Here is a 543,509-nt window from a genome sequence, read left to right as displayed (position 1 = left end):
TGGTCTGCGCTGTCTCCGGGACCCGTGTGTGTCCCAGCAGACAGCGCGGCGGGACAGGAAACAGCATAGACTCCCGTGGGAGTCTATGCCCGGAAGTGGGTGCAAATACCTGTCTTAGACAGGTATCTGCACCCCCCTCCCATCTGAAAGGTGCCAACTGTGACACCGGAGGGGGGGAGGGTTCCGATGAGCGGAAGTTCCACTTTAGGGTGGAACCCCGCTTTAATGTCAGACCGTCTGCTGCAATATCACAGTTCCGCAAAGTTGCTGATCGCCGTCATTACTAGTATATAAAAAAAAAAAATTCCAGTATATATATATATATATATATATATAGGAGGGTTCCGATGAGCTGAAGTTCTTAAAGAGGAAGTAAACCCTGATGGGTTTACTTCCTCTTTGATTCCCTGCAAAGGTAAAGCATAATGGACTACTATGCATCGCATAGTAGTCCATTATGTGTCACTTACATGACACAGGAGCCAGCGAAGTCACCGCTATCCCCTTGTGTACGGAGCATCCATCTTCTTGGTGGGTCTCGCTGCTCCGGCGCTGTCATTCATTGGAGCCGCAACGACGTCACTCCAACGCATACGCATGGGAGCCGCCACTCGCTGCATATCGCCTAACTTCGGCGCGCTCAGCGTATGCGCCGTAGACAGCGGTGTCTGTCTTTCGGCAAATATCTCCTAAACCGTGTAGGTTTAGGAGATATTTCTTGGACCTACAGGTAAGCCTTAATCTAGGCTTACCTGTAGGTCAAAGTGGTTTGTAAGGGTTTACAACCACTTTAAGGGGTCTATTTATAAAACATTCGCCCAGCCATAATGAAATATCACCCTTTTTTTGCTTAATATATTTATTTCCTATGATTGTCTGTGCCATCTAGTGGCCATAATGTTGTACTTTCCTGACTGAGGAATTTCATGAAAATACCACATTATGGCCACTAGATGGAGCTGACAACCCTTAAAAAAAAAAAAAATAACTTACTAGGAAAAATAATTTGTTACAGCTGGGCTAATGCTTGTGCATTCATCTGGGATTTTATATTATTTTTTTTAATTAGACCCCTGAATGTTTTATGCTGTAATTGGTTTGCTGTTAGCAGTTTTCCAGCAGGGATCCTGATTGAACTTCCTGACATACAGCTTCCAGATGGCACTCTAAAGACATGGCATCGCAAGTAAAAAAAAAATGCCCCTGAAATAAACTTTACAATAAAGACTCGCTCTTCCTTCAAAGGAAACTTCTCATGAGAAATGACATCAGATTCCATCGGCTGACCTCCTGCACATTCCGGTTGCCTGGTTGTCCCAGACCTTGAGCCTATGTCCTCATCCCCTAAATATTTTTGAATGTTAATGAAAGAACTTTGTCTTGCTTTCATTGTCCCCGTATTAGACATATACAGTGCCTTGAAAAAATGGAAAATTCCTATTAAAATACTTACCGTAATTTTCCTTTCCTGATGGACTCCATGGCAGCAACGTGTGGGTTAAGTCCCGCCTCCACTACCCATAGGACACTACTCCCATAAATCTTTGCTCCCTGCCCCTGGCCGTGTTCGGTAACTAGCCTACTCCAGCCATTTGGGAGGGAACTCCTGCTGCCATGGAGTCCATCAGGAAAGGAAAATTACGGTAAGTATTTTAATAGGAATTTTCCATTTTCCTGACAGACTCCATGGCAGCAACGTGTGGGAAATAACTCACCAAACACACCCGGGTGGGCAAAAATGCTGAACAAAAGATTTATTTAACACTGTCGGCCGACAGGACTTTCAAACCAAAATCAACAGAGGATAAAGACGCTGGCTCAACACAATAGTGAGACATGAAAGTATGAATAGAAGACCAGGAGGCCGCTCTGCAGATTACATCAGGTGCAACGTGGCGCGAAGCCGCCCATGAGGTTGAGAGACTTCTGGTAGAGTGTGCTGTAACCGCCTCAGGAGGAGCCAAGCCCTTCTCTCTATAAGCCCATTGAATTGCCTGAAGCAGCGATGGATCTAACGGAGGTCTTGGTGCCTCTACTTTTCCCGTTAAATAGTACGAAGAGGAAGTCAGATTGATGAAAAGAAGCTGTAATATCCAGATATTGTTTTAGAGTAACTCCCAAATCGAGTGGATGTGGATCTTGACTTCCAGCAGAATTGAAGGTAGGAAGAGTGATTTCCTGGTTTTCATGGAAAACAGAGGTCACCTTGGGATTTGTCCCCAACATCGGAATTAGGACCACCCTATCTGGAAAGAAGGTGAGAAAAGGTTCCTTTGTACCTAGAGACTGAATTTCGGAGATTCTCTTCGCCGAAGTTATGGCTACCAGAAAAGAGGTTTTAAGGGTTAATTCTCTGATTGAGAGCGTTCTGTCAAGTTGAGAGAAGAAATCTAGAACCAATGGAAGGTCCCATTTGGGGAATCTAGGCTTCCTTTGTGGCCTAAGCCTGACTGCTCCTTTGAAGAATTGTTGGACCAAGGGATGATTGGCCCATGCGACTCCAGAAAAAGCTGAAATTGCTGAAACCTGGACCCGGAGAGAACTAACCGAAAGGGAGATATCCAATCCTGATTGCAAGAAGCTTAAGACGTCCCGGACTGTCAGGGTATTACAGGAACTGGACCTTGAAGACAAGTGATCTGCAAACTTCGCCCAAATTCTCTCATATACCCGGTTAGTACTGCTTCTTCGAGCACTAAGAAGAGTGGGAATGACTTCTTCAGGACAGCCTAAAGCCTTCAACCGTCCCCTTTCATAAACCAAGCCTTTAGGCGCAGGTGATCCGGGCAAGGATGTAATCTCGACCCTTGGGACAGAAGGTCTGGCCTGGATGGTAAAGGAATTGGATCCCTGACACTGAGGAGCATCAGAAGCGGAAACCAGGGTCTGTTGGGCCAATAGGGAATTATGGCTATCACTTCTGCTGACTCTGACCTGAGTCTCCTCAGGAACTGATGAATAATAGGAGTTGGGGGAAAGGCATAGGCCTTGTGGAACCACCATTTCTCTGTCAAGGCATCCACCCCGTAGGCTTGAGGATCCCTGTACCTTGAATAATACTTCTCCAGTTTTTTGTTGCAAGGGGAGGCAAACAGGTCGACTTCTGGGGAGAGCCCCATTGTCAGGATCCAGTTGAACACTTCCTCGTGGAGAGACCACTCGTTGTTGTCCAGAAGTATCCGGGAAAGAAAGTCTGCCTGAACGTTCTGAATCCCTGGGACATAAGATGCTGTCAGATCCTTCAGGTTCCTCTGAGCCCAGGTCATGATCGGTTCCACCTCCTGGAGAAGGGATAGACTTCGGGTACCCCCTTGCCTTCTTATGTACGCCACTGCTGTGGTATTGTCTAGCCTGAGTGAGACCGAGGCTCCTGAAATCAGATGCCGAAAGGCTAGCAGAGCTTGAAAGGCTGCCCTTAACTCCAGGATGTTCGACACCGTCCCTCTGGAGGGGAGAATCCAGGTGCCCTGAGCCACTTCCGCCAGACAGTGGGCGCCCCAACCCCTGTTGCTGGCATCTGTTGTTATGGTGACCCATGAGATGGGGAGAATGGAATGGCAGTTGCAGAGATTTTCCCGTTGGAGCCACCACAGAAGGGAATTCCTCATGGATAAGGTGATCCGAATCAGCTGGGTTTTGTTGCCTGACCATTGATGAAGGAAACCCTTCTGAAAGGGCCTCATCCTCCACTGTGACCACCTCACCATCGGGATTGTCGCTACCATAGTGCCTATAATTTTCAGGCACTGGAGAGCCTGGAGATGAGAGGCAGAGAGGGCTGGACGGATTCTGTCCCTGACCACTGACAACTTCTCTTCTGGTAATGAGATGGTGCCTCTGACAGTGTTGAATAGGGCCCCTAAGAACACCAGCCGCTGAGATGGGACCAGCTGGCTCTTCTCCAAGTTCAAGATCCACCCGAATTCCTGTAGGGTGGAGATGACCTGCTTTCTGTGTACTAGAAGTTGATCCTTGTCTTGAGCCAACAACAGAAGGTCGTCTAGGTAGTGATGTAGACGAATCCCTTTGGTTCTCAGAAGAGCTACCACTGCCAACAATACTTTTGAAAATACACGAGGAGAAGTTGATAGCCCGAAGGGAAGGCAAGTAAATTGAAAATGGCTTTCGCCCACGGAGAAGCGGAGATACTGCTGGTAATTTTCTGCAACTGGGACATGAAAATAGGCGTCCCTGAGGTCTATGGAGACCATCCAGTCCCCTGCTTGGACAGATTGTTGAATTGTGGATAAAGACTCCATCTTGAATTTTTCTTTTTGATAAAACTGTTCAAGTGGGTTAGATCTATGACCGGCCTCCAGGCCCCGCTCTTTTTCCGGACCATAAACAAAGGAGAGTAGATTCCCATGCCTCGCTGAATGACTGGAACATGGATAATGGCGCCTTGAGCCAACAAAGATTCCACGTAGGCTAGAAGAATTAGCCTTTTTTCGTCTGAGGCCGGGAGAGAGGTGGGGACCCATCTGAGTCTGGGAGATTCCTTGAAGGTCCAAACATGACCTGAGGAGACGGTCTTGACGGTCCAGAAGTCTTGGATCGAGGCCGCCCAGACATGGCGAAAGTGGAAAAGACGAGCCCCCACCTGCCCTGTCTGAGCGGGCCCAACCTCAAAAGGATTTAGTTGGTTCCCTCTCTCCCTTCAAATCACTTTTTGTAGATTTTTTAAAAGAGGATTGTCTTGATTTCCAGGACCTGGAAAATTCACGGCCTGGTCTGTAACTGCGAGCTTCCCTGGCTCGTTCCTGGTACTGTCTCTTTGGAAAAGACCTTCTCTGGGCTTGCAAACGCCGGTCCTGGGGGAGGAACCCCGACTTCCCACCAGTGGCTCGGGTAATAGCCTCATCCAACTTATTGCCGAAAAGGGAGGACCCTTCAAAGGGGATGCGGCACCATACTTGTTTTGAGGCTGGGTCTGCCAGCCAGGGGCGGAGCCAAAGAGCCCGTTTAGCCGTAACAGAAGAAAGCATCACCCGAGCCACCAGGCGTATAATGTCGATAGAGGCCTCCCCAAGAAAGGCGGAGGCCAGCCTAAGCTCTTGGATAGGCGAGCTCTTAGCTGTATCTTCAGAGATATTTCTAAGTGTCTCATCTACACTATCTGTCCATATCTCCATTGCTTTGGACATAGTGGCCAGAGCTAGCGCTGGCTTACAGGCCATTCCTGCTGTGAGATACACTCTCTTCAAATCAGCATCAATTCGTCTGTCCAGAACGTCCTTAAAAGACACGGTATCCTCTAAGGGAAGAGTGACATGTTTCACCAGCCGCATGACTGCTGCGTCTACCAATGGCGCTGACTCCAAATGCTTCACCTCTTCTTCATTGAAAGGATAGAGTTTCGAAGCCTTTGATAGCATGGAATTTTTCTTCTCCACCTTGCCCCATTCATCTGTGATAATCTCACCTAGCTCAGAGATAAAAGGAAAATTAATCCGTTCCTTCTTTAATTGCTTAAAGAATTTTCTTTGTTTGGAAGGAGCAGCCACAGAATCTTCCCCGTTCAGTGTCTCTTTAACAGCTCTGACCAGAGGAGGCAGTAGAGCGAAATCAAAGCCCACACAGGGATCACTTTCATCAGAGTCACTGTCAGATATGGCAGCTGAGGGGTGGCTATGCGCAGAGGATTCCCAAGTATCCTGCAGCTGAGTCTCCCTTCCTGGAGAAAGTGGCGGCTCTGCCGGGGGAACATAGGACTGGCCCTCAATATTTCTGAGGGACTCCTTAACAACTTTTTCCACCAGGGTTTTAAGTTGTTGATCCGCGTCACCCCTTTCATTGGAAGCCTTGGCGTAGCAAGGGTCGCATAAAGATTTTCCTGCCGGTACAAGAGCTCTGCACCCCCAACAGGCACTAGCTGAGTGACTAGATTGAGTCCTCGAGGAGTGCGATCTTTCTTCACTACGGTGTCCTGATCTTGAGGAGGAACCATAATGTTTAGATTTGGAAGAGGAGTGCCGGTGATGCGACTTGGAGGAGTCGCTCCCTCTATGAGAGCTGCGATGCTGTTCTGACCTGGAAGGGCTGAAAAAGGAACAAGACAAGAAACCACAAGAGACAAGACATCAGGACAGAGCTAACAGATAAATACCCCTCCCCCACCAGACCTTCAGGTGATCATTAGAAATACCTTTTATGAGAGGGCTGGCGGTAAGGAATCCATGTCCTCAGCGATATCCATACGCGCTGAAAAGATGACAAGGGATCAGTGCAAGGGACAGGGAAGGGATAGCCTCCCTATCCCAGAATGCCACTTACCAGTGGATGCAACACAGAGGCAGGGGGAAGTCACCGCAACAGCCCGCAAGCATTCCCAAAGCTTGCAGACAAATTCCACATTTAAATAGCCCGCCCCTGTGATGTCACCGCCGTGCCTGTGGGCATGCGCGAAACAGCGGCAATTTGCTGCTATCGCGCATGCGCGAAACCAAGCCTCGATCTCAACCGCGTTCGCGCATGCGCAGTACGGCCGAAAATGCAAACCCGGAAGTAGAACGGCGGCTGGAACGCGGAAGAATCAGCCGCCATGCCTGCACATACAAACAAACAGAAACAAACGAAGACAGATAATAAGATACAAAAACTGCTGCCATAAAGAACTTTTAGAACCTCTCACCACTCCCACCACGATCGATCACTCGGCCGAAGATAAGGTAAGATGACACCGGACTTTCCAGGGGGCAAAACAGGTCACCTGCTAATAGCTGGCTATCCGACCAATGCGCAGCCTGCCTGCCAGTGGCCAGGACATGGGCTTCTTCACAGCGCCTCTTCCACTGCCCACTCCATACCCTGCTAATAGCTAGGGCTTAGCGGAGTAATGCGACTTTCCAGACCCAGAGTCGCAGACCGGCCGACCTCGATCGTGGGGATGATAAATCTTCAGGTAGGAAGACCACTTCTGGGTCCTTCGGAGGAGGACAAAAAAAGAACACGGCCAGGGGCAGGGAGCAAAGATTTATGGGAGTAGTGTCCTATGGGTAGTGGAGGCGGGACTTAACCCACACGTTGCTGCCATGGAGTCTGTCAGGAAAGTATTCATTCCTTGACATTTTCCACATTTTGTCCTGTTACAACCAAAAAACGTAAATATATTTTATTGTGATTTTACGTGATAAACCAACACAAAGTGAACTTCCTTTTTCTCGGCTCGTCGTACGTCTTGTACGTCACCGCGTTCTCACGTTCGGAAATTGTTGGCCGACATTTGTGTGACCGTGTGTATGCAAGACAAGTTTGAGCCAACATCCTTCAGAAAAAAATCCACGGTTCTGTTGGCGGAAAGTCCGATCGTGTGAACGTGGTATAAGAAATAAAAAAAATAAGAAATAGATAAAAAATTCCATAGTAGGTAAGGTTGAATAAAGACAATAGTCCATCCAGTTTGAGCCTGTGTAGGTGTGTCAGTGTCGATATCATTTCCCATATCCCTGTATATTCTGTTCACTAATGCCGCGTACACATGGTCGGAATTCCGGCCAGAAAAAGACCAATGAGAGCTTTTCATCGGAAAATGCGACCGTGTGTATGCTCCATCGGAATTTAGCTGTCCGAATTTCCGCCAGCCAAAAATTGATAGCATGTTCTCAATTTTCCCGACGTAAAAACTTTCTATCTGTATTTCCGATTGTGTGTATGCAATTCCGACACTCCAAAAATCACGCGTGCTAAGATTCAACTACGAAACAGAAGCTATTGGCTGCTGACTATTGAACTTCCTCTTTCTAGTCACGTCGTACGTGTTGTACGTCACCGCGTTATAAATGATCGGAATTTGGTGTGACCGTGTGTAGGCAAGACAGCTTGAGCCGAATTCCGTCAGAATTCCATCAGGAAAACCATCAGAGCTTTTTCCGAGGAGAATTCCGATCGCGTGTTTCGCGGCATAAGATGCACGTCCAAGAGCCTTTCAAAAATATCGAAACTTCTCCCTGACACCACCAGTTGACATCCTTGTCGCCCTTACAGTGAAAACCCCCCCTGCACAGCTAAGGGTTTAAACTGCTTCTCCTTCGATTTCTTTCACAATATTTTTATTATTTAACCACTTCAGCCACGGAAGATTTTACCCCCTTCCTGACCAGAGCACTTTTTGTGATTCGGCACTGCGTCGCTTTAACTGACAATTGTGCGGTCGTGCGACATTGCACCCAAACAAAATTGACATCCTTTTTTCCCACAAATAGAGCTTTCTTTTGGTGGTATTTGATCACCTCTGCGGTTTTTATTTTTTGCACTATAAACAAAAAAAAGAGCAGATTTTGAAAAATAAGCAATATTTTTTTACTTTTTCAATAATAAATATCCCCCCAAAAAATATATAAAAAAACGGATGGCTTTCTCAGTTTAGACCGATATGTATTCTTCTACATATTTTTGGTAAAAAAAATTGCAATAAGCGTATATTGATTGGTTTGCGCAAAAGTTATGTCTACAAAATAGGGGATAGATTTATGGCATTTTTATTATTAATTTTTTTATTAGTAATGGCGGCGATCTGCGATTTTTATCGTGACTGCGACATTATGGTGGACACATCAGACACTATTTTGGGACCATTGCCATTTATACAGCGATCAGTGCTATAAAAATTTACTGATTACTGTGTAAATGACACTTGCAGGGAAGGAGTTAAACACTAGGGGCCGATCAAGGGGTTAAGTGTGTCCTAAGGAGTGATTCTAACTGGGGGGCGGGTGGATGGGCTCACTACAACATGACAGCGATCACTGCTCCCGATTACAGGGAGCAGTAGATCTCTGTCATGTTGCTAGGCAGAACAGGGAAATGCTTTGTTTATATAGGCATCTCCCCGTTCTGCTGCTCTCTGAAATGATCGCGGGACACCGAGTCCGCGGGACACACGGGCACGGTCATGGAGTATGCGGCGGGCACGTGCGTGCCCCATGTCTTAAAGGGTATGTATAGATAAGCGGCGCCCATTTGCGCAGCCATGCTATTGTGCCGACGGACATCGTCGCACATTGGTCGGCAAATGGTTAATTGAGACAAACTCACAAAACAGTGAACAGTTGCCAAGGCCAACAGCTGAGAGTGGTATAAGAATGGCAACATATATACCACAAACCAATATGTCTCTAACATGGTATAAACAGTAACAACAAAAAGAAACAAAAAATACCAGGTGAGAGTGCCTTGATAGTATTGCCTGCGAATAGGGTAATAGCGAATCATGCGGGCACTCAATAATTGCAGCTTAAGGAATGCACTAAGCCAAACCGTGGGTAGCCACGCCCACACGTCCTGCGCATGTGTGATCGCAATTTAAACCTACATACAGAGGTTTTTTTTTTATCTGCTAGCGGTTCTTTTTGTTTTAAACGCTGTTTGCTCGTTTTAAACGCTATTTGTCCATTGTAGACTCGGTAGAGTCCTTTTACAGCATCTGAGTACTATGCTATAATAATTTTGTTTGTAATAATATACTACACGATTCGGAGCACTTTTTTATTTTGCATGAACTTTTCCACTGACAATGTTTGGGAAGTTTGCCGTGACTGACCACCTGAGCTGCAGAGTCTGCTGATAGGAGACACAAGGGAGATCGGGGAAATCTTTGATATCTGGACATCTGTAGTGGTGGGGATCTGGGATCCAATCTGTGCTGCTTGACCTCCCCTAAATAGGGGGGGTCGCTGGTGATCCGGTAAGCCCCCATCTTATTAGTGGCGATTAGAGGTGACAGGTTCCACGTGGTCAAGCACAATATATTTAATAAAGTCACATTATTTATTTGATGGTCTCTGTTACATCTATGGACATTTATGTATAATTCATGGACTTACATTTTTTTATTTTATTTTTTCACCAATTTTCAATTGTACACTTATATGTCACAAAATGTTGTTTATTTATTGACACCAGTTTTGCACTTTTAATTTGTGAGACTATTTAATTATTATTTATAGAATAAGCGGCTGCACTTTTATTCTAAAAGGAAAGATCAGTGATGGCTGCCACTATACCTTTCTTATAGATTTACTTTATGGGGATAGTGGGTTTCATAGAAGCCTTGCCAAAAAAGGCTAACACATACCTCCCAACTTTTTGAGATGGGAGCGAGGGACACCTAGGCATTGGACACACACCCTGCCACGCCCTCTTAAAGGAGAATTATACAAAAAAAATAGTTAAAGCGGGGTTCCACCCTAAAGTGTAACTTCTGCTCATCGAAACCCTCTAAGACAGGTATTTGCATCCACTTCCGGGCATAGACTCCCACGGGAGTCTATGCTGTTTCCTGTCTCGGCACGCTGTCTGCTGGGACACACACGGGTCCCAGAGACAGCGCGGACCACTCCCATTGCGCTGCGTGACTCGCGCATGCGCAGTAGGGAACCGGAAAGTGAAGCTTCACTTCCTGATTGCCTCACCGAGAATGGCGGTGGCAGCAGCCGAGAGCTGAGCGATCGATCGGTCTCTGCTGCCGACATCGCTGGACCCCGGGACAGGTGAGTGTCCATTTATTAAAAGTCAGCAGCTGTAGTATTTGTAGCTGCTGGCTTTTAATAATTTTTTTGTAGGTGGAATCCCTCTTTAACCACACAAGTGCTTTATTTTTACTACTACTATTCCTTTATATTATTTTTTGAAGTTTACAAATGCAGTCATTTAGTAATTGGATGAAAGGTTTAGCATTGGGAAACACTTTTTGAAAGATAGAAAGTGCATTTTATATACAACTATATAGATCAGAGCAAAATGAGGGACAAGTGATGAGGAAAGAGGGACAGAGGGACATTGCTCCAAATCAGGGACAGTCCCTCGAAATCAGGGACAGTTGAGAGCTATGCTAACATTGTGTCTAGGGAAGCTGTACTAAACATGAGATAGCCCTACAGAAACAGTGTTCTGGATTAACCAATGTGTGTTGTTGTGGTGGAGTGGGAATAGTTGGGTGTCTGATTCTCAAGGGTGGGGAATTATTTAAATTATCAATGACAGTATTAGTGACCATAGGTCTTAAGGGCTCCGCTCTACACCGCCCGGGACTGGCCAACTTTTTTTTGTATACAAAGCATAAATGATTGTGCGCATAACCTGAGTGGCTAAAAGACCATACTAATGATGTAGGTGAAAATAACCTGTAAACAAAGTGATATTCGCCACATATAACAAATGACAAATGAACATGTGAGGCCTGAATGATATATAATAAAGTGCATCCACTGCAATCCAATATATAAGGTGCAAATCAGTCAATAAAGTGCAGGCGAAAATATAAAGTGCTAAAAAAGTATATATAAAATAATATGCAAAGTGGTTGGAGGGAAGCTTCAGAATAACAATGATGTTTTTTATTATAAATTATGTCAGCAGACTGCAGTTCCTCTTTAATGTTTGCTTTTGGGTTTAATTTTGCTTTAAATAAAAAAAAAAAAAAAAAAAAAAATTGAGATCCCAATATTAATTCACATTATCAAGTCTCTCCCCTATTATAATATCTAGTAGTGAATTCTGTGCTGTCCGCTGCTGCCATCTTGTGGTCGCATTACACAATGCAGCCATTCTCCCCCTTCAGTTCCCTGAGCGAACGCAGCGCTGTCAGACGCCGCCACCTGCCGGCCACTCTCGGAACTTCCCCCTATACAGATTTTAACGAGGAAGCCGGAAGTCGGCTGGAACGCAAAAGCCAGGAAGTAATGGGTGGAACGGATGTGATGCAAGGAGACTTCCGGTCCAGCCAGAAGCAATAGAAAGCCGAGTGGAAACGTGGGCAGGAGTCGGCCTCTGGCTGGTGAGGACATTGTTGGGGACCTGTTGCTGGGTTTTGGGGGGTTCTCAGGTGGTTTGGGGGGTGTGTAAAGGTGGGGGGGGGAGGTGACCTCGCCATGGCTGTGCCAAGCTTGGCATGCCGCGGAGCACTGTTTATGTTTCGGGGCATGGGAAAGCGGGGGCGTTGCGTCACAGAATGCGGAGGCACTCCACAACACTTGACCTGGGCTCCAAGACAAGATTAGCCTGTGGCACACTGATGTTTAGGGGGGGCGGGATTGTCTTCTTCCTGTACGGCATCCTGGTGCCATCTCTTCCCCAGATAAGTGAAAAAAATGTGTCTCGTCAGACCAGGCCACCTTCTTCCATCACTCCGCGGTCCGGTTCTGATGCTCATGTGTCCATTGTAGGAGCTTTTGGTTGTGGATATGGGTCAGCATGGGCATCCTGGCTACACAGCCCCATACACAGCAAACCGCAGTGCCCACTTTTCTGCTTTTAACAAACCAACTTCAGGGACAACATGTTCACTTGCTGCGTAATGTATCCCACTAACTTTTTCATGTCATGCCATAACACTTGTAACGAGAGACGTGTTATCCACTTTATCAGGCAGTGGCCATAAAGTTATGGCTGATCGGTGTGGTCAGGTTTGTATGGGGTGTATCATTCCAGCTGACTCTTGATTTCGATGCCAACGGCCTGGCGTTCTGGGAGCACCATCGCTTGAAAAATATACATATAGAGGTAGAGGATTCGTAGCTCCACCCACCATGATGTTTCGGGTGGAGTAGGGATAAGCTCAGGCGTGTGTAAGTGCCGGGTGGGGCATGCCTCGGCTCCGTCCAGCGACGGCTTCCTGGTGGGATAGCTCAGGTGGGTTTGGACTACGATCTGCACATCTCTGAGCTCATCCCTGGTCCACAGGCCATGTCGCCAGCTTCTGCCTTCCCCTCGTCTCCATCCTCTTCCTTCTGTGACCCTCCAGCATTTTATGCTCAGTCGCTGATCTGGGTCACTAGGCACAGGTTCCCTTCTGTAACTACTCTACCTTTATCCACCACCTACCCACCTGACAATGATCAGGACTGATTAGGGGTCTCCAAACTTTCTAAACAAAGGGCCAGTTTACTGTTAGCCTATAGGGGGCCGGACTGTGGCATTAAATATTGCCTCATTTTTGGTATTATGGGGAGAAATAGTTGGTGTCAGTGGGAGGAATAGTGCCCCATCACTGGTATCGGTGGGAGGAATAGTGCCCCATCACTGGTATCGGTGGGAGGAATAGTGCCCCATCACTGGTATCGGTGGGAGGAATAGTGCCCCATCACTGGTATCGGTGGGAGGAATAGTGCCCCATCACTGGTGTCGGCGGGAGGAATAGTGCCCCATCGTTGGTGTCGGCGGGAGGAATAGTGCCCCATCGTTGGTGTCGGCGGGAGGAATAGTACCCCATCGTTGGTGTCGGCGGGAGGAATAGTGCCCCATCGTTGGTGTCGGCGGGAGGAATAGTGCCCCATCGTTGGTGTCGGCGGGAGGAATAGTGCCCCATCGTTGGTGTCGGCGGGAGGAATAGTGCCCCATCGTTGGTGTCGGCGGGAGGAATAGTGCCCCATCGTTGGTGTCGGCGGGAGGAATAGTGCCCCATCGTTGGTGTCGGCGGGAGGAATAGTGCCCCATCGTTGGTGTCGGCGGGAGGAATAGTGCCCCATCGTTGGTGTCGGCGGGAGGAATAGTGCCCCATCGTTGGTGTCGGCGGGAGGAATAGTGCCCCATCGTTGGTGTCGGCGGGAGGAATAGTGCCCCATCGTTGGTGTCGGCGGGAGGAATAGTGCCCCATCGTTGGTGTCGGCGGGAGGAATAGTGCCCCATCGTTGGTGTCGGCGGGAGGAATAGTGCCCCATCGTTGGTGTCGGCGGGAGGAATAGTGCCCCATCGTTGGTGTCGGCGGGAGGAATAGTGCCCCATCGTTGGTGTCGGCGGGAGGAATAGTGCCCCATCGTTGGTGTCGGCGGGAGGAATAGTGCCCCATCGTTGGTGTCGGCGGGAGGAATAGTGCCCCATCGTTGGTGTCGGCGGGAGGAATAGTGCCCCATCGTTGGTGTCGGCGGGAGGAATAGTGCCCCATCGTTGGTGTCGGCGGGAGGAATAGTGCCCCATCGTTGGTGTCGGCGGGAGGAATAGTGCCCCATCGTTGGTGTCGGCGGGAGGAATAGTGCCCCATCGTTGGTGTCGGCGGGAGGAATAGTGCCCCATCGTTGGTGTCGGCGGGAGGAATAGTGCCCCATCGTTGGTGTCGGCGGGAGGAATAGTGCCTCATTGTTGGTGTCAGTGGAAGGAATAGTGCTCCATCATTGGTGTCAGTGGGAAGAATAGTGCCTCATCATTGGTGTCAGTGGGAAGAATAGTGCCCCATCATTGGTGTCAGTGGGAGGAATAGTGCTCCATCATTGGTGTCAGTGGGAGGAATAGTGCCCCATCATTGGTGTCAGTGGGAAGAATAGTGCCCCATCATTGGTGTCAGTGGGAGGAATAGTGCCCCATCATTGGTGTCAGTGGGAAGAATAGTGCCCCATCATTGGTGTCAGTGGGAGGAATAGTGCCCCATCATTGGTGTCAGTGGGAGGAATAGTGCCCCATCATTGGTGTCAGTGGGAGGAATAGTGCCCCATCATTTGTGTCAACAGATGGAATAGTGCCCCATCATTGGTATCGGTGGAAGCAATAGTGCCCCATCGTTGGTGTCAGTGGAAGCAATAGTGCCCCATCGTTGGTGTCAGTGGAAGCAATAGTGCCCCATCGTTGGTGTCAGTGGAAGCAATAGTGCCCCATCGTTGGTGTCAGTGGAAGCAATAGTGCCCCATCATTGGTGTCAGTGGGAGGAATAATGTAATGTCCTATCATTGGTGTCAGTGGGAGGAATAATGTAATGTCCTATCATTGGTGTCAGTGGGAGGAATAATGTAATGTCCTATCATTGGTGTCAGTGGGAGGAATAGTGCCCCGTTGTTGGTGTCAGTGCATGGAAAAGTGTCTCAAGGGCCAGATAAAGTTAAGAAAAGGTCTGCAGTTTGGAGACCATTCAGCCAGATTATTGGCTGTTCAAGCTTGGGCACTATATCCTGGAACATTTGTCACATGTTTGCTCGCTCCCAGAAGCCCCGGAGATACTGGCAAGAATGTCAAAGGTTAGTACCATCAGTTGGGTTTGTTGGTCTTCCAACAAGAGAACCTCTTGTAAGGGTAAACGGAACCTACACTGTGTTTTCTCTATACAGTATAAAGAAAAAACAAACTGCTCGGATATGTGAAGGTTTCCAAAAGCAGCAACTCAAGTGTGAGATAGACGCATTAAATAAACAAAAAAAAAAAAAAATGGAGCTGCGCTAAACATATACTTAGTACATCAAATAAAAATCCAAAGAATGTCCTAATGTGAAAAAATCCATCCAGGTAATTAATCAAAAACGCTACACCTGCATGACGGTGAAAAATATAAAATGAAAACAATATTAAATAAAGTCCAATTGTGATAAAAAAAAAAAGGTGACCTCCACCGTAACAAGAATGCCGGCTTACCAGCTTGCATGGACCTCTTATAGAAAGAGGTCAATAGCACTTGCAGCTTCTACCCAGCCAGGGGCTTCTTCCATCCAGAGAAGGTATAAGGTTGGTAAATCCCACCACACACGAGATATGCAGAGCATAGGATCAGCAAGCGAGCGTAACTCAGTCAAGGCTGTGGCCCTCCTTGGAACCCATACAGCATAAAGTTCGACCGCGGGATATCGCACAGATTGGAGTTCCCCAAATATCAAACTCGTCATAGTGTAAAAACACATGGCACTTGAATTGTAGCTTAAAAAAATTGCACTTACATTTGAAAAGCATAAAACCGTATATATAAATGAATAGCCGACTGTCCTTCCAGAATCGCAGAAGTGTGGTGACGTCAGCACGTCACCCATCGTCTGGGCGGAGGATGGGAGCTGCCTCACTTTGCCAGTTAAAAGGGGGTTATTGCTTGTTGGGGTGGTCCTAGCAACTAATTACCCACTTATCAGGATAGGTTGGGAATCTCCTGCCCTCCGCCCAGACCCGCCGCACCGGCTGCCCTCCGCCCAGACCCGCCGCACCGGCTGCCCTCCGCCCAGACCCGCCGCACCGGCTGCCCTCCGCCCAGACCCGCCGCACCGGCTGCCCTCCGGCCAGACCTGCCGCACCGGCTGCTCTCTGCCCAGACCGGCTGCCCTCCACCCTGCCGCACGTAAAGTGGGCACTGGTTCTGTTTCTGTGATGTAAAAGGGGGTGGTGTGATCTAAGGAGGGTGGGGGTTGATGACACTGATGTAAGGTGGGAACTGTGATGTTAGGGGTGTGGTGGGAGCTGTGATGTGAAGGATCATAGCACAGATATGTGATTCAGACCTCTGCTGGAAGGGCATTATACTGTCCACACCCCCGTGAATTTTAATTCAATACCCCTGGTATAGAGCAAAGTGGCATGATGTGTGGTCTCTTTGTTGTGTGGTAGTTTAAATTTTTGGTCAAGAAGGGCCTGGTGTTTGCCTGCTCCGTCATCTGGCATGGAGAACTAATGCCCTGTACACACGGTCGGACTTTCCGACGGAAAATGTGCAATCAGATCTTGTTGCAGGAAAATCCGACCGTGTGTGGGCTCCGTCTGACTATTTCCGACACACAAAGTTTGAGAGCAGGATCTAAAATTTTCCGACAACAAAATCAGATTTTTTGAAATTCCGATCGTGTGTAGACAATTCCGACGGGCAAAATGCCACGTATGCTCAGAATAAATTACGAGACAAAAGCTATTGGCTACTGGCCCGTTTATAGTCCCATCATACGTGTTGTAGGTCACCGCGATCTGAACGATCGGCTTTTCTGACAACTTTGTGCGACCGTGTGTATGCAAGACAAGTTTGGGCCAAAATCCGTCGGAAAAAATCAGACGGATTTTGTCGTTGTAATGTCCGACCGTGTGTACAGGGCATAAGGGGAGCCTTTAAATGGTTCACCGATGAGGCAGGAAGCTTTGATGGCCTCAGAGGGTCACATATTGGTGGGTGGAGTTTCTGCTCGGGTAGCCTTTACTTTAGCTAACAGTTGACATTTTAATTGGCCCCACATGTGTTTTACCAATAACATTGTAAACTCAGACTGAAAGTTCCATATCACTGAGCTGCTGACAGGAGAGCTGAGCGGTGGTGGGAATTCTGGGACATTATCCAGTAACAGACAAGGGATGTGTCTGGATGGTGACTGTATCATTGTGTGTGTCATGTTCCTATAAGGTGTCAGGATGTCACTGTCTATTTCTCCATGGAGGAGTGGGAGTATATAGAAGGACACAAGGATGTCATGATGGAGGATTACTAGAAAGACAAAGTCATTCATGACTTCCTTGTTCTGAGTTTGGGGAAAAACGTCTCCATGGAGTAAATGGGAGGAGAAGGTCCAGTAATCTAATTATTAAACTGACTGCAATATAATTTATTTATTTTTTATTTTTTTACCAGGTCCACCAGAAAAATCACACAATGGATTACACAACTGTCCAAATTAAGGAAGAATCATTCTCCGATGAAGAACATTTCCCTGTCGAAATCAAGGAGGAGTCACTCTCAAGTGATGAAGAACATCACCTAGACTCTGTTCCTACAACCCTAATCTATGATATCAAAGATGAGCCGCTATCAAATGATGAAGAACAAAATCCGGACTCTGTTCCTCCAGCTCTCCGCTCTCATATCAAAGAGGATGCACTCTCGAGTGATGAAGAACATCACCCCGACTCTGTTCCTCCAGCTCTTCGCTCTCATATCAAAGAGGATGCACTGTTGAGTGATGAAAAACACCACCTGGACTCTGTTCCTCGCACTCGCAGATCTTGTATCAAAGAGGATGCATTCTCAAGTGGTGACGAACGTCATCCAAAGTCTGACCCTTCCGGGCCCATCTGTCGTATCAAAGAGGAACCTCTCTCTGATGAAGATATCAAAGACTTTCCTGTATCTGAGGAATACACCCAGCATTTCTCTATCATTGTGAAAGAGGAGTCGAGCGAGAAGGATGTTCTCAGTGAAGAAGAGCAGACACCGGAACAACTGGAAGGCAAACCGTTCCGTTGCTCTGAGTGTGGAAAGTGTTTCATAGATCACTCGATGCTTGTCAGCCATCAGCAAATCCATCAGCGAGTCCACACTGGGGAGAAACCCTATGCCTGCTCAGAATGTGGGAAGTGTTTTACTGCCCGAGCGACGGTGAAAGTTCACCAGCGTCTTCACACGGGAGAGAAGCCCTATACGTGCTCCGAATGTGAGAAGGCCTTTACATTTAAAAGCGTCCGAGATGCGCACTTTAGGACGCACACCGGCGACAAACCTTTCCCCTGTCCCGATTGCGGGAAAAGATTTACCGTCCGATCGATGCTTAATATGCACCGAAAAGTCCATGAGGAGAACGGGCTGTATTCGTGTTCCGAATGCGGGAAAAGCTTCACCAGGAATTCCACGCTTAAAGCCCACGAGGTTGTCCACACAGGGTCCAAGAATCACACCTGCCCAGAGTGCAAGAAATGCTTCAGCTCAGAGTCATCGCTCAAGCAGCACAAGAAAGTCCATGCTGGGCTGAAACCGTATGCCTGCCCCCAATGTGGCAGATGCTTTAGTCTGAAAACTAGTCTGGTGACGCACCAGAGGATTCACTCTGGAGAGAAGCCGTATACTTGTACCGAGTGTGGAAAGAGCTTCAGCCACAGCTCCAGCCTGGTGACGCATAAGAGGATCCACAGCGGGGAAAGACCGTACGTTTGCTCGGAGTGCGGCAAAGGCTTCGCCAGTCTCTCTGAACGCGTTGTGCATGAGAGAACGCACACCGGGGTGAAGCCCTATTCCTGCCCCGAATGTGGGAAGAGTTTTGTCAGCATTTCAGAATGTAACCGCCACCGGAAGATCCACGCAGACCAAAAGCCCTTCACTTGTTCCTATTGCGACAAGCCTTTCATCCGAAAACCCGATTTTGTCAAGCACCTTCGGATTCACACGGGAGAGAAACCGTTTGGCTGCTCTGACTGTGGCAAGTTTTTCCGTAGCGTCCCAGAACTCACAAAGCACCAGCGGTATCACACTGGAGATAAGCCATATCCATGCAAAGACTGCGGGAAATGGTTCTTCACTAGGGCGCATCAGGTCAAACATGAGAAGATTCATATCAGGGAGCAACAAGGCCAATGACCCCCATCGGTGCTGCGGGCCCAAACTATGGATTTCAGATAGTCGGAAATAGATGACTATAGATAAGTTAATAAATTTGAAGTCTGCTAGGTATTGGACTGTTCTAATAGATTTCAACCAGGACTAGAGTCTTCCTAGCCTGACTTCCAAGACCCTCCTCACTTCAGGAGAATTATGACTGCCCTTTCTATGCAAATTAGGTGCCATTATATACATAAGGGGATTTCAACAATAACCCTTTCGTTGGGGGAAAAAAAAAATGTTTTTCCTTATTCAAGTGATTGGCAAATACATTTTCTGGAGTCCATAGAACCAATTTTCATGGATCCAATCGGTGGAAATTAATTTCAACAAAACCTAGTTTTCATATATCCAACCAGTAGAAATGAATTCCCAATGTCAATAGAACCTGTTTTCATGGATCCAACCAGTGGAAATGATTTCAATACGTCAATATAACCAGCCTTCAAAGATACAACCAGTGGAAATGAATTCCCAATGTGAATAGAACCAGTTTTTATAGATCCAACCAGTGGAATGAATTCCTGACATCAACAGAACAAGTTTGCATAGGTCCAACCACCATAAATTATTCCTGATATTCATGGAAACTGCGTACATCCAACCGCCAGAAATTATTCTTGATGTCCATAGAACAAGTTTTCATAGATCCAACCACCAGATATTAATCATGAGGTCAATAGAACCAGTTTGCACAGATCCAACCAATGGAAATGAATTCCAGACATCAGTAGAACCAGTTTGCACAGATCCAACCAATGGAAATGAATTCCAGACATCAGTAGAACCAGTTTGCACAGATCCAACCAATGGAAATGAATTCCAGACATCAGTAGAACCAGTTTGCACAGATCCAACCAATGGAAATGAATTCCAGACATCAGTAGAACCAGTTTGCACAGATCCAACCAATGGAAATGAATTCCAGACATCAGTAGAACCAGTTTGCACAGATCCAACCAATGGAAATGAATTCCAGACGTCAGTAGGACCAGTTTGCACAGATCCAACCAATGGAATTAATCATGAAGGGGCTGAAGTATTATATCTACTGAAGGTCAGGCCTTCTTAATTAAACAGAACCATTATAGATGACCAGTTATTGTATTCGCAGCCTTTTTTGAATATATTTTTGGATAGAGCAGTGAAGGGTGACTACTCGGCCATCAACAAAAAAGCATCACGGACATAATTATAGAACCGAGCAGTTTCCTCTACGGTGCTGAATAGGAAGGCGTGACTACCTCCTGCTGTAAATTGGAGGGTAGTCACCAAACTGGCAAAGGCCAATAAATGAAAACGAATCAAGATGAGCGTTACCAGTCTGTCAGTGTTTTCTGTTGGAGTTTATAATAAATGGTTATTTTTTTGCTCACTGAAGCTCATTCTCATACTGGAGGGTTGAAGTAAATTGGGTGGAATAATTTGATTACTTACGGAATTTAAATTTTTATTGTATTCGCTAAAATGGCGCCAACTTGTGGCACAGAGAACAATGCTTCTTATGCTTATACATATAAGCTCATTATTAGGACCCTGTTCTATGAAGGATTGGAGAGGGGAGGAGGCGAGTCTGTCAATTTTTTGTAGACGAGGTAGAAGGCATGCTTGATAGACAGAGACGTCACACTTCAGGCTTTTATATAACGTATTTATTGGCCTTTGCAGTTCACAGGGTACAAATGGAGCCAACGCGCTTGTGTTGGCCGCCACCTTCATGGCTGAGGTGGCGGATGAATTACCCACTTGCCAACGTCACTGGACTTCAAGTGGTTATTCTGGGATGATGCTTGCAGGCATCACCCCGGTACAGTTTTATAGGACTGTTGGTTCTCTTGTAAAAGCAATCCTAACAGCTTACTAGCCACTGGATTGCTTTTACAAGCAGCGGGAGGGGAGGTCAACCATCTTCCATGGCTTTATCAGGATCTCCCGTTGCACTGGGGATCCCCGATCGACCAACCGGCGCTTCCGCTGGCTGATCACAGAGCCCAGCAAAGACTGGATCGGCTTTGTTGGGCTCAATTATATAGTAGCCTGGAAGTGATGATGTCACTTCTGGGTTACCCGGACATCAACGACGAATCCTCTGTCACAGGCGCCATTTTTGAAAATGAATAGCATTTGATCACACCGATCTTGATGTGATAAAATGCTTTGTAGTTCAGAAGAGGGATTTGGGGTCTTATTGACCCTGAATCTCTCCAGAAAGAGCACTTGTCACTGCCTATTGCTGTCACAAGGGATGTTTACATTACTTGTGACATCACTAAAAGTGTTTAAAAAAAATTATAATAATTCAAGAGACAGCGAAAAAAAAAAAAAGTAAGTGCCCACGCGTGCGGTATCACCGCGAACGTCAGATCATGGGCAGTCATTTTCGCACCAGGCCTCCTGTGATAGTAAAATTTACCTCGTTTTGATGCCGTTGCAAGAGTGTGTGCAATTTTAAAGCATGGCATGTTTTGTATCTAGCGAATTTATCGGCGTATAACAGGCACCCCAAGTTTAGGAGGGAATTTTAAGAGAAAAAAAATGTACATTTAAATGCCTGTCAATGCAGCCTTATCAGTGTCCGGCTGCAGCCTTGTCCATCATTGCAGAATAATCAGTGTCCATCTGCAGCCTTGCCCAGTCTGATTGCAGGCTGGTTGTTTCAAATTGGCACCGCCAAGATACACAGAGACGGATGTCCTGTGTATCTCGGGTCCTCTCAGCTCCTCCCGCTGTCCCGCCCCTTGGCCCGGCTCCCATGATGGGCATAACACAGGTCCAGTTGTGGGACTGGGCGTGACCGTTAGAGGAGCAAAGCCCAGCTGAGTAAACTCGGCTATGTGTATATTGGCGGCGTGTAAACCCCCCTCACAATCGGCTGATTTTAAGGGGGAAAAAGTGCGTTATACAGTACGCCGATAAATACGGTATTTACTCTGCACAACATCATAATTTACAAAAAAAAATGGGTCATGTATTGTTTTTCTGCTTTAAAATTAAAAAATATATTTTTTTCCAAAAACCTGTGCAAATACTCAAATCACTGTGTGACATAAAGAATTGCAAAAACCCACCAATTTATTCTCTAAAGCCTCTACTCCGGAGCTCTTCTGATGCTTGCTCTGTTCCATTTTCTGCAGACTTGCAAAGCTCCGGTAACAATTCCTCTCCAGTTCCAGGCCAGTTGTTAATTCATCCGCCATATCAGCTTTGATGGGGGGGGGGGGGGGGGTGCTTTTCCCCTGAACCGCGTTGGCTCCATTTGTACCCCGTGAGACTTCAATAAAAGGTTGTATAAAAGCCTGAAGTGTGATGTCCCCTGCATATCGAGCGTGCCTCCTACCTCCTCTACATTTACCTTGCAGAACAATTTCAAGTCGCTACCAGACAGACAGAAGCCGAGTCGTTTCCCCCCCCCCCCCCATCAGGACTACTTTTCCCTTCACCCTCATCTACCTGTGGGATCCTGTTAAAGAGCACTATATTGTGGATCACCTCCAGAGATACCAGACTCTTCATATTGGTCCAGCGTTGTCTTATAAACACTTATTTCCTTCAAAAATGAAATTTTGGAATCCTGAAGGTGGGACTAAGGCCTGAGTGGGGATCGGTGATCTCTATATAGTGCCAGACAACTGTGCAGCTATTGTTCTGTTAAACAAGCTAGGGCGGTGTTACTTTAAGCCAGGGGTAAACATCAGCGCTGCAGCTGATGTGGAACTACATGTCCCATGAGGCATTGCCAGAATTCAGACAGCCACAGGCATGACTTCAGGGGTAGAGGAATGATGGGAATTTTTAGTTTCACTACAGCTGCTAAGGTTGCCTACCCCTAGAATAAACTTGCAGGTACTGCTGTCTTGTAGCGATAAGCACAGTGTTTCCCTTTTATTGAATTCAAACCCTGATGAAGGGAGGTGCTTTCCCCTGAAATGTGTTGGTTCCATTTGTACATCTAATGTGCATTCAGAAGATGATGAAAGCCATCCTGGCTTAAAGATGTCCAGCAACTAGTTTGTGACTGTCCCTTTCCAACCCCTTTCAATTCTTTTCAATCCTTGAGCATCACAGGTGGGCATTACCTAGAGCGGTCTCCATGCATTTGCAGCCTGCCTAGGAACAGCCCCCCCCCCCCCTTTCAGACTTGACACCCCCCCCCCCATTAAGGTACTTTGATTATTGCATAACACCTCCCAAACAGCCAGCCCCCTACCTGTATCAGGGCTGAGGGATCTTGAGAGGAGTACTCTCGAGCATTTTCCAATGGCTCCAGCATTGCTCTGGTTTTGTCTTACTGGAGGCTGCCATTTTGTTGAAGCCCAGAGAAGACATGTTTTCAGGAAGTTATGTACAGCACCCTGTCGGCCCCTCCCACCAGCCATGGTTGGCCAGTCACTAAGTCTAAAATAGTATGCAATGAAAATGAGAAGGTTTACGTTATTAGCATGTAGATGAGGGGGGACCATGGAAGACAAAATATGAGCAGCGTAAACTTCAGCTTTAATTGTAAAGTCCACTCAATTGAGTGGGGTGAATACCATCGGGGGCGAGATTGTGGCTGGCATGCCCAGTAACTAAATTTTTTAAATAAGGTGGCCAAGACGAGTCTAATTTTTGTAGAAGACAGAAGCAGCTTGCAATAGTGTTTTGGGAGAGGGAGAACATTCAATTGCTTGGCTCTGCTCCAACCTACATCTAATATTGCAATGGTGGGACGTTGTAGAGGCATCCAAAATGCTATTACCAATGGAGAGCTGTAGCACGTTGTAAATTAAGTGCTTAACACTTCTTAAAGGGAACGTCCGCTTTCATGGAAGGCTACCTACACATGGAGGTGGCCATTGGTGACTTTTCCCTCTGAAACTGTTAAAGCTGAACTTTTGATCTATAACAGTCTGATAACAATTGTATTTTATTTATTTTTTTAACACATACATTCCACGTTATTATTTATGCTACCAAACTTGGTGTGTGTTTCAAATTGCCTCCAGCATTGCTCCTGTTTTTTTTTTGCTTGCTGGAGACCATTTTGTTGAAGCCCAGAGGAGTCGCTTCTCTATCGAAAGTGCTCACACCTGTCCTTGGTCTCAAAAACTAGTTGTCACTTTTCTTCAGTTAAAATATGTACATTTCCAGCCTTGAATGCATATCTTGGCTCAGTTAGAGAGGAAGACCGAGAGAAGCTTTACGGTGTTGAAGTTTACATGCTGCTGAGGGAGAAAGAGAAAGACTATCAGAGATAAGATAAGACCCTTGCCTTGTAAGTTTAAATCTTCTATGTCTCCCTGGCAGCAGAGTTTGTCCTGCCACTCCTCCTGCTTTTCTCTCCCCCCTCCACACGGTCTCTTTATTCCTGTTGCTTTCTTCTCCCTTCAGCAATAGTAAATCCTATATGTCACTTTCTGCAATAAAAATGTAGAAATTTCCAGCCTTCATTGTATGTCTTGAGAGGAAGGCTGACAGAAGCTTTACAGTGTTTGAACTTCACAGATGAGGGAAAAAGGAGAAAATATCAATGTGATAAGACATTATTATTGTAAGTTAAAAGGGTTCCACAACCCTAGAGCTATAAACCCTTACCCAAGATCACTGCTCCTCCATAACTGCACCCAAACCCCAGCCAGTGGAGCACTCTACAGACTACCAACCTGCCATCTCCAGTTCAGAATGTTTTCACAATGTCTTAGCTATGGGTTTGCATGCCACCAGGAAGCCGGTTTCTGCATTGAGGTATCCTCAACCAGCAGTCACCATCCAGACCCATGTCTTGTCTGTTACTGGCTTATGATCCATATCTCCTAACACCACTCGCCTGTACTGTCAGCAGCTCAATCATCTTGTTGGTGACCCAAGTTTTCCTGTTAAAGCTTTTTTTTTTTCTCATGTAAGAGTGTAAGGAGCCATGATGAAGCTTAGGTTGTACTCACCTCTTTGCTGGCCGTTGTCTCCTACCTTTCCATTGTTCTAGAGCTACAGACTCCGTTAGTGTTGAATGTCATTGTCTCCCATTGCACACCTTTGTTACATCCTGTGATTCCTGCATCACTACTGTGTCTTCTAGTAATGCATAGGTCTGAAGATGGAACCAAGGCACGTTAAGGGAGACACAGGCTTCTGACAATTCCAGATGAGTCCAATGCCAAAGAGTATGATGGAGGCCACATAACTGGAATGGAGGGGACGTATGGGAAAACAAGCCAATCCAAGAGGTTGGTATACCTCTTCTCTTGCAGGGTTACCTTTTACTCTGACAGGGTCAGCCAATTTATAATATCTACATTTAAACTGGACCCGGAGTTCACTTATACTTATAGGAGGGTCCATAAGTCACCAGTACTTATGGGCAGAGTACAGGCTTACTTTATTTTACTATCACATATATTTATATGATAGGCTAATACTATGTCACAATGTAAAAATGCAGTTGGAACACAGTTTGCCTTGCAAGGATCCACTAATCAGAGGTGAGGCTGGATCACAGAGTCATAAATCGCACTGTTGTCACCTAAGGTTCCCACCCATATAGGGGGAGGAGCTCAAGGATATGGGTCTTGTAGAAAGGAAACAAGCATGTTGGTTTTCTAATGCTTGGCAAGTTCCACTCCAAGGTCCTTTTGTAGAGGTTTGGGTGGAATGCAGCCTCCAACCCTAGGTCCACGCTTTGTTGGGATTGACTGGGGCTCGGGGCTTGGCAAGTTCTGGTCCCTGAGTTCTGTAGCCCAGAGACTATGGAGTTTTAGGTGAGATGTAGCCTCCAATCCTAGGTCCACCTTTTGTTTGGCAACCAGCACCCACTGATTGTGCAGCTGCTGTGCACAGACCTTTTGGCTTTGAAAGTGACTGGGGCTCAGGGCTTGGCAAGGCCTGGGTCCTGGAACCCAGAGACTTTGTAGAGTTTTGGATGGGATGCAGTCTTCAACCGTAGGTCCACCTTTTGTCGACAACCAACACCCACTGTTTGTGCAGAAGTTCTTTTGGTTTTGGAAGGACTGGGGCTTCTGGTCCTACCCAAGAGCCGGTGCAACTGGGCATTGCAAGCCTGTGCAGGCTTTTTTTTTTTAACATACAAGGGCCTAGGTCTGAGGAATGTGCAGTGGTCCTGCAAGTGGAAGCCAGGAGGCCAAATCTGTTTCTTTCGAGAAGCAAGATTCTAAACCACCCCTGCGAGGATAACTGCTATGTGTTTTGAGATGATGTTGGGGATGGAGGTGTCCAAAATGCTCTTAGCATTTACATTCTCATGTGGACACCAGAGGGTATGCTAGGAACTCCTCCGTGTCAGCACAATGCAGCTCATAAACCTGACAACTAAAAGGGAGTAAAGGGCTGCCCTAAATGGACATCGCTGGACAATAAGAGGACCTGTCCTGTGGTTAAGCTAAATATATGTAATCTACATTATAAATCACACATCACAACTTTTTAATGGTGGAACTAAGGGTTGCCAAGTTTAGCAATGGGCCACTGGAGACCATCCCTTGGAATCACTGCTTTATGCCAACCATTTGCTTCAGGCAGCCCATAGAATAGTAACCCTCTCCAAATTTATTTTGTAGTCCTCTGAGCACCTCCATCATACCCAGCCTGGCCCCCTGTGTCTGAATGCACCAGTCTGAATTAAACTCAAAGGTTGAACTGGATGGACTGGTGTCTTCTATTCAACCTTACTAACTATGTAACTCATCTACTTCGTTAGAAGAGCTGAAGGAAATCCTCCTGCCTTATCAGCTCATAAATCAGCAGATCCCACCCAGGATAGGCTGACTGGTTTGAGTCCAAGGAGTAAGACCATGTCCCTCAGGCTAAGGAAGATTACAAGTAGTATCGGCCAGGCAATATTAAGGAGGCCCTTCATGGAGAGAACATTTCCCAAACTCCAAATATCTCTAAGTAATGGGGTGGAGAGGAGTTTTGAATGTCTCTACCCAACTATGTGTGTCCCAGGTTCTCCTCCACCAGGGATGGTGGGAGCCCCTCATAATGGACACAGCTTGTGTACAGACCCGGGAACTCAGCAGAGATGGTGGGAACCCCTCATAATGGGCACAGTAGGTATACAGACCTGGTAACTCAGCACGGGGATGGTGGGAACCCCTCATAATGGGCAAAGCAGGTGTATAGACCTGGGAACTCGGCACAAGGTTCGTGGGAACCCCTCATAATGGGCACATGAGGTATACACACCTGGTAACTCAGCATGGGGATGATGGTAACCCCTCATAAAGGGCACAGCAGGCATTCAAACCCGGAAATTCAGCACAAGGATGGTGGGGACCCCTCATAATGGGAGCAGCAGGTGTACAAACCCGGGAACTCAGCACAGGGATGGTGGGAACCCCTCATAATGGGCACAGCAGGTGTGCAAATCTGGGAACTCAGCAGAGGGATGGTGGGAACCCCTCATAATGGGCACAGAAGGTGTACAGACCCGGAAACTCAGCACAGGGAGACCGAAAAGATTTTACCAGTTGGGTGCCCATGATAGGTTCAGCGCCCTCAAACAGAATGTGCAGCATGCATACAGAGTTAGCAATATTATAATTGTAAATGATCACTACATACAAGGCCTAGAAAATATTGATCCATTCTTATTGTCAATAGGCTGATCACATTCTTGATCATCGTGAATGTAAAATGATTCCACTAAAAGTCTCCCATAGGCTACCAAGGTCTGGATCACACGAGCAGCCCAAGCAGGAGAACCTGTCAGCCAGCAAAGCCAGCTCAGACATGTAGCAGTTCACAAACCCCATGAAGTGATGTCTCCTGGAAACCAGTGTCCACCATGATCTAGTGATTGCGTGCGCTACCTTTATTACCTGACTTCAATCCTAGCTGTAGAGTCATGGATATAAATAAAAGGCACAAAAAATGGCGGCTTTCGCTCTCACTTCCTGTTGTGTCGCCATAACAAAAAGAGATGGAAATCCAAATGGTTATAGCCGTCATCAGAACAGGAAGTGAAGGGAAATATCCCAGTGGGGAAACCTGTTGGTATGTCTCCTCCCTTTGGCGACATATCCTTTTACTTCCTGTTGTGTCTCCAGGACAAGAAGTAAAAGCCTAATCTCTGCAATAGGATCCAGACAGGCCAAAAAAATAAAAACCTGACCGGATTCTAACCCTACTCTGCTTTTCAAAACCCAAATACTTTGTGGCGGGATTTCAGGAAAATGAGAAGCCTGCTCTATCTAGTGTCCCCTCCTTATTACCGATAGTAGAACCTTCTGCTGTCCTCTACAGATAGAACAAAGAACTGTTCATGTACATCATCGCTCGTATTGAGTATGGATAGTCATGTCGCAGTTCTGGTTTTCACCGCCAGGTGGCACTGCAGCCAGAGTTGAGCTAGAAATAGAAGCATGAAGTATGTAGGCTTTGTGTTAAGGGTTATAAGATGTGTGAGTGCTCAGGTGGCGGCTGAAATTAGTCCGGTGGCTGAATCCTTTCCCACATATGGAGCAGCAATATGGAGTCTCTCCTGTGTGGGTCCTCTCATGAAGGATGAATTCGTACTTCCTCAGGAACCATTTTCCGCACTGGGGACAACAGTGAGGTTTCTCCCCCGTGTGAATCTTCTTGTGAAGGCCGAGTTCATAGTTGCGGCTGAAACGTTTCCCGCACTCTGTGCATTCGTACGGCTTCTCCCCCGTGTGAGTCCTCTCATGTTTCACCAGCTCAGACTTGGCCACGAAGCCCTTCCCACACTCACCGCAGGTGTACGGCCGCTCCCCTGTGTGGATCCGCTCGTGTTTGATCATGGCCGACTTATGGGCGAAGCTCCTTTTGCAGATGGGACAGGCGAAGGGCTTCTCCCCCGTGTGGATCCTCTTGTGACGGTCCATGTTCTGTTTGGTGCCGAAGCTTTTGCCGCACTCGTCGCAGGAGTAGGGCTTGTCGCCCGTGTGGACCCGCTGGTGGATAACGAGGTGGGAGTTGTTGGAGAAGCAGCGCCCGCACTGCAGGCAGGAGTAAGGCTTGTCCCCGGTGTGGACCCTCTGGTGACGTACAAGGTGGGAGCTGTTGGCGAAGCTCCTCCCACAGTCGGGACAGGAATACGGCTTGTCACCAGTGTGGACACGTTGGTGTCGGACCAGGTGCGAGTTGTTTGCGAAGGATTTCCCACACTCGGAGCAAGAATAGCGCTTGTCGACCGGGTGCGTGGTCTGGTGCATCAAAACCTGGGCGTTGTCTGTGAAGCATGTCCCACATGTGGTGTACGGGTAGAGTCCTCCTGCAATATAGACCATTTCTTGCGCAGAGAGGTCCTGGTTACATATGTAGCACTTACTGTGGTCAGGCAAGCCACTTTTTCCTGGCCATGTTTGGGACTGCTCTTCGGTTGGTAGGTGCTCTTCATCACCTGAATCTGGTTCCTCCTTAACAATAACAGATATGGGTTCCCCATTTGAGAGGTTCTCTTCATCAGATGAAGAGGGCTCCTCCTTAATATGACCAGATGTTGAGCGGTGAGTGGGTAGAGCTAGTCCTTCCTCATTACACAAGGTTGACTCCTTAACACCAAGAGACGTCTGATGCCCACGATGTAAGTCCGTGTCTTCTACTTGTACAGCCATTTCCCCTTTAACATTAGCAGATGCAGTTTGAACACAATCCACTGCTTTGGAGAAGTCAACGGGTCTACATAGTGAGTTCTTCTCTGGAGAGTGGGCCGTATCAAGTTCCTCCGCTGAGCAGGATTTGGCAGAGGTGGGGTGGATAGTTCTGAGGTCTTTCAGAAGGTCCAGTGATGGTGCATTGGGATGGGTGACTCTTCCTAGGGAATCTGGTGGAGATAAAGAGAGGGTGGTGAGAAGATGGACACATGGGGATTGATATGAATGTTTATATTGGGGACAAGTGACATCGCTATATAAGAGAGAGAAGTGCAGGACAGAAAAATGTGTTTAGTTTCAAAATTGTTTGTTAAAGAGGAACTGCAGTCTGCTCACATCATTTATAATAAAAACATCTTTGCCATTCTGAAGCTTCCCTCTGACCACTTTGCATATTATTTTATATATACTGTGATTCTGTACTTGCCAAATATGCTGCAGAAATCTCCCTCCGCTGATTCTGGCTGCAACCATTTTAACTGTGGGCAGCTGAAGCTGCTGCCTGTTCACTTCCTGGATTAACACAGAGGCACACCTCCAGCCCTGCAGCTCTCATTGGTCCTCTTATGACTCATCCTCCCTCCCTTCCTGGTAAACGCTCACCAGAGTTAGAGAGAGAGCTGTGCATGTTATCATATGCCCAGGCTAATGACCAGACAAGAAGCAAGGAGTGGGCTGTGTAAGGTATTTACTGGCAGAAAGAAAATGTTTTACTATCCAAAGTTAAAACAACAAGAAGGGCAGAAGATTTACTAGATGGACAGTTGAAAAAAATGACTGAACGTCAGGTAAAGTGGTTGTAAACCTCAGACATTAAATATGAAGAAAGCAAATCCCTCCTATAGTGTGTACTTGTCTCAGTCCAGAGCACTAACTGTCATTTATGTCTGCTGCATATTTTCTCTACTATCAGCATGGGTTACTTTTGACAAGTTTTCCTGACACCAAGAGAAAAATGGTGACAGGGGAGGGATCTCCAGCAGATTGACAGCCTCAGCTCTGTTCCTGTGTGAAAAAGGGGCGGGGGGTGTCACTTCCCTCCAATCAGCTGTCAGAGCTCTCTTCACTAAGCTCTGTACAGTGTAACTTCAGTTCTCTGTCCCCTTTTTTCTGAACTCTCAGAAAAACGTTATAATTCTGCCCTTTGTACGGATGTAAAGAAGAGAAGACTGCAGATAAACAGGTATAATGTATGTAGTAGGATATGTTTAATCTCTGTGTATCACCTGAGGCCAGTCACTTCACTGGGTATATGTACGGGTTTACAACCACTTTAATAATTTTGTTTTGTCATATTGGTTATGTTCGAATGATTCGTTTTAATGAATTTGTTTTGTATATTCGTTATTTTATAATCAAATCATTAATATATTTAAAATGGAAACATATTGCAATAAATGCAGTAAGGTATAAACATGAAATAAAATTATGATTCTGACATAGGCCGCTTTATAGCATAGAATAGAAAACAAAGGAATAGAATAAAATAGAAAATAAAGGAATAGGAAAGAACAAAATGAAGCAGAATAGAATTGTATTATATCTTATTCTATTCAATTTTCGATTCTGTTTTATTCTATCCTTTTCTATAAAGCAGCCTAATTAGGAATCATCATCTTATTTCACTTTTATATCTTACTGTAATTATTGCAATAGCAGGGCCCTCTGATTCCTTCTGTATTGCATAGTATTTTCTGGGGTTGGAGACCAAATTAGGTAGAATTTTTCCAGGGTTGGAGACCATATTAGGTAGAACGTTTCTGGGGTTGGATACCATATTAGGTAGCCCCTTTCTGGGGTTGAATGCCAAGTTAGGTGGAACTTTCCGGGGTTGGAGACCATATTAGGTAGCACTTTTCTGGGGTTGGAGACCATATTAGGTAAAACTTTTCCGGGGATTGGAGACCATATTAGGTAGAACTTTTCCGGGGTTGGAGACCATATTAGGTAGAACTTTTCCGGGGTTGGATACCATATTAGGTAGAACTTTTCCGGGGTTGGATACCATATTAGGTAGCCCCTTTATGTGGTTGAATACCAAGTTAGGTAGAACTTTCTGGGGTTGGAGACCATATTAGGTAGAACTTTTCTGGGGTTGGAGACCATATTAGGTAGAACTTTTCTGGGGTTGGATACCATATTAGGTAGCCCCTTTATGTGGTTGAATACCAAGTTAGGTAGAACTTTCCGGGGTTGGAGACCATATTAGGTAGAACTTTTCCGGGGTTGTATACCATATTAGGTAGCCCCCAGTGTTGCTGGTCATGGAACTCTGCAAGCACCTTCAAAATGTAAGTTCGACCAGCTACAGCTCAATCAACCCCTAGCAACCTCTGGAGGAACCCTGGTCTCCAAGCCTGGAAAATTTCTACCTAATATGGTCTCCAACCCCGGAAAAGTTCTACCTAATATGGTCTCCAACCTTAGAAAGGTTCCACTGAATATGGTCTGAAACACTTTGCCATCCCTGTTCAACATAGGGAATCGCTGGTAAAGACATCTGGAAATTTTAAATTTCTTGATATTGCTGGGTTTCTTTAATGGTGGGTGGTTTAAACGACTCTTACCTGCAGACTTAAGGGCCTTCCAGTTCTCCATTACAAAATCTTTCTTATGGTCCTTATGTTCTTCTCCATGCCTTTGTGCCTGCAATACAACAAAGACAGTGTCCCCTTCAAAAAAAACTTGACGCACACACCATGATAGTCACCATCCAGAAACGTTACTGGATAATGTCCCAGAATTCCCGGCACCGCTCACCTCTCCTGCCAGCAGCTCAATGATCTTCTGGATGACTTCTAGAATCTTCTTGTCATTATTTCTTTCCAATGCAAGACAGTGAGGTGGAGGCTCCATAATGAGACCTTGGCTTCTGTTCCCTCCTTCTGGGACAAGGGCGAGGAAGTTGGGTGCCATATTTGTCTCCAATGACTTCTTGGTGATGATATAATTCTACAGAAACAAGACACAGAACAAGGTGTAAGGTTTTGGATAGAGTGGAGAGGGGTTAGAACATTTCTCATATTTTTATTGCTGTCTGTGCCCTGTCGGGAAGATTTGTCCTCATGTCACGTCATGTGACCTCCTAGAATCCTCCTCACCTCTCCAGTCAGGTCTGTGTTTTATTAATAGAGATAAGAGTGATGTCATGTGACCTCCTAGAATCCTCCTCACCTCTCCGGTCAGGTCAGTGTTTTATTAATAGAGATAAGAGTGATGTCATGTGACCTCCCAGAATCCCCCTCACCTCTCCGGTCAGGTCTGTGTTTTATTAATAGAGATAAGAGTGATGTCATGTGACCTCCCAGAATCCCCCTCACCTCTCCAGTCAGGTCTGTGTTTTATTAATAGAGATAAGAGTGATGTCATGTGACCTCCTAGAATCCTCCTCACCTCCCCGGTCAGGTCTGTGTTTTATTATTATAGATAAGAGTGATGTCATGTGACCTCCTAGAATCCTCCTCACCTCTCCGGTCAGGTCTGTGTTTTATTAATAGAGATAAGAGTGATGTCATGTGACCTCCCAGAATCCTCCTCACCTCTCCGGTCAGGTCTGTGTTTTATTAATAGAGATAAGAGTGATGTCATGTGACCTCCTAGAATCCTCCTCACCTCTCCAGTCAGCAGGTAGATGATCTCCAGGGTGAGGTTCAATATCTTCTGGGTTTTGTGGTTCTCTCCCTCAGCCATTCTTGGTGGTACAACCTGACGTCCTATAGAGCAACGTCTCTACTGTAGATTAAAATAAACAAGCAGATGAGAAGACTTCCAGTAGCTTTCACTTTCAGACTTGCCTGGAACTAATGAATAAGGAAGATAACGAACGGGTAATACCTGGTTCCTCACTAAGTATGATATTCATTTTTGAATGGCTTTTCTCTTGGAGGATCTGCTTAGTTTGCAGGATCTTCAGGTGATGAGATCTACCCATCCCCCTACTCGGTTTAATAATAGCTTTCGCTTTCAGGCTTCATACTGCAGGTTCATTCTAAGCCTGCTCCACACAGCTTATAAAAATACCAGCAAGCGAAATACAGTAAGTCTGTTTACATGAGAATTCTCATGCTCTTCATATAGCTCTGAGCCTTTGACATGTACCGCAGTGCTGTACAGAGAGTGGTGAGCCAACCTCTGAACCAGAGGAGCTTGCACTCTTATGTCCCCCCACAGTCACACACTTATTATTATACATTTATATCGCTCTGACATATACCATGGTGCTGTACAGAGAACACTGAGCCAATCACATCAGTCTCTGTACCAGAGGAGCTTACACTCTAATGTCCCCCCCACACTATTATTATTATACATTTATATAGCTCTGACATATACTGCAGCGCTGTACAGAGAGTGGTGAGCTAACCTTTGTACCACAGTCCCCACACACTATTACTAAGACATCTAATATACAAATACACATAAATATAGAGAGAAATGCACTGAAATCGGGTTTTTAGGCTCCTAAAATAATAATAATAAAATGTCACCAATAATAAATAGCAGACAATGTATGATGAGGTCACAGTGTGTCTCATTACCTTCTGTCCCTCTCCCTTCTAACAGTACAAAAACTGACCCTGCTCGGCATTCCACTGCTTCTGCCTGCATAGGATGCTCTTCCTTTCTGCGTTCCACCAGACTTCCTCTTGTTGCGTTCCAGGACACTTCCGGCTTCTTTATCCGCAGTCGTCTAGTACTCTCTCAGGTCCCATTTAACCTCCCAGCCACGGGAATGTTTGTGTTTATTGCATTCAGAGGAGGGCAAAGGAAAAAGAAGCAAGAGGGAGATGATTTTTTTTTAATGCCTGGCAGAAGGGTAAACTGCGCGGATAGTGAGTGTAGCATGCAATTATTATAAATGGACACTAGGTGGCGCTCGCCATCAGTGTAAATCATAACGGAACGCACACAGAAGCAGATGAAGTGCATAACCCGGAAGTGGTTTGGAACGCAAAGGCAGAAAGTGTAAAGGGGGACAGATATGGAAGGGGGCAAGCTATTTCCGGTTTTACAGAGAAAGCTTTCTTTTTTGGGCTTGCTGTTGTTGAAGATGTGCAGCTAATTCTCTCTGGGTTCATATTTACATATATTAATCTCTATAGAGAACACAAACACTAAATATATTGTTTCATATTAACATTATGTCACATGATTGTAATATTAGATATTTGAAGCGTATTGATCCTCATCGGATGTGTAATGGTTTTATGTGTTTCATTGTTAGGTGTTGTTCCTAATATTGGTCTTCTGTATCCTGGATAAAGGAGTATCCCTCAAAATGTCATCCCGCCAAAGTCCTCCCTACATCGGACACCAGATCCCCTAATGATGGAGATTGATCCAAGTCACCTGACTAAGAGGATATTGGACCTCACCCTGGAGATCATCTACCTGCTGACCGGAGAGGTGAGGAGGATTCTGGGAGGTCACATGACATCACTCTTATCTCTATTAATAAAACACAGACCTGACCGGAGAGGTGAGGAGGATTCTGGGAGGTCACATAACATCACTCTTATCTCCATTAACCACTTAAAGTGGTTGTAAACCCTTACAAACTACTTTGGCCTACAGGTAAGCCTAGATTAAGGCTTATCTGTAAGTCCAAGAAATATCTCCTAAACCTACACGGTTTAGGAGATATTTACAAAAAGACAGGCACCGCTGTCTACGGCGCATGCGCCGTAGACAGCGGGGCGCAGGCGCACTAACGCCGTTAGCAGTATGGCACTGCTAACGGCGATATGCCGTTAGTGGCGGCTCCCGTGCGCATGCGTGGGAGTGACGTCATCACTGCTCCGGCACTGTGAGTGGCCGGAGCAGCGATACCCGGAAGAAGATGGACACTCCGTGCTACAGGGGACAGCGGTGGCATCGCTGGCTCCTGTGTCAGGTAAGTGACACATAATGGGCCAGTATGCGATGTATAGTAGCCCATTATGCTGTACCGTTGCAGGGAGATAAAGAAGAAGTAAACCCATCAGGGTTTACATCCTCTTTAACCACTTGACCACTGGGCACTTAAACACCCTTAATAACCAGACCAATTTTCAGCTTTCGGTGCTCTCGCTATTTGAATGACAATTACTCAGTCATGCAACACTGGACCTATATGAAATTTTTGTCCTTTTTTTTCACACAAATAGAGCTTTCTTTTGGTGGTATTTAATCACCGCTGGGTTTTTTATTTTTTGTGCTATAAAAGAAAAAATACCGAAAATCCTGTAAAAAAATGAATTTTTCTTTGTTTCTGTTAGAAAATTTAGCAGATTAGTAATTTTTTCTTCATAAATTTTGGCCAAAATTTATACTACTACATATCTTTGGTAAAAATAAGTACAAATTGGTGGATATTATTTGGTCTTTGTGAAAGTTATAGAGTCCACAAGCTATGGTGCCAATATCTGAAAATTGATCACACCTGAAGTACTGACGGCCTATTTCAATTCTTGAGACCCTAACATGCCAGAAAAGTACAAATACCCCCCAAATGACCCCTTTTTGGAAAGAAGACATTCCAATGTATTTAGTAAGAGGCATGATGAGTTTTTTGAAGTTGTCATTTTTTCCCACAATTCTTTGCAAAATCAAGATTTTTTTAACTTTTTTTTTTTTTCCACAAAATTGTCATATTATCAGGTTGTTTCTCACACACAGCATATGCATACCACAAATTACACCCCAAAACACATTCTGCTATTACTCCCGAGTACGGCGATACCACATGTGTGAGACTTTTACACAGCGTGGCCACATACAGAGGCCCAACATGCAGGGAGCGCCATCAGGTGTTCTGGAGCTCCCAGGACAATTCTGACATTTCTCTCCTACATGTAAAAATCATCATTTATTTGCTAGAAAATTACATAGAATCCCAAAACATTATATATTTTTTTTTAGCAAACACCCTGGAGAATACAATGGTGGTCTTTGCAACTTTTTATCTTGCACGGTATTTGCGCAGTAATTTTTCGAATACTTTTTTTTGGAAAAAAAACAGTTTTGTGCTTGAAAAAAAAAAAACACAGTAAAGTTAGCCCAATTTTTGCATAATGTGAAAGATGAAGTTACACCGAGTAAATCGATACCTAATATGTCACTCTTCAAAATTGCACACGCTCGTGGAATGGTGCCAAACGTCGCTACTTAAAAATCCCCATAGGCGACGATTTAAATTTTTTTTACTGGTTATATGTTTTGAGTTACCGAGAAGGTCTAGGGCTAGAATTATTGCTCTCGCTCTAACGTTCGCAGCGATACCTCACATGTGTGGTTTGAACACCGTTTTCATATGTGGGCGGGACTTACGTATGCGTTCGCTTCTGCATGCGAGCACATGGGGACAGGGGCGCTTTAAAAAAAACATTTTTTTTTATTGTTAATTTTACTTTATTTATTTTAGTTTGACATTTTTTCCCCCAAAAATAATTTTTTTGATCACTTTTATTCCTATTACAAGGAATGTAAACATACCTTGTAATAGGAATATGGCATGACAGGTCCTCTTTACAGTGAGATGTGGGGTCAATAAGACCCCACATCTCACCTCTAAGCTAGGAAGCCTGAAAAAAAAAAAAGATTCTGGCTTTGATCGTATTAGCATTTCGGTAGAAGCACCAGAGGGCGGCGGGAGGGGGGGGGGGATGTCTATGGATGGGTATTGCAGGGTATCACCGACTATGGCTGGGTATCTCAGAGTATGGCTGGGTATCTCAGAGTATGGCGTTGCAGAGTATTGCGTTGCAGAGCATTGCAGGGTGTTGGCGGGTGTTGCAGAGCATTGCAGAGTGTTGCAGGGTATTGGCGGGTGTTGCAGAGCATTGCAGAGTGTTGCAGGGTATTGGTGTTGCAGGGTATTGCAGAGTGTTGCAGAGCATTGCAGAGTGTTGCAGAGCATTGCAGAGTGTTGCAGAGCATTGCAGAGTGTTGCAGAGCATTGCAGAGTGTTGCAGAGTGTTGCAGAGTGTTGCGGAGTGTTGCAGGGTGTTGCAGAGTGTTGCAGGGTATTGCAGAGTGTTGCAGGGTATTGCAGAGTGTTGCAGGGTATTGCAGAGTGTTGCAGGGTATTGCAGAGTGTTGCAGAGTATTGCAGAGTATTGCAGAGTATTGCAGGGTATTGCAGAGTGTTGCAGGGTATTGCAGAGTGTTGGCAGGGAATTGAGGGGTTAATTTTTGGTGAGCAGCGATGTGGGCACTGCAGATGCAGCCCACATCGCTGCTGACACCGATCTCTTCCCCCTCCGCTGTACCGATCGGTACAGAGAGGGGGAGGGATGAACCGGCGTCATAACATGACGCCGGTTTGTTTACAAGTGATCACTCCGTCATTTGACGGAGCGATCACGTGGTAAACGGCCGCGATGAGCGGCCGTTTACCGTGATTCGTGATGCGCCGGGTCCACTGGACCCAGCGGTCACGGATGCTCTCGTGTGCGTGCCCCAGGGGGCATGCGAGAGCAGAATTCTGGGAGGCCGTTAATTAACGGCCTCTCAGAGTTAAACAACCGCCCTGAAGCCGTTAATCGGCAATGGGCGGTTGTTAAGTGGTTAAGGACCTGGTCTATTTTTCTATTTTTCAGACTCAGTGTTTACAAGTTAGAACCCCCAAACATATATATATATATAAAATATATCACTTTTTTTCCAGACAACCTAGAGAATAAAATGGCGGTTGTTGCAATACTTTATGTCACACCGTATTTGCACAGCGGTCTAACAAGCGCACTTTTTTTTTGAAAAAATCATTTTTTTTTTTATTTAAAAATAAGATAACAGTAAAGTTAGCCCAATTAATTTTTTTCTATTGTCAAAGATAATGTTACGGCGAGTAAATTGATACTCAACATGCCAGGCTTCAAAATTGCGCCCGCTCGTGGAATGCCGACAAACTTTTATCCTTAAAAATCTCCATAAGCGACGTTTAAAGATTTCTACAGGTTACCAGCTTAAGCTACACAGGAGATCCAGGGCTAGAATTATTGCTCTCGCTCTAATGACCTTCTTATATATTTTACTTTTTATTTTGACACTGTCCTTTAAAAAAAAAAAATTTGAGTCACATTTTAATTTTTAAAGTAAAAATACACTTTTTATATATTTTTTTAAAGGACAGTGTCAAAATAAAAAATAAAATAAGAAGGAAAAAAAAAATACCGGAGAGGTGAGGAGGATTCTGGGAGGTCACATGACATCACTCTTATCTCTATTAATAAAACACAGACCTGACCGGAGAGGTGAGGAGGATTCTGGGAGGTCACATCTTGACAGCTCAACATCTCCATGCCGGTTCAAGTTTCTTTTTAAAAATATTTCTAAATTCTTGTTCGTTTATGTTGCACAGAATTATGAACCCGTCAAGAAGGCGTCTAGCGAATGTTCTTTTGGAGGATGGAGCAGGAGCCAGATCCCAACCACAGAGCCACCACCTCCCTCCCCGACAACAGACACAAGCAATGGCAAGAAGATCCTAGAAGTCGCCCAGAAGATGATGGAGCTGCTGACAGGAGAGGTGAGCGGTGCCGGGAATTCTGGGACATTATCCAGTAACAGACAAGGGATGTGTCTGGATGGTGACTTGTATCATTGTGTGTGTCAGGTTCCTATAAGGTGTCAGGATGTCACTGTCTATTTCTCCATGGAGGAGTGGGAGTATTTAGAAGGCCACAAGGATCTCTACAAGGACGTCATGATGGAGAATCAGCCACCCCTCATATTTCCGGGTAAGAAGATATGGGATCACAGTTCTATGTTGTATAAGGTGTCAGGTTCCTATAAGGTGTCAGGATGTCACTGTCTATTTCTCCATGGAGGAGTGGGAGTATTTAGAAGGACACAAGGATCTCTACAAGGATGTTATTATGGCGAGCCAGCCGCCACTCACATCATTGAGTTAGAAGATAAGGCATCACAGTTCTCAGTTGTATGAGGCTTGTTTAATAGCAAATGCCCCAAGGAACCAATGAGAAATTTGTCTCAATAAAAGGCATTTTCATATTCTTTAATCTCTCCTTCCCGTGCAATAGAACTTTTCACAGCTAAACACACAGCTTCATTGACCTCCTACTCCATTGCTCAGCATAGGACCAATCAATAAGCACAATCACTGTAGACAACAATGAAAGTTCCCCACTCAGAATTTTATCTTTGTGTTTTTATGTTTATATCTGTTCCCGTGTTTCCATCATCTCACCAATATGTTTTCTTTCAGCTTTATCATCTGTAGGATCCGACTCTCTTATTTCTCCATCACCGAACTGTATGAATGAAGATAACAACATTCATATCAATCCCTTCCCTGCCAAATGTTCCCCATCAGAGGAGCAGAACATGGAGACATCATGTGAGGAGGAAGAACATGTTCCATACTCTGATATATCTACCCTGACAAACATCGTACAAGACATGTCAATTCCCATCATAGAGGAGCACCTCTTGTGTGAGGAACACCTCCCTATCCCTGATATCTCCACCCCCACGTGTCATACACCTTCAGCCAAGAAGCAAGCCCTCACAGCTGAAGAACTGCACCCCAACTCCGACATTTTCACACCTGTCCATCATAGGCAGTCACCAACTTCTCCCATTAAGGAGGGGTCGCTGCCAGCTGAAAAACCTCCTTCACATTCAAACATCGCTTCAGCAGCAGACCACATCCAATACATATCCATTCAGATTATGGAGGAACAGCTCCCGTCTGGTGAAATGGAACATCTTCAGCACATCTCCACAGCCACCCATTATAAACAATCTGCATCTACTGATCTTAAAGAGGATTCCCTCTCGGCTGAAGAACATGTCCCCCACCCTGACATGTCTTTATCCACTGTTCTTACTCAATCTACACCAACTGATAAAGGGTTCCTTTTGTCAGAACATGTTCCACACTCTGATATTTCCACACCTGCAGAACAAATACAATATGTATCTATTCAGATTATCGAGGGACCTCTTTCCTGTGAAGTAGAACACTTCCCACATCCTGAGATCTCCATGCTAACACAATCTACCCCTAGTGAAATTAAGGATGAGCCTCCCTCAGCTGTAGAACATCTTCCACACATCTTAACAGCTACTCATCATGTGCCATCTACAACCACTGATGTTAAGGAGGAAGTCCCCTTAGCTGTTGAACATCTCCCACACATTTTAATGGCTACTCGTCATGTGTCATCTACAACCACTGATGTTAAGGAGGAGGTCCCCTCAGCTGTAGAACATCTTCCACACATTTTAACAGCTACTCATCGTGTGCCATTTACAACCACTGATGTTAAGGAGGAAGTCCTTTCAGTTGTAGAACATCGTCAACACATCTTATTGGCTACTCATCAAATGCCACCTACAACCACTGATGTTAAGGAGGAAGTGCTCTCAGCTGTAGAACATCTCCCCCATCCTAGAATTTCTACATCCACATATTGTACACACTCAAAACCTCCTCATGTTAAGGAGCAAAGCCTCTCAGCTCCAGAACATTTTCCCCACCAGGACAGTTTAACACCAACATATCATATGCATTCCACACCTCCTCACGTTAAGGATGAACACCTTTCAACTGAGGAACATCTCAACACACATGCGTGTCCTACCCATTCTTCATGTACTCAGGTTAAAGAGGAACCCTTCTCATGTGAAGGGAACCAGCCCTCAAGCTGTGATATCAAGCCAACAGGATCTATCCAAAATACATCTACCCCTATTAAAGAAGACTCAAACACATGCAAAAAAGGAAGTTTTATGAGCACAACAGAACCTTCCTGCACTGAATGTAGCCAGCGTTCTCCTAGCTTTAGTCATCCCCCACCCATAATGCACACAAAACAAAGACCTTTTGTTTGTGGCAAATGTGGACGATGTTATTCCATCATCTCGAACCTGGAGTTGCACATGAGAACGCACACTGGAGACAAGCTGTACAAGTGCTGGGAGTGTGGAGAGACTTTTGGCGAGGCTTCGCTGCTTGCAGTCCACCACCAACGACACGCCGCGGAGAAGGAGCACGCCAACGCCAGATCTATGAAAGACCATGCGGAGAATGAGCCTTCCTCAAGCACTCATGGCGGGAACGACCTCCCCAAAGAACAGACGTTCATCTGCGGTAAATGTGGGGGGCAGTTTTCCTCAAAGTCCAACCTGAATTTACACGCCAAACTTCACATTGCGGTGAAGCCCTTTTGCTGCCCCGAATGCGGCAAAGGTTTCACCAGGAAGTGTGCTCTTAACAAGCACTGGAAGTACCATATGGGGGACCAGCCATCCGCTTGCCTGGAATGCGGGAGATTTTTTAACCGGCAGGCAGATCTTACTAGACACATGACGGTACACACAAGGCGAAAGCACTATTGCTGCTCAAAGTGCGGGAAGTGCTTTCGGAGGAAGACGGCCCTTCTGAAACACCGACAAATTCACTCTAAACTGCCAGAGGAGGAGGACTCCAGGCCTACCGGTGGTGAGAAAGACAGCGATGACATATCACATGAGACTCTATGAACTATATCCGTAACAACCTCTTTGAAAATACCTGTAACCACTTCTCGCCCATAGGATGTCATGCCATCTTGGAATTTTAGTGGTTGTATCCGGTATCTTTTTTTTAGCCAGCGATTCACTGCCATAAAAGCCATCCTAGTGGCCGATTAGCCGCTGGATTTCTTTTACAGGCAGTGGGAGGGGATGCCCCCCCCCCACCCCTCTGAGCTCTTCCATGCAATCGAATGGTATCCGATCTGGTGGTGCTGCCGGAGTACCATAGAGGTGGACAGGGACCGAATGGTGCCTGGCCATCTCTATGGTCCTGGGAGGCCGGAAGCGATGTCATGACTTCTGGTTCTGGCAGATGTAAACACTGCAATCTTTTTTTCTGGAAAGCAGAGGTGAATTTTTTTTATCTCATGCTTTACAGAGTAGAGGAAAAATCTGGGGTCTTGTAGACCTCAGATTTCTCCATAAAAGGGACCTGTTATGTCTTACAAGTGGTAAAAAAAAAGATAGAAGGGGGACAGTGTAAACAAATAAATAAATCATATAAAAAAAAAAAATTTTTTTTTTTAAAGTTCCCTCATGCTTGAGCGCAGTGGTGAACACATACGTAGGTCACACCTGCATATGTAAACTGTGTTTGCACCAGACATGTGAAGGATCGCCACGAACGTTATAGCGAGAGTGATAATTCCTCTTCTGTAACCCTAAACTGGTAACCTGTAAAAACAATTTAAAGCATCGCCTATGGAGATTTTTTACCTACCGTAGTTTGGTGCCATTCCATGAGCGTGCGCAAGTTTAAAGCCTGACACGTTAGGTACCTATTTACTCGGGGTAACATGATCTTTTATATTTTACCCAAAAACTGGGTTATATATTGTTTGTTTTTTTGGCATTAAAATTTGTTAAAGTGTATTTTTTCCCCAAAAAATTGCGTTTGAAAAAAATCGTTGTGTACATGCTGTGTGCCATAAAAAAATTGCAACACCCACCATTTTATTCTCTAGGGGCCTCTGCTTAAAAAAATATATATATATAATGTTTCTAAGTAATTTTCTAGCAAAAAAAAAAAAATATATGATTTTTACACGTAAGAGAGAAATGTCAGAATCTAGGCTGGAAGTGGTTAAACAGTGCGGTGACCTTGTGGTAACCATTTCTGTGATTATGGTGAGGACCAAGCCTTCAATCCAAACAACAGTACCCGACAATCGCCAACACACCGTGGAATTTACCATTTTCTTTGCACGATCCAAATGTGAAGTGAAAAACATGAAATTACATTTCAGACTTCAATGTTCTTTGCAAAGTGGCCACCAAAAGCTCAAAGCACGGAAAACTTGTCTATCATAGACAAGGTGCTTTAAAAAGAGAAAGTACAGTGTATTTCCAGCAATCGATCATTTTGACCTATTATGTTCTGTAGTGTGCTGTACATGTATTTTTGTTCTTCCATATTTTTTTGGTATTGTATTAAATCTAGAAATGTGCAGATTAGCCACTAGAGGGAGCTCTGAGTGTGACTCACTTATTCAACCTCCTTACTTTACAGCGGTCGGGATAAGACCCCGGCCGCACACAGGCAGTGCATTGTTTTCAATGGAGTTTGTTCAATCCCTGGCTATACTGTGTAGCTTCGGATTCAGAGGGCAACACACAGTAACACCCCTCTTTGAAATATAAGCCAGCCCCCGCCCCCCCCACCATTATTATCCCCCCAGCCCATATCACCACTAACAACAGTAACAATCCAGCCCCTCCTGCAATTTTAGCCAGGCCCCCCTTTCCACCCACTGCATCTGCACATACCACCATCCTGGTTCTGCCACTACCACCACCCAATATAACTGAATTACCCCCCCCCCCCCAGTCTCAGCTATCCTCACCAACACCTCCTCCTGTAATCTCAGCCCCCCCCCCCCCTGCACACCCCCAACCCTCCCCATCCACTACGATCACCATCCCACCCAATATGCCTACTACACCCGCCCCACAATATTACTCACCCATCCCTTCTCCTGTAATCTCAGCCAGAATCCCCCCCACCGCCACGGCACACCCCCAACCCTCCCCATCCACTACTATCGCCATCCCACCCACTATGCATACACCCGCCCCACAATATGAACCACCATCCCTCCTCCTGTAGTCTCAGCCAGAATCCCCCCCCCCCCACCGCCACGGCACACCCCCAACCCTCCCCACCCACTACTATCACCATCCCACCCACTATGCCTACACCCGCCCCACAATATGAACCACCATCCCTCCTCCTGTAGTCTCAGCCAGAATCCCCCCCCCCCCCCCAGCGCCACGGCACACCCCCAACCCTCCCCATCCAATACTATCACCATACCACCCACTATGCATACACCCGCCCCACAATATTAATCACCAATCCATTCTGTAATCTCAGCCAGAATCCCCCCACTACCACTGTACACCCCCAACCCTCCCATCCACTACTATGACCACCCCACCCACTATGCCTACACCCTGCCCCACAATATGAACCACCAACCATCCTCCTGTAATCTCAGTATTACAGGATCTGAGTCTCTGTACCAGAGGAGCTTACACTCTAATGTTCCCTCCACAGTCACACACTATTATTATACATTTATATAGCTCTGACTTATACCACATTGCTGTACAGAGAACATTGAGCTTGTCACATCAGTCTCTGTACCAGAGGAGCTTACACTTTAATGTCCTTGCATACTATTATTATTATACATTTATATAGCTCTGACATATACCGAAGCTCTGTACACTGAGCCTTCATATCTGTTTCTGTACCAGAGAAGCTTACACTCTAAGGTTCTAATGCCCCCCCCCCACAGTCACACACTATTATTATACATTTATATAGCTCTGACATATACCACAGCCCTGCACAGGGAACACTGAGCCAAACTCTATCAGAGGAGCTTACACACTATTATCATTATACCTTTCTATAGCTGACATATACCGCACTGCTGCACAGAGAACACTGAGCCTTCACATCAGTCTCTGTACCAGAGGAGCTTACATTCTAATGTCACCCACCCACCACAGTCACACACTATTATTATTATACATTTATATAGCTCTAACATATACCACAGCGTTGTATGGGGAACACTGAGCCAATCTCATTCAGAGGAGCTTACACTCTAATGTCCTCCCACACTCCCACACTATTATTATACCTCTCTATAGCTCTGATATATACCGCAGTGCTGTACAGAGAACCTGTCACATCAGTCTTTGTACCAGAGGAACTTACACTCTAATGTTCTTATAACAGTCACACAAGCCCACATGCATACTGTGGGGCCATTTTGGAGCCAAGCCCCCCACTGGCACATGTTTGTATTAAATCATAAGACCCTACAGACCCCACAAAGGTAAGACCGCTGCTGGGAAGTGAACTTTGGAGATCCTAGGACAATAAGACTGCACCATGCTCTCCTATATAAAAATAGTGACAGTAATTTTATTATGTACATTTAGAGAATGGTGATGCCAATGGTCCAAGCAATCAACCTTGAGGAGGCCTACAAATATAACTTTTGGGGCGGATTGACCCTTTCAACAAAGAATGTTTCTGATCTGCAGCATGATGCAGATTACTTCCCCGTCCCTACTACAGAACACGGGGAGCCAGTCCATGACTTTGTAAATGCACAGCAAGGGCGCATTTGCTAAAATAACACATTCCACACTCCGAGCAAGAGTACGGTTTTCCACCAGGCTGCCTCCTCTGGTGCCTAGCCAGGTCGGAGTTGTACCGGTAGCATTTGCCGCAGTCCGGGCACGAATACGGCTTGTCTCCGGTGTGAAACTTCTGGTGCCGGATGAGGTTTGAGCTGCTGATGAAGCTTTTGCCACACTCAGAGCAGGAATAAGGCTTCTCTCCCGTGTGAACCCTTCTGTGCGTAACAAGATGCGAGCTGCAGGTGAAGGATTTTCCACACTCCGAACATGAATATGGCTTCTCTCCCGTATGAGTCCTTTGGTGTAGAATGAGGTGAGACTTACTAATAAAGCATTTCCCGCACTCGTGGCAAGAAAATGGCTTCTCTCCTGTGTGAATGCGCTGGTGATGGACTAATGCAGACTTCCAGGAGGATGATTTTCCGCACTCTGAGCAGAAGAAGGTTTTATCCTTCTGGAGAATCATCAGACGCTTGCTGAGATTCGTCTGTGGGTCAGCAAGGTTTCTGGAGTACCCAGCTGTAGCTAAATCGTCGCCTACACCGACACTATAATGAGTATATGGTTCCTCACCAGGTTTGGCTTGATGTGAGTGTTCCAGGCTTGGTGAGACATTAAAATTGTTCCCAAGGGCAGTCAAATTTTTACCTACATTTTCCAACATAATTGATTCAGCTGACATTTCTGGAGATGTGACCTGTAAGTGATTGGTGGATGTGTCTGGGTGTGGTAGATCTCCTTCTTCTTCCTCCTCCTCCTCCTCCTCCTTAATGACGAAAGATATGTATTGACTGTCATCTGCAAGGCTATGAAGACCAAGCTTTCCTGGATGCCTGTCTTCATGTGAGCATGCATCAATTTGAGATTTATGTTGTGTAGGTGGTCTTGGTTTGGAGACCTCCAAGTGGAGAAGATCTTTACTAGATGTATGTTGTGTACGTAGTCTAGGTTTGAAGACCTCCAAGTGGAGAAGATCTGCAGCAGATGCATGTTGTGTACGTGATCTTGGTTTGGAGACCTCCAAATGGAGAAGATCTTCACTAGATGTATGTTGTGTACGTGATTTTGGTTTGGAGACCTCCAAATGGACAAAATCTTCACTAGATCGATTTTGTGTATATGGTCTAGGTTTGGAGTCCTCCAAGTGGACAAGATCTTCTTCTCTAGATGTATGTGGTCTAGGTTTGGAGTCCTCCAAGTGGACAAGATCTTCTTCTCTAGATGTATGTGGTCTAGGTTTGGAGTCCTCCATGTTGACAAGATCTTCTTCTCTAGATGTATGTGATCTAGGTTTGGAGACCGCCAAGTGAAGAAGATCTTCTTCTCTAGATGTATGTGGTCTAGGTTTGGAGACCTCCAAATGGGAAAGATCTTCTTCTCTAGATGTATGTGGTCCAGGTTTGGAGAGCTCCAAGTGGAGAAGATCTTCACTAGATGTATATTGTGTATGTGGTTTTCCTTTGGAGACCTCCAAGTGGAGAAGATCTTCTTCATTTGAGTACTTCTGAACTAATGTGGAGATGTCAGGGTCTGGTAGATGAGCCCCTGCAGATAAATCATGCCTAAAGGACATATGGTCATCATCGCCATTGAAATTGGATGCCATCTTAGTGCAATTGGGTGGATCATCATGAGTCACATCTGGTAAAGAAAAAAAAAAAAAAAGACATGTTCATTAGGTTTTTGGATTTTGCCCCTATAGAAATACCAGTACTCAAAGCTAAGGAGAACACAAAGAGGAAGAGAGGGCAATATAATATGTACCAGGACCTACTTCCTACCCAATACAGAGAGGGAGCAATATAGTTAAACACATGGACATGGTCCTTTCATGCCAAAAAAAGAAAAGTCAACATGAAGATTTGACAGTAAAGACCTAGTTCTTAGAGTTGTACCCATAATATGAGATGAGCAGCCGGTAAACCTCAACTTACCACGCAACCGTATAGACGGAGATTCTTCAAGGTTTGTGTAGTCATATAGAGTTGTTTTTCCCAAATACTTCCACACCTGCAGAAAGGGAAGAGTTCTCAGTGACGCCAACACCTTTTTGTTCTTTATAGGTCACTGTAGTCATTCTACTAAGTCTGTGGGTATTGACCCTAAGTTGTAGGTATTTATTTAAAGGTTGAGTTAAAAAAAAAAAAAACTTCAACTTCCAGCCACTTAAAATATTCTCCAGTGGTGGGATGTCTGTACCAGGTCTTACTTTACCTTTTATGGCGAAGATTGAATCAGAAGGCCTAACCCCAAGATGACAAGAGCACCCAAAGCTCTAAAGTGAACCAGGATGGAGCCATCATGAATGGTTCCCACCTTGGCGAGTTCCAACTACTTTTGTTGCATTCTCTAAAATTCAGATTGCATTGGTGGGAGCCCCTCGCTATGGGTAGTCCCAGAGACTCAAGTGCCAAGTGTCAGCAACCCACCACTGAAATTTTTGCCTAATATAAGAAACGGTTTGGTGGTGGTTGGAAGGACCTTTTAGCTTCACCAAGGACAAATACGGGGCCCAACACTAAATTGTGATCAGTAACCCTTCTTAATCTGACAATAGGCTGTCCTTCTGAGAACCTGGACTGGGCCAGGTACAGAAGGTGACTCAAACATAGATCTATTGACAGGAAATGACGAGAGACTTGTAGATTAGCTGTACATTGTTCAAGCAGCACTCACCTCCCCAGTCAGTATGTGAATGACCTGGTTGGTGAGTTCCAGAATTTTCTTGTCATTCTTCTCCTGTTTCATAACAAGAGGTGAAGGATTCAAAGTATGGCTCCAGCTCTTGTTCAATACCTCAGGGACACGGGAAGTGACACCAACATCAGATGTCTTCTTCATTACTTCATAGTCCTGAAAGTTGAAAGGAAAAGGAATACATTTTTCCATCAAGAAAACAAGAGCCAGTATGGCATTTCCAGAATCCTCCTCACCTCTCCGGTCAGGTCTGTGTTTTATTATTATAGATAAGAGTGATGTCATGTGACCCCCCCAGAATCCTCCTCACCTCTGCGGTCGGGTCTGTGTTTTATTAATAGAGATAAGAGTGATGTCATGTGACCTCCCAGAATCCTCCTCACCTCTCCGGTCAGGTCTGTGTTTTATTAATAGAGATAACAGTGATGTCATGTGACCTCCCAGAATCCTCCTCACCTCTCCGGTCAGCAGGTAGATGGTCTCCAGGGTAAGATTTAGTATTATCTGGGTGACGTTAGGCTTGTCCTTCTTCATTCTTGGGGCATCCATTAAATAATGAAGTTTCGGCAACCTGAAACTGGCAAGCACAAGATTTTTATTGCACAAATAAAAAAAAAAAGTCTAAACGACAATATACAGGTCACAATTAATGACTTGTAAAAGTGTTTAATGTTATGCAAACTTTCGATTTTGAAAAACTGTGTGGCTTTGACCAAAGTTAAATAATGCCCTTGTTATAGGCGTAGGCCATTTCTGTACCTCGTGAATCATGACTGGAAAACTCCCAGGACGTTGCTAAGGTCGTTGCCAAGCGAAGCCTAGCTATTACTGTTCCCCTCCACCACCACAGGAGGGAGCTCTTTCTGTGATTCAGTCCCCCTCACATGCGTTTTCTCTCCCCTGATGCAGAGCTCTGAGCTCAGCGTTGGAAAGCTCACTCCTGTGGATGTGAGCAGTAATGACTAGGAGCGTCTTAGTAACGTCCTAGTAACAAGGAAGGACAGGATGATGCCATCTCTGGGAGTATTCCAGTCAGGCTTTATGAGGTACCTAAAAGTCCTACCCAAGGAGATTATTCAACTTTAGAGCTGCACAATTTGTTTTAATCTTCAGACACCCCTTATCTGCATAGGCAGTTTTTTGCTGAACTAACCCTTTAAAGAGCCTAAGGAACCTACGACGTTCAAGACTTGGGCCGGTGCTGTCACCACACCTACGCTCCGCCTCGTGTCCAACTATAGCAGGGATCTCCAAACTTCCTAAACAAAGGGCAAGTTTACTGTTCTTCAGACTTTAGTGGGGGCCGGACTGTGGCTATTGGGAGTAGAATGTCCTGGCATCAGTAGGAGTACACAATGGGCATCGCTGGTATCAGCGGGAGGAACCGTGCACCATCGTTGATATCATTGGGCCCCATGGTTGGTGTCACTGGGAGGAATTTGGTCCCATTGTTGATGTCACTGGGAGGAACTGTGCCCCATCGTTGATGTCATTGGGCCCCATTGTTGGTGTCACTGGGAGGAATCGTGGCCCGATTGTTGGTGCCAATGTGAGGAATCGTGGCCTGTTGGTGTCACTGGGGGAAATATAACCCCAATTGTTGGAGGAATTTAGCCCTATTGTTGATGTCACTGGAAAGAATTGTGCCCCATACTTGATGTCATTGGGCCCCATTGTTGGGGTCACTGTGAGGAATCGTGGCCCCATTGTTGGTGTTACTGTGAGGAATCGTGGCCCCATTGTTGGTGTCACTGGGAGGAATCGTGGCTTTGTTTTAGGTGTCATTGGGAGAAACCGTGGCCCATCGTTAATGTCACAGTGTGGAACCATGCCCCATCGTTGGTGACACTGGGAGGAACCGTGCCCCATTGTTGGTGTCACTGGGAGGAATTGCGGGCCGTTCTTGGTGTCACTGGGTGGAATCGTGGCCCCATTGTTAGTGTCACTAGGAGGAAATTGGCCCTATAGTTGATGTCACTGGGAGGAATCGTTGCCCCATGATTGATGTCATTAGGAGGAATCGTGGCCCCATTGTTGGTGTCACTGGGAGGAATCGTGGCCCCATTGTTGACGTCACTGGGAGCAATCGTGGGCCCCATTTATGGTGTCACTGGGAGGAATCGTGGCCCCATTAATGGGGTCACTGGGGGGAATCATGGCCCCATTGTTGGTGTCACTAGGAGGAAATTGGCCCTATCGTTGATGTCACTGGGAGGAATTGTTGCCCCATGATTGATGTCTTTAGGAGGAACCGTGGCCCCATTGTTGGTGTCACTGGGAGGAATCGTGGCCCCATTGTTGACGTCACTGGGAGCATTTGTGGCCCCATTTATGGTGTCACTGGAAGGAATCGCGGCCCCATTAATGGTGTCACTGGGGGGAATCATGGCCACATTGTTGGTGTCACCGGGAGGAATCCTGACCCCATTGTTGGCGTCACTGGGGGGAATCATGGCCCCATTGTTGGTGTCACTGGGGGGAATCATGGCCCCATTGTTGGCGTCACTGGGGGGAATCCTGACCCCATTGTTGGCGTCACTGGGGGGAATCATGGCCCCATTGTTGGTGTCACTTGGGGGAATCATGGCTCCATTAATGGTGTCACTGGGGGGGAATCGTGGCCCCATAGTTGGTGTCACTGGGGGGAATTTGGACCCATTGTTGGTGTCACTGGGGGGAATTTGGCCCCATTGTTGGTGTCAGTGGGAGGAATTTGTCTCCATTGTTGGTGTCAGTGGATGGTAGGGTTTAACACTTTAGTAGTCAACAGTACATTTTGTTTTTGTTTTAGCATACAATATAGGATTGTAACAGATCTGGGACACCTTTGGGGGTTTCAAAAAGAATACTAAAGGGGGGTGCATAGTACCCCTCACCCTCCTGTCAGGCCCTGTTCTGAGCCACAGGTGGACTGAAACCCGGACACATGATTCGAGACTCGGACATTTTCAGGGTGAATCCCAGACAGGTGGCAACCCTGGATGGCAAGTGCCAGATAAAAGCAAGCAAAGTGCCGCATCTGGCCCCGGGTCCACAGTTTGAGGACCACTTACCTATAGCCTAACACGAATCAACATCAGCTGACCATGCAGCTAAAAAAAATGCATCAGTAAATCTGACACCGCCATTTTCTGCATGAAAAAGCGGCGATGTTACAGATAGTGGCCACCATGGCGCGCTCAGAGCGAGGAAGACCTCTGTTTTCATGCCGATTGAGTTTATGAATCAGCCTCACATCTGTACATAACAATACATATAATAATAATGGCATTAATAACAGCAGCACTTAAAATTACCTCTCCCACACTCACTCCAGCATCACAAACCCTTCAAATCAGCTCAGGTCCAGACACACAGAGGATTAGGGAGCTCTGAGAAAGTGTTGTGGACTACGACAAAATGGCTGCCGTTTTGGTATACCATTAGTCACACACCGCAAAATACCACAACATCGACTGCAAAGTAGAGAGAAAGGTGCTGATTATCTATTGAAAAAAATGTGAGCGATGCTTTGACACCGAACATCCTGTCAGTGAAAAGACTGGACTACAAGAAAATGGCTGCCATTTTGCTAAACCTTTAACTCACCCACCTCAAAATACCATAAAATAGACGACGCATTAAAGAGAAAAGTGCTGCTTGCCTATTGAAATGATTTAGACTTTAGATTTAGAATGTTTGGACGCCGAATACCCTTTTCAGGGAAGCGACCGGACTACAACAAAATGGCGGCCGCTCTTCGAAATTGCGGACACTTTCATTCTAGTACTGCTTGACTCTTGAAATGACTTCCGCGATGTCTTGACACCGAATATTCAGGAATCTGGCTGGACTACAACAAATGGCTGTCACTTTGCTACACCGTTCACTCACCCACCTCAAAATATAATTAACAACTCATTAAAGAGAAAAGTGCTACTTACCTGTTTAAATGATTTCGGCGATGTTTGGAAAACCGGATACCCCTTCAATAAAGCGACTCGGACTACAACAAAATGGCAGCCGCTCTTCCAAATTGCGGACACTTTAATTTTAACCTGTTGCGGGAGGCTCAGTTATGTTTTCTCTCACGTGCTAGTGTAATAAAAAAAATTATGTTTTGTGAGAGAAGTGGAGGACGTAGTTGTAAGCGACTCAAAAAGTGAGTTGATCTACAACAAAATGGCCGCGGCTTTCTTCACTCAGATTGTGACCCCGGAAGGGCTTCTGAGCCGTGTGTGACTTCCGGTCGTGCTGTTTAACGCTGCTGGTGAGTTTGCTGGTGTGAATTGGGGTATTTTGTCTGGCTGGGAGGGCATATAGGGTTGCACTGTGCTCCTGGCTGGGCCTAGTCAGATGGAGCCGTTGCCCATAGCAACCATGCAGTGACACTGGAGGAGAGAGAGCTCACCAGTTGCTATGGGTAACATCTCTGTGTCACAATGACTGAGCGTCGCGTTGCCAGAGCAGGTGGAATTTTTTTTTGGCATGACGCTTAGCAGTGCTTTTTGCATATGAGCCCAATGGATGCGTCAAGAAACGAGGGGGCCTGAACTGAATTGATTGGCTTCCTATATCCAGAGTCTTCTGGTTTGTGGACGCAGATTCCACCTACCAGGGATGGCGTGGGGCATTAGCATGGTTGGGCGGGGCTAAGGATAACTGTAGGACGATCAAAACTGGTCGGTAGATTGAATTTTGAGTTGGGCTTGTTTATGTTTGTAGTCTTTCCCTTTTATCTCGTTGACCAGCATCTCGTCCCTTCGTATTTCAGGTGGCCACCATGTCAGAAGATGCTCTTGGCGGGACCTCGGAGGTCAGCAGTCCCTGGCCGTCCTCTACCCCCAGCATCCCCTCCACCAAGTTCGAGCTGGACAGGGAGACAGAGCTGCGGCTGGAGGTGGAAGGCTCGGCCCCCGTGCAGGTGGAACTGGTGTCGGGCCTCGCCGAGGTGTTCGGCACAGAGCTGGTGAAGAATAAGAAGTACACATTCCCACCGGGGAGCCGAGCCGCCGTCTTCACCTGGCACGGGTGCACCGTTCAGCTGTTCGGGAGCTCGGACATGGCTTACGTCTCCAAGGATACCCCCATGCTGCTCTACCTCAACACCCACGTGGCACTGGAGCAGATGAGGGTGCAAGCGGAGCGGGAAGGAGAGCGCGGTCCCCGGGTGCTGGTTGCCGGGCCATCTGACGTGGGTAAATCTACGCTTTGCCGTCTACTCTTAAACTACGCTGTGAGGATCGGCCGGCGCCCAGCCATGGTGGAGCTAGATGTCGGGCAGGGTTCGGTGTCAGTCCCTGGGACAGTCGGGGCTCTGTGTGTGGAACGTCCAGCTGATGTGGAGGAAGGATTCTCGACTCAGGCTCCGCTTATTTATCACTTTGGCTCCACTACGCCGGGGACTAACATCAAGCTCTACAACAAGGTGAGGAAGCACTTTTTATAACTCCTTCATTGATTGCCTGGTAATAAATTGGCTGCTCTGGGCTCTTCCTTATCACGGCTCTTAGGTTGCTGTAGATTTAGAGTCCACCAACGATGTTATGGTGGTCAGACCTCGGGGTCCATACACAGGACAGTTATGTTGGCTGAGATAGAATCAGTTCCTGGGATGGATGGTAAATATCTATGGTGGCCATGCTTGGTCAGATTTAGAAAGATTTGAATGCTCAGTGGTTAAAAAATGGCTTCATGTGTGGGTTGATGCTGGTGGCTTCACCACTGGTTGGTGAAACCTTTCTACTCGAGACCCCAAGCTCTGCCATTAGAAGATGTCGTTTGGTGGTATTTGCTGGAGGTGGACAGTTGGGTGTTCAGGAAGTTAACTCCTCATAAATGTCCTTGCTGAGGGAAATCAAATGGCTCCATTTTGGGTCAATGCTGGTGGCTTCATTACTGGTAGGTCATTTTTGCTTTCAAGATCCCAGCTCTGCTATTAGAAGACGCAATTTGGTGGTGGCATCTGCAAGATCTAGGCAGTAGGGCAGTGATGGTGAACCTTGGCACTCCAGATGTTTTGGAATACATTTCCCATGATGCTCAACTACACTGCAGAGTGCATGAGCATCATGGGAAATGTAGTTCCAAAACATCTGGGGTGCCATGGTTCGTCATCACTGCAGTAGAGTGTCCAGGAGATCTAGATAAAAAATAAAAAATAAAAAAAAAAAGCACTTGAATCCACTCGCTGGTCTAACGAAAAGATCAAAAGGTTAATCCGTCAATATGACGGGCTTCCTCGCATTGGGGCAGAATAAATGTGCATGAACAGAAAAGAAGAGAGATGAGACCATAGCGGGCTCACGACTGCTCACAACGGGAAAAGAAAACAACAAAGTAGTATATTTTGATCATCAAAAGTTAAACTTTATTGAAAAAAATGCACAGACATCTAAAAAAAATCGCACAGGTGTGTCACATACCTACACCTGTGAGATCCTTTCCTTCACAGTACCACATAATCAAGTAAAACATGAAGCTGTAGAGAAAAACGAAACAAACAAAACAATGTTGTATACTAAAAACAATACAATACGCTTCTGTCAACTATATAAACCCCCCACTTCCTTGTGACCCCGATATCGCACTCTTATAAAAATTAACTAAACCGGGTATAGGGCATAGCCATACTTTCTCATAATATCCTAATTGACCGCACCAGACCCATAATATGGAATATATTTATAGTTCATAGAGATCCAGCAGAAGGGAAAATATATGTTCACTTCCCTGTATTCACGTGTCAAAAATCTTATTTTGCAAGTCTATAGCTGGTATAGCAAGTGTGAAGCAAAAAGGCAGTCCAATAGATGGAGAGTATATAGTCTGCTGATGCATAAATGAACAAGCAGTTCCCAAACACTTCTACAGAGTATAACAGTGTAATACCCCTCAAACAATATAGACAGTGAGGGATCTATCTTGCATGGTATAAGTCCATGAGTCTTGTCCTATCTGAAGACACACACGTCAGCCGCCAACTGGCTATATGGTCATATAGATGAATAGAGGCTTTTAGTGTACCAGTTACATACCGCTCATGTCACTCAGCTGTCCGTCAGATCACCACGATCATGCCATCAGGAAGGGTCCAAGGGGAATTAATCCACAGTATAAAGGATGGTCACCATAGTGCAAGCAGACAGACTACAAGCGGAGCGGTTACCAGGCAGATAATCGATAGACAGCGTTGGTCAGCGTTAGGGAGCAAGCACTCTTAGCACATCCGGGTCATCAATGGTCTCCAAAGGGATAAGTCCACACAGGCATCCAGCAGAGGGAGCTCTAAGTGAAACATTCACCAGTGTAGTTGTATCAAGAGATAAAAAGTCTATGCAATAACCCAAAATGTACATAAAAGTGTAGAGTCACTCGGGGAGTGTAGTGGGGGGGGGGGGGGGGGGGCGGGGTAACAGCATTTATCCCTGCACATTGTCCAGATGAAGTGCCTGTACATAGGCACAAAACGCCACGACCTAGCGTCATAACGCTGCTGTCAGCCCCCCACTACACTCCCCAAGTGACTCTACACTTTGATGGCCGTTTTGGCTGACGAGAAGGGCCGAAGGCGGCTGAAAGCCGCCCAGAGGCTCCAAAATGTGGAGGATCGGCGTATAACACACACCCTCGATTTTCTCCTGATTTTTAGGGGAAAAAAAGTGCGTGTTATACACTGATAAATACGGTAGTTGACAGCAGGGTATTGTATTGTTTTTTTGTATACAACGTTGTTTTGTTGGTTTCCTTTTTCTCTACAGCTTCCTGTTTTACTTGATTATGTGGTACTGTGAAGGAAAGGATCTCACAGGTGTAGGTATGTGACACACCTGTGTGATTTCTTTTTTAAATGTCTGTGCATTTTTTTCAATAAAGTTTAACTTTTGATGATCAAAATATACTACTTTGTTGCTTTCTTTTCCCGTTGTGAGCAGTCGTGAGCCCGCTATGGTCTCATCTCTTTTTTTTTTTTTTTTTTTTTTCTGTTCAGGAGGAGACCTCGTCATAGATGTCCTTGCTGAGAGGAATACAATGGCTCTATTTGTGGGTAGATGCTGGTGGCTTCTCCAGTTGTTAGTGAAGTCTTTAAACTGAAGATCCCAAGCTCTGCCATTAGAAGATGCCATTTGGTTGTGGCATTTGCAGGAGCTTGGCAGTAGGTTTTCAGGAAGAGACTTCATCACAGATGCCCTTGATGGATCCAAAGCTAGGTATAGATATCAGTCTGGTTCCACAATGTCCTAAAGATGTTTTAAAACTGTAATTTGAGTACTTACCTACACAGTCCAAAGAACTTAAAGCGGAGGTCCACCCTAAAGTGGACCTTCCGCTCATTGGAACCCCCCCCCCCCCCCCCCTCCGGCGCCACAATTGGCACCTTTCAGGGGGGAGGGGGGTGCAGGTACCTGTACAGTACAGGTATCTGCACCCACTTCCGGCGTAGATTCTGCAGAAGGTACGCCCCTTGCCGCAGAATCTACGCCCCTTTCCGAAGGTCCCCCGCTGCCTGCTAGGAAACGCACGGATCCCAGAGACAGCGGGGACCATCCTTATTGCGCAGCGCGAGTCGCGCATGCGCAGTAGGGAACCGGGAAATAAAGCCGAAAGGCTCCACTTCCTGATTCCCATACCCAAGATGGAGGCGGCAGCACCCGAGAGACGATCGAGAGATCGGCTTCGGGTGCCGACATCGCGGGCGCGCTGGGCGGGTAAGTGTCATTATTTTAAAAGTCAGCAGCTGCAGTACCGTATTTGCCGGCGTATAAGACGACCTTTTACACTTAAAAAAACTGAGCAAAAAGGAGGGGTCGTCTTATACGCCGGGTCCGCTGCTGGGATGCCTTCTGGCTGTCCGGTAATACTGTATGTAGCTTCGGCTACATACAGTATATACCACTGAACCAATCCCAGTGAGCGATGTATTCAAATGAATACAGAGCCTGCTCGGATTGGAGCAGCAATCTCTGCCAATCCGAGCAGGCTACACACAGTAGCCTGCTCCGATTGGCTTTGAGAGTGAGGCGCGGGCTGATGATGTAACAGCCTCCGCCAATCCCAGCAGGCTTTGTATTCATTAATAGAATACATTGCTCGCCGTGATTGGCTCCAGCACCAGAAGGAAGAAGGAAATGGCTCCAGCAAGAACGAAGAAGAAGAGGGATATGAAGCGTCGGAAGCCTCGGAATCGGGGGTCGTCTTAAACGGTGAGTACGGGCAAAACATTTTAACTGTGCAGGTTTTTAGGGGGTCGTCTTATATGCCGGGTCGTCTTATACGCCGGCAAATACGGTATTTGTAGCTGCTGGCTTTTAAAAAAAAAAAAAAAAACGGCGGACTCCTGCTTTAATATCACATCCCAAGGTGGTATCCAATCAGGTAGGCCCTTCTACCACATTGGTAAGTCAAATGAAATTATTGGTAGGTTTAAAGAAAATTGTACCATGTATGGGCAGTTTTCGATGGGATAGGTGGTTACATGTCTATGCAAAACTGTAGTATAAGTTCTCAGTGCACTTTCCATAGATCTGTTCTTTCTGCTCAATGTGTTTATCATGTATTTGACTTCTGACCGCCATTTTGCTTCTCCTTCCACAGCTGACCTCCCGCCTGGCTCAGGTCTTCAACCTGCGATGTGACTCCAATCGTCGAGCTGCAGTCAGCGGCTGCATCATTAATACTTGCGGTTGGGTCAAAGGCGGTGGCTATCAAGCCATAATACACGCTGCTTCGGCTTTTGAAGTGGATGTCGTGATCGTGCTGGACCAAGAACGTCTGTACAACGACCTCCACCGAGACCTCCCGCACTTTGTCCATACAATTCTGCTCCCTAAATCTGGCGGAGCTTCAGAGAGGTCCAAGGAGTGCCGGAGGGAGTCTAGAGATCAGCGGGTGCGGGAGTACTTCTATGGCCCTCGGGGTTCTCTTTACCCTCACGCCTTTGAGGTGAAGTTCTCCGAGGTTAAGGTCTACAAAGTTGGAGCTCCCTCAATCCCTGATTCTTGCCTTCCCCTGGGCATGTCGCAGGAGGATAATCAGCTGAAACTGGTGCCTGTGACACCGGGCAGAGACATGGCTCACCACCTGCTAAGTGTGGTGCCCCTCGAAGGTGGACTACCAGATGAAAGCATCGAGGAGAAAAATGTGGCAGGGTTCATCGTCAGTACTGGTGTGGACATTGAAAGGCAAACTCTGACGGTACTTTCCCCGGCACCCCGACCTCTGCCCAAGTGTGTCCTTCTCATTATGGACATCAGATTCATGGATCTTAAATAAGCTTCAGAAAAGACACATTTCTTCAGTTGACTTTTCAAAAAGAAATCTTGAGTTGCTTACAATTTTAAGAAGCCATATTTTTATCTTTGCCTTTTTCACAGCGCAGAAAATTGCTCTGTAGGGCTTGTTTAGTTGGCCATTCTGTTCCCCCCCCCCCCCACCCCTAGACTTTTAAAGATTTATAAAATAAGTGGGGATAGATAGACCCCAAAAATAGCAACTAAATGGCTTGAAGCGCCACGTTACGAGTCATTAATCCAGATATAGATTTGATTCCACTGTAGGATCAAGTAGATGAAAGTTCCAACGCGTTTCGAGGGTCAATACCCATCCTCTTCATCAGAGTTTAACCAAATGCTGTGATAATCTACAGTGCTCATCAGCAACTGGTTAAAGCACGGCCACTTTATTTTGTTAAATCCTGTTGAAGGGGGTGAGTTTTGCCCCCCCGAAACGCGTTGGCATATTCATGTAAGTATTCTACCTGATCCTGCATTGGAATATATTTACATCTAGACTAATAAACTGTGGTGTGGCGTTTCAATGTCAGAAGCTTTTAGTTCCATTGCAAACCAAGGAAACTGGAGATCTTTTGGTATGTAGGACCTTTCATCAAAGAATCAAGACACCCAATGAAAGCAACACTATTAGAAAGAAATGCCAATTTAAATAATTTGAGGATTCCAGTCCTTTGCGTTCCTCCAAGTTTCAGGCTTGTGTAAGGTTTATTGGGTTTATCAGAGAGAGGGCGTGGTGGATATCGTTTTCCTTGTTCCTCCCTCATCAAAATGCTAATAAAATGTTTTTTTTTAATATTTCAGTTTCCTTTATTTTAGATCCAGCGATCTCATTGTTGGGTCTCTGTGCTTCTCTGTGCAATGCAGGCAGATTATGGTGGGTGGGAGATAGCATTACAGCACCCTACATCCGTACTCCTCTCAAGCTCAGCCTTGATGCAAGCAGTGGGCTGGCTCTTTGGAGGAGTTATGCAAATATAAAATCACCTTTATATGTGGGTGTTAGTGGGGAAGATCCCATCAATCCACCATCTAATAGAGAGGAAGACATGTTTGAAGGCCACTCTGTGTGGCCACCATGGTTCCTACCTTAGGCACAGTGGAGAAATTAGGGTAAAAGCTCAGGGACAGGCGGTGGATTATTCACGGGACCACCAGGTAAAGATAAAGGGAAAGAAAACGAATGTGGCTGCGATAGATCGTTTTTTGTTTTTGTTTTGGGGTTTGGTTGGAATTGGTCGTGTGGTGGAGACATGTTGAGTCTGAGTCACACTTTTACCCGTATCTTCAAAAAAAAAAATCTGTGAATCTAGACTTAAAGCGGGAGTCCACCGGGACTCCGCGGTTTTTTTTTTTTTAAAGCCAGCAGCTACAAATACTGCAGCTGCTGACTTTTAAAATAGTGACACTTACCTGTCCAGCGCACCCGCAATGTCGGCACCCGAAGCCGATCTCTAGATCGACACTCGAGTGCTGCCGCCGCCATCTTGGGTATAGGAATCAGGAAATGGAGCCTTTCGGCTTCATTTCCCGGTTCCCTACTGCGCATGCGCGAGCCGCGCTGCGCAATGAGGACGGTCCCCGCTGCCTCTGGGATCTGTGTGTTTCCCAGCAGGCAGCGGGGCACTTGCGGGAAGGGGCGGGCACTTGCGGAAAGGGGCGTAAGTTACGCCCCTTTCCGCAGAGAGCTATCCCGGAAGTGGGTGCAGTTACCTGGATTATCCAGGTAACTGCACCCCCCTCCCCCCTGAAAGGTGCCGATTGTGGCACTGGAGGGGGGGAGGGTTCCGATGAGCGGAAGGTCCACTTTAGGGTGGACCTCCGCTTTAAATGCACAGGGGTTCTGTTCCATTCTTCCCAGCCCAATAGGTATGTAGTAGCGCTGGACAAATAGAAATGAGGATTGGTTGTAATGTAAATCCAGAAGCGTGGGTGTTCTCCTCGAAGAAGCCATAGGAAAAGGGTGGTGGGTAGACCTGATTCAGGCGTCTGATCGCAATGGAGGAATGGCTCTTTGGAAGATCAAATCCTGCATATGCAGTTGGTAGCTTCTTGTAAATTCCATCATCTCGCTTGAAAGTTAATTTAAAGTAGGGGGTAGTCAACCATTCAGATTATGAGATCTACCTGGACTACACTGATAAATGCAAAGGTGCGGGGGGGTTCTACACACAGTGCTCTTTAGAAATACAAACTACCAAGCTCCCAATAAAAAGACAGCATCACAGTAGCGCCCTCTGTCCCCTTCACATCACCCTCCCAATGCTGTGTCCTCTGCGCGCATCGCTGTGTCCTCTGTCAGCTTCACATCACCCTCCCCCCCCACTGTAGTGTCCTATACCCCCTCCCCAATGCTGTGTCCCCTCTGCCCCCTTCCTCCCCCTAGTAGTAGTGTTCTGTACACCCCCAACACAGTATACTCTGCCCCTCCTTCACATTAACCCCCCCCCCCCCCCCAAGTGTCCTCTTCACATCACGCCCTCACCCTGTAGTGTGCTGTATCCTCTGCCCCTTTCATATCATGCCCCCCCCATATACACACAGCGCTGTGTAGGTAGCACTTACCTGCCAGCGTGTGTTCATCAGAGCGGAGATCTGAAGACAACATTGTGCTGGGTGGGAGGTGGGAGCAGACTAAGTTCATAACAGTAAGAACTGGTGATTGGTTCCTAGTACTGCCTGGCAAACACTCAGTAAGCAGCTCCTGCCCTCCGCTCTGCAGTTAACAGGAGAGCAGTGGAGGTAAAGCCATGGTCACAATCCACCTGTAGCCCCCCCACGATTGAGATTGACAGCTTGCCCAACCCCCCGCCCGGATTGAAATGTTTATTGAACGAGAACGGTGGATACAGCCATCACATTTTGGGATATGAGTGCCCCCTCTTACAGAAAGGTTTGAGTTAAAGTCAAAGTAGAGATTGCCGAGTAGCTTTGATTGGGGTTATAAGGTGGGTGAGCATCAGGATCCAGTCAGTTGCCCTCACTGTGGTCAGGTTACGCTGATACGATCTCGCTTCTTAAAATATAACTAAAACAAACTTTTTTTTAGTTTTGGCTACAGCTCAAGGTAGCCCCTAACAGCCCCCAGAGCAGGGGTGTCAAACTCAATTTCATCCTGGGCCACATTAGGATAATGATTGCCTCAAAGGGTGCTAAGTTCAGGAGTGCGCCACGTGCAGAGTTCAGGAGTGCGCCACGTGCCATATTCAGGAGTGCACCCCATATAGAGTGCAGGGTTTAGGGGTATGCCCGCATCTACCCCCCCCCCCCCCCCCCCAAAAAAAAGCTCCACATCTCACCTACCCTGCCTGGCTCTAGTACCTCCCAGAAGTGTAGGTGGCTTGGCCTCTCTCTCACATGCAGGGAGATCCTTGGTCGGCATCTGTCCCTGCCCATGAGTGCAGGCCAGGTTTGCAAGATAACTGAAATACATCACAGGTGATATCATTTGCTGCTCAGTGATTGCAGTATTCTAGTCTGCATCTCCCCAAGGTAATACTTAAAATCTGGTCTGTTAGTGGGTCCTGAGGACAGGAGTTGAGAACCACTGCTCTAGAGCAGTGGTTCTCAAGTACCCCCAACAGGCCATGTTTGCGGGTTTTTCTTTATCTTGCAACAGTTGCTTTAAATCAGAGTCAATGGCTGGGTATTTTGGACAGCTATTTTATCTAAGAGATATTCCCAAAACATGGCCTGTTGGGGGTACTTGAGGACAGGGTTGAGAACCACTGCTCTAGAGGAACCCTGCCTACTTGTTCCAAGTCTGCAACCTACTGATAAACTGTTTTCATATTTCTATTCTCAGGGGTTCCCCTCAAAAGTGCAATTGGGTTCTTTAAAATTAATCAGTTGACTTTAAACTGGATGTTGAGTTGGTCACCAACAAAGCAAGACAACATTGTTTCTCTATCCACGTTTGATAGGTCCTCAGTTCGTGTTGTGTTTTGCCACCAGATTGCCCAAACGTTCAAGATCTCTTAACAGCCTTGTGTCTTTTACTGCATCAGTGAAGTGTCTTTCCCGGAGGATTCGTTTGCTAAGCACTTGACTGCCTTGTGTTCTCTTCTTCCCCTCTGAAACACAATAACCTTTAGAGAATTGGCAAAAGTGGCACTGCACATCTTTAGGACTAAGGGCCACCACCAGAGTTCACGTCGTTTAGTAGAAGCCCAAAAACCGGTGGAGGTGGGATAAAAACCAGAGCCTTACCTGACTTGTGACTACCGCACAACATGATTGAAGAATACTTATGCCGCGTACACACGACCAGACTTTTTGACAGCAAAGGTCAGACGGAACGAGTCTGTCGGACAATTCGATGGTGTGTGGGCTCCATCGGACCTTTGCTTGCCAAATATCCAGCGGACTTTAGAAATAGAACATGTTTTAAATTTTCCCGCCGGACCGAGAAGTCCGTTCGTGTGTATGCGGGTCCGACGGACAAAAACCGACGCTAGGGCGGCTATGAACTTCCTTATTCTAGTCCGGTCGTACGTCATCACGTTCGAATCCATCGGACTTTTGTGTGATTGTGTGTGGCCAAGTCCGTTCATTCGGAACCGTTGGACCTAGTCCTTGGAAAAGTCCGGTCGTGTGTACGCGGCATTAGACATCAACAATATGGTGTTTGAAAAACCTCAGGTACCCACAATGGTAAGAGGTTCAAGTTTAGGAATCATTGCAACATATTTTTTTTAAGAGATATCCATTCTGAAAATACCTCATCTCTGGAGTTTGTATACAATCTGTTACTGAGGCCAAGCTCAAAACCATAGCACCTCAGTACAGAATCTTCAGGAACCTGGAAGAACAAGCACTGGGTTAGCCAGGGCAAAAGAAGACATGGGACGTGTGACCTGTAGATATTGATAAGCATGACTAAAAGTTACCCTATGGCCACTTTAAAGCTCAAATTATCCTTCCTGTTACTGTAATGCAGTCAGGTGTCATGCTGTATACAAGCCTTTCTCAACAGTCTAGCTGAGAAGAATATATTTTAGGTCTTGGAAAACACCTGCAAAAATAATTTCTTCGGTGGATGCAGGAACCATCAAAATGGAGGTCAATGGAGCCCCCCTTCCTCCCTCTCCCTGACCCTCACCTCCCAACTCTACCCCCCCACTAATTCTGAGTCTTCCCCCTTTTCCTTCTTTCGGGACTTACCCCCCCCCTTTTTTTATTCTTCTCTCGGCAAGACACTAACCTAATGAGGTCTGGAGGGGGCCCCTCCGACACTGGGGAGGCCAGACTCCCCCCAACAGATGGAAGGTGAGCTGGTGCTCCCCAGGGGATGGGCTGTAATCCAAGGCCCATGATATAGAGCAGTGATGGCGAACCTCGGCACCCCAGATGTTTTGGAACTACATTTCCCATGATGCTCCTGCACTCTGCAGTGTAGTTGAACATCATGGGAAATGTAGTTCCAAAACATCTGGGGTGCCAAGGTTCACCATCACTGATATAGAGCATACATAGGGCCATAGGATATGGTATGAGGACTACAGTGGAATAACCACAGTAAGAAAAGCTCTATACACCACAAACACTAGAACAAATAAGGTACAGTCCGTATCAGTACAGGTTTATTGATTTTGATAACATGAGAGATGGACTCCTAGTACATTTTATATATATATATGCATGTATATATGTACTTTGGCAACTGTGTAATGCTCAATGTAAAGTCGAGTTCTTTGTTATTGTTTTATGAAAATCTTAATAAAAAACAATTGAAACTAAAAAGGGAGGCCAATCAGTCACAGCTCAAAGAAGCTCTACTAACCTCTAGAGCAGCCATTCTCAACCAGGGTTCTATGGAGCCCTAGAGTCCCTTTAGAGCAGGGGTCCCCAAACTTTCTAAACAAAGGGCCACTTTACTATCCTCTAAAATTTAGGGGCCCTGACTGTGGCAAGTGGGAGACGAAAGTGCCCCGGCGTCAGTGGGAGGAATAGTGCCCAATCATTGGTGTCAGTGGGTATAATAGTGCCCCATTGTTGGTGTCAGTGGGAGGAATAGTGCCCAATCATTGGTGTCCATGGCAGGAATAGTGCCCCATTGTTGGTGTCAGTGGGAGGAATAGTGCCCAATCATTGGTGTCAGTGGGTAGAATAGTGCACCATTGTTGGTGCCAGTGGGAGGAATAGTGCCCAATCATTGGTGTCAGTGGCAGGAATAGTGCCCCATTGTCTGTGTCAGTGGCAGGAAGTATGCCCCACTGTTGCTGACAGGGGGGATAATGCCCATGGGCTAGAGTAAAGCAAGCAAAGGGATCGCAGTTTGGAGACCACTGCTCTAGAGTTTCATGGAATCCTAGGGTTCCTCCAAAAGTTGGAGGGGGTTCATTCCTGTGGTTATTTGACCTTCCATATGGTCCATTGCCACCAGTAGCATGACACCAATGATCTTTTCAGCTCACTGTAATGCCGTGTAAACTCGGTCAGACTTTCCAATGGGAAATGTTCGATGTGAGCTTGTCGGAAAGTCTGACCGTGTGTATGCTCCATCGAACATTTGCTGACGGAATTTCTGCACACAAATGTTTGAGAGCAGGTTCTCAAATTTTCCACCAACAAAACTTGTTGTCGGAAAGTTCGATTGTGTGTACACAAGTCCACCACATGCTCTGAATCAAGCAGAAGAGCCGCACTGGCTATTGAACTTCCTTTTTCTTGGCTTGTCATATGTCTTGTACATCACCGTGTTCTCACATTCGGAATTTTTGGCCAACGTTTGTGTGACCGTGTGTATGCAAAACAAGTTTGAGCCAACATCCTTCGGAAAAAAATCCACGGTTTTGTTGGTGGAAAGCCCGATTGTGTGTACGCGGCATAAGGGTAGCAATCTAGCCAGCACTGTAAGAAGTTACTCCCTCAACTGACTGGTAAGGGTCATTTTCCCTATGACCCTTAACAGACTAATCTTAGTAGGGAATCCCTGACACCTGGAAATTGTTTTAAAGGTCCCTCTTGGGTAAACAGATTAAGAATGGCTGCTCTAGATTTGGAAGAATTGAAGATGGCCAATTGCCTAATCAATCATTTTAAAAACACCGGTTCCTTTTAGTAAAAGCCACACAGAGTAATTGTTAAATCTGTCCATTTATTCTGATTTACATACTTAAGCTAGAAGCCATTTAAGTCGCTTACATCAGCTAAATCACAAATTCAGCCATAAAGAAGAGCCTGTAGTGAAGAAGTCCTGAAAGGCGCACATTGCTGCAAATCCATTAATGGAAAAGTATGTGTCAGTCTGAGCTCCGACCAGGCCACGCCACCAACGTGTTTCGCTCTGCCCTGGAGCTTAATCATAGGGAAGAGTCTGCCTGAAAAGCCTTCCCTCCAACAGGCTGCTCAGTCATTTTCTGCTTGGCAGTAACTTGCTGATGTCTGCCAAGGTAGGCAGGACTAATGAAAACTTTTCCACACTTGGCACAAGAATATGGCTTCTCTCCTGCATGGTTTCTCTGCTGTACCCTGCATTTAGTCTTAGATGTAAAAAGGATTCCCACATTCTTTGGGATTTTCAGTTCTTTAATATTTGAAGAGGTGGTGATTTTCAATGAACAATTTTCTGCATTCCATACAGACTTAGCGTTTGTCTTTGGTAATGCGTTTTATGGTGTTCGGTGAGGGAAGACTTGTGCACAAAGGCCTTCCCGCAATCCGTACAAGAATAGGGCCTCTCTCCCTGGTGGATCCTCTGATGGAAGATGAGGTACGAGCTGGTTGAGTAGCTTTTCTTGGACTCAACACAACAATAAGGCTTATGCCCAGTATGAGTTGTATGGTGCTTTTCCAGGTCGTTGAAGATTTGGAAACATTTTCCGCACTCAGAACAAACATGTGGTCGTTCCCCGCTGTGGGTTTCATGGTGTCTTATTAGCTGAGATTGATAGGCGAAGCATGCCCTGCACTCGGTGCGGGAATGTGGCCGGACACCCTGGTGGATCTTCTGATGTTGGATAAGCGCAGAGTTGCAGATGAAGCATTTCCCACACTCAGAGCATGGAAATGGTTTCTCACCGGTGTGAATCCTCCTGTGAATGACAAGGTCTGCATTACTGGTGAACCATTTTCCACACTTATCGCATCGGTGAAGTTTGTTGCCCCGTGTGCATCTGTTTGTGTTTTCGTTCCCCCGGAAACACTTTTCGCAGGCAGAACAGGCATAAGGGCGTTCCTTAGCGTGGATCTTTTTTGTGTTTGCTCAGGTCTGAGGGTTGGGTTCATAATGCTTTTCTCTGGACTGATTTCTTTGATGGGCAGGGGTGGAGTTACTGTTTGAGCATTTTCTCTTCCGTCAATAAAAGAGTTTGAGTTTTCTTCAGCAGGGACTTTCTGGTGGTTGGGGAGGGGAGAATTTTTGAGACATGACCCAGAGCAGGACAGTTCTTTTGCCAAATGGGTGCTCAGGTGGCCTTCAAGTTTTGACCGACCTCTAAAGCTTTTCCAGCACAGGACAAACACTTGCTGCCACTCCACCATGACCTTGCTGGTGATCCAAGTTCTGGGTAAAATGTGCCCCACAATTAGAACAAACTAACTTTTTTGATGACACCAGATGGATTTCTAAATGCTTATTGGTTTCTGGAAAATCTTTTAACTGAGCCTGTTACCATGTTAATATCTGAAATCTCATTGTCAGTGGGAGCTACATCTTTGCATGTATGGGGTTCCACCTTTATATAAGTAACTGGAAATTCTGTGCAGTGTTTGGGTGCGGAGATGTTAGAGCATGGAAGATGTTCATCAGATGAGAGGGATTCTTCCTTAATAAGAGTAGTTACAAATTCTGTACATTATTGGGATTTGGACATGTTAGATTGTGGATGATGTTCTTCAGTCGAGCAGAGCTCCATTATAATTTGAGTAGTTGGAATTTTAGATTGTGGAAGATGTTCTTCAGTCGAGAGGATCTCCATTTTAATTTGAGTAGTTGAAATTTGCGCATGACCTGTAGGTGTGGTTATGTTATAATATGGATAATGTTCTTTAGCCAAGTTGGGTTCCACTTTAATATGAGTAGCTGTACTTTGTGCTTGACCTGTAGGTGTGGCCGTGTTAGAATGTGGATGATGTTCTTCAGCCAAGAAAGGTTTCATTTTAATACAAGTACCGTATTTATCGGCGTATAACACGCACTTTTTTCCCCTTAAATTCAGGGGAAAATCGCGGGTGCGTGTTATACGCCGATACTCCGCGATTTCCACACAATTTTTTGGGCTCTGGGCGGCTGTCAGCCGCCCAGAGCCCTTCTCGCGGCTTTTGGCCTCTCTCGTACCTTCTCGGACCTTCCGAGAGCGGCCGAAAGCTGCCGAGGTCCGAGAGCGTCCGAAAGCCTCCGAGAGCGTCCGAAAGCCTCAGAGAGCGGCCGAAAGCCTCCGAGAAGGTCCGAGAGCGGCCGAAAGCCGCCAAGAACTTCTGGGTGCCGCCGAGATACACGGGACATCTCGGCAGCGCCATTTTTAAAAACATAAGCGGCCAATCTGCATGTCAAGGCTGCAATGAGGACAGGCTGCATGACAAGATGGACACTGATAAGGCTGCATTGATGGGCATTTAAATGTAATTTTTTTTTTACCTTAAATTTCCCTCCTAAAAGTTTTTTCCACAAAATTCCCTCCTAAGCTTGGGGTGCGTGTTATACGCCAGCACGTGTTATATGCCGATAAATACGGTAGTTGGACTTTGTGCATGACCTGTAGGTGTTGTGATGTCTGAATATGCTGAATATGGATGACGCTCTTCAGCCAAGAAGGGTTCCACTATAATATGAGTAGCTGGACTTTGTGCATGCTTTGTAGGTGTGGCGATGTCAGAATATGAATGATGTTCTTCAGCCAAGAGGGGCTCAATTTTAATATTAGCTAGGCTTTGTACATGACCTGTAGGTGTAGCCATGTCAGAATGTGGATGAAGTTCTTCAGCCAAGATGGGTTCCATTTTAATATGAATGGTTGGACTTTGCTCATGACCTGTAGGTGTGGTTATGTTAGAACCTGGATGATGTTCTTCAGCCAAGCAGGGCTCCATTTTAATATGAGTAGTTGGACTTGCAGGTATGTCCATGTTAGAATGTGGATGATGTCCTTCAGTCAAGAGGGATTCCACTATAATATGAGTAGCTGGACTTTGTGGATGACCTGTAGGTGTTGTGATATCTGAATATGGATGATAGTCTTCAGTCAAGAGGGATTCTGCCTTAATATGAGTATCTGCACATTGTACATGACATTCAGGTGTGGAGATGTCAGGGTGGGGAGAATATTCTTCATTTGAGATGTTTTCCTTTCGGGTAGGAGTAGCTGGAAGCTGTGTATGACATCTTGATGTAGAGATGTAGGCAGGGCTCATAAAACTCTTCCCTAACTCAGCACAAAAATACAGTTTCTCTCCCGCATGGTTTCTCTGGTGTGCCAAGAGTTTGGGGCTGGTAGCGAAGGATTTCTCGCACTCCTGGCATGGGTAAAGTTTCTCTTTGCTATGTACCTTACGATGCTTGATGAGATGGTGATTTTCCTTAAAGCATTTTCCACAATCTGTACAGCAAAAGCGCTTGTCTCTGGTGTGGGTTTTATGGTGTTTGGCGAGGAAGGACTTGTGTGCAAAGGACTTCCCGCACTCTCTGCAAGAATAGGTCCTCTCTCCCTGGTGGATCTTCTGGTGGACAATGAGATACGAGCTGGTTGAGTAGCTTTTACCACACTCCGCACAAGAATATGGCTTATGTCCTGTGTGAGTTCTGTGGTGCTTTTCCAGGTCAGCGAGGAGCTGGAAACATTTTCCGCACTCGGAACAAACGTGCGGTCGTTCCCCGGTGTGTGTTTGACGGTGTCTGATTAGCTGTGATGGATAGGCAAAGCATGCCCCACACTCGGTGCAGGAATGTGGCCGGAGGGCATGATGGATCTTCTGATGCTGAAAAAGCGCCGAGCTGCTGATGAAGCATTTCGTGCACTCGAAGCAAGGAAATGGTTTCTCACCCGTGTGGATCCTCCTGTGAATGACAAGGTCTGCTTTGCTGGCAAAGCATTTACCACACTCCTCACAATTGTGAGGCTTGAGGCCCAGGTGAATCTGCTTATGTTTTCGGCATCCCACTGTGGTCCGGAAACACTTCCCACAGGTAGAGCAGGCATATGGGCGCTCAATAGAGTGGATCTTTTTGTGTTTCCTGAGATTTGAGGCTCGGGTGAAGGACCTTACACAGATGGGACAAGAATAAAGCTTTTCTTCAGACAGACTTCTCTCCTGGGTTATGGTGGTGTTACTCTTTGAGCATTTTCCTCCTTCATTACAAAAACTTTGGTTTACTTCAGTAACTTTCTGGTGGTGAATGAGGTCAGAGTTTTGGAGAACTGGCTTAGAGACGGGCAATTCTTTTTTGATATGAGTTTTCATGTGCCCTGCAAGTTTTAACTGTCCGCCAGAGATTTTCGAGCATGGAGGACAAACATGTGTTTGTCCTCCACCTGGAGGTTTCTGGTGATTCTGGAGCTCCATGTTCTGGGTAAAAACTCCCCCACATTCAGAACAAACTAACTCTTTTGGTGACTGCAGGTAGGATTCAGAAATGTTGGATCGTGGGTAATGTTCTTCAGTCAAGAGAGGTTCCACTTTAATATGAATAGCTTGACTTTGCACATGAGCTGTAGGTTTGGGGATGCCAGAATTTTGGTGATGTTCTTCAGCCACAAGGGGTTCCGCCTTAATCTGAGTAACGGTACATTGTGCATGATGTTCAGGAATGGAGATGTCAGGATGGGGAAGATATTCATCAGCTGAGGTGGTTTCCTTTGGAATACAAGAAGCTGGATGGTGTGTATAATATATTGGTGTGCTGTTGTCAGTGTGTGGAAGACGTTCAGCTGAGATGGATTCCTCTTTGACATGAGTAGCTGAACACTGTGCACAATTTGTTGGTATGAAGATGACAGAGTATGGGAGATATTCTTCAGGTAATGGGGTTTCTTCTTTGATTTGAGTAGTTAAACATCTTACTGGGCATGTAAATGTGGAGATATCAGGGTCGGGGAGATCTTCTACAGCTGAGGGGAGTTCCTCTATGATATGAGTAGTTGAACATCGTAGAGATATTTCTTAGCTGGGAGGGGGTCCTCTATAATATGAGTAGCTGGACACTGTGCACAATTTATTGGCATGGAGATGACAGAGTTTAGAAGATGTTCTTCAGTTGAGGGGGTTTCTTCTTTGATATGAGTAGCTGCACATCCTACATGACATGAAGATGTGGCGATGTCAGGGCTGAGAAGATGTCCTTCAGGTGAGAGGGGTTCCTTTATAATAGAACCATTCTTATATTTTTTTTCTTCATCCATTGTTAAATCTGTTGGAAAAAAGACGTTCTTAGTATTTGAAACAATTAGATCCTTCTTATTCTAGAAATTAAAGTATACCATCTCTCCAGAAACCCTACCTGGTGATGTGACGAGGGTCCGGTTTTTCATCATAACATGCATGTAGAGGTCCGTGTGTCCTTCTAAATGTTCCCACTCTTCCATGGCGAACATCCTGAGACCTGTGCAAAAAAGCATCTGTGAACTCCGAAAAGACCTGCATTTCTAAATCAATTGGTCCTAATAGTTGATAAAATTTTTATGAAATCATAACAAAAAATAATGATGACGTACAACGTTTTATGCTACTGTGCCATTGCTGAACAAATTGTTTAGAGTAGTGGTTCTCAACCACAAGGCAGTGGGCTACTGCCGGGCTGCAGCATTCCCTCTCCCAGGCATCCAGCCAGCTGCAGATCCATTAACCTCCTACAGTGCCTCCCAACTAACCTAGTACACAACCTTTCATAGTGGCCCCTGAGAACCCTCACCCTCCCCCACTGCCCCAACCTCCAACATTGTCCCACAGCATCCTACAGTGATCCCCTGGATGTTCTACAACACTTCTATGACAATGTCTGTGGACCAATGGGTTGAGCTTTTGCTTAGCCATGCAATGCTTTGAAGAGAAAAGAAAGGGGGGGAGGGGGAGAAGAAAAGAGATGGGTCTCTCCGGGGATCCAGCGTCAACTTATTCGTACTATATGATTTAGTAATTTGAAACCTGTAAGTAAACAAGCAAGGGGGCCATATTTGAAACTGGAATGGTTTATCTCGTAAGACACTCACAATTTTTCATTCAACATAATCCACGTTAAGTTTTCGTTTTACTATGGCAATATCTATGATGTGGCTTTTCCATGCTGTCGCTATCCTGATTTTGGCTGCTAGAAATATAAAGTAGATCAAGACCTGAGTGGTACGGAGTGTCGTGGAACATTTTCAACAGGCTTATTTAGTAGGGTGATGCACGCATCTTTAGCGATGTTGACCATTGTGACTGAAAAAATAAATGAATGAACCCTCATCCAAAAGTGACGTACCTTGGGACATGACCCCCACACATGTAATGGTGAACCTATCTGACCACAACCCCTGAAGCAGGTAGACGAGGTGTCTGGGTACATTTTTGACAGGTGCTCCGGCACTAAATACCATCTGGCATGGACTTTGTAACTTGCCTCAGTCAAGGCAACATTAAGGATCCCTTTATGGATTTGCGTACTCCGTTCTCAGGGGTTACGGACAGATCCCTCTCCCGTGCCACCTTGTAAGATAATCTAGCAGTGGAGTCAGCCAACAGTTTGTGTAGCATAGAGACGCCGCCACGCATAGCAGCATCCTGTACGCATCTGTTTTCGAACATTGTTCAGACTCCTAAGTCAGAGCCCTCCTTCCGTAATGGGTTGACAAAGTGGAAGCTCTCCGTGAGGGGCATCTCCAGACTGCCCGTGAAATAGGAGGGGGGTGTATGCCCCTATGATCAAAATAGTCGCCTATACGGTACGATCCCTTGTTCAACCACCAGCCAAACCTTTCAGGTTGCATCCCTGGTGGGAACAGGGGATTGCCAAAAAGAGGAACTACCGGGATATGTGTGGAATGTAAAGGCCACCTCCTACAGCTAGTGGTTCACTAGCTGTAGGAGAGCGTGGGGCACAGTATAGCTTTACGATGTTTTGGTGGAATCCAAAGGACAAGATCTATTGTAAGTGGAGAGCACGCCTGGGCCGCTATAGAAACCCAATGTGGTCTATAATGTTGGCTATGAAGCTGGCACAGTTGGGCAAGCTGCGCAGCCACATAGTATTTCCTGAAATCAGGCATTCCTAGTCCGCCCCGAATCCTTAGAGGCATACATTGTGGCCCGAGCTATCCTGGAACCCTTGGTTCCCCAAATGTAAAGAAAGGTTATGGATTGAATCTGTCGCGTGGCATGAAGGGAGATGGCTTTCAACGTTGACTAGTATTAACAAAAGATCAGGACGTAGGCCACACAGAGGCATGCATGTAGAGGTCTGGGTATATCACTTTAGGAAAAGTATTGAATCCAGAGAAGCCCACTCAGTGGCTCGGGTTAAACGCACTCTCACGCCGGGTTGGGAGATGACCTCATGTCTACCGGCAGCGTCTGGCAAATCTTAGATAGAGGCGGGAGAAACTACCAAAAAAAAACTTGCCCCATCGCCATTTTCCCACTATAGTAGGACAGTGTCTCTCCTCCCGCTCTAGAACATAAATACTACCCAACTATTCCAGTATATGGCCAACGCTGAGCCAAAACACATTGTAAGACCATGGAATCTGGTGGATCTGTATACAGGGCGGCGGTATATGTCAGAGCTATAGAAATGTATAATAATAATAGTATATTTTGTACTTAATTTTCGTTTCATTTTTTCATTTGTATCTTTGTACAGTTTTTAAGTTTTTTTTTTGATTTGTATATCCCCTGATGAAGCTAATGCGAAACATGTCGGGTTAACATACGAAAAAGCAACTTCTGTTGAAGCTGAATATTCACCTAACAACCACCTCTAATATGAATTGTTGATTACTAGTGAACAAAGTGGCCCTGTTGTGTTTTAACTATAGTCTCATTAAAATGAATATATATATTTTTAACCACTTCAATACTGGGCACTTAAACACCTTCCTGCCCAGACCAATTTTGAGCTTTCAGCGCTGTCGCACTTTGAATGACAATTGCGCTGTCATGCTACACTGTACCCAAACAAAATTTTTTTATTTTTTTCCCCACAAATAGAGCTTTCTTTTGGTGGTATTTGATCACCTCTACGGTTTTTATTTTTTGCTAAACAAATAAAAAAAGACCGAAAATTTGGGAAAAAAAATGTTTTTTTTTGTTTCAGTTTCAAAACTTTGTAAATAAGTAAGTTTTCTCCTTCACTGATGGGCACTGATGGGGCTGCACTGATAAGGTGGCACTGATGAGCTGGCACCAATGAAGTGGCACTGATGAGGTGGCATTGATGGGCACTGATATGTGGCACTGATAGGCGACACTGATAGGTGGCACAAATTGGCACGGATAGGCGGCATGAATGGGCATGGATAGGCGGCACAGATGGGCATGGATGGGCACTGATAGTTGGCATGGATGGGCACTGATAGATGGCACAGATGGGCACTGATAGGTGGCACAGATGGGCACTGATAGGTGGCATGGATGGGCACTGATAGACGACATTGTATTGTATGGTTTTGTGCTGATGGATGCCAATCAGTGCCAAACAATAATGCATGGCAATCAGTGATGCCCATTGTGGGCACTAATTGGCATCCATTGTGGCACTGACTGGCATCCCTGGTGGTCTATGGTGGCATACCTGGTGCTGGGCATCCCTGGTGGTCTGGTGGCGTCCCTGGTGGTCCAGTGTGGGCATCCTTGGGGGGGCTGTGCTGATAATTGATCAGCACAGACCCCCCCTGTCAGAGGAGCAGCCGATCGGCTCTCCTCTACTCGCGTCTGACAGACACGAGTGAGGAAAAGCCGATCACCGGCTCTTCCTATTTACACTGTGATCAGCCGTGATTGGACACGGCTGATCACGTGGTAAAGAGAGACTCTTTACCGAGATCGTAGTTGCGGGGGCGCGCAGCGGCTCAAAATCCTGAGGACGGTCTATGACGTCCAGTCAGGATTTTGAAACCACCTTGCAGCCGTCATTTGCCTATGGGCGGGCGGCAAGTGGTTAAATTATTGTTTTTCATTATTATTTGTAAGCACCGTAAAAATCCCCTTTCCTCTCTTCACTTCAATAATTAACTATTTGGGATGAGGTGCCAATCATTTGGGTGTTCCACCCTGAGCCGGACATACTTTACATAAGTATAATAATAATAGTGTGTGACTATGGGGGGGGGGGACATTAGAGTGTAAGCTCCTCTGGTACAGACACTGATCTACAGTGCCTTGCGAAAGTATTCGGCCCCCTTGAACTTTTCAACCTTTTGCCACATTTCAGGCTTCAATCATTAAAGATATAAAATTTTTATTTTTTGTGAAGAATCACCAACAAGTGGGACACAATTGTGAAGTGGAATGAAATCTATTGGATAATTTAAACTTTTTTAGCAAATAAAAAACTGAAAAGTGGTGCGTGCAAAATTATTCGGCCCCTTTACTTTCAGTGCAGCAAACTCACTCCAGAAGTTCAGCGGGGATCTCTGAATGATCCAATGTTGTCCTAAATGACTGATGGTGATAAATAGAATCCACCTGTGTGTAATCAAGTCTCTGTATAAATGCACCTGCTCTGTGATAGTCTCAGGGTTCTGTTGAAAGCGCAGAGAGCATCATGAAGACCAAGGAACACACCAGGCAGGTCCGTAATACTGTTGTGGAGAAGTTTAAAGCCGGATTTGGATACAAAAAGAATTCCCGAGCTTTAAACATCCCAAGGAGCACTGTGCAAGCGATCATTTTGAAATGGAAGGAGTATCAGACCACTGCAAATCTACCAAGACCTGGCCGTCCCTCTAAACTTTCAGCTCAGACAAGGAGAAGACTGATCAGAGATGCAGCCAAGAGGCCCATGATCACTCTGGATGAACTGCAGAGAACTACAGCTGAGGTGGGAGAGTCTGTCCATAGGACAACAATCAGTCGTACACTGCACAAATCTGGCCTTTATGGAAGAGTGGCAAGAAGAAAGCCATTTCTCAAAGATATCCATAAAAAGTCTCGTCTAAAGTTTGCCACAAGCCACCTGGGAGACACACCAAACATGTGGAAGAAGGTGCTCTGGTCAGATGAAACCAAAATCCAACTTTTTGCCCACAATGCAAAACAATATGTTTGGCGTAAAAGCAACACAGCTCATCACCCTCAACACACCATCCCCACTGTCAAACATGGTGGTGGCAGCATCATGGTTTGGGTCTGCTTTTCTTCAGCAGGGACAGGGAAGATGGTTAAAATTGAGGGGAAGATGGATGCAGCCAAATACAGGACCATTCTGGATGAAAACCTGTTGGAGTCTGCAAAAGACCTGAAACTGGGACGGAGATTTATTTTCCAACAAGACAATGATCCCAAACATACAGCAAAATCTACAAAGGAATGGTTCACAAATAAACGTATCCAGGTGTTAGAATGGCCAAGTCAAAGTCCAGACCTGAATCCAATCGAGAATCTGTGGAAAGAGCTGAAAACTGCTGTTCACAAACGCTCTCCATCCAACCTCACTGAGCTCGAGCTGTTTTGCAAGGAAGAATGGGCAAGAATTTCTCTCGATGTGCAAAACTGATAGAGACATACCCCAAGCGACTTGCAGCTGTAATCGCAGCAAAAGGTGGCTCTACAAAGTATTAACGCAAGGGGGCCGAATAATTTTGCACGCCCCACTTTTTCAATTTTTTATTAGTTAAAAAAGTTTCAAAAATCCAATAGATTTCGTTCCACTTCACAATTGTGTCCCACTTGTTGGTGATTCTTCACAAAAAATAAAAATTTAATATCTTTATGTTTGAAGCCTGAAATGTGGCAAAAGGTTGAAAAGTTCAAGGGGGCCGAATACTTTCGCAAGGCACTGTAACTGGCTCAGTGTTCTCTGTACAGCACTGCGGTATGTGTCAGAGCTATATAAATGTCAAATAATAGTGTGTGACTGTGGGGGGGACATTAGAGTGTAAGCTCCTCTGGCTTAGAGACTGACTCAGTGTTCTCTGTACAGCACTGCGGTATATGTCAGAGCTATATAAATGTATAATAATAGCGTGTGACTGTGGGGGGAGGGAGGACATTAGAGTGTAAGCTCCTCTGGTACAGAGACTGATGTGACGGCTCAGTGTTCTCTGTACACCACTGCGGTATACGTCAGAGCTATATAAATAGATACAATTCAATCCAAATGAATAATGTTATAGATCATCTACCTGAATACAGTTCAGCTGTGATGTCTCCTCTTGCCTCATATTAGGTTCCTGATTTTGGTTCAGGAATGATGTGCGATCCCTTTAAACTCTTAGTAGGAGGGGCATTTACTTACAGGACAACATTGCAAACCATCATATCCCCCCAGAAAGCAATTGCTTTTTAGGAAAGGGTTCTTACTGGCCATTATTTTTAAAGTGGCTTATGCATGATGGGGTTTGTAGTTTGCAGTTGCACATCCAATAGTACAAGGATACGGGAATAAACTACAATTCCCAGAATGCCTGCTCCCTGCCTTCCTGTCTGCATCCCAGCTGATTTCACCACCAGGTGGCCAGAGTGAGAAGTGCAAGGACTGACATAGAAATCTCATTCTGCAGAGAAGCAGTGCCATCTTGTGGTCATTTGGAAGAATGCATTTGCTGGTTTATGAAACCACCACCCAGGTGTAAATTATTATTATTATACAGGATTTATACAGCGCCAACAATTTGCGCAGCGCTTTAGAACATGAGGTCAGACAGTACAGTCACAATATATTTTAATACAGGAGGAATCAGAGGGCTCTGCTCGTTAGAGCTTACAATCTATTTTACAAAAGAAAAGAAATGAATACATACTCTGAATAAAAACATAGTAATTATATAATAATAATAAAATGATGAAACTATATTGTTATTATAACAATTTGAGTATAGTATTCTAATTATGATATTTATATGCTGGTAGTATTCTAATTATATTAATATAAGAGAAATTGAATATTTAAATTTCCATCAGTTTCAGTTTTAAGGATCATTTTTGAGGGTTGCATCGCCGCGTGTGCATTGTGTTACCACTACGCACATTACATGCATTTGAATGCAATTCGTTTTCAATGGCACCCCAACTCGCTAAAAGCAACCCATTCATTTGGGGGCACAGTAAAACCACGGCTCAGAATTTTAATTTTTTGTTGTAAGTAGACCCCTCATTGACTTTATCTCGCATACATAGGTGCTGGATCTCTCTTCGTGAATGTAAAGAGCAGATGTCATAAACAAATGATGGTCGGGCACCATTGAAGTACAAAGATCTTCACTTCAGGGCAGATGTCACAATGGAGAACAATGGACCTCCATCCCCCCTAATACAGATGTGCAAAACATTGATAGACAAAGCTGGTCAATTTTATTTTTTTATACAAAAATATCAATGTATACAGGTACTTTAAAGAATAAGTATACTTTCAGAGAAAGCACACTTACCCTGCCTACCTACCCCTCCCCAGCTGGATCTATTAGCCCCTACACTACATAGTTGATGGTAGATCTAACAGAGATTGTACAATAAGATTGTATAGTGTGTGGTGAGCTTTACAGACTTCCATGGACACCCTTCCTGTGTTTTCAATACTACAGCTCTGCTCCACATAGGTTGTTATGTGATCACTCAGCTCCTGCACACTCTGCCAAATTGACAATGTATGCAAGATGAAGGTATTGTACAATCAGATTGTAGGGATGTATGGAGAGCTTTACAGACTTACAGAGACACACTTTCCCTGTTTCAATACTACAGCTCTTCTGTAGATCCTCATAGCCTTCTATAGGACAACAGAGGTCCATGAAGCTTGCCCACTTTTTGCATTTTAACACGCTGGTGGAGAATAGGTGGTGCAAGAGTTGCAATGTCAATGAAAATGGAGTCTACTTTACATGAGCCATCCTTACAAGCTGGGGTGTCGGATTTAGAAAGGACGTGTTGGGACTTAAAGACCAAGTGGGTTCTTCTACCCCTCATGGCCTCCAGAATAGAGATTCCCCTCCCGTCATCAAAATCCCCAACGCTGCTTCCCCCCATTGTCAATCTTACACAACCATTCCAAATTATTTTTTACAAGGAGAACAAGACCTCTGCACATGGCAGAAGGGAACATAGATCAGATACAACGCACATGTAACGTGGAATGACCCTTTCACCTAGGGAGAAGGCTAGGTTCACCTTTTCAGGCACAATTTCACTTTTCATAATCAATAGAAGCCTTTTCTAATCTCTTTTCTGCCCAAGACATCCCAATGTGCTGATCTCTCACTTACCAAGTCCATGGCAGCTTTTAATGTCCACCTTTGTTTGAAAGTTTAAAAAAAAGCTTTCTTCTTTCATCACTTCCTGTAGATCATGTGACATTCCAGGAAGCTTCATATCCCATCATTCACTGCCTTACTGCATCAAAGAATAGGGAGTGTTTTACCACTCTGGACCACACCTCCCTTATTACTATACCACCTTGTGTTTTATTTCCTTTAAAGGTGGCCATATATTGTACAATCTTCTTTAGATTTACCAAAACTATATATTAGGACTAAACTATCTATCCAATCACTCTGTATTCAATCAGGCAGGCCTTTGCATTACACAGTTGATGGTAGACCCAAGGAGATTGTACAAATCAGAATGAATAGTGTATGGTGAGCTTTACAGACTTCCGGGCACACTTCCCCTGTTTTTAATACTACAGCTCTGCTCCACATAGGTTGTTATGTGATCACTCAGCTCCTGCACACTCTGCCAAATTAACTATGTATGCAAGAAGAAGGTTTTGTGCAACAAGAATGTATAGGGTATGGTGAGCTTTACAGATTTCCAGGGACACACTTTCCCTGTTTTCAATACTACAGCTCTACTTCACATAGGTTGTTATGTGATCACTCAGCTCCTGCATACTCTGCCAAGTGAATGATGTATGTAAGAAGAAGAAGGTATTCTACAATCAGAATGTATAGTGTATGGTGAGGTTTACAGACTTCCAGGGATACACTTTCTCTGTTTTCAATACTACAGCTCTGCTCCATGTAGGCTGTTATGTGATCACTCAGCTCCTATACACTGTGCCAAATGAACAAGAAGAAGGTAAGGTACAAAATAATTGATGGCTTTCTATTTAGTGAGAACAGAGCTCGGTGATAATTATTGCATTGAAGAACATGAAACTGTAGAGGTGGATGGGAGCAATCTCCTGAGGGGGACGGGGGTGTAAGGGGGTGTGTTAATTAAGTCAGCTGGTGAAATACTTCCTTCTTACTGTTTTTCTGTCCCAAATACCAGGATGGATAATGGAAGCGTTTTCTATAGGAGACTGAGGTAAGGACTACCCTAGAATATGGGGAAAGTGCTTTATTTCTGTAACAGAGGTACATTAATGATATATCGGTACATAGGGAACCTGAAAAAAATGAAAGGTCCTCTTTTTGTGAAAAGGCCACCTCCACCGCCCATTGAGAACGTTCAACAAGTCTCCATCCTCGGAGGTCACACTGACGCACTAGCAATTTGGTCTAAACTATGATACTTCATGTGAGACATCAATGTCTTCCTCGATCCGTAGAACTTGCCACACTCCGAGCAGGGGTAGTGTTTACCAGCCACATGGGTCTTTTGATGGATGGCAAAGGCAGAGCTCCAGATGACACATTTACCACAGTCCGGTCAGGTCTAGGGTTTTTTCCCCAAGTGGATCCGACGGTGTATAACCAGCGTGGGCTTCTTGCTGAAGCATTTGCCACACTCCGGGCAGGGATAGGGCCGTTCCCCGGTGTGACTGCGCTGGTGAGCCACCAGATACTGGCTGCTGCTAAAGGATTTCTCACACACGGGGCAGGTGAAGGGTTTCTCTCCCGTGTGGGATCTCTGGTGGGCCACCAGTGACTGGCTCTGCCGGAAACATTTACCACATATAGGGCAAGCAAATGGCTTCTCACCACTGTGAATCCTCAGGTGCCTGACCAGCGTTGACTTGACGGAGAAGCTCTGCTTACATTCAGCGCAAGAGAATGGCTTTTCCCCCCGATGGGACCTCTGGTGGACCCGGAGATTGCACTTCTTTGAAAAAAACTTTCCACATTCCAGACATTCGCTGCCTTTCGAGTCCAAGTCAGAAGCCTGGTAGCGTATGAGCTTTTCCATTGAACTGAAGGACTTCTCACATTCTGGGAAACCCAACTTTTCAACTGCCTCCTGTGTCACCTCATTATCAGAGTCCGAGAGACCACTGCCTTCACCCTCACAGCATTCCTCCTTCACGGTGACAGATAAATATTCTATGTGCATGGGAGAGGAAGGTCTGGCAAGATCGTTTTCTTCACTTGAGATGGACTCCTCTTTAATTTGGGTAGAGTTGCATTGTGTCTGCCGTGTAAGACTGGCTGTGGGAACGTCGGTGCCACCCGCTTCTCGTTTATTAGAGTTGGATTTCTCCTTGGAAATGATAGATGTGGTGGCATCACATGAGTTTGGTTCTTGCTGTATTCGTGTTTGGCTTGTAAGAACTGCTGTATTTACCAGAGAATTTGAGATGTTACATCCGAAAGAAGACCTGTGGACTTCCGGCCTAGGTGTCTGAAAGACAAATGTGGATCACACATTAAGGAGGAAGTGGGGACATGTCCAAAACTACACATGTGAATGTCCTGCCTAACATGTAGGCTGTGTCCACAGTACTCCTCAACAAAGACAAATTCTGGACTTCGTAGGTTAAAAAAAAAAAAAAAACAGTTGACCAAGTGTAGGGATATTTTCAGACCTGCCTAATATGATTTCATATAAATGTAAGTACTATATCTTAGAGTTCCCTAGGGCTCCATGGATCCTTAATTGAGAACAGCTGGGGACATTATTCCCATTGACCACCAATGTAAGGGACATTATTCCCATTGACCACTAATGTAAGGGACATTATTCCCATTGACCACTAATGTAAGGAATATTCTTCCCACTGACTGCCAAAGTAAGGGGATATTCTTCCCGCTGACCAAAGTAAGGAGACATTCTTACCGCTGACCACCAAGTAAGGGGGTATTCTTCCCACTGGTCACCAATGTAAGGGACATTCTTCCCACTGACCACCAAAGTAAGGGACATTCTTCCCACTGACCACCAAAGTAAGGGACATACTCTTAGCCTATCGATGTCAGGAGTGTTCCTTATTCCTCTATGTATTCTTAAGCCTCAACTTGCTGTCCACACAAATGTTCTTGTGAGCTGTAGATATAGTAATTATTGGCAGAGGTAAGACCTGAAGGTTATTTCAAGGGTTCCTTTGTGTCAAAAAACTTGAGAAAGGCTAATATATAGGAATAAGATAGAGATGGTCTGACAGTCCTTCTGGAGAGAGGCCGGCTGGGAGTCTCTTTGAACGTCAGGGTTACAGTGCGTGAGGACAGCTGGATGATGAAGGTTTAGGACAAAGAAGTAAGATGGGCAGGGATGCACTTCCTGAACAGACACACTGCGGGTCTCCACCAAGTCTCATTGACCTGGTAAGGCGTGTTTGCGCACGCTTGAAATATCGTTCCAAGATGGCCATGTGGGAGCAGAGGGCCAAGGAAGAACTTTGGGCTGGAGGACAACACTTGGCTCCATGGACTAGTATGGACTAGCCCATGGACACTTCCAATCAGCTTCTCAGAACACCACTGCCAGTGGAAACTCCCCAACGGCCTGACCTTCTACTACAGCCAAGCTAAACTGCTATAAAAGTGAAAACATGGCTTATAAACAAGAGGGCACAAGACTACAAAGCCGGGATCTTACCAGTGGTGGGAGTGGCAGGTTGTCTTCTCTCTCTACTGATGTTACACATGGACCTTCAAGCTCTTCTTGATAATCCTGCATTAAAAAAAAAAAAAAAAAAAGAGTCACCATCCAGACACATCCCTGGTCTGTTACTGGATAATGTCCCAGAATTCCCGGCACCGCTCACCTCTCCTGTCAGCAGATCAATGATCTTGTTGGTCAGTTGTAGAATCTTCTTGTCATTAATTCTTTCATGGAAAGCCCGTGGACAACTTCTGGGTGTCCCATGCTCTATAGATGTCTTTGTTACCAATTCATATTCCTAAACAGAAATAATCATTTTTGAATACAAAGAAAAGTAAACCCGCTGTAGCTGAGATGATTGATGTCATGTGACTTCCCAGAATCCTCCTCACCTCTCCGGTCAGGTCTGTGTTTTATTAATAGAGATAAGAGTGATGTCATGTGACCTCCCAGAATCCTCCTCACCTCTCCGGTCAGGTCTGTGTTTTATTAATAGAGATAAGAGTGATGTCATGTGACCTCCCAGAATCCTCCTCACCTCTCCAGCCAACAGGTAGATGATCTCCAGGGTGATGTTTAATATCCTCTCAGTCATAGTGATCCAGTTCTTCATCCTCAGTTCCGGGTCTGTACCCGGCGTGGATTGATAGGAAGAATCTCAGATTCGGGACTCTAGAAGAACAGCTGAAAGAGACAAGGTGGGGTCCATGTCAGGGCTGAAGGTGAACTAGCTGTGTGGTTGCTGAAGGACCACAATACAAAATCTTCCCAACTGCACCTTGTTCATGAAATCCAAATATCCTTTTTTTTTTATTATTATTATTTCAGGAATTCTAAAATGTAAAAGTTCGGAACTGAATCTAAGACCACCCACGTACAGAGGTGTGCACCACAATGTCTTCCTCATAGTTGTGGCCAAATGGTTTCTGGTTCCTTCCTCAATGCCTACCTGCTGGATCCATTAAGCATCTCATGCATTGGCCAGAGGGTCTCTGGTGTTGCTGTAGGTAGGGTATGGTTGCCACCTCATCCCTTTAAACCCGAACACATATTAATTACATGGGTTCTGTGGCTGATTAAGGTGGTAATTAAGCTCACTTGGTGCCTTATCTGCATTTAATTCGCCTCAGAACCCATGTAATTCAAAGGTGTTCGGGTTTAAAGGGATGAGGTGGCAACTCTAAGGTAGGGTCCTGCTGACTTGTGTTGGACCCTCGTGACAACCTGACACCTCAACAATGTTTAGGATGCATAAGAAAACCCTTTAAGGCCATTTTGATTGCTTTTGGTAGCGGAAGAGAGGGGCAGCTCAAGTAGTGAAGTTGTTGGGTGTAGGTCAATTGACCATGCATGATTAAGGGGTCATAGAGGTGGGACTGGGAACAGGAGGAGGTCAGAGGTCAGGAACCCCATGGTAAGTGTCGGTGGTCATTCATCAGCAGTGTGCTGGTCCAAAAGATGACTGTTAGGGGCAGCAGAGGGTTTTCAGTGCCACGGCACAGGGTGGGGATTGGGTTACCGCCTAGCTGGTAAAAAAAAAAAAAAAAGACTTGTTCCCAATGTTTGTAATAGTTAATCCTGTTTTTTGTCCTCAGAAGAAGTGACAACCCTAAAGATGAGGGACTTGTGTGTTTACTGCTCATTGTGAAGCTACACAAGCTAATACAATTATATATATAGGATGAAAGACAGCGTGTTCAGGTCTCTCCCCACAGGCAGGGTCAGAATACCGGGGAAAAGCTTTAATTGTACAATACAAGTTACATCCTACCATCATCCACTCTCTATTGTCCATTCTGCGTTCCAGCGCACTACCGCCTTCTGCGTTCCACGTCTCTTTCTGGCGCCTTCCTGTCCAGCCACCCACAGGATGCTTGTCAGGCAGAGCCAGGCTGGAACGCACGGGGGAAGGAAATGCTTTATTAGCAACTTCCGGTCAGGACAGACAGCGGAGGACGCTGCAGGAGAGGAGGGTGGTGTGTGTGTATGTGAAGGGCTGATAGCGGGTGAGTGGGGTGGAATTTCCCCCTCTGGGTGCTACTGTTATGGGTGGAGCTGACTGGGGCCTTAACTACAGGTTCCTTTTGTTAGCGGAGTGTGTGAGGGGGACTGAGGACTCCTCACAAGTCTATAGAGGGGGCGAAGTACAGCGGAGCGGCCAGTGGAGGCCGCTGTACACTAGTCAATACAGTGGGCCGTCAGCAGGGGGCGCTGAAACTCAGCCATTATTATTATTATTATTATTTTTAACAGGGACATTATAATCGTAAAATTATTATTTTATTTACTTTTAGCATTGGTATAATTTTAATTATTTTATTAATTCATTTTATTTTATTCACTTTTAGCATTGGTATAATGATAATTATTTTATTAATTTTATTTTATTCACTTTTAGCATTGGTATAATGTTTTTTATATATATATATATATATATATATTTTTTTTTTTTTGCATAATAATATCACTTAAGATATACAATTTAATTGGTGCGGTCACTATAGTCAATAAAAAGAAAATAATGACATTTTTTAAAATGAGATATATATATATATATATATATATATATATATATATATCTATATCTCATTTTAAAAAATGTCATTATTTTCTTTTTATTGACTATAGTGACCGCACCAATTAAATTGTATATCTTAAGTGATATTATTATGCAAAATAAAATATATATATATATATATATATATATATTTTTTTAATTACTATTATTAGTTTTGGTATTTTTAGCGTTATTATAACAGTTAGTATTGATTAGAATTTATGTTATTTTTTTGTATTGTTATTGTAGTTACGATTTTTTTTTTTTTTTTGTATCAAGGTTTTTTATTAAAGTTTAGAGTTACAAGATCGGACATTTTTGGGTAGCACACAGTAGTACAAAATAAAACAGTCAACATAGAGTGGCATGATTCTGGCTTAAATAAGTTAATTAATAAAATAATCGTTAATTAAACGATTTTCTCGCTTAGTATAAAGATCACGATTCTCGTGGTGTAACATCATCTTTCACATTATACAAACAAATTGGGCTAACTTGACTGTTGTTTCGACATATTAGAATACCTCAACGATTGTGTATCAATAAATATTTTTGTTTATCTGTGAAATGATAATTACTATTTTTTGGTCAATGAATATTGCCTATAAAGTCCCATTGTTGAGGTATTCTAATATGTCGATATATCAAGGAATGATGGCAATGACATGCTATTCCATGTGAGTCTATGTAACTTTACTGTTGTTTTTTTTTTTTTATTCGTAGAAGAGTATTTTTTTCCCCCAAAAGTTACGTTTGAAAGACCGCTGTGCAAATACCGTGTGACATAAAATATTGCAACAACCTCCATTTTATTCTCTAGGGCGGGGGCCTCACCCCTCCAGCTGTGGTGAAACCACAAGTCCCATGAGACATTGCAAGACCCCGACAATCACAGGCATGACTCCTAGAGGCAGAGGCATGATGGGATGTGTAGTTTCACCACAGCTGGAGGGCCAAGGTTGCCTAACCCTGCTCAAGGGTCTCTGCTATGCAAAAAAATAAAAAATATAAGCAGTACATGATAAAATAATTTTTTTTCCTAATAATATAATTATATATCGGTGCACCCCTAGTGAAATGGCTACAGGTTCTCTTGGAAAAAAATAATTTTGTGAGGTTAGTAATGAAGAGCAGGTGTTAAATGTGGTGGGTGTGCTGTGAAACAGTAATTGGTGGTGGGGGGGTGGTATTAAAAATCTTGTGTATATGATAAAGTTTCATCCATTCTTTGATCCTAGGCCGAGCTGTGATGTCACAGAGCTGCTCAGAAGGATACAAGGATGTTATGATGGAGAATCCGCTCCAGTCTCCAGGTAAGAGGAGTGGGCATGGTGGTCTGGGTTCTATATAAAGGAGATGATGTGGCCCAGGTCCGGGATGAAGGAGATGATGGGGCCTGGGTCTGGGATAAAGGAGATGATGTGGACCGGGTGAGGGATGAAGTAAATGATGGGGCCTGGGTCCGGGATGAAGGAGATGATGAGGCCCGGGATGGGATGAAGGAGATGATGAGGCCCGGGTGAGGGATGAAGGAGATGATGTGGCCCGGGATGGGATGAAGGAGATGATGTGGCCCGGTATGGGATGAAGGAGATGATGAGGCCCGGGATGGGATGAAGGAGATGATGAGGCCCGGGATGGGATGAAGGAGATGATGAGGCCCGGGTGAGGGATGAAGGAGATGATGTGGCCCGGGATGGGATGAAGGAGATGATGTGGCCCGGTATGGGATGAAGGAGATGATGAGGCCCGGGATGGGATGAAGGAGATGATGAGGCCCGGGATGGGATGAAGGAGATGATGAGGCCCGGGTGAGGGATGAAGGAGATGATGTGGCCCGGGATGGGATGAAGGAGATGATGTGGCCCGGTATGGGATGAAGGAGATGATGAGGCCCGGGATGGGATGAAGGAGATGATGTGGCCCGGGTGAGGGATGAAGGAGATGATGTGGCCCGGGTGAGGGATGAAGGAGATGATGTGGCCCAGGTCCGGGATGAAGGAGATGATGGGGCCTGGGTCTGGGATAAAGGAGATGATGTTGCCCGGGATGAAGGAGATGATGTGGCCCATGTGAGAGATGAAGTAAATGATAGGGCCCGGGTCCGGGATGAAGGAGATGATGTGGCCCAGGTCCGGGATGAAGGAGATGATGTGGCCCGGGATGGGATGAAGGAGATGATGTGGCACGGGATTAAGGAGATGATGTGGCCCGGCATGAAGTAAATGATGTGGCCCTGGATGGGATGAAGGAGATGAATGGGTCCAACAACCAGTGACTGATCAAGTCGATCCAGCACACAGTCTCTGATGCTAGCAAAGGTGGACCGATTGGCACCTTGAGCGGCCATTTGCCAGATCCATAGGGAGGTCATTAGCCCTATGTAAGTTCCAACATAGATCTAATATAGGGCTTTCTCCTATTTGGAGCTTCAGAGGGTTGGCGGTGGGGGGAGGTTATATCGCTGTTATGTGATCATTTACATTTTCAGGGTTGTATTCAAGATGTGCAAAGAGAGATCACACAAATGCTTGTAGGTATAACATGCAAGCAACATGATCTTTGACCAAGGACTCGGTCTGTTCCTTTGGTATGAAGTCAACTAAGGTAACCAGGCTTTGGAGGCTTTTTAAGATCTTGTGAGACAACTTTAATAAGGAAATCTAAATTTCCCCATCAGGGGAGGTGATCTTTTAAACCTGTAACTATCCTTGTGTTAACCCTTTATGTAATACTCGTCAGCAGAAGTGTGACTATTGTATGATATTCTGGTTTTTGTCTCCATCCTCTCACCATCTTGGCTTTTCTCCCAACAGATCTGTTGTGTGGAAAACCCAACTCTAATGATCCTCCGTCACCGGATTGTAAAAATGAAGACGAGAATGTTATTATAAGCCCCACATGTGACAGAATTCCCACACCAGACAGGACAGAGACCTTGTGTGAAGATGTCCCTGTTAGGACTTTACCCTCCGATCATCCTACGGACCGCCATACTGCAGAAGATGATGAGGAAAAGTCAAGTCCTGTTAAGGAGGAAGAAGATCCCCTGTTTCCTGACCCTTCATCACATCCTGCAGAGGCTACTACTACCTGCATTAAAGAAGAACCTGCCTGGTGTCAAGGAGAACATTTCCCACACAATGACCTTGATACAACCACCAATTCACAATGTGTGGGCAATAATGGTAAAGCGGAACCTCTGGGACCTAAAGAAGAAGAAGATGATGTCACACAAATGGACGTTTCTCCACCCTTGTCTTTAAAGTCTATTAAGGAGGAACCATTCTGGGCTGAAGGTAAAGAGCTTCTTTCCCTCCCTGAGGCTTCTATGCCGATGGATCCACTGCAGGATTCACCTTCTGATCTTAAGGAGGAGTCAGACTTGAGTGAGGAAGAAACGCTCAGTGAAAATGATGAAGAGTCCAAATATACTCCGGATACGGAAGAGCAGCTGTATAGCGGTGAGCAGTATATGAACTCCGGGGATGGTGCATACATTTGCTCAGAGTGCGGCCTGTCTTTTTCCAACGTCTCAGAATTTGATGACCACCACCAGGCCACCCACCCCGAAGAGCAGCCTCATTTCTGCTCAGAGTGCGGGAAGAGCTTCACCAGCAAAGCCAACCTCCTCAAACACCAGACCATCCACAGTGGAGAGGAGCTGTTCACCTGCGGCGAGTGCGGGCGACGCTTCCCCGACAGTGACCAGCTTGCCAAACACGAGCTGACTCACACAGGGAGCAAGCCGTACGCCTGCGCCGAGTGAGGGAAATGCTTCTCTTACCAGCGCGGCCTAATGAGGCACCGCAAGATCCACACAGGCGTGAAGCCTTATTCCTGCACAGAATGCGGCAAGTCCTTCATCACCAGGGCAGAACTCGTAATCCACCAGCGTAGTCACACAGGGGAGAAGCCATATCCGTGCTCGGAGTGTGGAAGGTGCTTCTCCCAGTTTGCCAACCTCTCCCAGCATCTAAAGCGCCACACAGGTCAGCGGCCGTTCGTGTGCCACAAGTGTGGGAAATCCTTTACCCAGAACGCACACCTGCTCAGTCACCAAAAGACTCACGGCCCAGAGAAACCATACCCTTGCCACGAGTGCGGGAAGGGTTTCACCACCAAGACGTATTTGGTGGAGCACCAACGCAGCCACAGGGGTGAGAACCCATATTGCGAGATCTGCAGAAAGTACTTTGTTAGCACCTACTACCTCGCCGTCCATCGGCGCATTCACACAGGCGAGAAGCCGTTCATGTGCTCGATCTGCCTAAAGGGCTGTTACACCAAGGCCAACCTGGAGGCCCACCAGCGGATCCACACCAGGGAGAGACGCTTCACCTGCCGGACTTGCGGAATCTACTATGAGTCAAAATTTAAATTGGTCCACCACCAGAAGAGCCACAAAGTCCCTCCACCTCCTCCGTCACCACCACTGGCCGCATCTTTGATATCATCCTCCTCGTTGCCAACAGCATCATTGTCACCATCATCTCCGGGACCTTTGTCATCTTTAGCGAATTGTGACTATGTAAAGCGCACCATAGTATGATCCCAAGTGAAGGACTGAGCTTGGCACAGGTACACATTGGATGTCCTCCTTGAGAGGACCTACTTTTGACCTACCTTGTGGGAGCATGCTAGTTATTATTGTCTTTTCTAGAGGCAACATGCTAACTATAAGGAAAGCCTTGAGATAAATGCAAGTGTTGCTCCTAAGAGAGCAGCCGCTTACCTTAACTATCAGGGTGGGGGCCCAAACTGTCCTTCACTTCAGTTATGTGTTTGAAGTTGGCCTGGTTGGAAAAAGCCTGATAACCAACCAGTAAGAAGGCAGATGTCCAAGTTGAAGCTCCCATTTACCTCAGTGTTGTACCCGAAGCACCCAGTGATCGACTGGTGGCTGTCGCAACGTTTGGTTCTCCAAAAGCAAGGGACTTGATGACCAGCCCAACTTCAGCACTTTCACTATCAGCAGGCTGATTAGTGTAGGTGAGAACTGCAGTGGGCAACTTGCAGAGGATCGGGTGGTAACCCAGACATGACCAATGGTTGTGATGGTAGTACACAACCAACTGAACTTTGGGAAACAGCTCGGCCTAAAGGGTAGACTTCCTCAGGGAACAGACTTCCTCAGGGAACTATGTCTAGTAAAGTCACCAAGTCGCACTCTTAACAACTTTTTCTCTCGGCATCCTGAGTCCTTAGGTTAATAAAGAACTCAGCCTGGGAAATGGCCACATTCTATAATCCTCTTACCACTTTGGACACTATATGACCCTTTCTGTGAAAGGAGAAAATGCATTAAGCCTCTAATCATTAGATACATGTGTACAGATTTGAATGTTTTACAAAAATGTGTGGATGTTCCCTTTTCAAATAAAAAAGTCACCTCCCATGATGCACTGGGAGATTTCCCTATGTTTTTAGCATGATATAATGGAAACAATGGGGGACAGATACCAGGCATGTAACGGTATGATTGCTTATAAGAATAATTGTTGACATTGACGTAAGCTTCTATATTTTTATGCATTCTGCCTTTTAAGGCTTGGTTCACGCCTACAGGTGGCACTGAGCATGCAAATGTTTCCCATGTGTAGGGCAGCCCATACATTTCAATGGAACAGCAAAAACGGAGGGTGCACCAGCCCTGTGCAATACCTTTTTTATAAAACCTTTTGTTGAAGAAATAAAATGACATAGGGTACTTAGCACATCAATGTCCCACGTCATCTTGTCTACTGCTCCAATCCCAACATGGGCAAGACACTTCAAATGTTTAACCACTTGCCGACCGGGCCATAGCCAAAAGATGGCTACAGCGTGGTCGGGTTTTTCTGGGAGGGCGTCGGTGGATGTCATGACATGATGCCGGTTCATCCCTCCCCTCTTTGTACCGCTCGGTACAGTGCGAGGGGAGAGGGGGAGAGATTGCAGCAGCAATGTGGGCTGGATGCGTAGTGCCCGCAGCACTGCTCTGTGACAATACTCTGCCCATACTCTGCCCATACTGTGCAATACTCTGCGACACTGTGCAATGCTTTGCAACGCTGCAATAGTCTGCAATAAATTTTAACAGAAACAAAGAATTTTAGTTTTTTTTTACCGAATTTTCAGTCTTTTTTTGATTTATAGCGCAAAAAATAAAAAACCCAGTGCTGATTAAATACCACCAAAAGAAAGCTCTATTTGTGTGAAATAAAGGACACAAATTTCATATGGCTACAGTGTTGCATGACTGAGTAATTGTCATTCAAAGTGTGAGAGCACAGAAGGCTGAAAATTGGTCTGGATAGGAAGGGGGTTTAAGTGCCCAGTGGTTAAATGTGAAATCTCTGCGCTGGTCTAAATGATGAAACAGCTGCTACTCGAGACCAGGAATAAAGTCAAAATAATGTATTAATAAATAAGAAATGCTATTTCCTGTGTTTAAACCATATAAAATGTGACTATATAATTAATAAAGTGATCATTGTGCATAAGATAATACTTGATGCAAATATGCTTCATTATAATGAAAATTAATAAAAGTGACTGATGCATAAGCCACAATATTAAAACAGTGCTCAAAAAAGTTCAAAATGAACAAACATTCAATAAACTTATTATAAATAATAAGCGCCTTTTGTGACTCCTATTTGTAATACACAAAGTTCATATAGTGAATAGATGCAGTATATGTGGTAATCTCATTCAGGCAAGCTTCTGCATATGTCTCCTTTGCTTTGAATCACTGAACTTTGCAAGATGTCTGATATGTTCTGCTTGAAAACAATCACATATGTTTGAAGATATGATGGAGTCTCATAAGGTTAAAGTTGACCTCTTACCAGATATGGTGGACCCCTATTACAGAGACCATACTCGCTGTAGGAGTATATTCGCCTGTCTGGATATCACCCTCTTGGTTGTCCTGCTTCCATGCAACTCACAGACTTGAACTCGATTCAAAGACCAAGGGATTGGATTGCTTTCATGGGTGTTCAGCATATTAACTGGCTTAGAAATCTCAAGTGTATTGATATCGGATCTTTATATCCATAACAATGTAAAGGAACTCCAAATTTTCAGGAAATTATATAGATAAGGAAAGAAAAAGCCTCATAGTGTAAAACGGCATGGATTAAAATAGTTACACTTACAACAAGGCAGAAATTTCAGGCATGAAAAAATTGTATCTGGCGGTGATATCATTCATCTAACAAGCTGTCTGCCATTACAGGGAACTGACGCGTTTCCACAAAAATTTAATCTACTGGGGATTCCCAGTAGATGACAAATGTCCCAGTAGACAACATTTTTGTGGAAATGTGTTGGATTGGAGAAAGCAAGAGGGTGATATCCAGACAGGCAAATATACTCCTACAGTGAGTTTGATCTCTGTAATAGGGGTCCACCATATCTGGTAAGAGGCCAACTTTTTACCTTTTATGAGACATCATATCTTCAAACATATGTGATTGTTTTGAAGCGGAACATAGACATCTTGCAATGCTCAATGATTGAAAGCAGAGGAGACATATGCAGGAGATTATCTGAATGAGATTCCACATATGCTGCATCCATTCACTATATAAACTTTGTGTGTTACAAATAAGAATCACAAAAGGCACTTATTTATAATAAGTTTATTAAATGTTTAAAAATGTTGAGTACTGTTTTTATAGTGTGGCTTATGCATCAGTCACTTTATTCATTTTCATTATATTGAAGCATATTTGCATCAAGTATTATCTTCTGCACAATGATCATTTCATAAATTGTACATTGTCACATTGTATATGGTTTAACACAGGAAATAGCGCTCCATATCTATTAAGACACTTCAAATAGCTGCCGCATTATCGAGGGTAGTAACCTTGAGTATCCTCAGAGCCCTACTTTCGCAATGCATCAACATTTGAAGTGTCTTCATCATGTTGGGATAGGAGCAATAAGTAAGTAAGGTAATGTGCGAGGCTGATGCCTCCTCTGTTTTTATTGTTCTTTTTGGACTCCTCACAATTCTATAGGGGGCTGCAAGGTCTTGCTTAGAGTCAAGTTTCTGAAGAGCTAAGGTTCACCACAGTCGGAACAGCTATCTCGAGTACAGGAGGTTCATATTGTTTGCACATACATTTCATTGGGCTCCCTACACATGAGAAACACAGAAAAGCAGTTCCCAAGGCTTGGTTCACAATTACAGGGGCGACTGTATGCGTTTTCAGTTGGTTCCCTTGCTTCACGTGTAGAGCAGTCTATTGATTTTAAAAACACAAAAAAGATACCCCTGACCCTATTTTTAAAAAACGCACCAAACCCCAGGCACCAGGCAGTTTGGAGCATGCAAAATCACACGTTTACAGATGTGTGTATGTGTGTGTGTATGTGTGAGGGGGTGCAGTTAAGGCTCTGTTCACACCCACAGGTGCGACTGAGATTCACAAGTCTCATGTAGTACCACCTATTCATTTTAATTGGTTGTCCTTTGCGTGAGAAGAAGCCCGTAACCCTTTTCCAAAAAATGTGCCACACTGAACCTGTGATATGATGCGGTTTGACGCACGTTTGCAGATGTGTGGGGATTCCATTACCAATAATGGCATCGCAGTGCGTCTGCTAAAGGGCAGTGCGTGTCAGGAAAGCACGCTATTTTGCTTGCGTTCCCGAAATGCATAGATATGAACCTAGCCGGAATCGGGGCTTGGCCCCTCTTTTCTGCCTGTGACAGCTTCTACCTTCCCATGGAATGGCTATTGTCAGGCAGCACAGTGATGTTGCGTCACATCCGTGCAGACTCTTAAAATGTTCATTTTGCCTAATGAGAGAAGGGACTTCCACAGACCCCACTGTTGTAATTAAAATGGTATTTCTATATACCTGAAAAAGACCAGCGAGGTATAATTACGGCAATTACCACACTTACGAAATCCGCTTAGCACTGCAGCACTAAGGAGACAGCATTTTGCTGAAGACAAGAAGAGATGAGTCAAAGTTGGTGTTCAGAGCTTGTCTGGTTTAATTCTGGGCGGATCCACAATTTATATGCGCTATTATTAGCCAATCATTGCATAGAACATGGGGGTGGTTAATACAGAGGTGTACATTACATATCATTAATTATGTCATCTGCTTTCATGAGTCACAGTCATGAGTCCTGTGGCCCACACATATTGAGACACAAGTTCTTTATTTAGACAATACAGAATAAAACTGCTTATGCAAGCTATATTTTCTTATATGTATGCTTTATAGGAAAACCGCTACAGTCTGTAAATACAGAGTTTAAACTAACAGGTTAACCCAAGTTAATCTTATATGAACTTATAAAGATGGAGTCACTCCGGTTCAGCCATATCACAACACCCACTGTGTCTGCATTCCCGACACCAGTGGACACTTCAAGAGCCTGTACAGGCCTTAAGGGAACATAGAGTGCTTAGGTTTATTGTGTCCTGGTTGGAATTGTGCTTTTGGGGCAGATGGTGAGTAACCAATTAAAACTTTGCCGCGCATGACGGAAGGAGAATGGAATCTGATTGGTTGAGAAAGCTGTTGCCGTTTGCTCCTTTCCTCATCAACCAACTGATTGTTCCAGGTGAATCCATGTGAATGAGCGGCCATCACAGGTCTGAGCGGTTTTGGGAGAAACATCCACACTGGTCACTTTTTTTTATTTTTTTACTTCTCTTTTTTTTTTTTTTTCTGGTAACATTATTCTAAAATAAAATCTCGTTTCATTGCAAGATATTTGAACTTTATTATATAACTCTGACATATGCCGCAGCGCTGTACAGACAACACTGAGCCAGTCACATCAGTCTCTGTACCAGAGGAGCTTACTCTCTAATGTCCCGGCCACAGTCACACACTATTATTATTATACATTTATATAGCTCTGACATATACCGCAGTGCTGTACAGAGTTTACATCATAGTCCCAGCCCAGTGCAATCTCTGCTTTGTTCACATTCAGACAATCTGTGTCTGCTTTAACACGGAAGGCATTTCCTCCACTGCAGTGCATTCATGTAATCATTGGAGATCACAGAGCGCACATTCATAGGCTTAGCTACACACCTCGGTAAACCAGAACTGAGAACAAGAAAGGCATTCGGGGCTTCGCTACACGTATACAGGAGACGCCTTCTCCCAGCATTCTTTACTCCCATGCCGAGCTATCAGCACCACTGCTATCTGACACTGCCAGTTGTGTGAGATAGTGGACCCCCCCCGGGCGCTGTGGTTCGTCCCACTAGATTCCTGAAGCGACATTTTTGCTGGTGGAAGGAACAACAGCACCCAGAGGGTGCTTTTTTTTTTGATTGAAAATGTACGCCTCATTTTGCATTAAAATATACAAAAAACAAATACTACAACAGGGTACATTCCACTCTGTACTGCGACACAGCGCATGAATACACTACATAAAAATGCAGTTCCAAGCATACAAATAAATTAGATTCATCCTGCGGTAATTATGCCTAACGTGTTTTGCAGAGTAATAAATACCCCGAAACCTCACGTCATGCATGACGCCGCATTACCTCGAAAGCATGTTACTAGTAAATCGTATAACGTTTCAGTCAAATTGCATTTCGACAGGCAACAGGTGTGATAGGGGATGGGGGGAGGAGGAAAAAGAGTTCACAGGCCTGAATCTTTATTGAACTGCCAAGGATACACGGGGGGGGGGGGAGTGTGTGATTGCAGTCTGTGGCACAAAATCTTTAAGTTCGGGTTCCAAGGCCCTTAAAAGGGCCCTGCACAAAGGGGCACTCCCAGAAAACGTGCAAAGCAGTTTCCTCCTGGATGATACAAAAAAGGGCAGTGCCTGTACTGCACAGGTTTCTGGCATGCATGAATGTCCTGAGCGGCAACCCCCCCCCCCTTGGATTGCCATTCATGCTGGATATTTGTCCCTGTTGGTGAGTCTCTTTTTTTTTTTTTCTCATTTCTCCAGACCACTTTGCAAGTGGCTGAAGGGAAGCCTGGAACACTCTCAGCAATTTCCGATGCCCTAATCAACCTGTGGATAGTTTTTGGCTTCCAAAAGTCGGGCTTACCTCCATGCAGCTCCAGCTCCTTGAAAAACTTATATATAAGTAATAATATATATAATTATTAGTTTGTTTTTTTCGTAATTTTTCTTTTTTTTTTTTTAAACCTAAACATAAAAAACGTTGAGGTGTTCAGTTAGCAAAATAACCACAAGATGGTAGCAGTGAACTCTATTTCACCGTCCCTACTCTGTGGTTCCCAGCCATTCCTTCTAACTTTGACAGCAGTCTGTGGAATGCAAACAGGAAGCGCTTTGAAACACAGAAGACGGAACTCGCTGGGTAATGCAGGAACTGGATGCTGCTGGGCATTGTGGGCCGTGTAGTTGGCGGATAATTCTCCTCTGGTCATTTGAGAACCAAATGGACTCCACTTCCCAGAATCCCTTTTCAACTTTAGGACCAGGCAGTAGTAGATGATTCCAGAGAGCTACTGCAGATGGAGGCAGAAGAAGGGGGCTGAAGCTGGGAAGGAGACTGTAAACCTTGTGTGTTGATTTATTATCGCTCCGAGGAGGAGGGGGGAGACGGCAGTGATGATCTGATTGGCAGAAACAAAAAGGTAATCTCCGTTATTTAACGTATGTGTGAGAAGATGGCATTGCGGCAAATTTGCTGCATTCCGTATTCATCCAGTCGCTTCCCTCTCAGATGTAACATTTCCTAATTGTTAGGTGATGTTTTTTTATTTCTCCTCTATACAATGCTGTGAGATCAGAGAATAATAAATATAAAAAAAGATATTTCTCTGTACAGCGTCCCAGTGATTGAACCAAGAATGAAGAAGGGCAGAAGTCACAAGAGGGACAGGATCTTACAACTTACCCTGGAGATCATCTACCTGCTGACCGGAGAGGTGAGGAGGATTCTGGGAGGTCACATGACATCACTCTTATCTCTATTAATAAAACACAGACCTGACCAGAGAAGTGAGGAGGATTCTGGGAGGTCACATGACATCACTCTTATCTCTATTAATAAAACACAGACCTGACCAGAGAAGTGAGGAGGATTCTGGGAGGTCACATGACATCACTCTTATCTCTATTAATAAAACACAGACCTGACCAGAGAAGTGAGGAGGATTCTGGGAGGTCACATGACATCACTCTCATCTCTATTTACCACTTCAGCCCGGAAGATTTTACCCCCTTCCTGTCCAGAACACTTTTTACAATTTGGCACTGCGTCGCTTTAACTGGCTTTTACTACTAATGGAGGTGATCTGCAATTTTCATCGGGACTGCGACATTATGGCGGACAGATCGGACACTTTTGACACCTTTTTAGGACCATTCACAATTATACAGCGATCAGTGCTATAAAAATGCACTAAATACTGTGTAAATGTCACTGGCAGGAATGGGGTAAACACTAGGGGGGCGATCAAGGGGTTAACTGTGTGTTCTCTAAGCATATTCTAACTGTGTGGGGATGAGAGTGACTAGGAGAGGAGACGTATCGTTTTTCCTACTTAGTAGGAACAATCGATATGGCTCCTCTCCTCTGACAGCACAGGGATTTGTGTGTTTACACACACAAATCCCTGTGCTAGCACTCGTGCATGCGATTGCGCCCGCCGGCCATGCGCATTGGGTCCCCCGCCGTGCAGTGGGCACACACGCTTGCATTCTGGTGGCCGAAAAAGGGTAAGACGTACCCATGTGGGCTTTCGCCCAGGAGAGCCATTTTGCCGCAGTATATCTGCGCGAGACGGTCGGGAACTGGTTAATGAAACACAGACCTGACCGGAGAGGTGAGGAGGATTATGGGAGGTCACATGACATCACTCTTATCTCTATTAATAAAACACGAAGCTGACCGGAGAGGTGAGGAGGATTCTGGGAGGTCACATGACATCACTCTTATCTCTGTTTATAAAACACAGACCTGGCAAAGGATTGTAAGAAAGAAACATTATTACTGTAAGTGCCCGTTCACACAAGGGCGACACGACTTGCAGCGTGACTCACAGACACGACCTGCACACGACTTCAGCAGCGACTTGCAAAACGACTACTGTATAGAAGTCAATGCAAGTCGTCTGAAGTCGCCCCAAAAATAGTACAGGAACCTTTTTCTAAGTCGGAGCGACTTGAGTCGCTCCTATTAGAACGGTTCCATAGTACAGAACGGAGCGCGACTTCTCAGGCGGCTAAGTCGCCTGTCAAGTCGCGGTAGTGTGAACGGGCACTAATTCTTTGTAAAGTGCACTCATTTTCTACTTAGGATTATGGGCCTATGAAGAAGCCCGGTGACCATGTGGAATCCACCAACTGTTGTATATCAGGAGGATGGAGCAGGACTCACAGCCCAATCACAGATCCCCCACCTCCCGCCCTTAGACCCGGGAGAAGCCACAGCAAGAAGATTCTAGAAGTCACCCAGAAGATCATTGATCTGCTGACAGGAGAGGTGAGCGGTGCCGGGAATTCTGGGACATTATCCAGTAACAGACAAGGGATGTGTCTGGATCATTGATTCTCAACCTGGGTTCCGTGGAACCCTAGGGTTCCTCCCAGAGGTTGCTAGGGGTTCCTTTAGCATTGGGCAATTTCTGCCTCTCAGATAAGTTCCCACTCACACCATTGATCTTTTTAACTATCTGTAAGGAGGTAATTCTTCCCAATGACCACAAGCGTAAGGACCATTCTTCTCACTGACAATCACACTAATGTATCGTGAATTGTAGATTTACATTTTTTAGCAGGGGTTCCCCGAAACCAGAGAACTATTTCAAGGGTTCCTCTGTGTTGAAAAGGTTGAGAAAGGCTGGTCTGGATGGTGACTGTATCATTGTGTGTGTCAGGTTCCTATAAGGTGTCAGGATGTCACTGTCTATTTCTCCATGGAGGAGTGGGAGTATTTAGAAGGACACAAGGATCTCTACAAGGACGTCATGATGGAGGAGCAACCACCCCTCACATCACCGGGTAAGGATAGTTTTATTTTTTTGTTTTTCTTTATGGGGAGGGAGATGAGATTTGTTGACTTTTTAACACAATCCCTTTATTTTTAGGTGATCTTCACAATGAGTTGGCTGAAGATGTTCATCTGATGATTGTTAAGGAAGAAAATCTCTCATCTGAGGAACACCTGTCCAGCTCTTACGTCTCCCCACCTACGGACTCTCCGTCATATGTATTTACTGTTATTAAGAAGGAGCCCCCCTCAACTGAAGAAGATCTCCACCAACCTGATGTCTTCATACCCAACCTTCATATCCAACTTTCATCTGCTCCTACTAAGGAGATCCCCCTCTCGGCTGACAAACATCCCCCATGCTTGGAAAGCTGTCAGAGCCAGAAGGTTTCTATGGCCATTGAAGAACCTTCCTCTGGATCTGGTCAACGCATAGCCGAGAACGCCCCTTCCACCAAAACTCCCAATGAGGATAAACTCTACGGTTGCTGCGGTTGTGGAAAGAGCTTTGAGACCAATGCCGAGCTCATCAAACACCGTAAAATCCACACTGGACAGAAGCCGTATTCCTGTTCGGAGTGCGGCAAATGTTTTCTCTACAACTCGCAGCTCGTCACCCACCAGCGCATTCACACGGGTGAGCGTCCGTTCCCCTGTTCCGTGTGCGGGAAGTCCTTCATCAAGAATGCCCACCTGGTCACCCACCAAAGATCTCACACGGGCGAGAAGCCTTTTAGATGCCCCGAGTGCGGGAAATGCTTTGTCACCAACGCCGTCCTGCGGGCCCACCTGAGGGTCCACAGTGGCGACAAGCCCTTCTACTGCTCCGAGTGCGGGAAGTGTTTTGTCTCAAAGTCCCGCCTCACCAAACACCGGAAGTACCATAGCCGGGTGAAGCCATTCTCCTGCTCCGAATGCGGGAAGGCCTTCTTGAAAAACTCTGACCTCACCCGGCACCTCAGGATCCACACGGGGGAAAGGCCTTACTGTTGCTCTGATTGCGGGAAACGTTTCATCCAAAGGTCGAACCTCCTCTTGCATCAGCGGACTCACACGGGGCAGAGGCCTTATTCCTGTGAACAGTGCGGGAGAGGTTTCCACTGTAAGACCTCCCTAGTCAAACACCAGAGCAATCACACTGAGAAACAACTCTCTTCACCCAACACGTCCCTTTCCTCCGGAGGGCCAGTGCCTGCAATGAGAAAAGAATAATGTTGTATGGGAGGATAATTTCGGAAGCTGTTGGTCCTGATTCATCAGGTTGCACTTAAGGAATGCTCAAATAGTATACAGTAGGGTATCATAAGAGGCCTCAGACCATAATAGGAAGCTGCACCCTGCTGTTCTATAAGAATAAACACAACTTTATTGTTCCACCACTGTTGAAGACACTCCACCCTGCTGATGTAACTGACACATTTCGCTTAATCATATAGCATGGGAGGCCTCTTTAGAATACCTTAAGTGTGTTTGATGTTTCCTTAAGCCAACTGCAAAACATATATATATCTATATACAGTATGTTGCGGTTTTCAAGTGGTTTACCGGTATTATGGCTGAAGCTATCATCCATAATCCCAATATCATTTTTTTCAGCCAGCAGCTAACATTCCAAATGCCTCATGAGCTGCTAAAACACTTTCAGAAGTAGCAGTAGGTGACCTTCCCCAACCCCCCTGTTCGCTGTTGTTTCTCATGCTTAGCTATTCTGCTGGCTCACGAGAAACGATCGAATGGTGCGCCCGTCTGGTCAAAGAGGCGAACAGAGACCAGATCATCTTTGATTGCCTCTATGGCCTTGGAGGACCAGAGCGACATCATGACGTCACTTCCGGTTCAGGGAGGAAGTGCACAATTTTTTTTTTATCTCAATCAAAAGATCAGAATATATATTTTTTTTGATCTTTTGCTTTTAAGGCTCCATTCACACTTGTGCGACTCTAAAGTCGGGGCAACTTTTGGAGTGCAACTTGGATGTGATTTGCTGTCCCTCTGCAAACTTGGACCCACCGTTGCATAAAAAACATTCAGGTATGAACTTCATGCAACTTTTGAAGGTTTACATTGAAGTCTTTGGCCCTCAAATTTCATGAAAGTTGAACCAAAGTAGTACGTGAAAACGTGGGGTACGACTTGTCATGTGATGTCCAAAGTCGCATGACCAGTTGCACAAGGGTGTCAGGCAATTTGAGGGCAATAGGCTTCAATGTTAACCCTCAAAAGTTGCGTGAAAGTCATACCTAAATGTTATACATGCAACAGTGGGTCCGACTTTGCAGAGGGACAAGCTACATCCAAGACTCGCCCATCCAAAGTTGCACTCCAAACTCGCTCGACTTTGGAGCCGCACAAGTGTGAATGGAGCCTAAAGGTAAAAGAAGAGGTTTGGGGACTTTTTGACCTCAGATCTCTCCATAAAGAGGACCTGTCATCCTTATTTCTATTACAATGAATGTTTATATTCCTTTTCATAGGAATAAAAGTGCGCAACAAATAATAATTAAAGGGACAGTGTAAAAAAATAAAATAAAAGAAATAACAAAAAAAAAATGTAACGCACACCCGTCCCTCCCACGCAGAAGCAAACGCATATGTAAACAGTGATCGCACCACACATGTGAGGTATCGCTGCAAACGTTAGAGCGAGAGCAATAATTCTAGCACTAGACCTCCTCTTTAACTCTAACTCTAAATTTGTAACCTGTAAAGGCGTTTAAAACGTTGCCTATGGAGATTGCTAAGTAGCGTAGTTTGTCGCAATTCCACGAGCGTGCGCAATTTTAACACGTGACATGTTAGGTATCTATTTACTGGGCGTAACATCATATTTTATAGCTCACCAAAATATTGCAATATATATATATATATATATTTTTTTTTTTTTTTTATTCATTAAAATATATTTTTTCCCAAAAAATTGTGTTTGAAAAATCGCTGCGCAATTACCGTGTGACATAAAAAATTTCAACGATCACCATTTTATTTCCTAGGGTCTTTGCTTAAAAAATAAAATAAAAAATAATAAATATTATATATATATATATATATATATATATAAAATAATGTTTGGGGGTTATAAGTAATTTTCTAGCAAACAATACTGATTTAAACTTGTAAACAAAAAGGGCCAGTAAAGGCCTGGTCTTCAAGTGGTTAAAAGCGATTGATGAATTGGGTCCAATAAATTGGGATTTGATCAGCTTGATTGAACATGTTGCACTTAAGGAATGCTCAAATGACATACGGTAACAGGAGAGGCCTCATACCATAATAGGAAGCCGCATCCTGTTCTTCTGTTAGGATAAATACATTATTGTTCCTGCTCTGTTAAGGACACGTCACCCAGCTGCTACTGACGCATTTCACTTAATCATGTAGCATGAGAGGCCTCTTCAGCATTCCCTAAGTGTGTTTGAAGGCTCCTTAAAAGCTATTGATGAATCAGGGTCAATACAGTAAATGGGAATTTTTTTTTAGCTTGATTCATCAAGCTGCACATAAGGAATGCTCAAATGACATATGGAAACATGAGAGACCTCATACCATAATAGGAAGCCGTAACCTGTTGTTCCGTTAGGATAAACGCAACTTTATTGCTCCACCGCTGTTAAGGACACTTCACTCTGCTGATGCACTGACGCATTTCGCGTAATCATATAGCATGGGAAGCCTCTTTAGAATACCTTAAGTGTGTTTGAAGGTTTCCTAAAAACGATTGATGAATCCAGGTCAATAAATAGTATTTTATCAGCTTGCACTTAAGGAATGCTCAAATGACATATGGTAACATAAGAGGCCTTATACCATTATAGGAAGCTGCACCCTGCTGTTCTGTAAGGATAAACACAACATTATTCTTCCACCACTGTTCAGGACACTCCGCTCTGCTGATGCCACCGACGCATTTTGCCTAACCATGTAGCATGAGAGGCTTCTTTAGCATACCCTACGTGTGTTTGAAGGTTCCTTTAAATGCTTTTGATGAACCATGGCCATTGAAAGGGATGTTATCAGCCTGTAGTAGGTATCATGTTATATACTGTATATTATTGTGTTCAACTTTTATAAATCTTTTTTATTCTGTTAAGTTTTTTACTCAATATACACAAGAGGCGACCATATTTATCCATTACTTTTTCATACATTTACTGATCCCTCCATTGTACAGTGAGCATGCCTAGGCTGAACCGAGAGCAGAATTCCACTAAAAGCTTTGGAAGGTTCAAAACCGCCCCACTTCAGACTTGCATGGAGTCGGAGGTGCAGTACTTTCTCCAGGTGGTTTCACGCAAACCCAACCACAGAAAGAGCCACGTTTCTGCTGTTTTTTTTATTTTTTAACTGAACAAACCTTATTACTTAATCACAACTCCAGACTGTAGAACATTGCCATTGGCTAGACCTTATCCTTCTCCCTGACGCGTTTCGCCCTGACAGGGGCTTAGTCGTCTTCATCTGGCTTTGTGATCTCGTACTACTAGCAATAATGTTTGTTCAAAAAATAAATAAACAGAAGTGTGGCCTTTTTTTCTTGTTAAATATTCTTCTTAGGAAAAAGAAGCCATGTACAGTCACAATTCCATACAGGTTAGCAAAATGTCTGCACTTACACTCATAGAACACATTTTTTTTCCATTTAAGATTAACACGTGGGACAAATCTCCTTGTGGCTTATTGAAAAAGAGGAACCGCCCAAAAAAAATCTCAAAGGTAGGGAGAGTCCAAAAGCTTCAAGGCATAAAAAGTGGAGTGTAGCCAGTATCAGGGCACTATTCCTCCTACTGACACCAATGACAGGACACTGTTCTTTCATGACACCAATAACGATGCACTGTTCCTTCATTTACACCAATGTCACCAATGTCGGGGCACTATTCCTCCTACTGACACCAATGACGGGGCACTATTCCTCCTACTGACACCAATGAAGGGGCACTGTTCTTTCATGACACCAATGACAGGGCACTATTCCTCCTGACACCAGTGATGGGGTGGCACTGTTCCTTCATTGACACCAATGATGGGACACTATTCCTCCCACTGACACCAATGACGGGGCACTATTCCTCCCACTGACACCAATGACGGGGCAGTGTTCCTTCATTGACACCAATCATGGGGCACTATTCCTGCCACTTACACCAATGACAGCACACTGTTCTTTCACTGACACCATTTACAAGGCAGTGTTCCTTCATTGACACCAATGACAAGGAACTATTCCTCCCACTGACACCAATGACAGGGCACTGTTCCTTCACTGATACCAATGATGGAGCACTGTTCCTTCATTGACACCAATGATGGGGCACTATTCCTCCCACTGACACCAATGACAGCACACTGTTCTTTCATTGACACCAATGACGAGGAACTATTCCTCCCACTGACACCAATGATGGGGCACTATTCCGCCTACTGACACCAATGATGGGGCGCTATTCCTCCCACTGACACCAATAATGGGGCACTATTCCTCCCACTGACACCAATAATAGGGCACTATTCCTCCCACTGACACCAATAATGGGGCACTGTTCCTTCCACTGACACCAACAACAGCACACTGTTCTTTCATTGACACCAATGATGAGGAACTATTCCTCCCACTGTCATCAATGACAGGGCACTGTTCCTTCATTGACACCAATAATGGGGCACTATTCCTCCCACTGACACCAATAATGGGGCACTGTTCCTTCCACTGACAACAATGATGGGGCACTATTTCTCCCAATAACACCAACGATGATGCACCATTCCTTTTACTGACTCCAATGATGGGGCACCATGCCTCCCTTTGATTCCAGTGATGGGTCACTATTCCTCCCAGTGATACCAAAGATGGGTTACTATTCCTCTCTGTAATAACAATGATGGGGCATTGTTTAATCCCACTGATGCCGGTACATTTTCTATTCCCACTGGCCACAGTCCGGCCCCCCTAAACTCTGAAGGACAGTAAACTGGTCCTTTGTTTAGAAAGTTTGGAGACCGCGGAATAGAGAATGAAATATGAAGGAGGAAAATAAGAGAGGAGGGTTGAGGTCTCCCAAAGTCTGGTCAGACTTCAAAATGGTTCTGGGTCTAGGCTAGTCCACCGTAACAAGCCTTATTCACGGTCCTAGCAATGTTTGGTTCAAAGTTTCGAGGGAGAAAATTGTCAACCCCAGGCCAAGATCTATGGGTGTTTGGGTATTCGGTCCAGTAGGGTGGCCTCAATGTAGTTGTGGAGCATGGCTTGTGTCCCTCTCTGCTTCACCTCGATAAGGCACAGACTAGGGGTCCTCCAAGCTTTGGCAATGGGTAGTTGTGACGGATAAAAGAAGTTTGAAGAAGCATGGCTTTTTTTAATTTATTTTTTTGCTTGGATTTGAATAGCTCAAGGGAGGAACAGACCCAAAAGAAGTGTTCGTCCGCAGCTGGTGGAGGAGCCATGAGACCACCTTGGGAGGAAGACTTTTAGATGTGTTTATTGTGGCTCATTCTGTCATTGACTTTATCACGGCTGCTGGTCAACAAGAGTGCCTGAGGTGTACCCATAGCTAGGGCCGGGACAAAGGGTGGGCAGAAGGGACAGCTGCCCTGAGGGATGGGAGCGCCCCAAGTTCCTTCTACTATAAGGCTGATAGGAGTAGTGACTGCCCCATAGTAAAAGAATGTAATGGTGGCAATGGTGGGGCTGCAGAAAGGGTGCAGTAGCATCGGGATTTGCATTATGAGAGGTGGGTGGAGGCAGGGCAGCTGATAGAAATCATGGGGCCCCATACAGCCTACCTGATGGGGCCCCCTTCAGCTCCACCCTGGCCCCGCCCCTGGTCCCTCCTTCAGCCCCACCCCTGGCCCCACCCATTGCCCCTCCCCAGAGTATTGGCAGGGTATTTATTGCAGAGTATTGGCAGGGTAAGTATTGCAGGGTATTGGCAGGGTAAATATTGCAGAGTATTGGCAGGGTAAGTATTGCAGAGTATTGGCAGGGTATGTATTGCAGAGTATTGGCAGAGTATGTATTGCAGAGGATTGGCAGGGTATGTATTGCAGAGTATTGGCAGGGTAAGTATTGGCAGGGTAAGTATTGCAGGGTATTGGCAGGGTAAGTATTGCAGAGTATTGGCAGGGTAAGTATTGCAGAGTATTGGTGGAGTATGTATTGCAGAGTATTGGCGGGGTAAGTATTGCAAAGTATTGGCGGGGTAAGTATTGCAGAGTATTGGCAGGGTAAGTATTGCAGAGTATTGGCAGGGTATTGGCAGGGTAAGTATTGCAGAGTATTGGTGGAGTATGTATTGCAGAGTATTGGCGGGGTAAGTATTGCAAAGTATTGGCGGGGTATGTATTGCACAGTATTGGCGGGGTAAGTATTGCAGAGTATTGGCAGGGTAAGTATTGCAAATTATTGGCAGGGTATTGGCAGGGTAAGTATTGCAGAGTATTGGCGGGGTATTTATTGCAGAGTATTGGCAGGGTAAGTATTGCAGAGTATTGGCAGGGTATGTATTGCAGAGTATTGGCAGGGTATGTATTGCAGAGTATTGGCAGGGTATTGGCAGGGTATGTATTGCAGAGTATTGGCAGGGTATTGGCAGGGTATGTATTGCAGATGTTGAACTTCAAGCCCCCCCCTGCCCCCCCCCAAGCAAGCATACACCTCACCTGTGTAATTGTCCACAATATCTCGATCGCCCGGCCCCTGCTCTCTCTGCTCGCCTCTCACTCTGCTACTTCTTGTCACGCGGAGAGAGAGAGAGGCCCTGGGTGAAGGGATGCCCGGGCTTACAGGGGCACTTTGTTGGCTTCAGCACACCCTGGTATTTTATGGTGCCCTCTCTCTTCATTGAATCTACTCATTCAGAACATTAAAAGCTACTAAAGTACTAATGGGCACACTTTAAATCTCGCTATGGAGAATGAGCTTGCCTTTGGTAGGTTAGGATGGGATGTTTTGGCGGGGAGGGGTTGTTCCTGCCTCTGGACCAAAGCTGCTGGAGTCATGAGAACTTGATGGACATCCTTTTTTTTTTTCCAGCCTTATTAACCAGAAAAAATATGGAATATGGAGCAGCAAAGAGGTAAAACTTGTGAACCTGATGGAATTATGGCTGAGCTTTCCATCTAGCTTAACCTGCCTATTCTTTTTTACATGATCATTGGGCACAGCTATGGACAGTTTACATTTATGTGTATTAGATGAAGATGTCTCCAAAACGTTCAAACAAACTGGCTTTACTTTGAAAGTAATTTATATTAAAGCTGAAATGTAATGTACGAATATAATACCAACCCCCCCCCCCATACAATTTTCAATCAAATCGTTTTGTTTCCCAGAAATATCTCCTCACTGGGTCTGGTCTTTGTTCAGGGTTTGGTGGGAGGGACAGACAGGCTTCTGTAAATGTCACAGCGTTCTATAAAGGAACACATTCCTGACATCCCTTTAGATGTGCATGCTCCTCCCTGCTGCCCACTGGGTGCTGCAGGCTTTAGTCTTTTGACGCTTGAGTATGAAGGTCTAAAGGGATGCCGGGTATGTGTTCTTTTCTATAAAGCTGGGGAACAAAATGACTGATGGCAGAGAAAACCAATAGCTGTAAGAGGTGGCCCAAAAACAGAACACATTCCCAACATCCCTTTAGATGTGTATGCTCCTCCCTGCTGACCATTGGGTGCTGCAGACCTTAAAGTGATTGTAAAGGTTCTTTTTTTTTTTAATAACAAACATGTTATACTTACCTCCTCTATACAAGGGTTTTGCACAGAGCAGCCCTGATTCTCCTTTTCCCCAGCGTCGATCCTGGCTCCTCCTCCTCGAGTGCCCCCCCACAGAGAGTCGCATTCCATGGGGGCACTCATGCGGGCGTGCTCCTGAGTCCTGCTGCTGTGTTCATTGACACAGACAGCAGGACTAGGCCCACCCCTCCAGCTTCTGCATCAGTTGATTTGATTGACAGCAGTGGGAGCCAATGGCTCCTGCTGCTATCAATCTGTCCAGTGAGGAGCAGAGACAGCGGCTGGAGCTGCTGGGCTCATTCTCGTCGCTGGCAAGATCGGGTTCAGGTAAGTAAAAGGGGGGCTCGGGGGGGGGGCAGCTGCAGCACAGAAGGTTTATAGAAGCTTAATAGAATGCATTAAGGTGAGAAAAACATCAATGGTTTCAACCCCTATAGCTGTGCAGTGTGCTGCTCAGTTTCCAGAGTTTCTAGAGTATGCGCTTCTTAAGGGATACCGGGGATGTGTTCCTTCCTAAAATGCTCAGCAATAAAACGACTGATGGCAGAGAAAACCAATAGCGGTAAGATTATTATTATTATTTAATATTACTATTCATATTAATTTTTATTATTATAATTCTCATCATCATAATTATTAGTAGTATTGTTAGTTTTATTATTATTATTATTATTATTAATAATAATAGTACAGTATAAGTAGTAGCAACAATAATTAAACTGTTTTATTAATATTATTATTTGGATTATTAATAAAATTAACAACAATATCAATACTACTACAAATAATAATATAATAATAATATACCACCTATATATTATTATATCATAGCTCCTGACTGTCCCTGATTTGGAACAAAGTCCCTCTGTCCTCCTTATTTGTCTCGCATTTTGGTCCGATCTCTATGGTTATACATAAAATGCACTTTTTAATCAAAAAGTTTTTTCCCAGCGCTAAACCTTTCATCCAATTTCTAAATCGCTGCATTTGGGAATTTTAAAAGCCAATATAAAGGAATAGTAGTGGCAAAAAAGTACTAGTGGGTTTAATAGGGGCGGACTGATGATTCGGGCACTCGGGCACTGCCCGAGGGCCCCATGCCACCAAGGGGCCCCATCAGGGTTGCCAGCCACAATAAAACCAGGGACAGTTTGTAAAAAGATGTGTTTTTTAAAAAAAAATCCCAAGATTATAGCTGCCCCACCTCTCCAGTACCTTTTCAGTGTGTGTATGTGTATTCTGTGTGTGTATATTGTGTGTCTGTGTGTATACTGTATGTGTGTGTATACTGTGTGGCCCCATAATCTATTGCCTGGGGCCCCATTACCTCCTATTGCCCAAGGGCCCCATAATCTTCTCCTATTGCCCGGGGGCCCCATAATCTCCTATTGTCCGGGGGCCCCATGAGTTGTCAGTCCGCCCCTTTATTTTTTTTTGGTTTAATTCTCCTTTCAGGAGGGGTGGCAGGGTGTGTGTTCTATACCTAACTTTTACTAATTAATTTTTTTACTAAATAATTTTACTGATAGGTGTCCCTCGTTCCCATCTCAAAAAGTTGGGAGGTACGTGATATATATATATATATATATATATATATATATATATACAGTGAGGACGGAAAGTATTCAGACCCCCTTAAATTTTTCACTCTTTGTTATATTGCAGCCATTTGCTAAAATAATTTAAGGTCATTTTTTTCCTCATTAATGTACACACAACACCCCATCTTGACAGAAAAACACAGAACTGTTGACATTTTTTCAGATTTATTAAAAAAGAAAAATGGAATTACGTACGGTAATGTCCTTTTCCAGGAGTCTTTCAGGACAGCCACCTTTGAGAGACACTGGCTCCTCCCCTCTTAGGAAACACCGCCTTCATTTTCATGATTTAAGCCTCCTCCTCCCTTCGTTCCTCAGTTCTTCCAGAGTACCTCCGGCCAACTGGGGAGACACAAGAACACGTCAAATAAACAAACTTTTAAGTCTTACCTGACGGCCTCATGTAATGAGTTCCCGATGATCTGCAAAAAACTTGGATGGGAACCGGTGCTGTCCTGAAAGACTCCTGGAAAAGGACATTACCGTACGTAATTCCATTTTTCCCCAATCGTCTTTCAGGACAGCCACCTTTGAGAGGATAAGCGAGTACCCTGTCTTAGGGTGGGACCTACTGCTTGCAGCACCTTGTGACCAAAGGGCTTGGTCTTTGGCTGAGAGAAGATCCAATCTATAGCACTTCACGAACGTAGAAAACTTGAACCACGTTGCGGCTCTACAGATCTGTTCAGGAGACACACCAGCCCACATTGTCTGCGGAGCTGCCGCCCGCTGTCCTGGCTGAGTGTGCTTTAATTCTAACTGGAGGCTTTAATACCCCAACCGCGCAAGTCTGCCCAATGGCTGACCTTAATCATCTGGTTAGCGTACGTCTAAAGGCTTTGGAACCCTTCCTAGCCCCTGGAAGTAACACCAAAGGTAAATCAGACTTCCTGAACTGGCTTTGTGTAACCAAAATAATGAAGGACACGTCCAATAAGATGTGTTCCTGTTCGCTCACTGGTTTTGAACGAAAAATAGGCAGCATAATCTCTCGGACTCTCTGAGGATTAGAGACTACCATTAGGTAAAAAGGCCAGAATGGTCTTAAAAACTGAATGGTCTGGAAAGGGAGTGCCTTAACAGAAAGGGTTTCGAGTTTACTCACTTTCCTTGCCACAGTGATCGCCACAAAAAACACAGTTTTGAGAGTGATCAACCATAACCAGCCAGATTCCAATTGCTGAAAAAGGTTCCTTTGTGGGAACCTGTAAAACTAATGAGTGACCCCGACTGGGAAGGGGGCGACCAAAGGCTTGGTCTTTGCCTACTTAAGGCTCTAAGAACCTTACTATACCAAGGTCTGATGTTAGATGCCCTTCCAGGAATACGCTAAAAGCGAAAACCTGACTCTTCAATGTTTATGGGGCTAAACCTTTATCTGCCCCTGACTGCAGGAACTCTAGAACGGCTACGAGGCTGTGCACATTGAAGGAGTTCTCTGAGCATCAGCTGTTGAACCGTCTCCATACCTTCAAGAAAATGGTCTGAGTTTCTATTTACCTGCAATTCAGAAGAGTGGCTATTAAACAGTCTGAGACCTCTTTGCCCTTCAGCAATTCCTTCTCAGTAGCCAAGCTGCAAGAATCCACCTGGGGACCGCAGACTGGACCCTGGGTGAAGGGACACTCCTAGACCGGGAAAACCCGGGGGGGGGGGGGGGGGTTCCACTGACAGGCCCTTCAGAATGGAGAACCACGGCCTCCTGGTCCCAAGAGGTGCGATTAGAAAATAGGTAGTAATCTCCACCTGAAAACTTCCCTGACCCTGCAGGAATCAGAACGGGAGGGGAGAAAGCATAGCACTTAGAGAAACCCTAACTCTGTGCTTTAGTGTGTCTGCTCCCGACCTCCCATCTCTCCTGTTCATGGAACAGGAGATGGCTTCCTTTGCGTTTTCCCTTGAGAAAAAGAGAGGTCTATCCAAGGAATCCCCCAACTCTGGGTGATCCATTCGAAGAACCTCCTGCTTGAGAACCTGGTTGCTCTGAGGAAATCTAATATCAGGATTTGCTCTCCTTTCAAACAGATCACTGAAAAGACAGGATTTTAATATTCGGCCCATCTGAGGATGGCCTTCGCTAGGACCCATAAGGATCCGCTCCAGGAGTCCCCGTCCTGTCGACGCAAGCCACTGCCAAGGGATTGTTTCCATGACTCTTACATGAAGTCTCCAGAGAACTCTGAGAGGTCCTGAGAACCAGATCTACTGTTCTCAACTCCCTCCAATTTGAGGATCTCTTAGATTCCTTCCTCTCCCAGGTACCCTGTACCAAACAGGAGTCTAGGTGTGTACCCCAACCTAAGCCGTTCGTATCGGTTGTAACCACCCTGGATACTGGGAAACTCCATTCTAGGTCTTGTAACAAACGTGCTCCCTTTCCCAAAGGGACCTCTTTACCTGAGTTGGAACCAAAGAGTCCCAAGACCCCTGACTGTGGTCCCAAAGCTTCAAGATGAATAGTTTACAGAGGACGGTAACATGACCCCGTCCACTGAACTGCTAGGAGCGTGGCTGTCAGTAAACTCAACCTGCCTAACTGAGTTTTTGACGGTTGCCCTGGAGAAACAACAGTGCTCTGTCTATCTTCTGGATCTTCTCCAAGGAGGGAAGACCTTTTGTTCTGTTGAGCCCAGCACCTACCCCAGGAAGGTGACCCCCTGGTAAGGAATTTAAGTTGGGTTTCTCTAGGTTCAGAGGCCAACCCAGGCTCACTAACAGGTCTTTTGTTACCTGTTGATCCCAAATCGACTGCGTCAGAGAAGGTACAAACCGGAGAAGATCTTCAGGACACACGATCACCGAGACTCCCCTGAGACGCAGGAATGCCAGAACCTCTACCATCACTTTGGTGAAGATAGGAGGAGGAAAGGGATAGCCCAAAAGGGAAGTGCTTTGAACTGAATGTGTAGCACCCCTACAGAAGTTATCACTGCCAGCCTAAGGAAACGCTGGTGGTTCTCTGCAATGGGAATATGCAGGTATGCATCCATACTATCCATGCCCTGAAACAGTTTTGGTGGAAGAGGTGCCCTCACCCAGTGACCAAAACCAACGAAAGCCATCTGTAGGTGACTAAGACACACAGACGTTTCAGGTTCAGGATGAGCCTGAACTTTTTTCCCAAAGGCTTGTGAACCACAAAAATGTGAGAATAGGAGCCCTTTCTATATATCCTGCTGGGACCTGTATTACCACTTCCTGTTCCTCTAACTCCTGAAGAGGAAAGAAGGGCACATTTTGGCAGCTCAGTGACAAGGAGTCTCAAAAGAGGAGAGCTCTGAAAACTCCAAACGGTAACCTCTTACGATGATCCCCAACACAAACTGATTGGAGGTGATCATCTCCCACTGGGGGAAGAAGGCCCCTTTTTTACTGCTCCCCATATTTCTTCTTAAGGGGAAAGGCCTTTTTCTTATCAGCCGTGCGATCTAGCACTGCTTCAAGACCTGGCCCAAACAGCAGTAAACAGTAGCAGTAACAGCAGTCTCCTGTAAAAAGGATTCCAGAGCTTTGCTTTGGACGCCTTGTCCCCCTGCCATGTCTTCAGCCTTAAGGCCCTCCAGGCTGAGTTGGCCAGAGCCGAGGACCTTGCATACATTCGCATGGATTGAGCCGAAGCACCCGCAGTGTATGCTGACTCCTTAAGCACCATGGGAGAGGAGGATAGAAAAGTCTCCTCTGCCGTCATTGCTTCATGCATTAATCTGGATAAGCCAACACTTCATATTACGAGCCACCACTGTGGCTTCTATGTCAGGCTTAAAGATTTTCTTATGATAAATCCCAGGCATCCTTCAGAAGTGAATCCATCCAACAGCAGGTTTCCTGTAAAAAAGGATTACACAGAGCTTTTGCCTTGGACGCCTTGACCCCCTGCCATGTCTTCAGCCTTGAGGCCCTCCAGGCTGAGTTGGTCAGAGCCGAAGATCTTGCATACATTCGCCTGGATTGAATCGAAGCAGCGTATGCCAACACCTTAAGCAGTATGGGAAAGGAGGATAGACTTCAGAAGTGAGTCCATCATTTCAAACATAGGGTCTGAAAGTATTCCCATGTCCCTGAGGACAGGTCAGTATGCCTGGACGTCTGAAGAAAGGTAGTCTCTAACCTGGGAGATTCTATTCCAGACAAGAGCTTCCTCTTCCGCCCAAGAAAAAACCTTTGCTTTAAAGCACCAGAAAAGAAAGGTTTTCCTTCGGGACCCCGCCATCCTGATGGCATCGATCAAGACATCATGAACCGGGAACACCCGCTTCCCCCAGGTCCTAGTACATCTGATCGTGGGGTGACAATGCCTTCTTCCTAAAGTGGTATGAATAGCTCTCAAGAGCTTATCCACTTCATCCAGGGGGAAGTTTATATCGAGGGGTTCTTTTGGGTTCCCCACCCAAGCCCTCACCTTTATCAGATTCCCTTGGGAGTCTGAGACGGCACTGTCAACTTCTTCCTCAACTTCCTCTCTGGAACCCTCTAGACTCTCCCTTAACCTGCAGGAGGAACATCCATCGGGTTAGGTGGAACACTCTGCTGTGCTGGTGAAAGAGTGCTCTGGAGCTGAGGCCACTGTAACCTTCACAGAAGCCGCCAGATATGCACCGTGTTCTGCTGCCTGTTTCCTGATGGCGCTCAAACAGGGACCTGAACCCTCTGAGGCCACTGGAACCTTAGGTTAAAGGTCTGACTGAGCTATCCGGTGCTTCAATACACTCTTTACCAAGTGCCTTTGAACCAGGGATTCCCCCAAAGAGGCTCTATATGAAGGACGCTCCCTCCTAGAACCAAGGGGAGACTTGCTCATGTCCTTCAGAGACCTAGAGATAAAAGAGCAGCATAAAATCCTAAAAAAACAAACACCAGCACTACTTAAGAGGACCACCGGGAGTGCCCTCCCCTAGGATCAATCTCCATCTGGATCCCAGACGCACTGCCCTTCCCCCCGACCACCTAGGGGGAAAAAACACCAGTGGAGCTACTGGTTGTAAGGTAAGGGAACCCCTCGCCAGGGCTTTTACCTTTGAGTGGCTGGTGCCGTTACTCCTGGAGCTCCCGAAGCCACTGCTCTGGACATTCTCCTGTTGAGGAAGAGTGGTACGAACGTGCCTCCAACAGCTACCTGTGCAACTGTAGAAAGAGAGGCTGCACCAGCCGAACGCTAGGTTCCCCTCCACGTGCCGCGTCCGGAACCGGAAGACGCGGATCCAACGAAGAGGTCCGCCCCCACAGGAATTGACGTCGCCCGCCAACCGGTCCGGCCTCTGGCTCCCAGCCGACTGGATACACAGGGGGGCCTTGGACGTCCTCGTTGCAGCGCCCCATTGGGCGAAACGCAGGGATGAACCTCCCCAAAAACTTCCTGCTTTCCCCAAGCGAAGATTGGAGTGCGTATAGAGAAAAAGGTCAGTCAAAAGTTCAGCTTCCCCAGCCGACCGGACTGCCTGTTCCGTTAAAACACCCGCGGGTGAACGGACGGACGACCCTGTAAAACTTCCTGCTTTCCCCAAGCGAAGTTTAGGGTGTATAGACAGTACGAACGCTTCAGCTCCCCGCTGATCCGACTGTCAAGGGCCGACCGATAGACGGTCGGGTAACCGAGTGGGGCCGGGGCTCCGCTCGGATAGCTTCAGTCTCACCAACCGAATTCAGCTAAGGTTCCTTAGCGATGTCTCCCCACCGGAGGAAACACCATAACTGAGGAACGAAGGGAGGAGGAGGCTTAAATCATGAAAATGAAGGCGGTGTTTCCTAAGAGGGGAGGAGCCAGTGTCTCTCAAAGGTGGCTGTCCTGAAAGACGATTGGGGAAAAACTGTCACATGCTCTTAAGTATTCAGACCCTTTGCTGTGACACTCATATTTAAACCGTTTTTTTTTTTTTTAAAAGCCAGCAGCTACAAATACTGCAGCTGCTGACTTTTAAAATAGTGACACTTACCCGCCCAGCGCGCCCGCGATGTCGGCACCCGAAGCCGATCTCTCGATCGTCTCTCGGGTGCTGCCGCCGCCATCTTGGCTATGGGTATCAGGAAGTGGAGCCTTTTGGCTTCATTTCCCGGTTTCCCCATTTCCAGCGGAGTCGCGCTGCGCTATAAGGACGGTCCCCGCTGTCTCTGGGATCCGTGTGTTTCCCAGCAGGCAGCGGGGCATTTTCGGAAAGGGGCGTAGATTCTGCGGAAAGGGGCGTACCTTCTGCAGAATCTACGCCGGAAGTGGGTGCAGATACCTGTACTGTACAGGTACCTGCACCCCCCTCCCCCCTGAAAGGTGCCAATTGTGGCGCCGGAGGGGGGGGGGATTCCAATGAGCGGAAGGTCCACTTTAGGGTGGACCTCCGCTTTAACTCAGGTGCTGTCCATTTCTTCTGATCATCCTTAAGATGGTTCTACACCTTCATTTGAGTCCAGCTGTGTTTGATTATACTGATTGGACTTGATTAGGAAAGCCACACGCCTGTCTATATTAAGACCTTACAGCTCACAGTGCATGTCAGAGCAAATGAGAATCATGAGGTCAATGGAACTGCCTGAAGAGCTCAGAGACAGAATTGTGTCAAGGCACAGATCTGGTCAAGGTTACAAACAAATTTCTGCTGCACTTGAGCTTCATAAGAGCGCAGTGACCTCCATAAACCTTAAATGGAAGACGTTTGGGACGACCAGAACCCTTCCTAGAGCTGGCCGTCCGGCCAAACTGAGCTATCAGGGGAGAAGAGCCTTGGTGAGAGAGGTAAAGAAGAACCCAAAGATCGTTGTGGCTGAGCTCCAGAGATGCAGTCGGGAGATGGGAGAAAAGTGTAGAAAGTCACTGAAGCCCTCCACCAGTTGGGGCTTTATGGCAGAGTGGCCTAATGGAAGCCTCTCCTCAGTGCAAGACACATGAAAGCCCGCATGGAGTTTGCTAAAAAAAACACCTGAAGGACTCCAAGATGGTGAGAAATAAGATTCTTTGGTCTGATGAGACCAAGATAGAACTTTTTGGTCTTAATTCTAAGCAGTATGTGTGGAGAAAACCAGGCGCTGCTCATCACCTGTCCAATACAGTCCCAACAGTGAAGCATGGTGGTGGCAGCATCATGCTGTGTGGGTGTTTTTTAGCTGCAGGGACAGGATGACTGGTTGCAATCGAGGGAAAGATGAATGCGGCCAAGTACAGGTATATCCTGGACAACAACCTTCTCCAGAGTGCTCAGGACCTCAGACTGGGCCGAAGGTTTACCTTCCAACAAGACAATGACCTTAAGGAAGGAGTGGCTTCACAACAACTCTGTGACTGTTCTTCAAGGGCCCAGCCAGAGCCCTGACTTAAACCCAATTGAGCATCTCTGGAGAGACCTAAAAATGGCCGTCCACCAACATTTACCATCCAACCTGACAGAACTGGAGAGGACCTGTAAGAAGGAATGGCAGAGGATTCCCAAATCCAGGTGTGAAAAACTTGATGCATCTTTCCCAAAAAGACTCATGGCTGTATTCGATCAAAAGGGCGCTTCTACTAAATATAAGGGAATACTTATTAAGGTTACCAAAGATGTACTAAGTCAAAGGTCTAAGATAATATGCTTAGGCGTGCATTTCAATAGGTTCAGAATTAAGATGCAAGATGTTGACATATCAGGAAGCATCTGTCTGTGGTAAGGGGCACAGGGATAGATAGGACTGGTTACGCAAGAATATGGTCAGTCAGCAGATGCTGAAAAGGCAAAATAACTATCAGAAGATTGTATTTAACCTTTGACTTACATAATGTCATGAGTTTAAGAAAATTGTTGATGTATGTATGAATTACCCTATTGGCCCCCCCCACAGGGCGTGCTTTGTAAATTACCACATAAAAGACGGTCCACTTTCCATTAAACTCTGTAATCAGTTACCACGTACCCACGAGCGAGTATGTGTATTTGGTTATCCGCCGGCGTTTGGGACCTCCATTAAGCCACTCCAGCCTAGGCTATCCAGGGGAATCTAGAAGACGAACACCTTACAGTTTTGGTACCAGAAGTGGGGTTTGCACAGGTAAGTCATATTTACACCTTTTACCTCTTTTTATGGTAATTGGCGTTTATGCTTGACCTGTCCAAACAACCATTATAAGAAATGTAATTGTATATATATATAAACTGTGCCTTCGCAACGGACTAGGCTGGTCCCTTGGGGGGTGAAAAGGGTTCGCAGGTATTGAGGAGTCTGACTAGGTTGGTCCGACTATAAACTAAGAGAGATATTTATGATTATATTCTAACACGGGAGGTATCATATACGCCCGTGACATAAGGATTGGCTAAATGGACGCCCACTTTGAGAAGTTTTAAAGTGCACTATAAATAATGAAATGCATCATGATGTGATTGTAAAGTTTTAAAGCTGAAATCTTAAACCATAAAAATATGTCTGTTTCTCTTTAGGTGCAAGCGTAAGTATATAGAGTATTAACGTTGTATAAGATATAATTATATAGAGTGGATATCTGTTTGAATAAACCCAAATGTTGTTAAATGAATACAGAGTATTAAGAACCAGATTGTAGTGAGGTAGCACCCGCCTGTTCACACTGCACGCTAGGTTTATTTTTTCTTAGCATTTATGAAAGGTAGATTCTTTTGACCACTAGACCTACAGGCTTCTCTTGCAGACTTGGTGTAAGAGGGGTATATCCCGCCACTAGGAAAGATTTACCCTTCATCATATATTAAGGGTAAATCTTCATAGTTTTATATAAGTCCATCTGCCCCAAAAAAGATCAGGGATCCTACTCCCAGACCAGAGACCGGATTGTTGGACAAACCGGGTGTTATCACCTGTGTCCTACCACTAGACACACACTGCCCAGACTACTAGATGGGGAATTCTGCAGCAACCCAAGCCATGTCCACCCCATCACCCTATGAATTTGTCAGTAATATGATCCCTGGCCCCCAGGTAGAACCATTTTGGACACAAGTCCGAGAAAGGTGTCAGCAATTGGGGATACATGACCCAGGGCCATATGGTCCTTGTACTGAGGAAGACTGGCAGGAAGTAAGTAAAATATGCCAAATCCACAAAAATTCGTACCCTCCAGGGAAGTGGGAAAATATTCAATATATAAAAGATTGTTACCATGCATGGGATAAATGTCTACACAAATATAAAAAGAAGCATATTAATAAAACTACAAAGCTTACTCCAAATATAGGACCCAGTGCTATGGCTGAAGCCCCTGCACCCCCTTCACCTCCCCCTCCCCCGCCTCAATGTCCACCCCCACCTTATGTTATGGTAAAAAACGAGGATGGGACGCCAGGTCCATACCTTCAACTATATCCTTCACTGGATCCTGTAGTCCTAGCCGCCATAGCACACACCACAGCAACACCACAACAAGTGGCCCAATGGGAACAAGTAAGTAGGGGCAGAGAGGAAGAGGGGAGACAGGAAGAAGTTACAGGACAAGAAGAGGTGGGTAGTCCCGAAAAGCAGGAATTAGAGGCAAAGATAAAAGAGTTTGAAGAGAGGAAAAAGGAGGAAGAAGAGAGAATAGGGAAAAGGAGAACTGAGTTAGAAACACTTATGGAAGACCTAAAACAAAAAGAAATAGCCCTCGATGAGGCAGAAAAGGCAGAAGTGGATAGGAAAATAGTGTTAGAAAAGAGCGTCACGGAGCTGCAGCAGCAGGCTGTAAGCGCAGGACGACATGACAGATGCTTTGGATGCACTGTCGCCTGTGTTAAGAAAATAGGGTCCTGCCGCTTTAAGAGTTGCGGTGGGCGGAGCCAAAAACGTTAGGAATCACGAGGCAGAGAGGAAGACAGGGCCAGTGTAGAGCGGAGGAGGAAGAGATTCCCACCCACCCTCCCCTTTTTTTTTTTTTGGTGACGGGTCTTTTTTGGGAAAAGCGGGTTTGGGATTGGCAGTGTCCTGGGGGGTAGTTGAGAAGGTTAAGTGGTACAGGTGGAGAATAGGTGGTACCCATCCATGGTGATGGGGGTGGTTGGATTGGTACTTCACGGTTACATGGGGTTAACCGGAAGAGTAAAAACGGGTAGGTCACTGCATTGGTTGGTATAGCCTCCGAGACAGGGGATTCCGTCTGGAGGTCAAGAGGTTAAAAGGTAATGTGCAGTGACCAGTAGGGTCGATTATATATGACCCAGGATACAGTTTACTGGAATGTTTACAAGTTATGGTTATTTATTGAAAGTTATATTTGTTATTTATATTTATATATCTATTTTGGTTAAATAAATCAAGGCCTGTTGGCCCTTTACTCCAAACTCAGTCTGGTCTGGTTAATGGGGGAGTTGGGTTTGGAGAGTTGGGATATGTGGAGAGGGTTAAATAAGTATGCAGAAGTAGGTCAGACAATACAGATGTCATGTATCAGAAAGACTTGGAAAAAAGGGAGAAGGAATTCCAGGAGGGAAAAGAGAGAGAGGAACATAGGATGGAGGACTTACAAAAGGAACTAGAAAAGTTAAGAAGGCAATTAGGGAAGAAGGAGGAAATGTTAAAAGAAGCGCAGGATAGGATTATAGCACTGCCCCCCACCACTACAAGAAGCCATACAAAAGAGACACCTATTCCCAAAACTGAGGAGTCAGGTCCAATTAGTAAAACAGGGACATTATCCATAGAAGAGGAAACTGAGAAAGAAGCAGTAGGGGCTTCATTCAAAGCACCTTTGATGACCATGGGGAACACCGAGGTGCATATACCATTACCTTTGGGTACACTCTCCAAAATAAAAGAACTATGTCCCAATCCCAAGAAGTATCCACGAGATGCAGGTACCTTTCTGGCAAAATATAGTGCAGGCACAGGGCTTGACAAAGATGACATAAAAAGTATTCTTAGCATTGTAGACCCAGACAGCCCAGAAGTAGCCCCTGTAAACGACCTATGGACAACCCATATCCAGACCGATAAGGATTGGATATCCTTTTGGAAAGGCATGGGAGGTCATTGGTCCAAATTATACAAAGGACCATCTGCACTCCAAGAACTGATCCTAGCCAAGCAGGGACCTAAAGAGAAATTCTATGATTACTGTACCAGAGTATACTCCCTATGGAAAGCTGTAGATGGGGCCACACCACAATTATTTACCACTACCATCATGTCGGGAGGCGATCCCAAAGTGACGCAATTGCTCAAATTCACAAACCCCAAATGGGCGGAGCAAGCACCAGATGAATTCATGAAGGACGCCAGGTCCAGAGAGACTTCAGGGGTCTTTGAACAAAAAGGGGGAATTTTCCCCTCCTTGACACAAACACAAACCCTAGTCACACCTGAAACCTCATCCTCACCACCGCACCTCATGACCATGCAGCCCTACCCACCTGACCAAGGATGTTTCAATTGTGGGGAACAGGGACATTGGAAATCACAGTGCCCATATAGACAGAGGGTGAGCTATCCAAGGGGCAGGGGAAGGGGGTACAACGCTGCTAATCGCCCCCCCCCTCACACTACAAGGTACCCCCAATACCCGCCACCTCCCCAAACACCATCTCAAAACCATGCGCTTACACAGCCACCCTACACCCCAACCTCTAACAGACCTCCCCCTCGAATCCCCATGCAGTGGCCGTCTACCCGACAAACACACCCCCAATAGGGATGCCTAGAGTATGTCCCTTCCCTCAGTCTGGTGTGCCACAACCTATCATGGAAGAGTCTACCACAAGTTATATTACGCGTAGACAACCACATAGTGTGTTTCCTGCTTGATTCAGGTGCCACTTTTAGCTCATTAAATGATGAGAGGTATGACACACCACTGTGTACTGAGGGACACTCTATTGGAATAAATGGGACATCGGTTACTCATTCCGTCACCCCGCCTTTACCAGTCTCTACCCCGGATGGACTAGAGCTATGTATGCAGAGTTTCGCTGTCCTGACTTCCTGTCCAGTATCCCTAATGGGCAGAGATTTATTATCCCAGTTAAACATTACCATTAAGTTTGACAAAGACGGCTCCCTCACTGCAAGTTCCCCTCTTTGTGACTTACACAGCCCAAAAAGACATGCACACAGGAGTTTCTTTCTGATGATACCTTCCTCCCTTGACCATCACACAATTTGGGCAGAAAACAAAGGTAGTGTGGGCTTTATTAATTGCACACCATATGCACCCCAAATGCGATCAGATGCGGGGATACAATATCAAAAACAGTATCCCCTACCCCCAGAGAAAGTCAAAGGCATCTCCCCTCAAATTAATGATTACATATCAAAAGGTATCCTGAAACCAATCATCAGTCCCTGGAACACGCCCATTTACCCCGTAAAAAAGGCCAGTGGGGAGTGGAGACTTGTACAAGACCTAAGGGCAGTTAACAAACAAGTGATTCCACTTCCACCCCTAGTCTCAGACATCACTTTTATCTTCTCATGTATACCGGCACATTCTCTATGCTACACAGTGATTGATTTAGCAAATGCCTTCTTTAGCATTCCCATTGCGGAAGAGGCCCAGCCTATGTTTGCCTTCTCCTGGACGGAGGGCCAGTTGACGGGTCAGTTAACCTGGACACGCCTGCCTCAGGGGTATGTTGATAGTCCTGCTGCCTTCTCTATGGTACTCAATGAGACTGTCAAGTCTTGGACGCCTGAGCGAGGGTCGGTGCTAATACAGTATGTGGACGACTTGCTCTTGTGCAGTCGCACTGCTGAAGATTGTGCGGTCGATTCCACATCTCTGTTGAACCATCTAGCCCACATCGGGCATTTAGCATCCAGAAAGAAGATACAGTGGTGTATGCCACAAGTGGAATACTTGGGGTGCATACTAAAAAGGGGGACAAGGATGGTCTCACCCAAACGCGCCGCAGCCCTACAAGCTCTGAGCCCCCCAAAAGACAAGGCAGCCCTGCTCTCATTCTTGGGCGCTGTGGTATATTGCCGCCAGTGGATCCCCGACTGTTCTCATTATGATGGCATACTAAGAGAGGCCACCGCCTCAACAGCCCCTAGGCAGGTTGATTGGACAGAGGAACGGCTTAAAGCCTTCCAGGCCCTATTGAACAGTTTGTCATGTGCACCCGCCCTGGGGTTGGTAGACTATGGTAAAGCTTTTCAACTATACTGTGTAGTCTCGGGGACCTCTTTTGCCACGGTTTTGACACAACAGCATGGAACAGGCTACCGCCCTGTCTCCTACCTATCTAAAAAACTCCCCCTTCAGGTTCAAGGCATGCCATCATGCCTTCAGAATTTAGCCGCTTGTGCTATGGCCGTACAAGATGCCAACAAGATGGTCTTGGGACACCCGATGACGCTTTACACCACACATTCTGTCACCCACCTCATACAGAACATGAACACCCAACACATGACCTCACAAAGACTCAGTGGATATGAGATTTCCCTCATGAACACAGACAATCTGTCTCTCAAATATGTTCCCGCCAACAACCCTGCCGTCCGTCTCTTGCACTCCATGTTACGCCTACCACAAGACCCAGACCAGTTTCATGACTGTATAACACAAGTGGAGTCTATCACATCACCAAGACCAGACCTCACCGACGTACCGATTACCAATGCAGACAATGTTTTTGTGGACGGTAGTTGCTCCCGTCCCTCCGATTCCACCTTCCAAACAGGATATGCAATAGTCCAGTTGCCAAACAAGGTATTAGAAGCCAAACCACTGCCCCCCTCTTCGGCTCAGGTGGCTGAACTAGAAGCCCTCACCAGGGCCTGCATTTTATTTACAGATAAGAAGGTGAACATTTACACTGAGGCCGCGTACACACGGGCGGACTGTTCGCCCAACCTTGTCCGCTGAACAGTGTTTGGGCGGACAGTCCGCCCGTGTGTGGGCTTTCAGCGGACAGTTTCAGCGGACAGTTGGACGGACAAAGTCTTTCGGAAATTCCGAAAAACTGTCCGCTGAAACTGTGTTTGAGCGAACAGTCCGCCCGTGTGTAGGCTACTTTCGAAATGAGCAAACTGTTCCCGCTCGGAAAGTCCGCCCATTTCGAGCGCGTGTACAGGTAGGCGGGACCCGCGAAGGAGACGTCGCGGGCTCCGCCGCCTGGAATGGGCTTAAAGGGGAACCCCAACGCCGAAAAAAATCGGCGTGGGGGTTCCCCCAAAGTCCACACCAGACCCTTGTCCGAGCACGCTACCCGGCCGGCCAGGAAAGGGGGGCGAGCGAGCGCGCCCCCCCTCCTGAGCCGTACCAGGCCGCGTGCCCTCAACATGGGGGGTGCCTTGGGGAAGGGGGGGCCGCACGGCCCCCCCACCCCAAAGCACCTTGTCCCCATGTTGATGAGGACAAGGGCCTCTTCCCGACAACCCTGGCCGTTGGTTGTCGGGGTCTGCGGGCGGGGGGCTTATCGGAATCCGGGAGCCCCCTTTAAGAAGGGGGCCCCCGGATACCGGCCCCCCACCCTATGTGAATGAGTATGGGGTACAATGTACCCCTACCCATTCACCTGTGAAATAAAGTACAAAAAAAAACACAACACAGGGAAAAAATATTTTATTGCACAGCTCCGGGGGTCTTCTCGCCGGACTCCTCCGCTATCTGTGTGTAGCTCTTTTGCTAGCGGAGGAGTCCGGCTTTCTTCCTCCCCGCCGCCGGCCTCTTCTCCCGACTTCGGGGGTCTTGTCCCCCTCTTCGGTTCTTCTGCCGGGCCACCGCGCCTTCTTGTAGCTCTTTTGCAGGCGGTGGCCCGGTCTTCTGTCGCCGCTGCCTTCCGTTCTTCTGTCGCCGCCTTCGGTTCTTCTGCCGGGCCACCGCGCCTTCTTGTAGCTCTTTTACAGGCGGTGGCCCGGTCTTCTGTCGCCGCTGTCGTCGCCGTCGCCGCCGCCGCCGCCTTCCGTTCTTGTTCTTCTTCTTGTTCTTCTTCTTCTTCTCCTGGAGATGTTGACTCGACGCTCTCTCCGGCCGGAATGCCAGGGACACGCTCCGCTGCCACTTATATAGTGACAATGGGGCGGTGTCACATGGTATATGTCACATGGGTTGGTCACATGGGTTGATGTCACATGGGGACTATGACATCGTAAGGGGGCGGGGTCACCATGTGACCAACCCATGTGACATATACCATGTGACACCGCCCCATTGTCACTATATAAGTGGCAGCGGAGCGTGTCCCTGGCATTCCGGCCGGAGAGCTCGTCGAGTCAACATCTCCAGGAGAAGAAGAAGAAGAACAAGAAGAAGAACAAGAATGGAAGGCGGCGGCGGCGGCGGCGGCGACGGTGACGACAGCGTCGACAGAAGACCGGGCCACCGCCTGTAAAAGAGCTACAAGAAGGCGCGGTGGCCCGGCAGAAGAACCGAAGGCGGCGACAGAAGAACGGAAGGCAGCGGCGACAGAAGACCGGGCCACCGCCTGCAAAAGAGCTACAAGAAGGCGCGGTGGCCCGGCAGAAGAACCGAAGAGGGGGACAAGACCCCCGAAGTCGGGAGAAGAGGCCGGCGGCGGGGAGGAAGAAAGCCGGACTCCTCCGCTAGCAAAAGAGCTACACACAGATAGCGGAGGAGTCCGGCGAGAAGACCCCCGGAGCTGTGCAATAAAATATTTTTTCCCTGTGTTGTGTTTTTTTTTGTACTTTATTTCACAGGTGAATGGGTAGGGGTACATTGTACCCCATACTCATTCACATAGGGTGGGGGGCCGGTATCCGGGGGCCCCTTCTTAAAGGGGGCTCCCGGATTCCGATAAGCCCCCCGCCCGCAGACCCCGACAACCAACGGCCAGGGTTGTCGGGAAGAGGCCCTTGTCCTCATCAACATGGGGACAAGGTGCTTTGGGGTGGGGGGGCCGCGCGGCCCCCCCTTCCCCAAGGCACCCCCCATGTTGAGGGCACGCGGCCTGGTACGGCTCAGGAGGGGGGGCGCGCTCGCTCGCCCCCCTTTCCTGGCCGGCCGGGTAGCGTGCTCGGACAAGGGTCTGGTGTGGACTTTGGGGGAACCCCCACGCCGATTTTTTTCGGCGTTGGGGTTCCCCTTTAAGCCCATTCCAGGCGGCGGAGCCCGCGACGTCTCCTTCGCGGGCCCCGCCTACCTGTACACGCGCTCGAAATGGGCGGATTTGCCTCCTCCTTACGTGGGCGAGTCCGTTCATTTCAAAAGTTGAGCGAACTGTTTGGCAAGTTCGCTGAAACAGTCCGCTCGTGTGTGGGCAAGTCCGCTCATGCAAATTTTGAGCGGACTGTTTGCCGAAACTGTTTGACGAACAAGGTTGGGCAAACAGTCCGCGCGTGTGTACGCGGCCTGACAGTAGATATGCATTTGGGGTGGTGCATGACTTCGGAGTAATATGGGCTAAAAGAGGTTTTAAAACAGCGGATAATAAACCTATTTCCAATGCTACCCAGATTCAGGCACTTCTTCGGGCTATTTTGCTCCCAAAAGAGGTGGCAATAATTAAAGTAAAAGCACATTCTTCAGATAATAGCAGACTTTCCAAGGGAAATGCCTTAGCTGACCGAGAAGCGAAAAAGGCAGCCCAGTCCTCCACTAGGGTGACCACATTTTCAAACTGCCATTCAGGGACACCCCCCCCCCCCCATTCTTGCCCAAAAAAAGATGTTTTTTGATACCTGCCAGTGCCCTCCTCCTTCAGTTATACAACAAACACAGGGAATGCAGTTAACCCCTTTATCACCCCCCCTCCCCCCTAGTGTTAACCCCTTCCCTGCCAGTGACATTTTTACAGTCATATGTGCCTTTTCATAGCACTAATCGCTGTATAAATGACAATGGTCCCAAAAATGTGTCAAGTGTCCGATCTGTCCGCCATAATGTCGCAGTCCCGATAAAAAAATTTTTTTTTAAATTGCTGATCGCCGCCATTTCTAGTAAAAAATTTTTTAAAAAATATATAAAAATGCTATAAATCTATCCCCTATTTTGTATATGCTAATGCTTTGGCGCAAACCAATCAATATACGCTTATTGCGTTTTTTGTTTTTTTTTCAAAAAAATTTGATTATGTATAAATCTATATAAAACTTTCAGATATTCAGATGGAAACTTCATCAATAATATCTCATCCTAATTTGGGAACAGGAAGAATTATGTTCTGCCTATGACAGAAACTATTTTAAGTCTTTTAAGGCTTTTAAGAAGGCTTTTAGTGATATTGTCCTTGTAATAGAACACATGTACATAAGACAAACATGCCCACGCTAAAGTGCAGTTATTATTTGATGTGGAGCATCTGCAGGTTTTAATAATTTAATAGTGACTAAAGAATAAGGGGAAGTGTAAAGAGAAACAGGTCGTATTTGCCAACAAGTTGCTGTATCACATTATAGAGCTGGTCATGATATTTGCTGCCAGCCTGCAACAACAAACACATACCTGGAAGTTTTGCTGGCAGCTCGGAGTTGGGTCGTGGCCCTCGTGGGCGGGAGAAGGCTCAGGAGGAGAACTGGAGAAGTCGGGCTGCTGGCTGGCAATGTGCTGCTTGCAGGCAGTGGCTGGGGAAGTAGGCTGGATCCTGCCTTACAACAGTGCCGCTACAAGTCAGGAGACTCAGGAGGAAGAGATCCGAGATACTGGGGGCTGCTCTCTCTCTCTCCCTGCTGCTGCGGCCGGAGGCGGAGATGGAGAGGAGGGGGATAGAGTGGACTCAGAGGCGCGCTGCTTAGCCATAGGGTAACTGCCCACGTGTCAGCCGACGTCACTGGTTGCTAGACGCGGGGCGGCCCTAGCAACCATACAGTCCAGCAAATGTTTATCAAGGTGGCAGACTGGCTGTGTGTTTTTTTTTTTTTATTCCGGGAGCCCGGGACACTGTATTGTCCCGGAATGAAGGTGCCCGGGACACGGGACAAAAACATTAATTAAGGGACAATCCGGGACACGTGGGCACCCTATCCTCCACCCAGGAGCCCACCCCCACGTCCATGTACTTTAAGGATCATTTCACCTGTCCTAACTTTAAATCTGTAGTGGCACAAATGCAATCATTAGCCACTGAGGAAGATGTCTTGTATTGGGTGAAGGCTGGCTTGACCAAAGACCCAGAGGGTCTGTGGTCAAAAGAGGGGAAGATATTGGGAATACCTGAGGCAAGCAGTATTCTAATTCTCTCCTACCTTCATGGTCCAGGACACATAGGTGCCGTCCCTTTAGCCACTATGTACACCAAATCTTTCTGCACAAACGCCTTGAACAAACAAGTCAAACTCCTGGCCACAAGTTGCCTTACCTGTGCTCAAAACAATGTGCAGGGCAAACGGCATGGCCTACATGGTCATCTACCCCCACCAATAGGTCCCCTTACAGATTTACAAGTAGACTTCACACACATGCCAAAACAAAAGGGGAGCCTAAAATTCCTGTGCGTTGTCGTAGATAAATTTTCAGGCTGGGTTGAAGCCACTCCCTGTGCAGGTGAGACAGCCAATATAGCAGCAAAATGCTTGCTGAATAACTGGATTTGTAGGTTTGGCATACCAACATCTATTTGGTCAGATAGGGGACCTGCATTCAGCTCCTCAGTTACCCAGGCTGTGGCTAAATTGTTAGGGCTGCAATGGAAACTACACATCCCCTATCACCCTCAAAGCGCAGGGGTAGTGGAAAGAATGAATAGAAATATAAAGGATAAATTGAAAAAGGCCACAGGGGGCACAATGAAGGGATGGCTTGATCACCTCCCTTCTGTGCTATTCCAGATTAGAACGGCACCCCACGCCAGAACGAAACTTTCACCTTTTGAAATTTTGATGGGAGTCCCCGCAAACATAGAATTACCCCCATTAGACCAAGACACTGATATTGACATTTATTCCCAACAGGAAATGTACGTGAAAAACCTGGTAAGTATGCTTCATGAAACGAACGAACAAGTTTCTGTCACCTTCTCTCCTATCTCCACAGAGCCAACACACCCCTTCATCCCAGGAGATCAAGTGCTAGTCAAGCAACTGGCCCACAAAAAGAGGATCGGACCAATCTACTCTGGACCTTGGAAGGTTGAAAAGGTGTCCAGAACTGCGGTCCTGACTGACCAAGGAAACACCTGGATCCACGCCAGCAGGCTGAAAAAGTGCCCATCGCTTCCCACAACCCCCGACCCCCAACTATTAAAGAAGAACCCGACCCACCCGAACAGCTACCGGAACTGCAAGAGATTCAGGAAGGCATTGGACAATTAACCCTTGAAACCCTACACGATAGCGAGGAAGAAGGACAAGCATAAGAACTTATAGAAATGTTTTTACCTTCAGTGTCAGGGAAGGCTGTATGCCTTTGGGGTAGTCTGGTACTACTTGTATTCCTGCCCACATGGTTTATAGCCAACTGTATATATCATCCAGAAGACTTAGGTCTATTAAAAGGGATATGTGGACCACCTAAGATGAATAATACCCCCGGCCAAAGACATAGTAGAAGTATTGTACCCGTTAATGAGTCACCTAAGGGACTGACTGACAAGATGTTACTACTAAAATTCAAATATAGCTATGCTCAAAAATCCGGTTTTGAGAAATGCTGGATTTGCAGCAAGCTACATCCCAGTACAGCTAGAATCCCTCTCATGGCAGTCCCCTTGAATTTTACCCCCCTCCTTAATGGAACACCCCCTATTGTCCTAACGAATGTTACTAGGACCCTTTCAAATAAAACCCTCACTTTCCAAATTATAGGTAGAAGCCACTTCCCAGACTGGTGTTTCCGACTGGGAAACACCACAGATGGAGCCGAGGTTTGCAAACAAGCAAAACTTAACATTTCAATGACATCGCTTAACAGTCCTTCTTTCTTCCATACTTCAGATCCCACCCTAAATGCCACCTTTTTAGACTTTCTTAGCTCCAGTACTAAGTCTACAATACACCAATTAATATCAATTCTGGTGCTCTCTGGCCTTTCTGATACTCTTAGGAACGTGTTCCATAAACGGCCCCTAGCTCTAGGAAATACCATATATATATGCTGCGGCAAACTCTGTCACCCCTGGATCCCAACCAAACCCCAGGGGTGGTGTTACCTTGCAGCCCTGGTTCCTATCATGGGGGTATTAGGGGATAACAAGGGAAGTCACCTCCTTGAAGCTAGCATGCATCCTAGATATCCCCTTAGACACCGTAATAAACGAGAATTGTTTTTAGAAAAAGATATGGCCTGGGCATGGTTCCCTTCCTGGACAGGGTGGGGAATTGACCTAATGAAAAGATTAAATAATTACACTGGCATAATTGATGAGATTCTGGAGGAAAATTCTGATGACATAACCAAACTAAATCTAGAAACTAGGGCAATTAGGAAGCAACTAGAACTACATGAGTTGGCTATAGAAAGTATGAGTGCAGCCCTTACTGGCCTCTGTGAGACTACTGAGGATTATGAGTGCTGTACCTGGATTCATAATACCAGCATCGAAGTCCCAGACTATTATGACGTTATTGCCCAACACAGGGAAGAGGTAAATAAACTACAGAAAGAGGCAAGAAACATAGGAAAAAACTGGGATCCATTCTCGAGCAGTTTTAGTTTTGGGGGATTAATATCTTGGCTCCGAAATACTGCCATGACAATTGCCACTGTGATCCTCTTCATTCTATTTTTATATGCCTGTTATAAGATAATCAAATGTTTATGTAAAAAGGGAAACACGGCCGCTCCGGAGGATCTGAAACTCACTTCCATTGTTAAAGGTCCAACGGTATGGTATAAAAACCAAGAGCACAAGGGTTCGGAGTATGAAGCCTGTGCTATTAAATTAGAAAAGGAATGATCATTATGTAAATCACAGAATGATCAAAGGGAGGATTATAAGGGAATACTTATTAAGGTTACCAAAGATGTACTAAGTCAAAGGTCTAAGATAATATGCTTAGGCGTGCATTTCAATAGGTTCAGAATTAAGATGCAAGATGTTGACATATCAGGAAGCATCTGTCTGTGGTAAGGGGCACAGGGATAGATAGGACTGGTTACGCAAGAATATGGTCAGTCAGCAGATGCTGAAAAGGCAAAATAACTATCAGAAGATTGTATTTAACCTTTGACTTACATAATGTCATGAGTTTAAGAAAATTGTTGATGTATGTATGAATTACCCTATTGCCCCCCCCCCACAGGGCGTGCTTTGTAAATTACCACATAAAAGACGGTCCACTTTCCATTAAACTCTGTAATCAGTTACCACGTACCCACGAGCGAGTATGTGTATTTGGTTATCCGCCGGCGTTTGGGACCTCCATTAAGCCACTCCAGCCTAGGCTATCCAGGGGAATCTAGAAGACGAACACCTTACACTAAATACTGAGCAAAGGGTCTGAATACTTAGGACCATGTGATATTTCAGTTTTTCTTTTCTAATAAATCTGCAAAAATGTCAAAAATTCTGTGTTTTTCTGTCATATGGGGTGCTGTGAGTAGGGTTGCCACCTGTCCGGGATTCACCCGGACAGTTCGGGTTTGGAATCATGCATCCAGGTTTCACACTGCCTGAAACCCGGACACATTATTCAGACCGGACTATGACTTCCAGATACATCTGGATGAGAGGTGCTGACTGCCAAGGGGTGAGTGAGCTCACCATCCATCCCTGTCTGTGACTGAAGTCTCTCTCCTTCTCTCTCCTGCCTCTGAGTGAGTACACTAAGGTAAATTCAGGGTTCTCAGATCACCCCTTACATCAGAGTTCCCAGGCCACAGTATTCCCAGTTACATCAGAGTTCTCTCCACACATCAGAGTTCTCAGTGTTCTCCCTTAAATAAGGGTTCCTAGAGTATCCCTTATGTCAGAGTCCCCAGTGTTCTTCCTTACATCAGAGTCTGCAGAGTCTCCCTTTACAGTGAAAGGGAACTCTGCGAATTCAGATGTAAAAGGGGAACTCTGTGGACTGTGATGTAAAGGGGGACTCTTGTTATTAACTTCATATGATTAGAATTGTTATTTAATAGCAAAATATGTGTATAGTTTATACTATAAAAAATTGCTGTGTGCCGCTAAAGTGTTCGGGTTTGACGTGAAGAAAAGGTGGCAACCCTAACTGTGAGTACATTAATGAGGAAAAAAATGAACTTAAATTATTTTAGAGTGAAAAATTAAGGGGGTCTGAATATTTTCCGTCCCCACTGTATATATATATATATATATATATATATATATCATAAAATTAACATTGTTGTTGCTATCATAATTATTACACCTGCATTTAGAAAAACCGCCACTAGATGGCAGCGCTCCTCTACAGCATGAATCATTATAGAACTACAAACACTAAAAAGTTGCATTTTTTAGACTGTCCACACGAGGGCAGACATAGAGATCAAAGCTTATCTGGAAGTTCGACTCTCCTTTTGGAACGCAAATACCGGACGCACTTTGGAACGCACAGTGCAGATGTCACCTATCAGAGCCCTCACACAGGGGGGGGGGGGGCTCAGCAATGCACTGTGGGTGTTGTAGTCTTTTCAATACCCTTCCCTGGGTTAAACTTCCACTTCCTAGGATGCAGCTGGACCTGTGAGGGTAATATGGCTAGGCAGTAGTAGATGATGCCAGAGGACTGATGTTAGGATGGAAGAAACAAATGTAGAGAAATGTCAGTTGTAGTCTAGGGGGAGGAGGGGAGCTCATCTCACCAGCAGGGTATGTGTTCTATCATATATCTATTATATTCTGTGTAGTATTTTATTACATTGCTATATATTTATTAAATAGATTGTCTATATAAGAGAGTGTCTTCCTGCGCGTCCGTAGATGTCAGCCCCCCCCCCCCCCCCAGGAACCTGGGTCATGTGGGTTCATTTTTTTCCACTACCCTTGCCAAATTCCCAGATCAAGACCGCTAAGGACTATGTAATGCATGGACTGAAGTTTGTATTTTTTTTTATATATTTTTAGTGGATCCAAAATATTGAATGGCAATAAATGTATAGAAGAGTCTTCTATAGGTCAAGAGAATTTCCGGGACAGCGATGAAGAAGGAGCCAAGTCACATGACTGAAAAGATACTGAACCTCACCCTGGAGATCATCTACCTGCTGACCGGAGAGGTGAGGAGGATTCTGGGAGGTCACATGACATCACTCTTATCTCTATTAATAAAACACAGACCTGACCGGAGAGGTGAGGAGGATTCTGGGACTATAGTTGCCAACATTGTAAAAACATTTATAGGGACACTTTTTGGCCTGTGGGCGGGGTCTTATGATTAGGGGATGGGGCATTCGTTTAACATACAGGGGGGAAATAAAAACGCAGCATGCTGCGGCGAGAAGTCGGTGTAGTTTAAGCTATTGGGCGTGATTTAAAGGAGCGTGACTCAAAAGGGGTGTGGTTAGAGTCTGATATGAACGAGGGATGGAGGGGAGAAACAAAGGGAGAAAGAGCAAAAGAAAGAGGGATGGAGGTACAGCAGGCCCAGATCCTACAACACAATAGCAATATATGTTATGTATTTATTTTATTTTTTTAAGTTTAACAGCAGATAAACATACTCCAAACACCTGTTGGCACTTCAATCATCCCTGAACCATGGTTGTTATGATGACAGGATGATTTCTATTATTACATTGTAATATAAAAAGAAATAGTTAAACTCACCATAATGTAGAATCAGTGGAAACCCAGAGTGTGTCACTTGCCAAGTCACCTGTTATCAGGAGTCTCCAGCGGAGTCCCTCCATGCATCAGGCATTCCCAGCAGAGTCCCTCCTTATATCAGGCATTCCCAGCAGAGTCCCTCCTTACACCAGGCAATCCCAGTGGAGTCCCTCCTTACATCAGGTGTCCCCAGTGGAGTCCCTTCTCTCATCAGGTATCCCCCAGTCAGAGCCCCCCTCTCATCAGGTATCCCCCCAGCAGTGGAGACTGTCTCTGCCGCCATTACAGAAAACCAAATCGAATAGGCAGAGTCAGTGGAACAAAATAGGCAAAGCCGGCTGGGTGGCTGCCAATAGAAGTTAAGCTGCAGCACCGCCCACCCCACCTCTTCCCACATCAGGTCACAGACAGACCGGGAGCAGGGCGGGAGGTGGGTGGTGCAGCAGCTCAATTTCTGTTGGCGGCCCCTTGTTTGTTCTAGTCTTCAAGAAAATGGCGGCCGGTGGAGACAGTGTCTCCGCTGGCCTCTAGCGGTGGCAGCGGTGGCAAAAAAAAAAAAAACATTGGGAAAACAAAGGATTTCCCAGGAGTTGTGAAAAACGGTCTAAATCCCGGGGATGTCCCGGGAAATTCGGGACAGTTGGTAAGTATGCATGACACCACTCTTATCTCTTTTAATAAAACACAGACCTGACCGGAGAGGTGAGGAGGATTCTGGGAGGTCACATGACATCACTTTTTCCGTTCCAACAGATAATGAACAAGTCTGGAGATAATATAACAATCACAGTGCCTCCAACTCACTTCCTAATACCCGAGAGAAGGAATAAGGAGAAAATTCTAGAAGTCACCCAGAAGATCATTGATCTGCTGACAGGAGAGGTGAGCGGTGCTGGGAATTCTGGGACATTATCCAGTAACAGACAAGGGATGTGTCTGGATGGTGACTGTATCATTGTGTGTGTCAGGTTCCTATAAGGTGTCAGGATGTCACTGTCTATTTCTCCATGGAGGAGTGGGAGTATTTAGAAGGACACAAGGATCTCTACAAGGACGTCATGATCGAGGACCAGCCGCCTCTCACATTACCAGGTAAGAAGAGACTTTTTATCTTTTATTGCTGGAAAGGTAACAGTTGACTTTGTCCCATCACCAATAATGAACCCTCAATTATATAACACGCATGACCAAGGCATCCCTTGGACCCTTTAGTGCCTCTTCTTTTTATGATTGGTTTCATCCCATTCCACCATCTCACCACCGTGTATCTCTCTCTCTTCAACAGATTTACTATTTAGAGAGTCCCACGTCCTAATTTTTCCATCAAAGGACTGTTTAAGTGAAGATACCATCATCAAAATCAATCACTCAACTACAAAAGCCTCACCACAAGAACAAACCAAGTCCCATACTCTGGAGAACATCACTGACACACCAACTTCATGTCAAGATGAAGAAGATCTCCCGCGCTTCGATGATTCTGCACATAACACACAATATCCCTCTACTCAGATTAGAGAGGAAACCTTCTTGGCTGAAGAAGACTTTACGGCCACCAGCCATTCAGTGACCCAATATAATAACTTTGATCATGAAGTGGCTTCTGATGCTTTCCAAAGCTTTGAGAGGTTTGAACATCAATTCTCTGATTCTGATCTTGAAGACCATTTTACAGTACAGAAACCAGTTTCTCATAGTGCCTATGGTAGGCCACCAGTTGGTAGACACCAGAAACCCCCCCCTGGAAGAAAGACCTGTACCTGTTTGCAGTGTGGGAAATGCTTTCTCAATACCTCAGAATTGGCTGTCCATCATAGGGCTCACACTGTAGAGAAGCCATATGCCTGCATGCAGTGCAAGAAGACCTTCAGCAGGAAGTCAAACCTTGCCATCCACGTCAGGACACACACCGGGGAAAAGCCCTTTTCCTGTGCTGTGTGTGGCAAATGCTTCAGCAGCAGCTCTGACTGCATCGTCCACCAGAGAATCCACACGGGGGAGAAGCCTTACCCCTGCTTCCAGTGCGGCCGATCCTTCGTCAGCAGCTCCCATCGCATTTCACATCAGCGCACCCACACTGGGGAGAAACCACATTCGTGTTCCCTCTGCGGAAAGTGCTTCCGAAACCGTTCTGACCTCCATATCCACGAGAGGACCCACACTGGGGAAAGGCCATTTTCTTGCCCCGAGTGCGGGAAGGGCTTTGTGTGTAAGTCGTCTCTTGTACGGCACCAGAACCAAAAGTTGCATCACGTTGAGCTTCAGGGCATTGACGGGACCTGATTTTATTTCAGACACGTTTGTAAGAAGCGTTTTATTTAGTTGGGCTTTTCACAACATCGTCTGAAGCTCTTCAATATTTACTGTCTTAGAAAGTCTTAAGGAGAACATCAGTGTTGGACTAACAAGGACACTTTGCATTGCAGTGGAATCCAAGTTTTCCTACATCCAGACAGTTGCACGTCGCCATCATGTGAGAGATGACTACACACCCCTTCGAAAGCACTGGGATGACTTTAGTGCTGTTGCACTTTCCAGCTCATTAACCTGCATTCTCCATTGGCTGGTCTCCATCAATAATAAAAGATACATTTGCCTTGATGTTGTTACTATTATCTGAAACTGTTGAGAGGGATACATTTCCATCCATCTGGGCTATTTGCCAAAGGTCATTTTCAGCCGTGTTAACAAAATACCTAAAGGTAACGTTGTAGAGCCAAATCCGTAGCTATCTGATGAGTTGTGGTCCAGTTGGCTAAGCCATAGTGGTTAGTGAAATGGCTTCTGATACTTTCCAAATAATCAATCTCCAGAAACGACTCTTTACCAATGCACGTTCAATCCACTGCAGTTTTTGGTCACTTGCGTAGGTCTTCTGTCCATGTTGGGACCCTGTTTATGTTGGTTGACCGTTTTAGAATTACCATCTGCTCCCATGATGCCTCCAAGTCCCCTGACCCACCCAAATAAAGATGGTATACCATAGAGTGATCAGGAAGGGGAGATGCCAGGGACTAACCATGACACTTGTGCTGTGAAACCCATGGTGTTGAGGGATAATCCAAATTTGGAGCCCACTGCACCTGCAGATCAACACCAAGGCATGGCTCACATGTTGTCTACAGAAGGACCTGGGAGGTGGGATGTTCAGGTGGAAGCAGCCAGCTAGTGACTCTGCCTGAACACTTATCTCTCTCCTTTTTCAAAGGTCACCTGAGCAATGCCATGCCATTAGGGCAGTAATTGGAGGGAGCCCAGATTGAGGAAGATTTTATACATTGAATGTACATATTCATAAACCTAATTTAGTGCTACCCCCCGCAGGAGCTGCTGGATATCTTGATTTCCTCTATTCCCACACAGCCAGGTAACACACATTTCCAACACAAGAAATCAGTCCATGGGCTTGTTTTATTGGGAAAACAACTTGGATAGGGTATAGGGATTATAGGATGCCCAACTTGACTTGAAGAAACATCAGATGAGAACAAACATCCTTCTTTATGTACACAAAAATGAAGATCCTGAACTGTACGCCCTTCGTCGCAGTTTCTGTGGATCAGTGACAAAGTTCTTTACGAACCAGGAGCTCTCAGTCCCTTTTAGGGAAATAGCACAAAGTTGAAACTGTATACAGCAATATATCTCTTCAGCAGAACCTCACTCTGTTCTGACACTTGCAGATACTACCAGCCCACCTGGCTGCTCGACTACCAACCCACCTGGCAGCCCTGAAGAACAACCCAGGACAATGGATCAGGATTTAGCACAACGCTGTCCCTGGAAAGTGTGCAACGTCTGGCATTCTTTCCCCTTCTATGCCTCTGGGTGTGCTGAGGTACTCACACTGTCCTTTGCTCCCCTGTGCACTGGGTAAGACTCCTGTTCAGGCCTCCATCTGTTTAGATCTTGCCATGCCAGTTCGGATGTTCAAAGGTAATGGAGATTCCTCTCTTATGCCGCGTACACACGAGCGGACTTTTCAACGTCCAAAGTCCGACGGACTGAGTCCGTCAGACTATTCGATCGTGTGTGGGCTGCAACGGACTTTTGACTCGCCAAAGTCCGAAGGACTTTAGAATATGGAACATGCTTCAAATTTTCCCGACGGAACTCCGCCGGACCCGGGTCCCTTCGAAAACTCCGCTCGTGTGTATGCTATTCCGACGGACTAAAACCGACGCTAGGGCAGCTATTGGCTACTGGCTATGAACTTCCGTATTCGAATCCAGTCGTACGTCATCACGTTCGAATCCGTCGGAGTTTAGTGTGATTGTGTGTGGCCAAGTCCGCTCCGCCGAAAAGTCCGTCAGAACTCCGTCGGAACTCCGGCAGAACTCCGACGGAACTCCTTCGGAAGTCTGTCGGACATAAGTCCTCTCGTGTGTACGGGGCTTTAGGCTTCCTCTCCTTCATTTTCTCAGCTCCCAGCCTGGAGGACAAGCCCCCAGGGTCCCCTCCCAGGCCACAGGACAGCAACCTTTAGCACTCCATCTTCCACCCAACTCCCCTACTGGCATTGCTCCACCACATTTAAGGGCTGACCCGGCCACGCTGCCAGGCCCTCTGCCTGGGGATTGTCCAAATTCCCTTAAGTATGCAGATCAAAACCTCCTGGCCTCCGCCCACTGACTTCCAGCATTTTCTCCAAGGTTCTAGATCCAGGGGGAGGTAACAAAGACCTGCCCTGTAGAGCCATCCAGCCTGACCTGAAGTAACCCGACCTAATTACAGACTCTCACAGTTATCATGAGTCATACAAATAAATGTACCTACACAAAGTGCACACTAGAGGGTGCTACACATATGTGGTATTTATTAGAATAACATAAGGGAGACACAAACTACTGCAGGGAATTATCCCCATTGTGGGAGGGATAGAGACACAAAATCCTGCAGAAAATCTCATCATTGTGGGAGGGGCAGAGACAATAATTACTACAGGGAATTTCATTATTGTGGGAGGGGCAGAAAGACTAACTACTGGTGGGGAAGCTCATCATTGTGGAAGGGGCAGAGACACAAACTACTTCAGGGAAATATCACTATAGTGGGAAGGGCAGAGACACTAACTACTGGGGGAAGATCTCACCTCTGTGGGAGGGGCAGAGCAGAGACACAAACTACTGCAGGCGAATTTTACCATTGTGGGAAGGGCAGAGACACTAATTGCTGGGGGGGAAACCTCACCATTGTGGGAGGGACAGAGAAACAAACTACTGCAGAAAATCTCACCATTGTGGGAGGGGCAGAGACACAAACTACTGCAGGGGAATTTTACCATTGTGGGAGGGGCAGAGACACAAACTACTGCAGGGGAATTTTACCATTGTGGGACAGAGACACTAACTGCTGGCGGATCTCACTATTGTGGGAGGGGCTGTGACACAAGGAAATCTCACCATTGTGGGAGGGGCAGAGGCACTAACTACTGTGGGGAGAGCTTACCATTGTGGGAGGAGCAGAGACACAAACCACTGAAAAGAAAAGTCACCTTTGTGGGAGGGGGAGAGACACAAACTACTGTTTTTGTAATCCCAGATCAAGGTCCGAAAGCTTCAGAGAGTCTTGGGTGGGATGAAGCCTTCAGTCTTGTGCCCAGGTCTTACTGGAGACCTGCAGGCTGTGTGAGTGTGCTGGTGTGCACACTCATAAGTGAGGCATGGCCTAAGCTCTGAACTCCCATTTGGAGACAGGTGTGTTCTCCCATTGGGAGACATGCGTACTCTCATCAGGAGAGGTGCTCTACTCAGAAGACAACACTCCATGTTGGAGGAGAGATTCCATACCTATAGGTAAGGTTGCCACCTCATCCCTTTAAACCCGAACACATATGAATTCCACAGGTTCTGTGGCTGATTAAGGTGGTAATTAAACTCACTTAAATTAGCCTCAGAACCTGTGTGTTCGGGTTTAAAGGGATAAGTGGCAACCCTACCTATAGGACTGGGAGAGTTGAAGTTGCTAAGTGAGTCCAGGAGACTGGGAGAGCCGGGACAACTTGGCAGATCCAGGGGACTGAAAGAATCTGGAGGTCCCAGAGGAGTGAAGGAGACTGGGGGTACCAGGATATCCCCCTAGTGAAAGGCCAGGACTGGGCCCATGCAGCAGGGGGCTGTAACTACAGCCTGGGTGAGTCAGGAGAACCCAGAAAGCTGGGTGAGATCAGGGTTTGATGAACCAGTAAAAAGAGCAGCAGTGCTGCTGAAGAGGGAGCCGGGTGGCTCTGCATTTTTGTTACCAGTTTCATAACTCCCGACTTTTTGAAATGGGAACAAGGGACGCCTATTAGCAAAATTACATAGGCATAGGACACACCCTTGCCACGCCCCCTTAAAGGAGCATTGTATAAAAAAAAGAAAGATTAATTAAACCCATACGTGATTTTTACCCCTTCTGTTCCTTTTGGAATTTCCAAATGCATTAATTTGGTAATCAGATGAAAAGTTTAGTACTGGGAAACACTTTTTGATATATAAGTAGTGCATTTTATATACACCTATATAGATCAGACCAAAATGGGGGACAAATGAGGAGGAAAGAGGGACAGAGGGACATTGCTCCAAATCAGGGACAGTCCCGCGAAAATGGGACAGTTGGGAGATCTGCGGTTTTGCTATGTGAAACTGAACCCCCTGTGTGGGAAATCCTGATTTAAAGGACTTTGCGTCATATTTGTTTTAATAAAAATAGGCTGGCAAGCCCTAAACCACAGTTCAGACTGCCATGGACTCCCTAAAAACGCATCTACCACTGAGCTGAACTCCCCAATATCACACTATATACAGCAACACTTCAGCTGCACTACAAATCCCAGCATGCTTTGATCACCACAAAAACTCCAGGCTGTCAATTTGCCTCCATCCCACATCCCCCGTATAGAACCTCTGCCACCCCTTCCATTTCTCTCCTTCATGAATTGATTGTGTTTGCCAGCAATCCCTACTTAACAATAAAGTTTATTGAAAAATAAAAGCAACCAAAGCCAAGTGGAACGCACAACCAGGAAGTCATGGATATCTTTATTGACAACTTCCTTTTCAGACACACAATGGAAAACCAATTAGGATGTAAAGGAGGGGGATATAGGAGCTGGTAAGAGGGATAGTATGTTTATGTCTGTTGTAGGTATGTGATAATTGCATATCATAATGTAGAATATATTATATATAGATATAATATATCTATATCTAAATAAATATTTTTTTTATGTATGAAATATACATTCACATTATGTTAATATATATATATATATATATATATATATATATATATATTTATACACATACAGTATATTTCATATAATAATATATATTTTCCACGTCAATGCATGTATATAGTTACATAGTCGCGTCCATGCCGTATGGTGACCCAGATGGGACATTTGGTGGAGCAGAATGTACAACAGCCCAATGGTTTCTCTGCAGATCTTCCTGAACTTTAATGACAACCATGGAATTACTCATTGGCTGACTTTACACATTGCTATCATGTCCTGTACTGTGGAACTGTGCAAGATCGGTCTTATTAGCGCGTGATCAATCCCCACTTTCTTTTATTTGCAGGTTGGCTGTGAGGTTACGGGATAGGTGACCATCCGGAAACATATATGGGATGAGCTGGAACCAGAGTCACATGACCAAGGGGATAGTGGATCTTGCCCTGGAGATCATTTACCTGTTGACTGGAGAGGTGAGGAGGATTCTGGGAGGTCACATGACATCACTCTTATCTCTATTAATAAAATGCAGACCTGACCGGAGAGGTGAGGAGGATTCGGGGAGGTCACATGACATCACTCTTATCTCTAGTAATAAAACACAGACCTGACCGGAGAGGTGAGGAGGATTCTGGGAGGTCACATGACATCACTCTTATCTCTATTAATAAAACACAGACCTGACCGGAGAGGTAAGGAGGATTCGGGGAGGTCACATGACATCACTCTTATCTCTATTAATAAAACACAGACCTGACCGGAGAGGTGAGGAGGATTCTGGGAGGTCAGGTGACTTCACTCTTATCTCTATTAATAAAACACAGACCTGACCGGAGAGGTGAGGAGGATTCTGGGAGGTCACATCTGTAGGAACATTCCTAATGTTTGTCTTTATCTAGGTATATGTACCTGAATCGAAGCAGAGTGCCCATGTTACACCCAGTAGCCTTGACCATGTATCCAAAGGATGGTGCAAGAGCCTCAGCCCCATTATGGGTACTCCACCTCCCTCTCTGACATCTGAGGGAAACAATGAGAAGAAGATCCTAGAAGTTGCCCAGAAGATCACTGAGCTGCTGACGGGAGAGGTGAGCGGTGCCGGAAATTCTGGGACATTATCCAGTAACAGACAAGGGATGTGTCTGGATGGTGACTGTATCATTGTGTGTGTCAGGTTCCTATAAGGTGTCAGGATGTCACTGTCTATTTCTCCATGGAGGAGTGGGAGTATTTAGAAGGACACAAGGATCTCTACAAGGACGTCATGATGGAGAATCAGCCGCCCCTCACATCACTGGGTAAGAGGAGACTTTATTGTAAAGGAGAGAGCAGTACGGAGGGTCCACCTAGATCCCCCATCATCTGATAAACACATAGAAACAATGTATTCAGTCAGTGTGTGTGTTTCCTACAGATGGATCCAGTAATGGGAACCGACCAGAGAGATATCCCCGTCTTCTGTATTCCTGGGATTCCACACAGGAAGGTCACACCATCCCTCATCCTCATCAGGTAGATGGGGCTAATTGTCCCATTATTGTATCTCATAAAAACCTCTATGGACATTACAGAAAAATTAATGCTTTGTGTTTATCCAGAATGGAGCCTTGCTTGATATTAAAGTTAAAGTTAAAGAAGAGGAGGAGCCATATGTGTGTAGTAATGAGCCATGGATGGAGGAGGAAATTCCTCCAGAGATCAACACAGGTGAGGAATAAACCCTATTCATACAATACATCTTAGACATACCATAATATATTGCCACACTTTCATGTCACAGGTATCAGTGCCATCAGGTGGGTTGCAATGCACTGCTGAAAAATACAGACATGCTGCATTTTTGCGAAACAATCCAAAGCTCTAGATGAAGGACGGCTACAGCGCGGCTCTTCAGTTCTGGGATGATGTCCACCCACGTGTGCACCTCCTGCGTGCCCCCTGGGGAACGCTTTGTGACCACTGTGTCCTCTGGACACAGGTGATCACAGATCATGGTAAAGGGCCAACCACAGCGGCCCTTTACTATGTGATCGGCTGCGTCCAATTAAAGTTGGCCATATGTAAATAGACTTGCCGGTTATCATAATTAATTTCCTCACATGCTGTCTCTGTGTGAGGAAAGGAGAGCCGATAACCGGCAAGTCTGACAGGGCAGAGCGGGTACACTGTTTACACAAATAATCAAGGCAGCCCCCTCAGTGAAGCTTATCTGTGCCCATTAGTGCCACTTTATCAGTGCCGCCTCATCAGTACCAACTCATCAGCGCCCATCAGTGCAGCCTCATCAGTATTGCTTCATCAGTGCACATCGGTGTCGCCTCATCGGTGCACATCAGGGCCACCTCATCAATGCACATCAGTGCAGCCTCATCAGTGGACATCAGGGCCACCCCATCAATGCACATCAGTGCAGCCTCATCAATATCACCTCATCATAGCCCATCAGTGCAGCATCATCAGTGAAAATAAGTGCTGCCTCATCAGTGCCACCTATCAGAGGACATCAGTACCGCCTCATCAGTGCACATCAGGGCCACCTCATCAGTACCGCCTACCAGTGCTGCCTCATCAGGGACACTTTATCAATGCACATCAGTGCAGCCTCATCAATGGACATCAGGGCCACCTCATCAATGCACATCAGTATCAGTGCTGCCTCATCAGGGCCACTTCATCAATGCCCATCGGTGCAGCCTCATCAATATTGCCTCATCATAGCCCATCAGTGCTTCCTGATCAGTGCAAATCGGTGCCACCTCATCAGTGCCGCCTATCAGTGCACATCAGTGTCGCCTCATCAGGGCCACCTCATCAGTGCATATCAGTGTAGCCTCATCAGGGCCACCTCATTAATGCACATCAGTGCAGCCTCATCAGTGCACATCAGGGCCAACTCATCAATGCACATCAGCACCACCTCATCAGTGCACATTAGGGAAGAATTAAATTTACTTATTTGCAAAATTTTATAACAGAAACTAAGGAAAACATTTTTTTTTTTTAAATATTTTTTTGTATTTTTTGTTTGTTTAGCAAAATATAAAAAACCCCAGTGATGTTGATTAAATACCACCAAAAGAAAGCTCTATCTCTCATATGGGTACAGTGGTGCCTGACCGTGTCAATTGTCATTCAAAGTGCAGCAGCACTGAAAGGTAAAATTTGACCTGGGCAGGAAGGGGGCGACAGTGCCCGGTATGAAGTGCTTGCATGCTGCACAAGGTCCCTGACAGCCGAGCTTAGCAATAGAGAACGATGACCTTTCTAGTATCAAAGAGTTCCGAAAAAATAAAAATATGGAAGTGTACACATTACTGTAAAGTGATTTCTTATCCAGCAGATGGACAGGGCAGCCGATCATTTCCGCGGCGTAAAATAGAAGACATCATTGAGACATCTGTGGGAGAGGACACCACTGCTCCTCATCTTCATCTAGATCTTCACGTTGCTAATCTGCCAGCTGGTCCCGCCACACACAAAAGGCATCTTCCTACCCAGTCAGTAATTATTACCCATAATACACCTGACTCAGGGGGTGAAGTGTGCCTCAATTCAGTTGACTCTTGTTCCCAAAATCGGAGCCTTAGTTTAAGTGAGACCTCCGGCTCCGAGTGCAGGAAAAGTTTCTCGAACCAAGCTTTCCTCCTGGCCCATCGCAGGTCCCACACTGGCGAGAAGCCGTACGTGTGTTCCTACTGTGGGAAGGGCTTTGCGCACAAGTCCGACTTTAACAAACACCAACGCATCCACACAGGGGAGAAGCCATACTCCTGCTCGGAGTGCGGGAAGAGCTTCACCCAGAAGTCCAACCACATGCGGCATCAAAAGGTCCACCTAGCGGAGAAGCCGTATTCCTGCGCGCACTGCGGCAAGGACTTCTCGCAGAAGTCCAATTTCCAGAGGCACGTCCAGAGTCACTCGGAGGAGAAGAGCTATTCCTGCCGAGAGTGCGGAAAACATTTCACCCTGAAGGCTTATCTCCTTCAGCACCAGACGGTCCACAGCGGACAGAAGCCGTATTGCTGTACGGAGTGCGGGAAGTACTTCGCTCACCAGTCCAGTTTTTACCGGCATCACAAGAACCACACGGGGGACAAACCTTACGCCTGCCGAGAGTGCGGAGACCGATTCACCCAGAGCTCCAGCTTGGCCAGACATCAGCAGCGCCACCTACAGTTACTCCACTGAAAGAGCAGAACCTCCATATCTGTGGATGAACGTGACTTTATCCAATGTGTAAATTATTATTACTACACGGGATTTATATTGCTCCAACAGTTTGCGCAGCACTTTACAACATGAATCCCAATAAATATCAATTTTTTTTTACTAATCTCATCTCTTCACTCTCTTATTAGTTTATTTTTTTTGTAATATTTTTATGCACTCATATAGCTGGACATTGAGCCACATCATTCTCTGCACAAGAACAGCTTACACTCTAATGTCCACCACAGTCCTACACTATTATTATATATTTATATAGGTCTGACATCTTCTGCAGTCTTGTACAGAGAGCACTCCACCAGGTGATGAGGTACCCATTGTGAGTGTTTCCCACCATCCCTGTGCTAAGTATTCATGTCTGTACACCTGCTGTACCCATTATGAGGGGTTCCCACCATCCCTGTGCCCAGCTCCTGGGTCTTTACACCCGCTGTTCCCATCATGGGGGGTTCCCATCATCCCTGTGCCAAGTTCCCAGGTCTGTACACCCGCTGTGCCCATTATGAGATGTTCCCACCATCCTTGTGCGGAGTTACTGGGTCTGTACACCTACTGTGCCCATTATGAGGGGTTCCCACCATCCTTGTGCGGAATTACTGGGTCTGTACACCTACTGTGCCCATTATGAGGGGTTCTCACCACCCCTGTGCTGAGTTCCCAGGTCTGTACACCTGCTGTGCTCATTATGAGGGGCTCCCACCATCCCTGTGCCCAGTTCTCAGGTCTGTACACCTGCTGTGCCCATTATGAGGGGTTTTCACCATCCCTGTGATGAGTTCCCAGGTCTGTACACCTGCTGTGCCCATTATGAGGGGTTTTCACCATCCTTTGCTGAATTCCCAGGTCTGTATACCAGCTGTGTCCATTATGAGGGGTTCCCACCATCCCTGTGCTGAGTTCCCAGGTCTGTACACAACCGCTGTGCCCATTATGAGAGGTTCCCACCATTGCTGTGCCAAGTTCCCAGGTCTGTACACCTGCTGTGCCTATTATGAGGGGTTCCCACCATCCCTGTGCGGAGTTACTGGGTCTGTACACCTACTGTGCCCATTATGAGGGGTTCATACCACCCCTGTGCTGATTTCCTGGGTCTGTACACCTGCTATGCCCATTATGAGGGGTTCCCACCATCTCTGTGCCCAGTTCACAGGTCTGTACACCTGCTGTGCCCATTATGAGGGGTTCCCACCATCTCTGTGCCCAGTTCTCAGGTCTGTACACCTGCTGTGCCCAGTATGAGTTTGGTGTCCATGCTCTCCCATACTTGGAAGTACAGGATGATTTCTATAGATTGGCAGCGGGAATTGACACAGCAGTAAAATAGCGCTAAAAGTAATCTCAGTCGCCACAGCGGCTCACACTGCAAGGCAGGGCAATTTGAAGTTTTTTTTATAAAAAGACAGATTTGCTGTAAGAATAAAAATAAATAAAAATGAGGAAATAAGACACGATATTGAACATATCCCAGGCATTATGCATGCCCTGAGTGGAGCCAATGACCACTCATCAAATGGATCATATAATCATGTCTGGCAAACACAGGACTGCATTTTGTACAGGCGGAACCATGCAGCTGCTTAGCCGGGGAAGGACTTAGTTATCATACATACACCATCCGCTCGGTGAAACGAAAACTTTTTTTACATTTTGAAAAGAGGGTTATAACCCTTTAGATTTTTTTTTTCACCATCTGTGTCCCATTATGGAGATTTCCTTTCACTTCCTGTCCTATAGCCAAGCAGGAAGTGAGAGGAAAACCATGCAAATTAAGGGAATCCCTTAAGGGCACCTCCCCCGGGTCACCAGAACTAGTGTCCCCATTGGAAGATTTCACCTCTATTACTTTACTGGGGACAACCAAAGATGTGGGATTTCCTTTTACTTTCACTTTCAATAATAATAGTAAACAGGACAAATAGAGAGGGGGAAATCTCCCTAAAGGGGACACAGACATCAATAAAAACCGACAGGGGTTCTAATGCCTCTCCAATCTGTCAAAAAATGTAAAAAAAATGTTTTGCCTTTTAGTTTTTTTTTCTAATATTTATTTTAACCAGAAAGTTTTACTTTAATGCTGAAAATTCGATTAAAAAAAACAAAAAACTTTGCAAAAGAAAAAAGATAACATGTAGAAAAGGTTGTTCATAGTTTACTTATTAAATTCATGTATAGCTTGAATAATAATAATACTATTATTAACAATAATACAATAAATACGATCAACAGGGGTGGACTTACAACTCATGTGGCCCCTGGGATATAGGAGATTATGGGGCCCCTGGGCAATAGGAGATTATGGGGCCACACAGTATACACACACACAGTATACAATCACACAGTATACACAGACATGTTTCTATTGGCTGAGAAGGTACTGGAGAGGTGGGGCAGCTATAATCTCGGGATTTTTAGCCCAAAAGGTTGTCGGTAAGGGACATTTCAGAGACAGATGTAAAAAAAAAACACAGATTTTTATATACTGTCCCTGGTTTTACTGAGGCTGGCAACCCTGATGGGGCCCCCTAGTGGCCCGGGGCCCTCGGGCAGTGCCCGAGTGGCCAAATGGTCAGTCCGCCCCTGATGATCAATAATAATGATATAAAAGGATTACTTCTTCCCGCTGATATAATGCAGCACAGTTCTCAGTGTGACCACTAGAGGGAGTGCGAGTCCCCCCAGAGTGATCCCTGCTGTGTACAATGCATTTCTCCCTCTGGTTGAGACGCAGCACCCAAATTTGGCCACAAGATGTCAGTATATATATATATATATATACTGTATAGAAATAGCTGTGAACTTTATTGACAACATCCGATGTGGACAACAGTGGAGAGATGGCAGCTTGTAGTGGATATGGGATCAGGGGAGGTAAGGATGAGATCATCTATCATTATATGATTGTCTGGGAGAAATCCTGGAGACATCTGTAAAGGGCAGGCACACACACACACACACATATATATATATATATATATATATATATATATATATATATATATATATATATTTCTTTTTTAATATGCTGTACACATTGGATGCCAGGGGCACCACCAAGACATTACTGGTCTCTGGTCCAATCATATGCACTCAAGTGCAAACTGGGAACCATTTATAGGTGGTCACACAATATGAGGTCTCCTTGTAGACCCAGACGAGTCATCCCCTCTAGTCTACATCTATAACCGTACCGACTCTGAGGACCACTGGACAACCTACCACCACCACTGAATGACACAGCCTACATTGGGTGTTTTTGGACCAAGCCTCCTTGTATATTGGTGAACAGTTGGGGCAACGGATGAAGTTTCTGTTCTTCTTCATCATTAATGTCATGAACACTCACCTTATATCCCCATATACTTTGAGTTGATGAGCACATTGAAACCATTTCCCTTTTAGATTCTGTTATGTTAGGTTTGCGAAAAACACCTGACTTTGTTCTGTGTCTAGACCACCAGAAGATTGAGGAGCAGCGAAGTCACATGATGGAGATACTGGACCTCACCCTGGAGATCATCTACCTGCTGACCGGAGAGGTGGGGAGGATTCTGGGAGGTCACATGACATCACTCTGATCTCTATTAATAAAACACAGACCTGACTGGAGAGGAGGATTCTGGGAGGGTAGTATGATGTATGTTTTTTTTTTTTTTTTTTTTAGTATTATGGACCGATAAGAAAGCCCAATGATCCACCATTTTCCTCACTGATACTGGAGAGAAGCAATGACAAGAAGATCCTAGAAGTCATCCAGAAGATCATTGGTCTGCTGACAGGAGAGGTGAGCGGTGCCGGGAATTCTGGGACATTATCCAGTAACGGACAAGGGATGTGTCTGGATGGTGACTGTATCATTGTGTGTGTCAGGATGTCGGTATTAAATTCCCGATGGAGGGGAGGGAGCACGTAGAAGAACACGATAATCTCTACAAGGACGTCATGATGGAGAATCAGCCGCCCCTCACATCACCGGGTAAGAGGAGACTTTATTGTAAAGGAGAGAGCAGTACGGAGGCTCCACCTAGATCCCCCATCATCTGATAAACACATAGAAACAATGTATTCAGTCAGTGTGTGTGTTTCCTACAGATGGATCCAGTAATGGGAACCCACCAGAGAGATGTCCCCGTCCTCTGTATTCCCGGGATTCCACACAGGAAGATCACACCATCCCCCACCATCATCAGGTAGGTAGAAGTGATCGGCCTTATTTCATATCAGATTTCCAAGGTCTAAACTCGTTCAGCCTATGATTCGTTCTATTTTTTTTTGTCTAAAGAATAAAATGGCAACTAATTTTGAAGTAGAAGCGATGAATGAAGAGACATATGTGAGGGATGATGAGCCGTGTAAGAAGGAAGAAGTTTCTCCAGAGATCAGCACAGGTGAGGAATAAACACTAAATCCAGAGAAGAGTCTCAAATTCTCCTTGTTTGGTCTCTACTACAATCTCTTCTGCTCCTCCCTCCTCTGTCAATAGAAAGTAATGAGGAGACAGCTGGTGCCCAGTTCAGTAGTTTACTAGTTGAGTTCTTTGGAGAGATTCGATCCTAGAGATTGCAGGAAAATGACTTGGGGATAAAGAATTGTATCCTTGTCAAGTAAAACCGGCAACCCGGATTGCTCTTTCAAAATGAATCCTTTATTAGCTACATATATAAAGACACAATGCTTTAGATCTAACGCGTTTCGGCCACACGTTGCGTATGAGGAAGGCTGTGTAGCCGAAACGCGTTAGCACCTACAGAATTGTGTTTTTATATATGACGCCAATAAAGGATTCATTTTGATGGAGCACCCCAAGTTGCCGGCTTTACCTGACAAGAATACAATGCTTTATCCCTAAGAAATAATCTCTAGGATATCAGGGAGTGTGTTGGAAGATAAGGGGGTAAGATAATCACTCATAATTTCACTAATACTACTCAAAGCACTGTCTCTGTCATCACCTGAGTGGGTGCTCACCTGTCCAGGATCCATTCCTCCCATACCAGTCCACATACCATCATAGGAAGCTGCTGGAACTATTTTATTTCTCCAACACAATTGAGGACACTCCACCCACCTCGTAAACTGACACATTTCGCCCACTGCTTGGCCCTAAAGGGATTCTAATGCTTATATTTTTTTAAAATAACAAACATGTTATACTCACCCCTGCCCTGCAATGGTTTTGCACAGAGCAGCCCAGATCCTCCTTTTCTCAGCTCCCCCACCAGCTCTTCGGGCTCCTCCCCCTGCCAAGTGCCCACATAGCAAGCCCCTTTATATGGGGCAATCGTACATGCTTGCTCCTGCTCCCGACTCGCTGACTGTGATGGACAGCAGCGGGAGCCAATGGCTTCCACTGCTGTGTCTGAACCAATGAGGATGGAGAGAGCCTCTGCTCTTCTGCACATCGCTGGATCGAGATTGGGCGTGGATAAGTATAAGGGGGGCCTGGAGGGGGGGGAAGCTGCAGCCTGAAGGTTTTTTTTTTTTACCATAATGCAGAGACTGCATTAAGTTAAAAAAAACCTCGTACCTTAACAACCACTTTAATTATAAAGCTCTAGGATTATTTCCCAGCAGGGAGTGAAACGTATCAGTTGGTGGAAAATTAGTAAATGATGGACTGAAAAAAATATTTTTTTGATCAAATAGATTTTTATTGACATTTTATTAAGTTTTGCAAAAGCAAACAACACACACACACACCAAAACAAGGAAAAAGCAGTAAATGTACATTAAAAAACCTGTAGCGTACACTCCTATCGCCACCATCCTATCACGAGCAGCATACACAAAGGAAATAACAGTAGTTTATTAAGTATGTACATTCACATAAAAGATAAGATTGCACAGGTCTTTATTGGCTTGCAATCCCAGTAGTAAATAAATCGCCACTCACTCCCATCTATATCTGAGAAAGTACCCCAGGATGACGTCCTCTCTGACGAAACACATAGGGAGGATTTACGCGCTGACGTCACTGGGTTCTCGCAAGTCCAGATACACGAGGCTGCTACTATTAGCCGGCCGGCTTGAATTTTTATGTAAGATTACATTCCTAGATGTACTGTAAGTGGAATACATTTTTAAACCAATAAACATTGAAGATTTTACACCTTGGAGGCCTTATCTCTTTTTTGGGCTTACGTGTGATCAAATCCATTTTGGGTGGCGGAATCCTGACAGCGCGATCCCCCTGAACGGTCAAAGGCCCTGGCTGGGTATATAGCCACAAGGGCAAAAGACCTCCCGTAACAGGAGGTCATGAGGAGCCATTTTATGAGGCGGAGGCACACATTTTCGGTGAAAGTCACAAGGGACACATTGGATTTCACATCACTTTATGGTCTTCTTTTCTGTCTTTTCTTTTTATGTGCTTTATGAACACAGATCCCTTTATATTTTCATAATTATTTAATTAGCGCAATTTATTTTTGATCTATATCTGAAAATTGTTTAGTACCAGCGTATAAAGCCAGGGATTACATCCACGTATGATTGAATGTTTGACCAAGCCAGTGATGAACACAAATGATAATACGATAGAACTGAAAATACAATGGAACTTTATAGCATTATTGAAATTGTTTGTAGTTATGAGTTGTAATTAAAAGACCAATCATTTGAAAATTAGAAGATGGTGGATCATGGCAGGTTTTTGAATGGTACCACGAATGAGGATACCTCAATAGTAAGTATAAATTCTCCTTTATCTCCAGCAGTTGGATGGGAGACCAGCGAATCTTCACACTCATTTCTAAGATGTAAAGCAGAAGACGAAGACGTGTCCAAACCTTCGGTAGAAATCGGTGTTGACCCAACTCTCCACCTTGAGAGACGTCTCAGTTCATCTCTGGATTGTAACTCAGAAGATGAGAACATTACATTCGGCTCTTCAGAAGATCCCAATTTTCATCCAGGACACCCCAGTGACCATCTGTCAACGATTCCTCTTACGTGTGGTGGGCGTCCTATTAAAAACAGGGGTATGTTCGGCTCTTTGGAAGACAGACCTCCTATTCCCAATCTTCATCAAAGTCTCCCCAGTGCCCATCTGCCACCAACTGCTCCTACGTGTGGTGGAAGTCCTCTTAAGAACAGGGATACATTTGGCTCTTCAGAAGACAGGCCTCCTAATCCCAATCTTCATCAAGGACTCCCTAGTGTCCATCTGCCACCAACTGGTGGTGGACGTTCTCTTAAAAACAGGGTTACGTTTAGCTCTACAGAAGACAAACCTAATTCCAATCTTCATCAAGGACTCCCTAGTGCCCATCTGTCATTGGAGCCCCCTATGCATCCTCTTAAGAACACAGATACATTTGGCTCTCCAGTAGACACATCTCCTAATCCCAATCTTCATCCAGGACTCCCCAGTGCCCAACTGTCACTGAGCCCCCCTATACGTGGCGTGGGTCCTCTTGAAAACATGGATACATTTAGCTCTTCAGAAGGCACACCTCCTAATCCAAATCTTCATCCAAGACTCCCCAGTGCCCATCTGCCACAGGATCCCCCTATATGTGGCGGGCGTCCTCTTGAGACAGTCACAGACGCTCAAGCCATTGATGCTCTGTTCGTTTGTTCAGGATGTGTTAAATGGTTTCTGTTAAAGTTACCTCCTGAAGAGTATCAGACCATCAACTCCAACAAGATTCCGTTCCTCTGTCCAGATTGCGGCAAGCGTGTCACACAAGACCGGGGTCTCCATAGGCATCGGAAAGCAGACAAGGAGACCTACGAGTGTTCGGAGTGCGGAAAAAAATTTGGCTTCAACTCTGAACTCATCAGACATCGGCTCACCCACACGGGAGAGAAGCCATACCAGTGTGTCGAGTGCGGGAAAAGGTTTCGTCAGAGCGGTTCTCTCCGCGAACACCAGAAGATGCACTATGGGGACAAACCGTTCTCCTGTTCTGAGTGCGGAAGTTGTTTCACCCGCAAAGTATTTCTCCTCAACCATCAGCGCACTCACACGGGCGAGAAACCGTTTTCCTGTTCCGAGTGTGGGAGATGTTTTGCGCAGGAGGCGGTCCTTATTCGACATCAGGTGGTCCATACAGGGGTTAAGCCGTTTACCTGTGTGGACTGCGGCAAGAGCTTTGCCCATAGGTCCAGTTTCATGACACACCGAAGGATCCACACCGGCTTTGAGCCCTACCCCTGTTCCGAGTGCGGAAAACGCTTCAAGCAGAAGTCCTACCTGGTTGACCATTTTAGGCTTCATACCGGAGAGAAGCCGTACGGCTGTGCAGAGTGCGGGGAGCGTTTTACCCGGAGGCTATTCCTGCGGAAACACGAGCAGGTCCACACAGGGATGATGTGGTTTCCCTGTCTTGACTGTGGCAAAAGGTTCAAAGAGAAAAGGCTTCTCAATAGACACCAAAAGATTCACTCCACAGACAAACTATGTTCTGCTCCACCGGAGTCCCAAAACTCAGGACTCACCGGACACTGGAGAACTCATGATGTTCAGGAGCCATCTTCAGGTCCCGAGAAAGGGGACCCTTTTACAGTAAAATGAATTGCAACACCTGTGACCTTGGGTGAAGGGTTCTTAAGAGAGATGGACATTTTATTTATAAAGAGTTAAAGAAAAAGAATTGTATTGATGACCATTGTTCTAAATTTGCTGTAGGCCCTTGAAGAGTTCTGAACGGCATCCTGTGACTTCCACTTAACCCCTAGCTTTTTTCTTACTATTTAAATTACTTCTTTCTGTAGTAAATCCAAGCCAGCAATTTGGTGTAGTCTGTAAAATCCAAATCTTTATTGGCTACATACTGAAACAAGTTAACGCGTTTCGACTGTGATAGCCTTTCCGTGTCTGTACTATGAGAAAGCCCATCACAGCCAAAACGTGTTAGATTCTTACCAGTGTGTTTCAGTATAATAAGGACTCAGATTTTAAAACACACACCGAGTTGCCGGCTTGAATTTACTATGGACCTGATCGTCGGAGAGCGGGAGCACTATAGCCAGAGCATCGGTCTTCAGCGATCAGTTGAGCTTGGGGATTCGTTTACCTGCCCCTGACTTTCTATAAGGTGTGAGACGCCACTCAAGACTGAACCTGGTGCTCATAGAATCTATCGATTTTGTTGCCTCAGCCAGTGCTGCTCCAGCCACGCCCCTTGACGTGTTTCACCCCATCCACCGGGGCTTGGTCTCAGAGGTTTCTTTTCTAGTTTGACTGCTTTTCTCACTAGAAAGTAGTACTACTTTAAGAGGCGTCCAGCCTTTATTGGCACCTTTTAGTCAACCAAGGTGCACCAGAGGGTCACTGGGGTGGTCCAAAAGTTAATTGATAGGATGGGAGCGCCACAAGGACTTGAATGAGGCTTATAAGAAGTTCTCTTTAACCACAAAAACAGTACAATGCATTTCCGGGGGGCTTTCTCAGGGTTTGGCTACTGACAATAGGTTTAAAGAGAGACTGGACAATAATTGCGAATCAAATAGATAATGAGGCCGTGTTTTGGGCTGCCAGGCTGACTGCCAGAAAAATTCAGAGTATTGTCCAGAATCTCTTTACATTTTCTGCCGGTGTTCAAGCCCTGAGGAAAGGAGAGTTTTGAGCCCCTGAAATGTGTTGATTGATTTAATAGATTTTTACTGGACTCATTCAAGTTCTTGTAGCCCTCTCATCCTTTTAATGCTTTTTTGATTACTCCAGGGACCCTCTGATGGAGAGCTGCCTCTAAATGTTGTGATTTTTTTTTTTTTCTCAAAGTAGTACTAAAGGCGTTCTTTGATTAGATGAGGTGGGGAGGTGACATTACAGTCTTGACCTAGTCCAGTCAGAAAATGCCTTGCATTCACTGTGAAAAATGCAAGGCAATCTCTGAATGGCACTTGTGAGCAACTCCCTGTGTTCATTATGCAGCAGGGCAGCCACCAGACCCCCGAAGACAGTGGCGATCACAGTAGTAGCGGTGCCTACTTGGATCCTGCAGGTATGCCACGTACATACCGACATTGGACCTTGGTGGACCACTGTAATTACAATGGAATTCAGATTTAGGGTAAAACATTCTCCAGTTCATTTACCTACCCGTTGTCTTTGTCACCACTGCTCAGTCCTCACGAACTGCGATTTTCCCCCTGAACTTCCTTGTTTTAAAGGAGGTGTGGGTGTAGGATAGCCATAGGCTTCTACAGCTGACTCCCGGCGCTGGTAGAAGGGAGCAGAGGCATGGCTTGGCAGGCACTGTGTGTTTCAATGGACAAACACAGCCCTGGCCAGGGTGTCTCCTTTGCAGATGGGTAGGCAAGAGTCTCCTTTGCCGATGGCTAGGCAGAGGAGGCAACCACAGGGAGATGGGGCAGCCATTTAGGGACCATCCAGGCAACCAAAAAAGGTGGGTTTTCAAGGAAGCAAACTATATAAGTATAGTATTCCAGACTTCCTGAACTAAATTTTTTATTTGTATAATTTTGCTTAAAGTGGTTGTAAACCCTTACACACCACTTTTACCTTTACCTTTAGGTACTGGAAATATCTTATAAACCTGCACGGTTTAGGAGATATTTACCATATACGCTTGCGCCGACATAATCGGCGCATGCGCGCTAAAGAAAGTGCCGATGTCATCGGCACATGTGCGGGAGTGACGTCACACGACTCCGGCCAGTCACAGAGCCGGAGTCCAAGGCCCCGGAAGGAAGAGGGGTAAAGATGTATACGACCACCAGCATGGGCATCGCGGGCTTCGTTTGCAGGCAAGTGGCACATAATGGGCTAGTATGCAATGCGTACTAACCCATTTATGCTTTTACTTTGCAGGGAACATAAGAGGAAGTATAACCCATCAGGGTTTACTTCCTCTTTTACCCCTTCACATATATGCAGACTGGGCTTTTTTCCGTGGGGCCGCATATATGCCTACCTGTCTTTGTGCAGGGAGCGCGCCGCATAGCACGCTCCCAGCACAGAGACCAGTGTCTCAGCGGCAGCCCCCCCCCGGGTCCCATACTAATGATCGGGACCCAGATCTCCCACTTCCGGGTCACCTGATCGCTGTGATAGCTCCTGATTGTCTATCACACTTATCAGTCGCTGTGAAGCTCATTCCTGTGTTTCTCTCTCTATGAATGAAGGGGAGAGATACATTGTATTTCTCTTTCCTTGCAGAGGGAAAAAAAAAGGTGTGTGTAAAAAAATAAAATAAATAAAAATAATAATAAAAAATACTTGGATCAAAGTTTGATCTAGGTCAATGTCAGGGTTAGTGTTTGGGTCAAGTAAGGGTCAACGGTCAGGGTCAGTATATTTTCGGCAGGGTTTTTCTTTTATTTATTTTTTATTAGTATTAGTGTCAGTGTGTTTTAGGTAGGATAAAAAAAATGCAAAACGTGCACTATTGTTTTGGAGCTGTACTAAGGGTACAAACATCAACTAACATTCACATATGTGGTATTGTTGGGATCGTCCAGAGCAGGAGAATTTATTTTGGGTTGTTCTTTGGTGGTAGGTTATGATAGTATTAAGAAATATACAGCTAAAAACATATTTTTTTTTACTATTTTGGGCCCGTTTTTTTTGAGAATTAAAAAACAAAACAAAAAAAACTGAATATCTATTGCTCTTTAGCACTAAATTAAATTGCCCAATTTGTCCTGAAAAAAATATAGGTATAGGTATAATCTACCTGGATGCACAAAGAAGTTGTGATGATATGTACGGTTTTTACTAACACATGTCAAAGTTTCAAAATTGTGCTTAGGCATTTACATTTGTTTTACCCTTAGGTGTGAAGGGGTAATATGGAGTCTAGTGCTCCACCAGCACAGTATAAGGACAATGGTAAGGGTAGAAAAGAATAGGGGCACTAGAAGTTTAGGTATATCCATTGGTTGGTGGTTTCGTGGGTGATATAGTTTACAAGCAGTGAGCTACTTTGCTGGCAAAGGCTGCACTGCTTCGAAGAGCCCACAGATTTCCTAAAAAAACAGAAGGATTCTGCTCCCTTTTGCTTTGTATTGTTCCCCCCTGAATAAGCAGTGTAAGTTGCCACTTATTGCAGTTCTTGGCCTACATGGATTTGGAAAGCTTGTATGTTTTGTGCTTTAGCGCAGAACATCAGAATCGGGACTGACTACGATTGAGCTCCGAAAAGGACAAAACGCATCTGAGGGGCTCTCTACAGGTGGAGAACAGGAGCTGAAGCCATCTTTTACCCATCTCATTCACATTTATGCAACGTGGACTTGGGTGTCTGTGTGCAGACGGCCACCATTTTGTTGAAGAGGACTTGCTCGTAGTTTTGTGTTGGCAATTTCCAAAGTCCGTGATAAGGTGTATGGTGGAAGTCTTGCCGGTGCTTAACCCTTGCCGTATTGTGATCTGGTGGTACATTGTGCCTTAATTTTTTTGTGTATTGGATCTATCAGGCTCCCTGTTCGACCTGAAGATCATCCAGGCAGATACCCAACCTGTTGAAAGAGTTCGGAATCATCTGCCGAGTGTGACAGTGATAGCTAATATCTTATGTGACATTAATCCACCTTTCACCTTTCCCACTATAAACAGAACCTTCACCTACAATTAGTAGAGAGAACTGGTCATTTTTCTGGCTGACAACATCCAGTCAAGGACCAGGTATTTTTTAACCTGTAGGATTAGCCAAATCCATATTTGATATTTAAATGTGGACCTGTGTTGTGTTTGGTGATATAGACAGAATAAAATGAAGTAGTTGTACTTATCAAAGCTCTAGGCTTAGTTCCCAGCCGGAGGCGGAACGCATCAGTTGGCAGAAAATTTGTAAATACAATGAAGTATATGTACTTTTAAGTATTTTTCTTCATAATGGGTGGAGTAAGACACAGTTCATTCCCTTGTGGAACTTTGCTGCTGCCCGTTATTCTGCCGCAGAAATCTCTCTTTCCACTAATGATGCAGCTATTCCAGACTTGGTGCAGATTTTCAGCTAAACTTCTTTTGTCACAGGACGAACACAAGCAAGAGGAAGATATGCCTAAATTAGCAAAATGAGCTCAGCTTGGAAGCTTTGGGATGAAGGAAGTGTGTGCAAAAGTAAAGCCCTGGTTGGCTGTCTGGGTCCCTCCCTAACACCATCTCTGGGTGCAAGAGGACTGCTAATCGAACTCTGCAGAGCACCCATGTCCCTACTGTATGTGCTGACATCATCTTCTTTTGGATCCTTAAAAGACCCTGCCACCCATAGGATGTGACATAGATGTGACCCTGCCACCAATAGGATGTGACAGACACCTGAAGAAGTACCTCAGCTCATGTGAAACACAGGAGAGAGAAGACTCTGGAGTGTCTTTTTCAAGCCAATGATCGGTTAGAGGAGAGTGAGAGGAAGCGAGAGGGGTTCAAGTTTCCTGGTGATGGGCTTTAAAAAACATCTCCACCCAAATTTACTTTATTCATATTGATTGGGACAGGGAGTGAACCCATCAGGTTTGTCTAATTGGCCACCCTATCTGCCATTGATACTTTTTTTTCCCTACCATCCTCTTTACCAACAGGAACCCAGAGAAGAAGCCATATGCAAGCTCCAGGTCAGTCTGGTTAGAGCTTACACAAGGCAAAGACCCCCCCCCCCCTTTCTTTATCCCCATGTGACAGCAGTCAGGCCTGGCAATCTGATCAGGGTAAAATATAAACTCATACCCAATTTGGTGAACAGGGCACAGAGAAGGTGGGCAGACTATTAAGCGAAAACAAAATGGGAAAAGTACAAGTTGGTTTTAAAGCCAAACTCAAGTTGGTCATACCATTTTAGTAGTATGTGGTTATCCCCCCCCCCCCCATATTGCCAGGATAGCAAGGGTTGGATGCTCATTTTGTGTAGGGTAGGTTAGGTTTACTGTAGAAGAACATTTACCTTGTCCCTCTCCCAGCAGCCCATGCTCTCCTTTGCTTCTGGTATGTGGGCAAAACTTTGACGTCCTCACCTACAAGGCTGGTCCTGATGACGTCAGAGAGGAGTTGGCTACATGACCAGTGAAGAGGAGCAGCTTGATGGGACTGGTCATACAGCAGAAACACGGGGTGGGGGTGCTAAAAATTAGACAGCTCAGTGTCCATCACACACATGGAAGCATGGGGACACTCCATATTTAATGTTTTTAAATACAAAATAGATTTTGTTTAAGTTATTGTGAACAGGTCTTATCTGGTCATGTCCCCTGAAAATGTCACAATATTTGAATGTCGTAATGAGGGGTTTGGTCCCTTTAAAATGTGTAATAATAGGAGGGTCTGGTCACTTTAAGCTATAAGTAATATGTATGTTATTTGATCAAGTAATAAATATTAAAAAAAGTGTACCCATGTTGGTTAATAACTTAGTAGAAGTAGTAAAGAGACGATATAAAATAGATATTACGAGTGTAACAGTTTAATGTGATTGTTAGAGATTAGACTGATCCTTTTGACAGATCCAGGGTTATCAGCGAAACATCTAGAGAGGGTTGAGAGAGATGTCATGAGACTTGTGTGATTGGTAGAGATTAAACCAATTCCCTTGACAGACCCACGGTTATCAGCGACACAGGTTCAGCAGAGAAGGGTGGGATGTCGTGAGACACGTGTGATTGGTAGAGATTAAACCGATTCCCTTGACAGACCCACGGTTATCAGCGACACATCCAGAGATGGGTGGGATGACGTGAGACTTGTGTGATTGGTAGAGATTAAACTGATTCCCTTGCCAGATCCACAGTTATCAGGGACACGTCCAGAGAGGGGTGGGATGTCATGAGACTCGTGTGATTGGTAGAGATTAAACCGATTCCCTTGACAGACCCACGGTTATCAGCGACACATCCAGAGATGGGTGGGATGACGTGAGACTTGTGTGATTGGTAGAGATTAAACTGATTCCCTTGCCAGATCCACAGTTATCAGGGACACGTCCAGAGAGGGGTGGGATGTCATGAGACTCGTGTGATTGGTAGAGATTAAACCGATTCCCTTGACAGATCCACGGTTATCAGGGACACGTCCAGAGAGGGGTGGGATGTCATGAGACTCGTGTGATTGGTAGAGATTAAACCGATTCCCTTGACAGATCCACAGTCATCAGCGACACATCCAGAGATGGGTGGGATGACGTGAGACTTGTGTGATTGGTAGAGATTAAACTGATTCCCTTGCCAGATCCACAGTTATCAGGGACACGTCCAGAGAGGGGTGGGATGTCATGAGACTCGTGTGATTGGTAGAGATTAAACCGATTCCCTTGACAGACCCACGGTTATCAGCGACACATCCAGAGATGGGTGGGATGACGTGAGACTTGTGTGATTGGTAGAGATTAAACTGATTCCCTTGCCAGATCCACAGTTATCAGGGACACGTCCAGAGAGGGGTGGGATGTCATGAGACTCGTGTGATTGGTAGAGATTAAACCGATTCCCTTGACAGATCCACGGTTATCAGGGACACGTCTAGAGAGGGGTGGGATGTCATGAGACTCGTGTGATTGGTAGAGATTAAACCGATTCCCTTGACAGATCCACAGTCATCAGCGACACATCCAGAGATGGGTGGGATGACGTGAGACTTGTGTGATTGGTAGAGATTAAACTGATTCCCTTGCCAGATCCACAGTTATCAGGGACACGTCCAGAGAGGGGTGGGATGTCATGAGACTCGTGTGATTGGTAGAGATTAAACCGATTCCCTTGACAGATCCACGGTTATCAGCGACACATCCAGAGATGGGTGGGATGACGTGAGACTTGTGTGATTGGTAGAGATTAAACTGATTCCCTTGACAGACCCGCGGTTATCAGGGACACGTCCAGAGAGGGGTGGGATGTCATGAGACTCGTGTGATTGGTAGAGATTAAACCGATTCCCTTGCCAGATCCACGGTTATCAGGAACACATCCAGAGAGGGGTGGGATGTCGTGAGACTTGTGTGATTGGTAGAGAGTAAACCGATTTCCCTTGAAAGATCCTTGGTTATCAGTTTGAGATAAAAGTAGAGTCAACGCGTTTCGGTGAAATTACCTCCCTCTTCTTCAGGGCTGTATTTCTTGAAGAGTGGTTACATTTTGAGAGGGTTAAATTCGATCAACGGCTCTGCAGTAGCCAGCCTTGTGGAGCAGAGACAAGCTGTCTCTAATTGTCTACATTTATCTCCAATAAATAACTACAAAATTCATCAAGTGAGACCTTTCTCTTTTTGGACATCGGTGCTCCTCCCCAATCACCCAAAGTGTTCACTGTGGCAATGCCTCCACTGTTGTTATTTAGAAAGGTAGCAGCCCTAGACCCCAACGGAGTCTATCACTTACCACCTACAATTGGGATACTACCCTTTGGAAGCAATTCACTCTACACCTGCCACACAGTAACTTGCCACTAGGCAGGATTGAGCGACACCAGTCCAGCGCTGCGACACATCTGAAGAATCATGAGACCCATGTGATTGGTAGTGATTAGACCGATTCCCTTGACATATCCAGGGTAAACCACAAAACATCCAAAGAGGGGTGGAATGTCATGAGACTTGTGTGATTGGTCGAAAATAAAACGATCCCCTTTGACAGACCCATGGTTATCAAGTGACACATTTGGAGTGGTGGGAGATCATGAAACCCATGTGATTGGTAGAGATCAGACTGTTTCCCTTGACAGATCCAGGGTTATCAGCGACACATCCAGAGAGGGGTGGGATGTCATGAGAGCCATGTAATTGGTAGAGATTAGGCTAATTCCTTTGACAGATCCGGGGTTATCGAAACATCCAGAACGGCATGGGATGTTGTAGTGATTAAACCAATCCCCTTGACTGACCCATGGTTATCAGTGACACATTCTGACAGCAGTGTGATATCATCAGACCCATGTGATTGGTAGAGATCAGACCAATTTCCTTGACAGATCCAGGGTTATCAGCGACAGATCCAGAGAGGAGTGGGATGTTGTGAGAGCCAGGTGATTGTCAGAGATTAAACCAATCCCCTTGGCAGATCATCGAAACGTCCAGAGAGGTATGGGATGTTGTGAGACCCATGCGATTGGTAGAGATTAGGCTAATTCCTTTGACAGATCCAGGGTTATTATTGAAATGTCCAGAGGGGTATGGGATGTTTTGAGACCCATGTGATTGGTAGAGATTAAACCAATGCCCTTGACAGATCCAGGGTTATCGAAACGTTCAGAGAAGTATGGGATGTTGTGAGACCCATGTGATTGGTAGAGATTAAACCGATCTCCTTTACAGATCAAGGGTTATCATTGAAACGTCCAGAGAGGTATGGGATGTTATGAGACCTATGTGATTGGAAGAGATTAGGCTAATTCCTTTGACAGATCCAGGGTTATCATCGAAACGTCCAGAGGGGTATGGGATGTTGTGAGACCCATGTGATTGGTAGAGATTAAACCGATCCCCTTGACAGATCAAGGGTTATCATCGAAACGTCCAGAGAAGTATGGTAGGTTGTGAGACTCGTGATTGGTAGAGATTAAACCGATCCCCTTGACAGAACTAGGGTTATCATCGAAACGTCCAGAGAGGTATGGGATGTTGTGATACCCATGTGATTGGTAGAGATTAAACCAATCCCCTTGGCAGATCCAGGGTTATCGAAACGTTCAGAGAAGTATGGGATGTTGTGAGACCCATGTGATTGATAGAGATTAAACCGATCCCCTTGACAGACCCATGGTTATCAGTGACACATCTGGAAAGTGGTTGAAAATCATGAGACCGATTCCATTGACAGGTCCAGGGTAAACAGCAAAACATCCAAAGAGGGTTGTGATGTCATAGGACCCATGTTATTGACTTTGAACCACAAGGGTACATTTGTTACTCATAGATCCCTCTTGAGAGATTTGAACTCCCTAGTTTGCTACAGTAACCTGCTGGGAACTGGTGAGAGAACAAAACTTTGTGTGCAGGACCTGGACAAGGAGGTACCTATATGGAGAGAGAGATGCCACACTTTGCATGTACAGACCCAGGAGAAGGACACTACAACCACCAGATCAGAGGTCTCATGCATGGGACCGAGGTCAGGTAAGGACACAAGAACATACCTTTTAAAGGTCCAACAGCACAAAATGATTAAAATGGATCAACCACAGATAAAGGAGTCTTTTGCCGTATACAGCAGGAAATGCAGTTTGCTAACATAATTATTGGTCAAGCCAGTGTTTTATTGCCTATTATGCCCTGTACACACAACCGGTTTTCCCATCGGAATTAACTGAAGGTTTTTCCGTCAGAATTTTCAATGTAAAAAGTCCGATGGGGCATACACACGATCGGAATATACGATGAAAAGCTCCCGTCCCTTTTTCTGTCGGAAGTTCCGACCGTGTGTACGCGGCATTAGTCAGATGTTGATATAATAATTAGAGCAGCGAAACCCGGTCGGCACTTGCGGCGCGTCCTATGAATATTGCTCGCGATTGGTTCCTGAGGCGGAGAGGAAACATACCAATTGTTAAATGTTTATATACAATATAGAAACCTAATAAAATAATAATATAACTTTTTGGTTCATAAAAAAAACAAAAAACAGATTACACTTTAACACTTTTGCTGCTCTTGCAGCGGCTGTAAGGTTATGAAAACCCTTCTATACTCTGGTAACAATGCCACCCGTCTGGCTCCTCCACCTTTATGTTGCCAGGTAAGTAGCATTTTTTAGAGGTGCTCTGCGATATATTTTCCTTAGGACAGGTGCCCTTAAAATGTTTGTGCTATAGAACACCTTCCACATCAGGGGCAGTCTGCGGGCGGCTGGCTTTATCCCCCTATGAACTCTCTGCTGGTGTATGTCAGCGATATATAATGTATAATAGTGTGTGACTGTGGGGGGGGGGGGGCATTCGAGCGTAAGCTCCTGTGGTACAGAGACTGATGTGACTGGTTCAGTGATCTCTGTAGAGCGCTGCGGTATATGTCAGAACTACTGTATATAAATGTATACTAATACTTTATTCAGGTGGTTGGGACATTAGAGCGTAAGCTCCTGTGCTTCAGAGATTGGCTCGGTGTTCTCTGTACAGCAGTAATAGTGTGAGAGGATAGTGAGGTCTGAGGTCAGTCTCTGTGGTAACTCTGATCCCACTCTGTGATTGGTTCCTGTAGAGGGAGTGCAACCAATCGCAGTGGAGAGGTCTGAGGTGATTCTCTGTGGAGAGCAGAATCTGCCCGGTGAGTGTGTTCCTACCCCTATGATTGGTTGGTGGAGAGGGAGTGCAGCCAATGGCAGTGGAGGAGGTATGAGGCGGGAAGTGTGAGGTGATGGGTCTCCTCAGCTCTTCTCTGACTGAATTCTCCAGTTGTGACAGAAAATACATCACAGGGACTATGGAGGACACAACTCGGACTCACTCAGGGTAATTATAGAAAAATGTCTGCTTACATCTCCTCTTCTACAAGCTCCCCTCTACTATCTCCCCATCTCCTCTCTGTGCGACTCCACTTCCTGTCTGTGTGACCCCACTTCCTGTCTGTGTGACCCCACTTCCTGTCTGTGTGACCCCACCTCCTGTCTGTGCGACCCCACCTCCTGTCTGTGTGACTCCACTTCCTGTCTGTATGACCCCCACACTTCCTGTCTGTGCGACCTCACTTCCTGTCTGTGCGATCCCCACTTCCTGTCTGTGTGACACCACCTCCTGTCTGTGTGACTCAGTTTCCTGTCTGTGTGACCCCGCCTCCTGTCTGTGGGACCCCACTTCCTGTCTGTGCGACCCCCACTTCCTGTCTGTGTGACCCCCACTTCCTGTCTGTGGGACCCCACTTCCTGTCTGTGGGACCCCACTTCCTGTCTGTGTGACCCCCCACTTCCTTTCTGTGTGACTCCACTTCCTGTCTGTGCGACTCCACTTCCTGTCTGAGTGACCCCCACCTCTTGTCTGTGGGACCCAACTTCCTGTCTGTGCGACCCCCACTTACTGTCTGTGCGACCCCACTTACTGTCTGTGCGACCCCACTTCCTGTCTGTGCGTCCCCCACTTGCTGTCTGTGCGATCCCCACTTCCTGTCTGTGTGACACCACTTCCTGTCTTTGCAACCCCACTTCCTGTCTGTGTGACCCCACTTCTTGTCTGTGCGACCCCACCTCCTGTCTGTGTATCCCAACTTCCTGTCTGTGTGACCCCCACCTCCTGTTTGTGCGACCCCCCACCTCCTGTTTGTGTGACCCCCCCACTTCCTGTCTGTGTGATTCCCTACCTCCTGTCTGTGTGACCCCCACTTCCTGTCTGTGCAACCCCAATTCCTGTCTGTGTGACCCCCACTTCTTGTCTGTGCGACCCCACCTCCTGTCTGTGTAACCCCACTTCCTGTCTGTGTGACCCCACCTCCTATGGGTGTGACCCCCCACTTCCTGTCTGAGTGACCCCACCTCTTGTCTGTGGGACCCCACTTCCTGTCTGTGCAACCCCACTTCCTGTCTTTGCAACCCCACTTCTTGTCTGTGCGACCCCACCTCCTGTCTGTGTATACCAACTTCCTGTCTGTGCGACCCCCCCCACTTCCTGTCTGTGTGATCCCTACCTCCTGTCTGTGTGACCCCCCCACTTCTTGTCTGTGCGACCCCACCTCCTGTCTGTGTAAGCCCACTTCCTGTTTGTGTGACCCCGCCTCCTATGGGTGCGACCCCCCCCCACTTCCTGTCTGTGCGAGCCCAGTTCTCAAATTTTGTGTGACAGAAATTCCGATGGAAAATGTCCGATGGAGCCTACACACGGTCGGAAATTTCCAACTACAAGCTCCCATTGAACATTTTCCGGCGGAAAATCTGACCGTGTGTACGGGGCATAAGTCTGTAGGTATAAATATTGAGTTGGCCCACCCTTTGCAGCTATAACAGCTTCACCTCTTCTGGGAAGGCCGTCCACAAGGTTTAGGAGTGTGTCTATGGGAATGTTTGACCATTCTTCCAGAAGAGCATTTGTGAGGTCAGACACTGATGTTGGATGAGAAGGCCTGGCTCGCAGTCTCCGCACTAATTCATCCCAAAGGTGTTCTGTTGGGTCGAGGTCAGGACTCTGTGCAGGCCAGTCAAGTTCCTCCACCCCAAACTCGCTCTTCCATGTCTTTATGGACCTTGCTTTGTGCACTGGCGTGCAGTCATGTTGGAACAGGAAGGAGTCATCCCCAAACTGTTCCCACAAAGTTGGGAGCATGAAATTGTCCAAAACTGTCCAGTATGCTGACGCCTTAAGAGTTCCCTTCACTGGAAGTAAGGGGCCAAGCCCAACCCCTGAAGAACAACCCCCACACCATCACCCCCCCCCCCCCCCTCCCCCCGCAAAATTATTTCGACCAGTGCACAAAGCAAGGTCCATAAAGACATGGATGAGTGAGTTTGGGGTGGAGGAACTTGACTGGCCTGCACAGAGTCCTGACCTCAACCTTTGGGATGAATTAGAGTGGAGACTGCGAGCCAGGCCTTCTCGTCCAACATCAGTGCCTGACTTCACAAATGCGCTTCTGGAAGAATGATCCAACATTCCCATAGACACACTCCTAAACCTTGTGGACGGCCTTCCCAGAAGAGTTGAATCTGTTATAGCTGCAAAAGTTAGACTAACTCAATATTGAACCCTACGGACTAAGATTGGGATGCCATTAAAGGTCAGGTGCGTGTAAAAGCAGGCGTCCCAATACTTTTGGTAATAGTGTACATTGTGGTCCTCCATATTTCATTGACTTCCCCTCCAAATGACAAACTGAGAACACAGGATCCACTAATTGTTCTTTATAAGGCAAATTAGAATTACATTTAACTGAATGAGGGATCCAACCCGAGAAGCCGGGCTTATTCTGGAGAACAGATTGAAAAACAATGTGATAAAATGCCTTGGCTGGACCTTCTCAGAGGGACCTTGGTGAGCAGAACCTCTCTGGGGTCAGGAAAGTGACGATCAGTCCTGGGAATGGAGAAAGAGCCCCCTGATTTCCTGAAGCCCTCTCGGTCTGATCCTCTCCGGTGTGCGAAGGTGGGATTCAGGCTTCTTCATTAGCAAATGTCGGACCTACAGAACATTTGTGGGTCTGCAGGTCTGGGATTCATGTGGGTGAGGCAGTAGCAAGTTTTAGAAGCGTCTGTCCACCCAAAATTGTTACCGGCCAGGTCTGGCGATCCTCCATTGGTTCCTTATAGCTCTGGAGGACCTCATGAAGACAGGCCTCGGTATGTATTAATAAAATGATATTTTATCTTTAAAATCTCGTCTCGTTATTTAGCCGTATTTAGTTACTGGAAAGATCACATGTGCCGTATCCAAGTGCTCAAAATGAAAGAGAAACTGAGCTTTGGAAGATGTGCCAAAAAATGCAGACAGAGGGCAAAGGACTAGCGTTGCCTGTGTGGTCCCCTTGCAGCCGATCTTTGTGCATTGCTGACTTACCATACCTTATTCTGCGAGGTCTCTGTATGGAGGCGACCATCTTGGTAGAGGCGGGGCTTTTCTTCCTCACATCAGCGCCTCCAGCAGAGAACAGTGGGCAGCACAGTGGTGACATCAGAAAATTTCACTCAACATCTCCTGAGCCGAGCAGTCAGAGGCAGCGGTGCCTTAGCCCTTGCACACACGGTCGGACATTCCGACGGAAAATGTCCGATCGGACCGCGTTGTCGGATAATCCGCCGGTGTGTGGCCTTCATCTGACTTTTTCCGTCGGAATGTCCGACCAACAAAGTTTGAGAGCTGGATATAAAAATTTTCCGACAACATGATCCGATCGGACTTTGACGTTTGTAGAGAATTCCAATCGGACAAAGTGCCGCGCATGCTCAGATCGAATTCCTAGACCAAAGCTATTGGCTACTAGCCTGAACGTAGTCCCATCGTAACTAAATAACGTCGTCATGTTCCCGAACGATCGGATTTTCCGACAACTTTGTCCGACCGTGTGTCTGCAACACCAGTGTGAAAGGGGTCTAATAAACGCAATACTGGGATAATGGCGCAAGAGCACTGAAGCTCAGAAACATGTAGCTACGCCACCCAATTGGGCCACTTCGATATGTGACGTCAGCTCCAGTCCGGTGTTTGCGTTCCATCCTGGTTTTGTCTTCCTGGTGATCAGCACTTCCTGCTTCCATCTCTATACCTGGCCGGCGGCTGTCCCTCCGATGTCCTGGCATAGAGTTAGCTGCAAGCCCATACAGAAACCGCTGTTCTTCCACTATGTCGGATGAGATGCTCTCTTTTATATAAAATTTTGCTAGTTGCCCTTTGTCTTTTACACAATAGAGCTCTGCCACACTTATGCCCTGTACACACGATTGGATTTTCCCACAACAAATGTCGGATGCGAGTTGTCGGTGGAAAGTCCCACCGTGTGTACGCTCCATCGAACGTTTGTTGTTGTCGTACTTTCCACCAACAAATGTTGGCTAGCAGGTTCTCAAATTTTCCGCCAACAAATGTTTCCGATCGTGTGTACACCAGTCCGTCGGACAAAAGTTCACGCATGCTCAGAATCAAGTACGAGCCGGAGATATAACGAGCGTTCATAATGGAGAGATTACGTACGTCTTGTACGTCACTACGTTCGTAAACAAAAATCTGTGGTTTTGTTGTCGGAAAATCCGATCGTGTGTACGGGGCATTCGTTTGCGATTTCAGCTGTTTCTTTACACTGTTTAAAAAAAATATCGAACCGCTTATCTACTGCGGATCACAACAATGTTTTTCAAAAACTGTTACGCGTTTCACGAGCTCAAAGATCTCTGACCTTTAAATTGAAGGGGTATAGGGGCACCAATAAAGCCATCAATCAGATCATTTGGTGGATGGGGGATTATGGTGTGGGGGGTTGTTTTTCAGGGGTTGGGTTTGGCCCCTTAGTTCCAGTGAAGGGACCTCTTAAGACATCAGCATAACAAGACATTTTAGACAATTTCATGCTCCCAACTTTGTGGGAACAGTTTGAGGTTAGCCCTTCCTGTTCCAAAATGACTGCCCACCAGTGTACAAAGCAAGGTCCATAAAGACATGGATGAGCGAGTTTGGGGTGAAGGAACTTGACTGGCCTGCACAGAGTCCTGACCTCAGCCCGATAGGTTCCCAGTCATGTTCGAACAGGAAGGGGCCATCCCCAAACTGTTCCCACAAAGTTGGGAGTATGAAATTGTCTTGGTATGATGACGCCTCAATGGAACTAAGGGCCCAAGCCCAAACTCTGAAAAACAACCCCACACCATAACCCCCTCCACCAAATGATTTGGACCAGTACTCAAAGCAAGGTCCATAAAGACATGGATGAGCGAGTTTTGGGTGGAGGAACTTGGCTGACCTGCACAGAGTCCTGACCTCAACCCAATAGAACACCTTTGGGATGAATAAAGGCCTGGCTCGCACTCTCCTTTCTCTCGTCCAACATCAGTGCCTGACCTCACAAATGCACTTCTGGAAGAATGGTCAAACATTCCCATAGACACACTACAAACCTTGTGGACGGCCTTCCCAGAAGAGTTGAAGCTGTTATATCATATTGAACCCTACAGACTAAGACTGGGATGCCATTAAAGTTAATTTGTGTGTAAAGGCAGGCGTCCCAGTACTTTCGATAATATAGTGTATTTTATTGATTATTTGGAATAACAACATAGTAACACCTCAAGAATCCCTTATATTTATTAGTTTGGCTCTTACCAAGACAGAATGTAGTGTCCAGATATGCAAAGTGGGGACTCCACGCCTTCTGTATTTTTATTTTTGACAACAAAAAGGTTACAAAATTTCAGGGTACCGATTCGTCACAATTAATATTTCTAGAAACGATCAAAAGGAGCCTCAATGTATTCCAGTTAGACAGTTTTAATCGCATATCAAACAGTCTAGGGCAGTGATGGCCAAACCTCGGCACCCCAGATGTTTTGGAACAACATTTCCCACGATTCTCATGTAGTGTAGTTGAGCATCATGGGACATGAAGTTCCAAAACATCTGGGGTGCCAAGGTTCGGCAGCACTGGTATAGGGGGATTAAAAATCCAGCACAGAAACGTTGGCGCGTTTCAGCCAAACGCGTCAGTTTTCTGTGCTGGAGCTTACTCCCCCTATACCAGTGATGGCCAAACCTTGGCACCCCAGATGTTTTGGAACTACCATTTCCATGATGCTCATGCACTCTGCAGTGTAGTTGAGCATCATGGGAAATGAAGCTACAAAACATCTGCCAAGGTTCACCATCATTGGTATAGGGGGGATTAAAAGTCCAGCACAAAAAGCTGACGCGTTTCAGCAAAACCTGTCAACTTTTCTGTGCTGGATTTTTAATCCCCCCTATACCAGTGATGGCCGAACCTTGGCACCCCAGATGTTTTGGAACTACCATTCCCATGATGCTCATGCACTCTACGGTGTAGTTGAGCATCATGGGAAATGAAGCTACAAAACATCTGGGGTGCCAAGGTTCACCATCATTGGTATAGGGGGGATTAAAAGTCCAGCACAGAAACGTTGACGTGTTTCAGCAAAACGCGTCAACTTTTCTGTGCTGGAGCTTACTCCCCCTATACCAGTGATGGCTGAACCTTGGCACCCCAGATGTTTTGGAACTACCATTCCCATGGTGCTCATGCACTCTGCAGTGTAGTTGAGCATCATGGGAATGGTAGATCCAAAACATCTGGGGTGCCAAGGTTCACCATCACTGCCCTCTACCGTTTGATCTTCACTAAAGATTGTGTAACTGCAATGCACCGAGGTGGTGGCTCCTTTGATCACACCTACAGAACTGGCTTGCAGAGGCTATGACAGGGTCACTGGTGTGAAGATGAACCTCACAGGATCACATTTCCAGGTTTGCAGAGCCGTCTCCTCTTTTGGAATATTTCTAGATGTTTCCTATAACGTAGAACCCTTTACCTTTTGCATTCATATCTACTGAAAAGTTCACTTGCCCGGTGTAGGGTCTTTGGGGCACCCATGGCAAAATATGACCACTGCCCACACCTATTGCCAGGTTTCCTCACAATCTCATCCAGCACATGAAGATATTTTATCCCTATGAAACACTTTCCGCACACCCAGCATGAAAAGGGTGCTTCACGGTGTGTCTTTTTTGGTGTGCAAGAAGGTATCCCTTGCTGGCAAAACATTTCCCGCACTCGGGACAGGAAAAAGGGCGCTCGCCTGTATGGGTCCTCTGGTGTGTAAGAAAGTGTCCTTTCTCGGTGTAGCTTTTTCCACACAACGAACACGAAAAAGGACGCACGTTCGTGTGACTTCTCTGGTGTTTAAGTAGGTGACCCCTCCGCGTAAAACTCTTCTCACACTCGGAGCACGCGAAAGGACGTTCCCCCGTGTGGTTTCTCTGGTGTAGAAGCAGGTACGCTTTGTCGATGAAACATTTCCCGCACTCCGCACAGGAAAAGGGGCGCTCGCCCTTGTGACGCATCTCATGGCGAAGAAGGTTAATTTTCTGAGTGAAGCTCCTCCTGCACACAGAACACGAGAAGGGACGCTCGCCCGTGTGGGTTCTCTGGTGTGTAATAAGGTGTCCGTTTGAGCTGAAACATTTCCCGCACTCCGAACAACAGAAGGGCATTTCGCCAGAGTGCCGCTTGAGATGGGTGATGAAGTTCTCTTTTTGGGAAAAGCATCGGCCGCACTGGGAACACGAAAAGGGCTTCTCACCGGTGTGGACTCTCTGGTGCTTAACCAGACCCGATACTGTGGTGAAGGACATCTCGCACTCGGAACACGGAAACGGCTTTTCATTGGCGTGATATTTCTGGTGCCTAACAAGATGTGATTTGGCTGCGAACGATTTCCCGCACTCGTTACAGGAGAAGGGCTTCTCTCCGCTGTGAGACCTCTGGTGCGCCACAAACTGCGATTTTTCCATAAACGATTTTTCGCACTGGGGACACGAGAAGGGCTTCTCCCTGGTGTGATATTTCTGGTGTTTTTTTAGCTGCGACTTTGCCGTGAAGGATTTATCGCACTCGGTGCAGGAGAAGATCTCCTCGCCGGTGTGGGTTCTCTGGTGTAGGCGAAGTTCACACTTTGTTTTCAAAGATTTCCCGCACTCCGAACATGAGTAGGGCCACCTTCTGTGGTGAAGTGGTGGAGGTGTGACCTGTGCCGATTCGTGAGTAGAAGTCTTTCCACCTTCTGAATATAGAATATCACGGGTGTGCGACCTCTGATGTTCAACCAGATGGGACTTCTCACTAAAACAGTTCTCACATTCAGGACAAGGAAATGGGTTCTTATCTGGAGGTATACTGGTATCTGAATCATCAGAAGAAGATTCCTCAAGATTAGAGGGATCTGGTGATCTATCTGCACTGCAGTCTCGGGGTTGTATATTTGTTGCTGTGGGGTTCACTCTCTGAGAATATTCTGAGACCCCGTCCTCTTCCATTTTATAATCCAGAGAGGACATTGGAATTTCTTCAGAGGTATTCAGAACATCATGTCCATCTGTTGGAAAGATATTTTTTCATTTATTATTAAAAGCAAAAGAATAGCTAAAACGTAACCAATTGACCTCCTATAGATTTACCCCCCCCTTCATGACCAGGCCATTTTTTGCAATACGGGAGGCACTGCGTTACTTTAACCACTTAAGGACCGCCCGACGTACATATACTGCGGCAGGGCGACCCTTAAGCGTGAAATCACGTACCTGCATTCCTGTGGCGCGTGCGCCGTCGGAGCCCTGCTCCCGCTGTGATTGGACACAGCGGGAGCCAATCAGCGGGTCCGGCAGACCCAATGCCTGCCGGAAACCCAGCAATCGTTCAGAAAGAGGCAGAACGGCAGTCTGCCTATGTAAACAAGGCAGATCGCTGTTCTCCTAGTAAGAAAGAAAGAGATCTTGTGTTTCTGCTAAGCAGTAACATGGATCTCTCTTTTTCTTCAGTTAAACCATCCCCCACATAGTAAAGCTGGCCATACACCTATAGATTACCTGCAGATTTTCTATGGATAGATGGAAAAAGTGCAACAGATTTCTCCATGTTCGCTAAACTGTGTGGATGGAGGAATCTCCCACTTTTTCCATCTAACCATAGAAAATCTGCAGATAATCTATAGGTGTATGGCCAGCTTAAGGAAGCACTCCCAGGGAATACACTTAACCCCTTCCCTGCCAGTGTCATTAGTAAAGCGACAGTGCTTTTTTTTTTTCTTTTTTTTTTAGCACTGATCACTGAATTATGCCGCGTTACACAGGGCCGGAATTTCCGATGGAAACAGTCCGATGGGAGCTTTGATTTTCATCGGATTTTACGACCGCGTGTATGCCCATCGGTCCTTTTCTGTTGGCATTTCCGGTCTTTAGATTGAGAGCCTGTTCTTAATTTTTCAGACAGAAAACCTTTCTATCGGATTTATCGATCATGCGTATGCAATTCCGACGCATGCTCGGAAACAATTCGACGCATGCTCAGAAGCATTAAACTTCCCTTTAATAGTGCCGTTGAACGTGTTGTATGTCGCAGTGATATTGACCGTCGGAATTTGGTGTGACCGTGTGTAGGCAATTTGAGCGAAATACTGACAGAATTCCGACGGGAAAACCATCAGAGCTTTTTCCGACGAGAATTCCGATCGCGTGTACATGACATTAGTGTCACTGGTTCCCATAAAGTGTCAGATTTGTCCTCCACAATGTCGCAGTTCTGCTAAAAATCGCTGATCCCCGCCATGACTAGTAAAAGAAATAAAAAATAATCTATCCTATAGTTTGTAGACGCAATAAGGCTACTTTCACACTGGGGTGGGAGGGAGTTGTCGGTAAAGCGCTGCTAAAAATAGTGTCGCTTTACCGTCGTTTACAAGCTATTCGCCCGCTAGCGGGGCGCTTTTAACTCCCACTAACAGCCAGAAAAAAGGGTTAAAACCGCCGGCAAAGCTGCCCCATTGATTTCAATGGGCACAGGAGCTTTAGGAGCGCGCATACACAGCTCCTACAGCACTGCAAAGATGCGGCTTGCAGGACTTTTTTTTACCGTCCTGCAAGCGCACCTTTCCACTGAAGAGATAGGAGAGGCTCTTTACTGGCGCTATTTTTAATGCTGTAGCGTCTGTAACGGGCCAGTGTGAAAGTAGCCTGAGCCCCCCTACACACGGTCAGAGATTCCGACAACCAAATCCGTCTGAGTTATTCCGACAGATTAATTCCGGAAGAGGTCCGGAAGTGATGTTGCATACACACGGTCGGACTAAGTTGTCGGAAAATCCGATTGTACATAACGTGATGACGTTATTTCGTTAGGACGGGACTACGTTCAGGCTAGTAGCCAATAGCTTTGGTCTAGGAATTTGATCTGAGCATGCATGGCACTTTGTCCATCGGAGTAGGCTACACATGATCGGAGTATGTCCGATAGGAGCATTTTGTTGGAAAATTTTACCGGCAAGTTGGAAAAGTTGGTCCGTCGGATATTCCGATGGAAACAGTCCGATGGAGACCACACACAGTCGGAATATCCGACAAAACGGTCCAATAGGAAACATTCCGACAGAATCTCCGACCCTGTGTACAAGGGCTTACTGTTGAGCAAACCAATCAATATACACTTATTGGTATTTTTTTTTACCAAAAATATGTAGAAGAATACATATTGCCCTAAATTGATGAAAAGGTTTGATTTTTTTACATTTTTATTTTTATTGGATATGTTTTTTTTTTATATCAGAAAGTAAAAAAACGGAAAATTGTATACTCACCTTTCCGTAATTTTCCTTTCCTGACGCATCCCATGGCAGCACACACAATGGGTTGTGACTCCGCCTCCACAACCTGATAGGACTGGTTAGCTATAAGATTTGAAGAGGAGTCCACCGTTGCATTCTCAGTAACTATCACCTTAGAGGGGTGGGATCCTGTGTGCTGCCATGGGATGCGTCAGGAAAGGAAAATTACGGAAAGGTGAGTATACAATTTTCCGTTTCCCTGACGCATCATGGCAGCACACACAATGGGAAATAACTCGCTAAATGGGAGGGTGCCTTTCAGAAGTTTTTATTTACTCAAGTACAAGGTATGGATGAATTTGATTGAATAATTGATCTCCCGAACTCAACCGTAGTTAGTTGAGTCGGGTCTATTCTGTAGTGCGACATGAATGTGGTTTTTGATGCCCAAGTTGCTGCCTTGCATATAGTCTCTGGTGATACTCTACAGTACGCTGCCCATGAGGCCATCATCGCCCTCGTTGAATGCGTTTTCAGGTTTTTCGGTATTGAAAGATGTTGAACTAGATATGCTTTCTTGATAATTTTAATTAACCATGAAGCTATTGTCCTTGAAGAAGCCGCTTGACCTTTTTTGGCGCCATGCGGAATGACCAGGAGGTTTTCTGACTCTCTAAATGGAGCGGTGACTTCCAGATAGGTAGAGATTGCAGACTTCACGTCAAGAGGATGCGGATTTCCGTCTGTGTTGAGAAAAACAGGAAGATTGATCTCCGGATTGAAGTGGAAGCTAGATGCTACCTTCGGCACGAACCGGTCCGAAGGTTTGAGTACGACCCTGTCTGGGTAAAAAAACTAGGTGTGGTTCTTTGATTAATAGAGCTTGCAGCTCGGAGACCCTCTTGGCCGATGTGATTGCAACTAGAAATGATAGTTTTAGTGTCAAGTCCCATAGGGATATTGATCCCGCCGGCGTGAAAGGTTCTTTTGTTAAAGCTTCCAGAACGATCGACAGATCCCAGGTCGGAAAAGTTGGTTTTCTGGGAGGCCTTATTTTTAGGCATTCCTTCTGAAACTGAATGATGAGGGGATTTAAAGCCTATTTGATTCCTGTCATTGCAGGTATGGCAGAGACGTGAACTTTTAAGGTGCTTGACCTTAATCCTTTCTCTAGGCCTAGTTGTAGGAATTCTAACACCTGAGAGACTGATGGAGAGGGAAGGGTTCCAGGACTGCTGTTGGGCTATTGTGGAAAATTCTTCCCAAATCTTATTGTATATGTTGTTTGTCGATTTCTTCCTTGCTTGTTGTAAGGTAGATATTACTCTTAATGAACAACCCTGTTCTAGCAACCTTTCCCTTTCAGTTTCCAAGCCATCAGGTGTAATCGCTCTGGTGACGGGTGTAGGAATTGCCCTTGCGAGAGCAGGTCTGGGAACAGCGGAAGTGGGAGAGGCTCCTCTGTGTTCAATTGCAGGATGGTCGGAAACCATGGTCTTCTAGACTCTAAGGGCAACACTGCTATTACTGTGGAAGACAAACTCCTCAGTCTGGCCAGAAATCTGGCTAAACCGGGGCACCGGAGGGAATATGTAACCTAGGCGAAATACCCAAGGATGGTGAAGACAGTCGATCCCCGTTGCTGGATAGGCTGTCCTTGCTAAGAAGCGAGTGCATTTGCGGTTCGCTGGAGTTGCTGCCAGATCTATATCGGAAACGCCCCATTTGCGTGTCAGAAGAGTAAAGGCCTTGTGACTGAAAGACCACTCGTTGTTTGATATAAACATTCGACTTAGGTCGTCCGCGAGTTGGTTGTGAATCGCGGGTACATATACTGTCCTCAAAACCGTCAGGTGAACTTGAGCCCGCTCGATTATAGGTCGAACTTCCCGCATTAGGACTTTGCTTCTGGTGCCCCCTTGCCTGTGGACATAATTCACAGCCGCTGTATTGTCCATGCGTAGTAGGACACTCTTCCCTGAAAGAAGGGGACTGAAAGTTAGGAGTGCTTGCCATGCGGCTCTGAGCTCCAGAACGTTTGAGACTATCCCTTGTGGACAGAAGGGCCAGCGGCCCTGTGCTCCCCGGTCTAGATGATACGCTCCCCACCCAAGATGACTGGCGTCTGACGTTACTATTTCTGGGAGTGGGTGAACGATAGGACGACGGCGTGCTAAATTGCTGGTTTGAGTCCACCATCGTACTGATTCCTTGACTGCCCTGGTGATCGATATTTGTTGTGACATTGATACCCCATTCCATTGTTTTAGGAACAAATTCTGGAGTATCCTCGAATTCCATTGGGACCACTGAACCATTAGAAAGGTTAATGACATTGAGCCCAGAACGCTTAAGCACTTTCTTGCAGACAGGTAGTCTGCTGACAGTAGCCTTTTTACTTTGCGGATGAGTGGATAAAGTTTTTCCTGGGGAAGCCCTACTGTGATGGATCTGGTGTCTAATTCGGCTCCTAGGAAGACCATCTTCTGTGCTGGGACCAGGCTGCCCTTCCTCCAATTCACTATCCACCCGAATTGCTGGAGTGTGGAAATCAGGATTGAACGATGTTGTAGAAGTGTTTCTCGACTGTCTGCTAGAAGAAGAATATCGTCGAGATAGTGTAGGACCCTTAGTCCCCTCTCTCTCAATAGTGCTATGACTGGAAGTAAAACCTTTGTGAAGGTCCTGGGTGCCGTCGATATCCCGAATGGGAGGCTTTGAATTGAAAGTGTTGCTTGTCTATCGCGAAGCGCAGGTATTTTTGAAAGGTTTGATGCACTGGAATGTGTAGATAAGCGTCGGACAAATCGACTGAGAGCATCCAGTCTTGCTCTCCTACTGTTAGTAATATTGATTGGAGGCTCTCCATCCTGAATGATTCGACTAGAATCATTTGGTTCAACCTTTTCAAGTCCAACACAGGCCTCAGGTCTCCTGTTTTCTTTAACACTAAGAAAAAGAGGGGAGTAAAGACCTTCTCCCCTCTGCTCCTGTGGAACTTCTATGATTGCTTGCTTTTGGAGCAACTGCCTGATGTATTTGACTAAAAGCTTCCTTTTTCGACGCGAAAATGGTAGTTTGGTAGGCCTGTAGTTTTTTTTTTTTTTTTGGTGGTTTTTGCTTGAACTTCCACCTGTGACCTTGCTGAATGGTGGATATCGTTCAGGGATCTTTTATTCTGTCTATCCATACTTGGGCAAATAACCTCAGCCTCGCACCTACTATTGCGGGCTGGGCATGCATGGCATCAAAAAGATTTTTTGTTGGTCTCCCGGAATGGTTGTCTTTGATTTTTGGACTCTCACAAAAGAGAGTTGTGTGTTTCGCCAATACCGTTTGAATTCTTTCCCGGGTCTATAAGATCTTACGTCCCGGTACCTTTCGGGCAAGTGTCGTCTGAAGGACGGATTTATCTGTTGTTTGGGTCTTCTGTCCGACGGTTTTAGACCCGATTTTCCTCCCGTGACGTTTGATATTACGGGATCTAATTTTAAACCGAAAAGGTTAGTGCCATCGTAAGGGATCTTACACCAGCTGGATTTGGAAGTTGCATCAGCAACCCAAGGTTTCAGCCAGAGCGCCCTCCTGGAAGTTACTGAGGCCAGCATCACTCTTGCTGAAGATCGTATAACGTCCACCGCCGCCTCTGCTACAAAATCGCCCGCTAGGCTGAGTTCCTGCAGCGCTGAAATAATCTTGTCTTCTATTGGTAGGGTTACATGGCGTGCTAAACGCATCAGTAAGGAGTTTACCACAGGAGCGGAGATAAGAGGGTTCACTGCTGGCTCTTTTAGGGGATAGAGCTTTGCTAATCTGTTATTCAAACCGGATTTTTTTTTTTTTGGCCTTTGCCATTCATCTTTTATGAGCTCCTCTAGCTCTTCAATAAAGGGAAGGACCTCCGGGTCCTTTTTCAGATTAGGGAAATATTTTCCTAACTTAGGAGGGGCGTCTTTCTCTTCTTCCCAACCGATCGCCTCCTTAACTGTTTTTCGCAAAGGGTTTATCAATGCAAAATCGAAAATTGTAGGGGCCAAGGGTTCCTCTTCCTCCGGGGAGTCGTCTGGATCCTGAGGGGTGTGTGAAGTTGAGGCTGAGTTAGATGATCTGATTGGATCGTATGCTGTCACCTGCAAAATCGTTTCTTTAACCGAGTCTCTTATGATATTGGAAGCTTCTCTTGCGTCAGCTTCTTTGTCTCGAGTTGCTTCCTCCAGACAGATTTGGCAAACAAGCTTACTAGGTAATGCTTGCGCTCCACAGACCCAGCAGGTATTAACCGCAGGATGGGTATGGTGCTATGACTGGAAGTAAAACCTTGACCGACTACGCCGAGAGTGCGAGTGTCTTGAGGGGAAACGTTCCTTTCGTTTAGAATAGGATGACCCCGATGACCTGCCAGAGCTACCAAAATGAAAGGTATTAATGGCAGTGCTCTCTTTTTCTCCTCTTCACTACTTACCAATCCATACGTCCCCTTACCTTGTAGTTCTTGGATGGTCTACTAAGGCAGCGGTCTCCATAGGGAAGGATAGAGTACACCTGTGACCAGAGGTTTTCAGTGTAAAAGCTCATGCAGAGTATAGGCAGAAGGTGCTGACACAGAAATTAATGGTACGCAACATAAAGATGATAGAAAAAACACTTACCAGAGATCAAGGAGGACTTGTCTTGCAAGGTAGCAGGCTGTGTGCAGAGACCAGGATGACAGGTGGTGTAGAAACACAAGCAGCACATCAAAAATGAAAAAGGCAGTTTTTAAATAGACCGCCGTCGCCGGAGGAGTGACGTCACCGCCGCGCATGCGCACTGGCCGGCCGCGCCGCCCCGCGCCATCTTGGATGCTGGCAAATGCAGAGGGCAGGGGGAAATGTCACTTCCTGAGCGCCGAGCGTCCAAACACGGCCGCCATGTTGGAAAGGGTATACCGCTGTGGAACTACAGGGCTCAGCATGCCCAGAGAAAGTAAAGAAGGAAAAAGAAAAGGGAAAAAAGAGAAAAACGAAAATGAGACAAAGGATAAAGGTATGCCTGGGGAAGTAAGTGGGAGAGCAGTAGCTAGAACAAAATAGGTAGAGGGAGACCGCTGCATACATTAAAACCTCTTTTTTTTTACTTACTTGATTTTTTGCCCCTGAGACCACCAGAGTGGGGCCCCCTGCGTTATAGCTCATTTAGAGACCGTACGGACAGGAGCTTCCAGGTAGGAGAGGCTGAACCTAGCTGGGGTAGTGCGGTAAGGGGCTCCATTGCTAACCGATCGAATAGGTGATGTCCCATTCAGGTGAGGAAAAAAGGAGAATGCAACGGTGGACTCCTCTTCAAATCTTATAGCTAACCAGTCCTATCAGGTTGTGGAGGCGGAGTCACAACCCATTGTGTGTGCTGCCATGATGCGTCAGGAAATATAGTTTTTTTTTTTTTTCAAAATTGTAGGTCTTTTTTTGTTTATAGCGCCAAAAAATGAAAACTGCAGAGGTTATCAAATACCATCAATAGAAAGCTCTATTTGTGGGAGAAAAAGGACATCAATTTTTGTTGGGTACGGCGTCACACGACCACGCAATTGTCAGTTAAATCAACGCAGCACCCCCTATTGCAAAAAATGGTCTGGACAGGAAGGGGGTAAAACCTTCCGGCGGTTAAGTGGTTAACTGACAATTGCGCAGTCAGCGATGTAACCCAAAAACTGACGTTAAGCAAAGATCCCGACAAACGAGACGTGCCATGTCTGCCTTCCTGTTGTTCCTTGGTCGGGATTTTTGGTTGGCTCTGATTCCCTCAGGTGGAGAACAAGAGCTGAAGCCATCCTTTACTCGACATTTATGCAATAGGAAGTCAGTGTCTGTGTGCAGACAGCTACCATTTTGTTGAGGTCTATTAGAGCCGAAGGCCTGGTTTGCAACTATGCAGGTTGCATATTCCAGGTGCATTTTGCGTTTTTCAATACACGTTTTTGATCCACTGAAGTCTATGGAACCAAAAACCAGAAAAAAGTCCCTGACCCTTTCCATAAAACACACAGATGTGAAGGTGACCCATTGGAAACAATGTTAAAAGGGCTGTAGTGCGTTTCATGCAAAACGGAAAACGCACAGAAAAAAATGCATAGGTGCGAACCAGGCCTAAAAGAAGATTCTGTCTTGCACCAGTCTATTCACATGCCAATCCGACCGATCCAGGTTTGAAGGGCATTCCAGCAGTATTATTTTTATTTTGTTTTGGGCTACACTGGAAGTGTCCTTGTTACACTTTCTGTGAGATTAATTTTTTATGTAAATTACTATCCCCATCATCCCCCATGTAGTGAAGATGAATACAGGCAGACATGTTTGAAGTCTACTGTTGGTGGCAACCATGGCTCCCCCCCCCCCCTCCAGGCCCCACCATGTTTTACAGACAGGGGGGTCACCTATCTTGGCCTAGTGTTCAATGCTTTTAGAGAATTCCAGCAAGCAACTGTGTGAAATACAATGTCTTGTATTTAGTATTTATTTTTTACCTGTGCAGCTATCCTGAGAAGGTTCCTCTTCTTTAATTTTAACGGCCACCCCAACCTCCTCTGTGGACTGCCAGTCTTCACCCACCGGCATCTCCACTCCTTCATCTTTATTCTCAACTTTCACATCAGTCAGTTTATCCTAATCCAAAAGGATGATGTAAAATTACTAACCAGTAAATTGAAATTACACGAAAGAACGTTCAGGAATTTTGGATTTCAGTTGAGCCAAAGACCCCCCAAATTACACCTACCTGATGATGGTGAGGGATGGTGTGATGTTTCTGAGTGTAATCCTGGGAATACAGAGGACGGGGACATCTCTCTGGTGGGTTCCCATTACTGGATCCATCTGTAGGAAACACACACACTGACTGAATACATTGTTTCTATGTGTTTATCAGATGATGGGGGATCTAGGTGGACCCTCCGTACTGCTCTCTTCTTTAGGCTGGGTTCACACTGCTGCGATGCGAACTGCTGGGAGCGTCAGTGAAAAGTTAATGACACCCCCAGATCAGTTCGCATATCGCAGTGCGATCTGCAAACTCGGACAGGAATCGGATCGCATGGTGTGAACACCCATGCGATCCGATTCTGCTGCGGACCAAAAAAAGGGTCCTGTGCGAGTTTGGGCCGGATGCGATGCAAATTCAGCCATACTATCTGTATGGCTGAACTCGCATCACACAGAGATCGGATGTGATTTGCACTGCAGTGCGAATCACATCCGACCTCGTCACCACAGCAGTGTGAACCCAGCCTTACAATAAAGTCTCCTCTTACCCGGTGATGTGAGGGGCGGCTGATCCTCCATTATGATGTCCTTGTAGAGATCCTTGTGTCCTTCTAAATACTCCCACTCCTCCATGGAGAAATAGACAGTGACATCCTGACACCTTATAGGAACCTGACACACACAATGATACAGTCACCATCCAGACACATCCCTTGTCTGTTACTGGATAATGTCCCAGAATTCCCTGCACCGCTCACCTCTCCTGTCAGCAACTCCATCATCTTCTGGATGACTTTTAAGATCTTCTCCCCATTTTGTCCATTAGAAATTGAATGCAGCGGAAGAAGTATAATAGGACTTTGATTTTTCCACCATCCATGGGACATGCTGTGACTTGACTCTGAAGAGGTCTTCCTCACTACTGCACACTCCTGTACAATACAGAAATTATCATCAAAGGTTTAGAAGACCTCTGTTCTCTTATGATATGTGTTTTATTAATAGAAATAAATGATGTCTTTAAAACATCCAGAATCGTCCTTACCTCTCCAGTCAGCAGGTAGATTACCTCTAGGATGAGGTTGAGTATTAACTCATTTAAATTACATTTATGTTCTCCAGTTTGTACATGACTGAGGGGCGTCTGATTTTCCATCATGATGTCCTTGTAGAGATCCTTGTGTCCTTCTATATACTCCCACTCCTCCATGGAGAAATAGACAGTGACATCCTGACACCTTATAGGAACCTGACACACACAATGATACAGTCACCATCCAGACACATCCCTTGTCTGTTACTGGATAATGTCCCAGAATTCCCACCACCGCTCACCTCTCCTGTCAGCAGCTCAATGACCCTATTGATGGCTTCTAGGATCTTCTTGCAGATATATTTCTTAGTTGTCAGGGAGGGAAGTGAAGACAATAAAGTGGAGAAAGGCTCATGGATAGGTGTTAATTGCTCACCAGATGTCTTATTCAATATCTCACAATTCTGCGTTAAAACAGAAAGTAACAATTATCACTGTATATTTTCCCAGAATCCTCCTCACCTCTCCAGTCAGGTCTGCGTTTTATTAATAGAGATAAGTGATGTCATGTGACCTCCCAGAATCCTCCTCACCTCTCCGGTCAACAGGTAGGTGATCTCCAGGGTGAGCTGTAATATCCTCTCAGAACTGTGATGGTCTTTGTTCATCCACATTGATGTGGCCATGTCATCTTTTTAGAATACTTCTTTATGTAGATGGGAATGAACTAAGAATCTAGACTTTAGTAGTATGAATAATGTCTTAGGCCCCTTTCACACTGACGTCCCGTTCAGGCCCGCCTGTCAGTTTTTCAGGCGGACCTGAACGGGTGCTCCATAGAGCTCTATGGAGCGTCGGATGTCAGCGGTGACATGTCCGCTGACATCCGACCCGCTCCGATCCGAAAAAGTGTAACGGAGGAAAAACCTATTTTTCCATCCGTCTGCGGATCGGGTGACGACGGGCACTGCGGTCCGTCGTCATCCGATCTCCCATAGGGGAGAGCGGCGCTGTGACAGGTCTGTCCCTGCGCAGTGTGCAGAGACGGACCTGTCATCTCCCTGCTCAGCGGGGATCGACGGAGTGATCCCCGCTGAGCAAACGGATATCCACGGGGCGGATCAGAACTGATCCGCCCCGTGTGAAAGGACCCTTAGTAGTGTTCCTCCATTGTTCCGACATCGTAGTCTTCTTTCTGAACTATATTAGTGGGCTTATTTATCAATGTAACGGAAAGATAAACACATATTCCCTATTTATATAAGTTGGATAAATGGTTCTATATTTAGGATGTATCTGGTCTATAAACCAGAGGCTCTGGATGGACAGTTAGATAAATGGCTCTATATTTAGGATTTATCCGGTCTATAAACCAGGGGCTCTGGATGGACAGTTGGATAAATGGCTCTATATTTAGGATGTATCTGATATATAAACCAGAGTGGTTATGGAGGTCACAGTGACTATGGAGGAAGAGGACATGATATAGAGTTGGAGTATAAATACAAAATGATTATTACCTCCTCTGCTGCCAGTTCCAGCAATGTCTCTTTTATACTCCCTCCCAACTAATTTTTCACCCGGAACTTCCTGTCTGTACCTCGCATCACTTCCTGTTTTTAAGGCTCATCCTTTCAGCTCTTGCATTTTACTCAGTAGGAGCGAGATGTCCACCTTGTGGAGCATGTAAGATCCACAGCCTTCTTTTTCCCTACAGTGGGAAAGAGTTAAATTGGTTGTAAAGTCTCCAGGTTTTTCACCTTAAAGCGGGAGTCCGCCGGGAGTTCGCTGTTTTTTTTTTTTTTTTTTTTTTTTTAAAGCCAGCAGCTACAAATACTGCAGCTGCTGACTTTTAAAATAGTGACACTTACCCACCCAGCGCGCCCGCGATGTCGGCACCCGAAGCCGATCTCTCGATCGTCTCTCGGGTGCTGCCGCCTTTCGGCTTCATTTCCCGGTTCCCTACTGCGCATGCGCGAGTCGCACTGCGCAATAAGGATGGTCCCCGCTGTCTCTGGGATCCGTGTGTTTCCTAGCAGGTAGCGGGGGACTTTTGGAAAGGGGCGTAGATTCTGCGGAAAGGGGCGTACCTTCTGCAGAATCTACGCTGGAAGTGGGTGCAGATACCTGTACTGTACAGGTACCTGCACCCCCCTCCCCCCTGAAAGGTGCCAATTGTGGCACCGGAGGGGGGGGGGAGGATTCAAATGAGCGGAAGGTCCACTTTAGGGTGGACCCCCGCTTTAATGCAATAGACAGCAGCATTGTCAGTCTGGGGAGAGGGTAGTGCAAGTCTAGCAGATTTAGATGGACTTGACTAACAAATTAAAGTCCAGTCTCACTTTTTAATAAGTCAGGACTGTTTTTTGTTTATAACTTTTGGGAATAAATGAAAGCTGATCACGGTAAGCGCCTCTGTCAATGGTAAATGATTTGTCTCAGCTCTCTGCCATTTTTATTGCATATAATATATATGTTTTAAAGCACACCTGTCACCCACACACACCCCAATGTAGGGTGTGCACTTGTATGTAAGCTTCAATTGCACCCAGGGCTTTTCTTCTCACAGAATAGGTGCAGAAACTCCCCTTTCAGAGTTACCCATTGTCTCTGTCCCTACCCACCTCCAAGTACTGTCCCTTGGTTCCACCCACTATCCACCTCCGAGCACTGTCCCTTGGTTCCATCCCCTACCCACCTCCGAGCACTGTCCCTTGGTTCCATCCCCTACCCACCTCCGAGCACTGTCCCTTGGTTCCATCAACTACCCACCTCCGAGCACTGTCCCTTGGTTCCATCAACTACCCACCTCCGAGCACTGTCCCTTGGTTCCATCAACTACCCACCTCCGAGCACTGTCCCTTGGTTCCATCCCCTACCTCCCCCCCTGAGCACTGTCCCTTGGTTCCACCCACTCCCCACCTCCGAGCACTGTCCCTTGGTTCCACCCACTCCCCACCTCCGAGTACTGTCCCTTGGTTCCATCCCCTACCCACCTCTGAGTACTGTCCCTTGGTTCCATCCCCTACCCACCTCCGAGCACTGTCCCTTGGTTCCACCCACTCCCCACCTCCGAGCACTGTTCCTTGGTTCCATCCCCTACCCACCTCCAAGCACTATCCCTTGGTTCCACCCACTATCCACCTCCGAGCACTGTCCCTTGGTTACACCCACTATCCACCTCCAAGCAGTGTCCCTTGGTTCCACCCAATATCCACCTACGAGGACTGTCCCTTGGTTCCACTGCCGAGCACTGTCCCTTGGTTCCACCCCCTACCCACCTCTGAGCACTGTCCCCTGGTTCCACCCCCCTACCCACCTTCCAGTGCCGCCCCTTTTAGAGAATACAGAACCAAGTAACATTTGTGGTACTAAGTAACTTTTATGGGACTTGTTAATGATAACAAGTAAAGCAGCAAAATAGACCCCCCCCCCGCAGACAACAATAGACCCCCAAGCAACAATGGATCACCCGCAACAAAATACCCCCCTCCCCAAGCAACAATAGACCCCCCAGGATCCACAGATCTCCCCACAGGCAACATCAATTGACCCTCCAGCAGCCAACTGCAATAGATTGCTCCCTTAACAGTAGTTAGTATGGTTGAATAAAGACACCAGTCCATCCAGTTGAACCTGAGCGAGTGTGGGTGCGTGTCTACAATTATCCCTATTTATTTAAGGTACCCTTATAGCGCCGTCAATTTAGGCAGTGCTCCATACATACATTGCACACTCACATCGGTCCCTACCCTCAAGGAGCCCACAATCCAAGGTCCCCATTCATATACTAGGGCCAATTTTGGACAGAAGCCAATTAACCTACCGGCATGTCTTTGGAGTGTGGGAGGAAACCGGAGTACCTGAAAGCAAACCCACGCAGGCACAGGGGGAACATGCAAACTCCAGACAGGTAGTGTCGTGGTTAGGATTTGAACCAGCGACCCTTTTTAGAGTGCTACCACTACACCACTGTGCCAGTGACAACCGACTCCTCCAGCAACATAAGACCAACCCCAGCAACAATAGATTCCTTCCAGAGACAACAGGTCCCCCAGCAACAAAATACCCAAGATTAATAGACTCCCAGCAGCAACAACAGATCTCCTCCCCACAGCGAACACCAATAGACCCTCCAGCAGCCAGCTACAGATGACCTCTCCCTCAACAGTAGATCCCTCCCAGTGACAGCAACCCCCCCCCCCCAGCAACAATAGACCTCCCCCCTGCAAAAATAGATCCCTTCCAAAGACAACAGGTCCCTCAGCAGCAATAATAGACCTCCCCAGCAACAATACCCCCTGCAAAAAAATACATCCCCTCCAGCAACAAATAGATCCCCCCACAACCAGCATCAATAGACACTGTAGCACAACCCAGCACACTTTGCAATTACATGCATTCAGTGCTGGAGGTGCCGGACCTGTGTTCCAGCAAAAAAAAAAAAAAAAAGCCCGGATTGCACCACACACACACACACACATGAGGAATCATCGTGAATGTCGGAGCGAGAGCAATAATTCTAGGGCCATAATGCGCCAAAACGGACCCGATCTCACTAAGGGAGTCTTGAACATCTAATACAAAGCAAGGTTGTTTAACTCTATGACATCCATCAAACACCAATGTCGTAGTTTTGAATGAAATAATTGTGGATTGACTTTCTCAATTACAGACAGAGAACACATACGGGAAAGTAATTGGGTTTTATTGGGGTAAAGGGACCATAGGAACACAAAAATACAAGGCAATCAACTGATTTGTTGAAATCGGCTGAGAAGCAACAACTCCTCCAGGAGGACACATCTTGTTGCAGGAACGTCACAGGAATACAATATGGCCGTCTCAAGCTTTTCTTGTCCACCAGAATTTCTCTGCGGTTTGGCGAATAGGCTGGTAAACATGGGTCCAGCCAATGGAAAGTCAGCGACAGCCCTTAATGGAGTCCATAGAAATTCTACACCTCCCTCGGCCTTGTAGTGTGTAAGGGTGTGATTTGTGCGGCTTTGGTCAAAGGGTGGAGAAGTAGCGTAGTTGAAGCCTTCCATGTTTATATGGGATTGGCACGGGGATGTTCAGATGACTTTTGTAAAGGGTCAGTCCACCCAGAAGTGAAGTTATAGGTGGGGCACAGAGGGCCTCTACTGGCATCTTCTAGAAATTGTGGAGTAGAATAAAGAATGGGTATGTTACTATTCTTTTGGATTTCTGTTGCTTTATATGTTCTCTATATGTTGTTGGCTTTCATTAAAATTATAGATGGTCTCTAAATTCAGTCCTGATGTTTAGTTCCAGCGGGAGGAAGGTCCATATATCATGACAAACCTGTAGTAGAAGAATGGATGGCCTCAGCATTAAATCTCAGCCAAGCTGTGCCTCCAACGCGTTTTGCTCTGCTTAAAGTGGTTCTAAAGCCTACACATTTTTGTTTAGTCATCAGCAACCCCCCCTCACCAAGCCATGAGCTGCCAGTGCTGTCAAAGCCAGTGACAAGGGAGCCGGGGGGTGGGGCCGAGTCCCGCTGTCTGTGTCAATAGAAGCAGCAGCAGGGTTTGGGGGTGAGCATGCAAGAGTGCCCTCATGGGAAGCAGCTTCCCACGTGGGCACGGGACAGAGGACATTAGAAAGACTACCATTTTATTCTCTAGGTTCTCTGCAAAAAATTAAAAAAAAAACAAAAAAAAAAAACAAAAAAAAAAACCACACACTAAAATGCAATAATAAAAAAAAAAAAAAAAAAAAAAAAAAAAAAAAAAGCTATGGAGCTATGGGTGGAAGACGGGTGCAATGGTATGGAGACAGGTGGGGGCCATCTTCCCCCTCAATCGTCTCCATACGAAGCCAGGGAGAGGACCCGAACACCTCCGCCACTACTGAGGGCTCCAGAGAGCGGCGGGAGAGGGGAGGGCCCTCTCCCGCCGTCGATAAAAGCGATCTTGCGGCGAATCCGCTGTAGATACCACTTTTATCTGAAACCGGACCGCCCGCTGAAGAAGAGAATACCAGGGTTATGGAAGCTAGCTGCTGCCATAACAACGATATCCCTTCTCAAAGTGCCGACGTATATCGGCGTGCGCCGGTCCGGAAGTGGTTAATAGATAAAATCTGGCTGGACAATGTGCCTTGTATTTTCTAAGAGGTGGACTGACCTTTTAACAGTTCATCATCTTGGTCACACAACCGTGCTACGGACAGAACAATTCAGTCACGGTATGTTCGTGTTTACTTCTGAAAATGAAAAAGAAGACCCACTCTGGTGACTTTGCTGGTGCGCCAGAAGGTATTTTATCCTCATGAAACACTTCCCGCACTCTGAACACGAAAAAGGACGCTTGACCGCATGTCTCCTTTGGTGTACAAGAAGGTATCTTTTCTCGGCAAAACATTTCCCGCACTCTGGACAGGAAAAAGGGCGCTCGCCGGTGTGAGTCCTCTGATGTGTGAGAAGGTGTACCTTCTGAGTGAAGCTTTTTTCACACAATGAACATGAATAAGGACGCTCACTCGTGTGGCTTCTCTGGTGTGTAAGAAGATAACCCTTCCGCGTAAAACACTTCCCACACTCTGAGCACGCAAACGGACGCTCGCCTGTGTGGTTTCTCTGGTGTACAATCAGATATCCTTTCTCAGTGAAACATTTGCCGCACTCGGAGCAGGAAAAGGGGCGCTCGCCTTTGTGACTTCTCTGGTGTCTCAGAAGGTTCACTTCCTGAGTGAAGCTTCTCCCGCACTCTGGGCATGAGAAGGGACGCTCGCCCGTGTGGCTTCTCTGGTGTGTAAGTAAGCGTCCGTTTGAAGTGAAACACTTCCCGCACTCGGAGCATGAAAAGGGCATTTCACCGGTATGGCGTTTCAGGTGAGTAATGAGGTTTCCCTTTTGTGAGAAACATTTACCGCACTGGGAACATGAAAAGGGCTTCTCACCGGTGTGGACTCTCTGGTGCTTGACGAGGTCAGATATTGTTGTGAAGGACAATGAGCACTCCGAACATGGAAAGGGTTTTAGACCGGTGTGAACTTTCTGGTGCTTAACAAGATGCGATTTGGTTGCGAATGGTTTCCCACACTCGTTACAGGAGAAGGGCTTCTCCCCGCTGTGAGATCTCTGGTGCGCCACAAACTGCGATTTTTCCATAAATGACTTTTTGCACTGGGGACACGAGAAGGGCTTCTCCCTGGTGTGATATTTCTGGTGTTTTTTGAGTTGCGACTTTGCCGTGAAGGATTTATCGCATTCGGTGCAGGAGAAGATCTCCTCGCCGGTGTGGGTTCTCTGGTGTACGCGAAGTTCACATTTTGTTTTCAGAGATTTCCCGCACTCTGAACAGGAGTAGGGCCACCCTGTTGTAGGATGTCCTTCATGTGGAAACAACTGAGACTGATCTGCTGGGCTGTTCTCGACTTCTGAATATAGAAATGAATCTTCGGATTTATGCGTCCGCTGATGTAAAGCGAGATGCGACTTCTTACCAAAACATTTATCACAATGAGAGCAGGAAAATTGATTCTCGTCTCTTGTAGCCGTATCTGAAAGATCGGAGGAAGATTCCTCGGGATTGGATGGAAATGGGGATCGATCTACACCGAGAAATCTCTGATGAACATCTGGGTTCAAAAAATTAGATTTATCAGGAGATTCGTCTTGATTTGGAAGATCCATTGATGTATCTGCACAATAATGTCCGGGATGTATATTTTGGTGAACGGGGCTGTCTCCTGGAGAAATTTGTAAGTCGCTATTTTCTTCCGCTTTAAAAACTGGAGAGGATATTAAATGTCCCTCAGAAGAGTTCAGAAGATCGCGTCCGCCTGTAGGAAAGAACATTTATGTCAATATTAAAAATCACATTAAAATGTTCCATGTTTTATAGTCAGGAGCCATGAATGGTGGTCATGCATTCAATTATCAAATGGTCACCGATATAGGAATACAAAATTAGATAAGATATACAGTAATACTTCGGATTGTGAGTAACGCGGTGTACGAGCGTTTCTCAATACGAGCTATTATTTAATTTTTTTTTTTAATCCTGACTCGATTTGCGAGCGTTGTCTCACAAGACGAGCAGGATTCAAGCCTCTGGCGTCTGCAGTACCGCATGTGGCCAGAGGTGTGGGGGGGGGGGGGGGTCGTGGGTGACGCTCAGACACTTGGTCCCCGAGTGTCTTTGAGCTTCTTAGTGTTTCCGACACCCCTGCACCTCTGGCCACATGCGGTACTGCATACACCAGCAGTGGCACGGGAACACATTATCTGAGTTTCCATTGATTCCTATGGGGAAACTCTTTGATATACGAGTGCTTTAGAACGAATTATGCTCTTAATCCAAGGTACTACTGTGCAATGTATTGCATTCAAAATCTGGGAAAAAAAAAAAAAAAAAAGAGAAGTGGATGGCAATCCAGGTTCCCTCGCACTGGGAGGGTGGCGGTATGAAGAGCCCATCCTGCCTTAGCATATACACAAAGAAAAATCCCAGCATCACACACCAGAAAGAGCCCAGGTGTCAGACAAGTTAAAAAAATAAAAAAAAAAAGAGAGGGGGGGGGGGGGGGAGCAGCTTCAGCCCAACTCCAACTAGGCTACGCCCCAATGTGCTTTGCCTCACACACAAGGCCTATTATACAGGATTTATATAGCACCAAAAAAAAAAATTAAGGCAGACATTACAGTTACATTGGTACAAGAGAAATCTGAGGGCCCTGCTCATTAGAGCTTAGACGTAGGGCGAAACGCGTCGGTGGTGGCATGGCCTGTTTGGAGCTGAGCTATAGGATGTGTTCTCTTACTCGTCTGACACCTGGAATCTTTCTGGTGTGCAGCAATGGAATTTTTATTGTTTAATGCGTTGCAACCAAAGCAACTCTTGCACACAGGTCCAAAGGGTAGGTACACTGATGCAGTGTTATGGTCGGTAATGAAGTGAACCTTTCCCTGCCTCATGATCCACCCCTCATATTCAAAGTGATGCAAGGAAGCAATGGCAAGTCATAGCTGCTTTTTCTGCCATGTTGGTTCCCCCCCCCCCTCCCCAAACCTCTGCTTGTGTCCATCCTAGGTGCTTGTATGTGATGTCACATACAAAGGCCTGGGATGGTTGCAAAATGTGGATTGGCATTCTGCGTTACTTACTGCTGACCTCTGCACTTTGTGTGTCATACTACCGACCTCTCAACTCAGCATTACCCCTTCACTCTGTGTTACACACACTACTGATCTATGAAATTTGCATTACTTACTACTGACCCTATTACACGGTTTTACGGACTACTGATCTCCAAGTTACATGCTACTGACCACTGAACGCTGCATTACTTACTCCTGACCCCTGCACTGTCCTAACCAAAATGTACATTGCTTTGACAGGCCAATCCTAGCCCTAGCCCAGCCAGAATTCATACCAGCCAGCCAGGTCATAACTCAGTCCAGAAGTCAATGGAGCCAACCAGGCCAGAATTCCCACCCGGCCAGCTGGGCAAGAACTCAACCCAACTGAGCCCAGCTAGCCAGGCTTGAACTTAACTCAACCAGCCCAGAACTCAGCCCAGCCAAGACAACACTCAGCCCAGATCCACGTCTAGCAAAATCATAAATAAAAGTGAATGCCGAGTTTCTTGCTGAAGCTAAAAAGGTAAGATAAGTTTCTATATTATACAGCGACATTTGTATTATTATATTTTAAGTTTTTTTTAAAACCTGCCTTATTTTTTTTTTAATGTGGCCGTGCTAGAGTAAAATAAAAATAAAACCATATATACTTGTTTTGATATTTAGGGAAAATTCCTCCTCTTTAAATTGGTACCATCATTCCAACCATCCCTGTAGACAGCTGATCACCCCTCACATACATTTCTTCTTCCGCTTTAAATCTCGACATTCATATCAATAATTTCTTCACCCTAAACCAAACCCTAAACCAACAGAACGATATCAAACACAACAAAAAATGTAGACAAAAATTAATTGAGACTACATAGAAGAAGAATACAGAGTTTTTGAATATTGTTAAGCTCTGGATCCTCAATGCCTTGTATTTAGTATTTATTTCTTACCTGTGCCGATATCCTGAGAAGGTTCCTCTTTAATTTTAACGGCCACCTCACCCACCTCTGTGGACTGCCAGCCTTCACCCACCGATGTCTCCTCTCCTTCATCTTTATTCTCAACTTTCACATCAGTCAGTTTATCCTAATCCAAAAGGATGATGTAAAATTACTAACCAGCAAATGGAAACTACACGAAAGAACGTTCTTTAGGAATTTTGGATTTCAGTTGAGCCAAAAGACTCCCCCAAATTACACCTACCTGATGATGGTGAGGGATGGTGTGATCTTCCTGTGTGGAATCCCGGGAATACAGAGGACGGGGACATCTCTCTGATGGGTTCCCATTACTGGATTCATCTGTAGGAAACACACACACTGACTGAATACATTGTTTCTATGCATATATGGGGTAAAGGAAACACAATTTTTAGAGAAAAATGTGATAATGTATTCAACTATTGAAAATGTTTTTTATTTATAGCAAAAGAATAATTAATTTTCTCTGCAGTCAGGAGGAATCTGTGGGTTTACTACACACGGGTTTCACAGAGTTTTGCATACAATATCTCATTTGTTGGGAACATGCTGTTATATTGAAAAATGGAGATGGACCTTTCATATGGTGTACAGCATCCTCAATATATGTTCCCAACAAATGAGAATGGAGATGGACCTTTCATATGGTGTACAGTATCTCCTCCTCATTTGTTGGGAACATGACGTTATATTGAGGAATAGAGATGGACCTTTCATATGGTGTACAGTATCTCCTCCTCATTTGTTGGGAACACAACGTTATATTGAGGAATGGAGATGGACCTTTCATATGGTGTACAGTATCTCCTCCTCATTTGTTGGGAACACAACGTTATATTGAGGAATGGAGATGGACCTTTCATATGGTGTACAGTATCTCCTCCTCATTTGTTGGGAACATGACGTTATATTGAGGAATGGAGATGGACCTTTCATATGATGTACAGTATCTCCTCCTCATTTGTTGGGAACATGACGTTATATTGAGGAATGGAGATGGACATTTCATATGGTGTACAGTATCTCCTCATTTGTTGGGATTACTAGGACTTGCATAAAAGTAATACATTAATCTGGTGAGTACTAATGACAAGATTATGTACCATATGGTGTACAGTATCTTCACCACATTTGTTTGGCAGATTAGGTACATAGATGATATTCTTATAGACAGCAATGGACAATTCTTCTATGTGGATTTTTTTGATTACAAGATAGAACGCTATGTGAGATTGAGGAGAACTAGAAAGGTAAATTTACGATGTAAAATACCAAACAATTCAAAGGGATTGTACACAATTTGTAGATAGGGTTTCTTCTGGGCAGGCTGTTCTCGCTTCAACAGGAGGTTGATATTTGCTAAACATCCATTTCAATTGTGCTGCCTAATTTAAACTCACAGAAATACAATGATACTATAAAATGTTCTTGTATTAAATGTTAATTTTTTACCTGTCTTCATACATAATAAAGATTTCCCTTGTTTGGATACCATTACCATCACCATTTCTTCCTCTTCCTCCACTTTAATTTCAAATGTCCCATTTATCGACTCTTTGTCCTACACCAACAGAGCAATAGAAAACAACATGTTTAAAAATCTGATTGTAAAAAATAAAAAAAAACTGAGAAGAAGAATGGAGTAAAAAGTTTAGAATAACTTCTGAGGTTTAGCTTTTCGAACCCACCTACCTGATGAGGATGAGGGATGGTGTGATCTTCCTGTGTGGAATCCCGGGAATACAGAGGACGGGGACATCTCTCTGGTGGGTTCCCATTACTGGATCCATCTGTAGGAAACACACACACTGACTGAATACATTGTTTCTATGTGTTTATCAGATGATGGGGGATCTAGGTGGACCTTCCGTACTGCTCTCTCCTTTACAATAAAGTCTCCTCTTACCCGGTGATGTGAGGGGCGGCTGATCCTCCATCATGGCGTCCTTGTAGAGATCCTTGTGTCCTTCTAAATACTCCCACTCCTCCATGGAGAAATAGAGAGTGACATCCTGACACCTTATAGGAACCTGACACACACAATGATACAGTCACCATCCAGACACATCCCTTGTCTGTTATTGGATAATGTCCCAGAATTCCCACCACCGCTCACCTCTCCTGTCAGCAGATCAATCATCTTCTGGGTGACTTCAAGGATCTGCTTCTCGTGTTCATCTTTAGAATTTAAGTGAGGAGGAGGTAGGATAGGGGAACTTTGGCTTTTGGACAATCTTGGGGGCACACTGTGATTTGTCTTCTCTCTCTTCTGCTCAAAAGAGGTCTTCTTCACTACTGCACACTCCTGTATAATAGACCAAATATTATATTGTCAGAATACTTCATTTCTCCTACCTTTGTATTAAATAATAGAGACAAGAGTGATGTCACACGATCTCCCAGAATTCTCCTCACCTCTCCAGTCAGCAGGTAGATGACTTCAATAGTATGGTTTAGTATTTTATTTAGGTTGCATTGCTTTTCTGCAGTGTTTTCCTGACTTAAGGTCTCCATATCCTCCTTCATGACGTCCTTGTAAAGATCCTTGTGTCCTTCTAAATACTCCCACTCCTCCATGGAGAAATAGACAGTGACATCCTGACACCTTATAGGAACCTGACACACACAATGATACAGTCACCATCCAGACACATCCCTTGTCTGTTACTGGATAATGTCCCAGAATTCCCGGCACCGCTCACCTCTCCTGTCAGCAGCTCAATGATCTTCTGAGTGACTTCTAAAATCTTCTGGTTGATAAATCTTTTATTTGTCATGGGGTGAAGTGGAGGTCCATGTGGAAGGATAATGGATGTTAATCCCTCACAAGATGTCTTCCACACCACTTCATAATCCTGAGGAAGAAGGGACAAAACAGTTATAACTGCTTACAATCCCAGAATCCTCCTCAGAATCTCCTTTATTATCGTATGTGTGCATTAACAAGGAAAATATTGAATGCCATGTGACCTCCCAGAATCCTCCTCACCTCTCCGGTCAGGTCTGTGTTTTATTAATAGAGATAAGAGCGATGTCACGTGACCTCCCAGAATCCTCCTCACCTCTCCGGTCAGGTCTGAGTTTTATTAATAGAGATAAGAGCGATGTCACGTGACCTCCCAGAATCCTCCTCACCTCTCCGGTCAGGTCTGAGTTTTATTAATAGAGATAAGAGTGATGTCACGTGACCTCCCAGAATCCTCCTCACCTCTCCGGTCAGCAGGTAAACGATCTCCAGGGTGAGGTTTAATATCCGCCCAGTCATGTGAATCCGGTCTTCATTCATCCTCATTGAGGCGGTCATGTGATCTAACAGAGATAACATTTTAACTAGTAATTGAGAGACCTCTTACTCAGAGGAGGGTCATCTATAGCCCACACCCCTTGCTATCATTTTACTCATTTGTGTTTTTTAAAGCGGAGGTCCACCCTAAAGTGGACCTTCCGCTCATCGGAACCTTCCCCCCCTCCGGCGCCACAATTGGCACCTTTCAGGGGGGAGGGGGGGTGCAGATACCTGTACAGTACAGGTATTCTGCACCCACTTCCGGGATAGCTCTCTGCGGAAAGGGGCGTAGATTACGCCCCTTTCCGCAAGTGCCCCGCTGCCTGCTGGGAAACACACAGATCCCAGAGGCAGCGGGGACCGTCCTTATTGCGCAGCGCGGCTCGCGCATGCGCAGTAGGGAATCGGGAAATTAAGCCGAAAGGCTCCACTTCCTGATTCCCATACCCAAGATGGCGGCGGCAGCACCCGAGATACGATCTACAGATCGGCTTCGGGTGCCGACATCGCGGGCGCGCTGGACAGGTAAGTGTCACTATTTTAAAAGTCAGCAGCTGCAGTATTTGTAGCTGCTGGCTTTTAAAAAAAAATAAAAATAAATTTAAAAAAACGCGGAGTCCCGGTGGACTCCCGCTTTAAGAGAAAATATAGGAGGCAATAGGTTCCAAACCCAAATGCAAATCAATGACCAAAAAAACAAAATTACAACACGCAGCTCTTAAAGCGGGAGTCCGCCGGGACTCCGTGTTTTTTTTTTTTTTTTTAAAAGCCAGCAGCTACAAATACTGCAGCTGCTGACTTTTAAAATAGTGACACTTACCTGTCCAGCGCGCCCGCGATGTTGGCACCCGTCTCTAGATCGTCTGTCGGGTCCTGCCGCCGCCATCTTGGGTATGGGAATCAGGAAATGGAGCCTTTCGGCTTCATTTCCCGGTTCCCTACTGCGCATGCGCGAGTCGCGCTGTGCAATAAGGACGGTCCCCGCTGCCTCTGGGATCTGTGTGTTTCCCAGCAGGCAGCGGGGCACTTGCAGAAAGGGGCGGGCACTTGCAGAAAGGGGCGTAATCTACACCCCTTTCCGCAAAGAGCTATCCCGGAAGTGGGTGCAGAATACCTGTACTGTATAGGTACCTGCACCCCCCTCCCCCCTGAAAGGTGCCAATTGTGGCACCGGAGGGGGGGAGGGTTCCGATGAGCGGAAGGTCCACTTTAGGGTGGACCTCCGCTTTAATTGTAGTTCAATTGTAAAAAAAAAAAAAAAAAAAATACTAAAAACGTGAAAAGAAACTGTGCTCTTAGATCATAAAATACATATTATAAATCACCATAGAGAACAAATAAATCTTCATTTGAATTATAAAAGCATACATAAAAATTGTGAAGTCCGTGTATAAATCCCACATGTGAATAAAGTCCTCAGTGAGTATAGGAAAGGTTCCTCTCCACCTGCATGCAGACACACAATGCACTCACCAGACTTAATGGACCCTTATTACAGGGAGTCAAATTAGGCATATGGGAAAATCCAAGATGTCGTACATAAGGTCGCAGAAACGAATCCAAACCACTGCTACCATCCATTCAGTAGAATATTATGGACATAAGAGAGACGGGGCTGTGCATGGTATATGCACTCACTGGCCACTTTATTATTAGGTACACCTGTTCAATTGCTTGATAACACAAATTGCTAATCAGCCAATCACATGGCAGCAACTCAATGCATTTAGGCATCTAGACGTGGTGAGGAGGACTGGCTGAAGTTCAAACTGAGTACCAGAATAGGAATTTAAGTGACTTTGAATGTGGCACGGTTGTTGGTGCCTAATGGGCTTTTCACACACAATCTTTCGGGTTTACAGAGAATGGCCAGAAAAAGAGAAAATATCCAGTGAGCGGCAGTTGTGTGGAGGAAAATGCCTGGTTGACGTCTGAGGTCAAAGGAGAATGGGCAGACTGGTTCCAGATGACGGAAAGGCAACAGTAACTCAAATAACCCCTCGTTACAACCAAGGTATGCAGAATACCCTCTCTGAACGCACAACACATCCAACCTTGAAGCAGATGGGCTATAGCGTAGAAGACCACACTGAGTGCAACTCTTGTCAGCTAATAAGAGGAAACTGAAGTTACAATTGGCACAGGATAACCAAAATTGGATGATAGAAGATTGGAAAAACGTTGCCTGGTCTGATGAGCCTTGATTTCAGCTGCAACATTCAGATGGTGGGGTCAGAATTCGGTGTAAACAACATGAAAGCATGGATCCGTCCTGCCTTGTATCACCGGTTCGCACTGGTGGTGGTGGCGTAATGGTGCGGGGGATATTCTCTTGGCACACTTTGGGCCCCTTAGTACCAATTGAGCATCGTCTAAACACCACGACCTACCTGAGTATTGTTGCTGACCATGTCCATCCCTTTATGAATACAGTGTCCCTATCTTCTGATGGCTCCTTCCAGCAGGATAATGCACCATGTCACAAAGCTACAATCATCTCACCACCGGACAATGAGGTCACTGTACTCCAATGGCCTCCACACTCACCAGATCTCATCCAGTAGAGCACCTTTGGAATGTGGTGGAAAGGGAGATTGGCATCATAGATGTGCAGCCGACAAATCTGCATCAACTGCGTGATGCTATCATGTCACTATGGACCAAAATCTCTGAGGAACGTTTCCAACACCTTGTTGAATCTATGCCACGAAGAATGAAGGCAAAAGGGGGTCCAACCCGGTACTAGCAAGGTGGACCTAAGAACGTGGCCGGTTAGTGTATAATACTATCACCACTTGGCTTTAATGTCAATAGGCACTACAAAACCGGGCTCCTTTTTTTTAAATCGTGGTGCCATGTTTGATCAGGAGTCTCCTGCGCTCGGCTTTGAGGACATGATTTGGGGATCGGGAACGACCCGGCCTGTAGATCATCGGAGTGAAAAGGGCAGAGTTTGGCTAGAGATGAGTTCGGAGGATGCCCAAACTCATCTCCACTCTGGATGTACAGTTCAATTGAGTGCTGTACATTTAGTTTTATATTATTATAGTAACATATATTTATGCACATTTCTATAGCATCAGCTACTCGAGAAAAAGAACAGACATGACGGGGGGTTACTGGGTGTAAATATAAAATAATATCTTATTACCTCCTCTGCTGCCAGTTCCAGCAATGTCTCCTCTCTACTTCCTCCCAACAAACCTCTGACCTGGAACTTCCTATTTATTCTCCTATCACTTCCTGTTTTTCCTGTGTGTTTTTTTTTTTTTACACTCAACAGCTTCCTGTCTGTGTGTTCCATTCAGAATGGGCGAGATCACCACCTTGTGGAAAGTATAAGAACTACAGCCTTCATAAAGAGACCCTGGCACCGGTTCATTCATTTTAAAGCGGAGTTCCACCCAAAAATGGATCTTCCGCTGATCAGATTCCTCCCCCTCCCCCTCCGGTGTCACATTTAGCAACTTTCAGGGGGGAGCAGATACCTCTCTAATCCAGGTATTTTCTCCCACTTCTGGGCGTAGATTGCCCCAGGCTACACGGTGATCTACACCATTACGCCATGTAAGCCCCTTTCCCCCCCGCTGTCTTTTGGGAGACACACAGGTCCCAAAAGACAGCAGGGACCAGTGAGGACGTGTAGCGCAAATTGTGAATGCACAGTAACATAGTTGCCAACTGTCCCGAATTTCCCGGGATTAGGACATTTGTCCCGATTTAATTTTGTCCCGGGAAATTCGGTTTGTCCCGTTTTTTCGCTGCCGCCGGCCGCTAGAGGTCCACAGCCAGCGGAGACAATGCCACCATTTTAAAGAAGACCAGAAGCTGGTCTTCAATAAAGCTCAGATGCTGCGTCGCAGTTCAAAGTCATTCCGCGCGGCAACGACGGCATGCCACGTCTGGAGGACAGGAGATGTGGGGGCCGGTCTGTGTATGTGGGGGCCGGTCTGTGTATGTGGGGGCCGGTCTGTGTATGTGGGGGCCAGTCTGTGTATGTGGGGGCCAGTCTGTGGATGTCGGGGGCCGGTCTGTGGATGTCGGGGGGGGGCGGTCTGTGGATGTCAGGGGGGCAAAACTATCTACAAACTATGACATATTTTTATTAAAAAAAACATTTTGTATCTTTTATTTTATTTTTTTACTAGTAATGATGGCGGCTAGTGACTTATAGTGGGACCGCGATATAGCAGCAGACAAATCAGACACCTAAATTACACTTTTTGGGGACCAGTAACACTAATAAAGTGATCACTGCTAAAAAAAAATGTACTGTCACTGTACTAACGACACTGGCCAGGAAGGGGTTAACATCAGGGGCGATCAAAGGGTTAAATGTGTGCCTAGGCTGTGTTTACTCACAGTGGGGGAGGTGCTTTAACTAGGGGGAAGGCAAAGATCCATGTTCCGGTTTAGCAGAGACACAGGATCCATGCCTTCCTACTGACAGAATGGCAGTCTGCCTTGTTTACATAGGCAGATCGTCGTTCTGCCTGTGCCCTGTGTAATCGGCGGGCGCCGGCGGACATCGAGTCCATGGTGCCCCCCACTGTATATAATCACAGCAGGAGCGGGGCGGTGACGGCGCACACACGCCCCAGACCAGAAAGTGTCAGAATACATACTAAGTACATTATCTGGCGCAGAGTTGCCGCCCTGCCGCAGTAAATGTACGGCGGGCGGTCCGCAAGCAGTTAACAAAAATCTTGCCGTAGGATTCTATGTGCATTTATTGTATTCATGTTATGAACATGGAATGCCTCTCTTGTCTATATATCCAAGAGTCCTGACACTGCACTTGATTTGTTAAAGTTGAACTCCGTGATGAGTAAATGTCAAAATATAGTCCAGGCAGCCTGTAGTGGGTGGAGCCTGCTGGGCCCCTCCCACAGCTCTGCTCTCTGCACAGACTATATACAGCACAGTGATGATGTCACTGCTCCTTTTACAATGTAATATCTGGGTTTGTTCAGTGCCAGGATATCCAATCTCATTAAAAACACTTTGAAGGAATAAAGGGTAAATCCGTTCAAAACTGAAATTTTAATTCTAGTGGGAATCTGCTGGGATAAGGCTCCTGCTTTATTATATCTTTCTCTTTCTGTATTGTAGAGTCTCACTCCTCTTGCTGTAGTATTCCTCAGCGTTCTCGGGCCTCCATGCATTATCCAACTTTATGAAATAAATTAAACATCCAGCAGGTAAAGAGGGAATGCCTTGTTATGGTGGAAACTGTGCAGAACCAGCAACTCCAACAGAACCACTGACATATAATAAACACACCGTTGGGTGTCTTTCCTAGTTCCTCCCTCCCTCCTTAACAGGCTAATGACATTTAAAAAAAAAAAAAAAAAGTTTCATACTTAATTTTTGACCCAGTCATGTCATCACTGGGTCTCTGCGCTTCTCTATGAAATGCAGGCAGATCATGGCAGGTGGGAGGGGCTGGCAGGGTGCTGTACATAGCTTCCTGAAAACCCTACAGTCCTCTGCCTCAGTACTCCCCCCAAGAGCCTTCAGTTTTAAAGAGGCGTTCCCATTATAAAAAATAAATAAAATAAAAGTCAGCAGATACAATTGAAGCTCCTCACGCCCTCCATTCGGCAGTGCCGCCATTGTAACTGTGGGCAACCAGCTGTGGCTTTACAGCCAGGCACCAACTGCGCATGCGCGAGCGGCGCCGCGCGCAGTGAGTGGCCGCGCAATCATCTGGGACCAGATGATTGACAAGAGGGAGGGGGCAGAGCTGAGCCCTTTCTGTGCCGAAAGTGACTTTAGGAGCCCAGGCACTGAAGGAGGCAGACTATGAAGGACCCCCTAGCAACAGCCATTTAGAGGTGAGTAAAAAAAAAAAATTTTTCCAAAAGTTTTTTTTTTTTTTTTAGGCACATTAATTTTTATTTTTTTCGGTGGAACACCACTTTAATGCGAACAGTGGGAGGAGTTATGCAAATTACAAAATGGCTTCATGGGTGGGTGTCAGTCTTGAGGAGTGGGTGTTCCTAGGCAGGCTGAATTTGCATGGTAACGCCATGGGAAACCAGTAAACGAACCAGAAAGACATCTTTAGCAGTCACTTTCCGGTTCATGTGTATATATTTTGGAAGTGTCTGGTGCAGACTTCAAATCTGGTGTGCAACCTGGAGCAATAGGAAGGTAAGTGGAGTGTGGACTGGAGTGGAGCAACAAGCAGGCTGTACACTTGGTGTTAAACATAGGAATGCTATAGGTGAATGGGCACAGGAGAGAGAACTGAGAGGCAGAGCTGGGGCACAAGAGAAGTAAAAACTAGATTTGGTGTGCAGAGTGGGATCGATATAGCAGGAGGTGAGTGGGGACTTGAGAGAGGGCAAGCCAGAGGAGCAGCAGAGCTGGGGGTTACTAGTGAGTGGGGGATCAGCAAAGCTTGGGGAACGGCTGAGTGGGGGGATCAGCAGAGCTGGGGGTTACTACTGAGAGGGGCATCAGCAGAGCATACTAATAAGCTTGGGATCTTCTGAAGGAGGGTACTAATGAACTGGGGATCTGCAGAACAAGGGTACCAATAAGCTGGGGATCTGCAGACTGAGGGTACCAATGAGCTGGGGATCTGCTGACCAAGGGTACCAATGAGTTGGGGGATCTGCTGAACAAGGATACCATTGAGCTGGGCATCTGCTGAAGGAGGATACCAATGAGCTGGGGATCTGCTGAACGAGGATACCAATGAGCTGGGGGTCTGCTGAACGAGGATACCAATGAGCTGGGGATCTGCTGAGTGAGGATACCAATGAGCTGGGGATCTGCTGGCCAAGTATACCAATGAGCTGGGCATCTGCTGAATGAGGATACCAATGAGCTGGGGATCTACTGACCAAGGATACCAATGAGATGGGGATCTGTTGACCAAGGATACCAATGAGCTGGGGATCTACTGACCAAGGATACCAATGAGTTGGGGATCTGCTGACTGAGGATACCAATGAGCTGGGGATCTTCTGACTGAGGATACCAATGAGCTGGGCATCTGCTGAACGAAGATACCATTGAGCTGGGGATCTGCTGAACGAGGTTACCAATGAGCTGGGGATCTGCTGAACGAGGATACCAATGAGCTGGGGATCTACTGACCAAGGATACCAATGAGATGGGAATCTGTTGACCAAGGATACCAATGAGCTGGGGATCTACTGACCAAGGCTACCAATGAGCTGGGGATCTACTGACCAAGGCTACCAATGAGCTGGGGATCTACTGACTAAGGCTACCAATGAGCTGGGGATCTACTGACCAAGGCTACCAATGAGCTGGGGATCTACTGACCAAGGCTACCAATGAGCTGGGGATCTACTGACCAAGGATACCAATGAGATGAGAATCTGTTGACCAAGGATACCAATGAGCTGGGGATCTTCTCAGGTTTTCGCGTGATGGACCTCATGGGGCCTTACCTCTGTGGTTTTGACAAAGCAATTCTATAGTGTGAAACGCGTCAACCTACCACCATTTCCCCTACCTGTACCCATCCAGTTGCTTTTAATATTTATGCTTCAATAAAGACTTTATACTTTACTTTCTGTGTGGTTCTGCTGCCGATCCAAAGAGTCTCTGTTCCAGGTATGCCATCTGTTGACTACATGTACTCCACCAACGTGGTCTGCATTGTGTGAATCCTATGACGCTCCCCAGGCAGAATTCTTTTGTTTTCTTCAGATCCAGCACTGGACTAGGCTCTGATGTACCTCCTCCTACCCGTTCCAGACATACGCTTTCGAACATATCTGTCTACATGCCCCGGTTTCCCCGGGCCTTATCTCCACCCTCTATGCAGGTTTGAATGGTCAATCATCTCTCACCTCACTCTCCTATATGTCCCAATGGGAATGGGATTTGGGACATGGGATCGATCCGAGGGACTGGAGCAAGGCCTGGTCTTCTGTAGCTACCGTAAATGTTCCTTTAATGCTGCCATCTTGGAGGCAGCATACAAAGTGCTGATGCGGGAGTATTGGGTTCCAGCACGTATTGCCCATTCCAACTCGACCTATAGTCGAAGCATAGTGTAAATGAGCCTTTAGGGTCAAAGGTTGAAGAAGCAGCACCTTTGGGACCTTGCAAGTCTAGTGTCACCTGAGCATGTCAGTAAGAAATTTAGATATTCTTTATGTATATTTTAAAACGGTTATCATACACTATATATGTACAGTGTGTAGGAAGAACACATTATGAAGGCCCACGAAGCAGAACCAATTCAAACATTCATATGGAAAAAAAAATTCCTAGCACACCTTTTACGGGATTGTTTATAAAAAGAATGTGCAGAGATTTTCGTCCCCTGATACTGCATGCACATTTGTTCTCTGTAAAGGGGGGGCAAAATCGAATGTTATGTAGCACCCTCCTAGATAGGTGTTAGGAAAGATAAAATAGGATTTTTATAAAAGCTTACCAGTAAAATCCTTTTCTTTTGAGGTACATCACGGGACACAGAGACTCAGTAATTACTGGTGGGTTATAGGGTATCACTATTTATTGGACACTGGCACATCCTAGACAGGAAGTTCAATCCCCCATATAACCCCTCTTCCCACTGGAGGTACCTCAGTTTTGTAGCAAAGCAATATAAGTGTATTAGAAGAGGGGAGGGACCGCTGTGTCCCGTGATGTACCTCAAAAGAAAAGGATTTTACAGGTAAGCTGTTATAAAAATCCTATTTTCTTTCTCGTACATCACGGGACACAGAGACTCAGTAATTACTGGTGGGATGTCCCAGAGCAATGCTATCTGAGGGGAGGGGAACCACACAACATAGGGTGTACTCAGACCCGAGGACCCTGTACTGCTGGCTGCAGCACACTACACCCAAAGGCGAAGTCCTCATGCCTTCTGACATCCACCTGATAAAATTTGGTGAATGTGTGGACTGATGACCAGGTTGCGGCCTTGCAGATTTGAGCCATGGAGGCCTGGTGATGCACCGCCCACGAAGCACTAATAGCCCTAGTGGAGTGCGCCTTGATCTGAAAAGGCGGAATCTTTTGCTTCAAACCATAAGCTTGAACAATTACTTGTCGAATCCATTTAGCAATGGTAGATTTTGATGCTGCCTGTCCTCTCTTAGGACCCTCTGGCAACACAAACAAAACATCCATTTTGTGAACCTGAGCCGTCGCTTCCAGATAGGCTTTGACTGCTCTCACTACATCCAAAGAATGTAATGACTTCTCTTCCGTAGAACAGAGATTTGGAAAAAAGGAAGGCAGAACAATATCTTGGTTTAGATGAAAACCTGAGACCACCTTCGGTAGAAAACTAGGATGAGGGCTTAACACCACTCTATCCTTGTGCATTATCAGATACGGTTCTTTACAAGAGAGGGCCGCTAATTCTGATACTCTTCTGGCAGAAGAAATGGCCACCAAAAAAATTAATTTCCTTGTCAACAGAACTAAGGGAATCTGATGTATCGGTTCAAAAGGCTGCTTCTGTAAAGCTGACAGAACCAAATTCAAATCCCAGGGGTTCAGATGCGCCCTAACTGGAGGATTAAGTCGTGTTACCCCTTGTATAAAGCTTCGGACCAAAGAGTGTGAAGCAAGTGGACGTTGAAACAGAACCGATAAGGCAGAGACTTGGCCCTTGATGGTACTCAAAGCCAGTTTCATCTCTAACCCATTTTGCAGAAATTCAAGGATTCTGCCTATGACATATTTTCTGGGGTGCCAACCGCTGGATTCACACCAGGAGACATATGCTTTCCAGACTCTATGATAAATCATTCTGGAAGCTGGCTTTCTTGCATTAATCAAGGTAGATATCACAGGGCCCGAAAGCCCACAATTCTTCAGAATGTGGGTTTCAATAGCCAAACCGTTAAATTTAGTGTTTGTAAGGTAGGAAGGAATACCGGTCCCTGGGATAGCAGGTCTGGACGGAACGGTAGGGTCCAAGGAGAGCCTACCGCCATCTTCACTATTTCTGCATACCAAGCTCTTCTGGGCCATGCTGGGGCCACCAGAAGCACCGACTTCTTTTCCTGCCTGATCCTGCAAAGCAGTCTTGGCAGTAGCAGAATAGGAGGGAACGCATAAATCAGAGAGAACTGATGCCATGGAGTAACCAACGCATCTGTCCCGCATACAAGAGGATCCCTCATTCTTGACACAAAGTTGTCGAACTTGTTGTTGAACCTGGACGCAAAGAGATCTATATCCGGAACCCCCCATCTCTGGCAAAAGACATCGAGGTGGAGAGACCAATCCCCTGGCACTAACTGCTGGTGGCTCAAGTAGTCCGCCTGCCAGTTCTCTACTCCCGGAATGAAGACTGCCGATATGCATGGCACATGTCTTTCTGCCCAGATTAAGATCTGGTTTACTTCTTCCTGAGCTGCACAACTCTTGGTGCCCCCTTGGTGATTGATATTAGCCACTGCTGTGGCATTGTCGGACTGGATCCTGACAGGGCAACCCTGCAACCTGAGTGTCTGGGCTTTTAGGGCACATGGATCTCCAGAATATTGATGGGTAAGGCCCTCTCAGTCCTGGACCATTTCCCTTGGACAGTCGACTATTCCAGGACTGCCCCCCCCCCCCACCCTAAAGACTGGCATCTGTTGTTACCACTATCCAGGTAACTGAAAAAAAGGATTTTCCTTTCCGCAGTTTTTTGGGTATCAACCACCAGCTGAGGCTCCGACTCGAATGAAGCCACCATCTTCCCCAACAACCTCATACAAAGATGAATAGAAGGACCGTTCTTTGCCATGACTACCTGAATCAGTTCTCTTATAGCACTGATCTTTGCTTGGAGTAGGAATACCCTCTGCTGGGCTGTATCTATAACCAGACCCAAATACTCTAGTCTTCTTACTGGTTTTAAAGAAGACTTTTCTAAGTTGAGGACCCAACCTAGGCGTTCCAGGTAGTTGATTGTGGTAATCAAATTTTGTTCCAGGCGGGCTACCGACCGGTCTATCAAGAGCAAGTCGCCTAGGTATGCTATTATCGTTATACCTTGGGCCCTTAATCTGGCCAGAGGAGGGGCCAAGATCTTTGTAAACACCCGAGGTGCAGTAGCTAGCCCGAAAGGCAGAGCTACGAACTGAAAGTGGCGTTTTCTACTTTGAAACGCAGGAACTTTTGATGAGCAGGGAAAATAGGTACATGCAGGTACGCATCCTTGATGTCTATTGACGCCAGAAGTTCTCCTCCTCGTAGGATGGAGACTACCGATTGGATCCATTTCATGCGAAAGGACCATATCTCTCTCTAGAAATCGGTTTAGATCTTTGAGATCTAGAATGGGTCTGACATCTCCGTTTGGCTTCGGTACCGTGAAAAGTTTTGAATAAAACCCCATTCCCTGCTCTTGCATGGGAACTACCATGATAACTTTTTGCGACAATAGTCGCTCCAACGCTAGAAGGAGAGACTTCTTTTTCTCTGGGTCTCTGGGTACATTTGATCTGAGGAAACGAGGAGAAGGGAATTCTCGGAATTCTAGTTTGTAACATAGAGTTATTGTGGAGACCTCCCATTTGTCCCAAAATTCCTCCTGCCAGAGCCCTGAGAACTTTAGTAGTCTTCCCCCCACTCGACCAACACCTAAGACACTGGCGAAAAAACGGAGGTACCTCTAGTGGGAGGAGGGGTTATATGGGGGATTGAACTTCCTGTCTAGGGTGTGCCAGTGTCCAATCACCTAGTGATACCCTATAACCCACGTGATGTACGAGAAAGAAGTTTAGTTACTAGCTCACGGTAATCAGCGTAGCTGCACGTGATTATTTTGATCTGGTCTGTTTCACTTACTGCAGGGTTGACTGCGCCTCCCTGTAATTCTGGAGGATAGTGGGCTGGGAGAGTCAAATTAGCAGCTGAACATTTATGCAGCCCTAACCAATCCCTGGGAAGTATACCCAGATGGTGGCTGGGAGGGAACATAAATAGCCTGGGGCTTGGAACAGGAGGCTTTGCGTCCTAGAGGAGGAGATCCCAACCTGGAGGGCTGCTGCGGGGGCCTATTCTGCTGAAATTCGCTGGAGATGAATGAGGGACTTTTTTTTAGGGGATCTGGTCTGAAGAATTCACTGGAGAGGTGTCTGGAAGATATTGGAAGGAGGCGGCCAAGGACATTAGTGAGTATAGACTGTGTGCTGCTACTATCCCTCTTGTACTATAGTCAGCGTTATTTACAGTGGTTATAAACATGAAATATGAACAAAGTATATCTCTGAATAGTGTGCACTTGTCTCAATTTAGAGCGCTAAGTGTAATTTCTGTTGGCTGCCTCCTTCCTCTGCTATCAGCATGAGTTACTTCTGACAAGTTTTCCTGACACCGAGAGAAAAAAGGTGGCAGGGGAGGGATCTCCAGCTGATTGACAGCCTCAGTTCTGCTCCTGTTAGCTGTGTGAAGGGGTTATGTACCTTCCCTCCAATCAACTCTTAGAGCTCTCTTCACTGAGCTCTGCAGACATAAAGACATGGATGAGCGAGTTTGGGGTGGAGGAACTTGACTGGCCTGCACAGAGTCCTGACCTCAACCCGGTAGAACACCTTTGGGATGAATTAGAGCGGAGACTGCGAACCAGACCTTCTCGTCCAACATCAGTTCACTGACCTCACAAATGTGCTTCTGGGAGAATGGTCAAACATTCGCATAGACACACTCCTAAACCTTGTGGACAGCCTTCCCCAAAGAGGTGAATCTGTTATAGCTGCAAAAGGTGGACCAACTCAATATTGAACCCTACGGACTAAGACCGGGGTGCCATTAAAGTTTATGTGCGTGTAAAGGCAGGCGTCCCAATACTTTCAGTGATATAGTGTATATGTGCCAGCTTGTACCAATGTAACAATGCTCAATGCCCAGTTGATGCCCCTTCAAGATGGAAAACACTGAAGTAGACACCACTACTCCAGTGATCTCCACATGCTTCTTGGTCTGGTGTTGTGTGGCGGTACTTTTTTCAAGTATTTGATACCGATTACTGATATTTTTTTGTTTATGACATGACAGTGGCACTAATATGCAGCAGTGCCAGTAGTTTTTAATTTTTTTTGTTATTTATTTTTATTTTTTTACAATGCTTTCTTTTTTGGGGGAGGGAGAGTGGATGGCGTCAGTGTTTTTTTTCTTGATTTTTTTTTTACAATTTAACTTTTAAATATTTATTACATTTTTATTTTATTAATATTATTTTTATTAGCCCTTTTGGGGGGGGGGGGGCCTTTGGTGAGATATCAGGGGTTTAAATAGACCCCTGACATCTCCCTTTTGAGACAAGGAAAGGGACTAAGGACACAGATTCCCCAGTCCCTTTCTCAGCATCCTCAGCTGCACTGAAAATGAATGGACAGGAGACAACGGGTCCTCTCCATTTATAAAACTGAAACATCGTAAACAGAGTTTACGATACTGAGTTATGAATGGACAGTCAGTGATCACTGACTCTGTTCATTCAGAAAAGGAAGGAGCTGGTAAATGACAGATTTATTGGCTCCTTCCTCCGCTCTCCATCCTGACAGATCTGGGACAGTGGGGGGACCGGAGGAGGAGCCGGAGAGCCAGGGAGGACACAGAGGGGGACCCGGAGGACAATACAGATCATTACCCGGAGGAGGCCACATGGGACACAGGGAGCACAGAGGGGGACCTGGAGGACACAGGGGACAGTCGGTGCTGCGGTGGGGGGGGGGGGGCAGTTACAAGAACTGATCTCCTTGAGAGCTGCGGGAGGGAGAGGAGAAGAAGCGGCTGTCAGAAAATCTATACGGGGAGAAGGGTGCTTATAACTGCCCCCCACCGATCATCTCTGAGGCTGTCCAGGTATCGGATTATGCATCAGAGCATTTGGAAGGGTACAAGTACTCATGCAAATGCTCGGTATTGGTATCAGTGCAACCCTACTTATGACTTTTCAAAAGGATGGACTAACCCTTTAAAAACTGTTCACTTTAGTTACAAAATTGTGCATGGCCATAACAATTCAGCTTATAAAAGCCACCACAGAATATATCTACATTTCTCTTTAAAATGATTTACTTCACACCAGAGAAATATATATATATATATAAAAAAAAAACTGCTCTCTTGATTGACTTTTCTACTGTGCAAAAGGATATTTTATCCATTTCTAACACTTCCCGCAATCTCATCATGAAAAGGATGCTTGACCACATGTAGTCTTTGGTGTCTAAGAAGGTTTCTTTTATCGGCAAAACATTTCCCGCACTCCAGACAGGAAAAAGGACGTTCACCTGTGTGGGTCCTCTGGTGTGTAATAAGGTGTACTTTCTCTGTGAACCTTTTCCCACACATTGAACACGAATAAGGGCGTTCACCTGTGTGACTTCTCTGGTGTTTAAGCAGGCGTCCCTTCCGTGTGAAACACTTCTTACATTCTGAGCATGCAAAAGGACGTTCCCCCGTGTGGATTCGCTGGTGTATGAGCAAGTATGCTTTGTCGATGAAACATTTCCCGCACTCTGGACAGGAAAAAGGACGCTCGCCTTTGTGACTTCTCTGATGTCTAAGGAGGTTCACTTCCTGAGTGAAGCTTCTCCCACAGTCTTGGCATGAGAAAGGACGTTCGCCTGTGTGGGTTCTCTGGTGCGTAAGAAGGTGTCCACTTGAAGTGAAACACTTCCCGCACTCTGAGCATGAAAAGGGCATTTCGCCGGTGTGCCTTTTCAAATGGGTAATGAGGTGTCCTTTCTGTGAGAAACATTTCCCGCACTGAGGACATGAAAAGGGCTTCTCACCGGTGTGGATCCTCTGGTGTTTAACAAGACCTGATATTGTTGTGAAGGACAACGGGCACTCCGAACATGAAAAAGGCTTTTCTCCAGTGTGAACTTTTTGATGTCTAACGAGGTAGGACTTGGTTGCAAACGGTTTTCCGCACTCGTTGCAGATAAAGGGCTTCTCTCCGCTGTGGGATCTCTGGTGCGCCACAAACTGCGATTTTTCCATAAATGATTTTTTGCACTGGGGACACGAGAAGGGCTTCTCCCTGGTGTGATATTTCTGGTGTTTTTTGAGTTGCGACTCTGCCGTGAATAATTTCTCGCACTCGCTGCAGGAGAAGATCTCCTCGCCGGTGTGGATTCTCTGGTGAACACGAAGTTCACATTTTGTTTTCAAGGATTTCCCGCACTCCGAACATGAGTAGGGCCACCCTCTGTCCTGATGTGGTTCAGGTATGACCTGTGCTGATTCGTGAGTAGAAGTCTTTTCACCTTCTGAATATAGAAATGGACCCTGGTGGGTGTGCGACCTCTGATGTACAAGAAGATTGGACTTCTCACTAAAACAACATTTAGTACAAGGAAATGCATTCTTCTCTCCAGCTGTACCTGTATCTGGATTATTGGAAGAGTCATTATCAAGATTAGAAGGATGTTGTAATCTAACTGCACTTAGATGGATATTTGGGGTAGCACTGTGTGATCTTTCAGGAGATTCCTTGAGATTTGAGGGATCCATTGATCTGTCTGCACAGTAATGTATGTGATACATGCTTGGAGTTATAGGGGCTACTCCTGGAGAAAACTGTGCAATGTTATCATTTTGGACTTTATGGTCTGGAGGGAATATTAGATGTTCCTCTGAGAAATTCAAAATACGGCCATCTGTGGAAAATAATAAATTAAATCAAAATCTATTATTTTTCCATGTCTAACAGTCATGGGTCATGTAGATCGGTCTAGTCGTCAACACTTTTATAGAACTTGGACAAGGAAAAGGGAGCAATCGTCACACTGATATAAATAGTACAATGCGACAAAACCAATCATGGCACACAGCATTGGTGTGTGTACACTAATAACATTTGTATTGGTGACAAGTGGATCTACCTGCCTCTCATTTGTTGAGAACATGACATTACGTTGAGGAATGGAGATGGACCTTTCATACTGTAAGGTGTACAGTATCTCCTCCTCATTTGTTGGGAACATGACGTTATATTGAGGAATGGAGATGGACCTTTTATATGATGTACAGTATCTTCTCCTCATTTGTTGGAAACGCAATGTTATATTAAGGAATATATTGAGGAATTGAGATGGACCTTTGACATGGTGTACAGTATCTCCACCTCATTTGTTGGGAACATGACGTTATATGGATGGATGGAGATGGACCTTTCACATGGTGTATAGTATCTCCTCCTCATTTGTTGGGAACATGACGTTATATTGAGGAATGGAGATGGACCTTTCATATGGTGTACAGTATCTCCTCCTCATTTGTTGGGAACATGATGTTATATTGAGGAATGGAGATGGACCTTTCATATGGTGTACAGTATCTCCACCTCATTTGTTGGGAACACAATGTTATATTAAGGAATATATTGAGGAATTGAGATGGACCTTTGACATGGTGTACAGTATCTCCACCTCATTTGTTGGGAACATGACGTTATAGTGAGGAATGGAGATGGACCTTTTATATGATGTACAGTATCTCCTCCTCATTTGTTGGGAACACAATGTTATATTGAGGAATGGAGATGGACCTTTCATATGGTGTACAGTATCTCCTCCTCATTTGTTGGGAACATGACATTATATTGATGAATGGAGATGGACCTTTCATATGGTGTACAGTATCTCCTGCACTCTTAGCCCTTGTACACACGGTCGGACATTCTGACAACTAAATCCGTTGGATTTTGTCCTATGGATTTTGTCCGAAACTGTTGCATACACACGGTCAGACAAAGTTGTCTGAAAATCCGATCGTTCAGAACGTGATGACGTTATTTCATTACGACGGGACTACGTTCAGGCTAGTAGCCAATAGCTTTGGTCTAGGAATTTGATCTGAGCATGCATGGTACTTTGTCCGATTGGAATTCTCTACACACAATCGGACAAAGTCCGATCGGATCACGTTGTCGGAAAGTTTTATAGCCCAGCTGGAAAACTTGGTCCGTCGGATATTCCGACGGAAACAGTCCGATGGAGCCCACACGCGGTCGGATTATCCGACAACACGGTCCTATCGGACATTGTCCATCGGAATATCCGACCGTGTGTACAAGGGCTTAGAGAACATGAAGCATACTGATCACTAAGTTGATAAAACCATTAATAGTTTTCTACTGCAAGACAGCTGACTCTGTGTCGATTGTATGGTAGATACTCACAAACACAGAAAACCTCACTATAGAAAGGCAACATACCAAAAACTTCTACTGCAACTGACTATATGCACCATTATTTGCCCAGAGTGCAAAGTTTTGGAAATGTTATCAGCCACTTGCCAAAAATATATTTGTATATCCGTATCAACAAAAAGTATACTGTAAATAAATGGCCAAGTGTGAGTTGCATTCAGTGTTAATGGCTCACCTGTGTGGATATCGAGAGAAGATTCCTTCCCTTTAACTGTCAGGATGATTTCATCCTCTCCAGCAGACAGATGATGACCCCTCACATATGCCTCTTCTTCCTCTTTAATGTCGATAATTTCTTCATCCTAAAGCAACAGAAAGATAAATGGAAAGGCCAGTATGGTGGCCTGTAATTATGGGTGGAGCCCGGTGGAGTATATAACCAGCCCGTTCGCCTGGCTCCCTTGTCGGTTCCGGTGCGCGATATCTGATACGTCAGAAATCAAGGGCCGACTATCCACGTGACTTTACAGTGAGCCGGGTTCGTGAGTTCCTACGTTTTCGTCCGCCTCGTGTCGACAAAGCCTTGTCGTTCGTCAGCGTCCGTCTGGTTGCCGTCTGAGTCGCTATACTCTAATCGAAATTTTCCGTTGTCGTACAACACGTCTGGGCCGGCTGTCGCAGGTAGGGCTTCGGCACCCTTTTCGTTTCATGTGTTATTAAGTCACGTAAACTAGATTCCTGAACTCACGAACCACTCACTCTAAATTACACGAACGTCTTAACTGCGACACTTGTATTCGATACCTCATGTCACTACCCCTTCCTTCGAAGAAGTCGTTGTCACCTTTTCGGTACATGTCGTTCGTGCCAACAGGCACTTCGTTTCGTAGCACGTCATTGCTAAACCGAACGACTCATTTCATTGTGTTCGAACCGATCGAACCGTTTCGAAATCGCAGCTGTCTGCTTGTCACGCTGAATTGAGCAGTCCGGGCAATGTCAATCTCAGGTTGTTCAAACCAAAAAAAAAAAAAAAAATCATTTCATACCGTTTGTACTATGTCCGTCATGTCATTTCTTTTCATGTCAATCATTTCAGTCATTTCAATCATGTCAGTCGGTTATGTCGGATCATTTCATTTCTGCCATTTCTAACCATGTTATCATTTCTGTCACTTATTACGCTCCAATCCGAATCCCATCGCATTCCTTATGCATCGATTCGTTCTGGTGCGCCCAGCTGCACGCCTCATTTCAGTACCCCCCCCTTGCCTGAGCTCCACGTGGCAGGGTCCCCCCCCCCCCTGCCTGAGCTCCACGCGGCGGGGTCCCCTCCCCCCCCCTGCCTGAGCTCCACGTGGCGGGGTTCACCCCCCGCCTGAGCTCCACGTGGCGGGGTCCCCCCCCCCCCTGCCTGAGCTCCACGTGACGGGGTCACCCCCCGCCTGAGCTCCACGTGGCACGCCCCCCCCCCCTGCCTGAGCTCCACGTGGCGGGCTCCGCCTGAGCTCCACGCGGCAGGCCCCCCCCCCCTGCCTGAGCTCCACGTGGCGGGGTTCACCCCCCGCCTGAGCTCCACGTGGCAGGCCCCCCCCCCCTGCCTGAGCTCCACGTGGCGGGCTCCACCTCCGCCTGAGCTCCACGTGGCAGGCCCCCCCCCCCCCCCCTGCCTGAGCTCCACGTGGCGGGGTTCACCCCCCGCCTGAGCTCCACGTGGCAGGCCCCCCCCCCCCCCTGCCTGAGCTCCACGTGGCGAGGTCCACCTCCGCTTGAGCCCCACGTTCTATGTGCAATTTGCATTGGAAACAAAAAAAATGGGGAAAGGGAAGGAAAAGGAAATTTTTCATCTGCGACGCAACCAAGTCACGTCTCTGTCGCCATATGCACGTTATTCTAAATTCGGTTGTCTGCTCGTTTCATTTATGTAGCTCGTTTCAGTTATGTCTTTCATCACATTTTCCAGTCTTACCTCCACGATTTAGCTAGACATCTCTCTGCAGGTATAGGAGTCTCATACAAACTTACCTTCATCTCCTCAGATCAGTCGAGTTTTCAGTAGGTCCAACCTGCACCGGGTCGGACGGTGCCTCCTTAGGTAAGAGAATCTTCTGGGAGGGAGACGCTCACAAGCGGTAGTATCCTTCTCTTTAAAAAAAAAAAAAAAAAAATGTGTTTGCTCAGGAGTCTCCTACGAGTCTTGTAATCCATGTCACCCTCTTAGGTTCCGTATAGGAGAAAAACCCAGACCCAAGGATTAATAGACTCACCAAGCCTGGATTTTGCCACCATGTCCCAGGCTGGCAGCGAGGACTACACGGCTCCGTTGTCTCCGTCTCTCGTCTCAGAGAGCGGCAGCCAAAGGTCCTTCTGAACATGGACCATTCCCAGGCTGACAGCCGAGTTGAGGCGTAGGGGTGTACCCTTCCCAGCTACAGTCAGAAAGGCCGAGCTTTTCGGGCTCCTCTTTCCTCCCCCAGCCGCGGTTGAGGATAGTGCCCAGCAGGCCTCCCTGGGCTCTATCGCTGCTTCCATCACGCAGCTTCACACGCTGGTGTCATCCCTGACGACCTCAATGTCAGAGGTTCAGAGTCGGGTGGCTCTCCTCGAGACCCGCCCAGTCGTTTCTCCTCCTATACCAGCTTCACAAGCAGTGGAGAACACCAGCGCAGGTACCCCCGGGTGTACACCAGTAGTGTACCCTTCTCATTTAATATCAGCCAACATCAGGAAGGACATCCTAGAGGGCAAGGACGTCAATCTGGCTTCACTCCTGATATCCATTCATGAGCTGGCAGAAAACAAAGCTTACACTTGGGGGGACGTGTCGGTGGTCCTCAAAGCCAAAGACCCCAGGCTGGACAGGAAGCTTTCGGTCACCGAGTTCACCTTGGCCTTCGGCATGCTGAGGGATGTCATCTGCTCGGCCTCCCCCGGCAGGAGGGAGGAACTGGATCGTTACCTCCACGTGGTAGTTGACCTGGGGTATAAATACGGCGGTTTTTCATTTTATGACTATCACCGCTCCTTCCCCGCTAAGGCGGCCGCCAGGCTCTCCCAATTTCAGATACCTACGGATTGGAGTGTCTTGGACACCGAGTTGTTCTGCCGACACTTCGCAGGGCTGCGGTCTCCCCTTTGTGCCATTTGCCAGTCGGCTACTCACACCGCAACTTGGTGTGCCAGCTCAGTGGCAACCCCGCCCGTAGACGGTCCATCGACCTCAGGTACTGCCCAGGCCCTACCGGCGCCGGTACGCTTGCCGAAGACGGATAAACTGGGGCGCCCGGTCAAGACCTTGGGAGGCGCAGCCATCTGTAACAACTTCAACAGCGGGTCGTGTAATTTCAGCCAGTGCAGGCTGCTTCATGTATGCTCACGATGTCATAGAGCTCATCCCAGGCTCATGTGCGAGGTCAAGCAGGCTAGAAAATCTTGACTAAGCCGGGTCAACGTGTCGTGGCTCAGTGTCTACCTCGCCAATCATCCCACCCCCTCACTTGCCACCTACCTAGTTCAGGGCTTTACTCAGGGCTTTCATACAGGACTTATCTCTCTCCCTCACCTTACACACGAGTGCCAGAACCTGCGGTCAGCAGCCACGGACGTACAAGCCATCGACCAGCTATTACGGGCAGAGCTAGACCGGGATTTCATCATAGGCCCTTTCACGAAGCCCCCATTTAACACCTGGCGAGTCAGCCCTATTGGGCTTGTCAAGGGCAAATTCTCCAATAAACTTAGGTTGGTCTACGATTTGTCAGCGCCTTATTCTTCCTCTGTCCCCAGTCTTAATTCCCTTATCCCCTCTGAGGAGTTCTCCCTTAAATACGCATCCGTAGATACGGCCATCCAGGCCATTCTCAAGTCAGGCACAGGAACATGGCTCTCCAAGGCCGACATCTCGGACGCCTTCAAGCTCCTTCCTATCCATCCATCTCTCTGGTGCTGGCATGGCATCAAATGGAGGGAGCTCTACTATTTTGCCACTAAGCTAACCTTCGGGTCCAAGAGTAGCCCCTGGCTCTTCGACTCGTTTGCGCAGGCTCTCGCATGGATCTTGCTGCACGTAGCCCAGTGCCAGGGAGTCATACACTATTTGGATGACTTCCTGCTGGTCGAGTCACCTGGCTCCCTTCCAGGGGATCTGGATAAACTAAGGGTGGTCTTCAATAACCTTAACGTCCCTATTGCTGAGCACAAGGTGGAGGGCCCTGCGCAGGCAATCACCTTCCTCGGGGTCAGCTTAAACACCAGCACTATGCAGGCCAGCCTCCCCCCGGATAAACTAAGCCGCATCAGGTCGGTCATGAGGGACTTCACCCGCACCAGAACTTGCACCAAGAGGCAGCTACAGTCCCTTCTCGGTATGCTTAATTTTGCTATGCGCATCATCCCTCAAGGTCGCGCATTCGTATCGCGCCTGTTAGTCCTTCTGTCCCATTCACAAGACCCGGAGCACGTCCTCAGCCTGGACCCCGCAGCTATAGCAGATCTTGCCATGTGGGAGGAATTCCTGACGTCCTGGAATGGCGTGTCCCTGTTCATTCCCTCCGTGTCCTCCTCGTCACCGCAGGTCGTGACCGACGCAGCGGCCTCCACGGGTTTTGCGGCAATTTTTGGCCACCTCTGGCTCGCAGCCCCTTGGCCTCCTCAGATACTGGCAATTCCGGGCTTCACCGAGACGTCCTCCCTATTCGAGTTGTACCCCATCGTAGCCGCTGCCCACACGTGGGGCCGCAGTTGGTCCGGTCAAACAGTGACCTTTTCAACGGACAATCTCGCCACTGCGGAAATCATTAACAAAGGCAGGTCTAAGTCTCTGGAGATTATGTCCTTCCTGCGGCGACTGGTCCAGCTCTCGTTATTGTTTCAATTTAATGTTCATTGTGCCTTTATCCCCGGTAAATGTAATCGGGCAGCGGACGCCCTCTCCCGCTTTAACTTAGTTTCCTTTTTTGATCAGGTGCCCGGAGCCGGACCAACGTCAGCAGCTATCCCGGACTGGTCTCAACTGACCCTGGATTAACCCCTCACCTAGTAGCCGCAACTCAACTCATCAATCACTCCCTCGCAGACAATACCCGCAAGGCCTACCAAACAGCCTGGAGGGCCTTTAACCGTTTCTTAACATCTCACTCCACAGAGACCTCCCGGGTCAAGCAAGTCCTGGCCTTCATTGCCCATTGCCACTCGGACTTGGCGTTATCCTTTAACACGATCCGGCTATACCTGGCCGGGGTACAACATTTTACGTCCCTCCAGGACCCTGCCGAACCCTCCTTGTTCACTTTTCACGCCATTCGGGCCGTCATGCGCGGCATCCAGAAACGCCAGCCTACGGCCTCCCCCAAACGCCTGCCTATCACAGGAGACGTTTTCAGAAACATGTCTGATATTCTGGCCACTGCACCTTTCGGACTCCACACTAGTATCATTATACAAGCAGCCATACACCTGGCCTTCTACGGCTTCTTACGGCCAGGCGAGTTTACCTCCAGTAGCCCCTCAGCTCGCACGCTATGCAAGCACCACCTGGTCAGGCACGGAGACCATTTCATCCTACATATAGCAGTATCCAAGACGCAGCAGCTTGGCCCAGGTACAGACATACATTTTTATAAAACTAACAACCGCTGGTGCCCGGTCGCCATTCTCACCCGCTTGTTGACCCTTCTGGCCGATCAACCAGGAACTGGCCCGCTTCTGCCATTCCACGGTAAGCCACTGAACGCAGCCCAGTTCATGGAGCATGTCAGGATACTCCTGGGCATCCTTCACCTCAATCCGGCTCACTACTCCGGACATTCATTTCGGATCGGAGCGGCTTCAACTGCCTCCCGCCAAGGGGTCCCGGTCCACGTTATCAAAAAGTTGGGTAGATGGAAGTCCACCTGTTTCGCCCGTTACATACCCAATCCGCAAGTAGAGATGGCCCAGGCCTTTGTCAAGCTCACCCAGTAACAAACTCGAATCAATAAAGGCATTCCCTACCTGTATGTTTTTGCCCCCTTATTTTGGTATACCCTACGTTAGGCCAGGGCACACTTTCAGGTCCGGTTCAAGTAAGCGAGTTTGTGTTAACCTTGTTTGTCATCCTTATCCGTATCGGTCAGAGGGCTCTGGGCCATAAATGGAAAGGCCAGTATGGTGGCCTGTAATTATGGGTGGAGCCCGGTGGAGTATATAACCAGCCCGTTCGCCTGGCTCCCTTGTCGGTTCCGGTGCGCGATACCCACCCACCCATCCCCTGTCAGGGCATTTCTCAAGCATTATACTCCTCGGGCGAGTACTCATTTCACTCCATTTCATTTTCATTTCATTTAATTACTCATTTCTCTATCAAGGGTATGCCCCCTTATTTTGGTATACCCTACGTTAGGCCAGGGCACACTTTCAGGTCCGGTTCAAGTAAGCGAGTTTGTGTTAACCTTGTTTGTCATCCTTATCCGTATCGGTCAGAGGGCTCTGGGCCATAAACAACATAGTGAAAATGTATTGATTTTGAGGCCTCATACAGAGATATATTCCTGAATGGCCCATCACATTTAGCTTCATGATTTAGAGGCATTAGTAAAGGAGCAGAATCCCACATTTCTGGCCCTGTAGACCTTTAAAATGCAGCACCTGAAAAGCACATGTAAGCACATGTTTTTCAAGCGTGTTTCTGGTGCTCCTATTAAAGTATATAGGGCCAACAGTACATAACTCAGAAGCTCATGCAGGTTTTCCAGATTTACCACATCATGAGGGATGGTGTGATCTTCCTGTATAGAATCCCAGGGATACAGAGAACATTGACATCTCTCTGGTGGATTCCCATTACTGGATCCATCTGTAGGAAACACACACACTGACTGAATACATTGTTTCTATGTGTTTATCAGATGATGGGGGATCTAGGTGGAGCCTCCGTACTGCTCTCTCCTTTACAATAAAGTCTCCTCTTACCCGGTGATGTGAGGGGCGGCCGATCCTCCATCATGACGTCCTTGTAGAGATCCTTGTGTCCTTCTAAATACTCCCACTCCTCCATGGAGAAATAGACAGTGACATCCTGACACCTTATAGGAACCTGACACACACAATGATACAGTCACCATCCAGACACATCCCTTGTCTGTTACTGGATAATGTCCCAGAATTCCCGGCACCGCTCACCTCTCCTGTCAGAAGCTCACCCATCTTGTTGGAGACTTCTAGAATCTTCTGCTTATGTTCATCTTTAGAATTTGAGTGGGGAGGGGGTAGGATAAGGGGACTTTGGCTTTTGCACAATCTTGAGAATAAATTGTGATTTGCCTTCTTTCTGTTCTGCTCAAAAGATGTCCTCTTCACTACTGCACACTGCTGTACAATACAAAAATTATTATTAAAAGGTCAGAGTTCCTCATCCCTCCCATCATATGTGATTAATTAACATAGATGAGCGATGTGTTTATGCACTCCCAGAATCATCTTTACCTCTCCAGTCAACAGGTTGATAACCTCTAGCGTGTGGTTCAACATAACCTCACTCAAGGGATATGGCTTTTTTATAATGTGTCCATGACTGAAGGTCCTCGGATTCTCCATCATGATGTCCTTGTAGAGATCCTTGTGTCCTTCTAAATAGTGATGGCCGAACGGTTCGCCCGGCGGTCGTTTCGCGGCGAATTTCCGACTTTCGCCGTCCGCGGGTTCGAACGCCTTTTTCCGTCGTTCGCCCCGGCGGACTTACGTGTTTAATGTATACAAGAACTTTAACCTTTCGTGACACGTTTATCATGTGTTACAGGACAACCAATTGAGACATGACAGCTCATGGACACTTGGACATTCCCCCTAACCTATAAATACACCCGATCCGGTGGCCATTTTACATTCTTTCTTCTGTCACTGTAGGGAAAGGATCCTGTGTGGAGTAGGGACAGAGAAAACGCTAGCTATTTGGTACACAAAAGTTCTTTTCAGGACTGGTATAGGTGTTAGGTCAGCAGCCTGAGTTTCTTTTGTCAGTTTAGATAAAGGGACAGAGCGCTGTATGCTGCTATTTTAGGGACAGCTCAGCCAGATTAGTCTTTCTTCATCATCATCATCATCATCATCATTAGCTGTTACTATCAGGTCCACAAAAGAGCTGTTCCAGCTAATCGTTCCAGCCTACTCTTTTTTGCCAATTTGTATAGGGACAGGCAGGAAGCAGTGTGTCAGGCAGTGAGGATAATTTTAAAGACTTGCTGTTACTATTAGTTCCACAAAGGTTCTTTTCAGGACTGGTATCAGTGGTACGGTAATAGGCTTGTACACGTATAATATTCTTTCTTCCAAATATAGAAAGAATATTATACTTGACTGCTGCCCTTCTGCTGCAGTCTGCTAATCATTCACAACTCACTTGTTCCACAAAAGTTCTTATAAGGACTGGTAACTTGGTCTGTCTAGGGTGCTACGGTACATAGGCTTGGGTGCGGTACAGTCTGCTGTTCTGTAAGGACCGCTATCGGTCCACAATAGATAGGGTTGCCGTGCACTACTGCTGACCGCTGCCCTATACTGCAGCAGTCCTTCAGCGGTATAGGGACTGACGCACAGTCTGCTAAACACTAATACACAACCTGCTTGGTCCACAAAAGTTCTTATAAGGACTGGTAACTTGGTATAGGGTGCTACGGTACATAGGCCTGAGTGCGTTACAGTCTGCTGTTCTGTAAGGACCGCTATCGGTCCACAATACATAGGGTTGACGTGCACTACTGCTGACCGCTGCCCTATACTGCAGCAGTCCTTCAGCGGTATAGGGACTGACGCACAGTCTGCTAAACACTAACACACAACCTGCTTGGTCCACAAAAGTTCTTATAAGGACTGGTAACTTGGTATAGGGTGCTACGGTACATAGGCCTGAGTGCAGTACAGTCTGCTGTTCTGTAAGGACCGCTATCGGTCCACAATACATAGGGTTGCCGTGCACTACTGCTGACCGCTGCCCTATACTGCAGCAGTCCTTCAGCGGTATAGGGACTGACGCACAGTCTGCTAAACACTAACACACAACCTGCTTGGTCCACAAAAGTTCTTATAAGGACTGGTAACTTGGTATAGGGTGCTACGGTACATAGGCCTGAGTGCAGTACAGTCTGCTGTTCTGTAAGGACCGCTATCGGTCCACAATACATAGGGTTGCCGTGCACTACTGCTGACCGCTGCCCTATACTGCAGCAGTCCTTCAGCGGTATAGGGACTGACGCACAGTCTGCTAAACACTAACACACAACCTGCTTGGTCCACAAAAGTTCTTATAAGGACTGGTAACTTGGTATAGGGTGCTACGGTACATAGGCCTGAGTGCAGTACAGTCTGCTGTTCTGTAAGGACCGCTATCGGTCCACAATACATAGGGTTGACGTGCACTACTGCTGACCGCTGCCCTATACTGCAGCAGTCCTTCATTGGTATAGGGACTGACGTACAGTCTGCTAATCACTAACACACAACCTGCTTGGTCCACAAAAGTTCTTATAAGGACTGGTAACTTGGTATAGGGTGCTACGGTACATAGGCCTGAGTGCAGTACAGTCTGCTGTTCTGTAAGGACCGCTATCGGTCCACAATACATAGGGTTGACGTGCACTACTGCTGACCGCTGCCCTATACTGCAGCAGTCCTTCATTGGTATAGGGACTGACGTACAGTCTGCTAATCACTAACACACAACCTGCTTGGTCCACAAAAGTTCTTATAAGGACTGGTAACTTGGTATAGGGTGCTACGGTACATAGGCCTGAGTGCAGTACAGTCTGCTGTTCTGTAAGGACCGCTATCGGTCCACAATACATAGGGTTGCCGTGCACTACTGCTGACCGCTGCCCTATACTGCAGCAGTCCTTCATTGGTATAGGGACTGACGTACAGTCTGCTAATCACTAACACACAACCTGCTTGGTCCACAAAAGTTTTTATAAGGACTGGTAACTTGGTATAGGGTGCTACGGTACATAGGCCTGAGTGCAGTACAGTCTGCTGTTCTGTAAGGACCGCTATCGGTCCACAATACATAGGGTTGACGTGCACTACTGCTGACCGCTGCCCTATACTGCAGCAGTCCTTCAGCGGTATAGGGACTGACGCACAGTCTGCTAATCACTAACACACAACCTGCTTGGTCCACAAAAGTTCTTATAAGGACTGGTAACTTGGTATAGGGTGCTACGGTACATAGGCCTGAGTGCGTTACAGTCTGCTGTTCTGTAAGGACCGCTATCGGTCCACAATACATAGGGTTGCCGTGCACTACTGCTGACCGCTGCCCTATACTGCAGCAGTCCTTCAGCGGTATAGGGACTGACGCACAGTCTGCTAAACACTAACACACAACCTGCTTGGTCCACAAAAGTTTTTATAAGGACTGGTAACTTGGTATAGGGTGCTACGGTACATAGGCCTGAGTGCAGTACAGTCTGCTGTTCTGTAAGGACCGCTATCGGTCCACAATACATAGGGTTGCCGTGCACTACTGCTGACCGCTGCCCTATACTGCAGCAGTCCTTCATTGGTATAGGGACTGACGTACAGTCTGCTAATCACTAACACACAACCTGCTTGGTCCACAAAAGTTCTTATAAGGACTGGTAACTTGGTATAGGGTGCTACGGTACATAGGCCTGAGTGCGTTACAGTCTGCTGTTCTGTAAGGACCGCTATCGGTCCACAATACATAGGGTTGCCGTGCACTACTGCTGACCGCTGCCCTATACTGCAGCAGTCCTTCATTGGTATAGGGACTGACGTACAGTCTGCTAATCACTAACACACAACCTGCTTGGTCCACAAAAGTTCTTATAAGGACTGGTAACTTGGTATAGGGTGCTACGGTACATAGGCCTGAGTGCGTTACAGTCTGCTGTTCTGTAAGGACCGCTATCGGTCCACAATACATAGGGTTGCCGTGCACTACTGCTGACCGCTGCCCTATACTGCAGCAGTCCTTCATTGGTATAGGGACTGACGTACAGTCTGCTAATCACTAACACACAACCTGCTTGGTCCACAAAAGTTCTTATAAGGACTGGTAACTTGGTATAGGGTGCTACGGTACATAGGCCTGAGTGCGTTACAGTCTGCTGTTCTGTAAGGACCGCTATCGGTCCACAATACATAGGGTTGCCGTGCACTACTGCTGACCGCTGCCCTATACTGCAGCAGTCCTTCATTGGTATAGGGACTGACGTACAGTCTGCTAATCACTAACACACAACCTGCTTGTTCCACAAAAGTTCTTATAAGGACTGGTAACTTGGTATAGGGTGCTACGGTACATAGGCTTGAGTGCGGTACAGTCTGCTGTTCTGTAAGGACCGCTATCGGTCCACAATAGATAGGGTTGACGTGCACCACTGCTGACCGCTGCCCTATACTGCAGCAGTCCTTCAGCGGTATAGGGACTGACGTACAGTCTGCTAAACACTAATACACAACCTGCTTGGTCCACAAAAGTTCTTATAAGGACTGGTAACTTGGTATAGGGTGCTACGGTACATAGGCTTGAGTGCGGTACAGTCTGCTGTTCTGTAAGGACCGCTATAGGTCCACAATAGATAGGGTTGACGTGCACCACTGCTGACCGCTCACCTATACTGCAGCAGTCCTTCAGCGGTATAGGGACTAAGAGTTTTGTCACAGGGTCATTTAAAAAATGACATGCAGAGGAAGAGGCAGGCCCTTCCGCAGGGGTGGTAGGGGTAGGGCAGGAGCAACAGGCTTGAGCCAAAGTGGGAAGTTGCAGAAGGTGCGTTCAATTACTTTAAAGGATGCACCAGACTTGGTTGAGTGGCTCGCTCAGCCTTACTCTTCTGCACCCTCCTCATCCTCTCGATCTGCACCCTCTTCTTCACTCTCTGCTATGTGCACCCCCAAAGACACTACCACCAACAACACGACCACCACCACCACCACCACATACCTTCCGCTTGAGTCACTGGAATTATTTTCCGATCCATATCAAGAGGACATTTCTGATGCGCAGCCACTCTTGGTATTGGATCAGGAAGAGGAGGTAGCAACAAGCGCTACTCAGCAGTCTGACGCCAGTACCCAGATCAGCCCAAGGAGGAGGTTGGTCCCCGGTGTTGCTGCCTACTCCGAGATCTCTACTTATAGCGGTGGGGAAGGTGACGTTGATGATGACGTGTCTAGTGATGTCACGTGGGTGCCCACAAGAGAGGAAGAGGAGGGGAGTTCAGAGGGAGATATGGACCAGCAGATAGGGAGGAGAAGCAGCAATGACTTACATTGCACAGCAGGGACAAAGCAGACTGCAAATGTATCAGGAGCGAGTCATCGACCATGTACGGTCACATCTGGCGCTCCCAGGACACCGGCACATGGCTCCGCAGTGTGGGCTTTTTTTAACGTGTCCGCTGCTGACAATAGCGTTGCCATCTGCAATCTTTGCAGTCAACGCGTTAGTCGCGGTAAGCCCAATACTCACCTAGGGACGACCGCCTTAAGAAGGCACATGAGCAGCCATCACCGAGCCCAGTGGGAGCAACGGAACACACAAAGCCACACTGCAGGCTCTCACCGTCCAGCCTCGTCTTCTACTTCTCCTTCTCCTCTCTCCTCACAATTGTCCTCCACTCCACCTTCCATCACGCCAAGCTCACATTTTTCTGCAAAAAGGCAGGCTTCCGTGGGCCTAATGTTTGAGCGTAAAAAAATGATGACGCCGGATAACCCTCTTGCCCAACGGTTGGCGGCTGGCTTGTCAGAACTCATAGCCCGCCAACTACTGCCATATAAACTGGTGGACTCGGAGGCCTTTCGCAAATTTGTGGCCATTGGAACACCACAATGGAAGGTCCCAGGAAGGAAGTATTTCTCAGAGAAGGGCATCCCAGAGCTATATGGCCATGTTCAGCGGCAAGTGAATGTATCTCTGGCACACAGTGTCGGTGCCAAGATACATCTGACCACAGACACGTGGTCTAGCAAACACGGGCAGGGAAGGTATATCAGTTTTACTGCCCACTGGGTGAACCTTCTGACGGCCGTCAAGCATGTAACCCGTGGCACCCGTGTAGATTTGGTTTTACCGCCACGGATTGCATGCAGGCCTGACTCTTCTTCTCCTCCTCCTACTCCATCCTCCTCCCTCTCCTCCTCAGCTGCCTCCTCCTTTTCCGCTGCTAGCGTCTCTTCCACTGCACCGCCCAAGCTCCCCAGAACCTATTCCACATGCCAGGTGAGACGTTGCCATGCCGTGCTGCGTCTGTTGTGCCTGGAAGCAAAGAGCCACACTGGCCCGGCACTCCTTTCAGCTTTGCGTTCACAGGCAGATGAGTGGCTAACACCGCTCAATTTGACAGTTGGTAAAGTGGTGTGTGACAACGGTGCCAATCTGCTTAGCGCATTGAAACAGGGCAAAATCACGCACGTGCCGTGCATGGCACACGTCTTAAACTTGGTCGTGCAGCGATTCCTTGTCAAATACCCTGGGGTCCAGGACATCTTGCGGCAGGCAAGGAAAATCTCGGCCCATTTCAGAAGATCTTACACGGCCATGGCTCGCCTTGCTGACATTCAGCGGCGACACCATCTGCCGGTCAGACGTCTTATTTGCGATTGCCCGACGCGATGGAACTCAACCTTCTATATGCTTGATAGGCTGCTCCAGCAGAAACGTGCAGTTAACGTCTACCTGTATGAACTCTGCGAAAGAAACGGTTCTGGGGAGCTGGGTTTTTTTTCACCGCGCCAGTGGCTGCTCATGCGCGACACATGCAGACTTCTGCGGCCATTTGAGGAGATCACCAAACTGGTCAGTCGCAGCCATGGCGCCATCAGTGACATGGTACCTTATGCCTTCTTTCTGGAGCGTGCATTGCGTCGTGTCATTGATCAGGCTGTGGAGGAGCAGGAGCGGGAAGATGAGGAAGTCGCAATGCTGGATGAATTCCCAGGGGGGGCTACTCTATCTGAGACAAGTCAACAACAGGAGTCTGATGAGGAGTCAGAGGAGGATGGTGCCGGGGCGGATGAGCAGGAGCAAGAAGAGCATGCTTTAAACCTTTCTGGGATCCCTGTTGTGCGAGGATGGGGAGAGGAGAATGAAGAGGACGACATTATCCTGGATGATGAGCAGGAGCCAGGCCACCACACCGCTTCCACTTTAGTGCAAATGGGGGCCTTCATGCTCCAGTGTTTTAATAGGGACCCCCGTATAAAAAGCATGAGGGTCAAGGACCAGTACTGGGTGGCAACGTACTTAGACCCCCGGTACAAACACAAAATGGCGGAAATGTTACCGCCGTCGCAGAGGGCTGTCAGAATGCAGCACTTCCAGGCCTTGCTTCGAGAAATGCTGCATTCTGCTTTTGCGTGCGCTGGCAGAGGAGCAATTCCCACTCCCAGAGAAGGATTTGCGGGTACCAATCCAACAGCGCCTGCAAGAAGAGGCCGGTTTGAAGATGTGTTGGTGACTTCGGATATGAGGTCATTCTTTCAGCCGACCCATCGACAGGTGTCATCCGGATCCAGCATCAGGGAACGCCTAGACCGTCAGGTGTCCGACTACATTGGGTTAACGGCCGATGTGGACGCTCTGAGGAGTGATGAACCCCTAGACTACTGGGTGGGCAGGCTTGACCTCTGGCCAGAGCTTGCCCAATTTGCAATCGAACTGTTGGCTTGCCCCTCATCCAGTGTCCTGTCCGAAAGGACGTTCAGCGCAGCAGGGGGGATTGTGACCGATAAGCGTACTCGCCTAGCTCACCACAGTGTTAACTACCTCACATTTCTAAAAATGAATGAGGCATGGATCTCGGAGGAATTCAACACATGTGATCAGTAGACCATGTATATGTCTATAAACAATTTTTGGAATCAAGCACACAGACCTTCTTAATTCATTTGGCTCACTTCCCTGACCCAAAAAAGCACACCGTACTATATGCCCCTACCCTCCTCTTTGAAGAGGTTGAGCGGTGTCATATTTCTACTGGGGCTGCTTATTATGAGGGGTTCCCACCATCCCTGTGCTGTGCTGACTTCCTCCTGGGTGTTCTTATTATGAGGGGCTCCCACCATCCCTGTGCTGTGCTGACTTCCTCCTGGGGGTTCTTATTATGAGGGGATCACACCATCCCTGTGCTGTGCTGACTTCCTCCTGGGGCTGCTTACGGTGCTGCTGTCAGCGCTGTATGTCACGGAGCTGCTGTCAGCGCTGTATGTCACGGAGCTGCTGTCAGCGCTGTATGTCACGGAGCTGCTGTCAGCGCTGTATGTCACGGAGCTGCTGTCAGCGCTGTATGTCACGGAGCTGCTGTCAGCGCTGTATGTCACGGAGCTGCTGTCAGCGCTGTATGTCACGGAGCTGCTGTCAGCGCTGTATGTCACGGTGCTGCTGTCAGCGCTGTATGTCACGGAGCTGCTGTCAGCGCTGTATGTCACGGAGCTGCTGTCAGTGCTGTATGTCACGGAGCTGCTGTCAGCGCTGTATGTCACGGAGCTGCTGTCAGCGCTGTATGTCACGGAGCTGCTGTCAGCGCTGTATGTCACGGTGCTGCTGTCAGCGCTGTATGTCACGGAGCTGCTGTCAGCGCTGTATGTCACGGAGCTGCTGTCAGTGCTGTATGTCACGGAGCTGCTGTCAGCGCTGTATGTCACGGAGCTGCTGTCAGCGCTGTATGTCACGGAGCTGCTGTCAGCGCTGTATGTCACGGTGCTGCTGTCAGCGCTGTATGTCACGGAGCTGCTGTCAGCGCTGTATGTCACGGAGCTGCTGTCAGCGCTGTATGTCACGGAGCTGCTGTCAGCGCTGTATGTCACGGAGCTGCTGTCAGCGCTGTATGTCACGGAGCTGCTGTCAGCGCTGTATGTCACGGTGCTGATGTCAGTGCTCTGTATTACGGTGCTGCTGTCAGTGCTCTGTATCTCCTGCACCCTCTTGTTTGCCTACCCTGGTCCCTGACCTTCCCTCTCCTCCATTGCCTTCATTAGCTCCATAGTCCTGAATTGTCAGAACAATTTCCCAAATAAAAAAAAAATGCTTGTAGTTATCGATCCCAAATTCACCTCATACATGTATTATGCTATTGTCCAGGTGGTGGGACTACGTGCTACCCCCTAATAATTACCCCGTGGCCGCAAATTCGACCTAAAGGTTTGCGAAATTCGCCTCCCATTGAAGTCAATGGAGCCCGCGGCGAACGGTCGTTTTCGCGAACGTTTGTGCCCGTTCGCGTTTCGCGTTCGCGAAACGTCCCGTCGGAAGTTCGTCCATCACTACTTCTAAATACTCCCACTCCTCCATGGAGAAATAGACAGTGACATCCTGACACCTTATAGGAACCTGACACACACAATGATACAGTCACCATCCAGACACATCCCTTGTCTGTTACTGGATAATGTCCCAGAATTCCCGGCACCGCTCACCTCTCCTGTCAGAAGATCAATCATCTTCTGGATGACCTCAAGGATCTTCTTGTCATTGCTCTCAGAAGTTGCCAAAGGAGATGAAGGTAATGGGAAAGGGAAAGGCCCAAGTGGACAGATGATGGGTATTAATTCACCACCAAATGTTTTCCTCACTACTTCATAATCCTGTGTACAAAGAGATAGTAACAATTATTACTGTACAGTCAGGTTTGTATTTATAGTGATAAAAGTGATGGCTGACCCTCCCAGAATCCTCCTCCCCTCTTTGGTCAGGTCTGTGTTTTAATAACCACTTGACCACTGGGCACTTAAACCCCCTTCCTATCCAGACCAATTTTCAGCTTTCGGTGCTCTCACACTTTGACAATTTCTCAGTCATGCAACACTGCACCCTTATGAAATGTATGTCCTTTTTTTCACACAAATACAGCTTTCTTTTGGTGGTATTTAATCAACGCTAGTTTTTTTATTTTTTGCGCTATGAATCAAAAAATACTGAAAATTTGTTTTAAAAAAAACAAAACAAACATTGCTTCTGTTAAAATTTATTGCAGAGTATTGGCAGAGCATTACATAGTTTTGCATAGTACTGCCACAAAATGGGCACTGAGCAGCACTGTGGGCTGGATCTGTAGTGCCCACAGCGTTGCAAACGATCTCTCCCCTCTCCTCTCGCACTGTACCGATCGGTACAGAGAGGGGAGGGAGGAACCGGCGTCATGACATGATGCCGGTTTGTTTACAAGGGATTGCTCCGCCATTTGATGGAGCAATCACGTGGTAAACGGCCGCTATTAGCGGCCGTTTACTGGGATGCGCCGGGTCACAGAAGTTCCCATGTGCACACCCCATGGGGCACGCGGGAGCGCGATTCTGTGAGGATGTCCCATGGACGTCCACCCAGAATAAGCCATCTTTTGCTATGGCCCAGTCGGCATGTGGTTAATAGTAAGGATGAGCTCAGGCATGTTTGCATGTTCCACGTGCAGAACCCGCCAGGAAGTCAGCGCAGCGCTGCGCTAATCACAGGCAGTGAGACATTGCCCTGATGTGCAGCTGCAGAGACAATTTCTCACTACCTGTGAATAGCGCAGCGCTGTGCCAACTTCCTGGCAGGTTCTGCACGTGGAGCAATGCGAACACACCTGAGCTCATCCTTAGTTAATAGAGTGATGTCATGTGACCTCCCAGAATCCTACTCACCTCTCAGGTCAGGTCTGTGTTTTATTAATAGAGATAAGACACAATATTTAGACCAGACTATGGCTTCACATGCAGGGTTGCGGGCTGCAGTCGGGTAAGCTGAGAGTGCCTGTTACACTTTTTCACATTGCGCAAAGCCAGCACTAACAATCCCCCCCCCCCTGCACACAGAGACGGGAGAGGAGAGAGGGCTCGATCTGCTCCTCTTCCTCTTGCCCCTACCCCTTTGTGTCTGCCCACACTCCAATCCCCAGTGCTGTGCCTCAGAAAAGGAAAGTTGGGGCTGGGAATTTGAATTCCAGTAGCCTCAGATACATCTGGATGAGAGGTGATGACTGCCAAGGGGTGAGTGAGCTCACCATCCATCCCTGTCTGTGACTGAAGTCCCCCCCCCCCCTTCTCTCTCCTGCCTCTGAGTGAGTACACTAAGGTAAATCAGGGTTCTCAGAGCACCCCTTACATCAGAGTCTGCTCCGTACATCAGAGTTCCAGCTTAGATCAGGGTTCCCAGAACATCCCTTATGTTAGAGTCCCCATAGTTCTCCCTTACATCAGAGACACCCCCTCATGCAGTTTTAGGGGAACTCTGTGGACTCTGATTTAAAGGGGAACTCTTGTGCTTAATTTGATTAGAAATGTTATTTAATTGCAAAATATATGTATAGTTTATATTAAAAAAAAAGATTGCTGTGCGCCGCTAAAGTGTTCGGGTTAGACTTGAAGAAAAGGTGGCAACCATAGGGGGTAGCTGTGCTGTGATTGGTGTGTAGGATCTCACATGACAGGACAACCAGTAAGTTAGAAATAGAAAAATAAAGCACTATTGTAAAATAAATAGAGTCGTTTCTAATCCTACTACTGTTAACAGCAAGCAAGCTTGAAATAACTGTATGCCAGTTTAATAAATGGCTATAAACCAGAGGCTGGATAAATGTTTCTATATTTAGGATGTATCCGGTCTATAAACCAGAGGCTCTGGATGGACAGTTGGATAAATGGTTCTATATTTAGGATGTATCCGGTCTACCTCCTCTGCTGCCAGTTTCTACAATGTCTCCCCTCTACTTTCTCCATACTCACCTCTCACCTGGAACTTCCTGTCTGGAAATTACATCACTTCCTGTCTGTCTGTTTCAATCACAGTAAGTAAGTTCAACACCTTGTGGAGAGTATAAAAACTGCATCCTAGATTTTTCATCATCGAGAGCTGATTTGCGGAGGATAACGGTTATGTTATATACGACATCAATCATGTCTTTGTTATATGTTTATAAAAGTGCTATTAGATTGAATAAATAAAATATTCTTGCTTACAGAAAACAAGCACAATTACAGAATTTACACTCGTGCCAACTCTTTGCCAAAAATTCAATAAAAAAAGGGGGTATATATGTATTTTTTTCCTCTCTCGCTTCTTTTATTTCTCTCTGTTGCCATGCAGTCCCCCTTGCACTGCTTGGTTCTTCCGCCAGCATGAGCCTAACACCACATAACCAAGACCACCACAATACCAGGTAAGGGCCAACTTTGGGTAAGTAAGAAGATGCGGGAAAAAGAGTGCGTTCTGCCCCCGACAAGCGTGTCTTCCTGTCTATTGCAGTCCCAGCTGCTCACACTCTAGGCCAGTGATGGGGAACCTTGGCACTCCAGATGTTTTTGAACTACATTTCCCATGATGCTTATGCACTCTGCAGTGTAGTTGAGCATCATGGGAAATGTAGTTCCAAAACATCTGGGGTGCCAAGGTTCGCCATCACTGCTCTAGGCCCTCTGGATCGTCAGGATTTTTTCCAGGGCAGAAAGTGACTCCTCCAGTCCTGGCAGACCCCAGTACAAAGGGCGCAAAAGTACGCTTAAGAGAATGCACACAGCTTCTCCGGGGGCTCAGCGCCCGAAAGGCAAATGTTGGTCATGTGAAGATGACCTTATGATTGGAAAGTTGCTTTGCAGCAACTGCTTCAGGCAGCTTGCCAGAGACCAGGAGTATGAGAGTGAGCAGGTGTCAACCTTGCTCAAGAAAGTAGTCCTCAACTCCCTGGCAGAATTTTCCAGTCGTTTCAGATAACCAAAGACAAAAGTGAACCGTGTGGGCTCTGCACCAGGTCTAAACCAAGCCATTCAACCCTCTCTAACTAGAGGGGTACCAGGCACTTCAGGGGTGACTCCAGCCCAGTAGATTAGGCAGGCTGAGTCCCCAGACCCAGTATTACAGCCAACCTTCCAGGCAGAGGGAGAAGATATCGCCTCCTCCTCAGCAGAGGATGCTGAAGGTTCGGGATCGCCTGTTAAAATTCCGAGATCGGGATATGGTACTTCAAGAGACAAGGAAGGTAGGTGAGCTCCAATATGACAACTCACGACTCATGCTATTCCCGGATTACTCTGTCAAAACCCAGAGGCACCGCAGAACCTTTGACCACGTCAAGGCACAGGTTCGTTCCAAGAACATTAAATATAGTATGTTGTTTCCTGCCCGCCTTCGGGTGGTGGACGGAGAATTTGCATGCTACTTTACCTCGCCGGAGGAGGCCTCCCAGTGGCTGGATACCCTGCCTAGACCCCGGTAATTGTATTCCCATTGTTCCTTGTTTATTTCCCCGCTGATGTAGCGGCCTGTCTCCTATCTGCTTCCCCCCGGTGTGGCTGGCGGTGACCCCCCGGCTGTCTCACTCTGCAAAAAATGCCCCCCTGATATCCGAGTCCCAGCCTGACTCTCATACTCCCCATAGCCACTACCCCGTACAATGTCTGTTTGCCGTGAGACACCTTATGGATGGCCATTGTTGGTGAGGGCCGGGGTCGTGGCCGGCACCACTGCTGAAGATCCCCGGCCGGTCAAGCTCTGCTCTGCTCCCTGCTGGCTCTCCGCCCTCTCTCATGCCGGGACTGTATGCACATGGACCACAGTTTTGGAGTCTCCAAAATTGCCATCTGTCTGTGCTGGAGTACTGATAGTTCCTCCCTCGCCATGCGGCCTGACACTGATGAACTTCATCTCGCCCAAACTACATGGCGATGTTCCCCCTGTTGGCTCGCTGGAGCTCTTGCCCTCCTCCTTTAGCTGCTGGGGACTGCCGCCTTAAACTGTTAGGCTTTACTATGCCGGCTGAACTTTTCATGAGATATGGTGATGGCATGAAGGGTTGATGCAAGCTGGGGGGAGGGAGTCTCACAGAGCGGCTATTTACTAGGAGATGGCCTGCTGTGGGTGTTGGGGGGGGCAAAGAGAAGTTGTTCATGTTCGCCAAGTTGTGCCTTTCAAGTATGTGCCCTTAGCCTGTGCTAAGCGACCTCATTTAACGTTACATAATATACTGGTTTCTGTTTTTTACATTCAGGTTGGGGGCAGCTGCCTGAGGCTTGCACTGACTATATAAACACTGCCTTAGCACCCCCAGCCCCCCGCCTGGGTCGCCTTCTTTTTTTCTCCTTGTCCCCATAGGAGATATACCTAAAGTGCTCTGGTTGAGCTAAGTTCTGGTTAAGGGAATGGCCACTCCGATTTCCCCAACGTTTGTGCAGGGTGGGGGGGTTGTGGGTTTTTTTCTTAAGGTTTTAGCTTGTTTATGTCACAATGTTTTTGTCGCAGTCGTTTTCTCTGGCAGTCCGACTGCATACAGCTCAAGAGTCTATTATGAGTCTGCCAGGCCCTCTGTAAGGATGTATTCATGGTAGATCTGGCGTGCCTCTCCTCGGGTCCACTCTTGGTATACTCCCCTGGCGTTTCAAAATTGCAATTCTCCCTATGGCCCACATGAGGTTGCTCTCTTGGAACGTCTGGGGACTTAATGATAAAGTGAAGCTCTCCTTAGTTTTAGCATATCTTAAAATGTATGGTCCACATGTGTGTATTTTACAGGAAAGCAGGATGCTAAGCTTGAAGAAGCCCTGAGGTGGCCACTATTATCATGCCACACACTCGAGTTTTGCCCAGGGAGTTAGTGTATTGATTCATAAATCCCTAACGTATGAGTTACTGGATGTTAAGGTGGACCCGGAGGGGAGGTACGTACTACTACATGTCCTTATAGATACCATTGGAATGATAATTCTTGGTCTTTATATACCGCCACCGGCCTCAGTTCCCCTTTTAAAACTCTTAATGCCTCTCCTCTCTACATACTCCACTGATAACCTTATCATTGCTGGCGATTTCAACATGGTTCCGAACCCATCTCTAGACAGGCTATCCCAAGGGGCCGGTGTGGACTCTCCTCTGTCGAAATGGGCGTCCCTTTTACGGCCTGACCTATGTCTGGTAGTGGAGACACCAGACAGACAGGGCCTTCACCTACCACTCTACCTCTCACCATGCTATGTCATGCATAGATCTGATCTTTGTCAGTGGAGGGATGCTCTCCCGTGTCCGGGAGGTTGCTAATCTACCAAGGGGAATATCGGATCTTTCCCCTATGCTGTGTAGTTTTCAAACCCAAATGCCCCCATTCGGAGCGATTATGGCGGCTATCTCGCTATTGGATCTCAGATCCCATAGTAGAGGCCGAGATCTCCACACACATAAATGACTTCTGGCTGACAAATATAGGCACTGCTGCAGTTAATGTTACATGGGATGCATTTAAGACCTATATAAGGGGTTCATACCAATCCTCCATCTCTAAAGTCAGGCAGAACGCATCCAACATACTAGCAGAGGCAGAGGCCGCAGCTCAGAATCTGGAGTCCTAGTACGTGCTATCTCAAAATCCAATCACCTATTTGGATATGCAGGCTGCATCTGAGGAGGTGATGCTCCTTAGGGTGTCCAAAGCAAAAAAGAACCAACTAGCACAGTCGCAGCGCATTTTTGAGCAGGGGGGCAAGACCAGGCGGCTCCTGGCATGGTTAGCCAGGGAGCAGATCCATTGCCCGTATTTATGATGCTGATGGTGCATTGCTGGTTGACCCCCGGTCATAAATGCCCAAATTGCCTACTCCAAGGAGGACTACCATAGTGAAGAATTAAACTCCTTTCTAGACCAGATCAATTTCCCCACCCTCTCTGACACAGCACGTGAATGCCTGGATGGCTTCATAACTGAGGAGGAAGTCCAGCAGGCTATGGGTGACCTCCAGGCAGGGAAGACCCTGGGTGTGGATGGGATCCCCCCGGAATTCTACAAGCAGTACGGAGAGCAACTGACACCTAGGCTTCATAAGATGATAGTCAAGACACTGAAGGAAGGGAAACTCCCAGCCTCTATGGCAGAGGTGGTTATAGTTGTTATACTAAAACCAGGTAAGAACCCCGGGCTGTGTTCCGCCTATTGACCTGCTCAATGACGACGCCAAGATTCTTACTAAGATCTTGGTGAGGAGATTGAATGAAGTCATCCTTACCATGGTCCATAAGGACCAAAACGGATTCATGCTGGGTAAGGGCACAGTTATAAACCTGAGGAGGTTGTACAGGGTTCTGACAAATACCTTACCTCCTCTGATGCAGTGGCCTACCTAGATGCTGAAAAAGCATTTGATTCGGTTGAGTGGGTCTATTTACGGGAGGTCCTGCTATCTGTAAGGGGATAAGTCTTCCCAATGACCACAAGTGTAAGGACCATTCTTCCCACTGACCATCACACTAATGTATCATGAGTTATATAGATTTTACATTTTTAGCAGGGGTTCCCCTGAGCCTGAAGAATTATTTCAAGGGTTCCTCAGTGTTGATAAGGTTGGGAAAGGCTGGCCTAGACACTTCTGCAGGCTCTTGGTTATTCTCAAAATGGCAGGCGGACATACCAGCTCTTGCTGGATGAAGATTGGGCGGAGGGTGTTCAGCAATACCTTCCCCTCATGGTCTCCGCGAGGGATAGGTTCACCCAGCTTAGATTCATTCATCGTGCTTACTATCCACCGGAGCGCCTGGCTAAGATGTACCCTGATATGAGCGCCCTATGCCCTAAATGTGCCTCAGAGACGGGATCTTTCTTCCATGTCATATGGTCCTGTCAACATATTCAAACTTTCTGGAGGAGGGTGGTGGCCAATATCAACTCTATAAGTAAACTAAAGCCCCGTACACACGAGCGGACTTTTCAACATCCAAAGTCCGACGGACTGATTCCGTCAGACTATTCGATCGTGTGTGGGCTGCAACGGACTTTTGACTCGCCAAAGTCCGAAGGACTTTAGAATATGGAACATGCTTCAAATTTTTCCGAAGGAACTCCGCCGGACCCGGTCCCTTCGAAAAATTCGCTCGTGTGTATGCTATTCCGACGGACTAAAACTGACGCTAGGGCAGCTATTGGCTACTGGCTATGAACTTCCTTATTCGAATCCAGTCGTACGTCATCACGTTCGAATCCGTCGGAGTTTAGTGTGATTGTGTGTGGCCAAGTCCGCTCAGTCGAAAAGTCCGTCAGAACTCCGTCGGAACTCCGGCAGAACTCCGACGGAACTCCTTCGGAAGTCTGTCGGACATAAGTCCTCTCATGTGTACGGGGCTTTAGAGTTCCCTGTGACCCGTTACCATTGCTACTATGTATTGTGGACACACTAGAGGCAACACAGGCTAAAAAAACTGTTTGTATTCTACACAGCATTCTACGCAAGGAAAGCGATCCTCCTAAAATGGAATGCTTCCTCTCCTCCAACGGTACAACAATGGAGAGCCCTATCGGATGCAGCCCTACCACTCTATAAATTAACTTATCTAGGACGTAACTGCACCAAGAAATATGAAAAAAAAATCTGGGCGGCGTGGACTAAGGAGAGGAGGCTTACTCTGGCTTGAGGATTAGGGATTTGAGGATTAGGGACATGGTGGGACTGGTGCGAGATTGAATGAGACCTTTCTACCACCTAACCCGCCCCCCCCCCCCCCCCCAAAGTCTGCATCACAATTGGAACATGGTAAATACATGGGTCCTCGCCTGTTTGGATCCTCATCCCCTTTGACACTCAATACAGTCCATGTCAGGATCAGAGCCATAATTGCAGATCTACCAGCCCAACAAGGGATCTGCCCCCCCATTCCATCACATGCCCTATATAAGATATGCTTCACTAATAAACTCTACCTGCTGTACTACTTGTGATTTATGGAACTTCGTTTCCCCCTTGTACACGACATCCTAGTGCAATCTACTTCTAGGTTAGAATGGATCTACTCTTCTGTTGACGGTTATTACTCTGTTGCATCGATATTCATGTCATAGATAACGACTGTCGAGAATGTACAGCTGTTTTGTACGGGTTTTATTCAAAACGAATAAACTTTATGTTAAAAAAAAAAGGTAGAGAGTGCTACAATTGCTTAAACACTTGACCTCCGGAAGATTTACCTCCTTCATGACCGGGCCATTTTTTTTTTTCTGTTTTCGATACGGCACTGTGTTATTTTAACCGACAATTACCTGGTCGTTTTTACCCACAAATAGAGCTTTCTTTTGGTGGTATTTGATCACCTCTGCTTTTTTTTTTTTTCTTTCTATGCTTTAACCACTTCCGGCCTATAGCAAAATGATGGCCGGGCGGTAGTTCAGTTATCCTGACTGGGCGTCATATGACGTCCTTCAGGATAACAGCCGCCGCGTGCCCGCGGTGGCGCTTATCGAGGCGATCGGTGGTGCGGTGTGTCTGTCTGACAATCTCGCTACACCTCCGGCTGAGGCTCTTTACCACGCGATCAGCCGTGTCCAATCACGGCTGATCACGATGTAAACAGGAAAAGCAGTTGATCGGCTTTTCCTGCCTTGCGTCTGACAGACGTGAGTAGAGGAGAGCCGATCGGCGACTCTCCTGTCAGTGGGGGGGTCTGCGCCGATTGTTCATCAGTGCAGCCCCCCCCCTCGGATGCCCACACTAGACCACCAGGGAAGCCACCTGGACCACCAGGGAAGGGGGCAACATGTGGATGGTCAGGTATGTACCCTATGGCCATCCACATGTGCAAATAAATGGCCAATCAGTGCAGACAAATGGGCACTGACTGGCACCATCATGTAACAAATGTGAAAATTTGTAAATCAGTGATGCCCAGCAATGCCACCCATTAGTGTCCAGCAGTGCCACCTATCAGTGCGCATCAGTGCCCACCTATCAGTGTCACCCATAAGTACCCATCAGTGCCGCCTATGAGTGCCCATCAATGCCGCATACCAGTGCCACCTATCAGTGCCACCTCATTGGTGCCCATCAGTGCCCGTCAGTGCAGCCATATCAGTGCCTGTCCTTGAAGAAGAAAACATACTAAATGTACCAGAAACAAAGAAAAACTTGCTTTTTTTTTTTTCAAAATTTTCGGTCTTTTTTTATTTGTTGGGCAAAAAATAAAAATCGCAGAGGTGATCAAATACCACCAAAATAAAGCTCTATTTTTGGGAACAAAATTATAAAAAGTTTGTTTGGGTACAGTGTTGTATGAGCGTGCAATTGTCATTCGAAGTTGTAAGGATTAAGGTATACAAAATGGTTGACCTTATGTCATACTAAATACTTGTATTTTTTTATCCTTCTCTGTAAAATAAGGATTCGTCATCTATTGTCACGTACTCATCAAGAAGAGGCCGCATCAGCCCTAAAAAGCAGTCTACGCCCAGAAGATTGTCTTATCAGCTGATAACACTCGGAGAATTGTCTTTCCTTTGCAAAAATGTTGTTTTTTTTACATTTGCTGATGTTTGCCCTTTTCTGTCTATAAAAGATGTAATAAACAAGCCTCAGAGCCACAGTCAGTCAGAGACAGTCAGAGTTAACGACGGACTTCTGAGCAGAAATACTGAATAATATCTCTGTGTCTCTTTGCTTGGATAAGAACTCTAACTAACAATTGGGAAACGGTAACATAACCTGACAAATAGGTGACTTGTTGAGGTCACACCTAACATTTCTGGCGCCGCGAATAGGGACTCGCTGAAGAAACTACAAGAGGCGAACGAACATAAGGACGGAACGAAATGGTCGGGCACATCAAAGAACCACAGACAAATCCTGCGCAGGTAAGAAAAGCTTTATTTTCTTATAAACTCTGTGCTTCTTAGATTTGTGCCCACCTGATCTGTCTGAATTGTTCTTCAGGTAAACACCAACCTCTGTAGTAAGCGGGTCTTGAACTTAATATTTTGGCTTATGTTACCGTTGTTTCTTGTCTGTCTACTTGTCATCTGTCTGTTGTGAATGAGATAAGCCCTGTTTGTATGGTGTGAATTGAAACATATATCATCCCAATGGGTAACGGAATGCGCCCTTAACTCGTAAGAGTACTTTGGGGGTCCGACACTTAAGTTTGATATACGCTTTTTGATTCATGAGCCTAAAAACGGGTTGAAAGTATAAGTCCTGACTGCCTCAATAAAGCAGGAATAAGAAACGAATGCTGAGAGATTCCATGGTAATGGGAAGGGAAATAAGGTCTCCACAAAGTCCCGGAGACCTAGTCATATGTGTTTGGCCACCAAAAGGGAATGCTTGTATATGTTGTAGCCGTCAGTCTGGTCATAATATTTGTCAGTTGGCTAGCATATAAGGTAATTCGATTTCAGAAATCTCATCTAGGAGAGGTTTTTAGTATTTTGGCACCCTAGGAGGAGAAGGCAACGAGACACTTAGTAAGTGATCCAAACGCCACCTAGGCAGGACTGTCAAAATGGGCCAGACACATGGTAAACCCCAGGAGGAATCTCAGAAATGTTATGCTGTTAAAGACATAATTACAATGTTGTATGGGAAGGATAAGGCACAGGGCACAAATAGGATTCTCAAGAAATTGGGGATGGATGGAGAAAATGGATTAAGTGTAGAAGGTTGGGAAGAAATAAAGAAAGACAGACAGGGAGAGATATTGCAGAACAGATGGGTATCACAAATACAATGTTTAATTAAGGTTTCCAACAGGGCTGAAGAGGAGGGATGGGAGTATTGTCAGGAAAAGGGTGGATGGGATATGAAGGTCCGACACAAAAGTCTTCCTTCTGCTCCCGGCGATAGGGTAAATACGGGAGGTACTCCACCTCCTTATAACACCACCACACCAGGTAATGAAAGACCAAAACTTTATCCTTCCTTAAGAGGAAGAGGATGGGTATGCCGAGTATGCGGTATCCAGAACCCAGACTGGGCACAGGAATGTGTGCATTGCGGCGCTCAAAGACCAGAGCCCGTAGCTCCAGTCCATAGTCGGACTAGGGTAATACAAGTAAATAATCCAAATGCGGGTCAAGCAGGACAGCCACCTACAGTGACCCGACAAGTCGTTCTGAGGACATGGACACCTTGGTCGGCTGACACTCTTATGGCATTAATACAGAATGCTCCTGATCCCGTAGCAAAACCTGCCGCATTCTGTAGATTCGTGACACAATTACTAGACACACATGGAGCAACTTGGCAAGATGGGGAAGATATATGTAGACATAAAATGACACTAACGATGTTTAATCAATTTATGAATGAAATTGCTCCACATAGACCACAAGGGGATCCTACCACAGATCCACCAGGAGTACATCCTCGTCATATAGACTCTAGACCCCTGTTTATTGCTCAGTTACGAGAATTTTGCCAAGGGAAACAGCAGGAAAGGGGTTCGACAGCGCCCATAAAACAGGCCCCAGGTCAGACTGTTACAGAATTTTACCTCAACATGGAAAGCATGATGGCTGACGAAGGTCTAGATTTAGCCTTACCCGTCACCATTAGGGCTTTCAATCGACAGTTTATGGAAGGACTAGTACCCCAAATAGGTGACAAACTGAAAGCATGTACTCCCGAATGGAGAGCCATACGGGACAGAGGAACATTGTTGCAGAAAGCACAAGGCATAGAGGCTGATTTAGCAGAAACTAAACCCAGAAGGACACCGGGAGTTAACACTGTTGCCCGGGTCAATGAAGGAGGGAATTCCTCCCGTAAACCTCTTACCTGTTATTACTGCAACAAGGTGGGACATATAAAAAGAGACTGTAGGAAAAGGATAAAAGACGAACAGGAAGGAAACACGGACAGAGACACGAGGGACTACAGACAGAGGCGTACCAATGATAGGGACGATCCGACCGCATGACTTGCCCCAGTCCTAGCTGAATCAGAGAACAAAATGCTCCACATGTTGATGAAGGTGGAAGGTAAACATATTCCTTGTTTGGTTGACACAGGAGCGTCACGCAGTCTGTTGTCTGATTCAGTAGTCCCTCCACACATGACGTCCTGTGACACCATACCCATAAGTGGTTATGACGGTCTTTTGTCCGATGCCCCACTGACTGACTAAACCTTAAAAAGTAAAAATAGGGGGAATGGCTACCGCCTGACACTTGTGTATTGTTGCAATATGTAGATGACCTATTGTTATGTTGTCCGGATAACGATACTTGTTTAAAAGCCACTCTATCATTGTTACAATTCCTGGCTGAAAAAGGGTGCAAGGTGAATAGAACTAAGTTACAGGTATGTCAGAAAAAGGTTGTCTTTTTGGGCCACTGTATATCCCAGGGTACTCGACATCTCACTGAAGACCGAGTCCAGGCCATAAGACAAATGAATATCCCACGCAACTTTAAGCAACTTCGTATGTTTCTGGGAATGGTATCATATTGTAGACAATGGATACCACATGCCAGTTCTCTGATGCAGCCATTATATGATTGCTTGAAAATAGTACCCTATGTACTCACAGAAGCAGGTCATGAATCTTTTAGCACCTTAAAAAGGTTACTAATTTCGGCACCTGCGATCGGGATCCCTGATTATACCAAAACATTTCATTTGTACATTGCTGAAATCACGGGACACGCAACAGGGGTGTTGACACAACAACACATCAAACAAAGGCCGGTAGCATACTTCTCGGCGGCTCTCGATCCTGTCTCTAGAGGATCACCGTCCTGTGTACGAGCAGTTGCAGCAGTGTCAATTATCATTGACAAATCCTCAGAAATTGTCTTAGACAATCCTGTAGTGGTACATACCACACATGACATACACGCCATCTTGTCACAGGTCCAACCAAAACACATATCAATGGCAAGGCAGCTGCGTCTACAATGCACTTTGCTCCTACCCCCCAATGTTACCTTTCAGCGATGCACTTCTTTTAACTTAGCACAGCTTTTACCATTACAGACAGATTTGACAGGGGGGAGTAATGATGATAATGGTGTAGATACAGCACAAGATACTCAGGATTCTGACACACTTTCATTTCAGGACATAACATCTGATGAACACGATTGTTTCCAACTTATGGAACAAGAAACCACGGGGTTCCCACATGTCACAGACATACCCATTGCAAATGCAGAACACACACTGTACATAGATGGTAGTAGATTTGCCGATGACAAAGGTAAATATCACACAGGTTATGCTGTGGTAACGGACACACAGGTAATTGAGGCAAAGTCACTACCAGCACACATGTCGGCACAAGAAGCGGAACTAACCGCTCTAGAGAAAGCCCTAGAACACTTGGAGGGACAAGAAGGGAACATTTACACTGATTCCGCATACGCCTACGGTGTGGCACATGATTATGGCCACATATGGAAAGCTAGAGGTTACCTTACAGCAGCAGGCACACCTGTTAAACATGGTGAAGGAATCAAAAGAGTCCTGAACAATCTTCAAAAGGTTATAAGAGTAGCCATCATGAAGATAGCGGCACACACGAGCGCAAAAACAACTGAGGCAAAAGGAAACGCATTTGCAGATTTAACTGCAAAGAAGGCAGCTCTAGGGGAAGTAAGCCCTGAGACCTTAGCCACGGTACAGGTGAGTATGCCCGAAACCACATGGCAGCAGCTAATGGAACTACAGGAACAAGCAGGGGCTATTGAGAAGGACCGTTGGGTTAAGGAGGGAGCTGCACCAGGCCTTGACAATGTATGGAGAGAAGGAGACAAAATATGTCTACCCGCTTCTCTATACCCCGCAATGGCAGCGGCTGTCCACTTACCCACTCATGTCAGCTCCAATTCTATGTATAGGATTGTAAGCCAAGGATGGCTAGCCCCTGGATTCAGTAGTACTGCAAGGAACTACTGTGCTGCATGCCAAATCTGTCTGATTAATAACCCAGGACAGAGAGTGAAAACCCCACGTAAACATCAGGTCCGGGCCCAATATCCCTTTCAGAGACTGCAGATTGACTACATACAAATGCCTAAGAGCGGCCCCTTTGAATTTGTTCTCGTGTGCATCTGCCTATTTTCAGGCTGGCCCGAAAGTTATCCTGTGAAATCAGCTACGGCAAAAGCCACCGCCAAGAAACTGATTACTGAGCTGATACCTAGGTTTGGTCTCCCAGAAACAATAGAATCAGATAGGGGGACACATTTCACGGGAGAAATAATGCAAAATGTGATGGCAATGTTAGGGGTTCAACAAAGTTTTCATACTCCTTACCACCCACAGAGTTCAGGATCAGTAGAAAGAGTAAATGGTACAATCAAGCTGAAAATACAAAAAGCTATGCAGGAGTTGAACAAACCATGGCCTGAGTGCCTAGCTTTAGCTTTGTTCTCTATTAGGTACACCCCAACAGGAAAAACAGGGTTATCCCCATATGAAATACTGTTTGGAAGTGCACCTAGATTAGGTTTATATTTTCCTCAAAGTATGCAATTACAATGTGATAGTTTAACTACGTATGTAATACAGTTGCAACAGCGTCTGACTAAAATCCACAAGAGTGTGTATTCTTCTCTTCCAGACCCTAATTCTGTCACAGGTACACACGATCTACAACCAGGAGACTATGTGTATGTAAAGAAACATACCAGAAAGACACTGGAACCAAGGTTTGAAGGTCCTTTCCAGGTGCTATTGATTACAGCAACCTCAGTGAAATTGGAAGGGAAACCTACCTGGATCCACGCTTCTCATTGTAAAAAGGAGCCAGTTGGCAAATGACAACATGTATCTTTTTATTGTTTCAGTAATTCTGGCTAATAGTTTGGTTACCTCACAGAATAAAATATACAAGGATGAAGGATTTTCTAAAAAAATGTTATTACTGAAGTTTAAATATGCTTATGCCCAGAAGTCAGGATATGAGAAATGTTGGATTTGTAGCAAATTACACCCCAGCACAGCAAGTATACCACTGATGGCAGTTCCTATAAACTATACTGATCTTGCTAACAGTAGCATTAACATAATTAGAACAAATACCAGTAAGACAGTAATGTTTAAGTCGAATGGTCTCGCCTTTTTCCCTGATTGGTGTTTCAACTTAGGGAACACAACGGGAGGAAATGGAGAATGCCAAGACAGCAAGTTTAATTTGTCCATTGTTGTATTAAATGGAAGATTCTATCCCAGTAATTCCAGCACACACCAGACATTATCTGACTTCCTCACTAACATTGTGGATAATAATGTTAGGTGGTTAGTATCCAACTTATCCCTCTATGGATACACCTCTCGTTATAGAAATGATATCAGTTCAAGATCAGTAGCACTGGGAAATAATATATACATCTGTTGTGAGGATAAATGTTATACTTGGATACCTAGAAGAGCTCAGGGATGGTGCTACCTCGCAAGTTTAGTACCAGTAATGGGAGTAGTAGGTGATGAACGAGGTGATCACCTATTAGAAGCTAGCATGCACCCTAGATATCCCCTCAGGTATCGTAGTAAAAGAGAAATATTCCTGAAGAAGGACATGGCATGGGCTTGGTTCCCGTCCTGGACAGGATGGGGTATAGACTTAATGAAAAGACTAAATAACTATACAGGAATTATTAATGATGTTTTGGAGAAAAACTCTGATGACATTACTAAGTTAAATCTGGAGACCAGAGCCATCAGACAACAATTAGAATTACATGAATTAGCAATTGAAAGTATGAGTGCAGCACTGACAGGACTCTGTGAAACTACTGAGGACTATAAGTGCTGTACTTGGATACATAACACCAGCATTGAGGTACCTGACTATTATGACATCATTGCACAACACCGTACGGAAGTAAAGAATTTACAAGAGAAGGCCCGAAATATTGGTCGCGACTGGGATCCGTTTGGTGGAACTTTTAGTTTCTCAGGGTTATTCTCTTGGGTTAAGAAGGCAGCAATGACAATTATAGTGGTGCTCTTATTCGTATTTTTCTTTTATGCATGCTTTAAGTTGTTTATGTGCTTTTGCAAGAAAGCCAAGGTAAATGATGCGGAAAAGATGGAACTTTTGTGAAGATAGGTAGATTTAGTTTCTTGACATCACCCATCTGTCAGAAAAGCCACTCTTCCTGAATTTTAGATGTTGGTACTGTCCAGGGGGATGGGTGTATACCCCTCTGACAACTCGCGGTCAGGGAGAGTACTCTGGATATAGGCCGACTAGAACTTGTTCAGGTGGACCCAGGGCAAGAGGGAGGGGTGATGTCAAAGGGGGAAATGTAAGGATTAAGGGGTGTCTAAACAAAATGGTTGACCGTATGTCTTACTAAATACATGTATTTTTCTATCCTTCTCTGTAAAATAAGGATTCGTCATCTATTGTCACGTACTCATCAAGAAGAGGCCGCATCAGCCCTAAAAAGCAGTCTACGCCCAGAAGATTGTCTTATCAGCTGATAACACCCGGAGAATTGTCTTTACTTTGAAAATGTTGTTTTTTTACATTTGCTGATGTTTGCCCTTTTCTGTCTATAAAAGATGTAATAAAGAAGCCTCAGAGCCAGAGTCAGTCAGAGACAGTCAGAGTTAACGACGGACTTCTGAGCAGAAATACTGAATAATATCTCCGTGTCTCTTTGCTTGGATAAGAACTCTAACTAACAATTGGGAAACGGTAACATAACCTGACAAATAGGTGACTTGTTGAGGTCACACCTAACAAAGTGCAACAGCGCTGAAAGCTGAAAATTGGCCTGGGCAGGAAGGTGTCTAAGTGCCCCGGTATTGAAGTGGTTAAAGCGGAGGTCCACCCTAAAATGGACCTCCGCTCATCGGAACCCCCCCCCCTCCGGCGCCACAATCGGCACCTTTCAGGGGGGAGGGGGGTGCAGTTACCTGGATAATCCAGGTAACTGCACCCACTTCCGGGCTAGCTCTCTGCGGAACGGGGCGTACGTTACGCCCCGTTCCGCAAGCGCCCGCCCCCTTCAGCAAGTGCCCCGCTGCCTGCTGGGAAACACACAGCTCCCAGAGGCAGCGGGGACCGTCCGGATTGCGCCGCGCGGCTCGCGCATGCGCAGTAGGGAACCGGGAAATGAAGCCGAAAGGCTCCATTTCCTGATTCCCATACCCAAGATGGCGGCGGGACCCGGCAGCCGAGCGAGCGATCGGCTTCGGGTGCCGACATCGCGGGCGCGCTGGACAGGTAAGTGTCACTATTTAAAAGTCAGCAGCTGCAGTATTTGTAGCTGCTGGCTTTTAAAAAAAAAAAAAAAAAAACGCGGAGTCCCGGTGGACTCCCGCTTTAAACAAAAAAAAAAGACCAACTATTAAAAAAAAAATATATATATATATATATATATATATATATATATATATATATATATATATATATATATATATATATATATATATATATATATATATATATATATATATATATATATATTTTACTTTCTGCTAGAAAACATATGTAATAAAAATTTGAAAAAATAAAATAAAAAATAATTTCTTCATCAATTTAGACCAATATGTATTTTGCTACATATTTTTGGTAAAAAAAAAAAAAGACCCCCAATAAGCGTATATTGATTGGTTTGTGCAAAAGTTCTAGCGTCTATGGGATATTATATATATTTTTCTTTTACAAAGTTTTTTATTGATTGAAAAATAATTACAGGAGAAAAGTGCAATAGTGCGATGGAGAATCCCAACAAAAGGGATGTAATATACATTCCACAGTAATTCATCAGTGCAATGACAACATAAATAATTGTATATATTGGTAGAACAACAAATATATTGATATATATTTTTCTTTTACTAGTAATGGCGGCGATCAGCGACTTATAGCGGGACTGCGATATTGCAGCGGACATTGTGACACTAAGGCCGCGTACACACGGGCAGACTGTCTGTCCAACTTAGTCCGCTGAAACGTGTTTCAGCGGACAATCCGCTCGTGTGTGGGCTTCAGCGGACTTTTTCAGCGGACAGTCTGGCGGACTAAGTATTTCGGAATTTCCGTAATATTGTCCGTCCAACTTTGGTTTCAGCGGACAGTCCGCTCGTCAGTATGCTAGTTGGACGGACTAAGTATGGCGCATGCTCAGAAAGGATTTACACGGCGAAAGGTTGCATTGCTGTGTATTGGACTTCCGATTTCTAGTCCCGTCGTACGTGCTGTACACGTCATCGCGCAAGCTTTCAACGGACTGTCTGTTCATCGTGTGTGGTCAAGTCCGTTCATTCGAAAGTAGGACGGACTGTCCGTCGGATTGTCTGACGGACTAAGTTGGCCATACAGTCCGCCCGTGTGTACGCGGCCTAACTGATACTTTTCAGGGACCAGTGACACCAATACAGTGAGCAGTGATAAAAAAAATATATATGCACTGTCACTGTACTAATGACACAGGCTGGGAAGGGGTTAACAGGGGTGATTAAAGGGTTAAATGTGTGTCTAGCTGGTAATTTAGTGTACTGTGTGAGGTGCTTTTACTAAGGAGAAAGCATAGATCCTTGCCCCTAATTTGCACGCGCCCTGGAAGAGCCGGATCGCGTATAACTACAGTACGTGATCCGGCGCACCGCTGCCGCCCTGTAGGAGTAAAACTGTCATAGGGCAGTCAGCAAGTGGTTAATGTTCAATATTTGTGGAGGGAAACTACCTTTTGAATTTTTTTTTATTTTTTCTTCACATAGTATCCTTTTCTTATTGTTTCTAATAAAATTCAAGTGAAAGAAAATGGATAAAAACACAAAAAACTGGAAAAAAAAACAACAACCTTTATTTCATTTGTAATGATCTTCATCGCGCTTTGTAATAGAAACATCATTTTAGTGTCATAATAAAAAGGGAAAAAAAACGATAGAATAAAATGCGTACCTTTTATCTAATGGAAAACATGTTTAAAAACTACTTCTAATCAAACTGTAAAATAATTTTTATTTTTTTTTCCATTTTATTAAATCTTTTGTCTATTAAATTGGATATACAGCAGTGCCTTGGATTAGGAGCATAATCTGTGCCAGAAGAATGCTTGTAATCCAAAACACTCAAAGCGAGTATCCCCATAGGAATCAATGAAAAATCTGATAATTGGGTGCATAGCCACTGCTTGTCTATGCAGTACCGCATGTGGCCAGAGGTGGGGGGGGGCGCTGTAGACACTCGGAAACACTTGGAGAAGCTCGGAGACAACTCAGAGAAGCTAGGAGATGCTTGGAGACACTCAGAGAAGTTCAGATACCACTCTGAGTGCCCCTGAGAAGCTCAGAGACCACTGGGCAATGCTCGGAGACCACTCAGAGAAGCTCAGAGACCACTCGGAGAACCTCGGACACCACTCGGAGAAGCTAGGAGACGCTCAGAGACCATTCCGAGAAGCTCAGAGGCCACTAAGACGCTCAGAGAAGCTCAGATACCACTCAGAGAAGCTTGGACACCACTCAGAGAAGCTAGGAGACACTCAGAAAAGCTCAGAGACCACTCAGAGAACCTCGGACACCACTCCGAGAAGCTCAGAGACCACTAGGACGCTCAGAGACCACTAGGACGCTCAGAGACCACTCGGAGAACCTCGGACACCACTCGGAGAAGCTCGGAGACCACTCGGAGAAGCTCAGAGACCACTTGGAGAAGCTTGGACACCACTCAGAGAAGCTAGGAGACTCTCGGAGAAGCTCAGAGACCACTCGGAGAACCTCGGACACCACTCGGAGAAGCTAGGAGACGCTCAGAGAAGCTCGGAGACCACACGGAGAAGCTCGGAGACCACGCGGAGAAGCTCGGAGACCACTCGGAGAAGCTCAGAGGCCACTAAGACGCTCAGAGAAGCTCAGAGACCACTCAGAGAAGCTAGGAGACTCTCGGAGAAGTTCAGAGACCACTTGGAGAACCTCGGACACCACTCGGAGAAGCTCAGAGACCACTCGGAGAAGCTCTGGGCCCACTCAGAGAAGGTAGGAGACGCTCTGAGACCACACAGAGATGCTCGGAGAAGCTGGGAGACCACTCAGAGACACTCGGAGGCACTCCGAGCATCACCGGCGCCCCCGCACCTCTGGCCAAATGCGGTACTGCACACCCCAGGGGCTTGAACCCTGCTCGTCTTGGCAGACAATGTTCACTAAACTGAGTCAGGATTTAAAAAAAAAATTGCGTAAACACTCATAAGCGTTATCCAATCCGAGGTTTTACTGTAAAAACATTTTTGGAAGACAATATTGCCAAATGCAAGCCTTGTGTGTACCCCAAAAAAAGGATATACAGTATGTATTACACTTAAGTAATGACCATTATCACCGAACAATAAGGCTCCGTTCACACCTGAGCGATCTGAATCTCGGGCAGAATCGGCCCGCGATTCGGAATTGCGGCAAATTCGAGGGAGACACTTGTGCGATGTCATTACTTCTTAACGGCACCCCAATTGCGGCACAATAAATCGTGCCGCAAATCGCAAGGAGCGGGGAGTTTCTTTTGAGCGGCAGCATCGGTATTTGCATGAATGCAGTGCGATTTATAGAGCGCCAAAATCATGCCTCACACAAGCCTCCCGCGATTTGCCACGATTTAGAACGACAGGCTGAATCGCAGCAATTCTACCCGCGATTGGGATCGCTCAGGTGCGAACGGAGCCTTAGTCCAAAGCCTTGGCTCATGAGGGGTGAACTGCTTAAGGTGTTGGTCCAGCTAAAAGTTTTGTCAGATTTTACAGCTGTCTGGTGCCCCTCGTTAGACATCCAATAACTCCTTGTCTCTAACGTCTGGTACAGGGGCCCACCCGACAAATGAAGCTCCCATATTGGAGACAGAAGATCTCACTCACTCGCGGGCAGAGGAGCCCCAGCCAGGGGTCAAGAGACAGAAGGGCCAAATCAGGGCGCATCACAAGTGCAGGTTAATAGCTGGGCTACTAGCAGGGCGCTCCCCATTCCAACCGCAGGACCCCAGGTCCAATCTTCACTCATCACAGAAGTCCACGCAGCAAAGCCCTTCAAGGCCTCAACTCCCCAGTCTGGCAATCACTAAACCTGTATTGCACCCTACTGGTCCGCAAGGCAAATATACACTATATTGTCAAAAGTATTGGGACACCTGCCTTTACATGGGCATAGTGACATCCCAGTCTTAGTCCGTAGGGTTCAATATTGAGTTGGCCCCGCCCTTTGCAGCTATAACAGCTTCAACTCTTCTGGGAAGGCCGTCCACAAGGTTTAGGAGTGTGTCTATGGGCATGTCTGACCATTCTTCCAGAAGCGCATTTGTGAAGTCAGGCACTGATGTTGGATGAGAAGGTCTGGCTCGCAGTCTCCGCTCCAATTCATCCTAAAGGGGTTCTATCGGGTTGAGGTCAGGACTTTGTGCAGGCCAGTCAAGTTCCTCCACCCCAAACTCACTCATCCATGTCTTTCTGGGCCTTGCTTTTTGCACTGCTCCAGATCGTTTGGTGGAGGAGGGGGGATTATGGTGTGGGGGTTGTCTTTCAGGGGTTGGGTTTGGCCCCTTAGTTCCAGTGAAGGGACCTCTTAAGGTGTCAGCATACCAAGACATTTTGGACAATTTCATGCTCCCAACTTTGTGGGAAAAGTTTGGGGGACGGCCCCTTCCTGTTCCAACATGACTGCGTACCAGTGCACAAAGCAAGGTCCATAAAGACATGGATGAGCGAGTTTGGGGTGGAGGAACTTGACTGGCCTGCACAGAGTCCTGAACTTGCTCATCCGTGTCTTTACTGCACTGGTGCGCAGTCATGTTGGAACAGGAAGGGGCCATCCCCAAACTGTTCCCACGAAGTTGGGAGCCATGAAATTGTCCAAAATGTCTTGGTATGCTGACGCCCTAAGAGTTCCCACAGAAAAACATTTCCCGCACTCTAAACATGAATAAGGACACACACTGGAGTGAATTTTCTGGCGAGTTTGAAGGTTTGATTTTTGAGTGAAACTTTTCCTGCACTCTGAACAAGATTAAGGACGCTCATCCATGTGAACTCTCTGGTGCTTATGAAGGTTTGTTTTTTGAGTGAAACATTTCCCGCACTGTGTGCACGGATAAGGACGCTCTCCAGTGTGAAGTCTCTGGTGTACAAGCAGGCTTACTTTATGAGTGAAACATTTCCCGCACTCTGAACATGAATAGGGACGTTCTCCGGTGTGAATTCTCTGGTGCTCATCAAGGCTTGCTTTTTTAGTGAAACATTTCCCGCACTCTGAACATGAATAAGGACGCACACCCGTGTGAATTTTCTGGTGAGTCCGAAGGTTTGATTTCTGAATGAAACTTTTCCCGCACTCTGAACATGAATAAAGACGCTCCCCCGTGTGAATTTTCTGGTGCATAAGAAGGCTTCTTTTTACATGAAAACCCTTCCCGCACTCAAAACATGTATAAGGAACCTCACTTGAGTGAAGTCTCTGGTGTATATGAAGGTCTCCTTTCTTAATAAAACCTTTCCCGCACTCTGAACATGAATAAAGAAGCTCACCTGTGTGAAGTCTCTGGTGTACACAAAGGTATGCTTTGTTAGTATAACATTTCCCGCACTCTGAACATGAATAAGGGCGCTCACCTGTGTGAACTCTCTGGTGCGTACGAAGGCTTGATTTTTGAGTGAAACATTTCCCACACTGTGTGCACGGATAAGGACGCTCTCCAGTGTGATGTCTCTGGTGTGCAAGCAGGCTTACTTTATGACTGAAACATTTCCCGCACTCTGAGCACGAATAGGGACGCTCTCCGGTGTGAAGTCTCTGGTGTGAAAGTAAGTTTGCTTTATAAGTGAAACTTTTCCCGCACTCTGAGCATGAATAAAGACGCTCTTCTGTGTGAATTTTCTGGTGTTTATTAAGTTCTCCTTTCATATTGAAACATTTCCCACACGCCAAACATGAATAAGGATGCTCACCCGTGTGACTTTTCTGGTGCGCAAGAAGCTGTCCTTTCACAGTGAAAGATTTCCCGCACTCTGAACATGAATAAGGACGCTCACCTGTGTGACTTCTCTGGTGTATAAGAAGGTCTGTTTTCACAACGTAACTTTTCCCACACTCTGAACACGAATGAGGACGCTCCCCTGTGTGAGTTTTCTCATGTCTAAGAAAGTTTGCTTTCACAATGAAACATTTCCCGCACGCAGAACATGAATAAGGGCGCTCCCCTGTGTGAGTTTTCTGGTGTGCATGAAGGGTTGCTGCTTGAGTGAAACATTTGCCGCACTCTGAACATGAATAAGGACGCTCACCTGTGTGAATTCTCTGGTGCGCTTGAAGGCTTGCTTTTTTGGTGAAACATTTCCCGCACTCTGAACATGAATAAGGGTGCTCCCCTGTGTGTGTTTTCTGGTGCGTATGAAGGGCTTCCTTTTTAGTGAAAGATTTCCCACACTCGGAACATGAATAAGGACGCTCAGCTGTATGAATTCCCTGGTGCGCTTGAAGGCTTGCTTTTTTAGTGAAACATTTCCCGCACTCTGAACATGAATAAGGACGCTCACCTGTGTGACTTCTCTGGTGTATAAGAAGGTCTCTCTTCGCAGTGTAACTTTTTCCGCACTCTGAACACGAATGAGGACGCTCCCCTGTGTGAGTTCTCTGATGTCTACGAAAGTGTACTTTCAAAGTGAAACATTTCCCGCACTCAGAACATGAATAAGGGCGCTCCCCTGTGTGAGTTTTCTGGTGGGTATGAAGGTTTGATTTTTCGGTGAAACATTTCCCGCACTCTAAACATGAATAAGGGCGCTCACTTGTGTGGATTTTTTGGTGCGTAAGAAGCTCTTTTTTTACAATAAAACCTTTCCCGCACTCTGAACATGAATAAGGACCCTCGCCCGTGTGAAGCTTCTGGTGTCTATGAAGGCTTTCTTCTCCAGTGAAACATTCTCCACATTGGGAACATGAATAAGGACCCTCACCCGTGTGACCTCTCTGCCGTCTACGACGTTCTCCTGAATGGAGATGAAGGTCTGATGTACCAGGATGTGATCGCTCAGGAGGTTCCTCAGGATGAGAGGAGTCCATGCCGGCCTCCAAGCCATATGATCTGTGGAGTACAGTCTGAGGAAGAGGATCTACTCCCGGAGAACATTGTCCAATGTCTTGACTTTCAGCATCACAATCTGGAGATAAAACAGGATCTCCCTCCGAAGAATTCCTGATACGACATTCATCTGTTAGATTAAAAGAAAAGAAAAAAGTCGTTTTCACATTTTGCAGCCACCAGTCTCAAATGAAAATACACCACATTACCGAAAGTATCGGGACGCCTGCCTTGACGCGCACATGAACTGTAATGGCATCCCAGTCTTAGTCCTTAGGGTTCAACATTGGGTTGGCCCACCGTTTGCAGCTATAACAGGTTCAACTCTTCTGGGAACAAGGTTTAGGTGTGTTTTTTGGGGGGAATTATTGACCATTCTTCCGGGAAGAGCATTTGTGAGGTCAGGCACTGATGTTGGATGCGAAGTCCTGGCTCACGTTCTCCGCTCTAATTCATCCCAAAGGTGTTCTATGGGGTAGAGGCGAAGACTCTGTGCAGGTCAGTCAAGTTCCTCCACCACACACTCGCACTCATCCATGTCTTTATGGACCTTGTTTTTTGCACTGGTCCAAATCATTTGGTGGAGGGGGGGGGGGGGATTATGGTGTTTGGTGAACTTGGCCCCTTGGTATGCTGATGTCTTAGGAGTTACCTTCACTGCAACTAAGGGGCCAAGTTCAACCCCTAAAAAACAACCCCACACCATAATCCCCCCCCCCTCCACCAAATGATTTGGACCAGTGCACAAAGCAAGACATGGGTGAGCAAGTTCAGGACTCTGTGCAGGCCAGTCAAGTTCCTCCACCCCAAACTCGCTCATCCATGTCTTTATGGACCTTGCTTTGTGCACTGGTGTGCAGGCATGTTGGAACAGAAAGGGGCCATCCCCAAACTGTTCCTACAAAGTTGGGAGCATGAAATTGTCCAATCAAATGACATTTTCAATGACGAAACGCGCCTGGGAGGTATGTGCTGACGTCACCACGCCGTTGAGGAGGACGGGAGTCTAGTTTTTTGCAGGCCGCCTTCATTTTGTTTTTAAGAATATCGTGTGTTTTGTAAGTGCATTCTTCTGTTTTATAATAAATTGGTTTTGATGGTATTACGCTATGGTCTGTTATTCCTCTCTTTTGGGTTGATACTTACCAAACGTACGGGAGATACGGGGATTGTTACTGCTGGAATTTTGGACTAATCATCATTTGGTTTGCCTGTATATCCGGTGGAGGATTTACCCAACTGTGGGAATATCTGCATTTGTGGGTCTGTCGTCTGGTAAGGAGGCCCTCTATGTGGTGTTGGTGCACTTGGATTCATTATATTTTATACATCACTGGGTGTTTTTATCTTTTACGTCTACACTTAATTCACATTGTAAGTGCAATTATGTGGTGTTGTATTTGTTTATAAACTTGACAATATTACGCTATGTTATACAATATTTTTTTGTCTGGGTTAATTGGTTTGTAGAGCCAAAGCTTATCCAGGATTTTAAAGCGGTAGTCTGCCGGGACTCCGCGTTTTTTTTTTTTTAAAAGCCAGCAGCTACAAATACTGCAGCTGCTGACTTTTAAAATAGTGACACTTACCTGTCCAGCGCGCCCGCGATGTCGGCACCCGAAACCGATCTCTAGATCGTCACTCGGGTGCTGCCGCCGCCATCTTGGGTATGGGAATCAGGAAATGGAGCCTTTCGGCTTCATTTCCCGGTTCCCTACTGCGCATGCGCGAGTCGCGCTGCGCAATAAGGACGGTCCCCGCTGCCTCTGGGATCTGTGTGTTTCCCAGCAGGCAGCGGGGCACTTGCGGAAGGGGGCGGGCACTTGCGGAAAGGGGCGTAATCTACGCCCCTTTACGCAGAGAGCATCCCGGAAGTGGGTGCAGTTACCTGGATTATCCAGGTAACTGCACCCCCCTCCCCCCTGAAAGGTGCCAATTGTGGCGCCGGAGGGGGGGAGGATTCCGATGAGCGGAAGGTCCATTTTAGGGTGGACCTCCGCTTTAAGCCTGCAAGGACTTCATTGTTGTTACATCCTTTTGCATTCCAAGGCCCAGGCTGGGTTAAAGCCGTCTGCTTGCTTGGCTTACATTCTGCTAAGCATGAATTCCTTAAGGTGGACGTGCATTCGTTGTGAAATTCACTGGTGGTTTTTTTCGTTTGGAAGTTTTTATAGAAATAACGACCACTGTGGATTTTTTTTTTTTTTTTAGCGCAGCTTCTCTCCTGTATACGTTTTTTGTGTATATCCCACAATAAGCTGAGCTGCTGCTCACTTGTCATATATCATTTTTCCAAAGAGCAGCTTTTTCCTTTTTTCCTCCTCCCCTCCCTGCCTGCCTGTCGGCTCCTGTGTCAGGGTTTCCCCAGCCCCCCCCCCCCCCCCCCAGTTGCTGCTGTAATAACATGTCTTACTTTAACCACTTAAGCCCCGGAACAATTTGCAGCCAAAGGACCAAGCCAGTTTTTGCAATTCGGCACTGCTTCGCTTTAACTGACAATTGCGCGGTCGTGCGACGTGGCTCCCGAACAAAATTGACGTCCTTTTTTTGCCACAAATAGAGCTTTCTCTTGGTGGTATTTGATCACCGTTTTTTTTTTTTTTGCGATATAAACAAAAATAGAGCGACAATTTCCTCAGTTTAGGCCGATACGTATTCTTCTACTTATTTTTGTTTAAAAAAAAAAAAGAAATCGCAATTAGCGATTATTGATTGGTTTGCGCAAAAGTTATAGCGTTTACAAAATAGGGGATAGTTTTATAGCATTTTTATAAATTTTTTTTTTACTAATAATGGTGGCGATCAGCGATTTTTTTTTTTTATTATGACTGTGACATTATGGTGGACACATCGGACATTTTTGGGACCAATGTCATTTATACAGCAATCAGTGCTATTTAAATTCACAGATTCCTGTGTAAATGACACTGGCAGTGAAGGAGTTAACCACTAGGGGGCAGTGTAGGGGTTATGTATGACTTTGTGTTTTTTTTATTGTAGGGGGCGTGGCCTGGCATGTGACGTCACTGATCGTCTTTCCCTATATCAGGGACCAGACGATCGGTGACAGCCACAGTAGGAAGCACGGGGAGAGGTTTGTTTACACAGATCTCTTCTCGTTCTTCAGCTCTGTGACCCGATCGTGGGACACCAGCGGCGATCGGGTCCGCTGGTCCCGCGGCCATGGTCACGGAGCTCAGGACCAGGTCGAGAGCGCGCCAACAGCGGCACGCTCCTGACCCACGGCTGGCCACTTAAAGAGCAACGTACAGGTACGTGATTGTGCCCAGCCGTGCCATTCTGCCGACGTGCATCGGCGTGAGGTGGTCCTTAAGTGGTTAAATAACATGCTCTCTCATAAGGATATGTTCTTGTGTGTGTGTGTGTGTGTGTGTGTGTGTGTGTGTGTGTGTGTGTGTGTGTGTGTTGTATTAAGGTATATACAGCTTTTTTTTTTTTTATTGTGAGCGCTGATTAGCGGTCACACAACCCACCGGCTTTCTCCTACTCCCTTCCAGACTGGCGTCAGCGGTGGTATCTCAGCCTCGCCCGCTGGAGCTGTCAGATGAGGAGAGGATAGAGGCAGCGCATCACATGACTGCTGATCATCGCTCACAAATAAGGTATATAAAGCTTTTCTTTTTTTTTTTTTCATACAACACACACACAGGGGGACATAACACCGAGCGGATTATGTCAAGACATGTAGGTTAACAAACCCTTTACCCTTTAATGTTTGTAGCAGCGGTGTTCATTTTGACCTCAAATTTCGATTTAGTTTTAGTCAAAGTCTTCTGAGTGTTAGTTGTATTTTAGTCAACTAAAATCTCCAGTATATTTTAGTAGACTAAAATCATTCTAAAATGGAAACACATTCTGCATCTGTATTGCACCTCTCCTTTACAATAAAGTCTCCTCTTACCCGGTGATGTGAGGGGCGGCTGATTGTCCATCATGACATCCTTGTAGAGATCCTTGTGTCCTTCTATATACTCCCACTCCTCCATGGAGAAATAGACAGTGACATCCTGACACCTTATAGGAACCTGACACACACAATGATACAGTCACCATCCAGACACATCCCTTGTCTGTTACTGGATAATGTCCCAGAATTCCCACCACCGCTCACCTCTCCTGTCAGCAGCTCCATCATCTTCTGGGTGACTTCTAGGATCTTCTTGTCATTGAGTCTCTCCAGTATCAGTGAGGGAAATTGTGGATCATCAGGCTTTCTTATTGGTCCATAATACTAAATAAAATAAAAATCATACTTCATATTACCCTCCCAGAATCCTCCTCACCTCTCCGGTCAGGTCTATTTTTTTTATTAATAGAGATAAGAATGATGTCATGTGACCTCCTAGAATCCTCCTCACCTCTCCAGTCAGCAGGTAGATGATCTCCAAGGTGTGGTTCAGTAGCATATCATTCAAACTTAATTTGTTTCTTCCTATTATTACATTATTGAACATATGCTGATCCTCCATCATGACGTCCTTGTAGAGATCCTTGTGTCCTTCTATATACTCCCACTCCTCCATGGAGAAATAGACAGTGACATCCTGACACCTTATAGGAACCTGACACACACAATGATACAGTCACCATCCAGACACATCCCTTGTCTGTTACTGGATAATGTCCCAGAATTCTCGGCACCGCTCACCTCTCCTGTCAGCAGCTCCATCATCTTCTTGGCAACTTCTAGAACCTTCTTGCTCTCGTCACTCCCGGGAGTCAGGGACACAGATGAAGAGACAGTGATGTGTTTCTGGCTCCTTCTCAGTCCTGACACACGGTGATGTTCCATGGAGGTCACATACTCACCAGATGTCATTTTCACTGCTGTATAATCCTATTGAGAGATATTATGAGAAATGGAAATGCTTACTAAAATAAAGCAGAACTAAACCCTCCTTTTGTTTTCAGCAAGGAAAACTGCCATTTGGGGCTCTGTTTGATCTTCAACTGCCATGATGCTGCACATATGATCAGTTAGGACAGTGTTTCTCAACACCAGTCCTCAAGGCGCCCCAACAGGTCATGTTTTCAGGATTTCCCTCAGATGAAAGGGCTGTGGTAATTACTAAGGCAGTGAAACTGATCAAATCACCTGTGCAAAATAATGGAGAGCTTGAAAACGTCACCTGTTGGGGCGCCTTGAGGACTGGAGTTGAGAAACACTGAGTTAAGACACCGGACATTTGATGGTTTGACAGTTTAGTTGAGGGCACAAGCAATGTGACCGTTAGCATTCCTTAAAGTGGAACTAAACCCTCCTCTCCTTTTCAGCCCAGGAAGCTGCCATCTTGGCATCTGATGTGCAGTTGCCGTGGTTCTGCACATGTGATCAATTACGACTCCAGCCATTGGATGGTTTAACAGTTTGGTTGAGAGCACAAGCAAATGTGAAAGTTAGGCCGCGTACACACGGGCGGACTGTTCGCCCAACCTTGTTCGGCAAACAGTTTCATCAAACAGTCCGCTCAAAATTTGCATGAGCGGACTTGCCCACACACGAGCGGACTGTTTGACGAACAAGGTTGGGCAAACAGTTCGCTCAACTTTTGAAATGAACGGACTCGCCCACGTAAGGCGGAGGCAAATCCGCCCATTTCGAGCGCGTGTACAGGTAGGCGGGCCCGCGAAGGAGACGTCGCGGGCTCCGCCGCCTGGAATGGGCTTAAAGGGGAACCCCAACGCCGAAAAAAATCGGCGTGGGGGTTCCCCCCAAGTCCACACCAGACCCTTGTCCGAGCACGCTACCCGGCCGGCCAGGAAAGGGGGGCGAGCGAGCGCGCCCCCCCTCCTGAGCCGTACCAGGCCGCGTGCCCTCAACATGGGGGGTGCCTTGGGGAAGGGGGGGCCGCGCGGCCCCCCCACCCCAAAGCACCTTGTCCCCATGTTGATGAGGACAAGGGCCTCTTCCCGACAACTCTGGCCGTTGGTTGTCGGGGTCTGCGGGCGGGGGGCTTATCGGAATCCGGGAGCCCCCTTTAAGAAGGGGGCCCCCGGATACCGGCCCCCCACCCTATGTGAATGAGTATGGGGTACAATGTACCCCTACCCATTCACCTGTGAACTAAAGTACAATAAAAAACACAACACAGAGAAAAAATATTTTATTGCACAGCTCCGGGGGTCTTCTCGCCGGACTCCTCCGCTATGTGTGTGTAGCTCTTTTGCTAGCGGAGGAGTCCGGCTTTCTTCCTCCCCGCCGCCGGCCTCTTCTCCCGACTTCGGGGGTCTTGTCCCCCTCTTCGGTTCTTCTGCCGGGCCACCGCGCCTGGTCCGGTGGCCCGGTCTTCTGTCGCCGTCTTCCGTTCTTCTGTCGCCGCCTTCGGTTCTTCTGCCGGGCCACCGCGCCTTCTTGTAGCTCTTTTACAGGCGGTGGCCCGGTCTTCTGTCGCCGCTGTCGTCGCCGCCGCCGCCGCCGCCTTCCGTTCTTGTTCTTCTTCTTGTTCTTCTTCTTCTCCTGGAGATGTTGACTCGACGAGCTCTCCGGCCGGAATGCCAGAGCCGCGCTGTGCGGTCACTTATATAGTGACAATGGGGCGGTGTCACATGGTATATGTCACATGGGTTGGTCACATGGTGACCCCGCCCCCTTACGATGTCATAGTCCCCATGTGACATCAACCCATGTGACCAACCCATGTGACATATACCATGTGACACCGCCCCATTGTCACTATATAAGTGGCAGCGGAGCGTGTCCCTGGCATTCCGGCCGGAGAGCTCGTCGAGTCAACATCTCCAGGAGAAGAAGAAGAACAAGAAGAAGAACAAGAACGGAAGGCGGCGGCGGCGGCGACGACAGCGGCGACAGAAGACCGGGCCACCGCCTGTAAAAGAGCTACAAGAAGGCGCGGTGGCCCGGCAGAAGAACCGAAGGCGGCGACAGAAGAACGGAAGACGGCGACAGAAGACCGGGCCACCGGACCAGGCGCGGTGGCCCGGCAGAAGAACCGAAGAGGGGGACAAGACCCCCGAAGTCGGGAGAAGAGGCCGGCGGCGGGGAGGAAGAAAGCCGGACTCCTCCGCTAGCAAAAGAGCTACACACACATAGCGGAGGAGTCCGGCGAGAAGACCCCCGAAGACGGAAGACCCCCGGCTGTGCAATAAAATATTTTTTCTCTGTGTTGTGTTTTTTATTGTACTTTCGTTCACAGGTGAATGGGTAGGGGTACATTGTACCCCATACTCATTCACATAGGGTGGGGGGGCCGGTATCCGGGGGCCCCCTTCTTAAAGGGGGCTCCCGGATTCCGATAAGCCCCCCGCCCGCAGACCCCGACAACCAACGGCCAGGGTTGTCGGGAAGAGGCCCTTGTCCTCATCAACATGGGGACAAGGTGCTTTGGGGTGGGGGGGCCGCGCGGCCCCCCCTTCCCCAAGGCACCCCCCATGTTGAGGGCACGCGGCCTGGTACGGCTCAGGAGGGGGGGCGCGCTCGCTCGCCCCCCTTTCCTGGCCGGCCGGGTAGCGTGCTCGGGCAAGGGTCTGGTGTGGACTTGGGGGGAACCCCCACGCCGATTTTTTTCGGCGTTGGGGTTCCCCTTTAAGCCCATTCCAGGCGGCGGAGCCCGCGACGTCTCCTTCGCGGGCCCCGCCTACCTGTACACGCGCTCGAAATGGGCGGACTTTCCGAGCGGGAACAGTCCGCTCATTTCGAAAGTACAGCGGACAGGCCCACACACGGGCGGACTGTTCGCTCAAACACAGTTTCAGCGGACAGTTTTTCGGAATTTCCGAAAGACTTTGTCCGTCCAACTGTCCGCTGAAACTGTCCGCTGAAAGCCCACACACGAGCGGACTGTCCGCCCAAACACTGTTCAGCGGACAAGGTTGGGCGAACAGTCCGCCCGTGTGTACGCGGCCTTACATTCCCGGCATGTGCCAGGAATGTAACTGTTTTTTGAAACGGTTAAATGGATGGGTTTAGTTCCTCTTTTAGGCCCGGTTCACACTGGTTACGCTCCAACTGTGGGAGTACATGTCGCATGACGTGTACAAATCAATGGGTCCCTTTGAGAGCCTTCTTAACTGGTTCGACCCAAGTTTTTCCGACATTAAAAAAGGTTCCTGCACCATTTTTGTCCAACTTTGGTCCATTTTCAGCCAAATCAATATCATTGAAGTCGGATCCTCGTCCTAACCCATCCGACTTGTGACAACCGACATGGTGATTACAGCAGCAGGAAAAGGAATTTATGTCACACTGGGATTGTTTTGATTTTTCACAGGACAAGTCGGGCTATCTCAAAGTCGGGGCAAAATCGTATACTGTCCATTCAAGTCGGATGGAAGTGGGGCCATTGTAGGACCGATGTCACTGGGCAAAGTAGGATGACAGTCATACAACAGTTGTATTCTACCTGTGTGAACCCAGCCTAAGCCCTTGTACACACGGTCGGACATTCTGCCAACCAAATCCGTTGGATTTTGTCCGACGGATTTTGTCCAACGGATTGTGTCCGAAACTGTTGCTTACACGCGGTCGGACCAAGTTGTCGGAAAATCCGATCGTTCAGAACGTGATGACGTTATTTCGTTACGACGGGACTACGTTCACGCTAGTAGCCAATAGCTTTGGTGTAGGAATTTGATCTGAGCATGCGTGGCACTTTGTCCGATCGAAATTCTCTACCACATGATCGGAGTATGTCCGATCGGAGCATTTTGTCGGAAAATATTTCCAGCAAGTTGGAAAATTGGGTCCGACGGATATTCGGACGGAAACAGTCCGATGCAGACCACACACAGTCGGATTATCCGAAACACGGTCCGATAGAACACATTCCGTCGGAATCTCCGACCGTGTGTACAAGGGCTAAGACTGTGACAAACCCAGAATCTCCGCCCTTCATCAGATCACATTATCTTTTATTCATGACGACTTTATTTTATAAGTTGAAAAAAACGATTGTGTAAGAACCCCACACTTCCTCACCTCTCTGGTCAGCAGGTAGGTGATCTTCTGGGTGAGGTCTAATATCCTCCCAGTCATGTGACCTTGGTCTTTGTCCATCTTCACTGATGTGGTCATATACAGGACTCTTCTCTCTATAGAGAAGGACAATAAACTGATTATCTGATCTGTACCTGGATGGATAGTGTCTAGATAGCATACTGACCCCATATCTATGCTATAAACCAGCAGTAGGGATGAGCAAACTGAGCCGGGTTCAGTTCCCAGGAGGTTTAGTGAACTCAGCAGAAAATTCAAGAGCCCTAAGCTTAGTGTCAAATCCTATTAAAGTGTAAAAAAAAAAAAAAAAAAAAAAGCGCCACATTATTGTGAAGTGAAAGGAAAATGATAAATGGTTTTCAAAATGTTTTACAAATAAATCTGTGAAAAGTGTGGTGTGTATTTGTATGGCGCCCCCCTGAGTCAATACTTTGTAGAACCGCCTTTCTCTGCAATTACAGCCTCAAGTCTTTTTGGCGATGTCTCTACCAGCTTTGGTACATCTAGAGAGGGACATTTTTGCACATTTTTCTTTGCAGAATAGCTCAAGCTCTGTCAGATTGGATGGAGAGCGTCTGTAAACAACAATTTTCAAATCTTACCACAGATTCTCAATTGGATCTAGGTCTGGACTTTGACTGGGCCATTCTTGTAGCTCTGGCTGTATGTTTCGGGTCGTTGTCCTGCTAGAAGGTGAACCTCTACCCCAGTCTCAAGTCTTTTGCAGACTCCAATAGGTTTTCTTCTAAGATTGCCCTGTATTTGGCTCCATCGATCTTCCCATCAACTCTGACCAGCTTCCCTGTCCCTGCTGAAGAAAAGCATCCCCACAACATGATGCTGCCACCACCATGTTTCACAGTGGGGGTGGTGTGTTCAGGGCGTTGTGCAGTGTTAGTTTTCCACCACACACAGCGTTTTTCTTTAAGACCAAAAAGTTCAATTTTGGTCTCATCTGACCAGAGCACCTTCTTCCACATGTTTGCTGTGTCCCCCACATGGCTTCTCGCAAACTGCAATCAGGACTTCTTATGGCTTTCTTTCAACAATGGATTTCTTCTTCTCACACTTCCATAAAGACCAGATTTGTGGAGAGCACGACTAATAGCTGTCCTGTGGACAGATTCTCCCACCTGAGCTGTGGATCTCTGCAGCTCCTCCAGAGTTACCATGGACCTCTTGGCTGCTTCTCTGATGAATGCTCTCCTTGCCCCGTCGGTCAGTTTAGGTCAGGGGTGTCCAAACTTTTTTCAAAGAGGGCCAGATTCGATGAAGTGAACATGTGTGAGGGCCGACCATTTTGCCTGACATTCTTTGAACCATTAAAATTCGGTCATTCGAGCACTCATACCTGGCCCAACAAAAATTCTTGTGCCTTTGTCGCGCTCGTTTGCCCGACACACAGACGCATGCTCTGTTCTTTAGGGGTACCGTTAAGTCTTAATGGTACCCCACACATTGGAAACATGGGGTGCTTTTGGTGCAGCGCAATTAAAAAAAAAAAAAAGCTCTGGGACTTCTTTCCCTGCATTTTTGTGGGTATGGAAGCCCATTGAAATGCATGGGCTGCCCTACACACAGCATGCAGCCATGCAGATGTGAGCCAAGGGCTTATTGGAGGGGCAGTAAAACTACATGGTTGAGCTGTTTTTACCACCCCCAACTTCTCCCCCTTTAGCTGCAGAGGGAGCAGCTGGGGGTGTACACATGCTGTGGCTGCAGCTGGAGGTATGCTCAGGGTGAATGGGCCTGCACTGCAACTACCCCGCAAATGTGTGGACTGCACAGTTGCGGTATAGTGATGCTACATTTACGGGCTTAAAACAGGTGGTGAGGAGGCAACATAATGCCTCTTTACCACCTTTCAAATGCCTCTAAAAAGCGATCTGTATATGGATTGCTTTTCAGAGGAGCAGCAATCCTGGCTGCTATCACACACACAAGCACCACAAAAGCAGTTCTGATGGTACAAGAATGGGGGGGGGTCTGGATTAAAAGTAACACACATGCATACACATACACACAGACATACACACATACAGACACATGCATATACTTACATACATACAGACACATGCACACACACACATACAGACACATGCACACACGTACATACATACATACATACATACAGGCACATACATACATACATACAGACATACACGCACATACATACAGACATACATACACACACACACACACACACACATACATGCACACAGATACATACAGACACACATACATGCACACACATACAGACAGACATACACGCACATACATACAGACACACATGCACATACGCATACATACAGACATACATGGAAACACACACACATGCAATCATACATGCACAGACACACACACGCACACACACACACACACACACACACAGACACACATGCACATACAGACACACATACACAGACAGACATGCACACACACACACATATAGACACACATGCACACACATACATACAGACATGCACACACATGCACAGACACACATACATACAGACACACATACATACAGATACACATGCACACACACACATACATACATACATACAGACACACATGCACACACATGCATACAGACAGACATGCACACACACACATACAGACAGACATGCACACACACATACAGACACACATGCACACATACAGACACACATGCACACACATACATACAGACATGCACACACATGCACAGACACACATACATACAGACACACATACATACAGATACACATGCACACACACACATACATACATACATACAGACACACATGCACACACATGCATACAGACAGACATGCACACACACACATACAGACAGACATGCACACACACATACAGACACACATGCACACATACAGACACACATGCACATACATACAGACACACATGCACATACATACAGACACACATGCACATACATACAGACACACATGCACACATATACATACAGACACACATGCACACATACAGACACACATGCACACACATACATACATACAGACACACATGCACACACATACATACATACAGACACACATGCACACACACACACATACACATAAATGAAGCCTTTTTAAAACGAATCTAGCTTGTAGTACAGTTCCTTTCCATTCCATTTCCTCATTCAGCCGGGTACTGCACTGTAGGGGGAAGCAGAGAGCACAGCACACTCCTCTGCACTTTACTTTCACTTTTGAAGCCGACTGAGCTTCACACAGTGCCGGGGATCGGCTCATTTGACAGCCCTGATCCCGCAGCACACCAGGCGGGCCGTTCAAAACCGGACTGCGGGCCGCGATTGGCCCGCGGGCCGGACTTTGGACATGCCTGGTTTAGGTGGACGGTCATGTCTTGGTAGGTTTGCAGTTGTGCCATACTCTTGATGGATTGAACAGAGCTCCCTGAGATGTTCAAAGCTTGGGACATTTTTTTATAACCTAACCCTGCTTTAAACTTCTCTACAACTTCATCCCTGACCTGTCTGATGTGTTCCTTGGCCTTCATGATGCTGTTTGTTCACTAAGGTTCTCTAACAAATCTCCAAGGGCTTCACAGAACAGCTGTACTTATAATGAGATTAAATTACACACAGGTGGATTCTATTTACTAACTAGGTGACTTCTGAAGGCAATTGGTTCCACTAGATTTTAGTTAGGGGTATCAGAGTAGAGGGGGGCTGAATACAAATACACGCCACACTTTTCACATATTTGTAAAGCATTTTGAAAAACATTCATCATTTTTCTTCCACTTCTCAATTATGTGCCACTTTGTGTTGGTCTATCACATAAAAATAAATTTACATTTTTGGTTGTAACATGACAAAATATGGAAAATTTCAAGGAGTATGAATACTTTTTCAAGGCACTGTACATCATTTAGCAAAGAGAGGCTCTTTTTTGAGGTTTAAAGGGCAATTCGAAAATATACTTGGGGATGCGTTAAAGCTGCAGGTGGTGTTACAGATCAGTACGATGTATTCCTTCAACCACTTGACCACTGGAAAAAAGTTTTACCCCCTTCGTGACCTGGGCATATTTTGCTATTCAGCACTGCACTACTTTAACTGGCAATTGCACAGTCATACAACACTGTACCCAAATGCTTTCTTTTGGTGATATTTGATCACCACTGGATTTTTATTAACGAAAAAAAAACAGAAAAAAAATAAATATTAAAAAAATATATAAAATAATAAAAACAAATCCAATAAAAAAAAGGAAAAAAAAAAATCAAATTTCTTTATAAATTTGATCCAAAATTGAATCTGCAAAGTTATAGTGTCTACAAACTATGTTATATATACTGCAATTTTTATTTATATATACTGATAATGGCAGTGATTAGCGACTTATAGAGGGGCTGTGATAGTGTGGGGGACAATCTGACACTAACTGACTGATAGTAATACAGTGATCAGTGATAATACTATACACTGTCACTGTACTAATGGCTGGGAAGGGGTTTATCATCTGGAGGTAATCAAGGGGTTAAAGTGGAGCTCCACCCAAAAGCGGAAGCTCCGTTCCCATCCTCCCCCCCCCCCCCCATCCCCCTCCACTGCCACATTTGGCATTTTTGTTGGGGAGGGGAGAGAAGCAGATACCTGGTTTTGACAGGTATCTGCTCCCAATTCCTGGTAAGATCACCACATGGCAATCTACGTCGTGTCTGGCCCCTCCTCCTCCCGCTGCCTTCTGGGACCTTTGTGTGTCCCAGAAGATGACGAGACCGTTCAGAAGGCGCAGTGCGACTTGCACATGCGCAGTAGGAAACCGTCTGTGAAGCCTTAAGGCTTCCCTCAAGGTTTCTCTTACTCGCAATGTTGGAGCCTGCACCCGGAGCCGAAGGACGGATTGGCTTGGGATGCCAACATCGCAGAATCCCTGGACAGGTAAGTGTCATTATATTAAATGTCAGCAGCTACAGTATTTGTAGCTGCTGATTTAATTTTTTTTTTTTTTTTTTACAGGAGGGAACTCCACTTTAAGTGTGTGCCTAACGAGTGTTAACGTGTTTAACGTTTGCTGCCTGTTACTAAATATTTGTTTGTTCCTTCTCCTTGCTATGCACTGTATTCACCCCACACATCAGGTCCCATGTGATTTGCTTTACTAAAATTTTCATTGTGTTTTGCAATTTAAAACAACAAAAAAGGTATAAAAGCAATGCACAAAGGGGTACAATAAAATGCAGGATTACAGCACTAAACAAAAAGACAAGAGACCAAGCCCAAACAGTCACATAACAATACTTGGTTTTCGCCAAACAGGGGGAAGGTCAGAAAGTACACAAATTCAAAACCGTGGAGGCACATAACGTCGATCAGTAGGAAAAAGTGTTGCCTGTGTAGTTGTACTCTCTGGGGGAGGGGAAAGGAGAGAGACAGGAGGAAGGGAAGGGGAATGGGGAAGGATGAAGGGGGGATGAAGGGGGAACAGATGGGCAAAGGTAAGGCGGAAGGGGAGGGGAGGGAAGGCGGGAGGACAGGCCGGAAGGGGGCGGGAGGGCAGGGAAGGCCGGAAGAGGGCAGGGAGGGCCGGTGTCTTGTCATATAATGTCCTCCATCCGATAGTGTCCGCTGCGTACTGCGCATGCGCAGTACACAGCAACACAGATTCCGAAAATTGCCGAGGATGAACGGCGCCTGCGCCGTGAGTCCAGGTTCTATCCCCACTATCCAAGTGGACATAGAGTAGGAATAAAAAAGAGCCGAGCGCAGCGAGGCCGAGCCCGAAGCGTGGCGAGCGAAGCTCGCCCGCGAGGGGCCCTCTAATATTCACAACCCTATGTCCTCTTGGATGGTGGGGCTACCACCTCCACTCACGGCGCAGGCGGCGTTCAGCTTCGGAGATTTTCCGAAGCTTCGTCTGCTCCGTACTGCGCATGCGCAGTACGGGGCGGACACTATACGGCAGAACACCGGGGCGGGAGGGCCGGAAGGGGGCGGGAGGGCAAGGGGGTGCCGGAAGGGGATGAGAGTGCAGGGAAAGCACTCCTACTCTCAATACAAGGGCACTGTAAACTAGAAGAGAAAAGGGCAAGCAAAAAAAAAAAAACACCCACCAAAAAGACGGTGGAAGGAGTGAAGGAGAAGAGAGAAGAAGAGGATCAGAAAGAGAGATAGAGACAGGGGAGCTTTCCTGGGGAAAAAGGAAGGAATGAAAAAGTATCCCATGCGGTATAATCTATCGTACTGCCCCATATCAGGTTGCTCCAAAAATCATATTGACTGCGGAGGGTGAACCAAATCCATGTGGTCGTTGTAACTTATCTAAGGGTCCCCAACTTTCAGGAGCTTGGAGTGGGGGGACTAAGAGGCTGAGCTAGGTGCCGATCCAGGCATGTGGCTGGATCCCGACCATGTGGTCATGATCTTTCCCGAACCTGCCTCTGTGACGTCAGCTGACAGCAGGCTTCAGCCCGCTGTCTGATGAAAATGGGTCACAGGAGTGCAGAACAAACTGCACTCCCGTGATCCACAGGAGAAGTGCAGCCTAACAAGCTTTGGCTATACTTCTCCTTTAAGGTGACTGACAGGACCGATTGAATCAGACAGTAAACCTAAGTCTTAAGTCTTTTGGGTAGGACCACCAGACATGGAGAAGGGTGCCTCAAAAATATAAAGGGAGAGGCGGGGGGGGGGGGGGGGGGCAAACTGCGGGAAAAATGCTCATTGTTGGTGGTCTTATGGGATCAGGGACAGATCTGGGGCATGTATAAACCAGCAGTTGTGCAAATGGCTCTATGTCCAGACTGTATGGGGGGGGTTCAGAGTGTAAATATAAAATAATATCTTATTAACTCCTTTTCTTTGAGTTCCAGCAATGTCTTCTCTCTACTTCCCTCCAAATAAACTCATTGATTGAAATCTAAATAATTTCCTGTGTGTACCTTAAATAACTTCCTCTCAGTACCTTACATCACTTCCTGTTTGTATCTTATATCACTTGCTGTTTGGATCTTATATCACTTCCTCTTGGTACTTTACATCACTTCCTGTTTGTATCCGATATCACTTCCTCTCAATACCCTACATTTCTTGCTGTCTCTATGCCCAGCGTTTAAAGAGGAAGTAAAGGCACTTAAAAAAAAAAAAAATGCAACCTGCAAGGCAAAGGCATAATGAGCTAATATGCATAGCATACTAGCTCATTATGAATAACTTACCTGAGATCGAAGCCCCCGAAGCGGTCCTCCTCCTTTATCTTCACCGCTGCCATGAGTGACTGCCATGAGTGACTTCCGGGTCTCGCTGCTCCGGCGCTGTGATTCGCCGGAGCCGCGATGACGTCACTCCCACGCATGCGCACGGGAGCCGACACGAGCGGCATATTGCCGTGATCTGCGGCATGCTCAGTGCACCGCTGTCTACGGCGCATGTGTCATAGACCTGTCTTTTTGTAAATATCTCCTAAACCGTGTAGGTTTAGAAGATATTTCTTGGACCTACAGGTAAGCCTCAATCTAGGCTTACCTGTAGGTCAAAGTGGTTTGTAAGGGTTTACAACCACTTTAATTCTGTAAGTGAGGTCACCACCTTGGGGTGAAAATAGAAACTGCAGCCTTCCTTTTTTTTTCCTATACATTTCACATTCTTCCATTATGTTCTATATACTCCAATCAGCTATAACTTTATGAATGCTATGAGGTTAAGTGAATAACATTGATTATCTCGTTGAGATGGCATCTAAAAGTGGGTTGGATATATTTTTGTAAACATGTTGTCCCTGAAGCTGATGTGCTGAAATAATAAAAAAAGGATATTGCAGTTGATTGTGTATGGGGCTGTGTAGTCACAGTGCGGTCAGGGTGCCCCATGCTGATCTGTGTCTACAGCTAAAAGCACCTACAATGGGCACGTGAGCATCAGAACTGGACCACAGAGCAATGGAAGAAGGTGGCCTGGTCAGATGGATCTAGGGTGACCACATTTCCAAACTGCCATTCAGGGACACCCCCCCCCCCGCACCCACGCCCGCCCCCAAAAAAGATGTTTTTTGATACTTTTTTTGCCAAATTCTTTGTAAAAAGTACAAAATATTTCTTTTTTTCAAAATTGTCACTCCTTTTTTTTGTTTATAGCGTAAAAAATAAAAACCGCAGAGGCAATCAAATACCACTAAAAGAAAGCTTTATTTGTGGGGAAAAAAGGATGTCGCATGTAAAATAGCGCCTGCATAGCGCCTGTAAAGAGCTGTTCCTGTCTCTCCAGTGTGAAAGCCGGAGGGCTTTCACACTGGAGCGGTACGCTTGCAGGATGTTAAAAAACTCATGTATACACCACTCCTGCCCATTGATCTGAATGATAAAAACAGCGCCATTTAACCGCCGGCGCCCGCAACGCCCCACTGTCAAAGGGCTCTATATATATATATATATATATATATATATATATATATATATATATATATATATACACACACACATAACGACAATGACATTTTATTGTTCCAAAAAGTATCTAGAAGGAATAGTACAATACAGTATCTAGAAGGAACATTGTTAAAAGCAATACATGATTGCAAGAATGCATGTTCTCATAAAATACTGAGTACACTAACCTGGAACTTTGGCTGGCGGCTTGGAGTCGGGTCATGGCCCTCGTGGGCGGGAGGAGGCTTAGGAGAAGAACTGGAGAAGTTGGGCTGCTGGCAATGTGCATGTGCTGTAGGCAACGGCTATGGGAGTAGTCGGCCCCGGGGATTGGCACTGGGCAGTGGGCACAGGCTGCATCCTGACTTACCAGCAGTGCCACAACCAGTCAGGAGACTCAGGAGGAGGAGATACAGAATGAAGAAGCACTGGTGACTGTGGCTGCTCTCTCTCTCCCTGCTGCTGTGGCCGGATGCGGAGAAGCGAAGGAGAGGATACGCCGGTGGGTGGACTCGGAGGTGCACTGCTCAGCGCAAGACAGCTGTGGGTAAGGCCTCGCTCACTCACTCAGCCGTAGGGTGCCCTTGTGTCAGCCGACGTCACTGGTTGCTAGATGCGAGGCGGGGCGGCCCTAGCAACCAGTTCGGCAAATCAGCAATATGTTTATCAGGACAGGGTGGCGGACTGGCCGCTGGCGGTGTGTTTTTTTTTTTTTTATTCCGGGACACTGTATTGTCCCGGAATGAAGGTGCCCGGGACACGGGACAAAAATATGAATTAAGGGACAATCCCGGGCAATCCGGGACACGTGGGCACCCTAGATGGATCATGTTTTCTTTTATATAATGTGGATGGCCGGGGGGTGAAACGTACCTGTGAGAGAGATGGCACCAGGAAGCAGTATGGTAATAAGACAAGCCAGCGGTGGCAGTGTGATACTTTGGACAATGTTCTTCTGGGAAACCTTGGCTACTGCGGTTCATGTGGATGATACTTTGACACGTACCGCCTACTTAAACATTGTTGATATCCAAAGACACACCCTTCATGGAAATGGTATTCCCTGATGCCAGCGGCCTCTTGCAGCAGGATAATGCGTCCAGCCACACTGCAATAATGGTTCAAGAATGGTTTGAGGAACACCGCAGCGAGTTTGACTTGACCTCCAAATTCTCCAGATCTCAGTCCAATTGAGCATCTGTGGGATATGCTGGAAAAACAAGTCCAATCCATGGAGGCCTCACCTCCCCACCTACAGGACTTAAAATATCTGCTACTGACGGCTTGGTGCCAGATACCACAACATACCTTCAGAGATCTGATGGAGGCCACACCTCAACTGGTCAGGGCTGTTTTGGCGCAGGTAAGTATAACATGTTTGTTATTTTAAAAAAAGGAGACTTTACAATCACTTTAAGAATAAACCTACATACCCTATCTTGTTTGTAACCCGAGGACTGCCTGTATAATTTACACCTCTTTAATCGCTTGGCAACACAAATTGTTAATCAGCCAATCACATGGCAGAAACTCAATGCATTTAGGCATCTAGACATGGGGGAAGACGACTTGCTGACTTTCAAACCAAGCATCAGAATGGGGATTTAAGTGACTTTGTGTCATGGTTGTTGGGCTGGTCTGAGTATTTAAAAAACTGATGATCTACTGGGATTTTCACACACAACCATCTCTCAGGTTTTATAGAGAATGGTACAAAAAAAGAGAAAATATCCAGTGAGCAGCTGTTGTGTGGAGGAAAATACCTTGTTGTTGTCAGAGGAGAATGGGCAGACTAGTTGGAGATGATAGAAAGGCAACAGTAACTGAAATAAGCACTCATTACACCCAAGGTATGCAGAATATCATCTCTGAAAGCACAACACATCCAACCTGCCTGGTCTGGCGAGTCTTGATTTCAGCTGCAAAATTCAGATGGTGGGGTCAGAATTTGGTGTAAACAACATGAGAGCATGGATTCATCCTGCCTTGTATCAGTAGTTCAGGCTGGTGGTGTAATGGTGTGGGGGATATTGTCTTGGCACACTTTGGGCCCCTTAGTTGAGCATCGTTTAAATGCCACGGCCTACCTGAGTATTGTTGCTGACCATGTCCATCCCTTTATGACTACAGTGTCCCCATCTTCTGATGGCTACTTCCAGCAGGATAATGCACAATGTCACAAAGCTCCAATCATCTCACCACTGGACAATGAGGTCACTGTACTCCAATGGCCTCCACATATGAGAACATATGATACTCACTGTCATCTACGGTAGTGTAGGGGTGTGCAGAGGTCCAGAGTAGCAAAGCATAAAATAGGAAGCCATGTTGTTAACGGCTAAATGGAAGAACAGAGCCGGCACTGTCACAATTAACAGGTAAAACTTCTGATTTGTCCTAAAGCTACTGGAATGCATGCCAGCCGAGACTAGGAAGTATGGCCATGCTGTGCTTTCCAGACGACGACCCCATGACTCACTGACGTCACTTCCGGTGATACGGGATGACGTCAAATCCGGTCGCTGGACTAGGAAGTGGAAATCTCAGCCGTGGGGACCCGTGAACATCACTACCGGGCTCCCAACTGGCATGGGAACATCCGAGAACCATCCAGCTGGTGTTACGGTGTGACAAGCGGGCTGTGGTGCGGCACATCCACAGAGAGCCGCAGCGGCTCTCAACTTGACGAGCCGCCTGACACTGCAGTCAGTGGAATGCAATTGCCATCCCCCAGAGACCACACAGGTTAATGTGGACAAAGGACAAAGAATAGATATGGGGAAAATAATATAAATATATATATATTTTTTGAATTTCACTGGTGGTATCTGTGACGAACGTGGGTGTCAGATCCCTGCCCTCCTCGCTAACTGGCGACGAAGGACCGGCCAACCTCACACCCCGCTGTCACTTACGTAACAATGCCACACTCAGCTGCGCCCAACACAAAGATTTTCCAGCTTGCGGGACCACAATCTAGGCGCAGGCAGCCTGAGCGCGATTGTCACTGGGCTAATTACACAGTTAACCCTTTAACTACCACCACCCCCATTTTAAAAGACAGAGCCGGGGGGACTCGTAATTTTAGCAATACCAATTATAATTTTAGAATAAGCGCCTGCAACACACACTGCCACCACAGACAGGTCTGCTCAGTGCCTTACTCTACCACAGTAGCGCCCTTTTAAGAGACAGGTTCGTTTATAGTTTGCATCAAGAGCTTTAAAGACAAAGTTAACACTTTTCTACATAAGGGTTTATTATGAAAAGGTCAAGGTTGGTGCGAATAAAATATTTACAGAAAAAGGATGTTTCAAAAAATAAGGACAATATACAGCCACAAAGAAATAATTTAGAATTGGGAAGGAAAAATACTTGCAATTAATGTCCGAAGGTTGATCAGAGTTCGATCGATGAGCAAAGGTAATCGGTTCTCAAACCTGGCAGATCTTCCTGCTTGGATGGTAAAAGGAGAACTGACCATTGCCTTGGCCTCTCCTATTTTCTGTCAAATCAAAGGGGGTGTTGACAGCGACCAGTGACCAATCGTCTGGTCATTTTGTTTAGGGGTTGGTTGCTGGGAGGTGTCTACACTCATGACCCTGTCCCAGGTACACTTTGTGATACATATCAATATCTCTGCCTCTCTACTGTTTATAGACTGCAGATATCCATTTTAGTGATCAGCATGATATTTGCTTCAAAACAAGTCCACACATGACAGGTTTCCCATTTCAGGGTTACCTAGGAGGAGTAACGGGTTCCAGTGGCTTCCCATATGACCTGACCTAGGGGTGTCTGGACTTGAAATGTTAGAAATTATCTGAGGAAACTAAATATGTCCATATTATGGCTGTGCTATGATTGCTTTGGAAGTTATGAAACATTCTAAAGGTTTAGAACTATGCTAATCTGTCTGCACTCTATGTGGTTTGAGGTATTTACGACAGGTATCTGTTCATTCTCTGAATGGAGAGGGTGACAGTTTTATGACAGGCCTGAATATACTGCCAGGCAACAAGAGCCTTGTTTATTGACCTAGCCTGGTTCTGCTTTCTCTGCTGAGATAACCTTTCTTTCCTTTTGAAATTTTAAAAGCTTTGGATTCCAAAGACAGGGAGGAGGAAGGAGGGAGTTCAGATTCTTCTGTAATGTTACAAGGTTAGCCAAGCTGTCATGGCTGCGTTCCAAACAACATGGCAACTAGTTACAACATTTCCTGTCCCGGACGTGATATCGTTACAGTATCTACCTGTACTCCAAATTTATGTCTGAAAAAGAGGGGACATCCCTCGAAACGCATCAGTTTTTGGACTGTTCCGTCCACAACTGTTACTGACCAGTTAACCATGCTGGACGAGCACCTGGTGGATTTTACAGTTTTCCTGATTTTAATCTTTGTGAGTAAGTTTCATACGCTTTTTTAACAATTGTCGCAAAAGGTAATGCACAAAGCTGGTGTGCCCTCTGTCTTTTTTTTCTTTTTAGGAGAGAATCTGCCCACAGGACAACTATTAGTCGTGCACTCCACAAATCTGGCCTTTATGGAAGAATGACAAAAAGAAAGCCATTGTTGAAAGAAAGCCATAAGAAGTCCCATTTGCAGTTTGCGAGAAGCCATGTGGGGGACACAGCAAACATGTGGAACAGATGAGACCAAAATTGAACTTTTTGGCCTAAAACTAAAACACATGTGTTGCAGAAAACTAACACTGCACATTGCCCTGAACACACCATCCCCACTGTGAAACATGGTGGTGGCAGCATCATGTTGTGGTGGTGCTTTTCCTCAGCAGGGACAGGGAAGCTGGTCAAAGTTTATGGGAAGATGGATGGAGCCAAATACAATCTTAGAAGAAAACCTGTTATGCCCTGTAAACACGGTCGGACATTCCGACAACAAAATCCTTCTGATTTTTTCAGACGGATTTTGGCCTAAACTTGTGTTGCATACACACAGCCGCACAAAGTTGTCGGAAAATCTGTTCTGAACGAGGTGACGTCAAACACATACGTCGGGACTATAAGCGGGCCAGTAGCCAATAGCTTCCGTCTCTTGGTTTATTCTGAGCATGCGTGGCACTTTGTCCATCGGAATTTTCTACACACGATCGGAATTTATGCGATCAGATTTTGTTGTCGGAAAATTTTAGATCCTGCTCTCAAACTTTGTGCGTCTGAAAAATCTGACTGAAAAAGTCAGTTGGAGCCCACACACAGTCGGATTTTCCAACATGATCCGATCGCACATTTTCTATCGGAAAGTCCAACTGTGTGTACAGGGCATTTGAGTCTGCAAAAGACTTGAGACTGGGGCGGATGGTTCACCTTCCAGCAGGACAATGACCCTAAACATACAGCCAGAGATACAATGGAATGGTTTACATCAAAGCATATTCATGTGTTAGAATGGCCCAGTCACAGTCCAGACCTAAATCCCATTGAGAATCTGTGGCAAGGCTTGAAAATTACTGTTCACAGACGCTCTCCATTCAATCTGACAGAGCTTGAGCTATTTTGCAAAGAAGAATGGGCAAAAATTTCACTCTCTAGATGTGCAAAGCTGGTAGAGACATCCCCAAAAAGACTTGCAGCTGTAATTGCAGTGAAAGGGGGTTCTACAAAGTATTGACTCAGGGGGGGCTGAATACAAATGTACACCACACTTTTCACATATATATTTGTAAATAATTTTGGAAACCATTTATCGTTTTCTTTCCACTTCACAATTATGTGCCACTTTGGAGTAAGAGAAGGAATAAAAATAGGAATAAGAATACATGGAAGGGAGAGGAAAAGAGGGGGAGGAACAAAGAAAAAAAAATGGAATAGAAGAAGATAAAAAGGGAAAGAAAGAAGAACAAAGAGAAAGAGTGGTACATTTATCAAGGGGTCATGGCACTAGAAAGGTTAAGAACCACTAGTGTAGAGTATCTTCTCCTCATTTGTTGGGAACACGACGTTATATTGATGAATGGAGATGGACCTTTCATATGGTGTACAGTATCTCCTCCTCATTTGTTGGGAACATGACGTTATATTGAGGAATGGAGATGGACCTTTCATATGTTGTACAGTATCTCCTCCTCATTTGTTGGGAACATGATGTTATATTGAGGAATGGAGATGGACCTTTCATATGGTGTACAGTATCTCCTCCTCATTTGTTGGGAACATGACGTTATATTGAGGAATGGAGATGGACCTTTCATATGGTGTACAGTATCTCCACCTCATTTGTTGGTAACATGACGTTATATTGAAGAATGGAGATGGACCTTTCACATAGAGTACAGTATCTCCTCCTCATTTGTTGGGAACATGATGTTATATTGAGGAATGGAGATGGACCTTTCATATGGTGTACAGTATCTCCTCCTCATTTGTTGGGAACATGACGTTATATTGAGGAATGGAGATGGACCTTTCATATGGTGTACAGTATCTCCACCTCATTTGTTGGTAACATGACGTTATATTGAAGAATGGAGATGGACCTTTCACATAGAGTACAGTATCTCCTCCTCATTTGTTGGGAACATGATGTTATATTGAGGAATGGAGATGGACATTTCATATGGTGTACAGTATCTCCACCTCATTCATTTGGAACCTACTTTTTAGACTTAGAAGTAAAATGAAAATTGTTGCTGTATTTAATTTTTATTACTTACTTGTGCTGACATAATGAGAAAATTCTTCCTGTTTACTTTCCATAATCATTTCCTCCTCCTCCATGGACCGCTGAGCCCCACTCACAAGCGCCTCTTCTTCTTCTTTAATCTCAGCTTTGATGCCTTTTAGTTCTTTATCCTAAACTCCAGAGATGATAGAATACATTTTGTAAAAATAGAACAAGAGATTACATAGAAGAATGTCCTTTTTATAGTTTAGAATATATTTTTAAGTCTGCATGTTCAGTCCATCTACCTGATGATGGTGGGGGATGGTGTGATCTTCCTGTGTGGAATCCCAGGAATACAGAGGAGGGGGACATCTCTCTGGTGGGTTCCCATTACTGGATCCATCTGTAGGAAACACACACACTGACTGAATACATTGTTTCTATGTGTTTATCAGATGATGGGGGATCTAGGTGGACCCTCCGTACTGCTCTCTCCTTTACAATAGAGTTTCCTCTTACTTGGTGATGTGAGGGACAGCTGATTCTCCATCATGACGTCCTTGTAGAGATTATCTTCCCTGATGATGTAAGCTTTGATGTATTTTATGTCTTCATCCTAAACTCCAGAGATGATGGAATACATATGTAAAAGGGAACAAGAAGTTACAGAGAACAATGTTTTTTCGTATCTTAGAAATACATTTGTGTTCTAGTTGCTAAGCCCTATCTACCTGATGATGGTGAGGGGTGGTGTGATCTTCCTGTGTGGAATCCTGGGAATACAAAGGATGGGGAAATCACTGATTCTCCATCATGGCGTCCTTGTAGAGATCCTTGTGTCCTTCTAAATACTCCCACTCCTCCACGGAAAAATAGAAAATGATCTCCTGACACACACAATGATACAGTCATCATCCAGACACATCCCTTGTCTGTTACTGGATAATGTCCCAGAATTCCCAACAACGCTCACCTCTCCTGTCAGCAGCTCAATGATCTTCAGGGTGACTTATAGACTCTTCTTGGCACTGGTTACCTCTGTTGTCAGGCAGCGAGGTGGAGGCACTGTGATGGGGGATCTCCTGTGAAGACAGCCACTGGGTGTTATGGCTCACCAGATCTTTTCTTTACTGCGTTAGAAGTCTGTGTAAACACAGAAAGTAACAACTGTCACTTCTGACCTCTCATGATCCCCACCTCCTGTTAAGTCTGTGTTTTTATAACAGTGGTAACAGTAAAGTCGTAAGATCCTCCCAGAATATTTAGGATGTACAGTGACTTGAAAAAGTATCCATACTCCTTGAAATTTTCCACATTTTGTCATGTTACAACCAAAAAGGTAAATGTGTTTTATTGGGAATTTATGTGATAGACCAACACAAAGTGGCACATAATTGTGAAGTGGAAAGAAAATGATGTTTTAGAAAATTATTTACAAATAAATTTGAAAAGTGTGGGGGGCATTTGTATGGCGCCCCCCCTGAGTTGATACTTTGTAGAACCACCTTTCACTGCAATTACAGCTGTAAGTTTTTTGGGGATGTCTCTACCAGCTTTGCACATCTAGACAGTGACATTTTTGCCCATTCTTCTGTACAAAATAGCTCAAGCTCTGTCAGATTGGACGGAGAACGTCTGTGAACAGCAATTTTCAAGCCTTGCCACAGATTCTCAATTGGATTTAGGTCTGAACTTTGACTGGGCCATTCTAACACATGAATATGCTTTGATGTAAACCATTCCATCGTAGCTCTGGCTGTATGTTTAGGGTCGGTTTTCTGCTGGAAGGTGAACCTCTGCCCCAGTCTCAAGTCTTTTGCAGACTCTAAAGCCCCGTACACATGATTGGACTTTCCGACGGGAAATTTTGAATGTGAGCTTGTTGGCGGTAAGTCTGACCATGTGTATGCTCCATCGGACAATTGTTGTAGGACTTTCCGACAACAAATGTTGGCTAGCATGTTCTCAAATTTTCCACCAACAAATGTTTGTTGTCAAACTTTCCGATCGTGTGTACACAATTCTGTCACACAAAAGTTAAAAGTACAAGCATGCTTGGAATCAAGAACGAGCTGGAAGCATTTGGTCTTGTAAATCTAGCATTTGTAATGGAGATATCACATTCGTGATGTGGCAAATTTTGAAATCCCTCAATGCAGCACATTCTCTTCTTCTTTATAATGGTTTAATAATGAAGCTGCTTTGCTGGTGATATTCCCAAAGTTCTGACATTTTTTTTCTATATTTCTATTTTTTTTTTCTAGTGATCTCCAGAATAATATTTTTTTTCTAGTGATCTCCAGAAGAATATATATATATATATATATATATATATATATATGTTTTCTTCTAGTGATCTCCAGAATAATATATACATTTTTTTTGTGTATGTCAAGTTACCACAACACCATTATTACCTTTTTTTAACCTCAAAAATACAACTATGTTCATGTCCCTTTGACATTGTATTTTTAAAATGTACCTGCCTACTCACAAACGGTCCTTTTTGAAGTAAAACACATAGCCAGGTATTTGTCAAATCAAAAATGTTTAATTCAATAGGGAGCACAAGGTCATATCAAAATAAAGAGGAAGGTAATGATGGAGAAACAGTTGGAATTGGTGAAGCCTTTGTACCCCCCAGGGCAGACATCAATTATTTGACTGTCGAAATTGATAACCTGAGGAGTCCATTCAATAGAGAGCACAATACGGTCCAGGACTCCGAGAGATCGGGAGCAACAGCAGATGACATATGGGTGGTCTTCCAACAGCCTGCATATTTTGCTAGACCACACCGAACCCAGGCAATTATTCTCAACACTTACTTCCACACAAATGAAGAAAATTAAATAAAAAACGCATTGTCTGCACACAAATGCTGCTGTGTTGGGTGGGGTGGCTGTGATGTTGGTGGAGGTGGTGGAGGAGCATGGTCCAACTCGCAGAGGTGCGTTTTACGGGTGAGTTCACCCCTCGTCCCCTTGTTTAGGGCCTGAAGAACTATTTCCTCGCACAAAGTGCGCTGGTCCTCCTCCATCTGTTTTAATTTATTGCCTGTCAGGCATCCAAACGCCTCCTGGCCATCAGGGGCAGTGCTAATTGCAGCTGTAGCTTTGCGTAGAAAAGCAGCCGTGGCATCGTCCAGGTTGATGGACATCTTGGCCCTTTTTGAAGGAGGGCAGAGGGGAGGAACCTGCGATTCTGTCAGGCTGCTTGCCATGGCCTCCTCCTGTGTATGAAAATGGTACATAGTTTTAGGTTTTTAGTCAATCACACACAATTTTGAGCTCATGACTGCTGCAAATTGAATGTTAACAAATAGAAAAGACTATCATTCTGACCCCAGCATTTTTCATTCTTGTCAATCATTTTCGGCCACTACTGTCTATTGATATGTAAACCACTTTGTTAAATCAGAAGTTTGGGATCAATAACATCTATTTAACATCATTCAATTTTTGACAAGAAATATGTTCAACAATGCTATACCTGGGTCAAGCTGGGCTCCTCCACATATTCTTCCTGGGTGGAAGGCCCAGGTTGGACCTCAGGAGCCTCAGCTGATGTTGAAGGAAGTGTTGAGAGCGATGGCCTGGGTTCCGTCTGGTCAGACCTAAAACGCAGGATCTTGTAGTACCACAGCCTGGAGACTTATACGTCATCTGCTGATGCTCCGGATCTCTGGGAATCCTGGACTTTCTTGCGCTCCCTATTATAGCTCCTCAAGCTACCAATTTTGGCCTTCAAATAGGTGATGTCTGCCGTGGGATACAAAGGCTTCACTAATTCCAACAGTTCCTCCATCGCTGCCTTCCTCTTTATCTTGTTTGAATATTCCCTGCATTTTACTTGCCAGAGACATGGCAGGTCCCTGTATTTTTCTATAAACTCTGGCAGGAAATCTGGGGCCATAAATTTATCAACCATTTTATCAGCAAGACACAACACAAGACAAACCCTAATGTCAGGCTAAACTTTCATGCCGCTTACACACGGTCGGAAATGCCACCAGCAAAAGTCCGCTGTGAGCTTTTGGTCGGAAAATGCGACCGTGTGTATGCTCCATCAGACTTTTACTGGTGGCATTTCTGCCAGCAAAAGATTGAGAGCAGGTTCTCAATTTTTACGACGGAAAAAGTTTCTATAGGAAAATCCCTCTGTATGCAATTCCGACGCGCAAAAGAACGCACATGCCCAGAGTTCTGACAAACGTATTTCTTAATTATTTCTTGTGATCTCCTGAATGATCTTTTTTGTTTTTAAAGCCAGATCTCCATAATAATGTTTAGAATTGTTTTTTTATAGTCCTTTTTTTTATTTTATTTTTTTTTTTTTAATCGAGATCTCATTTAAATTGTTTTCTAGTGATCTCCATACTTTTTCTTTTTTTTTGTATGTGTCAAGTTTCCACAACACCATTATTATCTTGTATTTTTAAGCACAAGGAGGTTGGTGTCCCTTGTTAATTTGACATTGTATTTTGGAAATGTACCTGCCTACTCACAAAACCAAACTGTCCTATTTGAATAAAAACACATAGGCAAGTATTTTCATAACAAAAAAATCTCCATTTATTCTGGCTCATAACAACAAAATAAAGAGGGAAGGCAACGCTGGAGAAACTGCTTCAATTTGTGAAGCCTTTGGCCCCCAGGGCAGACATCAATTTTGTAAATGTAGCACTGACTCCCGAAGGAGCTGCTGATTTTATTGGGCTTACCGTTACCTTCTTGACCTTGTGTATGTCTAGGGGTTTCCTGAGGCTGATGGCCCAAGAATTGCAGAGACTGATATCAGATCCACTTGAGGGATTTTTTTTTTGCAAAAAAGGAAATAGACAACACAGTCTCTCGATGAGGGTTAGAGGATTTCAGGTAGGAAGTTCAGGTACTCTTGGAACTTAGTGAAAACAGGTAGCCTCTCACTATAACAATCCAGAGAACAGACATTCAACTGGATCCTCACCCTTATCGGATAGACCTCCTCTCGCTAGGCCTAGGAGCCCATATAGTGCTCAGATAAAGCGAAGTCTCTGTCATAGACTTGCACATGGAACGGTTGAACAAAGTCTCTGCCACAGACTTCTTGTAGAACACTTGTAGTAAAGTCTCTGCCGCAGACTTGTTGTAGAACACTTGTAGTAACCGAAAGATGTAGACCAATTTAGAAAGCTCTCATATGGTACCAGTATCTTGCAGCCGGCCCGGCAATACTGTACGAGTGAAGATTCACTTGGGGTCTTTCAACTAAGCCTGCAGGCTCTTTCTGAGAAGCCAGCCTTCAGCGTGGCCTTCTCCCGAAGAGTCCTCCCCTGGTTGCTTCTTCAGTTGCTGGGCCTCTCCACCGATGAGATGGCACCAGACCACCTCCGAATCCTCCCCCCAGTTACTTGGCCTCGGGCTAGCCAGCCCAGAGGCTCAGAATTGGATGGATCCGCACCCCAGGTCATGAGAGCCCTGGGGGCTGGTCAGGAGGACCAGGACCAAACAGACAGAAAGCACTTCCGGACCGGAACCCTGAAGCACGTGATGTCAGTATCTTAAGTACCCTCTCCCAGAATGCACAGCAGGAAGACACGCCCACTGAGTTGGTTCTCAGAAAAATGGCACTCAATGCACCCAGCTGAACTGTATTCTCACACCTGCCAGAGATGGTACTGAGACCATAATTTTGTATAATTAAACCCAAAACCAAACAGCGGTTCCAGGAATGTTAAATGGAGAAAAACACACCTGTGTGCTCTTCAGGAGCTGGCGCTACATAAAGAAAAATTGGTAGCTTGAGAAGTCCATATAGAAGGGAGCATAATCTGGTCCAGGACTCCCAGAGATCATGAACAGCAGCAGATGACATATGTATCCAGACTGTGGTACTACAACAGGCTGCGTCTTCTGTCAGTGGATAATCGTCTAATGTCAAAAAAAAGAGATTGAAAGAGAAATAGCACCTGAATTAAATTTTTTTTTTAGAATGATGCAGCTAGAAGCCTTTATTAGATCTAAATCAAATACATATGCAAAAGTGAGAGCATTGACTGCGTTTGAGGAGACATCTTTGAAGGGAGAGTCAATGAGACACTCGTCTTATTTTTACACTATATTGAAAGGAGTAGAAATGTCTCAGGAACTTACCTTTCTTCAAGCATGGGATATAGATCTAGAGACATCATTCTCCCAAGAACAGAAGGGTAGGATTTTGCTATTTAATCAAAAGGCATCAGTAGCGAGTAAATATCGGGAGGGGGGGTTACTGTACAAAATTCTCACCAGATGGTATAGAACACCGAGTGTACTACATCGGATTTACCCCCAAGAGTCGGATGTTTGTTGGAGATGTCACAAAGCAGAAGGTACAATTCTACATATTTTTTGGGAATGTACAAGAATTAGAGAGTTTTGGGAAATGGTAGCTGAAAATATTAAAACAATAACAGGAATTGCCCTTAGAGATACGCCGGCAACTTTTTTGCTGCTGGATATCCCTATATCAGTGGAAAAATTCAAAAACTCGCTGCTGAGACATCTTTTAACGGCAGCTAGGGCATGTATCCCTGTTCTGTGGAAAAAAAGACAATTCTCCAACTAGGGCACAATGGCTCGCTAGAGTTGCAGATAACCAACAAATGGAAAATCTTACTTTGGCAATGAAAGATCAAGATGAGAGATACTAGACAACATGGGCCCCGTACTTGGCTTACAGGGAAAGATTAGAATGACATATAAAAAAATAAAATAAAAATCTGTCAATGTGACCGAGGCGTCTGGCTGATGGGAGAGGAGATGGGAGATGGGAGAGGAGAGGGGAGAGGGGAGAGGGGAGAGGTGGTGGGGGGGTTATAATTTTTTTTTATTTTTTTTAACCCTCCCTTGGTCCTATATTTTTTTACATTTTTTTGGGGTTAGGGAGGGGGATGATAATTTTTGTTAGGAGAATGGATTAGTAGAAAAAGGGAAAACATGAGGAATTTTAGAGCCAATACAAGATATATAGTTGGATAGAACTACTTAAGATATATTAAGAAGAGATTGTGTGATTGTAATGAATTGTATTGTGAAACCTATGTAAAAAGAAAGAATTTATAAAAAAAGACCAGACTGAAGCCAGGCAATCACTTTCTTGTCTTCCTTGGAGGCTGTGGCTCTGGAGGTGGACTTGTGGCAGGAGGAGGAGGATGGCCGAGCGCACATAAGTGGTCATTTGGCCCCTCAACCCCTATGATTGGCCTCAAAAATATTTTTTTTTGCAGTTGACGCATTGGCCATCCTCCATTTTCTGCATATTTGCCGCTATATAGTAGCCATAGGCCTCTACACCTCTGGGGGGGGGGGGGGGGGGGGGACTTTTCAGGGCCGCATTAGCCTCCTTAATGAGGGAAAGTGCTGCCTCCTCCATGTTACTCCCCTTCCTGGCCCTTTTGGGTGGGTGGAAGGCAGTGGGGAGGGACCCGAGATTGGGTGAGGCTCCTACTAGGCCTGGCCACCTCCTGGCTGAGGTGCCACAATCCCGAGCCTCGTCCTGGCTGAGGTCTTCCTGTGTATGAAAAAGGGACCTAGTTTTAGTTTTTGGTTCATCAATCACACACAATTTTCAACTCATGACTGTTGCAAATTGAATGTTAATAAATAGAAAAGACTATCATTCTGACCCCAGCATTTTTCATTCTTGTCACAATCATTTTTGGCCTCTACTGTCTATTGATATGTGAAACACTTTTTGTTAAATCATTCATTTGTTATCAATAATAACATCTAGTTAACAACAATAATTTGCGGACAATAAATATGTTTAAAAATGCTATACCTGGCTCCAGCTGGGATCCTCAACTTCATCCTGGATGGAAGGCCCAGGTTGGTCCTCAGAAGCCTCAGCTGGGGATGAGGGAAGGGTGGATAGATGGGGGGCCAGAAGGGGAGAAAGTGATTCCCTGGCTTCAATCTGGTCTTCTAGAAACCGCATCCTGTTGTAGTACCACAGACTGGGTACATACACCTCCTCTGCTGTTGCTCCTGATCTCATGGAAGCATGGATCTTACTAAGCTCCTTCCTATACGTTCTTCTCAAGCTATCAATTTTCCTCTCCACAAAGTCGATGTCTGCCTCGGGGACCAGCGTCTTCACAAATTGCAGCAGTTTCTCCAGCGATGCCTTCCTAGCTGGTTTGTTTCTATATAAAGGGTTTTTTACCTCCCACAGATTTCGCATATCCCTGTATTTGTCGATGAATTGGCCCATGAATTCCGGGTCTTTGAATTGTTTCATATTTTCTGCAAGACAAAACACAAGACAAAAACACTAATATCAGGCTAAACTCTCCTAATCTTATCCCAATATAGGCCTCAATCTCTAATCCATATAGGCCATTGATGTCCCAAGCTCAAATGTTACCTTCGTTATCATGATCAGTACTTCCTCCACTCACAGATCGTACATGCGACACACGCGTGTTAGCTCTATATACACTGAGCATGCGTGAAACTCCGCCTGAGTCACCCACCCCTGACATTCTTTCGAGAAACTTCCCCACCCCTTCTCTTTCGGCGCAGTGGGAGATGAAATGGCAGAGACACAGCAGGTGCATAACAGCAGTAACGGGGAGGAAAGCCCGGAGCAAGAAACGTCCCAATCCCGCAAGAGATTTAAGGCCTCAAATATGTCCTTTGTAGAGATGGTGGACATCCTGAATAGGGCCATCTATGACGGGAAATATTACCTAAACCCAAATATAAGGGGGCGTGGCTACAGCATGCACGAGTGAGGACGTGCTTCCCTGGAGCTCCGTGAGACCCACTCTTCTTACAGCCTAAACGGCAGCATACACGGGGGGACCAACACACAGAAAGATGCTCCCAAAGCGCAAGACATCACCACAGTTGCAACGGACCCCTCGACGTTGGTCAGAGTCCCTGGATAACTTCTTCTCTGGGACCCGCAAAGGAATGGCAAGTACAGCTAAGATGGCGCCTGGTGGCCACGCTGCTAGGGCTGCCCCATCAGCTCCCCACACATGCCTCTGCTGTCCCGGCCTCTCCCTTCCTCTCCCTCCAGCTCAAATAGCTCAGAAAAGCCCACTAATGGAGGTGATGCCGGAAGGAATAGAGACATTCGTTCCCACATTCTCTTCCTCCCTACTAAGGCTGCTAAGGCTGATCTGGAGACGTTTGTCCACAGAGTGGAGAAGGCTATAAGACAGGACATTAAGGCCTTATAGGCATACACAGCACACATGGGGGTAGAGTGGAGGCCCTGGAAACACAGTGGGACGAGACTACCCCCACCCTGCAAGCCCTTACTGACCATTGCAAAATGCAAGACTGCAGGCTTGAGGCACTGTTGGATCAAATGGATGATTCTGAAAACAGGAGCCGCAGGGTTAACATACAGGGGTCTGCCAGTAGCCACAGGCCCAAGAAACATTGTACCCACCCTGCAAGGGGTCTTTAAACAAATATTAGGCCGCCAGGAATCTGAGCACATTGAAATAGACCGGGCCCACAGAGCCCTGCGACCTCCCCTGAAGATCCTGTTAAGCCCAGGGACATTATCTGCAAACTGCACAAATATTCCCTTAAAGAGCGCATCATGAACCAAGTCTGAGGAGTCAGACATGTGGATTTTGATGGAGCTAAATTAACCTTCTTTCTGGACCTTTCCAGGGTGTACAATTGACTTATAGATGGGGGTTCCCGTTTATTCTTTCCACTACTAAGGATGGTAAGCAGTCTACCCTGTGATCCAAAGCTGATCTACCCCACTTTGTGGAGTCTCTTGGCCCCTGTACACACGGTCGGAGATTCTGCCAACCAAATCCGTCGGATTTTGTCCGTCAGATTTAGTCTGACGGATTGTGTCCGAAACGGTTGCATACACACGGTCGGACTAAGTTGTCGAAAAATCCAATCTTTCAGAACGTGATGACGTAATTTCGTTACGATGGGACTAGATTCAGGCTAGTAGCCAATAGCTTTGATGTAGGAATTTGATCTGAGCATGCGTGGCACTTGGGCCGATCAAAATGCTCTACACATGATCGGATTAGGTCCGACTGGCCCAGTTGGTCGGGAAATATTTCCAACATGTTGGAAAATTGGGTCCGACGGAGATTCGGACGGAATCAGTCCGATGCATACCACACACAGTCGGATTATCTGACGACACGGTCCGATAAGACGCATTCCGACAGATTCTCCGACTGTGTGTACGCGGCATTAGACTGCCTCAGGTGTAAATTCCAGATTGGAGGGCCTCATTGGGGATACCTCTCCCAACTCACCCTGAACCGTGGCAAGCAAGCCGCCGACGCAGATCCAGAAGAGGCCCCCCTGGTCAAACATCCCCTCCCCGTGGAGGAAGCCTGAATGGTGGTTCTTTCTAAAGTTGGCACCTAAGGTGTTCCTGATGTTACTTGACCCCCCACAGTTGCTGTTTCCACCCGTCTTTTGCTTTCCACAGATGCCGAGAAGGCATTTGACAGGGTGGACTGGGCCTACTTGAGAGTGGTGCTGACCAGGCTTGGCCTGGGCCCCAAAATGCTTGCATGGATATCCTCCCTCTATAGCTCCCCGACCGCCAAGGTAAAAGTAAATGGCCTACTGTCAGATACTTTCCCGATAAGCAATGGGACGCACCAGGGATGCCCTTTGTCCCCTCTTATTTTTGTTTTAACCCTCGAGTCGCTGCTTAATAAAATCCGCCTTAATAAAGATATCAAGGGCTTTACCGTAGGGCCGACCGAACATAAGCTGTCTACCTACGCAGATGACGTCCTATTCTGTGTCTCTGAGCCCCTGATATCAGTGCCTAACATCATGGCAGAGTTATGGGAATTCAACCTGTTGTCCAATTTTAAGATGAATTACAACAAATCAGAGATCCTATCACCGAATGTCCCCCCTGGTTTGCATACACAGCTGCAAACTGCCTTCTCATTTACTTGGTGTCAAACCTCACTGAAATATTTAGATGTCTATCTGCCTGCCAGTTGTTCTCAGCTCTACAAGTGTAACTACGTGCCATTGCTTTCCACTATCAGAGTGGATTTTTAAAAAAATGGGACCGATCCGCTTTTTTGTGGATGGGCCTAGTAAGTGTGCTTCAGATAATGTGCTGCCCCATATCCTGTTCTTCCTGCAGATGGTGCCTGTCGCACTGCCTAGGACTTTTTTCTCAACCCTCAACAGCCTGTTTATACAATATATATGGAGTGGGAAATGGCCGCCCCCCCCGTCTGGCCCTCTGCACGATACAGCACCTTAAAGCAAGTGGTTTGGGGGTCCTGGTAGACCTTGGATATTATGAGGCTATAGCTCTACAGCGCATTCAAGATTGGTATCGCGGTGACCCTCTTTGGGTACCACTAGATAAGTTCCTAGCTGGCTGAAACCTTTCACATGCCTCCTGGGTCCCCCACGAGAGCAGGGGGTCTTTCAGTGCTGGTCTGTCCCATGGCCACCCATGCCCTGACAATCTGGGATGCTTTTTAATAGAAGGGGAAGGCTTGCTCCACTGACTTCCACCCTGGCACCCCTTGGTGGCTTCCCCTGGTTCGCTCCAGGGGAACATCCATCTGTTTTTCGGACGTGGGTGGCTGATGGAGAGTCCAGATGTGGTATATTCATTCAGAACCAAGGCTTGCTGCCGCTGGCGACACCGAGGGAACAATATGGCCCCTTCCCAATGGATGAGTGGTGCTATAGACAGCTTCAGCACTTCATTAATAGCTTACCACATGGAGTTGTTTACACATCTGGACTCAGGAGCACTAGTGTGGGACACCAGAACAAACTTTTTAGGGTGTCCCACACAGGTACCCCAGTGGATACTTGGGGTGTGTCCATGTGTGAAACTTGTCCAAAAAAGGTAAGTATTCCAGCTTTGGTAAGTGAAAAAAATCATGTCTTCAGCTTTCAACTCTGCCAAAATAGACAATTGTACCCCACGTCCAAGCAATGTTTCATATTCCTTTTTCTGGCCTCAAATATCTGTGTGCTAAGTATACATTTTGTTTCATTCTCATAGAGGAGAAAAGACTCAGGACATCTGAGAAGGTATTTTTGCTTTTAGGTGATATGCATGTTGTGGAAGAATAATCTCCTCATTTCACCAGTGACAGTGCACAAAGGCTAATCCAGGACATAATGTTTTGTAGTCGGGATTTAGACATCATAAAGCAAAACACAAATGAGGTTGAACAAAAACTGAAGAACGTGACTGATGTAATAGGAAGACTTTAAATACCAACAAAATGACACCACTTGATATTTATTTGGGACCAATTTTGTAAATTTTTTGATGCATTTTAAAAGCCAAATTTTGAAGATGCACACAGTGTGCCAACATGTGCTATCTGCCATCAGGGGATATCAATGTACAAGTTTTGTGGGTGCAACCCCTTCCTCAAAACTCAAATAGGTGAGAGGAAGTTGTTGCACCCCAAAACACGTCCATTGATCCCCCATGATGGGAGATAGCACATGTTGACATTAGGCATAGGATCAGGAGGAAAATCCCCAGTCTGACTCCCAATGTGTGTGCTACTTAAAAATTTGGCTTTTACAGGGGTGACATCACGCCATCTGATGAAGGCAAGATCAACAAATTTTTTACACTATAATGTCTGATATTGCCTTCAGTTTTTCTATGTTGAACTTTGTAAGTTCCTGAGTTGTGTATGTTATGTTCTGAAACATGCCCGTTTCTTTTATATTAAAAAATTATCAAGGTAAAACTTTATAAACCCAAGATGTTTTATTTTTTGGAAAAAAATGTTTGACAACGCACATGTGAATGTGCACGGAGTAAAAGGCTTTATACTCAACAATGTATGGCTTCTTCTTTTAATGCTCAATACCAGTTTTTGTATTAAGTTGATGTTTACAGTAACAATGGGTGTTATTTAATAATGGAAAAAACACTTGGCACTACAAGTGCACTAGAGCCGCGTACACACGATCAAACAATTCGGTGAAAAAGTCCAGCGGACAATCCGCCCGTGTGTGGGCTCCGGCGGACTTTTTTTTACCGCATTTCGATGGACAATACGGCCGTGTGTGCGCTAGTCCGCCGTATTTTTGAAATGAACGGACTTTTCCTGCCTGGAGAAAAGTCTGCTCATTTTGAGCGGCTCCAGGTAGCTGGGTCCAGCAAAGGAAGCGTCGCTGGCCCCGTCACCTGGTATGGAGTTAAAGGAGAATCCCTACGCCGAAAAAAAACCCCAGGTCCATATCAGACCCTTATCCGAGAACGCTACCCGGCCAGTCAGGAAAGGGGGTGGGGACGAGCGAGCGCCCCCCCTCCTGAGCCGTACCAGGCCACGTGCCCTCAACATGGGGGGGTGCTTTGGGGAAGGGGGGGCCGCGTGGCCCGCCCACCCCAAGGCACCTTGTCCCCATGTTGATGAGGACAAGGGTCTCTTCCCGACAACCCTGGCCGTTGGTCGTCAGGGCCTGCGGGCAAGCGGCTTATCAGAATCCGTGAGCCCCCTTTAATAAGGGGGCCCCTGGATACTGGCCCCCCACCCTATGTGAATGAGTATGGGGTACAATGTACCCCTACCCATTCACCTGTGAAAAAAATGTAAAAAAAACACAACACACAAGGGTTAAAATAGTTTATTGCACAGCTCCGGGGGTCTTCTTCCGTCTTCGGGGGTCTTCTCGCCGGACTCCTCTGCTATCTTCTGCTAGCTCTTTTACTAGCGGAGGAGCCCAGCTTTCTTCTTCGCCGCCGCCCTCTTCTTCCGACTTCGGGGGTCTTGTCCCCCTCTTCGGTTCTTCTTGCCCGGCCAATGCGCCTTCTTCTAGCTCTTTTACAAGCGGTGGCCCGGTCTTCTGTCGCCACCGCCGCCTTTTGTTCTTCTCTTCTTCTTTTCTTGAGCTGTTGCCTCGTCGCTGTCTCTGGTCACAATGACAGCCACGCAGCGTGCGGCGACTTATATAGGGACATCGCCGGATGATGTCCCCGCCCATTATGATGTCACAGTCCCAGCATCCTCTGGGACTGTGACATCATAATGGGCGGGGACATCATCCGGTGAAGTCCCTATATAAGTCGCCGCACGACGCGTGCCTGTCATTGTGACCAGAGACAGCGACGAGGCAACAGCTCAAGAAAAGAAGAACAGAAGGCGGCGGCGACAGAAGACCGGGCCACCTCTTGTAAAAGAGCTAGAAAAAGGCACGGTGGCCCGGCAAGAAGAACTGAAGAGGGGGACAAGACCCCCGAAGAGGGGGACAAGACCCCTGAAGTCGGAAGAAGAGGGCGTGGCGAAGAAGAAAGCCGGGCTCCTCCGCTAGTAAAAGAGCTAGCAGAAGATAGCAGAGGAGTCCGGCAAGAAGACCCCCGAAGATGGAAGAAGACCCCGGAGATGTGCAATAAACTATTTTAACCCTTGTGTGTTGTGTTTTTTTTACATTTTTTTCACAGGTGAATGGGTAGGGGTACATTGTACCCCATACTCATTCACATAGGGTGGAGGGCCGGTATCCGGGGACCCCCTTATTAAAGGGGGCTCACGGATTCTGATAAGCCCCCTGCCCGTAGACCCCGACAACCAACGGCCAGGGTTGTCGGGAAGAGACCCTTGTCCTCATCAACATAGGGACAAGGTGCTTTGGGGTGGGGGGGCCACGCGGCCCCCCCTTCCCCAAAGCACCCCCCCATATTGAGGGCACGTGGCCTGGTACGGCTCAGGAGGGGGGGCGCTCGCTCGTCCCCACCCCCTTTCCTGACCGGCCGGGTAGCGTGCTCGGATAAGGGTCTGATATGGACCTGGGGGGACCCCCATGCCGTTTTTTCGGCGTAGGGATTCTCCTTTAACTCCATCCCAGCTACCTGGAGCCGCTCAAAATGAGCAGACTTTTCTCTGTGTGCGGGCGAGTCCGTTCATTTCAAAAGTACGGTGGATAGTCCGGCAGTACGGCGGACTAGTCCACCGCAAAAGTACCGTGTGTGGGCAGGTAGCTCATTCGGACAGTCCGGCGGTTTGTCCGCCAGACTAAGTCCGCCGGATAGTCTGATACGTGTGTACGCGGCATAGGAGAACCTAGGAGACAGCTAAAATAAACACAAGCATTAAATCAAAATCAAGATTTTATCTGATAAAATAGAAAATGTATTCAAAATTTGCTGGCATAGCAATGGCCCCCCTACCTGTAAAGTAATCGACATATTTTAGACGCACTTCACGCTTTGGGGGGGGCAAGCCAGGACGGCCAGCTTCCAGGGCCATCATTGGAGTTTCTGAAAGTCCAGCCTCAGGCCCAACAGAGGCAACATAATTCGGATTATTTTGCTTTAAAAAGTTGTGCAGCATGCAGAAAGATAAAATTATGTGGTTTAGTTTGTACTCTGCCATATTTATTGCCATTAGAAATAGGCGGAACTGGCTGGCCATTATCCCAAAAGTATTCGCCATCACTCTTCTGGCTCTGGCCAGCCTGTAATGAAAAACCCTCTTCTCCGGGATGAGGGTCTTCTGGGGGAATGGCCTCATCATGTTATCACCCAGACCAAATGCCTCATCTGCAACTAACACAAATGGGATTCCCCCAACGTTGTCTTCTGCAGGTGGCAATACCAAGCCACCACTCTTGAGACGTAGTCAGAACTCGATCTGGGCAAAGATTCTACCATCCGACATCCGGCCATTGCTCCCCACATCCACATAGAGGAACTCACATGTCACTGACACCACCGCCATCAACACGATACTATGGAACCACTTATAGTTAAAATAATATGACCCAGAATGGGGTGGTGGCACAATGTGGACGTGCTCTCCATCGACTGCCCCTCTGCAGTTGGGAAAGTCACAATGATGAGCAAATTGGGAAGCCACAGTCTGCCATTCCTGTGGCATTGAAGGAAACTGTGGAGTCAAAAAAGAAAAAAAATATAGAGTACTTTTGCACATAACATTGCAAGCAGATTAGACACAAACATTCTTTGACAACATTAGTATAACATTTATTTAAAGACAAAAATATAAGGTCCATTATCAGATTCCTCACCCCCTCTGATGGTCCATTTTAAAATTTTTAGGGGGGGGGGAGGGTTCTAAATGAGTTTGGGAGCCAAAAAAGCCTCTGCCACTCTGCATGAATTTAAGGACAACAATAACATTTGTACACATTTTAGGGGGTGTTTAGGGTAAAGCACTACAATGCAGCTGACAAAATACATTGTAAAGTGACTAGGCTATAGGTGTGTATGGGCCCAGGATAGCATGCTGGGGAAGTTAGTGAAGGCAAATATGCATGTAGGCCAAAAAAGGAGCAGTAAAAGATTACAGCATGCATGAGGACAAAGGGGACAGTCACAGCATATTACAATCATGGTAATTAGGGAATGATGAAATAAATACAATACATTAGCAAACATTAAATACATAGAAAATGATGTTAAAGGAGAAATCTTACCTTAATATAGTCCTCCTGCAGGACCTGAATAATGGCAGAACAGGTCTCTGGGATAATGATCCCCAGAGCCTGGGGAGAGATGCCTGTCGAAAACTTGAGGTCATGCAGACTTCTTGAGCTCAGGAGTGATGGCTTACCGCATGCAGGTGTCCTGCCTGCTAATATAAGGGGTCAGCAAAGCCAACAGACAGTGAAAAATGGGGTCTGTCATCCAGAGAAAGTTCATGAAATCATCAGGGTTATTCTGCTGGATCTCACAAAGCAAAGGCATATGAGAGAATTGGTCACACTGGAGTAAACAATTCTTGGTCCATGAACTGCTCCCAACCCTGTTCATGGACTGGGCTTGGGTCCAAGTAAGAACCCCAACACCAAGCCCCCGCACAGCACGAACTCTAAGACCAGTACGTACCTGCAACATGGCTTCAAAACGGTCGGCTGGTCAGAACGAACTAACAGAATGCACTGAAGAACAGCAAGGCCTGTGAAGAGCGAGCTGATAATCATAAACAAGCGGACAAGAACGCACTGAAAAACATATACGCACTATAATAATACGCACTGAAATCCAGATACGAACTGACTACATACACTGAAGAACAGATACAAACCCACAAGCAAAAAAACTGAAGAGCAGTAACGAAATGAAAAGCACGAGGTTGAAAAGCGCGAATCGTGTCTCTCACCAAACTTCTACTAATGCAAGATAAACAAGACATTAGCAGAAGGAGCCCAAAGGGTGGCACACTTGGTATTGAACTTCCCTTTTATAGTGCCGTCGTACATGTTGTACATCACTGTGCTCTTGGCTGTCAGAATTTGGTGTGACCGCGTTTATGCAAGATAAGCTGGAGCGGAATTCCGTCAGAAAAACCATCCAAGAATTTTCTGACGGAAATACCGCTCGTGTGTATGCGGCATCTTAATATTGTCCCAATATAGGCCTCATTCTATAAGAGGTATAGGCCACTAACCACTGATGCCCCAATTTACAATTGTACCTTAGTTTGAACGATCCGCGGTAATGATCCTCCGTCCTCCCCTCACAGATCATACGTACGTACGTTACCTCGCCCGCGTGGTATGGCTTTATATACACTGCGCATGCATGAACCTCCGCCCCTGTCCTTCTTTCTAGTGTATTCCGCGCCTCTTCTTTTTCGGGGCAGTGGGCGAACACATGGTCGAGATACAGCAGGTGTGTGCTGTTAGCAGCAACGAGGAAAGCTCAGAGCAAGGCAGTTCCAGATCCAGGAGGAGATATAAGGCCTCAAATATATCTTTTGAAGAAATGCTGGAGATGGTGGATATCTTAAAAAGGACAGACTATAGCCCCATACACACTATCAGATTGTCTGCTGATTTTTTCCATCAGATTTACCAAAACCATATAATATGAGGTCAAACCTTAGGGGTTTCAATGTGTATGCAATCAGGCAGGCCCTTGTACTACATGGTTTTGGTAAACCTGAAGGAAAAAATCAGCAGACAATCTGATAGTGTGTATGGGGCTTAAGAGGGGAAGCATGGACCTTACCGAAACCCAAATGTCATAAATGCCAAGATCATGGCTAAAGTTGTGAAGTCTGCACAGGAATTTTTTTTTTTTTTAATACATGTTGTTCTTTTTATTTTTAGGTGATGTGGATGTTGTGGAAGAAACTCACTTCAGCAATGCAAGTGCACAAATCCTGATCAGTGAGATCATGGCTTGTAATGATGTTCAAAAAAGACTGAGCAACATCATAGATATTTTAGGAAAAATCTTAACAAAAAATTTTTTTTATAGTTGTCGTTATGTTGTACGTGTTTTTACAGTTTTAAATGAATCGCAAAGCCAAATTTTGAAGATGCACACAGTGTGTCAACGTGTGCTATCTCCTATCATGGGATATATATGTACGTTTTTGGTGGGTGCAAGCCCTTCCTTGCAACTAAAGTAGGTGAGAGGAAGTGGTTGCATCCCCGAAACATGTCCATTGATCCCCAGTCAAATCTGAGGCCAGATAGCAGCTGCATTCTTGCTTAGATAGTTGTGGAGAATGCAGCAACTCAACACAACATGGTTCAGTTAATATTCGGCCAGGTTTATGAACGTTAGGAAGATCCTGAACCGGCTTGCCATTATGCCAAACGCACTCTTCACCACTCTTCTGGCACATGACAGCCGGTAATTAAAAACCCTATGCTCTGGAGTCATGTTCCTCATGGGGAATATCCTCATGAGATTTTCCCCCAAAGCAAAGGACTCAGCCACGATAAAAACAAAATTGAGGCCCTTGACATTCTCCTCCAGAGGTGGCAACAGAAATGTGCCATTTTGTAGACGCCTGTAGAACTTGGTCTGGAAGATCACTCCTCCACCAAAGTTTCTGCCGTTCTTCCCAACATCCAGGTAGAGAAACTCATAATTGGCCGACACCACCGCCAACATCACAATACTACTAAACCCCTTATAATTGTAGTAGTAAGACCCCGAGTTGAGTTGTGGTACGATCCTTACACGGTCCCACCCACCTCCTACATCATGCTGAATTTGTCAGCGCCTCTCTCTCTCCATACAATTTCACACACCGCGGCGCTGCAGAGAGCATTCGGTTTGACACAGTTATACTATCGGCTGTGAAATCTGCCATTGCCATCCAGTGTCACCTGCCAGTGCCATCTGCCAATGCCAACCAGTGCCACCTGCCAATACCAGCCAGTGCCATTTGCCAGTGCCACCTGCCAGTGCCAACTAGTGCTACCTGCTAGTGCCATCCAGAACTACCTACCAGTGCCATCCAGTGCCACCTACCAGTGCCAATTAGTGCCATCCAGTGCCACCTGCCAGTGCCATCTGCCAGTGCCAATTAGTGCCACCTGCCAATCAGTGCCACTTGCCAGTTTCACCTGTCAGTGCCCCCTGCCAGTGCCAACTGCCCAAAAAATAAAAATCAGCCTAAAATATCAGCCACAAAAATCAGCATCAAATATCGGCATCGGCCAGAGAAAAACCCATATCGGTCAACCTCTAATAGTGTGTGTGTGTGTGTAGTCAGTGTATTGGTCTGTGGGTAGAGAATTGTGTAGAGGTCAGTATGTAGTGTATTGAGTAGTGGTCTGTGGGTAGTGTATAGAGTATTGTGTAGTAGTATAGTGTATTGTGTAGTGGTCAGTGGATAGCGTAGTTTGTGTAGTAGTGTATTGTGCATTGGTCAGTATAGGAATCAGGTAGGTTAGTGTGGTATGGTGTGTAGTGGTCAGTGTGGTGTGTAGTGGATTGTATAGTGTATTGTGTAGTGTACTGGATTGTATAGTGTAGTGGTAAGTATAGGAATCAGGTAGGTCAGTGTAGTGGTCATTGTGTAGTGTAGTGGTTTGAATTAGGAATCAGGTAGGTTAGTGTAAGGGTCAGTATAGGAATGAGATAGGTTAGTGTGGTGTGTAGTGGTCAGTGTAGTGGGTAGTGTAGTGTAGTGGTCAGTATAGAAATCAGGTAGATTAGTGTGTAGTGTAGTGGTCAGTCTAGTTTGTAGTGGTCAATGTTGGAATCAGGTAGGTCAGTGTAGAGGTTAGTGTAGTGGTCAGTTTAGGAATCAGGTAGATTAGTGGTCAGGTAGGTCAGTTTAGGAATCTGGTAGGTCAGTACTATTGTAGGAAGGGAAGGCACCCAGGGAGTGTGAAAAGTCCGCAGGTTAGGGGGCGCAAATTACTTTCCTTCCCCCGGGCGCTGACAACCCACGCTACGCCACTGCCGGAATGGAATTGACAGAGCGAGCAAACCCCGCTATATCGCTGGCTCTGCCTCCAGCTCCGCCCGAGACTCTGGTCACTGGTTGCTATAGCCGCCTGGCGTCTACCAACCAGTGACCTCACAGCCACGACTCTGCCCAGCATCCAAAGCGGAGGAGAAGTTAACTTTCTCCTCCTCCGCTCTTAACGCTCTACACCATGCCGGACGAGGCTGTCAGCGGGAGCAGCCCCAAAGACACTAGTCCACCAGCACTGCAGTCAGTCAGGGTTACCATCTCTGCCCCTGGATGTCTCCCTGCCTTGTACTGCAGAGCAGACTGAAGCTGCCTCCCCCTCCACGTCTATTTACAAGTACACGGAGAGGGAAGAGGGACACTGCTGTGCATTCCTGGTGCTGATCTGAGATCTGTTCTAAGCTTATATTATGTGTATGTAGATGGACAGAGGAGGGACAGGGATAGTGATCAGGAAAAGGGTAAAAAGTGCCCCCCAGCTATGGGGGGCTCTCTACTTAGTGGGGAGTGTGTACTGTGGGGGGGGGTCTGTACTTAGGGGGGTCAGTACTGAAGGGGGTCTATAATGAGTTAGTGGGGTCAGTACTGAAGGGGATCTATACTGATGCAGAAGGGATCTGTATTTAGTGGGGGGTCTATACTGAGGGGAGGGGGGAGTCTGTACTGAGGGAGGGGAGTCTATACTTGGTGGAGGGGGATCTTTACTGAGGGGGTATATACTTAGTGGAGAGGGGGGTCCGTACTGAGGGAGGGGGTCTATAGTAGGGATGTGCTCCATCGTGTTCACACACGCCACATGCAGAGCCCGCCAGGAAGTCGGTGCAGAATTGTGCTAATCACAGGCAGTGAGACATTTACCGATCTCAGCAGCCGCGCATTGGGGCAATGTCTCACTGCCTGTGATTAGTGCAGCGCTGCGCCCACTTCCTGGCGGGCTCTGCATGTGGAGTGTGCAAACACGCTGGAGCTCTTCCTTAGTCTATAGTTAGTGGGGGGGTCCATACTGAGGGAGGGGCCCTTATATAGGGGGGTCCGTACTGAGGGAGGGGGCCTATAGTTAGTGGAGGGGATCCGTACTAAGGGAGGGGGTCTATAGTTAGTGGGGGGCCTATACTTAGTGGAGGGGGGTCCGGACTGAGGGAGGGGGTCTATAGTTAGTGGGAGGGGTCCGTACTGAGGAAGGGGTCTATAGTTAGTGGGAGGGGTCCATACTGAGGAAGGGGGCTTATAGTTAGTGGGAGGGGTCCGTACTGAGGGAGGGGGCCTATAGTTAGTGGAGGGGGTCCGTACTGAGGGAGGGGGCCTATAGTTAGTGGGGGGGTCCGTACTGAGGGAGGGGGCCTATAGTTAGTGGAGGGGGGTCTGTACTGAGGGAGGGGGCCTATAGTTAGTGGAGGGGGGTCTGTACTGTGGGAGGGGGCCTATAGTTAGTGGGGGGGTCCGTACTGAGGGAGGGGGCTTCTAATTGGTGGAGAGGGGGCCGGACTGAGGGAGGGGGTCTATAGTTAGTAGGGGGGGGGGGTCCGTACTGAAGGAGGAAGTCTATACTGAGGGAGGGGGGTTACAATGTAATAATAGAAATACATTTCAAGCATGGTATTGGGATGATATAAGTGCTAAAACCATTCACCCGAAAAATCACTCGCCGCTGAAATCCTGCCAACCCCAAAACTACATTCAACACCCCACTTCCCCCCGGTCCTTGGCAAAATTGTCCCTGAATGGCAGGTTCTAAATACCAAAGAGGGCTGCTGGGTGTAAACTCAAAATGTCTTATTACCGTCTCTGCTTCCAGTTCCAGAAATGTTTTCTCTCTGCTTCCTCCCAACTAACCTCTGACCCAGAACTTCCTGTCTGTATGTTACATCACTTCCTTTCTGTATCGGACATCACTTCCTGCCTGTCTTGGATATCACTTCCTGTCTGTGCGTTCCACTCAATATAACACCACCACATTACAGAGAATATCAAACCTACAGCCGCAGATGTTTTCAGACACAGCACATTCTTCCCTACATTGTTACACATTAACCGCTGACCTACCGCGGCAATTATTTTCTGCAGACATTAAAATCTAAATTTTTTCCTAGAAATGACTGTAAACATCACCAATAAGTATATATTTTTTGAAAAAAGAGACTTTGGGGAAGAAAATTGTTTTTAGCAGAATGTTTGTTAGAATTACCTATTATTAGTGGGCCACAGCAACAGCCGATTTTCATGCAGCTACTTGAATTTGAGCATGTTTTTTTTGAACAAGAAAAATTATTTTCTAATCAACGATGGGAGAATCGTGTGAGAAAAATAATTGAAAAAGAAGTGCACATGAGCACAAGAAAAGAAAATTCCCAAAAAGAAAAGGAGATTCCTGGCCATGAAATTTCTTTTCTGTGGCAATATGAGGTGAAATTCAAGGCTTGGCTGGTCAAATTTTGAAATCAGTGGTGGCATCATTTGATTACAAAACGCACAAAATTTCAGATTTTCGAAAGAAAATTCCGTGTGGATTCAACCCATGTTTATCATGCATAAGAGGGATTTGAGGAAGCCAACATCCACAGAAGATCTGTGGTTAGTTTTCCAAGATGTCTGTGAACAACCTACTAGGGATGGGCCGAATGGACCCCTCTTCGGTTCGCACTCTAACTTTCGAACACCACAAAAGTTTCGGACCAGAATAATGAACCCCATTAAAGTCAATGGGACCCGAACATCAAAAATCCAAATTGCCCAATTTGAAGACTTATATACAAGTAATTTGGCATACAATGTTTATAGGGGTCCGGGTCCTGCCCTGGGGGACATGTATTAATAAAAAATAAAAAAACTTGTGAAAAACTACATTTTTAAATGAGCAGTGATTTTTTGATTTTTAAAGTGAAAGCATAAAAAAGGAACATTTCCTTCCAATATAGTGCCCGGGGGTTCCCCTTAGTCTACCTGTAAAGTGGCAGATCTGTACCATGTCTAGAATCTGCTGCAGCAATAATTGCTTTTATAAAGCCCAAAAAAAAACTGAAAATTGTACCATACTTACCGTAATTTTCTTTTCCTGGTGCCTATCCATGGCAGCATACCTGTGACAAGCTCCGCCTTGGCTCCTCCCTCAGGACTAGTGAATATTATAAAAGAAATGTTTAGCGCAGCCCCAGCATTCTCCGTAATATAGAATACCGAGGGTGGGATTGTATGCTGCCATGGCTAGGCACCAGGAAAAGAAAATTACGGTAAGTATGGTACAATTTTCTGTTTTCCTGGTGCCTCCATGGCAGCATACCTGTGACAAATAACTAGCTAAGACCGGTGGGATGATGCTTAGAAGTTTATTTTAAAGAAATTATTATTTAGAAGAAGCGAAGGCTGATGTGACTGCCTGTCTGCCAAACTCCACCAATGAGAGAGCTCCTGGGTCCACCCTGTAATGTTTCAGAGACGTATGTTGGGACGACTAAGTCGCTGCCCGAGAAATAGTTTCAATTGACACATTCGCTCTTGCCGCCCAAGAGGCAGAAACCACTCTGGTGGAGTGCGTCCCTGACCGCCGAAGGGGGTTCCAGTCCATTTGTCCTGTACACCTTGTGGATGAGTTTAATGATCCATGAGGCAATCGTTCTTGTTGACGCCTCCTTGCCTTTGTTTTTACCCCAGGGAATTATAAACAGCCTGATGGAACCCCTGAATGATGCTGTGGCCTGCAGATAGCATCTCAACGTGGAGGCAATGTCTAGCTCATGAAGAGAACCAGAGTCCTGTTCCGAAAATGTTGAGAGTGCCCAAGGTTCCGACATGTTCAAGGATGATGCAACCTTGGGAATAAATCCTCACACTGTTCTGAATTCTACTCTGTCCGGATAGAATATGATATGATTATGATCTGCTCCCAAAGCTTGGAGCTCTGAAATCCGTCTTCCAGAGGTTATAGCTATCAGGAAGGCTAGCTTCAAGGTTAGATTCCAGAGTGATGCCGACTCCGAAGGGGCAAAAGGTGGATTGGCTAAGGACTCTAGGATGATAGCAAGGTCCCAAGTGGGAAAAGATTGTTTAGTTGGCGGACAGAACTTTCTGACAGCTTTGAAGAACTGGCTTATCAATGGATCCTCGGCCTATCTTCTACTGGTTGCCACTGAAATTGCTGATACCTGTACCTTTAGTGTACCTAGTGCAAGACCTAGGTCTAGGCCTGCCTGCAAAAACTCGAGAATTTGAGAGGATGATGGGGAATCTGGATCACAGCTTCTGCCAATCATGAAGGCCCTGAACTTGTTCCACAACTTATCGTGTATACCGTTTGTGGATGGTTTTCTTGCTTTGAGCAGGGTTGCGATCTTTGTTGGAACACCCTAGGGATTGGAACCTTTCCCTTTCAGCTGCCTGCGGTGATCTTGATGGGTGTGACATCCTTGCGACAGGAGAAGAGGTATTATTGGAACCTTGACTGGAGGCCGGGTACTCAGATACATTGCTGTGGGGAACCAAGGACGTCTTGGCCAGTAAGGTAGGACCGCTATCACCGTCGTGGTTTCCCTCATAAGTCTTGACAAGAATCTTTAAATGAAAGGCCGTGGAGGGAAGGCATAGGCCCGATTGCATGCCCAGGGGGCTGAGAGGGCATCCATTGCCTCCGCTTGGGGGTGAGCAAACCTTGAGATGAACCTTGGGAGTTTGGTATTTAATGTTGTTGCAAATATGTCTAGCTCGAGGGGACCCCACTGGTTCACTATCCAGTTGAAAATCTGCGGGTGTAGAGACCATCCGTTGGTATCCACAAACTTGCAGGAAAGGCTGTCGGCCCTCGAGTTGAGATGACCAGGCAGATAGACTGCCCTCAGGTCTTTAGATTCCTTTCTGCCCAGAGGACTATGGGTTCCATCTCCTTCAGGAGGGACCTGCTGCGTGTCCCCCCTTGTCGGTGTACATAAGATACCACAGCCCTGTTGTCCATTCTGAGGAGAACTGGTTTCCCTGTAATCTCGAACTCTAGGGCTAGTAATGCAAGGTAGGCCGCTCTGACCTCCAGGACATTTGACACCACGCCTGCTGTATGGAAGAACCATCTTCCCTGCACTGAGATCTGTTTGCAGTGTGCTCCCCAATCTGCTGCACTGGCATCAGTAGTAATTGTGATCCAGTCGACATGCCCTAGCGGGCATGATTTCAGAAGTGTCTGTTTCTTCATCCACCAATGTAGACTCCTGAGCATCAAGGTCGTCAGGTGTATGGGTTGGGATAGATACCATCTGTTCCACAGTCTCAGGAACTCCAGCTGGAAATGTCTCAAATGCCAATGGGCCCAGGGGACCATAGGGATACATGACGACATCCGGCCTATCAGGCTCAAACAGTTTGAGGCTGCCAGGTAGGATCTCGTACTCACTTTCTTCATTTGTTGAATAATGGATGTCGCCTTCTGAGGTGGGAGAGCCACTGTTCCGTTCCTTGTGTTGAACAGAGCGCCCAAATAAACCCTCTCCTGGGTTGGAGAAAGGTGACTTTTCTCCTGGTTTATCTTCCATCCGAATTCTGTCGTCAAAAGAATGTTCCTGTGTTCCACTAACTGGGCTGGATCCTTCGCCAGGAGTAGAAGGTCGTCCAAGTAGTGGTATACCCACAGCCCCAATTCTCTCAGAGGGCTATGATAGCAATCAGGGTCTTTGTGAAGACTCTTGGCGACGTGCAGAGGCCAAATGGAAGGCTCTGGAATTGGAGATGTACCTGCCCCACTGCAAATCTCAGATACTTCTGGAATGGAAGGAGTATGGGTATATGCAGGTAAGCGTCCTGCAAGTCTATTGACAACAACCAGTCCACTGGTTGGACTATACGAATAATCGTCTGTAGTGACTCCATCTTGAATTTTTCTAGGAAGATATAGCGATTTAGTCTTTTTAGGTCTATCACGAGTCTCCACCCACCGTTTCTCTTGGGGACTAGAAACAGGGTTGAGTAAAAACCCTAAAATCTTTCTGATGGAGGCACTGGGACTACTGCTTGCTGTTCCTGCCAGGAGAGAAGAAATCGCTGTAGCGCTTCCGCTTTTTGGGGGAACCTTGACACCCTTGTCGGGAAGAAGTCCTTCGGAGGTTTGTCTAGGAACGACCAGAAATGGCCATATTTGACTGTGGAGACTACCCAAGGATCCCTGCACTTTTGTTCCCAGGTCTTTGAGAAGTGTTTTAACCTGGCCCCTACAGGGATCGCTTGGGCTGGCCTGGTGACAAAAGGATTTAGTGGAATCCTGTGGGGTAGGCACTGGTCTCTGTCTTCGGGTCTTGAGGAACGTGGACTGTGTGCTTTTCCAATCATGCCTGAAACCTTTCCCTTGCCTGGACTGTCGGTAATCCTTATTCTTGGAGTATTGGAATCTGAGCGCGAATGTCCTGGAGCATCCGGATCGCCTGTCTTGGGGTAGTAGGCCTGATTTTCTGCCAGTGACTCGAGAGATGGCCTTGTCCAGTTTTTCCCCAAACAAGGCTTCGCCGTCAAAAGATATCTTGCACCAGTTTTGTTTTGAGGCAATATCCACTGCCCGCGGTTTCAGCCACAGGGCCCGTTTGGCCATCACTGTGTGGAGCATTGCCCTTGGGGATCAATGAATTGAATCAATGGTGGCTTCACCAATAAAGTCTGCTGAGAGCTTCAGCTCATCCAAGGCCCTGATTATATCCTCCTTTGGGATGTCCTGTTGGATTGCCGACTCTATATTATCCGTCCGTAGTGCATTGGACACTGATGTCAGGGTTATCGCAGGCTTACAGGCGTCGCCTGCCATCTGGTAAGCCTTCTTGAGATCGAGATCCATCCTTCTGTCCAGTGGATCCTTAAAAGAAGTTGAATCTTCTAGGGGCAACATGACATTCTTTGCCAACCTTACCACTGCTGCATCGACCACTGGAGAACCCTCCAGCATTGCGGAATCAGCTTCTGAGAGAGGGTATAACTTTCCCAAGCGATAAATGGAGAATCTTTTCTCTGTCTTTTTCCACTCTTCCTCAATCACATCCCTGATCTTGTCCGTGAGAAGGAAAAAGGAGATCTGCCGTTTGAGAAAGTGGAAGTATGATTTAGACTTCTTAACCTCTGTGTTGGTCACTTCCCAGCCGATCGCTTGTTTAACTGCCTGTACATAAGGCTGGGCCATGGCGAAAGCAAAGCCAGAGGCATCTAGGTCATCAGATTTCTCTGAGATAGCATTCTTTTCTTGATGTTTAGAGGAAGGTGCAGGCGTCAGACGAAAAATTCCACTTGTGGACAGCCCGGGAGTGGAAGCCTCAGCCGTTTGCTCCTGAGGAGGGGATGCTGGTTGTTGCGTCGGCATTGTGGCTACCAATTCCGCAAGGGAATTTTTTACTGCTTTTTGAGCAGGTCCGCCACTTGCAGACCTTCAGATTCTCTGTCCGCTGCATAGACCTTGAGGCAACTTCGACAGATCAGTTTGTCTGGAAGTGGGGTAGCTCCAAAGGCCTGACATCCTGGAGTTCTAGGTCTCGGGGAGCGCGAATGACGGGGCTTTTTGGTCGATTGCCACTTCTATAATCCCCATGCCTGGGGGACCTGTCTCTGCTGTGACTAGAGTCATCGTCGTCTTCGTGACGCCTTGAGGTCCTCTTAGACGTCTTCTGGCATACAGGACTGAAGTACATAAAAGTACCAGCCTCAGTGCACTCTTTTTTTTTTTTTTTATATGGAGGGAGATAAATAGGAACAGGAGACCCTGGAACACTGTCCCTGATGCTTTGAGGGCTCAGCCCTCAACCAAAATGGCTGCCGTGGCCTCCGGATTTACAGCGCATGCGCCGACCGGCATAACGAGCACCCGGAGGACCTGCCCCGCCGGTGCATGCGCAGAACACGGGGGGGGTGAACGCCGAAAGTGTAGAAAAAGCTGGCGCTGAGCGTGCGCGGCTCCTGGGGAGCCTGGAGGGCGACAGGGGCTAGGAGGGGGGTCTTCTTTGACAAGGAACGAAGAGGGAGAGAAAAAAAAAAATAGAGACCAAGAGAAAAAAAATGGAAAGTTGGGGAGAGGAGGGGAGGAAAAGAGAGAGAGAAGAGGAAAGAGAAAGGAGGGAGAGAGAGAGAGGGGAGAAAAAAAAAGGAATGCAGAAATAGCTGCTGCATCTGTAACCATAAGTGAGCTAATGCCTAAATGACCAATTTGCAGATAAAGCTCTTACTTAAGAGACAAACTGCTTGTCCCAAAAGATCCTACAGAAGGGACTTCCAACCTTATAAGCGCATTTAGCAGCCCAAGAGAAGGAACTGCGTCCGGGAGAGGCTTGAACCGGACGGAGGCTGCCAAATGCAGAAGGTAAGGACGCTGACCAGAATTCACTGCCATGAGGTATGAGGAAAAAAAGGAGAATGCTGGGGCTGCGCTAACCATTTCTTTTATAATATTCACTAGTCCTGAGGGAGGAGCCAAGGCGGAGCTTGTCACAGGTATGCTGCCATGGAGGCACCAGGAAATGAAATTTTCCCTGCAAGCTGCCTTTATTTTGCTCAGCAACAGCTGGGGAGCCATTGTGTATGATGAGGCCACAATATAGTGCACTGGGAGCCAGATTAGAGATTTTTTGGATACATTCTGGTGTCACTTTGACTTTGGATAGAAGTAACGCATGGGTAAAAATTGGTCTTTGGGTGTCGGTGGCGCCTTCCCACCGTAACCCTATAGAGGTACTCTTGATGAAAGCAAGAATTGGCTTTGCTGTAAAAAAATTGCAATGATATGCACCTGTCAAACAGGTGCTGAAAAATTACTCTTTGGGTGTCAGGGATGCCTTCCCACCGTAACCCTATAGAGGTACTCTTGATGACAGCAAGAATTGGTCTTGCTGTAAAAATTGCAATGATATGCACCAGTCAAACAGGTGCAGAAAAATTACTCTTTGGGTGTCGGGGGCACCTTCCCACCATACTCCTATAGAGGTACTCTTGATGAAAGCAAGAATTGGCCTTGCTGTAAAAAAATTGCAATGATATGCACTTGTAAAACAGGTACTGAAAAATTACTCTTTGGGTGTCGGGGGTGCCTTCCCACCGTAACCCTATAGAGCAGTGGTCATTAAGCCTGTACTCAGGGCCCACAAACAGGCCAGGTTTGCAAGATAACTGAAATACATCACAGGTGATATCATTTTCTGCTCAGTGATTGCAGTATTCTAGTCTGCATCTCCTCAAGGTAATACATAAAACCTGGCCTGTTAGTGGGCCCTGAGGACAGGGTTGATGACCACTGCTATAGAGGTACTTTTGATGAAAACAAGAATTGGCCTTGCTGTAAATTTTTTTTAAATTTGCAATGATATGCACCTGTCAAACGGGTGCTGAAAAATTGGTCTTTGGGTGTCGGTGGCGCCTTCCCACCGTAACCCTATAGAGGTACTCTTGGTGAAAGCAAGAATTGGCCTTGCTGTAAAAAATTGCAATGATATGCACCTGTCAAACGGGTGCTGAAAAATTGGTCTTTGGATTTTAATTGTGCCCATGAAACCTATACCAAAAAAATTATTTCAGATTAAATGATTGAACACCCTCAAAGCTAGGCAGCCTTGAAGTCCTGCAGAGATTCCACATTCCAAAAAGACTTAATCAGTGACATCGGCATCAGGGGCTTCGTAGCTGGTAATCCAGGATTAGGGATGAGCTCAGGGGTGTTTGCATGGTCCACGTGCTGAGCCTGCCAGGAAGTCGGCGCAGTGCTGCGTTAATCGCAGGCAGTGAGACATTGCCTGATCTCTGCAGCCGCACATCAGGGCAATCTCACTGCCTGTGATTAGTGCAGCTCTGCGCTGACTTCCTGGCGGGCTCAGCAGGTAGACCATGTGAACACGCCTGAGCTCATCCCTATCCAGGACTGATTCATTTTTATAAAAGTCAAACGGTCCATGGAGTCTGTGGACAGATGCATTCTATGATCAGTAATGAAACCTCCTGCAGCACTGAATGCCCATTCTGAAAGCACGCTGGATGTAGGACAACCCAACAACTCAATAGCATACTTCTGGGCAAATTCTGGCCAGTGGTCTATTCTCATGACCCAGTAAGTCAGTGGATCTTCAGCTGGAAATCTCTCCATCTCTGTTTTAGCTCCGAGGTCCACCATGTGATGCAGATGCTGCCGATGGGATGTGGAAGCTGACAGCCCTGGGCTTCGAGGACTAAAAAAATTCTGAAATGCCTCAATTAAGCGGACGCCTTCTCCAACGCTCCTCTCTTTACCAGCAGAAGACTCGAAACAAAGTTTTCCACCACACTGTAACCTACTGGAGTCAGGAAAAAGGTTCAATAAAATCCTCTTTAATGTGTCCTCAAGAGATTTTTTTTTTTTTTTCAAATATACATTTTTTATTAAACACCACATAAAGGGAGGTATCCCGACAGTACAATCAATACAGAGGTACAAACATATGAAGCGCTTGCATGACTTAAAAACAGTACTAGCAAAATCACAGGGCCAGGCGTCTCACAGTAAACTGCCAGTAAACCGGGATGTTGCGCTAAGCCACTTATCATCCCACCGTAATTACTCATGTCCAAGACGGGAACCTCCCTTCCATTTTCTATATACTCTTCAGGGAAGGGGGGGGGAGAAAAGAGAGAGTGAAAAGAAGGGGGGGGGGTATCAGCCAGGGAGATGGTCATCCCTATCCGCGGGCCCGCACCGTCGCAAGTCCACTAAGAACCCAGGAGGGCAGTCCCCTCCTCCGAATATATAAAGGTAATCCAAATTGCCCACGTCGCCGTAAATTGCTCGCTCTTATGCTGTGCCGTAAGGGCCAAGTCCTCTAATTTCCTAATTTCCTCCACTTTGCGCAGCCAATCTGTAACAGTGGGCGGGGACTGTTGTTTCCATCTAAGCGGAATACATGACTTCGCTGCATTCAAAAGATGGCGTACTAATGACTTTTTATATTTTTTTAGGGGGATAGCTGACAGGTGTAGGAGGAAGAAGGCGGCGTCATCTGGAATTGTGTATTCCGCAAAATTCTGAACAATGCGCCTCACAGCTCCCCAATAATCTCTGAGCTTTGAGCAAGTCCAAAAAATGTGGAGCATGGTTCCCTCTTCCTCGCCACAGCGCCAGCATCGGTCCGAGATGTCAGGGAAACATTTTTGAAGTCTTGGAGGAGTGAGATACCACCTATAGAGAACTTTATAGTTTGCCTCCTGTATTCTGGTACATATGGACGTTGTAACCGCGCAGCTAATCATCCTCTGTTTTTGTGTGTCTGAGAACGTTCGGTTTAGGTCTTTCTCCCACTTTTCCAGGCCAATCAGGCGTGGTTGAGCGGCGGGTGAGTTAAGTAGTACATACATATTGGATAGCGTACTAGTCAAAGGTTCAGTGCCTACGCAAAGCTCCTCAAATACTGTCCGTGGACGACAGAAGTCCTGGGGTTCAGGGATCGAGTGCAGGAAGTGGTGTATCTGCACCGCCTTCCACAAATTTAGGCGGAACTCACCCGTTCCGTCGGATAGTTCCGCGAGAGTAGGCCAACGGTTCTGTATCACCAATTTAGCCGCATGATCAAAAGCTTTGTTACGTAAGGCAACAAATTCCCTGGGGTGAAGGCCCGGCGCAAAGTCTGGGTGACCCAGTATTGGGTAAAGAGGGGACTTAAGCGAGGTTAGTGAATGTTGTACAGCTACCTGTCTACCGTGTCGCAGCGTGGTCCCCAGGAGGGGGTGTTGTTTCGTGTTCAAGGGGAGGGAGTCGTAGCACCAAATCGCGCCTTTCAGTGGGACAATTGTCTGAGCCTGTTCCAACTGTACCCACAGTTTAACTCCACCGTTCCGTCTCCAGTCCAGGAAACGACCCAAGTGCGTCGCCAGGAAGTACCGCTTAATATCAGGGACTGCCAGACCGCCCTGGTGTTTGGGGAGGGACATCTGGTGTCTATTAATCCTAGGTTTTTTGCTGGCCCAGATAAAGCTTATGAAGAGGTTGTGCGTTTGCTTGAAGAATGCTAATGGGAGATGTATTGGAAGGGCCTGGAGCAGAAAGAGGATCTTAGGCAGTATACACATTTTAAGGAGGTTACACCTGCCAAACCACGAATGGAGACCCCTGGACCAGCCATCCAGGAGTGAGCGGATTGTGACCAAGAGTGGTGGGAAATTCAACTCGAACGTTCGTGTGATGTCCATGGGAATTTGAGTCCCTAAATATTTCAGAGCCACAGTTGTCCATCTAAAGGTGAAGTGGGTTTGCATAGATTGCATGATTGATGGGGGAACAGCTACACCCATGGCTGCCGATTTAGAATAGTTGATTTTTAAATTCGATAACTCCCCATACGCCTTGAATTCTTTAAGGAGGTTGGGCAGTGAGATTGTGGGGTTGGTCAAAGTGAACAATAAGTCGTCCGCGTACGCCGAGATTTTACAGTGCAAGGCACCCACCTGAATACCCTGAATGTCAGGGTTTCGTCTAATGTTACACAGGAAGGGTTCTAGCGAGAGTGCGAAGAGTTAAGCCTCATACACACGATAGGACTTTGTACAAACTTTCCCTTGGATTTTTGTACAAAGGGCGTCGGCCCTGAACTTGTGTTGCATACACACAGCAGGACTTTTTCAGCCAACTTTCACCAAATCACGTGGTTTTTCTGCTCTTTACCGCCACCTTTGGTCAACTTCTGTATTGTTGTCTGATCTTTTGCATTGGTTCTGAGCATGCCTGTTTGTACTTTGTACAAAAGTCCTATGGTTTTCTGTACACACGATCAGACTTTGCTCCATCGGACTTTTGTTGCCAGAAAGTTTGTCCGTTCGCACAGCCAACAAAAGTCCGATGAAAACCAAAAAAGTTTGTCTGATGGAGCGTACACACGGTCGGATGTTGCTCCAAAACAGCTAATTTGCATGTTTGTTGTCAAAAAGTCTGATCGTGTGTATGGGCCTTAAGGGTGATAGAGGACACCCCTGCCTCATTTCGTTTGTGATAGGGAAGGGCGTAGATAGGATACCATTAGCCTTCACCTGTGCCGTGGGGGAGGAATACAATTTGGTGATCCAGGTGAGCATTCTATCTCCTAGGCCAATATAACGGAGTACCGAAAACAGGAATGCCCAGCTCACCCTATCGAACGCTTTTTCAGCGTCTATGCTAAGAAATACACATGGGGACTTTTTAGTACTGGCCACGTGAAGTAGGTTTAGAACTTTTATAGTGTTATCACGCGCTTCCCTTCCAGGTATAAAACCGACTTGATCCAAGTTGATTAGTGTCTGCAGGTGGCGGGCAAGGCGTGTCGATAGAATTTTAGTGAATAATTTTAAGTCCGTGTTTAACAGGGAGATGGGTCTATAACTTCCGCATCCGGAGGGGTCCTTACCCTCCTTGGGGATTAAAGAGATATGTGCGTTTAGCAGATCCTTAGGTAGGGCTGTGTCTGCCCCCACGGCGTTAAAGAATCTCACCATGCGTGGACCCAGGACGGGGAACAACGTCTTATAATATTGAGTAGTGTATCCGTCCGGACCCGGGGCCTTCCTCGGCCTCAAGAGATTTTATCTTCTGTACTCTCTGTGGGGACGGGATGAGTTCTGAGACCTTCCCCATATAACGGTGGTCAAGGAGGGTTACCAACCAGTAATCATCCTCCTTTATGCCACGTATTCTTGGGTCCTTTCTCAAGCTTTGAAGCATGAGGTTGCCCATGCGCCTCAAATATGCAAAGGCTTGAGAAGCAGACTCGGGTCACTCAGGATCACAGCATCTGGAACTTCCTCCTCCCAGCCACGTACTACTCCCAAGGGTTCGGGGGTTGGAAAGGCATTGCTTACAGATTGACACATGTCTTCCTCTTCTTAGAAAACGATGAAAGTGCCAGAATCCTCCTCCTCATCCTCCTTCCCTCTCTCCTGCTGTGTGTTCTGTGACATAGGAATGATGGTATCTGGATAAAGTGGGTCTTGAGAGGAAAGGAAGTCCTCCTCTTCCTCCTGCTGCTCTCCCTCCTGTGCCCTGTGCATAATGCCACACAGAGTCTGCTCCAGCAGGAACACAACAGGGATTGTGTCACATGCATGCACTGTCACTGCTCACCATCCTTGTGGCCTCCTCAAATGGTGATAATACAGTGCATGCATCCTTAATGATCAGCCATTGGTGTGTGGAAAAAAAAGCCGAGGTGGCTTGAGCATGTCGTTGTACTGTACTGGAACAGGAAACTGAGGCTACAATTCGCACAGGCTCAACACAATTAGACAATAGAAGATTGCTAAAACATTGCCTGGTCTCATCAGTTTCAATTTCAGCTGCGACATTCAGATGGTAGGGTCAGAATTTGGTGTAAACTACATGAAAGCATGGATCCATCATACCTTGTATTAATGGATTGGGCTGGCGGTGGTGTAACGGTGTGGAGGATATTTTCTTGGCACACTTTGGGCCCCTTAGTACTAATTGAGCATCATTTACACACAGTATAATTGCTGACCATGTCCATCCCTTTATGACTACAGTGTACCCATCTTTTGATGGCTCCTTGCAGCGGGGTAATTCACCAAGTCACAAAGCTCCAATCATCTAACCACTGGTTTCTGGAACATGACAAATGCCTCCACCCTCACAGATTTCAATCCAATAGAGCACCTTTGGGATGTGGTGGAACTGAAGATTCACACCATGGATGTGCAGCCGACAGATCTGCAAAAACCGCGTGATGCTATCGTGTTACTATGGACCAAAATATCTGAGGAATGTTTCCAACACCTTGTTGGAACTATGCTATGAAGAATGAAGGCAGCTCTGAAGGCAAAAGGGGGTCCAACCTGGTACTAGTATTGTAAACCTAATAAAGCGTCTGGTGACTGTATATCTCCTGCATGTGGTCCATGAGATGGGAGGTTAGAGGATAATGAACAAGCTTTGTGTTGTGTGGACAAAAAACATTTATGATATGAAGGTGTGATGGACACATACATCATTCTTTATCTTCTACGTATGTACAGAATAGGGTAGGAAATAGATTTCAGTTATGAATGACTCACTGGCCAACAAAGATATATAATCACACTGAAAATCACGTCAAAGTCGCATTGCAGTAGTGTGAACTGAGCCTTGGACTCTTTCACACTTGATGGTTCAGGATCTCCAAACTATGGCCCTCCACCTGTTGTGGAACTACACTTTCCATGAGGTATTGTAAAACTCTGACATTCACAGACATAACTAGGCATGATGGGAATTGTAGTTCCTGAACAATTGGAGGGCCAGTTTGGAGACCCCTAGGTGTCTGGTGTTAACGCATGCTAAGGAGGCGCGGATGCCAAAAAGAGGCGAGTTTATATGCATTGGGTCGCACCGGATATGACGTACAACGTCAACGACGCGTCAGTGTCCTGCCAGAAATGACATGTAGCGTAATTTCTGGTGCCTCTTTTTTGGCGTCTGCACCTCCGCCAGCGCCATTGGTCCTTGGTGGAGGTGGAGGGGGCTTAGAAGCACACCTGTTTTGGCAAATTTGTCATGGTCCAGGACGGGAGAGGGAGTGCAAGCTCAAGGTTTGACCTGTGTAAGTACAGTCTAACTTAGCTGATTTGTTGGTTCAATTTTATATCTACGGCCAATATATCTATAGGGTTACTTCTTTTGGTTTATTTAGGCCCCTCTGAGTGGTTGTGAATTTTTTGGAGCCTGATTGGAAAATCTCGGTGGCATCCTTCTCCACCCTGAGTCTAAAGGGAGACCTTTATATGGATATCAAGCCATTGTAATCATATACTTTCCTGCCATTTGCAGGTAGGCAGCCATATAAATGTCTTGGTCAAAAACTGTGCATCTTTGATTCTGTGTTCATTAGCATATACATCATTTTCCCTATAGATGGACCTATAAGTGGCGATTTTGCCTCCTCTGTGATTTCACCAAATGATCCACTCTTTGCCCTCCCCTGTTTGATTGAAGCCTTAGATTCAGATCTAGTACCTCCTCATCAACTTACAGGTAACTTGGGACCAGGGTTTGGCCTTCTCCTCTTTCTGCTCATCCAGGACAATTGAATTTGAGACTGTGATATGTTTTTGCTTGGATTTATGTATTGAGTATCTTTTGAGTCTAATAATTGTGTTATTCTTTAATACAGAATTAAATTAATGACCATATATACAGTTGACTGATCGTACATGTGTATATATATATATATATATATATATATATATATATATATATACACACACACACACACACGTATTTATCGGCATATAACACACACCTTCAATATAAGAGGGAAGTTTCAGCAAAAAAACTTTTTTTTTAAATAAACCACTTTGAAGTAAAATAATGGTCAGTGCCCATCAATGCAGCCTGATCTGTGCCCATCTGCTGTCTCAATGGAGTCTGATCTGTGCCCCTCTGCAGCCTAAATGCAGCCTGATCTGTGCCCATCTGCAGCCTCAATGCAGCCTGATCTGTGCCCATCTGCAGCCTCAGTGCTGCCTGATCTGTGCCCATCTGCATCCTCAATGCAGCCTGATATGCACCCATCTTCCACCAATGCAGCCTGATGCCCATCTGCAGCCTCACCATCTCTCATGCAGTAAAATGATGCAGGAAATCACCGAGCCGTCATCACCTGTTTACTCGGCTTAGTCTGGAGTCACATACACGGTCCCGCCTCCATCGGCATTGGATCAGCTCCTGTGATTGACAGAACACTGGTCCAATGCCGGTGGCGGAGGCAGGACTGTGTGTGTGACATCAGAGCCGATTATACAGGAGATGACGGCTCAGTGAATTCCGGTGGCGCTAGTCCCCCTCCGTGGTACACTATCGGCGTATATTTTCAGGGGGAAAAGGTGAGTGTTATAAGCCAATAAATACGTACCGTATTTATCGGCGTATAACACGCGCCGGCGTACAGCACGCCCCCCAAGTTTAGGAGGGAATTTTAAGGAAAAAAACTTTTAGGAGGGAAATTTAAGCAAAAAAAAACTTACATTTAAATGCCCATCAATGCAGCCTTATCAGTGTCCATCTGAAGCCTTGTCAGTGTCATTTGCAGCCTTGTCATGCAGCCTGTCCTCATTGCAGCCTTTCCTCATTGCAGCCTGTCCTCATTGCAGCCTTGTCATGCAGCCTGTGCATCGTTGTCCCCTCAGTGTTAGGTTATATTTTTAAAAATGGCAACGCCGAGATGTCCTGTGTATCTCGGCGGCGCCCGGCAGTTCTCGGCCGCCTTCGGGCATTCTCGGCGGCTTTTGGCCGCCTTCGGCCGTACTCGGAGGCTTTCGGCCGCCTTCGCCCGTACTCGGCGGCTTTCGGCCGCTCTCGGCCCTTCATGGCGGTTTTCAGCCGCCGAGAAGGGACGGAGGCGACCGAAAGCCGCCGAGAAAGGCCGAAAGCCGCGAGAAGGGCCGAAGGTGGCTGAAAGCCGCCAAGAAAGGCCGAAGGCGGCTGAAAGGCGCCCAGAGCCCAGAAATTGCGGAGGATCGGCATATAACATGCACCCGCGTTTTTTCCCTCATTTTAAGGGGAAAAAAGTGCGTGTTATACGCCGATAAATACGGTATAAATATACCGATTTTGGTCTTGGTCTCATATGCATTTATGTATTTTTAAATGTCTGCTTATTTGTATCTTTGTGCTGTATAGGAATCCTGGTATGTCTAATTTAGATTGGATATCCCATACACCTGCATGACTCCAGGTGCTTCCTATATGTTTTGGAATTTGGGCTGACGTGCCCAAGTGGGCGGTCCTTTTTCCACCCAATACATACAGTGGTGTGAAAAAGTGTTTGCCCCCTTCCTCATTTCCTGTTCCTTTGCATGTTTGTCACACTTAAGTGTTTCGGAACATCAAACCAATTTAAACAATAGTCAAGGACAACACAAGTAAACACAAAATGCAATTTGTAAATGAAGGTGTTTATTATTAAAGGTGAAAAAAAATCCAAACCATCATGGCCCTGTGTGAAAAAGTGATTGCCCCCTAAACCTAATAACTGGTTGGGCCACCCTTAGCGGCAACAACTGCAACCAAGCGTTTGCGATAACGTGCAATGAGGCTTTTACAGCGTCCTGGAGGAATTTTGGCCCACTCATCTTTGCAGAATTGTCCTAATTCAGTTACATTAGAGGGTTTTCGAGCATGAACGGCCTTTTTAAGGTCATACCACAACATCTCAATAGGATTCAGGTCAGGACTTTGGCTAGGCCACTCCAAAGTCTTCATTTTGTTTTTCTGCAGCCATTCGGTGGTGGACTTGCTGGTGTGTTTAGGATCATTGTCCTGCTGCAGAACCCAAGTTCGTTTCAGCTTGAGTACACGAACAGATGGTCGGACATTCTCCTTCAGGATCTCTTGGTAGACAGCAGAATTCATAGTTCCTTTTATCACGGCAAGTCTTCCAGGTCCTGAAGCAGCAAAACAGCCCCAGACCATCACACTACCACCACCATATTTTACTGTTGGTATAATGTTCTTTTTATGAAATGCAGTGTTCCTTCTACGCCAGATATACTTGGACACACACCTTCCAAAGAGTTCCACTTTTGTCTCATCGGTCCACAGAATGTTGTCCCAAAAGTCTTGGGGATCATCAAGATGTGTTGTGGAGAAATTGAGACGAGCTTTGATGTTCTTTTTGCTCAGCAGTGGTTTTCTCCTTGGAACTCTGCCATGCAGGCCATTTTTGCCCAGTCTTTTCCTGATGGTGGAGGCATGAACGCTGACCTTAACTGAGGCAAGTGAGGCCTGCAGTTCCTTGGACGTTGTTGTGGGGTCTTTTGTGACCTCTTGGATAAGTCGTCGCTGCGCTCTTGGGGTAATTTTGGGCGGCCGGCCACTCCTGGGAAGGTTCACCACTGTTCCATGTCTTCGCCATTTGTGGATAATGGCTCTCACTGTGGTTCGCTGGATTCCCAAAGCTTTGGAAATGGCTTTATAACCCTTTCCAGACTGATAGATCTCAATTACTTTCTTTCTCAATTGTTCCTGAATTTCTTTGGGTCTCGGCATGATGTGTAGCTTTTAAGGATCTTCTGGTGGACCTTACTGTGTTAAGCAGCTCCTATTTAAGTGATGCCTTGATTGTGAACAGGTGTGGCAATAATCAGGCCTGGGTGTGGCTAGAGAAATTGAACTCAGGTGTGGACAACCACAGTTATAGTATGTTTTAACAAGGGGGCAATCACTTTTTCACACAGGGCCATGATGGTTTGGATTTTTTTTCACCTTTAATAATAAACACCTTCATTTACAAATTGCATTTTGTTTTTACTTGTGTTGTCCTTGACTATTGTTTAAATTGGTTTGATGTTCCGAAACACTTAAGTGTGACAAACATGCAAAGGAACAGGAAATTAGGAAGGGGGCAAACACTTTTTCACACCACTGTATACACATATATATAACAGTCAGCCCACCTTCTGGTAGCTATGACTAAGCACCCCATAGTGGCGTGAAACGCGTGAGTATCTTTGTCCCTGTGCTTCTGAGGTCTTTGTAACTGTACGGATTTTACCGTCTTCAATAAATAGGCTATAACGTAGTGCGGCTGTCAAGCTTTTTCTTCAATCCGACATCAGCGGGTATGTGTTCTCTGATGACTAGTTAAATGACTTTTACACCTACAAAAAAAAATTTCCCACACTCCGAACATGGATGAGGACGCTCTCCTGTGTGTCTTCTCTGGTGTATAAGAAGGATTCCTTTCACAGTGAAACATTTCCCGCACTCTGAACATGAATAAGGACGTTTACAGTTTTGACTTCTCTGGTGTATACAGTTTCCCTTTTTCGGTGAAACATTAATTGCACTCTAAACATAAATAAGGAGCACACCCGTGTGAATATTCTGGTGTGCAAGGAGGTTTCGTTTCACAGTAAAACATTTCCCGCACGCTAAACATGAATAAGAGCGCTCAACAGTGTGGATTCTCTGGTGTATGAGAAGTTCACTTTCACATCGAAACGTTTGCCACACTCTGAACATGAATAAGGATAATCACCAGTGTGAGTGATCTTGTGTCTTAGAAGCTGTATTTTCCATCAGAAAAATTTTCCACATTCTGGACATGAATAAAGACGCTGACCCATGTGAATTTTCTGGTGTCCAATGAGGTCTTCATTTCTAGTGAAACATTTCCCACACTATGCACAGGAGAAAGTATGCTTGCTCGTGTAACTTCACTGGTGTGTAAGTAGTTTATCTTTCACTGTGAATCGTTTCCCACACTATGAAAATGAATAGGGCCGCTCACCCGTATGACTTCTCTGGTGTCTAAGAAGGTTTCCTTTCACAGTGAAACATCTCCTGCACTCTGAACATGAATAAGGACGTTCACCTGTGTGATTTCTATGGTGTATACAAAGTTTTCCTTTTTCGGTGAAACATTTACCGCACTCTGAACATGAATAAAGACGCTCACGTGTGACTCCTCTGGTGATTTAGAAAGTTTCCTTTAAGAGTAAAACACTTCCCACACTCTGAGCATGAATAAAAACGCTCTCCTGTGTGACTTCCCTGGTGGTTTAGAAGGCTTATTTTGTGAGTAAAACACTTTCCACACTCAGAACAGGAATAGGAATTCTCTCCTATGTGTCTTCTCTGGTGTCCTGGAAGTTATTTTTTCTCACTGAAACACTTCCCGCACTCTGAGCATGTAAAAGTCATGTTGTGAAATTTGAGATGAATAAGAAGTTTAGATTTAATTTTAAAAGATTTTCCACACTCCGTACAGGACAATGAAGGATCTGCTGATCTGAGATGGATGTCTGATGTACCAGTATGTGATTGACCAGGAGGTTCCTCAGGATTAGACAGATCCAGGGCTTGTTATCCTCCACCCACACACACCCTCCAAATCACATCAAATGGTGGGTATGGTCAGTCAAATTTCACAAACTGAAGGAGAGTCCTAAAGTGGCATTAAATACCAAGATTGCATTACATACAGAGTGCAGAGTTCAGGGGGGGTTACACACAGAGTGCAAGCTTTTCACTTGTAAACACAGAAACCAGACTTCTGTGTTTACAAGTGATTTTGGTCAGCAGCCTCCCCCCAAGGGTCTGAGCCAGAGGTGGTGGAACCGAGTTCCACCAAGTTCTCCCTGAAAAAAATCCCTGGACGGATCCCTTGCTGTCTCCAAATGATATGGTCTGTGGTGCATATTTGGAGAAATAGGATTTACTCCTGGAGAACATTCTTTGCCATCATTATTTTTTGCATCACAATGTGGAGATACATGGAGACCATCTATAAGAAAGCAATATTAAAAGAAATATATTTTCACATTTTGCAATCACCATATCAATAATTCAAATGAAATATACAATACATTCAAACTATACTTCATCGAGTAACAATTGTGTACTGGTAACATCGTTATATTGAGGTATGGAGATAGACCATCATATGGCGTATAGTATCTCCACCTTATTTGTTGGGAACATGATATTATATTGAGGAACGGAGATGGACCATTCATATGGTGTACAGTATCTCCTCCTCATTTGTTGGGATTATGACGTTATATTGAGGAACGGAGATGGACCTTTCATATGGTGTACAGTATCTCCTCCTCATTTGTTGGGATTATGACGTTATATTGAGGAATGGAGATGGACCTTTCATATGGTGTACAGTATCTCCTCCTCATTTGTTGGGAACATGACGTTATATTGAGGAATGGAGATGGACCTTTCATATGGTGTACAGTATCTCTACAGTGATAGGTGATGCATCAATACTAAATTGATGCATCACCTATGATTGATATTTTTATCATCTCCCCCCCCCCCCCTTTTAGTTTTTACATGCATCTGACTCCCGACGATTGGTTACAAGCCAAGAAACACGTCGAGTTAACAACTTATGGATGCCCAAAAAATATATATATAGATTTTTTTAAGCAAAAATTATTTTATATCCTCTCATATATTTACCTTTGTATGAATTGTATTAATCATGTTTACTGTCTGATTAATTTGTATAAATTTTACCATCATGTCCAGTCATTAACTATATTAAATATGTTTAGATGACTAGGATCATGTAACTAGTTTGTGATTACGCTATTCAGTCTATATTATTATTGATATATTTTTAATACCTTGGACCATTGATTTGGTACCATGACATTACATTAAATGAAACCAAATTTATAATCTAAAAAATTACTTTCTGTATAATTAGACATATATCTTTGACATGCCTCACTCTAAGTCCCGTTCAAATTCCTATCTTCAATACCATTATCTTGTATTTTATAACCTCAAAGATGCAACTATGTTGGTGTCCCTTGTTAATTTGACATTGTATTTTTGAAATGTACCTGCCGACTCATAAACAAACTGTCCCTTTTGAAGTAAAACACATACCCATGTATTTATGATATAAAAACATTTTAATTCAATAGGGAGCACAAGGTCATATCAAAATAAAGAGGAAGGCAACGATGGAGAAACAGTTCGAATTGGTGAAGCCTTTGTACCCCAGGGCAGACATCAATTATTTGACTGTCAAAATTGGTAACCTGAGGAGTCCATTTAATAGGGAGCACAATATGGTCCAGGACTCCGAGATCGGGAGCAGCAGCAGATGACATATATGTCCCGAGGCTGTGGTCTTCCAACAGCCTGCATTTTTGGCCAGACCACATAGAACCCAGGCCATGACTCTCAACACTTCCTTCCATACAAATGAAGGAAATGAAATACAAAATGCATTCTCTGCACAAAAACTCAAATTAAACAAAAAGAAAATCATAAATTATAATGGGGATAATCCCCAGCTGAGTGGACTTGTTGGGGGTGTGGCTGCATTGGCCACGGTCCATCATGCTGCTGTGGTGAGTGGGGTGGCTGTGGTGTTGGTCGAGGTGGTGGAGGAGCATGGTCCAAATCGCAGAGGTGTGTTTTACTGGTGATTTCACCCCTCGTCCCCTTGTTTAGGGTCTGAAGAATTATTTCCTCGCACATAGTACGCTGGTCCTCCTCCATCTGTTTTAACTTGTTGCCTGTCAGCCATCCAAATGCCTCCTGGCCATCAGGGCTAATTGCAGCTGTAGCTTTGCGTAGAAAATCAGCCGTGGCTTCCTCTAGGTTGCTGGAGTTATAGGCCCTTTTTGAAGGAGGGTGGAGGAGAGGAACCTGTGATTCTGTTAGGCTGCCTGCCATGGCCTCCTCTTGGCTGAGGCTGAGACTTTCCTGTGTATGAAAATAGTACATAGTTTTAGGTTTTTGGTCATCAATCACACACAATTTTGAGCTCATGACTGTTGCAAATTGAAAGTTAACAAATAGAAAAGACTATCATTATGACAACAGCATTTTTCATTCTTGTCCCAATCATTTTTGGCCACTACTGTCTAATGATATGTAAACCACTTTGTTAAATCAGAAGTTTATGATCAATAACATCTAGTTAACATCATTACATTTTTGACAAGAAATATGTTCAACAATGCTATACCTGGGTCAAGATGGGCTCCTCCACATCTTCTTCCTTGGGAGAAGGCCCAGGTTGGACCTCAGGAGCCTCAGCTGATGCTAAAGGAAGTGTTGAGAGCGATGGCCTGGGTTCCCTCTGGTCAGACAAAAAGCGCAGGCTGTTGTAGTACCACAGCCTGGGGACATATACGTCATCTACCGATGCTCCTGATCTCTCGGAATCCTGGACTTTCTTGCGCTCCCTATTATATGTGCTCCTCAGGCCACCAATTTTGGCCTTCAAATAGGGGATGTCTGCCATGGGATGCACAGGCTTCACTAATTCCAACAGTTTCTCCATTGCTTCCTTCCTCTTTATCTTGTTTGTATAGTCCCTGCATTTTACCTGCCAGAGACATGGCAGCTCTCTGTATTTTTCTATAAACCGTGGCAGGAAATCTGGGGCCGTAAATTTATCAACCATTTTTCTGCAAGACACAACACAAGACAAACCCTAATGTCAGGCTAAACTCTCATAATCTTGTCCCAATATAGATATGTCCCAATAGATATCAATCTATAAGCAGTATATGCCATTAACCACTGATGCCCCAATTTACAATTGTACCTTTGTTTGAACGATCCGCGGTAACGATCCTCCGTCCTCCTCTCACAGATCATATGTACGTCCGTAAACTCCCAGACTGTGATGGGAAGCATGAACCTTACAGAAACCCAAATGTCAGGCCAAGATCATGGGTAAAGTTGTGAGAAGTCTGCACAGGAATTTTGGGGTACGACGATCCAAGGATCAGTTGAGAAAACGCTGGTCAGACCTTAAATTGAGAAAGGAAGATCAGTATAGCAAAATCAGGAAAAGCAAAAAAGTATTTATCCTGTTTTCCTATTATTATTATTATTATTATTATTACTACTTGCATGCTGCTCCGTGTTCTTTTCTTTACTGTTGTACAGTTTAAAAGGCCAAGTAGGAATCGTTTGTGGGACATTAATCATCGTTCGTTCGGCAACTAAAACATCATTTTGGGAGATGCAGGTTACCAAATTTGTTCAGGCCTATTTGCATTAAAATAATTTCATTAGATTGTTGTCTAGATGTGTTTGAAACTATAATGAAATGTCAACTTTAGTCGGTGTAAGGAGAGGACACTCAGCAGTTTACACATCTGGATGCAGGAGTACTAGTGTGGGACATCATAACACCTGTTGTGGATTTATGAAGAAATAATTAATTTATATTTACTGGAAAAAATTAGAGATTAGTTTAGGCCTCAAAAACCTAGATTTTGCCATCATTGAACTGTTACCCTCTTGGAGACCTTTAAAGCAAAATAGATGATCTCATGTTTTCCAAGATGTTACTGCGTCAACTATTGAAAACTTTTACAAGCCTGCATTGAGACAGAGACTTGCTGGAACAATGGTAGCTCATGTCACAAAGCAAGGAGACATGTACCTTGCTTTAGTGGATAAATAACAGCCACAAAGACAAACGTTTTTTTCGGACTGTTACACCTTGGCTCATTGCGTGAATTTTTAGGAACTGTGTGGATAGCTAATCCATTTCTAAACATCCATTGGGACTGTTCAAAGTTTCAACACATGTTCGAAAGATGTGAATTTTGTGCAGTCAGGAATATTTTAAAAATATACAGTGCCTTGCGAAAGTATTCAGCCCCCTTGAACTTTTCAACCTTTTGCCACATTTCAGGCTTCAAACATAAATATATAAAATTTTAATTTTTTGTGAAGAATCACCAACAAGTGGGACACAATTGTGAAGTGGAATAAAATCTATTGGATATTTTAAACTTTTTTAGCAAATAAAAAACTGAAAAGTGGTGCGTGCAAAATTATTCGGCCCCTTTACTTTCAGTGCAGCAAACTCTCTCCAGAAGTTCAGCGAGGATCTCTGAATCATCCAATGTTGTCCTAAATGACTGATGGTGATAAATAGAATCCACCTGTGTGTAATCAAGTCTCTGTATAAATGCACCTGCTCTGTGATAGTCTCAGGGTTCTGTTAAAAGCGCAGAGAGCATCATGAAGACCAAGGAACACACCAGGCAGGTCCGTAATACTGTTGTGGAGAAGTTTAAAGCCGGATTTGGATACAAAAAGATTTCCCAAGCTTTAAACATCCCAAGGAGCACTGTGCAAGCGATCATTTTGAAATGGAAGGAGTATCAGACCACTGCAAATCTAACAAGACCTGGCCGTCCCTCTAAACTTTCAGCTCAGACAAGGAGAAGACTGATCAGAGATGCAGCCAAGAGGCCACTGATCACTCTGGATGAACTGCAGAGAACGACAGCTGAGGTGGGAGAGTCTGTCCATAGGACAGCAATCAGTCGTACACTGCACAAATCTGGCCTTTATGGAAGAGTAACAAGAAGAAAGCCATTTCTCAAAGATATCCATAAAAAGTCTCATCTAAAGTTTGCCACAAGCCACCTGGGAGACACACCAAACATGTGGAAGAAGGTGCTCTGGTCAGATGAAACCAAAATCAAACTTTTTGCCTCAATGCAAAACGATATGTTTGGCGTAAAAGCAACACAGCTCATCACCCTCAACACACCATCCCCACTGTCAAACAGGGTGGTGGCAGCATCATGGTTTGGGCCTGCTTTTCTTCAGCAGGGACAGGGAAGATGGTTAAAATTGAGGGGAAGATGGATGCAGCCAAATACAGGACCATTCTGGATGAAAACCTGTTGGAGTCTGCAAAAGACCTGAAACTGGGACGGAGATTTATCTTCCAACAAGACAATGATCCCAAACATACAGCAAAATCTACAAAGGAATGATTCACAAATAAACATATCCAGGTGTTAGAATGGCCAAGTCAAAGTCCAGACCTGAATCCAATCGAGAATCTGTGGAAAGAGCTGAAAACTGCTGTTCACAAACGCTCTCCATCCAACCTCACTGAGCTCGAGCTGTTTTGCAAGGAAGAATGGGCAAGAATTTCAGTCTCTCGATGTGCAAAACTGATAGAGACATACCCCAAGTGACTTGCAGCTGTAATCGCAGCAAAAGGTGGCTCTACAAAGTATTAACGCAAGGGGGCCGAATAATTTTGCACAAAACCAATTTTCAGTTTTTTATTAGTTAAAAAAGTTTCAAAAATCCAATAGATTTCGTTCCACTTCACAATTGTGTCCCACTTGTTGGTGATTCTTCACAAAAATTTTTAATTTTATATCTTTATGTTTGAAGCCTGAAATGTGGCAAAAGGTTGAAAAGTTCAAGGGGGCCGAATACTTTCGCAAGGCACTGTACGTGATTGTCAGTCATTTCGAATTATATGTGATATTTTAGATCACAGATATATTATAATTTTAGTATCTGCAGACCTAACAACTTTGGTATAAGGTAAAAATATGAAAATTGTGATTATAAGTAGAAGTGTTAAGAAATGAATTAGTATTATGAAAAACATATAATCATAATTATAACTGTATAAGAATTTACACATGTTTTTAGATAAAACAAATATTCATCGGATATACCAGAATTATACATGTATCCATATAGATAATCATTTTATGTGCTATTGATTAATATATATAACAACATGTGTCTTTAATCGATAGACCAGTTTTTATAGCTATACATATATATAACCATTTTATGTAATAGTAATTAATCAAAATTATACTGAGTGTATTTCATATTAGACCAGTTACCAGAATACTTAAAAGGTATATATTCTTCTCACCAAGATACAAACAAATACATATTATTAAAATTGAACATTTCATTTAAAAGATAGTTCAGAACACATTTTCTGCTCTCAGACATGCCTAGTGGTTGAAGGTGATATTACCTGAAATTCACCAAAGTAAATCATTAGTTTTTGCTTAACCAATAGAAAAGAAGCCATACCTTTTGAGGTGAGCATATTATAAGTTTTATGATCTTATTGTCCGAGATGGTATTGTCTGAGATGGTAGGGGGACGCTGGGAGATACACACACTCCCAGACTGACACTCATGCACCATGTATGAATACATATTTTAACATTCATGAAGATTCCTGAACCCTGATACTTGGATCTCGGAGGTCGCAAGAAGTAAATCCTCTTTAAGCCCTTGTACACGCAGTCAGAAATTCCGACCACAAAATCCGTCAGATTTTTTACGACCGATTTTGTCTGAAAATGGTGTTGCATACACAGTCGGACAAAGTTGTCGGAAAATCCGATTGTTCGGAACGTGATGACGTTCGTTCGTTCCGACAGGACTACGTTCAGCCTAGTAGCCAATAGCTTTGCTCTCGTACTTTGATCTGAGCATGCGTGGCACTTTGTCCGATCGGAATTCTCTACAAACTATTGGAAAAAGTCAGATCGGATTTTGTTGTCGGAAAATTTGAGATCCTGCTCTCAAATTTTTTCCGTCAGAACTTCCGACGGAAAAAGTCCGATAGAGCCCACACACGATCGGATTTTCCGACAATATAATCCGACCGGACCGTTTCCGTCAGAATTTCCGACTGTGTGTACAAGGGCTAAGAGTATCCATTTTTTAAAGCTACGGTAGCCATCTTAAAGTGATTGTAAACCTTACAAACCACTTTGACCAACAGGTAAGCCTAGATTAAGGCTTACCTGCAGGTCCAAGAAATATCTCCTAAACCTATACGGTTTAGGATATATTTACAAAAAGACAGGCACCGCTGTCTATGGCTCATGCGCCATACACAGCGCCTCGCAGGCGCACTGAGCATGCCGCTGCTAATGGCGATATGCCGTTAGTGGCGGCTCCCATGCGCGGGAGTGAAGTCATCACTGCTCTGGCTCTGTGAGTGGCCGGATCAGCGATACCCAGAAGAATATGGATGCTCTGTGCTACAGGGGGACAGTGGTGACATCGCTGGCTCCTGCGTCAGGTGAGTGACACATAATGGGCTACTATGCGATGCATAGTAGCCCATTATGCTTTACCTTTGCAGGGAGAAAAAGAGGAAGTATACCCATATAGATTGATTTTGTATCTTAAAAATATCCTCGTTAAAAATTACTCAATAATAAATACTGTGTGGGAAAACTATCCTTAAAAAGCACAACACGCCCTTGTTATGGTGTCCCACGCAAGTGCTCCAGTGGATACTAGGGGTCTCTCCATGTGTGAAACTTGCACAAAACAGGTAAGTATTCCAGCTTTGGAAAGGGAACAAGTCATGTATTCAGCTTGGAACTCTGCCAAAACAGACAATCTGAAGACACTTTCATGCAATGTTTCATATTACTATTTCTAGCCTAACATATCTTGTCTGCTAAGCATACCTTTTTTGTATTCACATAGGGGAGAAAGGAAGAGGGACATCTGGGGACACCAGTAACCCAGCACCTACTGAACACTCTGAAGAAAGGACACTCGCCACACACCCTGAAGATGCAGATGTTGATGTGCTTGAAGTACTGGGTGAAGGTGGAGAAATGGTGTCGAACACAGGTCAGTGTCTGAGACCACAGCTTCAGGTAATAGATAGATGCCTGCATATTTTTAATACATGGTGTGTTTTTTTATCTTTAGGTGATGTGGATGTTGTGGAAGAAGAAACTCACTTCAGCAGTGCAAGTGCATAAATCCTGATCAGTGAATCATGGTTTGTAATCGTGATTTGGAACAAATGAAACAAAACATCCATGATGTTCAAAAAAGACTGAGCAACATCATAGATATTTTAAGAAAAATCTAAACAAAAAAAACATTATATAGTTGTCGTCATGTTGTAGGTTTTTACAGTTTTAAATGAATCGCAAAGCCAAATTTTGAAGATGCACACAGTGTGTCAACATGTGCTATCTCCCATCATGGGATATCAATGTACACGTTTTGTGGGTGCAACCCCTTCCTCACAACTAAAGTAGGTGAGAGGAAGTGGTTGCACCTCTGAAACACATCCATTGATCCCCCGTGATGGGATCTAGCACATGTTGGCACACTGGGGCTTATTTCAAAAAGGAAAAACCACTTTGCCCTACAAGTGCAATGCAAGTGCACTTGTAGGGCAAAGTGGATTGGCCTTTCTGAAATAAGCCCCAGTGTGTCAACATGTGCTAGCTCCCATCATGGGGGCCTTCAGTTTAGCAAAGTCGAATTTTAAACATTCCTGAGTTGGGAATGTGTATGTTATGTTTTTTAAACATGCCTGTTTAGCCCCAAAAATGGCAAATTCATTTTAAACATACATGTTATACACCAAGATGTTGGTTTGTTCAAAAACTGTTTATAACACACATGTGATTGTGCTTGGAGTAAAATGTTTTATACTCAACCAGTGTATTTTAGGGACTCCAAGCAATTAATTCAAGGAGTTGAAAAGGATGAATATTTTTATCATTAATGTATTACATACATTAATAACAATAACAGTGTGTGTGTGTGTGTGTAGCAGACCCACAGCACAACATAATAGTTAGCTGAAGAAAAGATTGTCACCTCATGTAGAAAATAAGTTACGTTTGCACTATTGAAGAAAATGGCCAAAATCAAAAGGCCATTTGAGAACCTAGGAGACAGATAAGAAACAAAAACAGTAATTCAAATGAAATATGAGTTTAGCTCTTCAAAAAAAAAAAACGATTGCACATCTGCAACATTTTGTTGTAAATCAATTGCCCCTCTGCTCACAAAGTACTCAACATATTATCTAACTTCGCGGGCACTTTGGGGGGGGGGGGGGGGAGCCAGGACTGTATCCAATGCAAAGTCCGCCTCAGTCAAAACTGAGGCCAGATAGCTGGCTGTATTCTTCCTTAGATAGTTGTGGAGAATTCAGCAGCTCAACACAACATGGTTCAGTTTATATTTGGCCAGGTTTCTGGACGTTAGGAAGATCCTGAACCAGCTTACCATTATGCCTCATGAGATGTTCCCCCAGTGCAAAGGCCTCATCCGCGATAAAAACAAAATTGAGGCCCTCGACATTCTACTCCAGAGGTGGCAACCGCAGTGTGCCATTTTGTAGACGCTTGTAGAACTTGGTCTGGATGATCATTCCTCCGTCAGAGTTTCTGCCGTTCTTCCCAAAATCCAGGTAGAGAAACTAATAATTGGCCGACACCACCTCCAACATCACAATACTACTAAACCCCTTATAAATGTAGTAGTAAGACCCTGAGTTGTGTGGTGGTACAATCCTTACGTGCTTCCCATCTATAGCACCACCACAATTGGGAAAATCCCACTGGTGATAAAACTGGGAAGCCACAGTCTGCCACTCCTGTGGGTTGGAAGGAAACTGTGGAGTCAAACAAGAAAAAAAAATAGTACTTTTGCATATAACATTACAGACAGATTAAACACAAACATTATTGGCCAACAAGTATAAAATTTATTGAAATTTGTATTTAAAGACAAAAGTATAAGGTCAACTCATCAGATTCCCCACCCCCTCTTGTGGCCAATTGGAAACATTTTATGGTGGGGGGATGGGTAGATGTTTTGGACAGGTAACCCTCTCCACTTCATTGAGAGCTGAATGCATAAATAACGTGTGTTACTTTGGCCAGCCCCTCCTTACTTACACTATTGATGGCCCACTGGACAGGTAAGAAGTGTCATAATCCGAAAATATGAACACACACTGTCCAAATTGAAGCACCTTTTTACATTCTGCAATTACCTATCAAGATAATAGGAGAACAAAACTTTCAACAGTACCATTTGAAAGTATTCAGGCAGGCACTTTCACTACATGCTTTGGCGAATTCATCCATAAATATGAACACAAAAGTGGTAGGTATAGTGTGTATGGGTTTGGCAAAGTCAGCAGATAGAGTATTGGTATCAGATGACTTAGCGGTTGGGGGGAAGGGAGGGTTCCAAATGAGTTTGGGCCCCAAAAAGATAGTCTCTGGCACTCTGCTGAATTTAAGGACAACAATAACATCTGAACACATTTTATGGGGTGTTTAGGGTGAGCACTAAAATGTAGCTGACAAAAAACATTTAAGTTACTAGGCTAGGTGTGTATGGGCCCAGGATAGCATGCTGGGGAGGTTATTGAGGGCAAATATGCATTAACCACTTCCCTACCCACCCATAGTCATATGACACCCACAGATGAGATCTCCCATCCTGGGTGGACATCATACGACGTCCTCCCATTCCCGGCTGCCTAGGGGGGCGCGTGCCCGCGGCGTCGTTCTGGACCCAGTACGCGTGCCCAGCGGGTACCCGCGATTGCCCAGGAACACAGCAGGACCGTGGATCTGTGTATGTAAACACACAGATCCACGTCCTGTCAGTGGAGAGGAGACCAATGGTGTGTTCCCAGTACAGAGGAACACTGATCGGTTTCCTCCCCTTGTGAGACCCCTCCCCCCACAGTTAGACTCACTCCCATAGGGAACATATTAACCCCTGTAGCGCCCCCTGGTGTTAACCCCTTCCCTGCCAGTCACATTTACACAGTAATCAGTGCAATTTTATAGAACCGATCGCTGTGTAAATGTGAATGGTCCATTACTAGTTAAAAAAAAAAAGCCATAAATATATCCCCTATTTTGTAGACACTAACTTTTGCGCAAACCAATCTATATACGCTTACTGCGATTTTTTTTTTACCAAGAATGCGTATCGGCCTAAACTGAGGGAAAAATGTGTTTTTTTTTTTTTTTGTTTTTTTTTAAATGGGTTATTTATAATAGCAAAAAGTAAAAAATATTGTGTTTTTTTCAAAATTGTCGCTCTTCTTTTGTTTATAGCGCAAAAAATAAAAAACGCAGAGGTGATCAAATACTACCAAAAGAAAGCTCTATTTGTGGGAAAAAAATGACGTCAATTATGTTTGGGTGCGCAATTGGCAGTTAAAGCGACGCTGTGCCGAATCGCAAAAAGTGCTCTGGTAAAGGGGGTAAAATCGTCCAGGGCTGAAGTGGTTAGGGACAAAATAGGAGCATTAAAAGCTTACAGCATGCATGAGGACAAAGAAGGCATTCACAAAATATTACTATCATGGTAATTACGGAATGAAGAAATGAATACAATACATTGGCAAACATTAAATACATAGAATGTGATGTTAAAGGATAAAACTTACCCGGATATAATCCTTCTGCAGGACTTGAATGATGGCAGAACAGGTCTCTGGAATAATGATTCCCAAAGTCTGGGGGGAGATCCCAGTCGTGAACTTGAGGTCCTGGAGACTTCTCCGTGTTGCCAAGTACCACAAAGCTGGCGACGAGCCTTTGCTCGGAAGAGATGGCTTGCCGCATGCAGGTGTCCTGCTTAGTAATATAAGGGGACAGCAAAGCCAATAGATGGTGAAAAACAGGGTCCATCATCCAGAGGCAATTTCTGAAATCATCAGGATTATTCTCCTGGAGCTCCAGCAGCAAAGGCATATGACAGAATTGGTCACGATTAAGCAACCAATTCTTGGTCCAATTACTCCTCCTTCCCTGGTTCCTGGACTGGACTTGGGTCATAGCAATAACTCAAAGCCCAAAAATAGCACAATATCTCTGACAAGAACGCCACATGGCTAGTAAAAGAACGGCTTCTCAAAACGAACTGACAGAATGCACTGAAAATCTGAAAGGACCTGACAAGCACGACCTGAAAATCAGAAACAACCACACAAGCACACACTGAACATCAGAAGCAAACTATAAATAGAACGCAGTGAAAAACAGAAACAACCTGACAAGCACGCACTGAAAAACAGATACGAACCGACAAGCACAACCTAAAAAGCAGAAATGAACTGAAAAGCACGAGGCTGAAAAGCACGAATCATCACTCAAATTTCTACTAACACAAGATAAACACAAGATTAGCAGAAGGAGCCCAAAGGGTGGCACATGACTATTGAACTTCCTTTTTATCGGCTCGTCGTATGTCTTGTACGTCACTAAATTTGTAATTGTTGGCCAACATTTGTGTGATTGTGCGTATGCAAGACAAGTTTGAGCCAATGCCCTTCGGACAAAATTCCATTGATTTTTTGGCCAACAATCCGATCATGTGTACAAGGCATAACAGGTTTTCTTCTAAGATTGCCCTGTATTTGGCTCCATCCATCTTCCCATCAACTGACCAGCTTCCCTGTTCCTGCTGAAGAAAAGCGTCCCCACATGATGCTTCCACCACCATGTTTCACAGTGGGGATGGAGTGGTTAGGAGGATGTGCAGTGTTTGTTTTCCGCCACACTTTTAGGCCAAAAAGGTTTATTTTTGGTCTCGTCTGACCAGACCACCTTCTTCCGCATGTTTGCTGTGTCCCCCTCATGGCTTCTCGCAAACTGCAAACGGGACTTCTTATGGCTTTCTTTCAACAATGGCCTCCTTCTTGCCACTCTTCCATAAAGACCAGATTTGTAGAGAGCACGACTAATAGTTGTCCTGTGGACAGATTCTCCCACCTGCACTGTGGATCTCTGCAGTTCCTCCAGAGTTACCATGGACCTCTTTGCTGCTTCTTTGATTAAAGGGGTGGGCCAGCTGAAAGAATAATTTTTTTTAAAGTCAGCAGCTACAAACACTGTAGATGCTGACTTTTATTAAGCACACTTATCTGTCCAGGGTGCCCACGATGTTGGCCGCCCTAGGCCGACCCGTCCCTCGGCTCTTGGGTCCCACCATTCTAACTAAGGGAAACAGGCAGTGGAGCCTTGCAGCTTCACTGCCCATTTCCTACTGCGCGTGCGCAAGCCGCGTGACGCTTTGTGAATGGGGCGCGCTGTGTCCTGGGAACTGTGTGTTTCAGAACAAAGGGCGGCCCCATTCCCCAGAAGACAACGCGAGGAGGAGAAGACTGAAGATCACCGCGGAATAGGAAGAAGCAGATTGGGACGATCTGCCTAGCAACAGCCATTTCTGGTAAATTAAAAAAATATATTTTTCTTTTTTGTTTTCAAATTTTTAGGAACAGTTTGATGTCATTTTTTTTTAGGGTGGCACTCCACTTTAATGCTCTCCTTGCCCGGCCTGTCAGTTTAGGTGGATGGCCATATCTTGGTAAGTTTTCAATTGTGCCATACTCTTTCTATTTTTGGATGATGGATTGAACAGTGCTCTGTGAGATGTTCAGCTTGGTATATTTTTTTATAACCTAACCCTGCTTTAAACTTCTCCACAACTTTATCTCTGACCTGCCTGGTGAGTTCCTTGGCCTTCATGATGCTGTTTGTTCACTAAGGTTCTCTCACAAACCTCTGAGGGCTTCACAGAACAGCTGCATTTATACTGAGATTAAACTACACACAGGTGGACTAGATTTTAGTAAAGGGGCCTGAATACAAATGTATGCCACACATTTCAGATATTTATTTGTAAAAAAAATTATCATCATCATTATGTGCCACTTTGTGTTGGTCTATCACATAAAATCCTAATAAAATACATTTACGTTTTTGGCTGTAACGTGACAAAATGTGGAAAATTTCAAGGCAAAATATCTGGTCTTTAAAGAGGAAGTAAACCCTGATGGGTTTACTTCCTCTTTGTTTCCCTGAAAAGGTAAAGCATAATGGACTACTATGCATCGCATAGTAGCCCATTATGTGTCACTTACCTGACACAGGAGCCAGCGAAGTCACCGCTGTCCCCTGTAGTCTGGGGCGTCCATCTTCTTCCGGGTATTGCTGCTCCGGTCACTCCCGCGCATGCGCACGGGAGCCGCTGCTAACGGCATGCCGCTAACGGCGATAGTGCTCCTGCACGCCACTGTCTTTGGCGCTTGCGCCGTAGACAGCTGTGACTGTCTTTTAGTAAATACCTCCTAAACCGTGTAGGTTTAGGAGATATTTCTTGGACCTACAGGTAAGCCTTAATCTAGGCTTACCTGTAGGTCAAAGTGGTTTGTAAGGGTTTACAACCACTTTAAACCAGAGGCTCTGGATGGACAAATGGATGGATAAATTTGGATAAATGGCTCTACATTTAGGATGTATCTCTCTACATATATTCTAACTTAAAGTGGTTCTGCACCTAAAAAAAAAAATATTAAAAGCCAGCAGCTACTAATATTAATAAAATCACACTTACCTGTCCCAAGGTCCAGCAATGTCGGCGGCAGATGACGAGCGATCGCTCGTCTCGCTGCTGCCACCGCCGCCATCCTCTGTCAGGGAATCGGGAAGTGAAGCATGGCGGCTTCACTGCCCGGTTCCCTACTGCGCATGCGTGAGTCGCGCTGCGCGTCTCTTAAGATCCCCCGCTGTGTCCTGGGAACTGTGCGTTTCCCAGAACACAACGGGGGGGAGGGGAGGGGCGGGGCGTCTGCGGCGGTCTGCCCAGAAGTCGGTGCAGACACCAGATTATCCAGGTAACTGCACCCCCCACCCCCCTCCCCCCTGAAAGGTGCCGATTGTGGCACCGGAGGGGGGGGGGGATCAGATTAGCGGAACTTCCCCTTTAGGGTGAAGAACCACTTTAAGAAAAAGGAGCGCTATGTTGTGGGGATTACACGCGGCACACATTGTGAGAAGTCATCATGGCTACATTGCGCTAAATGTTACGCTTGGTTTAGAATGGAGCTTGCACCAAAATCTAACTAGACCTCTTTGAGGTCCAGATGCATTACTGGTGAACCTTCCATGTACATGTCAGTGTAAGGGAAAACAAAACCCGAACAGTAATTGTCAGTGGGGGGAAAAGTGCCCTGAATAAAAAAATGCTTGTTGTTGGTGGGAGGAAAACCCAAAATTTTTCCAGGCAACAGTGCAAAAAAAAAAATGTCATGGCGTCAACTGGAAAAAAATATGCCCTTGCCTATGGGGGGTCGTGGGAGGAAAAGTGCAGCTGAACAGCATGGTCAGGTGGACTTCCATTTATTTATGTGACATATCCTGGACTCTGGGACTGTGGGGTTCTGTTTACCAGGACAGTCTGATAAGATCTGGGACAACTCAGGGATATGTATTGGGCTCCGTTCATACCGTGTAGGTACGCACACATCTCCCTGTGTCGTGTCTATCCCATTCATTTCAATGGGTTTCCCTACACAGAAGAAATGTGGAAGTGAAGTCCCTCACTTTTTTCATAAATGCGCACATTAGGAGATCCATGGGGGTATGTATCACTAACAATTAATGGCGCACCCCCCCCCCCCCCTGCGGATCTGCTAAAGGGAAGCACATGTGCAAGGCGGGAAAGAATGCGATTTTGCATGCATTTCTGACACACACACACACACAGGTGTGAACCCAGTTCAAGCCAACAGTTGTATAAATGGTTCAATATCTAGTCTGTATGCGGGTTCTAAACACCAAAGAGGGCTGCTGTAAACTCAAAATGTCTTATTACCGTCTCTGCCTCCAGCTCCAGAAATCTCTCCTCTCTACTTCCTCCGAACTCACCTCTGACCCGGAACTTCTTGTCTGTATGTTACATCACTTCCTTTCAGTATCCGACATCACTTCCTGTCTGTCTTGCATATAATTTTCTGTCTGTGCTTTCCACTCAATGTAACGCCACCACATTACAGAGAATATAAAACTTACAGCTGTGGATGTTTTCAGACATGGCACATTTTTCCATACATTATTACACATTAACCACGGCAATTTTTTTCTGCACACATTAAAATCAACATTTTTTGCTAGAAATGACTGAACACCCCCAAATAGTATATATTTTCTGAAAGCAGAGACTTTGGGGAATAAAATGGTGGTAGTTACAATTTATTATGCTGCACGATATTTGCGCAGTTATTTATCAAACAGATATTTTCATAAGTAAAAAAAAAAACACTAATGCCGCGTACACACGACCGGACTTTTCAACATCAAAAGTCCGACGGAATGATTCCGACAGACCATTCGATCGTGTGTGGGCTGCAGCAGACTTTTGATTTGCAAAAGTCTGACAGACTTTAGAAATGGAACATGTTTCAAATTTTTCCGCCAGAACTCCGCCGGACCCAGTTCCTACCGAGAAATACGCTCGTGTGTATGCTAGTCCGATGGACAAAAAAACGACTAGGGCAGCTATTGGCTATGAACTTCCTTATTCTAGTCCGGTCGTACGTCACCACGTTCGAATCCGTCGGACTTTGGTGTGATTGTGTGTGGCCAAGTCCGTTCATTCGGAAAGTCCGTCAGAACTCTGTCAGAACTCTGTCAGAACTCCGTCGAAAGTCTGTCGGACCTAGTCCCTCGAAAAGTCCGGTCGTGTGTACGCGGCATAAGGCCCCATTCACACCTGAGCGTTTTGTAGCTTGAAGCCTGAAGCTACAAAACGCTAGAGGGGAAAAAATCCATTATTCTCAATGGAGATGAAGCCGGACGCCTGAAGCTCAAACAAGTTCCGGACCCTTTTTTGTCGCTCGAATCAAGCAGGTCTGGGCATTTTTCTTCTTTTTACATTGGCGACCTTTTGCCCTGCATAAAATCGCGTCAAAACGCCGTAAAAAACGCAGCAAAATCGTGGTAAATTCGCTTGATTTTCTGCTTGAAAACGCTATGCTCAGGTGTGAATGCAGCCTAAAATGAACACGCAGACAAACACAATATTATTTTTTGGTAAAATATAAAACATCGGGTTGCGTTGAGTAAACAGACACTTAACATGTCAAGCCCTAAAATTGTGCATACCCACGAAATCAGAAAAAAAAAAAAACTATAATAACCAAAATTCTCTGTAGGAGACACTTTAAAAGCTTTTACAGGTTGTCAGTTTAGGGTTACCTGTAAATTATGGCCCTAGAATTATTGCTCTCACCAGCCAAGGAATGACAGCTGTGACCCCGGAAGTGATGTAGTACACTGTAAAGCCGGCCATACATGGGTTGAATTCGAAAATCTTTTTTATCAGAATGTTTGTTAGAATTTCAGATCATTAGTGGGCCACAGCAATGGCCGATTTTCAAACAGCCATTCGAATTTGAGTGATCAGGCATGTTGGTGAAGCACTGACCCCTGAAAGAGCTGCTGGTTTGATTGGGCTTACCGTTACCTTCTTCACCTCGATTTGTGTCTAGGGGTTCCCGTGGTAGATGGCCCAGTAAACTCAGAGACTGACGACAGATCCACATAAAGGGTTTTTTATTTGAAAGACAACGAACAGTCTCTCAAAATAGGATCAGAGGGTTAGAAAGAAAGTTCAGGTACTCTTAGTGTCAATAATCAATAATAGTCAATAATGAAGGTCTTGATTACTTTGACTAAATCCAGAGAATAGCCATTCACAAGTGGATGTTCACTTAAGTTGGATAGTCCCTCTCTCACAAGGCCTAACAGCCAACAAGTTGCTTAACTCAGGAGCAAGTCTCTGCCACAGACGTTGTTGTAGAACATACAGGAAACTAAAACTTTTGGAACACTTGTGTGATACCTGGATCTTTCAGCCAGCTTGGCGATACCCACGAGACTGGATTCACTTAGGTACTTCAGCCCTTCCAGGTTCTTGCTAAGAATCCAACCCATACATGGCCTTCTTCTGAAGAGTCCTCCCCTGGATAGCTATGAAGTTACTGGGCCTCTTCAACTACCGGAGATGGCACTGGACCACATCGGAATCCTTCTTTAGTTTCTTTGCCTCGGGCTAGCTGGCCCCGAGACAATACGTCGGGTGGATCCGCCCCTTGTGGCTAGGCTGAACATTCCACAGTCCAGTCAAGACTAATGCTAAAGTCCAAATTTAGAACAATTGTACCCAAACCAAACTGCAGTTCAGGTGTAACTTTAACTTTCAAAAAACATAGCGCGTGCTCTTCAGGAGGCGGCGCTACATTGGATTTTTTTTTTTAAAAAACAAAAATGATTTTCTAATCAACGATGAGAGAATCATGTGAGAAATATAATTTAAAAAGAAGTGCACATGAGCAAGAAAAGAAAATTCCCAGAAAGAAAAGAAGATTCCCAGCCATGAAAATGGAAAATTTCATTTAAAATGCTTACTGTAATTTTCCTTTCCTGATAGGCTCCATGGCAGCATACGTATGGTTTAGCCCCACCTCCATAACTACCCTATAGGACACTTCTCCCATAAATCTTTGCTCTGGACTACCAGCCATGTTCCGTAACTAGCCTACTCCAAGCATTGGGAGGTACTCCTGCTGCCATGGAAAGGAAAATTACGGTAAGTATTTGATAGGAAATTTTCAGTTTTCCTGACAGGCTCCATGGCAGCATACGTGTGGGAAATAACTTGCTATACACACCCAGGTAGGCAAATGCTTGAGCAAAGAAAATACATTTATTTAACACCGTCAACCAACAGTACTTGCAAACCAAAATTAACAGATGACAAAGCAACTGGTTCAACACAGTAGTGAGATACAAATGTGTTGATAGATGACCAGGAAGCCACACAGGAGCGACATGTCGAGAAGCTGCCCAAGAGGTTGAAATACTCAAAGTTGAGCATGCAGTCGCTGCCTCTGGAGGAGCCAAACCCTTTGCAACACAAGCTCTTTGAATGGTCCGTACGATCCAAGTTGCAATAGATCTAACCAAAGCCCGCATTCCTTTATTTTTCCTGTGCAGAAGGCTAAAAAGGATGCCGTGATTTCCAGATATTGTCTCAGAGTGTGCCCCACATCAAGAGGATGGATGTCTAGACTTTCTGTTGACCTAAAGGTGGGAAGCACAATTTCTTGATTTTTGTGAAAAACTGAAGTTACTTGGGGTTTGACCCCAGCATAGGAATTAATACTGCTCTATCTGAAAAAAAAAAGTTAGAAAATGCTCCTTTGAACCCAGGTTTCTGATTTCAGATATTCTTTTAGCTGAAGTAACCGGCGTGCTCTCGTCTGACAGACTGACATGCTTCCATTTCTTCAACGCTACACTGCTTATACACTCCATACCCTGCTTAACAGACAAGGCTTATCGAAGGGACATGATACTTATGACGCTCGGCTGATCCTGTTTGTAGGGGGGGGTCGTCTTCAGGTAGGAGAACCAACTACATGGTCCAACGGAGGAGGACAAAAAAGGGACATGGCTGGTAGTTCAGAGTAAAGATTTAATGGAGAAGTGTCCTATAGGGTAGTTATGGAGGCGGGGCTAACCCACACGTATGCTGCCATGGAGCCTGTCAGGAAAATTCTTTTCTCTAGTAACATGAGGTGAAATTCAAGGCTTGGCTGGTCAAGTTTTGAAATCAATGGTGGCATCATCTGACCACAAAACGCACAAAATTTCAGGTTTTCGAAAGAAAATTCAGTCGGGATTCAACCCATGTTTGGCCCGGGTAAGAGGGATTTGAGGAAGCCGACATCCACAGAAGATGTGAGGTTAGTTCTCCAAGATGTCTGTGAACAACCTACTTGCCGAGTTCTTTCAAAAACTGTGTGCAAGTCTACCTAGAAGAATTGATGCTGGTTTGAAGGCAAAAGGGTGATCACACCAAATATTGATTTGATTTGGAATTCGCTTCTGTTCATTTACTTTCTATTTTGTTGATTGATAAAAATAAACTGTTAACACTTTAGTTAAAGTGGGTGTTACTTTGACACGTACCACTTACCTAAACATTGTTGATGACCAAATACACCCCTTCATGGAAATGGTATTCCCTGATTGCCACTGGCCTCTTTCAGCAGGATAATGCACCCTGCCACACTGCAAGAATGGTTTGTGGAACACAAGAATGAGTTTGACTTGGCCTCCAAATTCTCCAGATTTCAATCTAATAGAGCATCTGTAGGATGTGCTGGAAAAACAGGTCCGATCCATGGAGGCCCCACCTCCCAACTTACAGGACTTAAAGGATCTGCTGACGGCTTGGTACCTGATACCATAGCATACCTTCAGAGGTCTAGTGGAGGCCCCACCTTGATGTGTCAGGACTATTTTGTCCAAAAAGGTCGCCTACCTAATATTAGGTGGGTGGTCGTAAAGTTATAGCTGATCAGTGTACACTAACTGGCCACTTTATTAGATAAACCTGTTCAATTGCTTGGTAACACAAATTGCTAATCAGCCAATCACATGAGAGCAACTGAATGCATTTAGGCATCTGAACCTGGTGAAGACAATTTGCTGAAGTCCAAACAGAGCCTCAGAATGGGGAAGAAAGGGGATTTAAGTGACTTTGAACGTGACATGGTTGTTGGTGCCAGACGGGCTGGTCTGAGTATTTCATAAACTGCTGATCTACTGGGATTTTCACACACAACCATCTCTCTGGTTTATGGAGAATGGTCAGAAAAAGACAAAATAAACAGTGAGCGGCTGTTGTGTGGAGGAAAATGCCTTGTTAATGTCAGAGGTCAGAGGAGAATGGGCAGAATGGTTCAAGATGATAGAAAGACAACAATAAATCAAATAACCTCTCGTTACATCCAAGGTATGCAGAATAACATCTCTGCATGCACAACACATTCAACCTTGAAGCAGATGGGCTACAGGAGCAGAAGACCACATCGGGTGCCATTCCTGTCAGCTAAGAACAGGAAACTGAGGCTACAATTTGCACAGGCTCACCAAAATTATACAATAGACGATTGGAAAAACATTGCCTGCTCTCGATTTCAGCTGTGACTTTCGGATGGTAGGGTCAAAATTTGGTGTAAACAATATGAAAGCATGGATCCATCCTGCCTTGTATCAATGGTTTAGGCTGGTGGTGTAATGGTGTGGGGGATATTTTCTTGGCACACTTTGGGCCCCTTAGTACCAACTGAGCATTGTTTACACACAGTATTGTTGCTGACCATGTCCATCCCTTTATGACTACAGTGTTCCCATCTTCTGATGGCTCCTTCCAGCGGGGTAATTCACCAAGTCAGAAAGCTCCAATCATCTCACTACTGGTTTCTTGAACATGACAGTGAGGTCACTCCACTCCAAAGGCCTCCACACTCACCAGATTTCAATCCAATAGAGCACCTTGGGATGTGGTGGAATGGAATATTCACACCATGGATGTGCAGCCGACAAATCTGCAAAAACCGCGTGATACTATCATGTTACTATGGACCTAAATCTCTGAGGAATGTTTCCAACACCTTGTTGGAACTATGCCATGAAGAATAATGGCAGCTCTGAAGGCAAAAGGGGGTCCAACCCTATACTAGTAAGCGGGAGCTAATAAAGTGTCCGGTGACTGTATATCTCCTGCATGAGGTCCATGAGATGGAAGGTGAGAGGGTAATGAACAAGCTCAGGGTTGTGTGGACAAACATTTAGATATGAAGGTGTGATGGACACATGCATCACTCTTTATCTTCTACGTATATACAGAATAGGGTAGGAAGATTTCCGTTATGAATGACTCACTGACCAACAAAGATACCTTGAACACAGATACATAATCACACTGAAAATCGCGTCAAAGTTGCATTGCAGTGGTGTGAACCGAGCCTTGCTCCCTTTCACACTTGATGGTTTAGGATCTCCAAACTACGGCCCTCCAGCTGTTGCAGAACTAAACTTTCCATGAGGCATTGTAAAACCCTGACATTCACAGACATGACTAGGCATGATGGGAATTGTAGTTCCTGAACAATTGGAGGGCCACAGTTTGGATACCAGGGGGTGTCTGGTGTTAACGCATGCTAATGTGAATTGCATTAAGGCAGCCCATTAAAATGAACCCCCAAGAACCAAAAAATGTATCACCATGTAAAGAATAATGATGGCTCACTGTTGGGTTATCGCTCGGTAGCCACCAAGGAGCACAAACCCAGATTAGGATAAAGCTTTGGCAAAGTTTCTTTTCTTCCAGACCGTAGTGAGGCAGAATAACAACCAAAAATCAGTACAGCACAAAAGGGAGACTAAGATGGTCAGTTCTGATTTATTAGACCAAACAATGACTTATATACCTTTGCACTTTGACTTATATACCCTTTTCTTACTTGGCTGAAGTCAAGAAGCTTTAGTCCATTACTAAGTCCATGTTCCTCTCTCCTGATGGCATAGAAAACCATCTTCAGTTCAAGTAGACTGTAGAACAGGGGCTTCCAAACATTCTATGCACGGGGCCAATTTACTGTCCTTCAGACTTTAGGGGGGCCAGACTGTGGCCAGTGGAAGTAGAAAATGCCCCATTATTGGTTTTAATGGGAGGAATAGCGCCCCATTGTTGATATCAATGAGAAGAATACTGCTCCATCATTGGTGCCAGTTGGTTGGAATAGTGCACCAAGGGCCAGGTGAAAGATGAAGTGAAGGGCCACATCTGGTCCCTCAGGCCGCAGTTTGGAGACCACCACTGAAGAGGAACTCTTTAGTAACATTATATATATTTAGATAAAATACAATTGAAAAATTACAATTAAACATTTATATACGCTGTTAAAATAATTACCACATCCCAAAAATACACAAAGCACAAAACAATTTGCAAATAAGGGAGAAAAAGGGACTTTACTGGTACCAAGGGAAAACACTCTTTGTTAAAATAGAAATAACTTTATTTATAAAGTATTAAAAAAACACAATAGTAAAATTGGGGTGTTATGTGTGTCCCTATTATACAATTAAATCTTCCAAAAAACAAGAAGTATTCTAAGCTGTTTATACATATCTTCATAACAAGCACATAGGTTGACGCATTTCGCAAAATTTCTTCCTCAGGATCCTTCACATGTTTTAAGGAAGTGCAAACTGGCTGAAGAAACATATATTAGATATAACATACCAAAATATTTATACAGCTATTAAATCACAGGTATAAAAAGGCACAGATCAGGGAAAATTGGATTTTTAAGGTGCTTATAACACAGTCAAACAAGAAATATATAAAATATCAAAATTGTATGTAGCGCTGGCTCATGACGAGCAGGCACTATGGTTTTTTGAAAAGTTAATTTGCCTGAAGCCACAGTTGGGCTTTAGGACCATTTCTCCAAATTTCTGGTTTCAGTACAAACTCAGCTGGGGTGCACTGGGTTCTCCTTGACCACAGGTGTCGCTATCACCGCTGGCAAGAGTAGAAACGCAGTCTAGCTGGGTGCATTGAATAACACTATCCTCTCAGAACCAGCCCAGTGGGAGCATTTTCCTGCTGTGCATTCTGGGGGCTGGTATTTAAGGTACCGTGGCCAAGTAATTTTGGTGTTCCGTCTGTTGGTTCTGGTGGTCCTCCTGACCCGACCCCATGGCCCTCCTGGCCTGGGGTGCGGAACCATGCATCCTGAGTCTCGGGCCGGCTGGCCCGAGGCGACGCAACGACAGGCCTGAGTGGATTTCGGGGCCTACTGATCCAAGGGTGGTTTGGTGCGTCTCATCTAAAGGGAGAGGCCCAGCAACTGAAGAACCCCAAGGGAGGACTCTGTTCAGGAGAAGACCGTGCGCAAGGCAGGTTTCTCTGAAGGAGCCTGGAGGCTTTGTTGAAGGATGCAACCTGGATCAACACACATACCGTATCGCCGGATCGGCTGAGAGAACCTGGTACCCTATGTCAGTTCTTTAAATTTATCCACATCCCTCAGTAACACTCAAGTGTATCTTACAAGTCTGTGGCAGAGACTTTGTCCAGCACCCCACCGGCTGCTAGGCCTAGTGAGAGAGGTCTATCCGGGGGTTGTTAAATTCAGTTGTGAAACGGCTTCTATTCTCTGGATTTTCTCTAAAGACTTCCATTTTTCAGTACAAGTACCTGAATTCCCTCCTAACCCTCTACCCTAATTGAGAAAACAGAAAATTCCTATCAAAATACTTACCGTAATTTTCCTTTCCTGATGGACTCCATGGCAGCAACGTGTGGGTTAAGTCCCGCCTCCACTACCCTATAGGACACTACTCCCATAAATCTTTGCTCCCTGCCCATGGCCGTGTTCGATAACTAGCCTACTCCAGCCATTTTGGGAGGGAACTCCTGCTGCCATGGAGTCCATCAGGAAAGGAAAATTATGGTAAGTATTTTGATAGGAATTTTCCATTTTCCTGACAGACTCCATGGCAGCAACGTGTGGGAAATAACTCGCCAAACACACTCGGGTGGGCAAAAATGCTGAACAAAAATTTATTTAACACTGTCCACCGACAGCACCTTTAAACCAAAATCAACGGAAGATAAACTGGCAGGTTCAACACAATAGTGAGCCATAAATGTATGAATGGATGACCAAGAGGCAGCCTTGCAGATAACCTCAGGAGCCACATGACGTGAAGCTGCCCAAGAAGTAGAAAGACTTCTCATGGAATGTGCCGTAACCGCCTCAGGAGGAGCCAAGCCCTTCTCATTATAAGCCCACTGGATCGCCTGAACCACCCACGTGGAGATGGATCTGACCGAAGCCCTAAGGCCTTTGCTTTTACCATGAAAAAGAACAAAAAGATAATCTGATTGCCGGAATGAAGCTGTCGCCTCCAGGTATCGTTTCAGAATAACTCCCATGTCGAGAGGATGAAGATCCTGACTCCCAGCAGAATTAAAGGTAGGAAAGGTAATGTCCTGATTTTCATGAAAGACTGAGGTAACCTTTGGGTTCGAACCCAGCATTGGCACTAGGACCACTCTGTCAGGGAAGAATGTGAGGAAAGGTTCCTTTGATCCTAAAGACTGAATCTCAGAGACTCTTTTTGCTGAGGATATGGCTACCAAAAAAGATGTCATTAGGGACAATTCTTTGACTGAAAGTGTTCTGTCCAGATGAGAGAAGAAGTCGAGAACTAGCGGTAAATCCCACTTGGGAAATCTAGGTTTCCTCTGTGGTCTAAGTCTAATTGCTCCTTTAAAAAATTGCTGAACCAAGGGATACTCCAGAAAAGGCCGAAATTGCCGAGACTTGCACACGAAGAGCGCTGACAGATAGGGGAATGTCTAGTCCGGACTGTAAGAAACCCAGAACATCCTGAACCGTCAAATTACCATTGGAGCAAGACCTGGAAGACAAGTGACTTGTGAATCTAGACCAAATCCTCTCATACACCTGGTTGGTACTTTTCCTCCTTGCACTCATGAAAGTAGGAATGGCCTCCTTTGGACAACCCAGAGCCTCTAACCTTCCCCTCTCAAAAACCAGACCCTCAGACATAGATGGGCCGGACAGGGATGGAGCTTCGAGCCCTGGGATAGAAGATCGGGTCTGAGAGGTAAGGGAATCGGATCTCTGACACTGAGGAGCATTAGAAGCGGAAACCATGGCCTGTTGGGCCAATAAGGTATTACAGCTATCACCTCTACTGCTTCTGATTTGAGTCTCCGCAGGAACTGTAGAATAATAGGAGTTGGAGGAAAGGCGTAAGCTTTGTTGAACCACCATCGATCCGTCAGAGCATCCACTCCGTAGGCCTGAGGATCCCGAAACCTGGAATAATACCTTTCCAGTTTCTTGTTGCAAGGGGAGGCAAATAGGTCGACCTCTGGGGAGAACCACAACGTTAGAATCCACCTGAAAACTTCTTCGTGAAGGGACCATTCGTTGTTGTCCAGACTGACTCGAGACAGAAAATCCGCTTGGACGTTCTGCGTTCCTGGAACATAAGTTGCTGTAATGTTGACCAGGTTCTTCTGAGCCCAAGACATGATTGGCTCTACCTCCTGAAGAAGGGACAGACTCCGAGTACCTCCTTGTCTCCTTATATATGCCACTGCTGTTGTGTTGTCTAGTCTGAGTAGGACCGAGGTTCCTGAGACCAGATGACGAAAGGCTAGGAGCGCCTGGAAGGCTGCCCTCAATTCTAGAATATTCGACACCATCCTCCTGGAAGGGAAGTCCCAGGTGCCTTGTGCTACTTCCGTTAAACAGTGGGCGCCCCAGCCCCTGTTGCTGGCATCCGAAGTTATTGTTACCCATGAGATGGGGAGAATGGAATGACAATTGAATAGGTTCTCCTTCCGAAGCCACCAGAGCAGAGAGATTCTCATTGAAGATGTGATCCGGATAGGTTGAGTCTTGTCGCCTAGCCATTGGTGAAGAAACCCTTTTTGGAACGGTCTCATCTTCCATTGGGCCCACTTCACCATTGGAATCGTGGCCACCATGGTGCCAATAATTCTCAGGCACTGAAGAGCCGGAAGATGGGAGGCTGAGAGGGCCGGACGAATTCTGTCCCGAATTACCACTACTTTCTCTTCGGGTAATGAGATGGTACCCTTCACTGTGTTGAAGAGTGCGCCTAGGAACACAAGAGACTGGGAAGGAATTAACTGACTCTTTTCTAGATTCAGGATCCAACCGAACTCTTGAAGAGCGGAGATAACCTGACCCTTGTGCAATAACAGACGGTCTCTGTCCTGGGCTAGCAGAAGATCGTCCAAATAGTGGTGAAGACGAATTCCCTTGGTTCTCAATAGAGCCACTACGGCCAACAACACCTTTGAGAACACTCGGGGGGACGTTGAAAGTCCGAACGGGAGACATACGAACTGGAGATGTAGTTTTCCTACTGAAAATCGCAGAAACTACTGAAAATCTTCTGCCACAGGGACATGAAAGTAAGCGTCCTTTAGGTCTATTGAAATCATCCAGTCGCCTGACTGGACTGACTGTTGTATTGTTGACTAGTGATGGACGAACTTCCGACGGGACGTTTCGCGAACGCGAAATGCGAACGGACCCAAACGTTCGCGAAACCGACCGTTCGCCGCGGGCCCCATTGACTTCAATGGGAGGCGAACTTTGCAAACCTTCATGTCGAATTTGCGGCCACGTGGTAATTATTAGGGGGTAAAACGTAGTCCCACCATCTGGACAATGACATAATACATGTATGAGGTGAATTTGGGATCGATAACTACAAGCATTTTTATTTTATTTGGGAAATTGTTCTAACAATTCAGGACTATGGAGCTAATGAAGGCAATGGAGGAGAGGGAAGGTCAGGGACCAGGGTAGGCAAAGAAGAGGGTGCAGGAGATGATCACCAGCAGCGTGACATACCGGAATGACACATGCACCGTGATAGAGGCATCTGACAGCAGCACCGTAATACAGAGCACTGACAGCAGCACCGTGACATACAGCGCTGACAGCAGCACCGTGACATACAGCGCTGACAGCAGCACCGTGACATACAGCGCTGACAGCAGCACCGTGACATACAGCGCTGACAGCAGCACCGTGACATACAGCGCTGACAGCAGCACCGTGACATACAGCGCTGACAGCAGCACCGTGACATACAGCGCTGACAGCAGCACCGTGACATACAGCGCTGACAGCAGCACCGTGACATACAGCGCTGACAGCAGCACCGTGACATACAGCGCTGACAGCAGCACCGTGACATACAGCGCTGACAGCAGCACCGTGACATACAGCGCTGACAGCAGCACCGTGACATACAGCACTGACAGCAGCACCGTAAGCAGCCCCAGGAGGAAGTCAGCACAGCACAGGGATGGTGTGATCCCCTCATAATAAGAACCCCCAGGAGGAAGTCAGCACAGCACAGGGATAGTGTGATCCCTTCATAATAAGAACCCCCAGGAGGAAGTCAGCACAGCACAGGGATATCATAAGCAGCCCCAGTAGAAATATGACACCGCTCAACCTCTTCAAAGAGGAGGGTAGGGGCATATAGTACGGTGTGCTTTTTTGGGTCAAGGAAGTGAGCCAAATGAATTAAGAAGGTCTGTGTGCTTGATTAAAAAAATAGTTTATAGACATATACATGGTCTACTGGTCACATGTGTTGAATTCCTCCGAGATCCATGCCTCATTCATTTTTAGAAATGTGAGGTAGTTAACACTGTGGTGAGCTAGGCGAGTACGCTTATCGGTCACAATCCCCCCTGCTGCGCTGAACGTCCTTTCGGACAGGACACTGGATGAGGGGCAAGCCAACAGTTCGATTGCAAATTGGGCAAGCTCTGGCCAGAGGTCAAGCCTGCCCACCCAGTAGTCTAGGGGTTCATCACTCCTCAGAGCGTCCACATCGGCCGTTAACCCGATGTAGTCGGACACCTGACGGTCTAGGCGTTCCCTGATGCTGGATCCGGATGACACCTGTCGATGGGTCGGCTGAAAGAATGACCTCATATCCGAAGTCACCAACACATCTTCAAACCGGCCTCTTCTTGCAGGCGCTGTTGGATTGGTACCCGCAAATCCTTCTCTGGGAGTGGGAATTGCTCCTCTGCCAGCGCACGCAAAAGCAGAATGCAGCATTTCTCGAAGCAAGGCCTGGAAGTGCTGCATTCTGACAGCCCTCTGCGACGGCGGTAACATTTCCGCCATTTTGTGTTTGTACCGGGGGTCTAAGTACGTTGCCACCCAGTACTGGTCCTTGACCCTCATGCTTTTTATACGGGGGTCCCTATTAAAACACTGGAGCATGAAGGCCCCCATTTGCACTAAAGTGGAAGCGGTGTGGTGGCCTGGCTCCTGCTCATCATCCAGGATAATGTCGTCCTCTTCATTCTCCTCTCCCCATCCTCGCACAACAGGGATCCCAGAAAGGTTTAAAGCATGCTCTTCTTGCTCCTGCTCATCCGCCCCGGCACCATCCTCCTCTGACTCCTCATCAGACTCCTGTTGTTGACTTGTCTCAGATAGAGTAGCCCCCCCTGGGAATTCATCCAGCATTGCGACTTCCTCATCTTCCCGCTCCTGCTCCTCCACAGCCTGATCAATGACACGACGCAATGCACGCTCCAGAAAGAAGGCATAAGGTACCATGTCACTGATGGCGCCATGGCTGCGACTGACCAGTTTGGTGATCTCCTCAAATGGCCGCAGAAGTCTGCATGTGTCGCGCATGAGCAGCCACTGGCGCGGTGAAAAAAAACCCAGCTCCCCAGAACCGTTTCTTTCGCAGAGTTCATACAGGTAGACGTTAACTGCACGTTTCTGCTGGAGCAGCCTATCAAGCATATAGAAGGTTGAGTTCCATCGCGTCGGGCAATCGCAAATAAGACGTCTGACCGGCAGATGGTGTCGCCGCTGAATGTCAGCAAGGCGAGCCATGGCCGTGTAAGATCTTCTGAAATGGGCCGAGATTTTCCTTGCCTGCCGCAAGATGTCCTGGACCCCAGGGTATTTGACAAGGAATCGCTGCACGACCAAGTTTAAGACGTGTGCCATGCACGGCACGTGCGTGATTTTGCCCTGTTTCAATGCGCTAAGCAGATTGGCACCGTTGTCACACACCACTTTACCAACTGTCAAATTGAGCGGTGTTAGCCACTCATCTGCCTGTGAACGCAAAGCTGAAAGGAGTGCCGGGCCAGTGTGGCTCTTTGCTTCCAGGCACAACAGACGCAGCACGGCATGGCAACGTCTCACCTGGCATGTGGAATAGGTTCTGGGGAGCTTGGGCGGTGCAGTGGAAGAGACGCTAGCAGCGGAAAAGGAGGAGGCAGCTGAGGAGGAGAGGGAGGAGGATGGAGTAGGAGGAGGAGAAGAAGAGTCAGGCCTGCATGCAATCCGTGGCGGTAAAACCAAATCTACACGGGTGCCACGGGTTACATGCTTGACGGCCGTCAGAAGGTTCACCCAGTGGGCAGTAAAACTGATATACCTTCCCTGCCCGTGTTTGCTAGACCACGTGTCTGTGGTCAGATGTATCTTGGCACCGACACTGTGTGCCAGAGATACATTCACTTGCCGCTGAACATGGCCATATAGCTCTGGGATGCCCTTCTCTGAGAAATACTTCCTTCCTGGGACCTTCCATTGTGGTGTTCCAATGGCCACAAATTTGCGAAAGGCCTCCGAGTCCACCAGTTTATATGGCAGTAGTTGGCGGGCTATGAGTTCTGACAAGCCAGCCGCCAACCGTTGGGCAAGAGGGTTATCCGGCATCATCATTTTTTTACGCTCAAACATTAGGCCCACGGAAGCCTGCCTTTTTGCAGAAAAATGTGAGCTTGGCGTGATGGAAGGTGGAGTGGAGGACAATTGTGAGGAGAGAGGAGAAGGAGAAGTAGAAGACGAGGCTGGACGGTGAGAGCCTGCAGTGTGGCTTTGTGTGTTCCGTTGCTCCCACTGGGCTCGGTGATGGCTGCTCATGTGCCTTCTTAAGGCGGTCGTCCCTAGGTGAGTATTGGGCTTACCGCGACTAACGCGTTGACTGCAAAGATTGCAGATGGCAACGCTATTGTCAGCAGCGGACACGTTAAAAAAAGCCCACACTGCGGAGCCATGTGCCGGTGTCCTGGGAGCGCCAGATGTGACCGTACATGGTCGATGACTCGCTCCTGATACATTTGCAGTCTGCTTTGTCCCTGCTGTGCAATGTAAGTCATTGCTGCTTCTCCTCCCTATCTGCTGGTCCATATCTCCCTCTGAACTCCCCTCCTCTTCCTCTCTTGTGGGCACCCACGTGACATCACTAGACACGTCATCATCAACGTCACCTTCCCCACCGCTATAAGTAGAGATCTCGGAGTAGGCAGCAACACCGGGGACCAACCTCCTCCTTGGGCTGATCTGGGTACTGGCGTCAGACTGCTGAGTAGCGCTTGTTGCTACCTCCTCTTCCTGATCCAATACCAAGAGTGGCTGCGCATCAGAAATGTCCTCTTGATATGGATCGGAAAATAATTCCAGTGACTCAAGCGGAAGGTATGTGGTGGTGGTGGTGGTGGTGGTGTTGTTGGTGGTAGTGTCTTTGGGGGTGCACATAGCAGAGAGTGAAGAAGAGGGTGCAGATCGAGAGGATGAGGAGGGTGCAGAAGAGTAAGGCTGAGCGAGCCACTCAACCAAGTCTGGTGCATCCTTTAAAGTAATTGAACGCACCTTCTGCAACTTCCCACTTTGGCTCAAGCCTGTTGCTCCTGCCCTACCCCTACCACCCCTGCGGAAGGGCCTGCCTCTTCCTCTGCATGTCATTTTTTAAATGACCCTGTGACAAAACTCTTAGTCCCTATACCGCTGAAGGACTGCTGCAGTATAGGTGAGCGGTCAGCAGTGGTGCACGTCAACCCTATCTATTGTGGACCTATAGCGGTCCTTACAGAACAGCAGACTGTACCGCACTCAAGCCTATGTACCGTAGCACCCTATACCAAGTTACCAGTCCTTATAAGAACTTTTGTGGAACAAGCAGGTTGTGTATTAGTGTTTAGCAGACTGTACGTCAGTCCCTATACCGCTGAAGGACTGCTGCAGTATAGGGCAGCGGTCAGCAGTGGTGCACGTCAACCCTATCTATTGTGGACCGATAGCGGTCCTTACAGAACAGCAGACTGTACCGCACTCAAGCCTATGTACCGTAGCACCCTATACCAAGTTACCAGTCCTTATAAGAACTTTTGTGGAACAAGCAGGTTGTGTATTAGTGTTTAGCAGACTGTACGTCAGTCCCTATACCGCTGAAGGACTGCTGCAGTATAGGTGAGCGGTCAGCAGTGGTGCACGTCAACCCTATCTATTGTGGACCGATAGCGGTCCTTACAGAACAGCAGACTGTACCGCACTCAAGCCTATGTACCGTAGCACCCTATACCAAGTTACCAGTCCTTATAAGAACTTTTGTGGACCAAGCAGGTTGTGTATTAGTGTTTAGCAGACTGTACGTCAGTCCCTATACCGCTGAAGGACTGCTGCAGTATAGGTGAGCGGTCAGCAGTGGTGCACGTCAACCCTATCTATTGTGGACCGATAGCGGTCCTTACAGAACAGCAGACTGTACCGCACTCAAGCCTATGTACCGTAGCACCCTATACCAAGTTACCAGTCCTTATAAGAACTTTTGTGGAACAAGCAGGTTGTGTGTTAGTGATTAGCAGACTGTACGTCAGTCCCTATACCGCTGAAGGACTGCTGCAGTATAGGGCAGCGGTCAGCAGTGGTGCACGTCAACCCTATCTATTGTGGACCGATAGCGGTCCTTACAGAACAGCAGACTGTACCGCACTCAAGCCTATGTACCGTAGCACCCTATACCAAGTTACCAGTCCTTATAAGAACTTTTGTGGAACAAGCAGGTTGTGTGTTAGTGATTAGCAGACTGTACGTCAGTCCCTATACCGCTGAAGGACTGCTGCAGTATAGGTGAGCGGTCAGCAGTGGTGCACGTCAACCCTATCTATTGTGGACCGATAGCGGTCCTTACAGAACAGCAGACTGTACCGCACTCAAGCCTATGTACCGTAGCACCCTATACCAAGTTACCAGTCCTTATAAGAACTTTTGTGGACCAAGCAGGTTGTGTATTAGTGTTTAGCAGACTGTACGTCAGTCCCTATACCGCTGAAGGACTGCTGCAGTATAGGGCAGCGGTCAGCAGTGGTGCACGTCAACCCTATCTATTGTGGACCGATAGCGGTCCTTACAGAACAGCAGACTGTACCGCACTCAAGCCTATGTACCGTAGCACCCTATACCAAGTTACCAGTCCTTATAAGAACTTTTGTGGACCAAGCAGGTTGTGTATTAGTGTTTAGCAGACTGTACGTCAGTCCCTATACCGCTGAAGGACTGCTGCAGTATAGGGCAGCGGTCAGCAGTGGTGCACGTCAACCCTATCTATTGTGGACCGATAGCGGTCCTTACAGAACAGCAGACTGTACCGCACTCAAGCCTATGTACCGTAGCACCATATACCAAGTTACCAGTCCTTATAAGAACTTTTGTGGAACAAGCAGGTTGTGTGTTAGTGATTAGCAGACTGTACGTCAGTCCCTATACCGCTGAAGGACTGCTGCAGTATAGGGCAGCGGTCAGCAGTGGTGCACGTCAACCCTATCTATTGTGGACCGATAGCGGTCCTTACAGAACAGCAGACTGTACCGCACTCAAGCCTATGTACCGTAGCACCCTATACCAAGTTACCAGTCCTTATAAGAACTTTTGTGGAACAAGTGAGTTGTGAATGTTTAGCAGACTGCAGCAGAAGGGCAGCAGTCAAGTATAATATCCTTTCTATATTTGGAAGAAAGAATATTATACATGTACAAGCCTATTACTGTACCACTGATACCAGTCCTGAAAAGAACCTTTGTGGAACTAATAATAACAGCAAGTCTTTAAAATTACCCTCACTGCCTGACAACACTGCTTCCTTCCTGTCCCTATACAAATTGGCAAAAAAAGAGAACGATTAGTGGTTACTGGAACAGCTCTTTTGTGGACCTTGATAGTAACAGCTAATGATGATGATGATGATGATGATGATGAAAGACTAATCTGGCTGTCCCTGTAGCATACACCGTCCTTTCCCTTTCTCTAAACTAACAAAAGACACTCAGGCTGCTGCAAGAATCAGCAGCACAGCAAACCTATCAACACCTAACACCTATACCAGTCCTGAAAAGAACTTTTGTGTACCAAATAGCTAGTGGTTTATCTCTCCCTACTCCACACAGGAACCTGTCCCTATCTTAACAGAAGAAAGAATGTAAAATGGCCACCGGATCGGGTGTATTTATAGGTTAGGGGGAATGTACAAGTGTCCATGTGCTGTCATGTCTCAATTGGCTGTCCTGTATCACATGATAAACGTGTCACCAAAGGTTAAAGTTCTTGTATACATTAAACACGTAAGTCCGCCGCGGCGAACGACGGAAAAAGGCGTTCGAACGTGCGGACCGCGAATGTCGGAAATTCGCCGCGAAACGACCGCCGGGCGAACCGTTCGGCCATCACTATTGTTGACAAGGTTTCCATCTCGAACCTTTCCTTTTTGATAAAACGATTCAGATGTGTAAGGTCTATGACTGGTCTCCAAGAACCGTTTTTCTTTTGGACCATAAAAAGAGGAGAATAAATTCCTCTCCCTCGTTGATCGTCTGGCACGGGTACGGCAGCGCCTTGAGCCAATAAAGATTTCACGTAGGCCAACAAGATCTGCCTTTTTTCTTCTGTGGCTGGAAAGGAAGTGGGAACATACTTTAGTCTTGGGGACCTGCTGAAGGTCCAAGAATGGCCTGAAGAGACCGTTCTGACGGTCCAGAAGTCCTGGATTGAGGCCGCCCAGACATGCCGAAAATGTAGAAGACGAGCCCCCACCTGGCCTATCTGAGCGGGCCCAATCTCAAAAAGATTTGGTTGGTTCCCTCTCTCCTGTCGCACTGCTCTTGGTCGGATTTCTTGAAGGATGACTGCCTTGATTTCCATGATCTGGAATATTCCTGACCCGGTCTATAGCTACGGGCCTCCCTGGCCTGCTCTTGATACTGCTTTTTAGGAAAAAATCTCCTCTGGCTTTTTAAACGTCTATCCTGAGGAAGAAACCCCGACTTACCACCAGTGGCCCGGGTTATGGCATTATCCAATTTATTCCCAAAAAGGGAAGAACCCTCGAAAGGGATACGGCACCACACCTGTTTAGATGCTGGATCAGCCAGCCAGGGACGGAGCCAAAGGGCCCGTTTGGCGGTTACAGCTGAAAGCATAACCCGGGACACTAGGCAGATGATGTCAATCGAAGCCTCCCCCAGAAAAGCCGAAGCAAGCCGTAACTCCTGGATAGGAGAGTTTTTAGCGACTTCATCCGAAATGTTTCTGAGGGTATCATCCACACCGTCCGTCCAGACTTCCATGGCCTTGGACATTGCCGCTAAAGCCAATGCTGGCTTGCATGCCATACCAGCAGTGAGGTAGACTCTTTAAATCGGAATCAATCCGCCTATCTAAGGCATCCTTGAATGAAACTGTATCCTCCAATGGAAGGGTCACATGTTTTACTAGTCTCATCACCGCTGCATCCACGAGTGGAGCTGATTCCAGATACTTGACCTCATCCTCCTTAAAGGGATATAACCTTAGGACTTTTGAGAGCATACTATTCTTTTTCTCAACTTTACTCCATTCATCCGTGATGACCTCACCAAGTTCAGACAGGAATGGAAAGTTAAGACCCTCCCTTTTAAGTTGCTTGAAATACTTCCTTTGTTTGGAAGGATTAGCCACCTCATCTTCCCAGTTCAAAGCCTCTCTGATGGCCTTCACCAAGGGGGAAAGTAAGGCAAAGTCAAACCCCACACAGGGACTATCTTCCTCAGATTCACTGTCTGAAGCAGCAGCTGAATGGTGGCTTGTTAAAGAGGACTCCCAGAGCTCTTGAGCATGCGACTCCCTGACTGGTGACTGAGGTGATTCTGACTGAGGCACAGGGGTCTGACTGGCCCCGATCCCCTTGAGGGATTCTTTCACCACTTTTTCCACAAGGGATCTTAGTTGCTGGTCCGTACCCCCTCTCTCACTAGAGGCTTTGGAAAAGCAGAGGTCACACAGGGATTTCCCAATAGGAACTTGCGATCTGCATCCCCAGCAAGTATTAATAACTGAGTGGCTGGAATGAGCCCTGGAGGAGCGAGATCGATCCTCGCTACGGCGCCCAGATCTTGAGGGTGAGCCGTGATGTTTAGACTTAGAATATGAATGCCGGTGGTAAGACTTAGAAGAATCACTTCCTCTGTGCGTTGAGCTGCGTTGCTGTTCTGATCTAGATGGGCTAAGACAGAGATAGAAGAGACATACAGATAAGGAAAGATAACACACTGACTAATACCGGACCCCTCCCCCCCCCACTTCCCCCCCCCCTACTTCCCCCCCAGACAGTACCTATTATGAGAGGGCTGGCCACATACAGGCGGAGGTGAGTCCATATCTCTAGGGGTTTCCATAAATGCTGCAAAGACATATAAGTAAGGCTGAGGGCACCATACACACACACACACACGCCCACCCCCTTCTTCCCAGAAGGCCACCTACCTCCACAGCAGAAATCCTGGACAAGGGGAAGTCACGTAATAACCTGCAAGCATTCCCAAAGCTTGCAGGCTATTTTCTATGTTTAAATAGGGCGCCTTAATGACGTCATCACCGCGTCCTGTGCACCGCTACTGCGCATGCGCGAATAGCGTCATTTTGCCGCTATCGCGCATGCGCGAACCAAGCCTCGATCCTGTGCCGTACTCGCGCATGCGCAGAACGAACCTATCAACGAAAACCAGGAAGTGAGCGGCGGCTGGAACGCAGGCTAATCCGGCCGCCATGCCTATACCCACAGACATAGACACAAAAAAAACGAACGGAAAATGAAGGAGAAAAGGCAAGGAACAAACACAAACTGCTGCCATGAAAAAGAGGAACAATCTTACCGCTCCCACACGATCGTCTCCAGGCCGAAGGTAAGCACAATACATACCGGACTTCTCAGGGCAAAATAGGTCACCTGCTATTTAGCTGGGCTATCCGACCAAATGCGCAGCCTGCCTGCCAGTGGCTAGGCTCCTGGCTTTCCTCCAGCGCTTATATCCAAATGCCCACTCCATACCCCGCTAGTAGCTAGGGCTTAACGGAGTCATGCGACAATTCCATCCACAGTCGCTATTCGGCCAAACCAACAACGGAATCATGTGGGAGCAATCTTCAGGTAGAAAGACCGTAATGGGTCCTACGGAGGAGGACAAAAAAAGAACACGGCCATGGGCAGGGAGCAAAGATTTATGGGAGTAGTGTCCTATAGGGTAGTGGAGGCGGGACTTAACCCACACGTTGCTGCCATGGAGTCTGTCAGGAAACTGTATTTTTTTCTAAATAAATAACCTAAAAGAGGATTCAGTGTCGGTTTCCACATTCTTTGAGACATCTACCACGGGAACCCCAGGACGGAGAAGCAAACAAGTGAGGTAACGGTAAGCCCAAATAAAACCAGCAGCTCCTTCGGGAGTTCTACATGTATTCAGACAGACATCTTAAAACTCAACATGTTACTGTCGAAAACAGATAATACAGTGCATAGAAAGGTACGACTGACTACGTCTCTACATGTTTCGCCATAACACTGGCTTCTTCAGGAAAACTTAGTATCAGTCAACTGTATATATGATCATTCATTTAATTCTGTATTAAAGAATAACACAATTATTAGACTCAAAAGATACTCAATACATAAATCCAAGCAAAATACATATCACAGTCTCAAATACAATTTTCCTGGATGAGCAGAAAGAGGAGAAGGCCAAATCCCGTTCCCAAATTACCTGTAAGTTGATGAGGAGGTACTAGATCTGAATCTAAGGCTCCAATCAAACAGGGGAGGGCAAAGAGTGGATTTGGTGAAACTGCAGAGGTGGCAAAAATCAATCGCTTCTTATTGGTCCATCTATGAGACATGTGCGATTCGTTCCGTACGAATTTCCCTATATTTGTACGTTCGGGAGGATCCGAAATACGTATTGCCATGCGTCCAAATTTTGTACGGAATACAAACTTTTGTTTACGAATCCCCAGGAGGAAGTCAGCACAGCACAGGGATGGTGGGAGCCCCTCATCTAACGAAAATTCGTATTTCGGATAAAAACCAAACTTCCAACAGCATCGACTGTCATATTGAGATATATTTTTGCCTTTAAATTCATCGTAACGAACGTTCGTACAAGTTAACGAACCTAACGACAATTCGTATTTCGTACAAATTGAAATTGAATTTCGGACACGAAATACGAAGTATGAATTCATTTTAATACGAAACGGAACAGAACGAAACGAATATATTGACGGTGCCCAGGTCTACCATCTATAGGGAAAATGATGTATATGCTAATGAACACAGAATCAAAGATACACAGTTTTTGACTAAGATGATTTATAAGGCTGTCTACCTGCAAATAGTAAATGGCAGGAAAGTCTTATATAATTACAATGGGTTGATATCCATATAAAGGTCTCCCTTTAGACTCAGGGTCTAAAATACTCCTTGTTTTTTGGAAGATATCATTGTGTAATGGGGCAACTCATGACTCCCCCAATTTTAAGCACTTCCCTACAGAGCTATAGCCAAAAGACGGCTACAGGATGGCTCTCTTGTTCCAGGAGGTCATCCATAGACATCCTCCTAGATCAAGAGCTTCTGTGAGGGCATCCATGGAGTATCGCATGCAAGAGGCCTTATATTATATGGCGGTGTTTTGTAGTTGTGTGTCCCCCGTCTGATTCATTCAGGGAGTTTTTACAAAATAATAAAAATAAAAAAAAGTCCCTGCCGAGACTGTGTCTGCTTGCCCAGACAACTCCATTTAATAGGGAGTCCATCTGATCTGGTAAGGACCCTTATGTACCATTGCGGTCAGGATCTTGGTCGGTGTCGGCTATTGCTGCAGGGGCTCGATTGAACATTTATGTCTTTGCTTTTCATTTAGTACGGACACTTTTTTCACTAATAGTGTGTGAGAATATGAAAGGACTTTGAGTAGACTTTTATTTCATTTAATGAATTTTTATTGCTTGGGTATTTCATCACACTGAGATCAACTTTTCACTTATTATTCACAGTTTTAGCGCAACTTTATTTTTTATTATTTACATTTACCATAGGGATATTTGATGGGGTTTATTTGCAGCTTGTTTTTATATTATTTTTCCTAGCGCAATAATTGTTTCGTTTTTACAAAATACCAATCCCTGTGCAGATTTGAGTTCAATCTCTTCTCTTATTTATACTGTGATGTTTTATTCATGGTCCTGTGTTCACAACGTAGTCATAAGTATATATTTTTTTTATTATACTATTATATTTACTAGTGTTGATTGTATATTTTTCTCCAGTGACCCTGTGGCACATAGAACAAATACAAAAATAAGATCATTGTATTGTAGGGTTTTTATTGACACATCAACATTTTATATATAGAGTATCTCACAAAAGTTAGTACACCCCCAGGGGCGGACTGACCATTTGGCCACTCGGGCACTGCCTGAGGGCCCCGTGCCACTAGGAGGCCCCATCAGGGTTGCCAGCCTCAGTAAAACCAGGGACAGTATGTAAAAATCTGTGTTTTTTTCTTACATCTGTCTCTAAAATGTCCCTTACTGACTTCCTTTTGGTCTAAAAATCCTGAGATTATAGCTGCCCCACCTCTCCAGTACCTTCTCACCCAATAGAAACATGTCTGTGTATACTGTGTGATTGTATACTGTGTCTGTGTGTTTGTGTATACTGTGTGGCCCCATAATGTCTGATTGCCTGGGGGCCCCATAATCTCCTATTGCCCGGGGGCCCCATGAGTTGTCAGTCCGCCCCTGTACACCCCTCACATTTTTGTAAATATTTTCTTCTATCTTTTCATGTGACAACGCTGAAGAAATGACACTTTGCTACAATGTAAAGTAGTGAGTGTACAGCTTGTATAACAGTGTAAATTTGCTGCCCCCTCAAAACAACTCAACACACAGCCATTAATGTCTAAACCGCTGGCAACAAAAGTGAGTACACCCCTAAGTGTAAATTTCCAAATTGGGCCAATATTTTGTGTGGCCACCATTATTTCCCAGCACTGCCTTAACCCTGTTGGGCATGGAGATCACCAGAGCTTCACAGTTTGCCACTGGAGTCCTCTTCCCCTCCTCCATGACAACATCACAGAGTTGATGGATGTTAGAGACCTTGCGCTCCTCCACCTTCTGTTTGAGGATGCCCCACAGATGCTCAATAGGGTTTAGGTCTGGAGACATGCTTGGCTAGTCCATCACCTTTACCCTCAGCTTCTTTAGCAAGGCAATGATTGTCTTGGGGGTGTGTTTGGGGTCGTTATCATTTGGAATACTGCCCTGCGGCCCAGTCTCTGAAGGGAGGGGATCATGCTCTGCTTCAGTATGGATCTTGTCCGAAACTGTTACATACACACGGTCGGACAAAGTTGGCGAAAAATCCGATCTTTCAGAACGTGATGACGTAATTTCGTTACGATGGGACTACATTCAGGCTAGTAGCCAATAGCTTTGATGTAGGAATTTGATCTGAGCATGCGTGGCACTTGGTCCGATCAAACTTCTCTACACATGATCGGAGTATGTCGGGAAATATTTCCAACATGTTGGAAAATTGGGTCCGACGGAATCAGTACGATGCATACCACACACAGTCGGATTATCCGACAACACGGTCCGATAGGACACATTCCGACGGATTTTCCGACCGTGTGAACAAGGGCTTAGTCTGCTTGTCTTCAGCAAACTGTTTGCCAGCTTTCTTGTGCATCATCTTCAGAAGAGGCTTCCTTCTGGGACGACAGCTAAGCAGACAAATTTGATGCAGTGTGCACTGACAGACTGACCCCCCACCCCTTCAACATCTACAGCAATGCTGGCAGCACTCATATGTCTATTCCCCAAAGACAACCTCTGGATATGACGCTGAGCATGTGCACTCAACTTCTTTGGTCGACCATGGCGAGGGCCTGTTCTGAATGGAGCCTGTCCTGGTTAACCGCTATATGGTCTTGGCCACCGTGCTGCAGCTCAGTTTCAGGGTCTTGGTAATCTTCTTATAGCCTAGGCCATCTTTATGTAGAGCAACAATTCTTTTTTTTTTTTCAGATCCTCAGAGAGTTCTTTGCCATGAGGTGCCATGTTGAACTTCCAGTAACCAGTATGAGAGAGTGAGAGTGATAAAACCAAATTTAAAACACCTGCTGCTCCCTGTTCACAACCGAAACCTTGTATTGCCTTGTACACACGGTCAGAAATTCTGACAGAAAAAGTCCAAAGGGATTATATTGTCAGAAAATCCAATCGTGTGTGGGCTCTATGGGACTTTTTCCATCTGAAATTCCGACGGAAAAAATTTGAGAGCAGGATCTCAAATTTTCCGACAAAAAAATCTGATCAGACTTTTTCCGATCATTTGTAGAGAATTCCAATCGGACAAAGTGCCACACATGCTCAGATCAAATTACAAGACCAAAGCTATTGGCTACTAGCCACAATGTAGTCCCGTCGTAACGAAATAACGTCATCACGTTCCGAACGTTCAGATTTTCCAACAACTTTGTCCGACCGTGTGTATGCAACACCAGTTTAGGACAAAATCTATTGGAAATAATCCGACGGATTTTGTGGTCGGAATGTCCGACCGTGTGTACAAGGCATAACACTAACGAGTCACATGACACCGGGGAGGGAAAATGGCTAATCGGGCCCAATTTGGACATTTTCACTTAGGGGTGCACTCCCTTTTGTTGCCAGCGGATTAGACATTAATGTGTGTTGAGTTATTTTGAGGGGACAGAAAATTTACACTGTTATACAAGCTGTATGTGAGGGGTGTACACACTTCGGCGTATTTCTTTGTGCTGTATAGGAATCCTGGTATGTCTACATTGGGATTGTCTAAGTTAGATTGAACATCCCATACACCTGCATGACTCCAGGTGCTTCCTATAAGTTTTGGAATTTGGGCTGACGTGCCCATGTGGGCGGTCCTTTACATGAAGCCTTCTGATTGATTTTTTCCACCCCTATATATATTATATATATATATATATATATATATATATATATATATATATATAGTCAGCCCACCTTCTGGTAGCAATAAGCACCCCATAGTGGTGTGAAACGCGTCAGTATCTTTTTCCCGTGCCTCTGACGTCTTTGGAACCGTACGGATTTTACAGTCTTCAATAAAAAGGTTATAACGGAGTGCGCTTGTCAAGATTTTTCTTTAATCCGACATCAGCGGGTATGTGTTCTCTGATGACTAGTTAAATGACTTTTACACCTAAAACATTTCCCGCACTCTGAACACGGATAAGGACGCTCTCCTGTGTGACTTCTCTGGTGTTTAAGAAGCTTTCCTTTCACTGTGAAACATCTCCCGCACTCTGAACATGAATAAGGACGTTCACCCGTATGACTTCTCTGGTGTCTGAGAAGGCTTCCTTTCACAGTGAAACATTTCCCGCACTCTGAACATGAATAAGGACGTTCACCGGTGTGACTTCTCTGGTGTATACAAAGTTTTCCTTTTTCGGTGAAACATTTCCCGCACTCTGAACATAAATAAGGACGCACACCCGTGTGAATTTTCTGGTGTGCAAGGAGGTTGCGCTTCGCGATAAAACATTTCCCGCACTCTGAACACGAATAAGGGCGCTCACCAGTGTGAATTCTCTGGTGTGTAAGAAGTTCTCCTTTCGCAGCGAAACGTTTCCCGCATTCTGAACACGAATAAGGATAATCACCAGTGTGAGTGATCTTGTGTCTCAGAAGCTGTATTTTCCAACGGAAACATTTTCCACATTCTGGACATGAATAAAGACGCTGACCCGTGTGAATTTTCTGGTGTCCAATGAGGTCTTGGTTTCTAGTGAAACATTTCCCACAATCTGCACAGGAGAAAGTATGCTCGCTCATGTGACTTCTCTGGTGCTTAAGAAGCTTTCCTTTCACAGCGAAACCTTTCCCACACTCTGAACATGAAAAAGGACACTCCCCCGTGTGACTCCTCTGGTGCTTTTGAAGGGTTGTGTTGCGAGTAAAACTTTTCCCGCAATCTGAACACGAATAAGGGCGCTCTCCCGTGTGAATTCTCTGGTGATATAGAAAGTTTCCTTTGTGGGTAAAGCATTTCCCGCACTCTGTACATGAATAAGAACGCTGACTGGTGTGAATTTTTTGATGTTTTAGAAGGTTTCCTTTGAGAGTAAAACATTTCCCGCACTCTGAACATGAAAAAGAACCCTCCCCCGTGTGACTCCTCTGGTGATTTAGAAGGTTTCCTTTAAGAGTAAAACACTTCCCACACTCTGAGCACGAATAAGAACGCTCTCCTGTGTGGGTTCTCTGGTGGTTTAAAAGGCTTCTTTTGTGAGTAAAACACTTTCCACACTCAGAACAAGAATATGAATTCTCACCTATGTGTCTTCTCTGGTGTCTTAGAAGTTCTTTTTTCTCACTGAAACATTTCCCGCACTCTGAGCATGTAAAAGTCATGTTGGTGTGAGACTTGAGATGAATAAGAAGTTTAGATTTAATTTTAAAAGATTTCCCACACTCCATACAGGACAGTGAAGGATCTGCTGGTCTGAGATGGATGTCTGATGTACCAGTATGTGATTGACCAGGAGGTTCCTCAGAATTAGACGGATCCCTTGCTGTCTCCAAATGATATGGTCTGTGGTGTATATTTTGAGGAATAGGATTTAATCCTGGAGAACATTCTTTGACATCATTATTTTTTGCATCACAATCTGGAGATACATGGAGACCATCTATAAGAAAGCAATATTAAAAGAAATGTATTTTCACATTTTGCAATCACCTTATCAATAATTCAGATGAAATATACAATACATTCAAACTATACTTCATCGAGTAACAACTGTATACTGATGACATTGTTACATTGAGGAATGGAGATGGACCTTTCATATGGTGTACAGTATCTCCGCCTCATTTGTTGGGAACATGACGTTATATTGAGGAATGGAGATGGACCTTTCATATGGTGTACAATATCTCCTCCTCATTTGTTGGGAACATGACGTTATATTGAGGAATGGAGATGGACCTTTCATATGGTGTACAGTATCTCCTCCTCATTTGTTGGGAACATGATGTTATATTGAGGAATGGAGATGGACCTTTCATATGATGTACAGTATCTCCTCCTCATTTGTTGGGAACATGACGTTATATTGAGGAATGGAGATGGACCTTTCATATGGTGTACAGTATCTCCTCCTCATTTGTTGGGAACATGACATTATATTGCGGAATGGAGATGGACCTTTCATATGGTGTACAGTATCTCCTCCTCATTCCTTGAGGACATTATGTTGTATTGAGCTTCAGAAGTAAAATGAAAATGTGAATTGTTGTTACGTTTAAAGTTTATTACTTACTTGTGTTGATATAATGAGCAGATTCCTCCTGTTTACATTTTATAATCATCTCCCCCTCCTCCATAGACTGCTGAGCCCCACTCACAAGCATCTCTTCTTCTTCCTCCTTAACTTCAGCTTTGATGTCTTTAAGTTCTTCGTCCTAAACTCCAGAGAAGATAGAATACATTTTGTGAAAATGGAAAAAGAGATTACATAGAAGAATGTCCTTTTTATAGTTTAGAATATATTTTTAAGTCTACATGTTCAGTCCCATCTACCTGATGATGGTGGGGGATGGTGTGATCTTGCTGTGTGGAATCCCGGGAATACAGAGGAGGGGGACATCTCTCTGGTGGGTTCCCATTACTGGTTCCATCTGTAGGAAACACACACACTGACTGAATACATTCTTTCTATGTGTTTATCAGATGATGGGGGATCTAGGTGGAGCCTCCGTACTGCTCTCTCCTTTACAATAAAGTCTCCTCTTACCCGGTGATGTGAGGGGTGGTTGATTCTCCATCATGACGCCCTTGTAGAGATTATCTTATTTGATGTAGGGAAAGTCTACATATCCTCGGTCATCAATCTATACATATGAGCTCTTTCTGCATTTAGTGTTTTTTACTCACTTGTGTCCATATGTAGAGAAGATTCCTCCTGTTTACTTTTTATAATCATTTCCCCCTCCTCCATAGACTGCCAAGCTCCACTATCCAATGTCTCTTCTTCTTCCTCTTTAATCTCAGCTTTGATGTCTTTTATTTCTTCATCCTAAATTCCAGAGATGAGTTACAGAGAAGTTACACAGAAAGATGTTTTCTCGTAGCTTACAAATGCTTTTGTGTTGTGGTTGCTCAATCCCATCTACCTGATGATGGTGTGGGATCTCCTGATGTTCCTGTGTGGAATCCCGGGAATACAGAGGACAGGGACATCTCTCTGGTGGGTTCCCATTACTGGATCCATCTGTAGGAAACACACACACTGACTGAATACATTGTTTCTATGTGTTTATCAGATGATGGGGGATCTAGGTGGACCCTCCGTACTGCTCTCTCCTTTACAATAAAGTCTCCTCTTACCCGGTGATGTGAGGGGCGGCTGATTGTCCATCATGACGTCCTTGTAGAGATCCTTGTGTCCTTCTAAATACTCCCACTCCTCCATGGAGAAATAGACAGTGACATCCTGACACCTTATAGGAACCTGACACACACAATGATACAGTCACCATCCAGACACATCCCTTGTCTGTTACTGGATAATGTCCCAGAATTCCCACCACCGCTCACCTCTCCTGTCAGCAGATCAATGATCTTCTGGGTGACTTCTAGGATCTTCTTGGCACAGGTTACCTCTGTTGTCAGGCAGCGAGGTGGAGGCACTGTGATGGGGGATCTCCTGTAAAGACAGATACTGGGTGTTATGGTCCACCAGATCTTTTCTTTACTGCTTTAGAAGTCTGTGTAGACACAGATAGTAACAACTGTCACTTCTGACCTCTCATAATCCCCACCTATTGTCAGGTCTGTGTTTATATTGTAGTGCTAACAGTGAGGTCCTGTGACCCTCCCAGAATATTTAGGATGTCTCTGGTCTATAAAACAGAGGCTCTGTCTGGATAGACAGTTGGATAAATGTTTTTAGGATGTATCTGGCTTTAACCACTTCAGCCCCGGAAGATTTTCCCTCTTTAATGACCAGGCCATTTGTTACGATACGGCACTGCATCGCTTTAACTGACAATTGAGCAGTCCTGCGACGTTGTAAATAAAATTGAAGTCCCTTTTTCCCACAAATAGAGATTTCTTTTGGTGGTATTTGATCACCTCTGCGGTTTTTATTTTTCGCATTATAAAAAAAAAAAGAGCGACAATTTTGAAAAAAAAAAAATATTTTTTACTTTTTGCTATAATAAATATCCCCCCAAAAAAATTCCTGAAAAATGTCTTGATCAGTTTAGGCCGATATGTATTCGTCTACATATTTTTGGTAAAAAAAAAAAACAAACAAAAAAAAAAAACACAATAAGTGTATATTGATTGGTTTGTACAAAAATGATAGCATCTACAAAATAGGGAATAGATTTATGGCTTTTTTTTTTTTAGTAATGGCGGCAATCAGCGATTTTTAGCGGGACTGCAACATTGCGGCGGATAGATTGGACACTTTTTTGGGACCAGTGACATTTATACAGCAATCAGAGCTAAAAATAGCCACTGGATTACTGTGTGGCAGTGAAGTGGTTAAATGTGTTCCCTCATGTGTGTTTCTAACTGTGGGGGGAGGGGACTGACTGGAGGAGGAGAATCAATGTCCCTAATTACTAGGAACAGCAGAGCTGTCTCTCCTCCCCTGTCAGAACGGGTATTTGTGTGTTTACATACAAATCCCAATTCTGACCCTCGTGCCCGCGATCGCGGGTGGCCAGCAGACATCGTGGCCGCGGGCCACGCGCATCGGGTACCCTGCCATGCAGCGGGCACGTGCCTGCTATGGCTTTTAAAGGAGCCGACATACAGGTACGGTAATTCGCGGGAACGAGCCAACCTGCCACTGTAAATAGGCGCTATGTTGTGGGGATTACATGCGGCACACATTGTGAGAAGTCATCATGGCTACATTGCACTAAATGTTACGCTTGGTTTAGAATGGAGCTTGCACCAAAATCTAACTATGCCTCTTTGAGGTCCAGATGCCTTACTGGTGAACCTTCCATGTACATGTCAGTGTAAGGGAAAAAAAATCTCCAAGGAATAATGGGATGGGCTCGGGGGTGTTCAAAACCCCACGTGCCTGATCCCACCTGGAAGCCAACACTCAACATCGCTAGTCACAGGCAGTGAGACATTTCCCGGTCTGTGCAGCTGCGGAACAGGAAATATCTCACCATCTGTGATTAGCCGTGTGCAGCTCCGGCTTCCTGGTGGCATCAGGCACGTGGGGGGTTTTGAACACGCCCGAGCCCATCTCTAGTAATGATCAGTGATGGGAAAAGTCCCTCACAAAAAGAAATGTTTGTTGGTAGGAGGAAAACCAAAAAACGTTCCAGGCCACAGTACAGGCAACCACAACTATAAGCCCATCCTCCGAACTCTCTTTTAAGTCCCACGTCCAATCACTGTCCAAATCTTACCGCCTCAACTTCCGAAAAATCTCCAAAATGCACGCCTTTCTAACCAATGACACAACAACGCTCTTAATTCACTCCCTGGTCATCTCTCGCCTCAGCTACTGCAACTCCTTTCTCATTGGCTAACCTCTACATAGTCTATCCCCCCTTCAATCCATCATGAGTGCTGCTGCCAGACTCACCTCACCAACAGCTCTCTATCTGCTTCTCCTCTCTGTCAATCTCTCCACTGGCTTCCGCTCACCCAACAAATTAAATTCAAGATACTAACATCTACTTACAAAGCCATCCACAACTACATCACCAGCCTAGTCTTAAAATACCAACCTAATCATTCTCTTCATTCCTCCCAAGGCCTCCTGCTCTCCCTCGTCGGGACTTCTCCAGAGCCTCTCCCAACCTATGGAACTCCTTACCCCAATCTGTCCAACTATCTCCTACTCTATTAACTTTTAGACGATCCCAGAAACCCTCCTCTTTAGAGACGCCCATCCTACCCACACCTAACAATTGTATTTTCAATTTTCCCATCAGCAGTTATTAACGTTTGTTTCACTTGACCCTCCCTTTCCAGATTGTAAGCTCTAACAAGCAAGGCCCTCTGATCCCCCCTGTATTGAATTGTATTGTAAATGTACTTTCTGCCCTCATATTGTAAAGCACTGTGCAAACTGTTGGCACTATATAAATCCTGTATAATAATAATAATGATACAGAAAAAAATGCCTTGGCATCAACTGGACAAAATATGCCCTTGCCTGGGTGGTCAGTGGGAGGAAAAGTGCAGCTAGACAGCTTGGCCAGGTGGACTTTCATTTATTTATGTGACGGGACATATCCTGGACTCTCGGGACTGTGGGGTTCTGTTCACCAGGACAGTCTGATAAGATCTGGGACAACTTGGGGATATGTATTGGGCTCCGTTCATACCATGCAGGTACGCACACATCTCCCTGTGTCGTGTCTATCCCATTCATTTCAATGGGGTTCCCTACACAGGAGAAATGTGGAAGTGAAGACTCTCAAACTTTTTCAAATCATGCACACATTAGGAGATCCATGGGGGTGTCGTTAACAATTAATGGCACCCCCTGCGGATCTGTTAAAGGGAAGCACATTTATGTGCGTTTTCGTGAAAGCATGCAATTTTGAGTGCATTTCTGACACGTACACAGGTGTGAACCCAGATCAAGCTAACAGTTGTATAAATGGTTCCATATCTAGTCTGTATGCGGGTTCTAAACACCAGAGAGAGGGCTGCTGGGTGTAAACTCAAAATGTCTTATTACCGTCTCTGCTTCCAGTTCCAGAAATGTCTCCTCTCTACTTCCTCCCAACTCACCTCTGACCCAGAACTTCCTGTCTGTATGTTACATCACTTCCTTTCTGTATCCGACATCACTTCCTGTCTGTCTTGGACCTCACTTCCTGTTTGTGCGTTCCACTCAATATAACACCACCACATTGCAGAGAATATAAAATCTACAGCCATAGTTGTTTTCCGACAAGAACCGCTGAGTTGTGGCACGTTCTTCCATATATTAACCGATTGCTTACCGGGGCAATTTTTTATTTCTTTTTTTTGCACGCATTAAAATCAACTTTTTTTTTCTAGAAATTACTGTAAACACCCCAAAAAGTATATATTTTCTGAAAGCAGAGACTTTGGGCAATAAAATGGTGGTAGCTACAATTTTTTACGAGGCATGATATTTGCGCAGTTATTTATCAAACAGATATTTTCATAAAAAAAAAAAAAAACACACACTAAAATGAACACGCAAACAAACACAATATTATTTTTTGGTAAAACATAAAATATTGGGTTGCGTTTATAAAACTGGAATTGCAAAAATAATCTAAACTATAGTACCCAAAATCCTCTGTAGGAGACATTTTTTTTTAATAAATCTTTTCATTATTTTGAATAGGTAAAAAAACATAGTCACACCATAAACATTCCAAATCTCAGGCAATTAGCCCATGCAGGGGCCTTACACAATATTTGGAAAACAGATGGAAGTAAATAATAGCCTTATGGATAAAAACAACTTCTAATCTCATAATCAACAACTAATAAGACTCGTGAACAACCGACCTGCCATACCACATCATATCCAAAATCCCCAAGGGTCCCTGCAAGGGTAACCCGCAAGCCGTAGACAGCGGCATCAGGACAACTCTATGAAGACATTAAAGTGGAGTTCCACTAGGGTTGCCACCTGTCCAGGATTTACCTGGACAGTTCGGGTTTTGAATCATGTGTCTGGGTTTCAGTCCATCTGAAACCCGGACCCAATATTCAGACAGGAATGTGTCTCAGAACAGGGCCTGATAGGAGAGGGAGAGGGCACTATGTGCACAGCATTACTATTCTCTTTGGAGCACCCAAAGGTGTCCCAGGTCTGTTACAATCCTATAGTGTATATTAAAAAAATGTTTTGCGGTGCGCCGCTAAAGTGCCCGGGTTTGGCTTGAAGAAAAAGTGGCAACCCTAAGTTCCACCCATAAAATTAACTTTACATAAATCCACAGCATTCTCCTTCAGCAACATTTGGAAAACATTATTATTATTTTTTTTACTCACTCTGTAACTGCTGTTGCTATGGGGTTCCTTCTATTCTGCCACTTCTGGTCCTTGGCGATTGACGTAATTTCCCTCTGCGCCTGTGCTCCTGGGAGATGTGTGCCATCCTTTCCCAGGAGTCAGTGGGCAGCATTGCTTTATTTAGAAACTGGAAATGACAAGAGCAAAGGCCACTACCCATCAGAATAAGCAACTGAAGTCAAGTTGCGTTGCGGCCATCTTGGTACACCCACACTAGTCCGCAGTAAGCCTTAGAGTTTTGAAGTTGACAAGCCGACATCTTTATACACCCACCGGAGTCTTGCTTTTCACACCTATTTTTAACAGTAAACTCAGCTTATATAGTGAAATACAGTATATATATATATATATATATATATATATATATATATATATAAGCTGAGCTTACTGTTAAAAATAACTGTGAAAAGCAAGACTCCGGTGGGTGCATAAAGATGTCCGCTTGCTGAATTCTAATGCCGCCCACACACGACCGGATTTTTCGACAGCAAAGGTCAGACAAAACGAATCAGTCGGACAGTTCGATCGTGTGTGGGCTCCATCGGACCTTTGCTGTCCAAAAATCTGACGGAACATGTTTCTAATTTTTCCACAGGATCAAGTTCCTATGGAGAAATCCGCTCATCTGTGTGCTAGTCCAGTGGATGAAAACCGACGCTAGGGCAGCTATTGGCTACTGGCTATAAACTTCCTTACTCTAGTCCGGTCGTACGTCATCACGTTCGAATCCGTCGGACTTTGGTGTGATTGTGTGTGGCCAAGTCCGTTCATTCGGTAAGTCCATCGGAACGACGAGGGCGGGTGTACCAAGATGGCCACAACGCAGTTGCATATTCTGATTGGCATCCAGCATCACTATACAGTATACTAAAAAATGAATGGAAAGCGCCCCGTCCCCCCCAATGCTCACACGCAGAAACGAACGCATACGCAAGTCACGCCCGCATATGAAAACGGTGTTCAAACCAGACATGTGAGGAATCGCCGCGATCGCTTCGAGGAAAAGCAATAATTCTAGCCCTAGACCTCCTCTGTTGCTCAAAACTGGTAACCTGTAGAAATGTTTAAACGTCGCCTATGGAGATTTTTAAGTGTCAAAGTTTGTCACCATTCCACGAGCAATTTTGAAGCGTGACAAGTTGGGTATCAATTTACTCGGCGTAACATTATCTTTCACAATATTAAAAAAAAAAATTGGGCTAATTTTACTGTTTTCTTCAAAAGGTGTATTTTTTCCAAACAAAATTGCGTGTGACATAAAGTATTGCAACGCCCGCCATTTTTTTCTCTAGGGTGTAGGAAAAAAAAAAAAACATATATAACGTTTCGGGGTTCTGAGTAATTTTCCAGCAAAAGAAAAAATTATTTTAACTTGTAAACAGCAAGTTTGAAAAATAGACCTGGCCCTTAAGGGGTTAATTGGGGCTAGTTAACCACTTCCGGAACGCTGCACGACTATATACGTCCTCACTTTGAGGATGGATATCATTGTTCGGCAGCAGCTAGCTGCCATAACCCCAGTACCACCGCGTTCGGCTGGCGGTCCGGTACAAGTTAAAAGTGGTCTCTGTGGCAGATTTGATGCAAGATCACTTTTATCACCGGCGGGAGAGGGCCCCCCCCTTCCTGACGCAATCCGGTGCCCTCCGCCACTTACCGGAGCTGTCGGCAGCGGCAGAGGCGATCCGATTCTCTCAGTGGCTGTGCATGGAGACGAGTGAGGGGAAGATGGCCCCCACCCGTCTCTATGAAACTGTAGGACGAAAGCAACGGCAAAACGTCACTTCCACCCATTTTTCATTTTTATTTTATTGCATTTTACTGTAAGTATGAGGTCTTTTTGACCGCAGATCTCATATTTAAGAGGTCCTGTCATGCTTTTTTTCTATTACAAGGGATGTTTACATTCCTTGTAATAGGAATAAAAGTGACACATTTTTTTTTTAATACAGTGTAAAAATAAAAGGTAAAATAAATAAGAAAAAACAAAAAAAATAAAGAAGCAAACACATACGTGAGTAGCGCCCGCATATGAAAGCGGTGTTCAAACCACACATGTGAGGTATCGCCACGATTGGTAGAGCGAGAGCAATAATTCTAGCCCTAGACCTCCTCTGCACCGCAAAACATGCAACCTGTAGAATTTTTTAAATGTCGTCTATGGAGATTTTTAAAGGGTAAAAGTTTGTCGCCATTCCACGAGCGGGCGCAATTTTGAAGCGTGACATGTTTGGTATCCATTTACTCGGCGTAACATTATCTTTCACAATATAAAAAAAAATTGTGCTAACTTTACTGCTGTGTTATTTTTTAATTCAAAAAAGTGTATTTTTAAAAAAAAGTGCGCTTGTAAGACCGCTGTGCAAATACGGTGTGACAGAAAGTATTGCAACGACCGCCATTTTATTCTCTAGGGTGTTAGAAAAAAAAATTATAATCTTTGGGGGTTCTAAGTAATTTTCTAGCAAAAACAAATGTTTTTAACTTGTAAACAACACATCTAAAAAAGAGGCCCGGTCCTTAAGTGGTTAAAGCAAAATTCCAGGTTTGGATTTTATAACATAGTTACATTGGACCATTGCGAGCCGGTCACACTCTCCTGTCATGCGAATCGGATACGGAGAAAACGATTCGCATAAGTGTGAACCCTGCCTGGTACATGGTGAAGGGGAAGAAGGTGTTAATTAGGGATATGTAAAGCAAACTTCCAGGTATGAATTTCATAACATAGTTACATTGGACCAGCTTGGACCAATTTAAATATGCATTTTCCATATCTGATGGATCCCCATGGAAGCTGGACATCAGTATAATAGTTTTCCGCTCCTACAGTGATCGCTGTTATCTAAATTGCTGAACTGCTGCATAGTAAACAAAATTTTTACTATGCATAGTGAATTCAAGTTGCTCTCTGATTGGATTAGGTGGAAATCGTGATGTCACTGCCCCACCTCAACCTTGGCTGAGTGGGCAACAAACTGTGTTCACAATGTTGCAGGACAGCTGCTCTCCACAGGACCGGAAGATAGTGGTGATCACTGTAGCAGCGGAGACTACTACAGTGATTTTTAGCTTCTCCAGGAATCCCATAGATACGACATATTCATACTTACATAGGCCCAACCTGGACAAACAACCGTGCAACCTTTGGGATTTGAGGGTGCCTAGGCAGTCCTGTGCCTAAAGCTTAATAGCAGTATATCTGCAGTGTGAGATCTAAGGCATTGCTGTCTCTGACTGCTACTCTCAACAGATTTGGTGATGTCACCACCATGCTGCTCACCAGTGGTGGCTAGTGGTCAGCCAGTTGGTCAGGTCTGAAGAATTTACCCCATCTATGGTGAGTAGCGCTTCTCCCAGGCTTTGGCGGTGGCTTGCCCTGCTCTCCAGGCATTGTGGCAGCTTCCGCTTCCTTCTTCCTTTGGGGAGAACGGCCAATTGGGACTCTTATCTTTTCGGAAAACGGGTCTTAGACCTGCTTCTCATTGGCCGGATTGAGGATCAGTGTCTCAATAGCAAATATTCATTTGCTGTTGTAACACCAGGGTGGGCTCCTGGTGGAATGCTCTGCGACCTGAGCCCACCCTATTTTGAAGCCTATTAGAGCCTATGGCTCTAATCAGGTGCTTCAAAAAACACCCCCACCACTGTAATTCATGCGCGTCCTGAAAGGGGCCGGACGCATGGATAAGGGGTGTCCGCCGTGGCCGTGGATATGAATGAATCTATCTATTCATATAGGGGGTGGTGGCTGTGGATAGAGGTGGCGGCACATGGGCGACCCTAATGGACAGGCTGCCACTGCTGCTTACTGTTCTCTTGACGGGAGGTTCTGACACGAGGAAGCAGAATCCTGCCTCTACCAAGATGGCCACCTCCCCACAGGGACAGACTGCAAAAAAAGGCCTGGCAAGTCAGTGATCAGCAAAGATCAGCTGCAAGGAGACCATAGGCAATACTGGTGACTAATCCTTTGCTCATTGTCTGTGTTTTTTGGGCACAACTTCTAGAGTTCAGTTCCTCTTTAACCTCTTGATGACACCTCCTGGTGGCTCCTTGAGTGGAAGTTTCACCCAAAAGTGGAAGCTCCACTTACCTGCCCCCCCCCCCCTCTCTGATGCTACATTTGACACCTTTCAGCGGGGAGAGGGAATGGGTACCTGTTTTTTTCAGGTACCTGTCCCCACTTTTGGGAGACCTGGCTCCACCAAGATCACCTGGAATTTCGGCCTCCCTCCTCCTTCCCCCCGGTCCCAACTCATCAGAAACTCCAACTACTTAACTTCCGGTTTCTTGAAACCAGCAGTAATTGTAGATCTTGATGAATTGCTGTTTGGACACAACACCGGCAACCGAATACAATCCGGTGCACGATATTACGAGCGGAGATTGTTACTCCGCTCCGATACTAGCCAACAAAATGGACGCCTACGAGGCGGCGACAACTTTGTCCTCGTTAGCCGCTGTGCTGTCAAAACAGCTAAATCTTCCTGTACCGGACTGTATTCGGTTGCCGGTGTTGTGTCCAAACAGCAATTCTTCAAAATCTCCAGTTACTGATGGTTTAAAGAAACTGGAAGTGATGTGACGTGATTGGAGTTTCCAGCGAGTTGATTGTTTTTACTTTGCAGGGAATCGCCAGCAAAAAAAAAGATATCTGAATGATGCCTGCAGCTGCGCCCATTATTTAGATATCCACTCAAAGTCGTTATTTAGATATCCACTCAAAGTCCAGGAGGTCATATGACGGCCTTAGGCGGGAAGTGGTTAAGGTCCATTTACACTGGTGTGACATGCATTTTGGGAGCACATGCCGCGTGACATCTTAAAAAAACAATGAATCCCTATGAGAGCCGTCTTAACTGGTCCGACTTGTGTCGTTCCGACTTTGAAAAAGGTTCCTGCACTACTTTGGTCCAACTTGGGCCCGATTTCACCCCATAGAATTTAATGGAAGTTGCATCTAAGACGGATCACCGTCTTAACTGATCTGGCTTGTGGCAATGCGACTCTGAGGTCAAATAAAAACAGTGCAGTGTCCCCCCACGCAAATCCATACCACGCTCTTTGGGTCTGGTATGGCTCTTCAGGGGGAACTCCCACGCCAAAATGTAAAAATAAAAAAATAAAAAATGGCATGGGGGTTCCTTCCCCTAAGATCATACCAGGCCCCTGGTTTTTGTCTATATCCTGGATGTGTGTCTGCTGTCTCTGATAAAGATTATTCACTGAATTTCACATGTGGCCTCACTTGAGGTCCCCAATATCAAGAAAATTGACCATCTCACCATTTTGATGTCTTAAATGTCTTATAAGATCCGATCTCAGGGTAGAACATTTTCCACATTTCCCACAGTCTGAACGTATCGTTCTCTGCTGTGGTGTCTAACAATATTTGATCCCCAAGCATATTTTTTTCGAACAGGCAAATGGACACTCACTTGTGTATGTACTTTGATGCAAAATAAGGTATGACCTCCAGGGAAAAAAATGTCCCTCACCCTGAACAGGAGAATGGATTCTCTCGTAATGGAGGACTCATAGCTGGCAGATGATCCACATCTTGAAATCGTAAATGGACATTTGTATGGATGATTTATCACAATATCCTCCAAGAGCAGAAGAATCTGGAGTTCGATCCCCTGGAGAATATATCGCAATGCCATTTTGTTTCCGCATTATTAATTAAATGACATTGTCTCTTTGAGGTATTTCGCGCAGCGTGATGATCTGTGGTTCAGTATTTTTTTTTTTAAAAGATAAACAAAGTCAATTCATTTTTTATTTTTACATATAAAGAGTCCTCTATGCTTGTGAAGTAGTTCACTATTTTACAGAGCTCTGCCATGGAACTACATATGCCCATTATATCAGTGTGCAAAGAGAAATCGGTACAGCGCTATTACCTACCCAGCTATGGGTCACAGTACACCGCATTAACCACTTGCTGGCCAATCACATACATGTACGTGATTGATTGCAAGTGGTTATACCAGGGTTATGGCTGCAGCTGTCAGCCATAACAATCGAATCAAAATTTTCAGCCAGCTATGCTCTACGAAGTAAAAGCAATCCTAGTGGCTAATTAGCAGCTGGATTGCTTCTACAGGTGGCGGAAGAGGTGCCCCCCATTTCCATGCCTCTCCTGTCCTGGCGGGAAGCCTGGCATCCGATTTGCCAGTTGCACCGGCTTACAGTAGAGGTGACTGGAGAGACCAAATTGTCTCCGATCATCTCTATGGTCTGGGAGACCAAGAGCGACTAGCATTATTATGTCTTCCGGTCAGGGCAGATGTACACACTGCCATTTTTTGGAGGAAAATATAAGATTTATAAAAAAACTCATTAATCTCATGCTTTCCAGGGTAGAGGAGAGATCTCGGGTCTTAGAGACTCCAGATGTCTCCATTAAGGTGATCCCTCATGCTCTCTTTCTATGACAAGGGATGTTTACATTTCTTGTGATGGAATAAAAGTGATAAAAACATTTAAAGAGACAGTGTAAAAATAAAGTTTTTTAAAATAAAAAATTACCCCCCCCTGCTCATGTACGCATATGTAAACTGTGTTCGCACCACACATGTGAGGTATCGCCGCAAACATTATAGCGAGAGTAGTAACTCTAGAGCTAGACCTCCTTTGTAACTCTAAACAGGTAACCTTCAAAAATTTATAGTGTCATTGAGATTTTTAGGTATCGTAGTTTGTCCGCAATTTTAAAGCGTGACATGTTAGGTATCTATTTAATATTTTTTATATTTTACCAAAAAATTGGGTTATATATTGTGTTTTTTTGCATTAAAATTCATTAAAGTGTGTTTTTTCCCCCAAAAATTGCATTTTAAAAACCTCTGCGCAAATACAGTGAGACATAAAAAAATTGCAATGACCACCATCTTATTTTCTGGGGCCTCTGCTAAAAAATATATCTAATGTTTGGGGGTTCCAAGTATTTTTCTAGCAAAAAAAACAAAAACAATACAGATTTTTATATGTAAACAAAAAGTGTCAGAATAGGCCTGGTCTTCAAGTGGTTTAAAGAAAAGTTTGTGGATTTTTTATTTTTTTTAAAGAATCAAACTTACCTAGGTGGATGCAGCATCGGTCCCCCTCTGGCTCTAAGACTGAGAACCGAGTGATCAAACACTGCTGATCGCTCAGTTCTCAGAGCTCTGTGAGCAGAGAGCTGCTGACTGCTTCCCCCTGCACTCACTAGAGCACTGGGCTGCGGAGGGGGCGGGAGCGGCTGGCCCAGGCACTCAGTGGCTCACTGAGAGGCTGAGCCAGGTACCGAGCCAGGGTTCTGGGAGGATCCCGACCATATGGTCGCGATCTTTCCCCAACCTGGACCAGCTCTGTGACTTCAGCCTGCTGTCTGCTGAAAACAGGTGATAGGATTGCAGAATAAACTGCACTCCTGTGATCCACAGGAGAAGTACAACCAAACGAGCTATGGCTGTACTTCTCCTTTATGGACATTGTTATGGTGAGTAATGGAGATGGACCTACCTGCATCTAATTTACAAGGAATATTATGTTGGAATGAGGAATAGAGATCATTTTTTTTTTTTAAATGCTGTATCTCCTGTACACCTTGTGGGAAACATAACATGAATGACTAAGCTCCTGTGGTGGGACGAAACGCATTGGTGGTGTGGCCTGGATGTTGGGCTGAAGTTGCTTCCGACATTCGGGTCTTGTTGGTGTTTTTTTCTTTCCTTTGACTGCATACATTAAAACCCTAAACAACCCTTTCACTATATTACAGAGAGGAGACTCAGCTTCTTAGATGAACCCGCCTAGGCTGTGACAGTGATAATTCATTTGCTTAATTTTAGGAGACCCGATGCCAAAAGGTCAATGAAAGAGAATTTCAACAAAAAAGACACAGGACACCAATGGAAGTGGTTACGACTAATTTTATGTAATCACAATATACAATAGGTAACAAGACTACAAATGAAACCTATGCGGCTTACATCTAGCGTTAAAAAAATGGCTACAGCTAAGGAATATAACGACAGATTCAGGTACTGTATATAACATACATTTTATGGGGTTTTTTAAATGTCATTTACATGGATACATGATTTGGTTATATGGTGATCCTTCATAGCTGCCTGGGGTATGGCTTGAAAGCCCATCTCCAACAGAAATCTTTGGTTCTGGATAAAGAGGTGAGGGACTTTGTTGCCGTATCTGTCCCTATTGGGGAGATTACGCCTACATCTTTGAACGGAGACACGTTGTAAGGGTTAGAAATTTTGATAATGTTTTTATGGCTGTCTTGGTGGCACAGGGCAAGCACTGAGAATAAGTGTCCCCATTGGAGTCACAAAAAATAAATTAATTAAAAGAACCCAAGAGAAATGTTAACACCTCCTTGTGTCTTCCAAATCTTTCCTCATTTCCACCATGCTGTGTGATCGTTCCCCCGATGTCTCTTCTCTTCAGGGCTCCAACTGGTGGCCACCGTATGACTTCATCGTATATTATGCAAGACCAACAAGTCCTCCATTGTACATAATCTGGAGCATCAGAGAGAAGAAAGCTACCCAGAGAGAGTATTAAATATTATTCCTCTGTCCCTGAATAGAACAAGGAGTGGGCCCTTGTTTGGAGCGGGTGGGGGGGCTGATCATTTCAACTATAAAAGCAGATATTTTGATCCAATCCGGACAGCTCTCACAAACGTTTATGGGCTATTTCACACAGGCGACCGGGATGCGCTTTTACCGCCCACCTAATTTCTACCACTACAGCCAGACAAGGCTGTACACATGCTGTAGTTGCGGCATTTTTAACTGCGATAAGTCAATCTTAAAGTCAACGGGACTTTGCTGCGACTATGAGCCAAACAGTTGACCTTTGAAATACAAAATCCCCTTGGGATTAAAATAAAAAAAAATAAAAGACATCAAGGGGGGCTGCAGGATTGCCTTCTAAACACCTGACAGCCATTCTTAGAATGTTAGGGGTGCCACTCCAGGTTCCAGTCTATCCCAAGTCTAGTGACTCACGCTGGAGGTGCAGGCTGAGGAAGAACCTGTCCTGACTTGTATACAGTATAGAGAAAAGAAGTAACCTCAAGTGCGGTAAAACATCAGAGCCTGACAGTCACTCGATTCCATCCAGGTCACTCTCCAACGTGTTTCGTCCCGCCCCAATCTACACGACTAAGCCCTTTGGGTGGTACAAAACTGTGCAGAGCCGGGCTGAGATTGCTTTCTTTAAAATGACTATGGTATGCAGCGTTTGAGATTTCTTCCGTTCTCTACCTGGCAACCACTGTGATTCCACCCACCCTGAAAAGACCAACCGTGGAAGCAGTAAGCACTCCCACCCATGTGAAAGAGCCCTTAAGGATGAGATATTTGACCAGTCATATGCTTTTCCAATTAAGGAATTTCACTGAAGCCTTAAGACCTTTTATTACTGGATAGAATCCCCAAGTTGGTAGTCTCCTACTAGACTCACACTGCCACGCTCCAAAAGTACACCATGTACCAATTTTTTTTTCAGCGTAAGGGGCAATGCAATCCAATGCCTCACACTGGCTGCAGCCAATAGAACTTAACGAAATATCAAAAAAGGATAAACACAGTGCAATTTGCCACAATTGGCACCACTGTCTTCCTACCACACACCAGCGACTGCGTTCTAACAGCTGCCGGTGTAAATAAGCCTTAAAATATTGCAGCAAAGCAAAAAGAAAGCCGTGCTACTCCCTCTCTCCTCCCACCCAGTTATTATTTTTATAAAAACCTTCAGAAATACTTTTTTTAATAAGAGTTTACCTACACCTTCTCCAAGCGTGAACACCAGTGGATCCACAGCTGTAGTTTGGGCCCACCTCAGTCTTGTTTCTGCCACCCATATTGACATCACGCTACCTTTAGAGTCTTCAGGACCCTGTGAGAACCAATTCCCAATGTCCCCTTCAAGACTTCTTTTTTACTTGTCACTTTTCCTTGGAGTGAACACCAGTGGATTCACCATTGGGAGTTTGAGCCCACCTCAGACTGACCTTGTCGCTGCCCCTCATGTTACATCACGCCACGTTTAGAGACTTCAGGACCCTGTGAGAACCAAATTCCAATGGGAATTCCCAATGTCACCTTCAAAACTGCATTTTTTTTTTTACACATCACGTCACCTTTTCCAGAAGTGATCATCAGTGATCCACTGCTGCAGTTTGGGCCCACCTCAGGCTGTTCTTGCTGCTGCCCCTCACAGTGACATCACACCACCTCTAGAGTCTTCAGGACCCAGTTAGGACTAATTCCCGATGGGAATCCCGCCAGTCACCAGGAAGAGACGTGGGCACCCAAAGAGGGACCCTGCCACTCTGCAGTGAAGGAGAGGACTCGGAAACTGCCACGCGACTGCGGATTTAGGTAAGGATTTAGGTAATTTGAGGGTTATCTCAACAGGGGTAGGTACATAGCATTTAATTGGGTGTGTTTACCTTAGCTGGAGATGAGCTTTAATAAAGCTCTTTCCTGCTTACCCTAATCATTTATTTAGCCTTTTGAGCACCTAACCAACCTCTTTCTACCTTTCCCTTCTCAGGCAGTTTAACTTTTTCCCAGTTTTTTAAATAAAAGTTACTGTTATTGTGCAAACTGTTTTACTATTAATTTTGCTTCTTTTTTTTGCGTGTGTGTTTAAAGCCCATCTCTGGGCAAATATGAACCCATCTCCCCTCCAACCCATCCTGCAAATTTTTTCTTCTCTCTTACCTTGTGAAGAAAGATGTACTCACCCTAGGTCAGTTGTCTGGGTTCCTCGTCAATGTCCTTTCCAGGTTTGGGTAACCAATAATCCAGGGGTACACAACCTGGGGTCCTCCAGCTGTTGTGGAACTACATTTCCCCATGAGGCATTGCAAGGTTGGCAGTTACAATTACTTCCAGAAGCATGATGGGATTTGTAGTTCTGCAACAGCTGGAGCCCCAGGTTGGCTACCCCTGCACTAATCCAACGTTGCACCAGCTGGACTCCAGTGGTCACCTCATACCGACATCACCCCTGCAGACTCCTGAATTACAAAAGGATTCTACTGCTGGACAGCCCATATGAGTGTCCATGTCATTGTCTGCATGACATGGAAGCCTGAAGAAGGACGCTGCCTGCTGTAAGCAGAAAAAGACTCGGGACAGAGCGTCATGTAACTAAGGCTTTAGGTGAGCAAAAATAGGATTTTTGTCTTACAGTATCTGTTAAATCCTTTTCTTGGAGTACCTTATAGGACACAAGATGGTATTGAGACATGGGGTTATGCTTCCACCTTCAGGAGATTTGGACACTGGCGACGAAAACCGTAAGCCAGGGGTGTTCAACCCACGGCCTGCGAAAGTTCAGCATGAGGTCCTGAAAGCTATGGCAGCCAGCCCATATGGAGGAATGCAAGGGATGCCAAATATGTATATTCATAGAGGCCGTGGAGGAAAACACATGGAATTCAGGAACAAGCACAGCTAAAGAGATGCCAGGAGTGCTGTTTTTTTGTAAAAGCACCGGCAACAGCAAATGCAGGGATTCCACATAGCGGGAGGCAAGTAAATGCCACTTGGCTGTAACAGGGGGGCGCTGGGGTGGACTTTGCCCTTCCACATTTCAGTTGTGTTTCCCCCCCAAAGCCCCCTGCCCGCAACCTCCTCTCTACCTCCCTTCACAACACAAATACGGGTGTGCTTTGTCAGGGGAAATTAAAACTTTGCCCTTAAGCCCATAGGCTTGCATGAATCTCCGTCGAGATGGTAGCGTGATCTGCAGGTCACCCCCTGTAGAGACCCTCAGGAATTACAAAATGAATCAAGTTTGTCTAAAAGTGGTAACCATGAGCTAGACTGTAGATGTAGCATGTACTATATCTGGACAGTTGAGGAGGACATCCTTGGGATGGCTTGGAGAAGGACATAGAAAAGGCAGAATAATGTCCTGGTGGGAGGTAGGAGAAACCATCTTGGGGGAAAGGAGGCTTTAGGCCTCAAAACAACCTTGTCCCTTTGCAGTATACGGAAGGATTATTCACAGGTTAATGCCACTAACTCAGAAACACAATGTGCCAAGGAGATCGCAGCAAGAACAACTAAGCAAATGAGAGTAGACAAGAGAACATCCCCATCTGGAGATAACAATACTTAAAGACATAGCGGACGCTGCTCTCCCAACCTGACCTGTGTGTAGTAAAGGTGTTAGGCGGCCTCAGCCAGCGTCACTCAACAAACCATGCTTTTGATGCATTTTGCTCCGCTCACCAGGACTTGTCATATAGGTCAGGTGTTAGGCGGCCTTAACAAGCACTACTCCAAAAACCACACCCTTTTGACCGCTATGTCTAAGCCCCAGTAGGCAGGGTTAAAACGCATCTGCGGTGTGGTTTGAGAAGTATCCCTGGCTGAGGCCATCTAACACCTTTACTACACATGGGATAAGTTAGGAGAGGGGCGTCCCCTATGTCTATAAGCATTGTTACTGTCGGATGAGTGAACTAGGACACCTGCACCCCCACGTCTGAGGACCTGGGGAAGAGAGTCTCTCCTCTTGCTGGGAGCAGTGCTTGAAGTTACATCCCTTTCTGGAGAGTCGACAGTACCAGGTTGAGCTCCTACAGGATCACAGGAGCAATGTGAGCAATGACCTTTACAAAGACAAGGAGCAAGAAGCATGTGGTCTCTGAAAGAGAATCTCCAGGACTGACATTTGACCCTTGATGATACCCAAGGTCAAATGTTGACTCAGACCCATTCGGAGAAAAGCCAGGAATACTTCCTGGGATTGAAACGTCTTGCTTCGCATAATGAGAAATAAGCTTTCCAGGTGTGATGGTAGACCTTGCAGTTTAGAAATAACGGATGTGCATAGGACCCTATACTTCAAGATTCGAACTTCAAAGGCCAAATGTCGACCCATACCGGATTGGAGAAAAGCCAGGAATTCTTCCTGGGATGGTAACCTCTTGCTTCGCATCACAAGAAATACACCTTCCAAGTGCAATGGTAAACCTTGCAAGTGGTCTACTTCCTAGCCTTCAACATTTCAGAAATAATTTATGTGCATAGGTCCCTATACTTCAGGACTTGGGCTTCAATGGCTGGTCTATTAAATCCAGTGACAGTGAAGCTGGTGGTAAACTGGGCTCTTGGGACAGAGGATCTGGATGATCTGGGAGGGCCAACGGACAGTCCGCTAGATTTTTAAAAGGAGGTCCGAGTACCATTTCCGACTTTAGAGTGAACTTTTCTCTTTAAAACCCTTCCCACACGATTGCCCTTCGGCTAAGCAAACTCTCAGGAGTCTTCAGGGACAAGGTTCCACCAAACTCTAAGCCACAGCCATGGACCTGCGGATCCCACCCATTGCCTCTAAGGTACTGAGTGTAACGCAGTGTCTAGTGCACAAAGGCTTCTTCTTCACAGCGGGGTGCAGGTACTTTATTGCTATGCCAAGGAAAGGCTTATCTGGAAAGGTTCAGAATGGGCCCTAAAGTCTCTGGAGAAACTGAAGACATTTTGCCAGTAGAAAATGTAATCTTAAAAATTAAAAATAGTTTGCTTTCCCTAGAACAGACAGAAGATATTTATCTCCTAAGGACACAGTAAAAAACTGAGGGTGTTGGCAGTGGGCTATCTTAGAGCATTGGTTTCCAGTGTCCAAATTTCCTGAAGGTGACAACCTAACCCTTCATCTCTGAATACCCTCCTGTGTTCTGTGTGTACAATAAAAAAAAAAAAAAAAGAACATACAGAACCGTTAGAGGGGTGTGATATGGAGGGGCGGGTTAATATTCGGCTGGAGATGGGCTTTACAAACATACAGAAAGTAGATTTATACTTTGCACCCTTACATGATTTTAGCACCATGATCAACATAACAAGTTGCAAAATATAATCCATAATTGTATCTACCACAACACTTGTTTTAATGCTAAACCTAGGCAAAGTTGGAAAAAACGGGGGATCTTTTTTTCAAATTTCTTTAGTTATTTCCTTTAAACTGCATAGAGAAGATTAATTCTTGGGGGGAAAAAAACTACCACTAAAAGAGCCAGATTTAGCCCCCCAAAAACAATATCAGCAAAGTTATTGGAAAAGCAGCAGGCCCATCGCTTATCTGAATCCATAAAGCAGGGGTCAGCAACATTTTTCCACTTAAGGGCTGAGGTGGCTGTGGACGGGGGGGGTACAGAGGTGGCTGTGGACAGGGGGATACAGTAGTGGCTGTGGACAGGGGGGGTACAGTATTGGCAGTGGACTGGGCTCAGACAATATTAAAGATGGCCCTGAATATTTCTATTATTCACTGTTTAACTGCTTGCCGACCAGCCGCCATCTTTAAACTGCGACAGGTAGGCACGATCCAGCGAATCGCCATAGCTATACGTCGGCTCGCGGGATAGCAAGCGTGCGCAGCACCCGATGCACTGAGGGGGTGCCGATGCTCATGGCCTACCGTCACGATGACTGTTGGCCATGAGTGATCATGTGCATGAGAGGCAGAACAGGGACGTGTGTGTGCGTGTAAACACAAAAATCAGTGTTCTGTTCTGAATGATAGATTGCGAGTTCCTAATAGCTAGTCTCCTTGTGAGTCTCCTCGTCTGACAATTCAACAGGAGGGGCCAAGAATGAATCTGGGCGCCATCTATCTATCATCTATCCACGGGCCGGGTGCCCATGAATTAATCACGGGCACTAACGGGCCAGAGATTTAGCAGCGGTGGCCTGCAGGCCGCTGAACCCCTGCCATAAAGGGTCCTGAAGTGGTTAGAGATAATCATACAGCCTGGATATCAAATATAGTCCAATATCCCCAAACTACACCCCTAAGCATTAGTAGTAGATGTATTTAAAAAAAATACAGCCGGCGTGAGTGATCCAAATGTATCCCTCTTCCCGCATCCCCACTAACCCCATATTAATTGAGTTTTAAAGTATATGTCCAGACAAAAGTTTAGAAAAGGCTACAATCTGTCAACTTATTACTGGTGTTTGGTCTCTGTTACAAATTTTCCTCCTCCCTTCCAGTCTAGTAAGACCAGCAAGTGAGGAAACCAAAGAAGAGAGACGCCACTCAAACCGACCCAATGTAGTCACAGTGTATGCACAACTCCAGCCATGCCCCATGACGCATTTCGCCCTACCCACCAGGGCTTGCTCACAGAAGTCCTCTGTGAGCAAGCCCCGGTGGGTGGGCGAAACCTGTCAGAGGGCATGGGTGAAGCAGTACTAGCTAAGGCTATACACCGTGACTACATCGGGTCGTTTTGAGTGGTGAGTCTTCTTTGGAATACTTAAACTTCTGGATTGGTGCCTGCTCCTGTGTTCAGAGTACTGGTGGGGAGATCCTGTAGCCTTCAGCTTGGAGCGGTGCTATAGGCCCTTTATGACCACAGCAAGTGAGAAAATCCAACAGGAGTTCTGACTTCTTCCCTCCATCGCAAAACTAAACAAAACCTTTTGGCTGGACACAGACATTAGTCCCTTTAGCTAAGCAATAACCATGAACTGAAGCAAAAGTACAAAAGCATCTGGAAAAATGACAGAGGTGCTTGCATAGCAACAAAGTTTGTGGCAAGTTTCAAAACAGACATGTAGCCTCCGAAAACAGCAAATATGATGTTAATGGCACCAAAGGTCAATTTGGAGAAGGCTTAAGCGTCTTTGACAGGGAGTCGCTCTCCTGTTCCCTGAAGAGCACTGTGTCCAGCCACTGTGTAGGATTCCTTTAAGCCCTTGAAACACAAGACCCAATTGGTACTCACCACCAGGGCTTGGACAAGGGGTAGCCAAGAGGGGCAGCTGCCCTGGGCACAGACGAGCAAGGGGGCAAAGAATAGACGCAGCATGGTTCTACAGCACGTATTAACAGTGAGGGAGGGGGGTAAATTTTGGATCCTATACCCTGTCCCAGGTACTGCCCACCACCAGCAATTTCGAAGACTACAGTAGGACACACTTGAGTCCTAAATAAAGGAGAACCTTTTCTAACTTCCATAAACTTAGTTATAGTTTTTGGTGTTTTTTTGTGTTTAAACTGAAAAGCTGGGTTTAAAGATACAGTAAAGCAATCTAGCTCTCAACAAAGTAAAGTTTCTTGGTTTTTTCATCTCAAAACTTTGACAGTATAAGGTGATGCCTGGTTGGAGGGGAGCAAGTTCAATGTACAAGAAAGGGTTCCAGACGTTTAAGTTTGCGGAGATTTTCAGTAAATTTTTGACTTCCTGGTGGACATCCATGGCTAGCATTTTTCATAGAGTGTGGAATTAGGTGGACGTGAATCAAAGTAATGTGTAACTCCATTATGTAGCTTCTCTAGGCTGCGAGCCATTTTTTTGCTTAAAAGTGTTGACCCAACGGCGGTACCCAACACGAACACTAAATTTTGAGGATAATGGAGGGTACACTCGAGGCTTACATTACATAGTCTCTACTAAGTTTAGTACACTTGATTCTAGTTATTTTGTCTGAACTGAAAGAATCAGGGTATAAAGGCAAAGTGGAGCAGTTAAGATGGCTTTCTCAAAGAAGTAAAGTGTCTTGTAGCTCAAAAATTGGATAGTAAAGGTTCTAAGTGGTTCTTGGGTGGAGAAGAGCAAGTTCAAAGTATCGACAGAGGTTCCACCCCTCTTTGACTTTGCCGATATTTACAGTCCATTTTCAACTTCCTGGTGGATATCCACGGCTAGCAGTATTCATAGATTGTGGAGTTGGGTGGACGTGAATTGAAAGAATGTATACCTCAGTTTTGGCATTTCCATTATGCAATTTCTGTAGATAGAGAGTCTGCACTGCGTGTACTTTTTCTTAAAAGTGTTGACCCAATTCTGGTACCCAACACCAACAAATTTTGAGGATACAGGAGAGTACACTTGAGGCTTACATGACATAGTCTTTACTAACTTATGTACACTTGATTCTAGTTTTTGTGTCTGAACTGAAAAATCAGGGTATAAAGACAAAAGTGGAGCACTAAGACTGGCTTTCTTGAAGTAAAGTGTCTTGTAGCTCAAAAATTGGACAGTAAAGGTTTCAACTGGTTCTAGGATGAAGAAGAGCAAGTTCAAAGTATCAAGAGAGGTTCCACCCCTTTGAGTTTGCTTCAAATTGTAGTGCTTATTCCACATCTTTTTACTAGTCACAGCTAGCAGATTTTACATAGATTGTGGTATTGGGTGAATCTGAGAAATGTGTACCTCAGTTTTGAAGACTCCAACTTACAGCTTCTGTACATTGTGCTGCATGAGTGAAATGTCCGTTTTGGACTTCTTCAATCATGGAGGTTAATATGGATCGGCTCTAGTTTCTAAACCCTTGGTGGTGTCTGGTCATGTACCAGGGCTCAAGGCCTGGACAACGGGTGAGCAGGAGGGGCAGCTGCCCTGGGCGCAGATGAGCAAGGGGGTGAAGAACAGACGCAGAGTGCTACACACATTCTATGGCATGTATTAACAGTGAGGGAGGGGGGTGCAATTCTGGATCCTTGCCCCGGGCGGTGGACGACCTCTGTCCTGGGACTGCCTGGGTTGGCATCCTTGGTGGTGGTAATGGTGCCATTTTTGTCATCCTGCTTGAAATTTCCAGCTTCTTTTTGGCCCATTTAAGAGCTGACACATCGTTTAATACTTTTCAAGTTCGATTTCAGAAGGACTAAGATGAGTCTATCTATATGCACAAGCAAGCTATGTCCCCTCCTGTTGATTTTTTTTTTTTATTTTACATTATGGAGAATGCAACAGAGACAAATGTGAGCACAGCAATATAGATGGGAACACAGCCAGTTGACCTCAACTCACCAGACTGTAACAGTAATATCAGTCCTTTAAGCTTCTCGTCTTTACCATAACTGGGCACAAAAATTAATCTTACAAAATGCCTTCATCTTTCACTGCCACCACCATAGAAAGTTTCTGGTGATGTGTTTTCTGGTGCCCAATCAGATGTTTGTTCTGCCTAAAAGTTTTCCCACACTCCGAGCAGGAAAATGGCCGCTCTCCGGTGTGTATGGACTGGTGCTTATTGAGTTCTCCTTTCCCTGTGAAACCTTTCCCGCATTCTTGACATACGAATGGCATTTCCCCGGTGTGGGTTCGCTGATGTATGATGAGATTATGTTTCCGCGTAATACACTTCCCGCAGTCTGGGCAGGAATAGGCCCGCACCCCGGTGTGGGTGGACTGGTGTTGGTGGAGCGTTCCTTTCCGTGCGAACCCTCTCCCGCACTCCGAACATATAAAGGGCATTTCACCCGTGTGGATTCGCTGGTGTACGATGAGATTCTGCTTCTTCGTAAAACATTTTCCGCACTCTGAACACGGGAACGGACGCTCCCCCTTGTGATTTTTCAGGTGTCGGGTGAGATACCATTTCTGAGTGAACTGCTTGCTGCACTCCGGGCAAGTATACGGCTGCTCTCCTGTGTGGCTTTGCTGGTGTTTGATGAAGGCGCCTTTTTCCACAAAGCCTTTGCCACATTCCAGGCAATCAAATGGCATGACCCCTGTGTGGGTCCTCTCATGTATCATAAGACTGTGCTTCCACGCAAAAACTTTCCCGCATTCCGAGCACGGAAAAGATCCCTCGCCCATGTGGCGTTTCATATGCCGTGCAAGATACAATTTTTCTCTAAAGCTTTTGCCACACTCCGGACAGGGAAACGGACGCTCGTTCGAGTGGGTTCGCTTGTGCGCAACAAGGGAGCTTTTCTCTTTAAAGCCCTTCCCGCACTCTGGACAGACAAATGGCACTTCGCCAGTGTGGCTTCTCTGGTGTACGATGAGGGTGTCCTTCCGCGTGAAACTTTTGCCGCACTCCATACACGCGAAAGGAATTTCGCCCGTGTGATCCCTATGATGTACATTTAGAAGCGCTTTCGTCATAAAACACTCACCGCACTCTGTGCATAAAAATGGCTTCTCGCCTGTGTGCACCCTGAGATGTCTCGTCAGCAGGGCTCTCTCTTTAAAGTTGTGACCGCACTCAGAGCACACAAAAGGCCTCTCTCCTGTGTGAACTCTGTGATGTCTCTTCAGAAGATCGCTGCGTTGAAAACACTTGCCGCACTCAGAGCATGCATAAGGCCTCTCGCCAGTGTGGATTCTCAGATGTTGGATAAGGTCCGTTTTGTCTCTGCAAGGTTTACCGCACTCAGAACAGTTGAGGGTATACAGTTTGGTGTGAGTTCTTTTATGTCTAGTAAGATCAGATTTCCAGGAAAAGGATTTCCCACACTGCAGACACGGATATGATCGTTCCGAAGATGTCTCTCTCTCTGAATTACTAAAAGAACGCCTCGCTGTACTGGGATGCCTTCTCGATCTCTCCTCATGGTAAAGGCCACCATACATCATTTGCGTAATAAGATTTTCACCTGGATAAAAGTGTGCAAAACCATTGTCTTCTGTGTAATCATCTGGAGAGAACATACGATGTTCTTCCAAAGAAGTCCACATACTGTGCCCATCTGTTAGAAAGAATTTTTTTTTTATTATTACTAAAAACCATGTTCTTTTTTTAACACTTTGCAATTAGAAGTCTAAAAGTCAATGGTTTTAGATTCCTGCCAAGACATTGAGTACAAACTTAACAGTAATATATTAGAAGAAATTAAAGTGTACAATACAACCAAACCAGCCATGGCACGCTGGATAAGGCTATACATACAAATCTTACTTTGTCACTGATGATGAGGAATAGAGGTGAACATGTCTCCACTTCATTTGTTGGGAACATGACGTTATATTGAGGAATGGAGGTGGACCTTTCATTTGGTGTACAGTATCTCCTCCTCATTTGTTGGGAACACGGCATTATATTGAGGAATGGAGATGGACCTTTCATATGTTGTACAGTATCTCCTCCTCATTTGTTGGGAACATGACGTTATATTGAGGAATAGAGATGGACCTTTCATATGGTGTACAGTATCTCCTCCTCATTTGTTGGGAACATGACGTTATATTGAGGAATGGAGATGGACCTTTCATATGGTGTACAGTATCTCCTCCTCATTTGTTGGGAACAGGACGTTATATTGAGGAATGGAGATGGACCTTTCATATGGTGTACAGTATCTCCTCCTCATTTGTTGGGAACATGACGTTATATTGAGGAATAGAGATGGACCTTTCATATGGTGTACAGTATCTCCTCCTCATTTGTTGGGAACATGACGTTATATTGAGGAATGGAGATGGACCTTTCATATGTTGTACAGTATCTCCACCCTATTTGTTGGGAACATGACGTTCTATTGAGGAATGGAGATGGACCTTTCATATGGTGTACAGTATCTCCACCTCATTTGTTGGGAACATGACGTTATATTGGGGAATGGAGATGGACCTTTCATATGGTGTACAGTATCTCCACCTCATTTGTTGGGAACATGACGTTCTATTGAGGAATGGAGATGGACCTTTCATATGGTGTACAGTATCTCCACCTCATTTTTTGGGAACATGACGTTATATTGAGGAATGGAGATGGACCTTTCATATGGTGTACAGTATCTCCACCTCATTTGTTGGGAACATGACGTTATATTGAGGAATGGAGATGGACCTTTCATATGGTGTACAGTATCTCCTCCTCATTTGTTGGGAACATGACGTTATATTGAGGAATGGAGATGGGCCTTTCATATAGTGTACAGTATCTCCTCCTCATTTGTTGGGAACATGACGTTATATTGAGGAATGGAGATGAACCTATCATATGGTGTACAGTATCTCCTCCTCATTTGTTGGGAACATGACGTTATATTGAGGAATGGAGATGGACTTTTCATATGTTGTACAGTGTCTCCTCCACATTTGTTGGGAACAAGATGTTATATTGAGAAATAGTGCTTTCGGTACAATATCTCAATCTCATTTCTTGTGAATATTTGGTCACGTGGGAAACAGAAAGATTACATTCTCTGGTGAAGACTAAACATGATATGGTGTAAAACATTCCCACCTTATATGTTAGGTTAAATGATGGATAGATGCATCAATCATGAAGATCAATGGGAAATTCCCAATTTTCTAATTATGAAAGTTGTTTTCTGTATTAATAAATAGTATTTTTATTTGGCACAAAAACTGTAAAATTAAAAAAAAAAAAAGATTTAAACCAAGGTTAATTTATTTTAAAAAACTTCTGAAAAATAACATTTATTATTATCAGTAGAAGCCAAGCTACCCATTAATAGGAAGAGCCTCTTCAGCTTGCAATGAATAGGATACAATTTTTTCAAGATTTGGCAATTGTATAATTTCACTCTGCTCTTACCCGGTGATGTGAAGGTCTGAAAATTTTCCATTATACCATCCATGTAGAGATCCTTGTGTCCTTCTATGTACTCCCACTCCTCCATGGAGAAATAGACAGTGACATCCTGACACCTTATAGGAACCTGACACACACAATGATACAGTCACCATCCAGACACATCCCTTGTCTGTTACTGGATAATGTCCCGGAATTCCCGGCACCACTTACCTCTTCTGTCAGTAGTTCAGTGATTTTGTAGGTGAATTCTAGAATCTTCAGCTCATTGTTTCTCTCGGGTATCAAGGAGGAAAGATTAGGATCCGTCATAAGGAACTCATCCCGGGGTCGGCTGCTGGGCATGAATGGATCACCAGATGAATTTTTCACTACTTCATATTCCTGTATAAAAATAGACATAAACATTACTATGTATATTCCTAGAATCCTCCTTGACCCTCACCAGGTCTGTGCTTTATTTCATTGAGAAGGGTAATGTTATGTTACCTCCTAAAATACTACTCGCCTCTCTGGTTAGGTCTGTGTTCTTCTATTAAAGCCTCACTCCATCCTAAAGCCGTTCTTTGCCCACCCCTCTCTCACCCATCCTGCCAAGCTTCTTTTTTTAACTCCTTACCTGGTGAAGCCCCCAAGTCAAGGTCCAGGTCTTATAGACCCAAGATCCCTCCATAAAGAGTACCTGTCACTGCCTATTACTATAGCAAGGGATGTTTACATTTCTTGTGACAGCAATAAAAGTGATCTGATTTTTTTTCTTAAGGGACAGTGTAAAAAATTAAATAAAAATTTAATAAATGAGAAAAAATAATAATAATTTAAAGAGCCCAGTCCCTCCTAGTAGCTGGGGGAGGGGCTGTGTAATATGCAGGGGGCTGTGTGATGTGTAGAGGGGGCTGTGTAATATACAGGGGGGCTGTGTAATGTACAGGGGTCCAGAGATGGGGGCTGTGTAATATAAAGTGGTCCAGAGGCACAGAGGGCTGTGTAATGTAAAGTGGTCCAGAGGCGCAGGGGCTGTGTATTATAAAGGGGTCCAGAGGTGAAGGGGGCTGTGTAATGTAAAGAAGTCCAGAGGTGCAGGGGGATGTGTATCATCTTCATTTATTAGGAGGTGAATGCGACCCTCCATGCATCCACATACATTGAATCCGGCCCTAAAGTGGAAAAAGGTTGCTGACCCCTGCCTTAGCTGGTTCTGGTGTGAGGGACGGCTAAAAAGATTCAAAGGGATAAACAGCCGGCAACTCTGTACCATCCGATTGCAGGCCTTTTTATTGTTTACAGGGTGAACGCAACATGAATATCCTTACGTGTTTCGACCATGAGGCCTTAGTCACAGCTGAAATGCATATTTATGTTGTATTCCCCCTGTAACCAATAAACACTTCTGCAAGTGGATGATACAGAGTTGCTGGCTGTTTATCCCTTTGAATCTTTATATTAAGCAGTAGTGGAGACATTATAAGCCGGAGTACCAGCTTCTCATCTTTCTCATGAGATCCTGATGAAAGCGATTTTGTATATGTAGGGGACCACTAATCCGGTGCTACGATGGTGCCCAAAACCACCAGTTCCCTCCACTCCCCTCCGCAGATGTCAGTCCTTTTCTGGATCCTAAGAGTACCCCTCGGCGCTGGACATCAAATAGGAAGTGTCCACGTCACACAGGCAGTGATGTGGACATCTGAAGAAAGATCCAAGCAAGAATTAAAGAGAAGAGGAGAAGGTTCAGGGCTGGATTATCATGTGGTTGCAGCTTTAGCTAAGTAAAAAAGGGCATATAGATAGGGTTGTTATTTAAGTGATTAGTTAGAGGTAAAGAGGAGATCGTCCTGAAGTGGGGCTTCATTAGAGATAAGAGTGATGTCATGTGACCTCCCAGAATCCTCCTCACCTCTCCACTCAACAGGTAGATGATCTCCTGGGTAATGTTCATTATTCTGTCATTCAGGTGAACCGTATCCCCTCTCATCCTCACGTAACGTAAGTTTTGCCTTTTTCCAGCCACAATGTTCTTGTACATATCCATGTATCCTTCTTCAAGCTCCTCTGTCACAACTATCTCCTCAATCTCCTCTTTTATAGGAGTGGAGCATCTCTCCGGTGAATTCCCAGCACTGGATCCATCTGTAGGAAACACACACACTGAACAAATACATTGTTTCTATGTGTTTATCAGATGACGGGGGATCTAGGTGAATTCACCCATAACTAAAATATCTCCATTAGACTAGGATTACTATTTACTGTCTGCTTACCAAATGATTCAAAAAGATGCTGATATTCATTCACAAAGTCCTTGTAGAGATCCTTGTTTTCCTCTATATACTCCGACTCCTCCATGGAGAAATAGACAGTGACATCCTGACACCTTATAGGAACCTGACACACACAATGATACAGTCACCATCCAGACACATCCCTTGTCTGTTACTGGATAATGTCCCAGAATTCCCACCACCGCTCACCTCTCCTGTCAGCAGCTCAATGATCTTCCTGATGACTTCCAGAATCTTCAGATTATTAGTTCTCTCATATTTCCAGGAGTCTGATGTAGACATAGCGATCAAGCTCTGGGCCCTTCTCCATTCTCCTCTCAGATGCAAATGGGTCTTGGATGTCACATACTCACCAGATGGCTTCTTCACTGCTGAGCAATCCTATTGAGAGTGTGCATGACAGATATGAGTACTTACTTCCTACAGCCATTCTCATTATGACTAACATACCTGGTCATGTTTTTTTTTGTGGTGGCATACTCAGTATACTACACATCGAAATCAAACATAAGTGTCCTCCAAGAATCCTCCTCACCTCTCCGGTTAGCAGGAAGATGATCTCCAGGGTAAGGTCTAATAATGTCTCAGTCATGTCACTGTGGTCTTCATCCATCCTCATTCAGGTGGTCGGTCGTCTGATCTATGTACGACTCTCCTGTGTTTAGTTGCAAAAAAAAAAAACACTCAATTATCTGGACTGTATGGGATAATTACTACACAGCATTCATATATAATCCTTGACCTGAGTCGGCTTCCTATGCTACATTGTAAGCTTTGTTAATCAATGTAACTGAAAGAAAGCTATAGAGTGATTTAAAGGGAAGTGTTACTTATGCATGTTGTTTAAGGACAGTTGGATAAATGGTTCTATATTTAGGATGTATCCGGTCTATAAACCAGAGGCTCTGGATGGACAGTTGGATAAATGGTTCTATATTTAGGATGCATCCGGTCTATAAACCAGAGGCTCTGGATGGACAGTTGGAGAAATGGTTCTATATTTAGGATGTATTCGGTCTATAAACCAGAGGCTCTGGATGGACAGTTGGAGAAATGGTTCTATATTTAGGATGTATTCCGTCTATAAACCAGAGGCTCTGGATGGACAGTTGGATAAATGGTTCTATATTTAGGATGTATCCGGTCTATAAACCAGAGGCTCTGGGTGGACAGTTGGAGAAATGGTTCTATATTTAGGATATATCTGGTCTATTAACCAGAGGCTCTGGATGGACAGTTGAATAAATGTCTCTATATTTAGAATGTATCTAGTCTATAAACCAGAGGCTCTGGATGGACAGTTGGAGAAATGGTTCTATATTTAGGATGTATCCGGTCTATAAACCAGAGGCTCTGGGTGGACAGTTGGAGAAATGGTTCTATATTTAGGATATATCTGGTCTATAAACCAGAGGCTCTGGATGGACAGTTGAATAAATGTCTCTATATTTAGAATGTATCTGGTCTATAAACCAGAGGCTCTGGATGGACAGTTGGATAAATGGTTCTATATTTAGGATGTATCCGGTCTATAAACCAGAGGCTCTGGATGGACAGTTGGAGAAATGGTTCTATATTTAGGATGTATTCCGTCTATAAACCAGAGGCTCTGGATGGACAGTTGGATAAATGGTTCTATATTTAGGATGTATCCGGTCTATAAACCAGAGGCTCTGGGTGGACAGTTGGAGAAATGGTTCTAAATTTAGGATATATCTGGTCTATAAACCAGAGGCTCTGGATGGACAGTTGGAGAAATGGTTCTATATTTAGGATATATCTGGTCTATAAACCAGAGGCTCTGGATGGACAGTTGAATAAATGTCTCTATATTTAGAATGTATCTGGTCTATAAACCAGAGGCTCTGGATGGACAGTTGGACAAATGGTTCTATATCTATATTTAGGATGTATCTGGAATAAGTATGAGCTCAGGCGTGTTCGCATGCTCCAAATGCAGAACCCGCCAGGAAGTCGGCGCAGCGCTGTGTTAATCACAGGCAGTGAGACATTGCCCCGATGTGCGGCTGACAGAGAACGGGAAATGTCTCACTGCCTGTGATTAGCGCAGCGCTGCGCTGACTTCCTGGCGGGCTCTGTACGTGAAGCATATGAACACGCCTGAGCTCATCCTTAATCTGGACTATTAACCAGCAGGTTTGGATGGACAGACCAATGAGTGTACAGTTTATAGGATGTTTTCTCTAAGGGCTTGTTCGCAGCATAAAAGGTGCATCCAAGCGTGCATGTTTTTAATTTCAATGGGCTTCCCAACATGCAAAAAGTACTGCCATGAAGCATTTTCAAAATTGCACTGCACCAAACCGCATGGCACTGTAGTACTCTGCAATTTGGTGGCCGTGAACGCATGAAATGCGGTGTGGCAAAGCGCACACTTATTGCACAATTTCCCGCACCGCAAGTGTTGTGAACCAGCCCTCAAAGTAAACGTATCCTTTAAACTCAGCAAATTAGTAAAAGTGATGCTACAAGCCGGTGTTCTGGCATATTCAGTCCGGCCATCATATAGCGTCCGCTCCGTAGTGCGCATGCGCAGTACGGGGCAGAAGAAGCTTCGTAAAATTTCCAAAGCTGAACGGCGCCTGCGCCGTGAGTGGAGGTGGTAGCCCCACCATCCAAGCGGACATAGGGTTGTGAATATTAGAGGGCCGCTCGCCACGCTTCGGGCTCGGCCTCACTGCGCTCGGCTCTTTTTTATTCCTACTCTATGTCCACTTGGATGGTGGGGCTAGAACCTGGACTCGGTGCGCAGGCGCCGTTCATCCTCTGCAATTTTCGGAATCTGTGTTGCTGTGTACTGCGCATGCGCAGTACACAGCGGACGCTATCTGATGGGGGACCTTATATGATAAGACACCGGCCCATACAATGTGAAATCACAATAATTTTGGCCACACCCCCTCTATTTTCTACGCAGGTCGTGCAATTTCCATACTACGTTTTTTTTTTATTTTGGGTCCTCATCAAAGAGTCCCTTGTAGGGTTGCCACCTCATCCCTTTAAACCCGAACACATATGAATTACACGGGTTCTGAGGCTAATTCAATGCAGATAAGGCACCAAGTGAGTTTAATTACCACCTTAATCAGCCTCAGAACCCGTAGAGTTATTATGTTTTTGGTTTTAAAGGGATGAGGTGGAAACCATAAGTCCCTGGTCATCGTTCTGAAACATCGGCGAGTAAACTGGCTCTGGCTGGGCGATTTGCTTCTGAAGCATTCATTTACAGCGATATAAAAAGCGAAGAAATCTCGTGAACACTTTTAGAGAACGTCCTTCGACCCCGAGGAAGCCAAATACGTGACTTAGAGAAGCCAATTGTCCTGATCATCTATTGATGGCCACCTCAGAAGGGAGGGGACCCAAAATACAGACAACAGTAGACAAAATTCTATTGTCGTACTATTATTCTTTATATATGTGTGTAGCAGAGTCTGCCAGTGATAAGACAACACAATGGGGGGGTTACTGGGTGTAAATATGAAATAATATCTTATTACCTCCTCTGCTGCCAGTTCCAGCAATGTCTCCTCTCTACTTCCCTCCAACTCACCTTTCACCCGGAACTTCCTGTCTGTACCTGACATCACTTCCTGTTGGTTCTCAACATCACTTCCTGTTTGTGTTTGCCACTTCTCCCTTGCTCTTCGTTCTTCTACTGCAACCATTCTCAACCAGGGTTCTTCGAGAGGTTGTCAGGGGTTCCTTGAGCTGTGACTGAATGACCTCCCATCTGATGATGCCGGCGAAGTTCAATACCACTTGGCAGAGCACAAACCAATAATCAGTTTAGCTTTTTAGAGTGGCATTTAGGGTTGCCACATCATCCCTTTAATCCAGGACACATATAAATTACACAGGTTCTGTGGCTGATTAAGGTGGTAATTTAACCCACTTGGTGCCTTATCTGCATTAAATCAGCCTCAGAACCCGTGTAATTCATATGTGTCCTGTATTAAAGGGATGATGTGGTCACCCTAGTGGCATTTTTATCACCAATGTAAGGAACATTCTTCCCACTGACCCCCAATGTAAGGGACATTCTTCCCACTGACCACCAATGTGAGGGACATTCTTCCAACTGACCCCCAATGTAAGAGACATTCTTCCCACTGACCCCCAATGTAAGGAACATTCTTCCCACTGACCACCAATGTAAGGGACATTCTTCCCACTGATCACCAATGTAAGGGACATTCTTCCCACTGACCACCAATGTAAGGGACATTCTTCCCACTGATCACCAATGTAAGGGACATTCTTCCCACTGACCACCAATGTAAGGGACATTCTTCCCACTGATCACCAATGTAAGGAACATTCTTCCCACTGACCACCAATGTAAGGGACATTCTTCCCACTGATCACCAATGTAAGGAACATTCTTCCCACTGATCACCAATTTAAGGGACATTCTTCCCACTGACCCCCAATGTGAGGGACATTCTTTCCACTGACCCCCAATGTAAGGGACATTCTTCCCACTGATCACCAATGTATAGTATGCAATTTACAGTGCTGGGTGGATTATGTATTATACAGGAAAGTGCAGTATATTTATTTTTTACAGGTACTTATATAGCACTGTCAATTTACATATACAGTATATTGTACATTCACATCAGTCCCTGTCAAGGAGCTTACAATCTAAGGTCCCTAAACTCAAATTAATACATACACATACTAGGGCTAATTGAAACAGGAGCCAATTAACCTACCAGCATGTCTTTGGAGTGTGGGAGGAAACTCACACAGGCAAAGGGAGAACATGCAACTCCAGGCAGGTAGTGCCACGGTTGGGATTCGAACCAATGACTCTAGTGCTGCCAGGCAGAAGTACTAACCACATAGCCACTGCTCTGCCCCAATATGATATACCACGTATACAGTATAACCACTGGTGACCGGCCGATCTGCACAGAATTATATACACTTTACAGTATATATATATATATATATCTATATATATATATATATATATATATATATATATATATATAGCTTTTCCAGGTAGGGGGCATGCTGCATCTGCTGTGATTAGTCACAGCAGAAGGAGATCAGCAAGTGCCGGCCAATGGATGATTGCCGGCACCCGCTGATCGGCAAGGAGGCCGACTGGATGGAGCTCTGCCCATGTAAACAATGCAGAGCCCTGTCCTGTCAGTGGGGATGTTCTGGATTTTGTTTCTCTGCAAAGGGATGGGACTGACTGGAGGAGGAGACATATCGCTGTCCATAATTACTACAAACAGCAGATCTGTCTCTTTTCTCCTGTCAGAATGAGGATTCGTTTGTTTACACACACAGATCCCTGTTCTGACTCTCGTGCCCGCGATCACAGGTAGCCGGCGGCGATCGAAACCCACCGGCCACACGCATCGGGTCCCTCAGCCATGCAGCGGGCAGGCGCCTGCTTTGGTTCTTTAAGGAGCCGACATAGGAGTACAGCGTTTCGCAGGAATGAACCACTTTACCAACGTATATGTGCATGAGCCGGTTGGCAAGTGGTTAAAGTAACCCAGTGCCATATTGCAAAAAATGGTCTGGTCATGAAGATGGGCAAACCTTTCCGGAGGTCAAGTGGATAAACAAAGGAATTTTGACTTACCTGTAAATTCCATAGCTTAGAGTACAGTACAAGGCACAGGCAACGTATTCATACACCATGGGTTAGAGGCTTGTATCTTCAGGTGATTGGACACTGGCAAGTTTATGAGGATACACTCCCTTGGGGTACCACCCTATGACCATATCCTACTATGTTAGTCCTCGGTTTTGTAGCAAGCAATGCAGAGCAACAAAGAGGGCTTAGGGAAGGTGACTGGTGTCCTGTACTGTACTTCCTCCAATCTTAATCACACAGTACAAGACATTGACAACTTATTCATACACCATGGGATGTCCCTAAGCAATGAATACAAGGGTGGGCAAGAACTAAGCAATGGAACTTTGTCAGCAGGTCCAAACAACAACAGGGGTAAAAGACCCGGGTTCAGGGTGTTGCTGCAAGAGCCTTGTGGCCAAAAGCTGCATCCACAGAGAATTAGACATCCATCAGGTAACATTTTGGAAAACTATGAACTAAAGACCAGGTGGCAGCCATACAGATTTGGGGCGAGAGAGGCTTGCTGTCTTTTTTTTTTTAGCATACGTTCTAGTAATCAAATTCCTTATCCACTGTGCAATTGTGTATTATGAAGCAGGGTGCCCTTTACAGCTTCCTGAGGAAAGAACACACAGGAACCTAGCTATGACTATGAGAGCATAGCTATGACTAAGCACCCCATAGTGGTGTGAAGCTTTTCATCTTCAATAAAGGTGTTAACAGAGTGTGGCCATCCAGCCTTTTCTTCGATTCATACTTAGTGTCACTACCTGATGTACCAGACACTATTCTGGTACAAAGATCACCTAATGGCAAAGTGACAAACTGCACCTGCCTACATGCAAGCAGAGTATATGTGCCCTAAACAGGGGCAGACTGACAACTCATGGGGCCCCCGGGCAATAGGAGATTATGGGGCCCCCGGGCAATAGGAGAAGATTATGGGGCCCTTGGGCAATAGGAGATAATGGGGCCCTTGGGCAATAGGAGATTATGGGGCTCTCAGGCAATAGATCACTGGGCCCACACAGTATACACACACATACAGTATACACACACAGACACACAATATACACACACAGAATACACATACACACACTGAAAAGGTAGCGGAGAGGTGGGGCAGCTATAACCTTGGGATTTTTTTTTAAAACACATTTTTACATACTGTCTCTGGTTTTATTGGGGCTGGCAACCCTGATAGGGCCCCTTGGTGGCATGGGGCCCTCGGGCAGTGCCGAGTGCCCGAATGGTCAGTCCGCCCCTGGCCCTAAATATGATCTTAGATATGTGGAGTTGCTTGTCATACAGCGAGTGATCATCTCATACTTCCTGGAGGATCTAAGTCTACATATAAACATCCAGGAGCCAGTCTTCACTCCCATGGAGACACATGGACAACAACAATAATTGAAAACCCTCTTAGATCATCATCATATAGTAAATAGTTAGTAAGGTTGAATAAAGACACCAGTCCATCCAGTTCAACCTGAGTGAGTGTGGGTGCGTGTCTACAATTGTCCCTAACCTTGTGCATTGTGTCTCATTAAGATGCTCATCTATATTATTATTTATTTAAGGTACCCATTTAGCGCCGTCAATTTTTTATGTAGCGCTCCACATATTCATCACACACTCACATCGGTCCCTACCCTCAAGGAGCCCACAATCCAAGGTCCCCAACTCACTGTCTTCCCCATTGCACAGGTATGCTGATCTTTGGCGTGCCCACACCATCTACTAGCGAAAAATTCTGTTCTTAAAGTGGTTGTAAACCCTTACAAACCACTTTGACCTACAGGTAAGCCTAGATTAAGGCTTACCTGTAGGTCCAAGAAATATATCCTAAACCTATATGGTTTAGGAGATATTTGCCCGAAAACAGGCACCGCTGTCTACGGCGCATGCGCCGTAGACAGCGGCGCACTGAGCGCGGCATTCTCAACGACGGAGCTGACGCGCGTGTCGGCTCCCGTGCGCATTCGCGGGAGTGACGTCATCGCGGCTTCGCCGAATGACAGCGACGGAGCTGCGAGACCCCACCAAGAAGATGGATGCGGCGGACTACAGGGGACAGCGGCGACTTCGCTGGCTCCTGTGTCAGGTAAGTGACACATAATGGACTACTATGCGATGCATAGTAGTCCATTATGCTTTGCCTTTGCAGGGAATGAAAGAGGAAGTAAACTCATCAGGGTTTACTTCCTCTTTAACTGTATAGTACAGGACACTGGGTCTCTAGACATAACCAAGGATAAAGGCATCTACCTTTAGGTGATTAGCCACTGGCAAAAAAGCTGCAGGAGCATTCACTTTATGACACCTCCCGTCCTAGGTAGCATCATTTGTTTGCTAGTGTCCTTAGGTCATGGATGTTTTCTCTACTGAAAGAACCTGCTTCCCCAATTTACTGGGGTCTTGTTCTGCAAGATTATTTTATCAAGTTGTAGCTGCTCCATAGCTACCGTGGCTTTCATGTGTAGCTTTTTGGATTGGTTGATTATTTGGCTGAGCCTTGGAGATTGTACCTGGACTAATCCTGAATGAAAATGTGCAAGCGGCCTGTAATGTTGCTTGGGGAACTGAATCCTGTGAGGGCGTTCACCTTAGCACAACTCCCATCAATTACTCATTCCAGCATAAATCCTCCTATACAAATTTTTGTTCCCCCACCACCAATACCTCCCAGGTCGTCATTGTCTCAGATCACCATGGCTTACTTCAGAAGGATGTCCCTCCTCTCAAGCTCTTCCTACTGGTTTATTATGATACACATCAAAGCGGATGAGGAGCCTAGGGGAAGCTGCTCTTGGCTCTGAGGGGTATATTTTTGCACAGGCAGCCGGCATCCCTCCCCGCCGGCTACCTGTCGCAATAACAGAGGGGCAGTTGCCACTCTTGGGACCCAGGGTAGCCTTCAGGTCACGAGTCGCCCTCATAGTGTTACTAAATAGGAACAAGTACTCGTCATAAGTGCTAACAATGCATACAAAACAAGAGCTCCCCTCTATGGATTAGTAATAGCTTTATTTGCTACCATACAATGCATATCTTTAGGCAACGGCTCAAACCCCACTATTGTTCCTGTCCTTGTTGGAGATGCCCTATATTGCCAAAAGTATGGGGACGCCTTTACATGCACATGAACTTTAATGGCATCCCAGTCTTAGCCTGTAGGGTTCAATATTGAGTTGGCCCACCCTTTGCAGCTATAACAGCTTCAACTTTTTCGAGGTAGGCTGTCCACAAGGTTTAGGAGTGTGTCTATGGGAATATTTGACCATTCTTCCAGAAGCACATTTGTGAGGTCAGGCACTGATTTTGCACGAGAAGGCCTGGCTCACTGTCTCCACTCTAATTCATCCCAAAAGGTGGTATATTGGGTTGAAGTCAGGACTCAGCCTCTCCCTTTATATTTTCGAGGCGCCCTTTTCCATATCTGGTGGTCCTACCCAAAATGTGCAGGCCAGTCAAGTTCCTAAACCCCAAACTCGCTCATCCATGTCTTTATGGACCTTGCTTTGTGCACTGGTTCAAATCATTTGGTGGGGGGGGGGGGGGGGGGTTATGGTGTTGGGTTGTTTTTCAGGGGTTGGGCTTCTCCCCTTAGTTCCAATAAAGGGAACTCTTAAAGTGGTTGTATACCCTTTTTTGTATTTTTACCTACAGGTAAGCCTATAAGGCTTACCTGTATGGTTTAGGAGATATTCAGGGGTTGGGCTTGGCCCCTTAGTTCCAGTGAAGGGAACTCGTAAGGCATCAGCATTCCAAGACATTTTGGACAATTTCATGCTCCCAACTATGTGGGAACAGTTTGGGGAAGGCCCCTTCCTGTTCCAACATGACTGCACACCAGTGCACAAAGTAAGGTCCATAAAGACATGGATGAGTGAGTTTGGGGTGGAGGAACTTGACAGGCCTGCACAAAGTCCTGACCTCAACCCGATAGAACACCTTCGGGATAAATTAGAGAGGAGACTGCCACCCTTGCCTTCTCGTCCAACATTATTGCCTGGCGACTAAATATTGCACTTGTCTTTGTGATGTGATCAATCTGCAATAAAAACCTCTGGAAGGTAATTGAAGATTTCTGGTGTGCTGGCGAATATGTACATTGACTCAAAATCAGTGTCTGACCTCACAAATGTACTTCTGGAAGAATGGTCATACATTCCCATAGACACACTCCTAAACCTTGTGGACAGCCTTCCCAGAAGAGGTGAAGCTGTTATAGCTGCAAAGGGTGGGCCAAATCAATATTGAACCCTACAGACTGGGGATGCCATTAAAGTTCATGTGCGTGTAAAGGCAGGAGTCCCAATACTTTTGGTAATATAGTGTATTTCCCCTTTAAACCTGGGTGAATGGCACAACAGACAGAGTGGAAATTCCCCTCAACTGAAACACAGACAAACAAATGGCACTACATCAATTTCCTGCTGAGAATGGAAACCCTTAGTGGGTAATCTGTGCTTGTCAAGGCTTTATTTTATGTAACGTTTAAAAAAAAGAACAATGAATTGTTACATAAAAAGCAAACCTACATAACTGTTAATGTGTGAAAGAGAAAAATTTAAATAAAATAAAACAGACCAAAACACCTAAAATTAAAATATTCCATTTAGATGTGTTACTCCTTTCAAACTGCCTTGTCTTTCTCACACGATCGCCCTACAGACATGTCGATTCAGCCTATAAAACTCCATCATATGCTTTTTTGGCTGCCTCAGGTGTTGTGCATTCCCTGGTGGATACTTAACGTTGCTTTCTGCGTAAAACATTTTCCGCATTCTAGACAGGAGTACGGTTTCTCACCAGTGTGAATTCTGAAATGTTTATCACGGTTTCCTTTGCTGGGGAAGCATTTGCCGCACTCGGAACAAGAAAAGGGCTTCTCACCGGTGTGGACTATCTGGTGTGTAGTGAGTTGCGATTTCTGGGTAAAAGACTTCCCGCACACGGAACATGAGTAGGGCTTTTCCCCGGTGTGGACTTTGTGGTGTGTCTTGAGTTGGGATTTGAGGGCGAAAGATTTCCCGCACTCAGAACAGGAGTACGGCTTTTCCCCGGTGTGGATTCTCTCGTGTCGGATGAGTTCCGATTTGTTCGTGAAAGACTTTTTGCACTCAAAACATGAAAAGGGCTTATCGTCGGCATGGACCCTCTGGTGTGCGTTGAGTTGTGATTTGAGGGTGAAAGACTTTCCACACTCCGAACATGAGTAGGGCTTCTCCCCGGTGTGAATTCTCTGATGTATAATGAGCTTTGAATTGCTTCTGAAGGACTTTTCACACTCAGAACATGAAAAGGGTTTTTCGTTGGTGTGAATTCTCTGATGTATAATCAAGTCGTGTTTTTCTAGAAAAGATTCTTCGCAATGCATGCATGGAAATGGGGGCTCACTGGCGTGGGTTTGCTGGTGCAAAACAAGAGCAATTTTCCGAGAAAAACGCTCCCCACACTCCAAACACAAAAATGGACTCCTTACAGTATGTGTCCGCTGATGTCCATTAAAAGTTGAGTTTTCTGAAAAATCGGATTCTGAATATGAAAATGCACTATTGTGTCTCTCTGTAGATGTATACAAATTATTAGAAGGAGAATCCTCTGGATTTAAAGGGTATGGTAATCCATTTGTATTGTGATAGCTTGATTGAACTGTTGGGATAATAGTATGTGATCTCTCAAAAAAATGCTCAGAATTGGACAAATCTGTTGATCTCACAATATGATCAAGTTTACTATCTATATACTGGGTAAACAGGCTTACTCCTTGAGGATATTGAGCCATGCTATTATTGTCCTCATTATAATCTGAAGGCAAAATAAGATGTCCCTCAGAGGTTATACAGCCATTGTGTCCACCTGTTGGGAAGAAGTCTTATTATAACAGCATGTTCATTGTTCATATTTTGCCATCAGGAGTCATGTATGTTTGTCTAGTAGTCAACTGTTGCTCAGAACTCTAGCATGGCATAAGGTACGCCAATACCAACGAGAAGTCAGATAAGGTGTACAACACAACCAAATCAACTATAGAACACTGGGTCAGGGTGTCCATACACTAAAACCTTTGTTAAGGTGAGGAATGGCAATGGAAGTTCCTCCACCTCATTTGTTGGGAACCTTACGTTATATTAAAAGGGGAAGATGGAACTTTTATATGACTTAAGCCCCATACACACTATCAGTTTTTCTGCTGAGTTTTTCCTTCAGATTTACCAAAACCATATAATATGAGGTCAAACCTTAGGAGTTTCAATTGGTATGCAATCAGGCAGGCCCTTGCACTACATGGTTTTGGTAAACCTGAAGGAAAAACTCAGCAAAAAACTGATAGTGTGTATGGGGCTTTATATAGTACATTCCCCTAATTTGTTGGGAATATGAATTAATACTGAAGATTGGAGATGGACCCAATATTTTGTGGACATTATCTTCACCTCATTTCTTGGAAACATGACTTAATAATAAGAAATGGAGATTGACATTTCATATGGTATACAGTATCTCCCCCTCATTTGTGGAGAACCTGACCAACTTTAACACATTGGAGTCAAGGTGTGCATACAATCATAATATATATGACCTTTCCTCCACCTTATTTTTTGGGAACATGGAATTATATTGAGGAATGGAGATGAACCTTTTATATGGTGTACAGTATCTCCTGCTCATTTGTTGGAACCTTTCATATGGTTACAGTATCTCCTCATTAGTTGCGAACGTGACATTATATTGAGGACTGGAGATGGACCTTTCATATAGTGTACACTATCTCCTCATTTGTTGGGAACATGACTTTATTTTGAGGAATGGAGATGGACCTTTCATATGATGTACAGTATCTTCTCCTCATTTGTTGGGAACATGACCTTACATTGAGGAATGGAGATGGACCTTTCATATGGTGTACAGTCAGTGTCTCCTCATTTGTTGGGAACATGAAATTATATTGTGGAATATATTGTGGAATGGAGATGGACCTCTATATGGTTTACAGTATCTCCTCCCCATTTGTTGGGCACATGAGCTGATAGAACAGGTATATCGCTGATGTTCTTATGAACACTAGAGCTTTCTCCATCAACTTGAAGAAGTTCTCTAAATTGATGAAAATTATATATATATTTATATATTTTAAACACTGGTGGAAACTCATGTGCAGATCAGAATATGTCTCTAGAATACTTACCTGTGCTTATATTAAGAGAATATTCCTCCTTTGTAGTTGTCACTTTCATTTCACTTTCTTTCATAGACAGTTGATCACCTCTCACATCCTTCTCTTCTTCCTCTTTAACTTCAATTTTCACATCAATCACTTCTTCCTCCTAAAAATCACAAAATGACTGTGGGCACTATTATCCTGAGGCAATATTAAAGAATATAGTTTAACACGGTTTAGATTAAGGTTTGACATCCTCAGTCCCATCTACCTGATGATGGTGAGGGATGTTCTGATCTTCCTGTGTGGAATCCCGGGAATACAGAGGACGGAGACATCTCTCTGGTGGGTTCCCATTACTGGATCCATCTGTAGGAAACACACACCCTGACTGAATACATTGTTTCTGTGTGTTTATCAGATTATGGGGGATCTAGGTGGAGCCTCCGTACTGCTCTCTCCTTTGCAATAAAGTCTCCTCTTACCCGGTGATGTGAGGGGCGGCTGATCCTCCATCATGACGTCCTTGTGTCTTTCTAAACATTCCTCCATGGAGACATCCTGACACACACAATGATACAGTTACCATCCAGACACATCCCTTGTCCGTTACTGGATAATTTGCCAGAATTCCCGGCTCCGCTCACCTCTCCCATCAGGAGGTCAATAATCTTCTGGGTGACTTCTAGAATCTTCTTATCACTGTTTCTCTCTGGAATCAGTAAGGAATGTAGAGGGACAATAATGGATTTTTGTCCATCTCCCGACATCTTTATCACAAATATTTTATCCTGTGGAGAAAGTGTGGCAATCACTATATACGTTTCAAAACAAAAGACGTTACTGGGGATGCACCGAAATTTCGTCCGCCGAAACATATCGGCCGAAAATGCCCTTTTCGACAATTTGCCAAAAGGAAAAAACGGCTGATAATTGAGCCAAAAATGGGGCGGGACCTGGGCGGGGGTGGAACACTGCCCCCGCCCCTGGTGCCACCTATCATGGATTGGACAGGTGATCTGTCTATCACAGTTCCCCGGACAAGGGGGAGGGGCTGTATGCGACGGCGCACGACGGGGGAACACACAGCTATTGAAATTAAAGCTGTGATGTTCCTGGCGCTCTATTGAACCAGACGGCGGAGGCGGCTCTCCTCTCTCTTCGCTGCATCACTGGCTGCACAGGGGGCATCACTGGCTGCACGGGGACAACACTGGCTGCACAGGGGACAACACACTGACTACACAGGGGACAACACTGGCTACACAGGGGACAACACTGGCTACACAGGGGACAACACTGGCTGCACTGGGGACAACACTGGCTGCACTGGGGACACTACTGACTACACAGGGGACAACACTGGCAACATAGGGGACAACACTGGCTGCACTGGGGACAACACTGACTACACAGGGGACAACACTGACTACACAGGGGACAACACTGGCTACACAGAGGACAACACTGGCTGCACAGGGGACAACACTGACTACACCGGGGACAACAATGTCTGCACAGGGGACAACACTGGCTGCACTGGGGACAACACTGGCTGCACTGGGGACAACACTGGCTGCACTGGGGACAACACTGGCTGCACTGGGGACAACACTGACTATACAGGGGACAACACTAACTACACAGGGGACAACACTGGCTGCACTGGGGACAACACACTTATCACTTTTATCATGTCGCCAGTCTCTGACCACCTCCTGTACCATGTCGCCAGTCTCTGACCACCTCCTGTACCATGTCGCCAGTCTCTGACCACCTCCTGTACCATGTCGCCAGTCTCTGACCACCTCCTGTACCATGTCGCCAGTCTCTGACCACCTCCTGTACTATGTCGCCAGTCTCTGACCACCTCCTGTACCATGTCGCCAGTCTCTGACCACCTCCTGTACCATATCGCCAGTCTCTGACCACCTCCTGTGCCATGTCGCCAGTCTCTGACCACCTCCTGAACCATGTCCCCAGTCTCTGACCACCTCCTGAACCATTTACCCAGTCTTGTACCACCTCCTGTACCATGTCCCCAATCTCTGACCACCTCCTGTACCATGTCGCCAGTCTCTGACCACCTCCCTGTACCATGTCGTCAGTCTCTGACCACCTCCTGTACCATGTCGCCAGTCTCTGACCACCTCCTGTACCATGTCCCCAGTCTCTGACCACCTGCTGAACCATGTCCCCAGTCTCTGACCACCTCCTGAACCATGTCCCCAGTCTCTGACCACCTCCTGTACCATGTCCCCAGTCTCTGACCACCTCCTGAACCATGTCCCCAGTCTCTGACAACACTGGCTGCACTGGGGACAACACTGACTACACCGGGGACAACACTGTCTGCACAGGGGACAACACTGGCTGCACTGGGGACAACACTGACTATACAGGGGACAACACTGACTACACAGGGGACAACACTGGCTGCACTGGGGACAACACACTTATCACTTTTATCATGTCGCCAGTCTCTGACCAAAACCTGTACCATGTCGCCAGTCTCTGACCACCTCCTGCACTATGTCGCCAGTCTCTGACCACCTCCTGTACCATGTCGCCAGTCTCTGACCACCTCCTGTACCATATCGCCAGTCTCTGACCACCTCCTGTGCCATGTCGTCAGTCTCTGACCACCTCCTGAACCATGTCCCCAGTCTCTGACCACCTCCTGAACCATTTACCCAGTCTCGTACCACCTCCTGAACCATTTACCCAATCTCTGACCACCTCCTGTACCATGTCACCAGTCTCTGACCACCTCCCTGTACCATGTCGCCAGTCTCTGACCACCTCCTGTACCATGTCGCCAGTCTCTGACCACCTCCTGTACCATGTCCCCAGTCTCTGACCACCTCCTGAACCATGTCCCCTGTCTCTGACCACCTCCTGAACCATGTCCCCAGTCTCTGACCACCTCCTGTACCATGTCCCCAGTCTCTGACCACCTCCTGAACCATGTCCCCAGTCTCTGACCACCTTCTGTACCATGTCCCCAGTCTCTGACCATCTCCTGTATAAAAATATTTTTTAAAAACAGTAATTTTCGGTATCGGTGCAGTTTCGGTATCGGTTTCGGTTTTCGGCCTAGTGTATTTTTCATTTTCGGGATCGGTTTCGGCACCAAAAAAAACATTCGGTGCATCCCTAGACGTTACCTCCAGAGTTCCTGGATAACGTTACATTGATGACCTGTAGGGGGCTTTTAAAGCATCACTTATGCAAAATATAGGGTACTAAAGTTTATTGCAGTTTCACAGGTACCTGCAATTTTAAGGCTCATGTCCCAAGGAAGATGAGCTTGAGCTTCGTCGAAATGTCAAAATAAAATCTAAAATGTGTTATAAACCTATAACAGTCATTTATTGGGCCGATTGTGTTAGTTGGGTACCTAGGCTAACTGTGTTGGACTTACAAACAAATTGGACTTACGAACGTGCTCTCGGAACAGAACTCGTTTGTATGAAGGGGACTTACTGTATATGCATTTTCAAGGCTTGACATGTTGACTATCTGTTTAATCAGTGTAACCTCATCTTTTAATTTTGAAAAAAAAAAAAATTGGGTAACTTATTGTGTTTGCATTCCCCAAAATTAACTTTAGTGTATTTTTTACTGAAATTTAGCATTTCCTAAACTATTGCACTAATATCGAGTGACATAAACAAAACTAATACTGTTATATACTCTAGGGTGTCAGCTTTTAGAAAATATGTAATAGTTGGGGTTTTATGTAATATTCAGGCATAAAATTCTTTTTTAAACACATGTGCAAAAAAAAACCCCGAAAAAACGGCACTGGCAGAGAAAGGGTTGACTGGGCCATTCTAAAAAAAAATCGCATTAACCTTTTTAACTTTTTGCCAAAAAAAAAAAAGTGTGTATTTTAGTCATCTGTCAGCAAAACAAATTGTATATATATAAAAAAAAGGAAGTCTACAGTAGGTACTTACAGTGGTAATTGAAAGTTTGGGCACCCCAGGTAAAAATGTGTATTAATGTGCATAACGAAGCCAAGGAAAGATGGAAAAATCTCCAAATGGCATCAAATTACAGATTAGACATTCTTATAATATGTCAAAAAAGTTAGATTTTATTTCCATCATTTACACTTTCAAAATTACAGTAAACAAAAAAATGCCGTCTGCAAAAGTTTGGGCACCCTGCAGAATTTATAGCATGCACTGCCCCCTTTGCAAAGCTGAGACCTGCCAGTGTCATGGATTGTTCTCAATCATCGTCTGGGAAGACCAGGTGATGTCAATCTCAAAAGTTTTAAATGGCCAGACTCATCTGACCTTGCCCCAACAATCAGCACCATGGGTTCTTCTAAGCAGTTGTCTAGAAAACTGAAACTGAAAATAGTTGACGCTCACAAAGCTGGAGAAGGCTATAAGAAGATAGCAAAGCGTTTTCAGATGTCAATATCCTCTGTTCGGAATGTAATTAAAGCGGGAGTCCACCGGGACTCCGCGTTTTTTTTTTTTTTTTTAAAGCCAGCAGCTACAAATACTGCAGCTGCTGACTTTTAAAATAGTGACACTTACCTGTCCAGCGCGCCCGCGATGTCGGCACCCGAAGCCGATCTCTAGGTCGCCTGTCGGGTCCTGCCGCCGCCATTTTGGGTATGGGAATCAGGAAATGGAGCCTTTCGGCTTCATTTCCCGGTTCCCTACTGCGCATGCGCGAATCGCGCTGCGCAATAAGGACGCTCCCGCTGCCTCTGGGATCTGTGTGTTTCCCAGCAGGCAGCGGGGCACTTGCGGGAAGGGGCGGGCACTTGCGGAAAGGGGCGTAAGTTACGCCCCTTTCCGCAGAGAGCTATCCCGGAAGTGGGTGCAGTTACCTGGATTATCCAGGTAACTGCACCCCCCTCCCCCCTGAAAGGTGCCGATTGTGGCACCGGAGGGGGGGAGGGTTCCGATGAGCGGAAGGTCCACTTTAGGGTGGACCTCCGCTTTAAGAAATGGCAGTCATCAGGGACAGTGGAAGTTAAAGCAAGATCTGGAAGACCAAGAAAAATATCAGACAGAACAGCTCGCAGGATTGTGAGAAAAGCAATTCAAAACCCACGTTTTACTGCACGATCCCTCCAGAAAGATCTGGCAGACACTGGAGTTGTGGTACACTATTCCACTATAAAGAGATACTTGTACAAATATGGTCTTCATGGAAGAGTCATCACAAGAAAACCTCTTCTATGTCCTCACCACAAAAATCAGCGTTTGAACTTTGCAAATGAACATATAGACAAGCCTGAGGCATTTTGGAAACAAGTTCTGTGGACCAATGAGGTTAAAATAGAACTTTTTGGCCGGAATGAGCAAAGGTATGTTTGGAGAAGAAAGGGCACAGAATTTAATGAAAAGAACCTCTGTCCAACTGTTAAGCATGGGGGTGGATCAATCATGCTTTGGGGTTGTATTGCAGCCAGTAGCACAGGGAACATTTCACGAAGGAAAAATGGATTCAATAAAATTTCAGCAAATTTTGGATGGTAAGTTGATGCCATCTGTGAAAAAGCTGAAGTTAAAGAGAGGATGGCTTCTACAAATGGATAATGATCCTAAACACACCTCAAAATCCATGGGGGATTACATCAAGAGGCGTAAACTGAAGGTTTTGACATGGCCTTCACAATCTCCTGACCTCAACATTATTGAAAATCTATGGATAGACCTTAAAAGAGCAGTGCGTGACAGACAGCCCACAAATCTCAAAGAACTGGAAGACTTTTGTAAGGAAGAATGGACAAAGATACCTCAAACAAGAATTGAAAGACTCTTGGCTGGCTACAAAAAGCGTTTACAAGCTGTGATACTTGCCAAAGAGGGCAGTACAAGATAATAACTCTGCGGGGTGCCCAAACTTTTGCAGACGCCATTTTTTTGTTTTCTGTAATTTTGAAAGTGTAAATGATGGAAATAAAATCTAACTTTTTTGACATATTATAAGAATGTCTAATCTGTAATTTGATGCCATTTGGAGATTTTTCCATCTTTCCTTGGCTTCGTTATGCACATTAACCAGTTCCTGACCAGTGCACGCCGATGTACGTCGGCAGAATGGCATGGGCAGGCATATTGGCGTACAGGTACGTACAATCTTTAATACCGCCCTGCCATCGTGAGAGCGCCGCCGGCGGCACGCTCGCGTGCTGGTCGGGACCCCCGTGAGTCCGGTCACGGGTCCTGCGGACTCGATCGGGCATACCAGCGATCGTCTCATGGGGTGGCTGAACGGAGAGATGCCGTTGTAAACAGCATCTCCCCGTTCTGCCTAGCAACAAGTGACGCTGATCTCTGCTCCGTGTGATTGGAGCAGAGATCAGTGTTTACTAAATGAAAGCCCAGCCCCCAACAGTTAGTAACACACCCCTAGGAACACCTAGCCCCTACACTGCCACCCACTGGTTAACCCCTTCACTGCCAGTGTCATTTACACAGGAATCACTGCATTTGTATAGCAGTGATTGCTGTATAAATGACAATGGTCCCAAAAATGTGTCAAAAATGTCCGATGTGTCCGCCATAATGTTGCAGTCACAATAAAAATCGCTGATCGCCGCCATTACTAGTAAAAAAAAATTATTAATAAAAATGCCATAAAACTATCCCCTATTTTGTAAACGCTATAACTTTTGCGCAAACCAATCAATAATCGCTTATTGCGGTTTTTTTTACCAAAAATATGTAGAAGAATACGTATCAGCCTAAACTGAGGGAAAAATTTTTTTTTATATATTTTTGGGGGATATTTATTATAACAAAAAGTAAAAAAGAATGCGTTTTTTCAAAATTGACGCTCTATTTTTGTTTATAGCGCAAAAAATAAAAACCGCAGGGGTGATCAAATACCACCAAAAGAAAGCTCTATTTGTGGGAAAAAAAGGACGTCAATTTTGTTTGGGAGCCACTTTGCACGACCGCACAATTGTCAGTTAAAGCGACACAGTGCCGAATCGCAAAAAGTGGTCTGGTCTTTGGCCGGCAAAATGGTCCGGCGCTGAAGTGGTTAATACACATTTTTACCTGGGGTGCCCAAACTTTCGATCCCCACTGTATTTTTGATTAGAAAAATAAACAATGTAAAAAAATTTAATATTTTAGAAACATAGAAAAGTGACGGCAGAAAAAGACTGAGTAGTCCATCGAGTCTGCCCATTTTTTTTTCTCAATTTTTATTTAGGGTTTTTTTTTTCATTAACCTCGTTGGGTAATTTTATCTAGTTGTGAGTTGAAAATGAAGTTGTGCTTTTCCCGGTGGTTTGTTGCTGAAATAAAACTGGAGGTTTTTTGGTCAGGTATTGATAAAAAAATAAAATAAAAAAATGAGCCAAGCTTGTTTGCGGTGCTACTAGAATCCTCCTCACCTCCCCGGTCAGCAGGTAGATGATCTCCACTGTGAGCTGTAATATCCTCTCCGTCAGGTTGGTGCAGTTTGCCTCCATTGCTCCTAACTCTGTCCCATTCACTTCCTGCAACAATAGTGCCCATCCCCCCAATGATCAGAATCATGTGTAAATGGCAGGATCCTCTGATTGGTTCATGTCGGCCATTTTGTTGTGGCCCAGCAGACCAGACACTACATTGGCATTAAAAAAGGGTTAAAACTGAGGTCCTCTATTAAAACATTACTTCATGTCTGAGAGCGGAGTGGATTTCTAAGGCAGTTGTTTATCTGGCTACATGACAGCATGTCACCATACATGGGCTACAATAAAATGGTTACCACCAGAGGCACATGGTGCCATCACTTACTATTAAAATAGACCTGAAATACAAGGTTCCAGCTTGTAAATTTAATGTGAATGGCATCAGAACTAGTATTGCTGACACAATGCTAACCAATGATCACACTTGTAGCTTCGAGTTCCGGAGTATAATCCAAAGGAAAAGCCGCACATGATGTCACCCCATGACAATTTTTTATTTTTTTTTAATCTGCGGTGGAAAAAAAATGAAAACCATTAGGTGAACAAAGAAGGTGCATGTGAAAACACAAACTCAAAAAAAGTGCACTCAAGGGTGTCCTGTAATCCGCTCCCCGAAGGGCTAGGACCTTACCCTTAAGGGCGCAAGGCTCCTGACAGGGACAAGGTTTACAAACTTGGTCCGCCTAGCCAAAAGGCCTGGTTGACCCTTCTCCTCGTGGCCAGCCGAAGCTGACCACTGAGTTTTAGGTCAAGGGGCTCTCGCGAAGAGAGACCCCCGGGTTCAGGAGAGGAAGGAACCTGTTGGCCACACTTCCTCCCCCTAGACTTCAGAATTACTCCTGTGCCCCAATTGTCTGTGGGTACCCCAGTTTCTGTTCTTTCTGGTACTAGCTTTCAGAGCCCCATCATACCAGCAGGGATACTATACAGCCAGGTATTCCTACCAAAAGACCAGAATAACGGAGTAACACCCCTACTGGACACTGATAAGAACAGATGATACACTTGATCTTAGCAAAAAGAACCACCCCAGGACATATTTTACCCAATGAGCTTAATCATTCTGAGCCATTGTGTGGAAAAGTGATGGACTCCAAGCCAGGACCTGATTCCAGCTAAACTCGGAGGGTTGGGGTGGTGCACTTTTCCTTGAACCTACAAACTGTTGGAGTGACAGAGGTCACATTTACCATCTATCGCATAGCATGTGGGATCAGCAGTGTACTCATGTATTGCCTAATAAGGCAGAAAATGTGAATATTGTTTAATTACCTGGCATAATTTTACTTGGTGCATTTATGGCAGCATACATATGGTTGGTGACTGAATATCTATATAAAGTTTTTTTCCCACTCTACCCACCATTCTTGCTATTTTTTGTCAAGATTTCATGACCTGTGATGACTTCCTTTCATCCCTACATATCATTATAGGATATTTCAGGTTTTTTTGTTTAATACATATTGCCAATCCTGTGGACCAGGACCAGGTGGCAGATCCAATACCATATGTATGCTGTCATGTTGGTTCCAGGAAAGGGAAACTTAGTGTCCCCTCCAAACAAGTGTCACAACATAGATTATAATGTGTCGCCCAAACCGTCTTCTCCTCTCCTCCCAAGACCTCCTGCTCTCTAGTTCCCTTGTCTCCTCCTCTCATTCTCATCTCCAGGACTTCTCCAGATCCTCTTCTATCCTCTGAACTGCCTACCTCAATCGGTCTTGCTATCTCCTACACTGTCCACTTTTAGGCAATCCCTGAAGACTCATCTCTTCAGAGAAGCCTATCCTGCCTTCAGCTAATAAACAAATCTTCTATTTTTCCCATCAGTTCATCCCTCACAGTTATTACCTTTTGTTCCACCAGCCCCTCCCTATAATGCCGCGTACACACGATCAAACAATCGGGTGGAAAAGTCCGGCAAACTCAAATCCGCCGGACAATCCCCCCGTGTGTAGCCTCCGGCGGACTTTTTTTACCCGAAAGTACGGCGGACTTAGAAAGTATTTTTGCACTCCAATCTTCCCGCCGGACTCGCATTTCGGCGGACAATCCGGCCGTTGGTATGCCAGTCCGTCGTACTTTTGAAATGAGCAGACTTTTCACGCGCGGAGAAAAGTCCGCTCATTTTGAGCGCGTGTCCAGGTAGCCGGGGCCAGCAAAGGGTCGTAGCTGGCCCCGTCACCTGGTATGGACTTAAAGGGGAACCCCAATGCCGAAAAATTGGCGTGGGGGTCCCCCCTAGGTCCATATCAGACCCTTGTTCGAGCACGCTAACCGGCCGGCCAGGAAAGGAGGGGACGAGCGAGCGCCCCCCCCCCCCCCCCCCTGAGCCTTACCAGGCCGCGTGCCCTCAACATGGGGGGTGCCAACATGGGGACAAAGCACCTTGTCCCCATGTTGATGAGGACAAGGGCCAACGGCCAGGGTTGTCGGGGTCTGCGGGCGGGGGGCTTATCGGAATCCGGGAGCCACCTTTAATAAGGGGGCCCCCGGATACCGGCCCCCCACCCTATGTGAATGAGTATGGGGTACAATGTACCCCTACCCATTCACCTTTAAAAAAAAGTAAGGCAACATCTGAAGAGAAGAACAGAAGAACAGAAGGCGGCAAGAAGAACCGAAGAGGGGGACAAGACCCCTGAAGAGGGGGACAAGACCCCCGAAGTCGGAAGAAGAGGGCGGCGGCGAGGAAGAAAGCCGGGCTCCTCCGCTAGCAAAAGAGCTAGAAGAAGATAGAGTCCGGAGAGAAGAACCCCGAAGACGGAAGACCCCCAGAGCTGTGCAATAAACTATTTTAACCCTTGTGTGTTGTGTTTTTTTTTTACTTTTTTTTTACAGGTGAATGGGTAGGGGTACATTGTACCCCATACTCATTCACATAGGGTGGGGGGCCGGTATCCGGGGGCCCCCTTATTAAATGGCGCTCCCGGATTCCGATAATCCCCCCGCCCGCAGGCCCCCGACAACCAACAGCCAGGGTTGTTGGGAAGAGGCCCTTGTCCTCATCAACATGGGGACAAGGTGATTTGGGGTGGGGGGGCCGCGTGGCCCCCCTTCCCCAAGGCTCCCCCCATGTTGAGGGCACGCGGCCTGGTATGGCTCAGGAGGGGGGACCGCTCGCTCGTCCCCCCCTTTCCTGGCCGGCCGGGTAGCACGCTCGGACAAGGGTCTGGGGGGACCCTCACGCCGATTTTCTCGGCGTTGGGGTACCCCTTTAAGTCCATACCAGGTAAAGGGGCCAGCGATGTCTCCTTCGCGGGCCCCACCTATCTGGAGACGCGCTCAAAATGAGCGGACTTTCCTCCGCGTGTGTGGGCGAGTCCGTTCATTTCAAAAGTATGGCGGATAGTCCGGCGGAGTTAGTACGCCGTATTAGTCCGCTGAAAAAGTGCCGTGTGTGGGCAAGTACCCGTTCGGAATGTCCGGCGGACAGTCCGGCGGGAAGTCCGCCGGATAGTCGGCTACGTGTGTACGCGGCATTAGATTTTAAGCTCCCAGGAGCAGGACCCCCCTAACCCTCTTGTATTGAATTGTATTGTTGCTTTATTGTCTTCCTTTATATTGTAAAGCGCTGCACAAACTGTTGGCGCTATATAAATCTTGTATAATAATAATGTGTATTATTAGTGTAATTTTAAGATCTACTTATCTAGTTATCTTAGAATATTCTTCCTGTTAGTATCTTCTTTTTCCTCCATGTAATCATGGAAATGACAGCTGAGAGCAGGATGATGCCTCTACCGGTAAATCAAATTTGTACTAAGGAAAATTATGGGTTTTGGTTACATAAATTACACTGAGCAGCCTGGTACCACCTTTACATTGTGCAGGATATTGGGCAACCCTGATTTTGGAAGAGTAAATCTGTCTCCTTCAGGTCTTTTTCTTCTCCCCAAACGGGGGGGGTCTCACTCCAAGGAAAACCTCCCATCAAGCACTTGAAGGACTGGCTTCGTCAGGCCCCTGAAGAACGGGGTCCACCTGGCTTCCACCTAGGCAGAGCATAGAGTACCTTACCCCTGTCAGGAGCCTTGCACCCCGAGGGGTTCAGGTTTTGAGGCCCTTCAAATTTGGAGGTTGGACTATTATTGGACCCTCCAGGCATGCTTTTTGTGTGCTGTGATTTCATGGTTTACTTTTTTTGTTCACAGGTTTTCGTCAAGCACACTGAGGAACTCCATAAGAAAAGAATAAGTAGCGCCTCCTCAGCAACACGAGTGTTTCATAACCTTAACCCATGTACAGACACCAAGGAGCCTTTAAATCTCAAATTCCTACCAATACCTTTTCTTTAGTTTTGTTCTTTTTCTCACGCTACCTTCATCATCCGTTTCCATTTCCTCAGCACCCCTCTGGCAACCCATCAGACTAGATCAGCCTTTCTCAACCTTTTCAACACAGAGGAACCCTTGAAATAGTTCTCCGGTCTTGAGGAACCCCTGCTAAAAATTTAAAATCTACAACTCATGATACATTAGTGTGATGGTCAGTGGGAAGAATGGTCCTTACTCTTGTGGTCATTGGGAAGAATTACCTCCTTACAGATAGCTAAAAGAAATCAATGGTGTCAGTGGGAACTTATCAGAGAGGCAGAAATTACCCAATGCTGAAGGAACCCCTAGCGAACTCTGGAGGAACCCTAGGGTTCCACGAAACCCTGGTTGAGAATCACTGGACTAGATACTTGGACTATCTTTAGCTTTGTCAAAATGTTCAGCAGATAATCTATTTACCGTCTCTTCCCTTAGAAACCACATAACCTTCTCCAATGGCCATAAGTCACCTTCATAGTGTTTCCTGGTTAAATAAAATTATGGATGGCATAGCAAATAACAAAAAAGAGTCCACAGTATGGGTTAGCAGTGAGATTTTTACTTTATTCCTGTTATATAATGCATGTTTCTATGTAACGTAGGTGGGAAGGTCAGCCTGACAGCCCACCATTGTTCCAAGAGATTTCCACTGATTAAAGAGGAAATGCAGCTTAAAACCTTTATTTGTATTGTCAACAAAATTGTGAAGGTGAGAGCTTCAGTTGGTCCCACGTGAGGAAACTTCTTTGTTTTCTTGTCCCGGTGACCACTATCATCAGAATAGGAAGTGACTGGGAATCTTTTCAATGGAGACAAGTAAAACAATAAAAAAACACATAAAAGCACAACAGCAAATGTACCTTTTCCCTACTCTTCAATACAACGGAAAATTGTTATCAGATTTTCCTTTCCCGTCAGCACACAATGGGTTAACACCTCCTCTGGAGCCCCACAGGACCACCTCTTCCTAGATAAATAAAAGACAGACCCTCCCCTAACTAAGGTGTTGGATAACCTCGTCTGTGACAAGCCACTGGGTCCTGTGCCGACTTGAGGATGCAAAAGCCAAAAAGAATTGATCTCTCTTGTCCCAAACGTAATGATCGCACATTTAGTTTGTAAGTTGAATGAAGTTCTGTACAAGACCTTCAAGCTCGCCATCTTACATATATCTTCCAAGCAATCCTGGCATAACTGCCCCAAAGGCTGCCACCCCTCTAGTCAAGTAAGCTTGCAATTGTTTCAGAGCAGCAAGGCCTACTTCCTGCATGCCAAAGGAATCACCCTGGTAACCCAACAGTGGACGATTCCTGAGGACCTCATTGCTAAATGAAAAGATTGTCCACTTTCCTCTTTTGAGCAAGTACACTGTTAGTAACCTGACCATGTGTAAGAAATTGAAGTCTTCCTGCTGTGCACTTAGTGACTACTTCCCAGTTTTGCTGGAAAATGGATACTACTTTAAAATCGAACGTAGTATCCCTATTTCTGGTAAAAAAAAAAAAAAAAAAAAGACACCAAAGGGCCCTTGCAGGAAAGTGTTAGGCCGCGTACACACGGGCGGATTGTCTGCCCAACTTAGTCCGCTGAACCGCGTTTCAGCGGACAATCCGCTCGTGTGTGGGCTTCAGCGGACTTTTTCAGCGGACAGTCTGATGGACTAAGTCTTTCGGAATTTCCGTAATTTTGTCCGTCCAAACTTGGTTTTGTCCGTCCAAACTTGGTTTCAGCGGACAGTCCGCTCGTGTGTAGGCAAGTTGGACGGACTAAGTATGGCGCATGCTCAGAAAGGATTTACACGGCCGAAGGTTGCATTGCAGTGTATTGGACGTCGTTTTTCTAGTCCCGTCGTACGTGCTGTACACGTCATCGTGCAAGCTTTCAGCGGACTGTCTGTTCATCGTGTGTGGTCAAGTCCGTTCATTCAAATGTTGGACGGACTGTCTGTCGGATTGTCTGACGAACTTAGTTGTACGCGGCCTTACAATCAACATACTTCTGTCTGAAGTAGTTGCTGTCAAAAGAACTAGTTTTACCATGAGGTAATTCAATGGAAATGAAACCATTGGAGTAAAGGGTGCTCCCAGATCCAAGCCTAAGACCCACAGAGGGTACAAGGATTTCCCTCAAAGTCATATATACAGTGCCTTGTGAAAGTATTCGGCCCCCTTGAACTTTTCAACCTTTTGCCACATTTCAGGCTTCAAACATAAAGATATAAAATTTTTATTTTTTGTGAAGAATCACCAACAAGTGGGACACAATTGTGAAGTGGAACGAAATCTATTGGATTTTTGAAACTTTTTTAACTAATAAAAAAATGAAAAGTGGGGCGTGCAAAATTATTCGGCCCCCTTGCGTTAATACTTTGTAGAGCCACCTTTTGCTGCGATTACAGCTGCAAGTCGCTTGGGGTATGTCTCTATCAGTTTTGCACATCGAGAGACTGAAATTCTTGCCCATTCTTCCTTGCAAAACAGCTCGAGCTCAGTGAGGTTGGATGGAGAGCGTTTGTGAACAGCAGTTTTCAGCTCTTTCCACAGATTCTCGATTGGATTCAGGTCTGGACTTTGACTTGGCCATTCTAACACCTGGATACGTTTATTTGTGAACCATTCCTTTGTAGATTTTGCTGTATGTTTGGGATCATTGTCTTGTTAGAAGATAGATCTCCGTCCCAGTTTCAGGTCTTTTGCAGACTCCAACAGGTTTTCATCTAAAATGGTCCTGTATTTGGCTGCATCCATCTTCCCCTAAATTTTAACCATCTTCCCTGTCCCTGCTGAAGAAAAGAAGGCCCAAACCATGATGCTGCCACCACCATGTTTGACAGTGGGGATGGTGTGTTGAGGGTGATGAGCTGTGTTGCTTTTACGCCAAACATATCGTTTTGCATTGTTGGCAAATAGTTGGATTTTGGTTTCATCTGACCAGAGCACCTTCTTCCACATGTTTGGTGTGTCTCCCAGGTGGCTTGTGGCAAACTTTAGACGAGACTTTTTATGGATATCTTTGAGAAATGGCTTTCTTCTTGCCACTCTTCCATAAAGGCCAGATTTGTGCAGTGTACGACTGATTGTTGTCCTATGGACAGACTCTCCCACCTCAGCTGTAGTTCTCTGCAGTTCATCCAGAGTGATCAGTGGCCTCTTGGCTGCATCTCTGATCAGTCTTCTCCTTGTCTGAGCTGAAAGTTTAGAGGGACGGCCAGGTCTTGGTAGATTTGCAGTGCTCTGATACTCCTTCCATTTCAAAATGATCGCTTGCACAGTGCTCCTTGGGATGTTTAAAGCTTGGGAAATCTTTTTGTATCCAAATCCGGCTTTAAACTTCTCCACAACAGTATTACGGACCTGCCTGATGTGTTTCTTGATCTTCATGATGCTCTCTGCGCTTTCAACAGAACCCTGAGACTATCACAGAGCAGGTGCATTTATACAGAGACTTGATTACACACAGGTGGATTCTATTTATCACCATCAGTCATTTAGGACAACATTGGATCATTCAGAGATCCTCGCTGAACTTCTGGAGTGAGTTTGCTGCACTGAAAGTAAAGGGGCCGAATAATTTTGCACGCCCCACTTTTCAGTTTTTTATTTGCTAAAAAAGTTTAAAATATCCAATAGATTTCGTTCCACTTCACAATTGTGTCCCACTTGTTGGTGATTCTTCACAAAAATTTAAAATGTTATATGTTATATAAATGTTGTATTCGAAGGGGGCGAATACTTTCGCAAGGCACTGTAGATTGTCATCTGCAAATAGCATCTAGTTACTGGCTTTTGCACCCTTCTGCTGCCTGTGAAAGATAAGGTAGAGATCTGTACCTTAAATAGAGTTGTTTGCCCGTCCAACCTCTAGTGCTGACTGTAAAATGTCCAGGATATTAGCTAGAGCAGGGAATACAGGAGAGAAAGCTTTTGCTGAGCAAACAAAACAAACTTCTCTTTCATATCCTCTCATATGTAGAGTTCATGGAGGTTCTTCTGGTCACCAAGGTCTGAACAACCTTGGATGAGAATCCCTGCACCTCTAGTCTAGCCTATTCCATAGCCGGGATATTAAAAGTAGTCTCATTATATTGGGGTGCCATCACTGACCTTGCCATAAAAGATTTCTTTTGACCGGAAATGGGTTTGGTGGTGCTGATGACATCTGGGAGAGCAACGAAAGCCAAGGCCTTCTCAGTAGGTGGAAAGGACCTGTATGGCATTGACTTGTTCTGTCCAAATTTTATACTTTATATTTAGACCCCATTCACACCTGAGCGTTTTGTAGCTTGACGCCTGAAGCTACAAAATGCTGGAGGGGAAAAAATCCATTATTCTCAATGGAGATGGTTCACATCTCCACTCCAAGTCGCCTGAAGCCCTACGCCTGAAGCTCAAACAAGTTTCGGACCCTTTTTTGTGGCGCGAATCGGGCTGATTTGGGCGTTTTTCTTCCTTTAACATTGGTGACCTTTTGCCCTGCACAAATTCGCAGCAAATCGCGGTAAAAACGCCATGAATCGCGGTAAAAACGCCGCAAAAAAACGCTTGAAAACGCTACGCTCAGGTGTGAATGCAGCCTAAAGGACACCAGAGAGAGACAAAGATCAAACAGAAAATTCCTTTGCACTGTGAACCTATCTTGTATGAGGGAGTCTTTGCATTGGTATCCTGTTGCACTTTTTTGGGGGAGGGGCTGTCTTTTATTTAGCTAGGAAGAGGTGGTCCTGTGGTGCTTCAGAGGAGGTGTTAACCCATTGTGTGCTGATGTGAGGTGGGCCAGGAAAAAATGTTTTTATGCCTGCGTCCTTGTTGCAGAGTTTCCCCCTTCGGTTCCTATCTTCATGACACAACAGGGAAAAGGGGAAAATCTCAACAGGAACACAAACAAGGGCAAAAAGCTTAAACGTTATGTAATCTGCTGGAGCCAGATTCCAGAGAGCTCCTCACATGTGGGGTGAGTGGATCTGCTTCCTGAATATGTGTTTTGACTTCCTCTATCTCTTCTCTTTTATCACTTATCAGATTAAAATTTCTAAGGCACATGCAGCAATATTTTGGTGAAAGTTTGCGCTCCTTCTGTAAATATCAATGGTTCGCTTTCTATTGTATGAAATGTAGGATTGTTCCAACCCGACCGGAGCGTGGATGAAGATGTCAAACGGCCTCAGCCAGCAAACCACACCCCCTCTGATGTATTTTGCCCCACCCACCTGTGATCAAGCCTCATGGGTGGGGGGAAATGCATCAGAGGGTGTGGTTTGTGGAGCAGCGCTGGCTGAGGTCGTTTGACATCTTCATCCATGCTCCGGTCGGGTTTGGACTGCACTCCACTGGTGGTGTGTTGCTCTATGTGCATGTGTCCTCATGTCCACGTACTGCCTCTCTTGTGCTGTTATGTGGCCTGGATCCATATATCGGCCGGAGTGATGGCGACTAATATCATGTGTAACATCCTTGAATGTATATTATGACCAGACACTGTGAATACTCATTAAAAATTTTTTTTGCCTAGAATACTTGCTTAACTTCCTGAGAAAGTGCAGCAGCGTAAAACCCACATCAACTTACACCAAACCCACCTGGTTTACCAGTAGACGTATTATTGGGGATTTTTCCATGGATGTGGTTAGGGCCTCTTGGTGTTGTAGTTGGTGTTACTAATATATTCTGTTCACCCGCCTTTTGAGGATTGACAACAAGTTCTCAATGGAATTAAGGTCTGGGGAGTTTCTAGGCCATGGACCCAAAATTTCGATGTTTTGTTCCCCAAGCCACTTAGTTATCATTTTTGCCTTATGACAAGTTGCTCCATCATGTTGGAAAAGGCATTGTCCCTCACCAAACTGTTCTTGGGTAGTTGGGAGAAGTTGCTCTCGGAGAATGTTTTTGTACCATTCTTTATTCATAGCTGTTTTCCCTTGGCCGAGAATCAACCCCACACATGAATGGTCTCAAGATGCTTTACTGTTGGCAAGACACAAGACTGATGGTAGCGCTCATCTTTTCTTCGCTGGACAAGGTTTTTTCCAGATGCCCCAAACAATTGGAAAGGGGATTGATCTGAGAAAATGGCTTTACCCCGGTCCTCAGCTGTCCAATCCCTGTACCTTCTGCAGAATATCAGTCTGTCCCTGATGTTTTTCCTGGAGAGAAGTGGCTTCTTTGCTGCCCTTTTTGACACCAGGCCATCCTCCAAAAGTCTTCTTCTCACTGTGCGTGTAGATGCCCTCACATCTGCCTGCTGCCATTCCTGGGAAAGTTCTGCACTGGTGGTTTCCCCCCGTACCTGCAGATAAATCAACTGTAGGAGAAGGTCCTGGGGCTTGCTGGACATTCTTGGGTGCCCTGAATCCTTCATCACAAATGCAGTGGAAATGGGTTTTAATTCTGTTTTTTGCTGGGAGTGTGAAATTCTTTATTTAAACCACTCTGTCACTGCTGGATGAGTGAGCTTAGCGCCGGCACCCAATTTCTGAGGACCCGGGGGAATCGCACCCTCACTCCAAGCCTGATATTGGGTCGCAATGTTCAATGAATTGTTACAAAAAAGCAAAGCTACAACATAATAATATGTGCAATAAATTATATATCAGATTAGTGCTTTTGGTAAAATAAATAAATGGAATAGACCAAAACTCCTGAAACTGAAATATTTGTAATACCCGACCCTTGCCTCATCTTTATCACACGATTATTCTAGAAACAGATCAGTTCATCCAATAAAAGACTTTTCACACTCGGGAACAGGAGAAGGGCTTTTCTCCGGTGTGGATTCTCTCATGTCGAATTAGTCCTGTCTTGTGTGTGAAGGACTTCTTACACTTGGAACAGGAGTAGGGCTTCTTGCCAGTGTGGACTCTCTGGTGTATGTCAAGTTTTGACTGGTAGGTGAAATATTTTTCGCACTGGTGACATGCAAAGAGTTTTTTTCCCAGTTTGGAATCTCTGGTGTATCATGAGTTGTAATTTGACGGTGAAATACTTTTTACACTCGGAACATGAATAGGGCTTTTCCTCAGTGTGGATTCTCTGGTGTTGAATGAGTTCTGATTTGTTTAGCCAGGACTTCTCACAATCAGGGGGAAAAAAAAAGAATTTCATTGGTGTGGATTCTCTGGTGTTTGACAAGGCCATGTTTTTTTGGGAATGATTCTTTATAAAAAGTACATGGGAATACCTCATTGTTTCCTTGTGTAACTACATCTAAATTGTTGGAAGAAGATTCTTCAGGATTGGAAGGATCTGGTGACCCATCTGTACTTGGACACCTTGATTGGACATTTGAGATAATATGGGATTTGTTACTAGATTGCTCAGAAGTAAACTGATCTGTTGATCTCTCTACGTGATCTAGTCTTTGATATGTATATTGACCAGCAAGTCTTACTCCTGGAGAACAGTGTGCCATGCAATTTTGTTCTTCTATAAAGTCTGGTAATAAATGGTTTCCCTGTGAAGTATTCTTGCCAATGTGTTCAGCTGTTGAAAATAATGAAAAATTGGTCAGACTGGCTTAACAGAGTACAATACATCTACAAGATGGAGGAGACTGTGGCGGCCAAACATGAAAACAGCACAAATTTTAACAAAACATGGCAACCATGGCTGGCCTTCACACTCTCTCCTGAATTCCGCACACTTAAAGGCTAACCATTCCAGCATCTTTGACCCTCCAACAGAGTAGGAATCAGGCTCCGAATGACAAAGTGTATATGTAACAAGCGGAGTTATATACTATTGCAAAGGGCGAACCACATCCCACATTTCCCTCCCCTTCCCTTACCCCCTGCCACCTCCCCCCCCCCCCAAAACATCCCACTCAATACTCACCGTTCCTCAAATGTTGTACGCTAGTTAACGTCTTCTATTGCATAAACACCTCATACTTTATCGTTAACCAAATCTGAACACATTGGTGATGTAATTATTTGTTTTTACTGTTTACAGATAGACTGCTATAATACATATATTTGATCATTGACTGTAAACCTGACTTGGTTTTCAATAAAACTTTTGATTGAGAAAAAAAAAAAAAAGAAAAATTGGTGTTCATGTGCAGTTAGGGGCCATGAATGTTCATCTATAAGTCAACTGTTACTACTAGGCACAACTTCATAATGAGAAATAGAGATGGACCTATCATATGGTGTACAGTACCTACACCTCATTTGTTGGCAACATGATGTTATATTAAGGAATGGTTATGGACCTATCATATGGTGTACAGTACCTACACCTCATTTGTTGGGAACATGACGTTATATTGAGGAATGAAGATGCACCTTTCATATGGTGTACAGTATCTCCACCTCATTTGTTGGGAACATGAAGTTATATATTAAGTAATGGTGATGGACCTTTCATATGGTGTACAGTATCTTTTTCTCATTTGTTGGGAACATGACATTATACTGAGGAATGGATATGGACTTTTCATAAGGTGTACACAGGGGTAGGCAAAATTAAAGAGGTGGAGATCTACCTGAACAACATAGAAGAATTCAAAGATCACCGGGCACAGTGTTGCCTCCTCATACCTGATTTAAACCTCTAATTGCCATACTCCCGTGTTGCAATCGTGTGCATTGCGCGGCAATCATGGGTTTAAATCAGGTGGTGAGGAGGCAACATTTCACTGGGATAAGAGTTGGCTTGAAGTTGGTATCATTCTGCATGGGATAGGAGCCAGCACTACAGAGGAGGCATCGGCTAATGCGGCTCTTGTTCCATACTACACCTCTAACTTTACAAGTAGTCCCTCTGCATTGCACTCTGTTTGATGCTCTGAGGTGGAAGGTCAGAAAGCCCAGACCGCAATCTACCAGTCAGCTGGTCGTAATCTGCTAGTAGATCACGATCTATGGGTTGCTGACCCCCGGTGTACAGTATCTCCTCCTCATTTGTTGGGAACATGACATCATATTGAGGAATGGAGATGGACCTTTCATATGGTGTACAGGATCTCCTCCTCATTTGTTGGGAACATGACGTTATATTGAGGAATGGAGATGGACCTTTCATATGGTGTACAGGATCTCCTCCTCATTTGTTGGGAACATGACGTTATATTGAGGAATGGAGATGGACCTTTCATATGGTGTACAGTATCTCCTCCTCATTTGTTGGGAACATGACGTTATATTGAGGAATGGAGATGGGCTTTTCATATGGTGTACAGTATCTCCACCTCATTTGTTGGGAACATGACGTTATATTGAGGAATGGAGATGGGCTTTTCATATGGTGTACAGTATCTCCACCTCATTTGTTGGGAACATGACGTTATATTGAGGAATGGAGATGGACCTTTCATATGGTGTACAGTATCTCCACCTCATTTGTTGAGAACATGACGTTATATTGAGGAATGGAGATGGGCTTTTCATATGGTGTACAGTATCTCCACCTCATTTGTTGGGAACATGACGTTATATTGAGGAATGGAGATGGACCTTTCATATGGTGTACAGTATCTCCTCCTCATTTGTTGGGAACATGACGTTATATTGAGGAATGGAGATGGACCTTTCATATGGTGTACAGTATCTCCACCTCATTTTGTTGGGAACATGACGTTATATTGAGGAATGGAGATGGGCTTTTCATATGGTGTACAGTATCTCAGTCTGATTTGTTTGGAAAATGGACAGTGTCAGTAGAGAAGAGCTTGATGTCAGTAGCTTATTTTTTTATCATAACTTTTGTACAATTTTTCTATTTTTTACAATTTTATTTAATAATATATTTTATTATTATTTTTTTTTATATTGTAAGGGATCTTCCCGGGGTAGGGTGAGTTTGGACACAGTTCACAGCAGACTTGGAATTTATAAAGCAGACCTTGGCGTTTATTCGTGGTACAAACAGTCCAACAAACAAAATATACAGCAACACCGTGCTTCTTGTGTATAACAGGAACAAAATAATAACAAAAAAAAGAAAACAACCTAGCCCGGCTGGGCGCTTACTAACAGGTTCTTCTCACCTATCTGACACTTATAAACACAGCGTCTTTCGCCTGGATATCGCAGGGTGGATTTTAGCTCCAGCAGTGGCTGTGCTTGCAGCTTCCTCCAACACACAGACTGTTCATTTCCCTGGCTGAGTGCGAACACCTGCAGGCCCGCAGAGCCTTTACCTTCCCAGGCTAATTAGGATCAAAGCTCACCTGATCCAAAACCCAGAACTGGATCAAGGGATGGGGGGTGTGGAATGACAGGTCCCTCTACCAAACCTACCTGTCATTCCATATAAACCCAGGCCCGGCAAGATTAAATAACAACTCAGCAGCATATTGCTGCTGAGAAACTGATCCATCCTGGACTTACCATCTCACACTGTGTAGCAACCTAGGTGAGATGTACACCCCCTCAACCACTTCTCCAGTGACATGTCTACATATCCCCCCCCTCTTTTTCAGACCGGAGGGCTGAGCCTTTTGTCCCCACAGACAACTCACCCTCGACAATGCGTCAGCATTTGCCTGTAATTTCCCTGGCCTGTGTTCCACAGTGAAATTAAAGTTTTGTAAGGACAGAAACCATCTAGTCACTCTTGCATTTCTCTCCTTGTTTAACTTCATGCATGTTAGGGGGGCATGGTCTGTCACCAACTTGAATTTCCTGCCTAGCAAGTAATACTTTAAAGATTCTAGGGCCCACTTCACTGCCAAACATTCTCGCTCCACAATGGCATAATTTTTCTCGGCCGGGGTTAGTTTTCTACTCAAGTACGTCACCGGATGCTCCTCACCATTCACTACTTGTGAGAGTACTGCACCTAAGCCTGTGTTAGAGGCATCTGTCTGGACCAGAAATTCTCACCTGAAATTGGGGGTAACTAACACAGGTGGTTGGCACAAGGCAGACTTAAGGCTTTGGAAAGCCTTCTTGGCCTCTGGGGTCCACGTGACCATTGCTGTCTTTCCGCCCTTTGTCAAGTCAGTTAGTGGAGCAGCAACTGAGGCAAAGTTCGGCACAAATCTACGGTAATAACCCGTAATACCCAGGAAAGCTCTAACCTGTTTCCTTGTCAGGGGTCTAGGCCAATTCTGTATTGCCTCAATTTTATTTAGCTGTGGCTTAATCAATCCTCTCCCAACAATGTAGCCCAGATATTTGGCCTCTTCTAGGGCTAGAGCACACTTCTCGGCATTTATGGTCAACCCTGCATCACTTATGGTATCCAACACGGCCTGTACCTTACAGAGGTGACTTTCCCAATCAGGGCTAAAAATGACCACATCATCGAGGTAGGCGGCTGAGTAATCCCGATGTGGTCGCAGAATCAAGTCCATCAACCTCTGGAAAGTTGCAGGCGCTCCATGTAACCCGAATGGCATCACTACATACTGGAATAGCCCATCAGGGGTGGAGAATGCAGTTTTCTCTTTAGCCTCGCCAGAAAGTGGAATCTGCCAGTAACCCTTTGTGAGATCGAGGGTGGTTATGTACCTGGCGTTACCTAACTTCTCAATCAACTCATCTACCCTGGGCATAGGATAAGCATCGAACTTGGAGATCTCATTCAACTTTCTGAAATCGTTACAGAACCTCCAAGTTCCATTGGGCTTTGGGATTAGCACAATCGGGCTGGACCATTCACTCTGTGACACCTCAATTACCCCCAGATCAAGCATATGTTTTACCTCGGCAGATACGGCTTTTCTACGTGCCTCCGGTATCCTATAGGGCTTTAGGTTTACTCTGCTTCTAGGCTCAGTTTCAATGTGATGATGGATGAGGTGGGTACGCCCTGGGAGGTCAGAGAACTTGTTTTTGTTTTTCTGTAAAAATTCCAGAGCCTCCTGTTTCTGTGACACTGATAGAGCATCACCTACCTTGACTGGAGGGATTGGTGGTGACAAATTATTAACAGTATTTGTCGCCACCAAGGATTCCCTGTCTTTCCAGGGCTTGATCAAGTTTATGTGATAAACTTGGAAAGGCTTCCTTCTACCTGGTTGGTGCACCTTGTAGTTCACCTCACTGATCTTTTCAACAATTTCATAAGGACCTTGCCACTTCGCTAAGAATTTACTCTCAACAGTGGGGACTAGTATAAGGACCCTATCGCCTGGGTTGAATGTCCTGATTCTTGCGGACCGGTTGTAAATTCTACTTTGGGCCTCTTGAGCTCTCTGGAGGTGTTCCCTTACCAGGGGCATTACAGTGGCTATACGGTCCTGCATTTGTGCTACATGCTCAATAACACTCTTGTATGGGGTGGACTCACTCTCCCATGTCTCTTTTGCAATGTCCAGTAGACCCCTAGGGTGACGACCATAGACCAACTCGAATGGTGAGAACCCTGTGGACGCTTGGGGCACTTCCCTAATAGCAAACATGAGGTAGGGTAATAAATGATCCCAGTCACGACCATCTTTTCCCACCACTTTCTTCAACATATGTTTCAAAGTTTTATTAAATCTCTCCACCAATCCGTCCGTCTGGGGGTGGTATACAGAGGTACGGATGTGTGAGACTTTAAATAGTTTGCATAATTCCTTCATCAGTTTTGACATAAATGGCGTACCTTGGTCAGTTAGGATTTCTTTGGGGATCCCAGTCCTAGAGAACATATAAAACAACTCACGTGCAATTGTTTTAGATGCAGTGTTTCTTAAGGGTACAGCCTCAGGATAGCGGGTCGCATAATCTATGACTACCAAAATATACTGGTGTCCTCTAGCTGACTTTACAACGGGACCCACTAAATCCATGGCAATACGCTCAAAAGGCACCTCTATAATAGGGAGCGAAACCAAAGGACTGCGAAAATGTGACACTGGGGCACTAACCTGACATGTGGGGCACGACTCGCAGTATTTTTTAATGTCATCATATATCGCCGGCCAAAAAAACCTCTGGAGAACCCTCTCTCGCGTTTTGTCAGTCCCCAAGTGTCCCCCAAGAACATGGTTATGTGCCATGTCAAGCACCTGACGCCGGTACGGCTTAGGTACCAGAAGCTGTTCCACAATCTCATCCTTAATCTTATTGACTCTATAGAAAAGATCATTAGTCACCGAAAAATGTGGAAATCTTTTTTCAGCCTCTGGTTCCTGAGGTACCCCATTCATAACAGCAACCTGCTCTCTCGCATTTTTGAGAGTGGGGTCCTGTAATTGTGCAGCGCCAAAATTATCCCTAGACACCTCTAAGTCTAGTATATTTTGCTCAGTGGGAGGAGCCTCCTCCTCCCCAGCCAGGACCTGCAAAGGAGAACAATCATTTTCATCCTGCACACTTCTATCATTCACAGGGGACAAAGCAACCCCCTTAGAGGTATCCCCACTCCTTTTGGGGATTTTCCTTTTTTCCCAGAGAGCCCAGAATAATGGAAAATCGCGCCCCAATATTACATTATGCATGAGGTTTTTCACCACACCCACTTCATATTGTACGGTGCCTTGTTCAGTCCCGACTTTAGCCAGCACTATAGGGTACACTTTTGTATCACCATGTATGCACACAACACTCATATGCTTTTTAGACTCTAAGTCCCCAGCCACCAGGCTAGCATGCACCAAGGTTACGAGGCTTCCCGAGTCCATTAACGCCTCAACGGGAAGGTCATTAATGGTAATATTGCAAATTTGCGGTTCAGTCTCTAGTCCAGGAACTGCAGCACAAGATGGTTCCGCAAACAGCGACTGACGCCGGCTAGCGTCACACTCCATGGGTTCAGTGGTAAGAGGGCAATGGGCAGACACGTGTCCCGCCTCATGGCATCTCCAACACTGGATAGGGCCTGGTCTCTTTGGCAAGGAGTCCTTTTCAGAGCCCCTTAGCCACCCGGGACCATCACCAGTCTTTTGTCCCTGAGACACCACTTGAGCCCTTTTTCCTCCATCAGCACCCCTCCACACTCCCCCAATAGATGGAAGTCTCTTACCAGCTGACGGCACAGATCTGGCGCTCCGGGGAGGTGAAGATGCTGCAGGAACATCACGGAGGTAGTCCTCAGTCGCCTGGAACCTCTCCACAAGGTTGACAAGTTCGTTTGCATTCTTAGGATCACCTTGTCCCACCCAGCGTTGCAGGTCAGTAGGAAGCGCTCGGAGGTAGCGATCCATCACGACCTTCTCTAGGATTTGTGCAGGAGTAGAAGTGTCTGGCTCCAACCACTTTCTTGCCAAATGGATTAGGTCATACATCTGGGACCTCGCTGATTTGTCCAGACTGTAGCTCCAGTTGCGTACCCTCCGGGCACGGACTGCAGTAGTAACTCCTAGTCGGGCAAGTATCTCCTCTTTTAGCCGAGTATAGTCCTTAACCTCTTGCTTACTGAGGTCATAGTAGGCCTTTTGAGGTTCACCTGTTAAATAGGGCGCAATTACCTCTGCCCACTCAGCGGCGGGTAACTTCTCTCGCTCAGCCACGCGCTCAAATACTGTTAGATAGGCCTCAACATCGTCCTCAGCAGTCATCTTTTGCAGCGCTTTCTGCACAGTCCTTCTCCCAAAAAAAATCTCTGGAGCGGCTCTCATCACTGTGGGTGGATTAGCAACCACAGGCGCCTCTCGATTTACTATCAGGTGCTCGATAAGTTGTTGTTGGCTTTGGCGCAAAGCTTGCAACTCTTCCTTATGCATCTGCTGTTGTGCCGCCATGGACTGTTCATGTCGTCTATTGGCCTCTGTCTGAGCCTGCTGTTGTTGCAAACTCACTTGCATAAACTGCTTCAGCATCTCCTCCATGTTGCTGGACTGTTCTTGGAGTGTAGTTGCAGCTTTCACCCAGGACATAAGCAGCTGTAGCCAAGTCTGTCCACACCGTTGCCCCTAGCAACCGTGTTGCCCGAATTCTCCACCAATTGTAAGGGATCTTCCCGGGGTAGGGTGAGTTTGGACACAGTTCACAGCAGACTTGGAATTTATAAAGCAGACCTTGGCGTTTATTCGTGGTACAAACAGTCCAACAAACAAAATATACAGCAACACCGTGCTTCTTGTGTATAACAGGAACAAAATAATAACAAAAAAAAGAAAACAACCTAGCCCGGCTGGGCGCTTACTAACAGGTTCTTCTCACCTATCTGACACTTATAAACACAGCGTCTTTCGCCTGGATATCGCAGGGTGGGTTTTAGCTCCAGCAGTGGCTGTGCTTGCAGCTTCCTCCAACACACAGACTGTTCATTTCCCTGGCTGAGAGCGAACACCTGCAGGCCCGCAGAGCCTTTACCTTCCCAGGCTAATTAGGATCAAAGCTCACCTGATCCAAAACCCAGAACTGGATCGAGGGATGGGGGGTGTGGAATGACAGGTCCCTCTACCAAACCTACCTGTCATTCCATATAAACCCAGGCCCGGCAAGATTAAATAACAACTCAGCAGCATATTGCTGCTGAGAAACTGATCCATCCTGGACTTACCATCTCACACTGTGTAGCAACCTAGGTGAGATGTACACCCCCTCAACCACTTCTCCAGTGACATGTCTACAATATATATACAATTTTTTAGGAGCTCCATTGGGGGTCTTCTGTGAGATATCAGAGGTCTAAACAGAGCCCTGATGCCTCACCTTTAAGACAGAGATTCCCCAGTCCATTCTTCTGCAGCCATGCAGCATGGGGAATCTGTGCAGCACAGCGTGATTGGGGCACATCCAGCACACCCTGTGCGCACACCTATGCTCTCTGTATTGATAAAGCAGAAGGAGTCCAGAGATATGTAACAAAAATGGTGAAAGGTTTGGGAAATCAAACATATCGAGAGCAACTTCAGAACTTAATATGTACAGTCTGGAGGAAAGAAGGGAAAGGTGAAACATGATGGAAACCTTTAAAAACGTCAATGGGTTGAATAAGGTTCAGGAAGGCAGTTTTTTTAATATGAAACCAAAATCACGAACATGGGGACATGACCTCCTACTAACTAGAGGAAAGTTCAAAACTAATCTTAAAAAGTATTATTGAAATGAAAGAGTAGTTGAAGCTTGGAATAAACTACCAGAGGTAGTGGGACAGTCAACTGTAAATGGCTTCAAACATGCTTGGGACAAACATAGGCTTATAGTCAGACAATAAAGTTAATGAAAAAAACAAAAAATGAATAAAAATGGGCAGACTCGATGGACTACTCTGTCTTTTTCTGCCGTCGCTTTTCTATGTTTTTATGAAACAAACACTTTTTTTCTTTTCTTGTTTAAAGCAGAGTTCCACCCATATAAAATACACTTTTTGTAACTGCTGACTTTTATTAATCGGACACCCACGCTTCTCTCACTTCACTTCTTCTGTCACTGTGGGTGCCCGGCTGTGGCTTCACAGCTGGGCACGTACTGCGCATGCGCACTGTGACTGGCCCGGCAATCACCTGGGACCTGCGACGTGTCCCAGATAATTGTTGAGAGGGAGGGGGGAGAGGTGAACTTGCTTCCGGTGTCTTGTTGAATACTGTCCCCCGTCGGATAGTGTCCGCCCTGTACTGTGCTTGCCAAGGAGACACCGAAAGTCTCCGAAGATGAACGGCGCCTGCACACTGAGTCCAGGTTCAAGCCCCACCATCCAAGTGGACATAGAGTTAGAACAAAAATTTGCCGAGTGAAGCGAGGCTGTGCCCAAAGTGTGGTGAGCGAAGCGAGCCCGCAAGTGGCCCTGTTACTAAGTGCTACCGTATGTCCACTTGGATGGTGGGGCTTCAACCTGGACTCAGTGCGCTGGCGCCGTTCATCGTCGGAGACTTTCTGAGTCTCCTTGTCCTCCGTACTGAGCAAGCGCTGCTACGGGGCGGACACTATCCGATGAGGGGAACGTTTTTGCCAGAACACTGGCACCGCCGTGCCCCGGGAGGAAGTGAAAGATGGTTCCCTTAACATTTTATTGAAGTTTTACAAGGTGTACAGAAATAAGCATAACTTACAATCAGTTAAAGCCAGTAGTGGGTAGTGCATGGAAAGGTAAAAATTACAAGTTTGTAGAGAACCGGTGTCTGCGGATATCACAAGCCTTTCTAGGGGCTACACCCTCAGGCACCCCAACTGGGAGCAGACTGCGCCATGAGGGGAAGACAATACGTTCAGTCATTAAGTAGCTATTGGAACAATTGAAACGAAAGGAACAATACAGTGCAACAGAGAACTATCCTGTGGTTGCCCAGGCATACTTGTGAAGGTGTGAGTTAATAACTGGTAGTTTCCATTACTGGTGACTCCCTTGGGGTGGCAGACAAAGGCTACATCCTTCCAAGTGACAAGGACCCTCTGGCTCCCATGCGGTCCCATCTACCAGCTATCTCAAGCCCAGCCTTTATATATAAAAATGCCCAAAAAGCCCGAGAAACCGGTGGTATCATACCCAACTCTTCCCTAACCAGGGAAGCCCAAGCTCACTTGCTACCATAGAACATTCCCCTTGTAGGCACCTGCCTAAACAGTAGGCCAAACAAGAACAGCTTGTATGATACTTGCAAGACCTGGACTCTCTCATAGACTGCTTGCAAGCCTCCCTGGAGCCTCTGATAACCTCTACTACACTTTCCTAGTGCATTCAACTTCTATGTCTTGTTGAAAAGTTAATCTGCCTGTGGATGGTGCCAAGTCAGCAGGTGGCCATACTTTCTGGACAGACTTATGCCCCGTACACACGAGCGGAATTTCCGACAGAAAAAGTCAGACGGGAGCTTTTCATCGTATATTCCCATCGTGTGTATGCCCCATCTGACTTTTTCCATCAAAAATTCTGACGGACCTAAAAAGAGAATATGTTTTATATTTTTCCGATGGAACCAATTCCTATCGGGAAAACCGCTTGTCTGTATGCTGTTCCGACGTACCAAAAATGACGCATGCTCTGAAGCAAGTACGAGACGGACACTATTGGCTACTGGCTATTAAACTTCTTTTTTCTACTCCTGTCATACGTGTTGTACGTCACCGCGTTCTTGGCAGTCAGAATTTGGTGTGATCGTGTGTACGCAAGACAGCTTCAGCTGCGGAATTCCGTTGAAAAAACCTTCAGAGTTTATTCCGACAGCAAAACTGGTCGTGTGTACGCGCCATTAGTCTAAGCCCCTGTACACACAATCGGACATTCCGACAACAAAATCAGTCGGATTTTGCCCGAAACTGGTGTTCCATCACACGGTCAGACAAAGTTGTTGGAAAATCTTATCGTTCGTAACGTGATGAAGTTTTTTTAGTTATGACGGGACTACGTTCAGGCTAGTAGCCAATAGCTTTGGTCTCGTAATTTGATCTGAGCATGCGTGGCACTTTGTCCGATCGGAATTGTCTACAAACGATCGGACAAAGTCCGATCGGATCATGTTGTCGGAAAATTTTTATATCCAGCTCTCAAACTTTGTTGGTTGGACATTCTGACGGAAAAAGTCAGATGAAGCCCACACATGGTCGGATTATCCGACAACACGGTCCGATCGGACATTTTCCTTCGGAAATGTGTGTACAAGGGCTAAGGCGGTATGTTAATGCATAAAGCAGTATATGAAACCGAACAATGCTCAAGCCAAGCACAGACCTTTCCAAGGTGCCTCTGCCTTCCGCTGACCCACCAGAAGTCTTGTATTAGAAAATTGAAAGCACAGCTGGTCACACAAGAACAGCTTGTTCTTTACTTACAAGACCTGGACTTTGGAAGCCTCCCTGGAGGCTTTGACCACCTCTACTATGCGTTTGTAGTGCATGTACAGTTTCAGGCAATTACCTCCTTCTTGACTCTTGCTTCTACAGCCATCTCCTCATTACTCCAAGAATCCAAAGCGCTAATGGAATTTCCCCATTCACTGATCCATATTATTTTGCTTCCTAGCCAGAGATGTCTTGGTCTGGGCTTCTTCCCTCTGGAGAAAAGACTATACCCCTGGTTTAGTATTTGCCAAAGTTCCACGCTGCCCTTCACTCCATGTTTAATGTGCCCAGATGTACCTCCTCTGCAGCTAGCTCTCTCAACCAAGGAAGCATGACAGTGGGACAATATGAGATTCAATTTTGAGTTCTATTGGCTGAACTGGTCTGGAACAATGAGGCCCTAATGACCACATTCTGGTGGTAGTATACAATTGTGATAAGGATGAGCTGACAGGTAGAAAATTAGGCTTCATGTACACGGGATGTTGTTTAACCTCTCCTTCCTGAACGATTTAACGTGACAGCTAGAATCCTACATTAACAAATGTCTGTTCAGCCACATTTGCAGAAGTTTGCAGAAAAAAACACCCCTAAACGAAAACCCCGCTAAATGTGAGTTACCGCGTTTAGCAGCATTTACAAGCTGTTACAGGCATTTGGCATTTCAAATGCCTCTAAACATCAGTCCTGAAAGCATTTTTTCCAAAAGCGTTCCAAAAAAATGCATCTAAACTCAACTGCCTATAAATGACCCCGTGTACTGATAAGAAAACAAACAGAGGAGAGCTCAGGGGCAGCTGAAAAAGATGCCCAACTGCTCCTAAATGTCCGTTTACATGAGGCCTAAGCCCTTGTACACACGGTCGGAGATTCCGACAACCAAATCCTTTGGAGTAATTCCGACAGATTAATTCCGGAAGAGGTCCAGAAGTGATGTTGCATACACACGGTCGGACTAAGTTGTTGGAAAATCCGATTGTACATAACTTCATGACGTTATTTCGTTACAACGGGACTACGTTCAGGCTAGTAGCCAATAGCTTTGGTCTAGGATTTGATCTGAGCACGCGTGGCACTTTGTCCGTCGGAGTAGGCTACACATGATCGGAGTATGTCCGATCGGAGCATTTTGTCGGAAAATATTTCCGGCAAGTTGGAAAAGTTGGTCCGACGGATATTCCGACTGAAACAGTATGATGCAGACCACTCACAGTCGGAATATCCGACAAAACGCTCAGATCAGCTGCTCAGTGCGTATGAAACAAAACAAGGAGACCACACTATGGTTTACCAACGAGAACTTTATCTTATTGCTGTCACACAATACATGTATCTTTATATAAAGAAAGAAGGACAACCTAAAACCCCACCATTGTTTGCAGAGAACTTCAATAATTAGTGGAAATCCAAAACAGTTTTTTTGTTATTTTTAGACAGAATGGAGAAGGCTTGAGCTTTTGTTGAGTAATTTATAATAAATTACCCCCAAAAAAAAAAAAATCCCCCAAAAAAAAAAAAAACTTGCACTACCAATTCCTTGATCAAGATAAATCCATTTGAAGTATATGACACATCCGTGTATCCATGTTGAGGACATTTCCCAGTGACACCTATCATTGGGACAGAAAGTCTCTCCAGGGGGGACATGTACATCCAAAAAATGCATGGTTTTATTGATATCGGTGTCTTTCTTTGTTGGATAGATTTTCCCTTTATTTTTGACACAACGGGAAGAGGGGGAAATCTCCAGTACAGAGAAAGGCAAAAAGTTTGAGTTTTAAGAAAAAGTACAACATGTAGATACACCATAAATGAGATAAAAAAAAGGAAAAGAAAAAAGAAGTACTTTTTTAAAAAAATTTAAGAAAAAAAACAAAAAATAATCACCCAACAATAAAACTAAAATGTTCCATATGGGTTGGCTGATCCTTTCGAAAAGCCTAATTTTTTTCGTATGGCTGTTCTAAGGACATGACGATTCCGCCAGTGAAACACCACCAAAAGTTTTCCACCAGCCTCAGGTGATGTGCATTCTCTGGTGGATGATTAGTGTCGATTTCTGCGCAAAACATTTCCCACATTCTGAACAGGAAAATGGCTTCTCCCCGGTGTGAATCCTCATGTGTTTATCACGGTTCCCCCTATGGGGGAAGCACCTTCCACACTCAGGACAGGAAAAGGGCTTCTCCCCCGTGTGGACTTTGTGGTGTCTATTGAGTTGCGATTTCTCGGTAAAAGTCTTTCCACAAATAGAACATGAAAATAGCTTTTCCCCGGTGTGGAGTCTCAGGTGTTGAACAAGTCCCGCTTTCCTCATGAAGGATTTCTCACACTCGGGACACTTAAAGGGTTTTTCACTGGTGGGCATTCCCTGGTGTACAACCTGGTCATGGTTTTTACTGAATGATGTTTCAAAATTCTGAAAAGGAAACAGATAATTGTGAGAAGATTCCTCAAGATTAGAAGGATCCGGTGATTTATCTGCACTGTGATAGCTTGTATGGGATATTGGTGTGGGATTTATCTTTGGAAATTTTTAGAATTAAACTGATTTGTTGATCTTACCATAGGATTAGGTTTGTGATGTACATTTTTTGTAACAATTCTCTTTCTTGGAGAATATTGTACCAGGTCATTATCTTCTTTATCATAATCTGCAGATAAAATAAGATGTCTCTCTGGGATATTCCAGCTTCTGTGGCCTCCTGTTGGAAATATTTTTGAATCAATAATAATAAAACATGGTTATTGCTCATGTTTTGCAGTTTGGAATAATGAATGTTGGTCTAGAAGTCAACTGTTACCCGGATCTTTGGTCTGGAGTTGTGTACAGAGATAACGACGCAAGGAGAGAGTTAGATGAGGTGTACAATACAACCAAAGCAGCTATAGGACACTGGAAGAAGATGTACATACACTAATGACATTTATTATGGTGAGGAAAAGAAATGGACCTTCCTCCATCAAATTTGACGTTATATTGAGGAATGGAGATGGATCTTTCATATGGTGTACAGTATCTCCTCCTCATTTGTTGGGAACATGACATTATATTGAGGAATGGAGATGGACCTTTCATATGGTGTACAGTATCTCCTCCTCATTTGTTGGGAACATGACGTTATATTGAGGAATGGAGATGGACCTTTCATATGGTGTACAGTATCTCCACCTCATTTGTTGGGAACATGACGTTATATTGAGGAATGGAGATGGACCTTTCATATAGTGTACAATATCTCCACTGCATGGGATGCGGTATAGGTTCATTGGATACTTTTCCATCATATCATAACAAGCCAAATTTGATGAAAATGTATTGAAATATGAAAGAATGAACATAAAATAAATATGGGAAGTGCTGCATTTTAGATTATATCATTTTTACCTGTGCCAACATCTAGAGAAGATTCCTCCTTGGTCATTGTCTCCATCAAGTCACCTTCAATTATAGACAGCTGATTATCTATTACATACATGTCTTCTTCCTCTTTAATGTCAAATTTTATACCCATAACTTCTGTCCCCTAAAATCACAAAACAATTGTGAACACTACTATCCTGAGACAACATAGAAGAATATCATCTAATAAAGTTTAGAGCCAAGTTTGAATTTAACATTCTCAGTTCCATCTACCTGATGATGGTGGGGGATGGTGTGACCCTCCTGTGTGGAATCCCGGGAATACAGAGGACGGGGACATCTCTCTGGTGGGTTCCCATTACTGGATCCATCTGTAGGAAACACACACACTGACTGAATACATTGTTTCTATGTGTTTATCAGATGATGGGGGATCTAGGTGGACCCTCCGTACTGCTCTCTCCTTTACAATAAAGTCTCCTCTTACCCGGTGATGTGAGGGGCGGCTGATTCTCCATCATGACATCCTTGTAGAGACCCTTGTGTCCTATATACTCCCACTCCTTCATCACACTATCTTCCTCCTGGTCTTCTTTAATCCCTTCTTTGATACCAACATTAAACTTGCTCCAGTTTCCACTCTGTATATAATTATAAAACAAAGTAGTATAAATGCCTCCTCCATGGAGACATCCTGACACCTTATGGATACACATCCCTTGTCTGTTACTGGATAATGTCCCAGAATTCCCACCACTACTCACCTCTCTCATCAGGAGGTCAATGATCTTCTGGGAGACTTGTAAAATCTTCTGCTCATTGTTTCTTTCTGGAACCAGTAAGGAATGTAGAGGAACCATAATGGGGTTCTGTCCATCTCCTGATGTCTTCTTCACAACTACGTTATCCTGTGGAGAGAGATTAGCAATCACTATATACATTTCTCAACAAAAAAAAAAAAGTTAAAACTTGCTGCCATCAATGACCCTCTGTGCTAGAATCTGATCAATGTCATCCTTCTGTAGGTAGGACCTAGGCCCACGGTACCCAAACAGAGCCCACGCACACACATACGCACACACATACGCACACACACACACACACACACACGCACATTGATGTTCCAATTTATACTGTAGGTTAGTGGTAATGTTTAACCCCTTCACGCCGAGCGTAAGCAAATATGTGGCCCCACTGGACAGGGCTTTTTTCCCATGGGGCCGCATATTTGCTCATCTCCCTTTGTGCTGAGTCTAACGTATGGGATGTATGGGACCTGGAACGCCTGATTCCGGGTCACCTGATCTATGCGATAGCCTCTGATTGGCTTCCACAGTGATCAATCAAGTCCCCAATTTTTTCTCTCTCTGTGAATGGAGGAGAGGGATACATTTGTCTCTCTCTCTCTCTTTCCTTGCAGATTGAAAATAAATAAATAATGTAAAAAAAAAAATTTTTAAAAAACTAGATCAAGGTCTGACCTTGGTCAGTGCCAGGGTTAGTGTTTGGGTCAAGGTCAGGGTCAAAGGTCAAGGACAGTTTTTTTTTTTAAAATTAGTATCAGTGTCAGGGTGTTTTAGGTAGAATAAAAAACAAAACAAAATGCGCACTATTATTTTTGAGCTGTACTACAGGTACAAACAACTAACATACACATAAGTGGTGTCTCTGAGATCGTCAGGAGCAGGAGAATTGCATGTGGGTTGTTCTCTGGTGGTAGGGTATGGGTAGTAGCAAGAACAATACTGCTACATTTGGGACCGTCTTTAATTGGACCCTGGGCAAACATTTTCTTGGGCCCGCCTGAAACCATGTGTCAACTATTTTCAGGCAGTGTAGGCTCAAGGGGCAGCTGCTTTGGGCCCCACGACAATGACTGGGCCCAGGGCAGCTGCCCCTTTTGCCCTGCCAAAGACGGCCCTGGCTAAATAAAAAAAAATAAAAAAAACTTCGGAAACTCCAACATAAGGGATGCTCTGGTGTACAAAGAGGAATCTGATGTAATGAGTGAACCCTGATTTACCTTAGCGTACTCACTTAGAGGCAGGAGAGAGTAGGAGGGACACTCAGTCCAGTCTGAATAATGTGTCCGGGTCTCAGACAGTCTGAAACCTGGAGGCATGCTTCCAAACCCAAACTGTCCGGGTGAATCCCGAACAGGTGGCAACCCTAGTATTACCTGAGGACAACTTCTGCTGGAGGGGTGGCAGTTAGCGGTATATCAGGATGGCACTAGAATGTTGCTGTGAAGTGCTCCACATTGCTGGTCTGGATACCTCCTACAAACAGACATTGTCCCGGAGCTGACCAAACTCGCCAGGGGTCTGCACTTTCCCTAACCAGAAAAGTGTCTGTCCCTGACCTACTACTCGATCGAGATAGAGATAGAGATAGAGATAGAGAGAGAGATTATATATATAGATAGATAGATATATACATACATACATCCATGAAGCAAAGATCAAAAACACAGGGACAAACTAATCTTTTAAAGTAATAATTGACTGAAAGAGTAGTTGATGCTTGGAATAGACTTCCAGTAGAGGTAGTGAGTCAGTCAACAGCAAGGCCTGCTTCACACCTATGCAGGATGCAGTTTGCATATTCCAGGTGCGTTTTTTTTCAATACATTTTTGATCCATTGAAGTCTATGGAACCAAAAACCAGAAAAAAGTCCCTGGCCCTTTCCATATGTAGCACTGACCCCCGAAGGAGCTGCTTGTTTTCTTTGGGCTTACCCTTACCTCACCTGCTCACTGTGTCCGTCTTAGGGGTCCCGTTGTAAAGTCGATTAAAAAATATTCGCTCCAACACTTTTTCCAAAGATTTATTTGAAAAAACATGAAGTTTTGCAATAGACGGATAGAAGGGGAGTTCAGGTACCTTGTAATTGTGGGTTTGAGGTATTTCCTTGATCCAGAGGACAAATGGCTTCCCCAGGCTGGATCTGGCAATCACCGGATAGGCCTCTCTCACTGACCTAGCAGCCGGTGAGATGCTCGAACAAAGTCTCTGCCACAGACTTGTCAATTCAACGGAATCATTGTGCAATCCTCTGGAAAGCACAACCAGCAACTTGTTGAGAAATTAAAGAGTTGTCACACAGTACCAGTTACTTTCAGACGATCCGGTGATACTGTGTGATAGGTGACCCGGGATGCATACTCCAACTGAGTCTCCAGGCTCTTCCAGTGATACCAGCCTTGTTGCTCGGTCCTCTCCTGGAAAAGTCCTCCCCTAGATACTCCAGTCGCTTAGCTTCTCCCCACAGGCCAGACAGCTCAGGACCACCCCTGGATCGGTAGGCCCCAAGACTTTGGGGCCCACCCTTTCAGTTACAAAGCCTCGGGCCAGCCGGCCCCAAGACACAGAAACAGGCAGCACATACCCCAGGCCAGGAGGGCCATGAGGTCGGGATAACGAACCCCAAAAATATGACGCCTGTACCTTAAGTACCCTTACCCAGAATGCACAGCAGGTAAACCACTCCCACTGGGCTATTTCTGAGTAAAAGGGGTACCCAACGCATTCAGCTTGTTGCATTTCCAACACTTACCGGTGGGGACAGCGACACCCACGGTCAAGTGGAAACTAGCAGAACCCAGCTGAACTGGTACAGAAACCAGAACTTTGATATAATTAGCCTGAGCCAAACTGCAGCTTCAGACAAACTTACATTTACAAAAAAAATAGGGTCTGCTCATTAGGAGCAGGGCTGTACACATAAAACACAAAGGATATGAACGTGACCCATAGGAAACCAAGGTAAATGGACTGTAGTGTGTTACTGCAAAACTGAAAATGTACTAAAATAGTGTACGACACAAGTCCACCCAGACAGCCATCCAGGTGGCACAGAACATAGATCACCTGACTCCACCCAAATATATAAGTTCTCCCAGCAGGCCAAGGGATTCAAGAAAACCCCTGCCCATTAGCTGAGATACCTGTATACCCATAACCTGACCTTGGGTTGCCCTTCATGTATCTAGTAAAACCAAGTACCTGGCCACCTAGGGGTATAAGCGAAAAAGTGCAACAAGGCCAAACTTTGATAGAGATCTATTGATTTCTCCCTATCGACCTAGATGACTACTCTTGGCAAGTGAATTTGTGAGGTGCTCTCTAACTAAACCCCAGGGTGCAACATACAGAATTTGTGGTACTGACAACTGGATAGTGATAAACATTTTTCTTTTTAAAGATTTTTTTGGCTGAGAACCTGCTAATCATGGGTGTACATGTTCTTTGACAAAGTGTCTGAGGCCGGCTTCACACTGGTATGACTGTCATCCAACTTTGCCCGGCGACATTGGTCCTACATCAGTCCTACTTCCATCCGACTTGAAAGAACAGGATAAGATTTTGCTCTGAATTTGTCTTTTGACCAATCAAAACAATCCCAGGGTGACATAAATTCCTTTTCCTGCTGCTGTAATCACCATGTCGGATGTCACAAGTCGGATGGTTAGGACGAGGATCTGACTTTGATCCGACTTCAATGATATTCAATGGGCTGAAGTAGGACCAAAGTAGTGCAGAAACCTTTTTCAAAGTCAGACCAACTTGTGAGGGACCAGTTAAGAAGGCTCTCATAGGGAACCATTGATTTGTACACGTCATGCGACATGTGTTCCCAAAGCCGGAGCAGATGTCCCACCAGTGTGAACCAGGCTGTAAGGCGGTTTACACCAGTAGAACATGACAGTCGTACGACTGTGGATCCGACTTTGCCCTGCGACTTGAAGTCCGACATCCATCCGACTTCAATGATCGGGTATCCGACTTTGATCCTGACAATGCAGGCACTTTGTGTCTGGTATGAATCTTTAGGGGGAACTCCACGCCAAATAAAAAAAATAACCGGCATGGGTTCCCCCTCCAAGAGCATGCCAGGCCTTTTGGTCTGGTATGGATGGATTTTAAGAGGAAACCCCCACACTAAAAATATGGCATGAGGTCTCCCGAAAACCATTGAATCAACATCAGAAGAAGAACAGAGGGAGAAGACAGCGGAGAAGACCTGGCAGAGGCAGAAGACAGCAGACAGAGGGAGAAGAACCGGAGAGGGCTAGAAGACATCAGCGGAGAAGAACCGGAGAGGGCTAGAGGGCTAGAGGACATCAGCGGAGAAGAACCGGAGAGGGCTAGAGGGCTAGAGGACATCAGCGGAGAAGAACCGGAGAGGGCTAGAGGGCTAGAGGACATCAGCGGAGAAGAACCGGAGAGGGCTAGAGGGCATCAGCGGAGAAGAACCGGAGAGGGCTAGAGGACATCAGCGGAGAAGAACCGGAGAGGGCTAGAGGACATCAGCGGAGAAGAACCGGAGAGGGCTAGAGGACATCAGCGGAGAAGAACCGGAGAGGGCTAGAGGACATCAGCGGAGAAGAACCGGAGAGGGCTAGAGGACATCAGCGGAGAAGAACCGGAGAGGGCTAGAGGGCTAGAAGACATCAGCGGAGAAGAACCGGAGAGGGCTAGAGGGCTAGAAGACATCAGCGGAGAAGAACCGGAGAGGGCTAGAGGGCTAGAAGACATCAGCGGAGAAGAACCGGAGAGGGCTAGAGGGCTAGAAGACATCAGCGGAGAAGAACCGGAGAGGGCTAGAGGGCTAGAGGACATCAGCGGAGAAGAACCGGAGAGGGCTAGAGGGCTAGAGGACATCAGCGGAGAAGAACCGGAGAGGGCTAGAGGACATCAGCGGAGAAGAACCGGAGAGGGCTAGAGGACATCAGCGGAGAAGAACCGGAGAGGGCTAGAGGACATCAGCGGAGAAGAACCGGAGAGGGCTAGAGGACATCAGCGGAGAAGAACCGGAGAGGGCTAGAGGACATCAGCGGAGAAGAACCGGAGAGGGCTAGAGGACATCAGCGGAGAAGAACCGGAGAGGGCTAGAGGACATCAGCGGAGAAGAACCGGAGAGGGCTAGAGGGCTAGAAGACATCAGCGGAGAAGAACCGGAGAGGGCTAGAGGGCTAGAAGACATCAGCGGAGAAGAACCGGAGAGGGCTAGAGGGCTAGAAGACATCAGCGGAGAAGAACCGGAGAGGGCTAGAGGACATCAGCGGAGAAGAACCGGAGAGGGCTAGAGGACATCAGCGGAGAAGAACCGGAGAGGGCTAGAGGACATCAGCGGAGAAGAACCGGAGAGGGCTAGAGGACATCAGCGGAGAAGAACCGGAGAGGGCTAGAGGACATCAGCGGAGAAGAACCGGAGAGGGCTAGAGGACATCAGCGGAGAAGAACCGGAGAGGGCTAGAGGACATCAGCGGAGAAGAACCGGAGAGGGCTAGAGGACATCAGCGGAGAAGAACCGGAGAGGGCTAGAGGACATCAGCGGAGAAGAACCGGAGAGGGCTAGAAGACATCAGCGGAGAAGAACCGGAGAGGGCTAGAGGACATCAGCGGAGAAGAACCGGAGAGGGCTAGAAGACATCAGCGGAGAAGAACCGGAGAGGGCTAGAGGACATCAGCGGAGAAGAACCGGAGAGGGCTAGAGGACATCAGCGGAGAAGAACCGGAGAGGGCTAGAAGACATCAGCGGGGAAGAACCGGAGAGGGCTAGAAGACATCAGCGGAGAAGAACCGGAGAGGGGAGAGAAAATTGGAAGCCACGCCGGAGCTCCCGTAAAAAATTACTTTAAAAACCTGTGTACTGTGTTTTATTTTTGACACTTTTTTGGGTGAATAGGTAGGGGCACAATGTACCCCATACTCATTCACATAGGGTGGGGGGGCCAGAATCTGAGGGCCCCTTGTTAAACGGAGATTCCGATAAGCCCCTTGCCCACAGACCCTGACAACCAATGGCCAGGGTTGTCAGGAACTGGCCCTTGTCCTCATCATCATGGGGACAAGGTGCTTTGGGGTTGGGGGGGGGCTCCATGTTGAGGGCACGCGGCCTGGTACGGTTCAGGTGGGGGGGGCGGGGTGGTCGCTTGTCTCCACCCCCTTTCCTGACCTGATGGGCTGTGTGCTCGAATAAGGATCTGGTATGGATTTTGGGTGGACCCCCACGCTGTCTTTTGCGGCATGAGGGTTACCCTTAAAATTCATACCAGACCGAAGGGCCTGGTATGCTCTTGGAGGGGGAACCCATGTCGTTTTTTTATTTTTTTTTATTTGGCATGCTGTTTCCCTTCAAGATCAGAGCATAAGACGCATGCCAAAGTCAGATCAGTTAAGACGGTGATCTGACTTTGATCCGACTTCAGTGATATTTAATGGGCTGAAGTAGGTTTAAAGTCGGACCAAAGTAGTGCAGGGAGCATTTTCAAAGTCAAGTCCAATGTCGGAGCGTTTGTCGTACAAGCGTGAACACGGCCTTAGCCCTTGTTCACACCAATGCAATTTGTCATGCAATTTGACAGTTCAAAATTGCATTACAAGTAGCACCCTATTTTCGGCAATGGAACCGCTCAAATTGTTGCCATTCAAATCACAGCAACTTTATAAAAAGGTGCCTGCACGACTTTTCTGTGATTTTGTTGCGACTTGCATTAGGGGCGCCCGAGCGCCGCTACCTCTATCCATGGCCACCACTCCCTCCACCTTCTAGCGATGCAGTGCTCTATACATCGCCACTGTGTCTGGCCCTTTATAGGACACCGGCGCCTGAATTATAACGGCTTGGATTTATTTTATTTTTTTAAGCACCCGATTAGAGCCAGAGGCTCTAATAGGCTTAAAATAGGGTAGGCTCGGGTGCAGAGCATTGCGCTACGAGCCCACCCAGGTGTTTGAAATAGCGAATGAATATTCGCTGTTTCAACACTGATCCTCCTCCTGGCCAATCGGGAAGCGCGTCTGATACCCATCACCGATTGGCCGACAGGACAGGTGACCCTATTGGATGCCTAGGAGGAGGGGAGGAGACGCACGGTTGAAGCAAGGAGGAGAAGACATAGTAGCCTCTACCCAATGCCCCAATCCCCACCACCTAGATGGGGTAAGTGGACTGATCCAGCAGATGAGTGTGGGGGGGGAGGTGGGGGGGTTAGCTTTGAGGTGCCGTGGGGGGGTGGACATTTGTGCCCCCCCCAAACAAAAAAAAAAAAACACAAGCCGCCACTGGACTTCTGTTAACCACTTTCCACCGCACTATAGCCGAAAGACTGCTACAGCGCGGGCTTCCAGTGCTGGGAGGGTGTCAATCGGTTTCTGTTACAGGGACATCGTTCCTGATCTGTGCCCACCTGTGGTGCCAATCAGTGCCAACCAGCGCTGCCAATCCGTGCCTCATCAGTGTCACCTATCAGTGCAGCCCCATCAGCGCACCTCAGTGAAGGAGAAAAATTACTCGTTTGCAAAATTTTATAACAAACTATGAAAAAATAAAAATAAAAAAATAAAAAGTTTGAAAACTTTTTTTTTTTTTGTTTTCTTAAAGCGGAGTTCCGCCGTTTTTTTGTTTTTAAAATAAGGACACTTATCCGCCCACTGTGCCCGCGATGTCGGCACCCGAAGCCGAACTCACGATCGGCTCTCGGGTGCTGCCGCCGCCATCTTGGGTATGGGAACCTTGCGGCTTCACTTCCCGGGTTCCCTACTGCGCATGCGCGAGTCGCGCTGCGCAATAAGTATGGTCCCCGCTGTCTCTGGGATCCGTGTGTTTCCCAGCAGACAGCGGGGGACCCGCAGGAAGTGGCGTAAATACCCGCAGATTCTGCGGATATCTATGACGGAAGTGGGTGCAGATACCTGTACTATACAGGTATCTGCACCCCCCTCCCCCCTGAAAGGTGCCAATTGTGGCACCGGAGGGGGGAGGGTTCCAATGAGCGGAAGTTCCACTTTAGGGTGGAGCTCCACTTTAAGCAAAAAAATTAAAATTGCAGAGGTGATTAAATACCACCAAAATAAAGCTTGATTTGTGTGAAACAAATGATAAAAATGTAATTTGCGTACAGTGTTGTATGTCCGCGCAATTGTCAAAGTGCGACGGCGCCCAAAGCTGAAAATTGGTCTGGGCAGGAAGGGGGTGGAAAGTGCCCGGTAGGCAAGTGGTTAAATGAAGTCGCAATGAAATTGCCGATTCAAATCACACCGATCTGCAGTTTTGAAAGTAGCGCAATTTCAAGGCTGCACCGGTGTGAATTGGGGCAAATGGACATCATTTTTGTTTACTGTTTCGATTTTTTAAGTAAACTTTTTTGTACTCACAACTGGATGAATAATTTTTATTTTTAATTTTAAAATTATAATTTTTTTATACTGATTTAGTAAGCTACATGACAGAAGTTTTACTAAAATAATTCTTGACAAAAGGTGTGTATATGTATATATATATATATATATATATATTTATATTATTATTATTATATAGGTTTTATATAGCGCCAACAGTTTGCTCAGCGCTTTACAACATGAGTGTGTGTGTATATATAGATATATATATATATATATATAACAAATCTTTTTTTCTTTTTTATCCATTTGCGAGTACAAAAAAAGTTGCTTAAAAAAGTATATTTTAGTTAAATGTTGCAAAACATTTATAAACAAAAAGTATGTCCTTTAGACACTTCCCGGTGATTTGTTGCTGGAATAAAACTGTTCAAAAGTTGTTTTTTCAATCAGATATCAATCAATAAAATGAACCAAACGTGTTGGCGGTGCTCCCAGAATCCTCCTCACCTCCCCGGTCAGCAGGTAGATGATCTCCAGGGTGAGCCGTAATATCCTCTCCGTCAGGTCGGTGCAGTTTGCCTCCATCGCTCCCAACTCTGTCCCATTCACTTCCTGCAACAATAGCGCCCATCCCCCCTCCCCTCAATGCTCAGCAGCATGGGTTAAAGGCAGGCTCTTCTGTGATTGGTCCTTGTCGGCCATTTTGTTGTAGCCCAGCACAGCAGGCTGAATTTCGAAGACATGTGACATGCTCATTTAGTTGTACGACAACATGTGTTCATATATGGGCTAAAATATTATGTTGCCACCAGCAGCTTATCTAGAGTTGCCACCTCATCCCTTTAAACCCAAACACCTTTGAATTACACGGGTTCTGAGGCTAATTAAATGCAGATAAGGCATTAAGTGAGTTTAATTACCACCTTAATCAGCCACATTCATATGTGTTCGGGGTTTAAAGGGATGAGGTGGCAACTATAAGCTTATCCTCGTTGCTTACCTACATCAGTGGTCATCAACCCTGTCCTCAGGGCCCACTAACAGGACAGGTTTGCAAGATAACGGAAATACATCACAGGTGATATCATTTGCTGCTTAGTGATTGCAATCTGATGGAAGTGACTTGGGTAAAGTTCTTAGGTGGAGGTGGGTTGGCTTCCTGACTAAGTGGGTTTTCAATGATCGTCTAAGGCAGTGGTTCTCAACTCCTGTCCTCAGGACCCACTAACAGGCCAGGATTGCAAGATAACTGAAATCCATCACAAGTGATGTCATTTGCTGCTCAGTGATTGAAATATTCTAGTCTGTATCTCCCCAAGGTAATACATAAAATCTGGCCTGTTAGTGGGCCTTGAGGACACAGTTGATGACCACTGCCCTATAGGGTTGCCACCTCATCCCATTAAACCCCGACACATATTAACCGATTGGCGCCCTCCGTCAAATGACGGAGGGTCCGGGCGGCTCTCGTTCTGGGAGGACGTCATATTCCTAGGACATGGCACGACCCTGATCTCTGTAAAGAGCCGATGACGCGGCTCTTTAACCATGTGATCGGCTGTGTCCAATCTCAGCCGGTCCCATGTAAATGCGGTAGTGCTCTTAATCGGCTCTCCTCGCCTCACACTGAGAGAGTGTGTGTGGCGAGGAGGGCCGATAAGTGGTATATCCTTGCAGGGAAGACCAGGGCAGGTAATCAGGGCACTGATCATCAGTGCCCTGATTACAGGAAAGCCCCAGCAGTACCCAATGCCATCCAATCAGTTCCAATTAGTGATGCCAGTCAGTGCAGCCTTTCAGTGCTGCCCATCAGCGCTTCCTATCTGTGACACCTATCAGTGCCCATCAGTGTGGCATATAAGTGCCTCCTCATCAGTGCCACCTAATCAGTGCCCATAAGTGCCACCTCACCAGTGCACATCAGTGAAGGAGAAAAATTACTTATTTACAAAAAAATTTATAGAAATACTATTTTTTTCAACATTTTTGGTCTTTTTTTTTGTAAAAAATTAAAAACCCAGCAGTAATTAACCACTTCAATACCCGCCCATTGTCGTATGACGTCCGCAGATGGGATCGCCAGCTTTAGTCATTTACAGAGACGGATCACATGGAAGTCATTGTCTTCTTACACTTCAAAAGAGAGGAAAAACATCCCCTGTACTGCAATTAGCTGAAGGAAAGTTGTGTTGGATTCAACTTCTGTGTCTTATTGAACAGCTAAGCTGTCTGTGGATGTTGCCAAGTCAGCAGGTGACCATAAAGCCTGGACAGACTTAGTCCAATTAGGTACATCAATGCATAAAGCAGTATTTTTTTTGCATTGGCATTAGATGTTTTTGGTCCTCATTCTGTTTCGGAAAGACCATTACCTCCTCCCTTATGAAACCAGGCCCTCAACGGGTGGGGAGAACCTATGGTGGAAGATAATTTCACACAGGAAGGCAGAACCCAAAAAGCCCGGGAAACCTGTGGTACAAGACTTAACTCTTCCCTAACCTGGGCAGCCCAAGCTCATTGGCTACCATAGAACATTCCCCTTGTGGGCTCCATGCAGTTTCTTCTCAGGCAGCTTCCTTCCAGGGATAAGAGTTCCAGCAAATCTAAATTTACAAGATCCCGAAAGGCAAGTTGAATTATGAATTATCTGTTAGATAGCAAAGCCTGGAAGAACATTCCTGGATCTCAACTGGCATTAGATGGTTTTGCTCCTCAATCACCTCTTCCCTCTGAAACCAGGCCCTCAACGGGTGGGGAGACCCTATAAAGAAGGGGTTAATTTCACAACTACTTACCTTATGTGATCCATTGCTGATGGTTTCCTTCTTCTCCAGGGCCATGGACTCTTAATATAGTGTCACAACCCCATCATGTGCCATTGAAGTACGCTGAATCTGAAATTTAACTAAGCCATCACAGCTACATTTGTGTTTATCACTCCCCTAAGATACCAAAGCTATCCCCTACAACAGTTTATTCCTCTGTAGTTTCTGCTGCAGCCTCCCTGGCACCTTCACTGCCCTCTGCAAGACTCATTGACTCTGCTGCAGCCATCCTTGCACCTCTACGGCCCTCTTGTACATACACTGCTTCCGCTGCAACTCAGTTGCTCTCCCAGCCTTCACAACATCCATAGTCTCAGCCTCCACTGTACCTCAGCTACATCCCCAGTCTCTGCTACATTCCAGCTGCAATCATGGTCTTCACCAGGGGTCTTCAAACTATCTAAACAAAGGGCCAGTTTACTGTCCATCAGACTTGCGGGGGCAGACTGTGGCCATTGGTAGTAGAAAAGGTCCAGAGGAATAAAACAATGCCCCATCTCTGGTGTCAGTAGGAGGAATTGTATCCCATTGGTGTCATTGGGCCACATTGTTGTGTGTTATTGGAAGGATTTGTGCCCCTTCAGGACCCCGCTTTAAAGGGGGATCTATGGGGACCTCGGCCTGCTCTAAAGGGGGTCATGTTGGCTAAATATATATATTCTTTGCAGCGACAGCCTGGAGTACCTGGTAGTGCAGGAAAACCTGGTAGCATGGGGAATATAGGTGAAAAGAGTAAAGGGGGATCTATGGGGACCCTGCTCTAAAGGGGAATCTATGGGGACCCTACTCTAAAGGGGGATCTATAGGAACCCTGGCCTGCTCTAAAGGGGGATCTATGGGGATCTAAATGTTTAGCGCTGAGCAGTGCAGGGTGTACCAACATGGCCTCCGCCACCTTCCTACTGATGGGGTCCAGCTTCTTTCAAAATGTAATATCAAAACAGTATCATATATTTCAATATACAATATTTATTTATATATGCTCACTTTATTGCTAAAATTACTGTGAATCTCAAGACATAGATGGGTGTAGTAAGATGTCTGCATGGGTATTCTATCAGAATAGCGCTACCTGTCAGATCATAAAGTGTTAGCCCTTGTACACACGGTTGGACATTCTGCCAACCAAATCCGTTGGATTGTGTCCGAAACTGTTGCATACACACGGTCGGACCAAGTTGTCGGAAAATCCGATCGTTCAGAACGTGATGACGTTATTTCGTTACGACGGGACTACGTTCACGCTAGTAGCCAATAGCTTTGGTGTAGGAATTTGATCTGAGCATGCGTGGCACTTTGTCCGATCGGAATTCTCTACACATGATCGGAGTATGTCCTATCGGACCAGTTTGTCTGAAAATATTTCAAGTTGGAAAATTGGGTCCGACGGATATTCCGATGGAAACAGTCCGATGCATACCACACACAGTCGGATTATCCGACAACACGGTCCGATAGGACACATTCCGACGGATTCTCCGACCGTGTGTACAAGGGCTAACACATCGTGCCATGGAACGCATGATGGAAGGCATCACGCAATCGCAGTAAGTCATTTTTGGTTGGAACGTCACTTCCGTTGCACAATCTGATGGTTAGCGGTAATCTGATAGAACACCGAGACAAGGCCATCCAGCTCCCAGGGCAAAGATGCCAAATTGCGTCCCCCCTTAGGGTTAGGGTGCCCACATCCCTGCAATAAACCATTGCGCCCAGGGCAGCCGCCCCTCTTGCACACCCCTTGTCCCGGCCCTAAGTAGTAACCACACTATGGTTTACCAATGAGAACTTTTATTGTATTGTTGTGATGCAATACATATCTTTATGTAAGTAAGAACGAAGGACAGCCTGAAACCCCACCATTGTTCCCAGAGAACTTCAGTCATTCAAGTAAAAAAATCCACTTTTTGTAATTTATTGACAGAATAGAGAAGATGAGAGTCTTTGTTGGGTTATGGTTATCTGCTTTCCTGTTGAGGAAATTGCCCAGCAACAACTACCTTGAGGATAGAAAGTCTCCACTTGTACAGCCAAAAAAAAAAGTAGATCAAATTCTTCCCAGACCTACTAAATAAATGGTTTTATTAATGCCTGTGTACCTGTTGGATAGATTTTGCCATAATTGCCTGCATAACGCAACAGGAAAAATTCCCAGATTGGGGAAAATGTGAGTTTTAAGCAAAACTACATAATGAAAATATACAATAAATTATATATATATATATATATATATATATATATATATATATATATATATATATATAAAATAAAAAACAGATCGCACAACAGTAACAATAAATATTCCACATGGGTTGGCTGATCCTTTTGGACTTCCTCATCTTTTTATCGTAGGGTTGTACTAAAGACATAACGATTCAGCCAATGCAACGCCACCATAGGTTTTCCAGAAGCCTCAGGTGGTGTGAACTCTCTGGTGCGTGATTAGTGAGGATTTCTGTGAAAAACCTTTGCCGCATTCTGAACAGGAAAACGGCTTCTCCCCGGTGTGAATCCTCATGTGTTTATCTCGGTTCCCTTTATGAGAGAAGCTCTTTCCGCACTCGGAACAGGGAAAGGGCTTCTCCCCGGTGTGGACTATATGGTGTCTATTGAGTTGCGATTTCTCAATGAAAGACTTTCCACAAACAGAACAAGAAAACGGCTTTTCCCCGATGTGGATTCTCAGGTGTTGAACAAGTCCCGATTTCCTCAAGAAGGTTTTCTCACACAGGGAACAGGTAAAGGGTTTTCGGCTGGTGGGATTACTCTGGTGTACAACCAGGTCATGGTTTTCTATGAATGTTTTTTCACAATCCTGAGAAGGATGCAGATTATCGAGAGAAGATCCCTCAAGATCAGAAGGATCCGGTGAATTATTTGCACAGTGATCACTTGTATAGACATATGGCATGTTGGTATGGGATTTATGTTTGGAATTCTCAGAAGTAAACCTATTTGTTGATCTTACCATAGGATTTAGTTTTTGATGTAAATTTTTAGTAAAAATTCTCTTTCTTGGAAAATATTGTACCGTGTCATTATCTTCTTTATTATAATCTGCAGATAAAATTGGACGTCTCCCTCTAGTTTTCCAATTTCTGTGGCCTCCTGTTGGAAACATTTTGTAAAAAAAATAATAAAATATATGTTTTATTGATGATGTTTTGCAGTTAGGATTAATGAATACTGGTCTAGAAGTCAACGATTACCAAGATCTTTCTACGGACTTAGGTGCAGATTCTACGGAATTACGGTAGGTACAGAGATAACATGCAAGGATAGAAGTTGAAGAAGATGTACAATGCAACAAAACAGCTACAGCCCCTGGGTGAAGATGAAAGTATACTAATGACATTAATATGGCATTAGTGAGTAATAGAAATGGACCTTCCTCCATCAGATTTGCTGGGAGCATGATGTTGAATTGAAGGAGAAATGGAGATGGCCCTCTCATTTAGTGTACAGTATTTCCACCTCATTTGTTGGGAACATGACGTTATATTGAGGAATGGAGATGGACCTTTCATATGGTGTACAGTATCTCCTCCTCATTTGTTGGGAACATGACGTTATATTGAGGAATGGAGATGGACCTTTCATATTATGTACAGTACCTCCTCCTCATTTGTTGGGAACATGATGTTATATTGAGGAATGGGAATGGCCCTCTCATATAGTGTACAGTATTTCTACCTCATTTGTTGGAAACATGACATTATATTGAGGAATGGAGATGGACCTTTCATATGGTGTACAGTATCTCCTCCTCATTTGTTGGGAACATGACGTTATATTGAGGAACGGAGATGGACCTTTCATATGATGTACAGTATCTCCTCCTCATTTGTTGGGAACATGACGTTATATTGAGGAATGGAGATGGACCTTTCATATGGTGTACAGCATCTCCACTGCACTGGATGAGGTATAGGTTCACTGGATACTTTTCCATCATATCAAAACAAGCCAAATTAATTTTTTCAAAAGGTCACATTAATTAAGGAAAAGGACATAAAAAGGTGAAGTGCTGAAATGTATATTCTATAATAGTTACCTGTGCTGACATCTAGAGAAGATTCCTCCTTGGTCATTGTCACCATCAATTCACCTTCATTTATAGATAGCTGATCATTTGACACACACATCTCTTCTTCCTGTTTCACCTTAATTTTTATACCCATCACTCCTTCCCCCTAAAATGACAGTATGAATGTGAGCACTATTATGTTGAGACTACATATAAGAATATCATCTAATACAGTTAAGAGCCAAGTTTGAATTTAACATCCTTAGACCCACCTACCTGATGATGGTGAGGGATGGTGAGATCTTCCTGTGTGGAATCCCGGGAATACAGAGGACGGGGACATCTCTCTGGTGGGTTCCCATTACTGGATCCATCTGTACGAAACACACACACTGACTGAATACATTGTTTCTATGTGTTTATCAGATGATGGGGGATCTAGGTGGACCATCTGCACTGCTCTCTCCTTTTACAATAAAGTTTCCTCTTACCCGGTGATGTGAGGGGCGGCTGATCCTCTACCTTGACGTCTTTATTGAGATCCTTGTGTCCTTCTAAACAATCCCACTCCATCACACTCTCCTTTTCCTCTCCCTTTATCTCTTCTTTGATACTAACATTAATATTTCTCCAGTTTCCACTCTCAATGGAGACATCCTGACACCTTATAGGAACCTGACACACACAATGATACAGTCACCATCCAGACACATCCCTTGTCTGTTACTGGATAATGTTCCAGAATTCCCACCACCGCTCACCTCTCCCAACAGGAGGTCAATGATCTTCTGAGTGACTTGTAAAACCTTCCACTCATTGTTTCTTTCTGGAACCAGTAAGGAAAGTAGAGGGACCATAATGGAGTTCTGTCCATCTCCTGATGTCTTCTGTACAACTATTTTATCCTGTGAAGAGAGATTAGCAATCACTATATACAGTATCTCACAAAAGTGAGTACACCCTTCACATTTTTGTAAATATTCTATTATATCTTTCCATGTGACGACACTGAAGAAATGACACTTGTCTACAATGTAAAGTAAAATGAATGTACAGCTTGTATAACAGTGTAAATTTCCTGTCCCCTCAAAATAACTCAACACACAGCCATTAATGTCTAAACCGCTGGCAACAAAAGTGAGTACACCCCTAAGTAAAAATGTCCAAATTGGGCCCGATTAGCCATTTTTCCTCCCCAGTGTCATGTGACTCGTTAGTGTTACAAGGACTCAGGTGTGAATGAGGAGCAGGTGTGTTAAATTTGGTGTTATCGCTCTCACTGTCTCAAACTGGTCACTGGAAGTTCACCATGGCACCTCATGGCAAAGAACTCTCTGAGGATCTGAAAAAACAAAAAACAAAATTGTTGCTCTGCATAAAGATGGCCTAGGCTATAAGAAGATTGCCAAGACCCTGAAACTGAGCTGCAGCAAGGTAGCCAAGACCATACAGCGGTTTAACAGGACAGGTTCCACTCAGAACAGGCCTCGCCATGGTCAATCAAAGTAGTTGAGTGCACGTGCTTAGCGTCATATCCAGAGGTTGTCTTTGGGAAATAGACGTATGAGTGCTGCCAGCATTGCTGCAGAGGTTGAAGGGGAGGGGGGTCAGCCTGTCAGTGCTCAGACCATGCACCGCACACTGCATCAAATTGGTCTGCATGGCTGTCGTCCCAGAAGGAAGCCTCTTCTAAAGATGATGCACAAGAAAACCCGCAAATAGTTCGCTGAAGACAAGCAGACTAAGAACATGGACATGGATTACTGGAACCATGTCCTGTGGTCTGATGAGACCAAGATAAACTTATTTGGTTCAGATGGTGTAGAATGTGTGTGGCAGCAACCAGGAGTACAAAGACAAGTGTGTCTTGCCTACAATCAAGCATGGTGGTGGGAGTGTCATGGTCTGGGGCTACATGAGTGCTGCCGGCACTGGGGAGCTACAGATCATTGAGGGAACCATGAATGCCAACATGTACTGTGACATACTTAAGCAGAGCATGATCCCCTCCCTTTGGAGACTGGGCCACAGGGCAGTATTCCAACATGATAACGACCCCAAACACACCTCCAAGATGACCACTGCCTTGCTAAAGAAGCTGAGGGTGAAGGTGATGGACTGCCCAAGCATGTCTCTAGATCTAAACCCTATTGAGCATCTGTGGGGCATCCTCAAATGGAAGGTGGAGGAGCGCAAGGTCTCTAACATCCCCCAGCTCTGTGATGTCATCATGGAGGAGTGGAAGAGGTCTCCAGTGGCAACCTGTGAATCTCTGGTGACCTCCATGCCCAAGAGGGTTAAGGCAGTGCTGGAAAATAATGGCGGCCACTCAAAATTGGGCCAGATTTGGACATTTTCACTTAGGGGTGTACTCACTTTCGTTGCCAGCGGTTTAGACATTAATGGCTGTGTGTTGAGTTATTTTGAGGGGATAGCAAATTTACACTGTTATACAAGCTGTACACTCACTACTTTACATTGTAGTAAAGTTTAATTTCTTCAGTGTTGTCACGTGAAAAGATATAGAAAAATATTTACAAAAATGTGAGGGGTGTACTCACTTTTGTGAAATACTGTACACTCCCCAGCAAAAAAAGAAAAGAAAAAAAAAAAGGTACAACATCATTGGGCCTCATTGCTAGAATCTGAGCAGAACATTGCTCAGTAGGGCCCATACCGCCCAACCGTCCCGGATCCTGTGGGACTGCACCAAAAATTGAATTGAGTCCCGGCATCCCGCTGATCACAGCTGTGTCCCGCAGCCTGAACACTGCAGTTGTCGTCTCCAAACTCTCTCTTTCTCAGCAGCGTTGTTTACACTTCTGGTTGGCCTCTTACGATAGGTAAGCCTCGATCTGCACACAGTACTTGTAGTGTTATGTGCTGTAGCTTCTCCCCTCCTCTCCCCTCCGTGTGCTGAGGGCCCGTACACACAGCGATCCTGAGCTCAGGAGCAGTGCCCGTGTTGTTTCTGCTTGTGTGCAGAACCTGGACTGGACACACCGCAGCTTCTCAGCCCCTCTCCCAGCCATCAGTGAGGTGTCATATCACCACTGCTGAGAGCAATGGAAGAGGTTCACTGGATACTTTCCCACAGTGGCGTCACTAGGGGGGTGGCTTTTGGAGATATAGCCCCGAATCTGGGGCCCATAGCCCCGTGTTTCTCCAGGGGTCCCCAAGGGGAGGGGAGGTTCTCTGGGGACGCTGATGTAAGTGAGGGGCTCTCTGGGGACCCTGATGTAAGTGGTTGGCTCTCTGGGGACCCTGATGTAAGTGGGGGGCACTCTGGGGACCCTGATGTAAGTGGGGGGCTCTCTGGGGACCCTGATGTAAGTGGGGGGCTCTCTGGGGACCCTGATGTAAGTGGGGGGCACTCTGGGGACCCTGATGTAAGTGGGGGGCTCTCTGGGGACCCTGATGTAAGTGGGGAGCTCTCTGGGCACCCTGATGTAAGGGGGAGGCTCTCTGGGGACCCTGATGTAAGGGGGAGGTTCTCTGGGGACCCTGATGTAAGGGGGAGGCTCTCTGGGGACTCTGATGTAAGGGGGGATCTCTGGGGATATATACGCGCACACACATATATTACTGTATATACATGTGTATGCCCGCCCAAGCGTATGACTTTCTTTACTATGCTGCTATGGGTTCTAGTCCCAGATCTTTTGTAGACCCAGCAATGCCCCTGCTTTTCCATCATCTGTGCTCTTCTCACCTGAGCAAGATGCTCCTGTCATAGAGCTCAGTGCTCTGCTAGTACAGTCATTTGTAAAAACTCCATTCTGTTATATGCAATAAGCTTCCTGCCTGAGGATACCTTAAAGAAGATCCAGCACCCCTCAAATCAGTCCCAGTTACCTCTATGAGCCTCCAACCCCTTCAGTGCCCCCCACTCCTTCCACAGACTGCTAGTGCCCCCCCACAGAGCATCATTGCCCCCCTCTTCCTCCGTGGAGCATCAGTACCCCCCTCTTCCTCTGCAGAGCATCAGTGCCCTCCTCTCTCTTCGCAGAGCGCTAGTGCCCCCACTCCCTCCACAGAGCATCAATGCTCCCCTCTACCTAACTCTCTCTGAAGAGTGTCAGTGCCCCCATTCCCTCCACACAGCATCAGTGCCCTCCTCTCTATCTTCAGAGCACTAGTGCCAACCCTCTCTATGCAGAGTACCAGTGCTCCTGTCTACAGAGTGCCAGTGCACTCAATCCCACAAAGTATCAGTGCCCCCTCTCTATCTGCAGAGCGCTAGTGCCGCCCACTCCCTCATGCGTTCCCGAAGGGAACCATGCCCAGGTCATGCTCTTTTCCAAAAACAATGACCCAGCATAACGGTGTTTGAGGGGACATTTAGGATAAACACTAGCCTTGAGAAAATGACGTTCCTCACTGTCCCCAAGAATCACCTCTATCGGAACCAATGAGGCCAAGTAACACCATCCCTTGGAATCATTCAGAATCCATGGATGGCATGTTCTTCCACAACAAAATGTACGTGCTGTCACCCAAGGCCAGTGGCTGTCTGCTTAAGGACCCGTTGGGTACCTTCAGAGAATCCTGCAAGGGCAAGCTGTGAGAGTAGCTTAGACATCTCAGTATGGGGGTCAGAGATATGCATCAAGTGTGATGTAGGGCATGATCTAAGGCAGTGTTTCTCAACCAGGGTTCCGTGGAACCCTAAGGTTCCTCCAGAGGTTGCTAGGGGTTCTTTCAGCATTGGGCAATTTCTGCCTCTCAGAGAAGTTCAAGTTCCCACTGACACCATTGATCTTTTTAACGATCTATAAGGAGGTAATTCTTCCCAATGACCACAAGTGTAAGGACCATTCTTCCCACTGACCATCACACTAATGTATCATGAATTGTAGATTTTTAATTTTTAACAGGGGTTCCCCCGAGACTGGAGAACTATTGCAATGGTTCCTCTGTGTCAGGCATGTCCAAAGTCCGGCCCGCGGGCCAATCGCGGCCCGCGGTCTGGTTTTGAACGGCCCGCCTGGTTGTTTAAACACATATATCTTTTGTGGCCCCCGGCGATCTCCCAGCGCCGGGGCCACAAAAGATATATAGTCCGGCTGCCTCGGAGGGAGGAGGCGGGACGAGTGCTGTGCACACAGGAGGAGAATTTCCTGTTTACACGGCAGCTGTAATAGGAAGTCCCGTCTCTGCCATTGGATGACTGTGCTGTCCATCAAAGGAGGCGGGACTTTCTCTTAAAGAGGCCGTTGTGTAAACAGGAGATTCTCCTGTAAGATGTCTTTGGCGCTCGTCCTGCCCTCCATGGCTGCACTGATGGTAATGGTAGCTGCATTCCTGGCAATGGTGAGTGAATTCCTAGCAATGGTGGCTGCATTCCTGGCAATGGTGGGTGAAATTCCTGGCAATGGTGGGTGAAATTCCTGGCAATGGTGGCAGCATTCCCGGCAATGGTGGCAGCATTCCCGGCAATGGTGAGTGAATTTCTGGCATTGGTGGGTGCATTCCTGGCAATGTTGGCTGCATTCCCAGCAATGGTGAGTGAATTCCTAGCAATGGCGGGTGAATCCCTGGCAATGGTGGCAGCATTCCCAGCAATGGTGAGTGAATTCCTAGCAATGGCGGGTGAATCCCTGGCAATGGTGGCTGCATTCCCGGCAATGGTGGCTGCATTCCCGGCAATGGTGGGTGAAATACCCGGCAATGGTGGCTGCATTCCCGGCAATGGTGGCTGCATTCCCGGCAATGGTGGCTGCATTCCCGGCAATGGTGGCTGCATTCCCGGCAATGGTGGGTGAAATACCCGGCAATGGTGGCTGCATTCCCGGCAATGGTGGCTGCATTCCCGGCAATGGTGGCAGCATTCCTGGCAATGGTGGCAGCATTCCCGGCAATGGTGGCAGCATTCCCGGCAATGGTGGCTGCATTCCCGGCAATGGTGGCTGCATTCCCGGCAATGGTGGCAGCATTCCTGGCAATGGTGGGTGAAATTCCTGGCAATGGTGGGTGAAATACCTGGCAATGGTGGCTGCGTTCCTGGCAATGGTGGCTGCATTCCTGGCAATGGTGGCTGCATTCCTGGCAATGGTGGCAGCATTCCCGGCAATGGTGAGTGCATTCCTGGCAATGGTGGCTGCATTCCCGGCAATGGTGAGTGAATTCCTGGCAATGGCGGGTGAATCCCTGGCAATGGTGGCTGCATTCCCGGCAATGGTGGCTGCATTCCCGGCAATGGTGGGTGAATCCCTGGCAATGGTGGCTGCATTCCCGGCAATGGTGGCTGCATTCCCGGCAATGGTGGCTGCATTCCCGGCAATGGTGGCAGCATTCCCGGCAATGGTGAGTGAATTCCCTGGCAATGGTGGGTGAATTCCCTGGCAATGGTGGGTGAATTCCCTGGCAATAGTGGGTGCATCCCTGGCAATGGAGGGCGCTGCATTCCTAGCAATGGTGAGTGAATTCCTAGCAATGGTGGCTGCATTCCTGGCAATGGTGGGTGAAATTCCTGGCAATGGTGGGTGAAATTCCTGGCAATGGTGGGTGAAATTCCTGGCAATGGTGGCTGCATTCCTGGCAATGGTGGCTGCATTCCTGGCAATGGTGGCTGCATTCCCGGCAATGGTGGCAGCATTCCCGGCAATGGTGAGTGAATTCCTGGCATTGGTGGGTGAATCCCTGGCAATGGTGGGTGAAATTCCTGGCCATGGTGGGTGAAATTCCTGGCAATGGTGGCTGCATTCCCGGCAATGGTGAGTGAATCCCTGGTAATGGTGGCTGCATTCCCGGCAATGGTGAGTGAATTCCCGACAATGGTGAGTGAATTCCCGGCAATGGTGGGTGAATTCCCTGGCAATGGTGGGTGAATTCCCTGGCAATGGTGGGTGAATTCCCTGGCAATGGTGGGTGCATCCCTGGCAATGGTGGGCGCTGCATTCCTAGCAATGGTGAGCGCTGCATTCCTAGCAATTGTGGGTCTGCAGATAGACACTGACCCTTGTTTTGCTTCACAGTTCTTTATTTAAAATTTTAATTTTTTTTTTCCTGAAGCTTCCCTCTTAAAGTGAAGGTGCGTGTTATACGTCAATAAATATGGTGTATCCAAATAATACACTTGAGTTCATCTATTCACCACACACAGCCACAAAGGCAAGAGAATTCTTGTTGGGCCGTGTATTAGTGCTCGGATGGGCACGCTTAGACCGAATTTTAATGGTTCAAAGAATGTCAGGCAAAATGGTCGGCCCTCGCGCATGTTCAGTTCATCAAATCTGGCCCTCTTTGAAAAAAGTTTGGACATCCCTGCTCTGTGTTGAAAAGGTTGAGAAAGGCTGATCTAAGGTGTCAAACACTGTTGAGTTCCTGCAGACTTTGAATACACATCCCCTCTATGTCCAATGAGTGTGTTATTAGTTGTGTTATCAGGTGGGCCACATATAACCTTAAGGCTCCCCCCAGGACATAGCGGCTGGTAGATGACATGTGAACCAATATATATACAATACAGTGCCTATGCCAGCATCCCTTCAAACAGTATACACACTGAAATGGTCAAGCACGTCCTGGGCACACTACAACAACAATGAGTTCTCAGGGATCTACTAAAGGTGGACAGGGTAGGGGCTGAGCGGACAGACTGGGGCAGGGAGTTCCAGAGGATGGGAGAGGCTCTGGAGAAGTCTTGAAGACGAGCAAGAGAGGAGGTGACAAGGGAGCTAGAAAGCAGGAGGTCGTCGGAGAAGCGGAGGGGACGATTTGGGTGATATCTGCAGATGAGGTTGGTGATGTAGATATTTGGAAATTTTCAAGTAAAAAAAGACATTGTCTGACATTGTCAGTAACAGAAATTTTGTAAAACTTTGTCTTACTAAATCAACTGTTATATTCTGGTAAAAAAAGAAAAAAAGAAAAAAAATCAACAGTTATATATATAAAAAAAAGTAAAAAATAAAAAAAGAAAGAATTCAGTTGCGCTCGTTATTCTTACAACTAAAAATAGTAAATTAAAAAATGTCCGTTAGACTCATAAAACCGAAGGAAAGATATTTTCAGGCCAGAATTAATCAAACGAAATGAACCAAAAATTGTTGGCGGTGCTCCCAGAATCCTCCTCACCTCCCCGGTCAGCAGGTAGATGATCTCCAGGGTGAGCCGTAATATCCTCTCCGTCAGGTTGCTGCAGTTTTCCTCCATCGTTCCCAACTCTGTCCCATTCACTTCCTGCAACAATAGCGCCCATCCCCCCCCCCCCCTCACTATGCTCAGCATCATGGGTTAAAGGCAGGCTCTTCTGTGATTGGTTCTTCTCGGCCATTTTGTTGTAGCCCAGCAGACTTAAAGGAACATACTGTTCATCATACAATTAAGGCTGGGTTCACACTGATGCCAATTGGATGAGGGTTTATTCGCATGACAGGGGAGAGTGTGACCGGCTCTCAATGGATCTCCAGGGCGGCCACGGTCTGCATTTGGAACGGGTCCTGTGCATCTTTGGCTGTGTTTCAGGTGCGAATTCGGGCAAAATCCAGACCCGATTCGCACCTGAATCAGAGAACATGGACGCCTGTGACCCGTGGCCGCATCGGTGTGAATCCAGACTAATACTCATCCCAGAGGACATCTAAAAACATCCACCAAAATTTGCCGTAAGCTGAGGGGAAAGCAGGATGAGTTTCTAAAACATGTGCATGTTCATTTAGTTATATGTCAATGTCTTCATATATGAGCTACAATAATTTGGCTGCCCCCAGGAGCTTATCCTCATTGATCATCTACACCAGCCTTTCTCAACCTTCTCAACGCAGAGGAACCCTTGAAATACAGAGGAACCCTTGAAATACATTTTCAGCCTCAGGGAACCCTTGCGAAAAATGACTATATATACACAACTCATGATACATTAGTGTGAAGGTCCATGGGAAGAATGCTTCTTACTCTTGTGATCATTGAGGAGAATTACCACCTTACAGAGACAGCTAAAAAGATCAGTGGTGTCAGTGGGAACTTATCTGAGAGGCACAAATTGCTCAAGGAACCCCAATAACCTCCTAGGGTTCCATGAAACTGTGGTTGAGAAACCCCAATCTAGAGCAATGCCCAGTACACACTATGGGATTTTCCGACAGCAAATGTTGGATGTGAGCTTGTTGGTGGAAAGTTCGACCGTGTGTATGCTCCATCGAACATTTGTTGTCGGACTTTCTGCCAAGAAATGTTGGCTAGCAGGTTCTCAAATTGGGAAGAATGCATCTTAGCCCTTGTACACACGGTCGGAGATTCCGACGACCAAATCCGTCAGAGTTATTCCGACGGATGAATACCGCACGAGGTCCGGAAGCGATGTTGCACACACGGTTGGTCTAAGTTGTCGGAAAATCCGATTGTACATAACGTGATGATGTTATTTCGTTACGACGGGACTACATTCAGGCTAGTAGCCAATAGCTTTGGTCTAGGAATTTGATCTGAGCATGCGTGGCACTTTGTCCGTCGGAGTAGGCTACACATGATCGGAGTATTCCGATCGGAGCATTTTGTCGGAAAATATTTCCGGCAAGTTGGAAAAGTTGGTCCAACGGATATTCCGACGGAAACAGTCCGATGCATACCACACACAGTCGGAATATCCGACAAAATGCTCCGATAGGAAACATTCCGACGGAATCTCCGACCGTGTGTACAAGGGCTAACTCTTGTGGTCATTGAGGAGAATTACCACCTTTCCGCCAACAATTGTTGGCTAGCAGGTTCTCAAATTTTCAGTTTGAAAACGACAACTTTGTTGTCGGAATTTCCGATCGTGTGTATACAAGTCCGTCGCACAAAAGTTCACGCGTGCTCGGAATCAAGCAGAAGGAGCCGCACTGGCTATTGAACTTCCTTTTTCTTGGCTCGTCATACCTCTTGTACGTCACCACGTTCCCAAGTTCATAATTGTTGGCCAACGTTTGTGTGACCGTGTGTATGCAAGACAAGTTGGAGCCAACAACCTATGATCAAAAGTCCACGGTTTTGTTGTCGGAAAGTCCGATCGTGTGTACGGGGCAGAAGGTGGAGAAAGGGGTACCTAGTGTTCGAATCCTTTGCTGCCCCAGTGGTATCACCTTTGCCTTTGGAAGAGCTTTGATTAAATATGTGCCGCAATACAAATCATATCTGCGATTTTCTATAGTTTAAATCAGTGGTCTCCAAACTATGGCCAGATGCTTTGCTTGCCTTTATCTGGCCCTTTAAAGCACTATTTCACCCAATGACTACAACGATGGGACATAATTCCTCCCACTGACACCAACAATAGGGGACTACTTGGCCCACTGTCACCAATAATGGGGCTGGGGCACCAATACTCCCACTGACACCAATGACGGGGCACTATGTCTCCCACTGACAGTAATGGTGGGGCACTATTCCTCCCACTGACTAAAATGATGGGGCACTATTCCTTCCACTGACACCAATGATGGGACACTATTCCTCCCCAATGACACCAATGATGGGGCACTATTCCTTCCACTGACACCAAGGATGGGGCACTATTCCTTCCACTGACACCAATGATGGGACACTATATCTTCCACTGACACCAACGATTTGGAGACCCTTTGGAGACGTTTGGCGACCCTTGGTTTAAAGTGATCCTTTCATCAATATAAAATTGCAGAGAAAGCTATTACCTGCAATGAAGAGTGTTGACACGTACTTTTCCTGCTGCCCACCCTACCAAACAATGCTCCATTGATGAGGGATTGTCTACTGAAGTCAGAGAGACGTTTACAATTGTATTTTTGGAGACCAACTTTCTTCTCAGTTTTGCGACATGGTCACATCTTCACTCCTGCTTCAGACCACCCGGTACCTTATATCTCACGCTCTAGTCCCTCACTACCTGGCACCTTCTCTCCTTCACATCTAGGAGGACCTGCAGAATGATGGCTGAGTGGTTAGCACTTCCGCCTGGGGTTTAAATCTCAACCAGGGCACTCCCTGCCTGAAGTTTGCATGTTTTGCCTGCATAGGTTTCCTCCCACACTCTGAAAACATGCTGGTAGGTTGCAGGGGAAGCCCGTCCATTAAGAGCGCACGGGCGCCGCCCCCTCTGTCACGCCATCCCCTATATGACAAATGGATAGATTCATGCATTGCATTAATCTATCCATGGCCGCTGTAGCCACCCCCTATTCAAGCGTCCGGCACCTTTTCCGACACAGGGCGCCTGAATTATTTTTTTTGAAGCACCTGATTAGAGCCATAGACTCTAATAGGCTTAAAAAAAAAAGGTGAAAAATTTTGAGCACCAGCCGCCACTGGTAGGTTGGCTCCTGTCTAAATTGGCCCTAGTATGTGTAGGTATGAATGCGAGTAAGGGACCTTAGATTGTAAGCTCCTTGAGGGCAGGGGCTGATGTGAATGTACAATATAAACACTATATTACCAAAAGTATTGGGACACCTCCCTTTACACTCACATGAACTTTATTTTCAGAAAAATTTGAAATCGGACCAGTCGAAAAACAATTGACCATTTGGAATTCTGTGTAAAGTAATAGCGGGCTGGGAAGCCAGCCACCCGCGTCCTTAACAACCATGAGACATGTAAATGGGCCGCCCGCGTCCTTAACAACCATGAGACATGTAAATGAGCCGCCCCCGCATTCTTAACAACCATGAGACATGTAAATGGGCCACCCGCGTCCTTAACAACCATGAGACATGTAAATGAGCCGCCCCCGCATTCTTAACAACCATGAGACATGTAAATGGGCCGCCCGCGTCCTCAACAACGAGACATTTTAAACGAGCCGCCCACGTCCTTAACAACCATGAGACAAGTAAATGGGCTACCCGCGTCCTTAACAATCAGACATATAAATGAGCCGGCCCGTCCTTAACAACCATGAGATGTAGGTATAGGTTGGTAGCAAATGCATATATGTTATACACTAGTCATGGCCTTCACAATGCTGTTTGTTCACCAAAGTTCTCTAACAAACATCTGAGGGCTTCACAGAAAAGCTGTATTTATACTGATAATAAATTACACACAGGTGGACATCTACTTACTTAATTAGGTGACTTTTGAATGCAATTGGCTCAACTAGATTATAGTTAGGGGCATCAGAGTAAAGGGGGCTGAATACAAATGCATGCCACACTTTTTACATACCATATTTATCGGCGTATAACACGCACTTTTTTCCCCTTAAAAGCAGGGGGGAAATCGTGGGTGCGTGTTACACGCTGATCCCCCGAAATTCTGAACCTCTGGGCGGCTTTCAGCCGCCTTCGGCTCTTCAAGGCCGCCTTCGGCCATTATCGGTGGCTTTTGGCCGCCTTCGGCTCTTCTCAGCGGCTTCCGGCCACCTTCGGCCGTTCTCGGCGGCCGAAAGCTGCCGAGAATGGCCGAAAGCTGGCGAGAAGAGCCGAAGGCGCCGGAGGCCCGCCAAGAACTTAAAAAATAAATAGCAAATAAAATAGACAAGGCTGCAATGGGGGACAAGACTGCATAAGGCTGCAATGGTGGACAAGGCTGCAGATGACACTGATGGGCATATAAATGTAAGGTTTTTTTTTTCCCCTTAAACTTCCCACCTAAATGTTTTTTTCCTTAAAATTCCCTCCTAAACTTGGGGTGCGTGTTATACGCCGGTGCGTGTTATATGCCGATAAATACGGTATTTATTTGTAAAAAAATAAATAAATTGAAAAACATTTATTATTTTCCTTCCACTTCGCAGTCATGTGCCACTTTGTGTTGATCTAGCATATAAATTCCCAATAAAAAAACATTTACGTTTTTGTTTTACATGACAAAATGTGCAAAATTTCAAAGGCATACGAATACTTTTTCAAGGCACTGTATATACCTCTGGCGCCAGCTTACCGCCTGTCTGTTTCAAGCTTGTACCTGTCTGCTTTCACCAGTGTCCACCTGCTCCAGTCTCTTGCTCTGCTGTGGTCTACTAACGTTCTTCCTCTGCTGCTAGCAAGACCAACAGGCTCTCTTGCCACACTGTACTCCTGAACCTCCTATCTGTTCTATCAGGGGCCCCAAGTCAGAGATGTAAGAGAGGCCTTCCTCATCATGTCAGACTCTTCTACCAGGTACGTGACACAGAGGCTGAGTGCATTGGGACTGGACATATGACTAGCAGCCTTTACCGCTGCATGAAAACTTTACTAGGACTGTAATTATGTGCACCACCATAAAGACAGGGCCCCAGCTCTAGCTGGCTGAAGAACTAGGGCAAAAGACTGTCTCTTCAGATAGTTGTTCTACAATGGAATTCACTTGCTGCCTATAGAAAGGGGAACCTCTGTGGGAAGGTCTGTAATCTATTTACTATCTCTTCCTTTAGAAAGCAAATAACCTTCCCCAAAAAAACAAGTTCCAATAAGCCACATTCATAGTGTTGCTGATCAGAAGAGAAAGTAGTAACAGTGCACAGGAAACAAAGTAAGAGTTCACAGCATGGTTTACCAATGAGAATTTTTTTTATTTTTATTGCTGCCACTCATTACATATCTTTATGTAACGTAATTAAAAAAAGGACAGCCCAAAACCCCACTCATTGTTCCGAGAGAACTTTAGTATACAAAAGTGGAAATCCGTACAAAAAGTATTTTTGTTATTTTTCCTGACAGAATAGAGAAGGCCTCTGCTGTATTATGTTATCTGTATCCCTGTTGAGGAAATTTCCCATCGACAATTATCATTAGGACAGAAAGTCTCTACGGAGCGGACATGTATATACATAAAAAGCGAAACAAACAACGTTGGCGACTGCATACTTGTTGGATAGATATTCCTATAGTTCTTTTTTTTTCCCCCCGATCTTTCCTGCAGTTCTTGTCTGCATAATGTAACAAGAAGAGGGGACAATCCCCAGAAGGAATAAAAGCAAAAAAAAAAAAAAAAAAATCATAAAAATGTACTGTGTAAAATAATCAAATAAAGAACAGAGATTTTACAATAAAACTATAGACAACAATAAAACGAAAGATATTCCATATGGCTTGGCTGATCCTTTCTGACCGTCTCATCTTTATTGTATGGTTGTTCTAAGGACATAACGGTTCAGCCAATGAAACGTCACCATTAGTTCTTCAGAGGTCTCAGGTGACGTGCATTTTCTGGTGGATGATTAGCGACGCTTTCTGTGTAAAAGATTTGTCGCATTCTGAACAAACAAAAGGCTTCTCCCCGGTGTGAACTCTTATGTGCTTATCGCGGTTCCCTTTATGAGGGAAGCCCTTTCCACACTGAGGACAGGGAAAGGGCCTCGCCTTGGTGTGGACTATGTTGTGTCTATTGAGTTGCGACTTGTCGATGAAACACTTCCCGCATACAGGACACGGAAACGGCTTTTTCCCAGTGTGGATTCTCTGGTGTTGGACAAGTCCCGATTTCCTCAAGAAGGACTTTTCACACTGGGAACAGGAATAGGGTTTGTCTTCGAAGACGGGAATAAGCTTGTTATCTTTTATTCTGAAAAGTTGTTCGCAATTCTGAAAAGGAAACAAAAAAAAAATTGTAAGAAGATTCCTCGAGATTAGAAGGATCCAATGATTTATCTGCACTGTGATAACTTGTATGGAGGATATTGGTATGTGATACACTAGGGTTCACCATTGAGTTTGCCCATCCTTTGTAGCTATAACAGCTTCAACTCTTCTAGCAAGGCCGTCCACAAGGTTTAGGAGTGTGTCTATGGGAATGTTTGACCATTCTCCCAGAAGCACATTTGTGAGGTCAGGCTCTGTTGTTGGACGAGAAGGCCTGACTCGCAGTCTCTGCTCTAATTTATCCCTATTCGGGTAGAGGTTAGGACTGTGCAGGCCAGTCAAGTTCCTCCACCCCAAACTCGCCCATCCATGTCTTTATGGACCTTGCTTTGTGCACTGGTGCGCAGTCATGTTGGAACAGGAAGGGGTCGTCCCCAAACTGTTCCCACAAAATTGGGAGCAGGAAATTGTCTAAAATGTTTTGGTATGCTGGTGCCTTAAGGAGTTTCCTTCACTGGAACTAAGGGGCCAAACCCGACCCCTGAAAAAACAACCCCGCACTACAATCCTCCCTCCACCAAATGATTTGGACCAGTGCACAAAGCAAGGTCCATAAAGACATGGATGGGCAAGTTTGGGGTGGAGGGACTTGATTGGCCTGCACAGTCCTTACATCTACCCGAATAGGGATAAATTAGAGCAGAGACTGTGAGCCAGGCCTTCTCGTCCAACAACAGAGATAGTCCTGACCTCAACCCAATAGAACACCTTCAATATGATGAATTCGATCGGAGACTGTGAGCCAGGCCTTCTCGTCCAACATCAGTGCTTAACCTCACAAATGCGCTTCTAGAAGAATGGTCAAACATTCCCATAGACACACTCCTAAACCTTCTGGACAACCTTCCCAGAAGAGGTGAAGCTGTTATAGCTGCAAACGGAGGACCAACTCAATATTGAACCCTACGGACTAAGACTGGGATGCCATTAACGTTCATGTGCGTGTAAAGGCAGGCGTACCAATACTTTTGACAATATAGCATATATCTTTGGAATTTACAGAAATGAATTGATTTGTTGATCTTACCGAAGAATTGAATTTGTGATGTGAAGAAAACAGTGCCATGCCAAGATCTTCTTTATTACAGTTTTCAGATAAAATAAGACGTCCCTCTGGGGTATTCCAGCTTCTGTGGCCTCCTGTTGGAAATATATATTTTTTTAATCAATAAAAATATAAAAACAACATGTTTATTGTTCACGTTTCAAAGTTAGGATGAATGCTGGTCTAGAAGACAACTGTTACCCAGATCTTTGGATACAGAGATCTTTGGGTTCTGTCCTTGCACAGAGATAACTGTGCAAGGGCAGAAGTCAGATAAGGTGTACAATACAACCAAAGCAACTATAGTAAACTGGGTGAAGGTGTACATAAACTGAAAACATGTATATAGTAAGGAACAGAAATGGTCCTTCCTCCATCAGATGTGTGGGAACATGACGTTAGATGGACAAATGAAGATGGACCTTTCATATGGTGTACAGTATCTCCTCCGCATTTGTTAGGAACATGACGGTATATTGAGGAATGGAGATGGACCTTTCATATGGTGTACAGTATCTCCTCCTCATTTGTTGGGAACATGACGTTATATTGAGGAATGGAGATGGACCTTTCATATGGTGTACAGTATCTCCTCCTCATTTGTTGGGAACATGACATTATATTGAGGAATGGAGATGGACCTTTCATATGGTGTACAGTATCTCCTCCTCATTTGTTGGGAACATGACGTTATATTGAGGAATGGAGATGGACCTTTCATATGGTGGACAGTATCTCCTCCTCATTTGTTGGGAACATGACGTTATATTGAGGAATGGAGATGGACCTTTCATATGGTGTACAGTATCTCCTCCTCATTTGTTGGGAACATGACGTTATACTGAGGAATGGAGATGGACCTTTCATATGGTGTACAGTATCTCCTCCTCATTTGTTGGGAACATGACATTATATTGAGGAATGGAGATGGACCTTTCATATGGTGTACAGTATCTCCTCCTCATTTGTTGGGAACATGACGTTATATTGAGGAATGGAGATGGACCTTTCATATGGTGTACAGTATCTCCCCCTCATTTGTTGGGAACGTGACGTTATATTGAGGAATGGAGATGGACCTTTCATATGGTGTACAGTATCTCCTCCTCATTTGTTGGGAACATGAATAAGAATTCAGATTTATTCTTTCAAAAGGACAGGGCACCCGGTCTGAAAATTGTGTGCATTGGATTGCTGATTTTTCATTTTATTTTTTTGGTTAAAACTGCATTCCTAAATTTGATGATAATTGAAATGTTAAAAAAAATGAACATAAAATGAAAATGTGAAGTTCTGCATTTCATATAATATCATTTTTACCTGTGCTGCCATTTACAGAAGATTCCCCCTTGGTCGTTGTCTCCATCATTTCATCTTCATTTCTAGACAACTGATCATCTATCAAATACATTTCTTCTTCCTCTTTAATCACAATTTTTATACCCATCACTTCATCCTAAAATTACAGTATGATGTGAGTACTATTATCCTGAGACTACATAGAAGAATATCATCGAATACAGTTTAGAACCAAGTTTGAGTTGGACATCCTCCATCTCATCTACCTGATCATGGGGAGGGACGGTGTGATCTTTCTGTGTGGATTTCCGTGATTTTCGAGGACGGGGACGTCTTTTTTGGGGGGTTTTGATACTGGATCCACCTGTAGGAAACACACACACTGACTAAATACAATGTTTCTATGTGTTTATCAGATGATGGGGGATCTAGGTGGAGCCTCTGTACTGCTCTCTCCTTTACAATAAAGTCTCCTCTTACCCGGTGATGTGAGGGGCGGCTGTTTCTCCATCACAACCTCCTTGTTGAGATCCTTTTGTCCTTCTAAACACTCCTTCTCCTTCACCACACCATCCTTCGCCTCTCCTTCCTTTATATTTTCTTTGATACGAACATTAAAATTGCTGGAGTTTCCACCCTGAATATAAATGTAAAACAAAATAGTAAAAATGCCTCTGCTCCTCCATGGAGAAATAGACAGTGACATCCTGACACCTTATAGGAACCTGACACACACAATGATACAGTCACCATCCAGACACATCCCTTGTCTGTTACTGGATAATGTCCCAGAATTCCCGGCACCGCTCACCTCTCCTGCCAGGAGGTCAGTGATCTTCTGGGTGACTTGTAAAATCTTCTCTTCATTGTTTATTTCTGGAAACAGTAAGGAATCTAGAGGGACCGTAATGGGGTTCTGTTCATCTCCTGGAATCTTCTTCGCAACTATGTTATTCTGTGGAGAGAGACTAGCAATCACTATATAAAATTTCCCAACAAAAGACAATGCAACTGCCATCATCGTTCCTCCTTTCTAGGATATAATCGACGGCTTTCAGAGATAATATTTCTTCTCATATTTGCAAATAAACCTTCGAGTTGTTTCCAATCACCTTGTATAAGGATACTACACTACTAAGACAATATCAGTCGCAGTACAGGAGATCCAACAACAACGTCCTGCATTTATGGTCCCTCTTTGTTGTCTTCTGTTAAAAAAGTTGAATGCAAGCCACGATGAAGGAGCACAGGGACATCGACTTTGAAGCCGCACTGGTATGAACTGGCACTTAAGGGCCTTGTTTTCGGGTCCTCCTTACAATATGGTGATGTGAGGTCATTAGGAAGGGACATTTTAAGCATGGGAGACATCCTGACCTCAGAATAATGGGTGGTACATGAAGGTTTTATGAACTAACTCTTCTATAGTGATCAGAAAGACATGAGATCATAGGTGTTGTGCAAGCCTGGGGCACAGAGGAACATTGTGCATGGAGGAAGTAATAATCCTGATCACGTTGAGGCGAATACCCCTTCAAGGCATAGTGGGAGCAGAGCTGCGGTGTACAAGAGATGTGCAGTTGTAGTTTGGCAAGCTCCCAATTTGTGGTAGACCCCCACCCATCAGAAAAGCAGAACTGAGATGCCACTTGTACCAAACAGCCAACAGAGCATCTGTAGGAATTATACTTTACCAGCAATGTAAAAAGAAGCATGAGACTGCCACCCATTAAGAGGTCTATGGGAGGCTTATGCCGCGTACACACGATCGAATTGTCTGGCATACTTAGTCCGATGAAAACCATTTCACCGGACAATCCGATCGTGTGTGGGTTTCCAGCGTGAAGTCTGGCAGACTAAGAAAGTATTTTTGCAGTCCAATCTTCCCGTCGGACTTGGGTTTCAGCGGACAATACGTTCGTGAGTATGCTAGTCTGGCGGACTAAGAATGACGCATGCTCAGAAGCAAGTATGAAAAAGGAAGCTATTGGCTACTGGCTATTGAACTTCCTTTTTCTAGTCCCGTCGTACGTGCTGTACGTCATCGCGCTAGCAAACGCCGGACTTTCTGTGTGTCCGTGTGTGGCCAAGTCCGTTCGGTAGAAAGTCCGCCGGACTATCCGCTGGATTGTTTGCCGGACTAAGTACGCCGGACAATTTGCTCGTGTGTACGCGGAAATAGACAGTCTTGGCCAAGAGAACTTGGAAAAGAAAGCAGTTGGATACGATGAAACACCTAATCCAGTTTCCATCTGAAATGTGTCATCTGTGCCTCCTTCCTCCCATAGCCCAAACAGGCACGCTAATGTGACCTAAACGGTCCTACTTATTTCTAGAGTTCCACCAAAATAGATCTTGAAATTGACTGTGCATATCTGAGTGCTTTCTGACATTTAATGACAAAAAGGCTACAAATCCAAAAATTAAGGTTCCAAAATTAAAGCAGGAGTCCGCCGTTTTTTTTTTTTTTTTTTTAAAAGCCAGCAGCTACAAATACTGCAGCTGCTGACTTTTAAAATAATGACACTTACCCGCCCAGCGTGCCCGCGATGTCGGCACCCGAACTCTCGATCGTCTCTCGGGTGCTGCCGCCGCCATCTTGGGTATGGGAATCAGGAAGTGGAGCCCTTTGGCTTCATTTCCCGGTTCCCTACTGCGCATGCGCGAGTCGCGCTGCGCAATAAGGATGGTCCCCGCTGTCGCTGGGATCCGTTTGTTTCCCAGCAGGCAGCAGGGGACCTTCGGAAAGGGGCGTGGATTCTGCGGAAAGGGGCGTACCTTCTGCATAATCTACGCCGGAAGTGGGTGCAGATACCTGTACTGTACAGGTACCTGCACCCCCCTCCCCCCTGAAAGGTGCCAATTTTGGCGCCGGAGGGGGGGTTCCAATGAGCGGAAGGTCCACTTTAATGTCTATGAGGCATCTGCAGATAAAAGAAAAAACAGCAAGAATGTAAAGATAAAACGGGGTTGATTTACTAAAACTGGAGCATGCAAAATCTTAGAAACCAATCAGCGTCCAGTTTTTATTGTCAAAGCTTAATTGAACGAGATGAAGTTAGAAGCTGATTAGCTACCATGCACAGCTGGACCAGATTCAGGGCGCTCCAGTTTTAGTAAATCAACCCCAATGTGATTATCCTCGAGTCCAGTGATTGCCACAAGCACAATATTTGGCTCATCAAATCCTTTTATCCATTTTCTAACCAGAGAAACAATAATTGAATTTAGACTGACTGTGCAATATATATAGCCGTCCTAATGAAGGCATGTAGGTAAATTTAGTCTTTAGATCCTGTAATCAAGGGCAGATCTTTTGGTCTGGTCTGTTCAGGGTTTCACAAGCTGGGGCGTTTGATTGCTTCCCCCTGCCTCTAGAAGAAGTGTCTAGAGCTTAGGGAGGGAGGATTAAAATCAAGGCCTAGTCAATCCCTGGGGAGTGGTGGCCAGATGGTGTCTGGGAAGCAGATATGCAAGTCTGGGGCCCTGGAGAGATTGTCTTTCCTCACCAAGAAAAAGTTCTAAGCCTCAGGGGGCAATTGCCCCTTAGGCAGCCTCTGGACTGTGCTGCTGTTCTGTAAGGTCTCAACAGTGGCAGAGATGTGACCTTGGTGTCATCTGGAACCGAATGCAGGACTTCACCAAAGGGATCTGGTCTAGAGAAGGACAGTCTCCCTCACTGGGTTGTGTCAGGAGGAAGCTGGCAGCTGTCCTGGGGAAAAGTGAAAAAATTTGTTGCGCTAAAAAGCAAAATCAATCTATATAAAACAAAAATAGCTGCTAACACAAATATTGCTGGAAACAATATATAAAGATATATGGACAATGATATAGCGCTCTATTCAAAACAAACAAAATATATAAAAAAAAGTTCATAAACAAGAATATAGTGAATGGCTTCAAAATACGATATCCTCAGATATGGTGATCACATCCAAAGGCAGAAGAAGGAATAATCATAATCCATTTCATACGCAGAGGAGGAGGGGAACCGTCACCAACACCCAAAAACACTGACTCTTACCATAGATGTACAGATAAAAACGCATGTAGTAAATCACCAAGGGGGAGGCAGTTTTCTATGCTGATTTCCCTTCGTCTACAGAGGCGCAATCATCTCAATGGGAGTCGTCCAATGGGAAAAGAGGATTCCTATTTCTGTTTAGTAGGCACTTCACTTCCCAGGAACTGCTTAAATCTCCAGACCAACAATCCTCCCAAAAACCATAGAAAACATAAAACAAAGTGGCCTCATTGCGCAGGTATACTGATAAACCAATAATCTTTTTATTCTCTAAAACCGTAGTTGAACTCACATTTAAGATGAGATATACAGGCATCAAATGACAATCGGCTACAGATGGAAAAAACGAATGAAGACCACTCCTGTGCTCCTTCTGATGTCACCAGGTCCCAAAAAAGGGCGTTTTTTGGGACCTGGTGACATCAGAAGGAGCACAGGAGTGGTCTTCATTCGTTTTTTCCATCTGTAGCCGATTGTCATTTGATGCCTGTATATCTCATCTTAAATGTGAGTTCAACTACGGTTTTAGAGAATAAAAAGATTATTGGTTTATCAGTATACCTGCGCAATGAGGCCACTTTGTTTTATGTTTTCTATGGTTTTTGGGAGGATTGTTGGTCTGGAGATTTAAGCAGTTCCTGGGAAGTGAAGTGCCTACTAAACAGAAATAGGAATCCTCTTTTCCCATTGGACGACTCCCATTGAGATGATTGCGCCTCTGTAGACGAAGGGAAATCAGCATAGAAAACTGCCTCCCCCTTGGTGATTTACTACATGCGTTTTTATCTGTACATCTATGGTAAGAGTCAGTGTTTTTGGGTGTTGGTGACGGTTCCCCTCCTCCTCTGCGTATGAAATGGATTATGATTATTCCTTCTTCTGCCTTTGGATGTGATCACCATATCTGAGGATATCGTATTTTGAAGCCATTCACTATATTCTTGTTTATGAACTTTTTTTTATATATTTTGTTTGTTTTGAATAGAGCGCTATATCATTGTCCATATAGCTGTCCTGGGGACCCTGAATTGATTCCTGGTGAATGTGTGCTTTTGGAACATAAGTTCAAGAGGTAGCTTGGACTGAGACAACTCTCATAGGGTCTCAGCATACTGGCCATTTCCTATCCTCAGCTGTGTCCTGAACTGGGAGCTTTGTGAAAAGTGCCCTCCTGTACCGTGTATAGTGTTCCTGAAGGTGCACTGGGTACCTACAGCTGTGCAGGTGCCAAAGAGACTTGCCTCATGATCCCCAGCTGTGAGACTTTAAGACTGTACAAGACTGTAAAGACTACAGCTGTGCAATTGTGCAGGGTAACCAGGTGCCAAAGAGACTTGCCTCGTGGCCCCCAGCTCTGAGGCTTAAAGACTGTTCAGAAAGATACCTCATGGTCCTCAGCTGTGAGGCTTTAAGACCATTTAGAAAGATACCTCATGGTCCCCTAGCTGTGAGGCTTTAGGACTGTTCAGAAAGATACCTCATGGTCCTCAGCTGTGAGGCTTTAGGACTGTTCAGAAAGATACCTCATGGTCCTCAGCTGTGAGGCTTTAAAGTAGTTGTAAACCCTTTACAACCACTTTTACCTACAGGTAAGCCTAGATTAAGGCTTACCTGTAGGTGCTCGAAATATCTCCTAAACCTCCGCATATATCTCTACATATTTGCAGGAAGTAAAACCCATCAGGGTTTAATTCTTCTTTAAGACTATTTAGAAAGATACCTCATGGTCCCCAGCTGTGAAGCTTTAGGACTGCTAAGAAAGATACTTGATGGTCCCCAGCTGCGAGGTTTTAGGACTGTTCAGAAAGTTACTCGAAGGTCCCCCAGCTGTGACTCTTTAGGACTGATCAGAAAGATACCTGATGGTCCCCAGCTGTGATGTTTTAAGGCTGTTCAGAAGGATTTCTCATGGTCCCCAGCTGTGAGTGTTAAAGTATCTCATGCCCTAATCCCTGCTACAAGTTCTACAAGCAATAAATGACAAAAAGACATCCCCTAGGCCTAGACTGTGTAAGGGAGCAGGAATGAATGAACTGTTGCTTGGGCGACTAGCAGCCTCTGTACCGTTTGGGAAAGAACCAGGTAAAAACAGCAGGCCCTGTGGGGCGAGCACTACATATACTGTATATATACCTATTATATGATCATTGTATTACCCAATGTTCTCGTCCAACCTATAAATTACATACCTTGAAATAGGAATAAGAGTGATCAAAAAAAAAAAAAAGTAAAATAAATATTACAAGGGATGTTTACATATTTTACAGTTTTTTGTTTACACTGTCCCTTTCATTTTTTTTTTTTATCTCTTTTTTGATCACTTTTATTCCCATTACAAGGAATGTAAACATCCCTTAATAGGATTAAAAGTGATCGAAAAAGAAAAAAAAAAAAATGAAAGGGACCGTGTGAAAAAAAAAAAAAGTTAAATAAATTATATTACAAGGGATGTTTACATATTTTACTGTCCCTTTCATTTTTGATCACTTTTATTCCTATTACAAGGAATTCCCTTGTAATAGGAATAAAAGTGATTGAAAAAGTAAATAAATAAATTACAAGGGATGTTTACATTCCTTGTAATAGGATTAAAAGTGATCGAAACAGAAAAAAAAAGAAAAAAAAAAAAAAATGAAAAGGGACCGTGTAAAAGTAAAATAAAAAAACATGAAAGCGCCCCCTTCCCTCCATGCTCACACCCAGGATCTAACGCATACATAAGTCGCGCGTGCATATGTAAACGGTGTTTGCACCGCACATGTGAGATATCGCCGAGAACGTCAGAGCGATAATTCTATCACTAGATCTCCTCTGTAACTCTGAACAGGTAACCTGTAAAGGCATTTAAATCCCTATGGAGATTTTTAAGTGCTGTAGTTTGTCGCCATTCCAAGTGTGCGCGATTTTAAAAGCATGACATGTTAGGTATCTATTTACTCGGGGTAACATCTTTTATATTATGCAAAACAAAAATTGGGGTAAAGAATTTTTTTTATTTATATATATTTTTTTATTCAAATTTTTTTTTTTTATTTACATTTTTTTTTTATTTACATTTTTTATTCAGTTTGAAAAACTGCTGTGCAAATACCAAACGACATAAAAAATGCCAACGCCGCACCAAACCGCTAAGTATTGAGGTTCCGTGCACTTTGGTGACGGCATCGCATACTGGAGATGCATTTTGGGTGCCATTAACAATCAATTGCCAACCGCACGCATCTCGCGACGGCAGAGCGTTCACATGCGGCAGGGGAAATCGCCTTCCCTGCACCGCATTCCGGTGTGAACGGGCTCTACTCAGACCTCACATAGCGGGAATGAGCATTCCCACTTGCGATTTTTTTAAAAAAAATGTTTTATTTTTTTTTTTTTATTTTTTTTTTAAGAGTGGCCTACTCGCGGAAAGGCCTGTCACGCATAGGGCGGCGCATTCCGGTTTGTCCTCCAAAAAACAGCTCTTGCTCCTTTTTTGGGCACCCAATTTTAACTGTACGTTTTGCCACCCAATTCTATTGAATGACAAATGCAGCAGAATCGCACTGCATTTGGGGTGCCAAAATTTAATGCACGATGCGCGTTTCCGCAAAAAAAAATAAAAATAATAATAATTAAAAAAAAATTAACAAAAAAAGAAGATCGCTAGCTGGAACGATTCTTCCTGCTTTGCGAGTTCCTCCACACTTTGGAATCGCAGCGATTCTGCCCGAGATTTCTAATCGGCTTATGTGAATGGGGCCTTAGGCTAGGTTCACACCTATGCGGTTGATGCAATTTTCTGGTGCAATTTGCGTTTTTTTCACATATATTTTTGACACTTTTTAATACGTTTTCGATGCAGTTTTTGGGATGGGTTAATGTTGCTAGAGGAGGGGGGGGTCTATTGTCATGCAGGAAAACGCAGCAAAAACGCACGTACATTTATTTTTAAATGCGTCTCCATTGAAGTCCATAGAACCAAAATCGCAAAAAAAGTCTGACCCTTTCAAAAAAATAAAAAACTCACCGGTTGAAAGCGCACAGATGTGAACGTGACCCATAGGAGATCATGTTGAGCCCTGGCTCATACTGATGCGATGCAGGAAACGCACAAGATCTGCTGCATTTTCTCGCATTGCATTGGACGGCGTCCATGCAATCTGCTGCAAATGTCAATGTTAGATTAATGACACCCCGAAAAAGATCGCGATCTGTTTCGGGGTGTCGTCAATCTAGCATTAGCATTTGCTGCAGATCGCATGGATACCGTGCAATGCGATGCAGGGAAATTAGGGTTGCCACCTGTCCGGGATTCACCCGGACAGTACGGGTTTAGAGTAATTTTGAATCACGTGTCCGGGGCTCCTGCCGCCTGGAACCCGGACACATGATCCAGACCGCACTGTGGCTCAGAGTTCCATTTGTTCAGCTGGGGGCCGGGCAGGAGCATTACTACAGGTTATTATGCTACTACAGCTGTTTGGACAATTTAGTCAGTGTGGACCCCACTTCTATAGTATCCGCCAGGGAAGGTAATTGCCGGGAACCGCAGCTCACATGCCTTTGTCAGGGAATGCACAGGTCAGAAGAGGTGCCCGGCCAGCAGACACTGAGGACACTCAAACCCGGACAACTTTACAGAGGAGGAGACCGCTATAGACGAAAGAGTCCGGCCAGCAGTGACCTGCCAGTGTTCGGGTGTCAGTGCAGGATTGGAGGACAGCGCGCTGGATCGGGGATATGAGCTCCATGATCGGCCGAGCAGTATGTACAATATGTAGCTTATCACACAGACAGCTGACCGGGAAAAGACCGTGCAGGAGACCAGCCGCAGCATCTGCTCCTTCCACACTACTGGGCTGGGTAAGAAATACACAGATCTGAGGAGGGAGGGGGGAATTCTTAGGATTCTTTGCTATCACCTCTGTGTTGTGATGATCGGGAGTCAGGGCTGGTGCCAGCATAATACAGTGTCCTGTATATGAGAGAGAATGGTGTGTCCCCTCCACATGTCCTCCCTGTCACTCTGCCTGTCCTCTCCATGTCACTCTGCCTGCCCCCCTCCATGTCACTCTGCCTGCCCCCCTCCATGTCACTCTACCTGCCCCCCTCCATGTCACTCTGCCTGCCCCCCTCCATGTCACTCTGCCTGTCCCCCTCCATGTCACTCTGCCTGTCCCCCTCCATGTCACTCTGCCTGTCCCCCTCCATGTCACTCTGCCTGTCCCCCTCCATGTCACTCTGCCTGTCCCCCTCCATGTCACTCTGCCTGTCCCCCTCCATGTCACTCTGCCTGTCCCCCTCCATGTCACTCTGCCTGTCCCCCTCCATGTCACTCTGCCTGTCCCCCTCCATGTCACTCTGCCTGTCCCCCTCCATGTCACTCTGCCTGTCCCCCTCCATGTCACTCTGCCTGCCCCCCTCCATGTCACTCTACCTGCCCCCTCCATGTCACTCTACCTGCCCCCCTCCATGTCCCTCTGCCTGTCCCCCTCCATGTCCCTCTGCCTGTCCCCCTCCATGTCCCTCTGCCTGTCCCCCTCCATGTCCCTCTGCCTGTCCCCCTCCATGTCCCTCTGCCTGTCCCCCTCCATGTCCCTCTGCCTGTCCCCCTCCATGTCCCTCTGCCTGTCCCCCTCCATGTCCCTCTGCCTGTCCCCCTCCATGTCCCTCTGCCTGTCCCCCTCCATGTCCCTCTGCCTGTCCCCCTCCATGTCCCTCTGCCTGTCCCCCTCCATGTCACTCTGCCTGTCCCCCTCCATGTCACTCTACCTGTCCCCCTCCATGTCACTCTACCTGCCCTCTCCATGTCACTCTACCTGCCCTCTCCATGTCACTCTACCTGCCCCCTCCATGTCACTCTACCTGCCCTCTCCATGTCACTCTGCCTGTCCCCCTCCATGTCCCTCTGCCTGTCCCCCTCCATGTCACTCTACCTGTCCCCCTCCATGTCACTCTACCTGTCCCCCTCCATGTCACTCTACCTGTCCCCCTCCATGTCACTCTGCCTGTCCCCCTCCATGTCACTCTGCCTATCCCTCTTCATGTCACTCTGCCTGCCCCCCTCCACCCTGTCACTCTGCTATATATATATATATATATATATATATATATATATATATATAAAATCATACACCCATGTGTGTTTGGGCTTTGATTTGGGGTGTAAATTTTACCCCCAACCACAAGTGTAAACGGAGTCGTAAAGCACTCTGAAGAGTGATCCATAGCGGATCGTGTTTTGAAGGTATTGACAAGTGGTGAAGAAGAGTTATGTTGCCTCCTCATCACCTGTTTTAAATCCCTAAAAACCCTTGCTATTGTGCTGTAGCCATGTGCATTGCACACGGTTATAGCGCAGCCCCATTCAGGTGAATGGGTTAAGTTAAGCAAGCGCAGGGCCATGCACCACTAAAATGTTCGGGTTTGGCTTGAAGAAAAGGTGGCAACCCTAAGGGAAATGCACCACACAGATATCGCACGTGCCATGCATAGGAATGCAGTGCGATTCCTGTGCAAATCACATGCAGTGTTCCACACGTACCAGTGTGAACCCAGGCTTAATGGACTGTAGTGTGAAATCTGCAAACGCCCTGAAAAACCCAGCCTTAGGCCCCTTGTGCGACTTGGGACTGCAAAGCAAAACAATGAGTACCGTTCATATCTGTGGGACTTCAAAAGTAGTCCCTGCACTACTTTGGTCCGACTTTGATGCAACTTGAGGTCCATAGACCCCAGGATTACACAGGCGTTGCTTCAAGTCACTGGACTTTCAGGTTGCACAAAAGTGTGAAAGGGGCCTAAGGGAGGAGGCACGAGTAATGCTACTTTCCCACTGCTCCCTTGAAAAGGAAAATTAGAAAACGCATCAAAAACGCATATGCCATTTTGCCGTGTTTGTGGTTCGTGTTCAGTCCATTTTGGGGGCATTTGCTGGGTGCCTATTGACCAGCATGTACCTGTGAACCTTGGACGTGTGACCCCCCCCCACTCCCAAAAAAAAAAAACGCACCGCATGTGCGTTTTTGCTGCATTTTCTATACTTTTCAATGGGGATCTGCGGTTTTGGTATGCACCAAAGATGCAGCGTGCAATAATTTTGAAAGTGCACCGCACCAGTGTGACGGGCCCCATAGGACGGCGGTTTTTGTTGTTGTTGTTGCACAAAACGCTGCAAAATTGCATCAGTGTGAAAGCAGCCTTAAATACGCACGTGAAAACGTAATGTTTAGTGCAAACGATGAAAAGTTTTGAGTACAAACAACTTCAGCAAATACAAATTTAAATAATAAAAAATAAAACTAAGACCATTGGACACTTCCCGGAGATTTGTTGCTGAAATAAATCCGGAGGAAAGTTATTTTTTCGGTCAGATATCGATCAATAAAATGAAGCCAAACATATCGGTGGCGCTCCCAGAATCCTCCTCACCTCCCCGGTCAGCAGGTAGATGATCTCCAGGGTGAGCCGTAATATCCTCTCCGTCAGGTTGCTGCAGTTTGCCTCCATCGCTCCCAACTCTGTCCCATTCACTTCCTGCAACAATAGTGCCCATCCCCTCCCCCCTAACGGTCAGTATAATGAATAAAAGCCAGGCTCTTCTGTGATTGGTTCTTTTCAGCCATTTTGTTGTAGTCCAGCAGACCTGGAGGAACACACTGGTTCATCATAAAACAATGCTCAAACCTGAGGGCTTCTATTCATGGAGTCCACCAAAAGTTACCATCAGCTGAGTGTTGGATGAATTTCTCATTTCTAATTCAAGTGACACGTTTATTTAGTTATACGCTAACATGTCTTCAGGTATGGGCTACAATAATATGGCCGCCTCCAGGAGCTTATTATCCTCAGGAACGAGGAGAAAGGGGCACCTAGCGTTCCAATCCTCTGCTGCCTCGTTGACGTCTCCAACACCTTCGGAAGAACTTTGTATCCATGTGTGCCTCAATGCAACCTTCATAGCTCCCAACTAGCGTTGCCACCTCATCCCTTTAAACCCGAACACTTGAATTACACGGGTTCTGAGGCTAATTTAATGCAGATAAGGCACCAAGTGAGTTTAATTATCACCTTAATCAGCCACAGAACCTGTGCAATCAATATGTGTTCTGTTTTAAAGGGATGAGGTGGCAACCCTACTCCCAACTGTTCCAATGTCTCTCTGTCCCTCATTTTGGTCTGATCTTATAAAGTTGTATATAAAAATGCACTTTTTACCTATCAAAAAGTGTTTTCCAGAGCTAAACCTTTTTTTCCTCAAGCCTTCATGGCAGCACACACTGGGTTGTAACTTCACCCCCACAACCTGACAGGATTGGATAAGCTATAAATTTGAAGGGGGGACCCCCCGCTGCATTCTCTTTTTTATCCTCAACCTGACAGGTTGGTCGGATGCGTTTCCTTGTTACAGATGAAAAAAAGCCTCTACCACATTCACCCCAGCAGGTTCTAGCCTCTCCTGTTTGGAAGTCCCCCCTGTACAGTCTCTAAAGGAGCTTCTATGGGGGGAGCCCCCCGCTCTGGTGGTCTCAAGGGGCGTTTTTACTGGCATTTTGATAAAGCTTTAAAGAAGCTTTCTTTGCAGTGGACTCCCTTTTTCTTGTTTTTTTGCCTCTTTCTTTCTTACTTATTTTCCTCACCTGGCACCCTCAGGTTTTATTTAACTTTGAAAAAATTTTTTTATACCTTCTTTATCTCCAGCGGAGGGAGCAGGTCTTGCTGGTACCTGTTATCCCTCTCGTGCGCCATCCGTTCCGCCGCACTGCACATGCCCAGTCTTAGGATTTTCGTTCCTAGGCTTTCCTTACTGCTTCCCTCTTCCAAGATGGCGCGGGAGTGCTCGTATCACTTCCGCGCATGCGCGGAGCATCATTCAGCGGCGGTATGGCGCCATTTTTTAAAAACACAGTGCTCCTGTGTAAATTCCAATGCATGATGTGTTGCTGGCTGCAGCTGGAAAAAAACTGCTCTGCATCCCTAGATTCAGAATTCTGCTAAAGGTAAGTCCCTGTGGGGTTTCTTTGTATTCTTTCTACTTATTTTTTTCTGTTATATTAAATGTTAAATATTATTTAAATATTTATGCTTAAGTATTTAATTTATTTTTTTATGCAGTTAAATGTTTTAAAAAAATAAATAAAAATGTGTCGGTACGATTCATAGTAGTCCCTTCCTGCTTATGCGTTCCTTCTTACGTTTTAGACTATCCTGTACCCTTTCCTTATGGAGTCCACTGCCCACGCAGACCACCGTCAGCAAGTTAGGTAAGAGGCTTTTCCGGTTAGGTACGTATTGAAGGGGAGATCAAAAGAGTGCCAGATGCTTAGTGCTGCCTTTTTTTATTCCGGCAGCCCAGCTGAGTCAAGAACGGCAAGTTCTAGACAGGGGAGAAGATCCAGCCATACCTCAAGCAGGAAATCTCGTAGAAGCCGCTTGAGATCCCCTTCACTCCACCGGAGGCATAGCCATTCACGGCATAGCCACTCACACCACAGCCAGTCAAGACCTAGGAAATCTCCTCCCTCGCACCATCAGAGTCGCCATGCTCGCCCTGCACCAAGTGCCTGCTGGGTATGCGGTGCCCCGGCTTTGCCAGACAAGCTTGCTTGTCGTTCTTGCTTCAGTGAGGCCACTAGAGAAAAAGAAGCAGATGCTAGAATGGCCACGGATCTCATTAGGGAGTCCATACGGGAAACATTGCTGGAGTCAGCTGCACCGGCTATGGATAGAGCAGTTCCTAGCACATCCTCTGCGGAACCCTGTATCACCCAAGCATCAGAATCCTCCTCGGAGGACGAGTGTCAGGATATGTCAGCCGGCTTTGACTTTTCCCTGGTGGAGCCTTTTGCAAAATCCGTTAAGGAGGCAATTGGCTGGCAGGAGGATGCGGCTAATCCTCCGAAGGTACGGAATTTAAAAAGGGATCCAGAAACCTTCCCTTTTATTGAGGAACTTGAGGACCTCATCAAGGACGAATGGGAAAGATCAGATAAGAGAGCTAGCCTCTCTAATAGACTGGCGAAAATGTATCCCTTGAAGGAAGCAAAAGTGAAACCCCTAATGAACGCCCCCCTCGTTGAATCTTCATTGATGCGCCTGGCCCGTCACGTAACCTTACCGATCGAGGATGCGGTCTCTTTCCGGGATGTTTTGGATCGAAAAATGGATCTGGAGTTAAAAAAAACGTATTCCACGGCTGGAGGGGCCTGTAGACCAGCGATTACTACGGCGGCAGTGGCCAGGGCCATCTCAGGATGGGCATCCGGAGTGGAGAAGGACCTGAGAGACAGCGTCGAGATGGAGAAAATATTATCTTCCCTGCAGGAGATCGGACTCGCAGGGGATTTCGTGGCAGAGGCCTCGGTAGATGTTATCAGATCTTCTGCAAGGTCAATGTTGGCCTGGTGATGGCAAGAAGAGCTCTATGGCTCAAGCCATGGGTAGCGGAAGCAGCCTCTAAAACTAATTGGTGTCGGATTCCATACGATGGTTCAAACCTGTTCGGTGCCAAACTAGATTCAGCCATCTCCAAAGTTTCCGGAGGAAAGTCAGGTATGATCCCCTCCGACAGAAGACCTAGGACACCGAGAGGTCCAGCCTTCAAGCGTAATTTACCAGATAAATACCGGGAATCCAGATCCTACCATCCTGGTAGGGAGTTTAGAAGGGACTGGAGGAGCACAAAACCCTCCTTTCTCAAATTACAAAAATCCAAGGCCAACCCGGCTGGGGATCAGCCAAAATCGTTTTGAAGATCTGCCTGCCCACCCGGCCCAGGTGGGCGCCAGGCTGAAAAGCTTTTCCAAAATTTGGGCAAGTCACATAAAAGACTTATGGACACTTTCCACAATAAAATTTGGTCACAAATGGAAGTTCAAGAACGGTCTTCCACCAAGCTACTTCCGTGCTACCAGGCTTCCGTCTTCATTGTCCAAGAGGAACCTGCTAGTGAAATATATCACGGAACTGAGACAAAAGGGTGCAATCCTAGAAGTACCATCACACCAAAAAGGGAGAGGGTTCTATTCCCCTCTTTTTTTTTTTTTTTTTGGTGAAAAAGAAAACGGCGACTTGCGACCCGTACTGGACCTCAAGAGACTCAACAGAGGCATCCAAGTGGAGTCCTTCAAAATGGAGAGCTTACAGTCCATTCTCCTAGCAATAAACCTAAACGACTGGATGCTTTCTATAGATTTGTTGGACGCCTATCTTCATGTGCCAGTTCACCCGTTTTTTCTAAAATTCCTACGCTTCGCCATAAATCAACACCACTTCCAATTTCAGTATCTTCCGTTCGGCATCTCCTCGGCTCCCAGGACGTTTACCATAATTCTGCTGCCACTAGTAGCTTTCCTCAGGGAGAAAGGGTTACGAGTCCACCACTATCTGGACGACATCCTGCTGTTAGCGGAGGATCAAGAATCTCTGACTCTCCACCGGGAGATTCTCCTTGCGACCCTCCAGAAATTTGGGTGGTTAGTCAACTGGAGGAAGAGCAGTCTGCAACCTACACAGAGGATGGTCTTTCTGGGGGCAGACCTAGACACCAAATTAAACAGGGTACAGCTTCCACAGGAGAAGGTCAGACCTCTAGTACGGAAAATGCAAAGGCTATTGTCAACAGACCAGTTGCCAGCCAGAGACTGCCTGAGTATACTGGGGTCCATGTCAGCAACAATACCTATGATACAGTGGTCCCAGTGGCACATGAGACCTCTCCAGAACTCGTTTCTCAGGCAGTGGGATGGAGTATCGATGCGTCAAACCATCTTGGTCTCCAGTATAGTGAAGCAGTCAATATGGTGGTGGACACACCACAGCAACCTCGGGAAATACAGGCCGATAGTCCCTCCAGATCCAGAAGTGGTAACTTCGGACGCCTGCCAGACGGGTTGGGGAGCCCATTTTCGAGACCTGGCAGCCCAGGGGCAGTGGCTTTTTCAGACTTTGGGCTTAGTCTCCAACATCTTGGAACTCAGAGCGGCTTTCCAAGCCTTGCGAGCCTTTGCACCACTCCTAAGAGGCAAGAATGTAGTTATCCGCATGGACAACAAAGTGGCAGTGGCCTACATTCAGAGGCAGGGAGGTACCAGGAGTGTCACTTTTATGGAGGAAGTTCGACCCATTTTAGATTGGGCTCAGATACATCTTTCAAGCCTAAAAGCAGTTTATGTTCCAGCAGCGCAAACCATGTTAGCCGACTACCTGAGTCGAGAGACTTTTTCCAACAACGAGTGGTCCCTGAACCCTCGAACCTTCGCTCTTTTAACGGAACTTTGGGGAATGCCGGAGATAGACCTTGCAGCTACCCCAGCGAATACCAAATGCCTCAGGTTCCTATCAAGAGGGTCATTCCCTTCAGCAGAAGGGGTGAACTGTCTGAGTCACCCGTGGAATTTCAGGCTGGGATAAATTTTTCCTCCAATTCCATTGATCGCGAGGTTTCTATCCAGACTCCCGAGATCCTCAGCGACGGTGATCGCAGTTATACCACTGTGGCCAAGGAGACCATGGTTCATGACACTTCTCCAACTCGGCCTTCAACCTCCTATTCCCCTTCGGGTATCTCCGGATCTTTTGTCCCAAGGTCAGTTCCTGCACCCAGCTCCGGAGAAGTTGCACCTGATGGCCTGGAGATGGAAAGGGCTAGGCTGAGAGCCCAGGGATGTTCTCAAGAGGTCATATCGACTCTACTGCAAGCTAGGAAATTCACGACCAATTCTATTTATTCTAGAATTTGGGAAAGATTCTGCTCCATGGCTCAACAGAGAGGATGGAATAGCGTTTCTCCAGAGCCTGCTCACGTTCTGGAATTCCTCCAGTCAACAAGGGCCTGAGTCTAAGTACCCTCAAGGTTCAGGTGTCTGCCCTATCAGCCAAAACGGACACGAAGTGGGCCTTTCATCCTCTAGTTGTCCAGTTCTTAAGAGCCTATCTGAAAATCAAACCTCCCAGGAAGTCGTTTTTTCCGTCATGGGATTTATCAGTAGTTCTTCATGCCCTGTCTTCACCTCCATTTATTCCATCTGAAAAAATCTCTCTATGGGACCTTACCTTAAAACTGACTTTCCTGATTGCAATTACATCAGCAAGAAGGGTATCGGAAATACAAACATTAATGATCTCGGAGCTTCATTTAGTCCTTTTTCCTGACAAAGTGGTTCTAAGACCCTCGGTGCAGTTTATACCCAAAGTAGCCACTCCATTCCACTACAACCAGGATATCATTCTTCCATCCTTCCGTAACGATCAGGGGGATCCGCACCCTCTGGATGTGAAGTCAACCATCATCAATTATCTATCCGCTACTACCTCGTTCAGAAGGACGGATTCTCTCTTGGTCATCCCTCACGGTTCCAAGCGGGGTCAAGCAGCCTCTTCACGCACCATCACATCCTGGCTGGTTAGGATCATTAAAAAAGCATATTCCTCCCAGCAACTGACAATTCCCGAAGGCATCAGGGCTCATTCTACAAGGGCAGTGGCTACCTCCTGGGCAGCATATTGTAGAGTATCTCCGGAGACGATATGCAGAGCAGCATCTTGGTCCTCCAGGCATACCTTCATTTCCCATTACAAAGTGGATTCAGCTTACTTGTCCATGACTGACTTCGGCAGATCTATCACTAGAGCAAATTCTTCTGCGTTATAAGTAATTAAAGTTTATTTTTTACTTGCACCTACCCAACTGGCGAGTTATTTCCCAGTGTGTGCTGCCATCAAGGCGTCAGGAAAACGCAAAATTGTATACTCACCTTCCGTAATTTCCCTTTCCTGACGCATCTTCATGGCAGCACACGATTCCCTCCCTGACTCTTTGTGATGATACATACAGAGAATGCAGCGGGGGGTCTCCCCTTCAAATTTATAGCTAATCCAATCCTGTCAGGTTGTGGGGGCAGAGTCACAACCCAGTGTGTGCTGCCATGAAGATGCGTCAGGAAAGGAAAATTACGGAAGGTGAGTATACAATTTTCCGTTATCTGATTTCTAAACTGCTGCATTTGCAAATTCCAAAAGCCAATATAAAGGAATAGTAATGGTATAAAAAGCACTTGTGGGTTTAACCAATCTTGTTTTTTGTACAATTCTCCTTAAGGGGGCGTGGCAAGGGGTGTGTCCTACGCCTGCATACTTTGCATATTATGCAACCTTCACCTTCCAAATAACTTTGTATCCATGTGTTCTACAATGCAACCTTCACCTTCCGAAGAACTTTGTATCCATGTGTGCCACAACGCAACCTTCACCTTCACCCTCCACAGAACTTTATATCCATGTGTGCCACAACGCAACCTTCACCTTCACCTTCCAAAGAACTTTGTATCCATGTGTGCCACAACACAACATTCACCTTCCGAAGAACTTTGTATCCATGTGTGCCACAACGCAACCTTCACCTTCCGAAGAACTTTGTATCCATGTGTGCCACAACGCAACCTTCACCTTCACCTTCTGAAGAACTTTGTATCCACGTGTGCCACAACGCAACCTTCACCTTCTGAAGAACTTTGTATCCATGTGTGCCACAACGCAACCTTCACCTTCTGAAGAACTTTGTATCCATGTGTGCCACAACGCAACCTTCACCTTCCGAAGAACTTTGTATCCATGTGTGCCACAACGCAACCTTCACCTTCACCTTCCGAAGAACTTTGTATTCATGTGTGCCACAACGCAACCTTCACCTTCACCTTCCGAAGAACTTTGTATCCATGTGTGCCACAAGGCAACCTTCACCTTCACCTTCTGAAGAACTTTGTATCCACGTGTGCCACAACGCAACCTTCACCTTCACCTTCTGAAGAACTTTGTATCCATGTGTGCCACAACGCAACCTTCACCTTCACCTTCTGAAGAACTTTGTATCCATGTGTGCCACAACGCAACCTTCACCTTCACCTTCCGAAGAACTTTGTATTCATGTGTGCCACAACGCAACCTTCACCTTCAACTTCCGAATGAACTTTGTATCCATGTGTGCCACAACGCAACCTTCACCTTCACCTTCCGAAGAACTTTGTATCCATGTGTGCCACAACGCAACCTTCACCTTCACTTTCCGAAGAACTTTGTATCCATGTGTGTCACAACGCAACCTTCACCTTCTGAAGAACTTTGTATCTATGTGTGCCACAACGCAACTTTCACCTTCACCTTCTGAAGAACTTTGTATCCATGTGTGCCACAACGCAACCTTCACCGTCACGTTCCTTCACACAGGGGCAATACGACTTCCAGCGCAACTTTGGGAAGCAACTTGGACACGACTTGAGTATGAATCACAGAATGACTTTGGGCAACTTACAACGCAACTTGAATTTGCCTCCAGGACAGAGGACTTTGCCAGTGGCCAATCACATAATAATCAGTTCTGTGGGAGGGAGGGGTTTGCCTAGAAAACTATTTTTACTTACTGGAAAGTTGCTTCAGTTAAGACAGGGGATCCGACTTGGAGGCAACTTCCATTGAAATCAATGGGTACAAGTCGCCTAGAAGTCAGATTGAAGTAGTACAGGAATGTTTTCTGAAGTCGGAGTGACTTCAGTAGTGTGCATTAAGACGGCTCTCATTGACTTACATTGATTTTATCATGTCACGTGACTTGGGGCGACTTGAAGTCGGATCCAAAATTGCCCCTGTGTGAATGGACTCTTAACTTCACATTCCAAAGTACTTTGTATCCATGTGTGCCACAACACAACCTTCACCTTCCGAAGAACTTTGTATCCATGTGTGCCACAACACAACCTTCACCTTCCGAAGAACTTTGTATCCATGTGTGCCAGAACGCAACCTTCACCTTCCGAAGAACTTTGTATCCATGCGTGCCACAACACAACCTTCACCTTTCGAAGAACTTTGTATCCATGTGTGCCACAACACAACCTTCACCTTCTGAAGAACTTTGTATCTATGTGTGCCACAACACAACCTTCACCTTCCGAAGAACTTTGTATCCATGTGTGCCACAACACAACTTTCACCTTCCGAAGAACTTTGTATCCATGTGTGCCACAACACAACTTTCACCTTCCGAAGAACTTTGTATCCATGTGTGCCACAACGCAACCTTCACCTTTCCGAAGAACTTTGTATCCATGCGTGCCACAACACAACCTTCACCTTCTGAAGAACTTTGTATCCATGCGTGCCACAACACAACCTTCACCTTCCGAAGAACTTTGTATCCATGTGTGCCACGACACAACCTTCACCTTTCGAAGAACTTGGGTATCCATGTGTGCCACAACACAACCTTCACCTTCTGAAGAACTTTGTATCCATGTGTGCCACAACGCAACCGAGCCAATTAAGACACTTTGCCCCTACATATAAAAATATACATTTTTTTGCTAGAAAATGACTAAGAACCCCCAAACATTTTATATATATTTTTAGCAGAGACCTTGGAGAATAAAATGGTGAGTGTTGCGATTTTTTTTTAATGTCACACGGTATTTGCGCACCGGTTTTCGAAACATAATTTTTTGGGGGAAAAAAATACATTTTTATAAATAAAAAAAAAAAACACCAAAAGTTAGCCCAATTTTTTTGTATAATGTAAAAGAAGATGCTACGCTAAGTAAATAGATCCCTAACATGTCCCGCTTTAAAATTGCGTATGCCCGTGGAATAGCAGCAAACTTTGGTGTTTAAAATTCTCCATAGGCGAAGCTTTAAACGCCTTTACAGGTTAGCAGTTTAGAGTTGCACAGGAGGTCTGGTGCTAGAATTATTGCTCACTCCTGACAATATCTCACATGTGTGGTTTGATCGCCGTCTACATATGTGTGTGGGAGTAACCTATGCGTTCGTATGTGTGCATAAGCACAGTGAGATGGGGCTTTTTTTTTTATGTAGTGCCCTGGGGTTTAGTCCGGGCGCTCCTCACAAATTTACTTGCCAGGAGAAGTTACCCTGATCAATTGCTAGATATCCATTGATTTCTCCCTAAGTTTGGCCTTGTAGGAGGAAAGCTGTTGCCACTAAGGGACCACGGTGAGTAGCTGAAGCAAGTACCGGAGCAGCGTTATCACCAAACAGGCATGGCGAAGAATCTGGAAACTTCAGGTGGCAATCAAGGCAGGGACCCAACCAGCGGAGGTGATGCTTGCAGAGAGGGAGATACCACCACAAAAGCTTTGAAGATCTCCAGGGATTCAGAGTCAGTGAATCAGAGAGTCCAGTGAGAGACGGGGAGCTCAAGTTGCTGAAGAACTACAAGTAGAAGTTGTAGTGAAGCAAAGTGGACTGTAACGATTTGTGGCGCCTTTCCCTGTACGGTTGTCCTGCTATCGAAGTCTCGGAGTCTCCCACTTGAAATTGCAATTGCTTAAGGGTGTCCTGGCCCTAACCCTCTTTCCCCTTCAAAATACAAAAAGGACTGTTAAGAGAAATAAAACCCCTTTTACATCCAAGAAGTGTCTGGCGCCCAATAACTTTATCTACCTTGCACCCACTATGCCTCACAACCCACAACATCCAGAAGGATGCCAGCTATCTTTGGTCCTGAAGGTTCTCATTAGACTAGAGGAGGCTAAAGACTTTGCTACATTAATATATATTTATTTATTTTATACCAAAAAAAAAGTTTACATTAACTTTTTTTTTCTACTAACTTTATTGCTGCTATCCAAGGGATGAACAACATCCCTTGTGACAGCATGGGCCGTGACAGGTCCTCTTTATGGACAGATCTGGGGTCTATTAGACCCAAAATCTCCCCTCTGGCCTCCTCTGCAGCCGATCAGACAAAGATCAGTCTGATCGGCTGCTTACCTGGCCACTGACAAACTACTTGTCGCTCCCGGTTTCTGGGGTCACAGAAAGAGAGGGGAATGACGTCAGTTCCTCTCTCTCTGTACAGGGCAGCCATCGACGCCGGCTGCATCACTCCCGGCCTCTGTGATGGCTCTGCAGAGCCCGGGAGAGGCGGCGGGAGGGGGGATGGCACCCTCTTCCGCCACACGCAGAAGTGATCGAGTGGCTAATTAACCACTCAGATCATGTTTGCAAAAAAAAAAAAGAGAATCGACGGCTAAAAGATTGACACCGGTGATGGTGCTTTTAGGTGCAGGCATCATCCCGGTATAACCACTGCAACTCAAGGACGTACATTTACGTACCTTGGGCACAAGTGGGTAAAGCGACCGAAAGAAAGGACATTCAAAATCTTCTATAGTTTTGGAAAAGGGACCAAGACCATTGTGTGATTCTATTTTTTTGTTATTTCACCATGGTGAGTACTTGTGCCCTTTGACAACCACAGGCCAAGAGACTAGATGCCTGGTCTCTCATTAGCCCTGTCAGAATGTTCAAAAGATATTCTTTGTAGCACCCTCTTAGACAGAGAGCAGCTTGGTCCTTTTCCCTGAGGAGGGGATTACAGCCTAGGGGGGCTGCTAGCCCCCTAAGCCATCCTGCCATGTGCCTGCGGGGTGTCGAGGCCTCAGGTGGGCTTTCTGGAGGCCTGCTGTGCTGTAAGCTGACTGATCTGACTGTCGTCTGAGGATCTATTCTGGTATCACAGGGTGAAAGTATCTATTGGAAGGAGACAACCAATGTCCCAAACACATTTGTGAGCACAGACTGGTGAGAAAGATCCCAGGGAATGTGTGCCAAGGACATCCCTTGTGTGCTAGAGTCAGCAGGTTTGAAGAGGACATTGCGTCCTGTGTCCTCCTCAAGAGCTCAGTCTATTTAATTCCAATCAAAGGACTTTGCTTGGACTGTCCAGAAAGAGGAAGATACATTTCAGTGGTGGCTGGAGAAGGAGTGCTGAGGAGGCAGTCGGTGGTGCTTGAGGATGCCCCCTACTCTGGGTGGGGGGCGGCTGACCTCGGGCCTGGGGCTCGGGGGCTGGAGGGACCCTCTACAACACATGGAGGGTATCCTTCCTAGATGCACGGGAGCAAGTGTGAGGACAGTAGGAGCAGGTCAACAGGTCCAGGAGTTCTCCAGGAAAGTCAGCCAGGTGGGCTGGTGAGTGTGCAGTCTGGGAGGACTGTGGTGTCAGTCTGGGAGGACTTAGGAGGGCTAGTGAAAGCGGCAACTGCAGCCAGGTGGGTTGGCAGTGCCTAAAAAGGTGGTTCTGGGATCAGTAGCCACACGGATGTAAACTGGACACTAGACTTTGCTACACCACCAAAGGGGACTGGATTCCCTGCCTGTAAAGGGCTCTTGCTTTGATCCGGTGCTTTCACAGATTTATCTAAAGTGTCCCAGCTGAGTCATACACACACACATATAAAAGAAGAGTCCACACTGTGGGTTATGAATGGAAAAAAATATGTATTTTATTGCTGTCACGCAATGCATATTTATGTAACATATGGAGGGAACAGCCTGAGACCCCACCATTATTCCCAGATAGATTCACATCCATGAAAAACTGTTATGGGGATGGTGAGAGCATCTGTTGGGTTTTTGAAACTCTGTTGGGTTAATCCTGTTGAGGAAATTTCCCAGAGACATCTATCATTGGGACAGGAAGCCTATCTGATGGGGACACATAGAGCCATAGAAAGCAGATCAAGCTCTTCACCAATCTACTAAATAGCTTTATTGACGCCCGTGTCCTTCTTGGGGAGGCCAGTGCATGTTTGTCAGCACACCACAGATCATCACGTTTCAGCCGAATCTATTATTGAAGACTGATTACATCCTAAAGGACCAAGTGCAACATTTTAGAGCCAAGCGCAACTTATTTAGGAACCGCACAGGACCCCCTTCGTCATCGCATGCCTGCCAAAGGAGTCCTGCGCCGCCCTGCACTTGGTCCTTTGATGCTTTTATTGACGAATGATCAAGGGCTGCACAGGACTCCTTTGGCAGTCATGCAATGACGAAGGGGGTCCTGTGCGGTTCCAAAATGTGTTGAGCGTGGCTCCAAAATCTTGCACTTGGTAATTTGAGATGTAATCAGTCTTCAATAATAGCTTCGGACGAAACGTGATGATCCGTGGTGTGCTGTCAAATACTGTATGTGCATTGACCAACAGTCTCCAGTTGGTAGTGGCTGCAGCACCCAAAACTGGAGACATCACCACTCCGTGCACATTTTTGCTAGAACACCACGATCATCAAGTTTCGTCTGTGATGTGATCATTCTTCAATAAAAGCATCAGATGAAACTTGATGATGGTGGTGTGCTAGCAAAAATGTGCACGGAGCAGTGATGTCTCCAGTCTTGGGTGCTGCAGCCACTACCAACTGGAGACTGTTGGTCAATGCACATACAGTATTTGACAGCACACCACGGATCATCACGTTTCATCCAAGGTTCTTATTGAAAAATAATCACATCGCAAAGAGCCAAGTGCCGTGTTTCGGAGTCCTACAGGATGTGTTTCAGAGCCATGTAGGACCCCTTCGTCATCACATGCCTGACAAAGGGATCCTACGTGGCCCCAAAACGTTGCACTTGGTCCTTTGTGATGTGATCATTCTTCAATAAGAGCTTTGGATGAAACCTGATGATCCATGGTGTGCTAGCAAAAATGGGCACTGATCTATGATGTCTCCAGTTCTGAGTGCTGTAGCCACTACCGACTGGAGACTGTTGGTCAATGCATATATTTCCCAGCACACCATGGATCATCAAGTTTCGTCCAATTTTGGATTGCCTAACATCAGATCTGGGACCCAGCTTTTGGTTCTACTCTATATTTCCTACTTTATGGGGCTAAAATTTTGCGGTGCAAGCTGCACAGCAGTGGTCTTTAGGTGAGATCATATTTCGACCTACACTGATTAAATAACCATGTATGACATAATACAAATATGTTTGATACCTTTGACAGAGAACTGTTATATAATTTAGGCATTTTAGCTATCCATCTTTAATATTACTCTATGAATGCATCTAATACTAGCTATATCTATATTGAATATATATTTGATTTATATCTATATCTCTTTACAGTTCATCTACTAGATATACCGACTATTCCTGAGGAAGCTCGTTTTGAGCGAAACATGTTGAGTGGTATATTCTTCGAGCGTTTTTAATATACAATTTGGTTGTGTTTAATCTGTGAAAAAACAATGTGAATAATCAATTTTAAATTTTCGGCTTTGTGTTTATAACTTTGTACTTATTGTGAAATAAAAATCTTTGTGCTTTTTATGATACCTTTTTGGGCTACTATTTCTATTACGATACACCAGCACCTTTTAAAGTCCCAGGGGCTAGATCACTTATCCCTGCCTTTGTATTTTCCCATATATGAAGGGATGTGGTGTTAATGCTCGCCTGTGCTATACCTCGTTTGTTTACATTTCTTCCAAAGTTTTTACTGAAGAATAATCACATCACAAAGAACCAAATGCAATATTTCGGAGCCCCGTAGGACACGTTTTGGAGCCGCACATGACCCCTTTCGTCAACACATGCCTGACAAAGGGGTCCTGCACATCCCGTTGTCCTTCTTGATGTAATCATTCTTCAATAAGAGCATCAGATGAGACTTGATGATCCATGTTGTGCTGTCAAATATGTACAGGAGAGACAACCTGAAACCCCACCATTGTTCCCACACAACTTCAAATCCATCCAAAACTAGAGAGGGCGAGAGCCTCTGTTGGGTTTTTGTTGGGGAGTTTCCTCAACAGGAATTAACAAATAAGCTATCATTGGGACAGGAAGCATATCTGATGGGGGACACATAGAAAACAGATTAAGCTCTTCCCAACTCTAATAAATAAATAGTTTTACTGCGCCCCCCGTCCTTCTTGGGGGGGGGGGGTGGCTTTAGTGCACGTTTGCCAGCACACCACAAATGATCAAGTTGCGTGCAAAGCTTTTATTGAAGAACAATCACATCACAAAGGACCAAGTGCAGCACTTTGTAGCTGCGCAGGACCCCTTCGCCCAGGCACGTGATGACAAAAGGGTCGTGTGCGGCTCCGAAATGCGTCTATCGCGGCTCTGAAATGTTGCACTTGGTCCTTTGAGATGCGATCTTTTTTCATTGAAAACTTCGGATGAAACTTGATGATCCAGGTGGTCGTTTTTACAGCACCCTTTACTTTTGAGGCCATTCCTGGAACGTGTGGGATAGGAATATCGACAACTTCTTGGGGAGATTCCTCTTCAATTCTTGTTTTCATGACACAACAGGAAGAGGGGCAAGTCCACAGAATCGACAAAAAGTCCGAGTTTTAAAACAAACTACAACATGAAGATGAACAATAAATGACTTACCAAAAAATGTACTATTTTTTTAAATAATGAAGATCAAACAACAATAAAACTAAAATATTCCATATGGGTTGGCTGATCCTTTCAGACTGCTTCACTTTTATTGTACGATTGTTCTAAGAACATAACAGTTCAGTCTACGAAACTCCACCATAAGCCTTTCGGTGTCCTCAGGTATTGTGTGTTCTCTGGTGGATGATTAGCGTCACTTTCTGTGCAAAACATTTGCCGCATTCCGGACAGCAAAACGGCCTCTCCCCGGTGTGAATTCTCATGTGTTTATCACGATTCCCTTTATCGGAGAAGCACTTTCCACACTGAGAACATGAAAAGGGCTTCTCACCGGTGTGGACTCTGTGGTGTCTATTGAGTTGCGACTTCTCTTTGAAACACTTTCCACAAACAGAACACGAAAACGGCTTTTCCCCGGTGTGGGTTCTCCGGTGTTGAGCAAGTCCCGATTTCCTGATGAAGATTTTCTCGCATTCGGAACACGAAAAGGGTTTTTCACTGGTGTAGGTTCTCTGGTGTACAACCAGGTCGTGGTTTTTTATAAATGCGTTTTCACAATCCTGAAAAGGATACAAATTATTGGGAGAAGATTCCTCAGGATTAGAAAGATCTGGAGATTTATCTGCATTGTGAAAGATTAGTCGGACAGTTGAGATTACGGAACGTGATTTAGATTTGGAATTCTCTGAATCAAACTGATTTGTTGAGCTTACCATATGAGTATGTTTGTGATGTATATTTTGAGTAACGAAGCTTACTCCTGGAGAATGGGGCGCCATGTCATTATCGTCTTTGTTATAATGTGCAGATAATAGAAGACGTCCTTCTGAAGTATTCCATCGTCTGTGGCCTCCTGTTGGAAATATTTTTTAATAATCATCATCTTTATTATTCATGTTTTGCAGTTACAAATAATGAATGCTGGTCTAGAAATCAAGTGTTACCCAGATCTTTGGCATGGAATTATGTACAGATATAACAACAGATAAGGTGTACAATGCAACAAAGACAACTATAGCATATTAGAAGTTGTACTGTATTTACACTAATGACATTTGATATGGTGAGGAATATATATGGGCCATCCTTAACTGCAGATGTTGGGAATATGGCGTCACACTGAAGAATGGAGATGGACCTTTCATATGGTGTACAGTATCTCCTCCTCATTTTTTTGGAACATGACAATATACTGAGGAGTAAAGATGGACCCTTCATATGGTTTATATTATCTCCTCTTCATTTGTTGGGAACATGACATTATATTGAGGAATGGAGATGGACCTTTCATATGGTGTACAGTATCTCCTCCTCATTTGTTGGGAACATGACGTTATATTGAGGAATGGAGATGGACCTTTCATATGATGTACAGTATCTCCTCCTCATTTGTTGGGAACATGACGTTATATTGAGGAATGGAGATGAACCTTTCATATGGTGTGCAGCATCTCCACCTCATTTGTTGGGAACATAGCGAGGAATGGAGATGGACCTTTCATATGGTGTACAGTATCTCCTCCTCATTTTTTTGGAACATGACAATATACTGAGGAGTAAAGATGGACCTTTCATATGATGTACAGTATCTCCTCCTCATTTGTTGGGAACATGACGTTATATTGAGGAATGGAGATGGACCTTTCATATGGTGTACAGTATCTCCTCCTCATTTGTTGGGAACATGACGTTATATTGAGGAACGGAGATGGACCTTTCATATGGTGTACAGTATCTCCTCCTCATTTGTTGGGAACATGACGTTATATTGAGGAATGGAGATGGACCTTTCATATGGTGTACAGTATCTCCACCTCATTTGTTGGGAACATGACGTTATATTGAGGAATGGAGATGGACCTTTCATATGGTGTAAGGTATTTTCATTGCATAGGATGCGGTATAGGTCCGCTGGATACTTTTCCATCATATCATATTCCTTCAAATGAGAAGCACACCTTGTCTAAAAATGTGTTTGACAGATTTCTGATTTTTCATCCTATTTAGTCAATTTGCATACCAAAGTTTGATAAAAAAAAATACTTTGAAGGATGAATGTAAATTAATGACAATGTGAAGTGTTGCATGTTTTTGCACATAATTCTTACCTCTACTGACATCTAGAGAAGATTCCTCCTTGGTAACCGTCACCCTCATTTGATCTTCTTTTCTAGGCAGCTGATCATCTATCACAATTGCCTCTTCTTCCTCTTTAATTACAATTTTTATACCCATCACTTCATCCCCCTAAAATCACAAAATGATTGTGAGCACTATTATCCTGAGACTACATAGAAACTAATACAGTTTAGAGTCAAGTTTGAGTTGGACATTCTCACTCCCACCTACCTGATGATGGTGAGGGATGGTGTGATCTTCCTGTGTGGAATACAGAGGACGGGGACATCTCTCTGGTGGGTTCCCATTACTGGATCCATCTGTAGGAAACACACACACTGACTGAATACATTGTTTCTATGTGTTTATCAGATGATGGGGGATCTAGGTGGAGCCTCCGTACTGCTCTCTCCTTTACAATAAAGTCTCCTCTTACCCGGTGATGTGAGGGGCGGCTGATTGTCCATCAGGACGTCCTTGTAGAGATCCTTGAGTCCTTCTAAATACTTCTTCTCCTTTATGACAACATCCTCCTCCTCTTCTTCTTCTTTTATCTCTTCTTTGATCCTAACTTTAAACTTGTTCCAGTTTCCACTCTGAAAATAAATAAAACACAAAGTAATAAAAAAAGCCTTGGCTCCTCCATGGAGACATTCTGACACCTTATAGGAACCGGACACACACAATGATAGAGTTACCATCTAGACCACTGATTCTCAACCAAGGTTCTGTGGGAAGTTAGGGTTCCTCCAGAGGTTGCTAGGGGTTCCTTCAGCATTGGACAATTTCTGCCTCTCAGATAAGTTCCCACTGACCCCATTGATCTTTTTAGCTATCTGTAAGAAGGTAATTCTTCCCAATGACCACAAGAGTAAGGACCATTCTTCCCACTGACCATCACACTAATGTATCATGAGTTGTAGATTTCTAATTTTTACCAGGGGTTCCCCGAGACCAGAGGGCTATTTCAAGGGTTCCTCTGTGTTGAAAAGGTTGAGAAAGGCTGATCTAGACACATCCCTTGTCCGTTTCTGGATAATGTTCCAGAATTCCCACCACCGCTCACCTCTCCCGTCAGGAGCCCAATGATCTTCTGGGTGACTTCCAAGACCTTCTGCTCATTGTTTCTTTCTGGAACCAGTAAGGAATGTAGAGGAACCGTAATGGGGTCCTGTCCATCTCCAGATGTCTTCTTCACAACTATGTTATCCTGTGGAGAGAGAGATTAGCAATCACTATATACATTTCCATACAATAGAAGTGAACTTGCTGCCATTATCCTCCCTCTTTGCTAGGATTTGATCGACTGCATCTCACTTTCAGAGGTAATGATAGTTCTTCTCATATTTTCATAGAAACTTTTAAGTTGTTTCAACTCACACTGTATCAGTTAGTACTCTGGTAAGACAATATCAGTCACAGTGCAGGACATCCAACTGCCACTTCCGGCATCCATGTCCCTCTTTGTACTTATCTTGTAAAGCTGGGTATACACTAGTAGAATTTCATTTGGCATTTTGCGCTGTAGGAACTTTGCGTTGTAGTTTTTCTACTCATTAGTGGGGTGAAGTCAATGGTAATTTTCGACTGCAGTGACAAGAAAATTTGAAGGCGCAGGATGGGGAGTTTTTCTCAAATGTTCAAGTTTCCAGCAGGTCATGTGGTTTTTAGTTCAGTAAATTCCATTCATTCATTCTAGTGCAGTGGCCTCCACACTGCGACCCGGGGGCCGGATGTGGCCCTTTGCCTTTATCTGGGCAGTTTTTCCTCCCACTGATGCATGACACTATTCCACCGACACCAACAATCGGACATAAGTCCTCTTACTGACCTGACAGTGGGGCACTATTCCTCCCAGTGATACCAACGATGGGGCACTATTCTTCCCATTCATACCAAAGATGGGGCACTATTCATCCTACTCACACCGACATCAACGATCCAGTACTATTCCTCCCACTGACATCAACAATGGGGCACTATTCCTCCCACTGACACCAACGATGGGGCACTATTCTTGCCACTGACACCAATGATGGGACACTATTCCTCCCACTGACATCAACAATGGGGCACTATTCCCCCCACTGACCCCAGCGATGGGGCACTATTCCTCCCACTGACACCAGCGATGGGGCACTATTCTTGCCACTGACACCAATGATGGGGCACTATTCCTCCCACTGACATCAGCGATGGGACACTATTCCTCCCACTGACACCAACGATGGGGCACTATTCCTCCCACTGACACCAACGGTGGGGCACTATTCCTTCCACTGGCACCAGCGATGGGGCACTATTCCTTCCACTGGCACCAGCGATGGGGCACTAATCTTCCCACTGACACCAATGATGGGGCACTATTCTTCCCACTGACCCCAACGATGGGGCACTATTCCCCTCCCACTGACCGCAACGATGGGGCACTATTCTTCCCACTGACCCCAACGATGAGGCACTGTTCCTCCCACTGAAACCAACAATGGGGCACTATTGTTCCCACTGACACCAGTGATGGGGCACTATTCCTCCCACTGACACCAATGATGGGGCACTAATCTTCCAACTGACACCAATGATGGGGCACTATTCCTCCCACTGACACCAATGATGGGGCACTATTTCTCCCACTGACCCCAGCAACGGGGCCCCTCATTCACACTTGATCACTTTTGTTGCTTGTTTCCTTATGCCAGACTACACAGAATCCCATTTCTATTTGTGCCTATTAATGTTTATACACTGTACACCTCCATACACTCCAAAAGGAACATCAGCTTTTTTTTTTTGAAGTGTTTTTGATCCCATAGACTTTGATTGGAATGCCCACCTCGCGTTTCTGCCCTTGTTTTTACGCCTCAAGAATTCCTCTATTAGAACTGCTCTCCTCACCTTGCCCACTCCGAGAACCAAACTCCCGAAGCTCAAAGCGGAACTTCAGTCATTTTTTCCCATCTTTCCATCTATTAAATCTTTTGCTCTTGTTGTTGTTGTTTTAACTTTGGATAGTAAAACTGTTTTTTTTTTTCTGCCAGTAAAGTGAACAGGCAGCAGCTTCAGATGCCCACAGTTAAAATGGCTGCAGTGGAGGGAGATTTCTGCAGCATATTTGGCAAGTAGAGAATCACAGTATATATAAAATAATATGCAAAGTGGTTGGAGGGAAGCTTCAGAATGGCAAAGGTGTTTTTATTAGAAACGATGTGGGCAGACTGCAGTTCCTCTTTAAAGTGATTGTAAAGGCTGAAGGTGCATTCTATACAAGAAGGTAAATAACCTTATGTTTGCCATTCCTCCTGCAGCCCCCTTAATACTCACCTGAACCCCCTCTCGATCCAGCGATGTGCACAGGAGCCTCGGCTGTCCCGGGTCTCTCTCTCATAATTGGCTGAGACACTGGCTCCCGCTGCTGTCAATCACAGCCAGTGAGCCAATGAGGAAAGAGCAGGGGGGGCGGGACAGAGCCACAGCTCTAAGGCTTCATTCACACCTAAGTGATGGCATTGAAAACGCGTCGCACAATTTAATTCGCCTAGGTGTGGATGGAGCCTAAGTGTCATATGGACGTATAGAGCGGGGGGGGGGCTCGGGAGCAAGCACATTCACTTCAAGGACTGCCGTACAAGCGCGACACGGGGGGACAAAAGTCCTTGACGTGTTTCTTAAATCACGCCACGCCGAACCACCTGGTGCTGCAGCACCAATGCGTTTTTTGGTCCATGCAAAAACGTGTGTGTTAGCAAATGCGTGAAGGGGAGCCATGAACAATGAACGGCACCACCACGAGTGGCTGAAAGGCGGCACGTTCCTGTGCGTGTTGAGAGAGTGCACAATTTTGCGCACGTTCTCGACGCGCAACAAACTGTGAACCTAGCCTGAGTATGCGCAACCCTGGATACTATTTTATGTTAGGGAAAAAATGTTACAAATAAAAAAAGTAAACCAAAAATACGTCCAAAAAAAAAATCCAAAGGAAAGTTATTTCGTTTTGGCCGGTATCAATCAATAAAATGAACCAAACGCGTTGGCGGCGCTCCCAGAATCCTCCTCACCTCCCCGGTCAGCAGGTAGATGATCTCCAGGGTGAGCCGTAATATCCTCTCCGTCAGGTTGCTGCAGTTTGCCTCCATCGCTCGCAAAACCCTGTGCCATTCGCTTCCTACAACAATAGTGCCCATCCCCCAATGCTCGGCATCGTGGGTAAAAGGCAGGCTGCTCTGTGTCACCAAAAAAAAACTGCAAGCAGCTGGGAGTAGGATGAATTTCTAGGGCACGTCACATGTGCATTTAGTTGTTTGCCAACATGTCTTCATATATGGGCTACAACAATATGGCCGCCACCAGGAGCTTAGCCTCATTGTGTACCTAGAGGTTTGAAGAGGAATGGGTACCTAGTGTTGAATCCGTCACGAACAAGGCTACAGGGGGTACAGGGATGATGGAGACCAGTCGTAACGTGAAGTATAAGGAGGACATACTCCGGGAAGTTAAAACCAGCTGTGAAACTGATTGTTAAAGCCTGAAATACCTCTGGTCACCACTAGAGGGAGACTTCACATCACATCTAGCTGGCTGGCCACACACAGGCAGATACGAATCTTACATACAATCTGATGTATTCTAAGGGTTGGGAAGCAGCCTCCTAATTATCACATATTTCCCGGGTTGCACCATACCGTATGTCTTGCTTATTAGCTCCATGTAAGCTTTGTAGGATTGGATAATTCCTTTCCTTGTTATTATACATATTTACATTATCTCTGAGGTTTTTTGTTAGATTTATTGGTTGTTTTTAGACATGCCGACACATCATTCGCCCCTGAAGAGTGGTTTATACCATGAAACGCGTCAAGCCTATTTAGGATGCAGTCATGACTTCAATCTACCATGTTCTTTTTTATATTCCTACAGTTTTAATTATTATTATTTCTTACTCGTCATATGGAGCCCTGAATACCGTCCATCGACATGTGCTTTGACACCAACACATTATATGTGTGTGTGTATATATATATATATTTCATGTATTTGTGTTTTGTACATATATGAATTCTGCATGTATATATTATCTGCTAGATATACTCCTTGACAATAAATACACCTATACATTTTATGGTCTGTAATATGCTTCATCTAAAGTCCCGAACTTTTCCTCTTTAGAACCAAAAGTATGGACTCTGAACTAAAAAACGTAAGTAAGGACTCTGGACTGGAACCATAAGTATGGGCTCTGGACTGGAACCATAAGTATGGACTCTGGACTGGAACCATAAGTATGGACTCTGGACTGGAATCATAAGTATGGGCTCTGGACTGGAACCATAAGTATGGGCTCTGGACTGGAACCATAAGTATGGGCTCTGGACTGGAACCATAAGTATGGGCTCTGGACTGGAACCATAAGTATGGGCTCTGGACTGGAACCATAAGTATGGGCTCTGGACTGGAACCATAAGTATGGGCTCTGGACTGGAACCATAAGTATGGGCTCTGAACCTGAACCATAAGTATGGACTCTGAACCTGAACCATAAGTATGGGCTCTGGACTGGAACCATAAGTATGGACTCGGGACTGGAACCATAAGTATGGACTCTGGACTGGAACCATAAGTATAGGCTCTGGACTGGAACAGTAATTATGGACTCTGGACTTGAACCATATGTATGGACTCTGGACTGGAACCATAAGTATGGACTCTGGACTGGAACCATAAGTATAGGCTCTGGACTGGAACAGTAATTATGGACTCTGGACTTGAACCATATGTATGGACTCTGGACTGGAACCATAAGTATGGGTTTTGAGTTGGAACCATAAATTAGGGCTCTGGACTCGGACAATAAATATGGATTCTTGACTGGAAAGATAAGTATGCGTTTTGGATTGGAACCATAAGTATAGGCTCTGGACTGGAACCGTAATTATGGACTCTGGACTTGAACCATAAGTATGGACTCTGGACTGGAACCATAAGTATGGGTTTTGAGTTGGAACCATAAATTAGGGCTCTGGACTGGGACAATAAATATGGATTCTTGACTGGAACCATACGTATGGGCTCTGGACTGGAACCATAAGTAAGGGTTTTGGATTGGAATCATAAGTATAGGCTCTGGACTGGAACCGTAATTATGGATTCTGAACTTGAACCATAAGTATGGGCTCTGGACTGGAACCATAAGTATGGGTTCTGGACTGGAACCATAAGTATGGGCTCTGGACTGGAACCATAAGTATGGGTTCTGGACTGGAACCATAAGTATGGGCTCTGGACTGGAACCGTAATTATGGACTCTGGACTTGAACCATAAGTATGGACTCTGGACTGGAACCATAAGTATGGGTTTTGAGTTGGAACCATAAATTAGGGCTCTGGACTGGGACAATAAATATGGATTCTTGACTGGAACCATACGTATGGGCTCTGGACTGGAACCATAAGTAAGGGTTTTGGATTGGAATCATAAGTATAGGCTCTGGACTGGAACCATAATTATGGACTCTAAACTTGAACCATAAGTATGGGCTCTGGACTGGAACCATAAGTATGGGTTCTGGACTGAAACCATAAGTATGGGCTCTGGACTGGAACCATAAGTATGGACTCTGGACTTGAACCATAAGTATGGGCTCTGGACTGGAACCATAAGTATGGGCTCTGGACTGGAACCATAAGTATGGGCTCTGGACTGGAACAGTAATTATGGACTCTGGACTTGAACCATAAGTATGGACTCTGGACTGGAACCATAAGTATGGGTTTTGAGTTGGAACCATAAATTAGGGCTCTGGATTTGGACAATAAATATGGATTCTTGACTGGAACCATAAGTATGATCTCTGGACTGGAACCGTAAGTATGGACTCTGGACTGGAACCATAAGTATGGACTCTGGATTGGAACCATATGTACGGTATCTGGACTGGAACCATACGTACGGTCTCTGGACTGGAACCATAAGTATGGGCTCTGGGTTGGAACCATAAATATGGACTCTGGACTGGAACCATAAGTATGGGCTCTGGACTGGAACCATATGTACGGTCTCTGGACTGGAACCATATGTACGGTCTCTGGACTGGAACCATATGTACGGTCTCTGGACTGGAACCATATGTACGGTCTCTGGACTGGAACCATAAGTAAGGGCTCTGGACTGGAACCATAAATATGGACTCTGGACTGGAACCATAAGTATGGGCTCTGGACTGGAACCATAAGTATGAGCACCACAGCACCCTCCCTCACGTACCTCTGAGACCTTGGCGTGGAGATTGAAGTGTATCATGTGAGACCTGCCTGTTGAAAACCATTACGTGGAACTGTTATTACAAACTGGGGATGATCTACTGGTTTGGCCAGATCTTTACATGTTGAGTGTTCGTCTGAATGTTGGACTTTCACCCTATTTGGCAGAAGTTGGACATCAAATCTAATAGTTGGGTTTTTCTCCAGCGTCCGTCTTCTGCTGTCAATGGTTGTTAAGGAATCAGCGGGTGCCAGATGTCAAGGGGAACCCCACGCACCTTCATTTAGCTGTATGCCAAAATGTCTTCATATAAGAGCTACAATAGTACGGCTGCCAGCAGAAACGTATCCTCGTTAAGTATGTACAGGTTTGAGGAGAAAGGGGTACCGGGTGTTTGAATCTGTCACCAACAGGGGTACAGAGGGAACGGGGATGAGGGAGACCAGCTTACTCCGGGAAGGTAAAACCAGCCATGGAACAGTTGTCACGACCTGCAATACTTCTGGTCACCACGAGAGGGAGACTTCGCAGGACATTTAGCTGGCTAGCCACTCACAGGCAGATACAAATCTTACATACAATCTGCTGCGCTCTAAAGACTGGGAATCTGCCTCATCATTTCCACACATTTCTCAATTTCCTAAAGCTATCCTGGTAGCTAAAATAATTTTGTTAATCGCTCCTCCAATTGTGCACACAAGAGCTGGTTAGCATAATAAAAATGACAAAAAATGCAGCTTCAACTCTTCTGGGAAGGCTGTCCACAAGGTTTAGGAGTGTGTCTATGGAAATGTGTGACCATTCTTCCAGAAATGCATTTGTGAGGTCGGGCACCGATGTTGGACGAGAAGGCCTGGCTCGCAGTCTCCGCTCTAATTCATCCCAAAGGTGTTCTATTGGGTTGAGGTCAGGACTCTGTGCAGGCCAGTCAAGTTCCTCCACCCCAAACTCGCTCATCCATGTCTTTATGGACCTGGCAAAACAGCATCTTTAGATAAGTATTCTTGTTATATTTTCTAATATTATCTGTATCTGTCATTACTTTTATTAAATGTTATACTTATAAGTATTTGTGTGATCTCTTTTTTCACGTATCGAATACAACCCCAAAAACATAAACTGTCACCTATCCGTGATACAATATCAGTGCCCATCAGTGCACCCTCATCAGTGAAGAAGAAAAATGACTTATTTGCAAAATTCTATAACAGAAACTAAGAGAGACTTTTGTTCAAAAATGAATAGCAAAAAAAAGCAGCCAAAATAAAACTCTATCTAAAAAAAATAAAAAAATTTAAATTGGGTATAGTGTTGCATGACTGAGCAAGTGTCATTTAAAGTGTGACGGCACTGAAATCTTATAATTGGGGTCCGGGCTATTGTGTGATTCTCTCTCTCTCTGGGGCCAGGACTATTGTGTGATTCTCTCTCTTTTAAGCCAGGACTATTGTGTGATTTTCCTCTCTCTCTGGGGCCAGGACTATTGTATGATTTTCTCTCTCTGGAGCCAGGACTATTGTTTGATTCTCTCTCTCTCTCTCTCTGGGGCCAGGACTATTGTGTGATTTTCTCTCTCTGAAGCCAGGACTATTGTGTGATTTTCTCTCTCTGGAGCCAGGACTATTGTGTGATTCTCTCTCTCTCTCTCTGGGGCCAGGACTATTGTATGATTTTTCTCTCTCTGGAGCCAGGACTATTGTGTGGTTTTTGCTCTCTGGAGCCAGGACTATTGTGTGATTTTCTCTCTCTCTGGAGCAAGGACTATTGTGTGATTTTCTCTCTCTGGGGCCAGGACTATTGTGTGATTCTCTCTCTCTGGGGCCAGTACTATTGTGTGATTTTTCTCTCTCTGGAGCCAGGACTATTATCTGATTTTCTCTCTCTCTGGAGCCAGGACTATTGTGTGATTTTCTCTCTCTGGGGCCAGGACTATTGTGTGATATTCTCTCTTAAGCCAGGACTATTGTGTGATTCTCTCTCTCTCTCTCTCTCTCTCTCTCTGGGGCCAGGACTATTGTGTGATTCTCTCTCTCTCTGGGGCCAGGACTATTTTGTGATTCTCTCTCTCTGGAGCCAGGACTATTGTGTGATTTTCTCTCTCTGGAGCCAGGACTATTGTGTGATTCTCTCTCTCTCTCTCTCTGGGGCCAGGACTATTGTGTGATTTTCTCTCTCTGGAGCCAGGACTATTGTGTGATTTTTTTCTCTCTCTCTCTGGGGCCAGGACTATTGTGTGATTTTCTCTCTCTGGGGCCAGGACTATTGTGTGATTCTCTCTCTCTGGGACCAGGACTGTTGTGTGATTTTCTCTCTCTGGAGCCAGGACTATTGTGTGATTTTTCTCTCTCTCTCTGGGACCAGGACTATTGTGTGATTTGATCTCTCTGGAGCCAGGAGTATTGTGTGATTTTCTCTCTCTCTGGAGCCAGGACTATTGTGTGATTCTCTCTCTCTCTCTCTGGGGCCAGGACTATTGTGTGATTCTCTCTCTCTCTGGGGCCAGGACTATTGTGTGATTTTCTCTCTCTCTGGGGCCAGGACTATTGTGTGATTCTCTCTCTCTCTGGGGCCAGGACTATTGTGTGATTCTCTCTCTCTCTGGGGCCAGGACTATTGTGTGATTCTCTCTCTGGGGCCAGGACTATTGTGTGATTCATTCTCTCTGGGGCCAGGACTATTGTGTGATTCTCTCTCTGGGGCCAGGACAATTGTGTGATTCTCTCTGGAGCCAGGACAATTGTGTGATTCTCTCTCTCTTAAGCCAGGACTATTGTGTGATTCTCTCTCTCTTAAGCCAGGACTATTGTGTGATTTTCTCTCTGAGGCCAGAACTATTGTTCGATTCTCTCTCTCTGGGGGCCAGGACTATTGTGTAATTTTCTCTCTCTGGGGCCAGGACTATTGTGTGATTCTCTCTCTCTCTTGGGCCAGAACTATTGTGTGATTCTGTCTCTCTGGGGCCAGGACTATTGTGCGATTCTCTCTATAGGGGGCCAGGACTATTGTGTGATTTTCTGTCTCTGGAGCCAGGACTATTGCTCGATTCTTTTTCTGAGGCCAGAACTATTGTCTGATTCTCTTTCTCTTAAGTCAGGACTATTGTGTGATTTTCTCTCTCTGAGGCCAGGACTATTATGTGATTCTCTCTCTCTCTGTCATGGTTGCCCTCCATCATCGCTTGAAATTTACCCATAGTGAATACCCACACCCTCTTCAATGACCAATAGGTCATCCTTATAGTGCTGCTGATGCAGAGCAAGTGTTTGGCCCAGACCTATCCAGACCTCGATATACTTTATGTTCTTAGCGCAGTGGGGGGGCACGAGGCTCCGTAAAGGGGGGCTCGTTTGACCTCGGCTGTCATCTGTCATATTGGATGTCTAGATCGGATCATCTGACTCACTCACTAGCGGCGTCCCACACAGCGTTGGTTGCCTAGCAACTCTACGGCTGGAGAGAGGGGCCAGCGCGGCACGAACACTGGAGATTGTCCCAGCGCAGCCCCAGTAGCAGCCCGACGCGGAGGACCACGTGACCGCCAACGCACGTGACACGTGACACGTGACACATGCAGAGGACACGAAGTGTAGCAGACCCTCAAGTGACATCATGGAAAAAATGTTAACAGGGATGAGAAGACAGGCGGAGAGAGAAGGAGAGAAGGAGATAAAAGAAAGTCTTTTCCGAAGGCTAAGACAAGGAAATATGACGAGGCGTATGCTTGGCTTCACTGTGACTACGGTGGGAGACGAGGAAAGACCGGTGTGCTTACTATGTCTAAAAATGTTGGCAGCAGACAGCATGACGCCAAATAAATTAAGTCGTCACTTAAAGACATTACACCCCAATCACGCTAATAAGCCGCTTGAGTTTTTTTTGGCGAAAACGTGTCGAATATTGCAAACAATCATCCGACTTTCTGACTGCTACTTCAGTAAACAAGCGAGCATTGTTGGCATCATATAAGGTGGCGGTACCAAATTTCTCTGTGCAAAAAACCCCACACCATAGCAGAAGAGCTGATACTGCCTGCAGCATTAGACATGGTCTCTGTCACGCTGGATGACGCAAGTGCTGCAAAAATAAAAACGATCCCTCTGTCAAATGACACCGTTGCTAGACGTATAAATGACATTGCTGACGATCTTAACGAACTGGTAGATAAACTCAAGGATAAACGTTTTGCCTTACAATTTGATGAAGCAATTGACAGCAACAAAGACTGTTTGTTTTTTCGCTTATGCACGTTTTGTTATGGCAAATTCCCTATGTGAGGATCTACTATTTTGTAAATATGTCAGAGACAGAGCCACGGCTGAAGAGCTATTCAAAATGCTAGACTGCTTCCTGATTGAGAATGGGCTAAAGTGGGAGAATTGCATGGGTGTTTGCAGCGATGGTGCACAGACCATGGCAGGGATGAGAAAAGGACTTCGGACAAGAAGGTCTCACCTAATGCTGAGTGGACACACTGTATTTTACATAGAGAAGCGCTGGCATCAAGGCACCTTTCCTCTGAATTAAATGAGGTTATGACTGACATTATAGGAGTAGTCAATTTAATAAAGACCAGGCCACTAAAAACAAAAGAGTTTTCTCTACTATCTGTCAGGAGATGGGAGCTGAACATCAAGCTGTGCTGTTTCACAGTGAAGCAAGGTGGCTGTCACGAGGAAAAGTGTTGTCCCGAGTTGTTGAGCTCAGAGAGGAGATAAGACTGTTTTTGGAGCAGGAGCACAAGTATGACGTTGCAACAGGCATGTACTGGCCATCTGGACTACCGGGAGTTTCCCGGTGGGCCGATGGCTCAGTGGGCCACTCTGATGTAAGGGGGCTGCTGATGGGACACTCTGATCTAAAGGGGCTGCTGATGGGACAATCTGATCTAAGGGGGCTGCTGATGGGACACTCTGATGTAAGGGGGCTGCTGATAGGACACTCTGATCTAAAGGGGCTGCTGATGGGACAATCTGATCTAAGGGGGCTGCTGATGGGACACTCTGATGTAAGGGGCTGCTGATGGGACACTCTGATGTAAGGGGGCTGCTGATGGGACACTCTGATCTAAAGGGGCTGCTGATGGGACAATCTGATCTAAGGGGGCTGCTGATGGGACACTCTGATGTAAGGGGGCTGCTGATGGGACACTCTGATCTAAAGGGGCTGCTGATGGGACAATCTGATCTAAGGGGGCTGCTGATGGGACACTCTGATAATAGGGGGCTGCTGATGGGACACTCTGATCTAAGGGGGCTTGAGGATGGGACACTCTGATGTAAGGGGCTGCTGATGGGACACTCTGATCTAAAGGGGCTGCTGATGGGACAATCTGATCTAAGGGGGCTGCTGATGGGACACTCTGATGTAAGGGGGCTGCTGATGGGACACTCTGATCTAAAGGGGCTGCTGATGGGACAATCTGATCTAAGGGGGCTGCTGATGGGACACTCTGATGTAAGGGGGCTGCTGATGGGACAATCTGATCTAAGGGGGCTGCTGATGGGACACTCTGATCTAAGGGGGCTGCTGATGGGACACTCGTAAGGGGGCTGGTGATGGGACACTCTGATATAAGGGAGTGCTGATGGGACACTCAAAATGTAAGTGGGCCGGTCTGGATGAAGTCCAGGGCCAAATTTCTGTCCCAGTCCAGCCCTGCGTTGCAAGAAAGTTTAGTGATGTGAACTTTCTGATGAAACTTGCTTACCTGAGTGACATATTTGGAAAGCTCAATGAACTAAATCTACAGCTTCAAGGGAAAAAAATCAACACCTCCCTCAGGCCACAGACAAGATCAACTCTTTCACTCGAAAGCTTGCAATGTGGGGCAGGCGACTTGATGAAGGAAGTACCGTGTCATTTGAGAACTTGCAGGAATTTGTTGACACTACTGACTATGATGCCACCTCAGTGATTCCATATTTTAAGCAGCATATTTCATCACTGATAGGATTCTTTACAAAGTACTTCCCTGAAAACAGTTCCCAGTATGACTGGGTGAGAGATCCTTTTAATGCACCAGCTCCTACTGGTTTCAGCCTTGCAGAGGAGGAGCAATTTATAGAAATCACATCTGACTCCATATTGAGACGAAAGCCTCATACACACGGTCGGACTTTGTACAAACTTTTCCGTGGACTTTTGTACAAAGGGCGTGGTCCACAAGTTTGTATTGCATACACACGGTCTGACTTTTTGACAACAAACACGAACGTAGTGATGTCACAACGTACTGACGCCACTTCAAAAGAGGACGTTCAATGACTCCAGCGCCACCTTTGGTCAACTTCTGTATTGTAGTCTGATATTTTGCATTGGTCCTGAGCATGCGTGTTTGTACCTTGTACAAAAGTCTGATGCTTTTGCGTACACACGGTCGGACTTTGCTCCATCGGACTTTTGTTGCCAGAAAGTTTGTCCGTTCGCACAGCCAACAAAAGTCAGATGAAAACAGAAAAAGTTTGTCCGATGGAGCGTACACACAGTCGGATGTTGCTCCAAAACAGCTAATTTGCATGTTTGTTGTCAAAAAGTCCAACCGTGTGTACGGGCCTTAAGTTTCACATCCCAGACACTGAGTGAATTCTGGCTGAGTGTGGAGAAGCAATATCCACTCTTAGGACAAAAGAGCTGTGCAAATTCTTCTTCCATTTGCAACTTCTTAGCCCACGTACACACGGTCGGAGATTTTGCCAACCAAATCCGTCGGATTTTGCCCGTCGGATTTAGTCCGACGGATTGTGTCCGAAACTGTTGCATACACACGGTCGGGCCAAGTTGGCGAAAAATCCGATCTTTCAGAACGTGATGACGTAATTTCGTTACGATGGGACTACATTCAGGCTAGTAGCCAATAGCTTTGATGTAGGAATTTGATCTGAGCATGCGTGGCACTTGGTCCGATGAAAATGCTCTACACATGATCAGATTAGGTCCGTCCGGCCCAGTTGGTCGGGAAATATTTCCAACATGTTGGAAAATTGGGTCGGACGGAGATTTGGACGGAATCAGTCCGATGCATACCACACACAGTCGGATTATCCGACGACACGGTCCGGTAAGACTCATTCCGACAGATTCTCCGACCGTGTGTACAAGGGCTTACTTGTGTGAGATTGGCTTCTCTGCTGTTGCTGCTCTGAAAAGCAAATACAGGTCTCGGCTACACATTGAGAAGGAGCTGAGAGTTGCTGTGTCCTGCTTCAAACCCCCGCTTCGAAAAGCTATGCATTGCAAAACGTGCTCATTGTAGCCATTAATCCAGACATCACCTCCGATTAAAAAATCAGCTCAAATTAAAGTTAGTTAAATCCTGTGCTACTTTAAATCTTTTCTGCTACAGTTAATAAAGCTATTTTTCTTGTAAATTGATCCACATTTCTTTCTTTTTTTATTCTCATATACGTTAATAAGGATACAGTGTTATGTAGAGGTGTACTTAACAATTTTATAGACAAATTATACTATTTACAGTCGCGCGGGGGGGGGGGGGGGGGGCGCGAAATTTTTTCTTCTTCCTAGGGGGGGCATGACAGAAAATAATTGAGAAGCACTGTCTTAGCGGCTAAAATTGCCATTGTGACTGCTTTGAAGAGTCTAGTAGTAGATTAGGCAGAGATGAAATGGAAACTAATGTGGATAAAGAAAAGATAGTTAGCATTTTACGAGACACTTCTTTCGAGGTTTGAGAGAGTGTGGAACCCATGGATGAGTTATATATATATATATATATATATATATATATATATATATATATATATACACACATACATATAAGTAACCCTTGTGAGGGCAGCTGGGTATTGTAGTCCACCTGTCACCCCGCCCAGCCAGGCACACAATTTCCAGTAACTCTTATGCCGCGTACACACAATCGGACTTTTCGACGGGAAAGTTGGATGTGAGCTTGTTGGCTGAAAGTCCGACCGTGTGTACGCTCCATCGAACATTTGTTGTCGGACATTTTTCCGCCAACAAAACTTTGGTGTCGGACTTTCCGATCATGTGTACACAAATCCGTCGCATTAAAATTTCCAGCTGGAAGCGATCGGCCTTGTTGTGAAACTATCGTTTATAATGGAGACATCACATGACTATTGAACTTCCTTTTTGTATTGGCTCGTCGTACGTCTTGTACGTCACCGCGTTCCCACATTCGTAATTGTTGGCCAACATTTGTGTGACCGTGTGTATGCAAGACAAGTTGGAGCCAACAACCTTCGAACAAAAATCCACGGTTTCGTTGTCAGAAAGTCCGATCGTGTGTACGGGGCATGAGGTTGCTTTCACACTGAGGCTCTTTACAGGCACTATAGCGCTAAAAAAAAACGCCTGTAAAGAGCTTCTCCTCTCACTCCAATGTGAAAGCCAGAGTGCTTTCACAGTGGAGCGGTGCGCTAGAAAGACGCCAGAGAAAGTCCTACTTTGAGGAGCTGAAGGAGCATTGTATACTTTACTTTGAGACACCTCTCCAGGAATGAGACTCCCAGACTCCTTGACGTCTTGTCCTAGTGACAACTATCATCGGGACAGAAAGTCTCTCTCAGTGGGGACACGTAAAGTTATAAAGAAGCAAATCCAACTCTTCCCCACTATAATAAATAAATAAATGATTGATGCCTGTATCTTTGTGGGAGAGATGATCATATGATGGACATATAGATTCAACCTACGAAACTCCACAATATGGTCTTCAGTGGCTTCAGGTGTTGTGTGGTCTCTGGTGGATGATTAGTGCCACTTTCCCGCCTGCTGGTTTAGCTGAAGAGAGGTCCAATTTTTGCTTCCTAGGCCTTTTGCCTGGGGGTAGGAGGCTGAAGCTAAACAAGAGCCCTGTTCTGATAATTTGCCATCTGGGCTTAAAGGTCCACAATTGGTCCGTGAGAGAGGACTGAAGAATTCTAACCTGGTCTGAGGCCGAAGATATTTAAAGGTAGCAATACTGTATGTGGTCCATTGCCCGCATTAATAGACCTCTGTTATCTCCTCTGCAGGTGATGGACGACGTATTGCTGCCTTTAAGGCTTTTGATAAAGAAGAAAAACCATCGCTCCAAAGTAACCCTCCAGGGCTAAAGCTCTTACTCCTCTTGATGAGCCCCAGGTGCTGGCTGTTACACACGCTATGGGTAAGTAAGCAGAACAAAACTCTGGATAGCCGCACACTGGAGAAAGACTTGAAATCCCGTCTTTTATTAAAACAATGTAGGTCACATCAAATCAAATAATCCACAGCAAGAAGATAACATGGTACCAAAGTTGACGCGTTTCGCACCGTAATCAGTGCTTACTCATACCATGTAAGCTTACCATGAACTGATCAATATGACAAGCAGCATTCTAGAACAGTCTGCAGCTTGAGGCACAGATCCAAGGGCTCTCTCAGAATATACCTTCTGTTGATGGAAAGCCTTACCCATGTTCCTGATAAAGGACACCAAAGTTACACTCCTGAGCTGTGAAAACCCAGGAACTCCTGCTTTTTTGGAAGCTACTATAGCTTCATAGCTTCGAGTAAGCACTAAATTACGGTGCGAAAAGCGCCAGTATTTTTGTACCCTGTTATCTTCTTGCTGTGGATTATTTGATTTGATGTGACCTACGTTGTTTTAACCACTTGCTTACTGGGCACTTAAACCCCCCTCAGTCCCAGACCAATTTTCAGCTTTCAGCGCTGATGCACTTTGAATGACAATTGCGCGGGCATACAACACTGTACCCAAATGAAATTTTTATCATTTTTTTCCCACAAATAGAGCTTTCTTTTGGTGGTATTTAATTACAGCTCGGAGTTTTATTTTTTGCTAAACAAACAAAAAAAGATGCAAAAAAAAAAAATCATTTTTAATAGTTTGTTATAAAATTTTGCAAACGGGTAATTTTTCTCCTTCATTGAAGTGCGCTGATTAGGCGGCACTGATAGGCTGCACTGGTGGGCACTGATGGGCTGCATTGGTGGGCACTGATGGGCTGCACTGGTGGGCACTGATAGGCATAGTTAAGGCGGCACTAATAGGCACAGATAAGGCGGCACCGATGGGCACAGATAAGGCGGCACTGATGGACAAAGATGGGCACAGATAAGATGGCACGGATGGGCACTGATTGGTACCACTGATAAATGGGACTGATGGGCACTGATAGGTGGCACTGATAGGTGGCACTGCTGGGCACTGGTAGATGACACTGATGGGCACGGATATGTGGCACTGGGGTGCAGCACCTTTAAGGCAGATTGTGGGCACTGTGGGTGGCACTGCTGGGTGGCACTGTGGGCACTGCTGGGTGGCACTGTGGGCACTGCTGGGTGGCACTGACGGGGGGCACTTTTAATAAGTGTGGCACTGCAGGGGGCAGGTGGGCACTGGCAGGGGGCAGGTGGGCGCTAGCGTGAGGAGGAATAATAGCCGATTACCAGCTCCGTTATATCACATGATCAGCTGTCATTGGCTGACAGCTGATCACTTGATAAGGGGTCGGGATCGACCCCTTGCACGGATCGGTGATCAGGCGAGTCTCATGGACTCGCCGATCACAGAGCGCGCAGGCCGCTCGTACACGGGACTACGTCTATTGACGTCGTCCCGGAAAAGGAGATCCGCGCTGTAGCCGTCATTTGGCTATAGAGCGGATCTCAAGTGGTTAATAAAAGACGGGATTTCAAGTCTTTCTCCAGTGTGAGGCTATCCAGAGTTTAAGGGTTTTGGTTACCTTTACATATCTAGAAGACCTTTGATGTTTCAGTAAAGAGAACCTGTTACAGTAAAAATACTAAAGATAGCTACCCACCTGGGTCTACAGAGTTCACATTAGCTATTGGAGTACATTCACTGGAGATATAATGATAATAAAAGAGAATACTGAGCAGATGAGATTTTCGATGTGGTCCTTGGGTATCCTCTACACTTAAGTCTTTGTTAAGACACCTGAGCCAAAGAAAATTTACAAAAGAAGATTGGAGGCCTTGAAGGTTGGCCGATTGCTGCCATTGGTGGGTTGGCGAGAGCATAGATAAGACTACAGGGCAGCGCATACCCAGGTGCGTTGATCTTCTGGTTCCCCTTGCTGACCATTGCCCACTAATGTTTTCTGTAATGATGTGGAGGTCAATGGGAGTAACCAGTGAGCCGATCCAAGGAGTTTGACAATTCACAAAAGGTCAGATTTCCAGCAGACTTCAGAGGAAGATTCCTCAACATTAGAGCATGGTGGGTAACAAAAGAGGCATATACACCTTTTTTTTTTTCTGAGGACACTTTTCTTTCCTGTTTTATATTGTTGGCAGAGTAATTTTAAGATATCTAGAATCCCCAGTATCTGCTTCAAGCTGTAATTGTTTTCTGTGATCTGGAGCTTCAGTAAGTCATATTATCTGCCAGGCTCTGTTGAGCTATCCAGAGTCCTGCTCAAGAAGACTGGTTAACCACCTGCTGTTGATTCAGTTACCTACATGCCCAGCCTAGCCAGGCCATCTTCCCTTCTATTTAAGCTTGGCTCATTCCCTTAGGTATTGCCTGAGTAACAGCTAGTGTTGGGTTCCCCATAGCAGATTCCTAGTGACCCCCATGTTGTATAGCTGAAAAGACCTCTAGTGTATCCTATTGGAGAAGATTCCTAGTGCCCCCTGTATTTTGTAGCTAAGAAGAGTCCTAGTGTTCCCTGTGTTTGGTAGCTGAAAATATTCCTAGTGTCCCCCGTGTTTCATAGCTAAGAAGATTCCTAATGTCCCCTGTGCTTCATAGTTGAGAAGAGTCCTAGTGTTTCCTATTGTAGAAGATTCCTAGTGTCCCCTTTATTCTGTAGCTGAGAAGAGTTCTTGTGTCCATTGTGTTTCATAGCTGAGAAGAGTCCTAGTGTCCCCCGTGTTTCGTATCTGAGAATATTCCTAGTGTCCCCTGCAGGGCTGGACTGGGACAGAAATTTGGCCCTGGACTTCATCCAGACCGGCCCACTTACATTTTGAGTGTCCCATCAGCACTCCCTTACATCAGAGTGTCCCATCACCACCCCCCTTACATCAGAGTGTCCCATCACCACCCCCCTTACATCAGAGTGTCCCATCACCAGCCCCCTTACGAGTGTCCCATCAGCAGCCCCCTTACATCAGAGTGTCCCATCAGCAGCCCCCTTACATCAGAGTGTCCCATCAGCAGCCCCCTTACATCAGAGTGTCCCATCAGCAGCCCCCTTACATCAGAGTGTCCCATCAGCAGCCCCCTTAGATCAGAGTGTCCCAACAGCAGCCCCCTTAGATCAGAGTGTCCCATCAGCAGCCCCCTTAGATCAGAGTGTCCCATCAGCAGCCCCCTTACATCAGAGTGTCCCTTCAGCAGCCCCCTTACATCAGAGTGGCCCACTGAGCCATCGGCCCACCGGGAAACTCCCGGTAGTCCAGATGGCCAGTACATGCCTGGTCCCCTGTATTCGGTAGCTGAGAAAATTCCTAATGTCCTGTGCTTCATAGCTGAGAATATTCCTAGTGTCCCCTGTGTTTTGTAGCTGAGAAGATTCCTATCCCCCGTCCTAATGTGCCCCTTATTTCCTAGTGATTGCTGTGATTTGGGGCTTCAGTAAGTCATTATCTGCCAGGTACTGTTGAGCTATCCAGAGGGCTGTTAGTTTAGCCCCAGTAGTTTGTACCATGAACTGATCAATATGACAAGCAGCATTCTAGAACAGTCTGCAGCTTGAGACACAGATCCAAGGGCTCTCTCAGAATATACCTTCTGTTGATGGAAAGCCTTACCCATGTTCCTGATAAAGGACACCAAAGTTACACTCCTGAGCTGTGAAAACCCAGGAACTCCTGTTTTTTTGGAAGCTACTTCAGATCTCTGCAAGTGAAGATCAGCATGGGATGTCTAAGCACCCAACTTAGAAAACACATAGCCTTCTCCAAAGGCCATGTTCCAGTAAGTCGCCCTCTTATCATTGGCTGATGAAGAACAAGTGAGAACAGAAACAAAACCAGTCCACACTATGGTTTACCAATGAGAACTTTATTTGAATGCTTATCTTTATGTAACAAAAAGGAAAGACACCCAAAGGAACCAACCATTCCTTCCAAAGAACTTCACTAAATAAAATGGAAACTCAGCAAAAACTGATTGAAAGAGAAGAGAGAATCTGTCAGGTTAGTGTTTTCTATATCGCTGTAAAGGAAATTTCCATGACTTCTTGTTCCACCGACAACTATAAGTCTCTCCGAAGAGGACACCTCCAGCCATGAAAAGTAGATCGAACTCTTACTCACTCTACTAAATAAGGGTTATATTGATGACTGGAGAGATTTCCAGCAATTCTTGCTTGCATGGCATCACAGGAAGAAGGGGAAATCCCCAAGAAGAAGGGCAAAAACTTTTTTTTGCAAAACTACATCATGAAGATGCACAATAAATTATGAATAAAATAAGTATTTGTTGTAAGTAATGAAATACAAAAACAGAGGTTACACCACAACAATAAACTAAAGTATTCCATAGGAGTTGGCTGATCCTTCCACATTGCCACGTCTTTATGGTACAACTTTTCTATGGACACATCGAATCAGTCTGGGACGCTACACCGCCGTTTTTTCAACGGTCTCAGGTGGTGTGCGTTCTCTGGTGGAGAATTAGTGTCACTTTCTGTGCAAAACATTTGCCGCAATCTAAACAGGAAAACGGTTTCTCACCGGTGTGGATCCTCATGTGTTTATCGCGGTTTCCCTTGTTAGAGAAGCTCTTTCCGCACTCGGAACAGGGAAAGGGCTTCTCGCCGGTGTGGACTCTCTGGTGTATGGTGAGCTCCGATTTGTTGGTGAAGGACTTTCCGCACTCCGTACATGAGAAGGGCCTCTCCCCGGTGTGGATTCTCAGGTGTCGAATGATCTCCGATTTCCTTAAGAAGGACTTCTCACACACATAGCACAGAAAGGGTTTTTCACCGGAGTGGGTTTTCTGTGGTACAACCGGGTCATGTTTTTTTGTGAACGAATCCTGAAATGAATGCAAATTATTGCGAGAAGATTTCTCAGGAGGGTCTGATGATTTAGGTCCTCTACGACAGCGTGGTTGGACATTCGAGATAATAGTACCTGAATTATCTTTGGATAAATCACCTACTATTGAGTGATTGGTAAGATTTGCTGATCTAGGTTTGTGATGTTTATTTTTAGTAACATTGCTTACTCCTGGAGAATACTGTGCCATGTCCATATCTTCTCTATTATAGTGTGAAGACAAAACAGGACGTCCCTCCGGGGTTTTCCAGCCACCGCGTCCTCCTGTTGGAAGTCATTTTTATTATCATTAATAATAATAGCATGTTTAACGTTCATGTTTTTCAGTTAGCAGTCATGTATGTTGGGCTAATGAACTGGGTAAAGTAATAACACAAAAGATAAAAGTCAGATATGGTGTACAAAGCAACTATAACACAATGGGTGAAGGTCAAATACACTAATGATATCAATATAGAGAGGAATAGAGATGGACTTTCTTTCCCTCACCTCATTTGTTGGGAACATGATGTTCTATTGAGGAATGGAGATGGACCTTTCATATGGTGTAAAGCAGGGATCCTCAAACTACGGCCCTCCAGCTGTTGCGAAACTACACATCACATGAGGCATTGTAAACCTCTGACATTCAGACATGACTAGACATGATGGGAATTGTAGTTCCTGAACAACTGGAGGGCCATAGTTTGAAGACCCATGGTGTACAGTATCTCCACCTCGTTTGTTGGGAACATGGCGTTATATTGAGAAATGGAGATGGACCTTTCATATGGTGTACAGTATCTCCTCCTCATTTGTTGGGAACATGACGTTATATTGAGGAATGGAGATGGACCTTTCATATGGTGTACAGTATCTCCTCCTCATTTGTTGGGAACATGACGTTATATTGAGGAATGAAGATGGACCTTTCATATGGTGTACAGTATCTCCTCCTCATTTGTTGGGAACATGACGTTATATTGAGGAATGAAGATGGACCTTTCATATGGTGTACAGTATCTCCTCCTCATTTGTTGGGAACATGACGTTATATTGAGGAATGAAGATGGACCTTTCATATGGTGTACAGTATCTCCTCCTCATTTGTTGGGAACATGACGTTATATTGAGGAATGGACCTTTCATATGGTGTAGAGCAGGGATCCTCAAACTACGGCCCTCCAGCTGTTGCGAAACTACACATCACATGAGGCATTGTAAACCTCTGACATTCAGACATGACTAGGCATGATGGGAATTGTAGTTCCTGAACAACTGGAGGGCCATAGTTTGAAGACCCATGGTGTAGAGCAGTGATGGCGAACGTTGGCACCCCAGATGTTTTGGAACTACATTTCCCATGATGCTCCACTACACTGCAGTGTGCATGAGCATCATGGGAAATGTAGTTCCAAAACATCTGGAGTGCCAAGGTTCGCCATCACTGGTGTAGAGTATCTCCTCCTCGTTTGTTGGGAACATGACGTTATATTGAGGAATGGAGATGGACCTTTCATATGGTGTACAGTATCTCCTCCTCGTTTGTTGGGAACATGACGTTATATTGAGGAATGGAGATGGACCTTTCATATGGTGTACAGTATCTCCTCCTCATTTGTTGGGAACATGACGTTATATTGAGGAATGGAGATGGACCTTTCATATGGTGTACAGTATCTCCACCTCATTTGTTGGGAACATGACATTATATTGAGGAATGGAGATGGACCTTTCATATGGTGTACAGTATCTCCTCCTCATTTGTTGGGAACATGACGTTATATTGAGGAATGGAGATGGACCTTTCATATGGTGTACAGTATCTCCACCTCATTTGTTGGGAACATGACATTATATTGAGGAATGGAGATGGACCTTTCATATGGTGTACAGTATCTCCTCCTCATTTGTTGAGAACATGACGTTATATTGAGGAATGGAGATGGACCTTTCATATGGTGTACAGTATCTCCTCCTCATTTGTTGGGAACATGACGTTATATGGATGACCTTTCATATGGTGTACAGTTTTTCTGCGGCATGAAATATAATATAGGTAGAATGAATACTTTTTCATCATATAACAAGCCAATTTTATTGTTTTGAAAAATTTGTGTGAAGGTTTGTTGATTTTTCATTATATTTGATCAATCCACATATCTAAACTGCTGCTTTCTATATAATACTTACTTTTGCTGACATCCAGAGAAGATTCCTCCTTGGTAATTGTCACCATCATTTCATCTTCTGTCATAGACATCTGGTTTCCTCTCACAAAGATCTCTTCTTCCTCTTTAACCTCAGTTTTGATATTGATTACATCTACCCCCTAAAAAAAAAAATCACAAAATGATGGCGAGTACTAATTATCCTGAGACTACACAGAAGAATTTTTATCTTATACAGTTTAGAGTTTGCATTCAGCATCCTCAGTCCCACCTACCTGATGATGGTGAGGGATGGTGTGATCTTCCTGTGTGGAATCCCGGGAATACAGAGGACGGGGACATCTCTCTGGTGGGTTCCCATTACTGGATCCATCTGTAGGAAACACACACACTGACTGAATACATTGTTTCTATGTGTTTATCAGATGATGGGGGATCTAGGTGGACCCTCCGTACTGCTCTCTCCTTTACAATAAAGTCTCCTCTTACCCGGTGATGTGAGGGGCGGCTGATCCTCCATCATGACGTCCTTGTAGAGATCCTTGTGTCCTAAATATTCCCGCTCCTTCATCACATCATCCTCCTCCTCCTCCTCTCCATCTTTTATCTCTTCTTTGATAACGATATTAAAATTGCTCCAGTTTCCATTCTGAATGTAAAATAAAAGTATTATTAATGCCTCTGCTCCTTAATGGAGACATCCTGACACAACGTCCCGGAATTCCCGGCACCGCTCACCTGTCCTGTCAGCAGCTCCATCATCTTCTTGGTGGCTTCCAAGATCTTCTGTTCATTGTTTTGTTCTTGAATCAGTAAGGAATTTAGCGGAACCGTAACTGGACTTCTTCTACCTCCCAATGTCTTCTTCACAACTATGTTATCCTGTGGAGAGAGATTAGCAATCACTATATACGTTTCCCAACAAAAGAAGCTACAACTTGCTGCCGTTACCGTTTTTTTTTTTGCTAGGATCTGATCCACAACATCTCTCTTTCAGCAAATCATAGCTACGCATTTTGTTCCTTTTTGGGATAAAGGTTTTACATGAATAAATAAAAGCTGACCATTGCAAGCACCCCCTTAAGGGACACAGGATGAAGTATTTTTCAGTACTTTGGGTTATCCTGAAGTAGAAAAGATGTAGCTGGATAGCCGCACTCCGAATTATTCAACTTTATTTCAAAAATGTAATTAAAATCATAGCATCTAGGCTGGTAAACAGACTAACTGCACAGCCGCTGACATGTTTCACACCGAACACGGTGCTTAGTCATAGCTAATGAGCAGAATATACATACAGAGCTATATACACACACACACATGCAATTAGACAAATGAATAAAATACGTGTATAACAAGATAGCAATTAAGGAAACACCTGTGAACATCCAAAGTCTGAAGATTAACATTTAAATGGATGAAAGGAAAAAGCCTTTTTGAAACATGTCAGCGGCTGTGCAGTTAGTCTATTTACCAGCCTAGATGCTATGATTTTAATTACATTTTTGAAATAAAGTTGAATAATTCGGAGTGCGGCTATCCAGCTACATCTTTTCTACTTCAGTTCCTGTTGCAAACAGAAGCCAGCACCCTGTGGGACTTTGGAGACAGCTGTTTTGGGAGAAGTCATTACCTTAGAGCGGTAATTCTTTGTATTTTGGGTTATCCTGTTGCCTTCAGGAGACTGAATACTGGCAAAACAAAAGGACAGCCCAGTATAACCCCTCCCAACCCTCGCCTGCCTTAGTTTTATAGCAAACAATAGAAAGAATTGAGGAGAATGACCCCTTGTCCATTACCGTACTCAGAGAAAGGGATGCCATGCTACGTTACAGCCTACTCCTATAACCACTTCAACACCCAGGAAGACTTACCCCCCTTCCTGACCAGGCCATTTTTTTTGCATTTTGTAACTGACAATTGCGCGGTCGTTTGACACTGTACCCAAATAATATCTATCATTTTTTTCCCCACAATAGAGCTTTCTTTTAGTGGTATTTGATCCGCTCTGTGTTTTTTATTATTTGCGCTATAAACGAAAAAAGAACATTTTAAATAAAAATAAAAATACATTTTTTACTTTCTGCTATAAAATATATCCAAGTAAAAAAATCGAATTTCTTATTTTGGTAAAAAAATATCCCAATAAGTGTATATTGATTGGTTTACGCATAAGTTATAGCATCTACAAACTATGGGATATATTTATGGAATTTTTTTTTTTTTTTTTTAATACTAGCAATGGCAGTAATCAGTGACTTTTAGCCGGAATGCAATATTGCGGCAGACAATCTGACACTTTGTGGGAACCAGTGACACCAATACAATGATCAGTGCTAAAAATATGCACTGTCACTGTGCTGACGACACTGGCTGGGAAGGGGTTAAACATCTAGGGTGATCAAAGGGTTATCCATGTGCCTAACCAGTGTTTGTGTTTACGGTGTCCTGCTTTTGCTAAGGGAAGTGATGGATTCTAGTCCCTGCCTTGCAGAGACACAGAATCGACCCCCCCCCCCCCGTCAGAACTGAGATATGCCTTGTTTACATAAGCATATCTCAGTTCTCCATGTGTTACTGGCAATTGGCGCCAGAGGACATTGGGTTCTGGGGACCCACAGATCAGCTTGGGCTGTGAATCATCACAGCCCACATATGCCCACTGTAGGCGAAATGCAGAATCGCATATGTGTAGCGGTAAAAGTGCTGTAGGGCGGGTGGTCAGCAATGTTTAATCTAAATGAGCCTGAAGTTTGTAAACGTATGTAGCACCCTGGAGTTTAGGCAAGGTTGCTCCTCAAAAATATATTTGCCCCAGAATCTTGGTGAATTTTTAGAGCTCAATTGATTTCTCCCTACCTTGTTGCACTTTTCTCTTCTACCACTAGGTGGCCGGGGTACTTGGTGGTACTGGAGATGAGAAGGGCATTGCAAGGTCAGGTTATGGGTATATGGGGTATCTCAGCCAATGGGCAGGCGTTTTCTTGAATCCCTTGGCCTGCTGGGAAAACTTATATATTCATAGTTTCATAGTTAGTAAGGTTCAACAAAGACACCAGTCCATCCAGTTCAACCTGAGTGAGTGTCTACAATTGTCCCCATCCCTGTACATTGCACACTCACATTGGTCCCTACCCTCATGGAGCCCACAATCCAAGGTCCCCATTCATATACTAGGGCCAATTTTGGACAGAAGACAATTAACCTACCTGCATGTCTTTGGAGTGTGGGAGGAAACCGGAGTACCCGGAGGAAACCCACGCAGGCACAGGGAGAACATGCAAACTCCAGGCAGGTAGCGTCGTGGTTGGGATTCGAACCAGCGACCCTTTTTACTGCTAGGTGAGAGTGCTAACCACTACACCACTGTGCCGCCCAAAACCTATATATTCGGGTGGAGTCAGGTGATCTATGTTCTGTGCCACCTGGATGGCTGTCTGGGCGGACGTGTATTGTATTGCCCGGGATGCTAGGCCGGAGATGAGGCCTATCCCGGGCACATCTGGCTGCTAGGCTTTCTGAGGACCTAACCTATCCAGACTGCAAGAGAGCATTGTAGGGTTGGGATTGCGGCTTGCAGTCCAACCAGAAGTGACGGTTCTGCCGGCCGGAGAACCTGTCGTGGTCGGAGGTAGAAGGGAAAGCTGTCACCACTAAGGGACCAACCGCCTTATTACCAGGGACCGCAGCGAGTAGCTGAAGCAAGTACCGGAGCAGTATTCCCACCAACCAGGGATGGTGAAGAATCGGGAAACTTCAGTGGGTATCAAGCCAGGGACCCAACCAGCGGAGGTGACCCTTGCAGAGCAGCCTTGTGTGCCAAGCCAGGGACCCAACCAGCGGAGGTGACCCTTGCAGAGCAGCCTTGTGTGCCAAGCCAGGGACCCAACCAGCGGAGGTGACCCTCGCAGAGCAGCCTTGTGTGCCAAGCCAGGGACCCAACCAGCGGAGGTGACCCTTGAAGAGCAGCCTTGTGTGCCAAGCCAGGGACCCAACCAGCGGAGGTGACCCTTGCAGAGCAGCCTTGTGTGCCAAGCCAGGGACCCAACCAGCGGAGGTGACCCTTGCAGAGCAGCCTTGTGTGCCAAGTCAGGGACCCAACCAGCGGAGGTGACCCTTGCAGAGCAGCCTTGTGTGCCAAGCCAGGGACCCAACCAGCGGAGGTGACCTTGCAGAGCAGCCTTGTGTGCCAAGCCAGGGACCCAACCAGCGGAGGTGACCTTGCAGAGCAGCCTTGTGTGCCAAGTCAGGGACCCAACCAGCGGAGGTGACCCTTGCAGAGCAGCCTTGTGTGCCAAGCCAGGGACCCAACCAGCGGAGGTGACCCTTGCAGAGCAGCCTTGTGTGCCAAGCCAGGGACCCAACCAGCGGAGGTGACCCTTGCAGAGCAGCCTTGTGTGCCAATCCAGGGACCCAACCAGCGGAGGTGACCCTTGCAGAGCAGCCTTGTGTACCAAGCCAGGGACCCAACCAGCGGAGGTGACCCTTGCAGAGCAGCCTTGTGTGCCAATCCAGGGACCCAATCAGCGGAGGTGACCCTTGCAGAGCAGCCTTGTGTGCCAAGCCAGGGACTGAGAAGGCCAGTGAGGTGAAGCTTAAGAAGTATCTGGAGTGCCAAGCTAGGGACCCAGGAGAGAGGCTGGGGTGACGCTTGAGGAACACACCACCGTGAAGATTGGAGGAGCTCAAGGAATTCAGTGTCGGTGAATCATCTAGTCTAGAGAGACCGGGAGCTCTGTGGGCTGAAGAACTACAAGAAGTGATTGAGGTGGAAGTGAAGGAACTGTTACTCTTTGTGTTAGGAACTGTTAAAGACTGTTGCCATAGGAGACAGCATCCCTACACATGCGGATGTGGCGTCTTGCTGTATGCCTTACCCTGCATGGTTGTCCTCCTATTGAAGTCTCGGAGTCTTGCAACTACCTAAGGGTGTCCTGACTCCTGGCCCCCAACCATCTCTCCCGCCAAAAAGACTGTTAAGAGAAATAAACTCTGTTGCATTCAAGAAGTGTCTGGCGCCCAATATCTTGCACCCATCATGCCTCACAGCCCACCACATACAGAAGGATGTCGGCTATCTCTGGCCCTGGAGGTTCTCATTAGGGGGCCTGGGACCTTGCTACACTTACTTTGCGAAGATCCCCATAAATTTCCTTCCTTGAATTCTGTAACGCGTAGTCACTATGCCCTGTGTGTAGGCACTGCTGCGCCACACATTTCACAGAGCCTGCCTTCCGATCTACAGAGGAGCCGAGAGGAGGAGTTTCATGTGGTGGAGTCCAAGAATCACTGCTTGCAGGCAGCAAGGTACCATGGGACATGTAGTCCTTAGAAACCAAAAGTAAACAACGGTGAACAAAGCTGTAAATCAGGGGGGTCTTCAAACTATGGCCCTCAGGAACTACAATACCCATCATGCCTAGTCATGTCTAATGGGATGTGTAGTTTCGCAAAACATCTGGAGGGCCGTAGTTTGAGGATCCCTGGTGTAAATCATGCTGGGAATCCAGGAAGTTGTGGAAAGAGATGACCAGCAGACAGGCAGCGCTCACACCATGAAGGGAGATCCTACAGCTTATATTGGATTGTCTAAAAATAGCCACCGATTACGGGATAAATGACACTGGCAGGGAAGGGGTTAAACACTAGGGGGCGATCAAGGGGTTAAGTGTTCCCTGGGGGAGGTGTTTCTAATTGTGGGGGGGGGGGGGGGGGGAAGGAGGGGACTGACTGGAGGAGGAGAAGAGAGATCGCTGTTCCTGATCACTAGGAACAGCAGATCTCGCTCTACTCCCCTGTCCGTTTACATTGACAGATCTCCGTCCTGGCTCTCTGAGGAGCGATCGCGGGTGGATCGGCGGACATCGCGGCCACGCTCATTGGCGTCGCGCCCCCTTATAGCTTCTTAAAGCGCCCGACGTACAATGACGACGATTCGCGCAGCCGGGCCAACCTGCCACAGTATGACTGTGGCGGCTGGTCGGTAAGTAGTTAACTGACAATTGCGCGGTCGTGCGACGCCGTACCCAAATAAAATTGATGTCTTTTTTTCCCCCCACAAATAGAGCTTTCTTTTGGTGGTATTTGATCACCTCGGCAGTTTTTATTTTTTGCGCTATAAACAAAAAAATAGCGAGAACTTTGACAAAAATATATATTTTTTACTTTCTGCTGTAAAACACATCCCCATTTTTTTTTTTTTTTTTTTTAGCTAATTTCTACGTCAATTATAAAAAATAAAATCGCAGTAAGCGTATATTGATTGTTTTGCGCAAAAGTTATAGCGCCCAGAAACTATGGGATTTTATTTTATTTTTTTACTAGTATTGGTGGCGATCAAAGTGGGACTGTGAAAATGCGGCGAACAATCAGATGCTAACTGACACTTTTCGGGAAACAGTGACACTTGGGCTACTTTCACACCGACGCGCTTTACAGGCGTTTTAGCGCTAAAAAGTGCCTCTCCTGGCACTCCAGTGTGTGCGCTTGCGGGACATAAAAAAAAAAAAAAAAGTCCTGCAAGCCGCATCTTTGGGGCGCTTTAGGAGCAGTGTATACACTATTAACCCCTACATCAACCGGTTAAAGGCACCTTGCTAGCAGCAAAAAAGTGCCGCTAAAACGTCGGTTAAGCGCTGTTAAATAGAGCGGCGCTTTACCGCCAACGCTCCTCGGGCCCCGATGTGAAAGTGCCCTAATACAGTGATCAGTGCTACAAAATATGCACTATCACTGTACTAGTGACACTGGCTAGGAAAGGGTTAACATCGGGGGCGATCAAAGGGTTAAAAGTGTCCCTAGATTGTCCTTACTCACTGTGGGGGGAGGTGATTAGACTAGGGGAAGGTACTGATCCGCGTTCCTGCTTAGCAGAAACACAGAATCAACACCTTCCCTTCCGACAGAACGGCAATCTGCCTTGTTTACATCGGAAGACCGCCGTTCTGCCTCTGTAGTGTGTAATCAGCGGACAGCGTTCCTGCGTTACCCGCCGCTGTGTGTGATCACCGGCAGCGCGCACGTGTGCGCCCCAGACCCGGCACTGCCACATCACGTACTAGGTCACGTGATCTGGCACAAAAGCGGCCGCACTGCCGCAGTATATGTACGGTGGGCGGTACTCAAGTGGTTAAAAGAGAAAAAAAAAAGGAATAAAAAAACCATGCATACCCGTAATGACATAACCACAAAAAAAAAAAAAAAAATAAATAAAAAGGAATAAAAAAAACAAAAACAAAACAAAAAAAAAAAAAAAACACATGTATACATGTTTGTTTTTTTTTTTATTCCTTTTTTTTTTTGTGGTTATGTCATTACGGGTATGTTTTTTATTCCTTTTCCATAACCACAAAAATAAAAATTAAATAATAAAAAAAAAGAATAAAAAAAAACATGCATACCCGTAATGACATAACCACAAAAAAAAATTAAAAAAAATAATAAAATAAAGGAATAAAAAACATGCATACCCTGTGATGACATAACCCCCCCCCAAAAAAAAAAAAGGAATAAAAAACCATGCATACCGGTGAAGACATAACCATAAAAAATAAAAATAAAATTAATAAAATAAAAAAAACATGCATACCCGTAATGACATAATCACAAAAAATAAAAAAAAGGAATAAAAAATAAAATAAAAAAAAAAAAACATGCATACCTGTGATGACATAACCCCCCCAAAAAAAAAAAGGAATAAAAAAACATGCATACCGGTGAAGACATAACAATAAAAAATATAAATAAAATTAATAAAATTAAATAAAAAAACATGCATACCCGTAATGACATAACCACAAAAAAAAAAAACATGCATACCTGTGATGACAGAACCACAAAAAAAAAAAAAAAAAAAAACATGCATACCCGTAATGACATAACCATGAAAAAATAAAAAAATAAAAAAAGGGAATTAAAAAAACACGCATACCCGTAATGACATAACCACAAAAAATATATAATAAAAAAAAAAATCTTTAGAAGCAACAAATGTTTGCAATTATCCAACTTTTTCTTGTAATTTGTTTTCAATAAAAAAAAAAAAAAACTAAAATTCATCCAGTTGCATAAATTATCATTTTTTTCATATAAATATGTAATTTTTGGTCAATTAAATAAAAAAAATGACAAACAAAAATAGCAAACCGAACATATACGTCCCCGAGACACTTCCCGGGATCTGTTTGTAGAATAAATCCGGAGGAAAGTTATTTTTTTCGGTCAGATATCGATCAATAAAATGAAACCAAACATATGGGTTGCGCTCCCAGAATCCTCCTCACCTCCCCGGTCAGCAGGTAGATGATCTCCAGGGTGAGCCGTAATATCCTCTCCGTCAGGTTGGTACAATTTGCCTCCATCGCTCCCAACTCTGTCCCATTCACTTCCTGCAACAATGGTGCCCATCCCCCCCTCCCCCCCCAATGCTCAGCATCGTGGGTGAAAGACAGGCTCTTCTGTTGTTGGTTCCTGTCGGCCATTTTGTTGTAGCCCGGTGATTTGGAGGCACACGCTGTTCATTATAGAACAATACTAAAACCCGAGGACTTCTATTAGAGAAATCCAACATACAGAGCCATTGTAGTGTCACAGTTTGATGCCTATCACAGGATGGTGCGGAAGTGACGTTGTTGCGTACTGCGCATGCGCGATGCGCTCCAAACGCTCGCGCCGTGCGTTCCAACATAGTTTCGGCAATACAGTTCAGCGAAACCATCACATAATGTTACGGAAGTGATGTTACACACAACACAAACACGGGCCACGTTGTTGCGTACTGCGCATGCGCGATGCGTTCTAAACACTTGCGCCGTGCGTTCCAACATAGTTTCGGCAATACAGTTCAGCGAAACCATCACATAATGTTACGGAAGTGAAGTTACACACAACACAAACACTGGGCCGTTCGTTACAACACTAATACTTCCCTTGTTACCTAGTAGGTTTTGCATTGCTGGGACTTGTAGTGCCTATCCTGAGCTACATGCTTCAATGTTCAGTGTCCTCATCCCTATCCCCATGCTTCAATGTTCAGTGTCCATCCTTATCCCCGTGCTTCAATGTTCAGTGTCCTCATCCTTATCCCCGAGCTTCAATGTTCAGTGTCCATCCTTATCCCCGTGCTTCAATGTTCAGTGTCCTCATCCCTATCCGCGAGCTTCAATGTTCAGTGTCCTCATCCTTATCCCTGTGCTTCAATGTTCAGTGTCCTCATCCCTATCCCCATGCTTCAATGTTCAGTGTCCTCATCCCTATCCGCGAGCTTCAATGTTCAGTGTCCTCATCCTTATCCCTGTGCTTCAATGTTCAGTGTCCTCATCCCTATCCCCATGCTTCAATGTTCAGTGTCCTCATCCCTATCCGCGAGCTTCAATGTTCAGTGTCCTCATCCTTATCCCCCTGCTTCAATGTTCAGGGTCCTCATCCTTATCCCCGAGCTTCAATGTTCAGTGTCCTCATCCCTATCCCCCTGCTTCAATGTTCAGTGTCCTCATCCCTATCCGCGAGCTTCAATGTTCAGTGTCCTCATCCTTATCCCCCTGCTTCGATGAGGACACTGAACATCGAAGCATGGGGATAAGGATGAGGACACTGAACATTGAAGCTTGCGGATAGGGATGAGGACACTGAACATTGAAGCACAGGGATAAGGATGGACACTGAACATTGAAGCTCGGGGATAGGGATGAGGACACTGAACATTGAAGCAGGGGGATAGGGATGAGGACACTGAACATTGAAGCTCGGGGATAAGGATGAGGACACTGAACATTGAAGCAGGGGGATAGGGATGAGGACACTGAACATTGAAGCTCGGGGATAAGGATGAGGACACTGAACATTGAAGCTCGGGGATAGGGATGAGGACACTGAACATTGAAGCTCGGGGATAGGGATGAGGACACTGAACATTGAAGCATGGGGATAGGGATGAGGACACTGAACATTGAAGCTCGGGGATAAGGATGAGGACACTGAACATTGAAGCAGGGGGATAGGGATGAGGACACTGAACATTGAAGCTCGGGGATAAGGATGAGGACACTGAACATTGAAGCTCGCGGATAGGGATGAGGACACTGAACATTGAAGCAGGGGGATAGGGATGAGGACACTGAACATTGAAGCTCAGGGATAAGGATGAGGACACTGAACATTGAAGCACAGGGATAAGGATGAGGACACTGAACATTGAAGCTCGCGGATAGGGATGAGGACACTGAACATTGAAGCATGGGGATAGGGATGAGGACACTGAACATTGAAGCACAGGGATAAGGATGAGGACACTGAACATTGAAGCTCGTGGATAGGGATGAGGACACTGAACATTGAAGCACGGGGATAAGGATGGACACTGAACATTGAAGCTCGGGGATAAGGATGAGGACACTGAACATTGAAGCACGGGGATAAGGATGGACACTGAACATTGAAGCATGGGGATAGGGATGAGGACACTGAACATTGAAGCATGTAGCTCAGGATAGGCACTACAAGTCCCAGCAATGCAAAACCTACTAGGTAACAAGGGAAGTATTACTGTTGTAACGAACGGCCCAGTGTTTGTGTTGTGTGTAACTTCACTTCCGTAACATTATGTGATGGTTTCGCTGAACTGTATTGCCGAAACTATGTTGGAACGCACGGCGCAAGTGTTTGGAACGCATCGCGCATGCGCAGTACGCAACAACGTGGCCCGTGTTTGTGTTGTGTGTAACATCACTTCCGTAACATTATGTGATGTTTTCGCTCAACTGTATTGCCGAAACTATGTTGGAACGCACGGCGCGAGCGTTTGGAGCGCATCGCGCATGCGCAGTACGCAACAACGTCACTTCCGCACCATCCTGTGATAGGCATCAAACTGTGACACTACACCATCAGATGGGAACAGGAAGAATTTCTAAGACATTTGTCATATTCATTTAGTTATATGCCAACATATAAGGGCTACAATAAAATGTCTGCCAGAAGATTGTGTTCATTGATCACATACAGGAATCAGGATAAATGGATGTGATCAAATCCTCTGTTGTCCCATCACCATCATCTTCCCCTTCAGAAGAGTTGTACCTGTGTACCGCACCTCAATGATTTGCTTTTTTTGCAAAAAAATGACTTAAAGCGTATTTCCGACTAAAACAAAATACTGACAAATACTGCAGCTGCTGAACATTAATAATGGGACATTTACCTGTCCCAGGGTGCAGTCATCGGGGGGGGGGGGACGACGACCAAAGCCACGATCAGCTACCCCCTCCTCTCTGCGGTGCCGGGCACACACTGCACAGGCGCACACTGGAGAATGGAGAAGATTCCTAGTGACCCCCCGTGTTTCCTAACGGAGACGATTCCTAGTGACCCCACATGTTTCCTAATGGAGAAGATTCCAAGTGATCCCCCATGTTTCCTAATGGAGAAGATTCCTAGTGACCCCCCAGTGTTTCCTAATGAAGAAGAATCCTAGCGACCCCCAGTGTTTCCTAAAGGAGTGAATTTCTAGTGACCCCCAGTTTTTCCTAATGGAGAAGATTCCTAGTGACCCCCCATGTTTCCTAATGGAGAAGATTCCAAGTGACCCCCTGTGATTCCTAATGGAGAAGATTCCAAGTGACCCCCTGTGATTCCTAATGGAGAAGATTCCTAGTGACCCCCCGTGTTTCCTAAAGGAGAGAATTTCTAGTTACCCCCAGTTTTTCCTAATGGAGAAGATTCCTAGTGACCCCCCGTGAATCCTAATAGAGAAAATTCCTAGTGACTCCCCGTGTTTCCTAATGGAGAAGATTCCTAGTGACCCCCAGTGTTTCCTAAAGGAGAGAATTTCTAGTTACCCCCAGTTTTTCCTAATTGAGAAGATCCCTAGTGACCCCCCATGTTTCCTAATGGAGAAGATTCCAAGTGACCCCCTGTGATTCCTAATGGAGAAGATTCCTAGTGACCCCCCAGTGTTTCCTAATGAAGAAGAATCCTAGTGACCCGCAGTGTTTCCTAAAGGAGAGAATTTCTAGTGACCCCCCCGTGTTTCCTAATGGAGAAGAATCCTAGTGACCCTCAGTGTTTCCTAATGAAGAAGATTCCTAGTGACCCCCCGTGTTTCCTAAAGGAGAGAATTTCTAGTGACCCCCGTGTTTCCTAAAGGACAGAATTTCTAGTGACCCCCCATGTTTCCTAATGGAGAAGATTCCTAGTGAACCCCCGTGATTCCTAATGGAGAAGATTCCTAGTGACCCCCCGTGATTCCTAATGGAGAAGATTCCTAGTGACCCCCCGTGTTTCCTAATGGAGAAGATTCCTAGTGAACCCTGTGATTCCTAATGGAGAAGATTCCTAGTGACCCCCCATGTTTCCTAATGGAGAAGATTCCTAGTGACCCCCCGTGTTTCCTAATGGAGAAGAATCCTAGTGACCCTCAGTGTTTCCTAATGAAGAAGAATCCTAGTGACCCCCCGTGTTTCCTAAAGGAGAGAATTCCTAGTGACCCCCGTGAATCCTAATGGAGAAAATTCCTAGTGCCCCCCAGTGTTTCCTAATGGAGAAGATTCCTAGTGACCCCCCATGTTTCCTAATGGAGAAGATTCCAAGTGACCCCCTGTGATTCCTAATGGAGAAGATTCCTAGTGACCCCCCAGTGTTTCCTAATGAAGAAGAATCCTAGTGACCCCCCGTGTTTCCTAAAGGAGAGAATTTCTAGTGACCCCCAGTTTTTCCTAATTGAGAAGATCCCTAGTGACCCCCCATGAATCCTAATGGAGAAAATTCCTAGTGACCCCCCGTGTTTCCTAATGGAGAAGAATCCTAGTGACCCCCCGTGTTTCCTAAAGGAGAGAATTTCTAGTGACCCTCAGTGTTTCCTAATGAAGAAGATTCCTAGTGACCCCCAGTGTTTCCTAATGAAGAAGATTCCTAGTGACCCCCGTGTTTCCTAAAGGACAGAATTTCTAGTGACCCCCCATGTTTCCTAATGGAGTAAAATTCCTAGTGAACCCCCGTGATTCCTAATGGAGAAGATTCCTAGTGACCCCCCGTGATTCCTAATGGAGAAGATTCCTAGTGACCCCCGTGTTTCCTAATGGAGAAGATTCCTAGTGAACCCTGTGTTTCCTAATGGAGAAGATTCCTAGTGAACCCCGTGATTCCTAATGGAGAAGATTCCTAGTGACCCCCCGTGATTCCTAATGAAGAAGACTCCTTATGACCCCCCGTGTTTCCTAATGGAGAAGAATCCTAGTGACCCTCAGTGTTTCCTAATGAAGAAGAATCCTAGTGACCCCCCGTGTTTCCTAAAGGAGAGAATTTCTAGTGACCCCCCGTGTTTCCTAAAGGAGAGAATTCCTAGTGACCCCCGTGAATCCTAATGGAGAAGATTCCTAGTGACCCCCAGTGTTTCCTAAAGGAGAGAATTCTTAGTGACCCCCCATGTTTCCTAAAGGAGAGAATTTCTAGTTACCCCCAGTTTTTCCTAATGGAGAAGATTCCTAGTGACCCCCCGTGAATCCTAATAGAGAAAATTCCTAGTGACCCCCCGTGTTTCCTAATGGAGAAGATTCCTAGTGACCCCCAGTGTTTCCTAATGGAGAAGATTCCTAGTGACCCCCGTGTTTCCTAAAGGAGAGAATTCCTAGTGACCCCCCGTGTTTCCTAAAGGAGAGAATTCCTAGTGACCCCCCGTGATTCCTAATGGAGAAGATTCCTAGTGACCCCCCATGTTTCCTAATGGAGAAGATTCCAAGTGACCCACTGTGATTCCTAATGGAGAAGATTCCTAGTGACCCCCCGTGTTTCCTAAAGGAGAGAATTTCTAGTTACCCCCAGTTTTTCCTAATGGAGAAGATTCCTAGTGACCCCCCGTGAATCCTAATAGAGAAAATTCCTAGTGACCCCCCGTGTTTCCTAATGGAGAAGATTCCTAGTGCCCCCCAGTGTTTCCTAATGGAGAAGATTCCTAGTGACCCCCAGTGTTTCCTAAAGGAGAGAATTCTTAGTGACCCCCCGTGTTTCCTAAAGGAGAGAATTTCTAGTGACCCCCCATGTTTCCTAATGGAGAAGATTCCTAGTGACCCCCCGTGTTTCCGAATGGAGAAGATTCCTAGTGAACCCTGTAATTCCTAATGGAGAAGATTCCTAGTGACCCCCCGTGATTCCTAATGGAGAAGATTCCTAGTGACCCCCCATGTTTCCTAATGGAGAAGATTCCTAGTGACCCCCCGTGATTCCTAATGGAGAAGATTCCTAGTGACCCCCCATGTTTCCTAATGGAGAAGATTCCTAGTGACCCCCCGTGATTCCTAATGGAGAAGATTCCTAGTGACCCCCCATGTTTCCTAATGGAGAAGATTCCTAGTGACCCCCCGTGTTTCCTAATGGAGAAGATTCCTAGTGAACCCCGTAATTCCTAATGGAGAAGATTCCTAGTGACCCCCCGTGATTCCTAATGGAGAAGATTCCTAGTGACCCCCCATGTTTCCTAATGGAGAAGATTCCAAGTGACCCACTGTGATTCCTAATGGAGAAGATTCCTAGTGACCCCCCGTGTTTCCTAAAGGAGAGAATTTCTAGTTACCCCCAGTTTTTCCTAATGGAGAAGATTCCTAGTGACCCCCAGTGTTTCCTAATGGAGAAGAATCCTAGTGACCCCCCATGTTTCCTAAAGGAGAGAATTCCTAGTGACCCCCCATGTTTCCTAATGGAGAAGATTCTTAGTGACCCCCCATGTTTCCTAATGGAGAAGATTCCTAGTGATCCCCGTGTTTCCTAATGAAGAAGAATCCTAGTGACCCCCAGTGTTTCCTAAAGGAGAGAATTTGTAGTTACCCCCAGTTTTTCCTAATGGAGAAGGTTCCTAGTGACCCCCCGTGTTTCCTAATGGAGAAGATTCCTAGTGACCCCCCGTGTTTCCTAATGGAGAAGATTCCTAGTGACCCCCCGTGTTTCCTAATGGAGAAGAATCCTATTGACCCCCAGTATTTCCTAATGAAGAAGAATCCTAGTGACCCCAGTGTTTCCTAAAGGAGAGAATTCCTAGTGACCCCCAGTGTTTCCTAATGGAGAAGATTCCTAGTGACCCCCCGTGATTCTTAATGGAGAAGATTCTTAGTGACCCCCTGTGATTCCTAATGGAGAAGATTCCTAGTGACCCCCCGTGATTCTTAATGGAGAAGATTCTTAGTGACCCCCCGTGTTTCCTAATGTAGAAGATTCCAAGTGATCCCCAGTGTTTCCTAAAGGAGAGAATTTATAGTTACCCCCAGTTTTTCCTAATGGAGAAGATTCCTAGTGACCCCCCGTGAATCCTAATGGAGAAAATTCCTAGTGACCCCCCGTGTTTCCTAATGGAGAAGAATCCTAGTGACCCCCCGTGTTTCCTAAAGGAGAGAATTTCTAGTGACCCTCAGTGTTTCCTAATGAAGAAGATTCCTAGTGACCCCCAGTGTTTCCTAATGAAGAAGATTCCTAGTGACCCCCGTGTTTCCTAAAGGACAGAATTTCTAGTGACCCCCCATGTTTCCTAATGGAGAAGATTCCTAGTGAACCCCCGTGATTCCTAATGGAGAAGATTCCTAGTGACCCCCCGTGATTCCTAATGGAGAAGATTCCTAGTGACCCCCCGTGTTTCCTAATGGAGAAGATTCCTAGTGAACCCTGTGTTTCCTAATGGAGAAGATTCCTAGTGAACCCCGTGATTCCTAATGGAGAAGATTCCTAGTGACCCCCCGTGATTCCTAATGAAGAAGACTCCTTATGACCCCCCGTGTTTCCTAATGGAGAAGAATCCTAGTGACCCTCAGTGTTTCCTAATGAAGAAGAATCCTAGTGACCCCCCGTGTTTCCTAAAGGAGAGAATTTCTACTGACCCCCCGTGTTTCCTAAAGGAGAGAATTCCTAGTGACCCCCGTGAATCCTAATGGAGAAGATTCCTAGTGACCCCCAGTGTTTCCTAAAGGAGAGAATTCTTAGTGACCCCCCATGTTTCCTAAAGGAGAGAATTTCTAGTTACCCCCAGTTTTTCCTAATGGAGAAGATTCCTAGTGACCCCTCGTGAATCCTAATAGAGAAAATTCCTAGTGACCCCCAGTGTTTCCTAATGGAGAAGATTCCTAGTGACCCCCAGTGTTTCCTAATGAAGAAGAATCCTAGTGACCCCCGTGTTTCCTAAAGGAGAGAATTCCTAGTGACCCCCCGTGTTTCCTAAAGGAGAGAATTCCTAGTGACCCCCCATGTTTCCTAATGGAGAAGATTCCTAGTGACCCCCCATGTTTCCTAATGGAGAAGATTCCAAGTGACCCACTGTGATTCCTAATGGAGAAGATTCCTAGTGACCCCCCGTGTTTCCTAAAGGAGAGAATTTCTAGTTACCCCCAGTTTTTCCTAATGGAGAAGATTCCTAGTGACCCCCCGTGAATCCTAATAGAGAAAATTCCTAGTGACCCCCCGTGTTTCCTAATGGAGAAGATTCCTAGTGCCCCCCAGTGTTTCCTAATGGAGAAGATTCCTAGTGACCCCCAGTGTTTCCTAAAGGAGAGAATTCTTAGTGACCCCCCGTGTTTCCTAAAGGAGAGAATTTCTAGTGACCCCCCATGTTTCCTAATGGAGAAGATTCCTAGTGAACCCTGTAATTCCTAATGGAGAAGATTCCTAGTGACCCCCCGTGATTCCTAATGGAGAAGATTCCTAGTGACCCCCCATGTTTCCTAATGGAGAAGATTCCTAGTGACCCCCCGTGATTCCTAATGGAGAAGATTCCTAGTGACCCCCCATGTTTCCTAATGGAGAAGATTCCTAGTGACCCCCCGTGATTCCTAATGGAGAAGATTCCTAGTGACCCCCCATGTTTCCTAATGGAGAAGATTCCTAGTGACCCCCCGTGTTTCCTAATGGAGAAGATTCCTAGTGAACCCCGTAATTCCTAATGGAGAAGATTCCTAGTGACCCCCCGTGATTCCTAATGGAGAAGATTCCTAGTGACCCCCCATGTTTCCTAATGGAGAAGATTCCAAGTGACCCCCCGTGTTTCCTAATGGAGAAGATTCCTAGTGAACCCCGTAATTCCTAATGGAGAAGATTCCTAGTGACCCCCCGTGTTTCCTAATGGAGAAGATTCCTAGTGAACCCCGTAATTCCTAATGGAGAAGATTCCTAGTGACCCCCCGTGATTCCTAATGGAGAAGATTCCTAGTGACCCCCCATGTTTCCTAATGGAGAAGATTCCAAGTGACCCACTGTGATTCCTAATGGAGAAGATTCCTAGTGATCCCCAGTGTTTCCTAAAGGAGAGAATTTCTAGTTACCCCCAGTTTTTCCTAATGGAGAAGATTCCTAGTGACCCCCAGTGTTTCCTAATGGAGAAGAATCCTAGTGACCCCCCATGTTTCCTAAAGGAGAGAATTCCTAGTGACCCCCCATGTTTCCTAATGGAGAAGATTCTTAGTGACCCCCCATGTTTCCTAATGGAGAAGATTCCTAGTGATCCCCGTGTTTCCTAATGAAGAAGAATCCTAGTGACCCCCAGTGTTTCCTAAAGGAGAGAATTTGTAGTGACCCCCAGTGTTTCCTAATGGAGAAGATTCCTAGTGACCCCCAGTGTTTCCTAATGGAGAAGATTCCTGGTGAACCCCCGTGATTCCTAATGGAGAAGATTCCTAGTGACCCCCAGTGTTTCCTAAAGGAGAGAATTCCTAGTGACCCCCCGTATTTCCTAAAGGAGAGAATTCCTAGTGACCCCCCATGTTTCCTAATGTATAAGATTCCTAGTGAACCCCCGTGATTCTTAATGGAGAAGATTCTTAGTGACCCCCCGTGATTCCTAATGGAGAAGATTCCTAGTGACTACCAGTGTTTCCTAATGGGGAAGATTTCTGGTGACCTCCCGTGTTTTCTAATGAAGAATATTACTAGTGCCTCCAGTGTTTCCTGATAGAGAAGAGGCCTAGGGTACCCCAGTGTTTCCTAATGGGGAAGATCCCTAGTTTCTCCCAGTGTTTCCAAATGGAGAAGATTCCTGGTGTCCCCCTCTGATTCCTAGTGACCCCCCGTGATTCCTAATGGAGAAGATTCCTAGTGAGTAGTGACCCCAGTGTTTTCAAATGAAGAAGATTCCTTCCAGTGACCTCCATACCCCCAGTGCCTTCAGGTGTGATCTCTATACCCTCAGTGCCTTCAGGTGTGATCTCTATACCCTCAGTGCCTTCCAGTCTGCATACCCCCAGTGCCTTCCAGTGTTATCTCCATACACCCAGGATCTTCCAGTATGGTCTCCATATCCCCAGTGCCTTCCAATGTTATCTCTATACCTTCAGTGCCTACTGGTGTGATCTCCATACCCCCAGTGCCTTCCAGTGTGATTTCCATAGCCCTAGTGCATGGGCATCCGCAGGTAGGGGCAAGGGGGGTCAAGTGCCCCCCCCCCTGGAATCAGGGATCGGATCTTAAATTCAGCACAGTTGCGTCACTATCGGGGTGCGGGCTCCGTTCCTTACCTATTGGCCATAACTGAGGGCCAATCAAAGGAGACTAGGAGAGCATCATGGTACATGGGGATTACTTATCCTAGGGACTGTACTACGTCTGTAGTCTCTGAACATGATAATGTGATAATGGCATTGTCAAAAAGGGGTGGTGCATGGAGTCACCCTAAAATGATGCCCCCCCCCTTGAAAAAAGTTCTGCAGACGCCCATGCCCTAGTGTCTTCCAGTGTGAACTCTGTACCTCCAAAACTGCAGGTCTTGTGGGATGTTCCCGGTCTGTGTGCCTCACCTGCACCCTGGGTACCAGCATTTTCTGGGACCCCTGTGCACTTCCATTTTCCTCATACATATTGTACTGTGTGTTCCTGTAAGCTCAGGATCCCACTGATGCAAGATACTCCTGTCTCTGTGAGCTCTGCACCCCATTTCAGTAATTGTTTCTTACTAGTATTCCTTGTCCTGTCTGCCTGTAAGGCCAGCACCCCAGTGCTGCACTATACTCTTGCTATTACTGTGAGTCCTCTATTTTGCGCTTTTCAAAATTCTAATTTCTGTGTTTCCCTGTAACCCACACGGGTGTGCTATCCAAACAGGCCGCAAAGGAGGGTCCGCAATCCCAACCATACTTGACAACCCCCTTTGTAACACGCTGAGTCTCCAGGAGGGTCAGGAGAGGAGGTGAGTGTGCAGGGCAGCCAGGCTGGGTTGGCAGGAGGTTCTGGAGAAGGTGTGAGTGTGCAGGGCAGCCAGGCTGGGTTGGCAGGAGGTTCTGGAGAAGGTGTGAGTGTGCAGGGCAGCCAGGCTGGGTTGGCAGGAGGTTCTGGAGAAGGTGTGAGTGTGCAGGGCAGCCAGGCTGGGTTGGCAGGAGGTTCAAGAAAAGGGGTTAGTGTGCAGGGCAGCCGGGCAGAGTTTTTTTTGTATAGGGCCCTGCAAACAAGCCCAGGTATGAGGACTTGTCCCTCTGACAATAGACCTTCTGTTGATAGAAGTCCTTACCCATGTATAGTCTGTACTATGAGTCCAATAATGTATTGCTGTCACTCAATTAATACTTTGATGTGAAGTATCAAAGAAGGAAAGCCTGAGACCCCATCATTATTCCCAGAGAACTTCTCTAAATAAAATAGAAGTCCAGTGCATGAACGGAGACCAGTCAGAGACACCACCATTGTTCCCAAGAGAGACCAGGGGCGACCGCACTTGTTCATCATTCTGTGCAGTTAATAAAAGTTCAGTTTTGAGACTTTGGGACAATTTGAGACTTTTGGTACATTTTTGGTCTCTTTTCCATACTGTAACAGCACACTGGTGCCCCTGAACCTATTTGTTCTATGGTATTGAGCATGTAGGGTCTTTATCTACCTCCTGTGGCTGTACACGGTCTTCTTCGCACTATCCCCGGCTGGGGCCCCACTTTTTTACATCTAAACCCCCTCCCCTTTTCCTTTGAGGGCCATCACTGGCGAAACATGTTGGGACATAACATCTACTTGTGACCACCTTCTTTTATTGGGACACCAGCAACCCATTACATGGAATATGTATATGCTCTGCAATTGGTTTTAATTGAACTCTGTGTCTCTCTTTCTCTTTTTTGTACCAATAAAGTAACTATTTTATATAATTCTTATATGCAATAATTATTTCAAGCACCACAATAATCCCAATCCTCCTTTTTCATTACTCCCAACAATCGGGATGAGGTGCATGATATTTTAGAGCCACTCAAACCACTCTCTGTTGTCTTCTCAAAATAAAATGGAAGTCTAGTGCAAGAACGGAGGACAGCTTGAGACCCCACCATTGTTCCCAGAGAACTTCTCTAAATAAAATGGAAGTCCAGTGCAAGAACAAAGGACAGCCTGAGACCCCACCATTGTTCCCAGAGAACTCTATATAAAATGGAAGTCGAGTACAAGAACAAAGGACAGCCTGAGACCCACCACTGTTCCCAGAGAACATCTCTAAATAAAATGGAAGTCCAGTGCAAGAACGGAGGACAGCCTGAGACCCCACCATTGTTCCCAGAGAACGCTAAATAAAATGGAAGTCCAGTGCAAGAATGGAGGACAGCCTGAGACCCCACCATTGTTCCCAGAGAACTTCTCTAAATAAAATGGAAGTCCAGTGCAAGAACGGAGGACAGCCTGAGACCCCACCATTGTTCCCAGAGAACTCTAAATAAAATGGAAGTCGAGTGCAAGAACAAAGGACAGCCTGAGACCCCACCACTGTTCCCAGAGAACATCTCTAAATAAAATGGAAGTCCAGTGCAAGAACGGAGGACAGCCTGAGACCCCACCATTGTTCCCAGAGAACTTCTCTAAATAAAATGGAAGTCCAGTGCAAGAACAAAGGACAGCCTGAGACCCCACCACTGTTCCCAGAGAACATCTCTAAATAAAATGGAAGTCCAGTGCAAGAATGGAGGACAGCCTGAGACCCCACCATTGTTCCCAGAGAACTTCTCTAAATAAAATGGAAGTCCAGTGCAAGAACAAAGGACAGCCTGAGACCACACCATTGTTCCCAGAGAACTCTAAATAAAATGGAAGTCCAGTGCAAGAACGGAGGACAGCCTGAGACCCCACCATTGTTCCCAGAGAACTCTAAATAAAATGGAAGTCGAGTGCAAGAACAAAAGACAGCCTGAGACCCCACCACTGTTCCCAGAGAACATCTCTAAATAAAATGGAAGT

At 45.7% G+C, this 543,509-nt stretch overlaps 20 protein-coding genes and 1 non-coding gene across 32 annotated transcripts; 7 read left to right on the top strand and 14 right to left on the bottom strand.

Annotated features, from left to right (window-relative positions):
* The first annotated feature begins 11,724 nt into the window (after positions 1-11,724).
* Positions 11,725-20,399, top strand: LOC143956271 (uncharacterized). The gene is made up of 2 exons (XM_077466479.1): positions 11,725-11,773; positions 17,288-20,399. The coding sequence occupies exon 2, from the start codon at positions 17,309-17,311 to the stop codon at positions 19,001-19,003; it is 1,695 nt and encodes a 564-aa protein (XP_077322605.1). The 5' UTR covers positions 11,725-11,773; positions 17,288-17,308; the 3' UTR covers positions 19,004-20,399.
* Positions 20,400-27,539: 7,140 nt separating this feature from the next.
* LOC143955225 (uncharacterized) lies at positions 27,540-52,007 on the bottom strand. Its single transcript, XM_077465308.1, has 10 exons — positions 51,810-52,007; positions 48,970-49,090; positions 48,493-48,669; positions 47,751-47,826; positions 45,747-47,457; positions 39,884-39,887; positions 33,247-33,363; positions 32,395-32,586; positions 32,202-32,280; positions 27,540-29,804 (listed from the first exon to the last, which is right to left on the bottom strand). The coding sequence occupies exons 2-10, from the start codon at positions 49,060-49,062 to the stop codon at positions 28,402-28,404; spliced, it is 3,852 nt and encodes a 1,283-aa protein (XP_077321434.1). The 5' UTR covers positions 49,063-49,090; positions 51,810-52,007; the 3' UTR covers positions 27,540-28,401.
* Positions 33,425-33,564, top strand: LOC143956429 (U12 minor spliceosomal RNA). The gene has a single exon (XR_013269916.1). It is a non-coding gene; the product is annotated as a U12 minor spliceosomal RNA (small nuclear RNA).
* On the top strand, positions 34,558-43,624 carry LOC143956187 (uncharacterized). The gene is made up of 5 exons (XM_077466343.1): positions 34,558-34,706; positions 34,859-35,040; positions 38,975-39,142; positions 39,230-39,353; positions 39,842-43,624. The coding sequence occupies exons 2-5, from the start codon at positions 34,960-34,962 to the stop codon at positions 42,121-42,123; spliced, it is 2,655 nt and encodes an 884-aa protein (XP_077322469.1). The 5' UTR covers positions 34,558-34,706; positions 34,859-34,959; the 3' UTR covers positions 42,124-43,624.
* Positions 52,008-52,611: 604 nt separating the features above from the next.
* CLP1 (cleavage factor polyribonucleotide kinase subunit 1) lies at positions 52,612-59,579 on the top strand. Its single transcript, XM_077466539.1, has 3 exons — positions 52,612-52,762; positions 53,267-53,920; positions 58,087-59,579. Exons 2-3 carry the CDS (start codon positions 53,276-53,278, stop codon positions 58,762-58,764), a joined length of 1,323 nt encoding a protein of 440 aa, XP_077322665.1. The 5' UTR covers positions 52,612-52,762; positions 53,267-53,275; the 3' UTR covers positions 58,765-59,579.
* A 6,281-nt stretch (positions 59,580-65,860) lies between these two features.
* LOC143955224 (uncharacterized) lies at positions 65,861-67,265 on the bottom strand. Its single transcript, XM_077465307.1, has 2 exons — positions 67,059-67,265; positions 65,861-66,972 (listed from the first exon to the last, which is right to left on the bottom strand). The coding sequence occupies exons 1-2, from the start codon at positions 67,263-67,265 to the stop codon at positions 66,337-66,339; spliced, it is 843 nt and encodes a 280-aa protein (XP_077321433.1). The 3' UTR covers positions 65,861-66,336.
* LOC143956248 (uncharacterized) lies at positions 65,861-77,243 on the bottom strand. Its single transcript, XM_077466438.1, has 3 exons — positions 77,039-77,243; positions 71,218-71,319; positions 65,861-71,127 (listed from the first exon to the last, which is right to left on the bottom strand). The coding sequence occupies exon 3, from the start codon at positions 70,281-70,283 to the stop codon at positions 68,439-68,441; it is 1,845 nt and encodes a 614-aa protein (XP_077322564.1). The 5' UTR covers positions 70,284-71,127; positions 71,218-71,319; positions 77,039-77,243; the 3' UTR covers positions 65,861-68,438.
* A 2,934-nt stretch (positions 77,244-80,177) lies between these two features.
* On the bottom strand, positions 80,178-84,477 carry LOC143956339 (uncharacterized). The gene is made up of 5 exons (XM_077466555.1): positions 84,385-84,477; positions 83,152-83,297; positions 82,777-82,911; positions 82,608-82,682; positions 80,178-81,413 (listed from the first exon to the last, which is right to left on the bottom strand). The coding sequence occupies exons 2-5, from the start codon at positions 83,224-83,226 to the stop codon at positions 80,511-80,513; spliced, it is 1,188 nt and encodes a 395-aa protein (XP_077322681.1). The 5' UTR covers positions 83,227-83,297; positions 84,385-84,477; the 3' UTR covers positions 80,178-80,510.
* On the top strand, positions 84,466-101,333 carry LOC143955223 (uncharacterized). Its single transcript, XM_077465306.1, is given in 7 exon segments — positions 84,466-84,619; positions 86,409-86,483; positions 87,987-89,716; positions 96,931-97,068; positions 98,442-98,627; positions 99,022-99,145; positions 99,232-101,333. Coding segments are annotated over 7 exon segments (3,504 nt in total). The 5' UTR covers positions 84,466-84,483; the 3' UTR covers positions 100,347-101,333.
* Positions 101,334-131,531: 30,198 nt separating this feature from the next.
* On the top strand, positions 131,532-135,579 carry LOC143956323 (gastrula zinc finger protein XlCGF66.1-like). 2 transcript variants are annotated; one of them, XM_077466537.1, is made up of 5 exons: positions 131,532-132,021; positions 132,277-132,428; positions 133,732-133,860; positions 133,947-134,070; positions 134,264-135,579. In XM_077466537.1, exons 2-5 carry the CDS (start codon positions 132,351-132,353, stop codon positions 135,259-135,261), a joined length of 1,329 nt encoding a protein of 442 aa, XP_077322663.1. In that variant the 5' UTR covers positions 131,532-132,021; positions 132,277-132,350; the 3' UTR covers positions 135,262-135,579. The 2 variants fall into 2 exon arrangements, with proteins under 2 accessions (XP_077322663.1, XP_077322664.1); XM_077466538.1 differs by lacking the exon at positions 131,532-132,021 and having other exon boundaries at positions 132,087-132,428.
* Positions 135,580-140,030: 4,451 nt separating this feature from the next.
* On the top strand, positions 140,031-158,719 carry LOC143955222 (uncharacterized). Its single transcript, XM_077465305.1, has 14 exons — positions 140,031-140,073; positions 140,544-140,670; positions 141,097-141,285; positions 141,372-141,495; positions 141,612-141,709; positions 141,796-141,904; positions 143,535-144,380; positions 147,224-147,292; positions 147,875-147,960; positions 148,086-148,205; positions 148,292-148,397; positions 148,514-148,611; positions 148,704-148,809; positions 151,135-158,719. Exons 2-14 carry the CDS (start codon positions 140,593-140,595, stop codon positions 152,937-152,939), a joined length of 3,834 nt encoding a protein of 1,277 aa, XP_077321431.1. The 5' UTR covers positions 140,031-140,073; positions 140,544-140,592; the 3' UTR covers positions 152,940-158,719.
* A 27,779-nt stretch (positions 158,720-186,498) lies between these two features.
* On the bottom strand, positions 186,499-363,332 carry LOC143956176 (uncharacterized). Of its 5 annotated transcripts, XR_013269859.1 has the most exons (15): positions 363,236-363,332; positions 363,026-363,149; positions 277,314-277,411; positions 277,058-277,196; positions 261,972-262,084; positions 257,685-257,873; positions 257,395-257,598; positions 257,148-257,267; positions 256,938-257,061; positions 193,583-193,680; positions 193,343-193,451; positions 192,114-192,211; positions 191,861-191,996; positions 187,957-189,616; positions 186,499-187,132 (listed from the first exon to the last, which is right to left on the bottom strand). XR_013269859.1 is itself a non-coding variant. In XM_077466326.1 (11 exons), the coding sequence occupies exons 2-11, from the start codon at positions 195,192-195,194 to the stop codon at positions 188,013-188,015; spliced, it is 2,808 nt and encodes a 935-aa protein (XP_077322452.1). In that variant the 5' UTR covers positions 195,195-195,199; positions 198,328-198,400; the 3' UTR covers positions 187,550-188,012. The 5 variants fall into 5 exon arrangements, 4 of the variants coding, with proteins under 4 accessions (XP_077322452.1, XP_077322453.1, XP_077322454.1 ...); XM_077466326.1 differs by lacking the exons at positions 186,499-187,132; positions 256,938-257,061; positions 257,148-257,267; ... (5 more) ...; positions 363,026-363,149; positions 363,236-363,332 and adding exons at positions 193,797-193,920; positions 194,007-194,195; positions 194,306-194,506; ... (1 more) ...; positions 195,099-195,199; positions 198,328-198,400 and having other exon boundaries at positions 187,550-189,616; XM_077466325.1 differs by lacking the exons at positions 186,499-187,132; positions 187,957-189,616; positions 191,861-191,996; ... (1 more) ...; positions 193,343-193,451; positions 193,583-193,680 and adding an exon at positions 250,601-253,145.
* LOC143956211 (uncharacterized) lies at positions 209,216-229,630 on the bottom strand. Of its 3 annotated transcripts, none has more exons than XM_077466380.1 (6): positions 219,748-219,891; positions 219,445-219,633; positions 219,235-219,358; positions 219,024-219,118; positions 212,522-212,648; positions 209,216-210,793 (listed from the first exon to the last, which is right to left on the bottom strand). In XM_077466380.1, the coding sequence occupies exons 1-6, from the start codon at positions 219,859-219,861 to the stop codon at positions 209,286-209,288; spliced, it is 2,157 nt and encodes a 718-aa protein (XP_077322506.1). In that variant the 5' UTR covers positions 219,862-219,891; the 3' UTR covers positions 209,216-209,285. The 3 variants fall into 3 exon arrangements, with proteins under 3 accessions (XP_077322506.1, XP_077322507.1, XP_077322508.1); XM_077466381.1 differs by having other exon boundaries at positions 219,445-219,630; XM_077466382.1 differs by lacking the exons at positions 219,445-219,633; positions 219,748-219,891 and adding an exon at positions 228,700-229,630.
* LOC143956376 (uncharacterized) lies at positions 279,540-299,055 on the bottom strand. Its single transcript, XM_077466596.1, has 3 exons — positions 298,956-299,055; positions 284,812-285,275; positions 279,540-280,240 (listed from the first exon to the last, which is right to left on the bottom strand). The coding sequence occupies exons 2-3, from the start codon at positions 285,268-285,270 to the stop codon at positions 279,857-279,859; spliced, it is 843 nt and encodes a 280-aa protein (XP_077322722.1). The 5' UTR covers positions 285,271-285,275; positions 298,956-299,055; the 3' UTR covers positions 279,540-279,856.
* Positions 319,513-333,912, bottom strand: LOC143955249 (uncharacterized). 2 transcript variants are annotated; one of them, XM_077465330.1, is made up of 4 exons: positions 333,846-333,912; positions 321,184-321,391; positions 320,599-321,043; positions 319,513-320,333 (listed from the first exon to the last, which is right to left on the bottom strand). In XM_077465330.1, the coding sequence occupies exons 2-4, from the start codon at positions 321,273-321,275 to the stop codon at positions 319,890-319,892; spliced, it is 981 nt and encodes a 326-aa protein (XP_077321456.1). In that variant the 5' UTR covers positions 321,276-321,391; positions 333,846-333,912; the 3' UTR covers positions 319,513-319,889. The 2 variants fall into 2 exon arrangements, with proteins under 2 accessions (XP_077321456.1, XP_077321457.1); XM_077465331.1 differs by lacking the exon at positions 333,846-333,912 and adding an exon at positions 327,444-327,835.
* Positions 363,333-375,585: 12,253 nt separating the features above from the next.
* Positions 375,586-394,825, bottom strand: LOC143956196 (uncharacterized). The gene is made up of 8 exons (XM_077466351.1): positions 394,766-394,825; positions 391,780-391,899; positions 391,434-391,625; positions 391,224-391,347; positions 390,860-391,092; positions 389,176-389,346; positions 388,966-389,089; positions 375,586-387,151 (listed from the first exon to the last, which is right to left on the bottom strand). Exons 2-8 carry the CDS (start codon positions 391,861-391,863, stop codon positions 385,554-385,556), a joined length of 2,526 nt encoding a protein of 841 aa, XP_077322477.1. The 5' UTR covers positions 391,864-391,899; positions 394,766-394,825; the 3' UTR covers positions 375,586-385,553.
* Positions 394,826-401,310: 6,485 nt separating this feature from the next.
* LOC143956263 (uncharacterized) lies at positions 401,311-461,941 on the bottom strand. 4 transcript variants are annotated; one of them, XM_077466468.1, is made up of 6 exons: positions 461,815-461,941; positions 454,497-454,640; positions 454,227-454,410; positions 454,012-454,109; positions 404,066-404,204; positions 401,311-402,735 (listed from the first exon to the last, which is right to left on the bottom strand). In XM_077466468.1, the coding sequence occupies exons 1-6, from the start codon at positions 461,890-461,892 to the stop codon at positions 401,597-401,599; spliced, it is 1,782 nt and encodes a 593-aa protein (XP_077322594.1). In that variant the 5' UTR covers positions 461,893-461,941; the 3' UTR covers positions 401,311-401,596. The 4 variants fall into 4 exon arrangements, with proteins under 4 accessions (XP_077322594.1, XP_077322596.1, XP_077322595.1 ...); XM_077466470.1 differs by lacking the exons at positions 454,012-454,109; positions 454,227-454,410; positions 454,497-454,640; positions 461,815-461,941 and adding exons at positions 404,310-404,407; positions 404,524-404,599; positions 404,686-404,750; positions 411,420-411,553; XM_077466469.1 differs by lacking the exons at positions 454,012-454,109; positions 454,227-454,410; positions 454,497-454,640; positions 461,815-461,941 and adding exons at positions 404,310-404,407; positions 404,524-404,599; positions 404,686-404,829; positions 411,420-411,543.
* LOC143956342 (oocyte zinc finger protein XlCOF8.4-like) lies at positions 435,674-447,510 on the bottom strand. Its single transcript, XM_077466558.1, has 7 exons — positions 447,391-447,510; positions 438,519-438,662; positions 438,242-438,395; positions 438,028-438,125; positions 437,779-437,917; positions 436,956-437,095; positions 435,674-436,809 (listed from the first exon to the last, which is right to left on the bottom strand). The coding sequence occupies exons 1-7, from the start codon at positions 447,466-447,468 to the stop codon at positions 436,408-436,410; spliced, it is 1,155 nt and encodes a 384-aa protein (XP_077322684.1). The 5' UTR covers positions 447,469-447,510; the 3' UTR covers positions 435,674-436,407.
* A 5,229-nt stretch (positions 461,942-467,170) lies between the features above and the next one.
* LOC143956349 (uncharacterized) lies at positions 467,171-482,203 on the bottom strand. Its single transcript, XM_077466564.1, has 7 exons — positions 482,039-482,203; positions 471,416-471,559; positions 471,085-471,241; positions 470,871-470,968; positions 470,626-470,761; positions 469,288-469,400; positions 467,171-468,203 (listed from the first exon to the last, which is right to left on the bottom strand). The coding sequence occupies exons 1-7, from the start codon at positions 482,114-482,116 to the stop codon at positions 467,811-467,813; spliced, it is 1,119 nt and encodes a 372-aa protein (XP_077322690.1). The 5' UTR covers positions 482,117-482,203; the 3' UTR covers positions 467,171-467,810.
* Positions 482,204-493,880: 11,677 nt separating this feature from the next.
* LOC143956336 (uncharacterized) lies at positions 493,881-503,199 on the bottom strand. The gene is made up of 7 exons (XM_077466551.1): positions 502,997-503,199; positions 500,008-500,151; positions 499,378-499,537; positions 499,173-499,261; positions 498,932-499,070; positions 497,537-497,676; positions 493,881-497,383 (listed from the first exon to the last, which is right to left on the bottom strand). Exons 1-7 carry the CDS (start codon positions 503,120-503,122, stop codon positions 496,982-496,984), a joined length of 1,200 nt encoding a protein of 399 aa, XP_077322677.1. The 5' UTR covers positions 503,123-503,199; the 3' UTR covers positions 493,881-496,981.
* A 15,978-nt stretch (positions 503,200-519,177) lies between these two features.
* Positions 519,178-530,782, bottom strand: LOC143956311 (uncharacterized). The gene is made up of 6 exons (XM_077466529.1): positions 530,627-530,782; positions 523,083-523,226; positions 522,834-522,993; positions 522,620-522,717; positions 522,367-522,505; positions 519,178-520,458 (listed from the first exon to the last, which is right to left on the bottom strand). Exons 1-6 carry the CDS (start codon positions 530,702-530,704, stop codon positions 519,779-519,781), a joined length of 1,299 nt encoding a protein of 432 aa, XP_077322655.1. The 5' UTR covers positions 530,705-530,782; the 3' UTR covers positions 519,178-519,778.
* Positions 530,783-543,509: the final 12,727 nt, after the last annotated feature.

The sequence above is a fragment of the Lithobates pipiens genome, unplaced genomic scaffold, assembly GCF_037356315.1.
Source record: "Lithobates pipiens isolate NorthernLeopardFrog02 unplaced genomic scaffold, aLitPip1_a1.2 Scaffold_35, whole genome shotgun sequence".
Lineage (NCBI taxonomy): Eukaryota > Metazoa > Chordata > Amphibia > Anura > Ranidae > Lithobates > Lithobates pipiens.
This window is presented reverse-complemented; position numbering and strand designations above follow the sequence as displayed.

Bases quoted from the DNA above. Each gene is read 5' to 3' on its own strand.
- LOC143956271 (XM_077466479.1), top strand. From the start codon at position 17,309: ATGGATTACACAACTGTCCAAATTAAGGAAGAATCATTCTCCGATGAA.
- LOC143956187 (XM_077466343.1), top strand. From the start codon at position 34,960: ATGATGGAGATTGATCCAAGTCACCTGACTAAGAGGATATTGGACCTC. The intron at 35,041-38,974 runs GTGAGGAGGATT...TATGTTGCACAG, and splicing joins TCTACCTGCTGACCGGAGAG to AATTATGAACCCGTCAAGAA. The intron at 39,143-39,229 runs GTGAGCGGTGCC...TGTGTGTGTCAG, and splicing joins TGGAGCTGCTGACAGGAGAG to GTTCCTATAAGGTGTCAGGA.
- LOC143955225 (XM_077465308.1), bottom strand. From the start codon at position 49,062: ATGGATGCCCCAAGAATGAAGAAGGACAAGCCTAACGTCACCCAGATA. The intron at 47,827-48,492 runs GTGAGTGCTGCT...CCCTTTCTGCAG, and splicing joins TTCACATACTGACTGGGGAG to GTGTGGAAGTATTTGGGAAA. The intron at 47,458-47,750 runs GTAAGTTGAGGT...TTTCTTTACCAG, and splicing joins TCCGTCTATACGGTTGCGTG to ATGTGACTCATGATGATCCA.
- CLP1 (XM_077466539.1), top strand. From the start codon at position 53,276: ATGTCAGAAGATGCTCTTGGCGGGACCTCGGAGGTCAGCAGTCCCTGG. The intron at 53,921-58,086 runs GTGAGGAAGCAC...CTCCTTCCACAG, and splicing joins ACATCAAGCTCTACAACAAG to CTGACCTCCCGCCTGGCTCA.
- LOC143955224 (XM_077465307.1), bottom strand. From the start codon at position 67,265: ATGGTGGAGTGGCAGCAAGTGTTTGTCCTGTGCTGGAAAAGCTTTAGA. The intron at 66,973-67,058 runs GTAACTCCACCC...AACACAAAAAAG, and splicing joins GAAGAGAAAATGCTCAAACA to ATCCACGCTAAGGAACGCCC.
- LOC143956248 (XM_077466438.1), bottom strand. From the start codon at position 70,283: ATGGAGCTCCAGAATCACCAGAAACCTCCAGGTGGAGGACAAACACAT.
- LOC143956339 (XM_077466555.1), bottom strand. From the start codon at position 83,226: ATGAAGAACTGGATCACTATGACTGAGAGGATATTAAACATCACCCTG. The intron at 82,912-83,151 runs GTGAGGAGGATT...ATTTCTGTTTAG, and splicing joins TCTACCTGTTGGCTGGAGAG to GAATATGAATTGGTAACAAA. The intron at 82,683-82,776 runs GTGAGCGGTGCC...TTTTTAATGCAG, and splicing joins TTGATCTGCTGACAGGAGAG to GATTATCAAGAAGAGCTTGA.
- LOC143956323 (XM_077466537.1), top strand. From the start codon at position 132,351: ATGAAGAAGGAGCCAAGTCACATGACTGAAAAGATACTGAACCTCACC. The intron at 133,861-133,946 runs GTGAGCGGTGCT...TGTGTGTGTCAG, and splicing joins TTGATCTGCTGACAGGAGAG to GTTCCTATAAGGTGTCAGGA. The intron at 134,071-134,263 runs GTAAGAAGAGAC...TCTCTTCAACAG, and splicing joins GCCGCCTCTCACATTACCAG to ATTTACTATTTAGAGAGTCC.
- LOC143955222 (XM_077465305.1), top strand. From the start codon at position 140,593: ATGAGCTGGAACCAGAGTCACATGACCAAGGGGATAGTGGATCTTGCC. The intron at 144,381-147,223 runs ACTGAAAGAGCA...AGCTGTGAACTT, and splicing joins GCGCCACCTACAGTTACTCC to TATTGACAACATCCGATGTG. The intron at 148,810-151,134 runs GTGAGGAATAAA...CTTTATCTCCAG, and splicing joins TTCTCCAGAGATCAGCACAG to CAGTTGGATGGGAGACCAGC.
- LOC143956211 (XM_077466380.1), bottom strand. From the start codon at position 219,861: ATGATGGAGAATCCGAGGACCTTCAGTCATGGACACATTATAAAAAAG. The intron at 219,119-219,234 runs GTAAGAGGAGAC...TGTTTCCTACAG, and splicing joins GCCGCCCCTCACATCACCGG to ATGGATCCAGTAATGGGAAT. The intron at 210,794-212,521 runs GTGAGCCATTAA...TATTTTCCACAG, and splicing joins TTCTCTCGATATCCACACAG to ATGGCCGTATTTTGAATTTC.
- LOC143956376 (XM_077466596.1), bottom strand. From the start codon at position 285,270: ATGAAACAATTCAAAGACCCGGAATTCATGGGCCAATTCATCGACAAA. The intron at 280,241-284,811 runs GTATAGCATTTT...TTTCATACACAG, and splicing joins AGGATCCCAGCTGGAGCCAG to GAGGAGGCCATGGCAAGCAG.
- LOC143955249 (XM_077465330.1), bottom strand. From the start codon at position 321,275: ATGCTTCCCATCACAGTCTGGGAGTTTACGGACGTACATATGATCTGT. The intron at 321,044-321,183 runs GTACAATTGTAA...TGTGTCTTGCAG, and splicing joins CGCGGATCGTTCAAACAAAG to AAAAATGGTTGATAAATTTA. The intron at 320,334-320,598 runs GTATAGCATTGT...TTTCATACACAG, and splicing joins AGGAGCCCATCTTGACCCAG to GAAAGTCTCAGCCTCAGCCA.
- LOC143956176 (XM_077466325.1), bottom strand. From the start codon at position 363,110: ATGGAGGAGTGGGAGTATTTAGAAGGACACAAGGATCTCTACAAGGAC. The intron at 277,197-277,313 runs GTAGATGGACTG...TCTGGAGTTTAG, and splicing joins CCATCCCCCACCATCATCAG to GATAAAGAACTAAAAGGCAT. The intron at 257,268-257,394 runs GTGAGGAGGATT...TATTTTATTTAG, and splicing joins TCTACCTGCTGACTGGAGAG to TATTATGGACCAATAAGAAA.
- LOC143956196 (XM_077466351.1), bottom strand. From the start codon at position 391,863: ATGAGGATGGATGAAGACCACAGTGACATGACTGAGACATTATTAGAC. The intron at 391,093-391,223 runs GTAAGCAGACAG...TGTTTCCTACAG, and splicing joins GCATCTTTTTGAATCATTTG to ATGGATCCAGTGCTGGGAAT. The intron at 389,090-389,175 runs GTAAGTGGTGCC...TGTGTGTGTCAG, and splicing joins CTGAACTACTGACAGAAGAG to GTTCCTATAAGGTGTCAGGA.
- LOC143956342 (XM_077466558.1), bottom strand. From the start codon at position 447,468: ATGGAGGCAAACTGCACCGACCTGACGGAGAGGATATTACGGCTCACC. The intron at 438,126-438,241 runs GTAAGAGGAGAC...TGTTTCCTACAG, and splicing joins GCCGCCCCTCACATCACCGG to ATGGATCCAGTAATGGGAAC. The intron at 437,918-438,027 runs GTAGATGGAACT...TTGTGATTTTAG, and splicing joins CCATCCCCCACCATCATCAG to GGGACAGAAGTTATGGGTAT.
- LOC143956263 (XM_077466468.1), bottom strand. From the start codon at position 461,892: ATGGAGGAAAACTGCAGCAACCTGACGGAGAGGATATTACGGCTCACC. The intron at 454,641-461,814 runs GTGAGGAGGATT...CTCTCTTCACAG, and splicing joins TCTACCTGCTGACCGGGGAG to GATAAAATAGTTGTACAGAA. The intron at 402,736-404,065 runs GTAAGTATTCTA...TCTTCCCAACAG, and splicing joins TTCTCTTAATATAAGCACAG to GTGGACACAATGGCTGTATA.
- LOC143956349 (XM_077466564.1), bottom strand. From the start codon at position 482,116: ATGGAGGCAAACTGCAGCAACCTGACGGAGAGGATATTACGGCTCACC. The intron at 470,969-471,084 runs GTAAGAGGAGAC...TGTTTCCTACAG, and splicing joins GCCGCCCCTCACATCACCGG to GTGGATCCAGTATCAAAACC. The intron at 469,401-470,625 runs GTAAAAATGATA...TATTTCCAACAG, and splicing joins TTCTGTAAATGGCAGCACAG to GAGGCCACAGAAGCTGGAAT.
- LOC143956336 (XM_077466551.1), bottom strand. From the start codon at position 503,122: ATGGGCACTATTGTTGTAGGAAGCGAATGGCACAGGGTTTTGCGAGCG. The intron at 500,152-502,996 runs GTGAGGAGGATT...CTCTCTCCACAG, and splicing joins TCTACCTGCTGACCGGGGAG to GATAACATAGTTGTGAAGAA. The intron at 499,071-499,172 runs GTAGGTGGGAGT...TTGTGATTTTAG, and splicing joins CCATCCCTCACCATCATCAG to GGGGATGAAGTGATGGGTAT.
- LOC143956311 (XM_077466529.1), bottom strand. From the start codon at position 530,704: ATGGAGGCAAATTGTACCAACCTGACGGAGAGGATATTACGGCTCACC. The intron at 522,718-522,833 runs GTAAGAGGAGAC...TGTTTCCTACAG, and splicing joins GCCGCCCCTCACATCACCGG to ATGGATCCAGTAATGGGAAC. The intron at 520,459-522,366 runs GTAAGTATTATA...GACTTCCAACAG, and splicing joins TTCTCTGGATGTCAGCAAAA to GAGGACGCGGTGGCTGGAAA.